At 46.5% G+C, this 482520-nt stretch overlaps 1 protein-coding gene across 4 annotated transcripts; it reads right to left on the bottom strand.

Moving 5' to 3' along the window:
* Positions 1-93370: 93370 nt before the first annotated feature.
* Positions 93371-375067, bottom strand: ENOX1 (ecto-NOX disulfide-thiol exchanger 1). Of its 4 annotated transcripts, none has more exons than XM_054973854.1 (15): positions 374972-375067; positions 293534-293676; positions 292946-293083; positions 273185-273358; positions 270255-270461; positions 265951-266184; positions 249812-250024; positions 210886-210992; positions 201321-201441; positions 154704-154888; positions 144722-144829; positions 131645-131704; positions 99497-99599; positions 95500-95585; positions 93371-94288 (listed from the first exon to the last, which is right to left on the bottom strand). In XM_054973854.1, exons 2-15 carry the CDS (start codon positions 293541-293543, stop codon positions 94157-94159), a joined length of 1878 nt encoding a protein of 625 aa, XP_054829829.1. In that variant the 5' UTR covers positions 293544-293676; positions 374972-375067; the 3' UTR covers positions 93371-94156. The 4 variants fall into 4 exon arrangements, with proteins under 4 accessions (XP_054829829.1, XP_054829832.1, XP_054829831.1 ...); XM_054973857.1 differs by having other exon boundaries at positions 131651-131704; XM_054973856.1 differs by having other exon boundaries at positions 292946-293080.
* Between the last annotated feature and the right edge of the window lie 107453 nt (positions 375068-482520).

Raw genomic sequence — 482520 nt, 5'->3', positions numbered from 1 at the left:
TCTAGCTGCCTACAAAGTAAGGCGGGATAGAGAGATTGTGAAGTAAGCGCAGGTATAAATTCCAAGGCCTTTTGCAAGAACTCTCCTGTGACCAGAGCAAAACCATCAAACACGAAGTTGCAAAACTGGTAAAAGTGAGTTAGACATGACGAGAGTTTCTGTTCTGCAAAGAGGGAGGGAGGATCTGAGCCATGCTACTACACAGATATTTCTTCAGCTTCACAGAGAAGCCCTCCTTTCTACCTGGGCCGTGCGAGTGAACGTGAAGGGGTTGCAGCCCACCAGGGATTCGGTCCTAAAAGTAGCCAAAGTAGTAGTTCTGATCCAGATGGTCCTAAGAAATCACCTCCTCCTCTTGGACGGACCGCCTATGAGTGCTTCCATTTGCACTCCAGCCATGCTCTGCACTTGAACATACATCCCTGTTCTTGCAAAGCGGCTTCACCAGTGGCTGGCCTGTCCGCACTGAACTCTCCGCCTCAAGGGACTTGCAGGCACTGCTGTGAACACTTTATAGAAGCAGCTCAGGGCCTCTTGTTTGGGCTTGTTTCTCAGCGGTTTTTCAGTCTGGTTTTAGTGGCTCCTGAACAGCACAAAAAAATCACTTCTACCATGAACTCACTCTGAAGCATCGCACAAACCTCCCCTCCAGCTTCCCTCCAGCTTCCTCCTCAGATAAGGATCTGCACCACTGAAGGTATACCCAGGGCTTTTTTTCAGCGGGAACGTGGTGGAACGGAGTTCCGGCACCTCTTAAAAATGGTCACATGGCCGGTGGCCCCGCCCCCTGATCTCCAGACAGAGGGGAGTTTGGATTGCCCTCTGCGCCACCGAGCGGCGCGGAGGGCAATCTAAACTCCCCTCTGTCTGGAGATCGGGGCGGGGCCACTGGCCATGTGACCATTTTCACCGAGGGCAATTTAAATTTTAAAAAACTCCCCCCTTGTTCCAGCTGACCCAAAGTGATGTCATTGTGCGGTCTTGAGTTCCACCACCTCCTTTCCCAGAAAAAAAGCCCTGGGTATACCAACTGTAAAAGTAACCAAGTGCTTTGAAATCTGTGCTGTGCTGTATAAATACTGCAACATACTATAGGAAAGGCCAGATTCAAATTTCTATTTGCTGGTGACCAGTGGTAGCTGGTACCTGTTGGGGCTGATGGAGCAGAGGGCAATAGGCGGGCCAGTATCAAAATGAGCAAGATAAGGACTCATGAAATTGTACTGTGAATTTCAAAGTAAACAATAAATACAATTTACAAGATCATTTACTTAGGAGTCATAAAGCAGAAGTTCATATATAGTCACACAATTTGCTGAATGAACAAAGTACTCAGTTTCAGTACCAACACCTTCTTAAGGTGTCATGTGCTTATTAAACCATTGCTCTCTGCTCTCTGAATCTTTGAAGTATTGTATTCTATTAATAATAAAGTGCAAGTGCTTCGATATTGTTCTAAGCAACCAATCACAGCCTTTTCCAAACTGAACAAGTGACCAACTGAGACTTTGTAGAACTATTGTTGGACTTACTGATGCAACAAGGACAGTGTGCATGGACTTGTGAGGCTTACTGTTTTGTATACGTTGTGAATTAACTAGCACTTTAATGATGGCTGTGTAATAGGATTGGTTTGAATCTGCTTATGGAATTGTGCGATATGTTACATATAAACTGTGATCACTGTATTTAGGACAATATTGCAGCTTTTCGATATTGTTCTAGTAGAGAATATTGTTCTAAACAAATAATATTGTTCTAAATCTAAACAGTAATGGTTTAATGTATTGTCGAAGGCTTTCACGGCCAGAGAACGATGGTTGTTGTGGGTTTTCCGGGCTGTATTGCCATGGTCTTGGCATTGTAGTTCCTGACATTTCGCCAGCAGCTGTGGCTGGCATCTTCAGAGGTGTAGCACCAAAAGACAGAGATCTATATAAAAGACAAGCCATATTGGTGACAACTCACTTTTTATTTTTGAGCAGGTGCATTGCTGACGACTCTGGCCTAGAGGCCACTGCAAAGAACCCACTTGCTGCCATGAGGGGCTCGCCAAATTGACAGCCCAAGCACTCCTCCCTGCACCTCCCCTCAGCGCCCTTCCACTCTGGCCTCCAGGATGCTGTGAAGGACCTGCTTACCGCCAGGAGGAGTACTCAGGCTGTCAATTCACCAGGCCCCCTCTTAGCGGCAAGCAAGTGCTTCGCAGCAGCTTTCAGGCTGGACGAGGAGGGCTCTGTGGGGAAAAGAGCAGAATACAAAGTAATCTTCATGCACACACGTAACCAGAATAGGGCCCACAGAATCAGTTTTTCAGAGCCCATTTTATTTTTTCACACAATTGGCAATTCCCGCTCCCCGGATTCACCCAGCGGGGATCAGGAGTGGAGCAGTAATTTTGCTCACAGTTGGAGGGAATGTCCCTTGATATCTCGATTTTGGTCAGAAATACTAAATATTATTAAGGAAATAACAGGGTACAGTGTCCCTATGTCACCTAAAGTAATCTTCTTGGGACTGTGGGATCAGACATCAATCCCAAATGTTAGAAGAGACCTTATCAACTCTCTCCTGGTGGCAGCTAGGAGTGCAATAGCAACCAAATGGAAAGACCAATCTCCACCTACTACAGAACTTTGGTTTACAAAAATCTGGAACCATTTGATAATGGAAAAAATAACTGACAATCTATATCAGACAGAATATCAATCTTCGGGATCAAACTTCTGGGAAAAATGGATCCCATTTTACGAATTCATAGAAGCAAGAGATCTGCAACCTCCCTCTTCACACCACTCATTGTTAATGTATTAAAGTTGAAGCACTGTGTTAATATTAGTAAATGCAATGTATTATATTGGTTTGTTGTTTGATTATTGTTACAGTTCTAAAATTGAATAAAAATATTTTTTTTTTAAAAAGGAGTGGAGCAGGTGGCAATGCCCACCCCCTGCCTTCACCCAGCTGGGATCAGGAGCAGAGCAGGTGGCAATGCCAGCCTCTCTTCACCCAGCTGGTATCAGGAGTGAGCAAGCGGCAATGCCCACCTGCCGCCTTCACCCAGCTGGGATCAGGCATAGGCAGGTGGCGATGCCCACACCCCGCCATCACCCAGATGGGATTAGAAGCAGAGCAGGTGGCAGTGCCCGCTCCCCCTTCTCCCAGCTGAGATCAGGAGCGGAGCAGGTGGCAATGCCCACCCCCTGCCATCACTCAGCTGGGATCATGTGACAGTGCCCTCTCCCCCTTCACCCAGCTGAGATCGGGAGCTGAGCAGGTGTCAATGCCCACTCCCTGCTATCACTCAGCTGGGATCAAAAGTGCTGCAAGTGGCAGTGCCCGCTCCACCCAGCTGAGATCAAGAGTGCAGTAGGTGGCAATGCTCACCCCTCGCCATCACCCAGCCAGGATCAGACATGGGGCAAGTGGCAATGCCCACCCCCCTTCACCCCATCGGGATCAGATGTGGAGCAGGCAGCAATTCCCACTTCCCTTCATCCAGACATAATCAGGCACAGAGCAGGTGGCAATGTCCGCCCTCCCTTCACACGGCTGGGATCAGGAGCAGAGCAGGTGGCAGTGCCAGCCTGCCCACCTTCCCAGGGCTGGTGCCAGAGTTTCTGGCGCCTGAGGCCAGGGGCAGCTTCAGGGCTGTCGCTGCTCCCACCCGCGCACGCACACACACCCAGACTACACAGTTGCCCCAGATCTGCCCAGGCCACCTGTCATGCCTGGCCCGCAGCTGTGTACTAGCAGCAGCGGCAGCAGCATGGGGCAACTTAGAGCCACACCAAATGAGACGAAGTTCGCACAAGTTTTCTTAGGAAATGTAGGAGATGCCTTCTCTCTGTCGCTGCTCACTGTGTGTTTGTGTGTGGGGATGGAGCCCCAAAGCATTCCCCCCCATCTCCCGCCTGTCACCTCACAATTTGGAAAGGAGAGGAGGAAAAGTGATAAGTTTCTTTTGGCGGACTGGGGGGAGGGATGGGACAGAATAATGACAGAAGAAAGTAAAGGGGAAGGGAAGGGAGAAAGCGGGAAGGACCTAGAGAAACAGCTGCGCCTCAGGGTGTGTGCTTTGAATGAGCTGCTGAAGACGCAAATCCTTCTTCCAGGCACAAGCTCCCATCCCCGACACAAGGGCATCCTGGGAGAGAGCAGCAGCAGCCCACTCCAGAACGGTCTTTGGGTGCACATGGAAGAAGGATTTGCGCAGCTGTTTCTCTAGGTCCTTCCCGCTTTCTCCCTTCCCTTCCCCTTTACTTTCTTCTGTCATTATTCTGTCCCATCCCTCCCCACAGTCCGCCAAAAGAAACTTATCACTTTTCCTCCTCTCCTTTCCAGATTGTGAGGTGACAGGCGGGAGATGGGGGGAATGCTTGGCGTGCATGCGTCCTCCCAGCCCTCCCACTCAGTTGCTTCGCGGTGCACGCCCCCGTGCCCCCTCCAGCACCTCTGCACTTGAGGCAGTTGCTGGACTTGCCTCCATTGATGTGCCAGCCCTGCGCCTTCCCATTCTAGAGCCTGTTGTATTTTTTCCCACAACGGGTTTTGTTATGAGTTATATATATTGATTTATCTAGTTGTGCAAAAGGGAGCATAGATTCCTATGCAAGTACCAGCCTAATGTAACCTCTTCTTTTGCAACGATGCTGCAAAAATAGTAGAAATAGCCGATAGAGGGAAGAGACCCTGCCCTGTGCCCACCCACCCCTTTCCTAAGATCCATTGCCAGCTCACTAATCAGAAGATTTCATGGGGCAAAGGCGGCTTTGGCCACTGCAGGCCTCAATTTCATCCACAAAAACCTTAATTCAAAAACTCATTTTCCATGTTACAAAGCAACAACAAAGCAAGGGGAATTGGGTCACACATAGACGTCAAAGGCCTTCCTTTTCTCCCGTTTCTCAGAGCTGGGGGGAAGCGGAAGGATATTTTTCTCCCCACACAAAGTGGGAAACTTTCCATTCTGTAGCGAGAATTCGTTGCAAGACATGCAGCCGGATGGATCCTCCCCGCCAGACTTTCCCGTCTTGTTAACAGAATATGGCTGTCATTCGCAAGAGACGGGACTGAATGTCCGGAGTGAAATAGGCCTGTGTGTAACACAAACAAAAAAAATCACCCTGGATTCATTGCACTATATAGGCCCAATTCTGGATAGAGGAGAAAATGGAGGATTTAAAGATACAGTTCAGTAGCTCATTGGGACTTTAGTAGCCATAAAAATGTCTCCACCTTTAGACAATTTTTTCTTCTGCTTCCTCACAGCCCAAAAGACTAAAAATTCGAAATAAATGACAAACAGCTTTTTGAAGGCTGAGGTGCTGGCCTTTGCAGGTCTCCCACAAACGTAGACATCTGCTTTTAAGAGGTCCAAAGATGAACAAAGTGGCTCGTGGCTCAATGGCACAGTGTGTGAGGGCGACATTTGTGGCCCAGGACACCCCCTCCTTCAAGTGCAGTCAAGCCACAGCTCCAGGGATTTCTATTGGTCCATTTCAGGAGTCTGGAGAAACATGTCTGCCTTAACCAAAAATACAGTCTGTAAGAGAAGCCATTGGCTAGCTGTGAGGAAAAAGACGTTAGATGTCATCATGATGTCAGGAGACTAGTTAGTAGTCAGCAGCTGACTAGTCAGTAAATAGTCTTTCCTTGACTGGCATTAGTGGGAATTACTGTGGTGGTGTACATGACTTTAGGCAAAAAATTGATCCAGTAAGTGAGGCGTAAAGATCTGAGCCCTGAGGTTACTGGCCATGGTTCAAGTTCCCCGATTAAATGGCGATCCTTCAGGCACAATTGGATGCAAAGCAGATTTATTTGTTCTGGACATATTTTCTACAGAAAAATAGTATGAACTAATTAGCTGGCATATTTCTATTGATTTCCCTCTATTGCCTAGTTATAAATTAACCCTTTGGGGATCGTGCTGCTTTCCATGTACTCTCCTGACTCCTAGTGTAAGAGGCTACCCCGAATATTCAGGAACCTGGACTGTTCTGGGTTAGAATGGCTTGTAATCACCATGGGGTTCCTTCATTCCACCTGAGGTCTGAGTACGCAGGGGCTGCTTGGCTCTGCTTGCTCCAGGTCACTCATGGCGGGCCCACCGAGATCTTTCCCAGTAAATTAAACAGGCCAGTATGCCTCCCAGCACATCTCTGGGCCAAACTACAAGTGATGAATGACACTTGAACGGCAAGTGTATTCTTCCCTGTTCACTTGCTCTCCACTCGATCCACTTGCCATTCAAGTGTCATTTGTCACTTGTAGCTTGGCCCTCTGTGGCTTCACATTACAGGAAACATTAGTAACAGGCAACAAGTTGGCTTTTGGAAAAGTTTGTCCCCTGTTGCTTAGGCAGGACTGTGCAGTTTTTTAATTCACAAAATTTTTGTTTTATTTGGTATTCGATTTTGCTTTCATTTTCCACTGAGAGCAGGACTGGCTCATCCATTAAGCTAGGGGTGCCCAACCTTTCTGAGCCCATGGGCACCTTTGGAATTCTCACACAGGGTGCTGGGTAGAAAAGGATTCCCAGGTGCCTGCAAGTGGCGGGCAAACTCCTGGTGGCTTGCCCCATTGCCAGCTGGAAGTTGCAAGCTGCCTAGTGATCGCCCGCCGCTGGCAGCTGGTGTGCTCCTGGCAGGGTGCAGCGATTCCCCCCACAGGTAACAGCTACTTCCAGTGACACCGATTTGCACTTCTCCAAACAGACTCATCTCATTGCAATACTTTACGCTAAGTCACTTACGAACATTCTGATTAAAGAAATAATTTTGACTGAGACACCTATGCATGTCACATACTCTTCATCAGGGGATCTGAAATAAATACAAGAATAAATAAAACCCTTACAAATATGAATTTTAAATGCCTTTAAATTAAATTAAACGTACTTTTAAAACACAGATATGCACATATGAAGAAAGTAAGCATTTCAAAATTCAAATGTCCAAGCACATAATATCAGGCTCAGGAAATTCTTTCACAGAATGCATGGCAGTCTCAGAGTGAATTAGAATCAATTCTCCCACTGCACCAATTGGTCTCTTGCTTTTTTGCTCTGTGCTTGGTGCAGCCCTTCCTTTTCTTGCTTCGAATGTTCCGAGACATTTGAATTTGAATTCTCCTGGATATGTAGAAAGTCGTGCTTCATCCTTAGGAACCAAGTAGTTTAATGATCACTATAGATTCAGGTTGAAGAAAAAAAAATGACTGATGTGTTTGGGTGTGATAATGGGACAGGTTCCCTGTCAGTTTCATCTGTGTGGTGTAGTTTGAAAACAACTGCAATGGGAAATACAACAGCTGGAGAAGACAGTGGCAGCTGGGTATGCTTTGTTGGCAGTATTCTTTCTTCTGCATTCTCGAAGATGTTTTATTTAGGTTCCAGCATTTGTCCCTAGAGCTTGTGAACATGGGGAGATCTTGAAATCTTTACTTTTGTATATATAATTTTTAGTGGAAAAATAATCTTTTAAATGTGAAAGGTAATTATGGAGATAGGAATGAGACTCTCATAACACAGATACAGAAAGGAAAACATGCAGCTAGACAAACTCTTTCTGGATTGATTCAGCATTAAGCTTGGCTAATGTAAGCTATTGGGTATTATTATATTAACATTTATTATACTAACAAGTCACCTTAGTGGTATGTTGTATTAATAGCTGAAATATAAGCAGGGCTTTTTTCTGGGAAAAGAGGTGGTGGAACTCAGTGGGTTGCCCTCAGAGAAAATGGTCACATGGCTGGTGGCCCCGCCCCCTGATCTCCAGACAGAGCGGAGTTTAGATTGCCCTCCGCGCTGCCGAGCAGTGAGGAGGGCAATCTCAACTCCCCTCTGTCTGGAGGTCAGGGGGCGGGGCCACCAGCCATGTGACCATTTTCAAGAAGGTCCAGAACTCCGTTCCCCCGTGTTCCCCCTGAAAAAAAGCCCTGGATTTTATTTAATTGTTAGCTTAAATTTAAATATATCTGAAGTTAACAGATAGTAATAGATAACAGATTTTAAGTTAATAATAATAGATTTGAAGCTAACAGACAGATAGAGCTTAGCTTAACAAAGCAGAATGTAAACATGATATAATGAGTTATAGAAAAAGGGGATAGATTAGGAATAGATTAAGATATAGGGTTGGAAAGCTGTTGGAAGTCCTGAAAAAGGGGGGAGGGAAAGGGTGGGGGAAAATGATATTGAGATGTTATTTGAAAGTTGTATGTATTAATAATCTCACCTAATAATTTTTTTTAAAAAAAAATAAAAAATAAAGGAGAAAAAAGAAAAAGAAAAAAAGCCCTGGATATAAGTGATTAAATAAAATAAAGACTATGCCAGAAAATAGCCAGGGACAAGAGTTAGCTCAGTTGCAAAATCTGGTCACTCTCTTGTGGTGACATAGGAGGAGAAATGAGGCTGGATTGCCCCTCGGACATCCTGCATTCTAGGGATTTTCTCAGACTCCCCAAGGCTCTTCAACACCCCTCCCTCAAGACCCTGAGTCATGACAGTGAATGGGGGGCCTCTAGAGGAGGAGTCTGTCCCTCCCTTCTACTTGCCCTACTGACAGAGCACAGGCAGATACCAGGACAGCCTGCAAACTACATGACCCAGAGTTCCTTGCACTAAGAGCCGAAACAGACGAGACGAATTTCACACTTTCTCCACGCGATTGTACTTACACGTGTCTCCCGCGGGTTTTGCTGTTCACGTGCTGTCCGTGTCCCTAAGATGCTGAGGGATATGCTCACAGCCATGTCCCAAATTCAAGAAGTCCTGAGTATGTTGTTTCTACTCTCCTCATTTCTCTACTCAGACCCTCAGGGCCACTTGATGCTTTGCATAATCTCAAAAGCTCTGTTCACATTGGGAAATGCCACTCCGTTTCTAATGCAGTCAAGAATTACTGAGTTAGAGATATTCTTCTTCTGCAAAAGGTAAATACTAACTCTAATGAGGACGCTAATTGGAATGGATTCATGTTTAATATTGCACAAAACCCCAGACAAGTGAATTGGCCCAAAGAATCTTGAAGCAGAGGAGGTGTGGGCCACTGCATTGTGTCGTTTGTGTTCTCTGAGGAATGGGCAAATACAGTTTCTAGCATCAGAACAGAACTTCAGGAAGGGCCGTGGGGGCCTGTAAAGCAGGTGTGAAGGTATGGCATCTCTGCTGAAGGTATGGCATCTCTGCTGAAAGTTGTTTCCATGCTCCATAAGAACATGCAGCTGTTGATCCAGAGGAGGTAGCCATGTTAGTCTGCAGTAGAAAAATAGCAAAGAGTCCAGTAGCACCTTTAAGACTAACCAACTTTACTGTAGCATAAGTTTTCAAGAGCCACAGTTCTCTTCATCAGATGCACCTGCGAAGAGAGCTGTGGCTCTCGAAAGCTTATGCATAAAGCTTATGGCATAAAGTTGGTTAGTCTTAAAGGTGCTACTGGACTCTTTGCTATTTTACAGCTGTTGATAATACACTATTAAGCATTGTTGTACTCCACCAATTCGGTTTAGGTTGCATAACCCCCTCCTTGATAATACGTATCTTCCTGCAGATGTTGGCAAAGAACCTGTTTCCCCTTCAGGCTAAATTTTATTCAGTGCACAGTGGGAGGGAGAAATTGTGCCTGTTCCAGAAGATATAGTTTGCTTTGTCCAGCAATATCTACTTTGGGGCAGAGAAGCAGGCAGATAGCTCATATTCCGTAATCAGCCTTACGTCTCAGTGACAAAGGCAGGCTATAGATAAAGTAAGTAAGTAAATAAAGAAGTAAATAAGGAGCAGTGACTGCACCGTGACTCGCAAACTAAGCAAGTGGTGAGGCCAGATGGTGCTTGGTATAGCATGGTCACGGTAACTGGCTTACCAATTTCTTTTAAGTTAGATACTGGAGATGAAATCAACACAATCCCCCAGGATATTGCAGAACGCCTGCAAAGCAAGGTACATAGAACAAGGACGAGTATCACACTATTTACTTTTGGGGTGCAAGACTCAAACTGCAAGAGGGGTTCCATCACATGCAATCTCATCTCCTAGATATTTTGGGGGTGAAACCAGAGGCCTGGTTTGGGGCAGGGAGGGGACTCAGAGGGCTGCAACACCATGCAGTCCACCCTCCAAAGCAGCCACTTTCTCCAGGGGAACTGATTTCGGTCATCTGGAGATTAATTGTAAATCATTCCAGGATATCTCCAGGTTCTGCCTGGAGGTTGGAAACCATATCTAAATACCAGTGCAACCTCAGGGGAAGGGTTTGGCCTCTGGGCCCTTCAGGAAGGCTTATCGACAGAACCATCATTCAAGTTTATGCCCCAACTCCAGATGCTGAAGAGGAAGAAATTGCAAGCTTAGAATCATAGAATCACAGAGTTGGAAGGGGCAATACAGAGACCATCTAGTCCAACACCCTGCCCAGTGCAGGATCAGCCTAAAGCATCTCTGACAAGTATTCATCCAGCCTCTTCTTGAAAACTGCCAGTGAAGGGGAGCTCAACACCTCCCTAGGCAGCTGATTCCACTTTTGAACTACTCTGACCGTGAAAAAGTTTTTCCTAATATCCAGCCGGTACCTTTCTGCATGTAATTTAAGCCCATTGCTTCGGGTCCTACCCTCTGCTGCCAACTGGAACAGCTCTTTGCCCTCCTCCAAATGACAGCCTTTCAAATATTTAAAGAGAGCAATCATGTCCCCCCTCAACCTCCTCTTCTCCAAACTAAACATTCCCAAGGCCCTCAGCCTTTCCTCGTAGGGCTCAGTCTCCAGACCCCTGATCATCCTCGTCGCTCTCCTCTGCACCCTCTCGATTTTGGCCACATCCTTTTTGAAGTGAGGCCTCCAGAACTGCACACAATACTCCAGGTGTGGCCTGACCAAGGCAGTATAGAGAGGGGCGATGACCTCCTGCGATTTCAACGCTATGGCCCCTTTGATACAACCCAGGATGAATTAGCCTTTTTTGCCACCGCATCACACTGACTGCTTATATTTAGTTTACAGTCCACTCTTACCCCAAGATCCCTTTCACATATACTACTGCCCAGAAGTGTATCCCCCATCCAGTATTTGTGCTTCCCATTTTTGTGGCCCAGATGTAATACTGTGCACTTGTCTTTGTTGAATTGCCTCCTATTCACAGCTGCCCACTTCTCCAGAGTATTCAGGTCTTGCTGAATTTTAATTCTATCTTCTTGGGTGTTTGCTACTCCTCCCAATTTGGTATCATCAGCAAATTTAATGAGCAGCCCTTCCACTCCTTCATCCAGATCATTGATAAAAATATTGAAAAGTACCGGGCCCAAAACTGAGCCCTGCGGCACCCCACTGGACACCTCCCTCCAATCTGATGAAACGCCATTGACCACCACTCTTTGAGTACGGTCCTCCAACCAGTTCCCTATCCACCGAACTGTCCTATAGTCCACTCCACAGTCTTCCAGTTTGCCCATCAGAATGTCATGGGGGACCTTCTCAAAAGCTTTACTGAAATCCCGATAAATCACGTCAAGCTTTTATGCAAGTGTCCAGGTGTGGATCCCCTCAAGGGCCAAGAATTATTCCTGCTCTGATACTGAGATGACAGCCAGGATAGAGTTCTCTGGACATGAAGATGCAGAATGCCTTTCCTTCAGTGCACAGAAACTGCACACATGCTGTCTGAGAGTGGTCCAACAATGGAACCAATTACTTGTGTGTATGGGGGGGGTCTCCCTCACTAGAGGTTTTCAGATGAAGGCTGGACAGTGTCAGTCTATGGATGACAGGATATAGCAGACAGATCTCTGGCCCATTTGCAGTAAAACACCAATACTTAGTCAAATGGATTTTATTCAGAAATCAGATCATTTCCGTATTCAGGTCCATAGGTCTACTTAGGACCTTAGACAAGCATCTAAGCAGCTCAAATAGAAAATTGACAGGAATGAGAACATGTGACAGACACTTCTCTTTCCTAGTTCACTTCTTTCTCCCCCTCCCACTTCTAAACAATCCGTTGCCGCTCTTTCTGTGTGAGAACATGTTGCATATTTGTGGTATTACGATGCTTTGCTAGGAAGAAAGACATATCATAGTCTGAGAGGGAACACAAGGTCATAAACTTTGCTAGAACACTAGCAAAAGGGAATTTAATTACACCAAGATCATGCGTACAATAACTAGACTAAGTATCAGAATCAAAATTGGCATGGATGAACGGGTACAGACATACATGACAGACAGTAGGATTGCCAACCTCCAGGTTGGGGCGGGATAGCTCCCAGAATTACAACTGATCTCTAGACTTCACTAGAGAAAAATGGCTGCTTTCAAGGGCGGCATTTTACCCCACTGAAGTCCCTCCCCTTCCCAAACCCCACCCTCTCCAGGCTCCAACTGCAAATATTCAAGAACTTCCCAACCTTATGGACAGCCATCTGTGAGAAATAGTAAAGCTTCATTTGTTGCTAGATGGTAGATGGAGATCTCCTGGAATTGCAAGTGATGTCCATGCCATAGTGAACAGTTTCTCTGGAGAAGAGGGCTGCTTTGGAAGGTGGGCTGTATGACATTATACACTCAAACTCCGCCCTCTCCAGGCTCCACCCCCAAATCTCCAAGAAGTTCCCAACCTCAAAAGGGAGCCAGACGAGAGTGCCACCTTTAACTCTAGGACTCTAGAAGTGATGAATTTCTATGTTCTACGTCAGGCAGAAATTCTTTTCCCAAGTATTTCGGAAAGCTACACCTGTTGGAGTTGTCCTGGAGATATATTCTGAGTCCAATGCCCAGCTAAAGGACCCAAACAAAGTGTGGGTGGTGCCTAGGACCTTATTGTGGTGGGGGAGAGTGCCCTCAAGTCATAGCTGAGTTATGGCAGCCCCCACTGAGGCGGTTTGTCATTGCCTGCCTTTGTAACCCTGGTCTTTGTTGGAGGTCTGGAGCAGAGATCTTGGGGGACCTTTGATAAGGTTCAGTTGACCCTGGCTGACTCAGTGAAAAGCCTTTGGGTAATATGGGATCCAGCACTGCTGCTAAATAAGCAACTAAATGCAACAGCAAAAAAAGCCCTAGACTAGCCTGGAAGATGGCCCCCTACCCTTTCCTTCATTAGACTAGCCTGGAAGATGGCCCCCTACCCTTTCCTGCATTAGACTAGCCTGGAAGATGGCCCCCTACCCCTTCCTTCCTTCCTTCCTTCCTATTATGTGTAAGGATGTTAGATGGGCATTTACAGCAGCCGTACATGGCACAGAGGGTTTTCTCTGAGCATCCCACAGGGGCTCAGACTAAGAATACTGTGCCAACCATCCCAGCAGGTCCAGGTGAATGTTTTCTCTCATCCTGGCTGCTTTTATCCAGGTCGTAGTACAGATGGCAAGACTGTCTCAAAATTAGTTCCCTCGAGACTTTTAGAACTTGTAATCCTCTTTATCTAGCACCCCTCTAATTATGAGTCGTATATTAGAAATTAAATAGCTATTGGAAACTGATATTTCCCCTCAATTGCTGTGCATTAAACAGGGAGAGGACCCCACTACACTCGTGCTCCTGTACAGAATACAGGAGGGGATTAAAAAGCTGGAATTACCCGTGCCGGCATTGTTCCTGCCTGGTTTTGAGCTGATAAGATTGAGAGGACCTAAACATGGAGAGATGACTGCGGGATGTAAGCCCCACACTTTAAGAGCCCAGGCCCTGGGTTAGGCTCTCCCTACCAGAAAAGCACAAGAGACCCTGGTCATCTCCTGCACTCAAGAAAACACACACAAAGGCCCCGCCCCCAAAAGCCATTTGGTGCTGAATGGAGGGAAGATGCCATCTTTGAACTGGGCAACGATAGCTTTTTGGTGATTAGTATCCCTTTCTAAACATTATATAAAGCAAATCTTCATCTCTAGCCCAGTGTTTAAGGTCAGGCAATTTCTAGTGTTGTTATGACAAAAGCAGACACTTCCTAACCGCCACGTGGTGGTTGGGGAGGAGCTATGGCTTAGGGGCAGAGCATCTGCTAGGCCTGCAGGCAGTCCCAGGTTCGATTCCCAGCATCTCCAATTTTAAATGGGTTAAGTGTCTGATGGGGAAGTCAGCACAGATTTGTCCCCAGTAGGTCTTGCCAGACCAACCTCATCTCCTTCTATGACCGACTGACAGGCTTACTGCGTTGTGGGAATGCTGTTGATGTAGTTTATCTGGATTTCCATAAACTGGAGGACTGGGGAGTCTGGATTGGACTCCAGGATGGTTCAATGGATAGGGAACTGGCTGGATAACCATACCCAGAGAGCAGTTGTCAATGGCATCATGTCTGATTGGAGGGAGGTGTCCAGTGGAGTGCCACAGGGCTCGGACCTGGGCTCAGTGCTTTTCAATATTAGTATAAATGATCTGGACAAGGGTGTGAAGGGATTCCTCATTACATTTGCAGAGGACACCAAACTGAGAGGGGAAGCAAACACCCTCGAAGATAGGGACAGAATTCAATGAGATCTGAACACACACTGCAAAAGTGGGCAGATTTGAATGAAAATTAACATGGACAAGTGCCAGGTTCTTCACCTGGGTAAAAAAAATGCAAAGCATGCATACTGGATGAGGGATACACTTCTAGGTAGCAGTTTGTGTGAACAAGATCTTGGGGTACAAGTGGACGGGAAGCTAAATACGAGCAGTCAGTGTGATGTAGGGTTGCCAGGCCCCCTCAATCTCCCGGAGGGGCACAGGGACTTGGCACTTACCTTTGTGGAGAGGGGCGTGCGTGTGTACGGAGCGCACGTGCGCCCCCCCACAGGCGCAATGATGGCACTTTGGGGTGTGTGTGATGTCATCACGCGGCCAGGCGCTGCAGAACGCGCCCGAAACAGGCTGTTCTGCTGCAGATCGGCCCCGGTTTTGAGGCGCTGCGGAGTGCAGGAGCGTTCCTGCTCTCCACAGTGCCTCAAAACGGGCCCGATCCATGGCAAAATGGGCCCATTATGAGCTCTGAGAAGCGCTGGAGTGTTCCTGCATTCCGCAGCGCCACAAAAATGGGCCCGATCTGCGCCAAAATGGGCCCGTTTTGGGGCGCTGTGGACCACAGGAGCGCTCCTGCGCTCCGCAGCTGCTGAAAACGGGCCTGGTTTGCTGTGGATCAGGGCTGTTTTGAGCACTGTGGAGCGCTCCACAGCAGCCCCGATCTGGGCCAAAACAGGCCTGATCCCGGCAGCTGCAGCGCACAGGAGCATGCCGCACCGTGGGGGAGCACGCAAGGGATGTGTGTGCCCCACCCGCTGCTCAGGTGAGTGGGGGCAGGGTGTGGGGAGCGGGGGCGGGAGATCCCCCGCCCCCACCGGGGGTCTGGGATCCCTAGTGTGATGCAGCAGCAAAAAAAAGGAACACAGTCTTGGAGTGTATCAACAAAGACATAACATCCAAATCACAGGATGTCATTGTCCCACTATTATACAGTGTTGGTCAGCCCGCACCTGGAGTATTGTACGCAGTTCAGGAAGCCTCAAAAAAAGGCTTCAAAAGGATGTGGATAAATAGGAACAGGTGCCAAGGAGAGCAACCAAGATACTCAGGGGCCTGGAGACCAAGCCCCACGAGGAAAGACTGAGGAACCTGGGAATGTTCAGTTTGGAGAAGAGGAGGCTGAGGGGAGGCATGGCTGTTCTCTTTAAGTATTTGACAGGCTGTCACTTAGAGGAGGGAATGGAGCTGTTGGCAACAGAGGACAGGTCTCAAAGGAATGGATTTCAACTACAGGAGGGACGGTACCGTCTGGATGTTAGGATAAACTTATTTATGTTAAGAGTAATTCAGCAGTGGGATGCGGTAGGTTCCCCCTCATTGGCAGTCTTCAAGGAGCAGCTGGAAAAATACTTGTTGGGGATGCTTTAGGCTGTTCGTGCATTGGGCTGGGGGTTGGACTAGAAGGTCTGTAAGGCCCCTTCAAACTCTGGGGTTCTCGGATTTTAAGCAATAGGTGAACACCTGGAGAGCTGTTGCCAGTCTGAGTAGACAAGACTGACTTTGATGAACTAATTATTTGGTTCAATAGAAGGCAGCTTTGTATGTATCCACATCATGTAACTTGAAAAAAAGTAGTAGAACATATTGTCCTACTAAAATAATTATTGAATCAACATATGAGTGAGTTTACTAGTTTATTTATTTATTTTATTTACTTTAGATGTTTATTCTGCCCTTCCCACAAGCGGGCTCAGAGCGGATTACAATAAGTTAAAATCCATTGCATAATTTATATATAATTAAAACAGTAAAAAACATTTAAAACATTTGCATAATTGTTAAATAGTGGGTTCAGACACGAGGTAATTCAACAGCTCTTTATTTAGCAGGAACACAACACACACTGACTGACTGAACAGAAGCCCTCAATATATATACAGCAGCTCCACCCCCAGAATAACTGATAGCCAATAAGAATACATACTTTACAATACCATCATTTGCATAAACTATATACAATGTTTGAAGTAAACAGGCCACTGATTGGTCTTTATTATAGAGGACCGATTGGCTGCTGTCTTGAGAAAGTAACCAGTGATATTGCAGGGATTAAGGACCAATGAGAATGCAGGCATTGGGAGCCTTGACTGAATCTTAAGCTCAACACAGTATAATGCACTGCAATCAATACAGTAAATACTTTAGATGCCTTGCTCGGCCCAGTACACAACAATAATATAATGTACAACAATATATAGAGATGGCAGCAGCCAATAACACTCATTTAGAAAACAGGATGGTGGACAATCCTAACACGGAGGGTTCAGATCTATGATTTCCTCTTATCAGCCGGAGGAGGCCAGGTCCAGCCTCAACCATATGTCTGGCGGAGCATCTCCATCTTGTAGGCCCAGCGGAACAATAGCAAATCCTACCGGGCCCTGGTCTCAATAGATAGAGAGTTCTACCAGGCCAGAGCCAGGACCGAAAAAGCTCTGGCTCTGGTTGAGGCCAGGCAGGCCTCCTTGGGGCCAGGGACCACCAATAGTTGTTTCTCTCCCGATCGGAGTGTATTATCTTAATACATAATAATCATTAAACTGCTTAATTTACTGTGTACTATCTTATCTACGGTAAATTTATACTCGTTGTTGACGAGGCTGAAGTTGGTTCCCAGTTCCCAATTTCTTATTTGCATTTCCTAGTTCCTTATTCACAACGCCTGTGCTGGTTCTGATCCAGGCTCTACTTCTGCAGCTGAGGCCTCCTATTTCATCTTTCTCCCACAACCATGAATTAGACACTGCAAAGAATAAGCAACTGGGAAAAACAAGAGGCCTCTAGATTCCTATATAATCTTTCAGTCACTGCAAATGACATAACTCCAAACTCCACAAATGTCCATTATTTTCAGCTAGCCCTGTCCTGTATTATAACACCTCTCCAGGTCATGGTGACCACTTTTTAATACACATGTCCCATGAGCCTTTGCTAAACATGCAGATTAACACAGCCCGAGGTACAGCTCAGTTATCTGCTAGTCTGGTCTATCTACGTAACTGCAGTCTAGATCCTAGGCCCCAAACCCTTTTCCCAGTACAGGCTTTCATAAGAGCCCTCTGCACCCCTAAATAATCTTAGCATCACCGCAACTCACACAGCTCTGAACTCCAGAGACTGTCCCCTACAAGAGGACATGCACTAGTTCTGATCCAGTTTCTATTTCTAAAGCAGAGGCCTCCTATTTCATCTTTTTCTCAAAACTTTGCATTAGGCATTGCTTTCAATAAGGACCAAGAAAATATATAAAAAGCCTCTGAAGACCTAAGTAATCTTCAGGTCACCACAAATCACACAGCTCAGAAGTCCACAAACATCCACTCTTCTCAGCTAGCCCTGTCCTGTATTATAGCCCCTCTCAAGGGAATGGGGAACACTTTATTATACACATGTCCCATGAGACTTTGCTAAACATGCAAATGAACACAACCCTAGGTAAAGCTCATCTGCTAGTCTGGTCTATCTATGTATCTGCAGTCTAGCTCCTAGGCCCCAAACCCTTTTTCAGGCTTACGTAAGAGCCCTCTGCAACCCTAAATAATCTTCACATCACCGCAATTCACACATGGTGACCAGGTCATGGTGACCACTTTTTAAATACACACGTCCCATGAGCCTTTGCTAAACATGCAAATTAACACAGCCCGAGGTACAGCTCAGTTATCTGCTAGTCTGGTCTATCTATGCAGTCTAGATGTTAGGCGCCAAACCCTTTTTCCAGAACAGGCTTATATAAGAGCCCTCTGCACCCCTAAATAATCTTTGCATCACCACAACTCACAGAGCTCTGAACTCCAGAGGCTATCCCCTACAAGAGGACATGAACTAGTTCTGATCCAGTCTCTACTTCTGCAGCTGAGGCCTCCTATTTCACCATTCTCCCAGAACCTTGCATTACACATTGCTGTGAATAAGGAACTAGGAAATATCAGAGACCTCTGAACCCCCAAATAATCTTCGGGTCAACCCAAATCACACACCCCTGAACTCCACAAACTGTCCCCTACAAGAGGACATGTGCTGGTTCTGATCCAGGCTCTACTTCTGCAGCTGAGGCCTCCTATTTCATCTTTCTCCCAGAACTGTGAATTAGACACTGCAAAGAATAAGCAACTGGGAAATATAAGCGGCCGCTGCACTCCTATATAATCTTTCAGTCACTGCACAACACATAGCTCCAAACTCCAGAAATGTCTTACCTGTTCAGCTAGCCATGGTGAACCATGTCCCATGAGCCTTTGCTAAATATGCAAATTAACACAGCCTGTTTCAGAAGAGGACATGTGCTGGTTCTGATCCAGTCTCTACTTCTGCTGCTGAGGCCTCCTATTTCACCTTTCTCCCAGAACCTTGCATTACACATTGCTGTGAATAAGGAACTGGGAAATATAAGAGACCTCTGAACCCCCAAATAATCTTCGGGTCAAACCAAATCACACAGCCCTGAACTCCACAAACTGTCCCCTACAAGAGGACATGTGCTTGTACCGATCCAGACTCTACTTCTGCAGCTAAGGCCTCATATTTCATCTTTCTCCCAGAACCTTGAATTAGACACTGCAAAGAATAAACAACTAGGAAATATAAGAGGCCTCTGGACTCATATATAATCTTTCAGTCATTGCAAATCACATAGCTTCAAACTCCACAAATGTCCTTCCTTTTCAGCCAGCCCTGTCCTATATTATAACACCTGTCCAGGTCATGGTGACCACTTTTTAATACACATGTCCCATAAGCCTTTGCTAAACACGCAAATTAACACAGCCTGAGGTACAGTCAGTTATCTGCTAGTCTGGTCTATCTACGTAACTGCAGTCTAGATCCTAGGCCCCAAACCCTTTTCCCAGTACAGGCTTTCATAAGAGCCCTCTGCACCCCTAAATAATCTTAGCATCACCGCAACTCACACAGCTCTGAACTCCAGAGACTGTCCCCTACAAGAGGACATGCACTAGTTCTGATCCAGTTTCTATTTCTAAAGCAGAGGCCTCCTATTTCATCTTTTTCTCAAAACTTTGCATTAGGCATTGCTTTCAATAAGGACCAAGAAAATATATAAAAAGCCTCTGAAGACCTAAGTAATCTTCAGGTCACCACAAATCACACAGCTCAGAAGTCCACAAACATCCACTCTTCTCAGCTAGCCCTGTCCTGTATTATAGCCCCTCTCAAGGGCATGGGGAACACTTTTTTATACACATGTCCCATGAGACTTTGCTAGACATGCAAATGAACACAACCCTAGGTAAAGCTCATCTGCTAGTCTGGTCTATCTATGTATCTGCAGTCTAGCTCCTAGGCCCCAAACCCTTTTTCAGGCTTACGTAAGAGCCCTCTGCACCCTTAAATAATCTTTACTTCACCACAATTCACACAGCTTTGAACTCCAGAGACGGTCCCCTACAAGAGGACATGTACTGGTTCTGATCCAGTCTTTACTTCTGGAGCTGAGGCCTCCTATTTCACCTTGCTCCCAAAACTTTGCTTTAGGCATTGCTTTGAACTGGGAACAATAACAAGCCTCAGTGCCCCTAAATAATCTTTGGGTCACCCTAAATCACACAACCCTGAACTCCAGAGACTGTCCCCTACAGGAGAACGTGTGCTGGTTCTGATCCAGGCTCTACTTCTGCTCCTTAGGCCTCCTATTTCACTTTTCTCCCAAAACCCTGCATTAGAAATTGATACAAAGAATGAACTGGGGAATAAAAGACACCACTGCACTCCTATATAATTTTTGAGTCGCTGCAAATCATACAACCCAAACACAACCAATGTCCATTCATTTCAGCTAGCCCTGTCCTGTATTATAACACCTCTCCAGGTCATGGTGACCACTTTTTAAATACACACGTCGCATGAGCCTTTGGTAAACATGCAAATTAACACAGCCTGTTTCAGAAGAGGACATGTGCTGGTTCTGATCCAGTCTCTACTTCTGCTGCTGAGGCCTCCTATTTCACCTTTCTCCCAGAACCTTGCATTACACATTGCTGTGAATAAGGAACTGGGAAATATAAGAGACCTCTGAACCCCCAAATAATCTTCGGGTCAAACCAAATCACACAGCCCTGAACTCCACAAACTGTCCCCTACAAGAGGACATGTGCTTGTACCGATCCAGAGTCTACTTCTGCAGCTAAGGCCTCATATTTCATCTTTCTCCCAGAACCTTGAATTAGACACTGCAAAGAATAAACAACTAGGAAATATAAGAGGCCTCTGGACTCATATATAATCTTTCAGTCATTGCAAATCACATAGCTTCAAACTCCACAAATGTCCTTCCTTTTCAGCCAGCCCTGTCCTATATTATAACACCTGTCCAGGTCATGGTGACCACTTTTTAATACACATGTCCCATAAGCCTTTGCTAAACACGCAAATTAACACAGCCCGAGGTACAGCTCAGTTATCTGCTAGTCTGGTCTATCTATGTATCTGCAGTCTAGATCCTAGGCCCCAAACCCTTTTTCCAAACAGGCTTATAAAAGAGCCCTCTGCACCCCTAAATAATCTTAGCATCACCACAACTCACACAGCTCTGAACTCCAGAGACTGCCCCTTACAAGAGGACATGAACTGGTTCTGATCCAGTCTCTACTTCTGGAGCTGAGGCCTCCTATTTCACCTTTCTCCCAGAACCTCATATTAGAAACTGCAAATAGGCAACTTGGAAATACAAGAAGCCACTGTACTCCTTTACAGTCTTTCAGTCATTTTAAATCACACAGCCCCAAACTCCACAAATATCCAATCTGTTCAGCTAGCCCTGTCCTGTATTATAACACCTCTCCAGGTCATGGTGACCACTTTTTAATACACATGTCCCATGAGCCTTTGCTAAACATGCAGATTAACACAGCCCGAGGTACAGCTCAGTTATCTGCTAGTCTGGTCTATCTATATGTATCTGCAGTCTAGATGTTAGGCGCCAAACCCTTTTCCCAGTACAGGCTTTCATAAGAGCCCTCTGCACCCCTAAACAATCTTTGCATCACCGCAACTCACACAGCTCTGAACTCCAGAGACTATCCCCTACAAGAGGACATGCGCTAGTTCTGATCCAGTTTCTATTTCTAAAGCAGAGGCCTCCTATTTCATCTTTTTCCCGAAACTTTGCATTAGGCATTGTTTTAATAATGAACAAGAAAATATATAAAGAGCCTCTGAAGACCAAAGTAATCTTCAGGTCACCACAAATCATACAGCTCAGAAGTCCACAAACATCTACTTTTCTCAGCTAGCCCTGTCCTGTATTATAGCTCCTCTCCAGGTCATGGTGATGGCACATACCTGACGTTGGGCCTAGTCTGGCCTAGTGCTCCTAAAGGAGTATACTGATTGATCACAGGCAGAGCCAGAGGACATGTGATCAACTTAACTTGTTTAACTCTTTAGACACACTTGTGCCTTGAACCTCATACTGCAGCATTGACATAAGCCAATTAGCTTGGATTACCATATATGGAATAGGCTGCCTTCAGTATAAAGGGGGAAGCAGCTTTGTTTTTCTGTGAGGAACCTGAGGTAACTTTCTTTGTGTTAAGAACCTGTTCCTCCCTTTATTGCAATAAAGACTTTCTGTACTCCTTCTACTCCACCTGCCTTCTCCTTAAATGGGCCAGGAGTGGGTGGGGCCCTATTTGGGCTAACAGTTTCTGGCGACCACGAAGGGACCTCCACTGAACTGACAGGCGTGGCGGAATGGCAAGGGACGGCCAGGCTGGTAGTGCACACCATGGATCCATTGATGTCCAAGGCTTGGAACTCCCTTGACTAGGCCACAGCTCCTGTGGTGCAGCGGACGTCCCCAGTGAGTAGAAGGACTGACAGACTCCCAACTACAGGGATTGGTGGTAGCTGACTGGAAAAGGTAGGCCTTGGTGGGAAAACGGGATCCTGGGCAGATCTGCATAATCCCACTATAAGTCCTCAGGTAACAGAAGAGGCCCTGGTTGCAGATCGCAGGATGGGAGGAGGGCAGTCTAAAAAGGAGAAGTGTACTCCTCTAGGGTGTATGGTAAAGAACTGGGATCAAATTGTGGGATCACAAGATGTTGACCTGCCACAATATCCTGTTAGTAGACTGGTTAGGTACTGTACTATTGAGTGGCCCCAATATACGTTTGATAATGGTAGGCTGTGGCCAGAACAAGGAACTTTTGATTTTAGTACCCTGAGGGATTTATTAAATCTGACATTTCAACAGGGAAAGTGGAATGAACATGATTATGCTCAATTTTGGATGTATACGGCTACCAAAGCTGATTTGTTACAGAATTGTAAATTAAGAAAGAAGGATATGCAAATGTTACTTGTAAATGCATCTAAGACTCCTGTACCTTTGCCCCCAGAGGGATTGGGAAAGGGCAGACCAAAGAGGCAGGGCCAGGGAGAAATAGAGGAGAAAACCCCTGAACAGGATGATGTGGATCCAGTGGATGGGTTACAAGGACAGGCGTGGGAGGGAAGACAGGCAGTGAGGGATCCATTGCAGGTCCCCCAACTCTACCCTGAATTACCCCCATATCCCGGCCCATGTGATTCCACCACCTCACCAGTTTCAAGTGCCCCTTCGGTGGAGCCAGTGCCACCCAAGACCCCAACTTCCACTTTTATTGACAAGAAAAAGCACATCCTTGAATTGGTGGAAGAGCTTGAGTCCCCAATTAAGGAAACTCCCCCGGATATGGGACTCAAAGGAGAAAACATGACTCTGAGGCCACCAGCGGCCCGTCACCCTCCTGATAGACTACAGCCGGGACTCCAATGTCCATTAAGGGAGGTGATTGGGGCAACAGGTCTGACTTATGTTTATGTACCATTCACAACCAGCGACCTGATGAATTGGAAGAAAACCATCCCCTCCTTGAGAGAGGACCCTGATATTGTCCACAGGGAATTTAGTAGCATTTTTCAAATGTACCAACCTACTTATCAAGATTGCCAGTTGCTACTGAATAATATTCTTACACCAGAGGAAAAGAGATTAGTGATTGAAAAGGCAAGAGATATTTATGAGGCTAGACAACAAGCGTCGGGGCTAGCAGCAGGAGCCCACAGTGTTGACCGGGTGGTGCCAAGAACGACTCCAAATTGGCCACATGATACAGATATAGGACGGGGCCTTCATGCAGCTTACCGTGAGCTAATTTTGGAAGGGTTATAAGGTTTATTTAGGAAGGGATCGGGAAGAGAAGAAGAAAGAAATGAAAGCACAGGCAATAATGTTGGCACAGGCTATTGGGGGCATTCACTTGAAGCAGCCTGGAACCAGGAGACCAGAAAAAAGGGAAAGAGAGGAAAGAAGAAGGAAGCCATTGAGAAAAAACCAGTGTGCCCTCTGTCGACAGGAAGGACACTGGAAACGAGAGTGCCCAAATCGAAGGCCAGAAGACAAGTTCCAAATGCTAGAAAAGGAGGAAAGTGAATAGGGGGGTCAGGGGCATAAGCTAACTTTAGCCCCCTACCCTGAGCCCCTGGTAAATGTGATGGTAGGGGGAACAGCAATACCTTTCCTTGTTGATTCTGGAGCAACCCATTCAACGGTGCCTCAACCCCCAAAGGGAACAAGAGCTACTAAAAAGCAAGTTCATATTGTTGGGGTAGATGGAAAACGAGTATCCCAGAGTTTCCTTACCTCCTGTGATTTTGAAGTTTGTGGAACCCAGCTGCATCATGAATTTTTGCTTACCCCTACTTGTCCTATTGCCTTATTGGGAAGGGATGTGTTGTGCAAACTACAGGCGACTCTGGAGTTCTCTGATAAAGGGGTGAAGCTGACAGTGCCTAAAGGCAATGGATCTACATATTTGATGGCTTTAATGGAACAGAAGCCGAATACCTTAAGTAAGCATTTACCTGAATGTATGCTTGCAGAAGTGGATGAAAGTGTATGGGCTGAGGAAGGATCACCTGGATTAGTCCTTGAAGCTATACCAGCGTCTATTACTGTCAAGCCTGGAAAAGGACCCATCCGAATTCGGCAGTACCCATTATCAATGGAAGGAAGACGTGGATTGCAACCAGTAATCACTCAGCTTCTAAAGGAGGGGCGGATAGAACCTTGTCAATCGCCATGGAATTCACCAATCCTAGCCGTCCCCAAAGGAATGGAGAAGAAAAAGTGGCGTTTGGTCCAGGATCTTCGTGCAATTAATGCAGTGGTGAACACCCGACATTCAGTGGTCCCAAACCCTTATAACATCTTAGCTACGATCCCAGGGGATCATGAATGGTTCACAGCCCTGGATTTGAAAGATGCGTTCTTTTCCATTCCTGTGCATCCTGACTCGCGGGAACTGTTCGCTTTTGAATGGGAGGATCCTGATACAGGCCGGAAGGCACAGTACACCTGGACAGTGTTGCCCCAAGGATTTGTGGACTCACCAACACTCTTCAGCCAGGAGCTAGGAAGAACCCTCTCCAAATGGAAGGGTCCTGAAGGAACATCTCTGCTTCAATACATAGATGACCTTCTGATATCTGGAAACACAGAACAGGTAGTTGAAGAGGCAACCATATCTCTCCTCAATTTCCTTGGGACGAATGGTTATCGAGTGGCAAAAGAGAAAGCCCAATTAGTTACACGGGAAGTCCGATATTTGGGCTATTTAATCTCCCATGGGCAACGGCAACTGGACCCTGGGCGTAAAGAAGCCATTTGCCGAATCCCACGTCCTCAGACAAAGCGTCAGCTGCGGGCCTTTTTGGGAATGGCAGGATTCTGTCGAGTCTGGATTCCAGGGTTTGGACAATTGACTAAACCTCTCCATGCAAAATGTCAAGAGAGTGAACCTGACAGTCTTCAATGGGAACAGGATGAGATCAGGGCCTTCGAGCAAGTGAAGAAGGTTTTGATGGAAGCTCCTGCATTGGGCCTGCCAGATCTACAAAAATCATTTCACTTGTTCGTCCATGAGATGAGGGGAGTTATGTCAGCAGTTCTCACCCAGAAACTAGGACCGGACCTCAGACCTGTAGCCTATTTTTCCAGGCAGCTGGACACAGTGGCCCAGGGTTGGCCGACATGTGTGCGAGCAGTGGCAGCAACGGCCATGGCGGTGGAGGAAGCCCGCAAGTTTACACTTGAGAATCCAATGCATGTGTATTGCCCACATATGGTGTGTTCCCTGCTTCAGCAACGGGGAAGTAAATGGCTGACATCGGCCAGAATGGCCAAATATGAGGCACTCCTCTTTGGAAGAGAGGACCTGACTTTTGAGAGTTGCAATCGCCTCAATCCAGCCACCCTCCTTCCAGATGAGCTGGAGTCATCAAACATGCATGAATGTTTGGAAGTGGTAGATAGCTTAACAATGGCAAGAGCAGACTTATTGGATACCCCATTGGACAACCCAGACATGGAAATATTTATAGATGGTTCAAGCCGGGTGATAGAAGGAAAACGAAAGACTGGGTATGCAGTTACCACTCTGCATGAACTTTTAGAAGCAGAACCCCTCCCATCTACATGGTCAGCCCAAGCTGCTGAGCTGTATGCACTCAGAAGAGCCCTAATACTGGGACGAGGACAGAGAGTGACTATCTACACCGATTCCAAATATGCCTTTGGAGTTTGTCATGCTCATGGAGCACTGTGGAAGGAACGAGGTTTTCTAACTGCAAATGGGGATAGAATTGCCCACAGTGAGTTGGTATTAGAACTTCTGGAGGCATTATTGTTCCCAAAGCAAGTGGCGATAGTCCATGTTAAAGCACATCAAAGGGGGAAAACTCCAGAAGTTTGTGGAAATAACATGGCTGATGAAGCAGCGAAGCAAGCAGCACTTAAACCACTTGGGAACCTGCAGCTCGCCTTAATACCCAGTTTTCGCCTACCGCCCTCACCACAGTATACCAAGCAAGAGGAACAAGAGGCCATTACCCAAGGAGCTTCTAAAAATGAAAAAGGATGGTGGATGTATTGTGGTGGTAAAATCTTAGTTCCCCATGCTATGCTGCGAAAGCTCTTATGGGACTATCATCAATCAACTCATAACAGTGGCCGAAAGATGGTGGAAGCACTTACTCGCCATATCACTGCTGTTGGACTCCACCAAACAGCCGAACAGATAGTGCAGGCTTGTCCCACTTGTCAGAGAGTGAATGCTAAGACATCTAGGATACCACGACCTGGAGCACGCACATGGGTGAATCGTCCATTTCAGTCAATACAAGTAGATTTCACCGAATTGCCTCGTCAAGGGAGATATCGTTACCTCTTAGTGTTAGTAGACAAACTCACCGGATGGCCAGAAGCGTTCCCATGTGCCTCCCCAACAGCCAAACAGGTTGCCAAGGTCCTCCTCCACCACATAATTCCGCGATTTGGGACCCCAGAAGTCATCAATTCGGACCGAGGGACACATTTTGTGAATCAAATTATACAGCAAGTATCCCTCGCACTAGGGATCTCATGGGACCTACACACAGCTTGGAGACCACAAGCTAGCGGTCAAGTAGAAAGACTAAATAGAAGTTTGAAGACCTGTCTAACTAAGATTTGTATGGACACAAAACTGCACTGGCCAGAAGCACTACCTATTGCCCTGACACGATTGCGGGCCACACCTAAGGGAAAATTAGGGTTGAGCCCCTTTGAGCTATTATATGGAATGCCCTATCCCATATTCCCAAAGGGGGGAGTATTAGATTTTGAGATAGGTGACATACAAATGAAAGAACATGTTATTGCTTTGCAGTCTGTTTTGCATTCTCTCCACAGGGCTGCCCTCGTTGAACAGCCTCTGCCCTATGACTCTCCAGTCCACTCCTTCCTGCCAGGTGACTGGGTGTATGTTAAGAAATGGAAGCATAGTCCTCTGACTGCAGATTGGGAAGGACCCAAGCAAGTGCTCCTTACCTCACACAGTAGCGCCAAAGTGGAGGGTCATGATCCTTGGATACATCACACCCGATTAAAGAAGGCATCGGCTCCTGAGATCTTGGATGAGGCTGAATTACCAGTATCCTGGACTGTGAACCCGATTAGTGATCTTAAGTTCTTGTTTAGAAAAGTGCCTCGTTGAAGTCAAAACTCTCTAGTAACTATTTTGGGAAGGGGAGGGAAATCTTTCACAATTCCATTTAAATGAGACCTAGGCCAAGTATGTACTCCCCTTGCAAGGTAATCTTAATAATCAGTCTTTTCCAAGTGTCGAGACTCATGGGGGGAGAATGGGAACATCATGAATATGGAGAAGAAAATTTGTTCCTCCATTTCAGTATGAGGGCTAGTGAATTGTTAAATGTTACTGAATGCTGGATCTGTGCCCTAATGCCTGAAAGTTCTCGCCTAGGTATGCCTTTAATAGTCAAACCTTTGACAGCTGCTGAAATGGCTGTAGCTCCCCGGCCTTGGCTAAATGATACTACCGCCCAAAATAAAACTTGGCAGCAGATAGGGTATCGAAATTTAGGATTCCTCCAGGTAGTCCGAACCCGGGGAGAGTGGTGTCTTTGGAAGAATTCATCCTCGCCACAGGGTAAGAGGTTGGGCAGATCTCTATGTGATCATATTTTTCTGGAGGAGGGGAGATATGATGCGTATGAAAATGGATCAAAACTATGGCATAAGGGTGTTATATGGAATCCCATAACCAACCTATCTGAGCCCTGGTGGTCCTATAAGGATGAGACCGTGAATGATACAGATTCATCAGATGTATGGTGTGAACAAGAAGGTATTGCCTGGAAATGCTATTACAAACATCCTAATATATCTGCAGTGGGGCCAGGTACCTTTGGAACAGGGTATTACTCAGCTCAGTGGATAGGGGCAAATTCCTCATTAGATCCTCTGCAGGCGCTAGCTGGTCACTACTGGGTGTGTGGGCGGAGGGCTTACTCTGCATTACCAATAAATGGAACAGGGATATGTTATTTAGCCCTTGTTTTGCCACCCTTGTTTGTTACTTCATCTTTGGGTACCAGACCACACATCCGGAATTATAGAGATGTAGAAACAGCTCAGCAGTATATGAAGCAATATTTACCTCTTACATGGTTTGGGCTATTTCGAGGACTTAATGAGGCTGTTTGGCGTTTACAAGCAGTGGTCGAAATAGTAGCCAATGAAACCGCTAGTGCCCTGAGAGACCTTGCCACTGAACAGGGGCTTATCCGACAGATGGCCCTGCAGAATCGTATGGCTCTGGACCTAATTTTGGCATCGAAAGGGGGCACTTGTGCCTTAATTAATGCCACATGCTGTGCCTGGATTCCAGACAATCGGCAGGCAATCTTTGATAGGGCTGCTCACATAGCGCAAATAGCTTATGTACCTCCTTATGAGTCATGGTGGCAGACCCTCTTTGGATCGTGGTGGCCAAATCTTGGGAACTCCCTTAAGTCAGCCTTGGTACTTGGGGTTTCCATACTTTTCCTTGTTATGTGTTTATGTGTTTGTGGCCAAACATTGCCACTAGTTATTGCAGGTTGTATTAAGTGCTTTAAACTGGAAGCTATAGAACAAAGATTTATAATGCTTCAACATTATCGAAATCAAGGTGGCCCAAGTGGCCCACTGTAGGTTAGACCTTGGGCCAAAGGGGGGACTGATGGCACATACCTGACGTTGGGCCTAGTCTGGCCTAGTGCTCCTAAAGGAGTATACTGATTGATCACAGGCAGAGCCAGAGGACATGTGATCAACTTAACTTGTTTAACTCTTTAGACACACTTGTGCCTTGAACCTCATACTGCAGCATTGACATAAGCCAATTAGCTTGGATTACCATATATGGAATAGGCTGCCTTCAGTATAAAGGGGGAAGCAGCTTTGTTTTTCTGTGAGGAACCTGAGGTAACTTTCTTTGTGTTAAGAACCTGTTCCTCCCTTTATTGCAATAAAGACTTTCTGTACTCCTTCTACTCCACCTGCCTTCTCCTTAAATGGGCCAGGAGTGGGTGGGGCCCTATTTGGGCTAACAATGGGGAACACTTTTTTATACACATGGCCCATGAGCCTTTGCTAGACATGCAAATGAACACAACCCTAGGTACAGCTCATCTGGTAGTCTGGTCTATCTATGTATCTGCAGTCTAGCTCCTAGGCCCCAAACCCTTTTTCAGGCTTACGTAAGAGCCCTCTGCACCCTTAAATAATCTTTACTTCACCACAATTCACACAGCTTTGAACTCCAGAGACGGTCCCCTACAAGAGGACATGTACTGGTTCTGATCCAGTCTTTACTTCTGGAGCTGAGGCCTCCTATTTCACCTTGCTCCCAAAACTTTGCTTTAGGCATTGCTTTGAACTGGGAACAATAACAAGCCTCAGTGCCCCTAAATAATCTTTGGGTCACCCTAAATCACACAACCCTGAACTCCAGAGACTGTCCCCTACAGGAGAACGTGTGCTGGTTCTGATCCAGGCTCTACTTCTGCTCCTTAGGCCTCCTATTTCACTTTTCTCCCAAAACCCTGCATTAGAAATTGATACAAAGAATGAACTGGGGAATAAAAGACACCACTGCACTCCTATATAATTTTTGAGTCGCTGCAAATCATACAACCCAAACACAACCAATGTCCATTCATTTCAGCTAGCCCTGTCCTGTATTATATGACCACTCCAGGTCATGGTGACCACTTTTTAAATACACACGTCCCATGAGCCTTTGCTAAACATGCAAATTAACACAGCCCGAGGTACAGCTCAGTTTTCTGCTAGTCTGGCCTATCTATGTATCTGCAGAATAGATCCTGGGCCCCAAACCCTTTTTCCAGGCTTACATAAGAGCCCTCTGCACCCTTAAACAATCTTTGCATCACTGCAACTCAAACAGCTTTGAACTCCAGAGACTGCCCCCTGCAAGAGGACATGTGCTGGTTCTGATCCAGTCTCTACTTTTGTAGCTGAGGCCTCCTATTTCATCTTTCTCCCAGAACCTTGCATTACACATTGCTGTGAAGAAGGAACTGGGAAACATAAGAGACCTCTGAACCCCCAAATAATCTTCAGGTCAACCCAAATCACACAGCCCTGAACTCCAGAGGCTGTCCCCTAAAATAGAACGCGTGCTGGTTCTGATCCAGGCTCTACTTCTGCACCTGAGACCGCCTATTTCATCTTTCTCTCAGAACTGTGAATTAGACACTGCAAAGAATAAGCAACTGGGAAATATAAGCGGCCGCTGCACTCCTATATAATCTTTCAGTCACTGCACAACACATAGCTCCAAACTCCAGAAATGTCTTACCTGTTCAGCTAGCCCTGTCCTGTATTATAGCCCCTCTCCAGGTCATGGTGACCACTTTTTAATACACATGTCCCATGAGCCTTTGCTAAACATGCAAATTAACACAGCCCGAGGTACAGCTCAGTTATCTGCTAGTCTGGTCTATCTATGTATCTGCAGTCTAGATCCTAGGCCCCAAACCCTTTTTCCAAAGAGCCCTCTGCACCCCTAAATAATCTTTACATCACCACAACTCACACAGCTCTGAACTCCAGAGACTGCCCCCAACAAGAGGACATGTGCTGGTTCTGATCCAGTCTCTACTTCTGTAGCAAGCCTCAAGGAAAATGTTTTATATTATATTGATTATTAACTAATAAGTGTTATAATATTGTTCTGATTAACATTTAAGAAAGATTAAATAAAATCTTTCTTCAGAGTAAAATATGGCTCTGCCAGCTAGATATTGCTTTAACAGGAAGCCTGTAGGTGGAGAAAAGAAGAAGTATATTGCATTGTATATCTCAGAATAGACTGCTTGAAAGCTAATGAAACTGCTGAATTAAGAGAAATGTCTGATTTATGCCGTGTAAAGAAAAGGTCATGTCTGGGGCAATGATCTTGATGATGAGGCTAAAATATTGTAAACTTGTAATCAACTATGTACCACATGCTATGTGATGTAAGCAAGCTTGACTATTTCAGCATCTGAACTCTCTCTATTCGGGGCTCAGAGATTTTGAAGTGATATGATATCACATCTGAGCCAGCCGGCTTAGTAAATTTTCCTTCTTGAGATTCTGTTTGGTTTCAAGTCCTTGGGCAAATCCCTAGTCCTGCTACACTTCTGGAGCTGAGGCCTCCTATTTCACTTTTCTCCCAGAACCTTGCATTACAGATTGTTGTGAAAAAGAAACAGGGAAATATAAGAGGCCTCTGCACCCCCAAATAATCTTTGGGTCTACCCAAATCACACAGCCCTGAACTCCAAATATTGACCCGTATAAGAGGACATGTACTGGTTCTGATCCAGTCTTTACTTCTGGAGCTGAGGCCTCCTATTTCACCTTGCTCCCAAAACTTTGCTTTACACATTGCTTTGAACTGGGAACAATAACAAGCCTCAGTACCCCTAAATAATCTTTGAGTCACCCTAAATCACACAACCCTGAACTCCAGAGACTGTCCCCTACAGGAGAACGTGTGCTGGTTCTGATCCAGGCTCTACTTCTGCAGCTGAGGCCTCCTATTTCATCTTTCTCCCAGAACCTTTAATTAAACACTGCAAAGAATAAGCAACTGGGAAATATAAGAGGCCTCTGCACACCTATATAATCTTTCAGTCATTGCAAATCACATAGCTCCAAACTCCACAAATGTACATTATTTTAGGCTAGCCCTGGCCTGTATTATAACTGGTCATGGTGACCACGTTTTAATACACATGTCCCATGAGCCTTTGCTAAACATGCAAATTAACACAGCCCTAAGTACAGCTCAGTTATCTGCTACTTTGGTCTATCTACGTATCTGCAGTCTAGATCTTAGGCCCCAAACCCTTTTTCCAAACAAGCGTATATAAGAGCCCTCTGCACCCCTAAATAATCTTTACATCACCACAACTCACACAGCTTTGAACTCCAGAGACTGTCCCCTACAAGAGGACATGTGCTGGTTCTGACCCAGTTTCTACTTCTGCAACTAAGGCCTCCTATTTCACCTTTCTCCCAGAACCTTGCATTACACATCGTTGTGAAAAAGAAACGGAAAAATAAGAGGCCTCTGCACCTCCCAAAAATCTTTGGATCTCCTCAGATCACACAGCTGTGAACTCCAGAGACTGTCCCCTAAAAGAGGACATGTACTGGTTCTGATCCAGTCTTTACTTCTGGAGCTGAGGCCTCCTATTTCACCTTTCTCCCAAAACTTTGCTTTAGGCATTGCTTTGAACTGGGAACAATAACAAGCCTCAGTGCCCCTAAATAATCTTTGGGTCACCCTAAATCACACAACCCTGAACTCCAGAGACTGTCCCCTACAGGAGAACGTGTGCTGGTTCTGATCCAGGCTCTACTTCTGCTCCTTAGGCCTCCTATTTCACTTTTCTCCCAAAACCCTGCATTAGAAATTGATACAAAGAATGAACTGGGGAATAAAAGACACCACTGCACTCCTATATAATTTTTGAGTCACTGCAAATCGTACAACCCAAACACAACAAATGTCCATTCATTTCAGCTAGCCCTGTCCTGTATTATAACACCTCTCCAGGTCATGGTGACCACTTTTTTATACACATGTCCCATAAGCCTTTGCTAAACATGCAAATGAACACAACCCTTGGTACAACTCATCTGCTCGTCTGGTCTATCTATGTAGCAATGTCTAATACGAGGTTCTGAGAGAAAGGTGAAATAGGAGGCCTCGGCTGCAGAAGGAGAGACTGGATCAGAACCCTGTTTTGAAGCTGTTAAGTCAAGATCTGGATTTTGTAGGATGACCCAGTATAGGTCCACTTAGAGGGCCAAGTCTGCTGAATCTGGAGGTGTATAATATGTACCCCTCCAAAGTTCATTTTGGGGTTCAGAGCTTTTCAATTTCCCCACAATATTTTTCTTTGGCGTTGTGAACAAGGAACTAGGAACTGCGAACAAGGAACTGGGAACCAGCTTCAGCTTCGCTTACTGGTGCAGTTATAGTAATTTTTTTCCCCATCATCAACCATTCAATCAGAATATTGGATTAGCTGCACGAAGGTAGCCAGCTACTAATCTCAAGAACTGTTAGGAAATGGTTCAGAGAGATACTTTGGTAAAGTGGACTGTAACTATACTACAGTGTGTTCTCTGTTGCTGTAAGTATGCTTCCACTGGGCAGTTTCTGTGGACTCTTACCTGTTTGGTTCCATTTTACGTTGTATGTTACGTTGTAACATTGTAAGCCACCAAGTTTATCTGAATAATTTGGAAAGGCAGCAAATTTCAAAATAAAAACATTGAACAAAATAGATATGTTTCTTCAGAGAGGGTGGGCTATCTTTCCTATACTGATGTTATGTGATATTGCACACATATATGTGTGTGTGTGTGTGTGTGTGTGTGTTACACACACACACACACACACACACACACACACACACACACAGAGAGAGAGAGAGAGAGAGAGAGAGAGAGAGAGAGAGAGAGAGAGAGAGAGAGAGTTTGGTGTAGAGGTTAAGAGCACGGGATTGTAATCTAGAGAGCTGGGTTTGATTCCTCACTGCTCCACTTGAAGCCAGCTGGGTGACCTTGGGTCAGTCACAGCTCTCTCAGAGCTCTCTCAGCCCCACCTACCTCACAGGGCGTTTTGTTGTGGTGATAATAATGACATACTTTGTAAACCGCTCTGAGAAGACATTAAGTTGTCCTGAAGGGCAGTATATAAATCGACGGGGGACATCACACAAAGATAAATATTTTTGCCTTGCACCTGGTCCCTTGCATTCCTTTAAAAATTCTACTATTGATACAAATGGTTGATTATCATTTATAACAGCAATAAACGTCTCAGAATTGGTTGTTCATGAAACAAACTGCTGTTCTGTCCAGTCTTAAATAACAAGTCATAAACTGCTGAAAATTACCAATTTCTTGTGGATTATTGCAAGAATAAATTTTAAAAGCAAGTTCAGGTCATTAAGACTAAAAGAACAAGATCAATCCTAATAAAACTGAAAATAAAAAGCTTAAAGAACTAGGTTTCTACCCAACCAACCAGAGACATATTTAAAACAAGAATGTTTGGATATTTGCTCATTAATCGTTGTTATTGTGTATAAACTGCTAAAATCTTGTGTTAAAACAAGTCATCGAATGTACGTAAAGAGTGCAAATAACAGTTCTGTAAAAAAAAGAGTAATGTACAACACCAAGACATTGTAAAGTAATGATACAAATATGAGCTAATTTTACTTCTGTGAGGGAAGTAAAGTTGCAAAGTAAAAGTAAAGCTACTAGATGTGCACATTTGAAAAAAATTCATATCAATTTTTGACTCAGATTTTAGGTTGATTTGCACTCTTAACATATATTTGATGACTTGTTTCAACACAAGATTTTAGCAGTGTTTTCATTATTTCAATTTTTCAGGAGTGTTGTTAGCAGTTCATTATTTGGGGACAGGGGGTTCAGGTCCTGAAAATTTGGGACCATTATTTTTCTTATCCCCCCCCCCCACATTTCCTCCCCTCCTTGAGGCATCAGGAGGAAGTGAGGGAAAGAGGAAGACCCAGATTTACCTTTCTGGCATCATCACCCTCATTGGATTCTTCTCCCCACTGCTGGCATAAGACCTGTCCATTTCCTCCTACTACTTCTGGAGGCTTTAAAAAATTAGCAATTGAATAGTGTTAAATCAATATAATAGTATCGTAATATGCATATCAGGTTCCCGGGATTTCAGCTTTCTTGGACTCCCATCTGAAAAGACGGGACAGAAGAAGCTGGTTGAATTTATGGCAACACTACTTTGCGAGGTTCTGCAGCTTCTTGCCGATTATCAGTCGCAAATTGAATGAGCCTACGGGATTCCTTGGGTACCTTGCAGTGTGAACAAACCAGCACTTAGCCTTGTTCAGTTTCTACGAGTGGGGGTGAGGGATCACCTTTTACACTTGGCAAGAAAGAAATACGACTTGCATTGGGGTCCTACTAAAGAGCAGATCATGCTTTACTCAGATGATATTGAAGAAGTGAAATATTATGTCATCAATTCAAAAGTGTAAATATTGCATCATCAAAACAAAAGCTCTTCCAAGAGATTTGAATTTGCAATACTATATCAAGCATGCTGCCATCTTTTTTATGTCTGGTACCAAATTAAGTTTTACAATCCACAGTTGGCAGAAGCTTACTTCATTGGTCAAAAAAAAATTGTTTGTGCCAACCACCTGATGATATATTAGAACAATTATACGTATACAAATAGATCTGGAAACAAGCAGTCTTCCCTCAATCCTTCCTCCTCCTTGTACTTTTGTCCCTTTTTGTTTTGACATTTAAGATTTGGGCTTAATGCCAGCTAGAGATAACAGCTTGGCTTTTCAGTAGGTTGTGTGTGTGTGTGTATGCACATGTCCATCTTCTTGTTTCTCTAAGTATCTTTAAAGAGATATATGGGCCATAAATATTTGTCTCCAGGGCTTTTTTCTGGGGAAAGAGGTGGTGGAACTCAGTGGGTTGCCCTCGGAGAAAATGGTCACATGGCTGGTGGCCCCGCCCCCTGATCTCCAGGCAGAGGGGAGTTGAGATTGCCCTCCGCACCGCTGTATTTATTAACCAAGCAACTGTGAATGCTCGTGCTATTGAGTGGGAAACTTGTAAAGCCTTTATCAAAGGAAAGATTATTGCATATGTGTCTTACAAGAAGACACATTTCTATGTTCCATGTCAGGCAGAAATTCATTTCCCAAGTGTTTATAAAAACGTTGAAAAGAACAGGTCCCAGGACTGATCCCTGAGGCACTCCACTTGTCACTCGTCTCCAAGGGGATGGGGAACTATTGACAAGCACTCTTTGTTTGTGATCTGTCAACCAATTACAGATCCACCTAATAGTAATAGGATCCAAACCACATTTACCAACTTGTTGACAAGGATATTATGTGGAACCTTATCAAAAGCCTTACTGAAATTGAGATAAACAATGTCTACAGCATTCCCCTGATCCAACAAGGTAGTAACTTTCTCAAAAACAGAGATAAGGTTAGTCTGGCATGACTTGTTCTTGAGAAACCCCTGCTGGTTCTTAGTAATCACAGCCATCCTTTCTAAATGCTCAAGGACTGATGATTTGTTTTAAAACTTTTCCAGGTATAGATGTCAAGCTGATGGGTTGGTAGTTACCCAGATCTTTCTTGAAGATGAGGACAACATTTGCCCACCTCCCATCTTCTGGCACCTCGCCTGTTCTCCAAAAATTCTCAAAAATAATGGAGAGAGGATCAGAAATTACATCTGTGAGTTATTTTAGTACCTTTACTCTTACAGTACTCTTACAGTACCCTTATTCATAGAATCATAGAATCAGAGGGTTGGAAGGGACCTCCGGGGTCATTTGGTCCAACCCCCCCCTGCACAATGCAGGAAATTCACAACTACCCCCCCTCCACACCTCCAGTGACCCAGAAGATGGCAAAACACTGCCAGGATCCCTAGCCAAACTGGCCTGGGGAAAATTGCTTCCTGATCCAAAAGTGGCGATTGGCATTACCCTGGGCATGAGAAGGGGCCACGAGAGCTAAGCACCTTCGCATGATCTGCCTAGGGTTACAGAATCAGCATTGCTGTCAGATGGCCGTCTAGCCTCTGCTTAAAAACTTCCAAAGGAGGAGAGCCCACCACCGCCCGAGGAAGCCAGTTCCACTGAGGGACCCCTCTAACTGTCAGGAAGTTCTTTACTCTTACAAGTAACTAACCATTTTTTTTACCCTTTCCACTAAAAGGTCTGCATTTTCTTCCTTCCTTCCTTATGGCTTCCTTTACAGACACCCCTCCCCCCTTTGTACTTCCATTATTTCCTATGGGGGACTTATTGATTTTTAACCGTCACCAAAATTGCACCAGAGTATCTCTGGTCTGTACTTCAAAGACCCCAAAGTTTCAAGCAAAATGAGCTGGATCCTTACTAATGCTACGTCTTTGTAAAATCCGATGACGTTGTGGAAATGTCCTTAACACTGTATAGAAATGTCCTTGATGCTGTATGGAAATGTTCCCTATACTGATTGTACTAATCTCATGCTATGTAATCTGCCTTGAGTCTCAGTGAGAAAGGCGGACTATAAATGACATAAATAAAATGAAAATAAATTCTACAGGCTCCCGAAGAAGCCAAGAATTTTCAGATTTTGCAAGAAAAAAATCTTGCTCCACAAGGAGGGATGGAGAAGGAGGAAGGGGGGGGGGAGAATCACAAGTCCCCGCAGCTTGAGATTGGCTGGGAGTGCTCTTTTCTCCTTGCAACAAGTTACTCTGCTGTAATTATGCAATTTTGTTTGCAGAAACATGACTCCAGCCTTCCTGGAAGTCCCCCATGGGAAATAATGAAAGAAAATGATGGCGAGGGAGGGCAATCTGGAAAGGAAGTCTTCCTCAATTTCTGAAAGGAATCAAACTACAAACCACAACAAGGAAGGAAGGCAAATGCAGAGTTTTCAATGGAAAGTTATCTTTTTAAAATTGTCTGTCATTGTACCAGTAGGAAAATGAAGTAAATGCAGATGTGTGTGTGTGTGTTATGCCTATGCCTGGTCCGGAGCTATTCTGCTACACTGCCATCATTTTAGAAAGCAGTAGAGTTAAGTGCAGCTGCACAGAGAGAGATTATTTGGGGGTGGTCTGTAAAATGGCCCCCCTTTTGTTCAGGCTGCTTGAAACTTAACGGCTTCTTTCGCTGAGAGGGAGGACTGTGTTCTCTGCCATTAAGTGCAAAAACAGCTCCCCAGAGCCTTCTGTTGGTTCTGACTCACTTCCCTAATGAAAAGAACAGCCATGAAAATCACGAGAACAGCAAAAAGTGATGACTTTTTAGTCCAACCCAGAAATGCCCCACTGGAAAACTACCCAGCCCTTGGTTAGCAAACCCCAGGAGAATGGAGCTGTCAGGTCTTGCCAGGTATTTTCCCCAAGCACTTCACTGCATCACTCAGGTGAGTTAAAGTTACTTTATTAAAGAAGAATACCAGTATCAAGATGGTCAGACAGGATCATTGGCTGAAGTGATGCAAGGCAGCAAAGCAAGGTTAATTATAGGGCAAGGTCCACGCCCCCAATGGGGAAGAAAGGCCGTTAGGATTTTGGCGCGCTGGGCCAGGGAGCCGGGAGAGAGGGGAGGAGGGAAAGGATGAGCTCTGCTCAGTCTCTTCGGAGGATGTGTTCTCAGCTGGAACTTCAAGGCCACGTTCTCAGGCTGACCAGGAAATGGTAACCAAGACACCTGCAAGATAAGCAGCTAGCAACCAGTCAGCAAAACAGGTTCCCTTTGCATGTTCTCAGAGGTACACTACACGCTGCGGCAGGAAATTCATAGCACATGGCAGATATGCTGGAGGTGTATCTGACAGGAGCACATGATACTTCACCAAATGTCACCCTATGATGCTGTGCCATTACTTCTGGAAGGGCTGCTTCCAGGTTTCCTTGTGTCCCAGGAAACAGAGTATAATTAAGGCAGGTGTGTGTGCGTGCGTGTGCATGTGTGTGCGCGTGCGTGGTACTCTGGTAAAGAAAAAATGTTGCCTTTTATGCCTTTATCTCAAAACAGAGAGGAAACAACATGCCCTCCATGATTTTATCTGGAGTGCTGTTCAATACAATTAGCATTATTTGTGTAAAAGCAATACAGATATTGTTCTCAAGGTCTGCAGAAACGTTTTTCTATTCTCTTCGTCAGAAGCAAGGAGGCCAATCTGCATCCGTCCAAAATGCTTAAGCAGCTGAACTAGGCTATCACACAGAATTTTGCAACTGCGTAAGATACAGTTCTCTGGCTATCCTCTAAAAGATATACCCGAAGGGTTTCAGGACTGTAATGGTTTAAATCTATAGAGTAGTGGGATAATTAATTGTATCCTTTCTTCTTGATAGTATTCACAGTGCGAAAGTATGTGTGTGATATGTTCGACCACTTTATTTGAACAGGGCCTCAACGCTGCTGCAAAGGCAGGCGGGAGAATCTCCCATACAAAACTGCAGGAGGGAATGGATCAAATCGTGCTCTAGAGGAGGCCCATCTACAACTTTCGTTTGTTATGTCCGAAAGATATGGGGATATGGTGTAACTCAGTCCTTTTTTAAAACTCTTATAACTTAGAAGGAGTATTGCAATTCTAAGGTTGATGTATTAAACAACATAGGGACTACCGTGTCGGATCATACTTACAGTGATAGTAGTAAAGGCTGTAATCACTGTCTGCCCTTTGCTGATGCATCTCTTTGAGACAGCTTCTGTATTTTGCAGCTCTCTATCTGAATAAAAAAGTCATCTTGAACCATTAAATGTTACATCATTTGTGAAAAACCAGGAGGGTGGGAGCTTTCCAAACCTCTTCAGGTAGACCATTTCAGAAAAGGGGGCCATCACAGAAAATGCTGTGCAAAGTGCCATCTGCAGAAGACCCTGTTCTGGTGAGAGAAGCTACCATGGTGGAACATAGGGAGAGAGATGGTCCCGTCGATATGCTGAGCCAAGGCCATTAGGAGCTTTCTATGTGATAACCAAAACCTTGAATTGAGCCTGGTAACTGATCGGTAGCCAATGGAGTGACTGCAGAATGGGGGTAATATTCATGCTCCTCCTAGCTCCTGATAATAGCCAAGCAGCAGGTTTCTGCACCAACTGGAGTCTTTGAGTTAACTTAGAGGGGAGATCTATGTACAGTGCATTAGAGTAGCCAATTCTCAACGTTACCATGGCATGGATCCGGGTGTGCATACCAACCGTGTCAAGGTACAGGGCCATCTTCCAGGCTAGTCTGTGGAAAGAATTTTTTTTGTAGCTGCCTTAACTTGATTTTCTGCCAGTAGCAGATCCCAAATAACCCCTAGGCTCTTAACTGAATCTGCAAGGGTAAGATGAACTCCATGAAAAGTGGGGAGTACAATGCCCTTCAAGATCTCTGCCTTCTCAACCACCATCACTTCAATCCTCTCTGGTCTTATTTTCAATTTGTTTGCTTCCAGTCAGTTGACCACAGCCATCAGGCAGCGACCCAGGATTCCTACTGCACCCCACGGTGATTTGGATAATGAGACAGAGTTCTAAAGGCTTTACACAGAGGTCGAATGACATGAGAGAGAAGATTGTGCCCTGTGAAAGCCTGCAAGATAATTCCCATTCTGGAGATAGCTGGTCTCCAACAGCAGCCCTTTGAGTCTGTTCCACGAGAAATGATTTAAACAAAGACACATCTCTTGATACCCACTCATAGCAGGGAAAGCATCTACCCCATGTTGTCCATAGCTGATGCCAACACTGACTTACAGCTTGAATTGCCAACTAGGGTTGCCAACCTTCAGATGGGGCCTGGAGTTCTCCTGGAATTACAACTGATCTCCAGATAGGGCTGCCATCTTCAGCTTGGGAAATTCCTGGGAATTTGGGGGGGGGGGTGCCTGAAACAGGTGGAGTTTAGGGAGGGAGGAAACTCAGTGAAGATGTGATGCCGTAGAACCTGCCCTCCAAAGCTGCCACGTCCTCCAGGGGAACTGCTACTGCTACTCTGGAGATCAATTGTAATTCCAGGGGATCTCTGAAAGGGAACTTATTTCAGAACACTCTGCTTGCTAATTCAATTTCCCTTTCAGCCCATACTCACAATCAATTCAGACACCAAACATGATCTATAAAGAAATGTTTTATTATTTTCAAATAAAACTGAGATGCATATTGTCTCTCTAGATCATATGCATAAAGAACAATCACATCTTTGAATCTTATATACCTTAGCACTAATTGTTTACAATATAAAAGATCAAAAAGGTGAATCCAAACAATTACAATCCCCAGCATACATGGCGCCATACAAGCTTGAGTGACAGGTCAGTCAGGTTTCACTGTAATACAAACACTTCAAATGTTGGAGCCATACTGTCGCGCACAGGGCTGGGCTCAGCAGGCAGGAGGCCCACTGGTACTGCAGGGCAGAACACAACAGGCAGGAAGTCAGTAGTCCAGGAGTCAGGTCAGGTGTCAGAGCCAATATGTCAGTCAGAGAGAGGAGCAGGCAGAAGAGTAGTCAGAAAGCAGGCCGGGGTCAAAATCCAATCCAACAGCAGGGCAGGGCACAAGGCAGGGCAAGAGCGTCCAGGCGTAGAGCTCTGGTAGCAGGGAGTGGCGAGCTGAGTTGCTTCCACGCTTGGTTTCCTCGGCGTCTTCCTTTTATGCTGTCCTAATGAGGAACAGCTGTTGCCTCTCTCTCTAACAATTCAGTTCGGTGTTGCGCCTGTAAACGGGCGCTTCTTCGCCTATCCAACAGAGCTGACTTATCTCTATGCTTCCTCCTTTCAGCTGGCCCCAGGTGCTCAGGTTTCGCTTTTGCCCTGTGGGAGTCTTTGTCTCTTACAGCCTCTGTGGAGGTTTCTGGCTGTTCCTCATCCCTGACAGTCTCTGCAGAAGCTCCAGGCTGTTCTTGCTGAATTCCTCCTGGAGCAGCAGCAGTGGTTTCTGACTGCTCTTCCTCTCCAATAGCTTCTGCAGGGGCTTCTGGCTCTAGAGAAGACCCTTCTGGCCCTTCCTGCTCATCTTCTGAGGAGGACTCTGAAGCAATAGGTAAGGTGGCCAGCCGGGGCTGGGGCTGACTCATGACACCATCCCCCCTCCCAAGGCCCCCTCTACCCGAAGGTCCGGGTTTGCTAGGGTAGGTCCGATGGAATTGGCGGATGAAGCGGGGTGCGTGGAGGTTTCGGCCGGTTCCCATGATCTATCCTCGGGTCCATAGCCCTTCCATTCCACCAGGTACTGCAGACGGCCCCGGTGCCAGCGAGAGTCTACGAGCCGTTCTACCTCGTACTCTTCCTGTCCGTCCACCAGGACCGGGGGAGGCGGTGGTACAGGTTCACGGAGGGGGTGTGGAGGTGCTACCGGGGTGAGCAGGGAGCGATGGAACACGGGGTGGATCCGGAGTGTTGGCGGGAGCTCCAATCGGTAGGCAACAGGATTGATCTGGGCGGTAATTCGGTAGGGCCCGATGAACCGGTGGTCCAATTTCTGGGAGGGCCGCTGTGACCGAATGTGCCGAGTGGAAAGCCACACCGAGTCCCCCACCTTCAAAGGGTCCCCTTCCCGCCGTCGCCGGTCCGCGGTTGCTTTGTAGGCCCGTTTGGCGCGGTCTAACTGTTCCCGCAGAACCAGGTGTAGGGCCTGCAGCTCCCGGACAAAGTCATCTGCTGACGGTACTGATGAGTTTGGCGTTGTTCTGGGAAAGTAACGTGGGTGGCGTCCGTAGGTGGCCAGGAATGGGGTCTGGCGTGTGGAGGCGTGCACTGAATTGTTATACGCAAATTCGGCCATGGCTAGGAGGTCTGCCCAATCATCCTGCTGGTAATTTATATAGAAGCGCAGGTATTGCTCCAACGTGGCATTGGTCCGCTCCGTCTGCCCATCGGACTGTGGATGATGGGCCGAGGACAGGTGAACCTGGGTTCCGAGCAGTGTCTGGAGGGCCTTCCAGAAACGCGACGTAAATTGCACCCCCCGATCTGAGACCAGGTGCCGGGGAATCCCATGGTGCCGGAACACGTTTTGGACATACTGGTATGCCAAATCTTTGGCCGTAGGCAGCGATGGGCAAGGTACGAAGTGGGCCAGCTTGGTAAATAGGTCAACAAACACCGCAATGCATGTGTGCCCTTTAGAGGGTGGCAGATCCGTGACAAAATCCATGGAAACGGTTTCCCAGGGCCCCTCGGGTGTGGGCAGCGGTTGTAACAGTCCTGTTGGCTTCCCTGGAAGGTCTTTGGCCCGCCGGCATGTATCGCAGGACTGCACGTAGCGAAACACGTCCACCTGCATACGGGGCCACCAGAAATCCCTGGACAATAGGTGCAAGGTCTTGTATCTCCCAAAGTGACCAGCTGCTAGGGTGTCATGAGCAAGCTGCAGTGCCTCCCCTCGTAGAGCACCCGGGGGAACATAGACTCGGCCTTCATATGTAAGGAGGCCCTGCTGCAGGAGATAGCCTGGGGGGTCTGGCTGCGCGGGGTCCTGTAGTCCCTGGGTGATGCGTTGTGTCCAGGGGTCTGTGCTTTGAGCTTGCCGGATCCGATCCTGCAGGGCATCTGGGGCATTGGTGGCTGCAAAGCACTCAGGAGCCAGAATGGTTGTGGCTGGCGGCTTCTCTCCTGCCTGCCGGTTGAATTCAGGTTTTCGGGACAGGGCATCCGCCAACTTGTTCTGTGAGCCAGGGATGTACTGGATAGTAAATTGAAAGCGGGAGAAGAACAACGCCCATCGGATTTGGCGTTGCGTTAGGTTTCGGGTGGTTTGCAGATGTTCTAGGTTACGGTGGTCTGTATATACCACCACCGGGTGCCGAGCTCCCTCCAAATGGTGCCGCCAGGTCTCAAAGGCAGCCTTGATGGCCAACTGCTACCTCTCCCAGATAGTGTAATTCCGCTCAGCTGGAGTGAGCTGTCGGGAGTAGAAGGCACACGGTTGGGGCACCTCGTGGGAGGAGCGTCTTTGTGCTAAGACTGCTCCCAAAGCGGTGTCAGAGGCGTCAGCCTGCACTATGAACGGGAGGCTCGGATCTGGGTACACAAGGACCGGTCCAGTCGTAAACCGGGTCTTCAGGGTTTGAAAGGCCTGTTGGGCTTCCTGGGTCCATTGGAATGGCAGGCGGGGCCGTGTCAATCGGGTCAAGGGGACGGCTAGTGCAGCAAAGTCAGGGATGAACTGTCGGTAGTAGTTTGCAAACCCTAAGAAGCGCTGAACCTCTTTACGGTTTCGGGGAGCCTGCCAGGAAAGTACCGCCTCGACCTTAGTGGGATCCATCTGTACTCCTTGGTTGGACACTCGGTGTCCCAGGAACTCAACTTCTTCCCGGTCAAATTCGCATTTCTCGAGCTTGGCATACAACCCATGCTGTCTAAGTCTCTCCAACACAGAACGCACATGCTCCCCATGCCTGGCAGGGTTGCGGGAGTAAATCAGAATGTCATCCAGGTACACGATGACATAGTGGTCGAGGAGGTCCCGGAACACGTCGTTGATGAAACGCTGGAAGACCGCTGGCGCGTTGCATAGGCCAAAGGGCATTACCAGGTACTCGAACTGGCCGTAACGAGTCCCAAAAGCTGTCTTCCATTCATCCCCTGACCGTATCCGGATGAGGTTATATGCTCCCCGCAGGTCTAGTTTAGTGAACCGAGTTGCTCCTTGGAGCCGCTCTAAGAGGTCAGGGATCAGAGGTAGTGGGTAGCGGTCTCTGACTGTAATCTGGTTAAGGGCCCGGTAATCGTTGCATAACCGCAAGTCCCCTCCCTTCTTTTTGACAAACAGGACTGGTGCAGATGTCGGAGAAGCTGAGGGTCGGATAAACCCCCGCGCTAGGTTTTTTGCCAAAAAGTCCTTGAGGGCCACTCGTTCTGGCTCCGACAACGAGTACAGGCGTCCGCTGGGGAGGGGTTTATCAGGAATCAGGTTGATGGCACAATCGTACGGTCTGTGCGGAGGTAGTTGATCAGCCCCCTTCTCCTCGAACACGTCCGCGAACTCTGCATAGTGGGGTGGCAGCAGGGATCCCTGGACCTTGGCGTCTGTGCTGGCGAGCAGCTTCGGGAGGGGATCCGGCTTCCTGGTCGGGAACTGGACGACTTGGCGCTTCCAGTCGATGAGCGGGTTGCTGCCCACGAGCCAGGTCAGCCCCAGCACCACCGAGAAGTGCGGCATGCAGACTACATCGAACTGGACGCGGTCCCGGTGGCCTTCCACAGCTACCTCCACCAGCTCAGTCTCGTGGGTTACTGGACCGGATTTCAGTAGCCGCCCGTCGATGGCCTCCACTAGGGCAGCAACAGGTTTTTCGTGCAACGGGATGTGGTGCTGATGGGCAAACTGCCGGTCCATGAAACTCCGGGAAGCGCCGGAGTCGACCATGGCACGGGTTTCCACGCGCCGCCCGTCTGGTAACTGGATTTCTAGGTGGAGGAGGAGGTGTCCCCCTCCGACGTCAAGGGCCCCATTGGTGTAAACCTCTCGCCCCGGTCCGCGTGGGTCGCCGCGAGCCGGGGCCGGTCTTTTGCGGCACCTTCTGGGTGGCGCTTTTCCGGGCAGGCGTTGGCATAGTGGCCGGCCCCGCCACAGTACAAGCAGAGCCCCTGGGTGTGTCGCCTTGCTTTCTCTGCGGCCGTAAGACGGGGTCGGGCGCCGCCCAGCTGCATGGGCTCCTCCCCCTCCGCCCCCTTTGGAGCAGTGGCGGCAGAGGAGGGGCCTGCAGGCACCAGCCGGGGCATCTTTCCCCGCCAGGCCCCTTCGCTGCGCGCCTGTCTCCGGGCTTCCAGGCGCTGGTCAATGCGCTGGCACAGCACTACAAGGTTTTGAAGGGAACTGGGGCGTTCCGTTCGGGCCAGCTCATCTGCAACCGCATCAGACAAGCCCTCTATGAACTGGTCCTGCAGCGCTGCCTCGTTCCACGCAAGGTCCTGAGCCAGTAACTGGAATTCTGTCGCGTAGGTGGCCACGGACCCCCGTCCCTGGCGGAGCCGTCGGATGCGCCGGTTGGCGCTCTCAGCCTTAACGGGGTTGGCGAAAGTTTGCTGGAGCCGCTCCACAAACCCAGTATAGTCTTGCAGCAGCGGTGATGATTCCAGGAGCAGAGGGGTAGACCATTTGGCCGCCTGACCTTTCAAGAGACTCAGGATGAAGCCCACCTTGGTCTTATCATCAGGAAAGTCTCGGGGGCGCAGGCTGATGTACAACTGGCACTGGGCTAGGAAGACAGGAAACTCCTCCACATTGCCCGCGAACTTTTCTGGTGGACTCACTGGGCACTTGGGCGTGGCCGGCGGCGGCACTGCCGCAGCTTGCTGCTGAAGCTGTTGCTGAAGCTGAGCCACAGCATTGCTCAGTTGGGTCACCGTCTGCTGCAGCGTCTGGTTCTGAGCTACAAGTGCAGCAGCTGTGGCTGCATCCATGCTGCCAGTAGCTGCTGAGTTGTGGTGGAAGCAACGTGTCGCGCACAGGGCTGGGCTCAGCAGGCAGGAGGCCCACTGGTACTGCAGGGCAGAACACAACAGGCAGGAAGTCAGTAGTCCAGGAGTCAGGTCAGGTGTCAGAGCCAATATGTCAGTCAGAGAGAGGAGCAGGCAGAAGAGTAGTCAGAAAGCAGGCCGGGGTCAAAATCCAATCCAACAGCAGGGCAGGGCACAAGGCAGGGCAAGAGCGTCCAGGCGTAGAGCTCTGGTAGCAGGGAGTGGCGAGCTGAGTTGCTTCCACGCTTGGTTTCCTTGGCGTCTTCCTTTTATGCTGTCCTAATGAGGAACAGCTGTTGCCTCTCTCTCTAACAATTCAGTTCGGTGTTGCGCCTGTAAACGGGCGCTTCTTTGCCTATCCAACAGAGCTGACTTATCTCTATGCTTCCTCCTTTCAGCTGGCCCCAGGTGCTCAGGTTTCGCTTTTGCCCTGTGGGAGTCTTTGTCTCTTACAGCCTCTGTGGAGGTTTCTGGCTGTTCCTCATCCCTGACAGTCTCTGCAGAAGCTCCAGGCTGTTCTTGCTGAATTCCTCCTGGAGCAGCAGCAGTGGTTTCTGACTGCTCTTCCTCTCCAATAGCTTCTGCAGGGGCTTCTGGCTCTAGAGAAGACCCTTCTGGCCCTTCCTGCTCATCTTCTGAGGAGGACTCTGAAGCAATAGGTAAGGTGGCCAGCCGGGGCTGGGGCTGACTCATGACACATACTTTTGTTATGAGTTCAAAACACTTCTGGGAAGTAACACTTCCAAGGCTGAAATCTTAATTATGGAATGAAAACAAAAGGATGTTTACAGTTGCCGGAAACTTTCTTACTTGTTGTGAGTTTACGCTGACCCACAGCTAAATCTTAACAAAGTAGAACGAATTTGCTACTGAGGCAAGTTTGCCTCCAGTATGTATGTCTTGCTTGAACGAATGCTCCCACATGGGTTTTAGAAGCGTGTAAGCGGTCGGCCCAGCCTCTGCCATTTTAATAGCCATTTTTAATACGGCTACTTGATATATTAAAATATCACCAGGCCTCTGGAGTTAAAATGGCTGCTGTATTGCCACCAGAGAGCCTCTAACAGTTGCTGAATCCCGCTCAGGAGAACTCGGCATGCATGGAATGCTGCACAGGAATGCAGAGTGATTGAGAAGCGATTGGATTTGCAGTCCCGCCAGCCCCATAGGAGTCTGGTGCAACAAAGGTCTCACAGAGTCATCCCCACTTAGCACATTCCTTTCCCTTCTTCTGTGATGAGATCTCCTGTCCTTGATTGAGGAGCTAATCAAATGACATTCATAAGTATATACAGTTGTTCCTGGGAAAGTACAGTCCCCACCTAAAAACCATCAACTCAGCTCTGGTGGAATTCACTAACAAACTATCCCTTTTGTGCAATGCTAGGACATGTCTTGCATTTGCTTTCATACACCCCGGCAGCTGCCAATCAAAGTACTCAAACCTTTTGTCAAACCCAGTAACTGACAGTAGGAGTCTTTGTTCTAATGGCTAGGTGGGCTCTTCCACCTCGGGGCACATTTTACCTATAAAGGTAGAGCCCTGGCCTCATTCAAATCGTGCATGCTTCCTGAGTCCAAGCACTGCTCCCGTAGGGTCACATCCCTAAGTTTCTCTCTCATGGTACACGCTTCCGGATCCACAAGCGCTGTTCCCGTGAGGTTTGCCCAAGCTTCTTGCTCTCTTGGTCGAGGATGCTGGATGTTCGAAGCTACTCTCTTCTCCCACTGACTGGACCCCCCCTCTTCAGGATAGGTAGATAAATTTGCTCCCTCTCTCTCTAGTCCCAATTTCTGACTAAGCTTCCTAGGACTCTGTGTGTGTGTAATTATTTTTACCCCATAATTGCGAGTGTATGTGCATGCCATTTTGTTCTAAATAAAAGTTATTGTTGGACTTTAAGAACCAGCCTCATTTGCTATTTTGGGAAGGGACCTGGTAGAAATTGGTGACAGAGCCCTGCGGTTGCTGGCCTCCTGCATAGCCGTTCTCCTTGCTTGCTAATTCCCCCACGAATCATTTTATTGCAAGGAGACCAATTCCGGTAGCAAGAGGGATCCCCAAAACAAATCCCTTAACAATCTCCAGGTCCCACCTGGAGGATGGCAGCCCTACTTCCAGCTGCATGACCAGAAGCGACAGCGCCATGTCGTAGAACATTCTAGGACTTTCTTGAAATGCTATCATAAAAACAAAAGCATTTCAGGGAAATACTAGGGCATCCCATTGTACGATGATGTCCCTTTCAGTTATGTAGGTCAAGATCAAGATCAAGATCAAAAGAGTTTATTGTGTATAGCCATAGGCCATCACAATTCACCAAACATTCACCAAACATTTGGGGAGGGGGAAGGGATGGGGGGGGCATATATATTAATCTGAAGGGTAAATGTAAATGTATATCTCTAAAGAAATGTATGTTAACCCATTCAATAAAAATGTTTAAAACAAACAAACATTGAGTAATAAACTAATAAACAATTCAGTCCCTTATCACAGTTTATATAAGTTACTAAAATTAATTAAAACAATACAGTATGCCAAACTATCCCAGGGATCACGAAACAGCCTCATTCAGTACCACTTTAGATCTTTTTGGCTGCGAGTGCGAACTGAGAGACTCTATAGGTCACATGATTATCAGGGTCAGATAACAAAAACACAATCTTCTTGATTTCAGAGTATGTGTTTGTCACTGGTAGGATTCTGGCCAAAAATTTAGCTCTGGGTACACTATATAATGGACAATAAAGTAGGTAGTGAGAAAGGTTCTCCACTGTAGGTAATCCACAAATGCAGGTGCGATGTTCCATAGGGGTGTGAGAATAACGCCCTGCCAAAAGAGCTGTCTGCATCATCTGGAAGCACAGAGCAGTGAAAGACAATCTGAGGTTGTAATGGCTAGATACTGGCTAGATAGGGAGATCTTAAATGGTCAAATCTGATTAGTTTATACCAAGGAGCTGCCTTAGATTTTAATATTGATAGCTGATCCATCACGGCATCTGACTTGTAGATCCACTCCTTAAATGGGAGGTTGTTGGCTGATACCCCTAACAGGTCATCTGGGATGGTATACCTTTGGCAAATGGTGGATAGAAAGCCAGGGCATGTGGGGTCTTTGGATAGTAAGTAATTTACTGATTGGCAGCTTAAGGAGTCAGAACTGGAAAATTTGATCCTTTCCCAGTATTTTAGAACTGCAAGGTGTACCCGCGCCCTAAGGGAGGGCAGTCCTGTTTCAGCCCTCATCAGGGCGGCAGGGGCGCCTTTGGGTAGAGCCAAAATCCGTCTCAAGAACTGGTTTTGGATTACCTCAAGGCTGGTTAGAATGTCTTCCTTCCAACCCCACACTTCAGCTCCATATAGGAGGTGAGGGACTATCTTGCTCTTAAATAATTTCAGTGCTGGATCTATCAGTCGACCCCCCCCCCTTTGTATAAAAGAAATGTATGATTGACCCTACAATCCTTGATGCTCCAGGGGGAGATTTTGGGCTTTCTCCTGAAAACCATAACTTTTGAGTTATGGAGGTAGAAGGGGCATTGTGGTGTCATGGGATGCCGCTTCAGGCCCCAAGGCTAAGGGTGGGAGGCCCAAAGCAGGCAACCGGGCATCCCTATGTAGTGAGCTTTAATTGGTTGAAGACTCTGACAGGAGAGAATAAAACAGCCTGGGCCAGAGTGGAATAAGTCAGGGTATACAGAAAATGTGGAGATTCAGCCGTTGCTGGTGGAGGCAATAGGACAAAAGAGGACAGCAGAGGAAGAAGCCAGGGCCCTGAGAGGAAGAGGAGGAGTTTCCCCGGTGTAACATCTTGCTGTCCTTATTCCAGCATCTTCAGTACGCTGTTCTCACCTGAGGGAGTCATTGGCCCCATTTGTGTGCGGGAATCTTCAAGACACTGGACAAGCCAAGGAAGAGATTGACCAAAAGGAAGACTTCTGAGCAACACAAGCAATGCTTTGTGAGTGCTAGCTCGCGGTGGAAGCTAGAGCCCTCTACCCATCCTTTCCACTAAGCAAAGTTTTAAGCCCGTCCTCCAGCATAAGGCTCATTCCTACAAGATAGGCGGTTCTTCCTCTAAGGGAGGGAAGATGCTGCCCAGAGAAAGGGAGATGGGCTGTTTGAAAGAATTAGCATATGGATCCCCACACACCCCTTAGCGACAATAAAACAACCAGTAGGTGTAACTGTATAACAAATTGTCCAGTTAAATATTCATATAATCTTTTATGAATATTTGATCCTTACTATACTTATGTCAGTCAATCTTACCACAGTAGAAACCATACTACCATACAGTGTGTTTCACTTTCAAAGATGGCAGCAGAAAATAAGATAATATATGACCCTCTTCTCCTCTGACAAGTAAAGCCAAAAGTTGCTGGGAAGATATTAGAGAAGATTTTAAAGGGATCAATCTGTAAGCATCTGAAGGACCACTTAGTGATCCGGGAAAGTCAGCATGGTTTTGTCCCCAACAGATCTTGCCAGACCAACCTGGTTTCCTTCTTTGATCGATTAATGATCTTACTGGATTGTGGGAACTCTGATGACGTGATTTATCTGGATTTCAATAAAGTTTTTGATAAAGTCCCCCATGACATTCTGATGGGCAAATTGGAAGACTGTGGACTGGACTATAGGACAGTTCGGTGGCTAGGGAACTGGTTAGAGGACCGTACCCAAAGAGTGGTGGTCAACGGCGTTTCATCAGATTGGAGGGAGGTGTCCAGTGGGGTGCCGCAGGGCTCGGTTTTGGGCCCAGTACTTTTCAATATTTTTATCAATGATCTGGATGAAGGAGTGGAAGGGCTGCTCATTAAATTTGCTGATGATACCGAATTGGGAGCGGTAGCAAACACCCAAGAAGACTAGAATTAAAATTCAACAAGACCTGAATACTCTGGAGAAGTGGGCAGCTGTGAATAGGATGCAATTCAACAAAGACAAGTGCACAGTATTACATCTGGGCCACAAAAATGAGAAGCACAAATACTGGATGGGGGATACACTTCTGGGCAGCAGTATATGTGAAAGGGATCTTGGGGTAAGAGTGGACTGTAAACTGAATATGAGCAGTCAGTGTGATGCGGTGGCAAAAAAGGCTAATTCATCCTGGGTTGTATCAAAGGGGCCATAGCGTTGAAATCGCAGGAGGTCATAGCCCCTCTCTATACTGCCTTGGTCAGGCCACACCTGGAGTATTGTGTGCAGTTCTGGAGGCCTCACTTCAAAAAGGATGTGGACAAAATTGAGAGGGGGCAGAAGAGAGCAATGAGAATGATCAGGGGTCTGGAGACTGAGCCCTACGAGGAAAGGCTGAGGGCCTTGGGAATGTTTAGTTTGGAGAAGAGGAGGTTGAGGGGGGACATGATTGCTCTCTTTAAATATTTGAAAGGCTGTCATTTGGAGGAGGGCAGGGAGCTGTTCCAGTTGGCAGCAGAGGGTAGGACGCGAAGCAATGGGCTTAAATTACATGCAGAAAGGTACCGGCTGGATATTAGGAAGAACTTTTTCACCATCAGTGTAGTTCAAAAGTGGAATCAGCTGCCTAGGGAGGTGGTGAGCTCCCCTTCACTGGCAGTTTTCAAGAAGAAGCTGGATGAATATTTGTCAGAGATGCTTTAGGCTGATCCTGCACTGGGCAGGGGGTTGGACTAGGTGGTCTGTATGGCCCCTTCCATCTCTGTGATTCTGTGAAAAGTTTTAAAAAAAGAAATCCCACATGCCTCACAGCCACACAGTTACCAACAAATAATCAGAAAGCTCCGTTTCCTCCCAATTTTTTCCTCATTTGACAAGAGGGAAAAGTGACACATTTTAAAAAGTGCTAGCTATGGAAGATACACCAACGATTGGTATATATATAATGAAAACTGCAACAGAAGCACACAGTTTATAGCCTGCAGTAGATTAATGAGCACTCCTAATTTCAGTAGCCAAAATATCTTCAGGAGGATCACGGATGGATGTCATCCTCCCTGGATTAAATGACAGGAAGCTCCCTCACCATAGCAACCGCGGGTCTCTCCGAAAAGCAATGTCAGCTCCCTACATTAGCAATTTCATATCCTTAAATATAAAAAGCAGTTGGTGACATTTGGCGTGATTATATATTTCTGTTATTTATTTCATTTCTCCCCCTCTCCAGCACTTACTAATGAAAACTAGAAGAACATGGTGAGATAATTGATGATTTAAGCACAAACAAATTACATATTCTGGTCATTAAGCAGGAGAAAGGCCCTCTTTTGCTCTTGCTCTCTCTCTCATGAACGTTCAGCCTCCCTGCTAAGTACCTCAGCTAAATGGCTGCTTTTTATAAAGGCCGTGCAGGTAGGAGGGGAGAAGAAAGCGGGAGGGGGAAAGTGAAGGCGGCTGCAGAATTTCCTCTGTGCTGCCTTCCTGTCTTATCCACCTCCATATCTCACATCGTTGCACCTACTTGTGAGGTGCTTCAGAATAACCCATTACATGACTGATACGAACAGAAATGTCCAGGGCGGGTAGTCGGGCCTTCCATCTGTGTCACTCACATGTGTACACCGTGTGGCCACCGTGCAAGTCACACACTGCAGAGCTCACAGGCTGTGTCTGTCACAGATTCCCACACACATCGTACCTGCTTTGGATTGGAGCTGCGACACACAAGGAGAAGGGGGCCTGCCTTTCCCTCCATGCCATTTCCCTGGTACAAGATGGTGCCAGGAGGGCACGACCCCGACACGCACCAGGCAGCCAGCACACGAGAATTTCTGTACTTGTTTTTGAAAGAGCATCTGAGGGCCCCACATTCTTTCCACATTCTCACATTCACAATAAGTCAGTTCCAATGGGTTACTGCCCTATAGAACAACCACTCTATTGGCCAGCATTGCCTCTGCCTCGTCTGGATTAGATTTTAGCTTGTTCTTCCACATCTAATTGACCACAGCATCGAGACACTGGTTTAAGATGCACACCCCTGCCTCTGGGGCTGTAGTTAACAAAATATAGCGCAGGGTGTCATCTGTAGAGTCGCCAAATTCTTACCTCTCCAGTACACACTGTTCTCAAGAAATAGACCCTGTAAGTTTGGTCCTGAAGTTTCCTACATGGCCACCTAAAGAAAACTAGCCAATAAAGATTCCAAAGGAAGTCTTCCTGTGCCATGGAAGAGCACTTCAGAACATGTGAATAATTCATGGAAGCAGTTCTCAAGTGAACTCTGCGTCTCTCTCTCTCTCTCCTCCAGAAATAAGTAAGGTATTTTTAGAGCACCATTGTTCTTTGCTTTCACCGACCCCACTTTTTGAAGGTCAGGAACATTAAGACCAGGATCTAATGATCCACATGCAGAATTAAGTAACCGCTAAGGGCGTTGGCTTGCTAAGTAGCAAATCAAACAGGACAGAACTACACACAGTATTCCAAATGAGGCCACACCACAGACCTATACAAGGGCAGGACAATACTGACGCCTTTTCCTATTATTCCCCAACATGGAATTTGACATTTTCACCCCTGCTGCAAACTGAGTCAATACTTCCATCTTCTATAACCCTCAAAGACTCTTTCAATCTGGGTCTCAGACAGTTCAGACCCCATCAACGCCGATTTAAAGTTAGGATTTTTTATCTTCCAATATGCACCACTTAACAATTACCAGCGTAGAACGTTATATGCCGCGTGGTTGCTCACTCACCCAAGTTAGAGAGATCCTCCTGTAGCTCTCCACAACCCACCTTGGTTTTCACCCCCCCCCCTGAATAATTTGGGGTCGTCTACAAACTTGGCTGCTGTTCTGCTCACCCCCCAATTCCGAATCATTTATGAACAAATGTAATAGCACCAGTCCCCCAAACAATCCTTCTGGGGCGCCACTGCTCACTTCCCTCCATCGTGAGAACCGTCCATTGATTCCCACCCTCTGCATCCCTATCCTTGAACCAACTTTTAACCCATAGGAGGAGCTGCCATCTCGTCTCATCACTGCTAAGCTTACTCGAGTCTTTACTGGGGTACCTGAACAAAAGCTTTGGGAATGTTGTCCACGTATATGACCTCTACTGGATCACCTTGGTCCACACACTTGATCCACATACTCCTTAAGATGTGCAGGGCAGAGTAACTTCATTTGCAGCAATCGGCACATTGAGATTTCTGCAGTAAAAATCCTTCCAATTCTATACTAGACACAGCAGTTAGATATCTGGTCTCTGCCTCAAATTCTGGCATCGTCACGTCTGTCAGGAGTCTCAGGACTAGCCACAAGGCACTGAAGGACCATCCTGCGACTGAGCAGAGAGCCAGGTGGGGCACTGGACAGGGCCTAAGGAGAAGAAACGTAGGTGGATGTCATTGGGCATCAATGGGGAGTGGACAGGCATCAAAATTCAGCCTGAAACATGCTTTCGTCATATTTCCCCCCAGGTAACATACAAGGCACGACGTTACAAGTTTCAGGTCAAAAATTAACATTGAGAGCAACAACATCAGACCGAGTTTTCCAAGCTGGTCATAAGTCTGCAATTGCCTGAAAGATGTAAAGAAAGTTTTGGAGAGTCCAGATTTAGAACTTTTAAAAAGCAGTAAAATAAATTCCAAAATATTCAGAGCATCTGTATCCCAATATTGGAACCAACACTGGCTTGCAAAGCTCTTAAAACAGTTCAGAATGAAAGGGAGGGAGGACTCAGGAGCCAGGGCCAGCAGCAACCCCTACTTGCCTGACTCTCAACCTAACCTAGCCCGCAGGGTTGTTGAGAGGATAAAATGGAGACGGAGCGACTGTTCTAAGCTGCTTTGGGTCCCCATTCTGAAGAAAAGCAGGGTGTAAATGAAGAAAAGAAGTAATAAATATAGCTGAAGTTGGAGTGGGGGCAGAAAAGAGAGAAAGAAGCAGGGAAAGATGAGGAAACAGGGCGGCCCAGAGGAGGAAAAGAAGAAATTGTGTGGGGAGGGAGATGTAAGGGAAAGTGAGGTGCCCCATATAAGTCCTTGCAGGTTACCTACCAGGCAACTGTGCCAGGCTCCGCCCGCACCATGCTATTTGGCTGCAGTTCTCCTAAGGAGAGGCTGCCAAGGAGAGGGAAGGAAGGAAAGCTGAGGCCAGGAAGGCAGATAAAGGCAGGGCATCTGGTGTGTGGGAAGGAGAGACGGAGGCAGAGAAAGGGGAGACGCTGCAGGGGCTTTCAGGGAAGGAAGAGAGGAAATAGTAGCAGAGAGTAAAATGAAACACCCCTGCAAGTCCTTGTGGGGGCCCCCTGCTCGTTTATTTCTAACTAGCAACAAAGCCCGTTGTGGGGGGAAAATAAAATAGGCTCTAGAAAGGGGAAAGCGGGCAGGCGGGCATTCGCTCCTCCTCCACCACTGATTCCAGCTGGTGAAGGAAGGGGGTGGGCATTGCCGCCTGCTCCATGCCTGATCTGCCTGATCTCAACCATGTGAAGGGATGGCGGGCTTTGCTACCTGCTCCATACATGATACGTGCAGGGAGGGATATTGCCTCCTGCTCTGCGCCTGACTATAGCTGGGTAAAGGGGGGCAGGCATTGACGCCTGCTCCGAGCTTGATCCCAGCTGGGTGAAAGGGGGTGGACATTGCCACCTGCTCCACAATGGGTGAAGGGAGGAACAGGCATTGCCCCCTGCTCTGCGCCTGATCCTGACAGGTGAAGGTGGGCGGTGTGCTTTACTACCTGCTCTGCTCCTGATCCCAGCTGGGTGAAAGGGGTGCAAGGACTGTCACCTGCTCTGCTCCTGATTCTGGCAGGTTGAAGGGGGGGCAGGCATTGCTCCATGCTTGGCTCCTGACTCCGGCAGGGTGAAGACAGGGTGGGCATTGCCGCCTGCTCAGTGGCTTAATCCAGTAGGTTGAAGGGGGTGGCATTGCCACCCACTCTGCTTCTTATCCCAGCTGGGTGAAAGGAAGAAGGGCATTGCCTTCTGCTCTGCACCTGATCCTAGCCAGGTGAAGGCATGAGGTGGGCATTGCCACCAGCTCCACTCCTGATGCCAAATGGGTGATGGTGGGTGGTGGGCATTGCCAGATTTAGAACTTTTAAAAAGCAGTAAAATAAATTCCAAAATATTCAGAGCATCTGTATCCCAATATTGGAACCAACATTGGCTTGCAAAGCTTTAAAAACAGTTCAGAATGATAGGGAGGGAGGACTCAAGAGTAGAGATGGGCATGATCCGCATTACGATCGAAAAAAACCCACGATAATGGCGATCATGAACCGGTGGATCATGATCGTCCACGGCCAATGATCCAGTGATCGGGAGGGGCCTGGATCGGGGCGATCGGGCTCGGATCGGGGATCCAGACACTCAGGCGTCAGCAATCTATTCCTCTGGCAACGGAGCCAGGGGAATGCCTGGCATGCGTTAAGGCATGGGAGGGCATTGCCACCTGCTCCACTCCTAATACCAGCTGGGTAAAGGGGGTGGGCATTGCCATCGGATCTGCTCCTGATCCCAGCTGAGTTAAGGTGGGGGGTGGGCATTGCGACCTGCTCCACTCCTAATACCTGCTGTGTTAAGGCAGTGGGTGGGTAAAGCCACCTACTCTGCTTCTGATCCCAACTGGGTGAAGGGAGGGTGGGCATTGCCAAGTGCTCCGATCCTAATACCAGCTACATTAAGGTCGGGGGTGGCATTGCCACCTGCTCTGCTCCTAGTAACAGCTGTGTTAAGGTGGGAGGGGAAATTCCATCTGCTCTGCTCCTGGTCCCAGCTGGCTGAAGGGGGGTGGGCATTGCCACCTGCTCCGCTCCTAATACCAGCTGAGTTAAGGCGGGGAGTGGTCATTGCCATCTGTTGTGCTCCTAATACCAGCTGTGTTAAGGTGGGGGTGGGCATTGCCACCTACTCTGCTCCCAATACCAGCTGGGTGAAGGCAGGAGTGTGCATTGCCACCTGCTCCCATCCTGCTCCTGGCCTGGGCTTCCCACCATGGCATGTTTTCTGGAGGGACATGGTGCCTTGCCTAGACTTCCCCCCCATGGCAGTGCCCTCTGGTGGTGCACCAGGGTATAAAGGGAGTTGTCTGAAATACGCTTACTCAATTATATAGTAGGATGCCCCTGGGTGAATATGAATATATTCTGCAAATTATATTCTCCCCTTCCCACCCACCCCCATTATTTTCCTGGCTGCTGAAATAGTGATGATCTGATTGATTTAAAACAGAACAAACGGAAGGAGGGCTATCTGACCGACTTAAGAGCCAGTCCTTCGGCCTCTGGAGCACAATCTCATTCTTTGGCTGTTTTTAGGTTTTCCCACCCTAGCCCGTTTCTCTTTTTGCTGCTGGACATTTCTCCCCATAATTATCTTGGGGAATAATCTCCTCCTTAAAGCAACGTTGTTTTTAGAGATTTTGTTTACCTGTGGATCATGTTAATGAGCACACTGAATATATGAGCCACAACCATGGTGAAGGGAGGTGGGCGAGTGAGCTAGCTCTTCAAACTAGCCCTCGAGGCCACCGGTTCTCTCTTGCATCAGAGGACGCACAAAAGGAAGCAAGGCCAGATGAGCTCAGTCCGAAGCGATTGCCAGCAGCAGCTCTTCCCTACCAATTAGCATGCAACTTGGGGTGGAGGGCAGCGTCTCCCTCTTTCACGTTTTGTGAAGGGTGTAATCAAGAACGACACAGAGGGGCTACATCAGCAGGCTGTGTCTGTGGCAATGACAGACAGCAGGTCACAAATGTCTCCTTCATAAAAATCAATGGAAGAGAACAAATCCCTGGGATTTTATCAATGTTTATATAATAGTAATAATAACATTCGATTTATATACTGCCCTTTAGCACAACTTAACACCCACTCAGAGCGGTTTACGAAGTATGTTATTATTATCCCCGCAACAACAATCCCCCTGTGAGGTGGGCGGGGCTGCGAGAGCCTCCCCCTCCCGATGCAGAGTAGGTGGACCTGGGAACCCTGTCGTAACATCCACGTGAATACAAAGGGCACTGTGGTGTCCTTGGGCTGTGCATTGTTCTGCTCCTGCCTGACTTGACAGGATGCTGCCATGGAGATGGAGGAACGCACAGTCCTGTGACCTCACAAGATTTGACTAAGGAGCTCCAAAATCTTGCGTGGCAATCATTCCAAAGTCCCACCTCTGCTCCAGGGCTCTAAACCAATCCTGGCAATTCAAATCTCATGCAAATCTCAGAGATTGCCAGCCAATCAGAGCCCTGGATGGGAGGGGATGAGCCAGCCTCTGCTTAAGGAGAGGGAAGAGATGCCGCCCCCCCCCCCCGCTCCACCCCAGCCAGGGATTTGGTGGCTGTGGATAACAGCATCGGCTTCGACAGGCTTTTATTTTGGCTTTTAGCTAGGACTCAGGGTCAGGTTGTTTGGGTGAGATGAATAAGCGCCCAACATACCATTCTTATGTGTAGTGAAGCTGAGAGCTGGTTTTACTTTAACCAGTTAAAAAACTTGTTTATTGTTGAATAAAACTTTTTTGTTTTTTCCATCTGTGTCTTGTTTGTACAATTAAATATCTATGAAGAGGTGATTTAGACTTGCATAAATCAGTATAATCTTGCACCAGTAAGGTCCCAAATAAGAGGCCTGTAGGGAGCAGCTTGTCAGCCTCCATGTGGGGCCTGGAGATCTTCTGGGATTTGGGGAGGGATGAATAGAAATTTTAGAACTAGTGTGTTGCTTTAGTGTTATTCTTTAAATCTATTTTTATTATTTGCTTTGGACAATTTTAGTAGGAAGTTGGGGTAGAAATATTTTAATTAAACTCCCTTAGTCAGCGCCAATACTGGATTACTGGCCCTACTTACAGAGGGGCTGTGGTGGTTATCCTACTATATAACTGAGGAAGCGTATTTCAGACAACTCACTTTATACCCTGGTGCACCACCAGCGGGCGCTGCCATGGAGGCAAGTCTAGGCAAGGCACCATGTCCCTCCAGAAAATGTGTCATGGTGGGAAGCCCAGGCCAGGAGCAGGTTCGAGCAGGTGGCAATGCCCACTCCTGCCTTCACCGAGCTGGTATCAGGAGCGGAGTAGGTGGCAATGCCCACCCCCACCTTAACCCCACCAGTTGGTATTAGGAGCAGAGCAGGTGGCAATGCCCTCTCACTGCCTTAACCCAGCTGGTATTAGGATCGAAGCAGGTGGCAATTCCCACCCCCTGCCTTAACCCAGCAGTTATTAGGAGCAGAGCAGGTGGAAATGCCCATCCCCCTTCAGCCAGCTGGGATCAGGAGCGGAGTAGGTGGCAATGCCCATCCCCTGCCTTAAAAAAGCTGGTATTAGGAGCAGAGCAGATGGCAATACCCATCCCCCACCTTAACCCAGTTGGTATTAGGAGTGGAGCAGGTGACAATGCCTTCCCCTGTCTTAACCCAGCTGGTATTAGTGGCAGAGAAGGTGGCAATGCCAAACTTCCACCTTAACCCAGCTGGTTTAAGGAGTGGAGCAGACAGCAATGCCCTCCCTCTGCCTTAACCCAGCTGGTATTAGGAGTGAAGCAGGAGGCAATGCCCTCACCGCACCTTCATCCAGCTGTTATTAGGAGCAGAGCAGGTGCCAATGCCACCCTTGACCTTTACCTAGCTGGTATTAGGAGTGGAGCACTTGGCAACGCCCACCCCCCTTCACCCAGCTGGGATCAGAAGTACAAACAGAAACAAAGCCGGGAATATAACAATATGTATCTCTATTCTATTAAAGTGCATTTAAGTGCAAATAGCAAAAGTGTTGTAAACAGTGTACAAAAAGCAATAAATATATCAATCACAATCCGTCAATGTCCATATTGTCCTTACGGAGAGATGAGAGTATAGTTATTAAAGGGGCAGATAAGGGAGGTGGTGTAGTAATCCAGGACGCAGCCCTATATGTGCAGGAAGTGGAGAGACAGCTTGCAGTCCCGACGGACTATAAACTCATAACACAGGATCCATTAAAACAAATACAACGGATTATTAAAGTCGTCCTGGATGAGGCACTCGGTCTAGATGAAATAGATATGAAGACTCACGCTGCCCTGATTAATAAGCATCCCAGAACACCTGTTTTATACACTCTGCCTAAGGTTCATAAAGGAGGAAATCCCCCCCCCCCCCGGCAGGCCGATCGTTTCTGGCTCCAATTCTGTATTGGAGCCTTTAGCAGTGTATTTGGATTATTTTCTCCAACCACTTGTAGAATCTACTCCTGCCTTTTTGAAGGACACCATGCATTTGATTTCTTTAATTGAGTCCCTGTCGATTCCTGGATCTGCTTATTTGATGACCTTTGATGTGAAATCATTGTACACCTCAATCCCCCATGAGGGGGCGAGATCAGTTATTGAAGAGGCCCTCCTATCCAGGGAGCGTCAATGTCCATCTACTGCGTTTCTGCTGAACCTACTGGATATAATAATGGAGCAGAATTACTTTAGATTTGACGGTAGATACTTTTTTCAAACCAAGGGGGTGGCTATGGGGTGTGCTGCGGCCCCCAGCATTGCCAACTTATACATGGCAGCACTTGAGAGAGCAGCTATTTTGAATGAGGTGTGCAATCCGTTTTTGGAGCACGTTATTTTCTATCGTCGCTTCATAGACGACGTGGTGGCCATTTTGTCAAAGGAGGACGTAGCTGAGGATCTGTGCACATGGCTCAATACCATCAGTCCAGACATCAAGTTCACTGGGAATGGTCGTTCTGAGTGCATCAGTTACCTGGACGTGATCATTTACAAAAGCCAGAACAAGCTGCTGGTCCGCCCCTTTAAGAAACCTACTGATCGCACTTCCTACTTGCATTACACATCCTTCCATCCCCGTCGACTTAGATACAATATTCCGGTAGGTCAATTTCTCAGAATAAAATGTAATAAGTCTAACAGCCAAAAATTAGTAGGTGCTTTTAAAAGTAGGGGGTACCCAGATGCGGCTATTAACTCGGCTTTACGCCGCGCCATTAATACCCCCCGGGGTGACCTGTTGACACCGCGGTCACGTGAACAAGAAAGCAGGATTAGATGGGCCATTGATTATACCCATTTGGCCAGTCCAATTAGTCAAATAGTCCGTAGACACTGGCACCTGTTAGGCGACATCCCCGGGTGTGAAAGACTTCCGTTTATTGGGTACCGGAGGACAAATAATTTGAAGGACATATGAACAAGATCAAGACCCAGGGAATGGCGTTCGATCGCCCCACGGGGTATCATCCCTGCGGTGATTGTAATGTGTGTACACACATGGTCAGACTAGAGAATCTAAGTACAGGTAAGCGTAGGAGTAGGAGCTTCTCCACCTGCCGTACATCCAATTTGGTGTATGCCATTTGCTGTGAATGCAATTTGTACTATGTCGGCAGCACCACAAGATCATCGAAGGTGAGAGTTCAGGAACATCTCTCTAGAATTAGGAACCGGGTTCTTGAGGCCCCGTTAGTAGCCCACTACCTGACAGAGAACCACGACATTAGGAAGCTGCGTGTCTCAGTGCTGGAATTAGCACAGGCATCCTCACCGCAGGAGGACTTGAAGAGGAAGCTGTGCAGGATGGAGAGTAGATGGATTTTTGATTTGCAATGTCTGGCCCCCTTGGGTTTGAACCAAGAGATCGATTATTCCTGCTTCTTAGGGGAGGGATGATTCAGCGTTTTACTGAATGATGGGTTTTGCACGTTCCTTTCGGTACAGTAGGTTTTGTACATCAATCTTCGCACCAGACCGCTTTGGACAATTTAGGTTATTGATTCCAAACGTGTGTTCCCCAATTTTTGATTTTAGTTCAGTCAGTAATAGAGATTCATGGGGTTGGCTCCTTTAAGGGGGATTTGGGGAAACAACTAATTATGTCATTAATTACTATCTGAATATAACTGGTTTCCTCCCCCTTTGTGTTCATGTCCGTCGTAATTTTTGATTGTGTATTGGATCCGGGAGTGTGTTGGACCGGGAGTTATTACTTGTAAGTAAATTGATGTACTTTTATTACTTGTAAGTAAATTTATGAAATTTCATGGTATGGCAGTAAGGGAGTGAGAGCATCTGTATCATGTGTATTGTTAATTTATTCATAGTCCAGAAGATATATGCCCATGAAGAAGTGCCTTTTTGCCACGAAACGGGATTTGAAACATCAGTGCACACATCGGACCGTCGGCAATAATGGTTTCATCGTGCATGGATTATGACTTTTAAATTATTTATGAACTTTCCTGGAAATTTGTTTCCAACTGGAACTCCACCTCCCCTTCCTGGGATCTCCCATTGTGGAATATATATATGGACATTGACGGATTGTGATTGATATATTTATTGCTTTTTGTACACTGTTTACAACACTTTTGCTATTTGCACTCAAATGCACTTTAATAGAATATACATATTGGTATATTCCCGGCTTTGTTTCTGTTTGTTCCTACCAACCAGGTTGTCTCCCTGAGTTTTGCCCGGGATCAGAAGTACAGCAGGTAGCTTTGCCCACCCACTGCCTTAACCCAGCCGGTATTAGGAGCGGAGCAGGTGGCAATGCCCATCCCACTTCACCCAGCTGGAATTAGGAGCAGATCAGATGGCAATGCCTGCTCTCCTTCACCCGACTGGGATCAGGAGTGGAGCAGGTTGCAATGCCCACCCCATGCCATCACCCATTTGGCATCAGGAGTGGAGCTGGTGGCAATGCCCACCTCATGCCTTCACCTGGCTGGGATCAGGCGCAGAGCAGGAGGCAATGCTGCCCTCTTCAACCTACTGGATTAAGCCACTGAGCAGGCGGCAATGCCCACCCCCCTCCTTCACCAGCTGGAATCAGTCATGGAGGAGGATCGAATGCCTGCCTGCCCGCTCTCCCCTTTTTAGAGCCCATTGTATTTTCCCCCCACAACGGGCTGAATTGCTAGTTAGAAATAAACGAGCAGGGGGCCCCCACAAGGACTTGCAGGGGCGTTTCATTTTACTCTCTGCTACTATTTCCTCTCTTCCTTCCCTGAAAGCCCCTGCAGTGTCTCCCCTTTCTCTGCCTCCGTCTCTCCTTCCCACACACCAGATGCCCTGCCTTTATCTGCCTTCCTGGCCTCAGCTTTCCTTCCTTCCCTCTCCTTGGCAGCCTCTCCTTAGGAGAACTGCAGCCAAATAGATTGGTGCGGGCGGAGCCTGGCACAGTTGCCTGGTAGGTAACCTGCAAGGACTTATTTGGGCACCTCACTTTCCCTTACATCTCCCTCCCCACACAATTTCTTCTTTTCCTCCTCTGGGCCGCCCTGTTTCCTCATCTTTCCCTGCTTCTTTCTCTCTTTTCTGCCCCACTCCAACTTCAGCTATATTTATTACTTCTTTTCTTCATTTACACCCTGCTTTTCTTCAGAATGGGGACCCAAAGCAGCTTAGAACAGTCGCTCCCTCTCCATTTTATCCTCTCAACAACCCTGCGGGCTAGGTTAGGTTGAGAGTCAGGCAAGTAGGGGTTGCTGCTGGCCCTGGCTCCTGAGTCCTCCCTCCCTTTCATTCTGAACTGTTTTAAGAGCTTTGCAAGCCAATGTTGGTTCCAATATTGGGATATAGATGCTCTGAATATTTTGGAATTTATTTTACTGCTTTTTAAAAGTTCTAAATCTGGACTCTCCAAAACTTTCTTTACATCTTTCAGGCAATTGCAGACTTATGACCAGCTTGGAAAACTCGGTCTGATGTTGTTGCTCTCAATGTTAATTTTTGACCTGAAACTTGTAACGTCGTGCCTTGTATGTTACCTGGGGGGAAATATGACGAAAGCATGTTTCAGCGTGAATTTTGATGCCTGTCCACTCCCCATTGATGCCCAATGACATCTGCCTACGTTTCTTCTCCTTAGGCCCTGTCCAGTGCCCCACCTGGCTCTCTGCTCAGTCGCAGGATGGTCCTTCAGTGCCTTGTGGCTAGTCCTGAGACTCCTGACAGACGTGACGATGCCAGAATTTGAGGCAGAGACCAGATAGGCACAACATCTTACTGCTGTGTCTCCAGAAAAGGGAAAACTTTTGAATCACACAGAAAGAGAGATCTTCCAGGAGCTTCAAAGAACAAACTAGTTACAAAGCATTTCAAACACAGGCTGGTTGGGAGCTACAGGCTACTGTGAAACCAAGAGATCTCTGTTCAAACCATCGGTATTCAATATGTTTGCCTACATGTCCGCTAAACGGCAATCACATATTTCATAAAAGGATGAAGAGGCTTCAGAGATCACAGCTGTGCTGGCAGGAATCCTTGCCCGCCAGTGCTCTTGTCTATTAGCATCTTTCTGTAAGAGTTCATTCAATCGCCAAGCAGTCGCCCTTAGGTGCAGTTGATTAGGAATGCTAAGGAATCAGCAAGCAAAAAGCTCCCCGTAGAACCAGCCATCTCGTTCATATCTAGCTTTTTGGCATTCGTTGTTGTACAAAGGTTTGGGGGCGGCAGGATAAGACAGGTGTGTATCTAGCGGGGGGAGCTGGTCTGTTACAGCGGAGAAATGCTGTCTTGGAGACCCAAGATGTTTGCCCAGGCTCTTATCTAGCATCTGGATTAAACTGCCTGCATGCGCTGCTGGGCTGAACGTGTGAGAAATAGGGATGGAAATTGACATGCTGGGGACATGGCAGCTCTTCATCTCTCAGGACTTAAATAACATCAGCGAGTCATCTTTCATCTTCCTGAGCTAATTCCACTTGTGCATTTATATCAATGTTTATAGGCTTCTCATTGTAATTGCTGGCATCTCACTTTCTTTGCAAATTGTACAGGTGGCCATTTACATGTAAATTTGCCCTACGTGGATTATTGTCGTTATATGTATTTTATTATGTGGGTTCATAAGATGATTTCTTCACCTCTTTTGCAATTCTCTCTTCCCATAAGACTACACAAACAGATATCACATAATGTGCTATCTGAAGACATTGCGCACCGATGATTACACTGAGCCAAAAGCAACTCTGAGGAGTAACTTGGTGCAAGAATGGGTTGACCACATTGGGGTCAGAGTCACTGCCAGCGCCAGGGTTTCTGGTGCCTGTGGCCACCCTCTTGTGCGCATGCGCGCAAGCATGCAGTGCATGCCCCCGGACCGCGCGATGACATCATCATGTGATGGCGACATCATGCAGCAAAGCCGGGCCCATTGGCTGGTGGGTGGCTGGGGCGGTGTGAGGATGCTGCCTGCGCTCCACATGCCACCCCGGCTGCCTGCCGTGCCTGGCCCGCGGCTGCTGCGCCCGGCCGGGGGCGTGTGGCAGCGGCGGCGCGGGGCTGGCCGGCTGCAACAGCAGCTGCGGGCCAGGCATGCCAGCTCCATGGTGTGCGCCTCTGCCCCCGGCACCCCCTCTGGCACCCCCTCCAGCCCTGTGGCGCCTGCGGCGCCTGCCTCACCACCTCAATGGTGGCGCCGGCCCTGGTCAGAGTAGAGGACAGCCAAATAGTCTGCTTACAACTGAACAACCCGGCCCTTGGGCTTCGTTGGTCTCCTTGGAATGCCATTTTTTCTGTATATGCCAGAAGGTTGTTTTGGGGCGAGGGGAATGGAAGGAGTTTGTGCATGCAGCTTACTAGGCCCCTTTGAACCAGTCACTTCCTCACACAGTAGAGTGAGGCAGAAAGACAGAAGGATATATTTGTCTTGATGTAGATCTCACATACGTTACACTCTGATCTGGGGACTAGTGGAGGTAAGTTATGGTTTTGGCTTGTCTGGGATAGCTAATTCTTAGCTTAATGGAGTCTCCACGGTCAGAGGTGGTATGAATGCCAGTTGCCAAGGGGCACAAAACACCAGAGAGAGTTTTGCATTCATGCTCTGACTGGGGACTTCCCAGACTCTGTCTGGCCACCATTGACAACCAGAGGGTTGGGTGGACCCCAGGCCTGGGCTGGCAGGGTCTTTCCTGTCTGGCAGAGATCCTGGATTTACAGCCGGATTAGACTGTGAAAAACAAGATTATACATAATGACTAAAACTTGTAGGAAGTCCTTTTGGAATCAGACCCTCCACTGAGATTCAGGGTTCAGGATCCTCAGGACGTCTAAATGAGGCAGACACAGAAAAAGGACTCCGGGAGGCTCCAATTACTTCACTTCTCCAGTGGGATTCCAAGGACTCACAAGCCAGAACACATAAGAAGGCCACTGAATAGGTTACTTTAAACACAGCAAGGAGAACCAAAACATCCAATGAATCAACAACAAAGAGTATATAAACAGACAGGATGCTCCGGCTTTGTCTCCTAGAAGGTCATGTGATGTGGCAAAGTCGACAAGTACTGCCACTGCTGCCAACCCTCTCTACCTTCAGTTGTCCTGGTTGTACCTAAGTGCTGTTCTTAGATGTTTCTTCAGCATCTAATGAATATGCTTTGGGGGGCATGTAACACACGAGCAGTAGTCTCTGAAAGAGCGGACAATAGTAGGAATGCGTGTAGAGCATGCTGGTTTGTCAGTTAAGCTGTCAATCAGCGGTTCTTAGTCCAGCTCCACACTGCAGACATATATAAGCTTTGGGTTGTCCTTGGAGAATCCTGCCATTTGGTGAGGGTGCTAAGGACTAACTCCCCACATGTACAGTTAGAATCATAGAATCATAGAGTTGGAAGGGTCCATACAGAGACCATCTAGTCCAACCCCCTGCCCAGTGCAGGATCAGCCTAAAGCATCTCTGACAAGTATTCATCCAGCCTCTTCTTGAAAACTGCCAGTGAGGGGGAGCTCACCACCTCCCTAGGCAGCTGATTCCACCTTTGAACTTATACATCATCTCTAGAAAAAAAATAACCAAACTAAAAAAATGAAGCATAGATTTCTTAGGCGACATAGGGGCCATTGATACTTAGTGAGCCCTTGGTGGCTGTACTCATGGTTTGATGACAAAGTAGTGATTTCCCTTTCCCCGTGCTTTGGGAGCTGCTTGGAACCTTGTGCTGATGATGACAGGTGGTGCTTAGCAAAAGGGTGGCTGCAACAACTTCACCCCGGGCCGTTTGAGCTCTGGAGCAAGAAGAGTTCAGTTCCTGCACCCAAGGCAGACAGTTCTGTGCCCAGTTACGGGGAACCTTGGCTCATTTGCCTTGTTACGTTCTTGTTTTTGTTGAGACTCCTATTTAATGTTGTGGTCAGGGGAATTGTTTGAGTTTGCAGCAAATATGGAAGCAGAAAGGGCAGCCAATAGCCACATATTTTGTGGGCTGCAAGTAACTTGGGGTGGGGGTGGGAAGAATATCCAAGCAGAAAAACCAAAACTAAATACAGATGTTGTGTGGAAAGTTTCTTCACCTCATCAAATATTTACAAAATAAAAGTTTTGCGTATCTGAAGAACATCTTTTTGTTGTGGCAAACCCCCTGGCCAGTCTCAGCTTAATCTGAGTTTTGGCCTCTCTGACGGCTGCCCTGCAGTGCCCAGCTATCCCTAGATACTCTGCTTTAGAGGCATTTCCTTCCCTCCATTTCTTGAGCATCTCCTTTTTCCTCCTTAGCTTATTACGGAGCTCTCTCTGTTCATCCACACTGGCTTCTTAGATCCTCAACTGCAGTTCCATCTGGCTGGAATGGTGATAGGTTGACCCTGCAAGAGCTCTTCCTTCAGGAGATCCCACCCTTCACTTACTCCTTTCCCTTCCAGCATTCTTGTCCATGGGATAGCTCTCATCATATCTTTAAGTTTAATAAAGTCTACTAAAATCTAACCTGTGAGTTTGGCTACAAACTCCATTAGTACCTCTAATGCTCAGAAGCTAATTTAGTGCAGCCTTCCTAGCTAGACAAAGGCTGCAGAAGAAGTTTATCTAGCTTGCTTTCAGCCTGCCAGTATAGCAGGATTGCCACTGATTGGTTAAAACTGGTTCTTTCCATGCAGTAACAGTAACATTCTCAATGGAGACATACTGAGGAATCACATTCTTCTTTGAATGCCGGGTGAAGGGGGGCAGGCAATGCTGCCTGCTCCACGTCTGATCCCAGCTGGGTGAAGGGGGGGCGGGCACTGCTGCCTGCTCTGCGTCTGATCCCAGCTGGGTGAAGGGGGGCGGGCACTGCTGCCTGCTCCGCGTCTGATCCCAGCTGGGTGAAGGGGGGCGGGCACTGCTGCCTGCTCTGCGTCTGATCCCAGCTGGGTGAAGGGGGGCGGGCACTGCTGCCTGCTCTGCGTCTGATCCCAGCTGGGTGAAGGTAGGTCCCCTAAAGACCTACTTTGTGGCTGTGGTCTGAAGTGTGGTAGAGAGAGGGTTACAGCAAACACAACTAGAGACAGTGAATGACTGACAGCAAGTCATGCGAGGTGTAGAAGCTCCATGCCAACGGAAGTGTAAGTGATGGCTGGACTGTGCTCTCCTGTTGACTGGTTTTCACGATTATAGATATTGGAATGGACACTAGGAACAGCCCCTCCCTCCCACCACTCCTTTTCGCTTTCCTGATGTTTTCCAGATTGGCATGTCACCCTGGAGTTCAAGCAGGGCCAGAGGCAAGGGCACAAGGGCCCTTTCTCCATCTTGCTGTCATCCTCCCCCCGCCCCCCCAAGGAAACTTAAGACCTCATTTACACAAGGAGTGTTTCTTTCTATTTTATTTTTATATTACTTCAATTATACACCACTTTTCTCCCCAGAGGAGACCCCAAGTGTCTTGCATTGTTCTTCTTTCCTCCATTTTATCCTCACAACAACCCTGTGGGGTATGTGAGACTGAGAGAAGGTGACTGGCCCAAAGGCACCCAAGTGAGTTGCCACGGGAAAGTGGGCATTTGAACCTGGCCCCCCTGATTCTAGTCAAGCACCCTAACCACGATACCAAACTGGGGCTACCTCCGCCACGCATATACCTTGGGTAGTGAAAGACAACTATGTTTAATTAAAACGGGGAAAAGATATAACCTGGACAGGACCAGATACTAAGAGGTTTCCCAGTTAACAATATTAAGACCTCACCTCAAAGTCTCATGGTACTTGGTGGCCTTTCAACTGCACAGTTCCTGCAGAGATGCTACTAATGGCTAATACCCCTGGTACCATGTGTAGAAAAGTTGAAAGGTCACTCCTAGTGGATGGCAAATGGTGGCTCCTACAAGCTCTTCTCAGCAATATTGGGAGGTAGAGGAATTCCTGATCCTAGTCAGTGACTTCAGCAGAGGTGCCGGGAAAGAAGGAGATGAGCTCAGCCCACAACCACAAGAGTGATTCGGGAGATCAGAAAATAACAACCAAGATCCCAGCTCAGAAAATGCTTGCCGTTGCTTTCCGCTTTCTTTCTATCCCTTCTAGCCTTGTATTCGCTCAAGAACTTACTGGAGGCACTTACATTCAAAACAATAAACCCCTTTACTTTTTCCACCACTGGAGGGCAGGGTGGGTAGAGCCCACATGCCGCAGCACAACACCGGAGTAGCTCAGTCACAATGAGCAATACAAACGTTTTAAAGACTATTATAAAATGAAGAATTTAACTCCTCTCCAGGATGTGAATTAGATGACTTTGTCTTTACAGACCTATTTACCACTCTGCCTGCCATGAAATTATAGAGAGATTTCTCAGAGTGGAGCTTTACAGGTAACTTTACTGTAGACTTTCCTCCAGAAAAGACCTCACACGATTCCCCCTTATATACTTCTAAATGCTTAAAATATAATAACATTTACTTCACGGGATGAGACACGTTGTGCTTGTCAGTCATGGAAATTACTAAAAGGAGATATTCAAGAATCTAATTTTTTTTTTAGATATGCAATTCATTCTCATCTCTCTGAACAGGGTCTCCTGCAGGTGTCAGGCTGCACATGGGCAAAAGCAACAGCAGCCCATACACAGGCCTTCTCTGTGGTGGCCCCCCACCCTGTGGAACAGCCTGCCTGAGGAGGTCAGGAGAGCCTACATTCTCCTGGCTTTCCACAAATGAAGCAAAACCAAATTGTTCAAAAAGGCTTTTTACTCAGATGGGAGGGCTGCATTGTAGGGAGCGGGGGGGGGTCTCAGATGATTCACTAATGAGTTAGGGACCATAGACTTCATCAGCATGTTGCCTTATGTTCTATCTGTTGCTTTAAGTGTGCGCTTCTATGAGCTTCAAGTATGATCCTACTGGATAGTGCTATGTTGTCTAACGTCAGTCCTAGAATTGCTTATGTGATATTGACTGTACTAAATTCGTACTGTGTAATCCACCTTGAGTCTCAGTGAGAAAGGCGGACTATAAATTACATAAATAAATAAATACACGCTGAAGTGGTAGAGATGAAAATTGTCTAGTTGCGTTTTGTTGATCATCAAAACTGTTACAAATGGCCATCCAACGTATTGTTGTCCTGTAACAAGTTAATGAAACCTCTATTCTTTTCACCAGCCCCTCCTTCCCCAAACAACCCCCTAAGGCACCTGCACCTTAGACAGTGAGAGGTCTAGGGGTTAGAGGAGCCAATTAAGGCTGGCGAGGCCTGGCGTGGAGGTCCCCCTCGGCCGTGAAGCTCAGGGTGGGACAGGCACATTCTTTCACCCTTACTGGGTGGAGACAGAAAGAACCATGTGCTCTGCTCTAAGCTCTCATGAGGAATAAAAATGTGATCCACAAATATTTCAAAAAAGCTTAAGCAACAGTAAGATCAGGTTGTGTGTGTGTAATAGTTTACTCATGGGGCGGGGTGGTGTTGTGTTACATGAGGCTTTTTCACAATCACCCTGTAGTCACAGCCAAATTGCCAATAGTTTAAATAAGTTGCTGTGCAATCCCAAGCAGAGTTACACGCTTCTAAGCCCATTGATTTCAATGGATTTAGAAGCGTGTCCCACTGCTTAGGATTGCACTGTTAGAGGCACTTCTGGGGCCCTGTTGTCTAAAAGCTTTGTTACCTCAAATGCTGGGGTAGTTTAGATGCCACAGTCACCATGCCGCATCCCACTGCTGAATTCCTCACATATACATGGATGTATGGCCTACTCAGCCTCGCCCTGTGAGCTGGAGCCGTCAGGTAATAAGATTCCTTATGGCCACCCAGGGAATCTTTGATGTTGTGACTCTGATGTTGTGAGTTGTACTAAATTATGTGGGTAGTGGATGGGAAAGCTGTTATGGGGATCCCAAGGCTGACTGGAAAAGGAATCTCTGAACCAGCCCTTGACTGAAGTGACAGGCAGAGCCGTAAAAAGGCCCCAAATGGATTCCAGAAATTGTTGCTGGAGCCAAGCTGATTGAGGAACCATTTCCCAACTGTTTAATTACACACCACAAGAAAAGCTTCTATAAACTGACTTGAATTTGCTTTACAATGTACAGACATCGACCCTAGTTCTTGCTAGTCCTTATCTAACGGAAAGTACCGTCCTTCATGACGTTGCTCTTTAAGAGGGAAGATCTGGCTCACTCTGCCCTTTACAAATGGGAGCATTAGTTCATGCCTTGATCCTGTACTCTAGTATCCCCTGGCAGAGCATGCAAGTTCATACTTGAGGATGTGCAAACCGACCCAAGCCACAACTGATGTCCATTGGTTAGACAGGTGACCGACCCCCAGCCACAACAAGATTTCTGGAAAGGCGGCTTGAGTGTAAGCTGGAAGAATAAGGCCTAGAGGAGACAGAGTCTGAGGGCCAAACTGCACACGAGAGGGGTGGGGTGGAGGGGGTCACATTTGTTTAATGGCATGTCTGTCTCATTCACATGGTGGTGTCTGATTGCAACATCAGAAATGGTACTGAGTTGATGGTACCAAACGCTCCCCTCCAGCCGCTTTCCCTCCCCACACCTCGTTGCTTCAGATTCTTTCCTCTCAAACTGGCTCCCTTCCCACAGTAGAACTGGGCTTGGTCAGCCAGCCACAGGAAGGCAAGATGGTGGAGGGCTCAGCGGCAAGCTCCTTTCTTTTGATGTCAGAATCAGCCTGCCTCCGTTAGATATAGGAATTTGGCAGGCAGGTGGCTAGCAAACATTTGACATTTCCCAAGGTTTGTGTTGTTTTGTTTTCTCCCTCCCTGACCTCTTCTTTCTTGGAATACATCTTTGGCCCAAAGATGTCCTGCTACACTTAGCAATTTGGCTTTTTATATTTTTTTTAGCCAAAAGATTTGTTTACAAAACCAACTCAAACACACAACCCCCAACCAAAAAATGTTACTTACCCATAAGTATTATAACTGGATTTAAAGTAGTTAAATACCGTAGCGAAGCACAGGTGAGAAGCTAGTCTAGTCTCTCTATATAAAGACAAGTGTCCTGACTGACTCATCAACGCCCAGCCCAAACCCCTGAACGTAGAAACGTGAAATTTGGGGAGAATGTTCCTTTTATGATGTGCTGCTATATTTAGCGATTTGGCTTTTTATATTTTTTTTAGTCAAAAGATTTTTTAAAAAATGTCTATATAAAGACAAGTGTCTTGACTGACTCATCAATGCCATGCCCAAACCCCTGGACCTAGAAACCTGAAATTTGGGGAGGATGTTCCTTTTGTGGTGTAGGGGCTCACTGAGAAGGGATTTTAAGAAATTTGCCCCTAAGGGGGTAAAAAGGGGTAAAATGTGTTTTCCCATAGGGATACAGCTTCCCTGTGTGGCTGGCAGAGTCCTCCCCCCCACCCCCACCCCGCAACTGCCAACTCAGCCTCCCTGAGGTCATTTGCATATGCGGCCTTGATTGGTCATCATTCCAACATTCTAAACACTATGCAGGACACATGCAGTACCTCAGGACACATTCAATGACTGGCTTTCCTGTGTGGCTGGCAGGCTGATGGCTCAGCTGTGGAACTGTGTTCTGAGGTAAAAATCACGAAAAGGAAACTGCAGATAGTTGAAGAAAGACAGTACAAGACTCCTGAATAGGGATTTTATATAAAAGTCAGTAAGGCAGCTGAGTTTTTAAATGTTCATGGCGAGATGGTACACAACCTTTCTAGGGGCCATTTCAATGCAAACCTCTCACATGAACCTGACCCTGGACCTAGAAAGATGAAATTTGGGCAGGACATTCCTTTTGTGGTGCAGAGATTCACTAAGAAGGGATTTTAAGAAATTCGCCCCCTAAGGGGGTAAAAAGGGGTAAAATGTGTTTTCCCGTAGGGATACAGCTTCCCTGTGTGGCTGGCAGAGTCCTCCCTCCCCCTTCCCCGCTGCCAACTGCCACTCTTCCCTGAGGTCGTTTGCATATGCAGCCTCAATTGGTCATCTCTCCAACGTTTTAAAGAGTATATACTTGCTATTGGGAGTCACTGAATGACTCCTGAGGTAAAAAATACACCTCCCCTCTAGGATTGCCAATCTCCCTGTGGCGCCTGGCTTTCCTGTGTGGCTGGCAGGCTGTGTTATGTACCCCTCCATCCATGTCATTGTTCTAGGGGATGCTAATTGTCAATACTATGGTTTGATTTTATATTGCAAATGCTACATGCATCACTTTAGTTTCTCTTCCTCCCTGCCTGAGAATGCAGCTGTGTAATCTGTGTATTTCTTTGAAGCTCACTGAAATGACCTTGTAGTGTCTGAAATGTTACTGTTTCTGTTATGCCTCTTTCTGTCTTGTCTAGCTGGTGTATAAACCCCAGCAGAGATTCCCAGACATTTTCCCGCTCAAACTTGTGGGTTGGGGGAGGAGGGGAATTTTGAGGATTTAGCCCTGTACTTTCCTCAAGTCCCTATTCCTTTCAAGGGAGCTGTACTGCTTGGAAGCTTTCTTGTTTCTAAGTAAACTATGGACCTGTATATGGAAATGATCTGATTTCTGAATAAAAAACCATTTAACCAGAAACCTGCATCTTGATGCAGTGGCCCAGAGATCTGTCTGCTGTATCCTGTCATCCATAGCCTGACAGGCTGATGGGCCAGCTGTGGAACTCTGAGCAGAACCACAAGTGACAAAAGGCACAGGTTGGACACTTGTCAGCTTCCCTCAAGTTCTGATAGGAAATGTAGGCAGCTTGGCGGAATGTTGGACAAGTGACAGTTGAAAAGACCATTGGACAGCAGTCGGAGAGCCAAGCTGCAAGACTAGGATGCCTACATTTCCCATCAAAACTTGAGGGAAGCAGACAAGTGTCCAATCTGTGCCTTTTGTCTCTTGTAGTTCCGCTCTCTGTGTTCTGAGGTAACAATCAGGCAAAGGAAACTGTAGGCAGTTAAAGAAAGACAGGACAAGACTTCTGAATAGGGATTTTATATAAAAGTCAGTATGGTAGCTGAGTTTTTAAATGTTCATGGGGAGATGGTACACAACCTTTCTAGGGGCCATTTCAATGCAAACTTCTCACATGAACCTGCTGAAGTGCCCACCACACCATCCCTCCCTCAGTCCAACTCCACCTCCCACCTCTTGGAGCCATCATCTCTTACTGCTCCCAAGAAGCCTCCTGGCAGATGTGCAAGATATACCGATGCTAAAAGGAGGAAGCAACTTATAGATGCGGCAAAGAATTATGCACATTGTACTCCTGCGGTGCACTGAGCAGCAGTGGCCAAGTACCAGCAAGTCCCGAATCCAAGGGAAAGGTGACCATCCCTGCAGGCCTGGGCACAGTAGTGACGACCCCGGCAGACCTAACAGCCACGATATACCCTGATATCGCCACTATCAGGGAGTAGTCTATGGACGGGCTGTTCAAGTATGCCATTCTGACCCCCAAGAACAACAAGGCTGCCATCATTAATGAAACACAACTTAACTCCCTCGAAGGGGCAGAAATGAAGTACAGATCTGTGGAGTCAGTGGTACAAATGGATGATATGGTCCGCTACCCCATGGAGTTCCTCAACACGTTAAACCCTCCTGGCTTCCCAGCCCACAAGCTTCTCCTCAAAGTGGGGGCTCCAGTGATGCTGCTCCAGAACCTCAGCCTCTGCAATGGCACCAGACTACGAGTGAAAGCCCTCCACAGGAACATCATCGAGGCCACATTGTTCACCAGCAGTGCTCGGGGGGGGGGGAGGGGTTGGTGTTCATACCATACATACCATCTCATACCATCAGAGAACCTCTTCGAATTCAAGAGACTGCAGTTCCCCCTCAAGGTCTGCTTTGCTATGACGATCAACAAGTCCCAGGGGCAGACACTGAAGGTGGCAGGAACTGACTTGAGGGAGGACTGCTTCTCACACGGGCAGCTCTACGTGGCCCTCTCCAGAGTGAGCTCACCCAGCAGCGTGGTGATCCTGAGGGGAAAACCACCAATGAGGGCTACAAAGAGGTCCTTCAGTAGAAAAAAAAAAGTTCGTATCCTTCAGTTTATTTATTGCACTACAATCTTTTCCTTTTAAAAATCTCTTCAATAAATATTACATTTTGAAATTCACTTCATCAGTTTTAGGCATCAACATGCTTCACTTTATTCAAACACTTTTGTGAAGCTCGGGTACTATGCTATTATACTACAAAACCAACGCAACTCCCTCCCCTAACCAAAAAATGTTACATACCCATAAATATTATAACTGGATTTAAAGTAGTTAAATATCGTAGCGAAGCACGGGCATCAAGCTAGTAATAATATATAATAACATTCAATTTATATGCCACCCATCAGGGCAACTTAACACCCACTCAGAGTGGTTTACAAAGTATGTTATTATTAGTAACAAAGTCTGTTGTGGGAAAAATACAACGGGCTCTAGAAACAGGAGGGCAGGGAGACAGGCATTGCCTCCTCCTCTGTGACTGTTCCCGGGTGGGAGAAGGCAAGGGGCAGACAATGCCATCTGCTCTGCCACTGATTCCAGGCAGGCATTACCACCTGCTCCGCTCCTGATCCCGGCCGTGTGAAGTCAGGGGGCAGGCATTGCCACCTGCTCAGCTCCTGATCCCGGCTGGGTGATGGCAGAGGGCGGGCATTGCCACCTGCTGTACTTCTGATGCCAGCTGGGTGACAGGGGAGGTGAGCATTGCCACCTGTTTCACTCCTGATTCCAGATGGGTGAAGGCAGGGGGTGGGCATTGCCACTTGCTCCATGCCTGATCCTGGCTGGGTGAAGGGGGGCGGGCATTGCCTCCTGCTCCACACTTGATCCAGGCTGGGTGAAGGGGGGCAGGCATTGCAATCTGCTCCATGCCTGATTCTGGCAGGGTGAAGGCAGGGGGTGGGCATTGGCACCTGATCCAGACATCATCCCAGCTGGGTGAAGAGGGGTTGGACATTGCCTTCTGCTCCGTGCCTGATCCTAGCCAGGTGAAGGCATGGGGCAGGCATTGCTTCCAGTTCCATGCCTGATTCTGGCAGGTTGAAGGAGGAGCGGGTATTGCCAACTGCTCCGCTACTGATCCCAGCTGCGTGAAGAGAGGAGCAGGTATTGCCTCCTGCTTTGCACGTGATCTCTGCTCCTGATCCAGGCCAGGTGATGGTGGGGGCGGGCATTACCACCTGCTCCACTCCTGATGCCAGCTGGGTTAAGGCAGGGGCAGGCATTGCCACCTGCTCCATGCCTGATCCCAGCTGGGCCACCTGCTCTGCTCCTGATCCCAGCTGGGTGAAGGCAGCGGGGAGGGGGAAGCAGGCATTGCCGCCTGCTCCAGGCCTGGGCTTCCTGCCGTGGCATGCTCTCGGGGGGATAGGCCGCCTCTTCTGGGCTTCCCTGCATGGCAGTGCCCTCTGGAGGTGCATCAGGGTAGGAAGTGAGTTGTCTTGAACATGGTTAGTGTTTTATATAGTAGGATTATCCTCATGACAATCACCCTGTGAGGTGGGTGGGGCTGAGAGAGCTCTGAGAGAGCTGTGACTGACCCAAGGTCACCCAGCTGGCTTCAAGCGGAGCAGTGGGGAATCACACCCGGTTCTCCAGATTAGAGTCTCGCCGCTTTTAACCACTACACCAAACTGGCTCTTAGTGGTGCCCCTTTCATGCCCCTTTAATGGTGCTTTTATGCCCCTTGTTTTGGAGGAGCATCTGATAAGCAATTTTATAATTTTAAATTTGTGTTTGCATTATTACTGTTTTATCTGACTGTTGTCAGCCCTTTGGGGGCAGAAGTTGAGATTGGAGGACATAATGATTTTAAACAGACAAACAAAGGGATTTTCCATATAGGTTTTTCCTTTGGGTTCTGACCCCATACTGCTTTGACTTATCTGCTTATTTCTGCACGTACTTTTTTGCCTTTAATTTTTGCTTTAGGTTTTTTTATTTCCTCCCATTCCTCTGAGACGACTTTTACCCCCAGTCTTTTTCTGGAAGTCAATTTGTTTTCCTCATATGTAACATTTCCTTCAGTTCTGTTTATCCCACTTACCTCCATTCTTTTTTTTAATTAATAAATTTATTGGATGGGTCAATATATAGTCAGATTAAAACACAAATACAATCCATTTCAATTCCCACAAGTATATTTCCCCACCCCCTCCCCTCCCCCTTTTCGATGTTGACTTCCAACAGCACTCGAACCCCCCGCTATTAATATCACATTGTTTCTATATTATAGTTGTTCTTATCTTGTTATAAGTAAAAATCCTAACTATATCTTATCTCACTTAGTATCATTAAAACCCTTCAAAAGACCATAATTGTCCCTTAACATCCCATTTCTTTTCTATATATTTTTTCAGCTTTTTCCAGTCTTTCAAAAATATTTCTGGTTCTTGATCCTTCGAGTTTCTTGTTAGTTTGTCCATTTCAGCCATGTACAACAGTTTGTTTGCCATTCTTCAATTTCAGGTATTTCTTCTTTCTTCCAGTATTGAGCATATAATATTCTTGCTGCTATTATCATATAATATAGCAATGCCTTGTCATTTCTATTAACATCTTCTAAGTGCAAAGATAATAACAACATTTCTGGATTTTTAACAAAATTATACTGGAGTATCAAAGACATCTCAGCACATATTTTAGCCCAAAAATCTCTAGCCTTACGGCAAGTCCACCACATATGAAATAGAGAACCTTCATGCTCTTTACATTTCCAGCACTTATTAGAAAGCTGCTTATCAGCTATGGCTAATTTTTTCAGTGTTAAATACCATCTATATAACCCACTTACCTCCATTCCACCCTTCGATGACTGGCCTTCACCATCATTGACCCACTCCTCCCCCATTCCTTTCCTACCCTCCTGGTTTTGTTTTCTATTTTTTAACCATCATTTTCATAGCATTATATAGACTTACTGTTGTAACAATATAGGCAACAGATTCTCTGATTTCCCAGCTTTCATTTTTTTTAAAAAATGTAAGTCTCTAGTCCCTTCCATTGTGGAGATATGCCTATTCCTTATATCTCTGCGAGGGAAGGGGCCTTCAAAAACATTGCAAAAGCTCTGAGGGCCCAAGGGAGTGGGGGGGGGGGTTGCTTCTGGTGCCAGAAAAAGCAGCGTCGTTGAAAAGCATATGGCCGCTTCTGCTCTGACCTCTGTCCCAACAGAAGTCAGTTTGCCCCACTGGTGCTGGCCTCTGCCTTTTAGATCTGGGTCAGCGCGGGGTGTGTGTGTCTCTGGTTTGGGCCACAGGGTGGGGGACAGGCTTTGATACGGGTGGCAGAGCTGCCCCCTTTTAGGCTTCCCTCTGTGTACATTTATGATCCTTTAAAAAGGATCATTTTAATGTACATGAATTTTTAATATGTTGTTATCTGCCCTGAGCCTGCTTGCAGGGAGGGCGGAATACAAATCTGAAATAAATAAAATAAATAAAGAAAGAAAGAAAGAAACTCAGCCCTTATATTGATATGATGTTATAAGCACCAATGACCACACCACCTGCACTTGAAAATCCTGATTATTTAAGGCACATGCGGAACAATAAAAACCAACTCCAAAACTGTAAAAATGCCAAGGGAGGGCAGACATGAGGAAGAACCATGCCCACTTATTCCAATGCTTAGGCATCAGCTCCTGAAAATCAGGAATAAGTAAGAGTGTGTGGAAAAGCCCAAGGTCTGCTAAATCCTTAGTGAGAAGGAATGGAAACAATGAAAGTGCCCTCTGGATTCTTGCAATTGTGCAACACACACCTCAGTGTAATATTTGCTTCTCCAAAGTGTGGAAATAAATCTCTTTGGAAATGTGTGGTTCCCATGGCTCCAGAGCAATAAGAGTCCTATAAAACTGAGAGATGCTGCTGTGGCAGATGGTGGAGCGAGGTGGGGGAAAGGCAGTGTCTCTGCTTCCCTTATCCTACACAGCACTGGCTTGGCAGGCAAACAGACTTCAGTTGCCTATTAGAAAATAACAGGAAAACACTCCTCCCTCTCTCCCTCCCTCCTGCGTCTCAGCTACCATCTGGCTTCATTTAATCAAATATATCTTATTGTATAAAAGACTTTGCTGTCTCTTAGTACTGGAACTAAGTTCCAGCCCTTTGGTTATTAAAATAAGAACAAAGAAGCCAAGTCCAACCGTGAGGACAAGACATGCAACTAATCTTGCTTTTTTGAGATCAAAACACATCTTTCCATACAAATACCTTTTCTTACCAAACCAGATACACTCAACCTCTTCTTAGATATTTTCTATATTTTCTAAAAGTCCTCGGGCGAGCTACTTAATGTAATGATATATCAGAACGCATTTTGTGCAATGTTTAGATACAAATTATGGAAATTTTCTTAAGTATCGTAAGGGGCTGCAACATTCCATATAAGTATCTGTGCAAAGGAAAAGAGGGCTGTGAACCATTTTCTCGGCTGTGGGCTTCAATTTAGCAAGGGGGGGGTCATCCCCCATGAGAACAATGAAGATGGTGCCATGGCAAACTGCCTTTGCATTGCAGAGCTGATCCATGTCCCACCTGTGTCTGGAGGCAGACGAGGACGGAAGAGAGGCGACGATGGCTAAGGCTGGCTCTGATCTGAACACACATATTCTTTAATGAATTTTCCATTTCTGGAATGTGCTTTCCATGCTGTGAATGTGTGTCTGAATCTCCTGTCTTACCACTTACATCTGTCTTCTCCTTAACCCAGAAACTTCAAGACCAGTTCTGAACAGTTTGGAGATCTAGAAAATTGAAAAAAATCTTAATGCTGACATGGCCTTTTAACAAGAAACTCCTATAATGGCAAATGATAAAAAGACATTGTGTAGAGACTGGGTTGGAGAGGTATATGTTACAGATACATCCAATCTAAGGGTGTGGCTATATATAAATGTGATATAAATGTATCACTTTTCAGGTTCAAGAAGTAATAAAAAAACAAATGGATGCTTTATTATTTTGGTAAAGAAAACCTTTGATTCTGTTACAGTTATGATCAATGTATACGATCCAAATGTGGATTTTCTAGATATGTTTAGATCTTAGATATGATTATTTTTTAGTGGGAGGGGATTTTAATGAAATACTAAATACAGCTTTAGATTGAAGCATCCCCCCCCCACATAAGGAACGTTCATTGGTGAGATATACACTTAAAGCCTATATGCAGGTTTGATTGCTCCTTGGCGCATTTTATACCCAAAGGACAGAGACTATACCTTTATTTCTTTTTTATGACATAACTGTTTTCGATTAGATTATTTCCTGGTTTCAGCAGTGTTGATGACTCAGATTAAAACATGTGATATTGATGCAATTGTTATTTCTGATCATGTCCCTTAGTTCTCCAATTTTCTGATTGGGTTAGATCACCAAGCTTATGGCATCTTAATGTCTCTCTGCTCAGTGATGAAACTTTTAAAACACAGATGAGAGCTGAACTTGTAGAGTAGTTTAAGGAACTGCAAATACTCATGCCATAGAATGGGAAGTTTGTAAAGCTTTTATTAGAGGGAGGATTATTGCATATCATGAGAAGAAGCTTAGAGAAAAGGAAGAAACAAGCATGGAAAATAAGTTGAAATATCTGTTAACTTTGTTTGCTACATCTCCCAATCCTGATCTCTATCAGGAATTGCAGAAGGTTAAATATGAGTTGAATAATATATTGTCAGTGAAAGCAGAACATAATTTAATATGCCTGCACCAGTCATATTGGGAACGAGGAGAGAGAGCTGGCAGATTAGTCGCTCATCGTTTAAGGCAGCGAAAGAGCAAGAATTATATTCCTATGATTGTAATTCATAGTACTGCAACTGAAATAAATTTGCAGTATCAAAAGTTTTACTCTAAATTGTATAGTTAGGGGAAGGAACCATCAGAAGAAAACTTGGAAACATTTTCTTCTCATCTTGCTCTTCCATATTTAGATATACTTGCTGAGCCTTTGCATAGGGATGAAATGAAGGTTGTGGTAATGAATATGAACGCTGGTAAAACTCCAGGACTGGAAAGGTTCCCAATTGAATGCTATAAAACCTTGTCAGATTTTTTAATTCCAAAATGATATCAATTGTATAATGAGTTTTTTAATCTGGTGTATTGCCAGCATCACTGCAGGAGGCTTACATTACTGTCATTCTAAAGCCAGGCAAAGACCAGGGCTTATTTCAAGCTGGAACGCGGTGGAATGGAGTTCCGGAACCTCTTGAAAATGGTCACATGGCTGGTGGCCCCGCCCCCTGATCTCCAGACAGAGGGGAGTTGAGATTGCCCTCCACGCCGCAATCTCAATTCCCCCCTGTCTGGAGATCAGGGGGCGGGGCCACCAGCCATGTGACCATTTTCTCCGAGGGCAACCCACTGAGTTCCACCACCTCTTTTCCCAGAAAAAAAGCCCTGGCAAAGACCATTATTCAAACTGTAAATTTTTGACCTATTTTTTTGATGAATGTGGACGTGAAGATATTAACTGCCATTCTTGCTAACAGACTTCAAAAGGTTATTAGAACTTTGGTATATGTAGAACAGGTAGAATTTTTACAACTCACAGAAGGATCTGCGAATGTTAGACTGGTCGCTGATCTGATTGGATTACATAGAAAGTGATCTGATCTGCTATTCTTTCACTTGATATTGAAAAAAAGTTTGACAAAATATATTGGAAATTTATTTTCTCTACAATAATTAAATGTAGCTTCCCTCATGAATTTTTGAAATGGATAAGAATTTTGTATTCATCTCCTAGAATTTTTTTCTGCACCGTTCTCCCTTGAAAGAGGTACTAGACAAAGCTGTCCTCTTTCTCCTCTCATTTTTGATTTATGTTTGGAACCGCCAGCGTGTGCTATTAGGCAAAGGAATAATATATATGGCTTTATATGTAACTCTTTAGAATTTAAAACTAATTTATATGCAGATGATCTTTTATTATTTATTTCAGGACCTCAGTCTTCCATTCCTGAACTAATGAGTTTGATTAATAATTTTGGTGATCCGTCTTGTTATTCAATTAATTGGACAAAATCAGAATTGATGCCATTGGGAGACAATACAGCACAGAGTGTAATTACTGAGGGATATTTTTGATGGTGCCCAGATGCTATTACTTATCTTGGAATATTGATCCCAATGAATATTCACAAGATTTCATTGAATTTTAATAAACTGTTCTCAGCTATATCGTTGGATTTGGATAGATTGGCAACCCTAAACCTGTCATTATGGGTTAAAATAAATACACTCAAAATGAATATTATCCCTCGACTTATATATGTTATGTGCGCAATTCCTTTTTATATATCTTATAAATATATTCATCAAAATATTTTGTTTCTGAAATTTATGTGGGATTCAACACCACTCAATATTTCTTAAAAAAAGAAAAAAAAAATATTTCTTAAAAGAGGATGCAACTTTCAATTAATGAATGAGGATTTGGTTTTCTAGACCTTTGTGCTTTCCATCAGGTATGTTTGTTAGCATGTACAAATTACTGGGATTCCTTCCCTCAACTGGGGCTCCCCTCATCTTGGGCTCTTTTGGACGCTTCTTTTTTGGAACCACTTTTTAAAGTGGAATGCATTAGAGTCTACTTATGTTAAAATTGATTTTGTTCCTCCAACCATTTCTCAGGCTAGAGAAGTATGATGCATAAAATCATGACAATATCAATTTGACGGGATCTCACATGCTAAACTAAGATTATGGTCAAATCCAGATTTAAAATTGGGAAGAAATCTTGCTTTGGAAAGCTTGGACAGACAAGGGTGTTTTTTTTCTTAACTGTGGCTCAATTAATAGGTAAGGATGGTGAGTTCTTGTCATTCTTTCAACTGAGGTCTAAATATGATTTGCCAACTTCTGCTGAATGGCAATATTTACAATTGCAACATTTGTTGGTGTCCAAATACGGTGCAGCAGCTTTGAGTGCTTCAGAATCTTCCCCACTTTTGGAGAGTCTTATTGAATTGATACAGAAAACAAAACCTACAATATTTGTATATAGATATTTGAGGTTGGTTAATAAATATATGAATGGGAGAACAATCTGGAACATCAAATTTTGCTAAAGCAATGGGATAAGGTAGTCTAAGGACCATAACAATGATAAACAAATAATGGGATAAGGCTTTAAACTTTATATACCTGTTGCTACTATGGATCTTAAGTTGCGACCTATTCAGCAAAAAAATTACGTTTAGAGTATATTGGGCACCGACTTCCGGTTTGGGATCCATGGAGGTCTAACACAGCTCAGGGAGCTGAGCTGTCCGTGCCGCTGTTTGTAGGGGCTGGAGGGCGCAAACTGCCCATATCCCCCTGTTCTCAGGCGGAGAACAAGCAAGTATGCTCAAGACCTCGAGAGTGCATTGATCTCGGGTGTGAGGGGGGGTCTACGCAACGATTCCTCATCCATCCTTGAGGTCCCACTCGTAGATGGGTAGCCAAGATCTCTGCAGCGGCACTGGAGTCAAATTCTGGCATAAGACCTTCATGCCCAAGCTTCAACAACTTAAGTAGGGATTTTGGACCAATTGGATAATCGAAGTAGTGATTACAACCCAAGAGAACCATCTAAGAAGGTAAAGATTGCTATCTCTCAGTACGGGACAGATTATAATAAGAAATAAAGCAATAAAGGAAACTAGAAAACTGCAAGAGACTTAATAAATAATTGGGAAAATTCCAGCAAATAAATTGGCAAAAAGTGACATTTTAAAGCTAGCGTGGAAAAACGGCTATTGTTTACATACCTGTGGCTAGGAGGAGATAGCGAACTGTGAGAAAGTTTTAACATCGCAAGAATTGCTGTGCAACGGAGAGGAACAGGAAGTGCGTCAAAACCATAAAGAGACGGGCGAGAAGCGGCTTGTAACTAACGGAAGTGGGAAGTCGCCATTTGGAAGAAGGGCAAAGTTTTGGCTTCAAGGAAAACGGAAGTAAGACATCTTGGATAAGGGTAAGGGAGCTTGCCTCGAAACAAGATCATAGAGAAAAGACGCCCGACATTTTGGATTTCGTAAACACTAAACTTTGAAAAAAATAACCCAAAGTTGGACTTTTAAAATAAAAGAAAAGAATAAATCTGTTAAGGAAAAGAGCGGACTCGTGGGAGTGAGGTAAAGCCAGCCCCACGATGTCAAAAAAGGATTGGCAGATGGCGCTGGAAAATTTGGATTAAAAAGTTACAGATGGAAATAAAGAGATGGAGAAAAGAGTCACGGAAGGAAATAAAGACCTTAAAGATATGATGCAGGAGATGGCGAAAAATTTGAAGGACTTTAAAGAGGCATTTAAATCGGAGATGGCAGAAATATCCAAGAATATAGAGCAAGTCAAAAATGACTTACAAGCTACACAGCAGAGAGTTAACGTAGTAGAAAACGTAACTGATACCTTGACGGATGCACACAGAACGGAGATGGGAGGAGTGAAGCGAAGAGTGGCCACAGTTGAATGTAAACAAATGGAAAAACAACTTAGATTTAGTGGAATCCCACAAGTTTTGGAAAAATCAACCCAAGAGCATATTACAGGAATTTTGGCAGGTTACCTGGACAAAGAAGAAACAGAAATGGCAGCTCTTCTAGATGTGGCATACAGGATAAACTCAAAATATGCGGCTCAAAAGAACTTAGCAAGAGATATGATTTTGCAATTTACAACTAGAAGTATCAGAGAGTCAATTGTGAGCAAACAATTTCAAGACCCATTAGAAGTCGACGGTAAAACTGAGAATTATGAAAGAGCTGCCCAGATCTGTGTTGTTGGAGAGGAAAAAATACAGAGAGCTGGTCCAGATGTTAAAAGATTTGAAAATTAGATATAGATGGGAAATACCAGAAGGGCTGGCTTTCGAATTTGGCGGAGTTAGGAGAAACATCAGATCTTGACAAGAGATGGAAATGTTTATTAAGGACAATGAAAAAGACTTACCTAAAACAGCTAAAATTTGAACATGGAGTGTAAAATTATATCTTGGAATGTAAACGGACTAAACTCACCTTCTAAACGTAAGACTGTATTCCACTGGCTTTTAAAACAAAAATGTAATATAGTGTGTTTGCAAGAGACACATATTAAAAAGCAGGATGTAAAATATTTAAAACTTGCAAAACTTGGAAATGAATTTGCAGTGGCTTCCAAAAAGAAGAAGAGAGGAGTTGTATTGTATATAAAGGAAGAGCTGCAGCCTAAATTAATACTATGTGATACAGAAGCTAGATATATAGCAGTGGAGATAATTTGGAATTCAAAAAAGACATTGGTGATTGGGATTTATGCGCCTAACGGCGCGAAAGAAAATTTTTTCAAGGATTTACAGAAACAGTTAGATGAGTTGACTTATGCTCAAATAATTTTGGCAGGCGACTTCAATGGAGTTACCAACCTGGATGAGGATAAGAAATCTAAAAGGGCACAAAAAAAAGAGGACTTTTACCAAAAGCTTTTTTCGGGATTAAAGAACAAGAAAGTCTGGAAGATGTGTAGAGGAGACAAAATCCCAAAAACAGACAATACACATTTTATTCAGCAAGACACTTTACATTATCAAGAATTGACATGATCTGGGCCTCCAAGGAACTGGCGATATGGACTAAAGATGTGGAGATAATGCCCAAGGTAGGCTCAGACCACAATCCAGTCATGTGGAAATTTGGGAAAAATACTAAAAGAAGAGGATGGAGGATAAATGAGGATTTGCTGCAGATAGAAGACAATATGGTGTTGCTATGGAGGGAGACCAAATTCTTTATACAATATAATATGAATAAGGATGTACCAACTTATAAGGTATGGGATACATACAAAGCTGTGACTAGAGGAATATTAATGGATTTGAATGCAAGAGATAGAAGGAGAAAGGAAGAAAAGAGACATGAAATTATGAAAAAAATTAAAGCCAAAGAGATACAACTCAAGAAAAGACCAGGGAAGAAGAAAATATATCAGGATATAAAAATTTTGCAGGAACAATTGACGGCAATGAATAATAAAGAATTGGAGTGGAATTTGAAAAAAATGAATCAAAAGTCGTTTGAGGGCACAAATAAACCTGGGAAATATCTAGCTTGGCAATTAAAAAAGAAAAAGGAGAAGAAAACCATAATCAAGATTCGAGAAGAGGATAAAACATTGTTGGATCAATCAGCTATTAGTAAAGCCTTTTTTAAATTTTATGCAAAATTGTATCAAAAAAGGAGGTGAATAGAGATTCAATAGCGGAATATTTGGAGAAAACGAAGCTTCCAATAATTTCAGCAGAATGGAAAGAAAAGTTAAACAGGGAAGTAACAGAGGAAGAAATAAAAGAAGCTATACAATCAACTAAATTAGGGAAAGCACCAGTTCTGGATGGAATAACGGCAAAGTTCTATAAAATGATGGCTAATGAACTGGCACCTTTTTTAAGAGAGGTAATGAATGAAATTTTGCAAGGCCAAAAGATTCCTGATTCATGGAGTGAAGCCAACATATCGCTGATTCCGAAAGACGGACAAGATTTGACCAATGTTAAAAATTATCGGCCAATCTTGTTGTTGAATAATGATTACAAGATCTTTGCAAAAATTTTGGCGGAAAGGTTAAAGGGATGGCTGTTGGAATTTATTGCAGAAGAACAGGCTGGATTTTTACCCAATAGACAAATTAAGGACAACCTAAGGACAGTAATAAACACTATTGAATATTATGATAAGCATTGTGATAGGGAAGTTGGTTTCTTTTTTGTGGACGTGGAAAAAGCATTTGACAACCTGAACTGGGACTTTATGTTTGCCACTATGGAAAAGCTGCAAATGGGAGAAAAGTTCATACAAGCAGTTAAAGAAATTTATAAAGACCAGTGTGCAGCGATTGTAGTGAATGATGATCTGACCAAAAAATTGAAAATAAGTAAAGGTACAAGACAAGGCTGCCCTTTGTCTCCATTGTTGTTTATTTTGATCTTGGAAATGTTGTTGATTCAAATACGAGAGGATGATACAATTCGAGGCATAAAAATAAAGGAATTTTCCTACAAAGTCAGAGCATTTGCGGATGATGTAATGTTAATAGTTGAAGATCCAATTCACAACATGCCAAAAATAATAGATAAAATAAAGGAATTTGGAGATCTGGCTGGATTTTATGTGAATAAAAAGAAGTCGAAGATATTGTGTAAGAACATGACAAAGCAAAAACAGCAAGAACTAATGGAGATAACGGATTGCGAGGTAACTAACAAAGTGAAATATCTTGTTTGGATGGCATGCCTATTTGTGGTACGATAAAGTAAAAGCGGACTCTGTGTTTTTGCATCACTATATTAGAAGAAGCCTTTTCACAATCTGGAAGAAATATAAGGACTATATGGAAGATGGTATCCCCTCATGGGTGGTACCATATGAAGTAATAGATCCGAGAGCTGTCTATAACAAACAACAATGTTTAACTTACAAAGAGATAATATTAATGGAACATAAAATGTTAAAAAATAAAAACGGAAGAAGAGTTATCTCCCCATTATGGATGGTTCCAATATAGGCAAATCAGAGATCTTTACAACTCGGACTGTTTAAAAGGAGGAATAAGATCGAAAAATTCGGAACTAGAAGAAGTGATTTTACAAGAAGGTAAAAAAGAAATCTCGAAAATTTATAAAATACTTCTAAAATGGCATACGGAAGATGAAACAGTTAAAGTCCAGATGGTGAAATGGGCAATAAACTTTCACAAAGAAATAACAATGGAATCCTGGGAGCATTTGTGAAAAAATACATTGAAGATTTCAACTTGTACCAATATTAAAGAGAATGTATATAAAATGATGTATAGGTGGTATTTAACACCAAAGAAAATTGCGCTAGGAAATACTAATATGTCAGATAGATGCTGGAAATGTAAAAAGCATGAAGGATCACTATATCATATGTGGTGGACTTGTGAGGTAGCTAAGCAATACTGGGGAGATATAATTGAAGCAATTAATGAGGTTTTGCAAACCCAAATAAATAAGAACCCAGAATTGCTGCTACTGAACTTGGGAATGGAAGATGTTCCAATGCAGCACAGAACATTGCTATTTTACATGATTACAGCAGCAAGACTTTTATATGCGCAGAAATGGAAAATGCAAGAAATACCAACTACAGAAGATTGGATTTACAAATTGCTGTACATGGCAGAAATGGACAAAATGACATGAAAACTGAAAGATCTTGATCCAGGAGAATATATCGCAGATTGGGGGAAACTGAAACAATATTTAGAAAAAAAAATGGGATGTGAAGGGAGGACTGTGGCAGTTTGAGAATTATTAATTTGTGATTCTATAAATAGAAGAGAGAAGTAACTTTACCATTAAGGGGAAAAATTAGTTATTAACTAACCTAAGCTAGTATTAATATTAAGGAGATTCTATTAAAAATAGTTTAAAAAGTGATGTAGAGAATAGATATATTAGTGGATTTGATATAGTATATATAAAAGAATTTGATTATGCTTAGAGTAAGAGATATAATATAGATATGATTTAGAAGAATATAGTTGAAAATAAGTTAATAAGATAGGTTAAGGGTTGGAAAGCTGTTGGAAGTCTACAAGGAGGGGGGAGGGAAAGGGTGGGGGACGATATAAATTAGGTAAGATGGGGAATGTGTGTATTAATTATGTACTCACCAATACAAAATTGTATTTAAAAAAAAGAGTATATTGGGCACCATAGCATCTCTTTACTAAAGGTTTAAGCATAGTGTCTAACTGTTGGCGGTATAATTCACAAAATGCATCTCCTAGGTTTATGCTCTGGTCATTCAGCCCTTTAGGGAGGAAGTAATTAGTCATATTAATTTTCTGTTGAGAAAGTCACTTATTTTTGAGGATGTTAATGTATTGTTAAACTACTTGCCTGTCTCTTGGTCTCTAACCAGTGGTCAACAGTAATGGACACTCCATGTCTTTACAGTTGCTTAAACTTCAACATTGGAAAGACAAAAGCCCACCTCCTGTAAATCACTAAAGACCTTATAAACTTATCAACATTTGAACGTATTACATATAGAAGGCAATTGCTTAGGGATTTATTTTTAAATATTTGGAAATCTTTTATAGCTATCTATGTATAAATTTGCTGGCATTGTTTTCTTTTTTCCCCTTTTCTACAGTTTACTTTTTTATTTATTGAAAAAAAGCAAAGAGTTCTGAACACAACAGAATTGTCATGGGCAAAGACATGACATTCTAAGAAAAGGTCAACTTCATTGTGCCTTTTCAGTTCTCACAATTGCTTACGCTATATATCAAGATCTGATACAGAATGACAGAGTTGGAAGGGGCCATACAGACCTTCTAGTTCAACCCCCTGCCCAATACAGGATAAGCCTAAAGCATCCCTGACCAACTTAGCTTCTTCTTGAAAACTGCCAGTGAGGGGAGCTCACCACCTCCCTAGGCAGCTGATTCCACCTTTGAACTACTCTGACCGTGAAAAAGTTTTTCCTATTTTCCAGCCAGTACCTTTCTGCATGTAATTTAAGCCCATTGCTTTGGGTCCTACCCTCTGCTGCCAACTGGAACTGCTCCTTGCCCTCCTCCAAATGACAGCCTTTCAAATATTTAAAGAGAGCAATCATGTCCCCCCTCAATCTCCTCTTCTCCAAACTAAACATTCCCAAGGCCCTCAGCCTTTCCTCGTAGGGCTCAGTCTCCAGACCCCTCGACACTATGGCCCCTTTGATACAACCCAAGACTGAGTTTGCCTTTTTTGCCACCGCATCACACTGACAGTCCATTCTTACCCCCAGATCCCTTTTGCATATACTACTGCCCAGAAGTGTATCCCCCATCCAGTATTTGTGCTTCCCATTTTTGTGGCCCAGATGTAATACTGTGCACTTGTCTTTGTTGAATTGCATCCTATTCACAGCTGCCCACTTCTCTAGAGTATTCAGGACTTGTTGAATTTTAATTCTATCTTCTGGGGTGTTTGCTACCGCTCCCAATTTGATATCATCAGCAAATTTAATGAGCAGCCCTTCCACTCCCTCATTGATAAAAATATTGAAAAGTACCGGGCCCAAAACCGAGCCCTGCGGCACCCCACTGGACACCTCCCTCGAATCTGATGAAACGCTGTTGACCACCACTCTTTGAGTGCAGTCCTCTAACCAGTTCCCTATCCACTGAACTGTCCTATAGTCCAGTCCACAGTCTTCCAGTTTGCCCATCAGAATGTCATGGGGGACCTTATCAAAAGCATTACTGAAATCCAGATAAATCACATCAACAGAGTTCCCCCGATCCAGTAAGCTGGTCACTCGATCAAAGAAGGAAACCAGGTTGGTCTGGCAAGATCTGTTAGGAACAAAACCATGCTGACTTCCCCGGATCACTGAGCGGTCCTTCAGATGCTTACCGATTGATCCCTTTAAAATCTGTTCTAATATCTTCCCAGCAACAGAAGTCAGACTGACCGGCCTGTAGTTTCCCAGGTCATCCTTCTTCCCTTTCTTAAAGATTGGGATAACATTCGCTCTTCTCCAATCTTGTGGCACATCCCCAGTCCTCCAGGAGGCCTTGAAGATGATGGTCAGGGGTTCTGCAAGTTCTCTGGAAAGTTCTTTCAGCACTCTTGGGTGCACCCCATCCGGCCCAGGGGATTTGTATTCATCCAGTGCATCCAGATGCCTCTCCACTACTTCTCTGTCAATGTCAATTAGCCACTCAGGTGTCCTGCCACTAGAGATGGGCACGATCCGCATTATGATCCAAACCCCCCCACAATAATGGCGATCGCGTGATCGTGACTCAGCAGATCATGATCGGCCATGGCCAACAATCCAGCGATCGGGAGGGGGGGGGCTGGATCGGGGCTGGACTGTTCTCGGATTGGGAAGCCAGACACTCAGGCGCCAGCAATCTATTCCCCTGGCAACGGAGCCAGGGGAATGCCTGAGCTGTGTTTCCCCTCCTTCTGTCGCCCTGGAAACCTGAATGGAAGCCCAGCTTTCCTTGATCAGCAGGGCTTCCTTCCAACCACGGAGCAGCAAAGCAGTCACCAGTTGGGAGAAGACAGCCAGGGTAGGGAGGGGGAAGGGGGTGTTCTATAGCCATGGGCACTCCAATCTCATCCCTGCAAACCCTGATCGGCAGCTCTGACGGCCAAACACAGACGGCCAAACACAAACACAGATGCCGCTGGCATCACCCACCGTTCTTTTCTCGCCAGCGCGCTCCTTTTTGGCCTGGCGGGTGGGCACATGGGGGGTGCCGCGAGCGGCCAGACCCCCTGCCCCCTGAGGGGAGGCAGCTCGTCGCCGTCTCCCCGTGCCCGCCGTGCCCGGTGGCTGCTGCCAACACCCACCTTCCCACATAGCTGGGAATAGCAGCGAGCCCCGCTTTGGCCTCCACGATCCATGATCCACAGATCGGGAATGAGAGATGATCGGTGTGGATCGTTTAGTCAGGATTGTCACCGGCGCCGATCCACGATCAGCTGGATCGGCAATTTTTTTGGGATCGTGCCCATCTCTACCTGCCACATTTTCTACTATCTCTAGATGTGCCTGAGTTCTTCAGGGAGAAAACAGAGGCAAAAAAGTCATTAAGCCTGTCTGCTTTTTCTCTGTCCTGCACCAGAGTTTCTCCTTCCACACTCAACAGTGGCCCAATTGCCTCTTTTACCTTGCGTTTGCTTCTCACATATCTGTAGAAGCAATCTGATGCTCCTTTTTATGTGCAACAACTGAAGAATGAGTGGGGGAGGGGGTGGAATCAGCAATTAGTTTGCCAATAGTTCTGTTCATGAAAATGTAGATTACCTTAGCAAATTAGCGATGTCCCTGCCCGCTCAGGCTCGCGATGTCCTTCTGCAGTGGCCCTCCGTGCTGAATCCTTTGCCTTGGGCAAAACTCCGTTTCTCACTCTGCAGGGTCCTTTTGCCTCCAAGCCCCTTCTTCCTCTCAGCACTACGTGCCTCGGATGTGTCATTTGAGAAGGCTTGCCTACTCAAAAGGTATTTCCAGGGGAACAAACTTCTCTTGCTCTTTTCAGTAACCAGCGCTGCAGCCCTTTGCAATAACAAATCTATTTTACTAGGCCTTTTTGTACCTTTTTGGCCATTAGCACTTACTTTCTTATGCCACAGATCAGCTTAATGATACAGTTGCCAACCTCCAGTTGGGGGCTGGAAATCTTCTGGCATTACAGAGGTCAGTCCCCCTGGCAAATAAGGCTGCAGTGATCCTTAGGGGGAAACGACAAATGGGACAAATGGTGTACTGATCCTGATCTCAGTTCTAAAACACATTGAGAGAACAGTTAGAGAGAAACACACACAAACACACACACACACACACACACAGATGCTTTGAAGGTAGAATTCAGGCACTTGCCTGCACCCGGGTGCACATCAGAAGTATGGAAAAAATTCTCACTCTTGCCCAGTGGACACAGAGGATCCCAATCTGTACAGGATGATGTGCAAGAAATGTCTGAAAAAAGAGCAAGGCCCGGCACAAGCTACACTTGCTACTTGCTCTTTGCTGGATCCAAGCTGTAAATGTTATGTCCATTTTGAAGGCTCTTCATTATACTTTGCCCTTTCAAAGCAGCTTCAAAAATTGCTGATTATTACACAATAATTGTATTTAAGGAACAGCACCGCTCACTCTTTAGACTACTCTCAGCAGAAGACTAAACAGAACCATTACTTGATGGTGTTTTCAGTGCTCTGCCTAACAAGGCAAAATGTGGCCTTCGTAATGCGCTCTGCGGTTTGCTAGTCCATAGCGGGGGGAGGTCAGGAATCAAAGAATAAACTGTTAAAGATCTCATTATGGTAGAAGTCCTATTTATTGAAAAAAATCAATATATTTGCTATAAAATCTGTAACGGTAATGCAACTGGATACTTGTTCTGGAATGCACAACCCCAAATGTTACCTACCAAATACAATATAGTAACACTGAATGCTTCTATTTACATGTTTATGAAAATTGATGTGCATGTTAAATGAACTCAGAATGGAGAATAGTTACATTAGAAAAATAATATTCTGGATAAAGCATTCTCAAAGAATCCATTCACATTTTTTCAGACCTCTAGCAATAAGGCAAAAGTCCCTGGTACAGCAGATAACTTAATTTACAAAATGCAATAACTGTTCAGACACGTCTTCAAGTTGGCTTTTGGTATATTTTCTCTCACTGTTAAATCACTTTTTTTTTTTAACTAAATGGAAAGACTCTCTGGAACGGAACTTGAGGAAGAGCTACTACATCTGGCATATACATCGCTGGAGCTTAGCAACCGGGAATTCCTCCTGTTTGCTCAGTGAGCTAATCTTAGACGCAGCATATTTTTTAAAAATAATAACAACATCATTGTAGTACCTTTCTTGAGTTTTCATAGGAAACAGACCTGTCGCATTTTAGATTTTTTTTCTTTTTGGAAACTGGCACACAACTACATTTTCACAAGAGGACATCACAAATGCAACTAAAACCAGGCTTGAAGCACTCTGGAAACATGATGGGTGCTGATCCGAATTCTCTCCCTTCCGCATGTTGGTCGGCAAGCCCCTGTCCTGCCTCACAAAGTCTTTCCCCTCCCCAGCCCCATCCTGTCCGCAGTCAAGTGGTTTTAATTCCTTCAAAGGCACAGAACTTCCACCTCTTCTCCAACGTTGCTCCTACTCCAGTGAACTCTTGCTTGAACATGCGTGGAAGCCTCATCAAAAGCATTTCTATTTCATTTGCAGAGATCTGGGAAAGGAGGCAGAAGAAGAACACATCAAAAGACCTTTCTGTGAACTCAGCCCCTTCACACTGGACGTGGCCCATCAGCCCTTGACTGGCCTCTGCCAAGGGCGCGAGAACACTGACAATGACAACGTTTTGCCAAGCCCCTTATGTGTTACAATTACATCTTTGGGGTGGGTGGTGGGTGGGGAGAGACCACAGAAAGAAGGAAGAAAAGGCAGGGGGCGGAGGCAATGGAAGACAAAAGGGAGCACATTTATTTAAATGGAACGGAGATCCACTTTGGCTGGACTGAAGAGTGTTCAGTGGAAGGCTTCACAGGAAAGATGAGTTTTCAGGAGGGAGGGAGAAAGCAGGGCCCCCTTGGGACTGTTTGCGAGTAAGCTCCAGGCATGCTGGGCAGTGTCACTGACAGCCCTGGGCAGTGGAGAGCAGGGGGAAGGCATCTGTCAGTGCAGCAACAGCTGTTGGAGAGAAGTGATGTGGAGCAGTGGTGGAAGGACGTTGTTTATTACAGCAAGCTTCACCACACAGTAACACGTGTGTGTGTGTGTGTGTGGGGGGGTGTATTTTGCATTGGTTTCCAAATGAATGAATGAGGCTTCTGCCTTGGTCACCCTAGGGAAAGGTGCTCACGGGCCACTTGGAATCAGGGATCTGCATGTGGTGATGAGATTTCCTTGTTAAACTTTTTTTGGTATTCAAACTGTCACGTTTTATTATCTCTTGCCTTTGTCTAATAAGTTTCTGTCATTTGGTTCTCAAGCTATTGGTACTCTTTAAGAATGCTGGAAAATGCAGCACTGCTGGACAAGACAACAGCACAGACCTCTGCCTGTTTCAGCATCCGGACTGCTCGGCATTAGGGTCTTACCTGCTGGGGGACTGAAATGTGGCAGCAAAATACTTTTAGGATTTGTACACGAGACTGAAAACTGGGTACCAGGTCACTGCCCTGGAGGGTCACTGGAGCCCTGGAGCAAACTGGCAGAAGGGGCACACCAATCACTGTGTGTTTAAAGGGTTAGGGGGATTTCTCATTCCATGACCGCACATCCCAGGAATGAGCCGTACGCTGACACCCAGAAGTTTCCTTCAACACTGTATTTTGATCACCCACAACCTATTAATTGTTTAATAAAACCAGACTTTAACAATAAATGCAATTATAATTTTTGAAACAATGACAGTGTAGAACAAAGAATTCGACTAACCCTGGAGTCCAGCTGCTGCATGTAGGACCAAAGATACTCTATATTAGCTCCAAACGGATGGACGTGAAGGAATGTAGAGATGATACCTGTGTTGAAACACATGCAGAGAACATACGGTTTCCCTAGGGCAGAACAGGACATGCCAAACAAAACAGTGTTTCCATATAACAGGACCGACTGGCCTTCCATGTTGTAACTCCTGTATTTCTTAAACAGTCCAACAAGAAAAACACATGTTAACACAATTCTTCACCTTCAGGAATGACAGCACTCCGTAACTAAGTGCCCAAGATGACGGAGATTTCAAAACAAAGACTAGCTGGACGAATGTGTCTCAGCTCCCAATTTTATGCTTGATTTATTAATGAAAATTGTAGGCATTGGAATGATAAAATTGCTGCTTTTTTCTCCTTCAGTGGCTCTTGTCATGAAAATGTTGGATATCTACTACATCTAAAATTGCACTGTCTCAACTTTTCTTAATAATTTCAGCATGGTTTGTGTTTGATCCAGATTAGCTACCATATGAAAACACTGTTTTCCCATGCAGCTGTCTTGGTTTTTCCCTCAGTCTGTCTTTATTGCAACCTATAAGGTAATGTCAACATTATAATGGATAACTTCTGTATTCTTGGCAAGGACTGAAATTGTACAAAGTATTACCCACACACACTTCCATGTTTATCTTTGCAGCTCCCGTCATTCATTCATTCATTCATTCATTCATTCATTCATTCATTCATTCATGGGAACCCACATTGTTTTCCTCCTAGTTGAAAGATGAGGTACTGAGAAAGCTGATTTGTGTGTGTGCGCGCGCGCGCGCATACACACACACACACACACACGAGTGTACTGCAGGCAGGGCTGCCGGATCTTCTCTGCACAGGTTCCCCCACCCTGTACACCTGTCAGAGAAAACTCAGGCCATCAAGTCAGAGGACTTGTGCTATTTTGCTGTGCCAAAGCAAGATGGCAGCTCTTCTAGAATTCATTCGATTCTGGGCCCGGCAACAGAAGTCTCCCCAACACGGCCTGGTTTCCTTTTTGATTTACAAGATAGTACGATTTGGTAATGGGGGGGATTCCCCATTATGATCGCCATAGACCAACCACTGCCTGGCGAAGGTAAACTCAAGGGCACTGGGAACCTCTGCAAGGGGCGGTGGGGGGAGGTCAAGATGGCTGATGGATCTGGGTGACTTCCTGCTGTCTCTTGGGGAGGAAGCAGGTGGGCAGAGGGCAAGATGAAAACACGTGGAAGGGACGTAAGTGAACACAGGTGGTGGATCATTATTGCACCCACTCTGTGGGTGATGACAAAGCTCAGTGCTGTCCGATGGAATTTTTCCTAGGTGTGTGGAGACTCTTACCCCAAGTTCCTGAAGATGTTGACCTGGAAAATGCACAAGCCAGCTGCTGCTGTTTTGCAGTGCATTTTGCAGATAAAATTCATTGCCTCTGCCTTGCCTCAGATGTCATGACTGTTTCAGTTAAATCTCAGGATGCTACTGGAGCACAGTCACGTCCTAGTGCCATGGATAAAGTTCAGTTGGTGAGCCTGATGAAGTGGACATGCTGCTTAGAAGCATGTGGGCTTGACCCTCAGAAGTACTCAGGCTTGACCCTGGCCCTTTGAGGCTGGGGTGGGTTGGTTGAGTGGGTCCTCTCTATGGGAGGGTGTAGTTCTGACAGCTTCAAAACAGGCTATTATGAGACCTTTCCAGGAGGAGGTGTCCCTGGATCTGAAGGTCCTAAATAACTAGGACCCAGTGGCCAAATTCCATTCTTGGACAAGGCGATCAAGTGGGTGGCGATTATGTAGGTTCTGGCAGATTTGGAGAAGACAGATTATCTTCACCCATTTCAATCAGGATCCAGGACTGGGGGCTTGGGACAGAAATGGCCTTGTCGCCCTGACTAAAGGATGACAGAAGGAGTGTGTTAGTCTTGATTATCTGGGCCCTTTTGACAGCTTTCAGCAGCGTAGACTGTGGTATCCTTCAGGTCGGCAGTAGGAAGCTCTCTGCGATGGCGATTCCTCTTTTACTTGGCTGACTGATCCCAGAAGATGGTGCTGGGGAAGCCCTGCTCAACCCCAGGGCATTAAGCTATGGGATCGCACAAGGATCCTTCTTGTCCCCCATGCTGAGAGAGAACAGCTGGGGATGTGGAGTGAGGCGCCGAGGTGTCACCGATATGCAGTTGACACCTGGTAATCAAGTGGGTCTGTGGAACTCCTGAACAGGTGCCTGTTCAGGATAATAGGAAGGCAAGAGAAAAGATGAGAGCCAAACCAAAACTAAATCCAGTGAACGGAGGTGCTGCTAGCCAACGGCAAAGCTGCTCGAGGGCTAAGGAGCCAGTCCCTTCTGTAGAGCTGCACTCTCTCTTAATGAGAGGATTCATTCTGAGGCTGCTGCTGGATCCTGGGCTCTGGTTTGAGGCTCTGGCCTCCTTCACTTTTATCAGCTGTGGCTAGAACACCAGACACATTTGTCCCTTGAAGAGTGTGGTTTGGCCACAGTGATCCATGCTCTAATCACATCCAGGTTAGACTATGGGGGGCTGCCAATGAAAACTGTCTGGAAACTTCAAGAAGCCCAAAATGTGGCCACAAGTCTATTGTCAGGGGCATGATACCGGGATTGTCTCTGCCCTGTGAAGGAAGATGTGCACCAGCGGCCCATCTATTTCTGGACACAATTCAAAGTGCTTTCCTGAGATGCCCTATACAACTTGGGGCTGGATTACTTGAAGGGCCACCTCCTCTTGTGCCGCCCAGCCCACCATTTAAGATCTGCTTTCTGTGCCCCTCTGCAGAGGCGAGACGGGGATTTTTCAGTGGTGGCATCTCATCTGCGGGACACTCTCCCTGTTGAGGCTCATCTCTCATCTACTTACTGTCCTTAGGTGCCAAGCCAACGCGATGCCAGACGAGCTTCCTGCATGTCTGCCGTGCCTTAGCTACTTGGCTGAGTTCCTGAACGGAGGTAGGATTTCAGTGTGCTACTGGGATTGGGGGGAGGGGAAGACGGTGTGAACCGCCACTAGCTCCTGCCGCCTTATCCGTCTTCCTGCTACGTCCGAGAAGGGACGGCCTTGAGGAACTCTTCTCACCGGACAGACTAACTGTTCCCCGCCTGAAAGCTCTGCACCAAAACTAACGGCCCCGGCTTGGGGGAAGGGGGGGGAAGGGGGGGTGTAACAATTGATGCTTCGCTTTGTACCAGCATTCCTGTCAATGCCTTGTTGGAGTCATGAACTTGTGATCCAATAATAAAGAGCTTTAACTCAGACAGCCTGGTCTGGGGGGTGGGGTGGGGGGGTCACCTGTCAGAACCTGACATACATTTACTTTCCCCCAGGCTTTTATCTAAGGGGCTTTATCCTGTTATTTAGCTGTTTACACTCTACTTAAAGCCTCAGGACTGTTTTAAGGATATTTTGGGATGTTTTTTATTTCCTGGTACATTCTTAATGTTTAATAATATTAATCATGTATGTTGTAGTTTTTATGATTTTATGGTATTGTTTTTACTTCTGAGTGGCCTCCAGCAGGTCTCTGGAGAGACAACAAATAAGTAAATAACATGACTAAGTCAGGAGAAATGATATCCCTGGTTTTATTAAGGCCCTCCAAGTTACCACAGCAAACAGAGCTGAATGTATTCATGACAGCACATGGCTGCCTGCATTTTAATCAAGAGCGTCCTCTTGGACCTTGCTGACAATCTTTCCCCTGCTCCCTACACAGAAAACGTTTAGCCAAAAACTGACCTGGTTCTCCTCTATGGGAACCTCCTTAGTAGTACAAAGTCCATGGCTAATACCACAGTGTTTCCTTTTCCTGTGGCATCCAATATAACCACAAGTTATTCGCTTTTTGTTCACCCCTCCAGCAGTGATGGGAAACAGGTGCAACGACGCCTGTCCCATGCCACTCCTTGCTTGCCATGGGTCAATGCTGTGGTCAGAAATGGAGCCGCCACCTTACCTATCAACAGGGCTTCTTTCTCTGATTTTAGTGGTTGGCTTCGCTTCTCAGAATTTTTTTCTCTATCTTGGTTGACCAATGGTACTGTCATCACATTGATTTCCTATAAAGTTTAAAAACAAAACTAAATAAAACAGGTGTTTACGTAGAATTCATCCATTCAAACACGTATTGCAAGCATTTTTCATTTCTATAAAAAAGATCATTACTTCAATTCACAGCTCTGCACAAGACAATTATAAAGTATCGATCTGTTTCCTGAAGCTCTGCATTCCCAATTGAACAAAATGTCAGCATTGTCCTTCCCTTCCCTTTATCAGAAATGACTGAGGAAGGTTCAGATGGAACGATAAGGACAGGCTTTTCTGATTGGACGTTTCCCCAACCAATGAAATTAAAGTCTGACAGTCGCCACAAAAGAAGAATAAAACAATTTCATGCATATTGCATTTGTTTCATTCAGTGTTCTTGTAGCAGGAAAAAGAATAGGTAGACTTTGAACAAACCCCACTTTTTAAACAGGATGATAACTCCTCAGATGTCAAGGACCACCACAGGAGCTTCTGGCATTTCAGAACTCAACAGGTGCCCTCTGGATTGTACATGAGTTGAGAAGGACAGAGTGGCCCCAGAGTTGCTTTTCAGGACCCAGGCAGTGATCTTCAAATGATGGCTGCTCCATCATGTCCAGTATGACCCTCAGTGAATGTAACTCTAACATATTTATGACATTTTTGCAAAACCAAGTTGTCCCAGCAAATCCAACATCCACCAAAAGGGCACTCGTAAAAATGCCATCGAGCAGGCAGGCAAAGACAGCCCACCAATTATGGGCTGTGGCCAGCCAGGCATCCAATAACTCCCCGTCCCCCGCCCCCGCACTTAGAGGGCTGCTCTGCATGGCTGATGGGTGGCATTCTGCTGGGGGGACCTTATTGCCCCAGGATCCAGCTCCTGGGGCAGGGTAAAGAAGGAGGGCTAATTCATGCCTTTACTTGAGTTAAAATGTATTTTATTTTCAGCCATTTGTCCTCAAGGTAAGGTATACAGAATTGTTTATTTTAAAAAAAATTATGCTGGTAAGGAAAATGATGAATGAGTAGGGTGCGCTTTGGCTCTGTCCCCCCTTACCGTTCTTCCTTCAAACATGTTAAGTCTGGCTTAGCCTTTCACCGGAAGAAAAATCGTTCTAGTTTTGCAAAGAGAGATTGGATGGTCCCTTCATGCATGGTCAGCAACAACAGCTTTACAAAACCTGTTTAATAGGAAGCTCTCTCTGTGCACTTCACGGAACTGCATTTAGAGACAGAAGGTAAATCAAATAACACGTTCCTTGCCTGGAAGGAAAGATGGCGCAAGAGTCCAGGTCATGTTAGCAACAGTGACAAATAAACGCCAGCTCCAGAAAAAGGTTATGGCTTCAGAAGCAGGACATGAGTGCTGTAAGGGTCATGAACTCATAAGGTTTACAGAAGCCTCCCATGGCAATGATTTTTACAAGGCTTGCTTCCCCCAAAGAAAATAATGGTAGGGACATGCTGTTCAGTTTACAAGCGCATCAATCAAGTGGCCAAGACCAGCGGAGGGATTCAGAGAACCGCCGGCGGAACATCAGATGGAGCTGCGATTGGCCGCGTCAGCAGACCAAGCTGCTTCAGGATGCAATGCTTAAAGGAGAGGACGGATAAGCATGACTCCCGTCCAGGTGCAGGAATAATTTCCAATCCCACTTTTCTTAAAAGCGACATTTCCACAAGAAATGTCAAAGCACATCCTTTTTTTCCAAAGTCACTACGAAAAGTTTTGACATAGTATTAGGCACTAGTCATCATAGGTGTAAACTACCAGGGGGGAGGGGGGCTGAGGGGCTCAAGACCCCTCGGATTTGGCTGGGGGGGGCAACCAGTGACAAACTCACACGAGGGACTCAGTTACAATGGCAGATGAAGCACAGGACTGTCCACCCTTCCTGTTTTATCATATTACAATTTCCATTACTCTTTGGGCTGTGTTCCTGTTTTTTGCTTGTATGTCTTTGTTTGTTTATTAAGAATTTATAATTTAAAAAAGGAATTGTGTTTTATATAAACAATTTACAAATAAATGTTACAGAAGAATTAAGAGACTCTGACGGAAGATATATGATTTTGAAAATCAGGCTCCTGGAAGGCAAAATTTACACACTAGTAACGATATATGCACCAAACAATGCAAGACAATGATTATGAAAATGTTTTCCAATCCATTTTTGATTTTCAAGAAGTTAATGATCTTCAGAGACATGAATGGGGTAATGGATCTAAAAAAACGATAGGCGAAAAAACCCAAAGACGGCAAACTTCCCCAAAATGTGTTTAATTATATGGAAATGTTACAATTGGAAGATGCTTGGAGGATCAAAAATCTGAATACTGGAGATTATACTTTCTTTTCTGACAGACACCAAACATATTCAAGGATTGATATGTGCTGGATATTAAAAAAAACCTGAGTTATTTATATTGTTTATTATATTATATGTCTACTCTTTCTTTTCTTTTTCTATTGATGTAATTATAATTGGATATCATTTTTATTTCATTTTCTCTGTTCTGCTTATATTTATAAAAATAAATTTTATATAAAAAAGAATTTATACACTGCCTTAAAATACCTATGGCTATGGCCCACACTAAGTAGCTGAATCCTTAACCTTGGCTGGCTGCACCCACTTTCAATGTAGCAACAGTCAGACTGCAAGGTCTCTGTTGGACATAATTGCAACATAATTGCTTGACTCCAATTTACATTTGGAAAACAAAACAATGGCCTATGGACTGGAAACCCTCAGTCTACATTACAATTCCCAAAAGAGGGGATGCCAAAGAGTGCAACAACTATTGGACTATCACGTTAATTTCCCACACAAGTAATGTGATGCTCAAAATTCTAAAGCAAAGACTCTTAACATATATGGTACGAGAAATACCAGATGTTCAAGCTGGATCCAGAAAAGGAAGAGGCACCAGAGATCACATTGCACCAGAGATCACGATGGCTAATGGAACATACCAGGGAATTTCTGAAGAAAATCAGCCTGTGTTTTATAGATTACAGAAAAGCTTTTGACTGTGTGGATCATGAAAACTATGGAGAGGGTTAAAAGAAATGAGGGTGCTACAACATCTGATTGCTTGATGTGCAACCTGTACTCTGGACAAGAGGCTACTGTCAGGACAGAATGTGGGGAAACGGAATGATTTCCAGTTGGCACAGGTGTCAGACGATGCATATTATTACCTCTCTACTTGTTCAACCTCTATGCAGAAAATATCATAAGGAAAGCTGGGTTAGATCTTAGAAGAAGGTGGAGTGAAAATTCGTGGAAGAAACATTAACAATCTGAGATATGCAGATGTCATCACCTTACTGGCAGAAAATAGTGAAGACTTGAAATGACTGCTGATGAAGGTTAAAGGAGAAAGAGCCAAAGCAGGATTACAACTGAACATCAAGAAGAGAAAAGTAATGACTACTGAGGAATTACACAATTTTACAGTTGAGAATGAGGAAATTGAAATGGTACAAAATTTTCTATTCCTTGGCGCAATCATCAACCAACAGGCAGACTGCAATGAAGAAATCAGAAGAAGATTGAGACTTGGAAGAGCAGCTGTGAGGGAGCTAGAGAAGATCCTTAAAGATAAAGATGTCTCTCTGGGGACCAAAATCATTCCCCATTACTATGTATGGATGTGAAAGTTAGACACTGAAGAAAGCTGATAGAAAGGAAATTGATTCATTTGAAATGTGGTGCTGGAGGAGAGTTTTGCAGATACCATGAACATCCAAAAAGACAAATAAGTGGGTTCTAGATCAAATCAAGCCTGAATTCTCCCTAGAAGCTAAAATGACAAAACTGAGGCTATTGTACTTTGGTTACATCATGAGAAGACAGGATTCTCTGGAAAAGTCAATAATGCTAGAAAAAGTGGAAGGCAGCAGGAAAAGAGGAAGACCTAAAACGAAGTGGCCTGACTCAATAAAAGAAGCCACATCCTCCAGTTTGCAGGATATGAGCAAGTCTGTTAATGATAGGACGTTATGGAGAGCTTTCATTCACAGGGTCACCATAGGTCAGAGGTGACTTGACGCCACATAACAAGAAGAAGAAGAAGAAGACTCCACTTGTAATGCTGTCCCTTTCTTCAGGTTTCAGAGGGGGAGAAACCAGAGAGTTAGAAAGATAGACAGTCTGGGCATGTTTACTGTTTACTCCTTTACTGCCCTAAACTATCCTTTGATGTGTAGATTGCTAATCTCAGGGCTTCCTCCTCAGGAATAGACTGGTAGATAGGAATCTATCTCTCCACTTTCCTATCAAAGTATGGAGTTTCTATAATAAAGAACTCTTACTTCTTTTCTTAAACTACAGCAAGTACACGTTTGTTATTTTCTCTTCCTCTTTCACACTCACACCAGCCAGCACATTTTCTCTGCAATCAATGCTACTCTGTTAAGGACCAGTTTCTGTTCATTTTAATAGGGAAAAAGTGAGTCTGTGTTTTATTTTACTTTTCAGTTACGTTATCATTACATTGTATTTTGAAAATGGAAGACTGGGAAATGGTAGACCGTACGTTTCCTTGTTGAAATAGGTTTGTTCATTTGTTTGCTTGCTGGGTTTTTTTTTTTTGCCGGGTGTGAGAGAACAGTTAGTTTTTTCATGGTAGTGTGTCTGTTGTGGGGGGGGGCTGCTTCAGCCATTCCTAAGTTCAGTTTTTATTCCATTTTTGAATGGAGAGATGGTATCTATTGCAGAAAAGGACAATTGCTAAAATGGCAGCCTGAGCGCTGTCTCTCTGAAACAATGAGAAAGCCCATCTGCATGAACAAGATGAAGGGGATGCATATCAGAGGCCTTTTTAAAATTTCCTTTTGCCCTGTGCACAGTCCAGAGAGAACATTGCCAAGGAAAGTGCACTTAATTATGTGATTTTGTTAATAATATGTTCTGAATGTCTGTGTTTTTAAGGTGGAGTTTTTAAGCAGTGTGCTAAGAAAGCAAGATATATAAGGTAGTAGGATTTTATGTATCTTGTGCTTGTACTCACTTATAGGGTATGAGTTTGAAATGAAAAGGAGATTGTTACTACTCTGCACAGCAACTGTTTTGTATTCTGCCCTGGTTCAGACGTCAACCACGCATTTACCAAATGAAGGCATCTGTGATGCCACAATTTAGTAAATTTCAGTACTAAGTCACCCTTATGAATAAAGGCAGAATCAAGACTGTAAATGAACGTCCAGGAAAACTTAAAAAATGTTCCCCTACAGGCTTTTCTATGTTGCCTTTCTTAGTGTCAAAATTGTGACCATTAGTTTGTCCTATACATATGGTATGTATATTTGTAGATCTTAAAGCAACTATCCTAAAAGTGAATTTCTAAAACAGGATACAGCAGGAGATTGCTGAGATAGCATTATAACCACTAGCCAACTCCCACCTTTTCCTAGGTTTGGCAAAGCTCAGGGGTGTTGTTAGGGGGGTCCCCACGGGTGCCCGGGTCCCCATAAATTTGTGGGGAGCCCCTCCCTAAATCCCCATGGCCCCACCTCCATAGATAGTGGCAATGGAAGCCTCTCCCAGTGATGTCATTGGCTCCTCCCTATGATGTCACTGGGCCCCCGGTTCTTTTAAGGACCTGATATAGCAACGCCCCTGGCCCAGCCTCAGCCTCCCCCCCTGGGAAATTGGAAAGTCTACGCTCCTGCTAGTCATACAAACATTTGTCACATGGCTTGGGGCCAAAATATGCTATTTTGCCTCTTTGACTTAAATAAGACTCTTCCATTGAGAATAAAAGCAGCTCATGGCAGGCAGAAAAGCTTTGATCTAAATATTGTTGCTGCTAGGAAGGGCTTCGGGAGTGTTCTCTGTGCTCTTTTCTCAGCTCTGGCACTTGTTTAGCTCATATGTTCTAAGTGCACAGCAGTGCGAACTGCCTGAAACATGTGAAACAACATTCCATGGTCAGTGAAATGGCTGAGCAATCTGAGGACAGAACTGCGCTTTCCCAGGTGCAAATCAATGGGCTCTGAAAGCACGAAAACTGCTCTAACAGATGTGCAGAAAGACCTCGCATGGTGCAGCGCTCTAACAGCCTGCAGAATCAGGTTGGTATCATTCTGGATGTCTTTGTTCTCTGCATTTCTCTCGCCAATCCCTTTCAACAGCTCCTTCTGTCTGCGCCACCCCACAGAGAGATCCTATCTGTGGTGGCCCCATGCCAGAGTATTTTCAGTTGTTGCTCTGACACTCTGGAACAGGTTGCCAATGGGGGCAAGATATATTTCCTCTGTTTGGCTTTCAAGAGACGGTGTAAAACCTGTGCTGTCTCAAAAAGCTTCTGTTTGATTACTATTTGCTTTTATGGCTCTCGACCCCTGTCATGGACAGGGGCTGTAAGTGGCTGCCTTTCACTAGAAATGTGGTGCTGTTTTGATGGTGTTACGTCTTGTGGGTGCATCAGCACATTACTGCGAACTGCCTTGGGCCCACTGGGTGGGGAAAGGCAGCATGTAAACATTTGAATAAATCAGTAGTGCTCCTATGGTGCCAACCTTGAATTAATAATAAATAATAAACGATAATAAAAGGATGTGTGTCCCCATCTGTTTGTTTCCAGTAGGTGTAACACATCAGAAAATAAAGTCAGGAGTTCCAAAATTGGCCACCATCTTTAGGATAATCATGGGAGTTGCAGAGCCAAAAGTGACGGGAACCAGAGCAGCCCGGCCCAGATTAGCTCCGGAACATCCCTCTGCAATGGACGCAGCAATGGACCTTCTAGAAGCCAGGAGGGTGGAGGCAGCACAGACGTGGGGTGGGGGTGGGGATGGGACACAAAACAAACCTTCGGACCAGCTGGCCAATTACAAGATCTTCTTGAGCATGAAGTTCATCATAATAACACTCTAGAGGAAGCAGAAGTTGTAGAGTCACCTAAAAAGTTATGAAATCTGTTTGCTACTTTGCTACAAGTTCGTGCCATTTCAAATCTTTATCATCTATGGGATGTATATATACAGAACTTCTTTCAGATGATATTTTGAAACAAGCCAGAATATAAAATCTGGATATAGAAACGATGCAATTTTTAATACAGCACTTAATGACTGACGATTATGGGGGACTTCCGGTTTGGGATTCATGGAGGTCTAACGCAGCTCCATTTGCGGAGCTGACCGGACTGCCGTTTTAACCGGCCGGAGGGGTGAAAATAACCCGCGGCCGACTGCTCTCAGGCGGGGAGCAGGCAAAGAACGCTCAAGACCCTAGGGTGAGCTAGATCTCGGATGAGGGGGGGCTCTACTCAAGGAGTCTCCCCCTCAATCCTTGAGGTCCCACCTTGCGACGGGTCGGCTATAATCTCTGCGGCAGTTCTGGGGCCAATTCGGCTGGCATAAGACCTACATACCCAAGCTTCGATCGGGGAGGGAAGTCGAGAGGAGAATTTAAGATCGAAACAGCGATTACAACCCGAGAAAGTTGAAGAGAAGGTAAAGATCGCTATCTCTTGAAACGGGACAGATTGATAAAAACAGAGAGGAAAGAAAGTAGATTTTTAAACTGCAACAGACTAGTGAAAAGGAGGTGAAGACTCGGCAGGAGTTGTATTTTAAAAGAGACTAAATTTAAAGAAGTTATTGCAAAAATCGGACTATTGTTTTGAATACCTGTGGTTTTGGAGCTGTGGGAAAAAGACACCATCGCGAGACCTGCTGTGGGAAGACGGGAGACAGGAAGTGCGTAACAACAATAGAGTGGCTGGAGGGAAGCGGCCCTTGCCGACGGACAGGAAGTAGGGAATCGCCATTTTTGAAAAGGGAAGGGTCGCGGCTTCAGCGGAAGAGGAAGTAGGCCATCTTGGATTACAATAACATAGAGAAACCATAGAGAAAAGACGCCCGACATTTTGGATACAAAAAATTAATTTTGGCAAAGATTGGGACATTTGAAAAAAAGGAAAACGTTTAAACATACGCCACGGAGCTAAGGAAGAGAGCAGATTCGTGGGAGCGAGCTAAAGCAAGCCCCACGATGTCGAAAAAAGAGTGGCAATCGGCAATAGAAAATTTGGACAAAAAGCTTATAGACATGATGAAAGAACTTAAGGACACGAAATTGGAGCTTATTAAAGAGGTCAAAGAAGTTACACAGACAGTAAAGTCGGAGCTGTCAGAAGTGAAAAAAGGCGTGGAAACGATTAGTAGTGAATTACAAGGAACGCAGCAGAGAGTTAAAACAGTAGAAGACGCGATGGAGAATTTAATAGAAACGCAACAAACAGAGATGAGACTGGTGAAGGGGAGGATGTCAGTTGCAGAAACTAAACACATGGAGAAGCAGCTTCGTTTTCGTGGTCTGCCAGAAGTGGAAGGGAAGTCAGCGCAAGAACAGATGACTGAGGTGTTGGCTGATTACCTGGGGAAGGAGGAGGAGGAAATTGTGGCTATCCTAGATGTGGCGTACCGTGTGAACTCGAGAATTGCAACCCAGAGGAAACTACCAAGGGATGTGATTGTGCAGTTTACAACTAGAAACATGAAAGAGAGGATTGTGACAAAACAATTTCAAGATCCATTGGAGATTGATGGCAAGACGATTATCATAATGAAGGAACTGCCCAGATCAGTGTTACTGGACAGGAAAAAATATAGAGTGCTAATTCAAACTTTGAAGGACATGAATATCAGATACAGATGGGAGTTACCGGAAGGAGTGTCCTTTGAGTTTGGAGGGGCAAAAAAACGCATCAGATCTGAGCGGGAGATGGAGAGATTTATCAAGGACAATGAAAAAGACTTACCAACAAAACCATGAATATGGAGTGTAATGTATTATCTTGGAATGTAAATGGACTAAACTCACCGAATAAGAGGAAAAATATTTTTCATTGGCTACTAAAACAAAAATGTGATATTGTTTGTTTGCAGGAGACCCATATTAGAAAACAGGATGTAAAATATTTAAAATCTGGAGAATTGGGCAAAGAATTTGTAGCGGCCTCTAACAAGAAAAAAAGAGGAGTGGTGTTGTACATAAAAGAGGAGCTGCAGCCAAAATTTGTTATGAGAGATGTGGAAGCTAGATTTGTAGCGGTGGAATGTAATTGGAATTTAAAGAGAGTGTTGGTAGTCGGACTTTATGCACCTAACGGTGCAAAGGAAAGCTTCTTTGAGGATTTAAGGAAGCATTTAGACGATCTTGTATATGACCAGATAATTCTTGCTGGAGATTTTAATGGAGTGACAGATTTGGAACTAGATAAAAAGACTACAACAGCACAAAAGAAAAGAGGACTATTGCCAAAGCTTTTTTTTGAGTTGATTCAACAAGAGACTCTCGAAGATGTATGGAGGAGAGAATATCCTAAAACCAAACAGTTTACTTTTTATTCTGCAAGGCATCTTACATTATCAAGAATTGATATGATCTGGGCCTCAAAGGACTTAGCGTTATGGACTAAGGAGGTAGAAATAATGCCGATGGTAGGCTCAGACCACAATCCAATTATGTGGAAATTTGGAAAAAGGAGAAAAAGGAAAGCCTGGAGAATAAATGAGGACTTGCTACAGGAAAGTGAAAATATGGAATTATTGAGAAGAGAGACAAAGTTTTTTATACAATATAACGTGAATAAAGAAGTACCAACCAGTAAAGTTTGGGACGCGTACAAGGCGGTTGTAAGGGGCATACTAATGGACTTAAATGGCAGAGCAAGGAAAAAGAAAGAGGAGAAAAGACAAGAGATTGAGGAGAAAATAAAGGCCAAAGAAATACAGTTAAAAAAGAGACCAGGGAAAAAGAAAATACATCAGGAAATTAAAATTCTTCAAGAACAGTTAACAGCAATGAGTAATAAAGAATTGGAGTGGAACCTTAAAAGACTGAATCAAAAAGCTTTTGAGGGTGCTAATAAACCTGGGAAATATTTGGCATGGCAATTGAAGAAGAAAAGGGAAAAGAAAATAATAAATAAAATCTGTGAAGAAAATAAAATGTACCTGGAGCAGACTACCATTAGTAGAGCCTTTTATAAATTTTATGCTAAGCTGTATAATAAAAAAGAAGTAACCAAAGAATCAATAGCATCATATTTGGAGAAAACCAAACTTCCAGAGATCTCGGAAGCTTGGAGAAATAAGTTGAATAGTGAAGTAACTGATGAGGAAATAAGTAAGGCAATACAATCTGCAAATCTAGGAAAGGCGCCAGGGCCAGATGGACTTACGGCTAAATTTTATAAGACAATGGCCAACGAACTGGCACCATTCCTAAAAGAGGTGATGAACGGAGTTTTTAGGGATCAAAGAATTCCAGACACTTGGAGCGAAGCGAATATATCATTGATCCCAAAAGAGGGCCAAGATTTGACTAACGTGAAAAATTACAGACCTATATCACTACTTAACAATGATTATAAAATTTTTACGAAGATATTGGCGGAGAGACTGAAGGGGTGGCTCTCGGAAGTCATAGAGGAGGAACAAGCAGGCTTTTTGCCAGACAGACAAATAAGAGACAATTTAAGGACAGTGATCAATGCTATTGAATATTATGATAAGCGTTGTGACAAAGAGGTTGGTTTCTTCTTTGTAGACGCTGAAAAAGCGTTTGACAATTTAAACTGGGATTTTTTGTTTGCCACTATGGAAAAGCTACAATTGGGAGAAAGATTCATCAGAGCAATTAAAGAAATTTATAGAGACCAGACTGCAGCAATTGTAGTGAATGATGAACTGACCAAGAAATTGACGATTAGTAAAGGAACAAGACAAGGTTGCCCGTTATCTCCATTGTTGTTCATTTTAGTATTGGAGATTCTGATGATACAAATACGACAAGACGAGGAAATACGAGGAATAAAAATAAAGGACTATTCATACAAGGTTAGAGCATTTGCAGATGACATAATGTTAATTGTAGAAGATCCATTGGAGAACATGCCAAAAGTGATAGACAAGATCAAGGAGTTTGGTGACTTGGCAGGTTTCTTCATTAACAAAAAGAAGTCAAAGATATTATGTAAAAACATGACTAAGCAGAAACAACAATTGTTAATGGAAACAACGGACTGTGAAGTAACTAGTAAGGTGGAATATTTGGGAGTTGAGCTGACTGCAAAAAATATAGATTTGTTCAAGAATAATTATGAAAAATTATGGACTCAGATAGAGAGAGACTTGATCAAATGGAATAGACTGAATTTGTCATGGTTGGGCAGGATTGCAGCAGTTAAGATGAATGTGTTACCAAGAGTAATGTTTTTGCTACAGACAATACCAATCATCAGAGACTCTAAACAATTTGAAAAATGGCAGAGGAAAATATCAGATTTTGTTTGGGCAGGCAAGAAGCCTCGAGTGAAAGTAAAAGTTCTACAAGATGCAAAGGAAAGAGGCGGAATGCAACTGCCCAACCTGAGACTTTACCATGATGCAATCTGCCTAGTTTGGTTAAAAGAGTGGATGACATTAAAGAATAAGAAACTATTAGCCCTAGAGGGATATAAAAAATTTTTTGGATGGCACGCATACCTATGGCATGACAAAGTAAAGGTCAACTCGATGTTCCTGCATCATTTTGTAAGGAGAAGTTTATATACAATCTGGAAGAAGTACAGAATTTACCTACAAGAAGGAACCCCTTTGTGGGTGGTTCCATACGAGGTGATAGATCCGAGAGCTGTTGATAATGAACAACAATGTTTAACGTACAAAGAAATAACTAAAACTGAAGTGTCTAAACTTAGAATAAAGACGCAAGAGGAACTATCACCGAACTACGGTTGGTTCCAGTATAGACAGATCAGAGATTTGTATAACTCGGACTCTGTAAAGGGAGGTATACGAACAGAGAATTCGGAACTAGAGCAGACCCTTTTTAAAGAGGACAAGAAAAGAATATCCAAGGTATACCAAGTACTGTTGAAATGGTATACCGAGGATGAGACAGTTAAAACACAAATGGTGAAATGGGCTATAAATTTTAATAAAGAAATAACAATGGAGGCATGGGAATACTTGTGGAAAACTACAATGAAGACAACGACATGTATTAATATTAAAGAGAACATTTTCAAAATGATCTATCGTTGGTACATGACACCAAAGAAGATTGCGCTAGGAAACTTGAACACTTCTAATAAATGCTGGAAATGTAGAAAGCATGAGGGCTCCCTCTATCATATGTGGTGGTCGTGTGAGGTAGCTAGGCAGTTCTGGGGGGAAATAATAAGAGAAATGAGTGAAATTTTACAGTTTCAAATAAATAAGAACCCAGAACTCCTGCTGCTAAACTTGGGAATGGAGGGAATCCCAGCCCACCATAGGACGTTGATATTTTATATGACTGCAGCAGCTAGACTTTTGTATGCGCAGAAATGGAAAGTACAAGAAGTGCCAACTATTGAAGATTGGATCTACAAATTGCTGTATATGGCTGAAATGGACAAGATGACAAGAAAACTGAGAGATCTGGACTCAGGGCAGTTTAACACAGACTGGGAGAAGCTGAAACAATATCTGGAGAAGAAGTGGGAGGTGGGAGGAAAACTGTGGCAGTTTGAGAACTACTGAAGTACAATAAAAGTATAAAAGAGAGGGGTGACTTTACCGGGGGAGAAAGAGAAATGTGAATTTATAAGCAGTTAGATTAATTAATTGATTGAGATATATATAGATATGTAAAGGTTAATTGATAGAATATTGATAGAGAATAATTAACGGTTTAAACATGAGGATTGAGTAATTAACAATATTTTTTTTTTTACTTGATAAGACTTATATGCACCAAACTGAATGTATAGAAGAGTTAAAATGACTGACTATGTGATGAGTTATATAGAAATACTATAAAAAGAAGAAATGATTAATATAGAGAGAACAAATCAAATTGTTTGATTTAAATGTGGGAAATTTTTATGGTTTATGACATACAGAAATATTCAAAACTGGAAAATGGGATAAATTGTTTATCTAAAGAAGTATAGTTTGGATGTTTAGTAAGTAAAAGAGTTAAAGATGTACTGCTTAATATAATGGAGAATATATATTTGTTTTAGATAGAGGAAATTAATAGAAGTAAGGGAAAAGGGACAGAGGGTGGGAAAGCTGTTGGAAGTCAACAAAAGGGGGGGAAAGGGAGGGGGTTAGAAACGAAAAATTAGGGGATAATTGAATGCAATGTAATGTAAAAATATTAATGTTCTAACCCAATAAAAATTTTACAAAAAAAAAAAATGACTGACGATTATGTTCTACCCATGTGTCGCTCTCATCTGAAAATATACGGTTTTCCTGACCCACAAAGAACTGATGGCTGTGCACTTGCAAAGAAATACGCAATGGAGATTGAATATGATCCTGAATGGCTTTAGAGAAACTTTTCACTAACTACTTTCAGGTGGAGGCTGCCGTTCTTTCTGCTTTGTCCCAAAATGTTCACGGGCATTACGTGATAGCAGATCTACCCAGAACCACCTTTATCTTTCCAGATGTGTATCCTGGCATTCTGCATAGGATACAGAAAACAGTCCTCTTAACTGAGGCTGAAACTTTTGGGGGTTTTTGTTTTAAGCATCCAGCCTAAGAGTTCTAGAAAACTTGGAAGCTGGCACACTGTTCTGTGTCCTCTTGAACAGTCCTAATGAAAGTTATTCCATAGCTTTTGTTTTTGAATCCAAAGATGCTTTAAATGATCACGATAGCTTACCGATGTTGCTCCCCAGAGAGATGCAAACTCTAAAGCCCTGAAGGGCTAAAGAGGAGGAATATTCAGACAAATGGAAAGGACTCCACGCCAGCATTTGTCCAAGCCTGTTGTCTGATGATGAAGAATATCCTAATGAGGTCTGCAGATGTACCCAGAAGGTGGACATATATCCTAATTAATGCTATTGATCTTTTGCCTGTGAACAAAGTCAGCCCCGTTGCCAAAGAAGCTCCGTACACACAAGGGGAAAGCGAGCAGGTCTGGCAGCTGCATTTTAGAGCCGGCACCTAACACCAGCACTGTGATACCAGGAGTTTTGACAAGATCAAAAGTCATGAAATTGTGACAAGAATTAGACCAGTGAACAAGCTGAAGACCCACTTGAGGAGGAACACCTTGGGAACCCCCCCCCCCCAATCTCCCTCTCAGAGGCAGAGGAAAGCCCTTAAGCTCTTGACTAGAACAGAACGGGGGAGGGCTTTCCTTCCTGAATTAAACCACACAAAGGGTCCCAATTCAGTAAGGTGTGTCCATCATTTGAGTGGTGTGCCTCTTATGAAAACTCACTTGCCCATTTTGTTCAGCTATTCAGCTCAACTAAAACCTGTTTTTCCTGGGTGCATCTAAAGGGTGCGGGACCCAGAGCTGCCTGGTAGCTCTCTGGCAAGCAAGGAATGCCCTCTCCCACTTCTCAAAGCAGTTCTTCAGGGTATAAAAAGCTGGTTGTATTTTTTTCATTGTTGCTGAATGAATGCACAATTAGGTAAACTTGCAAGGCAGGGAAACTTTTTAAAAAGTGGATTTGGAGGCAAGTAACATATTTTCAACTGAGAAGCAAAGTCAAGAGAAACTACGTTCACTCACCCTCCAGCAGAAAACCTGCAGATCCTAGTTTGTAGCTATCTCTGTACTAAAAGTCTGCATATTGCTGCAGCTCTGGTCCTTTCTAGCTATGGGTAAAGGCCCCCTGCCCATGTCCTCTAGGATATCCTTTTTGTGTAATTTTTAATTGAAAAAAAATTCAATGATTTTTTAATTGAAAAAAATTATAATTGGAAAAAGTCAAACAATTTTCTTGAGAATTTGTAATGATAATAATTGGATTGACATTAACAACACTAAGCGGTTTCCATTCCACTGCTGCCAATTCCTCCACAAAATGCAGTTGTACTGCAAGAGCAGTAACACAGCACCTGACATCCTCACTTGGAAGGAGAGGATCCTTGTAGAGGGCAAGGGATTTTGTTCCAGAAGCAAGGCGGGTATCCAGTGTCAAACGTTCCTTGCTGGTGGGCACGATGCTAGCAAGCTGAACTCTGGCAATGGGTGGTAAATTGCCATGTGGAAAGTGCCCAGCTGCGGCAAAGCTTTCCATCTGCATCTGGCCAGCCACTCGTGAAATGGCCTCATGACCGACAGTCTGAGTCCTGTGCTAAATTTATTCCTGCTCTGCTCTGGAATACAGAGAGAAAGGCAAACAAAGGAATAAATCCCTTCCAGGGACCTTCAGTCTAGACCCTGAAGGATGCCTTTGTAATGGTTTACCTGGAGTCTACTCAGCTGGAAAGTTCTCCAGCGCTGGGCTGCGTCTATCTTTTGCTCTCCTTTTACAGACATTGGGCAGAATATGGGGGTGATTCCCAGGAACAAGAAACCAACGCCTTAATGCCTTCAGGGGCAAAACAATTTATCCAGAACATTGTGTCATTAAGTCCAGGACACTTTAGTTTTTATCACTCTGTCCTGAAACAAACTGGCTGCTCCTGGGCAAATGACGAGAGCCATAAAACTGACAAGACCATTACCTATTTGGGGGACTCCCAAGAGTGCAGAAAATAGGACTTTGCACATTAAACCCCAAGGGGGAAAACTTTGGAATGCAACTTGAAGAATATACTTCAAGCACATGGAATATTAAGAGCCACTGAACAGTAATTAAAGAGGGGAGAAGAGTAGAGAGAGAAATCCGTCCCCCGCCCTCAAGTCCTAAGCGCTTAAAGACTACGAGATAAACTGACAGTGGGAATTCTTATCCTGAGTTCCTGTTCTCAGGAGAAGCAGCAGAACATTCTAAGTTCCTTGGAAACGCCCTTCACCTCAAAGGAAGTGAATGAGAGCTTCCCATTGTAGACCACCTGGATAGGACAAGAACCCTTTCTAGGTCCTCTGCAAAAAAACTCCAGAAGAAGTGCTTGGCAAGGACCCATGAACATTTGGACCTCACCGGATGCTGAGCTGCTGCTCTGCAAATTATGACAAAGGGCTGTGCAATCCTTCGAAATCTGTGACTCCAAGCCGAAACAGATGTGACAAGATACTAGAGTTCAGCTCGTATTTCTTTACCTCAAGATTTGTCGGGAAGTGTAGGCGTCCTTGCACCTTAACGTTTAACATTTACAGAGTGGCAGGGAGGGAAGTGTAGGCGTGTGGCGCCTTTCCTCCCGCTCTCCAGGTGCATCGCTGCATTTCCCCTTCCCTTGCTCGCGCAGCCCAGAGCTACATAGCCTGCTCGCATGGAGCGCTGCTGCACCCCCCCCTTCCTTCAGCCCCCGCAGAGTGACACTGGGCTGCGCGGCTTCGGGCGGGGGCCAGGCAAGCAAGGGGAGGGAGATGCAGTGATGTTCTTGGTGCCTTTCCTCCCGCTCTTCCGGTGCAGCCTAGCGTCACTCTGCATGGGCCAGGCTGGGGCGGGGGGGAGAGATGAAGCGACACTCCATGTGAGCGGGCTATGTAGCTCCGGGTCCCGCAAGCAGGGGAAGGGGAAATGCAGCAATGCACCTGGAGAGTGGGAGGAAAGGTGCCCCATGCCTGCACTTCCCTCCCTGCTGCTCTGTAAATGTTAAACTTTAAGCTGCAAGGACGCCGACACTTCCCGACAAATCTTGAGGGAAGGAAACACGAGTTGAACCTAGGTATCTCGTCACGTCTGTTTCGGCTCTCCATGTGGCCCAGGGCGGTTCAGCCATGAGGAAGGAGTGCAGTCTCTTGCTGCTACCTGCTGAATCCACATATCCAGTTTGGGTTTGAATACTTGCACTTCCTTGAACAAATTTTTATTTATTTTATTCAACAAAATGTATACCTTGCCTTTCTGCCCTCACAAGGGCCACCAAATTAAAACATACATAATAAAATCGTATCTCAAAAGTCAACAAAACCATCCAAAACAACGACAGCAACACATCATTAAAACAATTAAAACCAGAGGTAAAAAACCCATAAAAACAACAATTAAGGGAGGCGGGATCACTGTGAGAATGCCAAGTGAAACAAAAAAGTCTTCACTCACTGGCAGATGATGGCAACAATTAGGGAAAGACAAATCTCCCTGGGAAGAGTTCCAGAGTTTTGGAGCCAAGACTGAGAAGGCCTTTTCCCAGGTTGCCACCCACCTTATCTCAGAAGGTGGGAGCAGCCAAAGCAGGGCTCCAAAGATGACAACAGTGATCAGGTAGGTTCATAAGCAAGTAAGTGGTCTTTCAGATATGTTGGTCCCAAACCATAAAGGGTTTTAAATATCAGCACCAGCACCTTAAATTGACCCTGGAAACAAACTGGAAGATAATATAGATGGGCCAAGACTGGGGTGATACAGTCAGCCATGCTCTTGTCCAGTGTGCATTCAGAGGTCTTGTCAAGTCAGTAAGAGAGGACAATCTTGTGAGCCACTGGGAGTCTGACAGGTGTCTTAGAGCTCTTTAACTGCAAAATGTCCTTGATCTGAGAAAGAAGATAAGTAAATCTCTTCAACAGGTTCCCACAGTTTAGCCATCATATTGCATTAAAATAAATTAAATCTCAATAATCTGCTTCAATTTTTTTCTCTAAATATCCTATAAATAGGATACAAAGAAAATTCGCAAGTTTGATCATATCTTCCATTACAACATGCAATGAGCCTGACTTGTAAAGTTTACAGCACAAACTCTTCTGACGAATGATGCCATGGACGCCAGCACCAGCCTTCTCTTTGGACTTGAACCACCCACTGAAACCTTCTGATTTTCCTTTCGTTACAGGTGTCCCACCTGTGGCAAAGGAACACACCTTTTCCACGTTTAGTCCAGACTCCTCAAATTCCCTACGGGCAGCTTCCATGGCAAAGAGCTCAGTCTTTTAAGGGGGAATAGGCTCAGAATTCTCCCTGCACTTCACAGTTTTCAGTGGTCGAACTCAGACGCACAGCTGTGCCCTGTGTCTCATGTCTGTGTGGACCACGAAATGCCAAACTAAATGCCAGGCAGGAGTCCAGCTATGTTTGCAGTGGTTCTTCAAGGCTCTTGGCCAAATCTAGTTGCTTCTGGAGTTTTTAGCAGGGCTTCTTTACGTATTTCGGTATATAGAAAATGACTTCTTTTACTTAGCCAAGGTCCAAGCGCATCTAAGTGTGGCGATCTCAAATCATGTTTCCACTGCTATGAATTTTTAAAATCTTTTCTATTGCCTGCTCTCTGTCCTCAGGCTTGGGTGGAAACCTTTTGTCAAGTTCAGGGTGATCTGAGCCATAATGGTGTCGACGTTATATTTCTGACCCACAGACAGCATCTAGTTACAAGTAGGCAGTAGAGTTTAATTTCCTTTTCTGTTACAAAAAACTCCATCAGGACTGATTCTACAGTTTTCAGCTTGCAAAGTTCCCAACTTCCTTGGTGGTTCATGACCGACTTCTGCTTGCATGTTATTCAGTCGTGTAGGATGGATGGATGAAGGAGGGAGCTGGCAGCCTGCGAGTCTCGGACTGGCAGTTATGCTGAGCAAGGCCATCACTCGCTGGGGCTCTTTTGCCCTACTGGACTCGTTGAGAGGGTCGACGCTTCCCGTACCAATATGGGATGTCAGGATTCATGTCCAGTGGCACCTTAAAGACCAACAAGATTTTCAGCGCATACGCTTCCGACAGTCATAGTTCCCTTCATCAGATCTGGCAAAGGGAGCTTTGACTCTCAGAAGCTTATACCTTGAAAATCTTGTTGGTCTTTAAGGTGCCGCGCTGGACATGAATCTTGCTGTTCTATTGCAGACCAGCACAGCTACCCACATGAAACAATACTGAATGTGAGCTCTATCAGCTCACATCGTAGAGCCCCCATATTTCTTCTGGTTGCTTTTCAAAGGACCTGCTACTAGTGCAAACGTCTAGAAAGCAAGAGCATCATGCCCCTGGCTTCCCTCTGCAGGGAGATGGAGAACAAGGCAAGATCACTCGGGGCTGGCGAGGGTTCCTCTGTGGCTCTCAGCCTTGGCTTGTCCTTCACTGCTGGAGAGCACCTGGTGCTTGGCTGGGCTTCCAGTCCCTGGCTCTCTCGGTCTGCTGCTCACCGTCCTGTCCTTGATACCAGTATGGTACTAACACAGGGGCCTCTTCTTCTTGTCATGTCACTGGGGGGTTAAATATGGGCTTCAGGTCTGGCAAGGCTGAAGACTGCTAGGGGAAAGATCTTCACAAGTCAGTACGGAGATTATTTTCTACAGAGTTTCTTGCAGTTACAAAAGTTTGGTTTTCATCCTTGTATGGAATACTTATGTGTATCAGTTTAAATATTTCTCTTTCATATATACTCTAGAATATAGAACAGGCATCTTCATGCATTCCTGCCAACAGCACACAGATCAGGCTCAGAATATGAGAGTATTTGCTAAATTCAACTTGTCAACTGTATCAAATAGGTACTAATCCCATTAAATGCATCACAGACCTCTAATAACCAAGCAGGAGACACCAAATCCTTCCCTCTGAGGACATTTTGATCTGCTCAGATTTAGAGAATAGCCTCAAAGGACAAGATCTATCAGCTCTCCTTGGAAATCAATGTAGTGTGGAAAGCATTCTCCCTAAAGCCAGCCTAGCATGTTCCAGACCCAAGAGTCTCTTCAAGGAAGGACTAATCAGGACTCGACACACTCTGCACGGGGCCCCCTTCCACCCGTAATGCTGATGATGAAACTTTCACTGCTACTTCGTTCTTATTTCTGAGTTACAGTTTTGTGGAGCTATTTCTAAAAATATGGCTTCCACTGTGATCCTAAGAATGCTCTCCTGTGAGAAGCCCTGCAGAAGAGACCCAGGTAGGATTCCGAATAGGCAGACAGCAATCCTAAAGAAGTACGGTTGCCAACAGCCTGGAGAAAAATGTCCTGTCCCTTTAACAGAGGCTTAAGGAAATGTTAGCTCCCTCCATTCCATGAAACCTTTCAATTACCCAGTTCCACACATTTGGCCTTTATTAAGGGGACAGGGCAGTTGTTCTCTAGGCCTGCCATGTCAAAGGTCTGACAGGGTCTGAGTCTGAGAGATTCAGGCTCAAGTTGTCATGGAAGCTTGTCACACACTTTCAGCCTTAGTCTCCCGGGCGGGTCTCAGCAACGCTTGCTGCCCAACCGTCTGGAATTCCCCTTGCAGCAGATCAAGCTGCATTTAATCCAGGGGACCTATGATTTTATATCATAGGCCTGTATGTTAAATATGGCGGAGGCCGAGGCCGATTACTTCCAACTGATTCTGCAGAGACAATGAGCCAAACTACACGACACGAATTACAACATGTGAACGCAATTATACGTGTTTCACTGTTGCATTCCTGTTCACTTGCACACTGCAGCCACACTGCACTTGATCTGCACTCGATCCCGTGCTTGGACTGAGATTAAGCAGGTGGGTGAACCCTGCAGTTACTTGAGGATGCTAATCAAGAGAACCCAGAATGGAAGTTTCCTTCTAAGCCAGAAACACAAGATCATGGAGCTTGTGGAATCACTAGAGATGCAAGATACCAGACCAAAAGGAACACCACTGGATCAAAATTACATCAAATACCATGATGGAGCGCCACTAAGAGACAATGTCAAATACAGACAAATAATTGGAAAGCTTCTCTACCTGAGTAAAGTGTCAAGACTAGATATACGTGCAGCGGTTGGGATCCTGAGCACAGAAACAAGTGCACCCACCAAGCTGACTGGGAAGCAGTCAAAAGGGTAGTCAGATACCTGATTGGATCAGCAAACCATGTGAACACCCAATCCTAGTGGGATACATGGATGCCAGCTTTGCTGAGGAGATAGATGACTACAAGTCAACCAGCGGATACCTCTTCTTCTATGGAAACAACTTGATCAGCTGGACAAGCCAGAAACAAACTCTCATCGTGACATCAACCACTGAAGCTGAATATGTGTCTGCTGCACAAGCCTGTGATGAGCTTGGATGGACTGTCAACCTACTAAAGGACTTTAGAAGAACCAAAACCCATCACTCTATTTGAGGACAACCTAGCCTGTATTGCTTTAGCCAAGAGTGAGAGCATCAAAGGAAAAACTAAACACATAGTAGTGAAACATCTAAAGGTGAGACAGCTGCAACAGCAAGGGCTAACAGACATTAAATACTGCCCTTCTGATGAGATGGTTGCTGACATACTGACGAAGCCACTCACCAAAGTAAAGCCTGAACATCTACGCAAGAAGATGAACCTTCGTGACTTCCACTCCAACGCTTGAGAAGGGGTTTGTTGGGGATTAGCAAGTGTTTCCATTTCAGTCACGAAAGAGTTAAACTATTTGTGTTACTTACTTAATTAGTAAACTCACTTTGCACCTAACCATTAGGGCTTCGAGTAAAGATTCCTGCCGTAGAAAGGGGAGTCTCTAAGCATAATGAAGTAGGATTAGGATTTTCTATTGGGCAACTTGTTTATTGGGAGGCAATTAAATGTTGCTAAGTACTGAAGTTTTATTGCTCTTTCTGCATCTCTGTTCAGTTGCTGTTTCTCTCTCGTTCAGTTACTTTTCTAGCAAGATGTAGTCTGTATAGCACTTATTATTTTCTTCTAAAGTAACCCTATTTTTATCCTCTTAGTAAAGTATTTGTACAGAGCTACACTGGAGTCTGTGTCGATTCTCATTACTTCCAAAGCGCAAATTCTGCATAATCTCTGCCAATTTCTCACACAAACCTTCCTTTGTAGCCTTTCTGAGAGGGAGACTTGTTTACTCAATTGGACGTATCAGGGAAAAAAGAGTGCAGCTCTTTAACCCGAATGTCACTCCTGCCCCGAATGTCACTCCTGCCTTCCTATGGAGCTTGAGTTTGAGCGGGGGGAGGGAGAGAACATGTCCCGTAGGCAGGGCTGCCAACCTCCACACAGGGCCTGAAGATCTCCCAGAATTACAACGGATCAGACTGCAGGAATCAGTTCCCCTGGAGAAAATGGCTGCTCTGGAGGGTGGCCTCTAGAGCATCACATGGCCACTGAGCTCCCTCCCTTCCCTAAACTATGTCCTCCCTTGGTATCACCCCCAAACTTCCAGGAACCTCCAGACCCACAGTTGGCAACCATACCCATAGGGCAGTTTCACCATGTGGTAGAATGTATCAGAATATAAAGAGCCTCATTGCTACATTCCTGAGTCATAAACAGCCACAGAGCTCTTTAAATCTAACTGTTTATTGACTGCAAGTGAGAATCTATAACAAAACGTGATGGATTTTTTTTTGCTTGCTTCCCCTCTATTCCAGAATTCAGGCCCCATTTTCAATATAGGGCTGGGCTGAGTTTAAGGGGCAGATGAGGAGCAAGCCCAAAAAACAAACCACAACGGTTTTTTTGCAGAAGCTGCCCCCCCCCTTTGTTTCTCTCCATCTCGGTTTAAAATAGGCAACGGGTACTAAGGGAAATGCATCTGGGGAGCAGTTTCTATGGCACCAGGAATCATGAATTCCAGAGGAATGAAAGATGAATTCAATTTGGATGGATTAGACTTTCAAATTAATATAGTTGAGAACAACACTATTTCAGTGCCTGGCAGATATGTTGGCTTTGTCAGGAAACATGGGCGTATCCAAGGAATCGTGCCTCATATACTCACTCATGAGGGTCCCAGGGGCACCCCAGGTGACCAGGAGAAGCGGGGAGCTAACAGGCTGTCTGCAGCCTCCTATTTTATGCAGTCAAGACAACTGCGTGAGCCATTACAGTCTCAGGCACTTTGCATTACTGTGCTTTTCACCCTTAAGGTAAATGAAAAAAACAGAGACGTGGTCCTAAGCTGTGCCTTAGAATAAAGCATATTAGAACTGATCACTCACAGTGGGCTGTGCATTAACTCAAGCATGAGAACAAAAGTTTGTGTGCAGAACATACAGAGCTCTGCTGGATCAGACCAAAGGCCCAGCAGCGGTCAGACAGGTGCTTCCAGTAGTCGGCAAATCCTGAACAAAGGCAACCAGCTTCCCCTGCTCTTTGGGCTCCAGTCTATCTTTTATATAAAGATAGACTGCCTTTGAACCTGAAGCTTCCATTTAACTGTCAAGGCTATACTCATCAACAGATCCATTCTCTATGAACTTGTTGAACACCCTAATAAAAGCCAACTGAGCCAAGGGCAGCCTCACGTTTTAAGCCAGTGACTTTCTTTTGCCCATTCTGAATCGCCTGCTGGTCCACTCTAGCAAGATGAGGGATGGCTCATTTGTGAGTTACAGTTCAACTCCTGGGGGGAGAGGCAGGGTGGTTGCCAGGTGTTTGCAAGTGCAGCCCCCCTGTGCCTCATAGAATCATAGAATCATAGAGTTGGAAGGGGTCATATAGACCATCTAGTCCAACCCCCTGCCCAGTGCAGGATCAGCCTAAAGCATCTTTGACAAGTATTCATCCAGCCTCTTCTTGAAAACTGCCAGTGAAGGGGAGCTCACCACCTCCCCAGGCAGCTGATTCCACTTTTGAACTACTCTGACGGTGAAAAAGTTTTTCCTAATATCCAGTCGGTACCTTTGTGCATGTAGTTTTAGCCCATTGCTTCGCGTCCTACCCTCTGCTGCCAACTGGAACAGCTCCTTGCCCTCCTCCAAATGACAGCCTTTCATATATTTAAAGAGAGCAATCATGTCCCCCCCTCAACCTCCTCTTCTCCAAACTAAACATTCCCAAGGCCCTCAGCCTTTCCTCGTAGGGCTCAGTCTCCAGACACCTTATTCTCGTCGCTCTCCTCTGCACCCTCTCGATTTTGGCCACGTCCTTTTTGAAGTGAGGCCTCCAGAACTGCACACAGTACTCCAGGTGCGGCCTCAACTCCACTCACTGCTGCTTGCATAGTCCATGTGTGAAAGCAGCTCTGGGCCTGTGTCAAACAGCGGCCATTCCACTAAAGAGGGTGGCCTGCAGTGCAGCTCCCATCAGTACACAAGAGAAGAAATCTCACTGCCTCTAACTCACAGTCCTCCAGACAATTGGAATTGATCTCACTGAAGGTTACAATGCTCAAATGTCTACAATCAGATAAATTTTCCTGGGAATCATGGATGCTTCCAGACTAGGGTTGCCAGTCCTCCACTGGGGCTGGGGATCCTCCGCTCCCATCCTCCACCCCCCGCCCCCACTTACCTGGCTGGCAGGATTGGCACGGGCCTCATGGGCATGCTCCTGGGTGGCGAGGCGTGCTCCCGTGGGCCTCAAATGCCCCAAATCGGGCCTGGATTAGGCCGCTGCTGGACAGGGGAGTGCTCCCCCGCACCACAGCGGCCCATTCCAGGCTGATTCGGACCCAATCAGGGCTGAATTCGGCCTGATTCTGAGCATTTCCGGGGCAGCCACGGCCTGCATGATGATTGCACAGGCCCAGGGGCGCGTGCGCAAAGGAGACATCCAAAAGTAGGTGCCAGGACCCCCACCTCCCACTGGGAGTACCGGGGAACCCAGCACCCCTATTCCACACAGTGACGATTCTCTGTGGAGATCTTGGGGCAAATTCCTTCACGGTGGCAAGGGGGCAACCACGTGGTGCTGCTGCCTCCTGCACTTTCATTGACTGAGCCCCATAAGGGGCACTGGGTCCCCCCCCCCCCCGCAACATTTACTATAGCACTTACTGTTTTTTTAAAAAAGCCTAAAAAACACTATGGTGGGGGGCGGGGTGAGGAGGCGGCCAAGGAGGGCTCAGGAAAAGAAAACGGCACCACTGTGGACGGGATCTGCCCAAATGCAGCCACTGCTAGGCCGGTACCTGTTTCCCTGCAAATCCCCTCCCAAATAGGCTTTTCCTTACCAAAAGAACTCAGCTGTTGGTTTTTTGTTACCTTCCTAAGTGTGTAATTTACACTTTGGCACTTACAACTGGTAAACACAGTTTAGTAAGATCGATTGCCCCCACAGGGCTGGCATGGCATCCGGACTGCAGCGGCGTTTTTGGACACGAAGCCGTTCGCTCTCCAGTCCCTCCCTCCACACTTTGTTCCAATCGTTTCCAAACCTGATTTGATACAATCTTTTGAGAGGATTGCAGTGAGTGTCTTTACATGCCGTGTGGAAGGGAAAGTGCTCTCCTGTGCTACAAATAGTGTCCTCAAGCTACCCTTCTCTGTGGTGATTTGAATGCCCAGGAGGAAACTGTCTTGCTCCTTTAACAGAGGTTTAATCTGCAGAAATGGGCGCTTGAAGCTTTCATGACATGGAGCTCAGCAGCACCACCTGATAATTGCTGCGGATCAAATTGATATTAAAAGGGGCTGCTGTGGCACCAATAAAGGTGGTTGCTGCTGCAATGTTTTATTATTAAAAGGGGCTGCTAGAGGAACCACTTTAAAAACTGGCAGCCCTAATTTAGAGAACCACGGCTGAGTCTGGAACCCCCCAGGGGGGACAGCAGTGTTGGGGGGGGGGCTTGTTTTGCAGCGGAGAAGTAGGCAGGGAAGGGAGCAGGTGTTACCTCTTCCCTGTCTCTTCTCCTGCTTCCTGAAGCTGCTCTTCCTTAGCTTCTTCTCGTTGCATGCATTTCACACATAGGCAAGCCTCGTGTCTTCAGAACGGCCTGGCAAATGCCTCACATATTTTCCGCTTCCAGCTACTCTCTTTACAAATAGAAGCTGAAAGCCTCAAGATTCTGAAGATTCATTGCTGAAATCTGTATTTGTAGCGGGGGGCTCAGTCATTCTAGATCCTGCACATTTAAATAGCTCATCAATAAGAAGCATGAGAAAGTGTTACGAGGCATTTAACAAACAAGCAAGATATGTCTTAACAGGGACTTGTTAATTCTGTACACAAACTTAAAAATTCAGTTTGCCTTGAAAATAAACTTGCTGAGTCTAAACCAATGGCTACATGCAAACGTCACAACAACCTCTCCCTGCCAGGGACATGGCCACAGCTTTGAGGTCAGCCTTTTATACGCCACCTCCCCTGATTCAAAGCGTCCTGCTTTAGGAAGACTGGAGTCAAATCACAGTTTGCTGTGATATCCCAACGCAAGTGTAGCTGTTTATTTATAGTCCGCCTTTCTCACTGAGATCCAAGGCGGATTACAAACTCTTAAGTGCCTGGACAAAATAAGAGTCTGTTTCCTCCCCACAAACCAGTATTCTAAACAGAAATTAAACTGGTTTAGAATCTCATTTTGTGGATAGAGACAAACTCCAGTTTGCTTAGGTAGGGCGCTTGCTTTCAGACATACATCATGGCAAAGTGGAGTTTGATTCCAGCTTTCCCAAACTGGTCCATCTATGAACGGGGGGGGGGGGGGGAGCCACACAGGCATGGTAAAAAAAAAAAAGGCTGTGCCCATTACAGACCAATCAAGATTAATCAACGTCTCTGACTGAGGCCCATGCACTTAAGGGAGTGGGGGGGGGCTCCTTTCCTAGGATCACTTTTATTCTAGGCCCTTTTCACACTCAGACTTTAAAGCACTTCAGTATATGTTCTGCTTCCTATGTTTGCAGGAGTTTCACACTTGCAAGGTAGTCATGGGACGCAGTACCGATGTTTGTCCGCGGTATCCTGGATTCCACCCCCCCCCCCACGGACATACTGCAAATTTATTTTGAAGCCCCTGCCCAGTTGTGTCTGGCCCTGAGCTGAGGCAAGAGCACATGGTGGAGAGCTGAAGCTAGAAGGTAAGGGGTTGTTGTCTTTCTGCCTTTTGCCTTTCCTAGCTACTGTGTGAGAAGCGGAGGGTGAGTGGGTTCTGCGTAGCTTGCTAGAGAGTGGTTCTGGTTAAGTTCTGTGTGGGGCTGTTGGGGGCTGAGTGAATTGCTGTTGTTTGCTGCTGGTTGCTGTTGCTCTTGGTTACAAGCCCCGCCCCCTAGTGTCCTGGGGCCCTGCTGGGCTAGGCAGGAAGGCACCTTTTGAAACAAAAGGCTCCTCCTCGCCAGAGGTGCAAGCCTTTGGTGCGAGCTGAAGGGCGAGAGCCAAAGGGCTCTTGCCCTGTGGCTCTTAGCCTGGGGATCTGCCTGAGGGACCTGAAACTCTGCTAGTATACTTGTTCTGCTAGTACTCTAGGTATATTTGGAAGGCAATCATGTCTACTGAAGCCCCCTTTGCAGTCACCTGCATGGAGTGTGCCATGTTTGCTTTCCTTCCAGAGGAGAAGACAGAGTTCACTTGCCAGAAGTGTAAGCTGGTCAGAGTTTTGGAAGAAAAGGTTCAGAGCCTGGAGGAAAGGATCACCACCCTTCAGGAGATCAAGGAGGGAGAGGATTTTACTGAGAAGAGCCTGGGGCTCTGCACAGGCATGAAGAAATAAGTCCAAGAGAAGAAGGAAGAGTCGATCTCCCATCTGAGTCGCCGCTCAGGTCTGCAGTACAAACCATAAGATGAAGACTAAGGTGATGCTCTGGTCCACTGGAGCTCAAGAATCGTTTTGAAGTGCTAGAGATGGTGACGGAGATGAGAGTGGAAGGAGAACCACAAAGTGCTGGAAGAGGGTGTGCAGAAGACATGAGGCCACATGGAAGTGGAAGAAAACGGAAGGTGGTGGTCATCGGGGACTCTCTGGTCATGGGTATGGAATGTCATGTGTCCAGGCCAGATCCCCTACTCTGAGAGATGTGTTGCTTGCCAGGAGCCAGAATTCAGGATATTACAGACCAACTGTCAAAACTGATCAGACCGACTGATCACTACCCGTTTGTGCTGGTTCGTGTGGGAACAAATGACACGGCTGCAAATAGGATTGCAAGAATTAAAGAGGACTATGAAGCTCTTGGAAGGCAGTTGAAGATAGTGGGGGCACAGGTGGTATTCTCTTCTATCCTACCTGTCAAAGGAAGAGGAATGCCAAGGGAGCAGACCATACTCGAGGTGAACTGTTGGCTGAGGTGGGGGTGCCGGCAGGAGCGCTTTGGCTTCTGGGACCACAGGATAAGTTTCCTTAGAGAAGGCCTTCTAGCACATGATGGGCTTCTCCTCTCAAGGTCAGGGAAGAAAATGTTTGGAAAGAACCTGGAGAGCTTCATCAGGAGACCTTTAAACTGATGCCGCAAGGGGAAGGGGATGATCAACAAGGGGATTTCAATGAAGAAGTGATAACAGCAGGGACCCACCTGGGTAGGGCAGATCAAACAAAGTTACAAGGCTACAAGTGTCTATATCCCAATGCCCGAAGGATAGCTAATAAGAAGGACGACCTTGAGTTTCTCTTGCAAACAAAGGGCTACGATATAATAGGAATTACTGAGACTTAGTGGGATGATTCCCATGACTGGAATGTGGTAGTGGATGGGTACAAGTTGTTCACGAAAAACCAGAAGGGTAGAAGAGGAGGTGGAGTGGCATTGTATTTGAGGAGAGGGCTTGATTGTCAGCAAGTTCTGGAGAATGTGGTTGACAGTCCAGTGGAAAGTATATGGGTGGAAATTGTTGGAATATATGTGTGTTGCAAGGTCTGACATTCAGTCATTATGGGGTTAACGTGTTTACCTACCATGCTATTGTTTAGATTGACCTGGAAAGGGAACATGGCACAGAGCCAATAATCTGCAAGCCCAGGAAACTGAAGTGTTTGTAAACAGTTATTGGTCAACAGGTCAGGTGACTTTCTTTCTAGGGTCAAGAAGAAGGAGGAAGAAGAAGATTCTCCATTCAGTTATCCCAGCTCTTTGTGGTAAGAAAATGTAGCTCTAGGTGTTTGTTATTTTGTAGGCAATCCTGTGTCCCTTTTCCCTTTAGAAGTAAAATGTTTTTAAAAGCTAAACTCGTGTGCTGACTCTCTATTGATTCAAGATCCATTGCACCTCTGATTTAAAGCTATTTTTAACCTTTTTCTCAACAGAAATAAGGGGAGGAAGGACAAAGGGTATTGTTGTTGGAGTCTGCTACAGACCACCTGACAAGGGAGAGGAAATGGATGCTGCCCTCCTTGAACAGTTTGGTGGAGTATCCAGACATCAGAACCTTGTAATTATGGGTGACTTCAATATCCCTGATGTATGCTGGGAGACAAGCTCAGCAAAGCGTCCTGAATCACACAATTTCCTGACCTGCCTGGCCGATAACTTCCTTTTTCAAAAGGTAGAGGAAGCTACAAGGGGCTCGGCCATACTAGACTTGATATTAACCAACAGGGAAGAATTGGTAGATGAGATGAAGGTGGTGGGGACCTTAGGGGGAAGTGACCATGTCCTCCTTGAATTCCAGTTGCTGTGGGGGGCCAAGGAAGTTCGTAGCCAGACTCATAGGTTAGATTTTCGTAGGGCCAACTTCGATGAACTCAGAGGCTTGATGAGAGTCATTCCGTGGGGGAGTGTGCGGGAAGGGAAAGGAGCGAGTGAAGGGTGGGCCCTTCTCAAACACGAGCTTTTGCAAGCTCAAGCCCTCACTATCTCAGCAAGATGGAAACATGGTAAGGGCTCCAAGAAACCGATGTGGATGCACAGAGAGCTCCAGAGTAAGCTAAGGGAGAAAAAGGAAATGTTCAGGAAATGGAGAGAAGGACAGTCCTCTAAAGAGGAGTATATGAGGGTTACTAGGTACTGCAGATCAGCCATCAGAGAGGCCAAATCTCAGTATGAGCAGGGTCTGGCCAGGAGGGCTCGCTACAATAAGAAAAATTTCTACAGATATGTGAGAAGCAAACACAAGGTAAAAGAGGCAATTGGACCGCTGTTGGGAGTAGATGGAGAAACTCTGATGCAGGACAGAGAAAAAGCAGACAGGCTTAATGACTTTTTTTGCCTCTGTTTTCTTCCTGAAGAACTCAAGCACATCTAGAGATAGTAGAAAATGTGACAGGACTCCTGAGTGGCTAGTTGACATTGACAGGTAGTGGAGAGGCATCTGGCTGCACTGAATACGACTCCCCTGGGCCGAATGGTGTGCACCCAAGAGTGCTCAAAGAGCATTCTAGAGAACATGCAGAGCATCTGACCATCATCTTCAAGGCCTCCTGGAGGACTGGGGATGTGCCACAAGATTGGAGAAGAGCGAATGTTATCCCAATCTTTAAAGAAAGGGAAGAAGAAAACTACAGGCCAGTCAGTCTGACTTCTGTTGCTGGGAAGATATTAGAACAGATTTTAAAGGGATCTTGACAAGCTTACTGGATCGTGGGAACTCTGTCGACGTGATTTACCTGGATTTCAGTAAAGTTTTTGATAAGGTTCCCCATGACATTCTAATGGGCAAACTGGAAGACTGTGTAGTAGACTATAGGACAGTTCGGTGGATAGGGAACTGGTTGGAGGACCGCACTCAAAGAGTGGTGGTCAACGGCGTTTCATCAGATTGGAGGGAGGTGTCCAGTGGGGTGCTGCAGGGCTCGGTTTTGGGCCCGGTACTTTTCAATATTTTTACCAATGATCTGGATGAAGGAGTGGAGGGCTGCTCATTAAATTTGCTGATGATACCAAATTGGGAGCGGTAGCAAACACCCAAGAAGACAGAATTAAAATTCAACAAGACCTGAATACTCTGGAGAAGTGGGCAGCTGTGAATAGGATGCAATTCAACAAAGACAAGTGCACAGTATTACACATCTGGGCCACAAAAATGAGAAGCACAAATACTGGATGGGGGATACACTTCTGGGCAGTAGTATATGTGAAAGGAATCTTGGGGAAAGAGTAGACTGTAAACTGAATATGAGCAGTCAGTGTGATGCGGTGGCAAAAAAGGCTAATTCAATCCTGGGTTGTATCAAAGGGGCCATAGCATCGAAATCGCAGGAGGTCATAGCCCCTCTCTATACTGCCTTGGTCAGGCCACATCTGGAGTATTGTGTGCAGTTCTGGAGGCCTCACTTCAAAAAGGATGTGGCCAAAATCGAGAGGGTGCAGAGGAGAGCGACAAGAATGATCAGGGGTCTGGAGACTGAGCCCTACGAGGAAAGGCTGAGGGCCTTGGGAATGCTTAGTTTGGAGAAGAGGAGGTTGAGGGGGGACATGATTGCTCTCTTTAAATATTTAAAAGGCTGTCATTTGGAGGAGGGCAAAGAGCTGTTCCAGTTGGCAGCAGAGGGTAGGACGCGAAGCAATGGGCTAAAACTACATGCACAAAGGTACCGGCTGGATATTAGGAAAAACTTTTTCACGGTCAGAGTAGTTCAAAAGTGGAATCAGCTGCCTAGGGAGGTGGTGAGCTCCCCCTCACTGGCAGTTTTCAAGAAGAGGCTGGATGAATACTTGTCAGAGATGCTTTAGGCTGATCCTGCACTGGGCAGGGGGTTGGACTAGATGGTCTGTATGGCCCCTTCCAACTCTATGATTCTGTGATTCTATGATTAATGTCAGTGTGAACTCTCTATTCCCCTTCTGCTTCTCTTCTCCCCGCTCCCCTTTTCCCCGGGAGCTGATTGGTGTGTGCAGAATCAACCACTCCCACCCTCCTCAGCTCTCTCAACTCCTTTCCCACCATTTTTTCCAGTGAAGTGAGGTGAAGCATCATAAAGGCTGCTTCTCCGTTGGCTTCCTCCCTCCCAGGTACGCACGCACTCACTCATTTTTTTTCCAAAGCCAGGAATGATTCCTAACCTTGCTGCTTATTCCCTGCTGGCTTTAAATAAATGAGAGTGGTACATGTTTCCCCCCAGAACTCTGCCACCAATTGTCTCTCCGGTGGGCTGGGAACAGTCCAATCAGCAAAAGCAGGGGGGGGGGTGGGATCCAACAGTGCAACGTTACTACGCATGCTCAAAGTTTAAAAAAAAAAAACTTGTGACATGAATTGCAAAGCCCCGAAAGCCCGAAACTGCACCAAGGCTTCAAAGCCTGTCAACAATGAAATACAAGACACCAAATCAAAACTGCCCCAGACTGTGTGGAATGTGGGAGTGCCCTGCCGAAGCCATTACGATTGAGGGGAATGCTCATAAATGGCGGTTTAAACTGTGAGTGCAGAAAGGGATCCTAGATGGGTAGCTGTTTTGGTTTGCAGTAGGATAGCAGGATGGGAGTCCAGGGGCACCTCAGAGAGCAGCCAGGTTTTCAGAGTATGAGCTTTTAAGAGCCAAAGCGCCCTTCTTCAGGTATGCCCCCTGCAGCTACAGGCTGCCTGCCTTCCACCCTGAAAAGACGGAGCTTGTTGGTCTCTAGGGTATCCCTGGACTCAAATTCTGCTATTTCATTGCAAAGTGCAAAGAGTAAATATCAGCACATGACAAGGAAACACAAAAGTTGTACCTACATTTACCTGAGGTTCATTATGGCCATTCGTTTCTGCTAATTCCTTGGTATTTTTTTTTAACTATAAAGACAAAAGAAAAACAATCATTAGTAGATTATTTCACATAGTTATCATTGATTTATTTAAAGTACCATTTTTATAAGGCTTTCAATGAGCAAAACAGATGGAGCATATAATTCTAATGAGTTTTTTGCTGAAATCACTATGAAACCAACCTATTTAAGGCCTGATAGGTTGGCGGAAGAAAAAAAAATTAAAAGGGAGCAAATGCTAAAATGGGATCATTACTTTTTTAAATAATAAGGTTAGAAAGCAGTCTCAAGGCCTGAGAAGTGTGTAAAATTGGCTTTCAGGAGTAATAAATGATTTCATTTCCCGTTCTTGTTGCTATTAATTTAAAACTCTGCAGTGGTTGCAAATTGCTACTAGCTAAATAGCAGTCAGCTAATGGTTGCTTTTGAATGATATATTTTGAGCTGTTTGAAAAGCTGAAGTGCTGGAATAGTTTTCGTTCTCAGGGAAGAATCTAGAAGAAAGAACAGCTCATTTAGATCCCTAACACTTGAGACAAAAATATCTTCTCAGGTTCTGTTCAACGGATGGGGACCAGATGGACAGATCCTAAAAAAGGAACCACCACCAATATTCTAACTCGGGAGGCGGGGCTATTTAGAGAGGGTGATGGGGGAGGGGTATGTGATGATGCTCTCACCGCCTGTGATTGAGTATTTGCCTTTAAGTATTCCTTGTAAGCACCTATATTTCCGCCTTACTTGCTGATTCTACAGTCTCTACAACTGTTTTTTCTAAACAACTAAAGGCATTCCAAATGCTTGTGTAACTTCTCTTTGTATGGGTTCTATAGGGTTTAGGAAGCAAACCTTCACACATATTTAAGTTAAGAAAGAATTTTTTTAAAAACCTTTTAACAATTAATAAAATACAACTATTTTTTAAAACTAAACTCATAAGTAAAACCATACAGAAACTTTAACAAACAATGTCTTTGAAAAGGTAAAACAGTTCAACATTCCATGAAGTGATGAGTCCTTGTTCACTATTTCGAAGCAACTGTAGTGCAGGCTTCTGTCCTCTTGTTGGGGAATTACAGCCCTTATTCAAGGTGATAAGAGCATATAAATTATTATTCAGCTCCCCGGCAACCAGCCTCCTCCTTGGCAGCCTGGCTGCAGCTACTGACTCCACCCTACTGGGCTAAACCAATTACCTCACAGGGGTTACACTCAGGGCTTTTTTTCAGGGGGAACGTGGGGGAACGGAGTTCTGGAACCTCTTGAAAATGGTCACATGGCTGGTGGCCCCGCCCCCTGATCTCCAGACAGAGGGGAGTTTAGAGGGGAGTTTAGATTGAGCGGCACGGAGGGCAATCTCAACTCCCCTCTGTCTGGAGATCAGGGGGCGGGGCCACCAGCCATGTGACCATTTTCTCTGCGGGCAACCCACTGAGTTCCACCACCTCTTTTCCCAGAAAAAAAGCCCTGGTTACACTTGCTTTAAAAAAGTTTGCTATTTGATCTACGACAATAGCTTTGCAATAGTTTCCATCATAGTTTGCCATCTTTAGCAATTCCATCTTTCTAATTCCATGGAAGCCAATGGGAATCGAAATATGTAACTCTGCCTAGGCTGGCCGCGTAGCACCACAACAAGCCTTCAAGTTGCTTGGAATCTCCCCCACCCAACTTGGAAGGTTCTTTTAAATTCTTAAAATGGCCTATCAAGAAATGCAGTGCTAAAGGTTATAATACTTTGTAGGTCTGAAGCCCCGACGGATGCCTGCAAAAGGAATCATGGGACAAGACCTCTGTCTGACCGCTAGCTCAACAGTGCCTTGCCGATTCTGCCACGTGCAACGAGTTGGGCTTCCAGAAAGCTTCCAAAGCGAGAGGGTGCTCCCCTTATTGTGTCTGTGAAAAGCGCCCCACAATGACTTCTGTTCACTGACAATATTTCTACCTTGTCCCCTCAGCAAAAGTCTTCCAAAGTGACTTTAAAAAAAAATCAAAAAATCAAAACACACTTATTAAAACAGTAAGGCACAATATCAGCACTAAAATTTCTTTGACGCAACAGCATCAAAATCAGAACAGCAACAACACAATATCCATTGATCTGAAGCTACTGCCCAAGATAAGCCTTTAGGAAAAGTGTTAAATAAACGTTGTCATCACTATCGGGTGTAGGTCAGGAACCTCTCCGGAAAACCCATCATATGGGCACTGCTGGGCAAATATTATAATTTCTCCTCCTCTGTATCCCTAACGTTTCTGTCAGAATTTTTGCCTCTTCAGTGACTTCCGTACCAAGAGCACCTCCTACCCAGGCGTAGGACACGGGGCAAGTACTGCAGAACCAACATCTGGACAAGAAGAGTTACCAGCTCACAGGCATCAACAACTTGGGCATCTCCACCTGCCGCTGCACACTGTGCTTGAAATGCAAATAAACGGTATTTTCTTCACCCGTGCATTTGAACAGAATAAAGTCAGATTTTTAAAAACCTGCTTTATTCATTCCTCGTCAGCGATCCTTCAGCATGAAGCTGCCATTTCCAGTTTGCCTTTTTATCCATGTGGGGAAAAAAAAAATTGTGTGCCAGATACTTCACTCTGGTATATAGCCCAACTTGGCTTTTTAATTAAAAAAACAAACAAACCTGGGAAAGATACCACATAACAAGTCACTGCAGCCTTAATTTTCAACTATTATGAATGGTCTCGTGTCTAAAGACAGGGATTTCTAAATAAGGTAACTAATTATATTTCATTTTTATGCTAAATTAAAATGTCTCATATTAGAGCTATTGCAAAAGTCAAACGAAAATGCTCATGGTTTTCTTTGACTTAGAAGAAATGCCGTTTCTGGCGGGTAACTCTGCTATGGGGGACATATTTGTATTGCTCAGAATAATCACAGAATTCTCTTTGGGTTCAGCTCATTTTTGTTTGTTAAAAAAATTGTTATGGCACATGTTCAGGATGGTCAGTGTATTCAAGTGACACTTGTATTAGCTTCAATGGGAAACGCATCCCCACCTGTAATTTCCCCTCCACACCAGCTGAGATGAAATTCGCAGAGAGGGTAGCCTTCACCCAAGGAAGGCAAAGACAGACATGAGGCCCTTAGAATTCTCCATGGCGGAACAGGCACATGGAAACACGGGGTATGTTTTCTGTTCTTCCATCCTTTCTCATCACAGCAGTTGTGGTGGCTGCCATAGGGGAGGGGCCTATCTATCATAAAATGGCAGCCATGGAGGATTTATGAATTTCCTTAATTTATACCTTGCCACTCCCCCAGTGGAGGCTGCAAAAGAGACATGGGGCCTTTTCACACTGCTTACCTTCGCGCAAATCTCGCGTGAGAAAATGCGATCTTCCGCATTTTTTGCGCGATGTTCCGGCTCATTGCGACTGAAGGTAAGCAGTATGAAAAGGCCCATTGTTTCATTTCAGTTTCTAAAGAACAGAGACAGTTTGCTTCCAGTGTGGCCAAAGGATTGGCTAGAAGAAAGAGAAGGTGTAACAGGCTATTTTAGGGTTGCCAGAGCCCCTTACCTTCATAGCCGGGGGGGGGGGCACCTGGCATTGATCTGCAGCTTCTTCTTGCACAAGCTCAAAGCATACACTTGCTCCAGGAGTGACATCATTGCACACAGGGCCGGCGCCTCCATTGAGGCAACCCTGAGGATCACCTCCAGCGCTGAGGTGCCGGAGGGGGCGCCGGGGCAGGGGGCGCACCACGGAGCTGGTGGCAGCAGTGAGCGGGCGGCTGACCAGGAGGGATGGGAAGCTGCCCGCGCACTGCCCTGGCCGCCTGCCACGCCTCCCAGCTCTCCCATGCTGCTGCTACTGCCACCAACACGTGCCCCCAGCCAGGAGCAGCAGTCACGGGCCAGGCGAGGCAGGCATCTAGTGCAGTGCGCAGAGCAATGGAGCGGGAGGGCTGGGAGGAAGCACACATGCCTCCCCAGCCACCCGCCATGCCTGGCTGGGCCAGCAGCCTCTCAGTCCTCCCGCCCAGCCGCCCCGCAGTCCAGGTGGGCACGTGCCCTCTGCATGCATGGGTGAGGGGGTAGGAGCAGTCCTTAAGCTGCCCCCCCATGCCTCAGGCGCCAGAAATCCTGGTGCCGGCCCTGATTGCGCTGGCCCCAGAAGTGCTCCCAGGCTTCATGTCGGGATGATTTGGGGCCCCAAACGGCCAAATTGGCACAGCGGGAAGCCTGGGAGCACTCCCAGGGCCTGCACAATGATGTCACTTCTGGGAGAGACAGCGCTGTGTCATGCTGGGAGCACGCGCCAGCCTGTTCCCCTGCTGGCCAGGTGAGTGGTGGCGGGGGGAGGAGGTTGGGAATGGGGGATCCTTGGCCCCCACTGAGGAATGACAACCCTAGGCTGTTTCTACAGCATAATTAAGCAGAAAACACATTTTTTTGCCTTCCGCCTTTGAATCTGGAAGGCTTATAGATCTGTCTGTAAAAGAAACCCTTGTGAATCTGTGCCAGCTAATTGGTTAAATGAATAGACCCTGACCAACTGGGCAATAGGGCAACCCTAACCAAATGTGGCAGTAGGTTCTTGACAGGGGCTGAATTAAGACAAAATCTCTGCCTCTCAATCCCATCCTTGCCTGCCTTCTGCCACTGATCACAAGCTATGTATTTGCACCTTCCTACCATCAGGTTGATGCCCAATAGCTTGAATTAGCAGCATCCCTGCTCATATTTATTTTATGTTATTTATAATTCACCTTTCTCACTGACATTCAAGATGAATTGCACAGCGTAATTCAATATGATCAACAGCTGGGACATTCAATAAACAATATATGATATAGATTGCAGAAATTTTAAAAAAAGCAGAACTCTGATACAGGGAAACAATGTACAGAATATCATAAACGACAGTAATACTGCACAGTGCACAGTAGTATAGCCTACAGTCTCTTTACTGAAGCATTTCTTTGAGCCATTTCCTTACAGCAGAGCCCTAGTACTTGTAAGAAAGCTCTCCTGAATAATTAGGATTTGCACAGTTTGTGGAAAGCCAAGACAGTGGGAGCTTTCCTGATCTCTTCAGGAGGCCATTCCATAAGGTGGGGGTCACTATATAGAATGAAAGTGCTCCCCAAGACAATGAGCAAGCAATGGCTTGGGGAAAAAGGCTATGCACACGAATGTTAATCCGAGATTATGCTGTACGGAACATAGACTAAGTGTGTCTAAGAGACAAAGAGACAGCGTGCCTCTCAGCTACGTATCTCCCAAGTCAATCTGTCTTTTCGTTGCACTTCCCATCTTCCATGCTGCCCAGGGAAACAACTGCGCATGAGCAGAGCGCAAAAAAAAAAAAAATGGAAAGGGAGGCAGGCAATGATGACGAAAGTACCCAACCTCCCTTCTCAAACTGCCCTGTAAGAGCTTTTGGGGAGGCTGAGTTTTTGGAGCGACTCGGCAAAACACAAAAAGCGGGCAAAAAGTGGGAACGACCGGCCTTGCGGAAACGGCCATAGTCAATCCATATCCTCTTTCTCTGCGCCCTGCCAAGGAAGCTTCGCTCGTCTGAGCAGGGCCTTCTGCAGGTGCCACCCTGAAATCAAAACCCAAAAAGAGCTGCTCCGGGGCACAAGACAACCAAAGTACACAATCACCAATTATAAACAATTATTTGTATATTTTTAAAAGTGCACGAGTGCTCAATGAAGTTAATTCAAATTATAAACTGACAAAAGCATACCATACCCGATGGTGGGATAACAGGCAATATTCAATATTCAAGAGTTCCAAGAATACATTAATTCAATTAAATTTCAATTTTAATTTGAATTAAATTGAAAATTGCTTCAAATTGCTTCAAGCTGCTTGAAAATTGTCCATAAGGAGCAGAAGCTTGCAGAAGTTATGTGGACTCAAAATCATTCACGCCGCCTTCTGAATGATTCACGCCGCCCAAACAGGCAAAACCAACAGCTGCCTGCACATGTGCCTCCTCTGTGGTGGCCCCCACCTCACTGAATGGCCTGCCTGGAGAGGTCAGGAAAACTCCTGGTCTCCTGGCTTTCCACAATAGGAAACTGAAATATTCAAGATGACATTTTTACACAGGTAATAGGACTGTGCTGTAAGGAAATGGTTCAGAGAGGTGCCTTGGTAAATATAGCCTGTAGACTTACCATGTACTGCCTGTTGCTGTACGTACGCTCATATTGGACAGTTCCACATCATTTAGTGTTATATCAATTTGCATATGTTTGCTGTTTTGCGGCCGTGTGACAGATTTCTACTGTTTTCAAATTCGAGCAATCCTTACCTTACTGTGTTGTTTATTGTATGTCCCAGCCATTGATCATATTGAGCATATGTAATCTGCCTCAACTCTCAATGGGAAAGGTGGACTATAAATAATTGTGGGAATGGCCATCCCCTCCCCTCGCCTTTTGCTTCCTCCCCTCTCCCTCGTCCTTTCTCTCACTTTCTGTCTCTTTTTCTCTTAATGTTTCTCTCACTTTCTCCCTCCCTCAGTGCCCACGGTGTCGTAGACACACGCCCTCGCTTTCTCTCTGTCCTCTAACCCGCCACCGTTTCTGTCTTTCACCCACCCAACTCATTTCTTGCTCCATCCCCCAGTGCCTTCTGACTCTGTCTCTCACACACACAGAGACAGAGACATGAAATGAGTTACCTGAATTTGCGTAAGTGAACAAACTTACACACGTTTTCCCATTAGCCTTCTCTGCACGCGTACATGCAGTCATACACCTTTTGATCCCATGGATGGACGGGCTCAAGTTTTAGCCCCGGTCCGGGGGTGGAATTTTAGCCCAGGTCCGGGGGGGGGGGCGTGGGTTGACTTCCATGTTGCTCCTCTTCTTTGCACATGCAGATGAGAAAGGGAGGGGGCTGGTTCACTTCTCCAGGCACAGCCACGCCGGGGCTGCTTTGCAGAAGGACATTGGAGCAGGCGGCCTAGCCAGGCACTGGGGCTCACAGCTCCCTGCCTGCTCACTCTCACTTGCTAGTTTCCCCACTAATACAACCTGCAGTTGACAATAGGACACAGGCTGATGAGGGGTGGAGGCATCTTTTTATGCAGCTAGAAACAGGTGAGCATTTGCAACAATTAGGGGTGGGGGTGGAATAAGAGAAATAGGGAAAGGATGGCTGTAATACTTAATTCAAGTGTGTTTGTGTCTTCTTGAAAAGCAGAATGTAAAATGCTTTACTGGGGATCTTTTAACATTCTGAAGTGGGAAGGGGGAGGGGGGAACACCCCTGTTTCAGCTGAGTTTCTTTTACAAAAAGCATCCCAGCAAACAAAGGGTTAAGGCAGGCAGCAGCGCGCAGGGTCAGATCCTGTTTCATCCCAACAACAACCAAGTGAAGTATAATGGCTATCAAGGGGGGGAGGTGATCCCAAGGAATAGCAGAGATTTTTAAAACTGTGAAAAAGAAAGTTCATGTAATAAAACAAAATGTAAGTGGTTCATGCCCGCTACAGTTTTTAACAGAACAGGGAGGGATACACTGGAGAGGCTATGACAAAACTGGAGCAATTGCACTACCTACCCTCTTCTCAACAGAATGAAAAGGAAAGAATGAAAATGGAAACAAGAATGGAAAATGAAAACGCAGTGGGGGAAAGAAGTGGAAGCAGAACAAAAAAGATGCTTTACACTAGCGACTTTATAGTTGTAAGCAGGGCTCATTTCGAGGGGGAACGCGCTGGGGGCACTGTTCCGACAGTTCTCCCAAGGTGTCAGGCGGCCCCACCCCAATTTTCAGCCATTTTGGGCTGTTTTGGCCTGGATTGGGGGTGAAACGGCCCGGATCGGGGCTGAAATGGCCCATATTGGGTTGGTGCCGGGTGGGGGAACCCTCCCCTGCCCAGCACTGACCCGGTCCCACCCGTTTCGGCCCCGATCCGGGCTCAAATCGGCCCAAAATGGCCACTTTCAGCCATTTTGGGCTCATTTCTGCCGGGATTAGGGCCAAAACGGCTGGGATCGGGTCGGTGCTAGGCGGGGGAAGCCTCTGGTGCCTGGCACCAACCTGGTCCGGTCTGTTTCAGCCCTAATCCGGGCGCAAACAGGCCCCAAATGGCCATTTTTGGCCATTTGGGGTCCATTTTGGCCAGGATCAGGGCCAAAACCACCAGGATTGGGTCGGTGCCTGGTGGGGGACCCCTCCCCTTCCCAGCTCTGATGCAATCTGGGCCTTTTGGGGCCCGATACAGGCCAAAACATGCCCCAAATGGCCATTTTGAGCCATTTTGGGCCCATATCTGACTGGATTGGAGCGTTTTGTCCCAAATTGTAGCCAAAATGGCCCTGATCGGGTCACTGCTGGGTGGGGGAACACTCCCTTGTCTGGCAGCTGCCGAATCCTGGCCATTTTGGGCCCAATCAAATCAGTTATGCTACTAATACACTTCTGGTGATGTCAAGGGGCATGGGATATGCTAGTGAGTTATGCTAACGAGTTCCTGCAGCTCTTTTTTTACGAAATGACCCCTGGTTGTAAGCCTGAACACCTACAAATGCAGCAACATACCCAGAGATGCCATGAAATTAGCAGACACGTGCTCTGCTCTCAGAAGAGCAAGCACATGAATGTAAGACCATACATGAATTTGTTTACTTGCACAAATTCAGGTAACTTGTCTTGTGTAGTTCCCCTCATACTTTCTTGCTCTATCCCCTCCAGTGCCCACCGTCTCTCTCCCCCCCCTCTCACACACACAAACACCCCCCCCATCCTTGGTGTTCTGACTGCCTCCCCCCTAATGCTCACTCTCCCCCCGCCATCCCTCTGTGGCTGTTCAGAATGTGGAGCCTGAGCCATCCCCCCACCCCGCCCACAGCCACGTGATGGCAAGGGCAGTAGCCACTGCTTCTGAGTAAGGAAGGAGAGGAGGCAGCGCCTGTGTGGGCACTGGAAGTTGTGTCCTTCTTGGGAAAAATACTGTGCGGGGTCACAAGACAGCTCTTTCCCCGCACTCCCCAATCTTCGGCCCTTGGCCCCCTGCCATTCTGCCCGCCGTGGCCCTTCTACCCCCCCACCCCCGTCCTCAGCATTACCTCCTCTCTGCTGCTCTGACGGAAATGAGAGTGGAAGTGGGTGGCTCCTGCCCGCCCCCATTGCTTTCGTGTTCCTTTCTGACCCAAGAAGCAGCTCCCCTTTTCCAGCTTCTGCTGCACATGGTGAGGAAGGTGGACTTTGACAGGCCAGCAGAGGTGCGTTGTGTGTGCAAGAAAAGACAACACTCCTCAGTTGGGGATGAGATTTAAACTCCTCCTCCATTTCAAAAAACTTTTCAGATTTTTCTGCAAACCTGGGGAATTCCCCAGTTTTGTAGACAAGGCCTCCCCTAGCGTACGTGGCTGGCTCTTGTAAGGCGGGGGTGGTGGTGGTGCTGAGAGAGGCTCATCAGTTGGCGCAGTCAGAGCCTGGCGGGTCAAAGTCTGCTCTGCTGTGCTGCTAAATCCGGTATGCCAGTCCCTGATACAACATCATCCCTGTTTTGGTATCTTTTGGTCTGTTAGAGAGAAGCTGGAGATGACCTGTCAAACTGTTATTGGGCTGCATGCAGGCACATGCACGCAGTTTCTGATCAGTTCTCCAGAAATTAAGCCTCCTTAGGAGGAAGGGTGTTGCCATCATTCTTCGATGCTAGTGTGCCTGCCTGGAAACACAAACACACACAGATCCCAGTGCCAGGCTTCCGCTTTCTTAACAATAATGACTGCGCTTATATATCGCTCTTCTACACAGATTTGTGCCTCACCCAGAGCAGTGAACAAGTCAGTGTTATTATTATCCCCACAATACAGAGGGGGAGCTGAGATGAGAGGAGGGGCTGACCCAAGGCCACCTACTGAGCTCCTGGCAGAAGCGGGATTTGAACCAGCAGAGTGCTGATTTGCAGCCAAACCCCTTAACCACTGTGCTATAGCAGCCCCCTCTACTCAATTGTAGTAAGATGATAAATACTGCTGAGCGTGTTTGAGTTGCAAATGTTCAATATGTACAACTAGAGCCACTGTGAGATTCAACATTGTATTAAATATTCTTGAATGAAAAGAAAAGAAATTACTACGGTCAATTTACTAATATCCTGCTTCAGAAGCCAAAGCAGAATAGGAAAATAGACACCAAGTACACCAGGGAGGAAAACCCTTCCGCCAGGCTGAATTGTGTCAATTGTGTCCCCTCAAAGAGCTCTTCATTGCAGACATTCAAACTCTTACATCAGAAATGGTGTCTTTACGAGGGCCCATTAAGCTTTGCTGGAGAGCGCGAGGAGAAGTGCTTCTCTGCTTGATTAAGGCGAGTTACCCAACACAGTCCCTTGCTTAATTCAGGCAGCAGCTTAATCTCTTGATAATCAAGAATGAATTAACTTCAATTAGACTTCAAAATCACAAAGCTTTATCAGCTTCAGTTAAAATGGCTCTGGCTACAATGATCTAATGTCTAATTCCCAGCCCATGTCTGTGCAGTCAATTGCTCCGCTGGGCGATTTCCACTTCCCTGAAACCCCGGCTGCACCGAGAGGCAATTAAGGTCTCTGCAGGACGCAGCGCTGCTGGCCTCCACTGCAGCCTGGAAGAACCTGCCCGCTCTTCCCCAGTGCTGGAGGGCTGCACGATGTCCTGGGAAGCTGTTGTGATGGTTTTCACAAAGAGAGACTTGGGATGATACGGTAGAGGACAAAGAATGCTTTGGATTTGTATTGACCGAGGTATGGCTACAACAATTAGCCTGCAAGGACCACCTTGCTCTGCTCTCTGATTAAAAGGCTGGGGAAAAATGAATAGCCACGAAAATCTTCCCACCCTCACAGCGATGTTCATGCCTCCAGATACCCAACAACACCGTGTATGCTTTGAATGTTGACTCTGACAATGTGTTGGGCGTGTCGGTCATAATCTGGAGAAGGGAGCTTTGACTCTCGAAAGCCAACACTCAGGAAATCTGGTTGGCCTCCGAGGTGCCCCTGGACTCAAATCCTGCCCTTCTACTGCAGACCAGCCTGGTCACCTCCCTGAAACTTGGGCATAATTTTCGTTATAGTTTACTATGTTAGTTCTAGTGGGGGTTATTTACTGGTTTCAGGGTTGATATTTTATGGATTGCGTGTTGAGGGTCTACTTCATGTAGTAAAGCAATCTGAAGGCAATGGACATGGTTTCTGCCTGTCATCATCTCCCAGACCCTGGACGCCCCCATCCGGGTGTGAGGCGCTGGCAGCACAAGCTGGGCCCGTCGTACTCCCAGAGTGTCTGGCCAGAGAGAACTCTCGGCTCTCCCACGTCCTCCTCACGATTTGTTTTGTCAGCACACCACGATGCAGTCGACCCCTGGACCAGTTTCTGCCTCACTGTGCTGTAAGACAAAGTCCTTTAGCATCACTTGGTACCCAAGAAAACAAACTCAAATCATTTGCCATGTTTGCTTCCTGCCACTGTTGGATAAGTGTACAGAACATGCACAAAGGTACCAGCTGGATATTAGGAAAACTTTTTCACGGTCAGAGTAGTTCAAAGGTGGAATCAGCTGCCTAGGGAGGTGGTGAGCTCCCCTTCACTGGCAGTTTTCAAGAAGTGGCTGGATGAATATTTGTCAGGGATGCTTTAGGCTGATCCTGCACTGGGCAGGGGGTTGGACTAGAAGGGCCGTTTCCAGATGGCTTACCTTCTGCCGCTCCATGCCGCAACGCCGCGGCTCGTGCTGTGGCGAATGCGAAATATCACGTTTTCTCGCGCGAGTTTTGCGCAAAACTCGCGCGAGAAAACGCGCTATTTTGCGTTTTCTCCGGCACGAGCCGCGACGTTGTGGCATGGAGCGGCAGAAGGTAAGCCGTCTGGAAACGGCCAAGGTCTGTATGGCTCCTTCCAACTCTGTGATTCTATGAGAAACACTGGGGAACTTTTACGGTCATCATGACTCACTTTTTGGCATGGATGTGTCTGTGTGAATGAGATGGGAGATGCTAAACTCATTTTCTCCACTACTAGTCTTCAAAGAAATAGCTGCTTTGTTTGAAATGCATTTGTTTTTCCAGTATATTTAACCTCCCCAAATTCATTTCTCTTCAGACAGAAAAACACTGAGACATCACTGGTATCTTTGTGGAAGAAAATGTTCTACAAGAAATGAGATTAATGATTTTCAGCAGCCAGTATGCAAGGTTCTTCCATTATGCTTGGGTGCTATCTTTTAAAGTAATCCTTTATAAGCATTTAAAACATGTTTGCTTATGCAAAAAGAAAGAGAGAGAGGAAGGAAGGAAGGATCACAGGTAATGCAGATGATAAAATTAATGCAACGTTAACAACAACAACATTTGATTTATATACCGCCCGTCAGGACAGAGATGCTTTAGGCTGATGCTGCACTAGGCAGGGGGTTGGACTAGATTGTCTGTATGGCCCCTTCCAACTCTATGATTCTATGATTCTATGACTTAACGCCCACTCAGAATGGTTTACAAAGTATGCTATTATTACCCATACAACAATAACCCTGTGAGGTGGGTGGGGCTGAGAGATCTCTGGAAGAGCTGTGACTGATCTAAGTCGCCCAGCTGGAGGAGGAGTGGGGAATCAAACCCAGCTCTCCAGATCAGAGTCCTGCTGCGCTTAACCACTATACCAAACATTGAATTAAAATACTAGATCAGTGATCCCCAATGTGGTGCCCATGCGTGTTTCTTGGCACCTGGCTGCTTTCCCCCCAAAGCAAAGAGTCAGCCCTGGTTTTCCTCCACTTTATTAGAGCAGGAGGTGCTTCAGAAGAACCCAAGAGACATAACCTTTGGGACTACAAGAAGCCTCCCATTTGGAAGCAGTTGCCTCCATCACAGGAGGAGGATGCTTGGCTTGGGACCCTCTCAAATTGCCTCTCATGGCAGCCATTGTGTAGCAGCACCACTACCTTGCGTAGCACCACTACTCAGAGAAGTGCCCACAGACTCAGTAGGGTTGGGAACGCCTGCACTAGACCACGATTGGGACCCAGTGCCAGCCACAGCCCTGCGCCTGCAGGTCAGAACCCACCTGTTCCTGGAGAATTTTCAGCATGGCCTGCGTGTGCGTATGCTCTTCTCTGGCTTGCTCCAGTTCCAATTTTTTGTTGTTTAATTCTTCTTGGATTTTCAACAGTTGCTGCACAAAACAAAGGATGTTTCCCATTATTAATAATAATGTCTGAGCTCCTGTGAATAAATAGCCAAGACTGCAAAGCCTTGTGAAAGCGGTATTTTTCAAGTTTGTTCCATTTTCTGTTTTTATTGCTTTGACTATTATGTCTAAGCTGAACAAGACATAAATTACATCTGTCTGCATTTTCTGCTTCTCACCAAAGAGATGCATTTCTCTTAATGTAACAAATCACTTAACCACACATTAAACACCCATTCCTGGCTTAGTGCGCCGTCCTCAGAGGCGCAGCCGCATCCATCTGAACCAAAGCTGGATGTGCAGAAGGAGCCGATCCTCTGGTTCAGTCATGCGGGGGCACACACACTTCCGCCCATAAGTAACGGATGAACCCCAACCCTTTAATGGAATCAGTTGCTGGCCCAAAGCCACCTCATTTTGCACAGAGCTATAATCGGAAGTGCGTTTGCGCTGGGTTGCCAAGATGGCGAAAGGCGGCTCCCCCCCCCATGCTTGCAAAGTTCCGTGATTACGTTCGTGAGGCCAAAGCCGTGCAAATCGATGCTCCATCCGAGGAGGAGAGTGCTGAGGAGAATGGCAGAAAAGACCAAAGGGGATATTCCGTGACTTTTGAAATGGACCCGATGGGTCTTCTTGACCAGTGTTGAGTGACATCCTCGGGTGAAAACAGACCTGCACCCCACAGACTAGGGCAGCCCCCATCTGTCCCCTGTGAGAAATGCCTCAGAAGACAACGAATGTAAACTCGCACTTATTTATTGACTTGATTTACTTGGTTACCTTTCTTCCCAATGGGGCCCCCAAGTGTTTTGCAACGTTCTTCCCTCCTTTTTATCCTTGTAACAGCCTTGCGAGGTAAATTAGACTGGAAGAACGTGACTGGCCCAAGGTCGCCCAGTGAGCGCCCACGGCAAAGTGAGGGCACGAACCTGGGTCTCCCACAGCCTGGGCTGAAACTCTAACCACTACAACACACTTTTAAAAAGTCTTCATAGCTACCAAGATGCTGTAAATTTGATGAATCCTGAATCTGGTGGCGTCCTTCAGTGCAAACTCACCATCCTCAATGAGTTTTGAGGCTTTGCCCTCTCCCTGCCACAGGATAACAACCCTGACCTGACACCATTATCCAAGGCCCAACGTGACTCTCAGGACAGAACAAACGCCCCCCCCCCCCTTTCCAGCGCCCCAGTGCCTGCACGCCACTCCTGGTGGTGGAAATGTTGGTTTTTGTAACCCACACAGAATGATTTCTTGCCATTTTGGTCGCAAGCAGTGTAAGCATCACAGGACAGAAAGCTCTTAATTGTTTGGCTACAATTGTAACCTAATTTGCAATCATCTTAGAGGGGGAAAGCCTATTTTGATTACACCCAGCTATTCAATAACGTAACTAAATTGATTCGTTTGGAGTTACTTCGGAGGGACAGGGAGCAGCATTTGGCCAGCATTTGGAATAGCTGCTAGAGACGTGGCAAATTGCAGCCGCACAATCTCGCACTCTGGAGAAAGAAAAGCTCCGTCAAGGGACACTGAAAGAGAAGCCAGCAGCCGGATCTTTAAGTCCGCGCATCAACACAGGATTCACATGAAGCCATCCCGTACGAGTGGCGCCCCCTCCCTGGAGCACAGGTGCACCAGAAACCCAGAGGCAATAATCTCTACATCCTATTACTAATCTCATAATCAGTTCTGGTTACAGATCCCTCTAGTTAGGTCTCTGTCATTTCCACCTGAATTCTAAACCAGCTAAATACATATTCTGGGTATGCCAAAAGATTGAGTTAGCAAAGGATGAGGGGGAAGGCTTCCCAAATGGTGGTGGCCCTACATTTTTGGGACCCTGAAGCTTAAATTCTTATGCTCCCCCCCCATCCGCGAATAGATTCTGGTGAGCTCAGCAAGCCCATACAGCTGGGGGTTCGGGGACTACAAGCCTCCGAGAAAATTTTGAAATCTGACCAATTACAGGGACATTTTGAGGCCACATGAAATGGGTATTAGAGCATAGTCGAAGGTCAATATTAAGTACTTCAACCCACTGGCTTATGATTTTTCACTAAAATAGCCTTATTTTAGTAACAAACACTAAAAAAACTCCATCAATTTTGTTGAAGGGGTGAAGGGGGGAGGCATTGCCTCCAGCTCCACACCTGATCCCAGTGGGGTGATGGTGGGAGCGGGCATTGCCACGTGCTCCGCTTCTGATCCCAGCTGGGTGAAGGCGGGGGGGGGCATTGATTCCTGCTCCACGCCTAATCCTGGCTCAGTGAAAGGGGCAGGCATTGCCTCCTGCTCTGCACCTAATTACGTCCAGGTGAAGGGTGGTGGTCATCACTACTTGCCCCACACCTGATTCTGGCAGGTTGAAGGGGGAGTGGGCATTGCCCCCCTGCTCCACTCTTGATCCCATCTGGGTGAAGGTGGGGAGTGGGCATTGCCTCCTGCTCTGTGCCTGATCTCAGCCGGTTAAAGGAGGGTGGTGGGCATTGCCATCTGCTCCGCTCCTGACCCTAGCTGGGAGAAGTTGGGGGTGGGCATATCTACCTGCTCTGCTCCTGATCACAGCTGTGTGATGGTGGGAGGCGGGCATCACACCTGCTCCATGCCTTCACCCGGCTGGGTGAATGCGGCTGGCGGGCATAGCTATCTCCTCTGTTCCTGATCCCAGCTGGGCGAAGGTGGGGGAGGGCATCGCCACCTGCTCTGCTTCTGATCCCAGCTGGGTGAAGGTGGTGGGAGGGCATTGCCACCTGTTCCACTTCTGATCCCAGTTGAGAGTGAAGGTGGGGGCAGGGCATTGCGACATGTTCTGCTTCTGATCCCAGCTGGGTGAAGGCCGAGGGTAGGCATTGCCACCTGCTCTGCTCCTGGACCCAGCTGTGTGAATGCGGGGGGAAGGCATTGCCGCCTGCTCCTCGCCTGCTCCTGGCCTGGGCTTCCTGCCACAGCGCTCTCCCTGGAGGGACGGGCTGCCTCTTCTTGGCTCCTCTCCACAGCAGTGCCCTCTGGAGGCGCACCAGGTTTGGAAGTGAGTTGTCTGGAACACGGTTAGCCTTTTATATAGTAGGATATCAAGATGCTTTTAAGAGCTGAGGAATTGCCAAGGAAACAGGAAAATGTGAATGGCGACTCAGCTCAGTGCCCCATAGAGGTCTCCCATCACAAGGCTGGGAAAGCCTCAATGAACGCCACTATTTGTAGAGAGCCAAACCTCAAATAATAGCTGGCATTTTATTAAACAGTGGCGAAGAGTCCAGTAGTTTACTTGCTGTTCAGCACGAATGGAGCTGTGTTGCTCAAGCCCTGACTTTCCTGCCTCCTTAGCGTCCTGCCCCCCCCCCCAATTGTGCCCCCATTGGAAGTTGAAGTGGGGGGCTGTGGTTTTAAAAAATTAAAATGGCAAGCAAGTTTTGAAGGGTTCCTCTCTTTTGAACAGCTCCTTGGAGCACAAGTCACGCTGATCAATGACCGGCTGAGATCAGGCACAGAGCAGGAGGCAATGCCCACCCACCCCCCTTCACCCAGCTAGGGTCAGGAGCAGAGCAGATGGCAATGCCCGCTCCTGCCATCACCCAGCTCGGATCAGGAGTGGAGCAGGTTGCAATGCCCACCACCCTCCTTTAACCGGCTGAGATCAGGCACAGAGCAGTTCCAGAGGAGTTAGCTGTGTTAGTCTGTAATTGCAAAATAGTAAAGAGTCCAGTAGCACCTGTAAGTTTAACCAACTTTATTGTAGCATAAGCTTTCGGGAACCACAGCTCTCTTCGTCAGATGCATCTCTTTACTATTCACTAGTCTCATTACTGGACTATTTTGAGATCTGTATGTGAGCAATGGAAGCCAGGAAAGCAGTTTTTGAGGCTGGTTTGATAAACTATCTTGTTCAGATGAGAAGGATCCTAATTTAGATGCAAAAAAGGATGAGATACATGAGTCTTTTAAGGCCAAAGGAATGGGCCCGATATGTTGCTGAATAAAATGGTATAATTTTATAATTCAGTTTCATTTTAAAGAGAGGGCAAGCACATCTCATTTGTTATAAAGCATACAGGATGTTATTCCTATTTGTTTGTTAGAGATTTCATACTGGGTATGAAATAAAACTGTATTGTAGCTTTATGGGGAGAGTTATCGCAGAAATCTGTGAGTGCAATTTTTGAACTGCCATTAAGTGGAATGGATTTTCATTTTCAGACAATATCAATTGTGGGATTGCTACTGCTTTCCGTAAGTGTTACTATCTAGAAGTGGGGGGTGGGGGTGGAGAAGAATAGAATAATACAGTTGTTTTATTTTCTGGTCTTGTAAATGTGAAAGAGAATCCAGAAGAAAGGGAGAAAAAACCAGATGGCTGCGGTAACTTGAAAACAATGAGAATTACAATATCTACTTCATTTTTCCTGTACATAAAATGTACCCATTTTCTCTCAAAGCTTTTCCAGAAGATTAGTTCATTACCCACTGAACATGAAGTTCACTGCAGAGGAGCCTCACATCTTTTCACCATATCCTTGCAGAGGAATTTAAAATATCTTTACTTAAGGTAACACCTTGGTCGGAGGCAAGTCACATTTCCCTCCACTTTCAAATAACTGTGTTTTGTTGCTGGGAAAGTGTAATTCTCCCTCCTGCAAATTCACCCACTACTGCTCAAATTGGTAGATAGAAGATGGATGCGCTTCCATTGCAGGCATATATTGGCTAGTGCCCATGTCTATCATATCCACAGTAACAGAACTTAGTCAGAGCTGGCTATTCTGAGCGATGCATTGCTGCTAGCTCGAAAATAAGCCTTCCCCTCCCCAATAGCATCATCAAGCAGTAGAGATTAAATCCTTCTTCTACATCTTCCTTTCTCAGGAAGGGGTTCTCACTTTCCATATCAATATTTCTCCACCTTAAGAAATGAGTCTACTATAAAACTAACCTCCCCGGATGGGCAGTCTAGTTTACTATGACAAATGAAAGGGAGACGGGGGTGGAACACAGAAGAAGTCTTTTCCTTGTCCCTGTGAAGTAAGTCAAAGATATTTCGGCACCAGCCTCGCTAGTTCATCGCACTCCCACCTCTTGAATCCAAGCTTCCTCTTAAGGAGAAAAGGTGGATATGTCTGTGTCACCTTTAACAGTATATCTTTCTAACCAAATTCTTGTACAGTCACAACATTTGGAGTTCACTCAGCTGTAGGGGCTCATGAAGCTGTAGAGGACCGGGACCGCCCATTCATGAGCAGCTCTACTGGACAATGGAGTCCAATCAAGAGAGCTTTGTCGGGGGGGGGGGCGTTCTTCATTTATTTGGGAGCGGATTCTCCAGTGCCCAAACTGAAAATCAATGAAAAAACACTGCAGAACAGGGCCAGAAAAAATGTGGTCAGTTCTCAAAATGGAGGCTCTCCTCGTAGCACCGGAATCGCTCTTTCCGCAGAGCTGCTCTGTAGTTTTGGTATCTCTGAGTAGCAAGAACAGTAATCAATGACAACATAGAAAGTGTTATTACAGGTAAGTAGCGCAGCTGCCAGGATCTATCTATCCTGGGTCATCTTGTCCTCCTGTCCCCATAAAGTCTGGCCAGTACTGAGTGCAAGAGCAGCCAGTAGCCGCCCAAGTCCATCTGCTCGTCTTCACCTGCTTCGTCAACTCAGGCCACCAGGGTGAGCTCCAGGAATGTTTTTGAAATTTTCCTATCGTCATATTGTCTTTCATTTATTTACATGAGTAAATTTTTCGATCACATGAACATTGAAGGTTTTTTAAATGCTAATATTTATCCAGTTCAGTTTATTTATTATTAATTATTTTATTTATTTGTTTTGTTGGATTTATATCCCGCCCTCCCTGCAAGCAGGCCCAGGGCAGGTCACAACATCATAAAAACCACAATTTAAAATACAATTAATAACAGTTAAAATCGTAAAAATAAAATCAACAGATCTCATTAAACGGTGGAACAGAACGAAGCAAAACAGGCCAGGGACCAGCAGGGTAGTTCGTCAGCTCCTCAACCGGTCTCACAGGCCTGGCCTCTCTGTTTTACGGGGCTCAACTCGGAGAGCGTTCCACCAGGCCGGAGCCAGAGCCGAAAAGGCGAAGGCTAAGCAAACATCCTTGGGGCTAGGGACCACCAGCCAAGGTTGGTCTGCAGAGCATAATGCCCTCCGGGGAACATACAGGGAAAGACAACCCCAAAGATATGCAGGTGTCAGTCTGTTAAGGGCCTTAAAGGTTAACTCCGCCATCTTGAACTTGACCTGGAAGTCAACTGGGAGCCAGTGAAGCTGGTGTGGTACAGGTCGAATATGCGTCCTAAATGAGTTCCCATGAGGACATGTGCCGTCGCATTCTGGACCAGCTGCAATTTCCAGGTCAGTTTCAAGGGTAGCCCTGCATAGAGTGAGTTACGGCAGTCCAATTTGGAGGTGACTGTTGCGTGGATCACTGTAGCTGGGTCACGGGTGGAGAGGTAGGGACTAGGGAGCACGTTGCGTGACCTGCCGCTTGACCCAGGTCCGTTTCTGTCTGCACTGGGGACCTGCTGATGGAGAACGAAGAATCCCTGTTTGCCTCCCGTTCTCGCAGACTGGGGTTGGTGAAGGGGCTTATGCCAGCAGGTGACAGCTGAGGCAGAATGAGTGACTGCGCCTGTTTCGGGCAGCCAGGGTTTGGCCAAGCGGGCCAGGACTTCCTGCTCTTCTCGCCACAGAATAGTGGTGTCTTAGTCTTGGCACAACTGAAGTTGAGGCGGAGGTAGAGGAGACAGCCTGTCCATCATTTGGAGGAGGGCAGGGAGCTGTTCCAGTTGGCAGCAGAGGCTAGGACGCGAAGCAATGGGCTAAAACTACATGCACAAAGGTACCGGCTGGATATTAGGAAAAACTTTTTCACGGTCAGAGTAGTTCAAAAGTGGAATCAGCTGCCTAGGGAGGTGGTGAGCTCCCCTTCACTGGCAGTTTTCAAGAAGAGGCTGGATGAATACTTGTCAGAGATGCTTTAGGCTGATCCTGCACTGGGCAGGGGGTTGGACTAGATGGGCTGTATGGCCCCTTCCAACTCTGTGATTCTATGATTCATCATGTCTCCCTGAAGAGAACGAGCAAGAAGCCAGCATTGTGTAGTGGTTAGAGTGCCGGGTTAGGATTTGGGAGACCCCCCCCCCTGCTACGGCATCTTTCAGGGTGACTTTGGGCCAGGCACACACTCTCAGCCTAACCTACCTCACAGCGTTGTCAGGGGGTAAAATGGAGAAGAGGAGAATGGGGTCAGCTGCCTTGGGTCCCCGGTGGGGTGGAAGGTGGGGTATGAATAAAGCAAATAAATTACTCTCCCTCCCCACATGCCTCCCACTCAACACATCATGTGAATTGCTAAAGGTCCAGGAGACGTGATCCATCATACCCTGACCAGCTCACCGCCCAGCTTAGCCAGAGCTTGTTATCTCTTGCAAACTAAGCAGGGTCAGTGCTTGGATGGGAGCCCCCCAAGAAAGACCGGGGTTGCTACACAGAGGCAGGATGCACTGCCCCCTCCCCCGGCAACCCTCCTCTGTGCATCTCTTGCCTTGAACACCCCATGGTTGGGGTCACCAGAAGTCTGTTGCTACTTGACGGCACATTCCATCTTCTAACCAGCTCACGGGAACCCCCACCTCCCTACCAAGCCCCCCTTAGACACAGGATCACCCCAGCTCCTAAAACAGCTTCATAAAAGATGGGGACAACGTTCCTGCGGATGGAGTAGTCTTGTTTCATTTGCTGGCTTTCTTTTCCTTCAGATTTTAAAGACTGGATGGGTGCTGCTGTTGGAGTGATACGTTCCAGCTGGCCCGATCTCATCGCCTCTTGGAAGCCGAGCAGCCTCACGCCAGCACGGTCATGCCTGCTCCCTCCCTATGCAAGCTGGCTGTATCCCTGTACTCTTCATCCTGCTTTTCTTATTAGAGTTCCAGGCTCCGTCCTCCATTTTATCCTCTCAAGAGCCCTGTGAGGGAGGTGAGGCTAAGACCACACAGCTAGCTCATGGTCACCTAATAAGCTTTGTGGCAGAGGGGTGGGGGGGGGGGTTGGGTTTAAACCCAGCTCTTTCCCTTTCTAATGTGACCCTGTAATCACAACATGAGTTCTCCATGAGATACAGGAACAGTGTGAGCAAATGCTTAGTTGTGATTGGCCGAGTGTGAATATCCCAGCCATTGACCGTATTGACTTACACTGCGTAATCCATCTTGAGTCTCAGTGAGAAAGGCAGACTATAAATAACATAAATGAATAAAATATAATACATATTCTAAATAAACAGATACACGAACACGCCAGGGTGGAGGCAATGTTCTGTGATTGTAAGTTAAATTGGGGCATAGCCTGCGAAAGTGGCAGCGTGGGCTCTGGCCCATCGAAGCTTAAGCACAGCTGAAACCACGTGAAGATCTTTGAGGCTCAACAAGGCCTTCTCGTTACTGTTTGTTGCAACAGGCTAAATGCAGCTCACCAACGGGACGATTCTGAGGGTGGCAGTGCGGAGGACAGCTCTCTCTCTCCCTTTTCACTGGGATGCAGCCTTTTGGCAAAGGGGGGGGCAAAGAAAGGCAATTTCACTCTTTCCCTCCCAGCTCCTTCCAGGACAGGATAATGCCAAAAAAAAGGTAACAGAGAGAGAGAGAGAGAGAGAGAAAGCCAAGACCACTCTCTTTCAGCCTTCCCACCCACCTGTAATCTGCCTCCAGTTCTTGTCCAATGAGGGGGGAGAAAGGGAAGAAGGGGGGGAACCAGGCCTCCACCTGTGCCTGGATTGGGGGCCAGACTCTGCTTGAAAGGAAGCTGAAAGAGAAACCAGAGGCAAAGGAGGAACCTCGCCTCATCCTCCATGGCCAGGGCTTCTGCAACAGGTGGCCAGAGTGCTCACTTGCCTGCATACTGAGAGTGGCTGGAGGAGGAGCCGTTACTGCTACCCGCTGATGTGGCCCCAAGGAGAGGAGGAGGAGGACCGGTGGAGAGGAAGAAACGAAGGCCCTCCTGATTGTCCCATCAAACAACGAAACGTGGTGGGTCGCCAGTCCCCCACTCCCGGCCTCCTCCCCCTGCCACCACTCACCTGGCTGGCAGAGGAAAAGGCGTAGGAACTGCTTTTCGGGTCGCTCCTGGTGTGGCGTGACGCAAATATATCCCTAAGGTAAGTGCCAGGCCCCCCTGGGGACCTGGAAACCCTGGTGGGCACATGACAGAGGGCCTTTTCAGTGGCAGCCCCACAGTTATGGAACAGTCTCCTCAGGGAAGTGTTCTTGGCCCCCTCACCCTCTATGTTGAGGAGGAAGCTGAAGACGGTGTTATTTAGAATGGCTTTTGCTTAGCCGCTTTTCACAGTATTGGTGTTTTTAACTGTGTTCTTGTTCTTGTTTGTTTCTGTTTCATATTGAGCTCCTTTAAGGTGGAAAGGCAGCTAATACGTGTTTTAAATAAACAGAATAAATCAAATACTCCTGAAAGAACAGACTCAACTTTTGGATGTACTTCTTGGTCTGGTTCACCTCTGTATTTCCAACTACAGAAATTAAATTAATTTAGCAAAACTAGGGAGAATGTTTTGCCCCTAGCTGCTGCTTTCTGAATAGCTGCTGTGCTTATCTTGCATAGATTTGACTTGAAAAAGAAATGTAACTCTTGCATTTTATGGCCTTTTGACTCTACTGTTGACGATTTTTCTTTGTACCTCTTTATATATGGATATGGACCTCAATTTTAAAAGCAGCTCAATTGTGCTGTAAACATGTTAACTCAGAGTCCTGGAAATTATAACAGGTGTTGATTAATGGGTGACAAAACGGACTACCACGGCTACCCCCGCGGAACGTGGTCTGTGGTACCTGCTGCATGCCTTGTAGCGTCTGCCTCAGGAACTGGAGCTGCTGGTCCTTCGTGAGACTCTCTTCTGTTCGGAAGAGCTGCCCCTTTTCTTGTTTCAGGAGTTCCACCTCATTTCGGTAGGCATCCAGTTGCCATCGGAGACTGTCGTTCTCTTCCTTAAGGGCATAAGCTTGAGCAGCTAGAGCTAAGGGAAAGAAAACGCGCTGGTAATTGAGAGGCACTCTAGGCTGGTGATCCACACCCTAGGCTGAGCTTCCAAACAGACAATGGACTAACTAGTTTAAAATTGCTTGCTTTCTGACCTCGCAGTGCCCAGCATGGAATTAGGTTTTTTAAAGTTCAGACATCATACCATCCCCAAACTGGTCTAAACCTCTGTGGTGGACAGGATTAATTCCAGTTCCGCCTTTCCTGAGAAACAGCCAATGAGAAGTGGTGGAGTGCTGGGCTAGTGACAGCTGAAAGTCTGTTGGAAGTGGAATTAAGGCAGTTACTGACGGAGAAGGCTTTGAAGTTAAATTAGCAGAATTAGCAGAATAAATAGCATGACCCAGGCCAGTGATGGATGTTGCACACGCCTCCTGAATCAGGTAAATGAGCTCTGGGCAGCTGCTGACATAATCTGAAGACAAAACCCCCCCCTCTTAACTCTAAAACAAGTCAGCCTATTGGAGCTGTTACACATATTATGTTGAAGCTTGCTCCAGCCAATTGGAGCTGCTGTAGCACAGAGGTTAAGTGGTTTGCCTGTGAATCAGCACTCTACAGGGCAGAATCCCACTACTGCCATGAGCTCATTAGGTGGCCTTGAGTAAGCCACACCTCTCAGCCCCAGCTCCCCAGGTGTATTGTGGGAATTATAATAACGCTAACTTATTCACTACTCTGAGTGGGGCATTAATCTGTCTAGAAGAGTGGTATATAAGTATAATAATTATTATTACTAGTAACAAAGCCCATTGTGGGAAAAAATACAAAGGGGAGGGCGGGCAGGCAGGCATTGCCTCCTCCTCCATGACTGATCCTGGCTGGGTGAAGGGGGGGCAGGCATTGCCACCTGCTCTGCTCCTGATCCTGGCTGGGTGAAGAGGGGTTGGACATTGCCTCCTGCTCCACACCTGATCCCAGCTGGGTGATGGTGGGGGCGGGCATTGCCACCTGCTCCGCTCCTGATCCTGGCCGGGTAAAAGCAGAGGGTGGCATTGCTCCTAATTCCAACTGGGTGAAGAGGGGTTGGTCATTGCCTCCTGCTCCACACCTGATCCTAGCTGGGTGAAGGCGGTAGGCAGGCATTGCCACCTGCTCCACTCCTGATCCTAGCTGGGTGATGGTGGGGGTGGGCATTGCCACCTGCTCTGCTCCTGATCCCAGTTGGGTTAAGGTGGGGAGTGGGCATTGCCACCTGCTCCACTCCTGATCCCAGCTGGTTGATGGTGGGGGGAGGCGTTGCCACCTGCTCTGCTCCTGATTCCAGTTGGGGTGAAGGTGGGGAATGGGCATTGCCACCTGCTCCGCTCCTGATCCCAGATGGATGGGGGGGGCAGGCATTGCCACTTGCTCCACTCCTGATCCGAGCTGGGTGAGGGGGTGCAGGCATTGCCACCTGCTCCACTCCTGATCCCAGCTGGGTGAAGGCAGGGGGTGGGCATTGCTGCCTGCTCCGTGCCTGACCCCCGCTTGGGCTTCCCGCCACAGCACTCTCTCTGGAGGGACGGGCTGTCTTGTCTGGGCTTCCCTCCACGGCAGTGCCCTCTGGAGGCGCACCAGGGTAAGATGTGAGTTGTCTGGAATATAGTAGGATTATTATATCAGTGGAATGCATTACAAGAACTGCAGAGCAGCTTAACCACAGTTAACTTAGATCAGAGCAAAATGTCAAATGATACACAGCACATCCCTGATTCTACTCAGATTACTACTTCAGTAGGAAAAATATAGCGCGTGAAGAGTGCCAGGGCTTTGTCCCTTTTCGCTTCTTTCCTTCCAGCTGCAGCTCTTCTAGCTGGCTTTTCCAAAGAAAGGCCTTTCTCATGCTAATACCCACATAAGAATTTTAAAAAGAAAGAAATCAACACCACATTATAAAATTAATCTTCAAATTCCCCACAGAAGTTTATCATATTTATTTCTCAGGTAAATGAAAGGAAATGAGGTTCTTGGCTGATGAAGAATTTTGCTCCTGCAATAACAATCAGCAGGTATTCTGAGCTCCAACTTAACACTTCTTTGTCCTTAAAAAAAGATCCCACGGCCTAGCTATGGCTCAACGGCAAATTGCTTCCCTCAGTGCCCTGGCATCGATTCAGTCCAGCTGAAATGGCTGAAAATAATATAGTGACCTTGAACCTTTTAAAAACTGATCAGTCAAGGGTGCAAGAGGTAACATCTGAATGAACATTCATGAATACAGGATAAAATTTAAACTAGCTTGTTTTTGCCTAACAAGTTTGAACAAAAGTGTTTCTCAAAATAACAGCAATAACATTCAATTTTTGTATCATCCTTCAGGACAACCTAATGCCCCCTCAGAGCGGTTTACAAAGTATGTTATTGTTATCCCCACAGCAACCACCCTGTGAGGTGGGTGAGGCTGAGAGAGCTCTGAGAGAGCTGTGAGTCACCCAAGGTCACCCAGCTGGCTTCAAGGGGAGGAGTGGGGAATCAAACCCAGTTCTCCAGATGAGAGTCTGCCACTCTTAATAACTGTATCAAACTGGCTCACTGGTTCATAATTTCTATTCGCTAGGAAGCCTTCACAGGGCTTCTTCCTCTATCTGGTTAAGTTCAGGCCAAGCTACCGTGCCTCTGTGCATATGCCCCAAGTATGTTAGGAATATTTTTTCTCCCACTTGGCAGGTAAATATAGCTTTCTTGAAGCTTCAAAACTGCTAAAAGTTTATTCAAACATTTCTAAATTCTAATGAAAAGATTTGAGATCAGAGATGAGTCTAAACATACTGTTTACAGTTTGCATATACCAAGGTTATTACTGAAGTTATTTCAGATTTGCAGATAACAATAATAAAACAGGGATATTGTTAAGTACAAAATGAGCATTAAAAATCACAAACACATTACTGCAATCTATGAAAATCCTCACGTGCAGTTCCATAGATGAAAATACAAACTGATCTCTCTCTCTCTCTCTCTCTCTCTCTCTCTCTCTCTCTCTCTCTCTCTCTCACACACACACACACACACACACACACACACACACACACAAAGGTCTCTGCTACATATCGCTGGGCTTGTTTTGAATCCTTCAAACCCTTCTTCAGACTCCAAGGCTTGTTGTCAGAGGACCATCTCATTAATGAAAGAGGAAACCAACTGTCTGAAGGATCCAAAATGAGTCTTGAGCCCAACTCATGGCGGAGACATTTCATACTGATACGCATTTCATATTTATATATATTTATTAATGATCATCATGAGTTTCTATATTCTTCCACATAGGTACACATGAGGATTTTTGGAGACTGCAAGGATATACTGGGGATTTTTACACTCATATTTAGAGTCCTTTCTGTTTACACATTTGGTATGTACATTAAGTATAATTTCCCGTCCCTCATTTATGTTACTGATAAAGCACAACAAAGTTATATGGCCACAATCTAGGGAAAAGTTCGAGTAAACGTTCGCTACAACTTTCTTTTCTTGAAACTGTTGACTGATAACTTTTGTTTTCAGTTCTAATACATTTTTCATCTTGCCCTGGGCATTCAGAGCAGCACACCTGGTCATGATGACTCTGGTAAATAAATTAGGCTGAGAGAACGCGTCTGGCCAGTCCTGGAAGCCAGGGAGCTTCATGGCGGCGCAGATATTTGGAGCCAGGCCTTCCCAGCTCTACACTGACCTGTGAGCCACAACATCACACTGACTCTCATCCTCATACCTTAGACAAGCCCTTCTGAGCATATGCAAAATTGGTTTCCCCCGAGGGGGATGACACTATTTATTATTAAAAATATAATTAAGAGAGAAGCCCCACCTCCAGGGTTATAATGTACAAAGAAAAGACCAGGAGGAACAGAGCGCGCCAAGAGACGGGGCTTCTTGATTCTGAGGGGATCAGAAGACGGCTTGCTCTGTGGCCCAGGAAGGGGCTGCTGCTTGAGAAACACCCATTCGAAACCTTGCTGGATGTTCAGGGAGGGTTCTGTGAATCGCGGCCTCCCTTTATAACCCCATGATTCAGCAGCAGAAACACTGAATCCATCAGTATCAACGTCGCTTGTGATTCAATTGAATATTTATACTGGGGCAGGACCCAGATGTCTAGGCCATTTCAAGCACTAGAACTTCATCCGTCATGGCTTCTCTACAAAGAAGATGAAATCTGAGATGTTTCCATAAAGATTGTTTATCAGCCTTAGGTTATGTTTAGACAGAGAAAATGCAAATGCTTGGAAAAATGTTGGCACTACAGAAGTATTACTACATTAGTTGCACTGAAAGACACTTAAGTCATTTCCTTGTGAAGCCTCCATTTGGCCCCTTTTCAATTCGGAACGGCAGTTTTATTATCATAACTGATGGCAGGTGTTTGTGGAGAAATCGATTAGTATGCAGAGATGGAAATTACATTTCGCAAATGAATTGCATAGTCTGCAGTGTAGGCTGAAATTTGTGTAGCAAAATGCAGGAAGCTATAAAAATCATACCAGCGACATTATTTAAAGACATTATTTGAGTACAATATGGATAGGAAAGAGAAATGTTGTCTCTATTTCAAAGCGGCTCCCCTAGTCTTTCAGAAAAAAACTTTCCCTTTCCCTTTGGTGACAGCAAGGCCTATTTAGCTTAGCAAGTATGAGGTAAAATATACTGTTTATTCTGGGGCTGTAATGAAATCACACTGTTATGAAGCAGCTGGAATTAAATTCAGAACCTCAACCAATTTTATGAACATTTGTAACTGAGGCCACATTATGAATTCATATTACCAATTGTATAATTTTTGTACTCAGCATTATTAGTCCTTTCACTGTCATTTGGCAGGTGAAATACAGCTGAATTTATAGGCAGTATGGATTTTAAATGACACCTGAATATACTTCAGGAAAAAACCCATTTCCCCATGCAAAAAAGGAAAGTTAGATGCTAGAACTTTTTCCCCTCATCAGATGGCCAAATCAGGAATTTAAGCTGAGCGTCATGTCCATGGACTTCAGTGGGACACACATTTCTGAGTGTAACTTCTCTCCCTACTTCCCATTTGAGGTGAAATTCTCTGAGTTTGCACCATTCAGGTCTGGAACCTACATCCCAAATTTCAAACAGAGAGGAGAAAGCATTCCCACAGGCAGTTAAAATTCTTACTTGCAAAGAGAGGCATGAATTGGCATGCGAGCGAGCGTGCTCCCCGTTCCCAGGGTTCTAAACACGAATTCCCTGACATAACCTCACTTTGCTCCATTTTAAAAGCATTTTTTTCTGCCTGGTTGAACCATCTGACAGGGCTGCTCTTCTCAACTTTTTAGTTTTCAGTTTAGAGGACTCATTTTTTGTAAGAAGCGTACTATTGTGTGATTTCCTCCATTTGAAATGGTACCCATAAAAGAAGTGATGAGTGATGGAGTAGGATCTGGGCAGCCTAGGTTTGATTGCCCACTCCGCCCTGGAAACTCACCGGATGCCCTTGGGCCAGTCACACACTCTCAGCCTAATCTACCACACAGGGCTGTTGTGAGGAAAATTGGAGGAGAGGAGAATGATGTAAGTCACCTTGTGTCACTATTGGGGAGAAGGTGGAGTATAAATGAAAAAGGTAAAAAGTAAAAAAGTACAGTGTAGATTTGCAACCCCACTAAGGGCTCACAAACACAATTTACCTTCTATATACACACACCAACACACTGTATCACCACCATTCATGGTTATCTCCCTACATGTTCAACCTCTATGCAGAGCACATCATAAGGACAGCTGGATTAGATTTAGAAGACAGTGGAGTGAAAGTTGGTGGAAGGAACATCAACAGTTTGAAATATACAGATGGCAGGATGTTACTGGCAAAAACCAGCAAAGACTTAAAACAACTACTGATGAAGGTTAAAGGAGAAAGTGCTGAACACCAAGAAGACAAAAGTAATCACTCCTGAGGAATTACACTGTTTTAAAGTTGACAATGACAAAACAGAAATGGTTCAAGATTTCCTATTCCTTGGCTCAATCATCAACCAAAAGGAAGACTGCAATGAAGAAATCAGAAGAAGATTGAGACTCAGAAGAGCAGCTGTGAGGGAGCTAGAAAAGATCCTTAAGGATGTCTCTCTGGGAACCAAGCTCAAGATAATCCAAACTATGTTATTCCCCATTACTATGCATGGATGTGAATCTTGGACAGTGAAGAAAGCTGACGGGAAGAAAATTAATCCATTGGAATGTGGTGCTCAGTGGGCAAGCACAAGTTTTCATGGGCATATTTGCTTCTGTGAACCATGGAAGTTCCATGTATACATCCCACGCAACTGAAAGCATGGCAAAACCCACACAGATGGAAAGAGTTGTATGCGCACTGGGTAGAAACCAGTGAGGCTAAACCAGAGGACAATAATTTTCTCAAAATGTCTTACATCAACAGTGGAAGACGTTACCTAGATGCTACCCTCCCAGCACAGAGACAGTAAAGGTTTGAAGGCAGGTCTGAAAGAGCTTCTGCCACAGATGTTTTAGATACTCTTGGGATTTCTTCCGGCTCCTAATATTCCATGATTTGATGGAGGCCTAAATATATCATGACTAAGGTAATTATTTTAGGTTTTATATGACAACTATCTCCTTGTTTCAGTTAAGCTTTATTGCCTCACAGGCAATATAACTCAAGTGTTTTATGTTGCTAAACCTTTTTGAGGGCCCCATGGCGGAAAAGCAGCCCATACATTTAAACATGAATAATAAAACATAATGTGCTATGGTGAATAAAATGGAGTTACTGTCAAAAGTAATATAAGTTCATTCTTGGCAGAATATTTGTCTGAAGTTACAGTAAAGTTACCTCAAAATAAACAGTTTTGAAAAACATGCAATAGTTCTTCTATGAAAAATTGACCTTCACAAATAATGGAGAAAAATATGTTTTAAGTTAAGCAAAATGTAAACAGACATGGCTGACATTCTGGGAGGTCTCCAGGCCCCACCTAGAGGTTGGCAACCCTACCTTTTGTAAGCCTGTACTGGGAAAAGGGTTTGGGGCCTAGGACCTAGGTCTGATTAATAGACTGCAGATACATAGATAGACCAGACTAGCAGATAACTGAGCTGTACCTACGGTTGTGCTAATTTGCATGTTTAGCAATGGCTGATGGGACATGTGTATAAAAAAGAGTTCACCATGACCTGGAGAGGTGATATAATACAGGACTGGGCCAGCTGAAAAGACTAGAGAGGAGGGGAGCTGCTGCTGCTGCTGCTGCTGCTGCTTGGAAGGCCAAGCTTGTTTCTAAGTTTAGGAGCTAAGAACACCATAGCGCTGAGCTCTTCTCCTGGAAGAGCTGCAGTAGTTGGGTAGAGTAGAAAAACCAAGAGCAGGAATTGCTGGCAGCTGAACTTGTTGACTGTCTGAGACCAGCACACTGGCACAGAACTGCCCCACTTCGTCTTGCTAGGAGAAAAGGGGAACGGCTCCTAGGGCAACAAGCAAGCCCCAGGATCCAGACAGCATCTTCGCAAGAAGAGTCCTGCTGTGGCAAGAGTCCTGCTGGATATTCGGGACGCTGTTCCAGTCTGGCCAAATCCACAGAACTGTCTGCACACTTTATCAAGGGGTTGTGAGGAGGACTCTGCTCTGGGGTCACTGGTTACTGATCCAGTATTGAGAACTTTGGGAATGTTTTCGTAGTTGTGTTTAAATAAATTGCAGTTATATTTTGAATTGGTAAACATATCTCTGGACATTGAACCTGGCCCTTGGGACTCTGGGGCTTACCTTTGTTTCCCAATCCCTGGAACAGGCTCTGAAGTAGGATTAGAGATCTGGCTGAAACCCAGCAGATGGCTCCCTGCCCCCTTTCAAAACGATCATCCTGTTGCACAGCGTCTCCGAGATCATTGAAAGGGTTTCCCCCCCTTAATCCTTCATCCTTGAATATTCCTTCACAAAGCTCTTGGCTCCTCCCTCGCCAAATCGCTGAGGACTGTGTCGTGTGCCCCGTCAACCAGCCTCCACTCTCCGGGTGTCTTTCCATTTCCAAGCCCCCAACCTTTCGTGCCTTCTTCCTTTCCTCTGTCCTCCCTCTCCTACATCCAAATATTGTAGCGAGCATTGCAACTTCCCCAAATCAAAAACATTGGAATCAAGCAAATAAATGAGTGCCACTCTCTGGCTGTAACTCTTAGAAAGGGCATAATTGTTGTGCGTTCTTGAATGAAATCAATTCTATTAAAGCCTAGTCTGGCCCACAACTCACAATTACTTTGCCCACAGAATTTGGTAAATTCCATGTAATGTAAAACCAGCACACAAACCAGGATGTTTGCAATCCTAACTTTATTTTATATTGGTCCCCTTCTGGGGGTCAACACTGTTCATATAGCATTCGTTCCAGGATCATGCCCGTGTCTTTTGTTGTCCACGTCCACCCACTTAGAGGACAAGTTACAAGACCTTTTAAAAATGACTTAAGCACAGCCTATTGACCAATGCTCCCTGAGCCAAGGAGAACCTTTGATGGGCAGAATGGGATGGATCTGAAAAAGGGCTTTGGGGGTGGGGGTGGTACCGTCTGGTTCTGAGTACCAGGGCCATTTGGGGGGCTCTCCTGAGTCGTGAGGGGGGAATTGATAGAAATTGGTGCAATCTTGTATATGAGTAATGGCACCATTTTTTTTACAAAACGACAACAGCGCTTGCCTGGAGGACAGAGTGTGGGGTGATATCCTGGGATTGGAGGGGACCTTGAAAGAACATGACACAAGAAACAACATCATTTAAAACCCACCCTTTTGGAAGTCTGCATGAAGCAGCATTTTCAGATGACAGCATTTTCAGAGAGCTGGAAATGGTTTCACGGCAGTCATAGTATACATTCTTACCCCACTTTCCCATCTACTGTTGAAGATATTTCAAAAGTATGTGACACCATTTCAAATCAGTGAGGCAAAATTAATGTGGACATCTGTCACAGCCGTGTGGTCTTCCACAGGAGGGCAAACAGCTCCTTTCCCAGACCACTGCTGTTTGGAGAAACAGAGCAAGGGGTGGGGCTGCCAACTCTGATTTGGGAAATTACTGGGGGGGGGGCACTGCTGGGGGGATTGAAATTGGGAAGGGGAAGAGGTTCAGCGGGGATGCGACTTCATAGAGCCCACTCTCCAAAGCTGCCGTTTCCTCCGGTGGAACCAGTCTTGGTAGTCTGTCATTCTGGGAGAAACTCCAGGGCCCACATTGAGGCTGGGGTTGGTAACCCTGGCAGTGGGAACAGGCTCAGGGGGCTCCTGGAATAGAGAAAGGACGCACAAGGGACAGGAGAGAACGGGCAAGGAATGTAGGAGTCTGAGCGGGAGGGAAGAAAGTCCAGTGCAGTTTGTTGCTCCCCTGCGGCAGAAGGCCCTGGCTGTCCCTCCTCTACATTCTGTGCCTGTTTTGGCCTCCTTCCCACTGCCAGCCCCCGCCTCCTCAGCCCCTGCCCCTTGCCCCCCGCTTCTCCTCTCTGTTTGACTCCTCAGCCCACCTGCTCCCTCACTTCTCCACCGTCCTTTCCAGTGACTGCAGCATCCAGCCCCATCTAGTTTTTGGGTCTAGGTGAGATTTTTCTTGTTGTGGTCCTTGGCTATATCTGAGGATGATGGAACCTGAATCCTGAGCAGGGCTTTTTTTCCGGGAAAAGAGGTGGTGGAACTCAGTGGGTTGCCCTCGGAGAAAATGGTCACATGGCCGGTGGCCCCGCCCCCTGATCTCCAGGAAGAGGGGAGTTGAGATTGCCCTCCGCGCTGCCGAGATCAGGGGGCGGGGCCACCGGCCATGTGACCATTTTCAAGAGGTTCCGGAACTCCGTTCCACCGCGTTCCTGCTGAAAAAAAGCCCTGGTGATGCGGCATCCAGGCCAGGAGAAGAGAACTGAATGTTCTTAAAAGACACGTGACAAGCCCTGAGCACTTCCGGCACCCTTACCACAGGCTGCTCACCTATGTTGTAAAGGACATACGTCCTGCTTGTTTTGGAACATGGTCAACTGCCCCAGAGCAACGTTTACTCATGTTTGGAGGTAACTGTCAGAGTTAGGGGCAGAAGACAGGGCTCATGTCCTCTTTAACAGTTGTGTAGAAAACGGAACTTGGGTCTGCCCTGTGTGCCCAAAGGCTACCCTCTTTATGATTACCCCGCCCCCTATACACTGTGTTCTAGAACCTGGGCATCTAATCTGCTCCGTTGGCAGCTACGTGAGCTTTGATAAATCCACATTAGATATTAAATTAATCTAATCAGCCTGAAAGACATCATGGGAGGCTGAACAAAGGGTTCTAAATTGGGGCGGGGTGGGAGAGAGAACGCTAAGCTTTTAAATAGTCCTTTACATCACCTGAAGACTTAAATGGGCTTCTGTGGAGTCTTCTAATAGTCTATCCAGTTAAGTAAATATGTATTGAGATTCTTTTTCAGAAAATTCTGCAATATAATCGATAGGTAGGGACTACTCCTGCAGTTTTTTGTTTCGGATGGGCTCAGGGGGCATTTCATAGAAAAAGAGCTGGAGGAACTCATTAGCATAACTCAATAGCATATGCCACACCCCCTTGCCATCACCGGAAGTGTGTCATTAGTATAACTGATTTGCCTATGCCACACCCCCTGATATCACCTATCCTGGCTGTTTTGGACCCAATCCTGGCCATTCAGGGCCGAAATTGGGCCCAAAATGGCAAAAAGAGGCTGAAAATGGCTGAAAAGGGGCCCAAAATGGTCAGGATCAGGCCGCTGCTGAGTGCGAGAGTGATCCACCACTCATCAGATGCCAGTTCCGGGCCGTTTCAGCCCCAATCCAGGCTGAAATGGGCCCAAAATGGCCAAGAGTCAGGTGGACGGGGCCACCTGACATGTGACCTCTTTGGGGAACTGCTGGAACTGTGTTCCAGTGCGTTCCCCCTCGAAATGAACCCTGATCCTGAGCATTGCGGGCTAGGCATGGATCCAAACTGCACCACACCGGCTCTCTGAGTTAATCTCAAACTGATCATAATAGGAATAACTATTTTTAAAAGATATTAAATATGGTCAGCAAGAGTATTTTTTTTAAAAAAAACACAAAGCATACCGCTTGTAATAAGGGCCGTTTTCACACTGCTTACCGGCCACGGAACATCGCACCAAGCTCCCGGAACGACAGCATCTTCCTGGTGCGATTTCGCACGAGAACGGCCATGGACCCGTTTCACTTCCCCATTGCACTTATGCAAAATCATTTTCTGGGATTCCTGATTCTAGACATTGTGCAGGTAGCAGAAGGAGGTGAGCGTGAGCTTCCAAATTACTTTCAGAATAATTTAAATCAGAACATGACAGATTAGTGTAAAAAGTGTAGGCAGTGTTGGCAGCCGAGGGGAGTAATGCTAATTAGATCCTGTGGCTACTTACACAGGCGCATGAGGGGGCTTCAGATTATTTTAAAGATTGTTATTCCCCACTGCTCCAGCCCATTGTCTGAGGACTTAAGTCTGGGAGTGATTTGAAGGAGAAAAGAGCAGCTTTACTGACTGACTCTCATGCACGAGAGAATAAGAGTAAAAGGGCTTGACGTCTGAGGGTATTCTGATGTGACATCTTCCAGTTTTACCCCTGGGAGAGGCTGACACATTCTGGTGTTGAATATCAAATAGCAGCACTCACACACACACACACACACACACACACAGAGGGTTGGTTACCTGGGCAGATCTGCGGGCCTGAAATCCCAATACTGAAATATTCATGTAACAGAAGGACATTATTCAGATTAAGACGCGACATAGTGATTGCCACCCACAAATATTAATGGATGTGCATTAGACTCTATGAAACGATTACCTGAAAAACAGTAAAATCACATTTATAATGGCACACCAGTGGAGTTAGCTGAAGCAGGTGTTGTCGGCAGAGAATGAGAAAATAGCCAAGGGGAAATGTTCAGAAGGTGATGGGCATAAATATTTATAGTGACAACCGGGATGACAGTGTATTATACAATAGCCGTCTCATGAAAGGACACAATGTCATAATGTCATGCAATGTGGTGTCAGAAGAGGCAATCCATCTACAGTGCCAAGATGAGTACTGCATAATATATACAACAACAGGTCAGAGATGTCCTTCGCAGCTACAAGTGCCATATAGACGAGGAGGGATGGCAAAGAGAAAAGGATTCAAGAATGCCTCCGACACATTCCAAAGTCCTGGGTAACCTTGTATTACAGATTGATATTGCTTTGAATTAAACGCTATTTCTGAGTCACATTTATTTTGAACTGCTAACCGTGCTGCTGCATAGAATGCTGAATATTATCATCACCTCTAATGGCCAATTCAAATCCGTATGTGAAGTTTAGCATTTCCACTTGCTCATTTGCAACCCTTGGCTCTATAGCATACATTTCCTAATCCGCTTCCATTCCACAGCTTCGCTTAAATCCTGCCCATGTCATCTGCGCAAGGTCAGATGTGTGGGCCATGCTCTGTGAGTCTTCCCCCCCCCTCTGAATTCTTGGTAATTTCTGTTAGTTTTGTGGGGAAAGGCCTACTTTGTACTTTGTTTATACTCTGAGATGCTTAAAACAGAGACTTGAGTTTCCTCAATCACTACAGTTGCTGATAGCTCTGCCGGACCCACTTGGCTGTAAATTGGCTGTTCTTAACATGTTTCTTTCCGACTATCACCTTGTATCAAGATTAGTTAACTTTAACTTCCGACTACTCCCTGATTAATTATTATGTATCCAGGGCTTTTTTTCAGCTGGAACGCGGTGGAACGGAGTTCCAGAATGTCTCGAAAATGGACACATGGCTGGTGGCCCCGCCCCCTGATCTCCGGACAAAGGGGAGTTTGATTGCCCCCCGCACCACTCCAGTGGCGTGGAGGGCAATCTCAACTCCCCTCTGTCCAGAGATCAGGGGGCGGGGCCACCAGCCATGTGTCCATTTTCACCAAGGGTGATTCAAACTTTTTAAAACTCCCCCCTTGTTCCAGCTGACCCAAAGTGATGTCATTGTGTGGTCCTGGGAGGCATGCGCATGTGCATGTGTTACCAGGGGCACTACCCGCCAAGAGTTGCCCCCTGTGCTGGCAACCCACTGAGTTCCACTACCTCTTTTCCCAGAAAAAAGCCCTGTATGTATCTGATTTATCCAACTTTTGCTTATCTGCTTGAACCTCTGACCTCTCATCATCCACTATGTCAGTTGATTTCTGATGGGATTCACACCTCAACTTTCACACCTCCTTTTGACCCTTTAAAACTTAAAAGATTCACACCAAACCTCTCTTCCTCAACTCCCCCTTGTTGTAATCTTCCCCATAAGAAGAATTCCCAGAATGATTTCCCTTCACGTGTCTAAAGAAGTAAGTTGCAACTCACAAAAGTTCACGTTGAAATTAATGTCATGGCTCTTTCCCTGTGTCTTAAAAATAGCACCCCACTTTCATGCGATTTCTGACATCACCATTTCCAAAATGCAGGCAGGCAGTTATGATTCCATTTTCGCGGTGCCACTACTTGCCTGTTTTGGAAACGGTGATGTGAGAAAATTGCACAAAAGAGCCGCCAGCAGTTCATGCATGGGGCGTTGTTTTTAAGATGTGGGGAAAGGGCCCTGGTATTAATTTCAATATGAGCTTTCGTGAGTCACAACTTTTCAACGCACTACAAAAGTTTTGAACTTAAAACAGTCTTTTCAGGTTGATCATCCCAGTCTAGCACAGGTAATGGCTTTGTGCAGACTCTCTGGCCTGTTGCTATTCAACAGCTCTGGTCTGGAGAGAAAAATGCTGGGGCCTCTATGCACAACAGAGAGAGAGAGATGCAGAAGCATCCAAGAAAAGACTCGGGTGGAATCCGAAGGGCAATTACAGGAGACAGAGAGAGTGCCAGGCTCAGGTGTGCCCCGCCTCTGCGAGTGTCTCCACTGTGGGGATGTTCACCAGCCGCCTGCCTGACTTCTGCTTCTCGGCCTTTGGGTCTGCTCCATCACTGTTGGCCCACTAGGCCCCTCTTGGTAGCTGGAATACTCCCTCTTGAAGGCCTCAGTATCAGAGTGATTGGGCCCTGGGTATTCCCCAGGTGCCCCTCTGCAACCCTGAGACGGTTGCTCTGCACTCCAGGACCAAACCTCCAGCCTCTGCACTCTCCTCCCAACTCTCCTTCAACCTCCTTCCTCCCTCCCCTGCTTGTGGGTGGACCTCCCTTTTATCCCCTCACCATTCCCAGGCACCACCTCCTAGCCCCACCCCCAACAACCAAGTTGCTGCCCTGGCTGCCCTAGGTAGCCACACCTGCGCCTGTTTTGCTCCCAGCATCTCCTGGCCCTTTCCCATCCCCTCTAGCCTGCTGCTGGTTTGCTGGGCTGTGGTTCTTCCCCTGCCTACCACTGGGTTGGGGTGCGGCCCTGGGCCGCCAGTGCTACCCGTGATCTGCTGCCTGTGGGTGGTAGCAAGGGCTGGCTGTCCCTACCTCCTGTGCTCTCTTCCTCCAGCTAGGCTGGGCTGCTCTAAGGGCTTGGCTGGGAAACTGGCGGGAGCTGCCTTCTAGCCTGCCTCCTGCTGACGAGGGCTTGTCAGCCCCGGGGCCCTCCTCAGCAGTCCAGTTCTCTGCTGGTGCCTTTGCTGCCTGTCTTCTCCTGGCTGCTGCTTGGTTCCTCCTTGTCGGGGGAGTGCTGAGGGTAGCAGGGCTGGGCGGTGGGGCTGCCATCCTGGGCTCCGGGGTGTGTGGCTCTGGGAGGGTTCCCAAGTCCGGCCTGGTCGCCAAGTCCAGCCTGGTCACCAGACAGAGAGGAATGGTCAGGTTTGTTTGTCTGAGGCTAGCGGGGGCGGGGGAGGGCAAGAAAGAGAAGAAGGGAGACCAGAGAAGGAGGGAAATGAACGGCTCCATTTTTGCCACAGAACGGAACTTAAAAGAGAAGACTTGGTAATTTAAAGACTTGGTTCCTACCCAAGAAGTTAAAAAGTAGGGCTACTTGGATGCACACTTTTTTTTTTTTCTCTTTTGCTCAACAGCTATACAAATAAATTTCCTTCTTATTTTCCTTTAGTGATTGGTATTACTATGTATCCTATTTAGGGAGACCTCTCAGCCTCCACCTGTTCTGCCTGCCACTGTTCAGTAGGATGGCAGGGAAAATGACTGGGAAAACTGGTGTTGCACTGTCTCTTCTGTAAATACCTAGAAGTGACGACACTGCACCAGCATGGCATTCTAGGATTCACCCAAAACTCTATGGTCTCTTTTACCATAGAATTTTGAGAGAACCCTAGAGTGCCACGCCAGTGCCCTGATGTCACCAGCTCTTTCCCCCACCCCCTCCTATTTAAGTTCTCATTTTAGGATATTTCCAGAACTTCTGTTGCTTTTCTGTTATATCTTCCATTCTGTTACATATTTTATTTTGTATCTCTCCCTCCAGCTCTTTTTCAAATGCTACTTTATCTGATTTCTTTGTTTCTTTCTTCTGTGTTTTGCTTGCTTTTTTGACGTTACATTTGAAGAACACTGGATGTTTCAAGATAAGAAAATGAACTTGATAGGATCTTTGTAAAGTATGGAAACATTCACCCCTTATAATTGATATAAAAACAAATGAAGAAGATAGATTTCCCACATGTTACAATTATTTTGAACAGTTTCTTTAAAAGGTTAATTCATCAACTGGGAATGTTTTACTCTTTCTCAGAAATTATAGGAACATTTTCCTCAAGTTCTCAAGTGCCCTTAATCAAACATAAAGTGCTTTTGCCGCTCTTCAACTGAGCAATGGAGCTGTTTGGGGGCCATCTCATGAGGCGATTAGTAAGGGAACAAAATGTGTCTATATTATATTTTATTTTAAATATTATCTTTCTGGTATTTTAAACTATAGTGCTTCAGTTGTGAGGGAAGCTTCTTAAGGATCTGCCCGTGTTTGTCACAAGAAAAGCTCTGCTGGGTCCACTGGAACAGACTTGAGAGGAAACATCGGCCGTGACGGCAAGACCTTCTTTAGGCCTGCACAAAACCTTGGGTGTGCCCAAGCCGAGTTTTGGACTGTATTTTTTACTCATCTCTTCCTGACCTTTGGTGATCGGGGCTTTTTGCAAGACATCACAGAAGACTTGGTGATCCCAGAAAGATCATGTTAAAATGCAGACATTTTTAAATGAAGAGGGGGAAAGGAAGGAAACAGCTATTAAAAGGAAAGACCTGAGAATGTATGGAGGATTCAAAAGTCTTCAGCGGCCCTTTTTAAAGGGAAGAAGAAAAGGGCCGATTCCAGACGACTAACCTGAAGGCGCTGCATGCCGCCATGTTCTGGATCGCGACGGGGAAAACGTGAAATATCGCGTTTTCTCGCACGAGTTTGGCGCGATGTCGCGCCAAAGTCGCGCGAGAAAACGTGATATTTCACGTTTTCCCCGTCGCGATCCGGAACATGACGGCATGCAGCGCCTTCAGGTTAGTCGTCTGGAATCGGCCAAGGACAAGGCCACAGGCCAAGAGTGAGTTTGCTACACGCCAGTTCCCAAGGAATGCCTGACTACCCACCCACTTTATGGTTAGTTATTTGGATGGAGTCCTCAGACCCTCCAGGAACTTGGCTCCAATATGGGTTTCAAAATTCTACTAAATTGAAGCACAACACAGGCAAAAAAAATGACTCTGCTGCACCTTTCTCTTTTTAATAAGGCCCAGGAAAGAGGCCTGCTGGATCCCCTGCTATAGCGGGTCCCCCGGCCTCTGCCCCTGCCCCTGCCCCTGCCTCTGCCCCGGCCTCTGCCCTTGCCTCCGTACACCTGGCTGGCTGGAGGAAAAGACTCTGGATAACAGGGCAGGCAAGCCTTAAATCTGTGGGCAAAGCACGCACGCACACTCCCGAGTTGCCAGGAAATGATGTCATATCTGGCACGGCATGGAAGCGATGGGTTGAGCCACAGGCCGATTCCCTGTCGTGACCAGTCACTCCCTGGTGACCCAGGAGCGCACACACTTGCTCCTGTTTTCTTGTTTTTATTGATTTTAAACTGTTCACCGCCCAGAGCCCCTTGGGATGGGCGGTATATAAATTGAAATATAAATATAAATAAATGTGCTTTACACATGCATTGAGTAATTTCCCACTCTCCCACCCTCCCCTTCTGCCAGTTTGTCCCCCAGGTAACCTAGCAACCCTACCAGGAAATTAGGCTTACCTCCCTCTACGATTCAGTGTCCACAGCTAGCAGAAATGGGTGGGCGAGGGGTTACCTAAGTCAGTCCCCATAATGAACACCCTGAACTGGATCCGGAACTCAACTAGGAGCCAATGCGGCTGGCACAGCAATGGATGGATATGTGCCTGAAATGGAGTTCACGTAAGAACACATGATGCTGCATTCTGGACCAGCTAAAAATTCCAGGTGAAGCCCAAGGGCAGCCCTGCATAGAGTGAGTTACAGTAGTCCAACCTGGAGGTGACCAGTGCATGGATGACCAAAGCCAGGTCATGGGACGAGAGATGGGATGCCAGCTGCCTGACCTCCCAAAGATGAAAAAATGCAGATCTGGCAACAGTCATGATCTGGGCCTCCACTGAAAGTGTGGCATCCAGGATTACCCCCAGGCTCTTCACCTTTGACAAAGGCATTAATTGCACTCTGTCAAGAATTGGGAGCTGGATCTCCAAACCCATTGTCCCACAACCCAGATGCAGGACCTTTCGTCTTCAGAGGATTCAACTTCAGGCAACTCTCTCTCAACCATACCACCATGGCATCCAAACCTCTGACCAAGGTCTCTGGTGCAACGTCGACAGACAGAGCTGGGTGTCATCTGCATACTGATGACAACCCAGGCCAAAACCTTAGGAAGGGGGTGCATGTAGATATTAAACAACACCAGGGAAAGAATTACCCCTTAAAGGATGCCACACACCAAAGGACAGCGTGTCGACATCTGTTCCGCAAGTGCCACCCTCTGTCCCTGACCGTGGAGAAAGGAGCTCAGCCACTGCGCGGCTGTCCCATGTATCCCCACAGAAGTGAGGTGGTGGATCAAAAAGTTATAGTCGACCGTGTTGAACGCAGCTGTAAGATCTAACAATAACAGCAGCACTGACTGCCCTGATCCAGGTACCATTGTAGATCATCCATGAGGGGAACCAAAGCTGTCTCTGTCCCATGGCCAGGGCAGAAACCAGACTGGAATGGATCCAGGATAGAAGAATCCTCCAAGAATATTGGGAATACCTCTCAGTTACCTTACCCAGAAACAGAAAGTTTGAAACTGGGCGGTAATTGGCCGGATCAGTAGAATCCAATGTTTTTTTCAATAAGGGCCACACCACTGGCTCTCTCAATGAGTCCGGGAAAGTCCCTGAACTCAAAGACCGATTAATGATGTCAACCCAAGGGACCCGTATCCCGGCACCGCCGGTCTTCACCAGACATGATGGACATGGGTCCAGCACAGGATCTTGTCCACCTCATCCTGTGAGAGTTGCCTGGATTGCCTGGACTCCAAATGGGGGGGGGGGCTCTGCTATTGGCCCAATTCAGAACAGAGATAGGCTCAATGATGGTATTGGACCAAAAGTGCACAATCTGGTTACCAATTACTGCATTTGAATTTTTTGTGAGCAGAGGATGATGTATAACCAGAGTACATGGAAGTCTAAATAAGGAAGAGAAGAAGGATGGGTACCAGGCGTGTTAATGGAGACATAGCAGAATGACTTTGGTGGGATGACTGAATTGGCGGGGGGGGGGGGAGTAGACTAGCTAAGGTTGGTTAAGCAAAGGCCATGGGGAGGTTTGATGGACCTTCCTGGGCTTATGATTGACTTATCAAGGAAGACTGCACTGTGAAGATCTTTGGTTATTTGTCCTGCAAACCTGGGTCGTTGCTTACAGCCATGGTGTGAGATGCTTTGGAGGGTTAAGAAAGGAGCCTTGATTAAAGTCGACTTGGAGTATACAGGCTGTCATACTATTCTCTCCTGAGACTGCCTAGGAGAACACCTGCCTCAGTCAAGAGACCCTGCTTTGATATCTAAACTGAATGTGTTTCCCCACCTTTCTGGCATCTGAAGTCCAGAGGCTCTTGGGGTGCCCCTGATGCAAGAGCCAGTGGTGCACTGAAGGCACCTTGAGGGGCAACAGGGGCAGCCTAAGGACATCCGGCCACCCCAGTATTGGCTAAAAGAGGCAAGGGCAGCAGCTCTTCCTATTCATGGGCCACTTTCCCCTTGCATCCTCCCCACACACTTCACAGGAGCCAGGCTAGAAGGGAATGTGCCCCAGTAGATGCTGTGCAATTCTTGGCAGTAGCATCAGAGTGAAAGTGAGTGGGTATGGGCTGGTACAAAATAGTGGCAAGAAAGGAGCCACAGTGGCACCTCCATCTTCTCCTTTGAAACCCCCAAGAAAGACAGTGTTAGAGAGATGTTACTTTCTCCCCAAGTAGTATCTAGATACAAACAAAATATAACCATACCACTCTGCCAAGGCGTAATTAATGTGATTATCTTCTAAGTTCCTTTGGGCACAAAGCAGCATGAAAAAGCCGTCCTGCCTTCAATTTCTGGCTCCCTGCATTTGCTTCTCTGCCCAGGAGTGACTGTGAGGCAGGCAGAGCGAGCGCACTTCAAGCATCGGGCTGGCGAGCACATGGCGAACCTGCTCCAACGGGGGACGTGATTCTACCTGCTAGGAAGATTCTTCCGTTGGGCTGCAACTGCTCCTTGCAGCCCACCCCTCCCAATGCCAGTCAATGGCAGAAAAGAAGCCCGCACAGCAAGAACTTGATGAGCTTGCAAAGTTAGCAGCGGTTGACAAGGAAGGCCTCACGCACCTGAACGGCCTTTCGGAGCCAACAGCATTTCCACAAGACTTCTTTCAATGCTCTTACCAAACAGTATGTAGCCCTGCATGCTGCTAATGTGTGGAGCAGCTTTTAAATCTCTTCTTATAAGTGGTGATATGTCTGAATTACCGGAGGAGATGAGGAGCACGCAGCCGCCAAAGAATAAAAAACAAAAGACGGGCAGAAATATCGTTTTCTCCATTTAAGAGTTACCACAGTGGCAAAGAACAGGAAGTCATTTATCCCCTCCCCACAAACAGGCCTCTGGTCTTTTTTGGAAGTCCTCCATCCAAGAACTAATCTGGACCAACCTTGCTTAGCTTCCGAGATGAGCTAGCCTAGACATTCCAGGTCACGTTTTTCTCACATTTTCTCACACTGTTTAAACAGCTCACTCTTTTTCTAGGGCTCAGAGTAGTTTACATGGTTCTGTCTGACTCCATTTCCCTCCTTCACAACAACCTTGGAATTCAGGTGTCCCAGATCCTAGCCCACCATCTAGGATTGCCAGACTCCTAATCGTATCATTGGATAGGCGCTAGTATTTGGACAAAATTCCATCGTTAAACCATAGAGATTTGTCTGACTGCTAAAGCATCCCCGGAGACATGCTGAGAACACTTCTGAGAGCAATGGGAGTGACATCAGTGCATTGCCAGTGATGTCATTATGTCGGTGGCAAAGTCCCCCCACCACAAGGCCTCCTTAATAATAATATAATAGCATTCAATTTATATACCACCCTTCAGGATGACTTAACACCCACTCTGAGCGGTTTACAAAGAATGTCATTATTATCCCCACAACAAAACACCCTGTGAGGTGGGTGGGGCTGAGAGAGCTAGAAGCTGTGACTGACCCTAGGTTTCCCAGCTGTCTTCAAGTAGAGGAGTGAGGACTCAAACCTGGTTCTCCAGATTAGAGTCCCGCGCTCTTAACCACTACACCAAACTTGTGCTGTCAATCCTACCTACATTACATCTCTGTATTTTTCTTAAGTAGATATGGGGGGTTGGACTAGATGACCCTAGAGGTACCTTCCAACCCTATGATTCTATGATATGAATTGTACGTTTGTATAGTTCATCTTGTACTTCCATGGTGTCCCATGGACCCTGGACTGTGCCACACATCATGCCAGGCAGAAGGCCTGCAACCTCTTTTAACAGAACATGGACATTGTCCTTTATTTGGCAAAGGGCTTGCACACACAAATAATTCTTCCCTACACAAATGCTAATCTTTTTAAGAATGTAAAAAATTAACAAATCACTGGCCAAATATGAACAACGCTCCACTGAAACCAATGCAGCATTTACTGCCCTTTGTCCATTTAAAATGGCATATTTTAATCTCTACAATAGTGTCATTTCCCCACCTGCTTACAACTCTCTCACACTACTTTCTTGGGAATAAGCCTCACTGGATAGACCTAAGTAGGACTGCTCTTCCAGTTACGCCCTATCTACTGCGATCACTAATGTAACTGTAGCGTTATGCTTGTGAAATGCAAAAAGTTTTAGTCAGATACACTGAGCAGATAGAGATAACCTTTTTGCTCTGAGTGGAATAGCAATCAGAACTACAGATGGGCACGAACAGTAATACGAACAAAAAAAAAGCCACAAACAGCCCAATCTGCTGTTCGCGAACAAGCTGTTCATGAGGCCCCATTCTAAACGAACAGGTGGTCGTTGCAAGCCTCGTTCGTTGCTGTTCGTCAAGCCAGACAGTCTGGCACCTGCAATCAATTCCCTTGGCAACTTAGGCAGGGATTGTCTGAACTGTCTGAACTCCTGCTGTTGCCCTGGAAACCCCAATCTAAGCCCAATTTAGCTTGATAGGCAGGTCTTCCTTTCAAGTGTGGAGCTCCAAATTTGTTACAAGGGAGCAAAGACCAGGGGGGAGGGGGACTCCCAGCTCTGGCTTTGGAGAGGGAGAGACAGTTGCTGTTGACATTTTGATAGAGAGAGTGCACTGGAGCTTGAATTTTCTTTGTGTGTGGTGGGATAGAGATCTACCCCTTCAAGTTCCAGGGCTGCTGCCAGGCTCTGGGCCAAGCTATTATTTATTATGGGTACCTTTCCTGCTACTTGCTCAGGTCAGGTTTCTGGGAGTGGTGCGGTAGGGATCTTGACCAAACTTGGATGATGGCTGGAGGAGAGCCTGCTGGCCCCCACGAACATCCAACCACGAATATGAACAGGTCATGTTCGTAAGTGTTCGTGAGTCCCTGTTCGTGGATGGCAACAAACAACAAATATCATGTTCGGGTTTTTTTCTGTTCGTGCCCATCTCTAATCCAGAACCCTATCCTAAATGGATAACTCCTAGATGAGTACTTGGGCATCTGACACTTAAAATCCACTTCAAATTAAATTCATAAATTAAGGAATATTAAGTATATTTAGATTTAGAGCTGGTATATTGTGCCACTTATATAACAACTTGTAACCATTTCCACATATAGCCACATTCAGGGAAGCATCTGCAATATTTTTATGTGACTTGAGCCAGACAACTTCAGCAATAGCTACTTTCCCCCATTTTACATTCTTACAATACTTGGGGCTTGTTGTTGTCTGAGTGATATAATTTACCTAACAGACCTTTCTATATTGAGGCTTTTCACAATTTAATCAATTTTAGTCAATCTTCTTAAGACATTCATTTTCCTTATGATGTGAACACACACACACAGACATCCTTATTATAGGTGGCTGTTGTGGGTTTTCCGGGCTGTATTGCCGTGGTCTTGGCATTGTAGTTCCTGACGTTTCGCCAGCAGCTGTGGCTGGCATCTTCAGAGGTGTAGCACCAAAAGACAGAGATCTCTCAGTGTCACAGTGTGGAAAAGATGTAGGTCATTTGTATCTACTCAGGAGGGGTGGGGTTGAGCTGAGTCATCCTGTAAGAGTTTCCCAGGGTGTGGAATGCTAATGACGGGAGGCTTCACTGTATCCTGAGGAGGTTCTTTTGCATATGGATTGGTACTTGATGTGCTAATCTTCTCTGCAGGGCTATTGTCGGGGATAGAATGTTTTGTTAGCCTGGTGTTTTTCAGAACTGGAAACCATGCTCTGTTCATTCTTAAGGTTTCTTCTTTCCTGTTGAAGTTTTGCTTATGCTTGTGAATTTCAATGGCTTCCCTGTGCAGTCTGACAAAGTAGTTAGAAGTGTTGTCCAGTATTTTGGTGTCCTGGAATAAGATACTGTGCCCTGTTTGAGTTAGGCTATGTTCAGCAACATAACATTCACAAGCATAAGCAAAACTTCAACAGGAAAGAAGAAACCTTAAGAATGAACAGAGCATGGTTTCCAGTTCTGAAAAACACCAGGCTAACAAAACATTCTATCCCCGACAATAGCCCTGCAGAGAAGATTTGGATTGAATAGAGACTATGAATGGTTATATCATTATCAGAAGTAACTGCCTTTCAGGCATTCCTTTCAGATTCAGCTATGGAGGGGAGGGGTCACGCCCAGTCTGGACTGAGCACTCCAACTCTTTCATGAATTTTGCAACTGATTGCATCTACTTCCCCCTCCCCTCACCACCTATATATATCTAGCCAGTTTCTTCATACCCTCCATGCATCTGACGAAGAGAGCTGTGGTTCTTGAAAGCTTATGTTACAATAAAGTTGGTTAGTTTTAAAGGTGCTACTGGACTCTTTACTATTTCCCATAATATGACACTTTTTATTTGGGGTTGAGTCCTGCACTTTTACTTCTCAGAGATGCCATTGGGAAGAATTTTAAAAAGAGCTGAACACCTTAGCGGGATTTATATGTGCTTAAGTTTAGATGGCTCATGCCCCTCTGGTCTCACACAGGCTGCTCCTAAGGGTCAGTGCATGCTGGATCAATACGTCAGTGCTCAGGTGGTGGCAGCAGTGTTCTCATGGCTGGCCCCTTCATTCCAAAGGCCTTTCTGCACCCCTTTGGCACGCAGATGAGCTGGCAGAAATCTTCAGCGCAGGCAGTGTCTAGCCTTATTCCATTCCATTCCCAAGACTGCTATTGCTAACTAAATGATCATGGTTGTGAAGAATGAAGCAAAATCTATCTTGTGGGAGAGAGATACCAATATTTCTTTTCTGTTACTTTGGAATGTTATTTTGTAAAGACTAAAGTATTGTATCATTATTTCCCAATATTTTTATGAACTGTTTTAATTTCAGCCCTACACTGTTAATTTTGTTCAAGCTCAAGCCTCAAAACATATTTTAGCACCTTGTCAAAATGAGAGACTAAGAGTCTCGATAAAAATGACAGTAAAATAAATGTAAATTTAGATTGCTGTCACAAGTGGCTGCTTGCTTTCGTGAAGATGCTAGGTTGCTATAGAGTTTTCCATAGCAACCTTGCATCTTATTATATAAATAATCCCTTTGGTGTCCTTAAAACCTGCTAAGAAAACAGGATTAAATCTATTCTCATATGTAATGATCCCATATTAAACCTTATCAGGATGAAAAACCCAGAAAACATAATAAAATGTAATCTAGATAATGGCTTTTCTGGCAGTTCAAAGGCATCAAAGCACCACAGGCATTTCAATACAGTTTGCAATGAGCCAGCCATAGTTCCAAAGCCTTTACTAAATACATCTGCTTGAAAGTTCCATTTTCTTCTTTAAAATAAAAGGGTTGGCAACCCTTTTGTTGCAGTGATGAATAAGTATGACAGTGTTCTCTGATATGCTGAAGTCAGGGAGACTTTGCTAGAGGATGCAATAACCTCCAACATTTCACAGCGGCAAATACAGAGGGACCTATAGATGCGTAGGGAGCACTGCCAGACAGCCCAGTGGGGGAAGGACATATATTACACATCCAATTACCAGATTTTTCAATGCACGAAGCAACGTAAAGGATCAAAAAGAATTTTAAGTTTAAGATATGACAACAGCATCTTTTAAGAGATGTCACCAGAAAAAAGGTTTGCTATCTACATTCTACCTTTCACCTGTCAAGGATGTCCAGAGGGGATCCCAGCTAGTCTCCCATTTAACTGCTAATCAGAGAGCCAGACCTGCTTAGCTTCAATGCTGCTGCTATATCTTGTGCCTTAAGACAATACTCTGCAACTGCAACTAAGGTAAACATCTACACAAGGAAGAAACCAAGCAAACTGAAACAGGCAGCTTACAGGCAAATTACAAAATCAGCAGTTTGGTAGCTGCCTCTGGAAACCTCGTCACATTTTCCAGTTCTCGTCACACACACCCTCAAAGAGCACAGCTGTCCTCACCCTTGGACCAACATAAAGCAGTAGCTCGAGATGGAAATACCCTCCCCACGTTGAGCTGCAAGTCATGCCATGCGTCTGCCACTCAAACAGACGGGATCTCTTCCTATACAGATGCCAGCAACCTACGGCATCACCTTCCCCTACTTCACATCCCAGAGGCAAGGGGAGATGGATGCCCTTCCCCTACAGCTTGCTACGATCGTTGCAGGAGTATTCAGTCTAGGGCCTAGGCACTGCAAGGCTTCACTGGAACCAAAGTTCACCCTGGGTTATTAAGTAGTAAACACAAAAAATGCCTTCAGTCACGTGGAGATGGAGATCCACCCCCCCCTGCCCCGAACCAGCTAAAGGCTTCTGTTTTAAGTATACACCAGTCCCAGCATATTTTGCTCTCAGGAATTAAATCTTTTTAGAAGTCTCAGGTACAAAGCATGGTTAACAGGTAGCATGTTGGGGCCAAACGACACAAGAGATTTCAACTTCCCGTCAGCTACAGGACAGCTGCAGGGAACTTACTCGTCCAAGTGCCAAAGGGACCAATTTGGCTCAAAACTGCAGCACAGCTGTGCTAACGACATTGTCCGCTCTACTCTCATATTACTGGATCCAACCCACGAAGTTGTTTTCCAAAAATCAGTAGATTTCCAGCTGCCTGAGAAAAAGTCTGAACTGCCTTCCATCTTTCAACCTCCCTTTCTTGCTTAACTTAAACAACCTCACTGCCTTCCACGTGTTCACAGTTTTCTGACAGTTTTTCAAAATCAGCTGTAGTAAAAAAGCATTTTCAATCTTTCTCACATATTCATGAAAATATTTTAGGAATATAATTTTAGGGTTGGGAGGGAATAATTACATCCATCATCAGTTTTACTTATCAGCCAAAATTCCTGGATAGCTGTACAAATGCACCAACTATGCATATACTCTGTTGACTCTATTCCACATCCTCACAATTAATTTTGGTTAACATTATAAATGTTGTATTGTCGAAGGCTTTCACGGCCGGAGAACGATGGTTGTTGGGGGTTTTCCGGGCTGTATTGCCGTGGTCTTGGCATTGTAGTTCCTGACGTTTCGCCAGCAGCTGTGGCTGGCATCTTCAGAGGTGTAGCACCTCTTTTGGTGCTACACCTCTGAAGATGCCAGCCACAGCTGCTGGCGAAACGTCAGGAACTACAATGCCAAGACCACGGCAATACAGCCCGGAAAACCCCCAACAACCATTATAAATGTTGTTAAGTTTGTGAGAAACAAATGTAACATATTTACTTAGAAATTTCTTTCATATTGGTATAAAGTGAAACACTGCTGAAGCTGAGAGAAAAACTACTTTCCACTCAGTATCCTTAATATTGTTATTCAGCATGTCTTCTCACACAGCTGCAACTACTGGAGAACACCTGCTCGGTATGACCAAGGAAGTCATCGAAGATGCCTCTGCCGACAGAAACAGGGCTAGCCTGGCCCCATAACCAGATAGGCAGCAAAGGGAGTCTAGAACCTGGAACAGAACAGCCTTGGAGAAGAACATGAAACTGTGGAGTAACACAGTTGTATGTAGATTAGAAGAGCCTCATATATTATGGACCAGGTACAGATAACATCTGAAAATGGCAGGAACATCACAGAAGCTGGCAATATTACTCAAGGATAGATGTATTGGTGAGGGCCAGAAATATTCGTATGGATGAGAAACATGTAATCACTAATTTTACATGGCCTTTGTTAAGATAGGAGGTAACAAGAATGAACTATTTTTATATATTTTAGGAAAATGTTTCAAATATAGGGAACCTTGTCTTGTGTTTGAAGTTCTAAGATAGTAAGTGAGCCAAGAATGTGTGCCCCTTTGAAGTGGCAGCTATTGTTAGGAGATGGTTCTGAAACCCTATAAATTCATCTCACAAGCTGATGAGAACAATCCTTGAAAACTTCACCCCAACATTTTCTTTCAGTATGTATGTCGTGAAGGCTGACTATGATCTTTCAGGCTTAAGACATGTTGCCAGCATTCCACTGGTAGGTCCTTTTTGGTTTAAAGTTTCAGGTTTAAAGTTAGTAATTAAATTTTTAGAACCATAAGCTTACAAGAGAGTCCGCTTGGATGGAGGATGTAGTACAACACCCTGTTCCAGAAGACAACATCTTATCCTTCAAAAATCTTGGACAATTGTTGACCAACATGAAAAAAACAAAATCTCAGAAGAATGAAACTGCAATATCCTCTTTGGCAGTACTATACAGCACTGCTGAAGTTTTCTAACAGGAAATTCATGTACATGATATATCACATGGATTTTCTTTATCTCCAATAGCTGTTACTTAACAGGGAACAGGAGCACAGCATGCTTCGTTCCTCATAAAAACATGTCAGCTTACAACAATCAGTTTTCTGCTAGATGTTTAAAAATCAGCTGTTTTATTATCCTGTTCTAGTGTCTGCACAACTCTTTGTTAATTAAATTAAGAGGTCTGAAATTAATTGGGTTTTCTGACTGTTGCTTTATATTTGTTTTTTTCCAATCTTTGGGGGACCGTGAATTAATTTCCAAATATTATACCCAGAATTTCTGAGATATTTTTCAATATCTCCTTCACCCTATGTTCCCCAGAGGACCCTTTGTTCGGTCGATCAATATCTTGTGGTGGTCCCTGGCCCTGAGCCCGCTCACGAGGAGGGTGGGCTACAAATGCAATACATTAAATTAAATTAATCAACATAAATGCACTTAGACTTTCAATTATTCTTTGTGCATCTGTGATGCTCTCCTGGCACATTTCCCACAATCCTTATTTTCAATCACTGGTGCCACTTTCCATTTTTTTTGCAATACAAAAATAGTGAATTAAACAGCTACCATTTTCAACCTCTGCCAGTATCTCTCATTCTGAATTGAGAAATAATCCTACGATATCTGTCTTCCACTGTGACACTGAGAGATCTCTGAGAGACCTCTGAAGATGCCAGCCACAGCTGCTGGTGAACCATCAGGAACTACAATGCTAAGACCACGGCTATACAGCCCAGAAAATCCACAACAGCCATAGTTCTCCAACCATGAAAGCCTTCGACAATATATTTGTTTGTCTTTGTTTCTAACTTCTGCTTTTGCTTGTATTTTTAATTGCCCCAATATATTCACGTTATATATCTAATACTCATCTTTGATCCTTCACAGCTTGTTTTTTTCCTTGTACCTACAGTACAAGTTCCTTCAAAAATCTCTTCCCTCTGTCATCTCCTTTTTGATTTTGCTCAAAGGCCAAATGAGTCTATTCTCTCTTTACCCTTTATTTTCTGATGATCTCAAAATCTAGTTGTCCACTCAAAGCGCCTTCTTCCTTCAGTTTCTTCATCAGTTTTTTCCCTTGGAGCAGAACCAAATTGGAAACAAAGCTTTAGCTGCTTCCTCTGAAAGAATCTGTTCCTCTAAGGATATTTGTGTGTGTTATTTGCCGTCAAGACACCTCCAACCTATGGCAACCCTATGAACAAAAGACCTCTAAAGCATCCTGTCATTTACAGACTTGCTCAGATCTTGCAAACTGGAGGACTTTTATTGAGTCAAGCCATCTCGTTTTAGGCCTTCCTCTTTTCCTGCTGCCTTCCACTTTTCCTAGAACTATTGACTTTTCCAGATAATTTTGTCTTCTCTTGATGTGACTAAAGTACGATAGCCTCAAGTTTTGTCATTTTAGCATCTAGAGAGAGTTCAGGCTTGATTTGATCTAGGGCCCACTTCTTCTTCTTCTTCTTCTTCTTCTTCTTCTTCTTCTTCTTCTTCTTCTTCTTCTTCTTCTTCTTCTTTCAGCACCACATTCCAACGAATTATATGATTTATAATTGAGAAAGACGCTCACAACAGATCTGTTCAGTTTTGAAACCATATTTGTGTTTAAGTGCACATCAGATACCTTTGAGAGAGCCAGTATGGTGTAGGTTCGAGAGTCAGACTAGGATCCTGGAGACCCAGGTTCAAATCCCCACTTGGCCATGGGATTGTACTGGGTGACTTCGGGCCAACCACAGTCTCTCTTAGCCTAATCTACCTCACAGGGTTGTTGTGAGGATAATATGGAGAGGAGAATGAAATTGCTTTGTGCCCCATTGGAGAGAAAGATGGGATATAAATGAAGCAAAAACATGAATAAATAAATATGATAGCTTCAGAAAGGGTGCAGAGCAGGTTTATTACTATCTGCAGGTTTCTTTGAAAATGTCTCTGGATAAAACATGGATGGAGAACATCCATGTATCACCACTCAGAATGGTGTGGAATTCAAGGAGTCACTCCAGAAGTTGTTGCCAGGCTTCAAATCTGTGACGACGGTACATATGGAAGATGGCTCACTGAGTTCTGGCTAAAGATGATGTTTGTTACAGGAAAAAGTCACGAACAAAGCATACAACTGATGGGTTTTTTCACATTCAGTTAAAGGGTAGCTGTATTCTTGCTTTCTACTTATCTCTCGATAGAGGTAACAATGAATTTATGAAATCTGGATAGCTTAGATTCCGGAAGAAAGAAAAGATAGATACGCAAAGAAATGTCAACTTTGTCAATAGGGTTAGCATCTACATCAAAGAAGCCATTGTACATGGATGGAATGAGAAATATCTACACCACAATTAAAGAGAAAGTGCCACATTCAATGAAATTCCAGAATTAGCCGTGTTAAGTCTGTAGTTGCAAAATAGTGAAGAGTCCAGTAGCACCTTTTAAGACTAACCAATTTTATTGTGGCATAAGCTTCCAAGAACCACAGCTCTCTTCGTCAGATGCATTGTCAGATGCATCTATACAAAAGACACAGATGTATCTGACGAAGAGAGCTGTGGTTCTCGAGCACTTATGCTACAATAAAGTTGGTTAGTCTTAAAGGTGCTACTGGACTCTTTACTATAATGAAATTCTATGAACTGTTCAAAAACGAAGACAATAAAATGGGAATACAGCAACTTCTTGCCGATGAATTTAGGAAGTAAAGAAGAATCCATGCACACATTTCCTTTATTGTGTGCAAAAGAGTTTCTGAGGTAATAATATATTTGTCCAATGACTTTTCCTTAATCAGAGACATAAGTTTATCCATCTCAGCGTAGTCCATCATCTTCTCCAGCCATTCTTCTATTGTAGGTTAAGTTGTAGATTTCCATTTTTGAGCATATAACATTCTTGCTGCTGTTGTTACAGATAGAAAAAGCATACTAGGGCCGTTTCCACACTGTCAGGTTCAGTGGGTATATGAGCTGTACTGTCTCCATTTTCTAATGCTTCTAGTGTTTCAGTGCTTTCCCCACAGGTGCACAAGTTCCCAAGCAGACTTCTCACCGAACGAGATTGTTTTGTCTAACAACGTTCCATCCCAGATTGGCCTTGACAGAATCCAGCTTCCCAAGACTGAAAGATGTTGTTTTGAGAACTGTGGGGGGAGGCTGGCTCAGCTGGGAACTGTTACTTTGTACCTCATGCTTTGCTCTTCATTGGTAACAATGCTCTTGTACCATCCTGGATCTCTTATTCAGGACAGTGGACTATAATGGGTCATTTCTACAGTAAAGTTTCCTTATTCAAACAATGGACTCTTGTTTGCTTGTAGAGGAGAACCTGTAGGAAGGATATTATTTAGCCACAGTCTGACATTTTGTTACCAATCATGTCTCAGTCGGGCCCAGCGGAATCCAAAGCAGTCCCAGACAGGGATCCTTTGTTTGATCCGTATGCGTCTCCCGACAATCCACAAGTGCAACCCCAAGAACTTAAAACACCTGCACCAGCAGGGAACGGAGCTTCAACTACTACCCCGCCTCTCATCGATCTCGGCAGTGGGGAGGAAAAGCCGACGGCCTCCAAGCCGACGGCCACCACCATCCCCTTGTTCTCGTTACCTACACCTTCGGAGTGGGGACCCAGACCCCGAGAAACGAGAGAGCGCAGGACCAGTGGGGTGCACCAGCGATTACCCATGGACGGGCGTCGAAGCCTAGAGACAGTCCCTGAATTGGACAGTAGCCAACCATGGCTGTTTTGGAATAGGACGACCGAGCAAACAGAATGGGACACGTCCCGCCGCGGCATCCTAAGTTGGGATTATTCGGAACTCACTCCGTGGTCGGAGCAACCAGAGGTTTCCGAACAAAGTTGGGTGCAGATGCAAAATCGCACCCTTGCGGTGGATTCCGGCATTTCGGCAGTTACGGGACTAGCCAAAGGAATTCTAGCAGCGAGATCGCAAGGTGATCAGGGAGACCCTCCACCTTGGGGGCCAATTTCCCCGGTGGTAGCAGTCGCAGGGGGCTCCACGACGGACCAACCGGGTCCCAGTAGAATTCAATTGCTGGAAGCTAGGTTGGTCGATATGGAAGAAAGCCTAGCTCATGCCATACATCTACTCTCATTGATGGTGGCGGGAGAGAGACCATCACCAGAAGAGATGGCTATACAAATAGCCACCCTACAAAGCGTAATTTCCAATCCGAGGGAACCTGCCCCGTTGCAGCCGCCGCCCTCGAATAACCCAGGGAAGGAAGATGAAGAGGGGTCCTGCACCACTAGCCAGTGCCCTGACGAGCCTTCCGAATCGGAAGAAGAGGGAGAACCCTGCCCTGGAGAGACGGGAGAGACTCCAACGGAAACCCCTAGACCGGACGAGGTTCCGCATTCCGGGGATACTCCACTGGAAGTTCCAGGAGGGGGTGGAGAGGAACCAACCCGCCCGACAGAGTCGCCGGTGATACCCCCTCCAACTTCCCCTATAACGGTCCGGCCGGACCAGTTAGAAGAGCCTCCAGCTCCCCCAAGGGAGGGAACGCCACACCAAACTCCAGTAATCATCCCCATACAACAAATCCCAGGGGAGGACCAACCAGTGCAGGTCGTACCACGAGAACAACCTCCAGGTCCCAGATCAACGACGCCGGGAGGGGCAAGCCCGCGCGGCCCAGCACCCATCAGGCCTTCGCCGCAGCGGCCCCTCCCGCTTTGACCACAGCAAATAACACTACAGCAGCCGGTAAGATTACCTCCAACGCAACTGGTATTACCACCTCCCGATCAACCACTACGGCCTATGCCACTTCGACCCCACCGACCCGCACCGCAGCGACCAATCATGGCCCAACCTGTTCGGCCACCTCCAGCCCAACCGTTAGGGCCAGCACAACCGGTGCTGCCGCCGCCAGCACAACCGGTGCTGCCGCCGCCAGCCCAACTGGTGATACCGCCACCAGCACAACCGGTGCTGCCGCCGCCGGCCCAACCGCTGCCAACACCACCCGCTCAGCCGGTGATACCACCACCAGCCCAACTGGTAAGGCCCCCTCCGATACACCCCGTCCCGTATCTACCACCGCAGCCGGGGGCCCCCGGGCAACCATTACTGCCGCAACAGCCATGGCCCCAACAGCCTCCTCCCGCGCCGCCGGCGCCACTAACTATTCCAATGGACTATTACCCCGCACCAGCCCCAAGGCAAGACCTTCCAATGGGCTGGGTGAAACTGGAAGCTACTTTTGACGGAGATCCCTCGAAACTGGGATTTTTCCTGGTACAAGTAGTACAGTTCTTCAACCGATGGGGACTTCTTTTTGGGAGTGAGGCCAGCCAGATTGAACATCTCGGTTCACGATTACAAGGCAAAGCGGCAGACTGGTATGTAGGACTATACAATATTGGGGCCCCAGAACTCAATACCTTACAAGGGTTGGTGGATGCTATCCGGGCACAATACGAAGACCCCTTAGAAGAAACCAGAGCCCGAACAGAATTGCAAGCTATTAGACAAGGCAGCATGTCGGCGAGAGACTATGTTACAAAGTTCCGACAGCTAGCCGCTAAATGCCCTAGATGTGAAGAATCCACTAAAATAATTCTGTTCAAACAAGGGCTGAACCCGAGACTTCTGGATAGAGCCCTCATGCAAGATAATCCTCCTACTCTGTTGGGATGGATTCAACTCACATGTGAAGTTGAAAATCGCATATTGGAAGTCCGTTTAGTTGAACAACAACAACAAACGGGACAAAAACGCTCCTTAACTTTGCAGAAGGGAGGACAAGGTGCTGGATACGCTACCCGCGGAGCGAGGGATGCTAGATGGCAACAGGGTTTGTGTTTGCAATGCGGGCAAGCCGGCCACTTTGCGGCACAATGCCCATATCGGCCTGTGCAAAGACCTCCGCTCCAACTACGGCGTCCAACCCCTCCTCCATTCCCCACGTTGCAACGCCCAACACCAGCTCCCAGATCGGGTAGAGGCCGCGGCATCTCCCAGCGACCTGCCCCAGACAGGGGATTGGAGGCAGAAGAACTTATGGAATACGACCCCGCTACCCCAAATGTAGAGGGGAATCCAGAAAGCCCCCAGTCGGGAAACGAAATGGATCTGTCGTAAAAGGGCCCAAACGACAGATCCACCCCCGACCCGTCCCAACCAGGGACCGGCCGCATGGGTCCATATTATTCATGCCAGTGACTTTGCTAAACCCCGAAAGAAAGATGCACATCCGTGTACAAGCCCTCATTGACTCAGGCTGTTCAAGAGACATCATCGCCCCAGCCCTAGTCAATGGACTAGTATTGCCAATCCGGGAATTACAAAACCCAGTCATTTTCGAACAAATGGATGGCACCAACATGAACCCCGTCACTACAGAAACAGTCCCAGTGGTGACGGGCATGGGACAACACTGGGAAAAAAGGTCGTTTGTCATCAGTACAACAGCCAAATACCCGTTAATTCTGGGCAGCAAGTGGCTATGCGATCACAACCCCTACATGAATTGGGCAGAAGGAAGTATCGCCTTCACCCACGCCAACTGTGAAAGCCATCGTTGGAACCAGAATTGGGGTAGAGATCCAACTCACACCGAAAAGGCTCTTCTCACCCAAGAAGAAATAAATCAAATACCCGAATACTACTGGTCCTATTTGAAGGCTTTCTCCGAGGAAGAAGCTGATACTCTACCCCCGCACAGACGAACTGATTGCGCCGTCGAGATCTTACCAGGAGCCTCACTACCCAAAGGCCGACTCTATCCTATGAGTCTCCATGAACGGGAAGAACTCCGTAAATTCATTGACACTAATCTTCAGAGAGGGTTCATCCGTCCAGCCAATAGTCCCCATGCAGCCCCGGTACTCTTCGTGAAGAAAAAAGACGGGGGACTCCGACTGTGCACGGACTTTAGGGGACTTAATGCTGTGTCGACCAACAACGCCTATCCCATCCCGCTCGTCCGGGACCTTCTCAACGTCGTGGCGCAAGGTAAGATCTTTACAAAATTAGATTTAAAAGATGCTTACTTCCATGTTCGTATCAAGGAGGGAGATGAGTGGAAAACCGCGTTTAATACACCCCTCGGACAATATGAATACTTAGTTATGCCTTTTGGATTGACGGGAGCCCCGTCTGTATTCATGTCCATGATAAATGAAGTACTACATGAGTTTCTATATAAAGGAGTGGTGGTGTATCTTGATGATGTGTTAATCTACTCAGACTCAGAGGAGGACCACATTCAACTGGTTCAAAAGGTTCTGGCCACTCTAATGAGTAATAAGTTGCCCATCAAGCTATCTAAATGTGAATTCCATAAAACTGAACTCACTTACCTGGGTTACTGTATATCCCAACAGGGTTTAAAAATGGATCCAACCAAAATACAAGCGATCCAAGAATGGCAAACTCCCACTACCCGTAGAGAACTGCAGTCTTTCTTGGGATTTGCCAACTTTTACAGGGAATTCACTGCAAATTTCGCACAGATCACGCTTCCCCTAACAGAACTGTTAAAAACCAAAAATAAAGGGGACCAAGCGAAAAAACCCTCCTCCAAATTGCTGTGGACACCTGATTGCCAAACAGCCTTTGAATGCTTAAAAATGCAATTTGTAACCAAACCCATTCTCCGCCACCCCGATGAAAATTACCCCTTCATAGTGCAGGTCGACGCCAGCGATACTGCAATTGGAGGAGTGTTATTGCAGAAGGGGGAGGACGGGACGCTTCGACCTTGTGCATTCCTATCAAGAAAGTTTTCTGAGGCAGAAAGAAATTGGAATGTGTGGGAGAAGGAAGCCTTTGCAGTGAAAGCGGCCCTTACAAACTGGCGGCATTGGTTGGAGGGGGCACGCCACCCCTTCGAGGTTTGGACAGATCATAAAAACTTGGAGGCCCTCCGAAGTCCCCGCCGGTTAAATGCCAAGCAATTACGGTGGGCGGAATTTTTCTCCAAATTCAATTTCACTTTGAACTACCTCCCGGGCAAAACCAACTTTCTTGCAGACGCCCTATCGCGCATGCCCCAACATAGAAGTAAACGGGAGGAGACTATAGATACAGTCTTCTCACCTACGCAATTGGGAGGCGTGGTAACTACACGCAGCCGCGCAATCCAACCCCTTCAGCACGGCCAAGAATGGAAATCGAAACTTAAGGCTGAGGTGGAAAAGGAGGGGGATAAGATGCCCAAATCCAAGCTAAAACAATCCCCGCAGGGGGATTGGTTATCGGGAAATAGATTCTATGTACCCGACAGTCTACGAAAAGAGGTCTTACAGCGGTGTCATGATGCCCCCACCGCAGGACACTATGGGTACTTGAAAACGCTACATTTAATACAACGGCAGTTCTGGTGGCCGGGCATGCGCAAAGACATTTCCCAATACGTCGCCTCCTGCCCCATTTGCCTCAGCGCCAAAACCCGCAAGGGAAAACCTCCGGGTCTATTGCAACCCTTGGAAACGCCCAGCAAACCGTGGGAAACGATATCCATGGACTTCATCACTGATTTACCAATATCCAAGGGACATAACTGCATTTTAGTGGTAGTGGATCTGTTTTCCATGCAAGCCCACTTCATTCCATGTACCACTATACCCACCGCTCGAAAACTGGCAGATCTATTTTTAAAACACGTTGTAAAATTACATTCTTTTCCGTCCAAGGTAATTTCGGATCGCGGCGAACAATTTGTTGCCAACTTCTGGCGGGAGCTTTTACAGATGTTAAATATTGAACAAGGAATCAGTTCAAGCCACCACCCACAAACCGATGGGCAGTCGGAAAAAACTAATCAGATCTTAGAGCAATTCCTTCGTTGCTACATCAACTTCCAACAAGATAATTGGGTGGATCTCCTCCCTCTAGCAGAGTTTTCATACAACAACAGTGTACATGCCTCTACAGGAGAAGCCCCTTTCAAAGTTGTGTATGGGACCCACTTTAACCCTTTTCTGCTGGACGCTCCCCCTTCCTTTTCTCCGACTTCGCCAGATGTATCTTCCTGGTGGGGGGAGGCAGCCCAACAATGGACTCTCATTAAAAAACACCTCGAGAAAGCCAAACAGGATTACAAAAAATACGCCGATCGCCACCGTGCGGCCGAATGGGATTTGCAACCTGGAGATCATGTTTATATATCCACCAAAAATCTAAAACTAGCACAAGTCAGCCGCAAACTAGCCTTAAAATTCCTCGGACCTTTTACAGTGCGCAAAGTGATCAACAAAGTGACTGTTGCTGTAAATTTACCCAAAAACCTGAGCCATGTACATGATACATTCCATGTCAGCCTGTTGAAGAAGGCTCCAACAGATGATAAATGGCACGTCAAAGCTCCACCCATTCCAACGTTGATAGATGATCAAATACACTATGAGGTACAACAAATTCTGGACTCTAAAATCAAACGCAATCAGTTGTTTTACCTCATCAGGTGGAAGGACTTCGACTCTGGGTTCGATGAGTGGGTGAATTCTGTACATGTTCATGCTCCTAGATTAACCAAAGCTTTTCATACTCGCTATCCATATAAACCTGGGGGGGATTTATTTTAAGGGGGGCAGAATGTCAGGTTCAGTGGGTATATGAGCTGTACTGTCTCCATTTTCTAATGCTTCTAGTGTTTCAGTGCTTTCCCCACAGGTGCACAAGTTCCCAAGCAGACTTCTCACCGAACGAGATTGTTTTGTCTAACAACGTTCCATCCCAGATTGGCCTTGACAGAATCCAGCTTCCCAAGACTGAAAGATGTTGTTTTGAGAACTGTGGGGGGAGGCTGGCTCAGCTGGGAACTGTTACTTTGTACCTCATGCTTTGCTCTTCATTGGTAACAATGCTCTTGTACCATCCTGGATCTCCTATTCAGGACAGTGGACTATAATGGGTCATTTCTACAGTAAAGTTTCCTTATTCAAACAATGGACTCTTGTTTGCTTGTAGAGGAGAACCTGTAGGAAGGATATTATTTAGCCACAGTCTGACACACACTTCTTACCGGCCTCCGGAATGCTCTGCAAAACACCTGGAAGATAGAGTCTTCTCACGTGAAATTGCGCCAGGAAGACGCTATCATCTGGGAGTTTTGCGTGACATTGCGACTTCCTGGCGCAATTTCGCACGAGAAGACACTATCTTCCGGGTGTTTTGCGCAGTGTTTCGGAGGCCGGTAAGAAGCGTGGAAACAGCCCAGGAGTAACTTCTAACTGTTTGTCTATTAAACCCAATAAGACAGCCTCTGGTTTCATTTGTATATTGGCCTTTAAAATCTGAATGATTGCATGTATTTGTTTCCAAATTTTTTTGGCTATATTACAAGTCCACCATAGATGATAAAATGACCCCTCCTGCTGTTCACATTTCCAACATCTATTTGAAACATTCTTGTACATTTTTGATAATTTCTCTGGTGACATATGCCATCTATACATCATTTTATAAAAGTTTTCTTTCAAACCTGAACTTATTGTAAATTTAAGACCTCTCAAGCACATATTCTCTCATTGTTCAATTTGTATATTATATCCGAAGTTCTTTGTCCATTTTATCATACATTCTTTCACTTGTTCCTCTTCTGTTTCAAATCTCAACAAAAGATTATACATTTTAGACACACTGATTAAGATAACAGAAGCAGAAGCTAGTGCCGAAAAGGAGGAGAAAATGAAGAAGGTACCTACACAGAGATCACCTCCTGGCCATGACAGTCAAGACCTGAAGATAAATTGTGCAAACTTCCAGGGGTGTAGCCTGCTCTGTTCTGACCTCTCTGATGCTCCATGCACATCATAGATGGTCCCCTGTTGATGGCAAATGCCTGCTAATCCATTATGCAGAGTCACTTCTTCCCAAGATCTTTGAGGCTATCATTGCACATGGGAATTGGACGATTAAATGCATCGATCTGTATTCAGATCTGGAACCTGACAGTGCCTCCAAGTCTGATAGAGACTTAGAATCAGATTATGACCAGGAATCACAGCCAGACAGTGTCAGAACTGATTCGCTTGACCTCAAAAGCTCCCAATTAGAAAATACATGTAGCATAACTCAATTATTACACAATGGCGTATACCATGTTTAGAGTATGTTGGTGGCCATCTTGAACTGGTATCCTAGCAGCAAGTTCCGACACACTTTGTGGGGGTTATCCCAGTCCGTTATTCTTAAAATGCTTTTCTCATGTAGAATCCAAACCCACATTCCTGAGAATGGGTCACGGATCTGTACGTTTTTACCATATTAATGCTTCCCTTTTTGTCGAACTGTGCACTGTGCTATGATCTGAACGGTGGAGCAAGAGCCTGGATACCACCTCCGAGACACCTCTGATTCACCAGCACCCTCTCTGCTGCTTGGCTGGTGCCCAACTACTGTCTCTACTCTGAGCCTGGGAAGGCTTTCCCCAAGGACAATGCCTTCAAGAAGACGCCAGCAGCTTGGTCCGGGCCACCCCTCTGCTCCTCTGGCAACAGGGTGATGGGAATGGGCACGGAGATCAAAGAGACGAAAAGAGGTTGAGCTCCAGGGTGACCCCGAGCACCAAAGCTTATAGCAGGCTGGGCAAAGGGCAATGTTCCCTGGGTCTCGTTCCCTCACAAGTCAGTTCACTGGCGGACATTTATTCAAAGTTTTACATAGCCAAGGCAAGGAAGTGGTCACCAGCACCCTTCCTACCACATGGCCTGCAAATTCTGCTCTCCACTCCACTAGCCACCACAAGGAGCCCCTTGCAGCTGATTTGAAAGCCTGCCTCAACCAGCAGCCTGGCCTCTCCTGGCTGCTGCTGCAACTGATGACCTCTGCCAGGCCTGCTCAGGCCCAAGAGCATCAAGCACCTAAGGCAGGCTCTGCCCTCCTAGAGCCGGCTTCCCAATGCCGCTTGGGCACCTTTTCCTTTCCACCTGCATTTCTTTGCTCCCTGCGGGCTGCAGTTCTCCTGGCCCCAGGTGGGTGTGGTACCCCAGCTGCCGGAGCCTGTCCCAGAGGTCTTCTCAGGGAAGGTGTGGAGCAGCCTTGCTTCACCTGCTCTGTCTGTCCCCGGGAGAGCAAATGTGACACTTGTGAGGAGAAACTGGCTGTTAACTGCAGCCAGCCAGCCAGCCATTGTCAGTATGTCTCAACACTCTCTTACAAGATTCTGGCAGCTGCCAAAGGAACTGCTAGGCAACTTCAGCTATACAAGGCAGCACTCATTCTGGCAGCAAATGGAGGGAACTGACAGTGCAGCTTTAAGTTCTGAATCTTTTTTTCCGTGCCTACCGTTGGGCTTTTTGCCATTTTATTCCCATAATAAAGCAGGTCCATTGCAGAGGGAAGCAGAGATTTTTGCTACCAGGCAGGACACATCAGGAAAGTCTGGCAGCTTGTTGGTCTTACAATACACTGGCCAAAAAATGCCCTGAGGCCATTTCCTGACTTTGGACGGAGCCACAACCATTCTGCAGTAACATCTTCATGATCATGAGGCTTGCCTCCAAGTCTCCAGTGTTAACAACAATAGATGAGGACAACCGAGAAGCAAAACCTGGTGAGTCTCCACCTGGCTGTTAATTTCAAGAGAACCCGGCTGAATGTACATGCTGCTAGCTTGCATCACACATGGTAATGCCTCAATTACCTTCATTGGCAAGAGTTTGTACAAATGAGTTGCACTCTCACTGAATCCCTTGAATATCTTCTTGGACAATCCCTTGAATGCCCATCTCTCGTCTCAGTTATCCTTAATGTCCTCATCTAGGACTGAGAAGCAAGCTCAGTTGCCTCTCTGTTGGCTTCAAGAATCCCACACATTTGCAGGATCAGCACAGCTACAAGTGATGGATGGTTTGCGCTGCAGTGAGAATTGAGGTTAAATTTATTAGGCAGACTTGACAGAGTCATTATAGGCTACCAGTAAAGATAAACCACAGATCGGGCTGCACTATCAAGAGAAGTCCAGACCCAAACCAGGAATCCACCCAAGGATGTGAAATTCAAGTCCAGAGATGCAAAGAACAAGAGTGGGTGCTAGCCAAAATGAAGAACGGGCTGGACTGAAAGGTAGAAGCTGGTGCTGCTAAAAATGGAGGCTGGAACAGGAAGTAGCAGAGCTTCTGGGCCTCTTGAGGTCCAGGAGCAGACATGACAAAGTGCAGTTTCCCTTTTCCAAGAGCAACCATTAAGGCAGGCTCCTCATCTGCAAATTCATAGGACCATCCAGAAAGACGTTGTTTTAGCCTAGAACTTCAGCTGGTAACTAGCAACAGGCCTAGATGAGCTTGCATAAAGTGATGCCACTCGTGTGTTTGGCCGGAGAACAGCAGACCCCTTCAGGATTGCCAAATGGTTGTCACTAGACATGGGCATGAACAGCATTACGAACACAAAAAAGTCCACGAACAGCCTCTTCAGCTGTTTGCGAACAGGTTGTTCGTGAGGCCCCATTCCCAATGAACAGGTGGTCACTGGAAACCTTGTTCATTGCTGTTTGTTGCTGTTCGTCAAGCCAGACAGTCTGGCACCTGCAATCAATTCCCATGGCAACTCAGGCAGGGATTGTCTGAACTCCTGCTGTTGCCCTGAAAACCCGGAATCAAAGAGGAGTTTAAATGCCTGTTTCCGTGCCACTGCTCAGCATTTAAACCCCTGAATCAGCTGCTCGCCGGGGGCTTCCCCTACGAGCGGCTGAGTGCCAGCTGCCCCTCTCCTGGTGCAAGAGGGATGGGGAGATTCCCCATCCCCTCTTAGCACCAGGAGAGCCGGCGCCGTGTGGCTTCTTCTGCCTGGTGCAAGCAGGACAGGGAGAATCTCCCTGCCCCGCTCACATGGGGCAGGAGCAGCCCCGGGGTGTCGGTTCTGCTGGGTGTGAGTGGTATGGGGAGAATCTTCCTGCACCACTTGCACTGGGCAGAAGAAGCCCAGCAGCATTGGGGTGGGGCAGGGGGGCTAAGTGGGTGGGGGTTGCAGGCCCCCATGAACATCGAACAATGAACATGTTTGTGACAGCATCATGTTCATCAATGTTCATTGTTCATCGCTTGTGGACAGCAACAAACCACGAACAGCGTGTTCTTTTTTTTCGCATTCGTGTCCATGTCTCATTGTCACTGGAAGAAGAGAGCAGAACACGAGTCCCTGACTCAGTCCCTCCCAGTTCTTCAGGACGATGCTCCAATTTCCAGATATACTTCCATTGACTTTTCTTTATCAGCGGCCAAATCTCAGAACGGTGAATAGCGAAGCTCAAATTCCACAGAATGTGATGTTATTCCAGTGATAAATTATGTCAGGATATTGAACATCTCACCTCATGCTCTCTCCTGTATCCCAGTTAGCCATTAGTCACTGCTGTGCTACACGTGTGACATTGCAAGCAAAGTCAAATATGGGCCTCCCGAGCCGAAGCATCCAGTGACACGCAGACCTTCCGGCACAAACTGAAATCTATCTTTTAAGCCAAGCATCTAATCAACAGCAGTGCCTGATGTTTTCCAATAAAATCCAGTACCTCTAAAAAAGGAGTAATTATGAGGGGGGTTTTCCATTTGGATTATAAACCTGATTTATGATAGCCTAGATGTAAAAGGTAAAATGGCAGAAAATTGACTTTCAGGCAAGAGCAAGAAATGTCATGCGTTTGTGGGGAAATAAAATTGATCACTAAAAGCAAAGGAGAACAGGCCCTCTTTGGCTGCATGCTCCAGCTTCACACTAGCCTTCCTCAGCTACCACCTTAAGCCACTAAGGAGCAATGGTCAGGGGGTCAGACTGGGACTGGGAAACTCAGGTTCAAATTGCCACTTGCCATGAAACTCACTGCGAGAGCTCAGCCTGCTGTGAGAGAGGCTAAAATGGTGAAGAGAGAATCCAGGGCTTTTATTCAGCTGGAACGTGGTGGAACAGAGTTCTGGCACCTCTTGAAAATGGTCACATGGCCGGTGGCCCCGCCCCCGATCTCCAGGCAGAGGGGAGTTGAGATTGTCCTCCGCGCCACTGAGCGGCGCGGAGGGCAATCTCAACTCCCCTCTGTCTGGAGATCAGGGGGCGGGGCCATGAGCCATGTGATCATTTTCACCGAGGGTGAGTTAAACTTTAAAAAACTCCCTCCTTGTTCCAGCTGACCAAAGGTGACGTCATTGTGCGGTCCTGAGTTCGACCACCTCCTTTCCCGGAAAAAACCCCCTGAGAGAATTATATACACTGCCAGAGCTTCTTGGAGGAAGGGTACAATAAACATGTACCAAATAAATATAAATAAAATAAATGGGTCAAGTTGATCTAACTCCATTTTGTTTGAAGTCCCCTCACCACCCCCACAGTCTAGTTTAACTAATTCTCTCATAGGCTGGAAAGGACAAGCTTGCCAGCCAACCCAAACTGTAAGATGTCAGTACCCTGGAGAGCTGAAATTTTGTTCTCTTGCCTAGCTTCTTGTCGCAGGATGAATCCAATGTGCAACAGGGCCTGAAATGTCACAGAACGAGTTCAGAATGGAACAGCACTGCAGGCACGGATACGCGCTCTGATACATGCCGAAGATGCTCTCAGGAAGTCCTTCATTCTGTGGTCTGTGTTAGCAAGCGCCCCCCCTTGCCATTATACTACCCGCTAAAGCCTTCCATTTACTGGAGCAGTAAGAGAGAAGCTCCGTCTGCCACTGCTGCATTAGGAGCGTAACAATGCCGCCCTTCCATTACATAGGAAATTACAAATATACCCTACGGGTAAAAATCTTTCCAGCTAGCTGCATTCACACAGCTGCACTTCAATAATTCTTAAAATTACTTCAGCATCTCTTACTTCCAGCTCTTTGCTCCCAGCACCAATAGGGAAGAGAGCAAGAGCAAGAACACGAGATGGTTTTTCCCTAAAGATTTTACAAACAGGGTGACTCTCCTCCACCCCCGAACCCTGAATGAATGCTTTAGTAGCTAGAGCTTAATTTTCACATTTTTGTTCAATCGAGCCAAGCGGTCTGTTCTTTAAAATGTGTTAGTTTACTTCTGCAAACATCCACTTCGGCAAAATTTTAATTCCATTCTCATGGATGCAAATGAAGTAACCTTTGAGAGGAAAGTTGGTGCTGTTGTCTCCATCACAGCTTTACTTGACTAACGGTGGTTTTTTTTAATTTAAAAGATGGCATTTGCGCTTTTAAAACTGGCACACTTACAGAGCAATCTATGCATGTTTAGTCAGAAGTGAGTCCCATTGTACTGAGCAGGGCTTATTCTCACAGAAAAGTGTCTAGGACAGCAGTGTTAGAATATTTCCTTTCATTCAGGAAATGAATGAAATTGCACATATTACGTATGTTTAATTTCATAGCTGTCTTGGTGGCTTTTACGATGGCAGAAAGGCGGGATGTAACTTTTGCTACACAAATGTGCCAATGACACACAACCCTCCCTGGTTCAGATGAGAAGGGAGTTGTTCTGAATCAGCCCTGAGTAAGGCAATGGGCTGGAGGTGAAGGGCAGCCTGCTTCTGGGGGCCCTTCTGAAAGAGCAGGTTTGAGACCTGGGGGCAAGACCTTGTGCTTTCGGCGGGCTCTGCAGCCTGGCTTTGAGAAGGGTGACGGAGCCCCCAGGGATCCAGGCTCTTGTGGCCACCAGCTTAGACTGCTCTCATGAGCTGCCTTGGAAGACGGCTCAGAAGCTTCAATCAGTCCAGAGTGTAGCAGCAAGTTTTCCACTGGAGGTGTACTATCTGGTCTATCCATTCCCAGTCCCAATCCAAGGTTCTTGTTTTGACCTATAAAGCCTGGTGCACTTTTGGACCTGGGTGCCGAGAGGCCACCTGTCCCTATGCAGTCTGTTCCAATAACCATCTCAGGCCCTTCTTCCTGCCTCCCTGCCTTATATGGGTGGCCACCAGGGGCAGCGCCTTTTCAGGAGTCACCTCCCCCCACCCCAATAACTCCTGGAACTATCTCTGAATGGTTTTTGGTGCCAGGCTAATATCTCAAGCAGGTTTTTACTCGATCAGTATATGGTTCTGTGTTGCCCTCCATGTCTTGCTTTTTAATCGTATTATGGTTTTTCAGCTGGTGGTGGTGATGGGATTTCTTTAGCAATCTCATTGGTTGATTTTGTATTTTATTTTGGACTTTATTGTTTATGGGATAGTTTTGTTATTGAACTATAAACTGTTCATCACTTGGGATATATATTTGTTCCGAGATAGTATACAACATTTAAAATAAGTACAAGGGTTCTTATAAGTGGGCAAAAAGGTAGCACAAAGCTAACTGGAATAAGGATGCTAACACATGGCAAAAAGAAGCAAAGTACTTAACATTACCACATAATCTGTTGTAATTTCTTGGGGAAAACAGTTGGTGTGAATGCCCAGCTTAAGTAGCTGAAGCTAGTCAGCTATCTCAGTAGCCCTTACCTAGAAATTTCATTAAAAATAAAAGGGTGTACAAGTTAAGGAAAGAAAGTTAAAGTCCGATGAAGAAATTCTGTTTCCAGAATTAAACTATTTCCCCCTTAACATTCATTCATGCTGTGAGGTAAATTGACACGTACAAATTACAGCAAATCACAATCCATAAAATTCAGTCTATAGTAGTCTCTTTCCAGTTCCTTATTTAAAAAACAAGAGTGAAAAACAATTGTATTAATTTTATTCTCGGATTAACTCCCCCAAAATCAATCTATTTGAATTAGGAAAAGTGGTTAAAACAGTAAAGAAGTTGAGGTACACTGATGAATCTAAGGTAAAGCATATTTTAATAGTTCGTCAATAAAGCATTTCCATAATGGTAACCAGGAGAAATCAAAACTTACTTCACTGTATCAGCATGAAATCTTGGCCATAGATTCTTTTGACCGCAAGAAAAGTTTTCCTAAGCCATTTGGTCTATCAGGGTAGTATAGAATATGTCGTCCCAAATTTTCTCTCTCAACCCCTATCCCTGATCAAATACATTTGAAGCTAGAGAGAGCTACCTCCCCCCCCTCTCTACAGACCACGCTCCTCCATGAAATGCTGCTCCTCGGGGATAGGAGACCCTGGGAATGACATGGGGAGGGGGTCTGCAGCGGGAATGTGGAATTAGTGGAAACTGCCAATTTAGTCTGGGATCCAACCCCTTGTAAGAAAACCAGCTGTAACTTTGATAGTCTTCCAGTGAGCAGTAGACAGCCTTTTTGGGGATACTGTTCATCCCCAAAAGAAACACTCAAGTCAAAGAAATCTGTTTAATATCTGTATCGTCCACTGTTCAATGAACACTAGAACACCCACACCTGAATGATTAGTTTAAGAAGAAATTAAAGCGTACTCCTCTCAAGTTAGTGAGTGCATAAACATTCCTTTGAAAAGTGGTCTTCCTTGAATAAGAATGCAGTTGCTCTTCCAAACAAACATTTTTAGACTAAAAATTCCACCCAGACATTGGTGCATTATAGGCTTCTTTAATGTGCCTTGAAAATGTGAAAGTAGGCACAACTGTGCGCGAAAAAAAATTATTATAGGAGAATTAATCAGTCCATGAAATGGATTATTTATTCTGCAGTTTTCAATTCCTTTTTGTGCCGAAGGCTTATGATTGCATTATGCCTGCTTTATGTTCTTTTTTTTTTTTTTGTAAAATGGCATCCCTATCCATTGAACACATCTCCGATCTGACTGGAATAAATTTCAGGTAAAGACTTCTCTTTTAGTGTTGAAAGACTGAAGGCTCAATACCGGGGAGCCGCTCCGAACTGATTAGAGCCCGGGAAGCTGAGGAAGGATTCCAAGTACAGCATCCCCCCCTTCCAACAGTTACTCCAAAATACAGGCCTGCCCCAGCATTCCTCATATGGCTTGCGCGTCTCTTAATGAGCGATGACTGTCTAGGACACTGAGAAAATCCTTTACCAATTTCAATAGATTTTTGCAAGTGGGTGAGATCATGAAAATGCCTCCAGCAAGTAAAGTCGTGTGTTTCCAGCATATTCACTGGGTTCTTCTTCCTAAGAAACTCCACATTAACATTCCTCAAAAATAATGCAATATACTGCAAATCTACAACCTGCAGAGAACTTACTGATGTTGCAGGAAAACCGTGGGTTGTTTAAGGGTGGGGCTTGCCAATTTACCTGATTCGTCCACTCTCGGTCTCTTATTACTGGGATTGCCTGTGCTGTCATCGTCGGACATTTCCATCTCTTCCTCCCGTCGGATCCCCATGAGCTGTTCGCTGTGAGCATTCCTGAGCTCCTGAAAAGGACAAGACCCCACCCCTCACTCCGTTAGTCTCGACTGACAGACCTGAGATCTTAAAAAGACAAAAACATTGTTACAAGGAATAGCAGAAGCAAGACTCAGAAAAGACTGCTTATACTGAGGTACCAGTATTGATATGCGGTTGAAGAAGCAATGTTCAGTTTTGTGACTGTATGTTTTCTAATTGCTTTAAAGTGTAATCTGATTTGATTTTAAGAATGGTGGATATTAAAATTTGGTAAGAAAAATGTTTAGTAACAAATAAAAATATTTCAAAGTAAACATTTTGTGTGTGTGCGTGCGTGCGTGCGTGCACACGCGCGTTAGGCATGCCAGCTCCCTATTTGGAGTGAGTATCGCCTGCCTCACCCTTCACCTCCCAGCCCTGCTCACCTGGCTGCTGGGGGGGGGGGAAGGAGAGGGGAGCCACCAGAGCATGCAGCAAAAATGGTCCACGTGCTCATTTCGGAGTCCTCAGTGATGCACTTCTGGTTGAAAAAGTGGGACCAAATCAGCCCCAAACATAGCAAAAATGCTCTATTTGGGGCTGATTTTGCACCTCTGGAAACCCGGTTGCTTCCAGTTTTCAACTGGAAGTGAAATCATCAGGCCCCCTGGAGCATGCACATATGCTTCATGCATGAGCATGGAAGCCAGACCAGGCCCCCACACCTGCAGTGCAACCACCCATCCCCTGCTTGGGAAGTAAGGGGGGCTGGCAACCCTAGTGTGTGTGTGTGTGTGTGTATACACACCTACACACAGAAAGAGGGACAAATGGTGAAAATGTTATTTGAATAAGCTTCTGTCACAAGTGAAAACAAAACACCAGGCAAGGCATATCAGTACTGGAGCTATTGGAAAAGGCACCCAGGTCTAGAGAGACAGCCAGGTCTGGAGAGGGATGGGGCACGCCTGTGCAAGACGTGCATGCCCATCAGCCCCCCAGGCTACAATCCAGGAGCATTTTGGGAAGATTGGAGGGAAAAGTGATTCACAGTGGTCTATATCATCCCTGTAGGGTTTTTGTGTGGAGGCCATTTTGTGTGGAGGCCATTCCCAGCCTCTCCCCCACCCCATTTACTTGGCTTGGGGGCGAGGAGGCAGGGGGAACAGGCCCGGGAGGCAAGAAATCTTTCAGGCAAGTGCACAGTGGGCTCCTGGTGGGTGTGATGATGTCACTTCCTGAAGTGATGTCAGTTCCTGGAAGTGACATCATCACGTTGTCACTGGGAGTGAGTACTTCCCACGTGCGTGAGAAGGAGACTCCCAGTAAGAGCCAGGTTCCCCCTCCCACCGGTAGGGTATAAAAACCTGGCAGCCCTCGTGTGGGGGTGGATCATGACCATCATTTGCAAACAGATTTGCTGCCTTTGTAGCCAAGAGATCTGGAATTCGGCACCTTGCTAAAACAAATATTCTGCTATTGGAATACATTTAAGTATATCAGGAATACAAAAGAACCTAATATGAATGCTTTCGTTTTGGTTAAAACTACCTGAATATATTTTTTTCCCAGTTCTTTTACTATTGATTTGGGTCATAATTCAGAGCATTGCAGAGGTTTGAAGAAAGTGACAGACCAGCACACGGGAAGCTTCTCCCAGATCTTTGCTTTTTAAACTGAAATTACCCACGTTTCAGGTGAAGCTCAGCGCCTATGAGGGCAAAATAGTACAGAGTCCCGTAGCACCTTTAAGACTAACCAACCTTATAGTAGCATAAGTGTTTGAGAACCACAGCTCTCTTCATCAGATGCATTTGATGAAGAGAGCTGTGGTTCTCGAAAGCTTATGCTACAATAAAGTTAGTCTTAAAGGTGCTACGGGACTCTGTACTATTTTGCAACTACAGACGGGCAGTTTTCACACTGCTTACCGGCCATGGAACATTGTGCGAAGCTCCCGGAATGACAACGTCTTCCTGGCGTGATTTTGCCAGGAACTACCGTTCTCGCGTGAAATCGCGCCAGGAAGACGCTGTCGTTCCGGGAGCTTTGCACAATGTTCCATGGTCGGTAAGCAGTGTGAAAACGGCCACTAACACGGCTAACTCCTCTGGATCTATGAGGGCAATGGTGTTCGTCAGCTGCCTGAAGTAGGTCTCTGGCAAGATGGCATTTAAATGGTTTAAATAAATACTTATTTTACTATTGCAATGGTCTTTGGCTACAAGCAATAAATAAACTGTTAAAATAAACTGTTTCTTCTAAATAAAAGTCTTCTGAAACACAACTTCAGATTTTCAGGACCCCTACGAGATTCCATGCTGGATTCTATGGCCTACTGCTCAGGATCCCAGTTGCCCACCTGCAGCAGGCAACCTCTGGCTCTCACCCCTCATCTTCTGTGCTCGATCTATGGAGCGCAAGGAGAAGGGGTGTGTGTGTGTGTTGGAATCGCCATGATGTCACTTCCAAACTATTAGCCAGAAGTCCTGTCACGGCATCTGCAACATTCCAGGAATTTCCCTCATCTGTACATTATCTTTACCACAGAGACTGAGGGAACTCCAAAAGTGGCACCAACATGGCGATGTCTCTCGAGACACCCCCGTGTTTGCAACGCTCCTCCCTCCCTAGGCTCTGCCCCTCAACGTTCCTGGAGGTTGTAGCTGCAGAGTTGGCAGCCCAATCCAGAACTTCCAGTAATAGAGGCGTATCACTCAAAATGTGCAAGTATTAACTGTGCAATCTGAAAGCTTGAACAGAAGCTCTTCCCATTAAACAAGTGGCCTTACCTATCTTGTATGCTTTCCGTGACTTTTCCTGAAGACTGTGCCATTTCAAACTCAGGACGGAATACTCCTCACAGGAAACGGATGAATCAGGGTTAAAGAAAGGCAAGGACTCTCCACTTTGACACTCATTTTCTGAGTTCAGGATGGTGGTGGTGGTTGAGGGGGTAGCGCCAGGGTTGCCAGAATCCTTGGCAACTGCTGGGAAGTGCAGAGGGTGGGGAGTATGGAGGGACTGCACATAGTTACACTTCTCTGTTCTAAGGTTTGGGGCACGTGGCCGTTTGCCCAGATCTCCTGCCCATGGCGAGGGGTCTCCAAGTGGCCTGCCTTCTCCTGTGGATCACCACGGGCAAATCTCCAGGAGTTTGCCTGCCACTTAATGAGCCCCTGGCCAGCTAGGAAGCATTCTGCCACACAAGCCCCCAACTGCTGTCCAGAATGGTACAGCCAAGATACAATACGGGCTTATAGTGAGCAGGTAGCATCCCAGTCCGCACTTAAACGATTTCCCGAGATTAGTCCCTGCCATCATAGCATGCCACAGACAGAACGAGGAAGGGCCTTAACAGGGTGATCCTAAGTTCAGTTACACCCGTCTAAGCCCATTGAACTGAATGAACTTAGAAGGGTATTCACTCCGCTTAGGATTGTACTAAGGGAATTTGTGAGTTCATGAATAAATGTGGAGCTGAACAGCCAATCCTTGGAGACATTTCACTGGACAGAAGGGCAACTGGGCTTTAGAAAAGCTCCGATTGCTTTTGTTCTCACAGAAAAAAGCAGTGCATGTATAATAGCTGCCTTCCTTAAGAGAGGCAAAGGGAAGATTGAGGGAATTCCATTTTATCCTATTAATACTGTCAGGTGAAACACAAGGATGCAGCCCGGTGATTAGTGCTGAGCTTTTCAGCCTGAAGACAGCTAATTTTTCTATCGACAAAGAGCCCAATTCCCTCAGAGGTGGTTTGAAATTTTTGAAACAAGGCAGAGAAGTCACTTCCCAAGGAGTGAAGGCAGCTGAAAGAACACACCATTTATTCCATGCAATTAATGAGAAACTGAAAAGTATTCCTCTGAGAGAGACCCCCAGAGTTCATCGATAAATCCAATCTGTTATAATAAAGGTGTGTACAGCCCTTAAACACTGCAAAGGCACTGAAGCTAGTTAGTGTTCGTTTTACGCAAGATTATTTGGGAGCCCAATAGGAGAGTAGCAGGGAATCACACCTTCCTTTCAGGATACTTGGAAGCAGGCAGGGCAAGCAACACTGTGACTGCCTCTTTCCAAAAGGCTTCAGAAGTGCCCCCTGAATAACATGTATATAATGGGTATAATGCTGACCTGGGCTTTTTTTCAGCAGGAACGCGGGGGAACAGAGTTCCGGCGCCTCTTGAAAATGGTCACATGGCTGGTGACCCCGCCCCCTGATCTCCAGACAGAGGGGAGTTGAGATTGCCCCCCCGTGCCGCTGAGCGGCGCGGAAGGCAATCTCAACTCTGTCTGCAGATCAGGGGGCGAGGCCACCGGCCATGTGACCATTTTCGCTGAGGTGATTTAAACTTTAAAAAACTCCCCCCTTGTTCCAGCTGACCCAAAGTGACGTCATTGTGCGGTCCTGAGTTCCACCACTGAGTTCCACCACCTCTTTTCCCAGAAAAAAAGCCCTGATAATCTTAAAAAATGGTCACCCACAGTGCAAACCAAATTGATTGACTGATGGGACTTCCTACAACCAAACCATGTGCCCCACCACCAACCTCTGGGACCTCTTACAAAGGTGCCATACTCAAGGCGGGCCATTCGCCCGTCTAACCTGATGGAAGAGTTTGCTGGCCCTGTCTCTTTTGTTAAGTGCCTCTCTGGGGCTTTTTTTTTTAGGGTTGCCAGGTCCCCAGGGATTCAAACTGGGAGACGGGGGCTGTGGAGGGGGCGTGGGAGGAACTTACTATGCCCTAGAACCATCATAGTCATGCTGGGAATGATGTCATTTCCTTCCTTCATTCCCTTCCCTTCATTAGCATGCTGGAAATGACATGATTCCTGGTATGATAAACAAGTCTCTGGAGCATGCTCCAGAGCTCCCGGGCTTGTTCCCTGCACCTCCCCCCCCCCCAGCCAGGTAAGAGGTGGCGGGGAGCAGAGGCTGGGAGCTGCGGATCCCTGCCCACACCGGAGGTCTGAGAACCCTTGTGATCATTGAATCTGAAGAGTTTTTCAAAAGCCATTTGTGATAATGTCATGAGCGTCTGCCATTCAAATAAAACAAATTTAACTTGGTGCAACTAAAGTTTTTTGGGGATTCTGGCCAGTATCAGAAGCAGCCTCTCCAAACAAGAACAAAATATATATGATGAACTTCAGTAAACATGGCAATTAGAAACTATTTCATGTTGCCATCATGGCAAACCAAATGACTGTCACCAGTCAGAACTGGGAAGGGATCCGTTCAGAAGTCCATAGCACTGGTCCATGAAACATTTAATATACTTATGTTTCTTTTTTAAAAAATCTGGCTGGTAAAAAGGAATGCAGAATGGGAGGGAGGAGAAAATGAGCAGATTCCCTTGAGGTATAGCAGCAAGGAAGGACCGTCTGACCAAAAGAAGGATAAATATCTACTTGCAGCAGCTGAGTAAACCTTAACATTTAAGGCTGGGAATTGTTTCAAAATACATTGTCTTGGATCCAAAGAACTCTCTGGAAGGCATTTTTGCTCATATGGTGGGGTTCCTATTCTAGCCATTTTGCCCCCCCCCGACACACACACACACACAAAACTTGTATTGCAGCATTCAGAGCTTCTTTACAGGAATACGGGGACTGCACCCCCTCCCCACAGCGCAGGCAGAAATGCCACCCCCTCCTGCCTCCGAGTCCTGGTTCATCCAAAGGTGTTGTTTTTACAACTCCTGATTGCTGCTTGTTTAAAAACAAAGGACAGGAGAGCAATAATGGGTAACTAAGCAAAGATGTTTTGTAGATTTACATTAATGGAAAGTCCTTCTAGTGCATTTTGCCACATTAAAAATTGAAATGTGAACAAATTAGTTCCCTGTTGAATATCTTCAGCATAGCTAATATGAAAAACATACCAAATTCAAAGTTTATACATCTGTAACAGATTATAAAAACAATAAACTCAGATTAAGAAAATCTTTTGAATTTTTCACTTGTGAACTGTTGGTGAAGAAACCACAAACTGCTGTCCTTTCAATGGCTAACTTGACACATCAAAGGGTCCCAAAATATTCTGTAGTCATTTGGTATGCACCATTATTGCTGTGATAATAAAGGAGTAATTCAGTATTCATGTAGCCGATTCATCCGGTGCCATTGATGCTCAATTTAGCATTAGTTAATGGGTACTTAAAATGTTACCCAAATGATTTAGATCACAGCACAATTTAGTTCTTTTCCAAACTATAAGCACAGAACACTTTCTTAATATATATGCCATAAAATAATTAAATAAATGCATCTTACCTTTTAAAAGTTTTTCGGTTGTTAAGCAGGCAAACATTAAGAGGCCTGTGATGTTAAATCACCAGCATGCTGAACTAACAGCATCCCAGTGGAAATGGCTAAGGAAATGGATGGATAGGACTTAAAGTTTTAAAAGGCAAAAAGAAAAGACAGACAGTTGTACTTACTTTACATAAAAAGGATCATAGTGTTGTATACTGAATTTAGTCCAAGCAGGATGGCCATTTAAACCAAGTTTCATTAAGATGTCATTTGCTTGAAACAGTTCAAGATTTTTTCGTTTTAAGTTCTATGCCCGCAAAGGAGCGGGATGTGCAGACACAAGTTTCTTCAGCCATTTGCACCGCTGAAGAGGCAACCCACATTTTCAGTTGGAAAGTGGCCTGCCTCTTCAGCACAGCTGCGCACATGAACGGTTCACTGGGCACATGTGCATCGCTCTACTGGCTGTTCTCTTCCCATGTGCCAAAATGTTGTTCTGCACAAGAAAAAAAATGGTATTTCTTTGGCTCCTGGCAGAGTCACTGATTTCAATGGAACAGTCTTTCAGGAAACTGGGTTAAGGGCCACAATTTTAATAAGGTAGCATATGCATGGCACTTGTGAAAGCCACATCGTTACAGCCACAATCCAGAGAACCACACAAGGGGGGTATGCACATTACTTGATGTCCCTGCACTCGATAACAGGCATGCAAACGGACCCCAGTGTGTTCCATTGGAGGTGTTTGGTGTTTCCTGTCCCATTCCCATCAGGATGCTGCAGCTGCAAAGTGACAACATATGCAGGTCAACCTAGCCTGGCCTCTGCAGCCCCCCCCCCGGGCATCTGGCTCCCCACCCCATCCCTCACAGCAGCGCTGCCCCCTGCAAATCACATGTGAAGCACAGCTTGCAACAGCTGTTTGTGATCTGGTCAAAGAGGGGAGGGGCAAAAGTCCAAATGCCCAGGAAGCAATTGTGCCTGGCGACCAGGGCGTAATTCTTGACGCACCAACTAGTAGCAACAGGCTGAGCCCCAGCAGCAGAGCAAAGGATGGATCTCAAGCTCTGCTCCTCTACGCTGGCATGGCTCTTTCATCAACCTGCTACCATCCACACTTGACATCAAGCCTCTGAAGATTGCTCACAATCCAGATTAAGGTCCGAAAGCAGAAAAGAACACACATGCAAAGCAGGTAGCTTGAGAAAGCGAGCCAGACTTGTATGCATCACACAGGAAAGGGATTCAGCATGGGGGGAAGGGGGCATTTCTGTTCACTCCCTGTGGCCCAGCACATTTTCTATTGTCTTATTTTTAATTTTAATTTATCTTGTTTTATGTTGTATCGTTCTTATTTGCAAACTGCCCTGACCAGAGGTGTCAAAATAAAAACAAAAGAAGAAACCACACATGCACAGAGAACAAGAGCCAGGAGGGGCCCTGGCCCACCCGCCACTGCTTCTTGCTGACTGCCGACCTTCTCTGCTGCCCCTGGCTCCAGGGCAAGGGATGGGGCCTGGAGGGCTCTTCTCCAGCAGGGCACAGGCAGGGTCAGGGGAGCACGTCCCACCAGCTCAGCTTCTCCACCCTACCATTGAGATGACTTTCCTCCTCTGCTGCCACCACTCTGCTCAATGCTAACCTCCAGAGAGTGAGTGAGGCCACCTCCAAGGGGGGAGTCTCAACACAACAATGGCTCGATGCAGCGGAATGGTCCACACACGCGTTCTACTTCTGGGCCTTCGGGCCTCCTTCTTTCCAAGTACACACACATACACAAGACACACATGTCCAAACAACTCCCCCTCCCAATTCATAGAGATTGGAAGAACAGAAGCTGCAGGAAAATGGGTTTTCCCAATTCTTGTTTAAGAATGGGGGCAGGCAGTTCAAAACCAGCTGGGTCTCCCCCCGCCCCCCAATTGCTTGGCGACCTGCATCTAATTATTGGCTTCTAAGTATTGCATGCTGGTTGAAGGGTGCGGCTCAAATTAAACATTTTTTAAATAGTGTTGTTATGGGGAGGGGAATTTCTTTTTCCAAAACTTACTTTTTTGGGTTATATACACAGATTCCTCTTTCATTTCTCTTCAAACAGAAATCAGAGTATCTTTTTGTAACTTCAACCCTAGCAATTGCTTAATGTTACCCAGGGCAGCACTCTGATAAGAGGACAGAAAAATCTGAAAAGGCATTGCCCGTCTCTGAGCATCTATAGAGTGAAATTTTTAAGAACTTCCCTTCCTGGTCCTTCTCTCTCCAAATTTCCCTATTGATGAAAATAGAGTTGATTAGAGACTGACTCCAAATTCTAAAAGAGGAAAAGAAACAGATTGTTGGATTTTCAGGAGAAAATCGGGCAAAGAGGAATTAAGAGAAAATCTCTTAACAACCCTATTTTGGAATTTCTTTTGTGGCACAGTAGCACATGAGTGTGCCTAAAAGAGGAGTGATTACGACCAATAATAAAGACTTATGTTTATTTTGTCAAAGATAAACGTTCAATAGCTAGGAAGGGGGTGTGGCCATACCTGGACTGTGCAGCAGTAATGATTAAGAAAGCAAAATCTGGAAAGCAACAATATTTTCTTTCACTGTTAAAACCATTTGATCATGGAGAGTTCATTATAAACAACAGAAAATATTAATCTATTTTAATGATATTTTTTCAGCCTCTGTGTGTGTGTGTGTGTGTGTGTGTGTTTCAACCTAAATTAAGGGCAGGGATACAGCATGGGTGTTTTCACACGCCCAAAGCCTCCGGAAGATTGTGCGAAACTCACAGCATGAAGTGTCTTCCTAGCACGATTTCTCAGCGCAATCCCATTTAATGGTGCAATTTCTGATGTCATTAAAGGGGATCGTGCCAGGAAATCGCGCTAGGAAGACGCTTCATGCCGTGAGTTTCGCACAATCGTCCAGATGCTTACAGGTACGTCTGAAAACGGTCCATGTGAAGTTTAACATGACTCTGCCAATTTCAATATTTTAAAATGAATTTGATGCTCCAAGACTGTATTAAAGGGGCATCATAATTTTAGTTTAGCTTTCATTGTTTTAGGGGGAAATACTCTATACAGGTTGCATAAAGAGTACCCAAGTAGTTCTATTGGTACCTAATTCACTCTTAATTTTACTGAATGAAACCTTCGCAGCTCCAGCACCCTTGTTTGCTCCCCCTTCAGTCCAGCTGTGTGAGATGATGGATAAAAACAAGAAGGAAATTCACCCACCTCTGAATGCTTTCGCCAAATGTCTATGTTCTTGCGCTGAGCTTTCGAGAAATGGTCCCAAGCTTTTTGTCTGGTGGAGGCGTTGAAAACGGCCACAATCTGCTCAACTTTGGTGAACAAGGAAGTCAAACAAGACAAGCAATTTATGTTGTGGTCACGAGAGAAAAGCAAAGCAAAGACACTTGGAGGCTGTGGATGACGCAGCTGCAAAAGCATCATCAACAGCCATCCAATCATGTGTCCTTCTGTACTTACATTGTAGAATTGTTGGAGATGCCTCCCTTCAAGTCTTTCTCCATAACTTTAGTCTATATACCAGTCACATAGACAGATCAGCATGCAGTTCTTCAGACATTATCATTATTTCACATTTGTGGCCGTTAACTGGAGTACACGGGTCCCCAACTTGGGGTCGCAGACACAGAAGGCAAGGCTGTGCCGCCATCTGCCTGGCATCTGAAAGGCATTTCCTTGAGGATGGGAGCTGTGCCAAGGCCAGACCCCCTGTGAACTTGGCGTTCTAACTACCTGACCACTAAAGGAATGGCTTCTCACTCTGCGTGCTGTGTCAGCACACACTTCCTGAAATGCTGCTCAACAAATCTGCAAGCTGCAGAGCCATTTCTTGATGTGATTTCACAGGTCGGTTTGAGAGTCAAATGGATTATGCTGCTCATTTAGATAGCAGGTATTTGCACACTGGAGAATACAGAGACATGATAATTACCTTCAACCTCCATATTCAAATCATATTTTTATCCCCACATTTCTGTCTGGTTTTGGCTGCCACATATTAAATTTTTTAATCTAAGGAGGACCCTTGTGTTTGGCCAAGCAGAGAAAATGAATTTGGGGCCACAGAGTTGTGGCTGGTTCCCCGTGAAATACGTATCCTGCAAATCACATTCTGGAATGCTGCAGCGCACAGAAATATTGGGGGCTCGGGGGCTGTGATCTATATTGACCGTTCCACAGAAAATATTTGACCTTGTATTCAGGCCTAAGAATCAGTCCTCTTATATCAGAAAAATATAAATTCTGAAGTCATCTAGAAAATTAGTTGTCCATTAGGTTCACCAATGCAATTAGAATTCATGCTGTTTCTAAAATAGTTGAAGCCATATCCCCCACTGCTGAAAAAATGCTGTTATCACATTTCTGTGCTCTGATTAATAACCAAGACAAATGACCCCAAACACTTGGATTTAAGGATACCGAAGTCATTAGGACTCATTTTGGAGACTACCAAAATCTTAACTCATAGCTGGACTGTAGATTGGCATTTGGGGACATTTAAGACAACTTAAGACAACTTAAGACATTCCCCCAAAACAAACACTCCACGCTGTCCCCTTCTTTGCAGGGAAATACGGCCTGCAGGCATTCAAGGCTTCCCAGAAAGGTTTTGCTTGTTTATTCTGAGCTGCTGAATAGAGCAGTCTGACAAATTCTGTCTCGTATTCAGGTTCCAGCCTATCAGGACTGACGCATGCTTAGCTACCAGCTCTGTTTAAATGTCTCATCTTTCTTCTCCAGCTGGGACCTTAAGCTCAACTGGAGCAAATCCCGAGGCAGAGACATTTCCCAGGGAAAAGATCCTTTCCTAAGCTTTGTTCTACCAATTAGTCTCAGCCCAAGCCCGTATCATTTTCAGCAAGAACGAGGAGTTGAAGTCCTATTCTAAGAAGGAAAGGATTGCTGCTGCTTAAGTCATCAGGACCAAAGAAATGACCAATAGGAGGACAAAGGGCTGATCCAGACGCAGAGGTGACATTTGAGGGGACAAACATTCATGAGCAAGTCGTCCAGGGCTGCCCCAATATTCTGGCTCCCTGCTGGGGTACCATGGCCCATAAACAGCATCTCTGTGAGACCAGCGAAGCCTGAGTTTGGATTGACCTGTATTAGCAAGGGGCAGTTTCCCCCCCTCTGGGAAACAAAACAAAACTAAATTACGGCTGCAGTCCTATGCATAGCGACTTGCTGTTGTGAGATTTTGCCTGAGCCCGTTCAGGCAGAACGGGCTCTCCGTGGTCGGGACAGCCTGGCTGGACATTTTCAGTATTGGACAGGTGACGTTGGCAGCTACCGATTACGTTGGAACCTCACCTGGTTCTCCATTCCTCCATTTAAGCCTCACAGCAACTCTTGTTGGAAGAGAGCGAGGGGCCCCAAGGTCTCTCAGTGACTGAGTGAGGATTTGAACTCAGGCTTCTTTCCTTGATCCTATGCGGCACTGTAACCACTATGCACCACTGCCCCTTTTCACAAGTTACAATGAACACATGTACATCCTGCACATATGTATGTAAATTTGTCTGTAAGGAAAAGTTAACATACATAAGCCCTCGAGGGACTCGGGGTCCGCCTTCTAACTGCCCACCATCCTGGTGAAGGCTCCTACAGGCCTCAGAAAGGGATGTGCAGGGTGGGGGGTGTCCTCTCTTTCTCGTCCTCTGGTAGCTCCTCTGGTCACTCCTTCTCAGCTCGTCCCAAGAGCCCTCCTTTTATCCCCCTCCATCATCCCCAGCTCCATCCCCTATCCCCACCCCCGACGTGTGGGCCAATCCCAGGAGCACCACTGGAGGGAAGCTCCCCCCTCCTCCCAGCCTGCCCCCACCTCTCTGGGCCTCCGAGCAGAGCAGTGCAAGGGCTGGGACAAGTTCCAGTTGCCCCCCACGTCCTGTGGGAGGCTGGCGTGCAGGCTAGCTCCCTGGCAGCCGTCCAGATTTCTGGCTGGCCATGTATGGGACCCGTGCCGCAGTGACAAGGCGGCATTGTGACTAGGAGGCTCGGCTGCCTTGTGTTCAGGCCGTGCTTCAGCTGGGTGGTCTAAAGGATCCGCTCACAGCCCACTGATCACCACTTGCTTGCCGTTGCGAGCTGCTCCTTGGCTGGTGTCTTGTGATAAGTCGGGGTCTTTGTGGCCACTGCTCTCGGTAGTGGCGTGGCTGTGGCTCTGCAGGCACTGGTCTAAGCAGCTGGCTGGACGGCAAGTGGGCTAAGGCTGGGGCAGGGAGAGATTCCATTCTGGGACAATATGATCACTTTACAAATAAAACTGAATACCATTACTTGGCCAAATGTGTGCGTTCAATAATATGTTCAGTTGTACAGGTGTTGAGAGTATCATGAGAATTACTCAACGCAGATTCTATGTGTGTTCTTGTAACTTGTGAACAGGGCTAAAGTCTCAGCTAAAGCTATAACAATCCTACTACATAAAAGGCTAACTGTGTTCCTGACAACTCACTTCCTACCATGGTGGGCCTTCAGAGGGTGCTGCCATGGAGGGAAGCCCAGGCCAGGATTAGGCGCAGAGCAGGTGGCAATGTCCGCCTCTTGCCTTTACCCAGCAGGGATGAGGAGCGGAGCAGGTGGTAATGCCAGTCCCACCCTTCACTCAGCTGGGATCAGGAGCGGAGCAGGTGGCAATGCCAGTCCACCTTCACCCAGCTGGTATCAGGCATGGAGCAGGGGGGTGATGCTGGTCACACATCTTCACCCAGCTGGGATCAGGAGCGGAGCAGATGACAATGCCCACCCGCACCTTCTGCTGGCCAGGATCAGGCATGGAGCAAGAGGCAATGCCCGCTCTCCCCTTCACCCAGCCAGGATCAGGAGTGGAGCAGGGGGCAATGCCCACCCCCTTCACCCAGCCAAGATCGGGCGTGGAGCAGGTGGAAGTGCCTGCTCCCCCTTACCTAGCTGGGATTAGGAGCAGATTAGGTGGCAATACCTCCCGCTTCAACCCGCCGGAATCAGGCATGGAGCAGGCGGCTATGCCCACCCCCTTCACCTGGCTGGGATCAGGCATGGAGCAAGTGGCAATGCCCACCCCCTCTTCATCCAGCTGGATCAGGAAGGAAACAGGTGGCAATGATCAGGAGTGGAGAAGCCGTGATCAGGCCAGCCGTGATCAGGCCAGCTGTGATCAGGAGTGGAGAAGGCGGCAATGCCCCCCACACCGTCTTCACCCAGTTGGGATCAGGAGAGGAGCAGGTGACAATGCCCACCCCCACCTTCAGCCAGCCACAGTCAGGCGCAGAGCAGGAGGCAATGCCCATTCCCCCCCTTCAACCCGCCGGAACCAGGCATGGAGCAGGTGGCAATGCTCACCCCCTTCACCCAGCTGGGATCAGGCACGGAGCAGGAGGCTATGCCCGCCCACCTTCACTAGCCGGGATCAGGAGTGGAGCATTCCTTCACCTGGCTTGGATCTGACACAGAGCAGATTTCAATGCCTGCCCCCTGCCTTCACCCACCTGGCATCATGCATGGAGCAGGAGGCAATGCCCTCCCCCTGTTCACCCAGCAGGGATCAGGAGCAGAGGAAGTGGCAATGCCTGCCACCCACCTTCACCTGGATGGGATCAAGCACGGAGCAGGAGGCAAAGCCTGCCTCTCTTCATCTAACCAGGATCAGGCGTGGTGCAGGCATCAATGCCCCCCTTCACCCGGCCGGGATCAGTCACAGAAGAGGAGGCAATGCCCGCCCTCCCCTTTCTAGAACCCACTGTATTTTCCCCCACAAAAGGCTTTGTTACTAGTGTGTACATATTTAAGAGCTAAGAGATAGGTTTAGAGTTTACAGCCTTATGAAATTAACTGAAGAAAGGATATATGATAGGAAAGATTTTTCATTAATGAGTGCATTTTATTAATGGTTTAGATTGTTGTCATTATTCTGTTGTACCTATTGAAAGCGCAAAGAGCACTGAACTTAATCAGCAATCTATGTATACTTCATTAGTGAGCGAAAATTCAAGTAAAAATATTTCTGGAGATGCGAGGTATTGGTGCTTTGCATTTTCTAGACCAAAAAGGCGTAAGTGGAAACATCAGTATTCTTTGTCTGAAACCCTTGAACTTTGAAGTACCTGGATTGGAAAAGAGCTGGGAATTCTTTCTGCAGGTGCAAGCATTAATTAAATTATGCATCCTTATCTGATCACTCGACAAAGATTTCTTAACACATCAAAGTAGGGGAAAATCTTGACATACAGTTGTATTTTAATTACCAGAAGAGAATGAGGGTTTCCCTCAGGAATAAGAGAAATGGACCAGTTAAAACAACCTCATTTCCTGGACCATCGTCTGGATGTGAAAGTAGGTGTGCTTTTCAGCTAAATCAGCCACTTCAGCAGGCAAATAAAGAAGGCCCAGTAACTCCCTGCTTTACAGAGAGAAAGGCTACTTACTATAAGGGATGCTGTGACAGACTGCTCTGAACAGCAGGCTTCTGAAGTGCAGCAAAATCAGTGAGCTGGTAGAGGAAGGATTAACTATTCCCTAGAAGGGAGAGCTTGAGTGACAGGTTGCTCCCTCTTCTCTGATCAGTCAGTTAGAACCAGTCTGAAGGCAGTCAGTTCATTTCTGACATGATCTGGAGTCAGGGAGTCTGACAAGAAAAGTCAGACAGGTTCACCTTCAGATTGAAAGGAGAAGACTTCTTTGCCTTAACTGTCGTATTAATGTCCCGAGGAAGACTTCTAAGAATTCAAAGTCTAAGTGTCCACATGAGCTGAAGTATGCTTTACGCTGATACCAGAGAACTGGGAGTGTGTTTTGGTGGGAGTTATTGGGTAGTGGGTTGAGACTCCTTTTCAAGCCAAAAAGAAGAGGGGTTGTATCTTCTGAGGAGAAGATTAATTGAGGCCCAGTTTCAAAGGGGGGGGGGTTGGCTCTGAGAAGGATCCCAGGTCTGTTGTGAAGGGCAAACAGTTTAGACTACTCAGGTGATAGAAATACCATTTAGCTTCAAGAAAGGAGCAAATTAGGTACACAAAGAGACTAACTCCAGAAAACCTGAATTGTCATAGGAAACTTTCTGAAGAAACACTGTTGCTGTAACTAAATTGCTAAGTCTCTCACTGTTCAGAACCAAGAATATATGAAAATAAGGTTCAAGAATACTATTTTGCCTGTTAATCAAAGTGTATTTTGTAATACCAACAAAATTTTACCTCTGCATTTCCATCCCCCTGACTATACTTACTCAATCCCTGCCTGTTAAATAAAGCTCTTTCTTTTTTAATGTTATACAGTCTCTACTAGTGCCATTTCCATGTACAAAGGAAGAGGGCTCCTGCTCTTCCCCATCAAGTTCCTGGGCTGGGCTAAAAAGCCAAAATTATATCTGCCTGTCAGGGTGGGACAAACAGACTTTCAAAACCACAAGTATTAACATGCTACTTGGAGCTGCTCAGTCAAAGCAGGGAAACTGAATTTTGGTGGGAAAATGTGCCTCATAGTGGGGAGAATGAAAGGGGGGGCGGTCCGTCACTCACTACTTGAAATGGCGGTTGTCCATGAATTCTGTGAAGCTGGACTTTATACATATACATGGAGAAGTCATCTGCAAACTCAAAGCCACGTGCCCAAAGGCACTTCTGTTCTATGCGTCTGGGTACAGACAAAGCCCATTGCAAAGATAATATTTATTTCAGTTACTTATTTCAGTTCAAAAAGACAATCATAGGGCAAGGAATTAGGATTGCCAACTCCATCTTGGGAAATTCCTGGAGATTTGGGGGCACTGCCCGTAGAACCACAAATTCAGTGAGCCGGTGACTGTAGGGGGCGTTTTTAAGAATGAATAAGGTTGTGGCTAATGTCTGTGGCATTTCAGGCAGTCTTCATGATATATGTTATGCTGTGTGTATTGTGTTGTTCTCCGATCTTATAATCCATCTCTATCCCATTATTCATTGTATGTAATATTTCCTTGACTTGTTTTCCAATCTTGTACCTCCATCTTTACCATCTGAGTTTTTAAAGTGCAGTCCTCTAACTTTGTTGTTGTGTTGTTCTTACTAATCATGGGTTTAATTATGTGGCCTAACTTCAGTCTCATGAGAAAGGTGGGCTGTAAATGAAGTCAGTCACTAACTAACTAAGCTCCTTTATACAAAAACTGTGGCTCTTTGTGCTTCAGAAAACATGAAGAATTTTGCATGGAACACAGTGACATCTGGCAATGGGTTTAGAATCGTCACAGCACTTTAATGCTTTTCAGTGATCTGATGTGGCATCACAAATGTGTATTTGCATTCACGGAAAATCATCTGGGATAATTTTTAGAGGAGAATAATAGTGCATCACTATCAAGGGGAACTACAGGCACCGCCATCTCTTTGGGTCTCCCCCTCTTCCGGAGCAGCCTCCCAGCCCACAATCCCCTCCCTTTTTCCACCTGTCTAACCCATTGTGATGTCCTTATGAATGAGCGGCTGTCCTGTGCTGGGATGCTCTGAGGCAGGTGTGGAAGGCACTTCAGGGCTGGCACTTCTGATATCAGTGCTGGTGGGATCCTTCCAACAACTGCTCTGGTGTGTATGTAATAGCAATAGTGAGTAAACAGGGAAGCTTCATCAAAGGGGTGAGAAATCATAACTGGATTCAGAGGGTTAGAATCATAGAATCATAGAATCATAGAGTTGGAAGGGGCCATACAGACCATCTAGTCCAACCCCCTGCCCAGTGCAGGATCAGCCTAAAGCATCTCTGACAAGTATTCATCCAGCCTCTTCTTGAAAACTGCCAGTGAGGGGGAGCTCACCACCTCCCTAGGCAGCTGATTCCACTTTTGAACTACTCTGACCGTGAAAAAGGTTTTCCTAATATCCAGTCGGTACCTTTGTGCATGTAGTTTTAGCTTCGCGTCCTACCCTCTGCTGCCAACTGGAACAGCTCCCTGCCCTCCTCCAAATGACAGCCTTTCAGATATTTAAAGAGAGCAATCATGTCCCCCCTCAACCTCCTCTTTTCCAAACTAAACATTCCCAAGGCCTTCAGCCTTTCCTCGTAGGGCTCAGTCTCCAGACCCCTGATCATCCTCGTCGCTCTCCTCGGCACCCTCTCGGTTACTCTTCTATGCTTGCCCATTAAGAAGCAGAGATGCCCTCACAGGCTCCAGGCCCTTCTTCCTAGGGCTCTGCTGACACAGTCCCTGTTCACAATGTGACAATGAATGCATGCACATCCTGCCTGTAGGTGCATGCTACTGTTTGTAAGAAAGAGCCAATCCACGTGCCCTTTCCGAAGGAATCCCGGGACCAGTACCTGGGTAATGCGGGGCTTCTGTCATGTACTGATTGTAACGTGAGAATTACTTAATGCACATACAAAGAACGAGGACGTGTACACTCTACAGATTGTATGTGCATTCACTGTAACTTGTAAACAGAGCTAAAGTCAATATTCAATCAAGTCTCTACCTCGAGATTCAGTCTCGCCGTAATACTGCAATAAGTTCTTTGCTCCAACTTCTACAATCCCCACTGGTGTTCTCCCAGCTTTCATAGGCCTGTCCCTGGCTGCCGTTTTCCCACAGACTTCTTATCCCCCTTTGTCCCTGACCCTCAGAATCACCTTTTTGAGGCTGCAGGGACAGGCGGAAAGATCTATGTCAGGATCTCCTGGTGGGGGCACTGATGGGACTCAAGAATCACAGGAACAACCTCTACTACCCCCCGCCCCCCCCTCCACAATACCAACCATGTTCAGACCAGACCAGGCCGATATAATTTTAAATTAGCATTCCAGTTATTTATATTTGCATACCAGGAATATATATTTGCATACCAGGAATAACACTGTTTTTAAATTAAAAACTATAAAAAACATCAAAAATTAAAGCTGACGTGTACTTCTTACAGTGCATCTGCATGACAAACTACTATAGCAGGCTAAGGTACACATACATTTTTATTATACTTTTTGCCGCCTCCCCCTTCTGTTACAACTAACCTATCAGTCAGTAAGGGGCTGCGTGGGGTTTCTTCCTTCTGAGCGTATTCAGCAGCCCAGTATAATAACTAGGAAAAGTCCACTGACACAAAGGCAAGAGAGTTGGCCTCGGGAGCTCCATGCCAGGCCTCCATGCTGTGGCCTCTGAGGGGCCGCGGAGCTGGTGGGGAAGCATAATATGGGGGAGCCCTGACCCCCACATGGCCTTCCTGCCGCCTCCACAGCAGCTGCAGGGTCTTCAGAGGGTCTTTTTGGTGTGGCCCTCCCAAGGCCCTGCTGCTAGAGCTTGTTCTATTTATTTTTACAACGGACTCTATTGCTAGTCTTTCTATATAAAAGGTGAGCCGTATTGGCAACAATGCACTTTTTATCCTTGTGCGCCTGTGCTGTGCCTCTCCACCAGCTCTGCAACCTCTCAGAGGTCTGCCTGTGGAGCTGGCGGGGACATGCAGTGCGGTGCCGCAGCCACTGCAGAGGCAGCGGGAAGGGTGTGCTAGTGAGGGCAGCGATTCCCACAGCAGCTGTGGGGCCTTGGGAGCTCCACGCCGGACCTCCATGCTACGGCCTCTGAGGAGTTGGTAGAGCAGGCACGGAAGTGCAGCACGGGGAACCTTGCTCCCCGCCCCCCTGCATGGCCTTCCTGTTGCCTCCACAGTGGCTGAGGGGCCCGCTGTATTTATTTTTACAACGGTTTCTATTGCTACTTTTTCTATATAAAAGGAAAGGTGTATTGGCGATGATGCACTTTTTATCCTGGAGCGCCTGCTCAGGAGCACCAGGATAAAATGTGCGTTGTGACCAATGTGGCCTCCAGAGGGCACCACTGTAGTGGGACAGTCAGGCGAATCTGCCCACCCCTCCAGAGGGAGCTGTGGTGATGGGACGGCCAGGAGAGCCTGCCTGCTCCTCTGGACGGAGCTGCGGCAGCTAGAAGCCCAGCGTTCCTGGTTTTTTTAGGGCCTGTTTTTTTTTTTAAATGAGCTCTTTACTAGTTTCCTATCATTTCTCTCAGCTCTGTTTTAAGACTCTTGCGTTACCTTAATGTTGATGCCCCCTGCGAGCACATTCAAGAGAATGCATATGCCATTAATTGGGGTCATGGATGCCTTGGATTCATTATGATTTTTTGTCCTTACTTGCTTTCCTGCACCATTTCCTTTACGGAACAGCTTCTTTGGATGCACAGAACAGGCATTTCAGGCACAAGCCAGTGGCCGCAAGCTCAATGGAGATGTTCCTCCTCTTTTAGGAAGAGGATCCTTCTCTTCCGGCCAGTGCCTTCCCGGGTAAGAATCTAGCTTGACTGGACCTATGCCGACCCGCTGGAAAATGAGTGCCATCAGAGCCCAAAGATGGCACTAGCCAGATAAACCTCTCTAGCTCCCCCTCCCAAGGAGTTCCGTTGTGCATTTCCTGGACTCGTCCACAGTGATCTGCCAGCAATGGAGTTGGTTCCCTCTCTCGGGGAGTGGCAGCCCTGCTGGCCGAATTCAGTGGATGGATCAGGAAACTTGCAAGTGACTTGGGGAACAGTTCAGCTGCAGGCATGTCAGGGGACTTACTGCTGATTTCCTTGGCCCAGAGGCAACTCAGGCAACTCAGGCGGGGGGGTCTCTACATTCCTCTCTGTACGTGTTCACTTCCCGATGAGCAGGATGCCCCTCTTTGTCTGAACGCCTCTCTGGCCCCTCCTCCCCTCCTCTCTTCCTTGTTCTTTGTCTCATGGCTCTCCAAGGAGAAAGACACATGTCCATCGCTCTCTCCATGGATTCGTGCCTGATGCTGGACTCTAGCTGGCTGTGTAACAGGGAAAGTACATCTCTAGCTTCATTTTTCTCACTCCTTTCTCTTAAAAGTATGCTGTGAACTGGAACTACCTCAATAAATGTAAGTTTTCAATTTTTTTTTACAATTTACTTGCCTAAAGAGTGCTTACTGCATGCGAGGCCATGCTTTCCTTGCTGTGGAACTCTACTGTACGGAGCTAACCATTTCATATTCCCAGTGCGTTTCCCTGCCTGGCGATCGTTCCCCTTTTAAACCATTTTGCCCCGTGTTTTACCGTTGACCCACATCTCCTTGTTTATTGTCACTGACTGTGAGTGCACCATTTACATTCCTGCCCAACAGCTGTAGCCCAACAACTGGCTGTTCTGTGCCGCTGGGTTGCCTATCACATTGCAAGGGCTTTTGGACAAACTTCCAACTTTTTGCTCTAATTTCAGTAGGCCAGTTGCCCACCATTAGAAATGGCCTTTTATAATGTTTTGAATGCATATCAGGTTTTGTATTTTATTTTTGTATATAATGTGGGTTTTTTGTTACTGTGAGTTTAAATGCAGACCTCTGAGGAAAGAAGATGGGGGGGGGGGGCTGGCTGGCTGGATGACACCTGCTGTGATTGGATGGCAGCTTTACCTGGAGGGAGGAATGAATTGCAGTTTTTAGGCAGAGTGCTGAGGGAATATGATCTTTCTGACAAATACAGTCAATCTTTGTGGAGTCCTGAGAGATTCTAAGTCAGACAAAGTGTGTGTGAGCCTGGGTCAGTCTAGAGGTTATTTTATCTAGGTCAAGAAAGCTTTGTGGAAAGCCCTATGTGAATCTATGTCTGTGTGGTTTGTCCTCTTAGTGAAGACCTGTGTGGGGAATTAAGTCTTTGTGACCGGGTCTGTGAATGAACATTTAAGGATCTGTACCTATTCTGAAACCACCAAGCTTAAGAACTATTCTGAAACCAATACGCTTATCAAGACTCTGCAACTATACATTTTACTTTTGCCTAAGCAAAAAAGGATCCCTTTTTTACCTCACAGTCACCCTCACATGCTGACCATTCAGTCAAACTCCCATCCATAACGAAGGCTTCCTATAATACCGAGGAGATCTAAAGCAAAAGCTTTTGGTGGCAGCAAAAACCTTCTGAGGGAATCAAGGAGGCAGCAATATATATGTTTCACAAACATAGTTGGGTTCAAATCCCAACAGGAAGATGTGCTTGAGCTATATGCCTGAGTAAAGTAGAGGACACCTGAAACTCTGTGTGAGTGGAAATAAAAGTTGTGTTCGTTGAGACCAGGGCTCTCCTACTGAGAGTGACCAGTGGCACAGCACAGAAACAGTGGTAGTAGTAGCAGGGGGTTGAGAATGATGGAGCTACTTCTGGAGGAACTTTGAAACCACATCTCTGGTTTCCTCTAGCATCCATTCCATACATTTTTGAGTGAAACTTCTCTCTGTACATGTTCTATGGGGCTAAATTTGGAGCCAAATTTGCAGGACAATAGCAAGTTAAGAGATTTCTTTAAGTCAAAACCTTTCAACAGTCAGAACAATACAACTAGATCTTTATAAATGCATACATAGGTGTAACAGAGAACAGAAACTTGCTGAAAATAGTCTTTCACTTAAGCAACTGGTTGTTTCTTGACAACACTTTGGGGAAAGTAAAGTCCCGCTTTTCTGGCCCACAGAGTGCCAGCCTTTTGAGACAATCCTCTGGGTTGAAGGGAAAAACTGGAACCCAGGTTTCAGTCTTCATCTTAGAAATTGCCACCCTTATTCAAGATAATAAGAGCACATAAATCTGATCAAGCTCCTGAGCAGCCCGCCTCTTCCTCAGCTGCTCCGCTCCAGGCATCGACTCCACCCTCCTGGGCTAGACCAACTAGTTCACGAGGATTACGTCAGCACATCACAGCAACAGAAACACACACAACGGTGAGGCGGGACAAGGAGGCCATTTCTGAAGTCAAGAGGGTTGAATCAGTGGCCTAATTACTGGCTGAGACAAGAAATTGCCCATTTGCCTAATGTGGATGCAGTGGACAGGACGTGGTGGGACACCATGAGCCGAGCTTCTCCTCCGCCTTACGTCCTGTTTGTGAGATGCGTCTTTGTCTCTCCTCTTGCCTGCAATGTTACCACCTAAGAAAAGGCAAGCAATGGCTTTCCCCCTCCCCTTCTACCTGCCTCCCAATCTGACTAGTGATTCCCGTGACCAAGGAAGCTTCGGCAAGAGTGCAGAAGGGAATCCTTTGTCCTCACGTGGCAGATAAGAATGAGGGGTCCCAGGGGCTCCTTGACCACAACCAAGGCTCCGCGCAGGGACACAAGCAAGTTTTGCCATTGAAAAAGGCAAGAGGATCCACATCGTGCGGCGACTGAACAGCGCCAAAGAGCCGAAGAGCAGTATAATCAGCATGATTAAATATTCATCAACAAACATCTGTTGATTAATCTAATGTCATATAAAATTTTCATTAGCCATATGCAACTTCCAAGTTACTGTCAATAACTGCAGCACTGAAAAGCAATTTTTCTCTTCAGCAGGGCAGATTCTGAGAAGGCATGAAATCGGGATAACGTGCACTCTAATCGAGAAACTGATTCTGTTTCCTGTATACATTTTGTGTATAAACTGATGGATTATTTCTTGCAAATGCTAACCTCAGTGCCACACTTGATGGGATGAGAGCAGCCGCATGATCTGGTCTACCCTACTCACATCTAACTCTCTTCTGACTTCCCTCTCCATCCTCCGTCGCCTCAGGCTTCTTCTCCCAGCCTGGCTCTGATGTTAGAAACGAGCCATGCATGTTAAGAAGACAGGGGTTTAATTGTTTTACATCCCCTAATGGAACTGGTATCAAGCCCACCCATCAGATGGAGCCCTGCTTGCAGCAGGTGTCTATGTGTGGGTGGGGGGCATTTCCATGTATACCTGTGACATGAGCCCATTTTATTGATCTGAAGAGCACCACAGGTGTTCCCCTTTCTATTGAGCTTTCTTGGGAGGGTTAGGGAGAATCCATTTGCCTTAACTGGGATTCAGTGCCATTTATTAATCCAGCTAAGAGTAAGCAGGAGAATCTTGCTCATCCATAAGAAGCAACTACGATTTGTCGGTCCTCTGTGCTGCGCTGCTGCCATCGCAAGTCCTCCTCCATATTCCATTCTGATTCTCTGGGCACCACATCCCTGTTTCAGTCTAGCAATACTTTCCTTATTGTACAGAAGGGACAAAGGCTTTGGAGCCACCGCCAATACAAAGGCTGGGATCCCCCAGGGAAGGGGCCAAATCAGGCATCAGTCAGAGTAAGATCGTCCTGCTACCTGGAAACAAAGGGAGCCTCAGTGAGAAACCAGCCTCCCCCTTCCTCTAGTCTTTAGACCAGGAATCCAGACCTCTCAATAACTAATCTAGAGAAACACAGAGGATGTTGCTGCATTCGTGTTCCTTCCAGCCAAGCCCCAGGCTCACATCAGCATCCTTGACTAAAAGGTTCTCCCTTCACAATGACTTGAGACAGATGGGCCGGTTGCCAACTCCTCTAAAAGAGCTCCTCTCGCTGAAGAAACTGCGTCCAGCACACAAGCTCCTTTCCTTGCCTCCTTGCTTTATCTGAGCAGATTCCACGGACGCTGCAACCCCCTCCTCCTCCTCCTCCTCCTCCTCAGCCCCCTGATTCTGGTCCCCTATCCCCAAACCAGTGAAAAAGGAACCTGTTATTTCCATCCAAGCTTTGACCCTATAACCAAAGCAAGAATCTGTCTCCAAATTGTCCTTGTGTTCTTCAGTTGTTGTGTACCTTCAGCATGCTGCTCAGCTCTGCACATCCCCATGTGGTGCTACGGAAGCTTTCCTTTCCTTGCACGCATTACCTGCCTCCTGTTTCTCGCATTTCTCCTTGCACGCGTTACCTGCCTCCTGTTTCCTCTTTCCTTTCCTTGCACGCATTACCTGCCTCCTCAGGATCTCTAACTGTGTCACTGGTTTGTGTCCTGGCACTGTGGCCTCAACATGTACTCTGCATGTGGTACTTTTCATGCCTGGCTTTACCCTTTGGATTATGAGCTGTAAAAACATTTGGGACCTCCACCTGAGGTTCTGGAACCCGCTCAGACATTAGCTACAATCCACTGCTTCAGCCTCTTGATCTTTGGGCCACTTGCCTCCCCTTCTTAAGTGCTACGCATCGCACATTGTGGGTGGGCACTGAGGATATTTTTATCTCAGTGCGGATATTCCAGTATTTGGATCCACTGTTATATATCTGATATTATTGTGACTGCATTTGTGAATTAATTATTCCCGAGCAACTCTCCGATTTCACCGTATTCTCAGCACTTCTTCCCAACTTGCTCAAGAAACTCCATCTCTTTGCCAAGAGATCCCTTTATAGCTGCTTGCGTGAGTAATTGCTAGGTGTAAAACCTGAGTCAGCAGCTCCACAAAGTGAGAGGCACAGCAGGACGGGTTTCTTCTTCATGCTTCAGCCACCATAGCATGAAGCTGGGACAAAATTGGAAAGTGGTATCTAGGGGTACACAAGTCTTCCCAGCCATATACGTAAGAGCACAGGATCAAATCCTGTGAAAGAAAATATTTACGCCACCAGGGTGATCTGGCCAGAAGCCTGGCACCTGAATTCTGATTAAGCTCAAAGCTGACAACTGCTCTGGCAGAAAGAATTACAGTAGTCAAGGGGGGACACTATAATTAATGGGCTGGCATCTCCAGGTCAGCTCTGAAGCCAACAGGGTGATGTTTTCCAAAGAGAGTTGCTGTGCAGCAGAGATTATTCAGTGACAGACTGTGTTCGAGACTCAAGTCCCAAGTCTATAATTATTCACTAATGCCTGACATATACAGCAGACACAATATTGCAGTTAAGTCAGCCATTCTCAAACTTTCTGAATTTGGGCCAACTTTCTAAGTTTACCTATTTTCTGAGGGTCGGCAGCCAAACAACTATTCCACAGGGAAGTGTCCATAGATTCTTCTACAGAATCCTATGAATACAGGTTACTGCTGTGTGCAAAGATCTGTGGGCTGAAGTAACACTGGCATTCGAAGGGGAATAGAGCAGGTTCTCTCTGAGCTGCCACTCCATGCTCAGGAAAATACAAGAAGCACCTCCTCACAAATTCCCTTCCTTCCAAATAACAACAACAACAACAACTGCAGGTATATACTGCCCTTCTAGACAATTAGTGCCCACTCAAAGCTGTGATCAAAGTCAGTATTGTTATTATCCCCACAATGCAGCTGGGGAGCAGGGGCTGAGAACAGTGGCTTCTCCAAGACCACCTGCTGAGCTCATGGCAGCAGTGGGAGTCAAACCAACAGAGTGCCGACTCACAACTCAACCACTACGCTACAGCAGATTCCTTATACTAATAACTCCACTTACATACCACTCTTCTAAACAGATTAGTGTCCACTCAGAGCAGTGAACAAAGCCACTGTTGTTATTATCCCCACAGTACAGCTGGGGAGCTGGAGCTGACAGAAGTGGCTAACCCAGGGCCACCTGCAGAGTTCATGGCCGTAGTGGAAATTGAACCAGCAGAGTGCTGATCTGCAGCCCAACCACTTAACCAGTATTACTTAACCAGGTAATATGGCAGTAAGGGTACTGTTAGTATTAACATGCCAAGTTCAGATTAGTGTGAGGGCCACTACCAAATCTATCCAGGTCATGTCTAGCGGGAGAGTCAGTGGGAAATGCACTGTGGTGTAATGGTTACAGTGTCAGACTAATTTGGGAGACACCTCGGTTCAGGTCTTCACTCTGCCATGAAGCCTGTTGGGTCACTTTGGGCCACTCTCTCTCAGATTGACAGGGTTGTTGTGAGGGTAAAATGGGACATGGGGGGGGGGTCACAGATGCCACCTCGAGTTCCTCAGAGAATGAGCTGCATAAAAATGTACTAGGGAGATACGTAGAGTCTCCTTTCTCCCAGGTCCCATGTGCCTCCTCTGTCAGGCACCCGTCAGGACCCTTTCTGGACCAGACTCAGAACCTGGAATGGACTCGCTATCTGAGGAGGACCAGCACAAGCCAGGGACCATCCTGGGGGGAAACCAGGAGGCTTGGGGGATAGCTAACATGACTCAATTTCCTCTAGACCCAGACCCCCTGGACCTCAAGGCCTCAGCTGAAGGACCTCCCGGAAGGCTCTAGCTCCTGGTGGTGCTGCCAACACGCCAGATTCTGGGGCAGCCAGCCCTCTGCCTCACAGGGCCACGCCCCAATCCACCAGTCCCCCAGGCTCTCCCCACCAGCAGGAATGGCAGGGATGCTGAGCCCACAAGGAGGCGGCTCAGTGATGACAAAGTGCCCCACTAGCTGCCTGTGGTCCAGCTGCTGAACCTGGTCACTGCCTGAGCACATCTGGTGTTTCTCAGGATCACATCTGCATCAAGCCCCGGGCTGGAAGAAGCCCAGGAAGAGAGGTGGTGCCTCCCTCGTCAAACCCCTTAAGCAGAGCAGCCCGTTTAACCAGGCCGGTACACTTCAGTGCCACCTGAGATCCTGGACCCAGCTGGACTGTGGCTTCAGCACTCACCGGATGGCCAGGCCACACTGACCCCTGCCACGGCACGTCCTGCCCCCTGCGCTGAGGCCCTGCTGCCTCAGAAAGAACAGTGCCCTGCCCCCTACCGTCTGAGAGCCACGGATTCAACTAAGGGCCACGAAGATGTCATTTCTATTGTGAAAATTCTGCCTATAAATTTGACATGAATATGATAGGTATGATAAATATGATAATCTACATGCAACTAATATAAATATATACATGCAGTCCAGGGCTTTTTTTCTGGGAAAAGAGGTGGTGGAACTCAGTGGGTTGCCCGCGGAGAAAATGGTCACATGGCTGGTGGCCCCGCCCCCTGATCTCCAGACAGAAGGGAGTTGAGATGGCCCTCCGCGCCGCTCAGCGGCGCGGAGGGCAATCTCAACTCCCCTCTGTCTAGAGATCAGGGGGCGGGGCCACCAGCCATGTGACCGTTTTCAAGAGGTTCCGGAACTCCGTCCCCCCGCGTTCCCCCTGAAGAAAAGCCCTGATGCAGTCAAAGATATATATTCCTATTTGTTTACAGTTTACAGTCCTACAGTTACACTGCAGGACAAGGATCTCGAACCTAATACAAACCTCAACAAACGTTCCTCGTTTACCCATGGGAAGAATATAGGCAAGGTAAAGCATTGGGATGTAGAACAGGGTAAGTAAATTAATTAGACATGTGCAACAATATTGAATTAAATCTTGAATGCATTAGTACCTCAGGGACTTTCCTCTTAATAGCTATTAAATTGGTTTCTAGTGTCAGGAGAAGGATTTATCTCACCAGGTATGCACTAGGATAGGCGGCAGTGTAGCAAGGTAATTAACAGAATGAACGGTGAAGTACCTGGTTCAAATTCCACCTTAGTAACAAATTTGTTGGATGGCATTAAGTGGACCGCTCTCTCTCAATTTCAGCCTCCCCTCAGAGCTAACACTGGCCTACCTCACAAGTATATCATCTGTGTGGGATTTCTTCTGTGGGGATCCACAGAGTGCAGTTCTCCCGCCATGCCACTCTATCTCTATGTAAAGCCCTGGGGACAAATTATTTTCAGTTTTGGAGTTGGCTGTTATCAACATACTAGCTCTCTATCTCCTCCTCCCAAAACGCTGGTGATGCAGAAGAGGTTGTGGGCCACTTCCTGACTGCAGTTTTTAAATGGCTAAGAACGAACAAACGAAAGTGAAACCCTGAAAAGACAGAGGTCATGCTGTTTAGGAAGGGGCAGGTTGTGAAGGACAATGCGCTTCCCGCCATCAAGCGGGTTCAGCTGCCCTTCACTGCCCTGGTTATACTGGACCCCACATTACTGCTGGAAAAGCAGTGTAATGCTGCTGCAAAAATGCTTTTTTCCAACCTTGTTTAGTCCATGAGATGCCAACCTGCCCACCTTGATCCGTGTCACGGTAACATTGGGAGTGGACTATTGCGACACACTCTACATGGGCCACCCCTTGAAGTCAACTTGGAAGCTCCATTTGGTACACGATGCTGCACCTCAGTTACTACTGGGACTTATGCACAGGGTGCATTCACAGTACGCAGTATGCACAGGGTGCATTCACAGTACGCAGTATGCACAGGGTGCATTCACAGTACGCAGTATGCACAGGGTGCATTCACTCCATCTGTGACCAAGTTCAATTCAAGGTCGCCATCATGTACGGAGCTGTTCATGGCCTTGGTTCCTTATATCTGGACCTTTCCTACTATGCTCTACCATGATACCTTCATTCATTCGAGCAGAGCCTTTTGTGGGTACCACCTTCCAGTTAGGCAAGATCAACAGGAAAACTCCCACACTTCTGTCATTCCCCCAACTGTGTAAAACAGGATTGTTTAGGAGGGCATTTCTAGAAAGGTAAAAAGGGCCAGTTTGCAATGGAATGGTTAAGGAGCGTGCTTTTTACAAATATGAGATGGTGGACTAGACCACTTTGTATAGTATGAATTATTGGTTCTCTGTATATATTATTTGGCACCCACTGCACTGTCTTCTACTTACGTAATACCATTGTCTGCATTGTTAACATATTATACTTGATAGTTTTTGCTTCAAATGTCTGTTTTTCTAGTCTGATTACACTTTTTATTAGATGCCATGTCCTATTGACTTATACTGTGTAATCTGCCTTGTGTCTCTGTGAGAAAGGCAGACTATACATACATACATACATACATACATACATACATACATACATACATACATACATACATACATACATACATACAAAGGAATATTCTCTGAGTACTTAGGAAAATTGCTTAATAGTGAGCAATGTCTGTGTAGGGTCGCAGGGCAATTAATGCTTCTGGTCCCACATTCCCACAAATTTGAGAGCATCTATACCCACTGGAGCTGTAATAGATTTCTTTACCAGCCGTCTGTCTAGTCCAGCATCTGGTTTCAAATGGTGGCCAACCAGCTACTTCAGAGGCCCAGCAACAGAGCAGAGAGGCCATGCCCAGGCCTTTCTCTGGTGTTGCCTCCTGGCACTGGTATTTAGAGTAGAGAATGCAGAGGTTTCCTTCGGTCACTATGGGTAGTAGCCCCTGATGGCCTTATCGTTCTTTTATCTGTCTAATCCCCTTTTAAAGCTGTCTATGCCTGGGGAAATCATCCTCTGGCAGCAAATTCTGCATTTTAATAAAAACAAAAATAATTTAATCCAACAAAAGGATATATAAACCAATAAAGATAATCAAACATACTATCTTAGACTTCCATTCTTTTCATCACCATGAAATGATATATGACCCAGCTCACAAATACCTTGAACATTCTACATCGCTGCGAGTCTAATTAAAGTGTAGATCTCTTTTGTCCAATTGGAAACTCAGTTCCCAGGTGTTCATGGGCCTGATTCAGATTGGGACTGAGGTGCAGGGGGAGAAGGTACATCGGCTTACCCTGGTGCCATCTTCCCAAGCTGTCGTGGCCCCAGAAAGTTACTATTTGCCCCACTGGGGAAACTTACATGTACAGATGGCTGGGACAGCTTTCCCAAAGGTGCAAACAGCAGTTCCCTGGGGCATTTAAGGTCAGGAAAATGGGGTGTGGAGGCAGGGGAGGCTTAAGCCCCTGTCCTGTGTTTTGTGGTCCCAGCCTGAACTAGGATTTTTGATCAGGGAAGTCCCAGACCACATGTCTCAAGGGGCTGTGCCAACAATGTATAGTGTGAATCACTATTAAGGGTCATCTTCTATTTCGGGGAGGGGGGGGGTTCCATCATGTCTTGTTAAATTAGTTGCACTTCCAGCCTCAGTTTCCCATTTGTACAATGAAAATAATACTAATCTGCCAAACAAGATTGTTTAGAGTGGGAACTATGATACGGCAAACTTTGATTCTTTAAGAGAGCCAGCAGGGTGCAGAGGCTAGCACCAGACTAGGAACTGGGAGGCCTGCATTCCCGTTTCTGCTCTTCCGCGGAAGGTCGCTGGGGCCAGTCACACACTTTTGGCCTAACCTACCCTCACAGAATTGTTTTGAGGATGGAGGACTGAAGGATATTGTAAGCCATTTGGGTCTCCAGTGGGAAGAAAAATGGAGTATAAAAACTCATTCAAACAAACAAACAAAAGGTTGAATATAAAATTTCTTGGTTAGGGATCAGATCAGTAATCAAAATAAAAATATTCCCTAGATTCATATTTCTGTTTATTGCAATCCCTTTAAAATTAAGTCATAAGGTCTCGAACAAGATTCAGTCCCTTTGTAATGTGGGTTTGTGCCGTCAAGTCGTCATCAATTTATGGTGACCCCAGCAAGGGCCTAGCAAGGCAAGTGTGAAGCAGAGATGGATGGCCATTGCTTTCCTTTGCAAAGCCTTCCTTTGAGGAAGGCCCATCCAAGTGCTAACCCTGCTTAGCAGCCGAGATCTGATGAGATTGAGCTATACCATGCCACCTTCACTTCCTCCTTAGAATAATAAAAAAAACCCTAGAATTATAAATACTGTACTGCAACTTCATGGGGGGACAGAGGGGGAGTGACCCCAGATGTCACAAAGTACTATTATGCCACAAGGCTAATTAGTGGGACTGGCTAATTGGTTTGGGAGAGGAGATCTAACAGTAAGTTAGGAGCTCAACAATTTAATATAAAAATCCCCTTTCGTTTAGATTACGGATAAATGAAAGCACCGCTCTAAGACAAAAGTCTTGATAGAGGTATGGGATAAATTCAAGGCTCAATTGAAAATGTACCAATCAGTATGTATGGCCATGTTAGTGATGAAATATATGGCCAGTTTTAATTCATGTAAGCCTTGGGGCTGAGGCTGAATTAATTATGCGAGTTTAACCATGTCGAAAATAGTAAGATAGACTGATACCAGTTACAGTGTTTCTGTATATTCAAATTAAAAGTGTCATTTCATCCCCACAACACCAGGTAAATATTTTTCATCCCTTAAATGGGAATGTATTATCCAGACCTACTGGTTAGAAAGGGTTAGTTGTGAAAATATATACCCTTTCAGCAGATACAGTGAAAGGAAAAAGAATTATTATAAGACTAGGTGAGAAGTTGAGAAAGATGACAATACTGGATAATATTTGGCTTTGTTTATACTGATATTGAAAATCTTAATTAAATATTACAATAAGGGAACGTACTATTAAGATGATGTATAGATGGTATTATGCCCTGACCTGGATAGTCCAGGCAAACTGAGGGCCAAGCTACACATGACAAATGACACTTGAACGGCAAGTGGATTGAGTGGAGGGCAAGTGAACAGGGAGAAATACACTTGCCATTCAAGTGTCATTCGTTATGTGTAGCTTGGCCCTCAATCTCATTAGGATTAGCCTTGGTTAGTAATTGGATAGGAGACCTCAAACAAAAATCAAGGTTGCAGAGGCAGGCAATGGCACACTGTCTCTGTTAGTCTCTTGCCATGAAACCCCCACCCGGGGTCACCATAAGCCAGCTACGTCTTGACAGCACTCTCCACCACCACCACCACCACCACCACACCCCACAAAGACTGGCAAAAATGGTACTGATAGAACTTCTTCAGTTTGCTGGAGATGTGAAAACCATGTTGGTACTTTTATCTATATTGGGTTGCTTTACCAAATATTCAAATATTTTGACAAGAAATATGTCAGATTGTAACAGAAATTCATACTAAGATCTCATGTAGTTCTTTTAGGATATCTTGGTAATATTAGAAAAGGAGAGGAGCTTATAAAGAATTTGCTAAAAGCAGCTAAAATTTTGGTAGGATAATAATGGAAACAGGAGAAACTACCAAGTACGGCTTCATAAACTTTGGCATATTATAGAAAAAATAGCAGTTTATAGATGAATTTTGGATTGTAAACAATTTGCACGAGATTATTTTTGTTAAGATATTGTATCCATTTTTATTGCAACGGAACAAAGTTAAATTGGTAGGTTGGGTAAATAAGGAAGAGGCTTGTATTAAGTTATAGATAGATATGTTGCGCATTGTATGATGCTTATACTTATAACAATATCTGTATTATATTATTATGATAATTTTTAAATTTAAAACAGTTTTCTTAGAGTGATAACTCAATTGATACTATAAATAACTGCAAATGCAAAGTGGTATATAAGTGATAGGCACTAGCTATTCGGAGTACTGTATTTGGGAAATGATATAGATGTTTTCTGTATAACAATTAGGAATGGAAACTTCTTTTTCAAAGTAAAAAGGTGAGATCCTCAATATTCTAATAAATATGCACATTGCCCAGAAAACACATCCAATCATGTGGCACTATTAACATTTTTATTCTTATTTGTTGGCACACATGCTTTTCTTGATCTCAGCTTTGCTTACACTCAGGAGAGATGGGAAAGATTTATCAGTAATATCTTGGGATAACTTCAACTTCCAAGTGCTTCAGATTACGTGAGAAAACATTTATAATCCCATGTGCGGGCTCTGCTTTAATAGTTCCCTTGGATATTCTACCAGGTATAGAGTGATGGGAGCATCCTGTCAGTTAGCAGCAGCTGAGTAACAGCTCACTATATGTGCTCTCCTCTCTGTACACAAGCAAGTAAGGCCCAGAGGCATGAGCCATACCCAGAGGCATGACTCAAAGGGCTCTTGTCCTTCAGCTCTTAGCCTGAGGTTCAGAGCCCAAAACCAACACTCACCGTGGACTCTGGGACCAGTGACCCCAATAAACCAAGACGCTAATTCTGTCCTCATATTTACTCTGATACCACAATAACTGGACCTAAAAAGCCCAGTTATACCATCTCTAGTTCATTCACTTGTTCACCTTCCAATGTTGTATGTGCTGTCAAGGGTCAGCAACAGAGATGGGCACAAACAGGGAAAATTCCAAACCATGCGGTTTGTTGCATTTCATGAACCATGAACTTTCATGACCTTGCCCCAGTTCACAAACTGTTTGGTTTGGTTTGTGAAAACATCACTTCCAGGTCAGCAGAAGGTCTGCAGAGAGCCCATCCTCCCGTTGTCTAGGAAACTGACTGGTGCCAGGATGTCTGCAGTGACAAACCAAAATACAAACCAAATGAATCGGGCTAAAATTTGTCACAGTTCGTGAGAAATGAGCTCTCACAAACTGCCACTTTGCGAACCACAAACCGACTTAGTTTGTGATGAACTTTGTTTCATATTTTGGTTTGTGTCTGCTTCTAGTCAGCAATACCCTTCTACTCTCTACAATGGGCAAACAGGTCAGTCGCTACGCAAAAGAATAAATGGACATCTGACATTAGAAATCACAACATTCAAAAACTAGTGGGAAAACTTTTTAATTTTTCAGGACGTTCCACTCTTGATGTAAAAGTGGCAGTCCTCAAATAGAGAAACTTCAAGGGGAGATTACAATGTGAGATTGCTGAAATGGGGTTCATCTACAGGTTCAGAATAACGGATGCCCCTGCGCTGAATAGAGATTTAGGATTCTTATCTCACTACAGATGCTTATCTTACTACAGATGCTACACACTTCGTGCTGCCATTATGGAGAAGAGGTGGAGCTAAACGCTGCTTTCAACAGGGCATGAGGCTGCTGGATGCAATTCCCTCATCCCCTTTTGAGCCCTTTCCCTGCTGAGTTGTGCTACCATCACTTGGTAGACTATCTGAGAGAACGGGGTGTGTGTGTGTGTGTGTTCTGGGCCATGGGAGGCCCCAGTGTGAGGGGCTAAAAAGGGGGAGGTTGGGGTGACAGCAGCAGGGAGTACAAAGGGGCAAGAGTATGTAGATCCACCATTCTTGCTCCCATGGCAGGGCATGTTTTCTTTCTCACATCTGGAAGCAAAAAAGACCAGTAAAAGACTGTCTCTGGAATATTTTGAAGAATCCTACTATATAAAAGGCTAACCGTGTTCCTGACAACTCACTTCCTACCTGGTGGGCCTCCAGAGGGTGCTACCATGGAGGGAAGCCCAGACGATGCAACCCGTCCTTCCAGGTAGCGTACCGCAGGGGGAAGACCACTCTGGGATCAGGAGTGGAATCAGGCACGGAGCAGGGGGCAATGCCTGCCCTCCCGCCTTCACCCAGCTGGGATCAGGAGCAGAGCAGGGGGCAGTGCCCACCCTCCTTCACCCAGCCAGGATCAGGAGTACAGCAAGTGGCTATGCCTGCCCCCACCTTCACCTGGCTGGGATCAGGCATGGAGCAGGAGGCAATGCCTGCCCTCCCCTTCACCCAGCCTGGATCAGGAGTGGAGCAGACAGCAATGCCCGTGCGCCGCCTTCACCCAGCTGGGATCAGGTGTGGAGTAGGGGATGATGCCTGGCCCCCACTTTCACCCAGCTGGGATCAGGAGCAGAGCAGGTGACAATGCCAGCCCCCACATTCACCCAGCTATGATCAGGTGCGGACCTGGAGGCAATGCCTGCTCCCCCCTTCACCCAGCCAGGATCAGGAGCAGAGCAGGTGGCACTGCCTGCCCCCCCCTTCATCCAGCCAGGATCAGGAGTGGTGCCGGTGGCAATACCCGCTCCCTCTTCAACCCGCCGGAATCAGGCATGGAGCAGGCGGCAATGCCTGTCCCCTTGGCCCAGCTGGTATCAGGCATGGAGCAGGAGGCAATGCCCACTCCCTTCACCTGGCCGGGATCAGGCGTGGAGCAGGTGGCAATGCCTGCCCCCTTCACCCAGCTGGGATCAGATGCAGAGGAGGCAGCAATGCCTTTCCCCCATTCAGCTGGCAGAGATCAGGAGCAGAGGAGGTGGCAATGCCTGCCCCCTGCCTTCACCCGGACAGGATCAGGCATGGATGAGGCAATGCCCGCCCCCCTTCACTTGGCTGAGATCAGTCATGGAGGAGGAGCCAATGCCTGCTTGCCCACCCTCCCCTTTCTAGAGACTGTCGTATTTTTTCCACAATGGGCTTTGTTACTAGTATAGCATATTTTAAAAATGAAAGCTACCAATAGCTAAACAAAGCTGGGAGGTTACAGATGACACTGTGTTCTCCTTTGTAAAGATAACATCTCCAGGGTCACCCACACATAATGTGGGGCACTCTGCGAATGGAAGGAGGAGGCTCAAGAAGAGGGTTTTTTTCTGACCCTCCCCTCCCCCACTCCACTTTTGCAGTCTGAACAATGACGGAGAGTGGCTCCCCAGGACCACTTCAGACACACACACACACCCCGTGTCATGGGCCCGATAATAATTGCTCCGCTCAAAATGCTTTGGGCTCCCTTCACAGATCTCCTGATGTAACGTGTGGCTTAGGAATTATTTATTTTATTTTATTTATGTCGTTTATTGTTTGCCTTTCTCACGGATACTCAAGGCAGATTACACTGTGTGAGATTGGTACAGTAAATATCAAGAACAATTTCCATAAACAATGCCATAGGGTAAACAGATAGAAGTTCACCAAGACACAGCATTAGCAGGAGTCTAATACAACATAGTAGTAAAGTGACCAAGAAGCACTACCTGTATTAACGGCTCAGGATTGGGCTCTGCCCACCCCACAGAGGCACACAGAAAGGGACCTGCCTCTCCGTGGGGGCTCCTGGCCCAGCCCTGCGGATTTGTGTGGAGTGGCTCTCGCAGGTGGAGGGGGGAGGGGAGGGGAGGGGAAGGGACAAACATATTTAAGTGTATAGCGATTTTTAAATATACATAAGCATGTTTTCTGCAGTCTGATCCCTCTTTTGTGATACACGATATATTGAGGCAGAAGCATTGACTAGAGCCAGAGCAGATTTCACTGTCTGATCACCTTCCTAACTGGCATTTTGGGGATGTTTTCTTTCCTTTCTTTGCTCCTGTTCTGTTTTAAAAATAGCCTTGCTAACATAAAAGGCATTTGTTGTTATTTTTATTATTACCTCTCCAGAAAACGGCCCCTGTGAGGAAACCTCTACAGAAAAAAGAAGCTGCATGAAAGTGCCTGGATTCTGACAGGTCTCAGTAACGGAAGGAAGGCTCACGTTATAAGGATGGGTCAGGATATGGCACGTGTCAGTTTTACGATGCTTCTTGCTCTGGATGACATCCAGGAAGAGCCATCTGTGTTTCAAGAAGCCTTGCTTCTTCTGCCAAGGCGTGCCAGGCAGGTGGGATGCCATCCACTCCACCAAGCGTTGGGCTTAGCACCATCCCATGTCCCTGAGAAGCAGCTGTGTGGCACAGCAGGGAGGGGGGAGAGCTGAGCCCCATGCCTGTGAGCTGCCCCTCTCCCCTTAGGTGCAGCTGGCAGGAGAGGGCTAGGACAAGGGGGGGCCTGGGGCGGAAGGGCGAGGTTTCCCCCTGCAGAGGGGCCAGCCTGCCCTCCACACTGCTGCTGAGCAAGGAGAGCAACCAGCAGATACCACGACGGACAAAAGAGGGTCTCGGGAGAGGAGCGCCGGATCCATCCATTCATTTACCTTATTGGATTTCTATTCCGCGCCCCCCCCCCCCCACGGATGGACGGGGGGCACAGGGAAGGAGCGCTGGAATGAACCTCCTGGCCAGACAGGGACTGGGGGGGGGGGAGTCACTGGGCGTATATATTCTCCCACTAAACAATGCTAGGAGGTTGCTAGGAGGGCGAGGAGGGACTTGGGTTTGCCTTGGGGCTTTGAGCTGTACTTGGAGACCTCACTACCCTTGTGTTAAGAAAGGGCAAAACATGATCATTTGGGCTGAATCTGGACTTAAGGCATTAATTCAATGATTGTAGAGCAGTGTCCCCTCCCTCTGCAACTCTGGTCTTCGTTGGAGGTTACTAACCAAGGCTGCAATTACTAACCAAGGCTGACCTTGTTTAGTTTCTGAGATCTAATGAGATCAGGCTCACCTGGGCTATGCAGGTCAGGGCATCGTATTATACTAGCAAAGAGCTTTGTTTTTTTTAATGGGCCCTAGAAAACCTAGAAACACTGGGCTTCCCACGAGCAGCTCCCTCTGGAGGGGTGGGTGGGCTCACCTGGCTGTCCTGCCACCATGGCTCCCTCTGGGAAAGCGGGTGGGCTCGCCCAAACATCCTGCCACCGCCGCTCCCTCCAGAGGGACGGGGGGCTCACCCGGCCATCCCGCCACCACTGATTCTTCTGGAGGGGCAGATGGGCTTGGCTGTTCTGTAGCAGCAGCACCTTCTGTAGGGGTGGGTGGGCTTGCCTGGCTGTCCTGCCACCACAGCAGGAGAGCTCACCCGTCCACCCCACTGCCGCAGCTCCCTCTAGAGGGGTGAGTGGGCTCGCCGGGCTGTCCTGTGGCGGCAGCTTCCTCAGGAAGCAACATTGGCCAGGGTGCACTTTTTATCCTGGTGCTCTTGTGCAGGCACACCAGGATAAAAGTACATTGTCGGGAACACAGTTTCCCTATTCTATTCTATTCTATTCTATTCTATTCTATTCTATTCTATTCTATTCTATTCTATTCTATTCTATTCTATTCTATTCTATTCTATATTTGGAAAACAACTTTAAATACAAACCATCTACCCAGACAAGGCAAGCGGACTATGAGATCTATCATGTGCCTCTTTCCATCATAGATAATGGAAATGATTGAGCAAATAGGTCTTGATGAACCCACCTGCCATTAAGAGTTCCACCCCCACCCCCCACCCCCCATCATAAGACTCCTTCTTTAGGAGAGACAGAGAAGACATTGTAGACTCTTGGCTGCTGCCCAGCTGGTCCCATTGTGTTCTGAGGCACCCTAAAGGGCAATGGGCTCACTGCTGCCCTTGCCACAAGCTCCAGCATTGGCATATGACCCGGCTCATTGCTCACCTTTGGTGGGAACTATGGCACTGAGTGAAGGTCTGGATTGGACCCGACAGACAGCTGGCCTCCCTCCCTCCTTCCCCCAGTGAATGAGCCCCTGGGCATATTGCTAGCCACAAGCCTTCAAGCTTGACTTAGAATCATAGAATCATAGAGTTGGAAGGGGCCATACAGACCATCTAGTCCAACCCCCTGCCCAGTGCAGGATCAGCCTAAAGCATCTCTGACAAGTATTCATCCAGCCTCTTCTTGAAAACTGCCAGTGAGGGGGAGCTCACCACCTCCCTAGGCAGCTGATCCCACCTTTGAACTACTCTGACCATGAAAAAGTTTTTTCTAATATCCAGCTGGTACCTTACACAGGCAGATGCTGGTTGACTGAGTTAAATGGATAATCAAGTGCCAGATAACACAACAACCTTTATGGTATTTCTGCCAGCATATTGCTTTTCCAGAGTATAGCCCGTTTCTTTGTCTTTATCTCTCACATATTAATTCCACCAAGCCTCCTCTTGATACTTTGGAATAAATAAATCAGAACTGATGGTTTTGTTTTCTTCATACCCACTTGCATCCTGACCAATTATTTTAAATGGTTGCTTTAAAAAAAAGTCTCTGTCTAGCAACATTTAGAGCTGATTAAAGCCATCCAGCCAGAATATGAAGAACCCATTTCCACAGGGAGAAATTAAATAGATCTGTTTAAGTTGGATTTCAAAATATGAAAACATATGGAGCCAGGGAAAAGAAGACAAAATTGATCAAATAAAGCGGGGGGGGGGGGAATAAGATTAATTTTGATGTATTAAAGTGAGAAAAACCTGGAGCGGATTCCTAATGCAACTTTAAGCTTGTCCCACACTCTCCTAATCCATCTTCTATAACCAATACTGCTGGCCACACCTCACTTCGGCCTGAAAGTTTTCAGCAGTGATGCCACTGAAATTCACAACCATCTATTTCAGATTGCAGATCTACGCACATAAATTATGAGTCAGATTTCATCTCCCTGAAAAGTTTAATTTGGTTCACAATGCAAAACAAGTACATGATATGATACAGATGTCCTGAAATGCTTCTGTCTCCACAAGCAGTATTTTAATTTATACAAAGGCTTTAGTTGGATCCAACCAGCTTTTTTCCTGGTGAAAAAGGAAGGAGAGGAGAGCCCCCCCCTCTCTGACCATTAAAAAAAAATAGGCTGGGGATCAACCTGTGGTTAGGTTGTACTAAGGGGAGAATCGGGGGGGGGGGCATGGATTCAAAAAGCTGGCTGTATCCAACCCTTCATTATTTCCTCTAGGCGTGCTGTGAATTTCAACACAGTCATTAGGCAAACTTAAATTGTTCAGACTCCCTAAGTTACACGCAAGGCGAGCGCCTGATTGGCTTGGTTGCTGCAATCTGCCCCTGTTTTTGCCCACTCAGACATCTCAATTATCAAAGCAGAGACACGTATCCCATGAGGTCACTAAAATGAATGACTTCTGTAAAGCATGAAATCAGTTGCCGCCCCCCCTTCTTTATAGCTTGGATCATCCAGCCATGAGAAAGTGGAAACGCAAACAGTCTTAGCAAAGTTCCGCTTGTGCAAGATCTTCTGCAACATCTGGCACTTTCCTCCCCCTATATTATGGGACCAGGAAACTGGTTGTGCAATCAGATAGATCCTTTGAACGAGCAACGCAGGACAGGCCGCACTGCCTACCTTGTACACTTCTGCAGTCAATGCTATCTTGTCTGAGAACTGAATACAATTACTGATGGCAACATTAGCTGAGTTCACTGGCAGGCACTGAAGGCACACGGGAGTAAGTCTCAACTCAAATATTTCACACACACACACCGCTTTTTTACTATGTGCCCTTAAAAACTGGAGGTGGCAGTGACAGAGAGGGTGCCGTTTAACTGCCCCAATCAAATACTCCAAACTGCTTTCCCTGCCTGAGACTGGCAAGCAGGATGGGAGCTAAACTGGTGGGTGTTCTTGAATAACCATTTTTCTTCTTCTCCCTCACAGTGTATGCCCTTTATTCCCTTACAATAAGTGTGTGCAAGCTCTCTCTCTCTCTCTCTCTCTCTCTCTCTCACACACACACACACACACACACACATTCACACACACAAAGCTCTGGGCATAACTGAGATTGCCAATTTTTTTAAAAAAAACTCCTTTACAGGCTGTCTGCTTAGTCATATTCAAGACTGATGCCAATATCTAATACTGAGACTAAAAATAAACATAGGCTAACTGTGCATTCTCTCTGGCTGCGGAAACTCATTTTATGTTGTGAGCAGCTCAGAACTCTTCCCCCAAAGCACCCTCCTTTTCAAGCACTTGCTCATGGCTCCCCAATTATAATTTTAGCGAGGGGGATTTGCCCCTCCCGACTTCTGGGGCATTCTGGCCTGGCTGATACATGAGCCTTGCATCAGGTCAGCGTTTAGCTACTGCTATTCTGTCTTCCCTGAATTTTAAAATCATGCAAATCATGCCTCTTAAGCCTTGCTGTAAAGCAATTTCTTGGTGCACACTGGACCATGGAAGTGCACACGGTGCCGCTTCATCTACCACGGCAAACACTGAGATGGGAAGGGAAGCCAAAGGGAAGGAGGGAGGTTGCCCCCCCTCTGCCCTGCCCTTGATCTCATTCATCCCATAAGGGGCAGCAAAGGAGAGGGCCCCACTCTTTGCTTTCTCTTCCCTACAGGGCTCTCTTTACAAGTGGCAAAGAGAAGGAAGATGAACCTACTTCGTGTCTCTGCCATTCCCTTGGAATGTGCTTTCTAATGCAGGAAGTGGGACAGGTGCAAACATAAGAACAAGACCCAATTTAAACATATTTCTACAGAAAACAGTCTTCCATGTGCTGGATGGATAATATAGCAGCCAGAACATCAATAATACTTTTCCACATAGGTAGCATAGATTGGGCGTAAGGTTGTATAGTGACAACACAGTTATTTAGTTCATGCTCCCTATAGGTGTAATTGTATGTGTGCGCTTGAAATGATCCACTGTGAGAAACTCTGTTTTGCCATGCAAGCCCCCAACATCTGGAAGCATCTGTTTTGCTGGCAACCATGTCATACCTGCAGAATTTGAAAAAGACCTGCTGGACTTTCTTCAGGTTACATATCCTGCTATATAAAAGGCTAATCGTGTTCCAGACAACTCACTTCCTACCCTGGTATGCCTCCAGAGGGCGCTGCCATGGAAGGAAGCCCAGAAGAGGCAGCCCATCCCTCCAAGAGCGCACCATGGCAGGAAGCCCAGGCCAGGATCAGGCGTGGAGCAGGAGACAATGCCTCCCCCCCCCCCGCGCCTTCACCCAGCTGGGATCAGGAGCGGAGGAGGTGGCGATGCCTGCCCCTTTGACTTCACCCATAAACAAACAAGAGGGGCGCCACAGAGTGCAGAAACCCAACTACAAAGAACCTACCACGGAAAAGCTGAATGTTCTTAAAGTGAACCTTGAAGTAATAGTAATTTTTTAGAAAATATAAACTTTAATCAAACAAAGTTGTAAAGGCGGTTCTCTAAACTCACTAAAGTGCAAGGTGCTTTACTTCACCAACTTCAATGTACAGTGTAATAACGTTCACATCCAAGAATCACACTTCTAGTACAACAAAACAGTCCTTTGGGAGAGGTGTCTTCCTATTTGTAGCCAATAAGGAGTCTTATCCAGAGACTTGGAATTGCAAAGTAAGTATGCCCAGATAATAGTTCAATTAATTAACTTCTCTCCTCTTTCTTTAATAAGGTGCAGGCCCAAGCCGGTGGTGGCTCCAATCAGCAGTACTTTATCAGTACTGTATCTGGGTGCCAACTATGGCTTATGAGAAGTGAATTAAGGTTATTGAACAGCTGAAGATGGAGACAACGGCTGATGGCACGCCCTTGATAAAGCCTAGCCGAAACAGGAAGATAGCGCACTCCCTGTTGAGTGACTTTTGGTGGCTGTGGACCCCCCATCATGTGAGATTCTGGATTTGGGTGGAATTTTCCCATCTGGATAACACAGGAGACTATCTTTATCTGCCTTACGCAGTTGTTTACTTACACTGTGAGATCTGCCTCACCATGCATCTTGTGAGAAAGGCAGACTATAAATAACAAATAAATAGAATTAAATAAAAAAATAAACCTATATAAATAGTTATCTTGTATTTTTATGTCCTATGTTTTTACTTGTGGGTAGTAAGATAACATTGCATACTTGGTGCGCGGGTTCGTAAAATGTTTAACATTTTAATGAAGGCAGTTGTGAGTGCTGGACTTTGTTGTCATACCAATAATCTAGGGCCGTGTTTATCAAACTAGGATCTGGGTACTCCTTCAAGTATGCAAAGTTTCCCCAGGGGGTCTGCAAGACGACTGAAAGGATGGGTCACCTCTCGCATGCCCACCTGCCTCAGGTGAAAACAGAGCACTCTCCATTTTCTAGGAATGGGGGCCAGGACTGTCTGCCTCAGGGGAGGGGGACGGAATCATCTCTGTCTTTCAAGGGCAGGATCTCCTTCCTGCAGTCCCCTGGCTTCCAGCTCAGCACCCAGAAAACAAGTGGATTGGTTGCCAGGATTCATGAGCTCAGTCCCAGGATCCCCAAATGGTTGCATGGCACCCAACAAGGTTCAACTGTAATGCAGCCCTCGTAATTGCCTCCTGTATAAAGCTGAACTGGTTTTCAATCCATCTTTCAATGTACAGGATGTCACCTTGAAGAGACACCACCATAACAGCCAATGGTGGCTTTCAGTTGGATACTGGAAGTTCAGGTTTCATGTGATCCTGGTCTTTTTCTGTTTGTATGAGTAGCTCTGAATGTCTTTCTAGACCTCTTCCCACCTGTATTCAGCTGGTATCTGGCAAGAAGTTATTAACCAATCAGGACATTTCTTTCTGTCTCTAGAGCAACGTCAATTCAGTCAAGGGGTGAGACTGAACAGAACATCTACCTCGGCCCCTTGAGCAGTGGCCCAATTATGTATTTAGAAAATGTCTATGCCTCCTCTCCAGAGAACCTGCGCAAGGCAGCTTTACAAAGAGAAACACAATAAAATAATAAAACAACATAAACATTCTTTAAAATTAATAAACCATTAAAAACCCACCCGTTAAACATTTAACAGCTTAAAAATTCTTATAAAACAATCCTTAGGCTAGAAGTAGACTCTAAAAATGATGTTAAAAATCAAAAGCCTGGGTAAGAAGAAACGTTTTTTTTGGCGTGGTGCCTAAATAAGAGGAGGGTGGGCATGGCAGGAAACTCAAGGGTGAGGGCATTCCAAAGCTGAAGTGCCGCCGCAGAGAAAGCTCTGAGTCCGTTTGCTACCTGCCTCAGAGCTGCAGGCAGGAGCGTGGAGAGCAGGGCCTGTGGCTTCCCCAGAGAGTCCTGTGCCCTCTGTGGCCGCCTTACTTTGTAGGCCATGTAAAGAAAATGGCAATGTTTCCCTTAAACCTCTTTATATACTCACTGAATTGTTTTGAGGATGCTGGGAGATGGGGGGCTCCATGGACACACGCTGCTTGCTGCCCAGGTGTTCCCCACTAGCTCGTGTGGTTTCCCTGTTGCTGCTACGGCTACTCATACAGCACAGTGGCTACAGGGCCTCCGTACTGCAGGTTTCCCTGGTAGCTCTTTTTTATTGCCAGCTTAATAGCATTAAATTGATATAGCGTTGTAGTAAAATACACATCAGGTTCCCCGAGTTCCTAGCTTTCATTTTTTAAACAAGTAAATGGCTAGCTCATTTCATTGTGAAAATATTTTTTCTTATATATGTCAGCAAGTAAAGGAGCTGGAGATTTACTTTAAAAAAAATGAAAGCTGGAAACTCAGACAGCCGGATACAAACTTTAGTGTAAAGGTATATCAACATAATGGTATTAAACTGATGGTTACAAAGAAAAAAAAACCCTGCAGTTGGGAGAGGAATTGGCTATTGTGGGGAAAATGGCAACTGTCTGGATGGGACCAAGAAAATTCAATTTTTTTCCACTGACATGGCACCCAACCAGGCTTTGTTCCAATCCTTCCCCAAACTTTTGAGCAAAGCAGGCTTGAGAAATATTGGAGAAAAGCCAGGGAAATGCCAGAAGGTGAACGAATGCCCTGTGGAGCTATGGGGCCAACAGCACTGAAAACTGGGCCAATAACTTGTGCTGAAACACCCTCATTCAGACAGGGAATGGCCTTTTAAGAGAGAAGGGGGAGTGCTCGGACAGCCTGCAGAATATTTAAAATAAAAATGGGTGGCTAAAGTTTGAGAACTGATGACCAAGAGATGAGCCATGTATTCACAGACATCCAAAATACCACCTAGAATTCTCCTGGGTAGATTTACATTAAAAATCTCTGAAACGTTTGAATAAAATCATTCTGATATCGAGTTGAGCTGGGCTTGAAAACATTTCTTAGGTCTTGAGAATTTAGATTTTGGGACATATCCCTCAGATTTCACGTTCTGAATACCCTAATGTACTACAAAATGGTTTTGATGGGAAAAGACTAATCCTCCCAGTTATTTGTACTGCAATCTACATTGGGAACCTGAAATAAGAGAGGGCGGTAAGGTAAGAATCACTTACAGTTCTAACTTGTAGGCTCCAAAGAGGGGATTTCCTCCAAGGGAGCCAAGTTTATTCAGCGTAACCGATACATGTGAAGCTCACGGATGCTGTGCTCATCCCGCCACACTAATACTCCCTGGTCCAAATGGAGGATTTCAGTTATTTATTTAATTTTTATATTCCAAACTCGTCTTTTAAAGATCTCCTGAGGCAGCTTACATAAGTTAAAAATAGAAATAGTAAAATAAAACAAAACTCACTGACCGCATTAGAAACAACATTTCTAATAAAATAAACAATACTCTTATAGAATCTAAAAATCAGAGTAATAAAACTCACATTAAAAAATCAGAGACTAAAGCCGCCAGTATAAAAAATGACAAGAGAGCAGGTGTCCCCGTACCCCATTTACAGTTTGCCAAATGCCTGGGGGAATTGGCATGTCTTTGCCTAGTTGCCCAGGGTCCAAAAGGCTTGATCCCAAGCAAGCAGCAGTAAGAAGGGAGGTCAAAGGTGAGGGGCCCCAGTGGAGAAGGCCCTGTCTGCACTGGCTACCCCCTCCCCTCAGACAGTGGGGGGCAGACAGAGCAGGGCCCTGAACTGGGCCGGATGAAGATCATGGGTTATGTCTAAAAGCTTGTCTCATCTCTTGCCTTGGCTTCCGCAGTGTAATGTTAAGGAAAACAGCCAGCCGTGTGGGAAGATAACACCAGGCCTGGTTCCCCCTGGAGGACTAGCCACATTTCAGCCGCCTGATTCATGCTTTTCCCCTTGTTTTTGCATGATCTTGTCCTCAACTCATATTCAAGGCATGAACTTTTCCTCTGAAAACTAAACTTTGTTTTATACCAGAAAAAAATGAAAATGATTTTCCCCCCGACATGCCGTTTCTGGCATGATCCGTTTCTTGGGTCTGAGAGGGGAGCTTTGCCTTGTGTCTGGAGGGAAGGAAATGCCCCTCGACTTTCCTCTGTGTTTTGACCTGCTTGGTGTCCCTGCTGGCGCCTCAATGAAGATGATTTTGTGTGTTTAAGCCATACCATAGCACTGTTTCACTGCTGCAACAGCATGTTGCCTAGTGCTGCTACCCTCCATAGCACTTCAGGTTGCGGGGGGAGGGGGGGAGGCCCAGTGACCAGAGAAACCACAGGATGAGGAGAAAAGCAGTGGCCCATTCTCGGGGTTCCTGTAGCTGCTCCTGGGCTGGACAAGGCAGCCTCTGTAAAAGAGGCAACAACAGCCACTGCCGCTGCCGAATGGCTGACGTTGCTACTGCTGGCGACAGAAGCAAGCAGCTCAAGTAGGTGACCCCTCAGCTCCAAGAAGAGCACCACACGGCAGCTTAGCCACGCCAACATGCTGCTACACGCCAGCTTAGCAGGGCTCAGTGGTAGTGTTATGCACAAACTTGTGCCTTAGGTGTCCCTCTCGGCAATCACAACAAGAGACACACACACCACGGAGTCCTGTAGAATGAAGAAATATATGATTGTTTAATTTAAACAATGGAGGAGCCCTTTTTACACAGGAGTAGGTGGTCTCCTTGTGTCCAAAGCTCATCAAAGCTACAATAGAAGTGCAAAGCAATTTATACCCTCAGGTTAATTATAGTAATATCACAATATTCTAATATTTGTTATCTTATTGGCTTGCAGTCTTTGACACAGGTGTCTAGGGTTAATTTTATTGGAAGAGCAAGTTTAGGTCAGCGACTTAATTGGGGGAATTCCAAGATTTGCAGCTCCTTATCTTGTCCTTGTGCTTGTTCCCCATGGAAGGACACCTGCCTCCTCCTGCCCACCTCCCTTTTGCTAATGTTACCTTCGACGGCGCCGTGAAGTCTCATCTTGGCAGCCTTGGGAGAGATAATGCCACAGGTGGCTGACCTAGCTTGCTACATTACTCAGTTTCTTCAAAAAGTATTTGTGTGACATTTCTACAGGTGCCTCTCTACAAGCAATATATTGTTTAGCCCTCAGTTCTTACATCGTTTTAACATGTTTTAACATACATTCTTCTTTGATCTTTTTGTTTCAAGTGTCATATTCTTGCAGGTTCCATTGCAAATACTACAATGGCTCCTGAGCATAGAAAAGGTGCAAGGCATATAATACTGAAATGGTATATATCAGGGGTGGGCAAATTGCGGCCCGCGGGCCACATGCGGCCCGCTACAGAGTTTTTTGTGGCCCGCCAAGAGAATCATTAAACTGATTCTAAAATTAAATGTGCTTGCAGCTATAGATGATATGAAATTAGCACAATAAATAAATTGAATAAAACTACCACTATTTTATTTAATTTATATTTATTGATTTTTATGATACAATTTATACCTTTTCTGAAATGCAAAGTTAACTAATGAATGCAATCATTTTAAAAGGTGCGGCCCTCCGCTAACCTCCGCTCCCACAAAGTGGCCCCCGAGCTAAAACAATTGCCCACCCCTGGTATATATAATACTGGTATATATAATACTGAAAGGCACAGAAATGATATATAAAATCCCTTTCTTCAAATCCATATTCCTCAGTGGCAGTGGCAAGACCAGTGGTGTCAAGAGAAAGCAACTCCCTGCATTTCACTGCTCCTACAGCCATCAAAGCAGCTCCCTGTGTCGTCTGGGTTGCTCCCCAAAGTCTCCAATGGGAAGGGAGAGAAGTGCTTCAGCTCCCAGTATAGCTCACAAGTACAAAACAGGGACTCACTTGCTCTCCTGTCTGCCCTCCATGGCCCTAGCAGTTCACACTGTCAGCAGAATCAAGCCTCAAAGCCAGACTAGATGCTCAGCTGACCTGCCTCTCCTCTGTTAGGCATCCGGCCTGTTTCGTGCGCAGTTTTGTTTTTTATTGTCATTTTAAAATGTTGTGGGGAAGCTGTATTAAGAATGCCTTTGACCATGAAAAGTGGGATATAAATTCTCCAAATGAATGAACGAGTGCTAAAGCTTTTCATGTACAGAGGGGATTTTCCTATGTGCAGTGCGTTTTGTTTTCAGTAAGACAGCAACCCCCCCTTTCCCACATCTGGGAGAGATACAAAGAGGCGAAAGCTTTACTCTGTGTGCCAGCTGATGGACAGCTGGCGTGGTGTAGCGGCAAAGGCAGTGGAATCTGGAGACAGCTGAGTTCAAACACCAGACTGTGGTAGTCCCTGGGCCAGCAATGCTTTCTCAGGGTCTTCTGGGGATAAAAGGGGCTCCTCCGTGTGCAGAGAAGGAACAGCAGGACAAAACAAAGGAGGGCAGAAGCATATACCCTGGCCTCCTCGCCAGAGGGGTGGGATAAAAACGAGACCGAGAAACAGGGTTAGGAGATGTGTGGCATACATTTTCATAGCTGACAGTGGAAAGAAAATCTTTTTATTTTTTAACAAAGGTTTGTAGCAGGCAATTATCCCGATTATTGTCTTATGAGGAAGGCCCAGAAAGGTAACAGAACTGATTATATTTTGTACAAGGAAAAATTGCCAGCACTTAACACTGGAGGCATCTCGCCTGCCAAGTGAGCATTTGCAGAAAATCAGTGGAATGATCTCCCTGCCGAAAGGTCTGCAAGCAGATTCCTCTGTATTAAGTATGTGCCTCTGAGAATTAAGGCATCTGTACACAAGGCGCAATTAGTGCATTGAGGGAAATGTCCGTCCCCCCCCATTCTACCAACACATGATGCCTCCTGTAAAATTCCAAAAGACAGCCAGATGGTTTATACCTACATGCCATATATTGCTGATAACATTATGAAGGAAGCCCCCTGCAAAACCAGCTGGGCTTCTTCATCCCAGGCGAGCGAGGCCACTGACTAGACATTTCCTTGCATTTTACATAGCTTCAGTCTATCAGCAAAAAAGAAAAACAACTATAACTTTGCTCACCTTGAGGAGTAAAAGATAAGGAAATGGTCCTTGATCTTCCAAAATGCCATAGGGAATGAAGTGGAAAATGACTCTATTGTCACTACTTACCCTCAGGATTATCAACACACCATCACCATTAACTAACAGAACTATAACAACTAACTGGGATAACTTACATTGAGTGAGGATCCCCATTAGAGCAGTTTTAAAAGTCTCTTTGGCTTGCTCCATTTCTTGTTCATGAGTAGCTTTTTCATTCATGAGTCGGCGGACGTGACTATTGGCCAACTGCACCATTGAATAGAACTGGTTGGCAGTGCGGCGATTCACCTCACCACGCTCTATCCAGGTAAGCAAAACGGTAGTGGCCTCTGGAAATTTGCTGTCATCTAAAACAAGCAAGTCAGGAGGTTTACATTACAATCATATGCTTTGTGATATTAAGACACTTCTGCCTTTATGAATTAATATGCTCATAAATAATTTTTATGGTGTATCTTAAACATGACTTTGCTTAATGTCCTAACATAAAACGCCCTCCAAAGCTCTGTTTATCATGAGTCCTATAAAATGTTGTAACTTGAATTTCCATTCACTCTTCACACAGTTTAGCAATATGAAGTAGCTCCATGTTGGGAACATGATCATATAAATATTATGAAAGCTTTCCCTCCCCACCACAACAGGGAAGGACTAGAAGGGCAGTCAGGGGCTTTGGTCATCTTAGCGGCCCATGCAACTAGGCAAGTCCTGTGACTGGTTTCTGTATGATGCTGAGTTGGCCTTTGTTGGCGTGAGGGCCAGCAGACAGCAACTTTGACAGGGAGCCCAGGGTGGCTATGCAAATACAAGGTTTGATGTTCTTTACTAGCACCACTGAAGTGAATGTACAGGAGCACCGTGGAGGAGAAAGAGAACTTCCTAGTACACCCTTGGGGGTGGACTGAAAGCCACACAATGTGGCTGATACCCTCCTCTCTGAACTGGTCCGGCACTGCTTCACACTCTGCCAACTTTGCCCTTCCTTTCCAGGGCTGGCATTACTGGCTTTCCTTCCTTGGAGGGATAGAAGAAGAGGCTGGGTGGGCACCTGGCAGCTTTGATGATTCTGTGACTCAATATGAATGTACACAGATCAGGAGAAGGAGGGCATGAAGAGATGGTTTGAAGCTCTTGCGGCCCATTTGTACATGCCCAGGGAAACGCTGATCATCACTTTGGGGTCAGGAAGGAATTTTCCTCCAGGGCAGATTGGCCAGGAATCCTGGAGGGTTCCTCTGGGCATAGAGCAGAGGTCACTGGGGGAAGGTGGGGAGGGACCGTGACTTTTCTGCATTGTGCAATGGGTTGGACTAGATGACCCTTTGGACACCTTCAAGCTCTATGTTTCCATGTTTGGAATTGAATCCCCTCATTTGGCCAACATTTGTAGTACTGCCCTACAGAGTTGAAAGGAAGGACCATAATTGTGCACTGTTGTTATGGGAGAAGTAGCAAGATTTGGGTGCCAGACTGAAGATGAGCAGCAAAGAGATGGAAGACCAGAGCCAACTTTCCATACCTTTCCACGTGGTTTGAATGGCCATGCAGAGAAGATGGCTTGGGAGGAAAGAGGAGAGGCTGGGTGCATTTGAGGTGGCCATGAAACACCCCAGCGAGGCAACTGATGGGGTGGAGGAGGAGAGAGGGTAAAGAACTGGGAATAGCCATGTTTGAACGTTGTGATGATGTGGAAGAGTGAAGGGAAGAGGAGAGGGAAACCAGAAGCGCAGAGGGGAGCGAATACAGGGGGCATCTGGAAGGCTTAGAAGAGGTCAACAAGAGATGGGGGAAAGAAGCATGGATTGATGGAGGGATACAGAGAAAAACAGTTGGAAGAAGAAGAAAATGGAAGAGGAAGAAATTTTAAAGGCAATTTCAGAGCATAACTGTTTTCTTCTATTGACAATCTGTGTTCTGTTATTGTAACAACTAATGGCAATAAATGGAAGCACCATTTGATGGGGCAGTCTTAGCAGCAATTGTGTGCATGGCCAAGGTGCTTAAATTCCACCCAAAACAAGGTGTACGCAACACCACAATCTTTTTTCTAAGTGTTGTCAAGGACACCACATTGCAGTGGATTGTGGCTTCACTCCATGTAAGTTAAGAAATAATTCTATGTTTGACACAATCTTCACAAGCTGGATGGGCCGGCAAGCCCATTAACAGTTAATTGATGATTTTACACAAGTAGAAAAAATTCCACTGGTTGTGTAATTAGGAAATCCAAGTCGCTAACCATTTAACAAGTGCCTGAGGGAAATAATTCACAGCACAACTACATTACCTAACATAATGCCCTCTCTACAGGTTATTTTTAAAATTCTAATTTCATCTCCACTCCTTGCTTTCTAAATTGATGAGCTGACTGCCCAGTGGCCGACACGCTGGAATTCATTTTCTTCACTGAGAATAGAACAAGCAACTCCACGCTGGCCTGGATCCCGGGCAGGAAATTTAATTTTTGTCTGGTAAAGTTATCTTAGGGAAAGCAAGTAATAGAATCCAGTTTTAGAACAGGGTTTGGTTGGCCACCTTTTGAAACCATTCCTTTGGAGACAAACTGACAAATATTACCACAAAGGCATAGCAATAAAAGTATAACACTTAATTGTTTAGATAATTGCACTTAGCTATATTTCTTGGCACAATTGCGCTTTAAAAATCCACCATACACTAGAACAATTTCTTCCGCTAAGACACTTTCTTCCCTGGCTTGAAAACATCACCTTCAGTCACTTGAACACGCCCCTCCCTGTGTCAAGGAGCACCATGACGTATATCTTGGCACGCCACTATTTTATCATCCTCGGCTGCCTGGAAGTCCACTGTAAATTATCTTCACAGGCTTTGGATTCTGAGGGCTACAAGGAGTGGAGCCTCCAATCCACAGGCAAAGACGCCACAGAAATAATGGGAAAGTTGGCAACCATATGCCTGGCGATGTCTCAGCGCCTTGGGAGCATCCTGAGAGGAGGCCTGTTATCGGGTCGCGCACAGACACTGGCTGTGAGAACTAAGAGCTCCTCACTGGTGGGCTGTACAACCCCCCCCCCACACACACACACATACACACACATCATTTATGCAATCTTGGCTGCTCTTTTTCACCCATTTCCATGGGAGCCACCACCCTTTATTTATTCTTTTGCTTAGTTTATGGAGGTGATGCTGGTCGGGAAGTGGAGGTGTTGGAGAGTGCTATATACTGAAGAGAGTCAGTTGACCTTTGTTGACTCCACTCAAGAGTCTGGTGGTTACACACACACTCAGCTATTATATCTCCATTGCAGGAGATGCAAAGAAATGCAGCTGTGGAGAGGCTTTCTTCTGTCTTCATTTGGGCCAGAAGATGGCTTGACACGTGGATACATGGCTAGGCTTACCTTGAGGCTAGGTAACTGTAATACATTTTACGTGGGTTTACCCTTGAAAACAACTCAGTACACAACTCCGTTGCTTTGGGGAGCTAGCTAAGCAGAGTATGAATCTTGTACTGACTGACTGACTGACTGATTGATTGATTGATTGATTGATTGGATTTTTTAGCCCTCCCTCCCTGCAAACGGGCTCAGGGCAGGTTACAATAGTATAAATAATACAATAAAAACATTTTAAATACATTTAAGATCAGAACAGTAGTATATTTACAGGCAGTCTCAGATGGCAGCCTCCTCCATTTGTCCTATATCACACTATAAACAAAAAAGAAGGGGGGGGGAGTGGGAGATGCAGTTGATATCGTACAGTGACATCGCATATGGCGGGGGGGGGGGAGATGGTTTTATGCCACCCCGACAGAAGCCCGGTTGGGAGGCATTTCTAACAAGAATCTAAGACTGGCCTCAACCATATGCCTGGCGGAACATCTCTGTCTTACAGGCCTGCTGAAAGGATATAAGGTCCTGGCAGGTCCAGGTGTCCCCCAACAGAGAGTTTCACCAGGCTGGGGCCAGGACTGAAAAGGCCCTGGCCCTGGCCCTGGCCCGGGTCAAGGCCAGCCGAGCCTCCCTGGGGCCAGGGATCACTAGTAGATTTTTATTTGCAGATCTTAGCATTCCCCGGGGTACATACAGGGAGAAATGATCCCGCAGGTATGCTGGTCTCAGTCTGTTTAGGGGTTTAAAGGTTAAAACCAAAACCTTGAACCTGATCCGGAACTCCACAGGGAGCCAGTTCAGCTACTGCAAGATCAGTATGATATGCGCCCTCTATGGCACACCCACCAAGACCCGTGCAGCAGCATTCTAGACCAGCTGTAATTTCCGGGTCAGACCCCTCAAGGGAAGCCCTGCAAGGAGTGAATCACAGTAGTCCAATCTGGAGGTGACTGTTGCATGGATCACTGTCGTTAGGTCGAGAACAGACAGATAGGGCTCAAGCAGCATCAAAGGATGTCCAGGGCACATCCTTTGATGCCCACTTCTGTTTCTAAACGCCTCAAGAGGATGGCCTGGTCTACTGTGTCAAAGGCTGCAGACAGATCCAGGAGGAGCAGTAAGGAGGCGTGGCTTTTGTCTATATTCAGACGGAGATCATCCACTAATGCTACTAGTGCTGTCTCTGTCCCATACCCTGGTCTGAAGCCTGATTGGAAAGGGTCTAGAGCGCTAGAGTTATCCAAGAAGGTCTGGAGTGGGTCGGCTACTGCTCTCTCAATCACTTTGTCCAGAAAGGGCAGATTAGGGACTGGACGATAATTGGCCACATCAGTTTTGTCTAGAGATGGCTTTTTAAGTAGCGGACGGATAACTGCCTGTTTGAGGAGCCGGGGGAAGGTGCCCTGAATTAGTGACTGATTTACAATAGATCTCAGTGGTTCACTTATGTGATCTTTACTTGATTTTAACAGCCAAGATGGGCAAGGATCAAGCGCACAAGTAGTGGTTTTCATAGACATCAAGATCCTGTTAAGGTCTGTCATTGTAATGGGTTCAAAGCAGTCCAAATATAGGTCAGACGGTGTATTAAGCATTTCTTCTATCTTGTTTGCATTGCAGCTAGCATCTAGATCAGAGTGTATTCATGCTATTTTATCAGAAAAAATCTCAGCAAAGGCCTCACAGCTAATTGTCTGTTCTTGAGTCTGTAAAGGTTCAGATTTAGGAGTTAGAAGGTGTCTGGATACCCTGAACAATTGGGACGGTCGTGAACTAGCTGACGCAATGGTTGCTGAGAAGTAGTGTTTCTTTGCCACTTTCATTTCCACTTCATAGATCCTCCAGTGTGTTCTGTAGCACGTTCTATCAGCTTCTGTGCGAGTTTTTCACCAGCGTCTTTCTAGACGCCTTCCAGCCCTCTTCAGGTCAGCCAGCTCCATGGTAAACCATGGTGCCGGCTTCTGTCCCAACGGCCGGAGCGGTTGACAAGGAGCAATGGTGTCAATAGCTTCACGGAGCTTTTTTGCGTTCCATGCTTCTACCGCAACTTCTGTGGAGCATGTCTGGAATTCTAAAATCCCTAAAGACATTTTGACATCTGGAAGGGTCTATGAGCCTTTGTGGGCGAATCATTTTAATTGGACCCCCCATTTTGTGGGGTGTTGGGGCCATATTCACTTTTGTCTTCAGCAGATGATGATCTGACCATGATTGAGGCCGAGTCTCTAATGCTGAAATAAGACTTTCCCTCAGATGCTCAGCACAAAATATTAAGTCTCGTGTGTGGCCTCTTTCATGTGTAGGGCCTGACAGTATTTGCGAGAGGCCCAGGATTGCCAGGGAAGCTATAAATTCCTGAGCCAGGCCTGACTTTGAACACTCAGCATGGATGCTGAAGTCTCCCAGAACAATAAGTCCAGGTGTCTCCAACACCATGTCTGCTGGCAGCTCTGCCAACTCAGAAAGGGGGCTTATGGGGGAGCTGGGTGGTCTGTGAACGAGCAGGGTACCCAGACTGCATAGCCAGGGGGAGTTAGCTGGGACAGACACACCTTGTCATTTTCCTGCACCCAAGTCTCTGTTAGGCAAGCCACGTCAATTTTCTCTTCCTGTAACATCCCAGCAATGCATGCAACCTTGTTCCTAACAGGTCTGGTATTGCATAGGATTAGTGTTGCGGGGGTGGTGGTGGAAGTGGCCCCAATATCAGTAGGGGGAATGCTAGAGAGGTTGGATGTTGTGGTTTTCCCAATAAAAATGAATGTTGGTGGGTTTTTTCTTTATAGGACTCAAAATATAACCCTCATGTGAAATATTTTCCTCCTAGACCAAGAAGTCACTTCCTATGTTTTTTGAACAGGTATGCATTTCTCTGTATGCCAGAATGCAACATGGGTATGGAACACACACATGGTTACATGTACGAGGGAGCACAGATCAGCTGCTACGTCTCCCTGGTGTTTCACCACCATGAAATCTATGAAGCCTACAATTACAGAGGAATCTTCAATGGATAGGTGTACACTAAGAGAGTGAGAGACTGTGTCATCTTTTTCTTCTTCTCCTGATTTCCTTTCTTTTTAAAAAAATTGTGTCTAGCCACAACAAGGCCTCCTGACTTTCTCACCCAGTAATTCATCTTCTTGCCAGCCTGCTACTCCCGCCTCTATCTCTTGCTGTGACGGATGGGTATTTACTAGTGCAGGATTGTAGCTGTGATAGCAGCTACCACCAATTCTAGCACCTCTTTTACTTCCTCTGAACCACAGTTAGAAGCCAGCTGGCATCAGTGAAGGAGAGAAATATATGTGGGAAGCTTTCCTCAGGAGGGATTCTAGCTCCCTTTCTCATCATCACACGCTACTACCGACAACTCATTAATTTGTGTTCCAGTACGGCAAGGGGTAATGCTGACTTTTCAGTGCAGTTTTCAAGTTTATTGGGCACAGATAAGATACAGAGGGAAGGGGGCATATAATTTAAGAAGAAAATGAAGCCCAAGTTACTAGCTAAGCTGTACTTGGTAAGTATTCCGATCAATACTCACGACTTCTGCCAAAGATGATGAGGCAGGGGACAATTGATAGGAACTCAACAACTGACATATTTCAATCACTTTCCTGACATTTTTGAGCTGTTTGGGGAGGGAATCGGAAGAGGGGAGAACTTTGCTCACCATAGAGCCAAGCTACAAGTGACAAATGACACAGGTTGGACACTTGTCAGCTTCCCTCAAGTTTTGATGGGAAATGTAGACGTCCCGGTCTTGCAGCTGGGCTCTCCAACTGCTGTCCAATGGACTTTTCAACTGTCACTTGTCCAACATTCCACCAAGCTGCCTACATTTCCCATCAAAACTTGAGGGAAGCTGACAAGTGTCCAACCTGTGCCATTTGTCACTTGTAGCTTGGCCCTCAGATGACAGCCAGTACAACACGTTTCCCAGGATCAGGTAGGGTTTGCACTGGAAACTTTGGAAAGATTGAGCTCATTTAGAACAGGCACAAAGATTGGTGCAACAAGATTCTTAGGTTCTACATGAGAGATAAGGCACAGTGTGTGTTACGTTTGTGGTGATGGATTGAGTCCCTCTGAACTAATTTCCTCCTCGCAAGTTGCTCACTACAATGGTCAAGTCATCTTGGCACAAGGGACAAGATAATTTGGTCTTAGGCACTCAGGTTTTAAGGTTTTAAATATTTAAGACTCTGTACCCTGAAATTTTAGTGAATAGATTTGTAAATAATATGACTTACCATGACTGGGTTGTATGCTATTATTGTGTGGTCTATGACCGTAATAAAGATTGACTGACACTACAATGGTCAAGTCATCTTGGCACAAGGGACAAGACTGGATGCAGAGGGGAAAAAATTGGGGGCATCCCTATTTCCACCTATATTCCACCAATGGGAGTCTAAGTCACTTTTTAAAAACCTGTTGGTGCACACCTGCTGGGTATTCCTCTTGCATTCCTCAATGTGTTAGACTGTCCCTCCTCCACTTTGTTAAAATTAAGATTGTTACACTTCTTTGTCTTTTTTCATGGGGGGGGGGAGCTTTTGTTATGCTGTATATTTATAGTGCTGTATAAATGATAGATCCATACCTCTTCTAACTAGAGCAACAACATCTAGCTTTCAGACACCAAGTATGGGGCAGCAGATTGTTTCTACACAACCAGTCCTTTTTATTGTCAAGATTTGTATTGCCTTTTATCTGACCTGGGATACCAACAGTCACTAAAAAAGGAAATGTGGACATTCCACTGCTCTGCTCCTGAGCGCCTCCTGAGCAATCAAGGAGTTGAGCTGCAAGCCGTGTCTATGCAAAAAGAGTGCTGCTGTTTGAGACCTTTCACTCTTAAGCAATCAAACGTATGAATTTCAAATTGTCTCTTTCATCAAGCTTAGTGCTACCTACATCTTGCATAACCAATAACCATTCTTAATTCATTCTGTGATTGCCCCATCTATTTATTTAAATTTGCAATCTGTTCGCTCTTTAGGGAATAATACAATACCTGGCAGAGGCGGGATTTGGGTTTTAAAGTTTTATTATATGATCTAGAAAAAAACTTTGAATGCATAAGAATCATTTTATGGAGTCATAAAAAAGCAGAGATGAATTCTGCTTTGCAGATTTTTTCATACTTTTATTCAAAATACTTTAAGACTGAAATCTGACAGGCAGCATATCTGAGAAGCCACTTGCTCTGTAAGAGCCTCCACAGTGCCCATCAGCTGCTGCAGAAACAAACAATGAAGGACAGACTTAGAAGAAAACAGCTTCTTGCCCACAGGAACCGCGGCACTTGCACCTCCCGCACTCAGTCTCGGCGGCGGCAGGGGGGGCGGGGGGGGACGACGACGACTCAACTGGGCACGATAAATCCCTCCTTTCCACGAGCTGCATATTTTGCATGCGTGTGAAAAGCCGGTATTTGCCCGGTCTTCGGCTGCTTAGGAGAAATCCCCAGATGTGCATTCGCTTCACTGATTACTGCACTCGACTAAGGGTCAAAAACGAGTCGGACCAGGAAAGGGCTGCACAGGGTGTTTATTCACACAGTCACAGAGAAACTCTCCTCGTTTCTTGGCTGTTTGAATCTTTGGTTCTGGCTTTGGGTTAAGCTATACAAGGTCCACCTCTGGAAAATTACAGCCATTATGACTTTGCGTTTCCCTGAGAAGCTAAGGGATGAGATGGGACTGCGGCACTGGAAGGCAACCTGGGCAAGCACACAGTGGGCATGGCGCTGGCAGAGATCGACAACAGCACCTCCTGAAGTGACGTCGTAACAGTGGCCATGGGAACGTTCCCGCGCTTCACAAGGTGGATCACCCCTGTGCAAAGAGTGGGAGCACGCCTGTCGCCGGCATGGTCACGTCACTTCCGGAAGTGGCATCACTGTGTGGGTGGTGGGAGTCCACGTGCAGAGATCACCCTCCCAGTAAGCACTTGGTCCCCCCTCCCACTGGGAGGGCACAGTGTCCAGGCAATCCTAGATCAGAGAGCTTCGGGGCCAGAGACCAGGAGAGAGTTTTGCACTCACCCTCTACCTCATTAGCACAAGGTAGCCTGGGTGAAGGTAAGCTGCTCTGGCTCTGAGTACACTCTAGCTGCAGAGGCACAGGGCCACATGGTCCTAGCAACACCCCGTGATTGTTCAAGTGGGATGAGGCCATGCTGAGGGTGGCCTGGCACAAAGCGAGTGTCTGAGCATTGCCGTGCTCTGGTTGGGCTATGTTGTGGCAGCTGATGGAATACTCGTCACTAGGAACGGTTCTGTGCTCTGGACTTGACTACCAGGATAAGTGTCAGTCCAGGACTCTGGATTTTGGGTTCCTGCCTGGCCTTCTGTGCCTCTAGCCTGCTAAGGCGAGATCAGTTTGAGAGGGCCGAAGCCTGAATAGTATTTAAAGTAGCTACTCAGTTTTGTTATATTCTTTCCCGTCTTGCACACTTTCTATACTTGGAATCTTTTACACACACTCTAATATACTTTATGAATTATATTTCTGTGCTGTGTTTTGCGTTTGGGGGTGTTATGAGCCTGGGCCTAGGTAGTGAGGCCTAGTGGCTCTGGGGAAGCCTCTACTAACATGACTACACAGCCTACATTTCCCAGGTCCCCTTTGGACCCTGTGATTGGTTAAGAGGGGATTTGAAGGGGGAAATCACACCAATAGAGAAGTGTGTGTGTGTGGGGGGGGGGTGCCTGAGAGAAGGGATAAAAAGCCTTGCCACAGTGGGAGGGTTTTCACTCCCAGGGAGCAGAGCTACGGTTGCCAGCCTCCAGGTAGTGGCTGGAGATCTCCCGGAATTACAACTGGTCTCCAGGCCACAGAGATCAGTTCACCTGGAGAAAAGGGCTACTTTGTGGGGGGGGGGGGGGTGGACTCTATGGAATTATGCCATGCCAAGGCCCTTTCCCACCCAAACCCCACTTTCTCCAGGTATCACCCCCTAGATCTCCCTAGATCTCCAGGAATTTCCCAACTTGGAGCTGGCAACCCTAAGCAGAGCTGAGGAGGGGCTGCTGCAGATGGAGGGATCCCTCATCCAGAAGGGGCGAGTCAGCTTGAAGCCAGTTACCAAGAGACAGCTAGGGTGTTTTATTTTGTTTTTCACTAACCTTTACAGTTCTCTTTAATCTACCAAGTTTTGAACACCAGTTATTACTAAACCTTTTGAATAAAGTTGCTTATTATTCTGCCTGGGCCCTCCTTCGGTCACATTTGAAGTAAAACCCATTGGGAAAGAGTGGACAAAAGGGGTCGGTTGGGTGCTCTGGGCCCTTCTGAGGAGACCTGTACCAGAGAGGGTTGCCAGCCCCCTGATGGGGCGGGGGCTCCCCCACACCTACCCTCCACCCCCCCTGCTTACCTGGCCAGCAGGAGAATGGGCCTTCGGGGGCATGGTCCAGGGGAGTGCGCACCCGCGCTCCGCAGCAGACCAATTTGGGCCCCAAACAGGCCGAATCACATTTGGGGCCTGAACCGGCCCACTGGGAAGTGCGGGAGCACTCCAGGGCCTGTTGCGCCACCCCATCAGCCCACCAATGCTCTGCAGCAGGCTGATTTTGGCCCCAAACGGGCCCAATTCAACGTGCTGTGGAGTGCAGGAGCTCTGCCAAGAGGGTCCTGGAGCGCTCCTGGTGCTTCATAGCAGGCCAATTTAGGCCCCGCCCAGAAGGTGAAGGAATATGGCAACCCTAAACAGAGCGGTGGCAGCCTACAGAGAGCTTCCCTGGGCCCCTGCCTATGACATGGGGCTTCAATCTAAATCCAGACCTTTGGCCTATTTGGCTACAGCTACCACGTAATTGTTTTTGTGGAACGCCTGTAGCATCCCACGTTGCGGGGCTGACTTCTTGATTAACCCCTGGTAGGGCTGGAGACTTTGTCCCTCAGTCTCTAAGCTGAGGGTTAGTTCAGAAGTACTGGCGGTGGCTCCCGTTACCCTGGGAGTTGAGGCGTCATCCCCCAACAGAATGTTTTGCTATTGACCTCCACTCCCGCCTTCCTGGGGATACAAAGGGGCTGCGGCAGAGGGGGACTCCACCTTCTCCCTTCTTGTGCCCAGTGCTTGAAGCAGTTTTTCTCCCAGTGAAGACAACAAGAAAGGGGAGAAAAAATAACAACAAGCCTGCAAACAAGGGACAAAAAAAATAAAGTGTAAACTAAAAATGTAAGAGAATTGTTTTGTTTTAAATTGCATATAATTCAATTCATTAATTAATAGTGCATAAGTTTGATTTCAATGGGCTCAGACTGGAGTAACTCTGCTTAGAATTGCACTGATGATCTCCTTATGTACGGCACCAAAAACCCAGATGCGTTTTGGCCCAAGGGCCTCCCCTCAGTGAGACGTATATCATAAACAGCACTCCATCAATAGAAATGATAAATCAAAAATGCATGGCCCAGCACAAAATAGACCTAGAATGGGGGGGAAACATGCATAATGATTAGCAGGGCTTTTTTTCTGGGGAAAAAGGTGGTGGAACTCAGCGGGTTGCCCTCAGAGAAAATGGTCACATGGCTGGTAGCCCCGCCCCTTGACCTCCAGGCAGAGGGGAGTTTAGATTGCAATCGAAACTCCCCTCTGTCTGGAGGTCAGGGGGCGGGGCCACCAGCCATGTGACCATTTTCAAAAGGTTCCGGAACTCCGTTCCACCCCATTCCCACTGAAAAAAAGCCCTGATGATTAGTATCTGGATATTTTGTGGGAAACAAAACTAATTAAAAATATAAAATTATGTTTATGATAAATAAAATTACTCCCACTAAGATGTAATATAAAACAGCGTGGAGTACATTCACCAAAACCCTTCCACGGAACAGCATAAAATACAATGAAGGCAACACATCCAGGTAAGAGTTGATCCTCATAGCAACTCTTATCTGTTTTATATTACATCTTAGCGGGAGTAAGTTTATTTATCATAAACATTATAATTTTACATGATTTCACATTTTTAATTAGTCTTGCTTCCCACAAAGTATTCAGATACTAATCATTATACATAATTTTTTTCTTTTTTCCCATTCTAGGTCTATTTTGTGCTGGGTCATGCATTTTTGATTTATCAATTATATCAGGGGTGCTGAACGCATTTGTTACGAGGCCAGATCTGACATAAACGATACTTTGTCGGGCCAGGCCATGTGCACCATTAAATTTAAGGCCAGGTACGGGTGATATAAACTTTATAAAGGACGCAGGCAAAACCAATTAATGATATAATTTTTTACTCAAACTACAAACATCCTTGAAATATTAACACTAAAACTATTTCCTTTATTTAACAGTCTTTGATAGCTGACACCTCTTGCTCTGAAGTACGGCATCAAAATCTAGAGTCTCTGCTGGTGACGATTTTGAGTATGCTGTTCAGGTGTGATGATTTGTATGATTTATTGATATTCATTACAGAAAAGAGCTGATCACAAACGTACATCGTCCCAAACAGAGGCTGAATTTTAGAATCAAAAGCCTTGAGTTGAGGACACTTTGGACCCAAAAAACTTGGTGATGCCAACTTCAGAAAGCTTCTTCTTAAGTGCAGCATCACACTGCAGATCAATTTTTTTCCACCTGGAGCTCCTCTGGAACCTCATGAACATCCACAGAAAATGGATCACAGAGGATTCCAAAATCTCTGCGTGGATTTCTGGGGGGGGGGGTGCAGTTAGGGCAGTACCAAGGTTTGAGGATAGAGACCCACACCTAACCCCCCTGCCCCTTTGCTGTGATGCTCACTGGGTACCTTGGGCCAGCCACTCTCTTCAAGCTCAGCCCACCTCGGGGGATTGTTTTGTGTGGCTAAAAGAGGGAGCCGTGAGTGGGCCTCCAATCCCATTGGAGAAAGGGCAAGCTAAGAAGCAGTGGGGTGGACTGAATCTTTGAGGGGGAGTCTTGAGGCCGGGGTCAGACTCGGCACAGGCTGCCTTGCAACGTCTCGCCCTTCCTGGACTGCTCTGGCCCACTCGCACCTGCACCTGCTTAGTTTCTGCCAGTAAACGCCACAAGCAAGGCATGGAAGGAGCCCAGCAGGGGATCAATGCACCACGCCTGCTTGGGCACTGCGGTGTTCTGGCTGGGCTTCAGGCAGCCACCCTCCAGTGTGCATCCCAGGGCCCCAAAATTGCCCCGTAGAGGACTCATCCATCTTGGCCCTGACATCTTCCTTTCATTCAGAGGCTGTTTGAAAGCATGGAAGGCAGCACTGTGGAGCAGCCTCCGGCCTCCTGCTTTTTTCCGCATTTACTTGTGGGCCACATAAAAGCCCCCGAAGAGTCAAATCCAGCCCACGGGCCTTATTTTTGACACCCTTGAATTATACTGATGGAGTCCTGTTTATGAGATATATATATATATATATATATCACTGAAGAAGGCCTTTGGGCTGAAACATGTCTGGTATACATACACGCACAAGATTTTAATACTTATATGATGAACTATATTGTGGATATTTTTAAATCAAACGTATGTACTCTTAATTAAATTATTTACCAGTGTTTTTAAACAATTTTCTTACATTTTCAGTTGCACTTTTCCTCTCAGTCTGGCTAGAAAAAAGCATCTACAGCAATGGACTGCGGAGAGTGGAGATGGGGAAGGGGCAGCGCAGACGACGCCCGTGCCCTGCAAGCCACTCTTGTCAGTTTTGGGCGGAGACGAAAGAAGCCAGTGTATTTTCCTCCCCATTCCAAACTGACCAAATGGGAGACAGCCCAAGCTGCAGGAGAACAGGAGCACCTGACTTGACTTGGGGTGGGTGAAGAAGCAAGCTGCTTCTCCTCCCACCCCAAACTGAAAACTTGGGAGGGGGTAGTGATCTGCAGATCTTAGGCTGCAGAGAATAGAGGCTTAATACTCCTGTTCTCTTGCAACCCAAGTTGTCAGTTTGGGGAGTGGATGGCTTCTCTCCCAAGGTCAGCCTGGACTGCAGAGGAAAGGAGCAGATCATTCTGATTTTCCTCAGCTCAAGTTGTCAGCTTCAGGTGAAGAGAAAAGAATTACCCCCCCCCGCCAATTCTACAGCTTCAGCTGCAGCACAAGCTGACAATCTGGGGTGAGGAGAAAAGGAGAATCAGTGGAGCTTCCCCCCACCCCATGCCCAATTTGACCCTCCTAATCTCAGCAAGGCTGGATGTAGCAAAACTTTCTAGGGTGGGAAGTGAAAAGAACTTGACTTCCAGCAGATCTCTGTGAGCAACAGGGATTCTTCCAATGTACTTTGCTGGGTACACAGTAAACATTTCCCCAGCAGGAGTTCAGAAGCTGACTCTCAGCTGATCCCCCATGAGCTGACAGTTGGGTTCTGATGGCTGCAAGTAGCCTGTTCCTGCAAAGAGATGTGAACAGACTGCAAACAGCTGAATGGCCTGTCGATTAACTGGCTGCCTGATTGCCACTGGCAAGCAGAATGTGAGCTGAACCAGCAGCTGTTTGAGCTTCTCTCCTGGAAAAACAGAAGCTTATTTTTAATGCATGTTACCACCTGCAGATAGTTTGGATGTGTGACAAATCACAGCTAGGTGCTGCAGACTGTGAAATGGGTCTCTGTTTTTCTCTGAGCCCTGCTGTGCCTGTAATATATGCCCCAGACTCTGGGCTCTGAGGGAATGGTTGACTTCCAGGTCTACCAGCCAACTAATGACTCTCTCAGGGCCTGCTCAATACTCCTTTAAAGTGATGGAGGCTGAGGACCAATGCTGTTACTGATCCGAAGCCCAGGCGTGTGTCTGAAGACCTGCTTTACAAGTCCCCTCTTTGTAGAAAAGCATGTAGAACGGAGAAGGTAACTGTGTGGCGGATCAGATGTCGCCTCTGTTCCGCTCACACACACGCCCACCCATGATGCTAGCAAATGAAGTCATTTCCAGTGCAATGCAGAAGTGAAAGGTTGTGCAGGGGATGACTCTCTAAAGATCTCCATTTACTGGTGCAGTGGGTATGTGTGCGCACACTTTGCATGTGCACATTGGTGAGTGCCCGTTGCCCCCCACTACCCCGGTTTGCCCTCTGAGGGACCCTGGATGGCGTTAATTTTAACCACTTAGAGACTGTAGTCAAAAAGTCTACAAAGATGAATGTGCTTTCTGCGTTTCAAGGGGCTCATGCCAAATTGTCCCACAATTACAGTTCAGAAATGAAAGTATTTTATTTATCTCAAACATTTCTATGCTGCCTTTCCACCCTGATGTCAGATACGCCTCCAGCATATCTGCCATGTGCTATGAATTTCCTGCTGCAGTGTGTAGAACATGCAAAGGGAACCTGTTTTGCTGACTGGTTGCTAGCTGCTTATCGTGCAGGTGTTTTGGTTACCATTTCCTGGCCGGCCTGAGAACGTGGCCTTGAAGTTCCAGCCGAGGCCGCACCAACCTCCTAAGAGACTGAGCAGAGCTCATCCTTTCCCTCCTCCCCTCTCTCCTGGCTCCCAGGCTCAACGTGCCAAAATCCTAACGGACTTTCTTTCCCACTGGGGTGTGTGGACTTTGTCATATAATTAACCTTGCTTTGCTGCCTTGCGTCACTTCAGCCAATGATGCTGCCTGACCATCTTGATACTGCTATTCTTCTTTAATAAAGTAACTCATACACCTGAGTGATGCAGTGAAGTGCTTGGGGGAAAATACCTGGCAAGACCGGACCCGAAGCGGGAGTAAGAAAGTAAGAGTAAGAAAGAGGCCAGTTCCACTGGACATCAGCATGAAAGATCTCTCTCTCTCTCTCTCTCTCTCTCTCACACACACACACACACACACACACACACACACACACACACACACACACACCGCCCCTCCTGCCCCCCTCATACAGTTCTGGCTCTATCAATGTTCTGCCCACATTAGAGTAGGGGGACGGTCTATTACCTTTCAGTTTTTCTGCCAGCAAAGTGGCTTCGTGTTCGGAATAATGCATTATCGCTGGTGGAGATGGAGGCCGCATTCGATCTTCCTCCATTTTGCGCCTGTGCCGTTCTTCTCTAGCCAGCATCCTTTGCTTGCATTCCCATTCATAAAAGTCATCTCTTGCTTGTGCAAAATCAACATGAAGGCGGCCTGAATCCTTTTTGTCTGTGCTCGACCCTAATCTCATGCGATAACCTGAAAGCAGCAAGGAAAAACATGGCAACATTTCCCCCCCTCGTATTAATATTTTTAGAGATCAACATTGGTTGGTTTTTCCTCATTGAATAAATAGTCATGTCTGTGTATTGCTACATCACCACTTGAAGCATGCCTGTAAAGACTCACTTAGGTAGGTAGCCAAGTTGGTCAGCCCTGCAGTAGAACAGCAGGATTTGAGTTCAGTGGCGCCTTGGAGACCAGCACTATTTTTAGTGTTTGAGAGTCAAATCGCCCTTCTTTGGACAGAGAACTATGTTTCTTTGAGAAAAAAGAAGCTACTCAGTCATCGACCTCCGTTTTAAAATCATGATACTTCAACTGATGGACCAAAAGAGCAGTCAACATCACAACTGGTGGATCCGGATTCTGCTAACTCAGGAAGGATCCCAATGTTAAAAGTGCCTGAGCACACACTGGAATTTAACCCTGGCATAAAAAAATGCTAAAACAAACACAAACAAACAAAATGCATGGGTCAACTGTTGCACAAAATGAAGAACTCTAGTGGTGGGCGATGCACAGGGATCTATTAATACCAAACTGTGCAGGAGAATGCTTTTAAAAGGGTTGCAGGAATTTGCCTGTGAAAATTTTAGGCAGTTCCCTTTTCTCCTCCCCTTCAAGAAGCAGTTTATTGGATGCATTCTATTGTCTTAATTTAATTATTCTAATTTTGAACGTGTTTTTATTTCATTACTAGTAACAAATCCCGTTGTGGGAAAAAATACAAAGGGGTTTGGAAAGGGGAGGGTGGACGGGTGGGCATTGCCTCCTCCTCCGTGACTGGTCCCGGCCATGAGAAGGTGGTGGAGGGGAGGACATTGCCACCTGCTCTGCTCCTGATCCCAGTCAGGTGAAGGGGGGTGGGCATTGCCAGCGGCTCCACTCCCGATCCTGGGCAGGTGAAGGGAGGGCAGGCATTGCTGCCTGCTCGGGGCCTCATCCTGGCCATGTGAAGGGGGAGAGGGCATTGCCACCTGCCACCTGCTCTGCTCTGCTCCTGATCCCAGCTGAGTGAAGGTCCCAATCTTGATTGGGTCCCAACTCAGTGCCCTCTACAGCACCCTTGAACTGTATACCAAACTGGACTTCCATTGGACTTAGAACTTGGGTGCATTGATTAGTGAATGGCGTTAACTGGCGTTTTTGCCTTGGTGAAATGAATACTTATATAACTGACAAAGAATCCGTACTTAAGTTGTGTTATTACTATCACACTGTATATTAGCACTTGAAGAATTTAGCTCATAGGATTTTTCAAATTGTTTACTAGATTTATGCATTAGCACTTTAATACTGTCTTGGGGTGTTGCTTTTTGCATGTTTGAACTTGAGAGGCAGCTGGTGCATATAAGAATATATGTCTTTAAACCATTCTTTAAATAAGTAAAAATATAAACGTAAGTATTGGCTATTCTTAGTTAGTTTTCACAAACACTTCTCATATTTTCTACTCCTGATCCCAGCTGGGTGATGGTGGGGGGAGGCGTTGCCACCTGCTCCGCTCCTGATCCCAGCTGGGTGAAGAGGGGGTGGGCATTGCCACGTGCTCTGCACCTGATCCCAGCTGGGTAAAGGCAGGGGCGGGCATTGCCATCTGCTCTGCACCTGATCCCAGCTGGGCGGGATCCTCAGGGTCGAAGGGAATGGAACAACCTTGGTAAAGCGCTTCTCTTGACTGTGTAATTGTTGAGTCACGGGAAACTTGACCAGTGTTATCGCCACCAGCTAGCGAGGCCAGCACTCAGCACCATCCTGCTTCTGAATGACTTACAGCACAGTCCTAAACAGAATTACTCCAGTCTAAGCCCACTTAACCCAATGGGCTTAGACTCGAGTAGCTCTTCTTAGGGTTGCAGTGTCAGAGGCCTGGCCTGAGACCTAGAAAGCTGGACCTGCTTTTCTGAGACAAGGTAGAAGATAATGTGTTTTAGTGACTGAAACTTTTTATTTCTTTTTCATATTTTACTTCATTTATCATCCACCTTTTTGTTGAGATTCAAGGAGGATTACAGAAGTATAAAAATAAAGACCAGTATAATGCATATAACAAACATTGCAATAAACTCAGATTACACAATTAAATAATCCTACCATATAAAAGGCTAAGCGTGTTCCAGACAACTCACTTCCTATCCTGGTGCATCTCCAGAGGACGCTGCTGTGGAAGGAAGTCCAGAAGAGGCAGCCTATCCCTCCAGAGAGTGTGCCACAGTGGGAAACCCAGCTTGGGATCATGTGCGGAGCAGGCAGAAATGCCTGCTCCCCGCCTTCACCCAGCTTGGATCAGGAGTGGAACAGGTGACTAAGCCCACCCCCTGCCTTCATCCATCTGGGATCAGGTGGCAATGCCCACCCCCAGACTTCACCCAGCTGGGATCAGCAGTGGAGAAAGTAGCAATGCCCACCCCCTGCCTTCACACACCTGGGATCAGATGTGGAGCAGGTGGCACTGCTTGCCACCCACCATCACCCAGCTGGGATCAGATGTGGAGCAGGTGGCAATTCTCGCCCCTGCCTTCACCCAGCTGGGATGAGGAGCAGGTGGCAGTGCCTGCCCCCACCTTCATCAAGCTGGGATCAGCAGCAGAGCAGGTAGCAATGCCCACCCCAGGCCTTCACACAGCTGGGATCAGCAGTGGACCAGGTTGCAATGCCTGTCGCCCGCCTTCACCTATCCGGGATCAGGGGCGGAGCAGGTGACAATGGACACCCCCTGCCTTCACCCAGCTGGGATCAGCAATGAAACAGGTGGCAATGCCCACCCCCTGCATTCACACAGCTGGGATCAGTATCAGAGCAGGCGGCAATGCTCTGCTGGGTGAGCAGCAGAGCAGGTGGCAATGCCCAGCACCCGCCTTCTCACAGCTGGGATCAACACCAGAGCAAGGAACAATGCCTGCCCTCCACCTTCACCCAGCTGGGATCAGGAGAAGAGCAGGTGGCAATGCCCACCACCTCCCTTCACCCAGCTGGGATCAGGAGCAAAGCAGATAGCAATGCCTGCCCCCTTCACTCAGCTGGACCTCTCCCATCAGAACGTTTCATGTAGAAGAACAAACTCACTCTCATCATGGCGACGGCAGCCCTGTGTGTGAGAGGGGCAGGAGGGGGCTTCCCGTGGGCTTGTCTGCCATTTTCTTTTCTCATTAAAAGGGTCGCTCATAAATACACAGATGGAAACTGACAAAATGAATGAAACAGATGGTGTGATAACAAGAACCTTGGCAAAGCAAGGAGGACTTGTGCTAGCACAGGGCTGGGTGTGTGTGTGTGTGATTTATGCTACACACATACAGTATGTAAACGGCAACAACAGGGCTGTGTCATGAATATTGTAGTTGCTATAAATTATGTATTCTATTTTTATGTCTCTCCTCTATTATAGCCTTGGAAAATTATGCTTTTCCATTGCCACTTCAGAGGGTTTTATGTTTGAAAACCTAATAAAGATCATCTAGGAAAAACAGTAATTCAATGCAATTAAAACCAAGCCTCTCCCTTGCAGGCTGCTGCTGTGCTGAAACACCACCAGGAGTCAGGGAGGGAAGTTCACTGCAGACTCCTGACAGCGTTCCAGCGCGGAAGGAGGCCTGACACGTGCAAGGAAGCAGCTTGGTTCTGACTGCACTGAACGGCTGGCTTTCCTGGCTGATCTCTACTTAGGATGTGTTCACCTGAAGAGCGCCCGTTTCCTACGGAGAAGGCCTAACAAGCCATAGAAGGCAACAGGAATGAAGTGGATGAGCGGAATGGAAAGCCAAATGGATGGTGCCCCTTCAGACTACCGGGAAGGGTAACATCCCATTTTTGTATCTCCATGTAATAAAATTCCTTCCATTACAAAAAAAAAGGGAAAAAAGTTGTAGCTCCACCTTTCACCTGTTTTGTTCTTTTTCCTATTTACAGTGATCTTTTTAGCATTCGAAATCTGCAGCCTGATGTGGTCTTTATCTTGTATTTTTTGTTGGCTATCTTTGACTAGAACTCACTTCTTTGTCTACCACAAAATACAAATGAAAAGGCTGGAAGACTGTGATAAGTACCAGAAAGGTAAATGGCTTTATCAACCATGAACTCTTCTGCAAAACGAATGTGACAAAAATTCTTCTTGCTTTTTCGAATTGCTGTGATGTCCCCACATTGCTCAAAGACTTCCTGAATAATTTCTTCAGTAGCATTTTCGGGTAATCCTCCAACAAACACAGTTTTGCACCCAGGAGGCCTGTCTCTTGTTGAAGGTGGTGGAAGATCTAAGAGACAACAAAAAAAAAGGTTGGCTTTGCTCCATTTCTATTCGTTCATACCCAGAATGAATTTCAGACAGATGATAAAGTATTCTACTTAGTAACAACCCCTGAATCATCCAAGATTCAGCTAATCAAACCAAGTTCTCCTCAGACTTTGGACGGTTGCTTCCAAAGGATGTTGGATAAAAGACTGAATATATTGTGAAGTAGTGGCATTTTGGTATTAAAATATTATTCAGAGGGCGCCTCAATGTTTGACATCAAAGATATTAAAACAGCACTGGCAGGGATGTTTGCGTCATGAATCTCAATCAATCATAGTATTTATTGCCCAAGCAAAACTCATCACAACGAAAGGGGAAAATTCATTAAAGCCGCACCAAAAAAACTCCCCAAAATCTACATCCACCGTTAGTTAGCACTTAGGCAATTTACTAGTTACAGAGTCTCAGTTTTTGCACAGGTGCTGCAAAGAGAGTCCCTCTCTATGTGATATACTTCTCATCGATAACTTCACAAGTTAAGTGGCCTTAGGGGGCATCTGTGCTCGTGTTTCTCCCAGAGTAACCCCCCCCCTCCCCCAAGTAAGCTGCTTTGGAAACAGAGGGATTGTCAAAAACAGGGCCTGTGGTGTCTGGAGGGGAAATAATAAAAGAACTCATTGGACATGCCTGAACCAAAGCCCTTCCTGAAAGCAGCTCTCTGGACCCAGGCTCTCGTTCAGCAGGAATGCCAAGAGTTGCCCCTCCCCCCTCAGTGACTGGCATCCATTGCCAAGCTGATGGACAGGCCAGGAATTTCCTCCTAAAGAATATACAGATTGGACAATGCAAGAGAGAGTCGAACACATCGATTCGCTCCTTACAACCTGCTCACGAGCTGCCTCTTTGATTCCTTGGAATCTTGCATAGTCCCAAGTACTGCAAATTTGGAAATGCAGCACAGTGGAGGCCTCACGGTGGAGTTCACGCCAAGACTCCCTCCCCCACCTTTCCCATAAGAGTTCCCATTATGATTTTCCTTCACATATCTATCTAATGAATTCAGCTGTGACTCACAAAAACTCGTAAGGAAATCAATGTTGTTAAGTCTTTAAGGTGCTGCTGGACTTCTGTTTTGCTTGGACAGGGTACCTTTCAACTCTTGTCTTTTATAAAAATCAAACAGCATGCATATATTTTCTTCTTGGGTTGGATCCCGACTAAGTAATTTTCACTGATTTCACCTTCCAGTTGCAGACCCCTTCACACCATTTCACATTTTGTAGCCCTCAGTGGGCTGCGGTGGGGGTGGGGGGCAGGGAAGTTCCATTCTGCCTTTGGAAAATTTAGTCTGGATCCAATCCTTTATGTCTTGTGACACCAAGTACACCTCTACTCCTCTACCCTACAACCATATTGAGTGGTGGTGATCCTTTTCCTACCTATTATGAGCTTCTTAGGAAATCTAGAATCTCCCTCTTATAAACAGTTCATAACTAACAACTCAAAACTGCCATTTCTGCAAACGGATTTCTAAAGGCTCCTCTTAAGTTTTTGAATTTTGGTGAGGTGCCCAGTCGCAGTGCCCAACCTTGAAATGTATTCCAAGGGGCTTCCAAACAGCTCAAATCGAGGGACGCCAGCTCCAGGTTGTAAAATCCCTGGATATTTTAAGGGTGGAGCCTGGGAAGGGAATGGTGTAAGAGGAGAGAGGCCTCAGTGGGGTATAATGTGCTAGAGTCCACCCTCCACAGCAGCCATTTTCTCCAGGGGAACTGATCTCTGTCGTCTGGAGATCAGTGGTGATTCCGAGAGATCTCCAGCGACCCACTGGAAGCTGGCAACCCTCCTTGAATCAGCTGTCTCTACTACTTCGAACCCCATAACCAAGCCACGGGACCACGTCCCCATGATAATTTAAGTAATGGGGTTACTTGTCACTGGAGGGATCAATCAGAATCTGGGCTGCAGTTGGGCTCACTGGGCTGAGTGGTTCTTCAGGAGAAAGAGAATCCTTCTCCCCCACAGAAGAAAACTAGAGAGAGGGCTGGAGTAGAACTTCTTTCTTTCTGTTTGGAGAAGCGTTCCATCACACAACGCAGTCACCTGCCATGTCTGAGCCCCATCCATGCCAATGCTAATACTGAACCATCGCTAATGCTGCACCTTAATGTCATTTTGCAAATGCCTTAACCATCGCTTTCGTTTCTCTAGCTGCCTGAGAACACGGCCGTCTTATCTATTTTCTTTGTACTGTCTAAAATGTTACAGTTTACTCGCATGCCTCTTTGTCCTGTCTAGGCTGATGTATAAACCCTGGAAGAAATTCCCAGACCGTTTCCCACGCAAACCGGTGGTCTAAGTGGGAGGGGGGAAGTGATTGAGTATTCAGAGCTGTACTTTCTTCAAGTTTCTATTCCTATCAAGGAAGCGTGTACTGCTTAGATGCTTTCTTGCCTCTGAGTAATTCTATGGACATATACATGGAACTGATTGGATTTCTGAATAAAACCATTTAACCAAGAGCTTGGACTTCTTGTTGCAATGGTACAGAGACCTGTCTACCATGTCCTGTCACCCATAGCCTGACATCACCTGCCCGTGATGTGGGACGTCCTGGACACGGGCTGGCCCCCTTAGTGAGAGCTAGGATCAGCCTGCAACTCCTGATCTGGGTAAAATCCAGGAGAAACTGGACTGAGTCCAGATCCTTCGCCCCTGATTAAACTAACCAGTCTTACTTACTTGGGTTTGGAGGGAAGAGCGTGCAGCTTTTGCAGTGGATTATTTCTTTGATAACAGGCACCTCTGCTGTGGGTGGCTGGGGCACCAATCCCATGCCTGGCAACATGGGGTTAAGCGGAGTTATTCCCGACATCATGCTGAGATTTGGATCAAAGCCTCGTACACAGATTGAATCTGTAAATATAGAACATAAAACCTTGGCTTTACAAGCCTTGAAATAAGTTGCAGTTACTGTCTCCTTGCAAAAATCGTTTTGCTTTAGGCTTGTTTTGTAGGCATCACTGTCCAAAAATAAATTTGCATTGCAGCCAAGTCCTCCTTACGGAAAAAAATTATTAAACTATGCATAAGCAAGGAAACATTATGTAATTTCAGATGTCAGCACGGCTATGTGCATTAAGGTGTACTTTATACTTGCGCTAGGCAGATCTGTAGTCTTCTGGAACCAAACAGTCGGATTGACAAGGCCATTTGGTTGACCACATCCACTTCCTGGCCAGAACAGGAGGAAAACATCACTTCACGCCAACCTGGCCTGAGACTGAAGAACACCATTCGGGGGAAATCCTCCTGCCCAGGCGCCCTTGGAATGGATGCGGCAGCTCCGCAACAGCACCTGCCCAGGACGGTGCCCTTCCCTGTACGGCTGCTTCAGGGAGACACCACAGAGCCTCCCTCCCTCAGACAAGAAAGCCCTCCCTGAGCTCAGGCACGTCCCAGTTGCGGGGAAGTGGAGTCGCTCGGGTCCGACAGGGCGGCACGGGCCTTGTTTGTACAGAATCACTTGGCAGGAAACCTGCCTGGCAACACAGCAGCAGAGAGATTGCGCTGGATTGTGTACTTTTGCTGACCATTTCCACCAATAACATCAGTCGACGGATGGTTGTGAAGGGCAAGGAAGGCATTTGAGGAAGGAAGAGTGATGGGAGCGAAATGGGAACCCAGCCACACCGCAGATGCCGAAGAGGCGGGGACTCCCATTCCCGTGCCAGTGCCAGAGGAGAGGGCCTTTCGGCCGAAGCAGCTTTTCCTACCCTGCAGCCCTATCCCATGCCCAGCTTCAGACGCCAAAGCCCCCTCCTCTGTACAGCTTGTAAAAACACAGCAGCCCTGGGCCCCCCCTGCATCTACTGCCCCCACCCAACCAATGCTGACATCCGATGTATTTTATTTAGAACATTTTTATGCGACCATATTAAATTCTGAGCCAAAGATTCAAAAGCTATCTCCTTGTGTGCCGCCCCCCGCCCCCGCCCCAATTTTGGACGAGCCAGCATTTCAAACTCGGGTGCAGGCCTGCAAATTGGGAATACGGCGAGACCTCGCCCAACAGTTTAGACAAAAGGATGTTGCAGGCTGTGCGAGGCGCCAGGAGAAATGCACGGCGGAACCCCACTCCGTTCATATCGGCAGCTTGTGGGATTCGACACGACGGCTGCACAGCGACGACGACAAACACGGCCAGCAATAAAGCTGCACCCCCTGCCTCCCTGAAAGTGTCTGTACAGCCTGAGCGGACACTAAAGGAAAACGCTCGCACAAAGTGCCTTGTACAAAGTGCAAAGTTAGTCTTTCAACACACACGTTTCCCACCTTTGGAGACATTTCAGAGGTACAAAATTGAGTACTAGGGACTTCGTTGGCAGGGGCCTCAAGCAATGATGCTAGAAATAGTACCAACAGAGAGACTGCAGATTCACTGCAGAAACACCCAAGAATGTTTTTGAAACGCAGGGTTTTTTATCTGTGACTTGGCATCATCCACTTCCGCAATGCTGGCTTGCTTTTAAAACAGAGGCATTCTGCTTAAAGGAATCAGCAGCAGTAATAAGATATTCCCACCACCCCCATGCACAAAAGTAGTAGTGCTCAAAGGTCCACCCTCCCGGCTGACTGAGCTCCACCTTCGCCGGAGAGAGTCCTCTGGGGGATACAGCGATTTTTCAAGATCGTCATTAGCATGCTCAAGAAATAGTGGAAAGTTCTGTTTGCTAGTCACGTAACAACATTCTCAATTTAAGAATATTCCTCCTGATTTAAGGACGTTCACTGTAAACAGGGTGGCTTCCACGTGGGGATGAGATTCTGTGGTTTCTCCAGAGGAGTTAGCCGTGTTAGTCTGTAGTAGCAAAATCAAAAAGGGAGAGCTGTGGTCATCGAAGGCTTATACTACATAGGAATTGGATACTTTCACTGCTACAAATGAATACGGCAAACTGACTGCACACCAAAAGGAGATGTTTACATTTCCAAGCAAAGGAATGTTTTGACTGCCTCCACGCTAATTGCATTCTGTCTCCTTGTGATATATGTCCCCTTCTTTCTCCCCTCTCATCCCTCCTCTTCTGTATTTGACCAGTTCGGATCATGCATCTGATGAAGAGAACTTGATTCTCGAAAGCTTATGCTACAATAAAATTGGTTAGTCTTAAAGGTGCTACTGGACTCTTTTTGATTTTGTGGTTTCTCCATTGCTGGTAAAGCTGCAGATAAAGTACAGCCGCAAGAGGGCTTCCGTATGGCCGATTTCCCTGCCGCTTCCCTGCCCCAACGGTGCTGCAGTGGCTGCTCCCCTCTCTCCTGGACAAGCAGGGCTTTTCATTTTTTTAAAAAATTGGTACTAGAATACACTATCCCATTGTAACTGTAGGTGTAGCAGGTTCTTTGAATTCCTAGCTTTCATTTTTTAAAAAAAGTCTTTAGCTTCTTCCATTGCACCCCTTATATCTCCAGAAGGGAAGCGGCTAGAGACTTAGGTTTTATAAAATAAAAGCTGAGAATTCAGGAAACCTGCTATACCTATTGTTACAATGGTATATCGATATAACAACATTCTAGTGCCAATTTAAAAAACGAAAAAGCCCTTCAATGAGGAAATGGCCGTGGCAAGTACATGGTCAGGAAAAATGGCTGCCACGCATGCCAAAAAATCTACAGTTTCTCACCCATACAGCAGCCATCCAAGTTTTATTGTGATATTTCCCAAAACATCAGAGCTTGAGAAAGACTGGGGGAAAGCCAGAGAAACCCCTGGAGTTGCACAAACACAAAACGATGCTCTGGGGAAGCAGGGAAAGACCCCCCCACATCCCACACATCGAACTTGGGCCCCCTAACCTGTGTGGGTTACCTAGGCCACCTGTGTGGCCTAGGTAAACAATGGAGGACTTGGATGAAGGTCTTGTTCTGCTGATGTGGTACTAAATTCGGAGGCAATAAAAATACATACACACTGCTTGGCGTGAAGACAAGGCCCATTTCTGCACAGCATTACTGCTGCAGTTCGCCTTCCGAACTGTGTCAGTTTCCCCCCAAGCTTGTACATATTATCATCAATCAGTCATTTGTATTTCACTTTTTCTCTGCATTTTTTGTGAGACCATTGTTCCTTCAATTTTTTGTTGTTGTTGCGACTGTGAGGCACCTTTGTTTGTGCATGTAACATTAAATGTGGTTGTGAAGTTTCCACCCACTTTCCTCTACTCCTCAGCCATGTCATTTCCCCGCCCTGTAGTAGGTTAGTTGACTCAGTAGTTTAGCTCACCACTGGGATAGCATATGTTTTGCCTGCCTTTTTCCATGTGCTATGCCACCAACGTTCCCCCCCCCCTTTTGTACTTTATAGCAACACAATGATACACAGATGTAAACAGTTTCTATGGGCATTTTCTGGGGTGGGCGGGGAGAATGGGCCACCACCTAAGACATCGTGGGGATTATTTTTCCAGCATCATTTGCCTCAGAAGTTACCTTTGCTTTTTAATCCACTCCCTTATTGAGTCATATCACTGTAAAAGGAATTGGATTATTTTTATCCATTTTAGAACTTTACAGATGTGGGACAATTCACTGCAGAGTGTGTAGCCCTTTGTTGCTGTATTCTCTTATTTTCAAATCTTTCCACTGTATATTTCTATAGTTCTCCCATTCGCTGCCATAACAAGATCAACAGAAAACCCTAAATTTATTTTAATAATGTATATTTGAGAGGTGCTTTGGAGTTAATGTTCCAGCAAAAGCACGTACACATTTCACCTCCGCCCTCCCACCAGAGCATCACCTGCAGAACAGTCTGCGTGACCAATCACTGCACTCCCCCAGCCCCCAGAACCCAAATTGTCCCAAAGTACAGGCGGAAACGTTTCTTGTGCAAGCGCCACATTGAAGACGATGCTGAGAACTGCCATTTCCTTCCGACTGCCTTGCTGGCCAATTTCCTCATCGTGTCGGCCCAGAGCAAGGCTGAACCCGGAGGAGCAAGAACGCTCTCTGCAAGATCACGGTACACCAATGTCAGTGACAATATGGAACACATTCAAGAATCACACTAGAGTTTAAAATAACTAAAAGGTAAAAAGAAATTAAAATGAATCCCACAACAGGCTCAACCAATGAATTCAAAGTTGATAGGAAAGGCAAGTGACTACATTGTAAGGGGAAGGCCTGTACTGCACAGGGGCTCAGTATTCACAACTTGTCAACATAGCACTATAGTGCACATGCAAAATAAGGAGGGAGGGGTGCTTTGTGTAACCATGGAGACAAAAGCATCCCCTTGCATAGAAAACGCAAGTTCTTCGAGCACACCTGGAAGACAAGAAGTCATCCAACACCTGCAAGAAAGCAGTTGTGAGGATGATGTCCAGAAGCTGAGCTGTCAAAGCGACTCGGCTAAAGGCTGACAGCAAGGAAAAGCTGCAGGAGAGGAAACGCCCGAGGTCAGGAAGCTGCAGTTTGGTAGGAGGGAATGGCTGGGTGTACCGCCTCCCCCCACACACGCACACACTTCAATGCATGCCTTTTGAAGCCCCAGATGGAAACAGGAGCCCCATCTAGCAAGGCATGCTGGCTAGGACTATGCACCTGCCTATCTGGTCATCCCCTGCAGTCCAAAGGCCCACACAGTAAAGGGAAAACCAACGGACTGCAGGCCGGAGCGGGAAGACCTGGGGCCACAGGCCAAGGCAGCAGATGTGGCTGGCCACACCAGGGAGCTTCAGAGCTCTCAAGGGAACAAATCGCCTGGGGGGGGGGCAGGAAGTGCATGGGACTCATACCTCATGGGCAGTGCGCTTTCATCGCCATTCGCTTCCCATATAACAACAACAACAACAACAACAACAACAACAACATTTGATTTATAGACCACCCTTCAGGACCACTTAATGCCCACTCAGAGCAGTTTCCAAAGTATGTCATTATTATCCCCACAACAACAATCACCCTGTGAGGTGGGTGGGGCTGAGAGAGCTCCAAGAGAGCCGTGACTAGCCCAAGGTCACCCAGCTGGCTTCAAGCGGAGGAGTGGGGAATCAGACCCGGTTCTCCGGATTAGTGTCCCTCTGCTCTTAACCTCTACACCAAACTGGCCAGGAATCTTGTGGCAATTTAAAAACGAGCAAGATTTGATCACAGCATATAACATTTTTGGATGAGAGTTCACTTTGCCAGATTGTATTACTTTATTTTAATTGCATTTATACCCTGCTTCTCTCCACAATGGTGACCCAAAGCACCTTCCATTATTTTCCCCTTATCCATTTCATCCTCACGACAAGCCTGTGAGGGAGGCTGGGCTGAGAGGGTGTGGCTGGCCCAAGATCACCCAGCGGGATTCCATGGCACAGGGGGGATTTGAACCTGGGCCCCAGGAGCCTCTTCTGAGACTCTAACCACTATACCACACAGGCTCTCCAAGTGCCTCATCCATCCATGGCAGGCTCGGCTGTGGTTCCATCCCAACACAGTTGTGTGGCGGAGCAGGCCGACAGCGAGGGTGTGACTTGGCCTAGATTGTTCAGCAAACTTCGTGTGTCTGAGCCCAGGTCTCCCGGGCTCCCATTTTTGTCCGGGCTTTGCTGGTTGCTCCACTTAAGTCCCCACAATCCCCCAAAGCTTTGTGGTAGGATCAGCACCCACATAAATGTTTACAGATCCACATGCACGCACTACGCAATGTCAAAATGCTAAGAAATACAAGTTGCAAAGGTTGGAGAATAACTTCACACAATCATTTTTATTTCTTGAGACACAACAAAGCATTTTCAGAGTGGGCTCCTTTGGGGTACAATTCTGCAGTTGTTTGCCACCATCCATTATTCAGAAGCAATGCTGAGTTACTTGGGTGTTTCCACAAATTTGCTGTAGAGCTTTCAGATAACAGCTCAGCAGTATTTGATGACCACAAGTAAATCAAGGGGTTTTCAGCTGGAACTGAACAAATAAACACTCCGGAACCCAGGACTTCTCCAGAGCCCGTGCGATCGCATTGCAGAGATTTCCCACCCCACCCCCCATATTCAGCTTTAACCCTAACTGCCACGGAAAGCGCTTGAAAACTGATTGAATACGTTTCGGAAATTTTTTTGCACTTACAATGTGCCCACATTTTTTAAATAAGTAGTTTTTGCAAGTCCTTGGAAATCCTGGGATATATTTAATCTTTTTTGCCTATCACCCACTATTCGATACTGTGCAGCAGCAGTTTTCCATGCATAATCCATGCAGTTTTCCATGCATAATCCATGCAGTTTTCCATGCATAATCCAGTTTTCCATGCATACAGTTAATCCTGTAGCAATAGTCATGGTATGTGATAGTAATCAGCTTTGCTTGGCAACATAGCTAACAGTAATATGTAGTAGCAAACAGCCTTACTTTAGCTAACGGTTTATGATGGTAACAGACTTTGGAACAAGACATGACAAAATCCGCAGGCTGTACATGGGGAGGTATGCCTGGGAAAAGGGGAAGTCACGGGCTTGGAGCACGACGCCCAACCACAAAAGACACGCAGGCCTTGCTGTCGTAGCACTATAAAAGGTCTGAATATTCTGGCCCCAGTCAGAGGGGCGTGGGGGCTTGCTTTGAGAGCTCCTCTCCGTTGCTGCAGCAGAGTTCTGTATCATTCTGCCTACTCCTGCCCTCTGCGTGGCGATTGGCAGGTCACACCGGGGGGCGGGGGGGGGGCGGGGGGCGGGGGGCGACTTCGGCACAACAATATTGATGTTACTCATTTGCATCATTTACTTGAACTAATGGATTCGGGTACTCCTAGAGCACAATTTGTAATTTTTAGAAAGTCAGTAATTTTGATTCTATCTGGTGTTGATTCCTATAGCAAGCTCCAAGTCTTTCTTGCCTTCTATCGCCGTTCTCTTCGACTTCTGTGCAAAACTGCATACTGAATGAGCAGTGAACTAGTGGAGGCAGCTTATTTTTCATTTGAGGAAGACATCGCCATACGCGTGACTCCTCAGACTTGCTAGTACGTACAGTACATTTCCGTCTCTGAGTTTTCTATTCAAAAATAACAAAGGCCTGTCTGAACTATTCATCTTCCAGATGGTCAGTTGTTATTTTCCCTGCAACTGTTACCATTTCTTGATGAGCAGAGATTAAGTCCTCTCTCTCTCGTGGGACTTTTCGAATCTCATCAACTCAAAATTTTTGTCAAGGCACTATTCTGGACAGTATTTTCCAACTTTTTTCTAAATATTTGCAAACGAAGGGGATGATGTTAGGTCACCAAGCAGATGTTTCATAGCCACATGAATCAGGCGCATACTTCCCCTTTGCCAAGAGTGGAAAGTCCCATCTTTGAAGGGCCAGTTTCTGCTGTTCAAAGCAGCACTGGAGACTTTTGGTATCTTTGTGGGGGGAAATCTGCTTATTTCTCATTTTATCAGTTGACAGTCTGTGAGGGGATGCTGCAGGAGCCCAGGCCCAAGAAGCTGCAAACGCCCTACTTTTCCAGTGTTGGACAGAAGTCGTTCAAAAGCAACTCATTTTCCCAGTCCCCTCCCATCCGCACCCAAAGGGAGGTCTATGCACAGGAGCAGGCTTCTAAAAGCCCAGCTGTTCAGGCTCACACAAGAGGACTTGGGACTGAATACCAAGAAGGCCATCACCAGGCAGCTGCGGACCAAAGGCAAGCCATGCGCAGCCAGAGGGGCAAATGGCTGCATTTCAGAAGTGAGGCCCAATGAGCAGACAGGCCCAGAAAGCACCATACAAGGCAGGCTAGATTCCAGAGGCCCTGCATGGATCTGCATCTGGCAGGATTCCTCACTAGGAGAGAGAGAGAGAGAGAGGCCCAGAGCTGGGACTTTTAGGGGCCCAGGTGGAATGACATGGGCGCCTTGGGTCAGCGGCCATGTTGGGAATCAGCTGATAGGGCTTGGCTAGGTGGCACTTCAGCTTTTGCAGCTCCTTTAGTAGACACACAGCTCCACTGAAACAGGAGAGAAGAGGCTGGAGCCCGGCCACATGGAGTCCCAGCTCAACACACCTTTCGACCCCATGGAACAGGCAAGATAAACTTTTCAATAAAGGATAAACAGAGGACTGTGGGAGAGGAAAGCCAAGAGGGCTCTGAGTTCAGTGGCGGTGGAGAGTACCCTTAAGTCATAGTTGACTTACGGCAACCCCTGATGGGGTTTTCATGGCAAGAGACTAGTAGAGGCAGTGTGCCTTTGCCTGCCTCTGCAACCCTGGACTTCTTTGGAGGTCTCCCACCCAATTCCTAACCAATGCCGACTTTGCTTAGCTTCAGAGATCTGAGGAGATCAGGCACCCCTGGGCTATCCAGGGCGGGACAGAGTGTCAGGTGCTTAGCATCACCTGTCATATCCACCAGGACCTGATTATTGCTTGTTCCCTCATGCTAGGGTTATAGCTAAAGACCGCAGCTGTTTTTGCCTGCGATGTGAACGTATGCAAGGGAGAGGCTGGTCCTGCTGTTATCTGCAACTTCCTCCTCTTCCCAGACTGGGAAGATGTGCTTGCATGGACATTCATGACCTTGAGACTTCTCATACAGCATCTCTGCTTTTTCCCACCTAGATGCTCCTAATGAACTTAGCTGACTGTTACTTTAAAGGGTGGGGATTTTAGAATTCGCCCGTGCATAGAATCCTATATATGATTTATGCTTGTAGAGGAACATCATTCCTGGCAAGAATGGAGTAAGATCCTGACACTGGTAGCTTATCAATAAAGTTCTTTAACTCAGTGAAGTCTCTTGAGAGTTACTTGGCAGATCCTTACAGATTGCCAGGAATCCCATTCACCTTGGACCTGAGCATTTGTAGAATCCTTACACCCGTGCCATGCCAGCTGAAGGGGGAGAGGATACCGGTACTACAGGACAGACCACGGAAGAGCTCAAAGACATCCGCAGAGGCACATGGGCCCAACGCGAAGGTGTTGGCTGAAGTGGGAGCGCAGCCCCACACTAGTCTTCTCCAACAGGATTTCAAACTACCGGGGACTGGTAGAAGGCACTCCACGAGGATGGACCCCTTGAGTGGCGTCAGCCAGGAGGGAACTGGGACAGCTGGATTGTCAGGGCAGCCATCTATTTAGACAAAATCTCCTGGGACAGGGACTCCTTGAGAGAGAAGAGGAGGAGGACAAGGAACTTAGAATCACAGAATCGTAGAATCATAGAGCTGGAAGGGGCCATACAGACCATCTAGTCCAACCCCCTGCCCAGTGCAGGATCAGCCTAAAGCATCTCTGACAAGTATTCATCCAGCCTCTTCTTGAAAACTGCCAGTGAAGGGGAGCTCACCACCTCCCTAGGCAGCTGATTCCACTTTTGAACTACTCTGACGGTGAAAAAGTTTTTCCTACTATCCAGCCGGTACCTTTGTGCATGTAATTTAAGCCCATTGCTTCGGGTCCTACCCTCTGCTGCCAACTGGAACAGCTCCCTGCCCTCCTCCAAATGACAGCCTTTCAAATATTTAAAGAGAGCAATCATGTCCCCCCTCAACCTCCTCTTCTCCAAACTAAACATTCCCAAGGCCCTCAGCCTTTCCTCGTAGGGCTCAGTCTCCAGACCCCTGATCATCCTCGTCACTCTCCTTTGCACCCTCTTGATTTTGTCCACATCCTTTTTCAAGTGAGGCCTCCAGAACTGCACACAATACTCCAGGTGTGGCCTGACCAAGGCAGTATAGAGAGGGGCTATGACCTCCTGCAATTTCGACGCTATGGCCCCTTTGATATAACTCAAGAGTTTTTTGCCACCGCATCACACTGACTGCTCATATTTAGTTTACAGTCCACTCTTACCCCAAGATCCCTTTCACATATACTACTGCCCAGAAGTGTATCCCCTCTGGCTCAAGTGTAACTTGAGCCAGAGGAGCTGCTGGGAGTAACCTCCACGGAGTTGGTGCAGGAGCTTCAGGCCGAATGGGGAGATGAGGTGCAACATGAACGCTTTTACGCGGACTGTCCAAGACTTCACGCGGATTGCCCTCCCAAGACCTCCAATACCAAGACAGCTGGCCAGATCGAGAAGCCCCGCAGCTGGGGGATCGGCAACTTCCCCCCTCCAGATGGGCAAGGAGCCCAGGTACTGGTGCAACCCCCGATCCAGCCATTCCCTCAGACGGAGGGCCAGTGGGAGGAGTCCCAGGACCTCAAACCCAACAGGCAAGCTGGAAGCCCGTTTTGAAGGAGACTCTGAGGAGTTGGAGTATCTCCTAGTACAAATGACAGAGTTCCTGAGAGAATGGGGCCACACCTTTCCAGATGAAGCCAGCCGGATGAGTTACCTGGGTTCCCGACCGGGGAGAGCGGCAGCCAAGTGATATGTTACCCTCTACGCAGGCAGAGCCCCGGAGCATAACCACCTTTGTGTGCACGCTCAAAGAGCAGCATGAGGACCCTCTCGAGGAAGAGAGGGCTCGAACCAAGATGAAGCACATGAGGCAGGGAAACCGCTCTATGCGTGAGTTTGCAGCCGATTTCTGTGCGCACGTGGCCAAGGTACGAGATTGGACTGAGTCGGTGAAGACTGAATTCTTTCGTGCTGGCTTGAACCCAGACCTTGTGGCTGAGGCTATGGTCCAAGATGACCCACGTACCCTACTAGGGTGGATCCAACCGGCATGTGAAACGGAGAACAGAGAGCAGGTGGTGCAACTGCTCCGCCTCCAACATCAAGCAGGTCAACAGTGAGGGGCTGCAGAGTACAAAGGAGGAGAGAGAGAAGCTTCATCTGACAGGGCCGACCACCCAGGCTGGAAAAGAGAGGAGGATGAAACAAGGGCTGTGCCTGAAATGTGGGGCTGCCGGACATTTTGCAGCGGAATGTTCCGGTGTGAAGTGTCAGAGCCTGTTTAACCTGAGTAACGCCATATTTAATTCTGTAGTATTTTGTCTGTCTTTCCCTCCAGGCCTCAACACCTGCAAGGAGCCGAGTCCCTGGGAAAGGAAACTCTCTTATCTGTCTGCTCGACCTTGGCCAGCACATCGTGCCGCTGAGAAGTTTTGCTGTGTGATATCAGGGGGGAGGCTGGGCTGAGGAGTGTGAAATGTAACCACTTTCTTTTCATGAGTTACTCTTGTCAATCCTTTGGTCGGCCAGGATCTCTATCCTGGATTATGCATACTTGGAGATGAATGCTGTCTTTCGCAATAAACCTTTTGAAACCAAAAAGACCTTGTCTTCTTGCAGAAGGGAGTGAGGCAGACTATCAAATCTGGAGTAGCATAGTCTGGCATGAAGAAGGCTCTCCCGGAGAAAAAGAAGGGCTCCAAGCAAGGATCGTTTGGCTGCTCGAAACCAGGAGGAGCAGCAGTGCAAGCTAGCGAGGAAGAGGCAGCAGCAGGAACAAACGGAAGAAGCGACAGCACAAGAGGCGGCACCCCCTCTAGCAGCGAAGGAGAAGAGGTGCCGCTGGCACCTTAGATCCTAGATTCCTAGATCCTCTTAGATCCTCTTAGATCCTGGATTCTAAGTGAAAGAGGGGGGTGCTGTTTTACCTGATTCAATGGAAGCATTTTCTAAAAAGCCAGGCTGAATGGGTGAAATCTACTGATGATAATGCTCATAAACTAGTTCAAGCTTTTCACCAGAGCTTTGGGGGGCAGGATGTCAGGTGTTTAGCATCACCTGTCATGCCCACCTAGATGCTCCTAATGAATTTAGCTAACCGTTACCTTAAGGGGTGGGGATTTTAGAATTCGCCCGTGCTTAGAATCCTACATATGATTTGTGCTTATAGAGGAACGTCATTCCGTTTGGGCCCGGATCAGGGCTGAAACAGCCATGACCAGGTCAGTGCCAGGCAGGGGAGGGTTCCCTTGCCCGGCACCAACCCAATCCCGGCTGTTTCGGCCCCAATCCCAGGAGAAAATGGCCCTAAATGGCAGAAAGTGGCCAGCCTTTCAGGCCCAGATCAGGGCCAAAATGGCCTGGGTCAGGTTGAAGCCGGGCGGGGGAACCTTCCCCTGCCTGGCACTGACCCGGTCTGGGCCATTTTGGCCCTGATCTGGGCCCAAAAGGGCCGAAAATGGCCCTTTTGGGCCCCTTTGGGCCAGGATTGGGTCCAAAACGACTGGGGCCGGGTTGCTGCTGGGCAGGGGAGGCTTCCCCTGCCCAGCACCCCCACCCGGCACTGACCCAATCCAGGCCATTTAGGCCCGGATCCAGGCCGAAACTGGCCATTTTTGGCCTGTTTCGGCCTGGATCGGGGCTGAAACGGCCCGGACCAGGTTGGGGCTGGGTGGGGAAGCCTTCCCCCACCTGGCACTGACCCTTTCTAGGCCATTTTGGACCAGATCCAGGCCCCTTCGGCCCCCAAATGGGCCCAAAATGGCTGAAAATGGCCATTTTGGGCCCATTTCAGCCTGGATTGGGGACGAAAAGGCCAGGATCGGGTCAGTGCCAGGTGCGGGAAGGTTCCCCTGCCTGGCACCGGCCTGATCCAAGCCATTTTGGCCCAGTTTCAGGACATTTTGGCCCCAATTGAGGTCTAAACGGCCCTAAAGTCAGGTGGGCGGGGCCACCTGACTTGGAGGAACTGCCAGAATGCTGTTCTGGTGCGTTCCCCCTTGAAACGAGCCCTGGGTGTGAGCAGGACTTACTTTCTGTGTTGGAATAGGGGGTGATTTCTGTGTACGGGGAAATGCTCTTCCCAGTCCCACGTGGCAGAAGAAGGCCCTGATGTCAGAACCAATTTTCAAACTAGCAAGATCTGCTCTTTGTAAATTGTGTCCCTTGGAGCAAAAAGGGCCACCTGTTGGAAACACAAGGGGGGCTTGCTCAGGCTACAGGCACGTGTGCTCCAGGCCGATGGACTAAGACGGTCAGCAGTTCCCCACGTCAGGGCTGCTAACCAAGGCCCTTTCGGTGGTGCTGACAGGGACTGAAGGGGGGGGGGGGCGCACGTTTTGCCTTGTCACTGAACTCAGGGAAAACTGCAGACGCAGAACGCCCCTAGCCACAGGAGCCGGCGGTCTCTTTTAGCGTTTCATCTCGCATACGGAGAGATTCAAAAGACAATTTTAAAAATGACACAAACTCTACCAGCTTTATTAGTACATCCCATTTAAGTGTCTAAACCTTTTAAATTTTAGGTTATTCTTCAAACTTTCAAATGCCACAAGTGGCATGTACAGTGCGATCAGTTTACTGCTTTAGACATCAGAGTAATATATGATATAAAGCAAAGAATATTCAGTTTTCCTGTCTTTGTCACAAGGATTTCTTGAGGATTAATTCTTTTAAACTGTTTTATCCAAAGAACATAAAAAGAGCCCTGCTGGATCAGTTCATCTAGTCCAACTCCCCGTTTCAAACAGCAGCCGACCAGTTGCCCTGGGAGGCCTCCAAGCATGGCCCTGCCCTTAACGTTGCCTCCCAGCACGGGGCTGGAGGTTGACTGCCTCTACATGTATGAAGGTTTCTTGTACTCACAATGGATAGTGGCCACTGATACACCTGCCCTCCAGGAATCTGCCTATGCTAGTGGACATTGCTACCTCTACTAGCAGCGCATTACACGGTTTAATTACTTGTTGAACAAAGGAGTATTCCCTTTTGTCTGTCCTGAACCTATTAATCAGCAATTTCATCAGGTACTAGTATCACAGGAGGGGGTGGAAAAGCTCCCTCTATCCCCTTTCTCCACCCTTTGCATATTTTTATAAACCTCTACCGTGTCTCCCCTTCGCTGCCTCTTTTCTAAAGTGAAACTCTTCAGCCTTTCCTCATTAGAAAGTGAATCCAAACTCCCAGTCATCTTGGTCGTCCACTTCTGTACTTTTTCCAGCTCTGTCATGTATCTTTAAGAACTGCACATGATATTCCAAGTGAGGCTGCACCATAGATCTATACAGGGGCATTCCTAAATGCTGTATACCATGTCAGAATACCATGTTACAATGGCTTCCATATAAATAATTCCCTGCAAGTAAAAAATGGCACATCAGGGGGAAAAGAAACAGTGTCACTCCTCCAAAATAACTAACTTCATCTGAGAACATACGCACACTCCATTGTTCAACAACAAAAATGCACATTTTCCTTTCCATGGCGAAAAAAGTTCAATAAACATCTATATGAAAGAGAAATGACTCACTCAGCACAGGCTAGGATCTTCTGTGGCATTTAAACTGCACAGCAGAAAGAATTGCATAGCCTCTTTAAAATTCAGCAGTTTTGACATTCAAACAAAAAACCATTTCATTGTTCTCTCTTCATGGAGGAAAAATATCTCTTTATAACTATGTGAACAGCATAACTATGTGAACAGCATATTGCTGCGATTAAAATAAGCTTAGCTCCTCATCAATTAGTGCTAAATCAAAGCTTTGTTGATTATATACTAGCTCTATTTAAAGATTACAGCAGGGTATTTTCATACAATCGATGGTCTCTGACATTTCTGATCCTAGAAAGTTCTTCTTTTCACTAAACTTTGTTAACATTTATACCTCCTATATATGCAGTGTTGTAGCACTACAAATGCAAATATGAACCGCTGTGCAAAGTATTAGCTTATCACGCACTTCTGCAACATTCCGTTGAAACCTTTCCTATCTCATTTTGACAGTAATTTCAATACTGTGCTAATTTAAAAGCAATGAGAAAAACTATTATTTCCTTTAATGAGAAAGTATTAAAGATTAAAACAAATTATGTTTGAAAGTTTTCACATGGATTAACAATGCTTTTAAAATAAACTTTGTTCTATTTGTGAGCTAAATCATTTGCTTTGGTATGATGTAGACGATGATGTATTGGATTTTTACTTTTTTTTAAACAAAGATTACTTTCCCACAAAGTCAATATGGTGTACAATAGACAAAACACCACTTAAAACAATAAACAAAACAATTAAATACACAAAAACGCAAAAACAGACAAGTGACTTTAAGTCCACCAAGGTGGGTGTTGCAGTGACATCATTCTCTCAAACTCTTCTCCTGCATGTACAGACCAGGCCTGACTTACCACAACTTCTAAACGCTGATGCTTTTTCCCACACATGAAGGGCTGAGGTCAGACAGGGATGTTTACCCACAAGCAGGGATGTCCACCAACTATGGCCAAGACCCTTTAACTGTCTAATCCCAATGTTTACTTACTTAAATTTCTTTTCACCCCATCACCCCGTATTCAGTCAACACAACTGGCAAAGATTTCTTAAGACCTTGTATTTTTAATTGTATAACTCAGGGGAAAATGTAAAAAAATGCTCTCACTCTACATGATGGCAACAACCAACTGCGGCATATGCTACACACAGGCACCATCAGAGCTGCCCTAATCGTCAAAACTGGTGAGGTGAAAGAGCTAAAAAATGTGTCATACTCCTCCTAAGAGAAAGGGAAGGCGGCACAGCATAGCCCGATCTTGTCTGCTTCTCACTTGCTTTGGAAGACCCTTGCTGGGGTTGCCATCAGTCAGCTGTGATTTGATAGCACATAACTACATACGTAGTCAGACTAAGATCTGGAAGACCCAGGTTCGAATCCCCATAGCTCATTGGGTGACACCAAGCCAGTCACACTCTCTCAGACTAATCTACCTCACAGGGGTGTCGCGAGGATAAAATGAAGGACAAGAGAATGATGGAAGTCACTTTGGTTCCCCAGTGGGGAGAAAGGCAGGTATAAATAAAACAAATTAAAATAATCATACATTTCTAACTGAATAAATGGATGAACTCTCTGAATTCCAAAACTTAACAAATGTGTTACAAATATGGAAGTAATCTCCACCATATAACCAAAGTGTCAGTTTTTAATGTCTTAATATTTTTTCCCAGTGTATGTGTGTGTGTGTGTGGGGTGGGGGGTGGGGGTAGTGAATATTAACTGAAAGATTCTTGCGTCTAATAGACAAGGACTCGCTCCCACCCTGCAAACTTAAAGCAAAGCTGCACAACGGGGCCAGCCAGAGCTAAAATTTGGAACCGGCAAAGTTAGCAGCAATTCCAGTTTTGCAGAAAAACATGTTTTTTTAAAAAAAATTGAGAAAAGAGGTAACACCCCCCCCCCTCAAATAAAACAGTCCCTGGAGTTTGGGCAGCAGCCTGAAGGCAGTGAAGGGGGAGGGAAGCAGAGCCGGAATGGAAGGCGGGCGAGAGAGTGGGAACGGAAATGGGGGAGGGGCGAGGAAAAGGAATCCCCCCTGCCCTGCAAGTCCCCCCCCCCGGTCTCTCTCTCTTCTCATCAAGCACAGACCAACATTTGGGGTTAAATCCAAGCACTTCTGACAGCACTGGGTGGGGTGTGTGTGTGTGTGCCTGCTGATGTCCCCTCTCCCTTCCATCTTGCCCCCACACTGTTCTCACTCCCGTATCTTCTGCAGGGCAGGGAGGGGGGGGAGTCTGTGGGCCACAGAAGGAGTAGGAAAGAGGGGAGTCCCGTTCCCCGGGCTTTGCTTCACCAGTGGCACTTAGGAGCGAAACACTGCAGAAAGTTTTCACCACTGGGATGGGACTGTGCTAGGAACCAAAGTAATTTAAATACACACACATACACACGATTAGTTTGGGGCCATAATTACACACTGTATCGGCATTTAACTATTCAAAGAAATGCATAATTAAACAGCTATCCATTGAATAGATTACTTCCCAGGATTATATATATTTAGCAACCAAATCTATAGAAAAAAACATAAACTCTGTGCAACACAAAGGAAGCAAAGCAAAGCCTACAAAAAGAGAACAGGTGCTATACAATTGCTAACTCCGTTACAAATTAAAACCTTGACATTTGCCCAGATCAGAAATCCAATTTTACAACATCAGGAAAATAAAGTATTATATAGTGACAAGATAACAACTAAACTGGTATTAAAAGATAAGCAGAATTGATTAGCCATCAACGCCCCATACTAACTATCTCCCAAGGGTAGTATAGGTGTGTGCCATTTTTCAAGAACTCGCTTTGTTCAGAGAGAATCTCTTTAGACAGCAAGTGTCTAAACAGGCTAACTTGAGACATACCAAGAGAGAAATTAGCATCTCAAGACAGAATAAGTGAATTTAGCTTTCTGCGTCTAAGATTATTTTATATGTTCAAAAAGGCTTCTCACTCAGCTGGGAGGGCTGTATTGTAGGGAGGGGAGCTCAGATGATCTGCTAATGAGTCAGGAACCAGAGACTTCACCACTATAGAGCAGAACCACAAGTGACAAAAGGCACAGATTGGACACTTGTCAGCTTCCTTCAAGTTTTGGTGGGAAATGTAGGCGTCCTGGTCTCGCAGCTTCGCTCTCTGACTGCTGTCCAATGGACTTTTCAACTGTCACTTGTCCAACATTCCGCCAAGCTGCCTACATTTCCCATCAAAACTTGAGGGAAGCTGGCAAGTGTCCAATCTGTGCCTTTTGTCACTTGTGGTTCTGCTCTTATTGGATTCCTCCTAATGCTGTGTCTTCGTGAATTTGTGTCTATTTTCCCTTTGAGAGCAAGTGACAGCTAGTTTGGTGTAGTGGTTAAGAGCGCTGGTTCTCTCATCTGGAGGGGTTTGATTCCCCACTTCTCCACTTGAAGCCAGCTGGGTGACCTTGGGTCAGTCACCGCTCTCTCAGAGCTCTCTCAGCCTCACCCACCTCACAGAGTGTTCTGGGGATAATAATAACATACATTATAAACTGCACTCAGCAGGTGTTAAGTTGTCCTGAAGGGCAGTATATAATTTGAATGCTGTGGTTATTGTTTTTGCTAAACCAATTTATACCACTACTGTGGCCACCACTGCTGATCTGATGGAAGAAACATGGGGCGATTTGGCAGGGCCTGATAAAGAAAACATTCCCTTAAGAAAGGCCAACTACATTGCTATTCAGAATCAGACATCAACACTATCTTTGGCAAATACTATCAAATAGGGGTGTGCACCCCCCAAATATTTGGGTTTCTGTGTCTGAGATTATTTTACATGTTCAAAAAGGCTTTTCACTCAGCTAGGAGGGCTGTATTGTAGGGAGGGAAAAACATTTGGAAATACCCAAAACACGAAGCGGCAAGCCGCTTTGGATTTGGGTATTTGAATCGCTTTGGAATGCTCTGTAAAGATTTGGGGCATTCCAAACTGATTCAGGGTGCTGGGCTTTCTCCCAGCACCCCACCCCTCACTCCCCCACTTAGCCCCCCCCATCCCCTCCAACCCACTTACCTGGCCGGGCGGGGAAGGCCAGAGCTGCTTTCTCCTCTGCCACCACTGCCTCCTCCAGGCCCACAGGGCTGCGAGGAGGGTTGGAGTCGCCACTGCTGCCACTACCATGCAGCGGTGAGGGGCAGAAAGGGCCTTTTCTGGCTTCTCCGCCACCATGCGGGCCCACATGGCAGTGGAGAAGGCCAAAGCCTCCTTCTGGCATCCTCCACCACTGCACAGGCCTGCTGGACTGCGGGGAGGGCCAGAGCTGCCACTGCCGATGACGTGCTGCCTCCTTTGGGGTAGCAGCAGTGGCTGGGAAGGCCTGATCTGGTGGCGGGGAAGGCCAGAGCCGCCGCTGCTGTGCTGCCCCGCTGCCTCCATGGCCAAGGTAAGTGGAGTGTGGGATTGGGGGACTGGGGCTGGGATGTGGGATGTTTAAAGGGCCCTGCCGCTTGCAAGTGCCAGAACCCCCCTTTCCTGTCTCGGTGAACTCGAGCTCAGTTCTGAGCAGGCAAAGAAAACTGCAGATCTTGTCTCAGAGCCTTTGAAATCTCCAGTTTTGGGGAGAACTGAAGAAACTAAGCCATTTTACACTTCAAGTTACCGTATGGCTACATCAGTAATCCCCCAATGTCTGCTGCAGTAAAGTGTGACAGGGGCATCTGTATTGCCAATTGCTCTGGGTAGGGAGTGGTGACTACTTGCAGTGCTCCGGCCTGTGCCCACAACGCATTGAGAAATTTAAGCTTCCCTTTCACCCATTCCATAGTCAATAATATCACAGGAATGCAGTGTACCAAAGTTACCACCTAATGTGTGAAGAAGCTCTCGATGAAGAGGACTTCTCGAGACTAGTTACCAGATAATGACGGCAGATGATCTACATGGGATTTAATTTTTGAAATCGTGTCTATTTATGGCTGCACTTGCTTTTGCCAGCAGAACAAGGACCGCTGCCTTGGGAGAGACTTAACTAGTTTCCCAGGCTGATCTTTGGCAGTAGATCCACAAATACTTAGTGTGGGGGGATCCACTCTAAAATATTCTAAATATATCTGTTATACGTCCTCCCTACCCATTTCAACCCAGCACAAAAATAATTCAATGGCTTTTAAGATTTCCCCAAGGATTTCTGATTGCTTCCACTGTTTTAAGTTTTACTATGGATTTAATGTTAGTTAACACCAGGAGATTAACATCCACTTTAAAATCATAATAAAGGAAACTTGTGCCTTTGAAAAAAAATGTTTTATCAAATGCATACACCTTTGGAAAACGAAAATCAGACATTAATCTTTGGAATGTACAAAAAACCAGTGCAAGGGAGCTCAACTCAATCCTTACCTGTCACAAGCTGCTGTCCAGCTAATCCTACTGGGACCATCCCCAGGTTGTTCATAGCTGTAGCCCAAGCGGCTGGATCAGTGACTGCCATGTTAAGTTGTGAGGTGTCCAGAGTGATGCTCCCCAAGCCATCAGCTGCTGTAGGGAAAGAAGCACATTCTCAGATTTGGGGCAAAAGAAGCAAGGGTGGGAAACTTCAAACTCCCAAACCTGACAAACAGTTGCAGCTCAGGGGCTGTATTGCCTCTCATTAGTCATTTTCTCCTGGCCATCTCTGGGTAAGTTGCTGTACAGCAGCCAGAAAACAAAAACTGTGCCTGTAGAAACCTAATTCAATAAGGGGCAAAGGTTCCTATGGAAACAAATTCCTAGGGATGCTGGTTGATATGTTTGCATGAATAACAAATTTAGAATGAATTTCAGTTTATTGCCAAAACAGATTAGTAAAATATCAGGGGGGAAAGCGTCCGGTCTCTAGGCCACATCTCAAGGAGATTCTCCGGCAGACGGGAAATCTAGAAGTCCAACATGGCCCCAACTGAGCCGAATCAACCCCCTCAATTCCATCTCTCGCAAAGGAACGTTCACCTGCAGCCATTGTTCCAGCGGGTGTGTCACGTACGTCTTTGACGTCTTCGATCAGGAATCCATTTGCCACTGTATTAACATCTTGAAATGTGAAAAAGACTTTCTATCCCCAGATACGAGATCCTCATTTAGCAAATTATGTTCTGGAAGAGAAAAAAAAAAAACAGTTCCAAACTCAAGACTGCTTTATGCTAGCCACCTGCTCCTGCTGGGTCTCCACAGCCCCTTCAGCTGCCCTTCTTCCCCAGGCAAGCACACCCACACGCCTTGTGCCTGCCAGGAAGGAGGGGACCGAGCGAATGGGGAGCCTCAGGGCCGTGCGGTGCCGGCTCTTCAGGTGTGCACAGGCACCTTAGCCAGCCGGTTTGCACTGGAAGGACGTACTTGAAAGTGCAAATGAATTTTTTAAAAGTTAAAAATTAATTGATATTGAAAGTTTGAAGACAACAGGAGCCTATGGAATATATTCCCAGATGCAATAGAGGGAAGGGGATGAGGAGGGGCAAACTCTGGGACAACTCAAGAGGAAAGCCTTCAAGCAGAAGACTTTTTAAGTCAAGAATGGCGTGGCATTCTTAGATGCGCTTGTTGAAGACAACTGAACAGAGCAATAGCGCCAAGGCAGGCCACTTCTTCCTAAACCACTCCAAATACATTCGCTTTTGGATCACACAACCATCACAGCGCCCACTTCTGTTTTTCCATTAGATTGCAAATGAGCATTTGTGAGTCCTGGACATCCTACATTCAGGCAGCCCAGTTGTAAGGAACGGTGGGCCTAGAAGCCACATGTCACCACACCATACCAGTGCAGATGGAAGCTGGAAGATATGGGGGTGAGATTGGTCAAAGATGGCCAGGGTCAGGCAAGATTGCTCACTGCGTGTCTAAGCTCCATAGCATCCTATAGAGCCAGTTTGGTGTAGGGGTTATGAACAGCAGGACTCTCATCTGGAGAACCGGGTTTGATTCCCCGCTCCTCCGCTTGAAGCCAGCTGGGTGACCTTGGGCCAGTCATGGCTCTCTCAGAGCTCTCTCAGCCCCACCCACCCCACAGGGTGTCTGTTGTGGGAATAATAATAACACTGATTCGTTAACTGCTCTAGTATGGCATTAAGTTGTCCTGACCGCTGGTATATGAATTGAATTTTGTTGTTGTTGTTGCTGCTGCTGTTGTTGTTATCCTCAGGGTCGATGATGCACACACCCCATTTCCCCTTCCTCTTTGCTAATACTATGCAATGCCAGATCAGTGAGGCACAAAACAGCACACCTCACTGTGTCGTTTCAGGAAGATGGAACTGACTTGGCTCGCCTAACAGAGACCTAGTTGGGAAAAATGACACAGTGTGTCTGTCCCCACTAACTCGGCCTGATCATGTGCTCCTCCAACAACCTTGCACGGGTGGCCGGGGAGGTGGGGTTGCTATTATACTCTGTCAGTCTTTCTGCAGACTCCTGGGAAAAACTATAGTTGGCACTGACTGTATGCTCTTTACAGTAGGAGCAAAGGATAGACGAGGTATTCTACTTGTTTACAAGCTTCCTAGTTCCCCACTAAGGGAACCGAGTAGGCAGAGGTGCTCTCAGATGTGGTGCTGGAGACCCCTAGACTGATTGTTCTGGGAGACATCAACATCCCTGCCAAATGCTCCTCATCAGGGCCAGCCCAGGAAGAAGGCAAGGCTGAATATGGCCCTCAAACCCCGCAAAAGGGAGGGCACATTAATATTGCCCCCCATGAAAGTTTATGGATTATTATGGATTATTATGGATTGTTATGGATTCCAAAATTCTCTGGGGAATGTTAGAATTCAAAACACATGCTCTGTTGAGGTTGTGGTGGAAACTCGGCAAGTGAAACTCCTTCAAGCCATTGACAAGATGGCTCCTTGCCAACCTCTCTCACTCACGGGCTCAGCTGACTCTCGCAGACTCAGTTCAGAGCTTAGGGGTCATTCTGGATCCAGCACTGAGGTCAGAGAAGAAGGAAAACGCAGCTGCACGTGAGGCCTCCTCCAGCTCAGCCTAGAAGGTGGCCCCCTACCTCGACCCGGCTAATCTGGCCCCCTGAAGCCACACCACAGAAACATTGAAGCTAGACTACTGTCATGCACTCAACACAGATCTCCCCCAAAGTCAACCCGGAGATCCAGCTGGTGCAGAACGCTGCAGCTCATTCAGACAGAGCGTGCATATCCCTCCCCTTCTGCAGTCCCTCCACTGGCTTCCCATCAGTTACTGGGCTCAATTCAAGGTCATCACATACAAAGCCCTTCACGGTCATGGCGGCTCATAAGCATGAGACCACCTCTCTACCTATACCACACCACAGCAGCTGCCTGCCAACTGGTGGGAGGGTTGTGGTGGGGGGCAGTGCCGCAGGAGAAAAATGTGTGTGTGGGGGGAGCAGCCTCATGTACCTACTACAAGTCCCTCCTGGCAAGAGCTCCCAGTAAGTACACGAGGCAGCATTTTTTCCCCCTGCCCCACTCCAAGCCAGAGTGGCGAATGGGAAATGGGGCAAGACATCCCCTGCTCCCACTGGGGACTTGGCAGCCCTGAGTGTTTCCCGGGAATGCGCTGGCAGTGGGGCTGCCTGCAGGTAAACTGACCTGTCCCTTCAAGGGAAACGTAACAGAATATGACACTTGCCTCCATGCCATGCAAAGCTTCAAGTGGCCATTTCTACGCATCAAGCCTCTATTAAAGGGCCAGGACATTTATCTCCAGGCCTGTTGGCAACCCTAGTTAGCAGGGTGGCTGTTGTGCTGGTGGGACACTGGCCCTCCTACTGGGGAAGCATGGGCCACGCCAGCCTGCCCTACAGAAGGGCCAAGGAACACTGATGTTGCTCCTTAGGTTTGGTTCAGGGCATCAGGGGATCTTTGTGTGTTCTCTTTTGCCTGGCAACCTTCAACCTGTTTGCTTGCTTTTTGGACAAAACGTTCCATTGAGGGATGCTGTTCTTTCAATAATTTATTTACTTCTTTTATACTCCGCCTTTCTCAGTAATGGGAACCCCCAAGTAGCTTCCATAGTTCTCCTCTCTTTCATTTTATGCTCACAACAGACCTGTGAGGTAGGCTAGGCTGAGTGTGTGTGTCTGGCCCAAGGTCACTCAGCACAGCTTCCATGGCAGAGTAGGGATTCGAACCTGGGCCTCCCAGGGCCCAGCCCAGCACTCTAACCACTACATCACTCTAGCTTTTCATTAAAAGTTCCTAGCAGGTCTGTGTACCTTTTCTGTTTTGAATGCAATCTTTTAAGAAAACATTGAAAACTTTGCCTGGGTTTCTTGGACACTTGAGACTCGCCAGCGGATCCCCTTTGTAACAGAAGGGGCTTTGCCAGGGGGAGGGGGGCAGTAACCTGTGCCCCTCTTAAGGGAAGGCAGACACTCAAAAGGCCGTGGTCTACCAAAACCCCATTCCCTGAGGTTTCAGTGGGGTAAGTGGAAAGGAGGCAGAAAGGGGGCGAGTGAGCAGGGCAGGGCAGAGCTCAGTACCTGCCGAAGCCTCAGCAACTGGCATCCCTGGCCCCAAGGGAAGCCCGGAGGAGCATTCCTCACTGTGCCTGGGCAGATTGGCTAACCTTGGCTTAACCCTGCTGGAAGGGCACAGCAGCCAGTATAAGAGCCGAAGGAGCTGGGTGGAAGGATCTCGAAGGGTCAAAGTGGAGAAGAAGAGCCAGGTACTGGCCAAGCCACAGGGGGTGACTCTGTGCCAGAGTCCGCAGTGTAAAAGAAACAAGCCATTAGAACGACAAATTTCACCGTTCTTGTGAGTTGCCTCATCCCTGAACCCCGGGAGAAAAGACGGCTCCTCCCCAGGGGAACGTGGCCCTTGGCGCCTCACTAGCCCTGCCCCACGAACAACACACGTCTCATTGTGGCTTCCTGGTGGCCGGCCACCGATACCAAAATGCAGACTAGCACTTAAAAGTTTTTGTAAAAGGGGAAAACAAAACTCCCATCTGAAGCAGAGCAGCTTATGGCCCTTAAGCTCATCTACTGCATGGAAAAGACTGGTTGGTTCTTCCGGCGGAACCATTTTGCCATTCCTTAAAACAATAATAGTAACAACATAATAATAACATTCTATTTATATACCACCCTTCAGGATGACTTAACACCCACACAGAGTGGTTTACAAAGTATGTCATTATTATCTCCACAACAATCACCCTGTGAGGTGGGCGGGGCTGAGAGAGCTAGAAGCTGTGACTGACTCAAGGTCACCCAGCTGGCTTCAAGCGGAGGAGGAGTGGGGAATCAAATCCAGTTCTGCAGATTAGAGTCTCGCACTCTTACCCACTACACCAAACAAGAGGAATTCACTCCTTGTTTTTTTAACTGGAGCAGTAGCCTGAGATAACTCCCCCACCCCTTGCACCTACCACAGGTACATGAAAGCAAAGTTACATGATGAAAGTCAACAAAATAAACAAAGCATATGCTATGGTAATATCAAGACTTGACTATTGTAATGCACTAAACATAGGTCTTCTGCCTCAGTTAACTAGGAGACTCCAGTTGGTACGAAATGCTGCGACTCGGCTGTTACCAGGGCCGATTCCAGACGGCCCTCTGCAATCTGAAACGTCGCGCGTTGTCGCGTGTCGTCGCGCGGAAAACACAAAATATCGTGTTTTCTCGCACGAGTTTTGCGTGACCTCGCACAAAACTCACGTGAGAAAATGCGATATTTCGCATTTTCCGCGCGACGACGCGCGACGTTTCGGATTGCAGAGGGCCGTCTGGAATCGGCCCTGGAGTGAGCAGGAGGTTGAACATCGCTCCTGTTCTGCAGTCACGCCATTGGCTACCTATCAGTTACCAGTTACCGTGTTCAGTTCAAGGTATTATTCGCGTTCACATACCACAGTCTTCACAGCCTTGGTCAGCATATCTTCAGGACTGCCTCCTTCCCTATGTTCCTCCACACTAGCTTCGCTCTTCCAAACAGGGTCTCCTGCAGGTGCCACCCTGCACATGGGTGAAATCAACAGCTGCCCATACATGGGCATTCTCTGTGGTGGCCCCAACCCTGTGGAACAGCCTTTCCGAGGAGGTCAGGGCAGCCCCGCTCTCCTGGCTTTCTGCAAACTATTCAAAACTGAATGATTAAAAACGGGTTTTTTATTCAAATAGGAGGGCTGTATTGTGGGGAGGGGGTCTCAGATGCTTCACTAACAAGACCATAGACTTCAGCACTATGTTGCCTTACATACTTTAAGTATGTGCCCCTATGTACCGCCTGTTGCTTTAAGTATGACCCTACAGGGTAGTTCTGTCTGTGTTGTCTAATGTCAGTCACACTATGTAATCCACCTCGAGTCTTAGTGAGAAAGGCAGACGATAAATGACAATGTATTGTCGAAGGCTTTCACGGCCGGAGAACCAAAAGACAGAGATCTCTCAGAGCCAAGCTACAAGTGACGCCTTACACAGGTTGGACACGTGTCAGCTTCCCTCAAGTTTTGATGGGAAATGTAGGCGTCCTGATTTTACAGCTTGGCTCTCCATTACAGCTGCAAGACCAGGATGCCTACATTTCCCATCAAAACTTGAGGGAAGCTGACAAGTGTCCAACCTGTGTAAGGCGTCACTTGTAGCTTGGCTCCCAGTGTCACCCAAATAAATAAATAATTAAATAAATAAAACGTGCTACGCAAGGCAGAGCCAAACAGTAAGTGGGAGAGATTAAGCCCCGTTTTCTTTCTCAGTTACCCAAAAGGGACAGCCAATGTGATCGAAGTGATTTGATGGGGGACTATTTTCTTCCTGCAGGGGAAACTGCCATTTGGGCAGCCTATTTTGCTTGGGAAACAAAGACAAAGTTGAATGCCTTTTCCTTCCTTTTCCTTCCTTGCTGCTGTGTTGACCACACAGGCATCCCCCAACAGTTGCATGTAAGTTGAAAGGAGGCAGGAGACTGCCACCCTTGCCCGTGCCGTTGCTTTCAACACAGTTCGTTAGGAGCGAAAGTGTATGTTACATGGGGGAGCCGTAATTGTGAGCCAAAACACACGTTAAGAAAAACCTAGGTTCAGCACGTGTTCTCTTACCTCAAGGTTTGCTGGGATCTGTAGGCGTCCTGGAAGCTTAAAGTTTAGCATTTACAGAGCAGCAAAAAGGGAAAGGGAAATACAGGCGCCTGTATTTTAAGCTTTAAGCTTCCAGGACGCCTTTAAGCTTCCAGGACGCTTACAGATCCTTTAAGCTTCCAGGACTTTAAGCTTCCAGGACCCCTACAGATCTTTAAGCTTCCAGGACGCCTACTTTAAGCTTCCAGGACTCCTACAGATCCCGGCAAACCTTGAGGTAAGAGAACACGTGCTGAACCTGGGTATTTCTTAACGTGTGTTTTGGCTCACAATTACGGCTCCCCCATGTAACATACACTTTCGCTCCTAACGAACTGTGTTGAAAGCAACGGCACGGGCAAGGGTGGCAGTGCCGGGGAGGCGATTTAGCCTGCTCCCTCCCGCCCTCGTCCTGATCCAAGCCGCCCCCCTGAAGCTGGAAGAACGGCAAGAAAAGGCAGGGATGCTGCCCCGCCCCCCCGCACAGCACGGGGAAAGAGCCGTTTCGGGCAGGAAGAGACCCTGGGGGGGGGGGCATGGCATGCCAGAAGAACCACCAAAGGCATGTTACTAGTTCTGCTTTCCTTGATCCCATTTACACCATTCCAATAAATCTACATTTAGTTAAACATGTCAGGAAATCCAAAACTAAGTTTCCCGCGTCCCATCTGTGCATGCCCTGAGGCCCTACGCATACCAAGTCCCGCGTTTGGGGGCTCATACAACTGGAAGTTCCTCCATCAGAAAAGAACAGTGTTCTAGGGGCAAGAGAAAAGAGCCAGAGTCCAGTAGCGCCTGCTGATCCTGGTTCGGCTGTCTCTGTGTTTTGTGAGTCTTATAGGTGCAACTAGACTCTCGCTCTGGGAAAGCGGACAGTTAAAAACCAACTTAACCAGTGTTTTTTTTTTTTTTTTGAAAATTTTTTTATTGGGTTAGAACATTTTCATTTTTACATTACAGTCAATTTTCCCCTAATTTTTCGTTTCTAACCCCCTCCCTTTCCCCCCCTTTTGTTGACTTCCAACAGCTTTCCCACCCTCTGTCCCTTTTCCCTTACTTCTATTAAATTCCTCTGTCTAAAACAGATATACATTCTCCATTATATTAAGCAGTACATCTTTAACTCCTTTACTTATTATACACCCAAACTATACGTCTTTAGATAAACAATTTATCCCATTTTCCAGTTTTGAATATTTCTATATAAACCTATATATCATAAACCATAAAAATTTCCCACATTTAAATCAAACAATTTGATTTGTTCTCTATATATTACTCATTTCAACTTTTTATGGTAATTCTATATAACTCCTCGCATAATCAATCAATTTAACTCTTCTGTACATTCAGTTTGGTGCATATAAATCTTATCAAAGAAAGAAAATATTGTTATTTACTCAATCCTCATATTTAAACCTTATCATTAATTATTCTCTATCAATGTTCTATCAGTTAACCTATACATATCTATATATATCTCAATCAATTAATCTAACTGCTTATAAATTCACATTTCTCTTCCTCCCCCGGTAAAGTCACCCCTCTCTTTTATACTTTTATTATACTTCAGTAGTTCTCAAACTGCCACAGTTTTCCTCCCACCTCCCATTTCTTCTCCAGATATTGTTTCAGCTTCTCCCAGTCTGTGTTAAACTGCCCTGAGTCCAGATCTCTCAGTTTTCTTGTCATCTTGTCCATTTCAGCCATATACAGCAATTTGTAGATCCAATCTTCAATAGTTGGCACTTCTTGTACTTTCCATTTCTGCGCATACAAAAGTCTAGCTGCTGCAGTCATATAAAAAATCAACGTCCTATGATGGGCTGGAATTCCCTCCATTCCCAAGTTTAGCAGCAGGAGTTCTGGGTTCTTATTTATTTGGAACTGTAAAATTTCATTCATTTCTCTTATTATTTCCCCCCAGAACTGCCTAGCTACCTCACACGACCACCACATATGATAGAGGGAGCCCTCATGTTTCTTACATTTCCAGCATTTATTAGAAGTATTCAAGTTCCCTAGCGCAATCTTCTTTGGTGTCATGTACCAACGATAGATCATTTTGAAAATATTCTCTTTAATATTAATGCATGTCGTTGTCTTCATTGTAGTTTTCCACAAGTATTCCCATGCCTCCATTGTTATTTCTTTATTGAAATTTATAGCCCATTTCACCATCTGTGTTTTAACTATCTCATCCTCAGTATACCATTTCAACAGTACTTGGTATACCTTGGATATTCTTTTCTTGTCTTCTTTGAGAAGGGTCTGCTCTAGTTCCGAGTTCTCTGTTCGTATGCCCCCTTTTGCAAAGTCCGAGTTGTATAAGTCTCTAATCTGTCTATACTGGAACCAATCATAGTTAGGTGATAGTTCCTCTTGCGTCTTTATTCTAAGTTTAGATACTTCAATCTTAGTTATTTCTTTGTACGTTAAACATTGTTGTTCATTATCCACAGCTCTCGGATCTATCACCTCATATGGAACCACCCACAAGGGGGTTCCTTCTTGTAGGTAAGTTCTGTACTTCTTCCAGATTGTATATAGACTTCTCCTTACAAAATGATGCAGGAACATCGAGTTGACCTTTACTTTGTCATGCCATAGGTATGCGTACCATCCAAAAATTTTTTTATATCCCTCTAGGGCTAATAGTTTCTTATTCTTTAATGTCATCCACTCTTTTAGCCAAACTAGGCAGATTGCATCATGGTAAAGTCTCAGATTGGGCAGTTGCATTCCGCCTCTCTCCTTTGCATCTTGTAGAACTTTTACTTTCACTCGAGGCTTCTTGCCTGCCCAAACAAAATCTGATATTTTCCTCTGCCATTTTTCAAATTGTTTAGAGTCTCTGATGATTGGTATTGTCTGTAACAAAAACATTACTCTTGGTAACACATTCATCTTAACTGCTGCAATCCTGCCCAACCATGACAAATTCAGTCTATTCCATTTGATCAAGTCTCTCTCTATCTGAGTCCATAATTTTTCATAATTATTCTTGAACAAATCTATATTTTTTGCAGTCAGCTCAACTCCCAAATATTTCACCTTACTAGTTACTTCACAGTCCGTTGTTTCCATTAACAATTGTTGTTTCTGCTTAGTCATGTTTTTACATAGTATCTTTGACACCAACTTAACCAGTGTTAACAAGCCAACCAGTTGAGGTAAACTGGCCAAATTTCACTAGTGTTTTTTTCTTCTTTTCACAAGAGTTCTCATGCCTGGAGCCTGTGAGCTAGCACCCACGTTGGATGCTCTTGAAGGATGGTCATATATAACCTGAAGCATGGGAGCAGGAGAGATTCATTGCCTCCCCTCTCTTTCACCTAATAATAATGATAACAACGTTCAATTTATATACTGCCCTTCAGGACAACATAACACCCACTCAGAGCGGTTTACAAAGTATGTCAATACTATCCCCACAACAATAATCACCCTGTGAGGTGGGTGGGGCTGAGAGAGCTCTGAGAGAGCTGTGACCAACCCAAGGGCACCCAGCTGGCTTCAAGCGGAGGGGTGGGGAATCAAACCCGTCTCTCCAGATTAGAGTCTTGCGCTCTCTCAACCACTACACCAAACTGGCTCTCCTGGGCTTGTCCTAAGTGGAGCTCCCATCAAACCAAACTGGGCTTCAAGAACAAAGGAGTGGGGGCGGGGGACGCAAGTTCAGCTCTGTGAATCAGCATATAGGATTCAAAATATTTTTGGAAATCAAGAAGGAAAGCTAATCCACCAGATCCAGACTTGCCCACCACAACCCCTCAGTGTAACTGCAGGGAAAGAGATCCTAACGGGGGATGCTTTCTCCATTTCCAATACTTTGATGGGCAGGGAAGCAAACGCCTTTTCCTGATTGCTCCTCTATTCCCCATACTTCCTCCAAGTGTGTCTCCTAGCAACGATCTATCCTGGCCTGAGAAAGAAAGCAGGAAATTTGGCCTGCTGTAGCTCTGGACTCCCACTGTCTCTCGCTGCATTATTTCTAACCTGCTGTTGCTGCAAGAATATGGCAGCTGAGCAGTTCATAATGGAGCTCGATGACAATCAATCTGTCAGTTATGCAAGGGGAACAGACTTGTCATATTTCAGTTAAACAATGGGACATTACCCTTTGCAGCAGAAAGTTTGCTTTTTCAGAACAAGTAGCCCAGTCTGAAGAGAGCAAAGAAAACAGCTATTCAGTTCCACGCTGAGTTCTGGGGAGGCACAGCCGGTTCGCAAGGCAAGGAAGTTAACAGCGCAAAGGGGAGGAGGTGACTGCACACCACACGGCAGGAACCTCAGCTGCATGTTTAATGTCCATTGCTCAGGGATTACCACACCTCAAATACCGGCTGCCTTTACTCATGTTGACTGCTGTTGTGGGTTTAGGTTTAGAATACAGCAGAATAAAATCAGGAGTTTTCTCCATACAGTAAAGAGACCAGGGCCTGGCCGGATTTGTTATCCTTCCGCCGGGCCTGCAAGATGGAGCTGTTCCGCCAGGCGTATGGTTGACACTGGTTGGGCCTCCCTGCTGGCCAACTAGAGGAAAACGTGCCCCCCTACCCACCCAGCCTGTTAAATACTTTGGAGGTGGTTGGGTGGTGGTTATTGGAGAAGTCTGCCGCTGTGTGTTTTAAATATTTATGTGGTTTTATTGGTTTTAAAGTTATATGTATTTTAAATTACTATGATGATTGTAATCCGCCCTGAGCCTGCTGATACGGGGAGGGTGGAATATAAATGGAATTAATTAATTAAATAAATAAATAAATAAATAAATAGAGGCATTTAAGAGTGTTTTTTTTCTTTCCAAAAGGGTGTGCACCGTTTCAAAGCCAAAACAACAAAATGCAGAGCTCTAAGTGAGTTGTAGCCAATTTAGAGAGATGCTTGGTAGCTGATTCCCTGTCCCAGCAAAGCTCAAAGATGGCAGGGAGCCAGGACGCTCACCCAGGATGCAGAACAGCTTTGAGGAAGACATTTGCAATGTGCCCAGGAAAAGCCAGGCGGTCTTCTGGAAGCAGGACACAAGGAAGGCCTCAAACCTCCCAGTAATAACAAGGACGCGCGAGAGAAATAGGCAGTCCCCTTTCCAGTGTCGTCCCCACAGGAGTCTAAACCAAGTCCAAACTCCCTTCTGAGTAGTGCTAGCGGCTGGACTCTGACTAACGTGACAGCGATAAATAACAGAAATCCTGGAGCCGCTTTCACGAGACATCCTTGAAGCCCAGCTCAGTGATGATAACAAAAGCATATGCAGTACAAAACATCAGCTGCAGGGAAGCAGGTTTGCTCTGAGCAGGTGATAAAAACCAGTGCTGGCCGCAGGCAGGCTCACGCATGAGACTCTATCTCCAGGCCTGTTTCCATTTTTCATTCTGCCTAGAAGTTGATTTTAAAATGAAAACCACTCTCCTATCGGGAAGGAATGTTTCCCGAATAAATTACACTATTTTGCCATTTAACACAAGAGCTCTGAAAAGAATCCAAACCACATTCTACAGCTGCCCCAGTTCTTTTAACAACAGTATTTCGCAATTTCCACGTCATATTCTGCCCACTCAAATGTGTCAAAGATGTATTTTATCTCCCTATCTGTTCAATCTATACGCAGAAGATATCATACAAGAGGCTGGATTAGATTTTGATGCAGGTGGAGTGAAAACTGGTGGGAGGAACATTAACTATTTGAGATATGCAGAGGACACCATAATTACCAGGGGGAAAAGTGAAGATTTGAAACTATTTGAGACTACTGTTGAAGGTTAAAGGAGAAAGCGCCAAAGCAGAATTACAGTGGAACATCAAGAAGACAAAAGTAATGACTATGGAGAGGAATTAGAAAATTTTAAGGTTGACAGTGAAGAAGCTGAAAATGTTCAAGATTTCCTATTCCTTAGCTTGATCATCCACCAAAAGAGAGATTGCAACCAAGAAATCAGGAGATGGAGACTTGGAAAGGCAGCTGTGAAGACACTAGAAGAGACCCTTACGGATAAGGATGTCTATTTGGGGACCAAAATCAAGACAATTCACACTATGGCATTCCCCATTGCTATGTATGGCTATGAAAGCTGGACAATGAAGAAAGCGGACAGGAAGCAAATTGATCCATTTAAAATGTGGTGTTGGAGGAGAATTTTACAGATACCATGAGCTGCTAAAAAAAGACAAACAAGCGAATTTTAGATCACATCAAGCCTGTATCATCTTTAGAAGCTAAAACGACTAAACTGAGGCTATTGTACTTTGGGCACATCATGTAAAGAAATGACTCAGTGGAAAAGACAACAATTCTAGGAAATGTGGAAGGCAGTAGGAAAAGTGGAAGACCCATCATGAGGAAGCGCCACAGCCTTCAGTTTGCAGCAGCTGAGCAAGGTTGTCAGTGACAGGATGCTTTAGATATAATTAATTCATAGAGTTGCAGTAAGTTGGAAGTGACTTGATGGCATATAACACACACAATCTGCCTACCTACAACTGAGATCCCTAACTTCTGAGAAGATGCCCTGTGGTCAGTAATTCAGGCTGCAGCATACACCAAGAGCCTCCGAGGGAAGGGACATCTCTCACAAGATTAACAGGCGCACCTCTTTCTTTCCCCTCTTGTTTCCCACCGTGGTTCCAGAAAAGCTTAGTGGCATATCCACATTTACTGAATGCAAAAGACAAATGCAGTTCTAGCTGCACATTGCGATGCATGCTTAAGTGTAGCAGAAAGAGAATGGGAATGCGGGCTGCAATGTGCATTCCACTGAAGTGTGGCAGTGTGAATAGACCATTTTCAATCAAATTTATGCTCCAAAGTTCCCAGTCTACAGAAGGAGCTTTAGTGTGAATATATTTGCACCTAAGTAAAGGAACGATTATACCTATGTAAAACGGTTGTATTGTTTACTGCCAGTTTTACCAGAAATATTTACATTTTGAATACATTTTTTCAGATGTGGAAAAGATGGTCTGGAGCCCAGTGCGCTATACATACTTGAAAATTTAATTTTAATTCCTCTACTAATCTGTTTCTCTCTTTTGTGTTCTAACTATCACTATGGCTCTAGATCCTGTTTTTTAAATTGCTAGCAGAGTGTTTACCTATCCCAAATACATTTCTGTCAAAAAGTATGTCTCAATCTTCCTTAATACAAATACCAAATCCTGAAGTATTTGGAGCTAAGGTATTCTCAGAGTGGTAAGAGTGGTAAACAGGATGCAAAAGTATTTACTCTCAGCTCTCTATTAATTTTATGTGAAATTGTTGATTAATTTGAAATAATAGGAGTTTTTTCACACCCAAAAAACAAAAACTTGGACTTCGTAAGGATAGCTACCAAAGGTCAGGATCTCTCTCTCGATCTCTCTCTCTCCCCCCCCCCCCCCCACACACACACCCTATGTCCAAACATGTTGGTTTACTTTCAGCCTGAGACTCGAGGGGAGCTGCCAGTGCCCAGGGGTGCAAAGGCAGAGCTTTCTCTCTTCTGTCTTCCACTGCTACACAGGTGGGGCTCCAGACCCGACCGGTATACTCCATAATGTGTGAATCCGCACTATTCCAAAAGAACCACTGCTATACACATGGACAGACCATCTTGGAGTGTCCAGACATCTTTGATGGCTGGTAACTAGGAAATTTCACCCACAGCAGCCTTTTAACTACAGAAATCAGTCTGCAATTCAGGCTCTTCAATTTGCCTGCATTTACAATCTTTCTATTATGACTGCCTGCATCAATAATGAGGTGAAGATTGACTTAGTGGAAATGTTAATTAAGAAGCATCAGTGCTTAGCTTTGAAGTCAGCCATGAGAAGCCTTGATAAATGGGTCACCTGCTTTGTACTATTACAGCATCTTTTTAAAAAAAGGCTGGGCCAACCTGCCTGCAACAAGAATGTTATGCAGCCAGCAACCAGCATAAACCAACAGTTTGTTCTGCTTGACATCTATTTTGAGAGCCAGCAACTGCATGTTAGTTACTCTTTAAACTAACATACTGCCTCATTATGAATAAAACACTTGACCTGTCGCTAGCAATACACTGAAATGCACAGTTTCTGACTTGCTTATACTCGGTCTTCCGCAGTAAACATCTTTAATAACATTCTCCTGCGGGTGTGCAATGGTGGCCGTGTCCTTTACCATGTGAAGAAGGACAGGTAGATGCCCCAGTGACAATTTCACCCCCTGCCCAGCCTGGTTGATTTGGTTGTGGAAAAAGCAGTGCTTCAGGGGTACTTTGCCCGTGGCTAAGAGCCAGAAATCCCTTTTTGATTTTTTTACAATAAGCATTACAAAAAAACTGTAAGGACCCGGTTTATGACAGCCAAAAGGAACTACTTCTTCACACAGTGCATAATTAAAATTGCTGTCACAGGACGGCGGCCAACTTGGAAGGCTTCAAAAGGGGAGTGGACACATTCATGGAGGATGGGGCTATCAGTGGCTACTAGTCATGATGGAGGTCTACTCCCTCCAGTACCGGAGGCAGTACACCTCTTTCTGTCGGTTGCTGGGGGGCTTGGGCGGGGGGATGCTGTTGCTTGTGGGCTTCCGAGGGCCGGCTGGTCAGCCACTGTGTGGAACAGAGCGCTGGACTAAAGGGGCCTTTGGCCTGATCCAGCAAGGCTCTTCTCATTCAATCTCACTGACTTGAACAAGAGTTGACAATCTCCGTACGCAACAGGGAGAGGACAGAAATAATTTCATTGCTATCATTTCAGATCACAGACCTCCATCACGGTGCCCAGGGGTGCCACGGGGCGTGCCGATACCAAGTGCTTTTAGAAAGTGGGAGGTGCCAGGCCTTTTGCCCAGCAGGACTTCTGATTGGCCACTGGAGATCTGATTGGCTGTGCAGGTCTTCTTTAAAAATGTGCTTTGGCAGCAGCTGCCACCCAAGCACATGGATCTTCACTAAGCACTTCTATGCAATTCTATGCACTAAGCACCAGTACCTACACACTTAAGAGGAAGCGCATCTGAAAGCTTTTGGGAGATTTTACCTCCTTATGCTGAGTTGGTTGTTCAAGTAGGTATTTGTAGAACTGAAGGCATGGATGAAGGCAATGAGCACAGGTTATATTGCAGGAACTGAACACCCTTTATAATTTCAGTGGTAAATTTGTTCCATTTATCTGTCCACTGGGCGTTCATTAAATAAAATGTTCTTTCAGCATTGGCGTTATGTCCCAGAATGCAAAAGAAAAAATTTAAGCAGCTGAGAATGGCAGTTTGTGTTGCAGCACTTTCGGAAGTATTTAACCCACTTGTCACTAACTGGTGCGCTTGTGAAGTCTCCATCAATTTGAGCACTTCCAACAAAAGCCTTCGGGTTACAGAACTGGCCCAAACATTTTACATCATCCACCGTCATGTCTCAGTCGCTCACGTATTTTATGATAAACTGAACATTTTATGGTAAACTGAACAAACTTGGTTGTTGAGAGCAGCTGTAGCATAGTGGTTAAGTGACTGGGCTGTGAACGCGCACTCTGCTGGTTCGACTCCCATGACTGCCATGAGCTCAGCTGGTGGCCTTGGGTCAGCCACTCCTCTCAGCCCCATCTATATTGTGGGGATAATAACAACACTGACTTTGTTCACCACTCCGAGTAGGGCACTAATCTGTCCAGAAGGGCGGTATATAAGCACACTGCTATTATTGTTGTTGTTGTGTTGCATGCCACTGTTGCCAACCATTTTTTGTCTTGGGAGCTGCCTCAAGACTCCAAGGGGACAGAAAGGGCAGGAGACAAATGGAATAAACATCTTCAGAGAACTGGCTAAACACAGCCCAAACTCTGGTACTAAGACAAATATGCAAAAAAGAAGACTGAGTCAATGCCAGGCTCATAGCTTTTGAGTTGCTTTGCAAATAATTCATAATATGGGCATTCCTGTGCCAGTATGAACAAATTAAGTGATCAGTGTGTCTACTAAGATGGTCTGCCACCTCCAAGGAAAGCAAGAAGAGACTGGCATCGGGAGCCTGGGGGAAGGGGTGATGTCCCCCCACCCAACTCAAGGGTGCCCGAGAGAAGCCCCAGCAAAGGGGGAGCACTCCAAGGTGCAGAACAAACTGGATCTGTGTTCATCAAGTTCTTCCCAAAGATCAAATAAGATCTTACAAAGAAATCCAGTCAAGGTGTCCTTGAAGTAGGTGACTCCTTACTCCATCTGCATTTTACGAAATATCTGCATTTACTTGTGCTCAGCAGGAAACCAAAGGTTAACGCAAACAGCAAAGCTCCCATGGACGTCGAGGCAGAAAAGTTATCAAAGCATGGCTCTTCCTGTAGGCAGAAAGGGTCTTTTATTGGGAAAATAGACATTTGCATCAGTGGGGATGAAGATGTGGCTGTCCGAGGGGCTGTAAGAGAGTGCTGATGTGGTGATCGCAGCAGGGTGCTTCAGCAGGAGGTCAGGTGCAACATGGGGCAAGCCAGGCTGCGTGGCACCTTCTGGCTGTCAGCATATGACCATCTCAATCAGGTAGTGTGCCGGTTTCATCTCACTGCAGTCGTACGTGGAAACAACTCCAACACCACTAGCGAGCAACTGCAGTTTACTTGGACACGATTGCCTGGTGGGCTCCTGTGATGCCATTACAACAATGTTCTATACAACAGCTGTGCTTGGATTCAGTTGCCCTTGCACAGGAGCACAGATCTGCATAAACTCAACTCAACCAGTGGGTGAGAGCGGTCCACATGTGACCAAGAAAAAGACCTGACAGAGGTGCCTGCGCTAAAGCTCTCCTGCACTGAAATGGACAGGAAAACAGATTTTGGATAGGAAAACGTTGCTTCTAGCTGTGGTGCTAGACTTCCAGGGGGAAATGTAAAGCAGCACTGCCAGCCAGGGCATTAACATGCTTTATCAACACCCAGGCTCCCTTCTCTCCCAAACCATTAAAAACCTGGGCTTTGAATGCTATTTAAACAGATAAAAATAGGGAAGGAAGTCTGCTCTTGTACACACAGAGACCACTCTTAGCAATGAATTCTTATCTCTAGAATTGCATCCCATGATTTAAAGGGCCTCTCGCTGTCTCGCCTCTGAACTGTTTATACAGCAGCCGGATTTCCATACCACAGGATGGATCCTGCTGCAGGCCCCCCCCCCAGCCCCCAGCCCCATCTCACCACTCTTATCACGATCAGCCACGTAGGGCGGTCCCAGGAGCAATTGTCTGGGTACCACGAAAAGGCCTTTTTGGGTTGCTGGGGCCTCCAAGCGCAGTGGCAACAAGATGGGTAGCTCAGAACTTAGCTTCTTGATAGGTCTTTTACAGAAATGTCTCCTTAGGCAAATCCTATATGGTAAAAGAGATTTTATTTCATGCCCATTTGATAACATTGTACATTATGAAGAGAAAAGCGAAAATCCATTTATAGCACAAATTGTAGGGAAGAAAATATTTTTACTTCAAGGTAGTAGACAAGAGAAAATCTTCTCCACACAATAAATAATTAGCTCATCAAAGGCAGCAACAGCTCGTCCAAAGGGATCAGATACAGCCGCAGAGCAGGCAAGTGTCTTGTGCTGCGAGCTCAATGGAGCCTCCATGTTCCAAGGCAGAATGCCTTGCCTTGCCAATTGCTAGGGACAAACTGCGCGGGAGAGGTGCTGCCTTCCTGCCCTGGCTCTGAGTCAGCAGCGCTTCTCTGCTGTGCTCTCATTCGCTCCATTTGGATAAGGGGCTGATATACTGCAGGAAGGTATGTGCGTGCGTGTATGTGCGAGTGCGTGCGTGCGTGCATGTGCAAGGAGTGCAACAGCCCTGATCGAACTGCACAAAATGTGGGGAGTTCTGTGACCAAGACTTTCTATGATTGGTGGCTGGGAAGGTCGAGGAATGCTGCCCTTTGTAGCTTTGGGGATCTGCTCTGTCCTCTCCAGCAGACAAGCATCTGCTGTATGATCCTGACTCTTTGCCCAACTGGAGCAAAAAGAGCCCCACGGGGCAATTTCCCATCAGGAAAGCAGCACAGCAGGAAAGAGGCAACCTGTCCCCTCCTCTCGGCGTCTTGATCTCCATCTGCTTCCAGACCCAGTAGAGTCGGTGCGGTTTGAGCCAGAGAGCTCTGAGTTGCCATCTGGCTGCAGCCAGATTATGTTTAAGGTTGCTTCCAACTTCCACGTAGTGGATTTTCTCTGCTTCAGAGCATTCACTTAATGCTGGACTTCTACGTCTCCTTTCCCTGGGCTCAGAACTGTTTCCCAAACCTGCTGTCCCCCGATCTTTTTTCAGAAGAGCCTCCTCCAAGCACTTTGTCACGTGAACTGGATGGGAAGGGGCACATTTCCAAAAGTCCTGCTCATGATGGCATCGTTTTTCCGACATCAGCTCCTCACAGTTGCCGTTTTCCCCACCGCACCACTGGAGGACTTCTTAAAAATCAGGCATTGCTATGCCACTGGAACAGTAGCACAATGGCCGTTTTGTTAAGAAAGCCCTCAAAAGGCCCTCTGGTGGTGTGGGGAAGGGCAAATGCCAGGGAAACGGCAGCTGATGGAGCACAGCGGGCCAAAAACTGCTGCGTGGAAGCGCCCTTGCTCTTGCCCACGCCTGTGCACCTGCAGCAGCCAGGAATGCGAGAGAGAGAGAGAGAGAGAGAGAGAGAGAGAGAAGCCTCGCCATGTAGACAAGTCAGATACTCAAACTGAACTGAGGTGCAAAGGAGAAATCGAGCGTAGGCCAGAAAAGCTGCTGGCAATTCCTCAAGGAAAAGACGGACTTTAGTACGCCCGTCACCTCATGAGGCTGCAGTTGCAACTGGTTACTGAAGAGCAATTTCATTTCATTTCATTTATACTCTGCCTTTCTCCCAAATGGGGACTCAAAGCAGCTTACGCTGTTCTCCTTTCCTCCATTTTACCCTTACAACAACAACGCTGCCAGGTAGGTCAGGCTGGGAGGGTGTGACTGGCCCCAGGTCACCCAGCACACTGGCTGGCCGTGGGGATTCAGACCTGGGTCTCTCCGCTCCTGGCCTGGTGCCCTGGCCGTTACACCAGGGTCAAATATATATTTTCACATGTCCAGTTCCTGGAGCCATCAGGCTGTGGAAGGGTCACCCGTTACTAGCTGTGCGTTCTCATCACGGAACGGGCAGCGCAGGCATCCAAGAGAGGAGCACGCAGGAGACGGGCGGAAAGGCTGCGGGAGACGCGAGGCAGCGTTTCCGTTGGGATGAAGAGAAGGCTTTTATTCGTTCTGTACTCATCTTATAATAAAACAGACACAATATTCATCACCTAATAGACAGGCAAACGACTCAATGGCTGACTTGTTTGAAGGAACAGACTAAGGGTCGCGCTACAAGTGACGAATGACACTTGCCTGGCAAGTGAACAGACTCAGGTGTATTCCTCCCTGTTCACTTGCGCTCCATTTGATCAAGTGGAGCGCAAGTGAATGGCAAGTGAACAGGGAGGAATACACCTGAGTCTGTTCACTTGCCAGGCGAGTGTCATCCGTCACTTGTAGCGCGACCCTAAGAGTCAAAAGGCCCTTGGCTCACACCTCTGGCCAGACTCAAGCTTTCTAGGGTACCTGAACCAGGAAAGGAAATGGCAGTCCTCAGCAAAGACGGTTCCCTTCATCCTCGTCATCCTCCCCCCTCCTTCTAACGTGTCTACTTTTCTTGTCCATACTGAAGAACTGACTGACATTCCAAACTGCACGATGAAAGATACGTATTGACTGAGTCTCAGATTCAAACACGGGAACCCTCGAATGCATTACTCTTGGCAGAACCAAAGCCTGCCTGGAGGAAATGAGCTAATTACTGCTCATTTGGAAAACAGAAGAGCAAAAATAGGCTGCTTGAAAGTCCATGGACTCAAGAGCCTTCTGCAGAAAGAAGGAAAACAAACAGCCGTACATGAGAGAGGTACGGAGTTCCATCAAAAGCCTGCTGGCTAAAAATCTAACAGGCTGATGAGATAAAGGATCCGGTTGCTTATCTCCAATTATTGCTATCGACACAGATGTCTGAAGAACTGTCATATTCACAGCAGAAATTTGACTCTTTGTTTAAAAGAAATATGAAGTGATATTTGAGTGTTTCCAATTCATCCCAGAACAGACAACCTATTTTTCTTAACAGCCTGATATTCCCGTCAGTGCTGATGGAAATAGTCACCTCTTAGGAAATCTTCACAGCACTAAGGTAAAGCTGCCACTGATGAAAGGCTTTAGTTGATTAATCACCTGCCTTTTAACCCAATTAATTAATTGAAGCAATTTAAAATGAAACCTCAATAAAGTGCTTTTGATATATTGAAGGAAGTGTGAGGTAATTTACTACTGATTAAACAGATGTCACCATTTACTGCGAGAAGGAAAGGCTATCTTTAAAATTTTGTTTTTGCTTCTGTTACAATAACACGACATCTAAACATCCTCAAAAATTACTTTTTATTTTAAAAGAAAAATAAAAGATAAAAATAAGCCTCACGGATAATATAAATAAACATATGACAACAATAGTGAGAAATCGGCTGCTGTAGCACCGAGGTTAAGAGAGATGCTGTAAAGTGGTTAAGTGGTTCGGATTCGAATCAGCACTCTGCTGGTTCGACTCCCACTCCTGCCGTGAGTTCAGTAGGTGACCTTGGGGAAGCTCTCAGCCCCATCTCCCCAGCTGTACTGTGGGGATAATAATAACAACACTGACTTGTTCACCGCTCTAGGTGAGGCACTAATCTGTTTACAAGAGCAGTATATAAGTGCAGTTATTATTATTATAGATCTACACATAAGCATCCATAAAAGCTTTGTAAAGCTTTGTAAAGCTGCAGTTGTCGTCTGTATGCCACATGTTCAAATAGAGATACAGTTGTGAGTTCTTCCATCCATTGAATTATAGGAGGTGGGCATTTGTCATTCCAATGATGTAATATAGGTCTTTTAGCTACAGTAAGGGCATGGATGGTCCACTCTTGCTGACCCTCAATTAGATCCCAGGATATAGGCAGGTAATTTAAAAGTACATAAATATCCTCAAAGATGAACGGGTATTCTAATACCAAATTTATATGAGTAATAACTTCCTCCCCCAAAGGTCAAATAACTGGCTATAGCCAGAATATACGCTTAAGAGATGTGTTCTGAAAACTACAGCACAAGCAATTAGACACTGTACTTAGTCCTTTACTGCAATGGCGCTGTGGTGTCCAATATACCTTAAACATAATTTTTTGCTGAATAAGTCACAGCTTAAAACCCACAGAAATAACTGGTATAGCATTTAAGGCTAAGGCCTTAAATGCTATATCCCATTGCTTTGGCAAAATTGGGAGATCTAACTCTTTATTCCATTTGCTCCTAAGATTCTGCATATCATATTTATTAATGGACATGAAATATTTATAAACAAATTTTGCAAGTTTGGGTTTTTTGCATAGATTCAGTGAGAGTTTCCAAAAGAGAGGGTGATTCTGAAACACTGAATTCTGCGGGGCCATATTTGGATACCCACAAATGTTGTACCTCAGCTGAGAAAATGACAAAAAACTTATCATTATAAGCTATCAATTGATCCAAAGTGAAATCCCCTTTGCTATTCAAGCCTTCCATAGAAAAGATTTCCTCCCAATTTTTAAATCTGGATTGGCCCATAATGTTAATTTTCTGGGTGAAAATGGGTCAAACTGATATTGCCATGACATGGTGCGCCACAGTTCCCAAACTGCAGAAATTGCAGGACAGAAACACAATCCAGTTTAACATGAGTAGACTCTAATCCACCCCATTTGAAAAACGGGACCAGGCAAGAAGCTCCAAAAGAGATCAAGACGGACGATTCACCTGAGAGGAGCAGTTCCAATAATTAGCAGAAGTTAACAAGTATGCTTGATGATATAAACTAAGAACTGGAAAGGCAAAAATAAAAAGGACTGAAAAGCGTTCCAGTCCTCGGTCAAGGGCACAGCTTTTCTGTGGGCCATAATCACACTGCAAGTCTGGCTACCAGACCAACCTGACGGGTCCATCAGGCTCACCAGTCAGACGCTTTGCTCCTGTTCCAGAGAGGGCAAATACATTCCTAAGAGTGCTGGAAACAGCTAAACCCAAGTGTTTCTCAAAGCTGAGTGCAAACTCTTAGAATTATTTTTTTTTTTACGAAAAACAAAAGTGCTTCACTTGCAAAGCCACGCGGAAAAATCAGGATTGCACAATAAAGATTCCTTTCTCCATGGCCTGACTTGGATAGCAGCCCAGCCAAGAGACACATTGGACACGTCTCCTCGTTCAGGCCAGCTTTGAGTGTGTGGTCCAGTCAGTATGCCTCAGAGAAGCCAATCTGTTTCTTCAGCAAACAAGCAGAACGAGATCAGAAATCCTCCTTTTTAAACAGCTGACAATGGAACCATACCTCCCCCCCCCTCCGGGCCCATTTGTAAGCCAATATAGTCCGGATTGGACCAGCCAAGTACGACATCACATCCTGCAGCTGGAGAAGCATAATTCGTTTCCTATCAAACTGATGGATTTTTAATTTGGAAGGATACCGCTCTGCTGCTCCCTGATGAGCTGCCAAGTGACAGACACTGACCTGGATGGGCCCGGCAGCTAGGTGAGGTGGGCTGGCTCTCAGGTTTTCTCCAACGACCATCAGCACACCTGGCCCAGCACTCTACTGCCACCACACTTTTCTCTTAACAAGTTTATTTGACAAAGATAACCTGCATCTTTGACAATACTATTTAACAAAAATGTTCAGTCTTGAAGACAGACATTTGGGAACAGAGGCAGGCAGATAGTAACCCATTTCTGCAACTGCTTTTGGTAGCACGAGGAATTGTAAAATTAAACACAATTGTTTCTATCAAATTAAATGACTGGACTAATCTATAATTTAAAAATTACTTCACTTACTGGAAAGGCTATAATTACACTACAGGGAGCAACTTAAATGGTATTTTTAAGCGTCTGTTTCCAAAACTACCACAAGACTAAGAAAATGTCAAGACTCCTACCGAGAAGGACAGGCGGCCCTGGTCTCTCTCCGTTGTGCAGGACACACATTTAACGGAGGCGACAGCAGTTGAGGGTCTGGGACATTTTGTAATTGATAAAGAGTTTCTCCAACATTTGAATTCACTCATCCAGCCCCAGTGAACCCACCTTATATTTTGAGAAGCATGGGGTAATGGATGGGCTGCCACAAAAACATGCATGGTACTATATGCAACCACATTAAGCATCGTGTCCGTAAGGGTCAAACTGCATGAGATGGCATCTCTGTGGCTGCCACGAGGATGCCACCAACATTTTTGAGTCATTTGGAAATGCTGTGGGTGCTCAGTCCTGACTGGGTCTGCAGCACTGTGCTCCAGTTCCACCACACACCTTTTAAAGTGCTGGAATAGCGATGGGGGGGCAGGGGGCAGGGGGGGATGCAGAGCCTTGATGAGGAGCAGCGGAAGGCAAAAGCACCGCCGCCTGCCAGGCTGTGGCTGCCCCATCAGGCCCTCGTGGCATTTTTAGATGACTTTAAAATTGTGACAGTGTCCTCATGGCCGCCACAAGGACGCTGCTGTCACAACAAGTTTGGCCCTAAGCTATTTCAGAGTTGAAAGCTGGGCAAGAAGGAAAGAATAGGAAAGAGTTTTTACAGGCTATGATTTAGTGGCTGAACATCTGATTTATACAAAGAGCGAAGCTCCAGTATTAGGAAGCGGAGGACGGCCTACCAAAAGTTGAGTGAAGCCTTCCCTGAAATCAGTCGACAGGGCTGGCTTGAAAGATGAGAAGTGATACAAGGTCATGTCTTTGAGGCACAAATTCTAGATACATCACAGAGCTAGGAAGAAAGAAGTCTGCTCCTTAAGAGGGCAAGGAAATTTGGGCTTTGTTAATTGGACTGAGCTGTCAGCACCAAGGTCTTGAGATGTGGCGATAGCTGCCAAAACCAGTTCTGAAAGGATGCATTTGAAACAATAAAGCTTTTTCCGCCCAGTAGAAAACAGGGTGTACATGTGGAGGAAGGATACCAGATTCAGTTTATGAGAGGCCAGTGGCAAGAGTGCTGGGTTTGAATATGGAAAAAACCCTGCATCAGATCCCAGCATGGCTGCTATGAGCTAGGGACCATCGACTTCACCACGATGTTGCCTTGCATATTATCTGTTGCTTTGAATATGTACTTGTGCTTCATGTTGTCTAATGTCAGTCCTAGAATTGATTATGTTCTGTTTCAGCAATCCTTCAACTCGGTATTGGATCCTTGCTAATGCTACGTCTCTGTAAAATTGTATTCATCTACCCTATGACTAAAGTTTCTTGTTTATGGAAATGTCCTTGATATTTGTATTGTCGATGTATTGTCCTTGATATTGATTGTACTGATCTCAAACTATGTAATCTGCCCTGAGTCTCAGTGAGAAAGACGGACTATAAATGACATCAATAAATCCTACTATATAATCCTACTATATAAAAGGCTAACCATGTTCAGACAACTCACTTCCTACCCTGGTGCGTCTCCAGAGGGCGCTGCCGTAGAGGGAAGCCCAGGCTGGGATCCGGAGCGGAGCTGTTGGCAATGCCCATCTCCCGTCATCACCCACCTGAGGTCAGGAGCAGAGCTGGTGGCAACGCCCACCTCCCGCCATCACCCACCTGAGGTCAGGAGTGGAGCTGGTGGCAATGCCCACTCCCATCTTTACCCAGCTGGGATCAGGAGGGGAGAAGGTGGCAATGCCCATCTTCAACCTTCACTCAGCTGAGATCAGGAGCAGAGAAGGTGGCAATGCCCACCCACCGCCTTCACCCTTGTAGGGATCAGGAGAGGAGTAGGTGTCAATGCCCCCCCCCACCTTTACCCATCTGGGACCAGGACGGGAGCATGTGGCAATGCCTGCCCCCACCTTCACCCAGCTGGGATCATGAGCAGCCTAAGTATAAGAGAAGAACCTACTAGTACACGTAACTGGAAAGGTGTGAACACACCAGTAGGTACAAAAACAAATCTATACCAAGGAATGTATCAAAAATACTCTAATGGAATGACAAAGACTCTAAAAAATACAATGAAAAACAATCAACATCAATCAAATAACACCCAGTGCACCTACAATCAGAAACGAGTGCAACTGTGTAAACGTAAAGTCAGTTAATTAACAAGAAAGACGTCCCAAATGAATCCAAGGAAGTTAAGTCCAAAGGAGAAATCAATTCCCAAATGGGTCCAAGGAAGGTAAGTCCAAAGACGTAATCAATATAAAGTTCAGTAAACTCGTCTTTTGTTTCCAGGTGGAGTACAATCCAGAGGGCAGCACCCTCCATTTTGTACCTACTGGTGTGTTCCCACCTTTCCAGTTATGGGATCATGAGCAGAACAATGCCTGCCCGCTACTTTCACCCAGCTGGGATCAGGCATGGAGCAGGTGATGATGGCTGCCCGTGCCTTCACCCAGCTGAGATTAGGAGCAGAGCAGGTGGCAATGCCCGGCCACCACCTTCACCCAGCAGAGATCAGGAGAGGAGTAGGTGGCAATGCCCACCCCACCCTTACCCATCTGGGATCAGGACGGAGCACGTGGCAATGCCCGCCCTGCTTCACCCAGCTTGGATCAGGAGCGGAGCACGTGGCAATATCCACCCCCTGCTGGGATTAGGTGTGGAGCAGGTGGCAATTCCTGCCCCTCACCTTCATTCAGCTGGGATCAGGAGAGGAACTGGTGGGAATGCCTGTGCCCCGCCATCACCCGGCTGGGATCAGGCATGGAGCAGGAGGCAATGGCCCTCCCCCCCCTTAATCCAACTGGGATCAGGAGCTTAGCAGGTGGCAATGCCCGCTCTCCCTTCAACCTGCTGGAATCAAGTGCAGAGCAGGTGGCAATGCCCACCCGCCTTTCACCCAGCTGGGATCAGACACGGAGCAAGCGGCAATACCCACCCCTTTCACTCAGCCAGAATCAGGCGCAGAGCAGGAGGCAATGCTCATCCCCCTCACCCAGCTGGGATCAGTAGTTAAGCAGGTGACAATGCCGATTCCCCTGCCTTCACCTGGCTGGGATGAGGCCCTGAGCAAGAGGCAATGCCTGCCCCGCCTTCACCCAGCTGGGATCACCCAGCCCTTCTCCCCTTCACCTTGCCGGAATCAGGCGTGGAGTGACTGATAATGCCTGCCTGCCCCTTCACCCAGCCAGACAGTTACCCTGTGATAAAAAATGGCCGTGTGAAGAACCCCAGAGACAGACTATCGGCAGTGCAGGTTCCTTATCTAACCAGTGTTAAAGCACCTTCACTTACTTCCGATTAGCTTCTAAATGCTGACTACCCATCAAACGCTACACAGTCTGGGACCAGCAACCTTCCATGGAAGACTGGGGATTCGAACAGGCGTCTCCTTGATCCTAGATTGACATTTTGACCAAACTGGGTCTGATTGGCTAGGGATGTATCTAGCCCCCTTTCTTTTGTAAAGGAGGAGATATTTTCCACCGCCTTTGTTTCCTGTACTTCCTTATCTTCTCATGAGTAAACCTTTGCCTCAGTTGCAATTAGGATGATATACGAGAGGCAGTCCCTGAATCAACTAAGACACCACGAGCTGATACCAGCAAGGAACCGTGACAACTAAATAATTCAATAAATGTAAATAATTCAATAAATATAAATCTTGGAATATGTAATTTAGTCCATTTTCATAAGCAATGCAAGTAATAAATAAGTCAATTCATACAAAAAGGTGATACATCAATGTGTACATACAAAACCGTTACCCCTCAACCAAGTCTCTCAGTGGTACTGGTAGTCTCTAATTTAAAGTCCATGCAAAAAGTATTTCATAGAATCGTAGAATCATAGAGTCGGGAGGGGCCATACAGACCATCTAGTCCAACCCCCTGCCCAGTGCAGGATCAGCCTAAAGCATCTCTGACAAGTATTCATCCAGCCTCTTCTTGAAAACTGCCAGTGAAGGGGAGCTCACCACCTCCCTAGGCAACTGATTCCACTTTTGAACTACTCTGACCGTGAAAAAGTTTTCCTAATATCCAGCCGGTACCTTTGTGCATGTAGTTTTAGCCCATTGCTTCGCGTCCTACCCTCTGCTGCCAACTGGAACAGCTCTTTGCCCTCCTCCAAATGACAGACTTTCGAATATTTAAAGAGAGCAATCATGTCCCCCCTCAACCTCCTCTTCTCCAAACTAAGCATTCCCAAGGCCCTCAGCCTTTCCTCGTAGGGCTCAGTCTCCAGACCCCTGATCATCCTCGTCGCTCTCCTCTGCACCCTCTCGATTTTGTCCACATCCTGATTTTTTCATCCAGATTTTGTCAATCATGCTCCACACTGAGAACCTCCGCCTGCAGGCGGGAGCGGTGAGGGTTCCAAATGATGAGCGGAGAGAGATGAAGAAGCTCCCAACGGGGAGAGGGAGAGGCTGGACGTTGCAATGTTGCAAGGTGGAGTGCAGAGAAGAATGGAGGACCCCTGCCCCCCCCAGCCCTACAAGCAACTGGTAAACTCAGCTTGTTTCATGCATCCACTTCCTCAGGGGACGGTGCACAAACCACCACAATATGTTTTTTTCTACAAGTAAAATAACAAACATTCTTATCCTATTGGTTACCATCCCAAAATAATCCTATTGCCCCCTCTATTCACAAAATAACTTACCCGACTCTCATAGAAGCAAAATTCTTTCATGCATACGTTTCAACGCACAAACAGGAACGGTCATGAAACATACACCCCACCCTCAGAACTAAATACTCCCATAACGATCAGAAATTAAAGTGGTCAAGACATCACATACAGCCTCGTAAGAGATTAAAGAGAAAGTGACAAATATGATACCAAATTGTCAGCCCAGGAAACAGGACAAATTAAGCTCTAAATTCAATCCCCTCGGAAGCAGAGTATCCAGTCGGTGAATCCACTCTGCCTCACGCCTCAAAAGATCTCTTTGTAGTAAAAATCCCGGCTTACCTGAAGGATACATGTATGTTTATTCAGGAAATAGAGGGAATTGAAATGGGTGAAGACTGGGTCTTTATCGCCATGGATGTCACCTTGCTGTACACCTCCATCCCCCATGAGGGTGCCAGGAGGGTCATAGAATCTACGCTGTATCAGTGAGATAATCAAATTCCTAGCACACCCTTTCTATTGCAGTTAGCAGATCTCGTTCTAGAGAAGAACTATTTCCAATTTAAGGCACAGGTTTTTTTATCAGATCAAAGGGGTGGCCATGGGATGTGCGGCCGCCCCGAGCACTGCAAATCTATACATGGCTCACTTAGAATCTGAACACATCCAGGCACCAGAGAAGAACCCTTTCTTTGACAGAGTAGTTAAATACATGAGATTCATTGACGATTTGTACATTTTGTTTAGGGGGAAAGAGGAGGTTGAGGCATTCAATTCATGGATGAATCAACTAGACCCTAATATAAAATTCACAGCACAAATTAGTTCAAATTGCATCAACTTCCTTGATGTTGTGACATTTAGAGATCAGTGTAACCGAATAGGGATCAGACCATTTAGAAAGCTGACTGATAGAAACTCCTATTTAGATTATGGATCCTTTCACCCTAGACACATGGTACAGAATATCCCTTTTGGTCAAATGTTGCGACTCAAACAGAACTCAACATTTGATTTTGATTACAATGAGGGCTGTCAAAAAATGAAAAGGGCTTTTTTTGAAAGGGGTTATCCCCTTAATATTCTCCAGCACGCAGAACATAAAGTGAGTTCCATTGATAGAACATCCCTCTTCAAATCTAAGAAATCTAAGACACAAGAATCCATTATCTGTTCCTTAGAATATATGCCTTTGGCTCTGGATATCAAACGTGCCATCCACTGCCATTGGCATCTGGTATCAGACATTAAAGGATGTGAGAGACCACCAATAATTGGCTTTAAACATACCAGCAACATTAAAGATCGTTTGGTGCATACCAAATTTGTGATGTCCAAAACTCCCAGTGGTCTTCCTAAGGGACATTTCGCCTGCAGACACTGCAGGGTTTGTCCGTTGGTTTGGACAAACGCGGTGCTTCTGGTAGATGGCAGGATGGCTAATTTAAGATTCCAACACTTTCCCACCTGCCAAACAGATAATGTTGTTTATGTGATCAGGTGCCCATGTGACAAATTGTATGTGGGGAGTACAACCCGTCCAATTCGAACACGTATTTGTGAACATCTTTCCAGAATAAAACATCAGGTAATGGAGACTCCATTAGTGGAGAACTTTTCCATTCACCATGTGGGGGTTGTTAATTTCAAGTTTATAGCAGTATATGTGTCCCGTAGGGAAGAGCAGTTTGACACACAAAGAGATCTTTTGAGGCGGGATTCGGTTTCGTTTTCTCGGCCATGTCGGACGTTCCTCTCCGCAGGTCCGGGGGGAACTGTCTGAGCAGGCTGACTGGGCGGTTGACTCGCGAGGGTTAACCTCCAGGACTCCCAGGGAGGGAGCCTGGATCCGGGGCGCTGCATGAAGAACCCTCTGGAAGTAATGCGGGGGGTAAATTGCCCGCTTGCCCCAACGGAGGCCGGCAGACTTGCGCAGCACCGCGTGTGCTGCTGGGCCATGGAGAACGGCAATAAGCAGATTTAAGGTGAAGACCTGTAAGTAAGCGAATCCCTTCTGATTTTTAAGCGTATGCAAAGGATTGGTGGGAACTGAAGCTAAAAAGGCGCAGACTTCTTCCCCTGCACCGAGTTTCGGAACTTAGTTGTCACCCCCCCCCCCTAAGATGGCGACGAGAAAGCAGAGCCCAGCAATGAGTAAATCGGTTATGGCGACGTTACAGGGGAAGGGGGAAACGCTGGAAGAGCTGGTGAGACGAGCAGTTTTCGATGCTGTGCAGCCCTTTGTAGCGAAACTGAATGAAATGGGGCAGAAGGTTGATTTAGTGGAGAGCGAGGTGAAAGCCATTAAAGAAACAGCGACCGGAGCAGAGCAGTCTGTGCACGAGAACGCAGTACTCATGAAAGCAACAAGTAAGGAAGTGAAGCTTTTGGAGAATCAAATAATAGGATTACAAGTGGACCGTGCCCAAACGGTATTGCGTCTTCAAAATGTAAAAGAAGAGCAAAGTGAAAATTTAAAAGATTTGGTGTCTGGACTTTTGGCGCCATTCGCAAAGGCAACTAAAGAAGAGATAAAAAACGATATTTTGGAAGTCCAGCGGACATCTTCAAAGTATGCAATGAAGCGGCAGCTGCCTCGCGAGATTATTATTGACTTTTCATCTAAGAAGACTCGGGACACCATCTTAGACAATTCGTATCATGTGGACTTGGATTATTTGGGCAATAAGGTTAAAATATTGAAGGATGTTCCATTTTTGGCTTGTAAAAGAAGATTCAAGTATAAGGGACTTGCGGCTTTCTTGAGGAAATGTGATATAAAATATAAGTGGCTGTTTCCAGAAGGCGTCTGGTTCAGATATAAAGATCAAACCTACAAGATTACATCGGACGTGCAGCTGACAGATTTTTTGTTCAATCATCAGGAGTTTCAGCAGGAAGAAAGTTCGAAGTCTGAAGGGGAAAGTGGGGGGGAGGAAAGAGCGGGCGCAGCTGCTCCAGCTGCGCAGAAAGAATTAAGACCGAGACGCAAGGGGGGGGGGGGAGAAGTGCTGATCCTGAATATAATCTGTATTGTATAAGACCTACCAATCTGATAGCATATTAGAAAGTTAACTCTTAAGAAAAATTGCAGTATGAAGGGAATACAAGACATGTAATGTAGTTTGTTGTTTGTATGTTGATTTTCCCTTTTCCCAGTTTTCCCTTCCCCTTTTTCTCTTTCCCTTCCCTTTTATACTTTTGTAGTCTTCTGTAGTTTTTTATGTTAGATATTGAAAAATAAAAAAACTTTACAAAAAAAAAAGAGATCTTTTGAGGCGTGAGGCAGAGTGGATTCACCGACTGGATACTCTGCTTCCGAGGGGATTGAATTTAGAGCTTAATTTGTCCTGTTTCCTGGGCTGACAATTTGGTATCATATTTGTCACTTTCTCTTTAATCTCTTACGAGGCTGTATGTGATGTCTTGACCACTTTAATTTCTGATCGTTATGGGAGTATTTAGTTCTGAGGGTGGGGTGTATGTTTCATGACCGTTCCTGTTTGTGCGTTGAAACGTATGCATGAAAGAATTTTGCTTCTATGAGAGTCGGGTAAGTTATTTTGTGAATAGAGGGGGCAATAGGATTATTTTGGGATGGTAACCAATAGGATAAGAATGTTTGTTATTTTACTTGTAGAAAAAAACATATTGTGGTGGTTTGTGCACCTTCCCCTGAGGAAGTGGATGCATGAAACAAGCTGAGTTTACCAGTTGCTTGTAGGGCTGGGGGGGGCAGGGGTCCTCCATTCTTCTCTGCACTCCACCTTGCAACATTGCAACGTCCAGCCTCTCCCTCTCCCCGTTGGGAGCTTCTTCATCTCTCTCCGCTCGTCATTTGGAACCCTCACCGCTCCCACCTGCAGGCGGAGGTTCTCAGTGTGCAGGCGGAGGTTCTCAGTGTGGAGCATGATTGACAAATACTTTTTGCATGGACTTTAAATTAGAGACTACCAGTACCACTGAGAGACTTGGTTGAGGGGTAACAGTTTTGTATGTAAACACTGATGTATCACCTTTTTGTATGAATTGACTTATTTATTTATTACTTTCATTGCTTATGAAAATGGACTGAATTACATATTCCAAGATTTATATTTATTGAATTATTTACATTTATTGAATTATTTAGTTGTCACGGTTCCTTGCTGGTATCAGCTCGTGGTGTCTCAGTTGCAATTAGGGCAGAGAAAGGTAGGGGAGTGAACCAAATTGGGGGGGGGGGTAAATTTGATTTTTTATTTTTTTTTACTAAAGCTAAGGATCTGAAGCAAGCAACATGGTTGCAACTTAGCCCAACAGAAGAAAACTGAAGCAAGGGAATGGCTTCTGCTTGGGCTGTGGTGTTTCTCCACTGGCTGAACCCCGTGCCTGGCTGTTGAGAATGGCGCTGCTTCTATTGGACTAAGTTGCAACAGTGTTGCCTACTTCAGTTTGGATGTGATTCTCTGATGTGATGTTGGTCCCGTCCTTCACTTTGATTCTGGGAAGACTCCATTCCTGTGCTTCAGTTTGGTTCTGTTGGATTTTCTCTGGGATGAGCTGGGATGAGTGTGCCTTGGTCATGTTAGCCTTGCCCCAGTGTGTTTCTACAATGAGAGTCAGCTTTGAACTTTCCCCATAGAAAACAATGGAGTGGCCAGCAGTACCTTGTTCAGGGGCTCATAGAATTGGCCCCCAAGCTTCAATCTTCCTGAAATTGGGGGGGAGGAGCCATTAAAGAACAGTCAGCAGTAGGTCCCCTGAAAATCTGATGGATTTTGCTTGCAAAATGCCCTCGGCCCCCTGGATAGCCCCCAGAAGAATGGAGAGTGGGTGGGGCATTTTCTTTGGAAGGCCCATAAAATTGGCCCCCAGGGGTCCAATCTCCGTGAAACTCTAAGTTAGGTGAAGTTTGGTTGAAAAATGACCCACCCAACCCACTGGATATCTTCCAGAGTGATTGGCCTGTTATTGTACTTGGTTTTTGATTTGGAATACCCAAATTTTAATGAATCATCCAAAATTTGGTATTTTAATCTGAATTTTGAACCAAATTGAACACCCCTAGAGAGATGAATTGGAGCTAATCTATGCCAGGATCTTCCGATTCTCTTCATTTGTGGCACTGCAATTCTCATGAATTGGTGACCAATTTTGACACTCCTAGTTTCATTTTCTGATGAATTATCCTTGTCAAATTCATAGAACCTTAAGTTCCATTATAAATAGTGTAAGGGTGACGGTGGGTTTCTGGACCGACTGTGGACCAGGATGTTCTGCATTCCCTTCATGTTTGGCACTGCAGTTCCTATGATCATCCTGAAGCTGATGTCCAAATTTGAGACTCCTGGCTAGAGTTTCTGGTGAGATTCCTTGATAGACAGATGAACAGACAGACATATCCTTTTAGTTGTCTGGCCTGGCTAGGGGATTCTCTCAGACTCTCCACTCCATCCAACGCGGTTGTATGAGTTAAAGGTCTTTATTAAGATAAAACTCTCTAGAAGTGCACTGATACATAGTAATTGCCTGGAATGCTGAAGCAAAGTCTTCCCCGAGAGGTTATACCCCCAGTCCCCTCCAGTTCAAACAAGTCAGTTGAAGTCAGCGAAAGTCCTGCAAAAGATTTCCCAAGGTCGGTCCCCAGAAGTTCCCAGCTGATAACACCTCTCAGCAAAGCGTAGCCAAGATACAGTGAAGGAAGAAAGCTACACTGCAGGAAGAAAGCCATCCCCTCCCCCCGCAGTAGATATGCATTCACAGTTATGGCAGGCAGACTTGCTTGCCTGCCTGACATTAGTATTATAGACAGAACCTATATTGTGGGTACTATAGATAGATATGTTATAGATGGGAGGGAAGGCAGCATGGTATGGCTTAATCTCATCTTGGGTGGGTACTTGGATGGGCGACCACCAAGGAAGACTCTGCAGACGAAGGCACCGGCAACCCACCTTTGCTTCTCACTTGCCTTGGCAGCCCCTTGCTGGGGTCGCCATACGTCAATTGCAACTTAACAGCACATACACACGCACATTATAGACAGATTGTCTGTTGGTCTGTCTTTCAACTGAAGATGGGAACTGACAGAATCCTGCCTGTCTCAAATTGTCCCACCGAGTCATATCATAGACTGCAAATTTCTATGTATCTTATCCAATTTCTCATGGAATTCCATTCTGGACTTTACAGAAAGAGTTTCTGAATAAAGTTCTGGGAGCAACTACCATAGAATTCAGAATAACAATGGACTGTGAGATGGGGTTTCATAATATAGTTAGAATTCCAAGAGGTAATGCGTAATTGACCAGATTATTCTATTTGTCTAGAATCCACGTTGAACTACATGCTCCTCTCTGCACAATTCCTTATCCTTTACTGTTTGCTACCTAAATGTCAGGCAAAATGTATTATCTACTGAAGCTCAGCAGGAGGTTTAACATAACATAATATTATAATGCTTTTTAAAAGGATTATTCCTGCTTCAGAAACCCTATGGTGGGAGGACAGATGCACCTTCGCCTTTGAGAAGAAGTAACCTTATGAATATAGATGGAGGAATATAGAAGAAGGAACTGAGTCTTTCAGAGTGTGGAAGGCAGGAAGCAGGCCTGGTGTCCTGGGATTTCAAAACCTTTCTGCATAGCAGAAACCACATGAAAGGAAGCCAGGAGACAAGGGGAGGAAAGGAAAGCAGCTGGGGGCATTACTGGCAGAGTAAGAAAGCCAGCAAGGTGCACTCTGTAAAGCTCACTGATGCAGGCAAAACTGCCGCTGCGGGTGAGGAGGAACTGGGCAGCGGCATTCACAGCATGTCACCTGATCAATGTTGTCACAATCATTCCAAAGTCCCGCCTCTCCTCCAGGGCTCTGAGCCAATCCTGGTGATTCAAATCTCATGTAAATCCCAGAGATTGCCAGCCAATCAGAGCCCTAGATGGGAGGGGGTCAGCCAACCTCTGCTTAAAGAGGGGAAGAGGCCCTCCCCCCCACCCCAGACAGGGGTTTGGTGGCTGTGGATAACAGCGTCAGTTTAGACAGGCTTTTTACTTTGGCTTTTAGCTAGGACTCGGGGTCAGGTTAGGGAAGGAAACTTGTTTTACAGCCGAGTTCTGAGGGGGGGGGGCTGAAAGTGCTCAGGTTACTAAGGACTAAGGGTTATGTCGTCATATCCTACACTTATGACAACGTAACCCCCCCTATGATGATGCCTCAACTGAGACACTGCTCTGCTGCAGCCCTGTGCTGGTGCCCGGCCGCCATGGCTGGCCATGGGTGTAGACTACTGTAACTCGCTCTACGTGGGCCTACCCTTGAGCCTGACCCGGAGATTGCAGCTGGTGCAAAATGCAGCACCGCACATCATTATGAAAGCACCAAATAGGGGGCATATTACACCAATACTGTGTGAGCTGCATTGGTTGCCAGTGAAGTACCGGATCAGGTTCAAGGTTCTCTTATTGACCTATAAGGCCTTGTGTGGACTGGGGCCAGCGTACTTGAGGGACTGTCTCCCCCCGTATATTCCCCAGAGGACCCTCCGATTGGGAGAAAAACAATCGTTATCAGTCCCTGACCCCAAGGAGGCCCACGTGGCCTCGACTAGAGCCAGGGCTTTTTCAGTTCTGGCTCCTACCTGGTGGAACGCTCTGTCTACTAAGACCAGGGCCCAGCAGGATTTACTATCTTTCCGCCAGGCCTGTAAGACAGAGTTGTTCCGCCAGGCTCATGGCTGAGGTTGGGCCTCTGCTGGCCAGAGGATGCAACATCTACCCCCCTCCCTGTGAAAGTTGCCCACCGCTGTTTGTTTTTCAGCTGCTGTTACTGTGCTGTTATATCCAGTTGTATTGCTGTATCGTTGGTTATTAGTTGCATCGCTGCCACCAGGCAAAAGAGTGCTGCTATTTTTATATGTTTTAATGTTTTAACATGGAATGTTTTTAAATGATTTTAAGGTTGTTATCCACCCTGAGCCCACCTGCAGAGAGGGCAGAATACAAATATGATATAAATAAAAAATAAAATAAAATAAATAAATGTAGCATAAGTTTTTGCACTAGCGCCCAGGGGGCGTGCCAGGAGGTGGGCCATGAGTTAGTTGGCTCCTTAAGCAGTTTTGGGCCAGAGAATGCCCCCTGTAGTGGCGGAAAGTTACACCACAAAAAATAGTGGTGTGGCCCTTAAGTGTCCATTTTACGGGAAAAACTCACTCACCCCATGCCCGGCCCTGCCCAAGCAGCCCAATGGAGCATAGGATGCTGACTCCCACAGGGGTCAATCCACTTGTGCCCCTGTGGCGGCTGAGCCCCCGCCCTGGCAGCCAATCAGTCCCCCACCCACTCTACATAATCTCCGGCTGGGGCAGCCATCGCTCCGAGTAATTTGGAGCACGGTTGGAGGCCCTGCCCAAGAGCCTCCTGCCCTGGGGGCTGAGAGCACGAGGCCAGATAGGGCCACACAGTGGTGGGGCAAGAGCACAGGGGGAACTTGGTGGAATCTGGGGAGTACTGTGCACTCACGCAGGGAAGGGGAGCTGCGCCCAGAATGACTAACAATTTCACCCAAGTTGCCTTACAGGTTTCCTGTCACCCAAGGCCTGGCTCAGGCGGGGCAGTGCACACCAGACCCCTCTCGCCTCTGCCCCTGATGCTGGCTCCTGTAGTCGAGGCTTGCACAGGGGGGAGTGCGGCCCTTCCCCGCGAGCTGGAACAGTCTATGCCTGCCACAGAGGAGCAATGCTTGGATCAGCTGTTGGGGGGAGGGCTTCCAGCAGCCCATGCTGAGGCTCCATTCAAATTCTCCCAGTGGGTCTCCCCCCTTGGGCAGAGAGCACAGCCGTGGGTCAGAGTGACTGGGTGCTTGCTCTTACAACTCTGTCTTGACAGCAGGCACACAGCCCCTCATCTCTCTTCCTCACAGGATCAGAACTGCAAGCAGCCATGGGAGTAGACCATCCAGCTTCCCTTCCCCCTCTCCCCTCCATTTCACTGCAGGCAGTGGGGTGGGACTTGTAGCGTTGCGGGGAGGGGATGAACTTCAGGGACCTGGCAAGGCGGATGGGATGACAGTCCCCAGAGCAGTTTCTCTGGTTCTGCAGGCCGCCATTCCACTCTGAGGGCTGTCATCCTAGAACGGGTGCGCAGTTCACACAGTTCACCCCACACTCCCCTAGCTTCTTCTCGATGCGGCGCTGTGTTTCAATAGAGCAGCCACTCGTCGAAGGCATTCGCTGCTCCCCTCCATGAACCCCTCCCATGGCCTCCAGCGGCCATTCCTGACATTTGTCTCAGAACCCGCTCCCCCCCCTTGCCTCTACAGAGCTGCCTCTCTGAGACTTGGGGGGATGTCCCTGGTGCCAGCACCTGTGGGTACAGCCCTTGCTGGGTCCTGCCACCTTTTGGTCTACCTTTTCAAGGAGGGGAGTGTATGTGTCTCTGAGTGGCAGCTGCAGTGGAGGGTGTTTGCAAGCAAGGGTGCTTCATCTGCCGGCCTGGCCCTTATCAGGGATGGGGGCTGGACAGAAAGAGGGGCAGGTGCCATGTCTACACCTTCGGTGCCCTCCCAAGGCAGGGCTCCTCTCAGGGCTGGCACCTCTGTTGGGCAAGTCCAATTGCGGGGATCTCCTTGCCCAGAGCACCAACTCTCTGTGGGGTTCAGTAGTGGCCTTGGCAGTTCCCATCGAGAACCATGTCCAGGTCTGTGGACTGGCCACGCCTTTCTCTGTCACTCACAACACTGTCGGGACATTCTCTCCTGGTTACATCTTGCCGGTCCCACCCCTGGTGGGGTTCGGCTCCTATTCTCTCCCCTGGGGGGGGCACGTGCCCTCCCTGCCACTCACCGGGAAGCCTCGCCCAGCCAGTTCCCAGTGTGGGTGCCATGCTCGTGGGGCTACATGGTCCCCAGCTGCCTGCTCCCTGGCAGGGGTAGGCGGCATCATCAGGCACAGGGATCATGGTCCGCCCATTGGCTGTGCTATTACTTGCCACTCGTGCACCTGTCATGGGAGCAGCACAGCCACTGATGGTTGCCGGCGAGGTTGTCAGGGGAACAGTGGGGCAGGCGCTCTCAGCAGCACCACAACTTCCTGGGCTCAGCTGCTGGCACAGCTCGTCTGCCAAAGTTCATACGGAGCAAACAAGCAGTGCTGCTGTTACAACTGGCGCAGGGTCAGCCCTTTGGACTGGGCTGCCCATGGATTAAACAAGCACCTGGTGAAAGGCCCATCAGATCTAAGGTTCTGCACACAGGTTCCATGACCAGGGTCTCTATGAGGTAAAGGAGCGGCCTGGACCCTGACTAGCCAGCCTGTCAGCTGTGGTAAAAAGGTTACAGTTGGACCTTGAATGCTGAGGAACCGCCTGGAGGAAAAGGAATCAAACCTCCCCTCAGTGTTTGTGTTTGGTAACTGCTCAGTTTCAGTACCTCCCAGTGGGAAAGGCTTTTAATCTCTGGCGAGGGAACTTGGGAGCAAGTTGTATGTTCTTAGGGAAGTATTCCACACTAACCTTTACCGTGTCACAGCCCTTATTTTCTGTAAATGTTTGTGCTTCTTCTTCATTGGTGTCCACTCAAAATAGCTGTGAAAAGGTACTTACCTCACAATTATGTACTACATTATGCTTTCAGGGTCACAGATAAGAACTTTTAAAGAACACAAACTTACATGCTGCCAACTAGTTAAATAAGCGCGTGTCTCCCTTTTTTTACTGATTGTGGGTGGCTGAGGTGGTTTATACAAATAAAAGGAGGGACCTGAGAGATTGTGGGATTTGGACAGCCTAAGTCCAGACAGCTGTTACCTCAGAAATCTCCCTCATCTTTCTTTCTCTTCTTCTCCCCTGCCCCACACTATGCCATAATATAAAAGTGACAGAGTAGTTGTCAAAAATCTTCACCAAATAGAAACAATTTGAACTTTTGGCAAATTAGAAGAGACAAGCGGGACAAATCTTTTTTTTTTTTTGAAAAATTTTTATTGGGTTAGAATCCATTATTTCCACATTTACATTCAATTTTCCCCAATTTTTTCATCTCTAACCCCCTCCCTTTCCCCCCCCTTTTTGTTGACTTCCAACAGCTTTCCAACCCTTTGTCCCCTTTCCCTTACTTTTATTAGCTTCCTCTATCTAAAACAAATATATATTTTCCATTATTCTAAGCAGTACATCCTTAACTATTTTTAACATTATATGCCCAAACTGTAAGCCTTTGTTTCCATCTTAGATAAACAATTTATCCCAATTTTTCAATTTCAGGTATTTCTATATATCATAAACCATATAGATCATACATTCGTTTATATCAAACAATTTGACTTATTCTCTATATATATTACTCATTCTATCTTTTTATAATAGTTCTATATATCTCTCCTCACGTAGTCAATCAATTTGACCCATCTATATCTTCAGACATTCAGTTTGGTACAAAACTTGTCAGAAAAAAAAGAAAATATTGTTAGTTAATCGCTCCTTATATTTAGTCCTTATAATTAATTATTTTCTCTATGTTCTGTTTGTTAACCTATATATATCTATATATATGTCAATCTATTAATCTGACTGCTTATTAATTCACATTTATCTCTTCTCCCCCCGGTAAAGTCTCCCCCCTCTACTTCAATACTTCAGTAGTTCTCAAACTGCCACAGTTTTCCTCCCACCTCCCATTTCTTCTCCAGGTATTGTTTCAGCTTCTCCCAGTCTGTGTTGAACTGCCCTGAGTCCAGATCTCTCAATTTTCTTGTCATCTTGTCCATTTCAGCCATATACAGCAATTTGTAAGTCCAATCTTCAATAGTTGGCACTTCTTGTACTTTCCATTTTTGCGCATACAAAAGTCTAGCTGCTGCTGTCATATAAAATATCAACGTCCTGTGTTGGGCTGGAATTCCCTCCATTCCCAAGTTCAGTAGCAGGAGTTCTGGGTTCTTATTAATTTGAAATTGTAAAATTTCACTCATTTCTCTTATTATTTCACCCCAGTACTGCCTGGCTACCTCACACGACCACCACATATGATAGAGGGAGCCCTCATGCTTCTTACATTTCCAGCATTTATTAGAAGTATTCAAATTAACAAGTGGGACAAATCTTCACGTCCTCCATTAGCTGGGGCATGGCTCCATAAACTCCATAAAGAAAAATGGTTATTGTACAGTTAACATCCCACTGCACAGGAACTAGGCAACCTCATGTCCATCCTTTTGGTTCTAGCAATTCTCTTTCAGAACAGGAAAGGTTGCAAAGGAGGTTTGTACTGGATCCATTTGCAGAGTCATTCACAAAGCATGGAAAAACTGCAATATGAATCTCGCCTTTCTGACAGAGACTCAAGGTGGATTACGCACAGTGGAATCTAGTAAAATCAAAAAGAGTCCAGTAGCACCTTTAAGACTAACCAATTTTATTGTAGCATAAGCTTTCGAGAATCAAGTTCTCTTCATCTGATGAAGAGAACTTCATCTCTTCATCTGACGAAGAGAACTTGATTCTCGAAAGCTTATGCTACAATAAAATTGGTTAGTCTTAAAGGTGCTACTGGACTCTTTTTGATTTTGCTACTACAGACTAACACGGCTAACTCCTCTGGATCTATGACAGTGGAATCTAGTGTAATCCAAGGAAAGCAAGGTATCCAACCAAACCCCCAAGCTGTTCATGGAACCCACCAAACTCCAGGACCCCATCAAGAGTCAGTAGCTGCACCCCCTCCAGAGACCTGGTCCTCCCCAACCACACAGCTTTTGTCTTAGACGGATTCTACTTCAGCCAGTTCTTTCTTCACCATCCAACCACAGCCTCTAAGTGCCGGGCCAGACACCGCAGGCTGCTTATTCAGCAGGAGAAAGAGTTGCATGTCATCAGCGTGTTGGTGGCACCCAACGTCATTCCTCCTGACGAGTTCCACCAGAGAACGCACATCAATATTGAACAACATTGACAAGATCGCACCCTGCGGAACAACACACACCAGTGACCACTTGGAGGAACTTTTGTCTCCAGCCAGCAACACTCAGAGACCGTCCCTGGAGGAATGAGGGAAATCACTCCAAGACAGTACCTTGAACTCCTAGTGAGTGGTTGGCCAGGATCAAACGATGAAGTGTGTTAAAAGCAGCTGACGGATCTAACAATATCAGCAGCGCTGAACTGCCTCTATCTAATTAAAGGTGCAGGTCATCAACTAGGGCTGGCTACAAGCGCTGTCTCACTCCCAAACCTAGGCCTGAAGCCGGAATGGAAAGGGTTACCAGTCACAGGCGTCAGGCTAGGGGTGCCAAGTCCCTCAAGTCTCCTAGCGGGAGACTGGGACGCTGGCTTCTACCCCCTTGTTGCTCTTCCGGGAGTGACGTCACCACGCAGGGCAATGGCACGCGCACTGGGGAGGGCAGAGAAAGCGGGCAGCTGTCTCTCTTGCCATCGCCGCTGCGCCCCTTGTCCCTGCCGGCATGGGTAGCACAGGGGCAGCGGCGGCTGCAGCAAGAGAGCGAGCTGTGGTGGCCACGGCCTGCTCTCTCTCTCTCACTGCAGCTGCGGCCACCCCTGTGCAGCCGGCGCCAGCAGGGACAAGGGATGCGGCGGCATCAGCGAGAGAGAGAGCAGGCCATGGCCACCGCAGCTCGGTCTCTCGCCGCCACCACCGCTGCACCTCTTGTCCTTGCCGGTGCTGGCTGTACAGGGGCAGCGGCGGCCGTGGTGAGAGAACGGGCAGCGGCGGCCGTGGTGGCGAGAACGGCGTGCTCTCGTAACCACCGCCTGCTTTCTCTCTGCCGCCGCCACCTCCCGCTCTCACGGCGCGGGAGCATGCCCTGCATCCAGTGGTGCGCTGTGTCACCTGGGGAGGGGTCGCTCCAGGGAGTGCGCCCCCTGCTGGCCAGGTAAGTGGGTGTGGGGGGAGGGGGGATCAGGGGGGATCAGGGGAGCTTGGTTCAGCTGCAGAGGATCCAGCCCTTAGGTCATGGCCATATTCTGGTTGGTCATTTCCCCTCATCCTTTTGCTTTTTGATTCAGTTAGCTACTTAATTGTGCTTGGGATGGCACTGAGCGAGAGTTTCTGCCCTTGGCCATTTTGCTTTTGGCTTAGCCTTGACACTGCCCTGCTGTTTGCCATCTTGATCTTGAAGCTGGGTTCTGGACACGACTCTTTGCTTGTGAAGGTTTGGATTTACAATCATGCTTTGATGCTTATATATTCTGACACTGGATTTTGTATTGCTGATCAAATACTCTGACAAATATGCTTAGTCCTAGGGTATTCAGGTCTCTTGTTTTATTTTTTATGCACACGTTCTAGTTTAGTACTATTATTCACTTATTAATAAATCAATTATATTTTATACCTGTGTGGTGTCTCTTTGGTTCAATCGCTTCAACCTGAATTCAGTGTCTAGGCCAGTTTGGTGCATGCTACCTTTTGTCATTTTTGGTTGAGACTCAGCTTGCTGCCTCTTGTGCACGGTCTGGTGAGGCGCTGAGGTATGGTTCCTGCCCCAGTGCCAGGACTTAGAAGGCAACCTGGTGGCGGTGACCGTTTTGTTGGGCAGGTGGACCCTGGACTAGGCTCCTCAATCTGTGAACCCGGCTTGGGTTCTCCACGATGGGTAGCTGTTCTGGCTCTTCACAGAGCATGGTTAACATGTGGTGCTTTAAAAAAGAGAACTCATGACAATCCAGAAGCAAACCAGGTTGGTCTCTTGAGAAATAGCAAAGAACTTTTCCAAAAAGAAACCTTCGTTTGATAATCACTGTGTAAGCAGTAGACAGCCTGCTCACAAAGGGTGGAGGGATGTTCTTTAGATCTATTTAATCCTTTTCGGAAATTGAAATGTTGTATACTTATTCAATCTAGGCTGAATCCTTGAAGTCATATATCTAATCTTTAAAATATAATTATAAATCTCAGAGCAAATTGCAAAGGAGCATATTCATTTACTTTATGAATGGACACACTTTTAATTATGAAGCACCTAACAAAATTTTGGATTAATATTAATTGGAACTATAGAATGTTCACAATCCGAATTGAAACAGCAGTAAGATGCGGTGGGGGGGGGATCCATTTAATGCTTTAAATGCCTCTGGGTAACTGTTTTCCTTTCAAGATTCTGCTGTCAAACATTTTTGACCTTTTTGCAGATCAATGGTTTTCAACAGTGCATCAAATCAAACAAGAATCTTTTTTTAAAAAATAGCTGATAATACGTGGTTATTTTTCACAGTAGCCTATATTTCATGAACCTTGGAATTGTTGTGATAAGGGAAAAGGACACCTACGTGTGCAGCCACGGACCTTTATTTATGCCACCTGCAGATCCAAACAGCCAGCCAGAGAGAAATTCCCTAAATTGCATAGCTAGAAAGATGTACAAAATATTTTATCTGAACAGGCTGCACGACCCAAAAGTATATATCAACAGGAAAGTTTATTTGATTAACGTACATTGATGCTCTTCCTTGTAGCTCTCATCCCCCTCCTCAGAAATACTCAGAAACTATATAGTATGTCTAACTGATAAGTGAGAATGGTTTCTATATTCCCTCTATGTTTGGTTCATTAGGGCTAGCCAGACTGGTTATTTAGTTTTTGGAAACTGTTAATACAGCTTTAAAGGTTGGGGTGCCAACTACCTTGAAGGACGTCGCTGTGAAACCTCTCACGAAAAAAATCTCTTTCGACTCTAAGGAACAGGGTAACTATTGTCCAGTCACCCAAACTCCCTTTGGGGGCAAGGTGCTCAAGTGGGTGGGCGCTGAACACCCCAGGACTTCCTGGAAGAAAATAGTTGTCTCTAGACCCACTTCAGTGTGGCTGTGGATTCCTTGAATCTCTCTGGAGCTGGCTGCTCCTCTTCATCTGCGCTCCCCCCGTATCCTCTTTTTTTCCCGTGCCCAAGGTTGCCAGGAAACAGCATCACGGGCCATTACTTTTATATTTGGCACAGATATGGTTGCCTTCTTTATATATTCCCAAAGAATGCTATGCCAGGCCTGTGGCTCAACAGCCCTTCTGCAGCACAGGGCTTGTGAGGGATCAGGGCCTCTGATGCCGAAGCAGGGCTTAGTCCCCAGGTGCAGGGCAGCCATCAAGACAGGTGCCTTAAGCAGTTCCTTCACTGCAGGAGCTCAAAGGACCCAGACGTACTGCTGCCAATCTGCCCATTCCTTGGGCTGCTTCTGGGTTTTTTTTGGGGGGGGGGGGGTGTTCTTATTTCCTGCTTCATTCCCAGCTGATAACTTACTGTGAGCGTGTTGGGATAAAGCCCACTTTGTATCCTGAAATAATAATAACTGACCTTATATAATACCCTTCAAGACAGATTAGTGCACCACTCAGAGAGGTGAAGAAAGTCAGTGTTATTATCATCCCCACAATACAGCTGGAGAGCTGGGGCTGAGAGGAGTGGCTGGCCCAAGGCCACCTGTTGAGCTCACAGCTGTAGTGGGAGTCAAACCAGCCGACTGCTGATTCACAACCCAGCCACTAAAGCACTGTGCTACAGCAGCTTGGTCCTAAGGAGTAATTCAGACCATCAGCAGCAAAATTTCCTACTTTCTCGTATCCAGATCCTTCTCGGTCAAAGAAATTCGTGCTTCCCATATGCTATATTAAGACTTGGATTTCAGTTTTGACTTATTGTTGTTGCTCTATTTTTATTATTATTACACAGCTAATTGCAAAATGAACGCACCAATTGGGTCAGGCCCTGGAGAATTAGAAGCCAAGCTGTGGATTATTCATTGGTCAAGGGTTAAAGGTGTAAAATCACTACAAAAGTGTAGTGGTTAAACTGGTAAGAACAACAAAAAGGTGGGGGGGGGACCAACCCTGCAAAGCAAGGGTAGAAACATAGAAACGCTCCACACTTGAAAGGAAGACCTGCCTATCAAGCTAAATTGGGCTTAGATTAGGGTTTCCAGGGCAACAACAGGAGTTCAGGCAGAGTTCAGACAATCCCTGCCTAAATTGCCAAGGGAATTGATTGCAGGTGCCAGACTGTCTGGCTTGACAAACAGCAACGAACAACAACGAACGAGGCTTGCAACGACCACCTGTTTGTTTAGAATGGGGCCTCACGAACAGCTTGTTCGCAAACAGCAGATTGAGCTGTCCGTGGCTTTTTTTTTGTTCGTATTGCTGTTCGTGCTCATCTGTATTCAGAACCCTCACCATCTTTGTTGCCCTTCTTTGGACATCTTCCAAATTGTCAACATCCTTCTTAAACTGTGATGCCCAAAACTGTACACGGTACTCCAAATGAGGTCTAACCTGAGCAAAGTGATACCATCACCTCACGTAATCTGGACACTATATTTATGTGGATGCAGCCCCAAATCACATTTGCCTTTTTTAGCTATACCATCACACTGCTGATTCATGTTTTACTAAGGGAGCAATCCTAAGCAGGCCTCCTCAGAGGTAAGTTTCATTATATTCAATGGGGTTTACTTCCAGGAAAGTGTTCTTAGGAGTGTATCCAACAACCCCTAGATCCTTTTTACATGCACTACTGCCAAGACAAGTCTCCCTCATCCTATAAGTGTGCCCTTGATTTTTCCTACCTAAATGCAAAACTTTACATTTATCTCTGCTGAAATCCATTTTTTAAAAGTTTTAGCCCAGTTTTCCAGCCTGTTAAGATCACCTTGAATCTTAGTTCTGTCTTCTGCTTTGTTTGCAACCCCTCCCAATTTAATACCATCTGCAAATTTAATAAGCATCCCCACTATTCCTTCAACCAAGTCATTTATAAAAATGCCGAACAACACAATGCCCAGGTCAGATCCCTGAGGAGCTCCACTTGTCACTCTTCAACAAGAGGATAAGGAACCATTTACAAGCACTCTTTGGGTACAATCTGTCAACCAGTTACAAATCCACTTAACAATAATAGGATCCAAACCACATTTTACCAACTTTTCAACAGGAATATCATAAGGAACCTCATCAAAACTCTTACTAAAATCAAGATAAACTACGTGCACAGCATTCCTCTGATCTACCAAAGTAATAACTCTCTTGAAAAAGGAGAAGGTTGGTCTGACATGACTCGTTCTTGATGCTGGCTCTTAGTAATCACACCTGTCTTTTCTAAATGCTCAAGGTCGGACTGACTGATGATTTGTTCCAGGACCTTTCCAGGTATAGAAGTCAAGCTGACAGGTTGATGATTACCCCTTCTTGACGATGGGGACAACATTTTCCTGCCTCCAATCTTCTGGCACCTCACTTGTACCCCAAGAATTCTCAAAGATGATAGACAGAGGCCCTGCAAGTTCCTTTAGTGCCCCATGGTGCCAAGGAGAGCACAGTTCCCCTTACAAGTGAAGACCAAGGCAAAGTAGGAATTGAGCCGTTCTGCCCTCTCTTTATCATCCATTAAAATCTCACTTTCCTCTCCCCACAACGGGCCTAGCGCTTCTTTATCCTTTTTCCTGCTCTGAACATGACCAAATAACCCTTTTTTGTTGTGTTTCACATCTCTTGCTAGTCTAAGTGGATCACGAGCTTTAGCCTAACACACTCTCTGCAAGCACTGGCATTTTTAAAATATTTATCCTTGGTTGTAAGGTCCACCTTCAATTTCTTAAATGTGTCTTTTAAAAATTTTCATATCTTTAGAAAGCTGTTTATGGAGCTGTCCTGGCTTCTTTAGGCACCTCCCTTTTTTCTTTCTCATTGAAATCGTTTGTGATTGTGCCTTCAATATCTCGCTTTAAAGAAAACTCCCCCACATCTTGAACTCCTTTCTCCCTGGGTTTTTCTCACCAAGGGATTCTCCCCAGCAATACTTTGAGCTTGTTCAAATTAGCTTTTCTAAAATCTAACCTATACATCTATGTTCAGCTTTTCCCTTACCCAAGATCTTAAACTACAAAATTACCTGGTCGCTACCACCCAGGGTGCCCACTACTTTCACCTCATCAACTCGTTCTTCCCTCTTGGTGAGAATCAAGTCCAAGATAGCAGATCACATTGTTTCCCTCTCTACTTTCCCAAAGATAAAATTGTCAGCAAGTCAAGTCAGGAATTTATTAGACCTTATGTTTTTAGCAGAGTTTGACTTCCAGCAGGTATCAGGATAACTGAAATCTCCCATGATGATTATGTTCCATCTCTTTGAAAAAAATTGTAATTTGGTATAGAAGTATATCATCCAAGTCCACTGCCTTGCCTGGTGGTCTGCAGCAGACCCTCATCATAATATCACTATTATTTCCTTTCATTTTTATCCAGAGGCCATCAACTGACCTTCCATATTCAGAATCAGGTATTTCCTCACAAGTAGACATGGATACGAACCACCAAAAAAAGAACCATGTGGTTTGTGGGGCTTCAACGAACCAGGAACCACAAACTCCCACGAACTGGGTCAAGTTCGCAAATCAGTTCGTGGTTCGTGGTGTTTAAATGCCCCTTTCCGGCTGCTAAGCAGCAGGGAAAGGGGCATTTGATTGTGTAAAGTCCCTTTAAACTATCAGCTGGCAGGGGGAATCCCCCCACCGCCTGGTGTGGGGGCTGGGGGCTGGGGTTGGGGCATTTAAAGGGCCCTGACGCTTGCAAGCCGCAGGTCCCTTTAAACTATCAGTTGGCAGGCGGTGAGGGGGGGATCCCCCCTGCCGCCTGCCAGCAGATAGTTTAAAGGGACCTGCTGCTTGCCACAGGAAAAGTTTAAATGGCCATTTCCTTGGGGAAATGACTATTTAAACTATTTAAACTTTGCAGCGGCATGGAAAGGGGCATTGCCCTTTAATACGAACCAAACGAACCAGTAGACCAGTTCATGGAAGTTCGTGGAAATGAGCTTCCACAAACCACTGGTTCGCGAACCACAAACTGGGCTGGCTCGTGGGGTTTTTTTGGGTCGTATTCAGCTTTGTGCCCATCTCTACTCACAAGAATAAACATCCTTGACATATAGTGCTACTCCTCCACCCTTCCAATTGTGTGTCTCATCCCACCAAGTTTCAGTAATGCCTATTAGGTTATAGTTCCCTTCCTGTATTAAGACTTCAAGTTCCTCTTGTTTGTTTCCCATACGTTGTGCATTAGTGTAGAGATACTAAAATCCCTGCTTTATATGCCTGGATTACTTCATATTTGTCCTTACCCACTGATCATTAGCACTCTTATCACCAGTAATTAGTACCATACTAGTTTGGGGTTATTTTTCCTCCCTCTTCCACAGGATTTAGTTCAAAGCCCTCATTATCAGATTAGCTAGGTTCCTGCCAAACACATTTGGTAACCAAGAAGGTTGGAACAAAAGAAAGAAAATATTTAAAATTATTAAATATAACTAAAAATATGAATAAGAAACACCAGTATAAAATTTAATAAATCAAATAAAAATACAATTAAAAACATGCTCAATATATAAGTACGTATAAGTACCAATATAAGTACTAAAACCTTGTATGTATACATAATATAGTGGTTAAAGTGTCAGACTAAGATCTGGGAGAGCCAAGTTCAACTCCCCGCTCTGCCACGGAAGCTCGCTGGGCGGCCTTGGCCCAGTCACCCACAGTCAGCCTAACCTACCACATAGGGTTGTTGTGAAGTTAAAATGGAGGAGAGGAGAGTGGCGTAAACTGCTTCAGCTCCTCACTGGGAAGGAAGGCAGGGTATAAAGGAAGTAATTAAATAACTGAAAAGAGTAACTGTTCTGGAAAATCAGGCTACATTAACAGCATTAATAACAACATCAACAACATTCGATTTATATACTGCCCTTCAGGACAACTGAACACCCACTCAGAGTGATTTACAAAATATGTTATTAATAGCAACAAAGCCCATTGTGGAAAAAATACAATTGGGTCTAGAAAGGGGAAAGTGGGCAGGCAGGCATTCGCTCCTCCTCCATCACTGATTCCAGCTGGTGAAGGAGGGGGGTGGGCATTGTCATCTGCTTCACGCCTGACCTGCCTGATCCCAGCCATGTGAAGGGATGGTGGGCTTTGTTACCTGCTCCATGCCTGATACCTGCCGGGTAAAGGGGGCGGGACATTGCCTCCTGTTCTGCACCTGACTATGGCTGGGTGAAGGGGGGCAGGCATTGCCACCTTTTCCGAGCCTGATCCCATCCGAGTGAAGGGGGGTGGGCATTGCAACCTGCTCCACGCTGGGTGAAGGGAGGAACAGGTATTGCCTCCTGCTCCACACCTGGTCCTGACATTTGAAGGTGGATGGCGGGCTTAACTACTTGCTCTACTCCTGATGAGAGCTGGGAGAAGGGGGTGCAGGCATTGCCACCTGCTCCACTCATAATACCGTCACTACCAATAGGAGAAGCGCCCTTAGATAGAACTGTAACAACCAAAGTGGAAAACCACAGCTAAGGGACAAGACAACAACCAATGAAAAATTGCAAAAGTATAATGAGCGATTATTAATATTACAAAGTGACACAGTGCATGACTTATCTAATTCTAAACACTTCCAGGCTATATATATCCAATTCTCATATACAATATTACACAATATCTGGCCAACTGTAGTAAATTTGCTTCTTTCAGCAAGGTGGAAGCTCAAACAGAGATGACAAAGTCAGTGCATAGAAGAGCATGGAACAACACTGTTCCTGTAGTAAACATTAAACAGTCTCTTGCATGTTGCTTTATCTTTCCAAATGAAACAAGGAGATGGTGAACTTCAAAGGACCGAAGACCCGACAAGGAACCGGTCATTGATAACACTTGTTTCCAGACTGCATCAGGGGTCAACAGACCTTCTCCCATGGATCTCCAAAGCCTCACTGCTGCTTGCAATATCTCAGGCAGCAGATTGATGCACCCCTTTCCCTTTCACGCACAGCCAAAAAGAAAGGGGTGCGTCAATCTGGGTTAAGGTGGGCAGAGGGCATTTCCACCTGCTCTGCTCCTAATACCAGCTGTGTTAAGGTGGGGGTGGGCATTGCCATCTGCTCCACTCCCAATATCAGCTGGGTGAAGGCAGGAGGTAGGCATTGCCACCTGCTCTGCTCTTTATACCAGCTGGGTTAAGGTGGGGTTGGGCAGTGCCACCTGCTCTGCCCCTAATACTAGCTACGTTAAGGAAGGGGGCAGGCATTGCCACCTTCTCCGTTCCTAACCCCAGCTTGCTGAAGGGGGAGTGGGCATTACCACCTGCTCCTAATACCAGTTGGATTATGGCAGGGAGTGGGCATTGCCACCTGCTCTGCTCCTAATACCAGCTGGGTTAAGGTGGGGGTGGGCATTGCCATCTGCTCCGCTCCTATTACCAGCTGGGTGAAGGCAGGGGGCTGGGTATTGCCAACTGATCCACTCTTAATCCCAGCTGGGTTAAGGTGGGGGTGGGGGCATTTCCAACTGCCTGATCCTAACTGGTTCAAAGTGGGGTGGGCATTGCCACCTGTTCCACTGCTGAAACCAGCTGGGTTAACATGTGGGTTAGGCATTGCCACCTGCTCCTCTTCTAATACCAGCTGGGTTAAGGCAGGGGGTGGGCGCAACGACGGTGAACATGGATGACTCAAGGTAAGCGGTCACCAGTCCCGTATAGGGTTTAGAAACGCCAAAAGGCCATATGCCGACAGGATGATGCGGGACAAAATTTCCAATTCCCGTTTCGCATGTCTTCTTCTCGGGCAATCATCTGGTGAGCTAAAGGAGTACGATATCATAAGCTCAAAAACATTTCTTGACAATATTGACCAAGAGGCCATATAATTCATTGCATAACAGAATATTCACCATATAACAAAGTACTCACTCGCTGATCACCTGCGCTCCTACACCCAATGTGCTCAAAAGGACGGTTAGGAATACGAACTGAGGCTTGCTCAACCTCATCCCTCTTAAATGCAGAACACAATCCTATATTTAAAGACACACTACTCCCGTCCTGCTGTGCTAATATATCCTTTAAAGAGCGAGTACGGCGCAAACCGATCGCCGGCAAGTCTTGGCAACCCAGGATGTCGTTTAATAAATGCCAATGGGTCCTAATAATGTTACAGATGGAAGCCGCTAATGTAGTATGAGCTAATGCCCAATTAATTGAACTACTTCTAGGGCGTTCCCTGGGATGTAACAGTTCCTCCCGTGATTTCTCAATGGCCCTAGCACGCGCCATCGCAACGGACGGCTGAGGATAGCCTCTAGAGGTAAAGGCTGAGCCCAGTTCTGTGCTGCTCAGGTAAAAGTCCCTGGCATCCGTAGAGTTCCTCTTCAATCTAAGGAACTGGCCAAGGGGAATGTTTCTTTTTAAATGCCCAGGATGGAACGATGTAAAGTGGAGATATGAGTTGCGGTCGGTCACCTTCCTAAAGGGGCGCACCCGTAGGGTGGTGGGACTACGTTTGTAAATGGTCACATCAAGGAAATTTATACAGGTGTCGCTCCCTTGCCACATAAAGTCAATATTGGGATTAAGGGTATTCATCCACGCGCCAAATTCCTCTGCGATCTGAGCCGATCGTAGGATGACGATGATGTCATCAATGTAGCGACAAAACAGCACCACATAATCTTTAAAAGGATTTTAAAGATTTGTTTATTTCTTCTTTGCCTCCCCAAGTGCAAGGTGAAATTAACATAGCTTTCAAGGAGTGATCTCCGGCTCTTTGTAGAGAGGTGAGAGTGACAAAGCCTTCGGCTCTGTCTTTTAAACTCCTACGTTTCCCGGCTAATGTTGCGTCTCCCTTCACTTGAGCGTCCTCGTCTAAGAGGGCTCATGTAGAGAGACTCTCAGAGTGTTGGCAGGAAATGGGAGTGAAGAACAGGAGATCTGTCAGAGGGTGGGATACAGGGGCTGGTGCTAAATATCTGGCAATGCTAAATGCCATGGAAAAAGTTAGAAAATTTTCTAGAGTAAAAAAGCAAATTAAAAAAACCAACATGTGTGCGTGTACGGGGAAATAAATAGGGAGTCATGGGATTGATCTCTTAGTCTGTAACCATGAAAGATAATTTCATCAGTGCTGGAAAGGCAATAATGCTAAGTCTTCAGCTTAAAAATAATACTAAGAAACAGTAGAGATTTTAGAAACAGCCTGGAAAAAAACTGACAGGTAAAGATGGAGAGAATATCAAGGGGGCAACCAAGAACCTTTAAATCCATAAAACTTTGTATTCCATTTATAGTTTGGCTGTCAGTATGACAAGAATTATGGGGCTACAGTTTCAGGCTCACTGTTCGGGCAAGTTATTTCCATTTGTATAATGGAACTTCTGCTCTCGCTGGACCGGGCAGTGTGCTTAAACTATCCCTACAAAAGAATTGGTGAATTAATCATAGATCCTAAAAAGGCACCGAAATATCTCTGATTCCCTCACATTAATTTCTTTTGTAGGCTCTAATCCATGAAAGCTCCTGCTCCAATAAATCTGTTAGGCTTTAAGGTGCCACAAGACATTTTATGTTTCTGCTGACTACCACTCCAGAATGTCCTTCTGTGCTATTCTTCACCTACAATAATGGATCCATCAGGCTGAAGCACACATTTTAACACTTCCTTCTTCCTGGGGAACCAGTCTGAGTTCATTTCCCATGCTAATAAAGCTGTCTCATGTGCAGGGCTGTTTAGGCTGCTGAGTGGCCCCAAACATACCCACGTGCCCCCGCCAGCCTCCTGGCTCCAGAGGAGGATGCAGAGGAAGCACAGCTGATGCCTTCCTTGGACTGATCCTGGACAGGCAGCAGCAGAGAAGGGGTCCCCCTGTCTCCTGTCACATGGCAAGTCTGCCATGGGCCCCTGGAGGCAGCACCAGCACTGGTGCCAGGGGTGTAAGCAGAGCAGCTTAGAAGGAGAGCAGCTCAATGAGTGCAGCTAAGCGTGTGAATGCATGCTGGTAAGTTGATAAGCTTACATGGAGCCTGTTTACGTTAGTAAAGAAAATAAGAGTCCTTTTTATTCAGGAACTCTACTCAGGATGGGAAAGAGAAGAGATAGAATCTAGTCTAATCTATCTAAGCTAGGATGCTAGTGGATCCGGGAAGCAAGTGGCAGGATGGAAATTATATGTGTGTGCAAGCGAGGGAGAAGGCAGAAGGAAAGAAATTCCCAGAGAGTAGCAATCTACAGATCAAAGGGATAGCATCAGAGTAGGAAGGTGGGATGCACATGCCCAGTGCAATTCTAAACAGAATTACTCCTGTCTAGGCTCACTGAAATCAATGGGCTTAGACTGGAGTAACTCTACTGAGGTCAGCCAAGCTCTGTGGAAAAAACTGAGCAAATCTATGGTACTTTTCGCACTTGGATTTTAAAGCATGTTCATACCTGTTCCGTGTCCCATGTTTGCAGGGGTTTCACATTTGCAAGCTAGTCATGGGACGCGGTGTCACTCTTTCCCCCCATTACCCCGATTTGACCCTGCTAGCTGAGCTGGATCTCTCAATATAGAGGTAAGCTTAACAAAATCCTGAATGAATTTTGTTTCACTGTATTCCCCTGATATAAAAGCGGTATTAGTCAGAAGTCTTTAAAACTTAATCAGAGGGGACTCCCTCCTGGCCATTCCAGTATTTGATGGTCTGTTTTGTTGCGCAATCACCTGGGCACAAAACTTAGTTGTCATTCTAGTGACAGCTGGATTTTTGTCAGCCAATAGCTTTGCCAAGGATATGTTATCGGGTAACCCCTCCAATCCAGATAACAAGGGAAGAATTGTCAAGTCTCTAATCCTTTTCTGGAAGGGGCAGTGAAAAAACATGTGTTCCAGTGTTTCCACCTCTCCAAGAGGACACCCACAAATCCTTTGTGCATACGGTAACTTCTTATATCCCCCTTCCATTACCTTGGAGGGCATGGCATCACATCTCGCTAGAGTGAAAGCCCTCCTACAGGGAGAGAATTCTAAATTTTTTAGATATTGGGGATGTTGTGGGGATAATAATAACATACTTTGTAAACCGCTCTGAGTGAGTTTTAAGTCATCCTGAAGGGCAGTATGCAAATTGAATATTATTGCTGTAGTTGTTGTTGCTGCTGTTGATAATATTCTGACCATCTTTTAAGGCTTCTGCATAAGTTTGGTCCAATGTAGGAGGTCTTGTTGTTGGAGGTAAGTTTTTACACAAAGAAGTCATGACAACTCTCCTTTCTGTCAAGGGCCCAAGGGAAAAAAACAACAGTGCCACCTTAGCAGAGTTATTTCCTTCTAGGGCCATTGAAGTCAATTCTCCTGATCTGGTCAATTTTGGGGCCTGAACTGACCCAGGTACAGCCTCCATCTTTGAACGTCTGAATGGATTTCAGACCTGACTCTGTGTAGTTTGCCATCAGAAATTGCAGTTTTCGCTGAGACTGCTGTGATAGCACAACTGGGGGACTGTTTTGCATTTCACAAGGAATATCTAACCACAAGTAGCTGTAAACTTTTGTTCATGGGAAGGAGAAGGTTGTCCAAAGGGATTTTTGTAACTGAAGCCCCCACTTTCCAGATGACCACGCCTGTATTTGGCCCTCCAGGATAATATGTGATAAGAAGAAGCAAAGATTGCTTGACATTTGATCTTATTTTGAGTGATTCTTTCAATGACTGTAGGAGATTCAACTGAAGAAGCCCAGAAGTGGGTGCACTAACTAGAATATTCTGTGTCAACTGAGTTAAGCTAAGCGGCTACTGAGACACCATGAGAAGTATGTAGGTAATCCTGACAGATCAGAAACCATTACTTCAAGCAATCAGATTTCACAGGACTGGACCCCTCACATAAGGGATAAATGCCCCATTCTGCTACATGGGGGTGACTTTCCTTGACTCCTGGCCTGAACCCCTCATTGGCAGTCTCCAGAATGCCCGCTGACTGCTGAGAAAGCAAGAAGTCCCCAGGGGCACAGGGGCACACCTGCAACCCTGACAAACAGGAGAAGGGGTCTCATGAATGATTAAAGGAGCTCCGGCTGGCTTGTTGTTTGGGGAAGATGTTATCAGAATTGGGTTGTCCTGTCTGCTGGGTGTCAAAGTAAACAATAAATGCAGGGGGGGACTGGGAACCTGCCTCTGTCTCCACCACTCTAAGGAGTGGGGTGCCACCATGGTACTGGCCCTGACCAAGGGAAATCTAGAAAAAGTCCAGGAAGAGGGGGGGGGGCTGGAGACAGTCTTTTCATGGTCCACCTGCTCTAAGGATAGGATCTTGCTGTCTTGGGGCCTCCAAAGACCTGTCCTCACCCGGTCCAACCCTCCTCCTAAGTTTTGGAAATCGGAGAGTTGAGAGGCCCACAAGCCTGGGGGGGGCGGTTCTGTACCTTCAGCCTTCCTGGATTCCTGCACAGGTAGCTCTTCCACTACTTCAGCTTCCTTGCTAGAGAACTGAATCAGAAGTAGAAGGGCAACAGGTATTTAATATTCAGACCGCCTAACATGCATTAAGCTTGATCTCGTGTTTGCAACCTTTTGTTTCAAGTGTGTTTACGGTGCCTAGCTGTTTACGGTTCCTCTCTCTGTTGTTGTCCTCTTCTGGGGACCAGTTTAAAACTGTACTGCAGACTCACATTTTATTGGCTTATGCACTGCCTGTTTATGTATCTCATATTATCTGATGTAGCCATATGGTGGTTTTATATCCATGCCTTCTCCGATGTATTCATGTATCATGCATTTGATTCAGTTTGCAGTTTGCTTTCATAGTGTATCATGCAAAAAGGCCTTCTAATGAACCACGTAATTATATCTGTTACATCCTGGAGTCTGTCTTCCTACTGAAGACACAGTTGCGTAACCTCAGAGTGATAAGAACCAGGAGGAACAATGGCCCAAGGGGACCAAATTAGCAAGCTCTACATAGGATGGCACTGCAAGGAAGTTCTGAGCATGAACCAATACTGGCCAGCCCTTGACTGCCTGGTGTAATGGTGGGGATCCTACAGGCACAAAAGTGGGACATCTGCCAACGAGGGGGAACCTACCACATTCCTAGCCTGGATTACTCTTAATGTTAAGAAGTTTTTTCCTAACGTCCAGCTGGTCCCTTCTGTCCTGTTGTTTAAACCCATTGCTTCGAGTCCTATCTCCTGTTGCCAACAGGAACAGCTCCCTTACCCCTCTTAAGTGACAGCCTTTTAAATACTTAAAGAGAACAGCCATGTCTCCCCTCAGCCTCCTCTTCTCCCAACTGAACATTCCCAGGTCCCTCAGGCTTTCCTCGCAGGGCTCGGTCTCCAGGCCCCTGATCATCCTCGTTGCTCTCCCCTGCATTCATTCCAATTTGCTTACATCCATTTTGAAATGGGGCCTCCAGAACTGCACACATTACTCCAGGTGGGGCTTGAGCAGCGCAGTATATAGTGGGACAATGACATGGTGTGATCTGGATGTTCTGTCTTTGTTGACATGATGCCTCTTCGGGTGCGGTTATCCAATCAGTTCCCTATCTATCTAACTATCCTAAAGTCCAGCCCTCAGTCCTCCAGTTTACCCATCAGAACATCATAAGAAATCTTGTCAAAAGCTTTACTGAAATCCAGATAACTTACATAGCATTCCCGCAATGCAGTGAGCCTGCCACTTGGCCGTAGAAGAAGATGAGGTAGAAGAAGATGAGGCACCTCATGCCTTGCCTACTACCATCTCTAGGTGGGCCACTTCTCTCCTACAAGGAGAAACATGAGGCAAAGCAGGCACTGAGTCTTTCTGCCTTCTCTTTGGCCTCTGTCAGAGTTCCTCCATTTTCACCATTCACTTGCTCCTTTCCCTTCCAGCATTCTTGTCCATGGAATGACTCTCATCACATATTGAGCTTATTAAAGTTTGCCCTACTAAAATCAAACATGCACATTTGGCTACAAACACTCTTGGTACTCCATAGCAAAAGGAATCCTAGGAGGGTATGTTCACTTCTCCCTACGGTGTGGTGTAAAGGTGTGTACTTTTCTTTAAGAGAACTCTTGCTGTGGGAAGGGCTGGATGTAAGTTGAATGTAGGAAGTGGAAGTGGGTGCAGCTATAGGAATGTGTTTTAATTGTTATCTTGTCAGAGATTTTAATAAACAGATTTTGGAATTGGCATGGAGGCGTTATAGAGCAAATATAACAAACTGGCAACAAGAATGGCTTTCTTTGCCTTTGAACCGATCGGCATCTCTTTTGCAAAGCCCAGGTGAGCCTCCAATGGATTTTACTTCGTGAATCGGTATGCTTGACAATTATCTACTTGCAATTAGTGACCCCGATGTGTCTGAAGAAAGGAAACTTGTGCTGCGTATCAGGGCCGGTGCCAGCACCGCCGGCACCTGAGGCAGCTTAATGGCTGCTCCTCTGCGCATGCGTGCAAGCGCACATGCACGCAGGGCTGCCCGCTCAGCTGCCCCACACTGCCACTGCCAGGCACGCGCTCCTGGCCGGCAACGGCAGCACCAGCTCCATGGCGTGCACCCTTGCCCCTGGGCCGGCACCCCTCCGGCGCCTTAGCGCCCTGAGGTGGCTGCCAGGCCGGCCTCAATGGGCAGGCCGGCCCTCCTGCTTATTCACTCCTTGGGAGCAGAGGGACAATGTATTTTTTTATACATTTTCTCTTGCTGATGATAAAAATGAGGCTAATGTTACTGCACTGAAGAATTCTTTTGAGCTCAAAGTTAATGTGGTAGCTAATTGTTATAAACTAGCAACAAAGCCCATTGTGGGGGGAAAATACAACGGGCTCTAGAAAGGGGAGGGTGGGCAGGCAGGCACTTGCTCCTCCTCCATCACTGATTCCAGCTGGTGAAGGAGAGGGGTGGGCATTGTCATCTGCTCCACGCCTGATCTGCTTGATCTCGGCCATGTGAAGGGGTGGTGGGCTTTGCTACCTGCTCCGTGCCTGATACATGCTGAGTAAAGGGGGGGGGACATTGCCTCCTGCTCCATGCTGGGTGAAGGGAAGAACTGGCATTGCCTCCTGCTCCATACCTGATCCTGACAGGTGAAGGTGGGTGGCGGGCTTTACTACCTGCTCTGCTCCTGATGCCAGCTGGGTGAAGGGGGTGCAGGCATTGCCACCTGCTCTGCTCCTGATTCTGGCAGGTTGAGGCAGTCCTGATGCCAAATGGGTGATGGTGGGTGATGGGCATTGCCACCTGCTCCGCCACTAATACCAGCTGGGTTAAGGCAGGGGAGGGCACTGCCATCTGCTCCACTCTTAATGCCAGCTGGGTTAAGGTGGAGGATGGGCATTGCCACCTACTCTGCTACTAATACCAGCTGGGTTAAGGCGAGGGAGCATTGTCACCTGTTCCACTCCTAATCCCAGTTGTGTGAAGGAGAGCAGGCATTGCCCTCTGATCTGCTCCTAATTCCAGCTGGGTGAAGGAGGATGGGTATTGTCACCTGCTCTGCTCCTGATCCCAGCTGGGTTAAGGTGGGGACTGGGCATTGCCACCTGCTCTGCTCCTGATACCTGCTAGGTTAAGGCAGTGGGTGGGCAAAGCCACCTGCTGTGCTTCTGATCCTAGCTGGGTGAAGGGGGGTGGGCATTGCCACCTGGTCCGCTCCCAATACCAGCTGGGTTAAGGCAGAGGGTGGGAATTGCCACCTGCTCCGCTCCTAATACCAGCTGGGTTATGGTGGGGAAAGGGCATTGCCACCTGCTCTGCTCCTAATACCAACTGGAGGGGTTAAGGTGGGGGTGGGCATTGCCGCCTATTCCACTCCTTAATACCAGCTGGGTGAAGGCAGGAGTGGGCATTGCCACCTGCTCCCATCCTGCTCCTGGCCTGGGCTTCCCACCATGGCACATTTGCTGGAGGGACATGGTGCCTTGCCTAGACTTCTCTCCATGGCAGCGCCCCCTGGTGGTGCACCAGGGTATAAAGTGAGTTGTCTGAAATATGTTTACTCAATTATATAGTAGAAGTTTGTCAGTGCGAACAGAAACTGGGGGAACCAACCTTACTATATATTGATGTTTTGAGAGACTTAATTGGCCACTTTGAGTTTGGCATGTTGGCTGACGAGATGATTAGAGACCAGCTGGCTGAAAAGATGAATGTGCCTCATATAAGAGAACAGTTGCTTTTAGAACCAGAACTCTCTTGGGAGAAAGCTATAACAATTTCAATTCAAACTGAGGCAGCTTTGAATGCAGCTAAGATGTTAAGTTTGGGCACTGGAGGTACAAAGTGTGGATTAGTTGTAGAAGACTTCAATTCAGATTCAAGATTCTACTAAGAATCTACTGAAAATTTATGGAGCCTGCAAAGAACAACCTCAACAAAAGTGTGTTTCCATTGTGGTTTTACACAGCATCTTGCAAGTTACCTCAAGTGTCCTGCAAAAGAAGCACAATGTAACCACTGGACATTTTGTAAAGGATTGTTGTAGCCAACAGAGTAACCAACAAGTGCATGCGATTCAAGTGCCTGAGGTAAACGTTTTAAGTGTAGATGGGAGCAAACCTGTGTCTGTAGCAAAAAGAATTATCAAGATGGGTAGCCATGTTAGTCTGTCTGTAGCAGTCGAAAAGAGCAAGAGTCCAGTAGCACCTATAAGACTAACAAAATTGGTGGTAGGGTAGGAGCTTTCATGAGTCACAGCTCACTTCTTCAGACAGAGCTAGACTGTGAGTCCAGCTGTTCGTATATCTTGGAGAGTGGAGTGATTTCAGATGCCGAATGGCAATAGTCTGCTATTCCTATTGTCACTGGCTATTGTCATTTGGCATCTGACATCACTCTACTCTCCAAGATATAAGGACTCACATTTTAGCTGTATCTGAATATGTAAGGTGTGACTCACAAAAGCTTATACCCTACCACAAATTTTGTCAGTCTTATAGGTGCTACTGGACTCCTGCTCTTTTTGACTGCTACAAAAAGAATTATGTGTACTGTTAAGATCTTTGCTACACCTTTTGGAAAGGGTCAGGATATTGAGTTGATGCCAGATACTGGTTCAGCAGTCTCTATGTTATCTGATTCAGTTTATTTGCAGTATTTTAAGAACGCTCCATTGGTGGAACCAAAATTGCAGTTGCTATGTTATTTAAAGAATCAAATCCCTTTATGTGGCTGTTACCCGCAGACGTGAGTTTTGGTGCATATCATTTGTTTGCCATATTAAAATTGATGGTGGTGGATGGATGTTCTGTGGCTCCCCAATTAGATGCTGAATCATTACAGAGGCTGGTTTCAGCTGTAAGTGGGGATATTTCTATACAGGAAGTCGGTTGCGCAAAGGGACGAGGTTGGGCCTGAACAGGATGGGGTTAATTCAAGCCTTCAGTTGGCACCTCCAGATGTATCTCAAGAGATATCACCACCATCACCATCTCAAGATATACCATCGGCTGTAGCAGTTGAGAGAAAAAAGCAAGAACAAGACAACCATCTGTTTGGGCTAAGGACTATGTTGTGGGTCACGAAATGGGGGAAATGTACATGCAAGTTGGATATAGGAAGTGGAAGTGAATGCAGCTCTAGGAATATGTTTTAATTGTTATCCTGTCAGAGATTTTAATAAACAGATTTTGGACTTGATATGGAGGCATTATTGAGCAAACGTAACTCTTTACCCATCAACCAACTCTTTCATGTTGGTTAATATCAAGTCCAGTATGGCCAAGCCCCCCGCCCTTTCCTCCACTATTTTGAGAAAAGAAGTTGTCGGCCAGGCAGGTCAGAAAGTTGCGTGACCCTGGACATGTAGCAGAGTTGGTCTCCCAGCACACGTCAGGGAAGTTCACATCTCTGAGGTTGTGTTTCTTGGAAATCCCATTAAGCTGCTCACAGAGAGCAGAATTCACCTCATCTCTTTGGTCAGGCAGTCTGTAACAGACCCCAGCCACAACATGGCTCATTCTTCCCTCCCTTATCTTCACCCAGACACTTTCCACTGGGCTGCCTCTCTCCTCCTCCAGTATTTCCCAACAATCGAGCCCTTTACTCACATGCAGCGCCACTTCACCTCCTCTACGGCACTTCCTGTTCTTCTTGAATAACTCATGCCCATCTGCTTCTGTATTCCAGTCATGGGAATCATCCCACGAAGTCTCTGTAATGCCTAATAAGTCACCTGGAGAACCGTGTTTGATTCCCCACTCCTCCACTTGAAGCCAGCTGGGTGACCTTGGGCTAGTCACAGCTCTCTCAGAGCTGTGGGGATAATAATGACATACTTTGTAAATTGCTCTGAGTGGGTGTTAAGTTGTCCTGAAGGGTGGTATGTAAATCAAATGTTGTTGTTATTATGTCTGTCTATCTGTACCAGTAGATCAAATGCCTCCTTTTTACTGCTTAAGCTTTGGGCATTGGTGTACAGGCATTGGAAGCCTTGCGAAATTCCCCCTCTTTGATCTGGCCTTCCCAGGTAGGCCTCTGCTATTTGCTCTCCCTTCTTCCATGAAATTTCTATACAGGCCATCTTCAAAAAGCACAGTCCATGGTTCCAGAATCAAAATTGCTCCTGCTGGTACCATAAATGCAGCCAGTGGTTCACCTCCATAATTTTCTGTTCCTGTTACAGATCCAGAGGAGTTAGCTGTTTTAGTCTGTAGTAGCAAAATAGTAAAGAGTCCAGTAGCACCTTTAAGACTAACCAACATCACTGTAGAATTAACTTTTGAGAACCACAGTTCTCTTTGTCAGATGCATCTCATCTGCCGAAGAGAACTGTCATTCTCAAAAGCTTATGCTACAGTAAAGTTGGTTAGTCTTAAAGGTGCTACTGGAGTCTTTACCATTTTGTTCCTGTTACATTCCTCTTCCTCTGACAGACAGGATCCAAAAGAATACCACCGGTGCCCCCATTTCTTTCAGTTGCCTCAGACTTCATAATCAGCCTTAATGTTTTCAATGGTGTTTCACGGCCATGTCATTTGTTCCCAAATGGACCATCACAAATGGGTAATGGTCTGTTGGTTTGATTAGCTTGGCCATTGGGGCTGTGATATCCTTAATCTTTGCCCCTGGCAAGCAACACACCTCTCAGGCCCTGGGCTCAGGCCTAGACACGTGACATCCCATACCCCTCAGCAGAGAGTCCCCAGTCACCAAGACTCTTCTTCCTTCGAGTGTTGTTTGTGTCTCCATGGCGTCCCTACTTGTTCTTTCAGCTCCTTATTGTTGTACATTGGCCAGTGATTTTGTCATGTCAGCAAGGGACTGGAATCGATTTCTCAGAGCCAGTGGCACTGAGTGCCGTCTTACTCTGCACCTTCTGGCTCGTGTTGTCCATCTCTGAGGAGGTTCATGAGGAAAATGTTCTGTTTTATTGTCCCTTCCATCACTCACCCCATCCCTTTGCAAGGTCCGAAGACCTTTGTTGAGGAAATCCTCTTCTTCTTTGATCTCTTAAAGGGTACCCATCCGTTCCAAAATATTCAAAATAAATATTTATTATACAGTGTAAGTGATAAAATTAAAAGCAAAGGGCCTGAATGTCATGCAACATAGGAAAGCTTTAGATAAGCTGTAACGTTCTCCAAATACAGTTGATAAACATGTCAAAGGACAAACACAGGTTTCGGCCCACAGGCCTTCCTAAATGCAAAAACGCCTGCAGGCTGCAGGATGGGCGTAACACAAATTGAATTAAACAAACAAGTAAATAAAATAAAAAGCAAACCCACATATCCAGAAACCAATATGTATCAATTTTGCCCTGATGTTATTATCTGGAAATGAAAATAGAGAAAAGAGGACAAAAAATTAATTTGTTATAATGAGAATGAATATAATTATACACAGCCAATTTTACCTCATATATTGCGAGCTATGATGGAAATTTTTACATCAGGCTATGGATCCCTTCACATGGTTACGTATGAGGTGGATTTTACATAAATAAACATTTAAACTGAAAAAAACACATCTCCAAACAAGCCTGGTATTAAATTGCCAGTACTTCTGGATGTGTGCATCTTCGATCTGTAACTGAAGTCAAATGGCACATTTGTCCTGTCCTGCTGAGCTATATGACAGACGAAAGGATGACGCAATATCTCCCACATGGTATGAAATTCTGCTCCCAAGGGAGAGGCGGAAGGGCCCGGCCACTGGCCTGGCCCGAGGGGGTCCAGCAGCCCCCTCCTGTGCTCCTTCTCCCCGCCCAGCTGGCATCGCTCTGCCTCTGGCAAGGAGGAAGCCTTGAGATCTGCAAGGCTCACAGGCCCTGCTTCGCAATAGCCGCAGGAGAGGGCGCGATCCCTCTCAAGCAGACAGGCCCTCCTCGGTTAGGGACACTCTCCCGTATCCCTTTAAGTTACATCTCTTTAACATTACAGAGGTAAGCTTAGATAGGGAAGGAAGGTTACATGTATACATGTTTGATTTTCTTGCACTCGCAGGCTGTAGTATCTTGTAGTCCAATTATCCCATATCTATGGAATTCTTAAATACTTACGAACTCTGAAACAGGGTCACTGGGTTGCTGCACTTACGAGAAAAGCCTCATTTCTTGGTCCACGTGTTCCATGGTATAAGTCAGAGGCAGAGTGTCTGCTTCATGGAGAACAGCTGTAATAACCAACGTTTCCAGAGTTTCCCCCTTCCTCCACATGGGCTGAAAGCCTGGTGGCCGGCTGCCAGACTGTCCTATTTTCTTACAGGCCAGCTGGTGGACGCAGTGAGTAAACCCAAGAAGGAGAGAGGGAATGTGGGGGGATAGAATGGGCGAGGTAAACCCCCTCAGTGTGGTCTAGCAGTTCATGATCCGAGCCAGCTAAGTACATCTCAAATCCCCAGCGGGAAAAATCAAGGCCCAAGGCACATTTTACCACACACACATCAGCACCGCAGCAATTATGCTGCACAACTGGACTCCTGCTGCAGCAGGAGCAAAATATGGGGAAATATCAGCATTGTGCCAACGCTGTGAGGTCACTTCTGTTGCAACCCAGAAACAGTGTCTCCACATTGGGATGGCACTATAGAAATTCACTCAAAACTCTATGGTTTTACTCATTTCATTTTCTCATACGCCACACTGGCAACCAGCAGGGGGCAGGCAGCGCATGCGCTTCTGGCCGCCGTGCAATGGTGTGACTTCTGGAAATGATGTCATCATGCTGGCGGCAGGAGACTTTGCCCACTTCGCAGGGGAGCCACTCCTTGAGGACTGGCCTGCTGGAGGTCAACATCAGTCTCCAGTGAAGAGCAGGGGCACTTCCACAGTCAGTGTGGTGAACTCACTTCTGGAAGCAACACCGTGGCACCCTGCCAGGAGTACGCACACTGCAAGGTTGCCGGGGTTGCCTCTTGGTGGCGGAAAATTACTGGGCAGCTTGCCAGCTCCCACGGATTGCCAATGATCAGCGTGCGTGGGGCAACGTGCCGGGAGTTTGCCTTCCACCAGCAGGCGCATGGGGACCCCAGCACCCCGCGCCCACCCCCAGTTGTCCGTCACGTCTCACAGCTCCTCTGCTTAAACGATGCTGTTCCTTTCCTTCTCAGAACCTCGGCTGCATTACTGCTTTCTTATGTCCTCTGACGCCCGCATGCTTTGCGTAAGGTCCCATCTGCCCGTGGTCTTCTTTTCAGGAACAGCTTTCTCTTCCCTCCATTCCCCATCTGCTCAAAGCCCATTTCCTCCAGCCCAAGTCCTGGACCACCAGAGAGTCGTATATTTTAAGCTGCATACAAATAGTCTAGTCAACTCACGGCCTCTCTCATTGATTGCATTATTTAGCTTGCGTCTTTGTAGGACGCCCAGGAAAGGCTGGGCATGGCATTGTTTATTTAAAACAATTTATTTGCCTTTCCACCCAAATAAGGTCCCCGAGGTGGCAAACAATAAATATTAAAACATTTAAAATATTAAAATAACATTAAAAATGTATATATAAAAACAATAACAACATATAAACCAACAGACACATGGCCAGGGAGGAGGAGGCCAATAAGAGTTTATGGGAGGAAGATTGCTCCCTGTGGTGCCCTCCAAGAGAACTGCCACACTGAGGGTAGTAGTCACCAACTGCAAGTCTCTAAGTCCATTCCGTGAGCCACAATTTAAACCAGTTCAAGGCACACCCTCTGAGACTCACTTCTGCCTCCAAGTGCCTCAACAGGATGGCACGGTGACTGTATCAAAAGCTGCAGGTAAATGTAAGGAGGAGCAACAAAGAAACATGGCCTTTGTTTCTACTCAGACAGAGACCGCCAGCTAAAGTCACCAGAACCTTCTCTGTCCCATAGCCTGGCCCGAAACCAGAATGCAAAGGGTCCAGAGCATACGCGTTGGTCAGCTACTGCCCTCTCAATCACTTTCCCCAGAAAGGGCAGATTAGAGACTAGGTGATAACTGGTCTCATAATTTTTTTTGTCTAGGGATTTTTTTTAAAGTAGCAGGTGGATAACCACTTCTTTTAGCGGCTGGGGAAAGGTGCCTTGAGTTAGTGACCGAGTCGTGATAGACATCAAGCGCTCAGCCATGTGGTTTTCACATGATTTTAGCAACCAAGACGGTAAAGGCAACGACTTGTGCCCTGGAACCTCGCCCATCGCGGGCCAAGAGTCTGTCAATATCCATCACTGTAACTGGGTAAAAACGGTCCTTTTAAATAAATAATCCCAGACTTGTAGCCCGTGGTTGTCTGAAATGCATGTTCATAGAAATACCAGCACAGCTTTGTCTCCATTAATCACTTCAAAAAGTTGCATTTTGATGCTGCCAGCCTAGCAGCTCCCAGGCACTTTAATTTTCCAATTATTGTACCTGTGGCTCAGGACAGATAAAGATTAGCTACACAATTTGCTCCGTGGGCAGCTTAATGTTCTTGTCACCTTACATTTAGTTTTCAGTGTGCATGGCCTCAGAAAATGTCAGATGTGTTGCAAAGACTTGAGGGCCGGCCATGTTCAGGAACTTCTGCCATCTCCGAGTGCAGCACTGATCGGTTTCCCAGAGATGGATGAATGAACAAGACAAGCTGCCTCAATTCTGTCGCAGATGTATTTTTCCTGTCAAAAAGACCTGAGTGATTTCACCACTCACCCTTTTGCAGAAAAAAAAATAATTTAACTGAGCCAGAAGGTGCTGTTGCTGTTGCTACCAGCCTTGTATGTATGAAAGGAAGAGCTAAAAGTGCTGAGGAGTGGGGGGGTGGGGGTGGATGACCAGATCCACTTCACCACTAAATCCACCCCCCCACCCCCACCCCCCTTCATTCCAAGACAGCTTTCCACGCACAATGCCTAGTGCACAAACAGTCCCAGCTTCACGTATTACTGTTGCTCTGGTGCCGTCAGCGCCGATGGCACTTGCAGAATGCAGGGCTCTGCTCCCAAGAAGTTTGCAATCGAAGCTTAGCGGCAACAAAGGGAGCAGAGGGAAGTGGGGTCCAGGATAAATGGGAAGGACTGGGGGGGGGCCCTGCTGGGACTTTAGAAAGGCCACAGCTACTCTGAGCCCACCAACCACCGGACTCGCTCTAAGGAAGCCGGGCGTGTTTGTGGCCCCTCTTGCTGCAGCACGAATTTGATGGTTGGTCTGTAAAGGACATCTTTGAAGCTGTTGGCAGAGAGCCCTAGTATTACAGAATCCAATGGCAAAACACTGAATGTTAAATCTCTTTACAATTACAACCAATTATCGTCCTCATCTTCCCCTTCAGCAGCTGTGACTCTCATTCATGCATTTCCCCCCAAAACCACCACAGAAAAAATTCCTATCAGACCAGCTCTGAACATCTGTTGTCTAGGTATTCATGAGTTCTGTCCATGGTGCTTTCAACTAATTGCCTGGAGTGAAGTTGGGGCATACATGGATATTCAACTTGGTGCCAGAAATGAGTGCAAAGATCTTGTAACATAAATAAAGTACAATAAAAGGACGGGAACTGTACGGGGGCCTCCCTAGCAAACTTTATTTACTAGTGTCTGTTATCTTGTGTTTGCTTATAATCCCCACTTGTGCAACTGATAGCAAAACGTGTATTTAATAACTACTTGGTGCTAATATGCTGTAGTATGCATGACTGCCTAATTTAATTTATCTCTGATTAAGCCTATTATGTTTGAGATCACTTTACAAAAGAGACTTTTTTGTCAGCTGTAAGCTTATTCGAATTGTAATACAAGTTAATAATGTGTGAAATAACACATGGTGCCTGCCTCTCGTTCCTAATTTTAGCAAACTACTTCCTGAGTAAATGCACATATACAGTTCATCCATTGCCATGCATTTAAGGCACTCTTCAGATATAACAATGCAAATCTCATATGACATGTTGAAAAAAGAAAGGTTTAAAAAATCACCCCTTTCTCCCAGAGTAACAGCGGCTAGAAGCCTTGTGTAAGTTTCTCCATGTGGTGTGGGTCATGCACTCCCCATTAGCACCATCTAGTCCCAGGGTCCAAGCATCCACTGGGAAATCTGGTTTCTGCCATCCCTGAGAGACCCTAGAAACTCCTGCACGTGAGCATTTTGGTTTAGGCTGTGCAGTAGGGATGTCATCTCCCATAAGGCTGTGTAACCAAACATGAAAGAGGAGTTTTTACGGCTGGGTGAAGAAAGGGCACTCCCGGTCACTACGGCCATCACCAAGGAGTTCTGTAGTTGCAATGCAGCCCTCAAGCATCCCAGAATAATGGGGGCAGCCTCCGGACACTTAAAGCTGAAGCGGACCAACTCACCAGTCATGCGTGCGCTTAGGCACTGCTGCATGTCACTGTCACCCCCTCTCCCCGGTGGCAGTATTTTCCACAGACATCCACTGGCTGGGCCTAGCTAGTTGACCCCCCCCCCAGGCAAGTTCTCTCACTAAAATTCTTGGAAAGATATGATTAAGTGACACATCTGCTTGAGCTGAAGGACAGCAAAGACCTCTTCTATGCACCCGTTACAATTAGGAAGGACCCACACCAAAAGGATTATTCCTTCATAGTAAAACTCTCCAATTTAAGTCCAGATCCTCATAACCCCTTTGCTCCATCTTTATCGATCAACTTCAGCTGCATCAGGCAAAAAAGAACAGCAAAAGAGGAAACGCCACCACTTGTCACAGTGGAGACTCATACGGTGTGGCAGGGCAGCCTAAGATTGCTGTCCAAAGAGATCCTGGCCACAGAGAGGGAGAGCGCTGCTCTCCAGCACCGTCCCCACTCTAAGCAGCCTGTTCTACTCTGCAGTTGGAAGACGTGCCAGGCCAGCTCCCCATGGCTGGTCCGGAGCACACCATCAATGGAGAAGCCGTCCACAAGGACAGTCAGTGCCAGGGATCACTTTAACACACGGATAACGGGGAACAGATGCCTCAGAGGGGGGGGGGCTGCCAAGGTTGGAAAAGGAACGCATTTCTTCTCAACCTCAAAGAGGTCACACGCTTCGGGAGTGAGCCTCACCCTCACCCCAGAGGTCTGACCAGGCTCAAATGCCGCTCAAGGTTCAAGCTGCTTTTTACATTTTATGTTGTTTTTTGTCTTTAAAAAACCTTTCCATCAAAAGTCCTGTTCTGGATGACTCTGGTCAGGCCTGGTTCAGGTATGGGCACGCACTCAAGAGACCCTGAGCATCCAGTTAGCTTTTCTGTATCAAATCATTTAATTCCTGGCAAGAGGGACGCCACAGATAACGTTCGAGGTTCATGACTCAGTATTGGACACAAGTCCAATACAGTTGTGGATTCTCTGCATCCATTTTAAGCTTTTATTATTATAAAATAATTATTCAGTATTCTTGATATCAACCCACAGAAAGTCATACCATCCATTATAACTATATAGATCATGAAAGGAGAGCAATTACATGAGCCCCCCCCCCCCCGCCACACACACAAAGTACCTTACCCAAAGATATGAAAGTCACGGTCAAGGAGCCCTTTCTAAGAAAAAGCTGTTTTATCAGTTTAGCTTGTCATATTTATAGTTTCAGAACCTTCTCTTAACAATAGCTTTCTATCCCACTTTAAAGGCTCAAGTTCTTGGCTCACTTATTATCTTATGACTTCATAAACCAAACAAGGTTATCCTTATTTGAAACTAGGGTTGTGCAATTCAGGTTCAAAATTCAACAGAAATACCAAATTTTACCTGATTTGGTAAAATTCAGTTTTACCAAACTTAAATATGCATTACCAAATAAATTCTACAATACCAAACTTAAATTTACCCGGGGGGGGGTCAATATTCTTGAAACTTCATGGGTCATTATAGGACAGTTAGGAGTAGATCTGCTGCTAATTCAGTGGATTTTGCTTTCAAATTGCCACCCCCCAGCCTCCTGGATAGGCCCCATAGTTTTCCCCATAGAGAATAATGGAGGCTGGGGGCACCTTCTTTGGGGCCCCTTGGGGTCCAAGCTTCACAAAACATGGAGGGTCCCCTGCAAATGACCCCCCCCCCAGGCCACCAGAAATTTACTAATTCAGTTTCCCATAAGAAATAATGGCCAAATTTCACCAAATTTGCTCAGTATTACCAAACCAAATTGGAGAATAAATTTGGGGGATACCACTTTTTTTTACAGTTTGGTATTACCGAACTGAATCAACCAATTTTTCCCAGTGCACACCCCTATTTGAAACATCATCTTGAAATATGTAACAATTGTTAGTTTGTTCTTGCTACTTTTTATCTTAACAAATGCTACGTAAAATTAGTGATTATAAATTTCTCATACATATGAATATCTTTTGGCCCTCCACTACTGCAACTATTCTTGAATAATATTGCTAGCTTCTATGAAGTTAAACATATTCCTTGTGCCTGGGCCTTTGTACATTGTACATATTGATATGAGTTAGATGGTTCTTCTGACCAAGGCAATACAACTGTGTAACTCTATTGTTTTATGCTCCTCTCCGTGGTTGTTCTGTTCTAGTCCACTAAACTCCCTTTGTGGCCCATCTGGTTATGGAGCCAGGCTAACCCTGTTACTGTGTGCAAAGCTATCTTGAATGACTTTCTCGGTCATATGCAGCAACTGTCGGTGTAGTGGTTTGCTGCAGTGGTTAAGAGCACGGGACTCAACATTAAGTTGTCCTGAAGGGCGGTATATAAATTGAATGTTGTTGTTGTTGTTGTTATAGCCATAACAGTACTAAAAGTTTTGTTTTCAGGTTTTTGGTAATCTTAAAAGTGTTGCTGTAAGGCTGCAAGGAGAAACGTGAGCCCTCAAGCGAAGACACTATAATTATCTCTGGGAATGTGACCCCAGGAGACCTGGAATGAAGGCCGCAGTGATTCATGTTGGTTTCTCCAGGAGGGGCAGCCTCCCTTTCCTAGTCCAGAAAGAACAGCCCATCAACAAGCAAGTGCCAAAATTATGATTTTCTAATTTTGTATAAATAAATGTGTAATAAAAGTGAGAGTGTCAATTCTGAGACCAGAGAGACATGAACGTTCCTTTTTTTAACTGTTGTCAAAGTAATATCTTTCAAGCGGACCTTTGTGCTGTTTGGTCTTCTTCTTTGGCTAACCTCAAACAGCCTGGGGAAATTATTCCCTCCTCTTGATGAAAATCACACTCTTCATTAATGTTACCCCACCTTGTTGTTGTTCATTATTTTTAATAGTGATTGTTAAAGAAAAATATTTTTAATTGGAAAACCAAAGAAGCATGCTGTTTACTTTTTTAAAAAAATATTATTTTTCAAACAAATAGGGGTACAGAATATAAGAGGGAAAGAGGGGAAGATTTGAAAAGCAGTTGGAAGGACTATCAAAATATAATAATAATGTAGCAATCATGTGACGTTTAAAATGTAATGTTTAGTAAACTACATATACTAGTTCATTTAAAAATTTTAAAATTTAGTATTAACTATCAATTATTAAATATTTGAAGTACTTAACAATGTATTAAGTTAAGAAAGAACATTCTAAGCTTCCTTTTCTTGTCAAGCTGGACAGATTCCTGTGTGACCTGGAAGAAGTCCTATGCAGGGCATCTGTGCCATCCAAACACCACTTTATCTGAATAAATTCTGTTGCATGAACTGAACTATATATTCAAAAGTCCAATAGCTCATTATAACAAGGAGGTAACATCTCAAATTATGTCTTTCCAATTGGCACTTGAAATTATCCCTCACCGCTCAGAATCGGAAATTGATTCTGAGATGCTCTCAGACTCAGGCATGGGGAAATCTCAGGGATGTATGAAAATGTCATTCAAAGGTGCAATAACTTGGGTTGCCAAAAAAAAAGTCTTCTTCTTGGAAATGCATGGAAAATACGTACAGCAACCAATAACTGGTTGTCTGAGAACAGTGCTGTTGTCAGGTTCTGACTCTGGGGTGTTGGTGTCTGCTATTTTTGGAAAAAAACAAAGATTTTAGATTTTCTGCAATTTATTTGCAAGTCCCTGTCTGGAAATAATTTGAGAAACATCTCAAGAGTCTCTTCAGTCATATTTTAGTTTGGGATATAAAGACTGAATTATCAGCATAGAGCAATAATGGTAATTCCTTTGACATCAGTCTGGAGGCACGAAACTCTGGAGATGAGAGGCGCAACATTTAATCTTTTAGGTATAGATTGAAAAGAAGTGGAGCAAGCAAACAACCTTGCCTAACTCCCCTTTCAAAGCTAAAGCTTTCTGAAAGTTGCCCTTCTCCACCACAGTGGACCTGAATGGTAGTAGTAGTATGCAATATTGTGATTAGCCAGAGTAGTCTTTTATCAATGGTTGAGCTCTCCAGTTTCTCCCACAACTTTGTCCTACTAACTGAGTCAAATGCACCCTTGAGGTTCATAAAAGCCACAGAAATCCTCTCCTAAAGCCAATTTGTTCCCAACCTAAGATCTTGTTGATCTCGATCCATTCCAGTAATCTTTGATGTAAAAGAGACAAGTATAATTTCCCAACAGATGACAGAAGGCTAATTGTTGTATTATCACGGGGGGAAATGAGTGGGTGAAATTGGGTGAGCATCCTGCCCTCCTTTTATCAGGTCTTTTTTTCAGCTGGAACACGGCGGAATGGAGTTCCAGCACCTCTTGAAAATGGTCACGTGGCCGGTGGCCCCGCCCCCTGATCTCCAGACAGAGGGGAGTTGAGATTGCCCTCCGCACCTGCTGAGCCATGCAGAGGGCAATCTCAACTCCCCTCTGTCTGGAGATCAGAGGGCGGGGCCACCAGCCATGTGACCATTTTCTCCGAGGGCAATTTAAACTTTAAAAAATTCCCTCCTTGTTCCAGCTGACCCAAAGTGACGTCATTGTGCAGTCCCGAGTTCCACCAACTCTTTTCCAAGAAAAAAAGCCATGCCTTTTATTATATCTGAGAAGCCACCCCTGTTTAGGGAGGAAGGTAAAAAAGGTTAAGAGCAGGACAGCATAAGTTAGCTTGCTCTCTCCCAATCACACCTCGAATGCCACTGTGACAAAAAAACCCTTTCCCTTTTTCCATTTGGGGCTTTTATCCTTCAGTTACTTCCCTTATTATCTCCTCTTTTTAATTCCTTTTTTCCCTTTTCTTTTTCTTTCCCTCATGTTTCATTCCAGTTTTTGCTTGTATGTAATCCTTCTTATTAGTTCTCTACAATGAAAATGATACTGGACAGGACGCCCCAAGCCACAGGACCTAGGAACTGCGGGAGCTCCGATGGCTTCGCTTACCAACTAGGTGAGCTGGAGATAACTTGGAAATACAGTTTGATTTTTCCTTGTGCTACACCCATGAGCCATTCTGATGCTCCTTGTTGTTCTTAGCTGGTCTGCCTGAAATGCCTTTTAAAGTTCATCCCTTCATTATGAGTTGAGGCCTCTCTACTACTACTATTCCCCTTGACAGCTCATCATTCTGAGCCATTTCTCCATGATTTATGTATCACGTTATTTTGTTGGCTTTTAGTATTTAGCCACTTCATACATTTCATTACTTTGCTTTATGTATTTGGTACTATTCATAGTTTAATTCATTCACTGTGTTTTAATAAACCAGAATAATTTGTGCTAGTTGAATTACTGAGTCTGCATTTTCCTACTGCGTGAGCGTTATCCAGACTTACAGCGTCATCAGCAAGGCCTGGCACAGTACGCTGGAGCTGGAAATCCTGAGGTGACAAAGATATGGATAATGGTAATGAGCTCGGCCGGAAGGGAACCGACATTTGGATTAGGGGTAAATTCTATTTGCACCTAGCCTTTATGCCTTGGCTAGCTCCATAAAATAGCTTCAAATAAAATTTATACAATAAAAATAAAACAATTGCAATAGTAAAATCACAATAAATACTAATTATGCAGCATCAGTATTAAATTCAGAGCTGGCCCAGGGGTTCTGGTGTCCCAAGCAGTCATGAGTTTGGTGCCCCTCCCTCTGCCCTGAGCAGGGCGCAAGTGGAGCCAAGTAGGCAAGGAGCCACCCCGAGCGGGGGCGGGGGGGGCAGAAAGTCGGCAGCTGCCTGCTCTCCCTTCTTCTCTCTCACTGCTGGGGGGGGCAGGTTAGTCGAGCATGCCCCGGCCTCCAGCACTGCTGTGGACCATGGGAGCCCCAGGGGCTTTGCCTGCATTGTCATGACATCACCAGTGATGTGATTACATCACTTCCAGTGCAAGTCCAAAGGGATGTCATCGCTTTGCTGGCAACTCTCTGGCATTCATGCCACACTGCACGGTGGCATCACTTTCAGGTCATGCTGGTTCAGCCATCACGGCATCTGAGCATTGCTGACCCCTGCCCCGAAATTTCCCCACCCCGCTAGGAGTCAGCAGGAGCAGCCCGGGGGAGGGGGATGTCTCCCATCAAACAGGAGACTTGGCCTCCCTAGTGGTGGTGCTGAGGCTGGTGGCCTTACCAAGGGCTGCCGCTTGCTGTGGCTGATCCGTGGTCCCTGAAGATCTCCTGCCACCTGCCCCTCTCCTGTCCTGATGCCTAGGCAGTTGCCTAGAGCCGCCTCGTGGCTCCAATGAAATACCAGCACTCCAGTCTACTGCCAGAACAGCTACAGATCCAGAAGGACTCTGAGATGCTTTGGAGACCCCAAAACAGCTGCAAGCACCCCAACCTTCCCCAGTGATCAGCTGCCACCATCTTGTCTCTGTTCCAGGCCTTCATCCGCTTGACTATGCCTGGAATACATTTTAGGAGCTCTTAAGAGCAAAATGGAAAAACAGAGGTGGGTTTCTTCAGACTACTGAAAACAACACTCCAGCGTCCCAGCAGCCTCTCTTCAGATGAATACAGGCAGGCCGCATAATTCCAGACATGACCCAGAATCTACTTTAGGGGATCCACTTGCCTGAAGCAGCTAACAAGTATATTTTGTTTTACTGGTTCATTAATATCACCACATGCATAGCTGTCACAGCTGAATATAATTTATGTAGTCTTTAAATGGGTTACTTGAATCAAAATCCTGTTAAACACAGAAGTGAACATACAGGCTTTACTCGCTGTAGGCGACTCGCAGCTCTCCTCCACCTCCACGCACCGCTGTCAGCACAATGAGCATGTCACCAACCCTGCTACCGGTACTGGGGCTATGCCGGGCTCCATGCGCTGAGATGCTCTGCTAGTTTTCTGCCAAGACCACCGTAACTACATGCAGGGCGTCAATCTAACTTGCTGGTTTAAAACTGTTGCCAGGCATAGATCCCAACATATACAATGCTTCAGTGAGGTCTTTCATAGACCGGGCACTGGAAAATACTAACTGTATGTGTAAAATCACTCAAGTAGTAATTGAAATCAACAGAAATTAAAATGCAAAGTTTTGTCAGTGTCTGAATCCAGTAAATACAGCTGGAAAACACAGAATGCCTATGCTAACTTAGACAAGCCACAGGAGAATGTTTGGTGCGACCTCATGGAACGCCCAAGTGGGAGAAGTCTATGAGATGAAAGAGGTGTGATTATTGACTGCTTTGCAGACCCATCTTTCAATCCTAACCCATTTATGTGGCAGATCACGATGTCAACAAATAACAATTCACACAAACAAGCCTTGCTTCCTGAAAGACAGACTGGTGCTGCTGCCAGGAACGTTTTCTGTCATTTACAAAAATTCTCTCCTCTTCTGGACTCCGTTGACCAAGTAATCTTGAACCACAGGTCTAGAGCTCAGACTAGAGTGTTCTAAGGAGCTCTAAGGGTCCTTGGAGGGAACCTGGAAATATCAGCTCGTGTAGAGCTGAGCCCTAAGGCAGCTTATCCACGCCCAGCCGCTGATGACCGTGTTGTCTAGGAGCGCTGGGCAGCTACCAGGCCATGGGGGAGTTTCCATGTCCAGTTCTTCCCAGCAGTTCCGGCTGCTGCAATGTCCTTCTTCACAGGGCTAGTGATAAGGGGAGAGGAATCAGCTCACCTCAACAAAAAGATGCTGCCGAGAAGAGAAACGTTCACAACAGCTTTGTTTGTATATCCTTCGGTTTTATCTTTTATGTTCATTTTAAGCTCTGTCTTTAAATTGTTTTAATGATGTACTTGTGTGCTGGTTTTAACAGTTTTTAAGATGAGATTTTAACTTGTGTTTTGCTAGCAATCTGCCTTGGTGGCCCCATGAGGGCAGAAAGGCGGGGTAAAAACCTTGTAAAGAAAAATAAATATATTAAAGTATTTCTACCCTGCTTTTCCCTTATGGCCCAAGGCAGTGTTGCAGTAATCAAGATTAAAGCACGTTACACAAAGCAATACAAAGCAGTACACATGTATTTTAAGTGACCTTCTGCACTTTGCATGAACTGTCTTGTTTTTTTTTTAGAGTGCTGTGTAACCAATACAGGTGTGCTTTCATCTTTGACAGCTAATTAAAAGTAGTGTACTGGACACTATCTAGAATGGACCAATCATAGAATGGACCAACAGTGATCTACTTATTTGAACTCTTTCTGTCATTTTTCACAGATTTATAGTTTTGCTTTGCAAGTTGGATATAACATCATTTGTTGGCTAATTAGAAGATTATCCAATAGAAAATATGAATATTTAGTTAAGCATTAAACCAATCAAAATGTATCTGTGCTATCACATGAAAAAAAGATGATGATGTATAAAAAATGACAACACAGATAGTATGTCAGAGTTTTGATTGGAAGAAAAGTCAAGAGGATATAGGTGAGAGTCTTACCTTTGTACTGTATGCTACGGGAATCTTAATGCATGTCACAAAACCTTTGATTGTTTTAAGCTTAAGAGTTAATTAGGAAATGTTTGCAAATATAATTCTTATTACTTTTCTGTGTTCCATCTTTGTAGGATTTATATTAATAATCCTATGCTTTGATATCTTGCTTCTTTAAAAAGACTAGAGTGTATTTCAATAAAAAGAAATAAACTCTAGAAGGATTCTGTGTGTCTTGATGGGGAAAAGTATTGCAAGAAGAACCTATAAATAATTTGGTATTGATAAGCAAATTTGTTCAAAGAGCATGTTCTGTTTCACAGGTCTTAACTAAGTGCTGAAAGCTGTCCAAGAGTAAAGATAAATTAGTCTGAGATGGTGGGAGCCTTAGTAAAGACACAGATCAGAATCCATTACAGCAACTAACAATTCAAACATTAAAAATATACAAAATACAATAAAACCCAGCACTGCCCCCTCCGCCCGGAAGATTCCTGCAGCTTAAATCCCATCAAAAGCCATCACGAATAAAACGGCCTGACAGCGCCTCCTAAAAACTTACCTGTATGGCGCCCTCCTCACCTCTTCAGGGAGCCCATTTCAGAAAGGGTGAACCGCTCTGAAGAAGGAACAGGCTCTAGCAGATGCCAAATGGGCCCACCTTCAGGTGAGGCTTCCACGGGCCCAGGCAGGGGGCCAAGGAATAGACAGCTTTGCTGGAAACTGTTACACAGCCAGCACTTGGAATACTGAGACTCTCACTACAGTTGCAACCACCAGATTTAAAAGCGTAATCATGCAAGAAACTGGGGTAATTTAGCTAAGGATACATCTAAACTTATTCAGACACATCACCCATCAGCTCCCTCCTTGCAACCAGAGACCAGGTCATGCGATGAATGGGGCCTCTCCCAGGTTCAGTATGCCAGAGGTGCCCTGCCGGTGAGTAGTTAGTAGAGAGTCTTAGAAGGACACTAGACACAGCTGAGGCCTTGTACTGCCAGACTCTGTCACTGATTCATGCTGACTGGATGCCCAGACGCCAATCACTTTGCTTCGCCCCTCTTCCACTGCATGCATACAATTAAAACTGCCTCCTGCTGTTTCTCCATCTCCCATCTCTGACCAGCAGCATGCATGGTTTATCATGCAGAATAGTGATTGGGGGAGGGGGGATGAACTGTGAAGAACCTGCCCCTCTCCCTTGCTAGAGCACCACTGTGCAGACAGATAACCACCTTCCCAGCCCCATCCCAGTGAAAATCCCATGCTAAAGACACCTGTGATTAGTGATGTGCAACTATGCAGCAGAGCAGCTAGATGGACACAGGTGGCTACAGGTGTTGGTTGCATTGTAATTTCTTCAGGATAGAGACAAAACATACTTCTTAGCAAGGTACTTCTAACAGGGCTTATAAATAAAACTCATCATCCACTTAGGATGCCAACCTTCCTGGAAGTAAGCCTCATTGAACAAAATGATACTTATTTTTGAGTAGGTCAACTTAGGACTGCTCCCATATTCAACTGAAACCTTTTAAACTAAAAAAGTCATATTTAACAAGACTCAGGTGACTGTCATTACAAAGCAACTAGCTTAATACAATGGTTATTACCTTAACAAGTTACTACCTTAGCAATGGGGGGGTGCCCTTAGACTAATATTAAATGGCAAAAGTAATCAGATGAAGCCCCTATGGAACTTCCATCACCTGAGTTCCAGGAATGGGCAGAACAACAACAATTCAACTAACCTCGCAACCCACCCTGAATTGTTCATCTTTAGTACCTGAAGACAGGCTATCGGTGTAACGGTCCACCGTATCAAAACCCATTGAAAGGTCCAACAAGATCCGATAAATGGTTTTCTGAACTACCTCAAGATGAAATTTCTCCGCCAAGGCTACGAAAACTTCTATCTCAACCCCAGGCCAGATACGGAATGAGTCGAGAAAGAACGCTGTAGTCAAACCTGTGACCCCTCCCCCAGATACAGCAAGCGTGAGTAAGGAAATCGTCTGACAGTAGAGCTTTCCCGGAAGGGACCATTTGTTTATTCATTAGGTTGTGATCTCAGGTGGAGCTCAGTGGAACAAGTCAACAAGCTAGTGGTCTATAAGAATCATGTAGAAGCGCCTCAGTGGCAGACACAGTGGCTCAGCAGCTTAAGAGTAAACCGAATTACCAGGGCAAGTCCTTGGCCAGAGCTTTCCACACTGGCTTTCACTAAATCACGACAGGCAGAAATGGCTCACGCATGTATGCGTCTGTTTGTTGACAACCAGGAAACTCATCCAAGCAAGGAGCTGGCCAAGGACACATCTGGCTTGGATCCCGCTTCCAGGGCAGCGTCCAAGGCGTACTGGCTGGGAGTGTTTTCATCTCATCTGCAAAATGTCTTGAAAGCAAGCCAGGGGGCTTCAGATGGTTTTATACCCTGGCCAGGGCAGGGACGCCAACATCCACTGACCTCCCAAAACATTAGGTCGCAAAATTGTTATACTCAAGACTAAAAACTCGTTCATAAGTATAAATTAAGGGTGAACCACTCTGAGTGTGTGTTAAGTTGTCCTGAAGGGCGGTGTATAAAACGAATGTTATTATTAATGTTATGTGAGCCACTCCTCTCAGCCCCAGCTCCCCAGCTGTATCGTGGGGATAATAATAACATTGACCTTGTCCACTGCTCTGAGGGGGGCATTAATCTGTCTAGAAGAGCAATATAAGTGCAGTTGTTGTCATTGTCGTTGTTGTTACAATTTGTCCTGGCCATAATTTAAAGAAAACTTTCCCCCCTTATTCTTCACCTGCCTCATGCCCCTAGCAGCTGCCTACTCCAAGGCCAGGCAACACCAGGTTTGGACACAGAGCCACCTCACAGGGGCAGCGGCACGGTAGAGAGGAACGCAGCCCAAACACCCTCTCCTGTCTGTCCTGCTGGCAAGCAAGACGCTTCACTGAGAAAAGAGGCAGAGGGAGGCAACCCTGTGCACCTGCCCCTTCCTGACACCACCGACTGCACTGCTGAGCCCCACAGAGGAATATTCCAGGGAACTGGGCATCTGCAGCACCCATCAAACAAAAGCACTTGCTATGGATTCCCCTCGCCTCAAAATCAAGTAATAAGACATGTTAAGAAAGCTCTGGACTTAGAATAGAACAGACCGGCCCTGGCACAAGTCAAGCAGAGTAGCCCTTGCTGGGATACAAGCCAGCCCTGCAGGGCCCTTCAGCTCAATGGGCCAACGATGGGCATTAGTTCACCCACCGCATCATAGAATCATAGAATCACAGAATCATAGAGTTGGAAGGAGCCATACAGACCATCTAGTCCAACCCCCTGCCCAGTGCAGGATCAGCCTAAAGCAGGATCATCCCCTAGACAGGAAGGATGCCATTGCTGGCGAGGGGCCCAGGCCAAGGCAGAGGCTTCGGCAGAGTTGCTGGAGGAGCTCTGCTTGATCCTGGCCACCCACAGCCCTCCAAGGCTGTGGCCCACCAGGACATTTTGCTGTAAGCCCATCCACCCCATTCAGAAGCCTCCCATTTGCTATATTGTAAAAGTATTTCATAGAATCATAGAATCACAGAGCTGGAAGGGGCCATACAGACCATCTAGTCCAACCCCCTGCCTAGTGCAGGATCAGCCTAAAGCATCTCTGACAAATATTCATCCAGCCTCTTCTTGAAAACTGCCAGTGAGGGGGAGCTCACCACCTCCCTAGGCAGCTGGTTCCACTTTTGAACTACTCTGACCGTGAAAAAGTTTTTCCTAATATCCAGCCGGTACCTTTGTGCATGTAATTTAAGCCCATTGCTTCGGGTCCTACCCTCTGCTGCCAACTGGAACAGCTCTTTGCCCTCCTCCAAATGACAGCCTTTCAAATATTTAAAGAGAGCAATCATGTCCCCCCTCAACCTCCTCTTCTCCAAACTAAACATTCTCAAGGCCCTCAGCCTTTCCTCGTAGGGCTCAGTCTCCAGACCCCTGATCATCCTCATCACTCTCCTCTGCACCCTCTCGATTTTGGCCACATCCTTTTTGAAGTGAGGCCTCCAGAACTGCACACAGTACTCCAGGTGTGGCCTGACCAAGGCAGTATAGAGAGGGGCTATGACCTCCTGCGATTTCGACGCTATGGCCCCTTTGATACAACCCAGGATTGAATTAGCCTTTTTTGCCACCGCATCACACTGACTGCTCATATTCAGTTTACAGTCCACTCTTACCCCAAGATCCCTTTCACATAGACTACTGCCCAGAAGTGCATCCCCCATCCAGTATTTGTGCTTCCCATTCTTTGTTGAATTGCATCCTATTCACAGCTGCCCACTTCTCCAGAGTATTCAGGTCTTGTTGAATTTTAATTCTATCTTCTTGGGTGTTTGCTACCCCTCCCAATTTGGTATCATCAGCAAATTTAATGAGCAGCCCTTCCACTCCTTCATCCAGATCATCGATAAAAATATTTGTTTACAGCAGTCTCCAAAGACCACGCCAGAAGTGATGGTGTCCTTCTGGCCACCACAAGGAAGCCATCACTACTTTAAAATGCCATCGCAGGGAGCCCTCCTCTCCCTGTGCCTTCTCACTTGCAAAAACAGAAGGGGGAGGCGCAAGGACACCATCCCATCTAGTATGGCTCTCAGTCTACTCTGGTTGCTGCTTTCTCTGGAGGGAATCTCTTGATACCTTTGCAAGAGTAATATGGTTACACCATATGCATTTGTGCGGTTTTACTTAGAAAGTTCTCTGTAGTAAAAGGTACTGTCTTCTTTCAGTATTCCTCAGTCCAAGAACTCAGGGAGATAACATATAAGCATCACAAATTCCTTCTCTACAACTGGGAACTTCACGTATCTCCATCTACCTGTGAGAAAAACCTTGAAATTCCTATAGTCATTTAAACAACACCGTCAGCAGCAGATAGCAAGGAGTATGGATTGCCAAAACAAACTACTCCGAGCCAAGGGAACAGCAAGCCCAACTGCTATGACATCTAGACAGAGAGATGCGAACCAAGAAAGAAAAGATTTGCCTATCAACTTAAATAATATACACTTACATTTATTTTAACACTTCACATAATGCTAATATTTATTCCTCTGTTTTACAGAGTTTCCCTTAGGGAAATGGGGTTTATAGCAACTGAATCACATCATCTTCCATCCATGCTGGAAAAATGTCCACGCACTCCTCACTGCAAATATAGCCCAGTGACAAGGGTGCTTTCGCACTATTGTTTTATTATACAATAAAATATCAGACAATCTCAAAGCATCTACTGTATGGTACTGTGGAGGAATAAACACTGTTCTAGAGGTAGCCACAAGGGGAAATACATCGGGCAATCATATCACCTAAATCTGCCATGCTAGGGTGGCACAAACATTGTGAAACACACATCTGTATTGCCATTAGTGCATAACAAAATATTATACAATACTTCAGGAGAAACGGAATATATTTATCCTACGTTTTAAAAAACGCAAACATACACTAGTGTTATGGCCAGTGCTATGATAGGATACGCTGTATGATAGGATAACACTGTATTCTATTGTGATTTTCCTTACAAATAATGTTGAATGGCCATCTAACAAGGAGAAATTTATTCCCCTTTTCACTCTTTTTTCTCCCATAATATTATACCAACACTTGAGCAAAGTTACCACTCTATTTTTTCCTCGAATTTCTTTCCAATATCAGAGGAGTAGGAGCTGCTTTACTCCCCCTGCCTCTGCAGTCCAGGGATCCCCTGGCCAAGAGCTCAATGAAGAGCAGAAGCATGGAAGGCCTAGGGTTAAAATTTTTAAAACACTAAAACTCGAAACAACGGGTAACCCAGAAAAACGTGCCTTACCCCAGCAATATGGCACATGGTAGGAAAAGGACGCAGGATCTTCTCAGCCAGGCGGGCGTACAAACTCACCCTCCTGTGAAGGCTTCTGTCCCAGTTATAGCTGCAAAGACCTAGAGGGGGGTAAAAAAGAATACTTCAGAAAAAAATACTTCCCCCTTGGATTTCTATTTTGTTCCTTTTACAGTCTGTCTTACTATCAGAAACTCGAGGCAGATCACAAAAATTATTTTTTTTCGTCAGCTTTTCAACAGAGAAATTGGCAATTCCAGGGAGAGGTGAAATAAACTCCTATAAAATATAGGCCCTTTTTTGCACAGGCCGTTTTGGCCCCTTTTGGCCCCTTACCTCTTTGAGTGTCGTTCAGAATCCCAGGTGCTTAACTCCCCCTTCAGATTTCAGCACAGCGTGTCAAGGATCCTCTGCACAGGCAGAACATTCGGAAGAGAACTCTTGAAATACCACACTGAAATCTGAAGGGGGAATTAAGCACCTGGGATTTGGAAGAAAACCTGAAGAAGTATGGGGCCAAAAGCGGCAAACATCGCCCATGCAAAGAAGGTCATATTCTCTTTTGGAATGAAGGAACTAAGACGATGGCTTGGATCCCGCGTAAGAGAGGAGAGGCAGCCTGGTGAAGTTGTTAAGAGTGTCTGACTGGGATCCGGTTCAAATCCCCGTTCTGCCACGGAAGCGTGCTGGGGCTTCCATGATGCGCTGCTTCGAACTTCTGGACCTGAACGTTAAACCAAACAGCTCCCCAGGCTGCAGAGCTGCAAACGGTTTTCATTTTCTGCTGCCATTTTGCAGCATGGATTTGGGACATTGTTCACAGACTGGCTCAGATACACTTCTGCAAATGTGATTCATCAGAAGCTACTAAGCCTATCAAGCCCGTATTTTACAAAGGGATGTCTGTATTAATAGAATTCCCTAACGACAAGAGATAGACTCATAAAATCAGCTGCTTGGAGGGAACACTTTACATATCAAACCAGATATCTGTTTCTCACGCTTAATACACTGACTAAGGAGGAAAGAGCATTGTCAGGTTGCAACTGCTAAGGCAATACAACATTTCTGCATGCCTGGAACACTGCATTTTCATTTCTCTATTCAGGAAGACCTAATTTTTCCCACGTGAATACTTTTTTTAACAATTGACTGCCATGCTGCCCATTTTAGTGCTTTTCCAATTGTTGCATTTCCTGAGGGAAGGAGTGAGGACCACTGGATATTTTCTCTCCTAGTAATTAATACCCGCTTAGAAACATCAGCAGACATTCTGAGTCATTCACATCACCAATGAATGGACAGAACATGGCCAGAGTAAACATCCCACCCGTTTTGCTCCCAAAGCCATGAACAAGAACAGGAATTAATGTTGAAACCTGTTTTTAAGACTCTGAGAGGCTCAGGGCTGACGGTTGCTTTGCAAGCCGCTTCCTTCTCTGCTCTCTGGGTGTTCCTGCAATGTTGCTTCATGAAATCCTTTTGCCTTTCTTTTGGTAACTCCACTGCGGCATTTCGGGTTGGACGGCTTCCTTCCACCATTCCTCCACCACTCTGGCCCTTCTTCCCTCAGGGGTCCCCCCCCTCGGCCTCAGAAATGGGAGCACCAGGAGGTGGCACCACCTGAGCCCCCGTTGCTCCCCGGGGAACTGCTCTGCTTGCTCACTCTCGCTCTCTCCCAGCGGTTGCCGTCTTCCCCTGTCTTCCTCCCCAGCCTGGGTGAGGATCCCCCCTTTTACCCTTGCCCTATTCCCATCCCCGCCTCCCTAGCCCCTCCCATAGGATTTGGGCCAACTCTGTGGCCAGGGGCTGTCGGACCCTTCCCACTACTCCCTCCCTGTGGTGCTAATCACTCTTGCGCCCATCTGTCAGGGAATGAAGTTGTACCCAGCCTGGCTCTTCAAGGTTGCTTGCTGTCAGCAGTGGTAATGAGGTCACCAAGAGCACCTGACTGTTGGCTCCCCTCACTGTGGTATTCAGTGCCATCCTCCCCCCCCCCCGTGCTGCCACGGAGCCTCATGCTATAGCTGTGGGGAAGCTCCACCTGCTGACTGCACAGTGACCCTGTGTTCGAGCCACGTGAAGGCCCTGTGCTTGGGCCCGGCCCCGAACTCATCTGGGCCAGCTTGCTTGCCACCCAGCTGGGCAAGCTGAAGGGCAGCCAGCATGCTGGGCCTCTCGAACCGAGCATGCCCGAGCATCAGCACGGCTGAGTGGGGGAAGAGGCCATGGTCCCACCAGCGGGCCTGATTCTTCTGAGGGCACGGGGGCTGAGTCTGGGGCCCCAAGAGGTACCATCTTTGGACACACACACATCTTTCGGGGCTGTCTGTGATGAGGTTGCTGTCCTCGTGAATCCGCAACATGTCGTTGGCACTTAGATGTTGATTTCCTGGCTGGTGTGTCACTGAAAAGCCGAAGGGCAGAAGAGAGAGGTACCACCTGAGGACTCGGGGGTTATGGTCCTCCATCTGAGCCATCCAGACCAAGTGGGCATGATCTATCACCAATTCAAAAGGGTTGTTGGCCTGGTAATATCGGGGGGGGGGGCTCCGATGGCCCCCTTCACTGCCAGAGCCTCCTTCTCTACTGTAGAGTAGCTGCATTCAGCCGGTGGCAGTTTCCAGCTGAGGAACAATATGGAATGTTCCTGGCCACCGATGTCTCGTGATAGGAGGGTGCCCAGTCCAGACTCTGAGGCATCGGTCTGCAGAATGAACGGACAGCTGAAGTCTGGTTTCCTCAAAAATAGGGCACTGGGCAGCACCGTCCTCGTGGTCTGGAATGCCTGGAGCCATTCTGGGTCCATATCACTGAGTTCCATTGGCCCTTCCACAAGCAGTCAGCCAGCGGGCTGGAGAAGTGGGGCACTAACTTCAGGTCATGAACCCTCTTGCAGCGCTTCTAGAAGGGTCCTCATCGGGCCTCATACAAAAGGGCCCAATCCCCACTTTCCGTCAACAGAGTGGGCAGGATAGGAAGAGGCAAATTTTGTGCCCAGCCTTCAGGAGACATCCGTGCCTCTTCCTTTCTGCATTGTCTGGGGTGGCCAACAGGAGGCAGCACTTTTATATGGCACTTATGAGCCTCTCTTTCTCCTCCCTTGGTATCTGAAGCAGCAGCCTGGGACAAAGACCTTGACAGAACATGCCTGACCCAACCCCACTTGGCTTTTGGTCACACCCAGGCAGTGTGGTGCTGTAAGCCCGATCCTCTCTCACTGCTGGCACATGGAGTAGCAGCTGGCCAGCTACGGGCGTTGGGTGAATTAGGTGCTGTGCCTCTTTTGAGTTGCAGTGGCTGTACTTCAGGAGACAGGATGTCCTGGATGACATCATCCCCTATCCCACCTGCACATTTTGGGGGGCAGAAGGGAGGTTGTCTGGCTGAAGGCGTTTTCTTTAGCTTAGCAACCCAGTTTGTTTTTCCGGCTAAGCTTTACCTGGGTAGGAGAACAGGTCAGCTTGCTGGGGACAGGAGAGGCTTTCTAAACTGGCTGGATACTTTTGAGTATGCTCAGAAGCACTGTGTCTAGCTGGCGTTGGTGGGATGAGTATTCTTCTGCGGGTTCAGATTCCATGCTCCCACTAGCAGACGTTTATTCATCCTACATGCGCAGCTCACAGATTATAAACTCTACCACGACCGGGGGATGGTCAAATGTGGGCGGGACGTGCTTGCTGGAGCAGATCCCGAGGACCTGAAAGGTAAAGAAGCGGCCCCCTCAGGAGGACTCCAAAAGTAACCAAAAAAGCTTTCCATGGACGTGGTACAGGTTCAACGCTAAAACAAAACATGAATTAAAAATAGGAGATTTTGGTTCTTTTTACATAGGAGAAATGTTAGAAATGAGAGCCAGTTTGGTGTAGTGGTTAAGAGTGGCAGGACTCTAATCTGGAGAGCTGGGTTTGATTCCCCACTCCTCCACTTGAAGCCAGCTGGGTGGCCTTGGGCTAGTCACGGCTCTCTGGAGCTCTCTCAGCCCCACCCACCTCACAGGGTGTTTTGTTGTGGGGATAATAATGGCATGCTTTGTAAACCACTCTGAGTGGGCATTAAGTTGTCCTGAAGGGCGTATATAGATCGAATGTTGTTGTTGTTATTGTTATAAAGATGGCCTTTTCTTGTGAAAGAAACAAATCACAGTCAGTTCTGTTCAGGTGTTCTTGCTTTGCCCAGCTTTATCAAAGATACTCATGCGTGTGAGTGATGCTCGTCTAGCACCATTTTCTTGAAAAAAATAGGCCAGGGGAACCCGCCCCACCCCACCCCACACACGAGCTTGCTCCATTATCAATTTGGGGAGTGGAGTCAGTGCCCATCGCGTTACGGTTTTAAGGTTTAACCAGTATTTGGAAAAATTATTAAACTTGGAAGACAGAATTTTAAAAAAGGAAGTGCCATATATGCCTGTCTGCGTGTCTGCCATGAATGTATTCTGTGTTATGTACTGGTCCTCTGAGGGCATGAGAAGTTTCTTATTGATGTCAAGGCAGTGGGTTATCTTGCAAGTATTCACTTTCTCTTTCCCCGCTGCCTCCAGAAAATGTCCTTGAAGGCCGGCTGCGGCCAGCTCGAAATGTATCCCTCTTGGGAACTGGGATGAATTCATTCTTTGTTCTGTCTAGCCTAAACCTAGCTTCTCCCTTTCTCTCCCCCCTGGCTCTTTCGTGCCAAAAACTTTAATGGTCCTTATCCCGATGGTGGGAACTTTCCCTATAACTAACATCACCAACCCCATGTATGTCACTTCTGCCAATTCAGTTGTCTGAGCACCTTGAACTTGATGGATCGCTAATAAAGTTACTTCAACCAATACACCTGCGTGTTTGCTGTGGAGAACTTGGGGATTCTACCTGCCAAGGACTGACAGGAAGTTTTTCAACAATCCCCCAAATGAAAAGCAACTAATTTCAGCTCTAGAATGTCATCTCCAATAAAAATATTGCAACAGACAGTAACAATTAGCTGGTTCTGCTAAAAGCAAATACTACAAAATGCATTCTGCACCCCTCCTCCTCGTAATTTAAAAACATCCCCCTTCTCTGTTGTACTTATGAAACGTGATGAACCTTTTCTTTCTTCTCTAATTTTTAAATTTAAAAAAATATGGAAACTAGAAAAATCTAGAAAAATCTCAGTATTATTCTACTGAGAGACTATAAAACATACTGAACTTTTTGTCTCTTGTGTATTTTAGCTACAATCTTTAAAATCTTTATAATTTGCAAGGGGACTTTGGGCCAGCCATTCTACGCCTGCCTTAACCTACCTCACAAGGCCATTATAAAGATACAAAGGTCATTATAAAGATATAATGAAGGCGAGAACCCTGCCCCAAACTTCTTCTTAAGCAATGTTGTCTTTGTCTTTTAAAAATGTATATACTAACATTCTTTATAAGTAAAAAGGTTTTTAAAAATTAAGTACTTTGGATTTTCAAGAAGCTGATAGCATTCGGCCAGGGAGGGGAGGGGAGGGGGGGGGAGTGGATTTAAAAGCAGCCCCTGCTGTTCTTTTGTGCCACCTTTCTAGCTTGGAACACCAAAAACTACATTTCAGCAATAATCAAAAGTCATGTAGGGAAGGAAAGATTTCTTTGTCGCAGTGTTCTACATCTCCATTCTTGCCAATCATTCAGCTTTAGAAAATCTCCCACTAATACAGAAGCATTCTCAAACACGCTCCCTACTTAAATTTAATATAAAAAGGATTTGGAGTTTTGTTCACATCAAAGGAGTTATTCTGACAAAAGGCTAGAAAACTGAATTTGTGAATCAGAAAAGCTCCCTGCAGTCTCTCCCCCCCCCCCATTTCTAATGCAAAGCAGCATGAGAGAGCAGACGAAGCCACGGTCCTCAAACCTCTTCCTTCCAAGGAAGTCAAAGGAAATGACTCCAGAGTACAAATTTGGAGGATTGCTGCCTAAAGCTATTAAACTTATTCTTGTGATGCAAAAGACTTTAGATCAGCAGGCAAACAAGGAAGCGTTTGAGCAGCCAAAGGAAACTTGGGTAGAACTATATTTGCAGATCCTCATTATAAAGTTCTCCTGAAAGAAATTAAAGCAAAGCAGAAGCATCACGAAGGCGGCATAATCTCTCCCCTCTTGAACGCTCCTCCTCAGCAATAACACTTCTTACAGCCACCCAGACTCTGCTGATAAAAACAACATCTGGCTGCCCTTCTCCATCTAGCAAAAGTGTAGGTTTTCTGATCCTCCGAAACTTACATTTCAGCTCGGACAGCCCCACCTATCACAGCCTCATCCTAGAAAACAGACCACCCTCCACAGTACTGATTGCAAGGAACCAGCTCAGTAGTCGGGAGTTAGTTTGCACTCCATGCAACCCTCTGACTGCTGCTGCCAGAGCCCAGAAGAAGAACATGCTGTCGAGTTGCAACTGACTCTTGGCAATCAACTCTACAGGGCATGCAGTGGGGCACCCTAAATGCATGGGGTTGCTGGCCGGCCAGCTCGCCTGGAGGCACCACCTCACCACTTCACCCCAGTGTGCCGGGAGTGGAAGGGGAAGAGAGGGATTGCCCTTTGACCCCCTTTGCACTGCTGCTGTGCTTTCCACTTCTCTTGCCTCCTTTCAGAGGAGGACTACGGAGGCCCAGCAGCCCCTCCTCACATGGCTCCAGTCCTGGGGAGGATGCACCACTGCCTGCCCTGCCCATTCCCAGCCTCGTGCAGAATCTGCAAGTGGGGAGGGGAAGACTCGGGCTGAGCTTTGGTGGTGCTTCTTTGCAAAGGGGCCAGGGGGAGGGAGGGCAGGGCAGGCGCAATGGGCCTCAGGGGCACAAGGAACCAGAAGGGTCTAGCGCCCCCCCCAATCTTGGCTCCTTCCAGTTTGGAAAGTTCCCTGAATCCTTGGCTGTCAGCATTCACACCACCCTGTGCAGGGCCTGTAAGGTGAGCAGAATCTGTGCTTTCATTTGGGTGTTTTCACAATGCGTCTCCTCCGCCCCCACCCCCCACCCCCGATTCCAAGATAGTTAAATGCTTGTGCGTCACTCTGCATTATTCCTGAGGAATATGTTGACCCTGCTTTCCAAAGAGAGAAATGCAGGGCAGCCCATTATACAAAATCGGTTCATTTTTGTACGCAGTGAGGCATGTCAAGTGACCCCCCCCCCCCCCAGCATAGTGGACAGCCCGACTAGCTCTTGCTCCTTGAACTAGTTTGGTGGGTGTCACTAGCAGCAGGGAGACGGCCGCAGGGGCTGCTAGCCGGTGGGGCCCGTTCATTTAGGGCTGCTGCTGCTGCTGCTTGCCTGTTCTGGATCGGGGCCTCATGGCTTTGTGCTAAAAACTACAAATCAATTAAAAATGGTGTCAGCACACACGAGTACAAACCCAAGGAAGGCATCTTTTAGCCTGGCCCTTAAGTCCTGTTCTCTGGGTGTGCTGGCTGCAGACTTCCAGCCAGTGTGCCCCAACATTCTCCACCCATGCTTGTCCTCGCTCTCACTTGGAAGCAATCACGAGACCAGCAATGGGAGACCTGCCAGAGCCTCCTTTGTGCTGCCTGTTGAGCAGGGGGTCTGCTAGGTGACCAATGACTTCAAACTAGATTCCTTCCCAATCTAAAAGCCGTTTTTTGTTTTTTTTTCACACTTCTAACTAGCAGCCAGGGCCATCCTCAAAGCACAGGACTTGGGTGTTGAGCCAAGCTACAAGTGATGCCTGACACAGGTTGGACACTTGTCAGCTTCCCTCAAGTTTTGATGGTCTTGCAGCTGTAATGGAGAGCCAAGCTGTAAAACCAGAACGCCTACATTTCCTATCAAAACTGGAGGGAAGCTGACAAGTGTCCAACCTGTGTCAGGCGTCACTTGTAGCTTGGCTGTTATCCATCCCTGGATCTTGCCTAGCTGGCAAGAGCTTTCACTTTCTGTGAGTCAGCAAGGCCAGCCTCACTCTGAGCACACGACAACCATCGATCCTTGAGGCAATCCAGGCAGGAATGGCTGCTGCTCCATCCCTGCGTTCCAGGGAGAGACGCAGCTGCTGCAGAGGCTGTGATGGATGAAAACGGCACCCACCAGTGACTCCGGTGGAGAGGCCAGATTAACTTTCCAGGAGTGTGAGATTCTGCCCATTACAGAGTGTGGAGGCGGGCACTGTGATGCCGAAGGTGTAGAAGAATGTTAAAAATTGCCCTCCAGTCCATTTGGGATCAGACCCCCCTTAGTGCAGCCCAATTAACTTAAGTTCAAAACAACGGCAGCCCCCGGGCTGGCAGAGACTTGGGATTCTGCTTTCATTCTGTGCGTGTGTGCTCACGCATGTGCACATGTGTCTGTGTGTGTTATGCGCCATCAAGTTGCCTCCAACCTATGGCGTCCCTATAAATGAAAGACCTCCCAAACGTCCGATCATTAACAGTCTTGCTCAGATCCTGCAAACTGGAGAATGTGGCTTCTTTTATTGAGTCAAGGCATCTCGTTTTAGGTCTTCCTCTTCTCCTGCTGCCTTCCGCTTTTCCTAGCATTATTGACTTTTCCAAAGAATCTTGACTTCTCATGATGTGACCAACGTACAATAGCCTCAGTTTAGTCATTTTAGCTTCATTTGATCTAGAACCCACTTGTTTGTCTTTTTGGCGGTCCATGGTGTCTGCAGAAATCACTTCCAGCACCACTACAGATGCTACTTTCTGCTCTAATCAAGCTGCATCGTGCATTCACACCCTGACTCCCTTTACACTTTTCTGCACACTCGATTTATTCTGATTTTCTTAGCAGTTGTTCACCAAGCACTGGGACAGGTTTGGGTACAGCTCTTCTGCACATCTGCCCTCCCTTTGCACTTTTAAAGTTGTGAACTCAGTTTAGTTTGTCCTGTGCATGCCTTAAATAATCAGACTTTCCAAGGGAGGGTGCTGTCATTATCCGTGGCATCATCAGTGACATCACAGCTCCCCCCCTCTTTTTTTGTTTCTTTGTACATGCTTATATTAATAGATTAATTATAAGGGCTGGGTTTTTTTAAAAAAAGGATTGAAAATGAACACAAGGAGAAGGCTTTGCATGGGGGAGCCTAAAAGGGGAGCAGCTCCACCACCTACACCCAAGTCCCCCCTGTCCAAAGAGCCCGGACTCAGGGGCTGGAGGCCAGTCCTGGCAGGGCACACCAACCTCTGTCAAGAGGGAGCCCAGAGCTGCAGCAGCTTTTTCTGGCACCAGAAGTGGCCCCCCACGCACCCACCCTGAGCCACCAAGGCTTTTGCAATTTTTTTTTTAAAAATCGTCAATTTAATATTGGTAGATTGACGTAGCAAAGTACAGATACATGCAGCTGGTGGTCTGCATTCCCACTTCCACTTAACAAAAGAGAACGTCTCTAGCCCCTTCCTTTGGGGAGCTATCAGGAAAAAGGCGTCTCTCCAACAACGAAAGGGGCCAGAGACTTTTTTAAAAAATGAAAAAGGGGAATTCAGAGAACCTGCCGCATGTTCCATTACAATAGTAGGCAGGGCTTTTTTTCTGGGGAAAGAGGTGGTGGAACTCACTGGGTTGCCCTCGGAGACAGAGGGGAGAAACTCCCCTCTGTCTGGAGATCAGGGGGCGGGGCCACCAGCCATGTGACCATTTTCAACGAGGTGCCGGAACTCCGTTCCCCTACGTTCCCCCTGAAAAAAAGTCCTGATAGTAGGTCAATCTATCAGTATGAGATCAATGATTAAAAAAGAACAAAACAAAACCAGGAAGGCAGAGGGCAGAAGCGGCTCCGCAATGACGACTGTCCAGTCATCAAAAAGTGATTTGGAGGTGGGTGGGACAAACAAAAACAAAAAACATTACACGTGACGGAAAAAATTATCTCAAGATCAGCTTTCAGAAAAAGATTGGAACAAAGGGGGTCTCAAAAGAACCGGGGAGAAAACCCAAACAACTTGAAGGGAAAAAATGCATTTGTAGCTCAAAGAATTTATTGAAGCATTACGGGGGCAGAACCAATGGTAAAAACCAGTGCGGAAAACTCCTTCTTTGCTTTACCCCTCCCACCTCCTGACTGGGATACAAAAGCTCAAGGGTCCCCACTCCTCCCTGTATCTGAAGAAGGGAGCTTTGACTCTCAAAAGCTTGCACCCTGAAACACTTGTTGGTCTCTAAAGTGCTGCCGGACTCAAATCCTGCTGTTCTACTGCAGACCAATAAGTCTCCCCCCCCTCCCCAGAAACCACAGTCCAGCTCAATTAACAACAACAACAACATTCGATTTATGTACCAGCCTTTCGGGCAACTTAACGCCCCCTCAGAGCGGTTTACAGAGTGTGTTATTAGTTTCAGCATCTTAGGTGCTGCTCTACACAATCCCCACAACATCTAGAGATGTTTGGCACCATGTCAGCCACGGCTACAACTCCTGCCACAACGTCACTGGGATTCCTCACCATATTTTCTGGTTGTCGGACCTGTAGTTCACAGACTACTGGTGAATGGTGATGATGCCGTCACGGCATAGCTGGGCCCAGTCCAGAGTTGGAGCTGTGGTTGTAGATGCCCACAGGGCATTTACTCGGAACCGATGGCAGGGGCAGATCCACCCATCATTCGTACCCGCACCTCACACCAGTCACCACTGTGGTTCAGCCTGCAGGATCAACGAGGAAGTGGGGAGTGGGCTCTCATACTGCAACCAACTACAAGATTTCCTAAGAATATCTACAGTGTCTAACAGGGCTGCAATGAATATCAACACAAAACTAATTTAGAGGGAGGGAGAGGAAAGGAGGACTCAAATCTCAAGACGGAGCCATCACAATATTACAAGCCCAAACATAAACAAGATTCGCAGCTGCCCCTCACACTATGGCAATTATGCTGCCCGTAATTCTTTTGCCTTATCTCAGTAATCTGAATCCACAAGCAAGAAGCCTTCACATCTCTTGCAATTTTTGCCATCCGCAGCTCATTTACTTTTATGTAAATCAGTCAAACACATTCAAATCAAAATGCACACTTTATTAAACTGGGTATAGTGGCAGAAAAATGGGTGTTTAATTTGAACACAACATATCAATGCGGAAAAACTGCTGTTGTTGGGGGAGCACATACATGCAAACTGTCTCACATTGCACATTTTTAAGCCTAGACAAACTAGAAGTGCTGCTGACTGGGAAGGCAGACCTGCTGAAGGTCGCTTCCCACTTTCAGTGGGGCTCGGCTGACCCTTACAGACACCTTGGGGTTCTACGGGATCTGGCACTGCTACCAGAAAAGCAAGTTAATGCAGCTGCAAAAAATGCCTTCCTCAAACTCCGGTTAGCTTGGAAGACGGCCGATATGGCCACTTGGATCCGCACCATGGAGACTAGACTACTATAATGCACTATACATAGGTCTCCCCTCAGAGTCAACTCAGAGACTCCAGTTGGTGCAGAATGCCACAGCTCAATTATTATTAGGAGCCAGGCAGAGCATGCCTATGACTCCCATTCTGCAGCAACCTCCCATCAGTTAGCAGACTGAATTTAAGTTTTAGATATCACATACAAAGCTCTTCATAGCCTTGGCCCCTCATATTTACGAGACCGCCGCTTTCTTTATGCTGCCTCACCATGGCAGCTTCACTCATCTGAACAGGGACTTCTGCAGGTACCATCCTATAAATGGGCAAAATCAACAGCTGCCCATACAAGCGCATTCTCTGTAGTGGCCCCCTCCTTGTTGGAATGGCCTAACTGAAGAGGTCAGGAAAGGTCTTATGCTTCTGGCTTTGTGCTAAATGTAATTATTCAGGAGGGCTTTTTAACACAGGTTATAGGGCTGTGTGCTGCAAGAAAATGGTTCAGAGAGATGTGCTGGTAAATGGATAGGAACTGTTGACTATAAAGCCATCTGGGCTCTGAGAAAGAGCGGGAAAGGGAGCGGCTAGAGTGGCGAGTCTTTTTCTGTTGCCTTCCTTAACTGCTGGGGGGATTTGCTGAGGTTACTGTGTGGGAGGACAGTGTTTGGGGCTGCGTGAGTGTGTAGAGCCTGCTGTAAACTGGTGCCAGTTGTTTCTGTTTGTCTTTTTGCCTGAGTTGGAGCTGATTGCAGAGGGGGATTGTTACTAATTGGGGAGTGCCTGTTTTGCCTGGGGCTAACTGCTGGCCCCACCCTCTACTGACTGAGCCTTGAATTGAATTAGGCTCCTCCTCACCAGAGGCACATCACAGCCATCTGGGCTCTGAGAAGAAGCAGGAAAGGGACCTGCAGCTAGAAGAGTACGCTTGGAATATACTTGGGAGGTGATGACGTTGACAGAAGGCCCCTTTCCAGTCACCAGCATGGAGTGTGCCATGTTTGTTTTCCTCCCGGAAGAGAAGCTGGACTTCACCTGTCAGAAGTGTAAGCTGGTCAGGCTTTTGGAGGAGAAGATTCAGAGCCTGGAGGAGAGGATCATCACCCTTCAGGAAACCAAGGAAGGGGAGGATTTTATTGAGAAGAGCCTGGGGGCTCTGCACAGGCATGAAGAAATAAGTCCAAGCAAAGAAGGAAGAGTTGATCTCCTGTCTGAGCCTCCTCTCAGGTCTGCAGTACAAACTGGAAGATGAAGACTAAGGCGATGCTCTGGTCCACTTGAGCTCAAGAATCGTTTTGAGGTGCTTGAGACGAGAGTGGAAGGAGAACCACAAAAACCTGGGGGAGGGAGTGAAGAGGGCATGGGGCCACATGGAAGTGGAAGAAAATGGAAGGTGGTGGTCATCGGGGACTCTCTGCTCAGGGGTATGGAATGTCATGTGTCCAGGCCACATCCCCTACTCCGAGAGATGTATTGCTTTCCAGGAGCCAGAATTCAGGATATTACAGACCTACTGCCGAAACTGATCAGACCGACTGATCAGTAACCATTTGTGCTGGTTCGTGTGGGAATGAATGACACAGCTGTGAATACTATTGCAAGAATTAAAGAGGACTATGAAGCTCTTAGAAGGCAGTTGAAGACAGTGGTGGCACAGGTGGTATTTTCTATCCTACCTGTCAAAGGAAGAGGAATGCAAAGGGAGTAGACCATACTTGAGGTGAATCGTTGGCTGAGGTGGGGGTGCCGGCAGGAGCGCTTTAGGTTCTGGGACCACAGGATAAGTTTCCTTAGAGAAGGCCTTCTAGTACATGATGGGCTTCACCTCTCAAGGTCAGAGAAGAACATGTTTGGAAAGAATCTGGACAGCTTCATCAGGAGAGCTTTAAATTGATGCCGCAAGGGGAAGGGGATGATCAACATGGAGATATCAATGAAGAAGTGATAACAGCCGAGGCCCACCTGAGTAGGACAGATCAAACAAAGGTACAAGGCTACCAGTGCCCATATACCACTGCCCAAAGTATGGGTAATAAGAAGGAAGAGCTTGAGCTTCTCTTGCAAACAGAGGGCTACGATATAGTAGGAATTACGGAGGCTTGGTGGGATGATTCCAATGACTGGAATGTGCTAGTGGATGGGTATGAGTTGTTCACAAAAAAACAGAAGGGTAAAAGAGGAGGCGGAGTGGCATTGTATGTGAGGAGAGGGCTTGATTGTCAGCAAGTTATGGAGAATGTGGTTGATAGCCCAGGGGAAAGTATATGGGTGGAAATAAGGGAAGGACAAAGGGTATTGTTGTTGGAGTCTGCTACAGACTGCCTGACCACGGAAAGGAAATGGATGTTGCCCTCCTTGAACAGATTGATAGAGTATCCAGACATCAGAACCTTGCAATTATGGGTGACTTCAACTTCCCCGACATGTGCTGGGAGACAGGCTCAGCAAAGCGTCATGAATCACGCAATTTCCTGACCTGCCTGGCTGATAACTTCCTTTTTCAAAAGGTGGAGGAAGCTACAAGGGGCTCGGCCATACTAGACTTGATATTAACCAACAGGGAAGAATTGGTAGATGAGATGAAGGTGGTGGGGACCTTAGGGGGAAGTGACCATGTCCTTCTTGAATTCCAGTTGCTGTGGGGGGCCAAGGAAGTTCATAGCCAGACTCGTAGGTTAGATTTTCGTAGGGCCAACTTCGATGAACTCAGAGGCTTGATGAGAGTCATTCCGTGGGGGAGTGTGCTGGAAGGGAAAGGAGCGAGTGAAGGGTGGGCCCATCTCAAACACGAGCTTTTGCAAGCTCAAGCCTTCACTATCCCAGCAAGACGGAAACATGGTAAGGGCTCCAAGAAACTGATGTGGATGTGCAGAGAGCTCCAGAATAAGCTAAGGGAGAAAAGGGAAATGTTCAGGAAATGTAGAGAAGGACAGACCTCTAAAGAGGAGTATATGAGGGTTACTAGGTACTGCAGATCAGCCATCAGAGAGGCCAAAGCTCAGTACGAGCTGGGTCTGTCCAGGAGGGCTTGTTACAATAAGAAAAACTTCTACAGATATGTGAGAAGCAAACGCAAGGTAAAAGAGGCAATTGGACCGCTGTTGGGAGTAGATGGAGAAACTCTGATGCAGGACAGAGAAAAAGCAGACAGGCTTAATGACTTTTTTTTGCCTCTGTTTTCTCCCTGAAGAACTCAGGCACATCTAGAGATAGTAGAAAATGTGACAGGACACCTGAGTGGCTAGTTGACATTGACAGAGAGGTTGTGGAGAGGCATCTGGTTGCACTAAATACAACTCCCCTGGGCCGAATGGTGTGCACCCAAGAGTGCTCAAAGAGCATTCTAGAGAACATGCAGAGCGTCTGTCCATCATCTTCAAGGCCTCCTGGTGAAACAGGGATGTGCCACAAGATTGGAGAAGAGTGAATGTTATCCCAATCTTTAAAGAAAGGGAAGAAGGATGACCCGGGAAACTACAGGCCGGTCAGTCCGACTTCTGTTGCTGGGAAGATATTAGAGCAGATTTTAAAGGGATCAATCTGTAAGCATCGGAAGGACTGCTTAGTGATCTAGGGAAGTCAACATGATTTTGTCCCCAACAGATCTTGTCAGACCAACCTGCTTTCCTTCTCTGATTGAGTGACAAGCTTACTGGATCATGGGAACTCTGTCGATGTGATTTATCTGGATTTCAGTAAAGCTTTTGATAAGGTCCCCCATGACATTCTGATGGGCAAACTGGAAGACTGTGGACTGGACTATAGGACAGTTCAGTGGATAGGGAACTGGTTAGAGGACTGCACCCAAAGAGTGGTGGTCAATGGCATTTCATCAGATTGCAGGGAGGTGTCCAGTGGGGTGCCGCAGGGCTCGGTTTTGGGCCCGGTACTTTTCAATATTTTTAATCAATGATCTGGATGAAGGGGCAAACGGGCTACTCATTAAATTTGCTGATGATACCAAATTGGGAGGAGTAGCAAACACCCAAGAAGATAGAATAAAAATTCAACAAGACCTGAAGACTCTGGAGAAGTGGGCGGTTGAGAACAGGATGCAATTCAATGTAGACAAGTGCACAGTATTACATCTGGGCCACAAAAATGTGAAGCACAAATACAGGATGGGGGATACACTTCTGGATTGTAAACTAAATATGAGCAGTCAGTGGGTGATTCCACACGAATGGTTTTCCCTGTTTCAGCTTCTAAATGACCTCGATTTTTTCTTGTGTTTCCACACGTGGGAAGGCAATCCTAGCAGCAGATCTGAAGTCACTGCACGTTTTGTCCGGTTTTTTTCCCATCCTGCTTTCCCCTGACTTATTTGTCCATGCGCAGCAGATTAGGGATTTTAATCATGCGGAATTCTTTATCCGATGTTCTCCCCGCCCTTGCCCTTTTCTCTCGCCCTTCCCCTCTTTAAAAAAAAAGTGTAAAAAAAGTTGCAACATTTCTACAAATCTATGCAGAAACATATCCTGTGTCACATGACAACAGCTGACCAATAACGGGTCCATTTTACAACACGCCAAATTTGTTACTTGTTGCTCGCTGACAGCTGACGGCTTCTGAGGTAGAGTGAAAGTGTGATGGAGGGACTTCAGCGTTCAACTAGTGGTCTAGGCATTTCATGGAGGGAGAAAGAGACCGTCCTCAACACAACACCTATCACTAAACCACACTGCTCACGAAGAAAGTGGGAAAGATAGACGCGGGGTCATTGGTAACAATTTCCCCTCCAAATGTCAATAGCCAATACTCTTCCACAATATCGGCAGGAAGTGCTCTGGCCTATCCAATGTTTATTTGATGCAATATTTATGTGTAGCAACGTTTTTTTGTGAGAATTTTTTTTCTAATGTGTTGGTTTGATGCAACGTTTATGTGTAGCAACGTTTGGGGGGGTGGGAAATAAAAAAAAATGAAGATGTGCATCATTCAACACTTCCCCCGGGAAAAGCGATGAGGAATCAATTTTTATTCTGTCAAAAATTCCGCATGATGGACTTTGAGCCGAAGAAATGTGCGAAACAAACGCCTAATGTGGAATCGGGGAGAAGTGGATTCGTAGGACTCCACCGCGGCATGACTGCTCAGAAAGTCCGATCAAAATTGATCATGCAGAATCCCCCAATGTGATGCGGTGACAAAAAAAGCTAATTCAGTCTTGGGTTGTATCAAAGGGGCCATAGCGTCGAAATCGCAGGAGGTCATAGGCATAGCCCCTCTCTACACTGCCTTGGTCAGGCCGCACCTGGAGTACTGTGTGCAGTTCTGGAGGCCTCACTTCAAAAAGGATGTGGACAAAATCGAGAGGGTGCAGAGGAGAGCGACAAGAATGATCAGGGGTCTGGAGACTGAGCCCTACGAGGAAAGGCTGAAGGCCTTGGGAATGTTTAGTTTGGAGAAGAGGAGGTTGAGGGGGGACATGATTGCTCTCTTTAAATATCTGAAAGGCTGTCATTTGGAGGAGGGCAGGGAGCTGTTCCAGTTGGCAGCAGAGGGTAGGACGCGAAGCTAAAACTACATGCAGAAAGGTACCGGCTGGATATTAGGAAAAACTTTTTCACGGTCAGAGTAGTTCAAAAGTGGAATCAGCTGCCTAGGGAGGTGGTGAGCTCCCCTTTACTGACAGTTTTCAAGAAGAGGCTGGATGGATATTTGTCAGGGATGCTTTAGGCTTATCCTGCACTGGGCAGGGGGTTGGACTAGATGGTCTGTATGGCCCCTTCCAACTCTGTGATTTTGTCATTCTGTGAATACTGTGCAGTGTCTTTTGCTGTTATTATGTTCCTACTGTATAGTTTCTCTGCATCGATTAAATTGTTTATGTTTTGTTTCAACATTGTTTCAGCTCTGTATCAGATTTATACTTGTTTTCAAATTTCTGTTTTATTATTTATTGAATTTCCCAGCCACTGATTGTATTGCCATACCCTGTGTAATCTGCCTTGAAACTCAGTAAGAAAGGCAGACAATAAACTATGCAAATAAATAAATGAATAAATAAATACTATTTAGTTATTTTTAAATGTATTTATCAATTTTATACTAGACCTGTACTCAAAGTAGTTTACAAAAATGAAACTACGACAGACAACATTAAACAGGATAAAAGACAGAGCCAGTCCATAAAACCATCAGAATTAGAGCCAGCTATAAAATCAGAGAACCTTAAATTAAAAGCATAAAAATCTCAATTAAAATCAATCAGTAGCCAAAGTTACTAAAACCATCACAGACCATAAAAGTGTATAAAAGGACATTAATAGCCTGGTAGAAGAGAAAAGTTTTATCCGGTTCTCAAATGAACAAGAGAGAGGGACGAGGCTACCACAGGAAGAAGATGCTGGAAAAAACTGGGTCCTGGTAGACAATGAGTTCACTTCCTGATGTGTCAGAAGTTAGAACAGGGTTTTGTTGGCAGAGTGCAGCAAACTGGGAAGGTGAAAATTAGAGCAGGCCATTAAGAGAAGCCAAGGATGTTCTCTGCAAAAAGGTGTAGAGTAGGGGTGCTTGAACCTCTCCGGTTTGGCTCACATCCTGTTTGCCAGTTGTGAACAGAGACCTGATGTTTCGACAAGCGGTTCAATAATTCATAGATCCGTTTTTGGCTATTCAGCAGGTGGTTTGACGGTATTCCTTACTAACCATGCAAAACAGCATAATTCACAGTAATCTTATATACCGCCGCTCTATACAGATTAGTGCCCCACTCAGAGTGGGGCACAAAGTCAGTGTTGTTATTATCCCAACCGTACAAGTGGGAAGCTGGGGCCGAGAGGAGCAGCTTACAAAAGGGTTTTTCCTGGCCTCCTTTTGCACATGCACGGTCTCACACAGGCCGGCTGAGTTCTTCTCCTCCCACCCACCCACCCACCCACCCCCATCCTTGCTGTGTAACAGCTTTGCTCAGCAGGAAGTTGTTTAAACAGTCAACTAGATCACAGTCAACAAGATCACTCACAATTGGTGGTGTAGTGGTTAGAGTAACAGAGTTACAGAATCATAGAGACAGAAGGGGCCTTACAAACCATTTAGTCCAACTCTCTGCCCAGTGCAGGATCAGCCTAAAGCATCCCCAACAAGCATTCGTCCAGCTGCAACTTGGAGACTGCCAAGGAGGGGGAATGAGTGCTGGACTAGGATCTGGGGGGTCCCTGCTCTGCCACCGAAGCCCGCTGGGTGCCCTCGGGCCAGTCACACACTCTCAGCCTAAACTAAGCCACAGGGTTCTTGGGAAGGCAAAATGATGTAAGCTTTTCTGGGTCCTCACTAGAGAGAAAGGAGGGAAATAAATGAAGTAAATAAATAAGTTTTGTGCATACCTAGTTCTGGGAAAACCCAACGCAAACTGGTTCTGCAGACATTTGGGGCTGTTTGACATGAACAGAACAGACCGAGTGACTGGCTCTCAGTGGATCGCCACTTTTGACCATGGTAAATTTAACAGTCACACCTGGCCAGCGGGGGCAGGGGGGGGAATGTGTGGAAATGCAGGGGGGGGCAAAGCGCACTCGCACATGCTCTGCAGCTAGCCTCCCAGTGGAAGGACCTGGGACTTACCTCAAGTAGCATCCTTCCAGTATAGCACAATGACATTTGGGAAGTGACGTCATCACGCTGGCCACGGGTGTGCTCTTGTGCTTTGCACAGGCCAGTTCTAGTGAACACACCAGCAGGGAGCACAATTAAGTCACTTTGGGAAGTGATGTCATTGTGCCCGACTGGGAGCACACCTAGGGTTGCCAGGCCCCCTCAACCGCCCGGCGGGGGATTGGGGCCTGGCACTTACCTGTTTTGGTGGGAGGTGCGCATGTGCAAAGTGAGCGCACGCCCCCGCTAGCGTGATGACGTCACTTCCGGGAAGGCGCGCTCCCCCCCACAGGCCAGGTAAGCAGGGGTGGGGTGTGGGGGCGGGGGCGGGGTGTGGGACCCCCCCACCCCCAGCAGGGGTCTGGCATCCCTAAGCACACCCAGTGCACGCTTTCCTAGGTTGGCTGCCGATGGTGGGCAATCGCCAGTGGGTTTGCCACCTCCCACCAGTTGCCAGCAATTGGTGGACAACGGGGCAAACCCCTGGGAGACTGCCTGCCACCAGTGGATAAATGGGAAGCCTATCAGGAGCCTCCCCCCCCCATGCTCCAGAGCACTCCCGCATTGCACCAGGAATTACATCATTGGTTGTTGGGGGTTTTCCGGGCTGTATTGCCGTGGTCACGGCAATACAGCCCGGAAAACCCCCAACAACCATCGTTCTCCGGCCGTGAAAGCCTTCGACAATACAATTACATCATTCCTGGAGCAACATGGAAGTAATGCACCAGAACCTTGACAAGTGGGTAGGGATGGCCCTGGCCCTTCTATCTGCCAAGACCGCGTAAGGGGGGACTTCAACTATTCCATGCTGCAGTGAGACGGAACCAGCTAGAGCTGGTGGAAGAACGGAAGACTGAGGAATTGTCAGGGCCTGACGGCAGACAGATCCCTTTCAGGATCTGCTTTGGGATCTAGGGATCACTAACGCAGGAAGGAGAGGGGTTGTGTGTGTGTCGCTCTCTCTCATTGCATGACTACCATACAGAAGGACAAGCTGGTGAAGTCCCAGAAACAGGCAATCAATAGGGTTGCCATCTGTGGGCTGGGAAATTCCTGGAGACTTGAAGGGAGACCCTGGAGTGGTCAGAGTGTGGGGAGGCAGCTCAACAAGGATGTAATTACCAAACAGTCCACCCTCCAAAGCTGCTATTTTCTCCAGGGGCACTACCATCTGTAATCTGGAGATCTGTTGTGATTCCAGGAGGACTCCAAACAACATCTGGAGGCTGGCTGTCAGGTCCAGTATGTCTCTAAACTGTACTGACTCCATTTTCTAATGCTTCTAGTGTTTAAGTGCTTTCTCCCCAGGTGCACCAGTTCCCAGGCAGCATTCCCACCAGAGGAGATTGTTGTGTCTAACCCAGTTCCACCAAGCATTGGCCTTGAAGGAGAGCAGCTTCCCAGGACTGAAAGATGTTGTTTTGAGAACTGTGGGGGGAGGCTGTTCCAGATGGGTATTGTTACTCTGTATCCTATGCTTGCTCTTCATTGGTAACAATGATCATGTACCATCCTGAGTCTCCTATTCAGGACAGTGGACTATAATGGACCTTTTCTGCAATAAAACTTCCTTTGCTAGACATTGGACTTATTCTTGCTTCTAAAGGGAATCTTGCAGAGAGTACCTTATCTAGCCACAGTCTGACATTTTGTTACCAATCATGTCTGAGTCGGGCCCAGCGGAATCCAAGGTTGTCCCGGACAGGGATCCTTTGTTCGAGCCGTATGTGTCTCCCGACAAACAACCCGTACAAGCCCAAGACTCCCAGGAGCTGGGAGCAGCCGGGAATGGAACCGAAGTCTCCACTTCCACCCCGCCTCTCATCGACCTCAGTGCTCGGGTCGAGATCGAAGCCGACCTCGGGGCAAGGCCGAAAGCGACCGCTCTCCCCTTGATTTCGGTACCCACCCCGTCGGAGTGGGGTGCCAGACCCAGAGAAACTAGAGAGCGTCGTGTAGGTGGGCTCCATCCTCGAGTTTCTATGGAAAGGCGCCGAAGCCTAGGAACCGTCCTGGAGCTAGACAGCAGCCAATCATGGAATTATTGGAACAGGACGCTCGAGCAGACGGAAGAGGACACGTCTCGCCGCGGCGCCCTGAGTTGGGATTACTCCGAACTTGCTCCGTGGAAAGAGCCAACGGAAGTCCCTGAACAAAGTTGGGAGCAGATACAAGGTCGCACCTATGCGGTGGATACCAGCATCTCGGCCGTAACGGGCATGGCCAAGGGGATCCTAGCCGCGAGATCGAGAGTCGTCCGAGGGGACCCTCCTCCTTGGGGCCCCTTGTCCCCGGTGAGTGCAACGAATGAAGCTTCCACGAGCGAACAACCGGGGGCGAGTCGTATGCAACAGTTAGAAGCTAAACTGATGGATATGGAAGAAAGTTTAGCTCGCGCCATCCATTTAATTTCGGCAATGGGAGCAGGGGAAAGATTATCCCCTGAAGAGATGGCGATACAGATAGCTACCCTTCAAAGTGTCATATCCTATCCGGTGGAGGATGCCCAACAGCAGCCGTCACCTACCGGCGAAGGGGGCACCTATCTGGGCGAATCGGGAGAGCAAACCGAGGAACTTCCCGAGCAGCAAGAAATTCCACCGAGAAGGGATGACTCGGTTGAGCCACCCGGAGAGACCCCCACCGAACAACCTAACCAGGAAGGGGATGCGCCCCCAGATGAGACTCCCGTGGAGAGGCCTACGGAAGGTGACGAAAAGCCAAGTGATACACCGGTGATACCCCCTCTTACTTCTCCTATAGCAGTCCGGCCGGACCAAGAGGGAGCCCCGCGTCAACCGCCAAACACTGTCCCCGTCGGCCAACCTACGGGAGAAGGTCCAATAGCGCCCAGAGGCCAGCCGCTGCTTCCTAGATTGACAACGCCCGGAGGGGCAAGCCCGCGCGGCCTTCCACCTACTCAACCCTCGCCGCTGCGGCCCCTCTTACCTCGACCGCAGCTCACACCGGTGCAGCAGCCTCAGGACCAGCCCGTCTTGCCACCCCCGAACCAACCGGGACGGCCTGCACCACGACGACCCCTCCGACCACCTCCGCAGCGGCCGATCCCAAATCAACCACACCAACCTACTCCACCTCGACAGCCACCGCCAACGCCTCCGGTGTTACCCGCTAGACCGAGGATACCGCCACCTGCTCGCCCGCCATTGCAGCCGCCGGCCCAGCCAAGACCAACCCCGCCAGCGCAACCACGACAACCTCCGCCCGCACCACCAGGTCAACCCCAGCCGGCACCGCCGGCTCGACCGCCGCCAGCACAGCCGGCACCGTTGCCCCTACCGAGGCCCCAGTTACCTCCGCCTGTGCCTCAGGGACAACTAGAAATGCCGATGGACTTTTACCCAGTGCCTGCTCCGAGACAAGACCTCCCGATGGGCTGGGTAAAGCTGGAAGCCACCTTCGATGGGGACCCCTCCAAACTGGGATTTTTCTTAGTACAAGTGGTACAGTTTTTCAACCGTTGGGGGCACCTATTCGGCAGCGAGGCCAGTCAAATCGAACATCTCGGATCTCGTCTACAGGGCAAGGCAGCAGACTGGTATGTAGGACTATACAATGTCGGGGCCCCAGAACTTGATACTCTCCAGGGGTTGGTGGATGCTATTCGAGCCCAATATGAAGACCCCTTAGAGGAAACTAGGGCCCGAACGGAACTGCAAGCCATCAAACAAGGCAGCATGACAGCAAGAGACTATGTTACAAAATTCCGACAATTAGCAGCCAAGTGCCCCAGGTGTGAGGAGTCCACCAAAATTATCCTGTTCAAACAGGGCCTTAACCCGAGACTTTTGGACAGAGCCCTCATGCAAGACAATCCCCCTACGCTGTTAGGGTGGATCCAACTTATTTGTGAAGTGGAGAATCGCATATTAGAAGTCCGTTTGGTTGAACAACAACAACAAACGGGACAAAGAAGACCATTAACCTTACAGAGGGCGGCACGGGGAACTAGCTACGCCACCCGTGGAGCGAGAGATGCTAGATGGCAACAAGGGCTGTGCCTGCATTGCGGACAGGCTGGTCACTTTGCAGCACAATGCCCTTACCGGCCTGTGCAAAGACCTCCGCTCCAACTACGCCGTCCAACTCCGGCTCAGTTTTCTGCGCCCCAACGCCCGACTCCAGCACCCCGGGCGAATAGAGGTCGCGGCACTTCCCAAAGGCCAGCCTCAGAGAGAGGGTTGGAAGCGGAAGAAGTCATGGAATATGATCCCGCTTCCCCAACCGCAGAAGTCAATCCAGAAAGTCCCCAGTCGGGAAACGAAATGGATCTGTCGTAAAAGGACCCAAACGACAGATCCACCAGAAGCCCGTCCCTGCACGGGACCGGCCACCTGGGTCCATTTTATTCATGCCAGTGACTCTACTCAACCCTGAGAGGAAGATGCACATTCGGGTGCAAGCCCTTATTGACTCGGGCTGCTCAAGAGACATTATCGCCCCTGCGTTAGTCAATGGACTAGTCCTACCAACCCGGGATTTACAAAATCCAGTAATCTTTGAACAAATGGATGGTACCAATATGAATCCTGTAACAACGGAGACCATCCCAGTAATCACGGGCATGGGGCAACATTGGGAGAAGAGGTCCTTTGTCATCAGCTCTACTGCCAAGTACCCGTTAATTCTAGGCAGTAGATGGCTATGTGATCACAACCCCTATATAGATTGGGCACAAGGATGTATTACCTTCAGTCACACCAACTGTAAAAATCACCGTTGGAATCAGAACTGGGGCGACGATCCAACGCACAAAGAAAAGGCCCTTCTCACCCAAGAAGAAGTCAGCCAAATACCCGAACCGTACTGGCCCTTTCTAAAGGCTTTCTCGGAGGAGGAAGCGGATACTCTACCCCCGCACAGACGTACGGATTGTGCGGTGGAAATTTTACCCGGAGCCTCACTGCCCAAAGGACGGCTCTATCCCATGAGTCTCCATGAACGTGAAGAGCTTCGAAAATTCATTGACACCAACCTCCAACGCGGATTCATACGCCCGGCCACCAGCCCCCACGCCGCTCCGGTCCTCTTCGTGAAAAAGAAGGATGGCGGACTCCGACTGTGTACTGATTTCCGAGGGTTAAATGCGGTATCCACAAACAACGCCTATCCTATACCGCTCATCCGAGACCTTCTCAACGTCGTGGCCCAAGGTAAGATCTTTACAAAATTAGATCTAAAAGATGCTTACTTCCACGTTCGTATTAAGGCAGGGGATGAGTGGAAAACGGCTTTTAATACGCCCCTCGGACAATATGAATACTTAGTTATGCCTTTTGGTTTGACGGGAGCCCCATCCGTATTCATGTCCATGATAAACGAAATTCTACACGAATTTCTGTACAAAGGGGTGGTGGTGTACCTTGATGATGTGTTAATTTACTCAGACAACGAGGAGGAACATATCCAAACCGTACAGAAAGTATTAGCCACCCTGATGGAAAATAATCTGCCCATCAAGTTGTCCAAATGTGAATTCCATAAAACCGAACTTACTTACCTCGGGTATTGTATCTCCCAAGAGGGTCTGAAAATGGATCCAGCCAAAATACAAGCGATCCAAGACTGGCAAACACCCACCACCCGTAAAGAACTGCAATCCTTCCTGGGTTTTGCCAACTTCTATAGGGATTTCATAGCAAACTTCGCCCAAATCACGCTCCCTTTAACAGACTTGCTAAAAACCAAAGATAAAGGGGACCAAGCTAAGAAACCATCTTCCAAACTGCTATGGACCCCCGATTGCCAGAAGGCCTTTGAATATTTAAAAAAGCAATTTGTAACGGAACCCGTCCTCTCCCACCCCAACGAACAAGCCCCTTTCATAGTGCAAGTCGACGCCAGCGATACAGCGATTGGGGGAGTTCTGCTGCAGAAGGGGGAGGATGGGAGGCTGCGGCCTTGCGCTTTCTTGTCTAAAAAGTTTTCGGAGGCGGAAAGAAATTGGAATGTGTGGGAGAAGGAGGCCTTTGCAGTAAAGGCAGCCCTCACTAACTGGAGACATTGGCTGGAGGGGGCGCGATACCCTTTCGAGGTCTGGACGGACCACAAGAATCTGGAGGCCCTCCGAAGCCCGCGCAGACTGAATGCTAAGCAATTGCGATGGGCGGAATTCTTTTCCAAATTCAACTTCACTCTAAACTATCTCCCGGGCAAAACTAACTTTTTAGCGGACGCCCTATCGCGCATGCCCCAACACAAGAGCAAGAGGGAGGAGACTGTCGACACTGTATTCTCACCTACGCAACTTGGGGGCGTGGTGACCACTCGCAGTCGGGCCAAGCTGCCCCTCCCGGCTAACCAAGAATGGAAATCGAAACTCAAAACTGAAGTAGAGAAGGAGGGGGATAGGGCTCCACGAAACAAACTAACCCAATCCCCACACGGGGATTGGCTAGCTGGGAGCAAATTTTATGTCCCAAACAGCCTCAGGCTGGAGATCTTACAGCGCTGTCATGACGCTCCCACTGCTGGACATTATGGGTATTTGAAAACTTTACACCTGATCCAGAGACAATTTTGGTGGCCGGGCATGCGCAAAGACATTTCCCAATACGTTAGTTCCTGCCCTATTTGCCTCAGCGCCAAAACCAGGAAAGGGAAGCCTCCGGGTCTCTTACAACCCTTGGAGACACCAAACAGACCCTGGGAAGTAATATCTATGGACTTTATCACTGATCTACCTATCTCTAAAGGACATAATAGTATCTTAGTTGTGGTAGATCTGTTCTCCAAGCAAGCTCATTTTATCCCTTGCACTGCTATACCCTCCGCTCGAAAACTAGCGGATTTGTTTCTAAAACACATTGTAAAATTACATTCCTTTCCGTCCAAGGTGATTTCGGATCGCGGCGGACAGTTCGTTGCCAACTTCTGGCGGGAGCTTTTGAAAATGTTGAATATTGAGCAAGGCATCAGTTCTAGCCACCACCCACAAACCGACGGGCAATCGGAAAAAACAAATCAAATATTAGAACAATTCCTTCGTTGTTACATCAATTTTCAGCAAGATAATTGGGTGGACCTCCTCCCTTTGGCCGAGTTCTCATATAACAACAGTGTACACGCTTCGACGGGAGAGGCCCCCTTCAAAATTGTCTACGGAGCCCACTTCAACCCCTTCCCGTTGGACGCACCCCCTCTCCATTCCTCAAAATTGCCAGATGTATCTTCATGGTGGGGGGAGGCGGCACAGCAATGGACTCTCATTAAAAAACACCTCGAAAAAGCCAAACTGGATTACAAAAAATACGCAGACCGCCATCGTGTGGCCGAATGGGAATTACAACCCGGAGATCATGTGTATATTTCCACAAAAAATCTGAAATTAGCTCAAACAAGCCGCAAACTCGCTCTAAAATTCCTAGGACCTTTTCCTGTGCGCAAGATAATAAATAAAGTGACTGTTGCTGTAACTTTGCCCAAGAACTTGCGCCATGTACATGATACGTTCCATGTCAGTCTTCTGAAAAGAGCTCCCACCGACAACAAATGGCACGTCAAAGCTCCACCCATTCCAACTTTGATTGACGACCAAATACACTATGAGGTACAACAAATCTTGGACTCTAAGCTCAAACGAAACCAGCTTTTTTACCTCATTCGCTGGAAGGACTTTGATTCTGGTTACGATGAATGGGTGAACTCTGCACATGTTCATGCTCCTAGATTAACCAAAGCTTTTCATACTCGCTATCCATATAAGCCAGGGGGGGATCTATTTTAAGGGGGGCAGAATGTCAGGTCCAGTATGTCTCTAAACTGTACTGACTCCATTTTCTAATGCTTCTAGTGTTTAAGTGCTTTCTCCCCAGGTGCACCAGTTCCCAGGCAGCATTCCCACCAGAGGAGATTGTTGTGTCTAACCCAGTTCCACCAAGCATTGGCCTTGAAGGAGAGCAGCTTCCCAGGACTGAAAGATGTTGTTTTGAGAACTGTGGGGGGAGGCTGTTCCAGATGGGTATTGTTACTCTGTATCCTATGCTTGCTCTTCATTGGTAACAATGATCATGTACCATCCTGAGTCTCCTATTCAGGACAGTGGACTATAATGGACCTTTTCTGCAATAAAACTTCCTTTGCTAGACATTGGACTTATTCTTGCTTCTAAAGGGAATCTTGCAGAGAGTACCTTATCTAGCCACAGTCTGACACTGGCAACCATACAAATCAAGCAGACAAAGTCAAGAGTGTCCATCAGATATCTGCCCGTCTTCCGGTTTTGTTGGCATTTCTACTGATTGATGCTGACCCTCCCTCTGAGTATAAATCTTCTCCTAAACCAGGAGTGAAAATAATGGATACTGTTTGCTTTAAGTAATCTTGTTAACAAACCACAGCAAATAACTTCCTTTTTGCATGGCAAATTTTTAATTTGTGATGTGCTCCATTTAGCATTGCCATTAAACATGCTCCGTGGCTTTTAATTGGTTTCCTTATCAAGGCCAGCAGAAAAAAAAACCCCAGCATAAGGGAACTGTTGAACTAATCTGTGTGGGCTAATTTGTTTGCCCAATATCAGTTCCAGAAAAACGGCAGAGGTTCCAAGCAAAGCAGTGGAGAGAGTCCGTGGCAGCAGAAAGATGCAGAAAACAGATACAGTTGTGGGGAAAGCGAGGCAGGGGCGGGGGGGGGGGCGGGGGGGGAATCAACCGTATACTAAGAGACAGTAAAATTATGCTAACCAGATTAACAGTGCAATCCTGTGCAGAGTTACACCACTGTAAGCCCATTAACTTCAATAGGCTTGGACTGGAGTAACTCTGCATAGGATTGCACTGAAGATGCACTACTGATAGCTCTTTGTCAGTTCTTTTCCTGTGAATTGTACACAACGGTTGACTCAAGATCAACAGTTTCGGGTTTGGGGGGGAACTGAGGGCCAAGCTACAAGTGATGAATGACACAGGTTGGACACTTGTCAGCTTCCCTCAAGTTTTGATGGGAAATGTAGGCAGCTTGGCGGAATGTTGGACAAGGGACGGTTGAAAAGTCCATTGGACAGCAGTCGGAGAGCCAAGCTGCAAGACCGGGACGCCTACATTTCCCATCAAAACGTGAGGGAAGCTGACAAGTGTCCAACCTGTGTCATTTGTCACTTGTAGCTTGGCCCTGAGATCCTCAGTAAGTGGTCAGTGGTATGAAGCGCAATATGGCCTTCCAGAGTAGGCACTGAGAAGTCCAACTTCCATTGTTTTTAAAGAACTATACCGCCCCCCCTCCCAATCTGAACCTGTTTTGTTATTGTTTTTCAATTCTGGTTCTGAGTCAATGCAGTGGATCAGATCAATGTTTAGGTCCAGTTCTGTTCCAGACAAAAATACAGTTCAACTTAAATTTGGTTTTGACTCCCAGATCATCACAGGGAAACTTAAAAGTTTCTGGAGATGTTTGTATTCTGCAGTACTTTCTGTTACGTTGAACCACCTGCTATCCAGGCGCGTCAAGTGAGCCAGCTTCAGCAGCCAGCCTCTGCAAACTCCTCTTGATGCGATCGCAGCACCAGCAGGCGCTTGCCTTGCGAGCAGGCTGCAGCCGGCCTTCTCAAAAACCCCGGCAGTAAGGAACAGCAGCCTGTGCAACTATGGTGCCCCTCATACTTCGGTCCGCTTCACTTTGCTAGTCCTTTTACCCTCCTGGTGGGCAAATGGGCTGAGAGCTGTGGGCCTGCCGCCCCCCAAGCAGCTTCTGACCACTGACAATCTCTAGATGCCACTTTAACGGGTGCCCACATTCTTGTTTTCGTGATAAAATCTTTTGCCATACAAACCATGAATTGGCCTTTACGTTGCCTGAAACAGACGTCGAGGTGCCAAATGCCTAAATCGGACACAATCATTTTGTAGCTCAATGAACCAGCACTACCGACTGCTTACAGAGCAAAATTCAATCTACCGCTGCCTCTTAAAAAATGCCAGGATTCCAAAGACAAATAATCCCAGCTTGCAAATGCTGACACTTATGTTGAAAGGGATGCATTGTAGTAAATCACTGATCAGGTCTGAAAGAGCAATGAAGTCTATTTTGCCAGGCATGGGCCACAATGAAACCAGGAATCCGTCACTTTCTAAAAATACCAGCCTTCATAACCCTGTCCTGAGATGGGGTTGGCAGCACGGGAGGGAAACTGAAGCAAGCTGTCAATGACCAAAGCCCCCCAGGAGACACACGGAGCAGTTCTCTCTTCTCTCCTCGTCAAGATGGAAACAAAACAGACTTTTGCAAATGAGTCACTTCTGGAGAACAGCCACACCTGGCAACCCCCCCCCCCCGCCCGAGAGAAATCGGATGAGAAGCCCGGAGGCAGCAGTGGCATGCGGGTGCACTGGTGCCACTTCTGGAAACATACAGCAGTGACATCTGTAGATGCTTCAGCATTTTACAAAAACTCTTTGGTTTTACCAGTAGAGTTTCTGAACGTGCCAGAAATGACGTCGACATGCAAGTGCAGCAGCCACCAAGCTGAAGTTGGTTCCCAGTTCCACATTCACAGACCAGTTCCCAGTTCTTTATTTGCAGTTCCTAGTTCCTTATTCACAGACAGAGCCCAGTTATATTATAGAAAGGTGTCAGGGGCTGTAAACTTTGACCAAATGGCACAAAACCCTTCCTCTGAACCTGCTTTGATCCAGAGTCCACAAATTCACGTGTCAGTGGGAAACTGGTTAACATCTAGATGCCAGAAATCAGACAAAAGTGACTTTCATTCTTACTTTTATTTTCCTTAGACTCTCAGAGGATTTTTTTTTAAAAAAACAGGGTTTTTCTTACATGTACAGTTGCCTAAAACAAAACATTATTTATTTCTATTACGACCCGCCTTTCTCAACAATGGTGATCCAAAGCAGCGCACATCATTCTCCTCCCCTCCATTTTGCCTTCACAACAACCCTGCGAGGCAAGATACTCTGAGAGTGTATGGCTGCCAACTCTGGGTTAGGAAATTCCTGGAGAATGGGGGGTTGGAGACTGGTGAAGACAGGTTAGGAGGAGAGGAGGGAAATCAGCAAGATACAATGAATGCCATAGAATCCACCCTCCAAAGCAGCCATTTGTTCCAGGTGGGATGATCTTTGCTGTGTGGAGATCAGTGGTGCTTGTGGGAGACCTGCATCCCCTCCCTGGAGGTTGGAAAGCCTGCAAGAGGGCATATCTGGCCCAAAGTCACCCGGGCGAGCTTCCATGGCTCAGTGAGGATTTGAACCTGGAACTTCCAGATCCTGCAACAAGACATAGACTGGAAGTGATAGAAAGTCTGGTTTTGGGGCGAGGAGCTCTTATTTGGGCGGTCTCACACAAGCCTGTTTTGGGAAGAGAAGTGTCACCAGAGTCACCTCTGGCAAGTCACACACTCTCCACCTAACCTACTTCACAGGGTTGATGTGAGATTCTTTGGAGCATCTGCTCCAAAGTGGGCTTCCCCCAGGAGAAATGCACAGGAAGGGAGAGAGAAGATTGCACCCCCACACCATCTTTGGATCTCCCTGCCTCACTCAGCCCTACAGAGACTGCCCCCTGCAAGGAGGGGTGTGCTGGGCCCCAACACAAACGCTGCTTTCCCAACACCGGCTTCTGGGAGGCAGCCCAAACAGGAGGCCCCAGCTCCGGAACCAGTGTTTGGATGGGCACCGGCACCTGCCTGGTTGTAGGGGACAGCCCAGTGAGTGCACGGCTGCGTGATGTGGGGCCATGCAAGGTTTTTGGGGGGTGCAGAAGGCTTGTATCTCTTACCCTACTTTGAAGCTGTTAACTCAAGAACTGGGCTTTGTAGGAGGACCCAGTATATGTCCACTAAGAGGGGAGCGTCCGCTGAATGCGGAGGTGTATGATACGTGCTCCTCCCGGTCTTTGTTTTGGGGTAATAAGGAACTAGGAACTGCAAATGAGGAACTGGGAACTGGGAACTGGGAACCAACTTCAGCTTCGTGCAGCAGCCCCTCATGCCTCCCCCCCCCACCATTTCCTCCAAAGAGCAGAGGGGCCGGGAGGGATCCTGCTACAGCTGGACGCTGTAAACTGGAAACGTGGAAAATGGATGATCAGAGAGCTAAATGTCTGGTGGGGGGCAGAAAACTGATTGCGTAGGACTCCCCCCCCCTCATTTTTGAGATGAAAAAATTGAGAAATTTGGGATGAGTGAAATTCGTTTTAAAACAGGGTTTTATTCAATAAAGATGTGTAATAGCATATGTGAGACAGCATTAGTCAATGTAATTCCTATGTACGCTGTAGTTACACACCATATATATTGTATAGATGTGTTTATTAACAACAACCTCGTGCTTACATAGCGCTTTTCTGGACAGATTAGTGCCACACTCAGAGTGGTTAACAAGACAGTGTTATTATTATCCCCACAACAATAATCACCCTATGAGGTGGGTGGGGCTGAGAGAGCTCCGAGAAGCTGTGACTGACCCAAGGTCACCCAGCTAGCTTCAAGCGGAGTTGTGGAGAATCAAACCCCGTTAGAGTCCAGATTAGAGTCCCACCATTCTTAACCACTACACCAAACTGGCTGTATTATTGTTTAAATGTGAATAATTCTGGCAACAATTAACATGCTTTCAATGTTATGAAGTTTAATTTGTTATCCAAATATGCTGCTAGTCCTGTTATGACTGTACAAGGCTGCCTCTGTTCAATAAAGACACTTAACTTTTGTCAACTACGAAATCTGTGTGCTATTTTCAGGTTTTATTTTCTCTTGCCTCTCAGATGGCAAATCCAAGTGCGAAGGCAGCACAGGGGCCTGTCTGGGGCAACCCACCTGAAACTATCCCAATGAGGACCAGACTCTCGGGCAAGGGGTGTAGGGGTAAGGGGTACTCTTTCTTGCGTAGCGTTGGAGACATAACTATGCTGAACAGTATAATGTTATATGCTAAGTTATAAACAATGCATTTTCTGTTAAAGTAGTAAAATAAGGTTCGGTTTGACAAGAAAGTAAGTATTGGACATATTTGAATTTTTCCAAAAACTTCTGGTTTTCCCCATAACCTGAAAATTTTTGGAAGTTTTACAGCTCTACAAGCCATATCATTTGCACCATATGGAAAAAAGAAATTGTTCTTTTTTAAATAGCTATCCATTATTGCTGGTTTTCAAACAACAACTTTCTTCCAAAAGAAAAACCTCTCAAACCTAATTGTTGTTGCTCATTTATCTTGATTTCTGCCCATATATTTTATTTTTGTTTAGACAAAATATTGTGGGGAGGAGACAGCAGAAGACTTTCATTAGGGTTATTTCATCTCTATTGACCACACTGACTCCCAGGTGATATATAAAACTACACAATCCTAAAATTAGATCCTTAGTGGGGAAATGACACATTACCACTCCTGAAGAGTTTGGACAAAGAGGCCTTTTCCCAGACACAGCACTTTTAGCTGTCTGAAGGAATAAGACGGTGTATTTTTAGAATTAACGTCTACACTATGTGAGAATGAACAGATACGTGAAGTGGAAAACAGCAGCTCGCCTTTTTACATCCAGAAGATTTTGAAGGAACAATTCCTCTTCCACCAGAACAATCTTTCCCTTAACAACGGAGAGTGCCTGACCTCCCCTCTTCTTAAGCCACCCGATTTTGCCAAATGACCTCCAAAGGCCTTTCACGAAAATGAAGCCATTTCAAAACAGCTGTAACTCCTCCTTGAATGACAGATCTCACGGAGAAAATCTTATCTGAATTTGGCTTTGTGCATCTTTTTGCAGGAGTAAAGCTTAATTTTGTGACATTTAATGCTCCTTTTTCCAAACTGTGCCAGACCAAACCTTCACAATGGAAACCAGTACTACAGGCCCAGGCTAACTGGCATCCCTGGGGGACCCAGAGTCTAGGAATAAAGAACGGGAGGACTTCTTAATGACTGTGGATATCCCTTCTATGGGCCTTGAGAAATGAGGCCCCCTCCTCCCAAGTGGAGCAGTCCCTCTCGCCGCTGCCAGCGTGCTTGGCTCCCGAGTGCACTTAGGGGAGCAAGGGGAGCACGCGTCCTCTTGCTGCTGCCAGCTCACCCCCCTTGTTCCCCTAAATGCACTCGGGAGCTGAGCACGCTGGCAGCGGCGAGAGGGAGCCAAGCAGACTACATGAGACGCCCAGAGAAAGAACCTCTGCCAGGGAGAGGGGGGGGCGGGGATTCTCCCTCTTCTCCCGGACAGAGGTTCTTTCTCACTACATTTCCCATGGAAACTTGCAAGAAACAGTTGAGTGTCCTCCACATGTCAGGTGTCTCGTCTGTTTTGGCTCTAGAATGCATTTAAAGATAAGGTGAGACTTGCTCAAAATGTGTAGTATGAAGATTTTTATGTAAAACAATCGACAGCGTTAAAGAAAGACAAGTGGGGACCCGTGAGACTTGTGAAGGGAGTCCCATCACCTCCCCGCTTTGCTCAGCCGACTGGCCGCCCACCAGCCAGCCAGCCTGCTGAATTGTGCTGCATGCCCGCCCGCCTACTTCAAGGGGGGGGGGAACTGTTCTCTTACCCACCACATAGGGGGGGCAGTGGCAGGGTCTCCTCCTCCCCTGCCAACCCCCTTGCTTCTGCATCCTCAGTGGCAAAAGGGGCAACGAGATCTCTTGCCCCTCTCCCTGCCTGTCTTCAGGACTGGCATGGGGGGGCAGCAACAGCCCCAGCTTTTCCTCTCCCACCCACCTCCAGAGTCACCACCTTGCTGGGCGTGGATGGCAAGGCGCAGCAGCTTCCGCTGTGTCACCCCCGCCTCCTCCTCTTGGCATGTCCAGTGCCCACCCACAGTGGGAGAACAGTTGTCTGCGCTTGCTGTTACCGGCTTTAGAGGGGTTTTGTACTCCCTCTTGTTTAGTTTTAAAAATTTTCTGCAAATCGGGGTGTCTCCCACACAGAAATATTTCTTTAGTGACTACATGGCCCCAAACCACCGATTTAAGTATCTGCAGATGGGTCCATGTTAACTATTATATCGAGAGTATACTGTAGATATTTATTTATTTACTTTATTTATACCTCAGCTTTATCTCCAATGGGGACCCAAAGTGGCTCACATTGCTCTTCTCTCCTCCATTTTTTCCTCACAACAACCCTGTGAGGTAGGGTAGGCTGAGAGCGTGACTGGCCCAAGGGCACCCAGCAAATTTCCATAGTAGAGGGGGGATTCAAACTTGGGTCTCCCAGATCCTAGTTTGACATTTAATCTGCAATAATGTGCATGATGATAATACACTATAATGAGTGTGCTATAATATGTATGGTGACAATACGTTATTGAAGAGATCAGTATTTTCAGTGTTATAATGTTTAATACAAAATCCAAACACTGCTGTTGTCTTGTTGTGCCTCTTTACCTCCACCTGTGTATTTGCAGGTGCAACCCCCATGGCAGTTCTCCTGGGGGGACAGAAACCACCCCAAGGAGTTTTTCCAGTAACACTTCGCTGCCTTCCTCACTGCTCCAGGGTTCCCAGTGGGCACTATAAAGGTTTGAGTGGACTGGGGCTGGGGATAAACCTTTGAAGGGGAGGTTCAAACTGCCTGTAATACTGAAGGTCTCCAATGGCACGCGTTGCTAAATTATTGTGTCAACACATGTTCAATTAATTCACTACATCTGGTGGGGAAACATCCCACCACCCAACGGCATCTCCCAAACAGTGCTTAGGTTCCATAAGAAGTTCCGCAGGGAGGTTGCACTGGCAATCCTGAACCGATAAAGAACAGCATATTCCTACCACTGCTCTGACCCTAATGCTGTTGCTTTGGTTTTATGCTATCAAACACCTAGTCAAGTCTTTTCTTCAGCAAACGAGATACTCCAGTGACAGAGAAACACCATAAATATTAGTTATTGAACTTACGCTGCATCCACATGCAGGATAAAACCATGTTATAGTCATTTTCTGAAAGTTTGGACTGAGTGCACAACACAAGAATGCATAGGGAAATAGAGCAGCAATGGCAAGATTTACTCCCCAAATATTAATTTTACAAAATTTATACCCTGCCTATCTGCTGCCATAAGGACCACCAAGGACGGTAACAAATTAAAACATACATAATAAAATCACATCTTAAAAACCATAAAACCGATACAAACACATCATCAAACAAGTAAAACTAGAGCTAAAATACATACAAAAATATACAAACAACAATTAAAACATTGGGCAGGAGTGAGGGATCACTGAAGGAATGCCAGACCCCACCCCCACCCCAAATCTTCACCTGCTGGTGAAAGATGGCAACAGGAGGGGACAGATGAGTCTCCCTGGGGAGAGCATTCCAGAGTTTGGGTGCCACGACCAAGTAGGTCCTCTCCTAGGTTTCCACCCACCTGATCTCAGAAAGCAGGGACACCCAAAGCGAGCTTCCAAAGGTGATGGCAGCATTCAAGTAAGTTCATAAAGGAGCAGGCAGTCCTGCAGGAATGTTGGTCGCAAGCCATGCAGGGCTTTAAAGGTCAGCACTAGGGATATGCGATTCGGGTTCGGTTTTAAAACCCGAATCGGGGCCAATTCGCGTAGATTTAGTATTCCCGAATCAGGGCCTGCATGCTGGACTCGATTCGGAAATATTGAAGCAGAGCAACCCGAAGCGATTTGGGTGGCTTTGGGTGGCTTTGGGTCAACCGAGAGCACTTTGCTGCCTGTTTGCACTTGCAAACAGCCAGCAAAGTTTTGCAAAAGCTTCCTGGCTAGCAGAGGGGAGGGGGAGAAGGAGTGAGTGACTCACTACAACCTCCTCCTTCCCCCTCCCATCTGGTAAAAGTTGGCGGGAAGCTTGAAGGCAGCATTTTTCTTGCTCTTCTGAAAACTTGCAAAACAGCAAAAATAAGTGCTGCTTGCAGAGATTCCCGCCAATTTCACAGGATGGGAGAGGGGAGGAGGGGGGAGTAGTACAAGTGGAGTAGGGAGGGAGATGAGAGAAGGGAGAGGGAAGTTAGGAGTGTCCAATTCCACTGGTGCATCCTCCTTCCAGCCAATGGATTCGCTGGGCGGAGATGCAGCAGGGGATTTAAATAAGAGGCTTGCCTTTGGGCCAGCTTGCATTCTGTTCCTGGCCTAGGGAGAGACATTGAGAGAGTGGCTGTGGATTCTCTAAGTCTCTGTGGTGTGGCCTGGCCTTCCAGATCTTTCTAGACTGTGAGGATTCCCTGTGTTGTGACTGACTGACCCACCACTGGACTTCAGGAGACAGGTAGGAGAGTCAGTGACTGACTCATTAAGTTCTCTCTTTGTGGGGAGGGGGTGAGTTATTTGTCTTGGGGGGCAGGAAGGGAAGGGAATTTGTTTTAAGCTTTGATTTTAATTTGTATTGTCGAAGGCTTTCACGGCTGGAGAACGATGGTTGTTGTGGGTTTTCCGGGCTGTATTGCCGTGGTCTTGGCATTGTAGTTCCTGACGTTTCGCCAGCAGCTGTGGCTGGCATCTTCAGAGGTGTAGCACCAAAAGACAGAGATCTCTCAGTGTCACAGTGTGGAAAAGATGTTGGAAGGTCATTTGTATCTACTCAGGAGGGGTGGGGTTGAGCTGAGTCATCCTGTAAGAGTTTCCCAGGGTGTGGAATGCTAATGGCGGGAGGCTTCACTGTATCCTGAGGAGGTTCTTTTGCATATGGATTGGTGCTTGATGTGCTAATCTTCTCTGCAGGGCTATTGTCAGGTGTAGCGTGTTTTGTTAGCCTGGTGTTTTTCAGAACTGGGCCCTCGCAGGGCCCTCTTTCCTGAGGCAGCTGCTGGAGGGCCACCCCCCCAGCCCAGGTGTTTGAGGCAGGAGCTGGCACCGGGCAGGGGCCTGCTGCTGAGCCCCCCCTTCTCCAGCTGTTGAGACCCAGCAGCTGGAGAAGGGGCAGAATGTGGTCTCCGGGAATGGACGTGGAGCACATGATTTTTCCGTCCTTCACGCCCACCCCAGGGACCCGTCCAATGTTGGAGGAACTGCAGGAGGAACCCCCCTCTTGCTGGGCAGCCTTCTCCTTTTCTCTGAGGCCAGCAGCAGGCCTCTCACAGCTGTGCAGGACATGAGCAGTAGCATTCTGGACCCGCTGTAGTCTCCAGGTCAGCCCCAAGGGGAGCCCTGCGTAGAGCGAGTTACAGTAGTCCAACCTGGAGGTGACCATTGCATGGATCACTGTGATTCGGTCCTGAGCTGCAACCTACCCACCAGGCAAGACCAGAACCAGTGCAAAATGTGGCCTCTCAATCCCAGCCCAGAATGGCTGTCCAGGATGCCATCCTCAATGGTATCAAGAGTTGCTGAGAGGTCCAGGGAAACGAACAGAGTTGCACCTCCAGGGCAGATCATCCACCAGGCTGACCAGGGCTGCTTCCGTCCCATAACCAGGCCAAGAAACAGGCCGAACAGGATTTAAACAATTCACCTCATTCAGGAAAGCCATAAGTTGTCCAGCCACCACCCATTTAATTACCTTTCTCAAGCACGGAACGTTTGCGACTGGTCCACAGTTACTGAGATCTCCCGGGCCCAGGACAGGCTTCTTTAGAAGCAGACGCACCCCAGCCTGTTTCAAGTCTGCTTTCAAGACAGTCGTGTTCTACATGCTCCAAGCCGCTTGAGCGATGTCTTTGCCACACTCTACCTCTCCCCCTTACACAATAGCACCTGACTCACTCCACAGAGGTCATCCAACATCCTACTGCAAGTAATATCCCAACACACAGCTCAAACCTGGACGTGTCAACGTTGATTACCAATGTGTGTGTGTGTGTCACTTCCAGAATATTGTGTAAACCTTCCTCCCATTTCTAAATGCTCCAGTGACATCGCAGTATCAACAGCATCCGCCAACTTGAATCTGTCAGCCCACTAGCAGATGAGGCTGATTGGCTGTCAAAGACCAAGACCATTTTGAAAGATAAATCCAGCCGTAATATGGTATCTTTGGCAGTATATATGTCAGTGTCACAGGCACTGCTTATCAACAGCTGCTTCCTTGACTGCAAGATTACATCCAGTCTACTGCAACAGTTAGGCACATCATGGTAATCATAGCGCTGGTACCAAGAAAGTGGACTCGACTGACTCTTGTCATAACTTCCAATCAGCCAATGTATTCCTCCTCCAAACAAGTGTAATGAAAATACTTGGAACAGCAGGGTGAACACGGGATTATGAAAGTGTCCGATGGATTCCACACTGAATGTTGTTCTTATCCAATGCAAACACTTGCTCACAGGAAGTAGCGGTTTAACCATCACTGGGAAAACGGCAGGTATGGGTGAAGGATCACATTTCTTATTTATTTACATTACTTATGTTACTTATATAACGTAAGTATATACACTTGCACACACACACACATATAAACAAAGTAGTTATAAAAGAACCATAGCTTTTCTATCCATCCTTCTGAAAGATTAACACAGCAAGAAGTTGGTTGCACTGAGCCAGAGGATTTCCAGATGTGGCTCAGCAGCGCGGAGGGCAATCTCAACTCTCCTCTGCCTGGAGATCAGGGGGCGGGGCCACAAGCCATGTGACCATTTTCTCCGAGGGCAACCTACTGAGTTCCACCACCTCTTTTCCCAGAAAAAAATCCCTGGATGTAGTGATAACAGTTCTGTAGAAGTTCAGCCAGTGGCAAAGTTAGATATCCCCCCCCCTCTCTCTCTCTCTAAGCAACTGAGGCCTCAATCATCCCACAGGCTTCTGTTTCTCCCCACTCCAGAACAGCATGGAATTTTTCAGCATTTCATGGTACACGCAAGACAAGGGCTTAGAAGATATGATACCATCAGAGCTGAAAATGAGGTCCGTCGTAACCTCAACCACGTCTGTCTGAGATGCTGCCATCATCCTGATATAGGGACTTGCCATACTGATACAGTCTCTGGAATTATGCAAACAGCTCTTCCGTAGGAAAAACCCTTGCACTGATATCAATGGGTTTCCCCTCTCTCCCTCCCCGGCAACAGAGTCAGGGATTCCGCTCTTCGGGAAAAGTGAACAGGAGACCTGTGACACCTTACAGACTAACAATATTTAGTCTTTAAATTTAGTTTTTAAGAGGAAGCTTTAATGACTCATGAAAGCTTATTCCAGAAGACATTTGGTTAGTTTTTAAGCTGCCACTGAACATGTTTTATTCTGCTGCTACAGATTTAACAGAGGAGAATAACTAAGTGGCTTTGTGTCCCCATTGCGCTGGGAACCGCTCGTTCCTTTTAATGATGCTGTAGCTGCATCACAATCGCCTCCCAGGCACTTTGCTTTGTGTGTGAGAGTGATGGTGTTACAGGGAGGTGCCACTGCCTCCTGAGTGCTGTAACACCCCTTCCTAACACATCTGGTCAGACGATACAGCTGAGTTGTTCAGGATTATCATCCAGAGATGTTTTCTGCAGAATTATATTGTGTTATATTGTCTCCCATGATTTCTTTCCCATCATCATTCACGTCCTAGTGGCAAATGATGTTTGCAGCTGGTAGCTAGAAATGCACCATTTTGCATCAGAAGCACCTTCATGCACCGTGCTGCAAAGTACTTCAGAGCAAAAAAATTCTCCCCTAATTTTTAGACATAGAATCACAGAAACAGGATATAGAATCATAGGGTTGCCAAGACAAGTCTCCCCCATCCTATACTTATGCATTTGATTTTTCCTTCCTAAATACAGAACATTGCATTTATCTCTGTTGAACTTCATCTTATTTGTTTTAGCCCAGTTTTCTAGCCTGTTAAGATCATCCTATATCCTGACTCTGTCTTCCACCATATTTGCTACCACTCCCAATTTAGTATCATCTGCAAATTTAATAAGCATTCCCTCTATTCCTTCATCCAAATCATTTATAAAAACGTTGAACAGAACAGGTCCCAGGACTGATCCCTGAGGCGCTCCACTTGTCACTCTTCTCCAAGAGGATGAGGAACCATTAGCAAGCACTCTTTGGGTGAGATCTGTCAACCAGTTACAGATCCACCTAAGAGTAATAGGATTCAAACCACATTTTACCAACTTGTTGACAAGGATATTGACAAGGATATTATGTGGAACCTTATCAAAAGCCTTACTGAAATCGAGATAAACTATGTCTACAGCATTCCCCTGGTCCAACAAGGTAGTAACTTTCTCAAAAACAGAGATAAGGTTAGTCTGGCATGACTTGTTCTTGAGAAACCCCTGCTGGCTCTTAGTAATCACAGCCATCCTTTCTAAATGCTCAAGGACTGACTGTTTGATATATTCTAAGACTTTTCCAGGTATAGATGTCAAACAGACGGGTCAGTAGTTACCTGGATCCTTCTTTTGCCCTTTCTTGAAGATGGGGACATTTGCCCACCTCCAATCTTCTGGCACCTCGCCTGATCTCCAAGAATGCTCAAAAATAATGGACAGAGGATCAGAAATTACATCTGTGAGTTATTTTAGTACCCTTGGGTGCAATTCATGTGGCCCTGAGGACTTTATTCCATTTAAAGAAACTAGGTGTTTACGTACTACTTTTATGCCGATTCTGGGTTGTAACTCCCTTCCCCCATCATGTGTCCTGTTATTGCCATGTTGAGCACCATCTCCCTCACAGGAGAAGACTGAAAAGTAGGAATTGAGCAGTTCTGCGCTCTCTTCATTGCCTGTTACAGTTTCACTTTCCTGTCCCTGCAATGGGCCTACCATGTCCTTGCTCTTTTTCTTACTTTGAACATAAGCAAAGAACCCTTTTTTGTTGTTTTTAGTATTTCTTGCTAGCCTAAGCTCATACTGAGCTTTAGCTTTTCTAACTCTCCCTACAAGCATTGGTTATTTGTTTATATTCATCCTTGGTTATAGGACCCTCCTTCTATTTCCTAAATGATTATAAAGCCACCGTGGCTTCCGTAAGCTACTCCCGTTTTTCCTTCTCATAGGAATAATTTGTGATTTTGCTTTCAATATTTCACCTTTAAGAAACTCCCACTCCTCTTGAACTCCCTTCTCTTTAAGTATTTCCTGACCACGGGATTCCACCCAACATAACTTTAAGTTTATTAAAATTTGATTTTCTGACGTTCAACCTGTATGTCTGACTACGTAAAGCTTTTCTCTCCCCCAAGACGGTAATTTCCAAAATTACACGGTCACCACCACCACCCAGGGTGCCCATGACTTTCACCTCTTCAACTAGTTCTTCTCTGTTGGTGAGAATCAGGTCCCAGTTAGCAGAACCCCGTGGTTCTTTCTCCACTTTCTGAAAAATGAAGTTGTCAGCGAGACAAGTCGGGAATTTATTTGACCTTTCATTTTTAGCAGAGTTAGGCTTCCAACAGATATCCGGGTAATTGAAATCTCCCATGACCACTGCGTCCTGTCTCTTTGTGAACTTTGTCATTTGTTCCAGGAGTGTCTCATCCAAGTCCTCTGCTTGGTTTGGTGGTCCATAGCAGACCCCCCACCATAGTATCACTATTATTTCTTATTCCTTTTATTTTTACCCAGAGACTCTCAACAGAACTTCCATGCTCAGATACATGTACTTCCTCACAAGTATATACCTCCTTTACATACTCTTCCCCCCACCCCTTTTTATTTGTCTATCCCTTTTGAACAAGCTGTATCCCTCAATCCTAGTATTCCAATTGTGAGTGTCATTCCACCAAGTTTCAGTAAGTGCCTACTTACGAGGAGACTGTTTTTGAGGGCTAGATGGATGCTTGCTCGTGAGGAGCTCTTGGAGCTTCCCTTTGATCTGCAGCTGGGGGCCACTGGGTGATGCGGGCCTTATTGCCCACCCCGCCTTCTCTCTCACAGGTGCCGCTGGCTATTTAACCGGGGCTCCGTGCAAGAGGCGAGAGCCTCTTGGTGCCCTGGCGCTTAGCCCGGGGAGTGCAGCCCGGGAGCAGCCATCAGCTAAATGAGTTGGAGGACAAGAGAGGAAAAGAAGAAATTGCTTGAGACAATTACAAGAACCAATCAACACTGCTTGTGTAAATACTTGAAGACTGTAGCCCTTGACTGTAGACTGAATTGAGGCCAGCAATTGTAATATGTGGTTGCAGGGTACAATCCTGAGCTTCTTACATACTACTTACTTGCTTGGTAAAAAATATCAGGCCAATTTACTATTCAGTCGGGAGCTGGTAGGTATGGGAGCAGGACTTATGCCCTGCATTGAGCAGTAATCCTCGTTGCTTATTCAACCTCTCTAGTACCCCTCCTGCTGACAATGGAGCTGCTTCTACCCTCCCCGCCCCCCGCCCCCCCGCTACACTAATCCTATGCAACTCCAGACCTGTTAGGAACAAGGTTGCATGCCTTGTGGGGATGTTGCAGGAAGAGAAAATTGACGTGGCTTGCCTAACAGAGACATGGCTGCAGGAAAATGACACGGTGTGTCTGTCCCAACTAACTCCCCCTGGCTATGTGGTCCTACACCAACCTCACTATAGTAGCCGAGGAGGAAGGGTTGCTATTATTCTCCGTGACTCCTTCAACTTCCGCAGATCTCCAGTACAAGCTATGGCAGGTACTGACTGCATGTTCCTGTCTCTGGGAATTAAAGACAGACTGGGTATCCTGCTCGTTCACAGACCCCTCAGCTCCCCCATAAGCCCCCTTTCTGAGTTGGCAGAGCTGCCAGCAGACATGGTGTTGGAGAAACCTGGACTTATTGTTCTGGGAGACTTCAGCATCCATGCTGAGTGTTCAAAGTCAGGCCCGGCTCAGGAATTTATAGCTTCCTCGGCAATCCTGGGCCTCTCGCAAATACTGTCAGGCCCTACACATGAAAGAGGCCACACACGAGACTCAATATTTTGTGCTGAGCATCTGAGGGAAAGTCTTATTTCAGCATTAGAGACTCAGCCTCAACCATGGTCAGACCATCATCTGCTGAAGATAATATGGCCCCAACACCCCACAAAATGGGGGGGGGTCCAATTAAAATGATTTGCCCACAAAGGCTCATAGACCCTTCCAGATTTCAAAATGCCTTGGGGGATTTTAGAATTCCAGACATGCTCCACTGAAGCTGCTGTAGGAGTGTGGAACACAAAGCTCTTTGGACCTATTGACACCATTGCTCCTTGACGACCCCTCCAGCCCTCGGGATGGAAGCCAGCACCATGGTTTACCACGGAGCTGGCTGACTTAAAGAGGGTTGGAAGACGTTTAGAAAGGCACTGGAGAAAACTTAGCCTTTGCTAAGTTTTTTGCTGATAAAATAACACGAACACGCTCTGATCTAGATGCTAGCTGCAATGCAGACAAGATAGAAGAAATGACAATTACACCATCCAGCTTACATTTGGACTCGTTTGAACCAATCACAATGACAGATCTTAACAAGATCTTGATGTCTATGAAAACCACTACTTGTGTGCTCGATCCTTTGCCCATCCTGGCTGTTAACCTCAAGTAAGGACCACATAAATGAGCCACTAAAGTCTATTGTAAATCAATCACTAACTCAGGGCAGCTTTCCCGACAGCTCAAACAGGCAGTTATCCCTCCGCTATTTAAAAAACCATCCCTAGACAAAAATGATGTGGCCAATTATCACCCAGTCTCTAATCTGCCCTTTCTGGGCAAAGTGATTGAGAGAGCAGTAGCCGACCAACTTCAGACCTTCTTGGATAACTCTAACACTCTGGACCCTTTCCAACCAGGCTTCAGACCAGGGCATGGGACAGAGACAGCACTAGTAGCATTAGTGGATGATCTCTGTCTGAATATAGACAAAGGCCACGCCTCCTTACTGCTCCTCCTGGATCTATCTGCAGCCTTTGACACCGTAGACCATGCCATCCTGTTGAGGCTTTTAGAAACAGAAGTGGGCATCAAAGGATGTGCCCTGGACTGGTTTAAATTGTTTCTCTTGCAACGGACTCAAAGGGTTGCCATTGGACATCAGCTATCTCAAGAATGGGAACTATCTTGTGGGGTTCCGCAGGGCACAATCTTACCTCCCATGTTATTCAACTTCTACGTAAAGCCTTTAGGAGAACTCATTCGCAGCTATGGAGTTGGATGTCATCAACATGCAGATGATACCCAACTCTATATCTTGCTATCCAGGTCCCTGCAGGATGCAGTGGAAATCTTAGATCGCTGCCTGACAGCCGTGGTGAAATGGCTGAAAAACAACAAATTGAAATTGAACCCAGACAAGACTGAAGTGATGCTTGTTGGGAAGGCAGAGATCTTGACGGACATTGTACTCCCCACTTTCGATGGAGTTCGTCTGACCCTTCCAGACTCAGTTAAGAGCCTAGGGGTTATACTGGATCCAGCGTTATTACTAGAAAAACAAATTGAGGCAGCGGCAAAAAATGCTTTCTACAACCTCTCTAGCCTGGAAGATGGCTTCTTATCTTGACACGGCTGACCTGGCCACTTGGATCCATGCTATGGTAACATCAAGGCTTGACTATTGTAATGCTCTATACATTGGCCTCCCATCTAAGTTAACTAGGAGGCTCCAGTTAGTGCAAAATGCTGCAGCTCGATTGTTATCAGGAGTGAGCAGGAGCATGAACATCACTCCCATCTTTACAGTCGCTCCACTGGCTATCTATCATTTACCGTGCTCAGTTCAAAGTATTAGTTATTACATACAAAGTTCTTCACGACTTTAGTCCGGCATACCTACGGGACCGCCTCCCTCCCTATGTTCCTCCACGGCAGCTTCACTCATCTGAACAGGGTCTCCTGCAGGTACCAGGTTGCACACAGGTGAAGTCAGCAGCAGCCCGTACAAGGGCTTTCTCTGTGGCGGCCCCTATCCTGTGGAATGACCTGCCTGAGGAAGTCAGAAGAGCCCCTGCTCTCCTGGCTTTCCGTAAACGATGCAAAACCAAACTATTCAAAGAGGCTTTTTACTCAAATGGGAGGGCTGCATTGTAGGAATGGGGGTCTCAGGTGCTTCACGAACAAGTTGGGGATCATAGACTTCATCACCATTTTTGCCGCATATATTATCTGCTGCTTTAAATATATACTCCAATGTACAACCATCGCTCCATGCTGTCTAATGTTAGTTCTAGAATTGATTATGTTTTGCTTCAGTATCTCTACTATGTCTTGGATCATTGCTAATGCTATGTCTTTAAACTTGTATATGTTTACCTTACGGTATTGTATTGAAATGTACTTACTTGATACTGTTTGTATTAACCTCATACTGTATAATCTGCCTTGAGTCTCAGTGAGAAAGGTAGACTATAAATGACATAAATAAATAAATAATGCCTATTATGTCATAGTCCCCTTACTGTATCAGAACTTCAAGTTCCTCCTGCTTGTTTCCCATACTCTGTGCATTAGTGTAGAAACTGTCAGGTCCAGCATATATCTTAACCATACTGACTCCATTTTCTAATGCTTTTAGTGTTTAAGTGTTTTCTCCTCAGGTGCACCAGTTCCCAGGCAGCATTCCCACCAGAGGACTGTTTTGTCTAACACCGTTCCACCAGGCATTGGCCTTGAAGGAGAGCAGCTTCCCAGGACTGAAAGATGTTGTTTTGAGAACTGTGGGGGGAGGCTGTTCCAGATGGGTATTGTTACTCTGTATCCTATGCTTGCTCTTCATTGGTAACAATGATCATGTACCATCCTGAGTCTCCTATTCAGGACAGTGGACTATAATGGACCTTTTCTGCAATAAAGCTTCCTTTGCTAGACATTGGACTTATTCTTGCTTCTAAAGGGAATCTTGCAGAGAGTACCTTATCTAGCCACAGTCTGACATTTTGTTACCAATCATGTCTGCGTCGGGCCCAGCGGAATCCAAGGTTGTCCCGGACAGGGATCCTTTGTTTGATCCGTATGCGTCTCCCGACAATCAACCGGTGCAAACCCAAGACTCCCAGGAGCTGGGAGCAACCGGGAACGGAACCGGAGCCTCCACTTCTACCCTGCCTCTCATCGACTTCAGTACTCGAAACGAGACCGAAAGCAATCTCGGGGCAAGGCCGAAAGCAACCGCTCTCCCCTTGATCTCGGTGCCCACCCCGTCGGAGTGGGGAGCCAGACCCCGAGAAACCAGAGAGCGCCGGGCAGGTGGACTCCATCCACGAGTCTCGATGGACGGGCGCCGAAGCCTAGAAACCGTCCCGGAACTAGATAGCAGCCAACCATGGCGATATTGGAGCAGGACGTTTGAGCAGATGGAGGGGGACACGTCTCGCCGAGGCGCCCTGAGTTGGGATTATTCCGAACTTGCCCCGTGGAAGGAGCCAACGGAAGTCCCTGAACCAAGTTGGGAGCAGATACGAGGTCGCACCTATGCGGTAGATACCAGCATCTCGGCCGTGACGGGTATGGCCAAGGGAATTCTAGCCGCGAGGTCGCGAATAGTTCAAGGGGACCCTCCTCCGTGGGGCCCTTTCTCCCCGGTGAGTACAGCGAATGAAGGTTCCCTGAGCGAACAACCAGGGCCAAGTCGTATACAACAATTAGAAGCTAAGCTGATGGATATGGAAGAAAGCTTGGCTCACGCCATTCATTTAATTTCCTCAATGGGGGCAGGGGAAAGACTGTCTCCTGAAGAGATGGCGATACAGATAGCTACCCTTCAAAGTGTCATCTCCTATCCGATGGAGGAAGTTCAGCAGCGGTCGTCGCCTACCGGCGGGGGGGGCACCTATCCTGGCGAATCGGGAGAACAACCCAAGGAACTTCCCCCTCAGCGGGAAACTCCACCGAGAAGGGACCACCCGGTTGTGCCATCCGGTGAGACTTCCATCGAACCTCCTATCACGGGAGGGGATGTGCCGCCAGACGAGACCCCCGTTGAGAGGCCTACGGAAGGGGAGGAAAAGCCAAGTGATACACCGGTGATACCCCCCCATACTTCCCCGAAAACGGTCCGGCGGGACCAAGCGGGAGCACCCGTGGCTCCATCGGGGGGAGGAGCCCCTGGTCAACCGCGCGAAACTGTTCCCGTCGGGCAACCTCCGGGAGATGGTCTACCAGCGCCAAAAGGCCAGCCGACGCTTCCCAGAACAACAACACCCGGAGGGGCAAGCCCGCGCGGCCTTCCACCCATTCGGCCTTCGCCGCTGCGGCCCCTTCCGCTTCGACCACAACTAACCCCGCCGCTGCAGCCGATACGTTTGCCACTGGAACAACCCGTAAGACCGCCTCCGACCCAACCGATGGGACCTACACCACTGCGACCCCACCAACCCACCCCTCAGCGGCCGATTCTTACTTCGCCACACCAACCTCAACCGCCAGCACCTCAACCGCTACGGCCAGCACCTCCGGCATTGCCACCAGCCCTGCCGAGAGCACCGCCACCAGCCCTGCCGAGAGCACCACCACCAGCCCAGCCGAGGCCGGCACCCCCGGCTCAACCGGTGAGGCCACCGCCAGCACAACCGGGTCCCCTCATACCTCAAGTGCCATTGAGGCTTCCGGCGGACTTCTACCCAGCCCCGGCTCCGAGGCAAGACCTCCCAATGGGTTGGGTAAAACTAGACGCCACGTTTGACGGGGATCCCTCCAAACTGGGCTTTTTTCTAGTGCAAGTCGTGCAATTCTTCAACCGGTGGGGACACCTCTTCGGCAGCGAGGCCAGCCAAATTGAACACCTCGGCTCCCGTTTACAAGGGAAAGCAGCGGACTGGTACGTAGGACTATATAATATCGGGGCCCCAGAACTCGATACTCTCCAGGGGTTGGTGGATGCTATTAGAGCACAATATGAAGATCCCTTAGAGGAAACCAGGGCCCGAACAGAATTGCAGGCCATTAAGCAGGGCAGCATGGCAGCGAGAGACTATATCACGAAATTCCGACAATTGGCTGCCAAGTGCCCCAGGTGTGAGGAGTCCACAAAAATTATTCTGTTCAAACAAGGACTTAATCCGAGACTTTTGGACAGAGCCCTCATGCAAGACAATCCCCCTACGCTGTTAGGTTGGATTCAACTTGTTTGCGAAGTGGAAAATCGCATTTTAGAAGTCCGTTTGGTTGAGCAACAACAACAAACGGGACAACGAAGACCATTGACCTTACAGAAGGGAGCTCGGGGAGCTGGCTACGCCACCCGTGGAGCGAGAGATGCTAGATGGCAACAAGGGCTGTGTTTGCAATGCGGACAGGCTGGTCACTTTGCAGCACAATGCCCCTACCGGCCTGTGCAAAGACCTCCGCTCCAATTACGGCGTCCAACCCTTGCTCCGTTCCCTACGCTCCAACGCCCGACTCCAGCTCCACGAGCAAACAGAGGCCGCGGCGCTTCCCAAAGGCCAGCCTCAGAAAGAGGGCTGGAAGCGAAAGAAGTTATGGAATACGATCCCGCTTCCCCATCTGCAGAAGTCAATCCAGAAAGTCCCCAGTCGGGAAACGAGATGGATCTGTCGTAAAAGGGCCCAAACGACAGATCCGCCCCAAGCCCGTCCCTGCACGGAACCGGCCACCTGGGTCCATTTTATTCATGCCAGTGACTTTAGTCAACCCAGAGAGAAAAATGCACATTCGGGTGCAAGCTCTTATTGACTCGGGTTGCTCAAGAGACATCATAGCCCCAGCTCTAGTCAATGGACTGGTCTTACCAACTCGGGATTTACAACATCCAGTAATTTTTGAACAAATGGATGGTACCAACATGAATCCGGTCACGACTGAAACCATCCCGGTGATCACAGGCATGGGACAACATTGGGAAAAGAGGTCCTTTGTCATCAGCTCTACTGCCAAGTACCCGTTAATTCTAGGCAGCAAATGGCTATGTGATCACAATCCCTACATAGACTGGGCTCAAGGATGTATTACCTTCAATCATGCCAACTGTAAAAATCACCGTTGGAATCAAAACTGGGGCGAAGACCCAACTTATAAAGAAAAGGCCCTCCTCACCCAAGAAGAAGTCAACCAAATACCCGAACCGTACTGGCCTTTTCTAAATGCTTTCTCGGAGGAGGAAGCTGATACTCTACCCCCGCACCGACGAACGGACTGTGCGGTGGAAATTTTACCCGGAGCCTCATTGCCTAAAGGACGACTCTATCCCATGAGTCTCCATGAACGTGAAGAGCTCCGGAAATTCATCGACACCAACCTCCAACGAGGGTTCATCCGCCCAGCCTCTAGCTCCCACGCCGCTCCAGTTCTCTTCGTGAAAAAGAAGGATGGGGGGCTCAGACTGTGCACGGATTTCCGAGGACTAAATGCAGTGTCCACCAACAACGCCTATCCTATACCGCTCATCCGAGACCTTCTCAACGTCGTGGCCCAAGGTAAGATCTTTACGAAATTAGATCTAAAAGATGCTTACTTCCACGTTCGTATCAAGGCAGGGGATGAGTGGAAAACCGCGTTTAATACGCCCCTCGGACAATATGAATACTTAGTTATGCCTTTTGGATTGGCGGGAGCCCCGTCTGTATTCATGTCCATGATAAACGAAGTTCTACATGAATTTCTGTACAAAGGGGTGGTGGTGTACCTTGATGATGTTTTAATTTATTCTGACACCGAGGAAGAACATGTTCAAATGGTACAAAAGGTCCTGGCTACCTTGATGAAGAATAAACTGCCCATCAAATTGTCCAAATGTGAATTCCATAAAACCGAACTCACTTACCTTGGGTATTGTATCTCACAAGAGGGGTTGAAAATGGATCCAGCCAAAATACAGGCGATCCAGGATTGGCAAACACCCACCACCCGCAAAGAACTGCAATCCTTCCTGGGTTTTGCCAACTTCTATAGAGACTTCATAGCAAATTTCGCCCAAATCACACTCCCCTTAACAGAATTGCTGAAAACCAAAGAGAAAGGGGACCAAGCCAAAAAACCCTCTGCTAAACTACAATGGACCCCCGATTGCCAAACGGCCTTCGAATGCCTTAAAAAGCAATTTGTAACGGAACCCATCCTCTCCCACCCCAACGAACAGTCCCCCTTCATAGTACAGGTCGACGCCAGCGATACGGCGATAGGGGGGGTTTTGCTGCAGAAGGGGGAGGATGGGAAATTGCGGCCTTGTGCATTCTTGTCTAGAAAGTTCTCAGAGGCAGAAAGGAATTGGAATGTGTGGGAGAAGGAGGCCTTTGCAGTGAAAGCAGCTCTCACTAACTGGAGGCATTGGCTGGAGGGGGCGAGATACCCTTTCGAGGTCTGGACAGATCATAAAAATTTGGAGGCCCTCCGAAGCCCCCGCAGACTGAATGCCAAGCAATTGCGGTGGGCGGAATTCTTTTCCAAATTCAACTTCACCCTCAATTATCTCCCGGGCAAAACTAACTTTTTGGCGGACGCCCTGTCGCGCATGCCCCAACATAAGAGCAAGCGGGCGGAGACTGTCGACACGGTCTTCTCGCCTAAGCAACTTGGGGGCGTGGTGACTACTCGCAGCCGCGCTAAGCAGCCCCTCCCGGCCGACCAAGAATGGAAATCGAAACTTAAAACTGAAGTGGAGAAGGAGGGGAATAAAGCTCCGCGAAACAAACTAACCCAATCCCCACAGGGGGATTGGCTAGCTGGGAGCAAGTTTTATGTCCCGGACAGCCTTAAGTTGGAAATCTTGCAGCGCTGTCATGATGCTCCCACTGCTGGACATTATGGGTATCTGAAAACTTTACACCTAGTTCAAAGACAATTCTGGTGGCCGGGCATGCGCAAAGACATTTCCCAATACGTTAGTTCCTGCCCTATTTGCCTCAGCGCTAAAACCAGAAAAGGGAAACCTCCGGGTCTCCTGCAACCATTGGAAACACCGAACAGGCCCTGGGAAGTAATCTCCATGGACTTTATCACTGATCTGCCTCTTTCAAAAGGACATAATTGTATTTTAGTTGTGGTAGATCTGTTCTCCAAACAAGCCCATTTTATCCCCTGTACTACTATACCCTCCGCTCGAAAACTAGCGGATCTGTTTCTAAAACACATCGTAAAATTACATTCTTTTCCGTCCAAGGTGATTTCGGATCGCGGCGGACAGTTCGTTGCCAACTTCTGGCGGGAGCTTTTGAAAATGTTGAATATTGAACAAGGTATCAGTTCAAGCCACCACCCACAAACCGACGGGCAATCCGAAAAAACAAACCAAATATTAGAACAGTTCCTTCGTTGCTACATCAATTTTCAACAAGATAACTGGGTGGACCTTCTCCCTCTAGCTGAATTCTCCTATAACAACAGTGTACACGCTTCAACGGGAGAAGCCCCCTTCAAAATTGTATATGGGGCTCACTTCAATCCCTTCCCTTTGGACGCACCCCCTCTCCATTCCTCTAAATTGCCAGATGTATCCTCATGGTGGGGGGAGGCGGTGCAGCAATGGACTATCATTAAGAGACACCTTGAAAAAGCCAAACTGGATTACAAAAAGTACGCAGATCGCCATCGTGTGGCCGAATGGGAATTACAACCAGGAGACCATGTGTATATTTCCACAAAGAACCTAAAGCTAGCTCAGACAAGCCGCAAACTCGCTCTGAAATTCTTAGGACCTTTTCCTGTGCGCAAGGTAATAAATAAAGTGACTGTTGCTGTAACATTGCCCAAGAACCTTCGCCATGTGCATGATACGTTCCATGTCAGCCTTTTGAAGAAAGCTCCCACCGACAACAAATGGCATATCAAAGCTCCCCCCATTCCAACTTTAATTGACGACCAAATACACTATGAGGTACAACAAATTTTGGACTCTAAAATCAAGAGAAATCAGCTTTTTTACCTCATTAGGTGGAAGGACTTTGATTCTGGTTACGATGAATGGGTGAACTCTGCACATGTTCATGCTCCTAGATTGACCAAAGCTTTTCATACTCGCTACCCATATAAACCAGGGGGGGATCTATTTTAAGGGGGGCAGAAATGTCAGGTCCAGTATGTATCTAAACTGTACTGACTCCATTTTCTAATGCTTCTAGTGTTTAAGTGCTTTCTCCCCAGGTGCACCAGTTCCCAGGCAGCATTCCCACCAGAGGAGACTGTTTTGTCTAACACCGTTCCACCAGGCATTGGCCTTGAAGGAGAGCAGCTTCCCAGGACTGAAAGATGTTGTTTTGAGAACTGTGGGGGGAGGCTGTTCCAGATGGGTATTGTTACTCTGTATCCTATGCTTGCTCTTCATTGGTAACAATGATCATGTACCATCCTGAGTCTCCTATTCAGGACAGTGGACTATAATGGACCTTTTCTGCAATAAAGCTTCCTTTGCTAGACATTGGACTTATTCTTGCTTCTAAAGGGAATCTTGCAGAGAGTACCTTATCTAGCCACAGTCTGACAGAAACATCTGAAGCCATGAGTTATATGCCGGGCAATATCATTTGTTCCCACATGTATCAGGAAGAAGGGGTAATAATCTGTGGGTCTGATAAGTCCTCCTACCCTCTCTGTCACATCCTAGATGTGTGCACCTGGCTCAGAATGTCTCCTGATTGTCCTGCTCCTGTGGGTTACTTTCTTCCATGTTCTTCCCACCTCTTGCATTGGGTGCTCCTCCAAATCCTGAGGTACCTTTCCCTCCTCCTCCTGTTGCCCTCTGAAAAGTGCTTCATAGGTTCTGTTGATGTACTCTTCACCTTCCCTTATTAAACTGAGTGTGGACAACCATGCCTCAAGCCCCTGTATCTTCTCCTCCAGTAGGGCTACCAACTTACACTTGCTACAAGTATAGTTGCTGTTACCCTCAACATGATTGTTCCATTACACAACATTACATGCCATTCACATGTAAAGTGGGGAGGGGGCTGTCTAAATGTTACAGCTGCAATAAAGCCTTCACCCATGCCTTGTTTTATGGCCCCCTGCTCCTTTGGCCAGGGCAGTGTTTTCAGCCTGACTCTGACACTCAAATTGAGCCAGACTGGAAGTCAATGTGGCCTGTCACGTACTCTCAGCCTGGTCTACCTCACTGGGTTGCTGTGAGGATAAAATGGAGGAGATAAGAATGATGTAAGCTGCTTTCAGTCCCCACTGGGAAGAAAAGCACCTTTCTTATTGGTTGCTGTTGTTCCTGGCATTTTTCTTATTTATTTCCTTCAAGGGTTTGGCCTCAGCTAGCCACACCCCCTCTGCAGCTACAACTGGAGGAGAAAAGGCTTAAGTGAGGAGCCTCCGTTTATCTTGCCATTCGCTTTGTAAGTCTGTCTGCCCACCAAATACAGAGACAGCAACACATGCTGGTGTGGAAAACTGACGGTTCTTGTGGCAGAAATGAAATTCTAAGACAGAAGAAAAAAAATTTCCCTTGGGATGTAGTAATTCCACAACTCTCCCAAAGGAAGACAAAATATCACCTTGAAATGAAAAGGAAAGGGGCAGAGAACCACCTGCCAAGAAAAAAGACAAATGTTGCCTGCTGCAGGGACAGCTTTCAAACTGGCGTTTACTTTGCAGCTGATATTTATTGCACCCAGAGTGCTGACGTGGCACCCTTTGCCGGGCCCATCTCGGTATTTCAAGGCAGGGATCCCGACATTCATGGGATTTGTAATTATACCATAAAGACATTGATGAATGTGGCTGGAGCCCAAGATACATTTTATGGCCTTTCAAAGGAAAAAAAGTAATTTTTTTTTGTCTCTCTCTCTCTTTTTCTCTCTTTTAAATAATATCTGGACTCAATTTCTTAAAATGTCTACAACTCAAACCAGTTGCTTCTAGTTTGCTCCAGAAAAAGGCCACTTAATTTAGTCTGCCAGTACAAACTCCTGACACAAAACATAAACATTAGAGTTTATATACAAGATGCCTAGTTAATTAACATCAGTTAACTCTTGTTGCCTGCTACAGAACAGGGACCAGCTGACCAAGGAATCACCAAAATGCCTTGCAGAGCTGCTGGGTATGGAAACTGGGAAACTGGCACACATGGGAATGCGCAAGCAGGTGCAGGCCAACTACGACGAAAGGTTTCGGGCTTTAAAGGGGATGGTCGGGGATAGGTGGAATTTTGACACTATCATTTAATTTAATTTAATTTATTATATTTATATTCTGCCCTCCCCACTTTCGCAGGCTCAGGGCGGATAACAAATACAAACATCATTAAAAACATTAAATAATACATTTTAAAACATTTAAAAACATTAAATATAACAATTCATGCTGCCCAGTGGTTCATACATGCCTCTGTGTTCGCATAGGGGTGATGGTTTAACCCCCCCCCTCCACGGGGGCGCGGGCACTGCCCGGCGTCAGCCATATGCCTGGCGGAATAGCTCTGTCTTACAGGCCCGGCGAAATACAAGCAAATCTTGCTGGGCCCTTGTCTCGCAAGACAGAGCATTCCACCAGGTCGGGGCCAGGACCGAAAAGGCCCTGGCCCTGGTCGACGCCAGGCGGGCCTCCCTAGGGCCAGGGACACTTAAAAGATGTTTTCCACCAGAGCGGAGAGTCCTCCGGGGCTCATATGGTGAGAGACGGTCCCTCACATACGTCAGTCCCAGTCCGCGTAGGGCTTTGTAGGTTAACACCAAAACCTTGAACCTGATTCAGTACTCCACTGGCAGCCAATGCAGCTGGCGTAGCACTGGTGTAATATGCTCCCACACCGGTGCTCCAGCAATGACCCGCGCTGCTGCATTCTGTACCAGCTGTAACCGCCGGATCAGGCCCATGGGAAGCCCAGCGTAGAGCGCGTTACAGTAATCCAACCTAGAGGTGACCATTGCTTGGACCACTGTAGTCATGTCACGGGGAGACAAATAAGGGGCAAGCTGCCTGGCCTGCCGAAGATGATAAAAGGTGGACCTGGCAACTGCAGTGATCTGGTCCTCCATCTTCAGGGAGGAATCCAGAATCACCCCCAGGCTCCTAACTCTCGGGGCCAGTGCAAGTGCTGCCCCATCAAGTGTAGGAAGCCGGGGTCCCAAAGCCATCTCCCCACGACCCACATACAGGACCTCCGTCTTCGTGGGATTCAATTTCAGCCGACTTTGTCTCAACCAACCAGCCACAGCCTCAAAAACACACTCCAGGGCATCAGGGGCCGATCCAGGCCGCCCGTCCAAAGCTGGGTGTCATCCGCGTATTGGTGACACCCAAGCCCGAAACTCCACACCAGCCGGGCAAGGGGGCGCATATAGATATTAAATAATAATGGAGAGAGTATCGCTCCCTGTGGCACACCACAAACCAGTGGCCTACGAGATGACACTCTCTCCCCAAGCGCCACCTTCTGTCCCCGATCATGGAGGAAGGAGACCAGCCACGGCAGTGCTGGACAAGAACTCCAGGCTAATGTGCAGCACTCCCTTTTCCAGGAAAAACTGGATGAATAGAGGAGCCACTGAACTGCCAGCAACTCTCCAGCCATTCTGGCAGACGTAATTACCAATAGGAAGCTCACCTTCCATGACAGTAAAGCCACAGGGCAAGACACCACTGGTTCGAACGGTGGAAGATAAGCTCCATTGTGAGACTGGGGTGGGTGTTGGGGGAAACATATGAATGAACCGTTTTAGAAACTGCTTAGATGTGGTGCGAGAAAACGGTCTCGCCATTGATTGATTTGTGGATTGTGGATACAGCTACTGGGTAGTCTGTAATGCAGCATGAGAAAGGAGATTCCCTTTTCTCTTGTGTCCAGGAGGAAAATTTTGCCCATTTAAGGCCATAAGACCTATGGGTGGAGCTCTTTCTCATGTTAAGGCTTTTATCTCATATCCCTCGGGGGGCAGGAAGAGCAGCTTCCAGGCTGAGCAGCCATGCTGTGAGTTGCAGCCTGGTCATGTTGTGATGGAAGATCAGCTCCATGTGAAGGAGGTCTGGCAGGGAAGGGAAATGAGAGTATCTGCCCTGTGCCACAGCGGGAAGGGTCAGGAGCCATTCTTGACAGGGCCAGAAAGGAGCGACAAGCATGCAGTGTGTCCTGTAGTGTCTGACCCTGCACAGCACCCTCGGTATAAGTGGGGTGGGCAGGAAGGCATAGAACAGACCTCCGATCCAAGGTATTTGGAAGGCATCCCCAAGGGCAGCCGGGGTCACTCCCCGCTAGGGAGCAAAATGCTTCAGTTTTGGTGTTGACTACCATGGTGAACAGGTCTATACTGGGAAAGATTTGTACAATATATTTTTCTGATACGGTCCACCTGGGATGTGCTAGGAGAACTATGCTGACAGTATCTGCCCTGCAGTTTTCTGCGCCTGAGATATGGATAGCCTGAGATATGGATAGCCTGGAAGGACACACTGTTGTAGGTCACCCAGTCTCAACATTTCGTAGCTTCCTTGCAGAGTTTGAGGGAAGTTGTGCGCCCTTGCTTGTTTAGGTAAAGGAGGGCAGCGGTATTGTCTGTGAGCAGCTATAACCTCCTGTTTTGAACAATACTTGCAAAGGAAGCAAGGGCCTATAGTTCTAGGACACTGAATGGACAATGAATGGCCTACAGTTCTAGGACACTGATGTGTAAACAAGATTCTGATGGCAACCGTACCCCTTGCACTGAACTGTCCCCACAGTGGGCACCCCATCCCGGGAGAGACGCATCAGTCATGATTGTGATGTCAAGTGAGCGCTTCCCAAGAGGACTGCCCCTGAACAAGTTGGAAGGCTTCACTCACCACCAAAGAGATCTGATGAAGCCACAGCAAGAGCAACCCAACGTTTTTTTGGAGAACTGCAGGCAAAATCAAACTTACGACCAGGGCTTTTTTTCATCTGGAACACGGTGGAACGGAGTTCCGGAACCTCTTGAAAAAGGTCACATGGCTGGTGGCCCCGCCCCCTGATCTCCAGACAGAGGGGAGTTGAGATTGCCCTCTCAACTCCCCTCTGTCTGGAGGGCACTCTCAACTCCCCTCTGTCTGGAGATCAGGGGGCAGGGCCACCAGCCATGTGACCATTTTCTCCGAGGGCAACCCACTGAGTTCCACCACCTCTTTTCCCAGAAAAAAGCCCTGCTTACGACAAATGTCAAACTTCATCTTTTTCCTGAATGGGGACCCAAAGCAGGTACTTAAAAAAAATGTATTCAAATATACAAAAACAACTACCCATATCCATAATACAGCTCTAAGAAGTCTGAGAGCCAAGCTACAGATGACGAATTACATGAGGTCTGCACGTGAAGGGAGTCGCAAGGTTAGCTGGGAAGCTGAGTTTTAAGAGATCAGCTTTGTCAATTTCCCCTCTCTACAGAGCCCCTGAAACAGTTCCTCAGAGGGTTTGTTAATTTCCTCTTTGCCTCCAGATCTCAAGCTCTGCAGAGAGGGGAAATTGACAAAGCCTTCCAATTGCTTTTAAAACTCAGCTTCCCAGCTAACATTGCGACTCCCTACATGTGCAGTCCTAGTGTAATTCGTCATCTGTAGCTTGGCTCTGAGTGTGTGTGTGTGTGTGTGTGTGTGTGTGTGTGTGTGTGTGTATATATATATATATATATATATATATATATTTTATATATATATATATAAAATTACAACACTAGAAAATACAGTATACTACACCAGCACTTTTCCTCTGAAGACTGTAATGTTTACATAAAATCTTACTGCTGTATCCATTGTTGAAAGTAAAATAAGGTTACTTTTCCTTCCGTCTTCCTTGCATTTTACTACCCTATAACATATTTATATACGACTTTCCAGCATAGTTATAGTCAAAAGATAACAAATTCTTGGATTATTTAGAACAGCAAGGCGAAATCTTTTTGCACTCAGAAAGGCTATATCTACGTTTATGAATTTGTTATCCAAAGCAGGTTCCACTGTTCTGACCGTTATTTTATCCTCACAACAACCCTACGAGGTAGGTCTGGCTGAGCATGTGTCACCCAGCAACTTCCCATGGCAGAGGGGGGGATTTGAGCATTAGAGAAATGTGGCAGGTTGCTTAAAAGCTCTCTTGTTACACGTTTCCTCTTGTGAAGATAACCTGGTTCCCTTCTTGTTCCCTTTATTTTTGGCACTGCCGCTCGCATCATCATCACCTTGACATCTTTTCAAAAACATTGCATTGTTTTTGGATGAGTTATGCCTGCCTCAAACAGAAACCACTGCAGATCGTGCTGGAGGAGGCAGGACGGTCTGGAAGCAACCTGGGTCAAGATATTCTGATTTCATTCATTTTTGGGGCTCTGGAACCCTCACTACCACCCTGAAACTGGGGGCCAGTTTGAGATTCCTAGCTTTATTCTCTGGTGTGTATGCCTGCCACAAATGGACGAATATTGATGGATGAACACGTCAATCCTTTTATTACAATATTACGATAGATGCAGGGTAACAACCAGCCAAGTGATTTGTTTTGTTATGATATTTTATTTGGATCAGGGGTGTATGGGGGGGGGGCTGGTGGGACCTTTGATTTGGTATGAGGCAGCGTTAGACGCAGGTGTACCTGAATTTTCACACATTTTCTAGGTTATCAGTGCATGTTAGGTTGCAAGTGTGATTTTGGAAGGCATCTTACTTTGAAACAGCACACAGATGTACACAGTGAAGCAAACATCACTTCTTAAAAGCTCTGCACACACACTAAAACCTAGCAGAATGTGCATTGCTGAGGGACAAACAGTGTGCAGCACTGGAGATTCTGGATCAGGTCCAATGACACTTCTCCGTGATCTCAGGTTTTTTGCTCCTTATTTGTCTGACTGAGCAACCAAAACATTTTAGGTGAGGATATGACCAGTAGAAAGACAGAGCCCAACAAGAAGTTCTGCTGCACAAGCCAGATTGAAATCAACTGAAGCTGTGCAAGGGTGAAAATTGTGAGCGTAGTTTTTTACACACGGCAAACACTGAACATCTACTTCATTGCAGCCACAGGACTGACAAGTCTTGCTATCTTGCTTTCTGTACTTAGCAGAAATCAAAATGTCATATGGGAGGTTATGTGCTGAATGCAGGCGAAGACCAAAGTGCAGCTGCCTAAAAGCCTTCTCAGAGGCCGTGGGCCATTAAAAAGCTGCAAGGAACAACAGAATCAAAGCCACTTTCAGTCTTAGCCAGAAAAAGATTTAAAAAAAAAAACAACCCGAGGTCAGCTGTGAGCAACAAAGAATAACACGATTTAAGGTGGTAACAATTAATAACAGCAGGTCACGCTGGAAATTTTTGTCTGTCCCCATTGCTTACAGCTAAGGGACAAGGACTGTATGTAGTTTACGGCACTGCGTTGCATCCATTTCCTGTTCCAATGCATTGTTTTCTAATTTCTGTAAATCCAGTTTTTGCATTTCTGATGCCATATCTTATACTGTTATATTGCATTGTTTTCTAACTTTGTAATCCAAACATATGGCATGTATATTGTATGTCTCCTCCATGTATATTGTATGTCTCCTCCACCGCCCTGAGTCCTTCGGGAGATGGGCGGTATAAAAATTCAATTAAAGTTAAAGTTAAAGTTATCTGGACAGGTAAGCCTATTCCTACATGCCCAGCCCTGAGGGACACGTAACAGACTTACAACAAAAGTTTGAAATCTTCCACGTTAGAAAGGAAAAGACAGCTGTGTCAGTTGATTACAAGATACTAGATGCCTTCATTAGGCTCAACCAACATTCAGCACAAAATCGGAATTGCACAGACTCAGGGCGGCCACATTCCTGGGGCCCAAACTGAGCTTGAGGGCCCATGGAGCTGGAATCGTGCAAACAAAATCGACACTCCAGCCCAGCCAGACCCCTCACCAACATGCTCTCTACCCCTCCCTGCTCTCTTTTCTTTCAGCTTCTGATTTCAGGGCTTGAAAGAGGGCAGAGGGTGGGGATGCTGGCCCAGATTTGGGGGGGGGGGGGGCAGTTCATGCTGGCAGCCCTGCACAGAATACTTCCTCATGAGGAAAAAACCAGGAGAAAAGCTGTTTGGCCGTTTTCCTGTGGAATGGAAAAGGCAACAGCAGCAGCCCTGTGCAGACCGGCCAGGTTCAGCCTTGCCCTGCCCCCAAGCCTCATTTCCTTATTTTGGAGATGCCCCTCCTCACAACCTTTTCAAAGAGCAAACACCAAAGCGGAGCAGCCATACTCTGCCTTCGTCCAGTAGAGAGGAAGGAACCTATCCCTGAACCGCTTCTATAGAACAGGTGGGAGAATAAATATCTATGTGCCCCTAACAGAGATCTACAAGCCTGCACTGTTAGAAGTTGGGCAGTTTCTCTGGTTCTCCACGCCCCTGGATCTAGGGTCACCAAATAAAATTAGCTAAGATCTTACAGGTTCTGTGGTGTGAAGCCCATACTGAACAGGTGACAAAGGTGGGGTTTCATCAATGAAGAAGCCTCCTCGAAAACGACGGGGGAATCACTACTTAGTTCAGAAAGATTTCCAGTTCAAAGAGGAAGTAAAAAGATGTAAATCCTACGTCCCAAGGGTCCTGTGGGCGTGGTTGAAATTTAGAGAAGGCCTAGTGGGTGCCACTACAAATGAGTGGCACGGAGCAGGGCCAATTGCAGAATGTTGGGAAGTTCCAAACACTGGAAAAAACCCACAGCTCCGTGGTAGACCTTTGCATGCAGAGGGTCCCAGGTTCAGTCCCTGCCACCATCTCCAGTTAGAAGGACCAGGCAGTAGGTGATGGGACAGCCTCATGTCAAGCTTAGCCTCTTCCCATGAGGAAGCCGGCTGCTTGTGAATAGATGCTCACTGCAGGCACAAAAGTGATGCCTCCTGAGCTCTTCTGAAGCACATCATGTTCCAAGGAAGTGGAGGAAAGCTGTGTTTGGCCCTTTGCTTTGGAGGGAAGAAACTCTTTGGTGTTTGTTGTCAAGGGGGAAGACTTGCCTCCTTGGCAGCCACCAGGAGAGGTTTCTAAGCCTGGGGACCTAAGAAAGCCTGCTGATGGCCCAGCCAAGAGTGCACAGGGTGGATGTGCCTGCCTGAGGCTGGCCCAAAGCTCATCACAACACCCTAACGAACACAGCGTGACAACTTGCAGGTTCCTGCCCTTTGGCATCTTGGGCAGGCTCGTTACAGTCAACCTCCCATCAAATCAGATCTTTGGTCGCACAGGAACAAGATGGCTCTTCTATCCCGTCATGACATCAGAGGAAGGATTTCAAGAGTAACAACAGAGGCTAAAAATGTAACCTAACACCCACACTCTTATCCTAAATTTCTACGCGCAACCATTGTTGTGCCTTTCTCCAGCTCTCCTCTAGACACCGCTGTGAGACACGCAGTTCGATCCATTTCCCTGTTATCATTTAAGGATACTTCTTTGTTCTTTTGTCTACTACAGAAGACTCTGTGTTATGCAAAGGACAGTATTTGGACACGTTGACTTTTCTAATTAGTCTATAAATACTTGACTTTTACTCACTACTCTGTTAAATGTGATAATTGCTGGGGAAAAGGCCAAAACATTTATGGTCAATCAGAGGATGAAGGAAGGAATATGGAGCCCTTTCAGCTGAGTAAAATGTACAACATTATGCAGCAAGGCAGAAGCTATTAGCCAGATCAATATTTCTTCTAGTACCTTAATAAATCATTACATCAAACAGCATCGGTGGGATGAAGAAAGCCTTACTTCACCAAGCAAGATGCTTCCCCATCGGCAAATAAAACAGGATTTAAATTGCAAAGACCTAATTGGTGAACCAAAAGAAACCCCCAGCACAAAATACAGCTTGATGCCAGACACGTTAACATTTTGAAGCACAGGCAAAGCAAAACCAGGAACACAAAAATGCAGTAGCACAGCACACCCTACATTGATAAAAATGCACAAATGCATCAACAGACACTAGGAGATAATATCTTCTTTGGTACATCTATCCCAGATAGGCTCTGGGAGTAGTTTGGAGTGATGACAATTGATGGACACTGACATTTTATCTATCTATCTATCTATCGATCGATCGATCGATATTCAATTTGTATTCCGCCCTCCCCGTACCAGCAGGCTCAGGGCGGATTCCAATTAATAGAATAATATATAATACAGTATCTTTAAAACCAGTAAAACATCTTCAATATTTAAAAATGTTTTTTAAAAGAACACACACAACAAGCCGTACAGCAGCATGTTTTGAAAAACACGTGGCAGCAGATTTCACCGGCAACCACCACCCAACCACCCCCAGAAATATACGGCGAAGGCTGGGTGGTGGTAGATATCCCTTTGTAGGGGCACAGCTTTCTCTAGGGACGTCCCCTTTGCAGCCCTAGTGGTGAAAGATGGCTGAGGACAGGGCATGGTACAAACAAAAACAACATCTGTTGGAATACAAAAGGCCATCACTTTATTGGTTACAGTCGTAGAGGTTTGGCTTAGCAAAGGCAGTGGATTCAGTCATCTGAAGTAAGACCCCCGTCCCTCAGCCCCTCTGCTGAGCGGAAACCTGGGGATGGCAGTAAAAAGGATCTCACCTGAGCACACGCCACTGCGTGGTTGCCATGTTACCGGAAGTGGTCTCCTTGCAATAAATATGATTTGTGGGGGAATTAGCCAACAAGGAAGACAGCTACACAAGAGGCGGAAACTGGGATCTATCACCGGTGTATGCCAGGTCCCTTCCGAAATAGAACAAGCGAGTCTGGTGCTGAATATCAAACAATAACTTTTATTGAGCACAAGAACTTCATGCACATACACACAAATTACCGGGGGAAATAATTACGCACACACAGAGTCCTAGGAAATGTAGCCAGAGATTGGGAATAGAGAGAGAGGGAGTAAGTATATCTACCTATCCTGCAGAAGGGGGGTCCAGTCCACAGAGAAGAGGGTAGCTTTGAACGCCAGTGTCCTTGGCCAAGGGAGCAAGAGGCTTGGGCAAACCTCAAGGGAACAGCGCTTATGGAAGCATGAATGGGGCCAGAGCTCTACCTTTATAGGTAAAATGTGCCCTTGAGTGGAAGAGCCCACCTAGCCGTTAGAACAAAGGCTCCAACGGTTAGTTCCTGGGTTAGACAAAAGGCTTGAGTACTGTAGCAGGACTAGGGATTTGCCCAAGGACTTGAAACCAAACAGAATTTCAAGAAGGAAAATTTATTAAGCCGGCTGGCTCAGATGTGATATCATATCACTTCAAAATCTCTGAGCCCCGAATAGAGAGAGTTCAGATGCTGAAATAGTCAAGCTTGCTTATATCACATAGCATGTGGTACATAGTTGATTACAAGTTTACAATATTTTAGCCTCATCATCAAGATCATTGCCCCAGACATGACCTTTTCTTTACACGGCATAAATCCAGACAAATTCTCTTTATTCAGCAGTTTCATTAGCTTTCAAGCAGTCTATTCTAAGATACACAATGCTGTAACTTCCTCTTTTCTCCAGCTACAGGCTTCCTGTTAAAGCAATATCTAGCTGGCAGAGCCATATTTTACTCTGAAGAAAGATTTTATTTAATCTTTCTTAAATGTTAGTTAATCAGAACAATATTATAACACTTATTAGTTAATAATCAATATAATATAAAACATTTTCCTTGAGGCTTGCTACAGTACCTTGATTGGCAGCTGCCGGGGCGTGTGAATACAAATGTAAAACTAGTTCTAGAGCTGCACAAAAAGGACAGTTTGCTGAAGAAGTCCACCGGAGCTAAGTTAAGTACTTTTAGGGAAGGACTGTTCTCTCCCAGGAACGACTGTCTATACTTATGAATGTCATTTGATTAGCTCCTCAATCAAGGACAGGAGATCTCATCACGGAAGGAGGGAAAGGAATGTGCTAAGTGGGGATGACCCCGAGAGACCTTTGTTGCACTGGGCACCGGCGGGAACGGAGAGATAGTAAATCCAGTCGCTTCTCAATCACTCCGCATTCCTGTGAGGCATTCCATGCATGCCAGGTTCTCCCAGGCAGAACTTAGCAGCTACTAGAGGCTCTCTAGCGGCAATACAGCAGCCATTTTTAATTCCAGAGGCCTGTATGCTTTTCTAATATTACAAGCAGCCATATATAAAACTGTATTAAAATGACAGAGGCCGGGCCGACTGCTTACAGCCATGCCACCTGAGGTGAGGCAAACCTGGCAGTCCCCAAGCTAGGTATGTCTTTGGAAGTCTCCAGCCCAAGTTCCCTCTGGAGACCAAGTCCTATGAGGAAAGGTTGAAGGAGCTCGGAATGTTTAGCCTGGAGTGGAGACGACTGAGAGGTGATAGGATAACCACCTTCTAGTACCTGAATGGCTGCGATATAGAGGATGGCGTGAAGTTGTTTTCTGCTGCCCCAGAAGTTCGGACCAGAACCAACTGCTTGAAATTAAATCAAAAGAGTTTTCAGCTAAACATTAGGAAGGACTTCCTGACAGTTAGAGCAGTCCCTCAGTGGAACAGGCTTCCTCGGGAGGTGGTGGGCTCTCCTTCTTTGGAGGTTTTTAAGCAGAGGCTAGATGGCCATACGACAGCAATGCTTATTCTGTGAACCTGGGCAGATCATGAGAAGGAGGGCAGGAAGGGTTACATCAGTGCTCATGGCCCCTTCTTTCATGTCCATGGTAAGGCTGATCGCCACCTTGGGGTCAAGGAGCAATTTTCCCCAGGCCAGTTTGGCTAGGGATCCTGGAGGTGTTTTGCCATCTTCTGGGCATGGAGTAAGGATCACTGAGTGGGGCAGGGAGGTATTTGAGGATTTCCTACATTTTGCAAGGGGTTGGATTAGATGACCCGAGAGGTCCCTTCCAACCCTGTGATTCTATGATTCTAAAGGGATCCCCAAATGGGGCTGACAGGCACACAGGCCCAAGTCTTCCCCCACATGGTTCCAGCCCAGCAAAAACCACCTTAAAAGTTGTGATGAAATGAGCAAGACAAACCCAAGAAAGAAAATAAACATGCATCCAGCAGTGTTACAAAAGCCACATGCATGCCCAGAAGGAAGGTTGAGAAGGCAGCTGAAGTCAAACGCGGCTGGTGTGGAGGGTGCACAGCCCTGATGCTGGCAGCCAGGTCCGAGAGGGCGCTTGCTTTCTGCTGACCACCCATCCAGGCCCACTCACAAGCCAGCCAGGCCAGCCCCCTTATTGGCCAGCTCGCCGGCATAGCTGCAAGGGGCCTGCATAAGCCACATGACCTCTGGAAAAGGGACACCACACTGGTAGAAGATGGTGCCCAACCTGGCTCTTTGCACCACCACGCAGGAGCAAAGGACCCCCCTAGGTAATGCAAGGTGTGTGCACCTGTTCCTGCTCACCAATTTCAAAGATGTTTTTGAAATAAAGGTCAAGGTAACGAAATTTTTTAAAGCAGTAAAACCAAATCTTTGCTCTCAGTCTTACCGGATTTAACGTGTATTTAAATTAGCTTCTTCTTAAAGACTGTTACATTAAACTGAAGAAAGCCATGTTCACATCCCATGGGGCATGATCATAGTCACCTTTACACTAGTCAGCATTTTTCTTGCAAATGGTACTGGCACCTAAAATATTAGTACAATTGTGGCCCACACATTGCTGAGGGAAGAGAGGACAAGGCATGCCTTGGTCTGAGCTTCAAAAATTTCAGGTCAGAGAAGGGAGTTGCAAATAATTTGAAAAGAGGGGGAGTGCTGTGAAGAAATGCCTCCACTTTGAGTTACATCACACTCCTGAGAATTCTGGGACTCCAAAACCCCCACAGTCACTCCTAGGCGTGCCTGTGTTCAGGTCTACATTCTCACAAACAACAGATAAGGCAAGCCATCTAAGGCTTCAGGTGTGGGGGTTTTTCCCCCCACATAACTGAATATCCCTGGTGCGTAGAACGCGGAGGAATCTCCTCCCTGACGTCTATTTTCGGCACAAGGCAATGTTCTGCTTGGAGGAGCACCTCCCTCAGCTGCATCTGAAGCTGTACAGCCGAGACAAAGATTTGCCATCACATCTGCTGACGGGGGAGCTTGGTCTCCATCCTGCAATGAGAGGAAGACACCAGAGTTGGGGGCAGGCCCACCGGCAGAACTTAATGGGGAAGGACACTAATACTCTGCCGCGGGGGGAGGGTTGCCAGGTCCCCCTCATCTTAAACCTTGAGGCTCACTGGGCAGGGCCTGAGGATGTCATCATGGGTGGGGCACCTACAGTCTTCTCTCAAGAGAATGTGGAGTAGCCCTCAAAACTGCACTGGGAAAGCTGGTGGGTGGAGGAGAGAGCAATGCACCAGTGCCTTGGTTGCTAACATGGGAGATTCCTAAGTTCCATCTGTCTGCAACTCACTTTATCTAACCAAGAAATTATCCCATGATACCAGGCAAGGTGGGTATGTATAGTGAGAGAAAAGCACTCTGAACATGGGCAACGTTTTTGCAGTCTTGACTTTCAGAGCGCTGTTTATTCTAGCTGCAGATTTGGCATTCAGAAAACTGATTATTCTTGGTACAGATTTATTATCAGATTTCCCTTGAAGACCATATTCCTCTGTAGCAAGAGGGGATGGTGCTTAAGCCTGCAGGAGGTGGAGCCCCGTCAGCTTCTGCGCCTTCTGGGCCTGTGGCTGTGCATGATGCCTATTCCATTCTCTCCCCCTAATCCCAGATTTGGGGAGAGAGTCGTGCACAGGAGTCTGACAGTAGTTGTTCACGGGTGAGTAAAAAGTATCCCATGCATGCTTAAAGGTGCATTCCTTTAGCCAGGCACGTTACAACAAGGTGGCTCAGTCACAACTGATGACTACAACCAGGCAGCAGGCTGAGTAAAGCTTCTACTGTTCCTTCCTCCTGTGGCCCCAACAAATCCCGAGGGAAATTCCCCATCGCAAACAGACAGCAACCCCAAAATGGTTTAAATCGCACTCCAGTTTTCTGCCCTGATGCTCTCACTTGTCACAGCAGACATTGAAGGAGAAGTAGTAACAAGAAAGAAGCAAAAGGCCCCAGGAGAAAAGGAGATGATGGGACAGAGCAGATGAAAATGAATTGGGTCAACAAGTTCCAATTTGTTTGCAGCTTGCCTCCTCCCAGGCCTTTCCCAGGCAATTTGGACAAGAACTATTTACACATTTTCTGTTTTGTCTCTGCAAGAAAAAGGGTTAGATATTGGGAAGTCAGAGCCAAGGCATGACATACTGGGGAGGGCTGCCCCAAAATGCCCTATATAACTATGGGCATGGTTGAGGGGTGGTCCCAGTCACGTGAAAGGGTTTGCCAGGAGTGCCCCAGGAGCTCCGCAGCCATGGCTACAAGTGGATCTCGGGACTATTGTTGAATCCTCTTATGTCTCAGACTGGAACAATGAGCAGGCTTTATAACCATTAACTTTGGTTGCCATGACCTCCTCCTTAAGTGTAAGGACCGACAGCATGATAGCATTCATCCCAAATTCTACACCAAGAGGCGCTTGGTTTTTAGATGAATTTATCTTATGTTACTGCAGGTAAAGCAGAACAAATCATTGCTAACAAATAAGCTTTCAGGGAGCAGTAAGTATATGAGCTTGAACAGCAAAGTGATTTCAAAGCAATGTAGATATTAAAAAGACACTGGCAACTCTATTTAAGCTAAATGTATGTTTTGACAACTTGAAAGAGAGGATTAGTTTTTGCTTCTGCAGTTTAAAGGCAAGTTTTAATAATTATAACACAGGCCACATAATCATAGCAGAGTACACACACACGGCTACGACCTTTGGTTTTGTTTAAGGAATTTCTACCTGCTTTACCTAAAAAAAAAGGAAAAAGGGCTGCCTGCACAAACTGTATGGAGAACTCCCCTCCTTCTGTCTCCACCGGTTGCCCTGAAGCACCTCTTGGCTGGCAAGGCCCAAGCGAGGGGGGTCTGTTTCTGGGGCACACGTGAGTGGCAGCTGCTCCTCAGGCAGGAACTGCTCTGCTTTTGTTCAAAGGACCACCTTTTAACAACCCTTTTGCTACCCAGGGAAGAGGAAGCCTGCCAAAGAGGAGGGGAGGGGAGGGGAGATTACGAGGTGCCCAAAGCCACCAAGGAGCTCCTGCCAAGCAAGGCTCGGGCCTGATTCTGCAGGTCAAAACGTGGCTCCTCGGGCAGTATCTCACCTGCCACTTGCTCATCACAATATACCATGGTCACAAAGAGCCATGTGTTGCGGCAGCTAGACCACCGACGGTTCTGGGGACGCATCCAATTCCCCCTCCCCCGCAAGTAGTGGAAAGGAAGAAGAAGGAAGGAACACGTTCATAGCTTGGCCTGCGGCTGGAGGCTGAGGTCTCCTCTGTGGCATGTCGTCCACTTCAGTCGATATGCCAGCTACAGCCCTTCCTCAAGAAGAATCATCTGACCGCATCCAGGTTAGACTACTGCAGTGTGCTCTGCGTGGGGCTCCGACTTCAACTGGTCCCAAAGCCAGGTCACTTTCAGGGGCTGGACACAGGGATCACCTCCCCACCCCACCCCCCTCCACCATGCTGAACGATCTACACTGGCTGCCCATTTGTTTCCGGGCACAATTCAAAGTGCGGGTTCTTACCAACAAGGCCCTAAATAGCCTGGGGTTGGGATACTTGACGGACCGCTCCTCCCGTATCAGTTAAGATTCTGTCCTTAAGCTCTGCTCTCTGTTCCCCCGCCTGTTGAGGGGAAGCAGGTGGTGAGCAACGATTTCTCAGTGGCAATGCTTTTGCAATGCCCTCCTCTTGAGCATCGTAAGATGCTTACTTTACTCTCTTTTAGGCATCACCCCAAAGCATTTCTTTTTACCTGGGTATTTAACCAAACAGTTTCATCTTTTAAAGAATTTTTTATACTTTGCCTAAAACTTGGGAGCAATTTTATGGTTTATTACTGAGTTTTTTATGTGTGTTTTTTATTATTTTACTGTGCTGTTTTCACCTAGTGAGCTGCCTCCAGCAGGTCTCCAGAGAAGCAGCACATATATTTTGTAAATAAATAATTTCCTAGTGCTCTAAGCTGCTATCAAGGGCCGTTTCCACACGGCTTACCTTATTCTGCAAAATAGCGAAATCTCGCGTGAAATCTCGTGAGAAGACACTGTTATTGCGCAAGAAGACGCGATAACAGTGTCTTCTCGTGAGATTTCACGCAAGATTTCACTATTTTGCAGAATAAGGTAAGCCATGTGGAAATGGCCCTCAACCCTCCCTAAAACTTGCTTCAGATTAGGGACTGTCCTGACTGCTACGGCTCTCCCATCTTCAGAGAGATGCAGGTATCATGTTCATGCACGATGCATCTCACTTGGTGATGCAGAATGTTTCCATTATTACCACAACCCCCCCCCCACACACACACACACCCTAGCTTGATTTGCATGCAGAAAGTCTCGGGTTCCACTCAAGTGCTTGAGCCTCCGCCAGCCAGAATACTTGGCACTGGGGTAGAAAGGCAACTGCCCTAACTTAATGTAAGGCACTTCCACAAGTTCACAAAGAGGGTCCTGCCAAAGGCCTCTCCCTCCCATCTCCTTTCTACCTCCCCACCACCACCACACCCAGCCTTGGCATGGAGAGAAGAACGGCAAGGTCCTAGGCAGCGTCCTGCAGGATGCTCAGGGCGGGGGGGGGGGAGCAGGTGGTGCTGTGGGAAAGAGCTGCCCCCTTCTTAATGAAACCTTGCATGCACATGGTCTCCCTCCTCAACTGATGCAGGATGCAGACACCGCTCCTACCCACAAAAACACACTCAAAGCTGCAGTGCGTGCCAAAGGTGACAGCCCGCTTTTGATGCTTCATCTGAAACCACTTTCTCGGCTGCTGTTTGCTGCCAGGCTCAACAGAAGGGGCTGGCCCTTTCCCTTAATTCCCTGCCCAAGTCGGATCCACCTGTCTGAAGGACCACCTCTGCCCGCATGAACTCATGTGCCAACTGCACTCCCCCGGGCAGCTGAGGCCCACAGGGCACCTTCTCTGTGCCTTCTCTGTCCTGTCCTCAGACCTGACCCACGGAATGGTTCACTGGAGGAGAGCCAGAGGACACCATCGTGGTTATGAAGACAGGGAAAGTCATTCTATTTCAGAGGGCTTTTAGTTGAGCTAGTTGTTCTGGTGAGTTATAGGTATTAGCTGAACAGAGACTGTAAAGTTGGGCTAATTATTTTTGGACATGCTGCCGATCTATCCTTTCTGGTTTATTGCATGCCTCTTGCCGGTGGCCATTTTGGAAGTCACCCTGATTCCTTTGAGGAAGGGAGGATATAAATTATTTTGATTTTTTAAAATATAGCCAGGGATGACTCAAGCAGCTCAGGGACAATGTAGGAGAGCTGCACACCTGCCTTTCACAGAACAGCCAGGCAACCTCATCCCCATTGAACGGCCATAGTGAACCAGCCCTTCATCCGAACGGCAGGCTCCAGCAGTTCAGCAGCCCAGGGCCCTCTCCCAAGATAAGGCGGAGCAGTCCTAGCTGACAGAAAATGATCAAGGGCAAACCATATGCAGGGAACATTTCGCCAGGGTGTAGGAATGATAAACATAGTACAATTGGACTGTCGTCTTCTTGAAAATGTAAGCAAAATGGGTTCATATTTCTTAACACACAAACACAAGCAATGTTCTGGAATGCTCCCAATGAATCCACCCCCACCCAGTGTAAATTGCTCACAAGAAATGAAATACAGAAGACTTGGAAAGAAGGGCATCTTTGTAAGAGGAAAGAGAGAAGCAGTGCTTAAAGAATAGAAAGAAAATATTTTCTCACTTTCTGTAACTCCAGGAAGTGTTCTATTTTTAACATCAGTGATTTTTTTTCTCCCTGACCCCCATGAAAGAATCTGGTCAAAAGGGACATAAGTTCAGAAACTCTCCAGAAAAAAAACTGTAAAGCAAGCATCATTAGAGGCCATTGACTGATCAGGAAACGTGGACATTCTAGCAGGATACATAGAACAAAAGAAGTGAATTCTGGCCAGGGAACAAGAAGAAAACCAGCAAGATTTCTCTGAAAGGATAATAAAACTTAATATAGAGGAACTCATCTCCTGAGCAGCTGAGCTGTATTCTCCACTCTCCCTTGTGCCACTGTGGAACATAACTCAGCCTAATGTTGCTGCCATCCAAGGCGTACAGAAATAGATTGAGGCAGTCCTTAGCGGTGGCATCCAAAGGAGAAAATGTGAACCTTCCAAGCAGAGAGAGAATCGCCAGCCTACAGAAGTGTTCATAGAATCATAGAATCATAGAGTTGGAAGGGGCCATATAGACCATCTAGTCCAACCCCCTGCCCAGTGCAGGATCAGCCTAAAGCATCTCTGACAAGTATTCATCCAGCCTCTTCTTGAAAACTGCCAGTGAGGGGGAGCTCACCACCTCCCTAGGCAGATGATTCCACTTTTGAACTACTCTGACCGTGAAAAAGTTTTTCCTAATCTCCAGCCAGTACCTTTGTGCATGTAGTTTTAGCCCATTGCTTCGCATCCTACCCTCTGCTGCCAACTGGAACAGCTTTTTGCCCTCCTCCAAATGACAGCCTTTCAAATATTTAAAGAGAGCAATCATGTCCCCCCTCAACCTCCTCTTCTCCAAACTAAACATTCCCAAGGCCCTCAGCCTTTCCTCGTAGGGCTCAGTCTCCAGACCCCTGATCATTCTCGTCGCTCTCCTCTGCACCCTCTCGATTTTGTCCACATCCTTTTTGAAGTGAGGCCTCCAGAACTGCACACAATACTCCAGGTGTGGCCTGACCAAGGCAGTATAGAGAGGGGCTATGACCTCCTGCGATTTTGATGCTATGGCCCCTTTGATACAACCCAGGATTGAATTAGCCTTTTTTGCCACCGCATCACACTGGCTGCTCATATTCAGTTTACAGTCCACTCTTACCCCAAGATCCCTTTCACATAGACTACTGCCTAGAAGTGTATCCCCCATCCAGTATTTGTGCTTCCCATTTTTGTGGCCCAGATGTAATACTGTGCACTTGTCTTTGTTGAATTGCCTCCTATTCACAGCTACCCACTTCTCCAGAGTATTCAGGTCTTGTTGAATTTTAATTCTATCTTCTTGGGTGTTTGCTACCCCTCCCAATTTGGTATCATCAGCAAATTTAATGAGCAGCCCTTCTACTCCTTCATCCAGATCATTGATAAAAATATTGAAAATTACCGGGCCCAAAACCAAGCCCTGCGGCACCCCACTGGACACCTCCCTCCAATCTGATGAAACGCCGCTGACCATCACTCTTTGAGTGCGGTCCTCCAACCAGTTCCCTATCCACCGAACTGTCCTATAGTCTACACCACAGTCTTCCAGTTTGCCCATCAGAATGTCATGGGGGACCTTATCAAAAGCTTTACTGAAATCCAGATAAATCACGTCAACAGAGTTCCCCCGATCCAGTAAGCTGGTCACTCGATCAAAGAAGGAAACCAAGTTGGTCTGGCAAGATCTGTTAGGAACAAAACCATGCTGACTTCCCCGGATCACTGAGTGGTCCTTCAGATGCTTACCGATTGATCCCTTTAAAATCTGTTCTGATATCTTCCCAGCAACAGAAGTCAGACTGACCGGCCTGTAGTTTCCCTGGTCATCCTTCCTCCCGTTCTTAAAGATTGGGATAACATTCGCTCTTCTCCAATCTTGTGGCACATCCCCAGTCCTCCAGGAGGCCTTGAAGATGATGGACAGGGGTTCTGCAAGTTCTCTGGAAAGTTCTTTCAGCACTCCTGGGTGCACCCCATCCGGCCCAGGGGATTTGTATTCATCCAGTGCAGCCAGATGCCTCTCCACAACCTCTCTGTCAATGTCAATTAGCCACCCAGGTGTCCTGCCACATTTTCTACTATCTCTAGATGTGCCTGAGTTCTTCAGGGAGAAAACAGAGGCAAAAAAGTCATTAAGCCTGTCTGCTTTTTCTCTGTCCTACACCAGAGTTTCTCCATCTACTCCCAACAGCGGCCCAATTGCCTCTTTTACCTTGCGTTTGCTTCTCACATATCTGTAGACGTTTTTCTTATTGTAGCAAGCCCTCTTGGCCAGACCCAGCTCGTACTGAGCTTTGGCCTCTCTGATGGCTGATCTGCAGTACCTAGTAACCCTCATATACTCCTCTTTAGAGGTCTGTCCTTCTCTCCATTTCCTGAACATTTCCTTTTTCTCCCTTAGCTTATTCTGGAGCTCTCTGTGCATCCACATCGGTTTCTTGGAGCCCTTACCATGTTTCCGTCTTGCTGGGATAGTGAGGGTTTGAGCTTGCAAAAGCTCGTGTTTGAGAATGGCCCACCCTTCACTCACTCCTTTCCCTTCCAGCACACTCCCCCACGGAATGACTCTCATCAAGCCTCTGAGTTCATCGAAGTTGGCCCTACGAAAATCTAACCTACGAATCTGGCTATGAACTTCCTTGGCTCCCCACAGCAACTGGAATTCAAGAAGGACATGGTCACTCCCCGCTAAGGTCCCCACCACCTTCATCTCATCTACCAATTCTTCCCTGTTGGTTAATATCAAGTCTAGTATGGCCGAACCCCTGGTAGCTTCCTCCACCTTTTGAAAAAGGAAGTTATCGGCCAGGCAGGTCAGGAAATTGCGTGATTCATGACGCTTTGCTGAGTCTGTCTCCCAGCACACATCAGGGAAGTTGAAGTCACCCATAATTACAAGGTTGTGATGTCTGGATACTCTGCCAATCTGTTCAAAGAGGGCAGCATCCGTTTCTTCTCGCTGGTCAGGTGGTCTGTAGCAGACTCCCTTATTTAACAATAATACCCTTTGTCCTTCCTCCCCTTATTTCTGCCCATATACTTTCCTCCGGGCTGTCCGCCCCATTCTCCATAACTTCTTGACAATCAAGCCCTCTCCTCACATACAACGCCACTCCACCTCCTCTTCTACACTTCTGGTTTTTCTTGAACAACTCGTACCCATCCACTAGCACATTCCAGTCATGGGAATCATCCCACCAAGTCTCAGTAATTCCTACTATATCATAGCCCTCTGTTTGCAAGAGAAGCTCAAGCTCTTCTTTCTTATTGCCCATACTTTGGGCATTGGTATATAGACACTTGTAGCCTTGTACCTTTGTTTGACCTTTCCTACCCAGGTGGGTCCCCACTGTGTTCACTTCGTCATTGAAGTCGCCATGTCGATCGTCCCCTGCCCCTTGCGGCATCAGTTTAAAGCTCTCCTGATGAAGTTCTCCAGGTTTGTTCCAAGTGTTTTCTTCCCTGCCCTTGAGAGGTGAAGCCCATCATGTGCTAGAAGGCCTTCTCTAAGAAAACCTATCCCATGGTCCCAGAACCCAAAGCGCTCCTGCCAGCACCACCATCTCAGCCAGTGATTCACCTCAAGTATGGTCCGCTCATGTTCTCCAGGGACAGAAACAGAGAAACATTATCCTCATGATGACAGCCACTCAGCACCTCAGGCAGGCCAATGCAGCCCCAGGTTGCAGCCCCAACAGAGATTGCTCACGTATGGGCAGCTGTCAATCTTATCTATTTGCAAGGAGGTACCTGGAGAAGGCCCTGCAGCCGCACAGGAGAAGGAGAGGGTACAAAGACACTCGAGGATAGATACGTTTGTCTTGTGACTTTCACTAGTTTGATCTTCCAGAACTAGAGAAGGAACCACCTTGCCCTGGCAAATTTCCCCACAAAAACTGGCACCTGTGAGAAGATGGATTGCATTTACTGGAATCCTAATAATTAAGCTTTCAAATCTGCATTGTTTTAAACAGTTCCCAGCTATATTAAATGTGAAAGATGCCCACGCAAATGGATGCAAGAATCAGCAGGTCTAGCACCCTCATTTGTAAAACTGGAATAATTTTTGTGAGACAGGCCGTCGTCACACGGGCATCTCTTCCGTTAAATTTACAGCATATAGCGTCCTACCTGTTATCGGCACAGTAACGTTTCTTTGGGTCACCTAACGGCTCTTCGCGCTACCAGCTGTCCACACCGAAGCACTCTGTTCTGTTCTCTCTAACCGCGCAGAAGCAGCTCCTCCCCCCCCTTTTTTTATTATTCTGGCGTTTAATTCCACTATAACGGAATAACAGCATATAAACATTCCGTTAGAGCAAAACATTACGACCCTTTTGTTTTTCCAGCTTTGAAATTATATAAATAGCCCTTTGCCCGCAGAAAACTCCCTGTCTGACGTGATCCCCATCGCTGAAGACTCTGCCATGGCGATTGAGTCATTTTTACTTCAGCAGAAAGTTTGCATTGTGTTATGTCGTTATGGCGTTATAAGGACATAATAAAATTAAAAAAGGGGGAGTCGCAGGAAGAAATGGATTCTGGGATTGAAGGGAGGGCATAGGACGTTGCGAGGTGAAATACATCGATGTGAGGCATTCACACTGAGGCACAAAATAGCGCGACTATCAAGCACAAAGCAGAAGAGAGAAAATCGCTACAGTGTTGGAATAAGGTGGGTGTTTGCCGGGAAATAGCGCCATTTTAGCGCTAAATAAAAGCCCGTGTGACGACGGCCCCAGTTTGGGTATATTTCCCCAAATAAACGTTTGGAATAACACTGGGGTTAATCGCAGAAGGCTATGCAAAAGCCCAATCTCCTACTTGCAAAATTCCCTGGAAACTGTTTTGATGCATGAGAAGCAGATATATATGCAATTGGAGGGGATAAAAAGAATGTCTCCTTTTATATTCTCTTTGACATACCTATAGCACACATCTTGGGAGTTCATCTTCAAACCTATAACATATCAAAGGAAACAAAACGCTTCTTTCTAACGATGGCACTTGCAGCCTTTCTCTTCAAGGAGACCCAAGAAAGGCTTGGAAAACTGCCCACAGATTGGCCTCACCTTGCATTGCTAAAAAACAAAATATTTTTGAACACACACACAACCCCAATGGCCTCAGCTTGGGAAGGATTCTTCAATCACTCCAAAGTGGACATTGGTAACTGGGACCCTTGGAAAGTATAATGCTGTAGACCAGTACTGAGACCAGGGGTGTGGCTGAGCTCTTTCGGTGTCCCTGGCACGGGTGACCAAATTTTGCAAGTGAAAAAGAGGATGTTGTTCACCAACAAGAAATTTGGGGGGGGATGCCCAGAGGAGTAATTATTTTCTAGCCGGCAAGTGAAACAGGGCTTCATAAATTTATATTTATAACTGCTCACTTTTACAGAAACAGCAAGTTTGAACTGAAACAGGAAAGAAATGACACAGGCCTCTTCCGCATGGTGAACTTTACATGGGGCTTTCTGCATATTCAGCCCATGAGGATTGGCTCCGCTTTATTCATCAGTTCTGGCCCCATACTGCTTCAGTTCTTTAATTCTACATTTTAAGGGAGTTGAACCGAAGTGGTGTCTGTTTTTCATTTCTGCACTACAAAAATGTCCGGATTCTGCTGCAGGCTTTGAGGACTCCTCAGGGGCACTTATCCGTTTTCCTCAGTTGATTGCTCAGGAAACTTACAAAGGGGTGTGTGTCTTTTTTTAATGGCACCAACATTGCAACGTTGCCATTTATGTTTTCAAAAAATTAGGGGGAAAAACTTGATTGGTTGCTGTTCAACCAATCAGAATGCAGGAGAATGAAGGGGAGGGTGAAAGGCAGGTCAGGCCCCACACCGAAGAAAGCATTCTGCACTTCAAAAAATCCCTGGTTTGACTTTGCTAGGAAAAAAATTGGAGTATGTTTGCAGAGAGAAAACCTACAGAAAAGCTGGAGAAAGATCGATTCTGCGGCAGTTGCAGCCTTTCTATGGGGGATTCCGCATGATCAATTTTGATCGGACTTTCTGAGCAGTCGTGCCGCGGTGGAGTCCTACAAATCCACTTCTCCCCGATTCCACATTAGGCTTTTGTTTCGCACATTTCATCGGCTCAAAGGCCATCATGCGGAATTTTTGACAGGATAAAAATCGATTCCTCATCGCTTTTTCCGGGGGAAGTGTCGAATGATGCACATCTTCATTCCCCCCCCCCAAAAAAAACGTTGCTACACATAAACGTTGCATCAAATAAACATATTGGATAGGCCAGAGCACTTCCCGCCGATATTGTGGAAGAGTATTGGCTATTGACATTTGGAGGGGAAATTGTTACCAATGACCCCGCGTCTATCTTTCCCGCTTTCTTCGTGAGCAGTGTGGTTTAGTGATAGGTGTTGTGTTAAGGATGGTCTCTTTCTCCCTCCATGAAATGCTTAGACCACTAGTTGAACGCTGAAGTCCCTCCATCACACTTTCACTCTACCTCAAAAGCTGTCAGCTGTCAGCGAGCAACAAGTAACAAATTTGGCGTGTTGTAAAATGGACCCGTTATTGGTCAGCTGTTGTCATGTGACACAGGATATGTTTCTGCATAGATTTGTAACATTCCTTGCAACATTTTTTTACATTTTTTTTTTAAAAAAAAGGGGGGGGAAGGGAAAGGGTAGTGGGTGTAGCTTAGAAAACATGATTGGCCAATCAAATTAAGTTGATTCGAAGGGCGAGAGAAAAGGGCAAGGGTGGGGAGAACATCGGATAAAGAATTCCGCATGATTAAAATCCCTAATCTGCTGCGCACGGACAAATAAGTTGGGGGAAAGCAGGATGGAAAAAAAACCGGACAAAACGTGCAGTGACTTCGAATCTGCTGCTAGGATTGCCTTCCCACGTGTGGAAACACAAGAAAAAATCGAGGTCATTTAGAAGCTGAAGCAGGGAAAACCATTCGTGCAGAATCACCCTATGTGCGGAATGCAAAAAAGTCTGGGAAGCAGTTTGGAGACTGAACCAGGTATTTTGACTCTACGTGCCGAAGTCTGGAGAGAAACTGAGGCAGCATGTGGCCATAACTTATGAAAAAGCCCCATGATTAAAGATGTCTTGATCTCTCAAGTATTTGATTGTAGACTGAACATCATCAAATGAAAAATCATCAGTTAAGCTCATCCAATGAAAACAGTCAAACTCTTTAAAAGAAACTGTCAATTTCTGCAATATTCCAAAAGCACTTTGTACAAAGAAGCTTCTCCCATGAACAGACCAACTTCTTTCTTCAGTCCATCTTTCTTTCCTTTGCTTAGGATCTCTTTTGTTTTCAGCAAGAGGAAGGCTGCTTCAATTCTGTGTTGCAACATTTGACAAACTGACTGCAATATAGTGAAAATTTCCAAAACTGATTTCTGTTTTCTGGATTTTGTGCAAAACATTGATATTAATGAATGTGCCATAAATATGCTTCTGCTAAGTCATTTTAAAGAATTTCTTCAATAAGGAGGGTGAATGGGATGAAGACAGGAAAAAAAGACTTCATGCCAGGAAACATCTGCAGTAACCATTCTATGGCAGGAAAGAGTGATAGCCATCTAGTTCTGCTGTGTGACAGTAACCATCTGTAATTTATATCAATGAATTCACAGTAACTCTTGAGATTTTCTGTTCTTACAGTATATATGGAGAAGTAATTGTAAATTTTCATTATGATGCACTCTATGTCTAGAGACAATGTGTCTGATCCATGCTGTATACAGTTCTGAAGCATGAGAGACAGTTTGGTGTAGTGGTTAAGAGCACGGGACATGAATCTGGACAGCTGGGTTTGATTCCCCGCTCCTCCGCTTGAAGCCAGCTGGGTGACTTTGGGTCAGTCACGGCTCTCGGGAGCTTTCTCAGCCTCACTCCTCTCACAGAGTGATTGCTGTGGGGATAATAATAGCCAGGGCTTTTTTTCTGGGAAAAGACATGGTGGAACTCAGTGGGTTGCCCTCCAAGAAAATGGTCACATGGCTGGTGGTCCCGCCCCCTGATCTCCAGACAGAAGGGAGTATAGATTGCCCTCCGTGCCGCTGGCGGCGCGGAGGGCAGTCTAAACTCCCCTCTGTCTGGAGATCAGGGGGCGGGGCCACCAGCCATGTGACCATTTTCAAGAGGTTCCGGAACTCCGTTCCACCACGTTCCAGCTGAAAAAAAGCCCTGGGAATAGCATACTTTGTAAACCACTCTGAGTGGGTGTTAAGAAGTCCTGAAGGGCAGTATACCAGTCGAATGTTGTTGTTGTTGCTGCTGCTGTTGTTATGCATGCTGGACAACCAACATCAACTAATTCATTTTTCAAGGCATGGAAGAAATTTTTTCTTCCAGAGCAATTGATTAGTGTTCATGTTGTTACCAGAGAATGCAGCACACTTTGTAAAGAGACCACGGTCTTTTAATGCCTGCATAACACAGTCCACTATTGTTTCCAGTTTGTCACTTGACATGCTATTCAGCTTTATCAATTTTGATTTAATACCATGAAGGTTGTTGTGGGTTTTCCGGGCTGTGTTGCCGTGGTCTTGGCATTGTAGTTCCTGACGTTTCGCCAGCAGCTGTGGCTGGCATCTTCAGAGGTGTAGCACCAAAAGACAGAGATCTCTCAGTCTCTGAGTCACACTGAGAGATCTCTGTCTTTTGGTGCTACACCTCTGAAGATGCCGGCCACAGCTGCTGGCGAAACGTCAGGAACTACAATGCCAAGACCACGGCAATACAGCCTGGAAAACCCACAACAACCATCGTTCTCCGGCCGTGAAAGCCTTCGACAATACATTAATACCATGAACTTTATGAAAATATTGTATCACAACAGAGAATAGTTTTTGTGACCCATGGTTGCTGCCATCCCTGGAAACACCTAAGCAGGACATTTCATTTAAATCCTGAATTGCCACAGCAACCAAGGTGTGGAGCAAGCATTCTGTTGACAATGGCCTCAGCTTTGGTTCCTGCACAGGAAACCTTTTTCACTGTGTCTGAATCCAAATATATCACTTGATTTAATTTGAAGAGCACTGATGGGCAATGCTCCTTTAGTTGCTATAACCTGGTCTTCTGTTTTTGAATTTTGTTTGATAAAGAATTCGCTGGCTTTTGGGGCATTAAAGCAGCTCTGGGTTTTTTTCTTGTGCTTGTCATTTTTGATACCTGCTTCCAAAAAGCATGACTTCTTTTGCTTGCCACGGATATGAAATGTGTGCATGTCGTGTCTTCTGCTTCATTTTCATTTCTGCCAGGCCTCCTCTTGTTTATTTTTTCAGAGCCATGCCAGAAAGAAAATATGCAATCATGTATAAGACAGCAAAAAGCCATCTTGCATCCTCCGATGTAGCCTCTGCTCTGGTTTCCATTATGGCAACCACAACAGACTCTGCCCATTGTGGGTTAATGACTGGATCCTCCTAGAATCACACGCAGTTGCAAAAGATAATTATCTGTGTATCCCTAGGGTAAACTCTTCCTGTTTACATGCACCATCAGCTCATGATGCCTGGGGATGAGACAGCTTCACACAAGACCCGTCACAGGCAGGACCGAGTCATTCCCTTACTGACTTCTGCTTCTAACCACCACATCCGTTTATTCTCTCCAAAAGGTTTAGGGCTCAAAGGCAACAGAGCAGTTACTTCAGGGCTGGCAAGAAAGGCGTTCCAAAACAAACTAGCAGGGAAGTACAGGGCACCTTAAAGATGAACATTTACCCCATTCTGAGCTTCCATGAGCTGAAGAAGGCGAACTCTGCCTCATGAGATCTAGAATAATGGTTTTTAGTCTTTAAAGCACCCTGAACTTCTGTTTTCTTTTGCTAAACAACATGGCTACTGCCCTCTGGAACTGAAAACAAAACATCTTGGATTGTACTGGTTAGTTACTACACATCAGTTGCTTGAGAGGCTCCCTGTCCAGGACAAGCAGTGCCTGCCTGGTGCTCTGAAGCAGGCCATGCTGACTTGCATGCTAATGGCTGCCCACGACAAGGACTCATCGAATGTCGCCGCTTCCGTAGGGCATGCTGTTCATTTTCCTTATCTGCGTGACCTCCCTTTTGAAATGACGGATGAAGTGCCTGTGAATTAACATCTCTGCGGCTAGGCATTTGCCACCAAGGTGGCATTCGCAGAAATGCCAGCCCTGAAGTTTAAGAGAATGATATGGATGCTTGCACACCCCCAAGAAAGAACCTGGCTGCACAGGGAAGGGTATTTGCAGGCTTGGGAATATGCCAAGGCAAGGCAAAATGTTATTTGTATTCACCAAAGGCAACAAGGAGCTCAGAATGGGGTTGGTATTGGCTGGTTTAACTTTGCTCCAGAACATTTTAGCTGTCATGTTTCTTGCAAATACCCTGGAATGCGGGGGGCAATGCCACCTGAACCTTCATCTGGCAAAACTGGAACACTTTCAAATGTGGATCACTCACATGATCATACAAGGCACCCCAACTCCCCTCTCCTTCACACAGAAATACTTGTCATGCAGCACACTCAGTCCTGGTCTATCTGGCAAAAGGGGGCACACCCTGAAGCAAGCTAATGGCTGGCCTAAGTTTCTTCCCACAACCCTCATCAGAAGCATCCAGGTATCATCAGCCAGACATTCAAACTTGGTTAACCTTTTTATAACGGGCACAGATGAAGAAATAGCCGATGCTCTCGGAAAAAGAGCAGCAACTTCTTCTGAAGCCTCACTGCCATGAATATCCTATTGCAAATGAGCATCTGGGTCATTCTGATTAAACTCCAGATGTGCACCAGTTCTTTCTCAATCATAACTGGGAGAAATGCAGAGGAATTTTTTCTGCAGTTTGTGTATAAAGTGTGCCCAGTTAAATGTTTCCCTTTGTCATTTCCACAACTCAGACAAGTCTGAGGGTCTGGCAGCCTTTGGTGTGTTTCTCAGCTACAAGAAGAGAATCCTAAGAAACCAGAAGGTGCTTCAGCAGTTCCATGTGGAGTCACAAATGCCAACAAACCAGCAGCGAAAGCCTCAGGATCTGCCAGTTAAATCCCATTTCCTAAAGGAATGCAAAAACTCCATGACCCATTGAACCCAGCTTTGCCAATTCCTCTTGTCATGCCCCTTTGCATTTTCCATGTTAATACCCTGGGATCATATTCCAGAGTCAACCTTGGGTCTTGAAACACAGGGCCAAGCTAGAAGTGACGCATTACACTTGAATGGCAAGTGAACAGGCTCATGTGTATTCCTCCCTGTTCACTTGCACTCCACTCGATCACGTGGAGCGCAAGTGAACAGGGAGGAATACACGTGAGTCTGTTCACTTGCCATTCAAGTGTAATTCGTCACTTCTAGCTTGGCCCTCAGTGAGACAGGTGGATAACAAGTACAAATGTACGTACGTACATACGTGAGTGTCTGTCACACCTTTCCCCAGTCCCATTAAAAACTCTCACTCTTCCTCTTCTTCTTCATAAAATCTCAGACTTCAGAAGAATTCAGTCTCCTCCATCTTCAAGCTGAACCAAAAGTCAGCCCCGGGACCCGCATTCATCCATCTCTCAACCACCATCTCCCCCTCTCTCTGCAGGGAGGTTGCTCGTGGCACTGGAGAGAAAACAACCACCATCACCTGCCTCACCCAGAAAATGTCATTCTCATGGCAGCGTGACGCTGCTCTGCTTGGCTGTCAGGGTGCTACTGAGCGAAGATCAACCCCCAGCAGTTTTAGACTTTGGTGCCTCTGAAATGCAGACTTAGTCACAAACGGCCCTGATCGGGCCACTGCCAGGTGGGGGAACACTCCCCCGTCTGGTAGCAGCCAAATCCTGGCCATTGGGGCCCGATCAAGGGGTGTGGCATATGCTAATGACTTATGCTGATGAGTTCCTGCAGTTTTTTTTCTACGAAATGACCCCTGCTTTGGACTATAATGTATCTTAAATAGAAAACTATCTTTAGATAGATTTTTCCTCAAAAAAAACATTTTATTAAAAAAATCCAATTTAAATTTTAACAATCTGATTTATTATTTATTTATTTTTAAATCATTGATTTTTATCCACCTGGCATACATCTGCCTACACCCTCCACAATGTTTTGCTGAGGAGTTGATATACCAAGGCAAAGGAGTTCAGGAAGGGCTTATTTCGGCTTCCAGGTGGCCACAGAGCTGGATCCCTTGCAATACTGCAGAGAACAGTCAGGGTGGAGCGTGCATAACTACGTAGCATCTCCTTCCAATGGTGCAACGGGATGCAGGATACGGGATCACATGCTATCAAGTGCAGGCAACAAACAAAAATGCCTGAACCCGTCCCGTGACCAGCAAGGCCCTAGCAAACAAGAGTCTCTTGGCTGCTCAGAAGATCTGATCTGATCAGGCTGTTGCCTTCTTGGAAAGTCAGGTGCCCCCTTTCCTGAAATCTGTTTGATTCCAGCCCTGAAATAATTAGGGTGAGGAAGACGGGGAGCATCAGCAGCCCAGAACACAAACGGGACACAAATGTCCTGAACTGTTCTCATCCTCTTGTGGCTGACGGTTCCCAAAGAGTTGCTTCTTGGTTCTTTTCTCTCACGGGACTGTTCTTCTTCACACTGAATTGGTCTCCTGCAGAGAAACTAATAGGAAAATCAAGCACCTCCATAATGTCAGGGTCTGCCACGTTGTGAGAATGTAACCTATGTAACGCCTTATTGATTTCTGCAGTGTTTAGTCTCTCTCTTCCTCCAGGTCTCTTCAAGTGCTAGGACCGCACCACCTTCCATGGGAGAGAATGCTGCATCTTATCTCTTTCTTCCAAGACGACCTTGATGAGCCAGCGTTCCCACAGAGAGGCTTCCTGCTGTGTGAACTCTGGGGGGGGGGGGAGGCTGGGATCTGAGAGTTTGATCTGTAACCACTTTCGTTTTGTAACTCATTCCTAACAAAGCTTTGCTCAGCCATGGTCTTTTTGATCCTGGAATATGGACATCTGGGCCTGAATGCTGTCTTTAAATAAAACCTTTTGAAATCAAAAGACCTTGTCTTCTTGCAGAAGGTTATGAAGGCAGACTCTAGCCAACTGGAACGCCATAGCCTGACACATAAGACTATTATGACAACCACACTTCCCTTAGGCTGCAAAGGAGACCAACAGTGCTTGGTTGTGCTCTGGAATATCGGTGTTCATCCACATCGCCTACCATAACCACAGAGACATAGCTTAGTGGGCGAGGCCAGGCCTGCAGAAGGTCCCGGGTTCAACCACCATCATGATCTTTTTAAAAAAGAATTCTAAATCCCAGGTGGGGAAAGGCTCTCTCTCTCTCTCTCTCTCTCTCTCTCTCTCTCTCTCTCTCTCTCTCTCTCTTCTTATGCACGTGGCTCAGTGGCAGAGCACATGGCTTGTACACATGCCAGGTTTAATCCTCCTGAATCTCCAGCTTAAAAGAAACTGAGCCACTCTTTGTCTGAGACCCTGGAGAGCTGCTACGTGTCAGAGGAGACCAAAAACAGGCTTAATCGCAAATTGCCTGGAGTCAGCCATGATGGCCTTCCTGGCTGGCAGGTGCTCCAGGCCAACAGCTGCTGCTAAGACCCCTTGAAAGGCAAGAGAGAGTGGAGAGCACCCGTGCAGCAAGGGGGCCACCCCACCTCAACCCAGGTCCAGGGAGTGAGGGATGAGGTCCCACCACTGGGAGGAACTCCTCTAGCCCGCGGGGAGATGCAGCACAGGGAAGTGAGGTCACAGATGGGCCCTTGTACTTCCAGCCTATCTTACAGCCAATTAGTGGGCTGGAAAAGGCTTGTGCGGCTGGAGCAGCATGCGTTATGTTACCCAGAGGAGGGAAGGAACAGCCGCAGGTGGGGCTCTCACAAGGTGTCACAAGCCCGGAAATTAGGCCACACCCACCTACAGTCCCACTCCCACCCTTGCTGAGCGCTGGGACTGTAGGTGGGCGTGTCTATTTTCCAGGCTTCAGGCCAGTTGCCATGCACACGCAGCCTAGCCACCCAAGGCCTTTAAAAAGAGGAGGAAACAGACCCGTGACGAGAAGCCAAACCTTTTCTCCTAGTCCCAGATCGAAGGAGGAGGAGCCCCGGGGTGGCAATCAAACCCCCTCACCTCTCCGTCCCAAGGCCAAAGGGGCAGGTGGACCCGAGCGGGGAGTTCGGGGTGCTGCTGACCCCCATCTCTCCACAACAGCATGCCTTACTCCATGTAAAACAGCTTCGGAGCAAACGGAAGAATCTCAATGCAGCCCTAGAAGCAGGGCCAGTTCAAGGATCTGGCATTTTTTTCCTGCTTCACCCCCAGCTGGGCCTGCAGCATCCGCAGCCATCCCAGGAGGCGATCCCAGTCACCTCTCATGGGGCTGAGGGCTGGGAGGAAGCCGAGCCCCACTGCAGCATCTTTACCCTCCTCGTTGCACTGAATTCTTGTCTGACCTGGAAGAAAGGACCCGGCAGGCGGCCTCTCCGTGCCTGCCTCCCGGTCTGACAGGACACTGTGCCAGTAATAATTTCCAGCAACGCCTATCTTGGCATGGTCAACACGTTCTGATTTGTGGGGACTGGTAACTGATCATAGCAATGGAACACGGAAGTCCACACTGGGAAAGCAGGAACCACAATGGTAGGTTCATGAAGCTTGCCTGGCATCACGCCAAAAGAAATATCAAGGCTAAATCACCCGTTGAAATAGAGATGCTGGTTCACCACCCTTGTGCCCTTGGGTATTAATTCACATGCGAGTGAGGTATGGATCGCTGACATCTGCTCAAAGATACCCATGGCAGTCATTTCACCTACCATGTTTATGCTAAGCAGATGCCCAAATATCATGTGTCAGTGACAGCGTGGATACTGCCGTATTCACAGGCCATGCGGGCGCCTTTCTACGTCATTAGCTGCTTGTAGGGGGCATCCTCAACATGAACAGATTCTGGGGTCAATTATAGCTGCACCCAGAAAATCTTTCGAGTGAATGAATAACATGCCATTGAGTCACACCTGACTTATCGTGACCCCATCCATGAGGTGTTCAAGACAAAGGACAAGCAGAGAGGGTTTACCATTGCCTTCCTTCACGTAAGAAGGAATCCGAGTCTTCCCTGGTGGTCTCCCATCCAAGTACTGACCTGGGCTGACCCTGCTTAGCTACCCAGCTCTAACCAGCTCGGGGGTAAGCCGGGCTATTAGGGCTGTATAAGTACCTAAACATGCTTATACAAGCACGTCTACAAACTGTGGTGGCAGCCACAACCACTATTATAACATGCCAATTACACTTTTACCATCATTGCCCAAGTTTTACATTATGCCAGTTCATAAACAGAATGCAAGACGGAATCACAGCACAGGAAATACTTAATAGTTCAATCCAGCGTCAAGAGAGCCGTAGAACAGAATGAACAAGAAACCTCTGAGAGATTATGAGGACATCACCGAGCTATGGTGAGTTGCATCCTCTGGAGGTACAGAACAAGTACGAAGGGAAGATTCCAAGCACCGTTCATGATTTAGCCAAGAAAACGTATAGAGGAGACTCTCCCATGGCAGGCCTCTATCTCCAGATTTGCCTATTTGTTCAATAGTGGAAATGGAGCTGAAACAAATAGAAACTTTCAGGAGACACACTGTAGATCCGTCATACACAGAGAGACAATTGCCAGGAAGAGAAAAACATTTTTTCTTGCTATTTTGAAACCAGTTGTACACCTTATAAAGGCAAGCACTTCCTCAAAAAGGACACTGTTCACATATCTCATTTCTGAGTATTTTATGTGTCGTTCTGACATTTTGCTGTCTCTTTCTCCTAACTCCACCCCAAAATCCTTCTCAAATTCTGTTTTTCTTCAACTCTAAACAACTGTTCTTCCAACTCAATAAATAATGAAATAATGTAGCATCGGAATGAGTCACAAGCAGGCTTTTTCCTGCCACTAAACAGATGGAGGAGGAGGAACTGGGTGTACCCTTTCCAGATGGTTTCTGAAAGCCATCATGTGGCTCGCTTACAGTGCCCCAATTAAAACCAGACACAGGCCAGCCCCCTGTTTAAAGAGCTGCTTCTGCACGGCTTCAGACATTTTTAAAAGGTTCAAGCAAAGTTTCTGACTGAGAGCGCAACCTAAGCCTATCCTGGACAACCCTTTGGGACACCCCCTACTACAGCTTAATGGGGAGAGATGAGGGTGTCACCACGCACTGGCACTGTAGCACTGGAGGGGGCCAGAAGCAGCCAGTGCCAGGGAAGGGAGAAGCACAGCTCTGCTGACACCCGCAGTCAGGTCTTGCCTGCAACACAACACCGAGCTGTCACAAAAGTACCCCAAGTATAAGCGCTCACACTGGAAGTGGCAAATGAACCCCCCCCCCACACACACACACACAAACACACCCCTGCCCGCCAGCAGCCTAGGCAGCCACCACACAACCTGGGTTGCCAACTGAGTCTGCAGCCAATTATGGGTCTCCTGAACACCAGCCGTGGTCCAAGGAGAACACACCAATGTGTGGGGCACGATGGGGCACCCCTCTGGCCTCAAGTCATGCACGCACAGCAGCCACACGGGAGCACTTTGCTGATGGGGTCTCTGAAGAGAGTGATCTTTGCACTAACAGCTATGGAGGGAACACACACGGTTGCCACACACTGCTGATGCTGCCTTACGCAGTGGCCTTCCGGATGTTCCACCTCAGGGGGCAAACCCCAAAAAGGAAGCCTCTGTTCCTCCAACTGGGGGTGCGAGGGTGGCGCCCCCCACACAGGTAAGCAAGGGAGGGGGCTCCCTGCTCACATATGGTCTTGTGCCAATGCCTCCCATACCATGAAGCTGCTGTGCCCTGGCTCAACAGCCCATTGGCCTGTGGTGTTTCTCACACAGTGGACACTGAGTAAGTACACAAGATGCAGAAACGGGAGCCCTTCCTCTGAAATATGCTGGCACCACAACATCATCTCCACGAAGCTAGTGAGATGTCATGCTGGCGTCATGCCACGTGCATTTGGAGGAATTGGGGTGTGCACACACACACACACACACACACACACACACAGACAGAGGCCACTCCACTCTAGTCATTCAGGACTTCTGGCTTGCACGAACAGAGCACCTCAACAGAAACTGCAGGCAGGCAGACCTCCCAGCTCCGCTCCCGGCAAGGCCCCAATAACTAAACTGTCACGAACAAGAGGTGACGCCTAAGGCATGAGAACAGCCCAGAGGGAAGACAGGCGGTATAAGGACTGGAAGAGCAACAAGGTGGTCTCCCTTCCAGATCCACCATGTGCTGGTGGTAGGGCAAGGACAGACCCTGGAGCAAAATCTCCAGTGTGGTTCCTTCCCAAACTGGCTTGTAGCTTGTCCCATGCACAGCTTGAACCAGGGATGTCAGCCATGCCAGTGTGTGCTGTTCCACCATGCTATATGTCTTCTCCACCCTCTTTCCTGCCCTGGAATATACAGTAGGTTTTGACACTTGGCTCAAGGGTGGGTACTAGCATTATCACACACAAAAAGCAAGCAAAGGAAAGCTTAGGATCTCCAAGAACATTCAATTTTATATACTGTCCTTCCAAACACATGTAAGGTGCCACTGGCGTGGGCTTCCGGGGACCACTGGGGAGCCCAGTGGCACCTGGCGTGGGCTTCCGGGGACCACAGTTCTCTTTGTCAGATGCATCTGACGGGGAGAGCTGTGGTTATCGAAGGCTTATACTACATTGGAATTGGATGGTCTGGCTGTTTTGCTGCTACAAACCAACACGGCAAACTCCTTTGAAGCCTCACACAAGCCAACTGATCCACACACCAAAAGGAGATGTTTACATTTACTAGCAAAGGAATGTTTTGGTTGCACCCTCCCTCTCCCCCCCTAACTGCATCTTCTCTCTCCTCCCCTCCTCCCCCCTCCTCTTCTATATTTGAACAGTTTCTGTACCATGCACCTGACGAAGAGAACTTGATTCTCGAAATAAATACAATACAATTGGTTAGTCTTAAAGGTGCTACTGGACTCTCTTTGAGTTTGCATTGTACGTTCCTCTCCCCTCCCACCAAAGAGAGTGTGCCTTGTTCTGCCTTGAACTTGTGGTCCAAATAACACTTTAGAAAGACCATCCAGGAGAGAGACTGAAGAGCTGGCAAATGCTCAGCCCTCACACCGCCCCCAGCCCAGGACATGGGGAGGCCTTTGCTGCTCTGGGCTGAAACTGGCCTTTCAGTGAGAGTCAGCAGGGGGCCGGCCGAGGAGAGAGAGACGTGGAGAAGGAAGGATGGAGTCTGAGTCCCTGCTCAGCTACTTAGGGCCAAGCTACTAGTGATGAATTACACTTGAATGGCAAGGGAACCGACTCACGTGTATTCCTCCCTGTTCACTCGTGCTCCACTTGCACTCCCCTCGATCACGCAGTGAACAGGGAGGAATACACGTGAGTCGGTTCTCTTGCCATTCAAGTGTAATTCATCACTTGTAGCTTGGCCCATAGTGGCTGGACTAACTGGCAAGGCCATCCTGAGCACCCATCTGCCTTAGAGGGCACCGTGGCCCAGTTGCTGACTCCCCCACCAAGGCTGCCGTATGTGGATTGTGATGAGGGTGCACTCAGGCTACTCCCACGTAAGGCACCCTGACGCAATTGGCCCACGACAGGACATCAAGCGGCATGATCCCTTCTTGCTGGGCAACACTTGCAAAGATCAAACAAGTCCTGAATATTCCGGTTTATTCCTAGAGAATGAACTCTTGACTTTTTGTTTATTTGATTGAGATTATGAGAACAGTCACACAGAGATGAACAAAGACTAGTGGCCTAATGTGAACCAAGTTTCCTCCACACGCTCTCCAGAAGGAAAACACCCACTTGAGCATATTCAAGGAAATCGTGGCCCAAAAAGGGGCTCCCGTTTTCCTATCGGAAGATATGTGAGAATTGCACTTTCTCCTGATTCAGGAAACGGAGGCATCTGGCTTCGGAAGCTGCAGGCTGGCCTGTTCCGTTTTGGAAGCAACCCCTCGGGCTAACTACCCACAGCAAATCCGCTCCTGGGCAGCTCAGCTACCATTTCACACAATAGCAGCAGCTGAAAAGCATGTTAATTCCCAGGCTTGGTCATGTAATTAGATTAAAAGTCTTGTTAATGATTATTAGTTTGGAAAGCAGCTGCTACTTGAGGCTGGGGCCATCTGGCGACTGCTGTTCCCCTTCTCCTTCCTGCCAAACACCCCAAAAATCTCAGACCACGACTTTCTCCAAGTATCCCACCCGCCTTGAGGCTCTGCCTGCCTACGTCATCAAAACAGCTGCACTGCTTTCCATTTTCCCTCACCAATTCAGCTTGGCAAGGGCGGGGAGGGGGACAGTAAAAGGCACATTAAGTAACAAATGGCCAAACAGTGTGGGAAGCCCTTCTGCTCAACCCCCCCCCATGACTGAGAGGCAGCACAAGCGCCCCCACCCAGTCCCTGGGGCTGAGCCCCGCAGAGCATCTTGCTGGACAGCTCAGAGCCAAGCTACAAGTGATGAATGACACTTGCCTGGCAAGGGAACAGACTCACGTGTATTCTTCCCTGTTCCCTTGCCACTCATTTGCTCCCCACTTGATCAAGTGAATGGCAAGTGAACAGGGAGGAATACACCTGAGTCTGTTCCCTTGCCAGGCAAGTGTCATTCGTCACTTGTAGCTTGGCTCTCGGTCTCTGCAGACGCACTTGCTTTCCTAAACAGGCCGCGCAACTCCTTCCCTGGGGGTGTTTCCTGCCTGCCCCCCCCCGCCATCCCCTGAGGACCTTCTAAGGGCAGCCTTTGCAGCAACAGCATCCTCGAGAATTCCGGGATGAGAAAGTCCCACTTCCCGGTTGCTCTGACTCATTTGCTGCTTTTCTTTCCCAGGCTAACAAACCAACTACAGCACATTTATAAAATAAATAACTCAAGATCCATCTGACTTGTGCAGAATCATATTTAAACTTTGTTTTTAGAAGTTCATTTCACACATAACTTTAACAAAAGGTTATGAAGACGCACAAGAAGTAGAGCCAACACTGATTTTATTGTTATTTTTTATTTTGCTCCATTTATGCCTTGCCTCTCTCCCCAACAGAGACCCAAAGTGCCTTACACCATTCTCCTCTCCTCTATTTATCTTCACACCAACCTTGTGAGGTAGGTTAGCCATGAGCTTCCGTGGCAGAGTGAGGAATTGAACCTGGGTGGCCCCAATCCGAACCCACTACTGCCTGCACTACATTAACAAATCAACCAACAAATCAACCAACCAACTAGTTAAAGGGATCACAGATGACCTGGTTATCAATATTTATTAATTTATACTAACAACAAACGGATGCAACTGCTCTGAATAGATCTGGCACGGTCAGAAGCGGATCAGGAGGCACATGAAGTCATGGGAAAGCTGGGCATGAGCACGCCCAAGTGCCTCGCCGGATCAGACCCAAAGGGTGCCTGGGCCGACGCCCCATTTCTCTTGGCGGCCGTCCAAAGCTCTCTGGGAATCCCGCAGCCGGAGACGCAAGCAGCCCTCCCTCCCAGCCCACCCCACCGACTGGAATGCAGAGGTGTGCTGCCTCCCTGGACACAAAGGTCCCACGGAAGCATACGGCTAATCACCACTTACGGATCCATCCTCCATGAACTTGTCTGACCCGCTGAGATGACCCATGCAAATTAGGAGGTCCAGCTGCAAACTGTTCACACAACCCAAGTCTGTTCCGGTGTCATGAAAGTACTTCTCTCCTCAAGTTAATCAGAAGGCCTCCCGCAGGCAGAACCCCCCCTTCTCCTGGCAGTGGAGATGGCAGGTCACGTATGACTGCTTCATATATGACATTTAACCTATCCCGGTATAGGGCAAAGCACAGATACACAAAGCTCACCCAGGTACTTGTTTTGTTGCATTTACCCACACTGGGAACCCACCAGGGGGAAGGCAGGACCTGGTATTTATCAGGGAGTCTTCTCATTGCGTTTGCTCCCAGCGCCAATGTGTCAATGTCACTTCTGGAGGAGATATCATGATGCAGGCCACAGGAGTGTTCCCACGCTCCATGGGGCCGTCCCTCGTTGCACTACCCAAACCAGCCCCAAGCGAGCTCTCCCGTGGCCAGTGTGATGACGTCACTTCCGGAAGTGACATGATCGTCTGATGTACTGGGGGCGTGTGCACTGCACACGTTTCCAAGGTGCCTGTTGGTGGCAGGAGATCACCGGGTGGCCTGAACCCTCCCATCGGTTGCCAGCAACTGGAGGGCAAGCAGGCAAACCACCGACCCTAAACCCACAGTAGCCTACGGAAGCTTTGCAGCATGCAGGAAAACGAGACCCAGGCATCATCTTCACTAGTCATGCTCAAGCAGCCACTGTTTGGGAGCTCAGGTTTCGTTCGCTGCGCGCAAGAAGGAAGAAGACGACCATTTTACATACTGTTCAGAAGCAACTGAATCAAAATGCGCCCGAACAGCACGGCAGCCGCGCTTTCTCGTATGATTACCCTGCTTCCTTTTAGCCACTGCCCGTCTGCAACTGCCTTTAAAAAATGTTTGAGATTTTTTAAAATCGATATTTACTACTTAGGTATATGTGCCTTTGGTGTCTGCCCATGAACCCAGCTAAACCCGCAAGCAGTTCTTGAACAGATGCCACTGGCTGCACAGGTGCAAAGGGGTGTGTGTGGATTAACAGCAAACTCTTCCAGGGTTTGCGCAAGTTGCTCAGTTCAGTGACCCAGCCATGCCCTCCGGGGCACAGGCCGCTCGTCCAGTAACTGAAGTGTTTTAGGCTAGACAAAAACAGCTGCAGTGATCTGCATAAGCAGCTGGTTTTTAATGGCTTGTTTTTAATACTGTGATGGTTTTCGCTGTAAGCCACCTAGAGCAGCTCTCTGAAGAGGCAGCAGAGGAACACCCTAGATAACCAAAGACTGTCTCCGCACGCGGCTGCTTGGCTGGGTGATATGCCCCAAACAAAGGCTGGGAGGAAACGCAGAAGCGGTCTGACCGGGAGCTCGCCTCACAGGTATCCAGTGGAGCCTGACCTGGTCATCATGTTTGGGTGGGTGCTTTATTTAATTTCTTTTTTAAAAAATTCCAATAAAAACATTTTATTGAAAAAGCTTTACAAAATTTGGTTGTCACATTACAGAACATGTAAAGACTGTGAAATAAGGAAACAGGCAGGGCAAATAATTCAGAAAGGTGGGTTTCTAACAAGCGCCTCAAGAGGACTTCGTCCCACAGCCTGGCATTGCAACTGCATTCAAACACAGAGAAATCCCCACCGACCGATTCTAAGACTAATTCTAAGGTGGGAGGACAACATGGAAAACACTGGACTGCAACAGTGGGTCATTCAGAACAACGGAGGGAATAAATTGGGGCGGGGTGGGAGTGGGGGCAGCCAATGTGAAAGAGCCACAAAAGCCAACTGGGTAGGAAGCTATTAGAAAATCTCAGCACATTAAAGAAATTCCAAGATATATTCAAATATATTACAGAAAAAGGTAATCAGATGTTATTTATTTAAAACATTTATATGACACATTTCCACCCAAAACAGGGCATGCAAGGCATTGAATAACAAGTATTACAACATTAAAATAACATTTTAAATGCATATATAAATATCATAAAAACATACACACATACTAGTAACAAAGCCTGTTGTAGGAAAAAATACAATGGGTTCTAGGAAGGGGAGGGCAGGCGTTGCCTCCTCCTCTGACCAATCCCGGTTGGGTGAAGGTGGGGGACAGACATTGCCACCTGCTCTGCTCCTTGATCATGGCCACGTGAAAGGGGGGAGGGGATTGCCACCTGCTCCACTCCTGATCCCAAAACGTAAAGAGAGAATCACGGTGCCTTGTGCTTTTTCCCCCGCTCCTGATCCTGGCCAGGTAAGGCAGCGGCGGCGGGGGGGGGGGGCATTGTCTCCTGCTCTGCACCTAATTCTGTCCAGGTGAAGGGGGGGTGGGCATTGCTGCCTGCTCCGCGTCTGAACATAACAGGATGAAGGGGGGAGCGGTCATTGTCAACTGCTCTGCGTCTGATTCTGATAGGTTGAAGGGGGAGCAGGCATTGCCACCTGCTCCATTTCTGATCCCAGCTGGATGACTGCAGGGGGCGGGCACTGCCACCTGCTCCGCTCTTGATCCAGGCTGGGTGAAGGGGGGAGGCATTGTCACCTTCTCCATTCCTGATCCCAGCTGGGTGGACGGGGCGGGGGGGGCTAGCATCGGCTCCTGCTTCGTGCCTGATCCCAGTTGGGTGAAAGTGGGAGGACAGGCATTGCCACCTGCTCTGCTTCTGATCCCAGCTGGGTTAAGTTGGGGGGTGGACATTGCCACCTGTTCCACTCCTGATACAGCACCCTCTGGAGGTGCACCAGGGTAGGAAGTGAGTTGTCTGGAACACGGTTAGCCTTTTATATAGTAGGATAAGCAGACAATCAAACACAAACAACCTCCCAACCATGGAGGAGGGCCTACAAGAGTTTATGGGGGGCACACCAACCCCCTCCCAAAAAATTCTACACTCATTGTCAGAAACAATGACAGATGGAGACACATGAATCTCCCTGGAGAGGGAGTTCCAAAATGTTGGAGCCCCAATCAAGAAGGCCCTCTCTTGGGTTGCCACACAACAAGCCTCATACGGTAGGGGGCACCCAAACAAGGCATCAAAAGATGACCAGGGTGAGCTGGTAAGTTCATACGGGAGAAGGCGGTTCTTAAGATATGGTGCCCTCAAGCTGTATAGGGCTTTAAAGTTCAATACCAGCACCTTGAATTGGGGTTAGAAGCAAAGTGGGAGCCAGTGTATATGGAACAAAACTGAAGTGATATGGTATGATCCCAGGCACACTCTGGCCGTAGCATTCTGTACCAACTGCCGATTCCAGACAGTCTTCAAGAGCAGACCCACATACAGCATACTGCAGTAAGCTAATCTAGAGGTTACCAAGGCATGTATCTCAGTGGCCAGATCTTTTCCATTGCAGCATGCCTAATCTCCACCCGTACTATGTAGCCTGGTGTTCTTATGCATTTATTACCTTACAGTTTTATCCCCATGTAGGTAAAATGGGATGTGTGAAGCAAGGTCATATTATCCACAGCCCCACAGCCCCACTAAATAGTTTTAATTATTATTCTAACACCTTTAAAGGTTGTTTTGTACTCTGTACTTTAATAATCCTTGCAGTACACAGCTTTTGTTCTTATCCCCTTCCTTTATCCCTTTTTCTGTATTCCTCTCTTGTTATAATAAAATAAAATATATTTTTTTTTAAAAAAAAAAGAAATCTGGTTGAGGAAACTGTGACACACATCCCCTAAGTCCCGCCTCTCTTCCAGGGCTCTGAGCCAATCCTGCTGATTCAAATCTCATGTAAATCCCAGAGATTGCCAGCCAATCAGAGCCCTGGGTGGGAGGGGGTCAGCCAACCTCTGCTTAAAGAGGGGAAGGGATGCTCCCCCCCCCACCCCCAGACAAGGGTTTGGCGGCTGTGGGTAACAACGTCGGCTTAGACAGGCTTTTTATTTTGGCTTTTAGCTAGGACTTGGGGTCAGGTTAGGGAAGAGATCCTGTTTTAGTGGATTAAACAAGCACCCTATGAAAGGCCCATTAAATCTGACATCCCGTGTACAGGTTCTATGACTGGGATCTCTGTGAGGAACCTGGATAGGAAGCCTGTCAGCTGCGGTAAAAAGGTTACAGTTGAACCTTTAACGCTGAGGGGCATTTTCTCTGTCTGGAGAAAAAGGAATCAAATCTCAGTGTTCGTGTTGGTAACTAATGTCAGTAACTCCCAGTGGGAAAGGCTTTTAATCTCTGGTGAGGGAACCTGAGAGCAAGTTGCACATTCTTACTGAAGTATTCCACACTAAACCTTTACTGTGTCATGGCCCTTAAATGTTTGTGTTTGTGCTTGTGCTTCTTCTTCACTGGTGTCCACTCAAAATAGCTGTGAAAAGGGGTTTATACTTACCTCACAATTAAGGACCACATTATTCTTTCGTGGTCATAGATAAAGGTAAAGATAAGAACCCTTTAAAGAACACAAGCTTACCTGCTACCAGACAGTTAAATAAAGCCTGTGCCTTCCCTTGTGAGGAAGTTGCTAACCTAGGATTTTGATAGAAAATGGTTGGACTTAGGTCCAGAACTTAGGTTCAAAAGTGTAAGTACTCTCAGATTGTGGCCTAGCTCAAATATGTGGCTGCAGAACTGATTAGTAACACCCAAGTCGCAGTCTCTTTGTTCCCCTTGGGAGACTCTTCTCAGGGCCAAGCTACAAGTGACAAATGACACTTGAACAGCAAGTGGATTGAGTGGCGGGCAAATGAACAGGGAGAAATACACTTGCCGTTCAAGTGTCATTCGTCACTTGTAGCTTGGCCCTCAGAAAGGCTCCAAGTTCACTCCCTAGATTTTCACACAGCTGAAATGCTAATTAACAGCTCAGCCCTGACTGGCTCTTGAATTGCCGGGTGATGCTCTGAGTCCCGAAAAAGATGGCTTCTCAGCTCATCCAGTTCTTTTTCCTTTCCTCTCTGAGTTAGCTTTCGTCAACCAAGCTCAGACCATGATGCAAGTATGCCAGAGAGAAGCTGAAGCTGCGTGCTGTTCATCACCTCCGCGTGTCCCTGTGCCGAGCCAACGAGGCAGGGGAGGGGGCTCGCATTCTAATGGACGCGTGAGAGAAGCAACCACGGATGCCATACAGAGATGCCTAGATGGCTAGCTCTCCAGTTTTAGATAGCCAGGTTCTATTATGTAACAACGGTAAGGTTTTCTTTTTGCCTGTGTAAGAGTTGCTTCATACTTTTTGCAAACACTCCTTAAGCTGATAAAGTTATTTTTTATTTAATCCGCATCTAGAATTCATGACCTGTGCACGGGCGCATCCCAGAAATGAACCCAGAGACCGGAAAGCCTCAACTTTGGGAAAGGAATTGCCTTCAGTCTCGCAAAACGAAAAGGAAATGTGTCCCACCTGCCTGATTGCTGGAGCGGCTTGTGATCAGCTCCCAGAATTGGAAGGAGAGGTCCCATGTACTCCTTTTTACTGATTGTGGGTGGCTGAGAGGGTTTATACAAATAAAAGGAGGGATCTGAGAGACTGTGTGATTTGGGCAGTCCTAAGTCCAGAGGGCAGTTGCCTCAGCAGCTCCCATTTTGTCCTCTGCAATTTGCATCAATGGCTTTTTGCCACTGGTGGCCATTCTCAGAGAGGCCTAAAGGCCCCCGATGCTGGTCAGCAATGAACACTCCTCTGTTCCCTGCAGACGCGAATTCTAATACTTCTTTTGACTTCATTCTGCTCTGAACAGTCTTCATTTTGTAGGGACCTTTCTTCAAGTATAGAATCATAGAAACATAGAATCATAGAGTCGGGAGGGGCCATACAGACCATCTAGTCCAACCCCAGTCTCCAGACCCCTGATCATCCTCGTCACTCTCCTCTGCACCTTCTCGATTTTGTCCACATCCTTTTTAAAGTGAGGCCTCCAGAGCTGCACACAATACTCCAGGTGTGGCCTGACCAAGGCAGTATAGAGAGGGGCTATGACCTGTGATTTCGACACTATGGCCCCTTTGATACAACCCAGGATTGAATTAGCCTTTTTTGCCACCGCATCACACTGACTGCTCATATTCAGTTTACAGTCCACTCTTACCCCAAGATCCCTTTCACATATACTACTGCCCAGAAGTGTATCCCCCATCCAGTATTTGTGCTTCCCATTCTTGTGGCCCAGATGTAATACTGTGCACTTGTCTTTGTTGAATTGCATCCTATTCACAGCTGCCCACTTCTCCAGACTATTCAGGTCTTGTTGAATTTTAATTCTATCTTCTTGGGTGTTTGCTACTCCTCCCAATTTGGTATCATCAGCAAATTTAATGAGCAGCCCTTCCACTCCTTCATCCAGATCATTGATAAAAATATTGAAAAGTACCAGGCCCAAAACCGAGCCCTGCGGCACCCCACTGGACACCTCCCTCCAATCTGATGAAACACCACTGACCACCACTCTTTGAGTGCGGTCCTTCAACCAGTTCCCTATCCACCAAACTGTCCTATAGTCCACTCCACAGTCTTCCAGTTTGCCCATCAGAATGTCATGGGGGACCTTATCAAAGGCTTTACTGAAATCCAGATAAATCACGTCAACAGAGTTCCCCAGATCCAGTAAGCTGGTCACTCGATCAAAGAAGGAAACCAGGTTGGTCTGGCAAGATCTGTTAGGAACAAAACCATGCTGACTTCCCCGGATCACTGAGCGGTCCTTCAGATGCTTACAGACTGATCCCTTTAACATCTGCTCTAATATCTAAGTAAGGGCAGCAGAACAAGAACTGAATCAGCGCCAATCACAGCCGACCTCTAACCCACCCTTATCAGGTACATGATGTTTCTGTCAGTGGAACTCAGACGCTTTTGTCCTTCACAGAGCAGAATTCAAGCTCCAGGCCTAGAATTAGGCTCCACCTGCTTTTAAAAATCTTGAAAATTAAAAAATGCATCTATATCTAAAATGTCAGTGTTTACTTCCCTCTCTCACTAGAGCAAAACTTAAATTTGGGGCAATTCTATGCACAATTTATATCAATTACAGAGGCATTTTTTAATTTGTAGGATTTAATTGGTGGAAATATTTTGTATCATTACCTAAATAAAGAGGGTTGAGTATAATACCAGCAAAGAAAGGTGAGCATACAGGTCCAGGGCAGTCAAAAACCACAGGCTGTGAAATCCCATGCCATCTCGGAAGTCCTGTCCACAACTAAGCCTAGCTCCTCTTGTTTCTCAGGAGGTGAACTGCACCCATTTTCAGATTGCTCACAACAGTCTTAATGGCTAGACTGTTGTATGTTCGTTTTTAAAACAGAATGCTTCAGGATGCCACAGGAATTGTCCCGTTAGATTTACAAATTGTTTCCATTTCCATTTGCATCTTTGATTCAGTTCATCAGTATTTTTTAAACTTACACTGTGTTCTTCTCTGCCAACACAACACTCAAAGCAGCAGTACTCTGCATTCACTCCATTAAGCTTTGGACGCCAGGCTGCTCCAGGCAAGAGCAGGAATAATAAATCGCTAACAGAGTATCAGGATGTGTCCTTTTCTCTGGGAATCATGCTGACCACCTACTTTTAAGAAGAAGGTTTGCCTCCACCACTGCTGGCTTCACCACGATAGGGATGAAGAGTTGTTTGCAGCCCACCAGCTAAACTCCCGAGATGCCAGTCAGCCCTGAAAGAAACGAACAATTCTTAAGTACCGTTTGCTTAATTCCGAGGCAGGAACAACTCTTACATCCAAGAACCTGACTATTTAGTTTTTGTTTCATTACTCTTAACTATTTCAAAGATTAATGCCAAGAAGAACTAAGAAGTCATTGAGGGTTTCAGGAACAACGCCTGAGAAGGTCACAAGTTAAGCCGAAAAAGAAAGAGGCAGATTACCACACCAGGCCCGTGACTGTGTCCAGCCAGACTCTGGTTTTGTCTTGCTTGACTAATGCAGATAAATGTGCTTCTTATTGGCCAAACACAACACTGCAAGTCCCTTTGCTAATTCTGAAGTAAGATATTTACCATTCCTCACAAACAGGCAGGAAAACAATACTATAGTGTGTGCAAATGCACTGGAAGAACAGATTAATTTCAAACTCATCACGTAATCTGGTGATATTTCCCATGAGATCCCCGAACAGGTCACAGTACTGCAAGACATTATTTCCATATTTATTGGAAATAACACTAGAGCACAGGCAAGGCACGCAGTTCCCTTGGAGAATTGTTGCGATGAGAATCAAATTAACTCTTGCTGCCCCAGCAGGAAATCTTTGGCACCAATGAGATTTGCCCAACGTCACTAGCAACATGCTCTGGATTGTTGTGTTGCCACTACCCACTGCAGTGCTCTCAGTAATCCTTGGGAATTAACGCCATCCGCGTTAATCATACTCAATTTGTGATGCAAGCAGCACAAAGGCAATCTGACAAGACTCATTGACCAGGAAGACGAACCTGGGAAGCCAGAAGATGTTTAAAGCTTCAAACCTATAAGCACCACATAGAACACAAAGGAACCTCTGGAAGGGCAAACGCAGGCTCCACAATCAACGCAAGCTGCTCTTTTCCTAAGTGTTGCTTAAAATATGGACAGGCATGGATTTAAGAAAGGCTTTTTTAAAAGGGGGGGTTAAGAACAGCAAGAACAAATTTTGCAGACCATATTCTTTAAATTCCTTGAAGAGCCTGCCTTGCCTGCCTGCCTGCCTGCCTGCCTGTTTAAACATTTGCATTCCACCTTTCTACCCAAATATTGTCCCCAACATGACAAATATTAAAAAATGTAAAACAATATTTTAAACACTTTAAATTTAAAATAACATTTTAAATAGTATCAATAAAACCACACACAACAGCAAGAACGGGGAGGAGGGCCAATCAGAATTGTTGGGGGGTATGCGAACATTCTGACCAGAGAGTTCTGTACCTCCAGGCACCTCCAGGCACCTGTTCACCATCTCCACGGCCTCCCTGGGATCTGCTCGTAGCATGAGATAGAGATGAGCCTCACCTGCATATCAGTGACAGCTCCGCCCAGCTCTCTCCAGATGACCCTCTCCCAGCAGCTTTACATAGATGCTGAAATGCATGGAGACCAAGAGGAAACCTTTGGGCACCCAATAGGCCAGACACCAAGGGGCAGAGCATCAGCCCCCCCCCCCCAGCGCTACACTCTGACACTCACCCTCGAGGTAGGACTGGAAGGACTGCAGAACAGCGCCTCCCAGTCCCAATCTGGAAAGGTGATCCATAAAGGACACCATGACTGATGGTATCAAAAACCCCAACCATGACATTTTTATAGAATTGACAAAGAGATTAAAGAATGGACAGTTCAAATGACCGGTCTGATTGAAACAGGTTAGCATATTCATATGTATCTGTATTGTACAACATTCATAACCCTGCCTCTCCCAAACACTGAGACCTCCAGCGATGCCTGAGAGCTCTTTGGAGGATCCCAACAGAGGTGGGTAACCCCAGCCCACCAGACCATCATTGCTCCCCTCCCAAAGGCGCGACAAGGCAGAGATCAGCCCTGGGGATCTTTGGACCAGCAGCGGTGATGTCATCAGCGGGAGTTCCTTCTGGTCCCACCTGCTATGAGTGCAGACAGCTTTGTGCCAACAGCTGTTGTGGTGCTGTGCTGGAGCACAACTTCACTGCTCAGCACACTCCGGCTGTCAGGTGGGCATAGAAGACTGCCCCTGTCAAAAAAGCAGTACCCTCACCTCAAGGCAGAACCGCCTCCCTGGCCAAGCAGTTACCGGTGCTGTGGAGCCATGCCCCCCCCCCGAAATCAGGTATCTGTGCAAGAAACGTGGCGCATTTGAACAGGTACAATCTTCATCTCTCCCTCTCCCTTCTCTTTACTGATGCACCACTTTAACAAGAACATGTTGCATTTTCCTGGCACTTGGGCCCAAAAGTTAGCCTACTACTAGATTAAGCGGTCAATGGCCACTTGTCATTTAAAGGAAAATATTAAACATTTTCATTTTGTATTTCACAAACAAGCTAGAACAAAATAGCCTCTGATATCCATCTGGAGGGCCTTAATTTACATTCTCAGTGATCTTCAACAATGAAAATTGGCCCTTGCTTTCCACTGCCTTAAACTGGCAGCTCTGAGATGGCTGGCCACAAGTGAAAAAGGGCAGCATGAGACACCAGTAGGGTTGCCGGTGCCCTGGTTGGCTGAGGGATCCCCCACTCCTAGCCTCTTCCCCCCACCTGGCCAGCAGGGGAAAAGGCATGAGAACAGGCCTTCCAGGGCACACTCCCAGCATGGCATGACGATGTCACTTCCGGGAGTGACATCATCACACAGGCCCTGGGAACACTCCCAGACTTTTCACCGGGCTGCACTGGACAAACACAAATCCCCTGGGCCAGATGGGGTTCACCCAAGAGTGCTGAAAGAACTTTCTAGAGAACTTGCAGAACCCCTGTCCATCATCTTCAAGGCCTCCTGGAGGACTGGGGATGTGCCACAAGACTGGAGAAGAGCGAATGGTATCCCAATCTTTAAGAAAGGGAAGAAGGATGACCCAGGAAAGTACAGGCCGGTCAGTCTGACTTCTGTTGCTGGGAAGATATTGGAGCAGATTGTAAAGGGATCAATCTGTAAGCATCTGAAGGACCACTCAGTGATCCGGGGAAGTCAGCATGGTTTTGTTCCTAACAGATCTTGCCAAACCAACCTGGTTTCCTTCTTTGATCGAGTGACCAGCTTACTGGATCGGGGGAACTCTGTTGACGTGATTTATCTGGATTTCAGTAAAGCTTTTGATAAGGTCCCCCATGACGGACTTCCGGTTTGGGATTCATGGAGGTCTAACGCAGCTCCATTTGCGGAGCTGACCGGACTGCCGTTTTAACCGGCCGGAGGGGTGAAAATAACCCGCGGCCGACTGCTCTCAGGCGGGGAGCAGGCAAAGAACGCTCAAGACCCTAGGGTGAGCTAGATCTCGGACGAGGGGGGGCTCTACTCAAGGAGTCTCCCCCCTGATCCTTGAGGTCCCACCTTGCGACGGGTCGGCTATAATCTCTGCGGCAGTTTTGGGGCCAATTCGGCTGGCATAAGACCTACATACCCAAGCTTCGATCGGGGAGGGAAGTCGAGAGGAGAATTTAAGATCGAAACAGCGATTACAACCCGAGAAAGCTGAAGAGAAGGTAAAGATCGCTATCTCTTGAAACGGGACAGATTGATAAAAACAGAGAAGAAAGAAAGTAGATTTTTAAACTGCAGCAGACTAGTGAAAAGGAGGCGAAGACTCGGCAGGAGTTGTATTTTAAAAGAGACTAAATTTAAAGAAGTTATTGCAAAAATTGGACTATTGTTTTGAATACCTGTGGTTTCGGAGCTGTGGGAAAAAGACACCATCGCGAGACCTGCTGTGGGAAGACGGGAGACAGGAAGTGCGTAACAACAATAGAGTGGCTGGAGGGAAGCGGCCCTTGCCGACGGACAGGAAGCAGGGAATCGCCATTTTTGAAAGGGGAAGGGTCGCGGCTTCAGCGGAAGAGGAAGTAGGCCATCTTGGATTACAATAACATAGAGAAACCATAGAGAAAAGACGCCCGACATTTTGGATACAAAAAAATTAATTTTGGCAAAGATTGGTACATTTGAAAAAAAGGAAAACGTTTAAATATACGCCACGGAGCTAAGGAAGAGAGCAGATTCGTGGGAGCGAGCTAAAGCAAGCCCCACGATGTCGAAAAAAGAGTGGCAATCGGCGATAGAAAATTTGGACAAAAAACTTATAGACATGATGAAAGAACTTAAGGACACGAAATTGGAGCTTATTAAAGAGGTCAAAGAAGTTACACAGACAGTAAAGTCGGAGCTGTCAGAAGTGAAAAAAGGCGTGGCGACTTCCGGTTTGGGATTCATGGAGGTCTAACGCAGCTCCATTTGCGGAGCTGACCGGACTGCCGTTTTAACCGGCCGGAGGGGTGAAAATAACCCGCGGCCGACTGCTCTCAGGCAGGGAGCAGGCAAAGAACGCTCAAGACCCTAGGGTGAGCTAGATCTCGGACGAGGGGGGGCTCTACTCAAGGAGTCTCCCCCCTGATCCTTGAGGTCCCACCTTGCGACGGGTCGGCTATAATCTCTGCGGCAGTTTTGGGGCCAATTCGGCTGGCATAAGACCTACATACCCAAGCTTCGATCGGGGAGGGAAGTCGAGAGGAGAATTTAAGATCGAAACAGCGATTACAACCCGAGAAAGCTGAAGAGAAGGTAAAGATCGCTATCTCTTGAAACGGGACAGATTGATAAAAACAGAGAAGAAAGAAAGTAGATTTTTAAACTGCAGCAGACTAGTGAAAAGGAGGTGAAGACTCGGCAGGAGTTGTATTTTAAAAGAGACTAAATTTAAAGAAGTTATTGCAAAAATCGGACTATTGTTTTGAATACCTGTGGTTTCGGAGCTGTGGGAAAAAGACACCATCGCGAGACCTGCTGTGGGAAGACGGGAGACAGGAAGTGCGTAACAACAATAGAGTGGCTGGAGGGAAGCGGCCCTTGCCGATGGACAGGAAGCAGGGAATCGCCATTTTTGAAAGGGGAAGGGTCGCGGCTTCAGCGGAAGAGGAAGTAGGCCATCTTGGATTACAATAACTTAGAGAAACCATAGAGAAAAGACGCCCGACATTTTGGATACAAAAAAATTAATTTTGGCAAAGATTGGTACATTTGAAAAAAAGGAAAACGTTTAAATATACGCCACGGAGCTAAGGAAGAGAGCAGATTCGTGGGAGCGAGCTAAAGCAAGCCCCACGATGTCGAAAAAAGAGTGGCAATCGGCGATAGAAAATTTGGACAAAAAACTTATAGACATGATGAAAGAACTTAAGGACACGAAATTGGAGCTTATTAAAGAAGTCAAAGAAGTTACACAGACAGTAAAGTCGGAGCTGTCAGAAGTGAAAAAAGGCGTGGAAACGATTAGTAGTGAATTACAAGGAACGCAGTAGAGAGTTAAAACAGTAGAAGACGCGATGGAGAATTTAATAGACACGCAACAAACAGAGATGAGACTGGTGAAGGGGAGGATGTCAGTTGCAGAAACTAAACACATGGAGAAGCAGCTTCGTTTTCGTGGTCTGCCGGAAGTGGAAGGGAAGTCAGCGCAAGAACAGATGACTGAGGTGTTGGCTGATTACCTGGGGAAGGAGGAGGAGGAAATTGTGGCTATCCTAGATGTGGCGTACCGTGTGAACTCGAGAATTGCAACCCAGAGGAAACTACCAAGGGATGTGATTGTGCAGTTTACAACTAGGAACATGAAAGAGAGGATTGTGACAAAACAATTTCAAGATCCATTGGAGATTGATGGCAAGACGATTATCATAATGAAGGAACTGCCCAGATCAGTGTTACTGGACAGGAAAAAATATAGAGTGCTAATTCAGACTTTGAAGGACATGAATATCAGGTACAGATGGGAGTTACCGGAAGGAGTGTCCTTTGAGTTTGGAGGGGCAAAAAAACGCATCAGATCTGAGCGGGAGATGGAGAGATTTATCAAGGACAATGAAAAAGACTTACCAACAAAACCATGAATATGGAGTGTAAAGTATTATCTTGGAATGTAAATGGACTAAACTCACCGAATAAGAGGAAAAATATTTTTCATTGGCTACTAAAACAAAAATGTGATATTGTTTGTTTGCAGGAGACCCATATTAGAAAACAGGATGTAAAATATTTAAAATCTGGAAAATTGGGCAAAGAATTTGTAGCGGCCTCTAACAAGAAAAAAAGAGGAGTGGTGTTGTACATAAAAGAGGAGCTGCAGCCAAAATTTGTTATGAGAGATGTGGAAGCTAGATTTGTAGCAGTGGAATGTAATTGGAATTTAAAGAGAGTGTTGGTAGTCGGACTTTATGCACCTAACGGTGCAAAGGAAAGCTTCTTTGAGGATTTAAGGAAGCATTTAGACGATCTTGTATATGACCAGATAATTCTTGCTGGAGATTTCAATGGAGTGACAGATTTGGAACTAGACAAAAAGACTACAACAGCACAAAAGAAAAGAGGACTATTGCCAAAGCTTTTTTTTGAGTTGATTCAACAAGAGACTCTCGAAGACGTATGGAGGAGAGAATATCCTAAAACCAAACAGTTTACTTTTTATTCTGCAAGGCATCTTACATTATCAAGAATTGATATGATCTGGGCCTCAAAGGACTTAGCGATATGGACTAAGGAGGTAGAAATAATGCCGATGGTAGGCTCAGATCACAATCCAATTATGTGGAAATTTGGAAAAAGGAGGAAAAGGAAAGCCTGGAGAATAAATGAGGACTTGTTACAGGAAAGTGAGAATATGGAAATATTGAGAAGAGAGACAAAGTTTTTTATACAATACAACGTGAATAAAGAAGTACCAACCAATAAAGTTTGGGATGCTTACAAGGCGGTTGTAAGGGGCATACTAATGGACTTAAATGGCAGAGCAAGGAAAAAGAAAGAGGAGAAAAGACAAGAGATTGAGGAGAAAATAAAGGCCAAAGAAGCACAGTTAAAAAAGAGACCAGGGAAAAAGAAAATATATCAGGAAATCAAAATTCTTCAAGAACAGTTAACAGCAATGAGTAATAAAGAATTGGAGTGGAACCTTAAAAGACTGAATCAAAAAGCTTTTGAGGGTGCTAATAAACCTGGGAAATATTTGGCATGGCAATTGAAGAAGAAAAGGGAAAAGAAAATAATAAATAAAATCTGTGAAGAAAATAAAACGTATCTGGAACAGACTACCATTAGTAGAGCCTTTTATAAATTTTATGCTAAGCTGTATAATAAAAAAGAAGTAACCAAAGAATCAATAGCATCATATTTGGAGAAAACTAAACTTCCAGAGATCTCGGAAGCTTGGAGAAATAAGTTGAATAGTGAAGTAACCGATGAGGAAATAAGTAAGGCAATACAATCCGCAAATCTAGGAAAGGCGCCAGGGCCAGATGGACTTACGGCTAAATTTTATAAGACAATGGCCAATAAACTGGCACCATTCCTAAAAGAGGTGATGAATGGAGTTTTTAGGGATCAAAGAATTCCAGACACTTGGAGCGAAGCGAATATATCATTGATCCCTAAAGAGGGCCAAGATTTGACTAACGTGAAAAATTACAGACCTATATCACTACTTAACAATGATTATAAAATTTTTGCGAAGATATTGGCGGAGAGACTGAAGGGGTGGCTCTCGGAAGTCATAGAGGAAGAACAAGCAGGCTTTTTGCCAGACAGACAAATAAGAGACAATTTAAGGACAGTGATCAATGCTATTGAATACTATGATAAGCGTTGTGATAAAGAGGTTGGTTTCTTCTTTGTAGACGCTGAAAAAGCGTTTGACAATTTAAACTGGGACTTTTTGTTTGCCACTATGGAAAAGCTACAACTGGGAGAAAGATTCATCAGAGCAATTAAAGAAATCTATAGAGACCAGACTGCAGCAATTGTAGTGAATGATGAATTGACCAAGAAATTGACGATTAGTAAAGGAACAAGACAAGGTTGCCCGTTATCTCCATTGTTGTTCATTTTAGTATTGGAGATTCTGATGATACAAATACGACAAGATGAGGAAATACGAGGAATGAAAATAAAGGACTATTCATACAAGGTTAGAGCATTTGCTGATGACATAATGTTAATTGTAGAAGATCCATTGGAGAACATGCCAAAAGTGATAGATAAGATCAAGGAGTTTGGTGACTTGGCAGGTTTCTTCATTAACAAAAAGAAGTCAAAGATATTATGCAAAAACATGACTAAGCAGAAACAACAATTGTTAATGGAAACAACGGACTGTGAAGTAAATAGTAAGGTGAAATATTTGGGAGTCGAGCTGACTGCAAAAAATATAGATTTGTTCAAGAATAATTATGAAAAATTATGGACTCAGATAGAGAGAGACTTGATCAAATGGAATAGACTGAATCTGTCATGGTTGGGCAAGATTGCAGCAGTTAAGATGAATGTGTTACCAAGAGTAATGTTTTTGCTACAGACAATACCAATCATCAGAGACTCTAAACAATTTGAAAAATGGCAGAGGAAAATATCAGATTTTGTTTGGGCAGGCAAGAAGCCTCGAGTGAAAGTAAAAGTTCTACAAGATGCAAAGGAAAGAGGCGGAATGCAACTGCCCAACTTGAGATTTTATCATGATGCAATCTGCCTAGTTTGGTTAAAAGAGTGGATGACGTTAAAGAATAAGAAACTATTAGCCCTAGAGGGATATAAAAAATTTTTTGGATGGCACGCATACCTATGGCACGACAAAGTAAAGGTCAACTCGATGTTCCTACATCATTTTGTAAGGAGAAGTTTATATACAATCTGGAAGAAGTACAGAATTTACTTACAAGAAGGAACCCCCTTGTGGGTGGTTCCATACGAGGTGATAGATCCGAGAGCTGTTGATAATGAACAACAATGTTTAACATACAAAGAAATAACTAAAATTGAAGTATCTAAACTTAGAATAAAGACGCAAGAGGAACTATCACCTAACTATGATTGGTTCCAATACAGACAGATTAGAGATTTATACAATTCGGACTCTGCAAAAGGGGGCATACGAACAGAGAACTCGGAACTAGAGCAGACCCTTCTTAAAGAAGACAAGAAAAGAATATCCA

Source organism: Eublepharis macularius, chromosome 3 (genome assembly GCF_028583425.1).
Source record: "Eublepharis macularius isolate TG4126 chromosome 3, MPM_Emac_v1.0, whole genome shotgun sequence".
Lineage (NCBI taxonomy): Eukaryota > Metazoa > Chordata > Lepidosauria > Squamata > Eublepharidae > Eublepharis > Eublepharis macularius.
The sequence above is the reverse complement of the archived record's forward strand: the minus strand, read 5'-3'. Positions and strand labels throughout refer to the sequence as shown.

Excerpts from the sequence above, each read along its gene's own strand:
- ENOX1 (XM_054973854.1), bottom strand. Across the intron at positions 250,025-265,950 it reads GCTGGCAGAAAAACTGAAAG|ATGACAGCAAATTTCCAGAG; the intron begins GTAATAGACCGT and ends TGCTTGTTTTAG. Across the intron at positions 94,289-95,499 it reads TGCAGCAGCTGGACTCCAGG|ATCTCTGCAAATGAAATAGA; the intron begins GTTAGTCGAATT and ends CTCCTTTCCCAG.